At 42.0% G+C, this 560504-nt stretch overlaps 1 protein-coding gene and 1 pseudogene across 1 annotated transcript; one reads left to right on the forward strand and one right to left on the reverse strand.

Moving 5' to 3' along the window:
* The first annotated feature begins 70352 nt into the window (after positions 1 to 70352).
* LOC140727241 (uncharacterized) lies at positions 70353 to 73223 on the forward strand (annotated as a pseudogene).
* Positions 73224 to 83299: 10076 nt separating this feature from the next.
* On the reverse strand, positions 83300 to 334366 carry bard1 (BRCA1 associated RING domain 1). The gene is made up of 11 exons (XM_073046471.1): positions 334176 to 334366; positions 331318 to 331374; positions 318612 to 318760; positions 253672 to 254735; positions 251170 to 251250; positions 237968 to 238140; positions 155723 to 155831; positions 153130 to 153262; positions 138481 to 138573; positions 86580 to 86683; positions 83300 to 84119 (listed from the first exon to the last, which is right to left on the reverse strand). Exons 1-11 carry the CDS (start codon positions 334280 to 334282, stop codon positions 83784 to 83786), a joined length of 2406 nt encoding a protein of 801 aa, XP_072902572.1. The 5' UTR covers positions 334283 to 334366; the 3' UTR covers positions 83300 to 83783.
* Positions 334367 to 560504: the final 226138 nt, after the last annotated feature.

The following is a 560504-nucleotide window of genomic DNA, read 5'->3' on the forward strand; positions in this document are numbered from 1 at the left end:
CACAAGCAAACTACATGTCTACCCTATCTTATTTTCTACTTTGATGACTGTATAGTCATCAAAGATCTCACTGTTAAAGGAGTGGACATCGTCATCGGATTTCAATGGACAACCGAAGAGAGAGAAAAAGAGAGAGATTTTCTACTTCTATAAGGTCACACCTCAGTCTGTATTTTATTCGTATTTGACAATACAGTATCGTTAAAGGTCCTTCCAGCCCAACAAGCCCATGCCACCAATTACACCCAGACGACCAATTAACCTACTAACCTGTACATCTTTGGAATGAGAGAGGAAACTGGAGCACCCGGAGGGAAGCCATATGGTCACAGGGAGAACTTAAAAACTCCTTACAGACAATGGCAGAATTGAACCTAGGACACAGGAAAAGCTCTGTGCTACCCATTACACCACTGTGCCGCTCCAGCGTGTAGGAAGAACTGTGACCTTTGTCCATCTTTCCTGAGGGCCCCTTGTAAATCTGCTTTACACCTCTGACTTTCACTCTTTGTCCTTTTTATGGAATGCAGTGCAAAGATATCCACAGTGCTCCAAAAGAAGGTTTTAATCTGTAACATTTTCTTACATCCTTACAGATGAAGTCAGGTCAGATCCAGAAGTAAGCAAGCAGATCATTAAGCATGAAGAATCAATATCTACTGTCAGTTCATCCTAACCCTTTCTGCAACTCCATTGAGTCATAAAAATCAATGGGGGTCTTTTCACAAAAAGCAAAGTAAGGCAGATGCCAAGGAGGATTCAGATTCATGTATTTATTTATCACATGTACATTGCAATATACAGTGAAATGCATCATTAGTGTTAACAACCAACAGCTTGCACAAACCCAGGGAGTAAAAGTAGATAATAAAGGAATGAATGAACTTTCATAACCTCAATATTTCAAAGCTCTTTACAGTTACAAAAGTAAATCTCAACTTTGGCACTGTTTAATACAGAAAATGCAGCAGGCTCCCACAAATAGCAACAGATAGTGATAAGATCATAAGACTTAGGAGCATAATTAGGATATTCAGCCTGCTACACCATTCCATCATGGGTGATTTGTTGTCCTCTCAAGGCCATTCTCCTGCCTTCTCCATGTAACCTTTGACACCCTGACTAATGAAGAACCTATCAACCTCTAATAGTGATCAGACTCCTTGTAATGTTTTTGTAAGAAATAATGATAGACCAGGGCACAGGGGACAATCCTTAGAGAATGCTATCACACAGAAACTGGCCCTTTGGCCCATCTGAACCATGCTGAAATATTAATCTGTCTACTCCCATTGACTTGCACCTGGACCACAGCCCTCCATACTCCACCCATCCATGTACCGATCCAAATTTCTCTTAAATGTTGAAATTAAACCCACATCCACCACTTCCGCTGGCAACACATTCCACACTTTCACTACCATCTGAGTGAAGAAGCTCTCCTTCCTGTTCCCTTAAACGTTTCACCTTGCTTCAAAAAGGCAACCATTAAGCCAGTACATAAGAAGAATAACGTGAGCTGCCTTAATGACTATCACACAGTGACACTCACATCTACAGTGATGAAATGCTTTGAGAGGTTCGTCATGACTAGACTGAACTCCTGCCTCAGCAAGGACCTGGATCCATTACAATTAGCCTATCGCCACAATAGGTCAATAGCAGATGCAATCTCAATCGTTCTTCGCACAGCCTTAGACCACCTGGACAATACAAGCACCTACATCAGGATGCTGTTCATCAACTATATGATGACATTTAATACCATCATTCCCACAATCCTGATTGAGAAGTTATGGAACCTGGACCTCTGTACCTCCCTCTGCAATTGATTCCTCTAATTCCCAACCGGAAGACCACAATCTGTGCGGATTGGTGATAACATTTCCTCCTCACTGACAATCAATACTGGTGCACCTCAGGGGTGTGTGCTTAGCCCACCACTCTACTCTCCATATATCCATGACTGTGTGGCTAGGCATAGCTCAAATACCATCTATAAATTTGCTGATGATACAACCATTGTTGGTACAATCGCAGATGGAGACAAGCGGGCATACAGGAGTGAGATATGCCAACTAGTGGAGTGGTGTCGCAGCATCAACCTTGCATTCAACATCAGTAAGATGAAAGAGCTGATTGTGGACTTCAGGAAAGGTAAGAAAAAGGAACACATACCAATCCACATAGAGGGATCGGAAGTGGAGAGAGTGAGTGGTTTTAAGTTCCTGGGTATCAAGATCTCTGAGGACCTAACCTGGTCTCAACATATCGATGCAGCTATAAAGAATGCAAGACAGCTACTATACTTCATTAGGAGTTTGAAGAGATTTGGTATGTCAACAAAAACTCTCAAAAACCTCTGTAGATGTACCATGGAGAGCATTCTGACAGGCTGCATCACTGTCTGGTACGGAGGGGCTACTGCACAGGACCAAAAGAGCTGCAGAAGGTTGTAAATCTAGTCAACTTCATCTTAGGTACTAGCCTACAAAGTACCCAGGACATCTTCAGGGAGCAGTGTCTCAGAAAGGCAGCGTCCATTATTAAGGACCTCCAGCATCCAGGGCATGCCCTTTTCTCACTGTTACCATCTGGTAGGAGATACAGAAGCCTGAAGGCACACACTCAGTGATTCAGGAACAGCTGCTCCCCCTCTGCCATCCGATTCCTAAATGGACATTGAACCAGTGAACACTACTTCACTTTTTTAATATATATTATTTCTGTTTTTGTATGATTTTAATCTATTCAATATACATATACATATACTATATTTATTTATTTATTTGTTTGTTTGTTTGTTTATTTAATTTTTCCCTCTTCTTCTATATTATGTTTACATTGAACTGCTGCTGCTAAGTTAACAAATCTCACGACACATGCCGGTGATAATAGACCTGATTCTGAGTCATCCTTAACCAACGACCTCTAATTCTAGTCTCACCCAACCTCAGTGGAAAAATGCCTATTTGTTTTTACCTTATTTATACTCCTCATGACATTGTATATCTCTATCAAATCCCCCCTCATTTTTCTTTGCTCAAGTGAATACAGTCTTAAGCTATTCAGGCTTTGCCCGTAATTCAGGTCCTCAAGTCCTGGCAACACCCTCGTAAATTTTCTTTGCAATCTTTCAATCTTGTTGATATCTTTCCTGTGGATAGGAAACCTGTCTTTGTTTAATGTGAGATCTTTGACTCCCACCCAAGATACATGATTAACCTCTTAACAATTAACTATTTAAACTGATTAACTGTTCCATACTATATTTTGATCCCTAAGCTTGAAGCCTTCTGAATCAGAAGCAATATTGTGTGCGTTGAACCCATAATTGGCAGAACAATTAAGATAGTAAAGCAACAGAATATTCACCTAGCCAAGAAAGGGACACCAAGAAACGATGGAAAGCTTGGATTCTGGAAAATTAAATACATTTGAATCAATCACGTTACTGGACAATCCTTTTATTCTACTCTAATAGAGGGTAAGCAGAAGTCAGCTCAGCAACAGCTGGGATTTCAGCATGTCATTATTCACAATAGTATATTTCCTCATCGAATCCTAATGTCTCATACAAGCTGTTTACGGATCTGATATTATCTGGAAAACCACATCTAGAAGATCCTGGCATTTTTGAGTTGGTCTCTGGCTGGTTTTGGGAATAAGGGCACAGTAGAGATCAGTGCAAGTGGAAAGTTTGACAGCCAGTGTAAAAGACAAAGGAGACCAGCTAGATTGTGATTACATACACAACCCACTCATGCTCTATATCCTACTAGTGAATCATGAGGGTCACCAGATGCAAATACAAAGAAATCCAGAGACAAGACTGCTGACAAGGATCTGCTGATTTCAGAAAATGTCCAAACATTTCTGAATATTCTTACAAATGCTCAATTGGCTGAAACATTGCACTATTCAAGAGAGAAACTGATACATACAGCAGCCTCAATCAAAGCACCATTTTATAATCTGAGAAATAAAAGTATTTTTAATGTCGTTCATTTTTAAATTTAAGTGCTTTAAGTAAGATGCAAGGTCATAATGAAGCAGAATGTGAGGTCAAGAGTCTATCTTTGTTTGTCAGTCAGGGTTCAATTCCCACTACTGTCTAAAAAGTTTGTACATTCTCTCTGTACCATGTGGATTTCCTTTGGGTGCTCCTCCAAATTGCAAAGATGGGTTGGGGTTAGGTGATGTGAGCTGTAGGAATGTTGGTGCAGGAAGCATGGTGACACTTGTCGACTGCCACTACACAATCCTCAGACGGTGTTACTTGTTGCATTTCACTGTATGCTTCAATGTTTCGATGTGCATGTGACAAATAAAGTTAATCTTTATCTTTATCATACCAGGGGACCATTTCAGTCTTAAAACTGCAGGATGGAAACTGTCTTCAAACATGGTAATATGCGATCTCAGGATTTTGTACCAGACTAAAGTTCAAAGTAAATCTATTATCAAACTATGTATATGTTAGCATATACCACATTGAGATTTATTTCCATATAGGCATTTACAGGAAAATAATAAAATACAATCAAATTTGTAAAAAAATATAAATAACAAAGACTTACAAAGACTTACAATCAATGTACAAAAGAAGACAAATTGTGCAAATAATAATAATAATAAAAAGTAAATAAATAATACAGAGATCTAGAGTTATAGAGCCCTGGAAAGTGAGTCTACAGGTTGTGGAATCAGTTCAGTGTTGAGTTGTGTGCAGTTAAAGTGAGTTTACATGTTGTGGAATCGGTTCAGTGTTGAGTTGTGTGCAGTTAAAGTGAGTCTACAGGTTGTGGAATCAGTTCAGTGTTGAGTTGAGTGCAGTTAAAGTGAGTCTACAGGTTGTGGAATCAGTTCAGTGTTGAGTTGAGTGCAGTTAAAGTGAGTCTACAGGTTGTGGAATCAGTTCAGTGTTGAGTTGAGTGCAGTTAAAGTGAGTCTACAGGTTGTGGAATCAGTTCAGTGTTGAGTTGAGTGCAGTTAGCCACACTGCTTCATTTGCTTGATGGCTGTAGAGTAATAGTTGTTCCTACACCTAGCGGTGAGTCACCTAAGGCTCCTGTACCAACGGCCCGATGGTAATAGCAAGAAGAGAGCATGCACTTGATGATGGAGTTCTTGCTGCTTTCTTGTGGCACTGCTCCTTGTTAATGTGCTCCTGATAGTGGTGTATATTCCACCTCTGGCCAATGTCAGGCAGGCACTAGAGGAACTGAGCACTGTGATCAGCAGACATGAAACAGGTTACCCTGATGCCTTCCCCTCATTGTGAGGGATTTCAACCAGGCCAGCTTGAAGAAGTCTATTCACAGCTACCACCAATATATCATCTGTGGAACCAGAGGAGCCAACACACTTGACCACTGTAATACCACTGTCAAGAACACTTTCCAAGCTGTCCACACTTTGGTAAGTCCAATCAACTGGCTGTACTTCTATTCCCAGAGTATAGGCAGAGACTAAAGACCAGGGACAAGGACCAAGAAGATGTGGACAAGGGAGGTGAAGGAGCACTTACAGGACTGCTTTGAGTGGGTGGACTGGACAATATTCAGGGGCTCATCTTCAAATCTGAATGAAAATGATCATCACAAACAATAGCATGTAACTTCCCTGTGAACTTGGAGGCATTTTGATGTGGTAGAACTGGGCAAGTCGAGGCAGTGGGCCCATTGCCAAGAGCAAGGAAGACCCAAGGTTTGATCGATTTAAGTGCTGGGCTGAATCAAAAAGGTCGGTTACAGACCAAATCGAGGCGGTTGGATCCAGACCCCAGCGTGTATCGAGGCGATTGAACCCAATGTTTGGATGACCATTTAGGCACTGTGCAGATTGAGAAGGTCAGAAAGTCAGGGCCCGAGGCAAGGAACGTGCCAGTTCAGCTCCCTGTTCTGTTCTGTGCTGAAATAAGGGGCTGTGGATGGACTCACTTTGTGGACTTCATCCAGACACCACTTACTTTCAATTATTGTTTGCATGATTTGTTTTTTTCTCTCTACACATTGGGTGTTTGACTGTCTCTTTTTAATGGGTTCTTTTGGGTTTCTTTGTTTGTGGCTACCTTTTAGGAAATGAGCTCAAGGTTTGATAATGTATGTGTAACCCTCTCACGAAGGCTCATGATGGGTTAGCTATTACTCTGAATACAAACTAACAGCAACATATCTCTACAATGCATGGGAATAACAATGAAAGGGCCATTACCAGTAAATAAACAGGTCTAGGATAGACGAGTGAATCTGCAGATGCTGGAAATAAATAAAAACACAAAATGCTGGCAGAACTCAGCAGGCCAGACAGCATCTATGGGAGGAGGTAGTGACGACGTTTCGGGCCGAAACCCTTCATCAGGAGTGAAGTAACATGGGATGGTCGAGGGGGGATAAGAAGTGGGGAGAGGGATAAAGTAGAGAGCTGGGAAGTGATAGGCTGGAGGGAAATGGGCTAGGGGGAAGGTGGAGAATTATGGGAAATAAAAGAGAAAGAAAGTAGGAGGATACCTAGGCAGGAGATACCTTCGTTGATCAATACCTTAGCTCCCACCTAGGTAGCCTCCTACCTGCCGGCATGAACATCCAACTCACAGACCTCCGTTGATACCCCTGCCCCCCTTTACCCCATCCCTATCTATTATTTTAGTCTGGTTCTCTTTCTCTTTTTTCCCCCCTCACTATAATCTCCCCCCAGCCCTACCTTTCTTTCTCTTTTATTTCCCATAATTCTCCACCTTCCCCCTAGCCCATTTCCCTCCAGCCTATCACTTCCCAGCTCTCTACTTTATCCCTCCCCCCACTTCTTATCCCCCCTCGACCATCCCATGTTACTTCACTCCTGATGAAGGGTTTCAGCCCGAAACGTCATCACTACCTCCTCCCATAGATGCTGTCTGGCCTGCTGAGTTCTGCCAGCATTTTGTATTTTTATTTAGATCTAGGATAGATATGACTCAGGTAAACACAAAACATAAAATTTTGAATGTTCTTCAGACACCATGCAAATTTATTGTTTGCCAGGAAGCTATAATTTAGCTCACAGCAGTATAAACTTAGATTGAAATTGTATTGACAGAATATTTCAAACTATAACAAACAAAATAAAGAAAAGGGCCTTTCACATATGTGGTATATTAATCTGTAGCATGCACGTAATCGTTGGAGCTCATTGTCGTGTAATTAATCCAGTTTGCTTCACTTTGTTTACTCACTGTACAAGAATGGTTTTGTGCTGAAGAACTAGCCCAAATAAAATAAAAGAAAAATAAATATTCACGCAACACCCAAGGTAAAAGGAACCAAACTTTCTCCAATGTCGTGTGCTATCTGGCTAACTGAAAATAATCTGCACATCCTCCAATTGACCCTAGCCTGCATGAGGATTTTCTGACATCTGTATCTGTCCTTCCAACTTGGGTTCTGTGAGCATTTCACCACATTCTACCACCATGTCTGCTGTCCATTGCTTTCCTGTTTCTTCCTCTCTCAAAACTTCTTCCCACACTCTTTCTAGAAATTGCTACCCATTCTTTCCCCAGACATCTTATTGGCTAAAATGTTATTAAGACAAATTCTGATGGATAATTCAGAAAGCCTAACTTATTAATTGAACTTTTATTTTAAACAGCAAAAATGAAATACTCGATTGGATTTCAGGAAGGGGAAGTTGAGGGAGCACACACCAGTTCTCATCAAGAGATCAGCAGTGGAAAGGGTAAGCAGTTTCAAGTTTCTGGGTGTCAACATCTCTGAGTATCTATCCTGGGCCCAGCATACTGATGCAATTACAAAGAAGGCACGACAGCGACTATATTTCATTTGGAGTTTGAGGAGAACTGGTACATCATCAAAGATTCTCCCAAATTTCTACAAATGTACCATGGAGGGCATTCTAATTGGATGCATCACTGTCCAGTACGGAAGGGCCACTGCACAGGATTAGAAAAAGCTGCAGAAGGTTGTATGCCCAGTTAGCTCCATCATGGGCACCAGCTTCCATACCAACAAGAATATCTTCAAAAGGTGATGCCTCAGAAAGTTGGCATCAATAATTCAGTTGCCATCACCCATGCCTGCTGCTCATTGCAAGACAGGAGGTGGTACAGGAGCCTGAGAATATACACTCAACATTCCCCTTCACCAATAAATTTCTGAATGAACTATGAACACGTGTACCCAACCACACTTTTTTTCTATTTTCTTTTCATTTGTTCTTGCTTTGCGCTACTTACTTCATTTAATTTTTAACATATGTTTTTTTTATCATAATTTATAGTTGACTCAAGACAGCAAATTTCATGACATATACCAGTGATGCTAATCTGATTCTGATATTCTGAGATGATGGGGAGGGCTTTACTCTGTGATGGATTGGGCAGTATCCACTGCTTTTTGTAGACTTTTCTGTTCGAGGGCACTGGTGTTTTGATACTAAGAAAGTGAAGGAGCTGTTAATGGCTTCTTTGTGGTGGCACACATGTGCCGGTCCCGGGACTGATCCTCTGATATGGTAAATCTTCTGTCCAATGAGAAGAAGAGGGAATGTCCTGTGGGAGTTGGGGCCTTGATCATGGTGGCTGCTTTACTGAGGCAATGTCAGTACCTCCAGTTGAACTGTCTTTTTGTGTGTTTCCCCCTAGCCATCAGTCTGTGGTTCTGTATTGCCATGTGCTCGTGTTTGTTTTCATGCCCCATGTGCTCCTGTGCCCGCTCCTGCTCTACTCCGGCCCCTGTATTACTGAGTACTCTGCCTCTCACCTGCTTCTCATTATTACCTGTATTGCTGCCACCTATTATCTGCCTCTCTGTTTATTGCTCAGTGTATTTGTCCTGTGTTTTCACCTGTTTGTTGTCGGATTGTGCCAGTGTATTTTCCTGAGCCTTTCAAACATGGAAAACCTGCAGCACAATACAGGCCATTCTGCCCAATAAGTTGTACCGAACATGTCCCTACCTTAGCAATTACTAGGCTTACCTATAGCCCTCTATTTTTCTAAGCTCCATGTACCTATCTAAAAGTCTCTTGAAAGACCCTATCGTACCCCTTCCACCACTGTTGCTGGCAGCCCATTCCACGCACGTACCCACTCTCTGAGTAAAAAACTTACCCCTGACATCTCCTCTGTACCTGCTCCCCAGCACCTTAAACCAGTGTCCTCTTGTGGCAACCATTTCAGCCCTGGGAAAAAGCCTCTGACTATCCACACGATCAATGCCTCTCATCATCTTATACACCTCTATCAGGTCACCTCTCATCTTCCGTTGCTCCAAGGAGAAAAGGCCGAGTGCATTCAACCTATTCTTGTAAAGCATGCTCCACAATCCAGGCAACATCCTTGTAAATCTCCCCTGCACCCTTTCTATGGCTTCCACATCCTTCCTGTTGAGGTGACCAGAACTGAGTACAGTACTCCAAGTGGGGTCTAACCAGGGTCCTATATAGCTGCAACATTACCTCTCGGCTCCTAAATTCAATTCCATGATTGATGAAGGCCAATACACAGTATGCCTTCTTAACCACAGAGTCAACCTGCACAGCTGCTTCAAGTGTCCCATGGACTCAGACCCCAGGATCCCTCTGATCCTCCACACTGCCAAGAGTCTTACCATTAATACTATATTCTGCCGTCATATTTGACCTACCAAAATGAACCACTTCACACTTACCTGGTTGAACTCCATCTGCCACTTCTCAGCCCAGTTTTGCATCCCATCAATGTCCCACTGTAACCTCTGACAGGCCTCAACACTTTCCACAACACCTCCAACCTTTGTGTCATCAGCAAACTTACTAACCCATCCCTCCATTTCCTCATCCAGGTCATTTATAAAAATCAAGAAAAGAAAGGGTCCCAGAACAGATCCCTGAGGCACTCCATTGGTCCCCAACCTCCATGCAGAATATGACCCGTCTACAACCACTCTTTGCCTTCTGTGGGCAAGCCAGTTCTGGATCCACAAAGCAATGCCCCTTGGTTCCCATGCTTCCTTACTTTCTCAATAAGCCTTGCATAGGGTACCTTATCATATCTGTACTCTGTCCATCTGAATATTGACTCTTCCTGTTTCCCGATTCTGGTTTTTGGATTTCTCTGGATGTTTTGATCGCTGCCTGAACTTTGACGCCGTCTTGTTGCACCTCGGGATTTGTTACTCAATTAATTACACTGTGTGCACAGTACTGGATCCTTGCTCCAGTGTCCTGACAGGCAGCAAGAAATGTAAGCAGAGGGCACAGAGGAGAGGCTGGTTTCCGTGATGTACTGAGCTGTGTCCACAACTTTCTGCAGTTTCTTGTCCTCTCGGGCAGAGCAGTTGCCGTACCAAGCCATGATTCATCTGGGTAAAAATTGGTGGGGTCAACTGAAGCAAGTCAAATTTCTTTAGCCTCCTGAGAAAGTAAAGGCACTGGTGCATCTTCTTCATCGTGACACACACATGATAGCTATCAGATAGCCTGGTGATAATGTGATAGCTATCAGATAGCCTGGTGATAATGTGATAGCTATCAGATAGCCTGGCGATAACGTGATAGCTATCAGGTAGCCTCTTGTTGATGTTCAATCTTAGGAACATGAAGGTCTCAACCCTCATGATTTTGGTGCTGTTGATGTAACCAGGAACATGTGCACTGCTCCCACCCCCAACCCCATCACTTCCTGACCAGCTCTTTTGTTCTGTTGACATTTTGGAAAAGGTTGCTGTCACGACGCCGTGCCACTGGATCTCTATCTCCTTCTTGTATTCGGACTCTGTGGTGAACTACATATACCTGTCTGGACATGCCCCCTGATGACTGCTCCTGTGGCTCCTCCCACAGACCCCTGTATAAAGGTGATGGAGGTCTGAGCCCGGCCTCTCAGTCTCCAGGATGTAGTATGGTGGTCACTCACTGCTTGTTCCGTTAATAAAAGCCGATACCTCGGACTGAGTTATTGATGGCGCATCAGACTCGCTGTGATTTTTGATTTGACTCAGTGCAGCAGCATCATCCGCAAGCTTGTAGATGGAGTTGGAGCTGAACCTGACCACACAGCTGTGACTGCACATGGAGTAATGTAGGGGGCTGAAGATGCAGCCTTGTGGGGCATCAAGGTTGAGTGATTAACTGCCCCTTTGGATTAACAGTGCCCCTTTTCCAACATGAGTAAAGTGTCTTATCAGGATAGGCTGAGCGAGCTACAGCTTTTCTCTTTGCTGGATCAGAGGCGACTTGATAGAGGTCTACAAGATGATAAGAGGCGTAGACTGAGTGGATAGCCAGAGAATTTTTCCCAGGCGGTAATAGCTAATACCAGGGGTCATATTTTTAAGGTTTTTGGAGGAATACATAGGGGGATGTCAGAGGTAAGTTTTTTTTATACAAAGAGTTGTGAGTATGTGGAGTTCCATGCCAGGGTTGATGCTAGAGTCTACTACATTATGGACAAATCAGAATCTCTTAGACACATGGATGGTAGAAAAATGGAGAGATACATAGGAGGGAAGGGTTAGATTGGTCTTAGAGTAGGCTATGTTTGGTACAGTATCATGGGCTGAATGGCCTGCACTGTGCTGTAGCGCTCTATGTTCTAAATGAAGGTCATTTGACTCAATATTTCAGACTATTTCAACCTCACTTAAAGTAGGCCAACTAAAGAAATGGTATGTCTTGAATTCTATTAATGATCCTTGAGTTGTATTGTAAAAATCAACAGCCAACACTTAACATAGTTCAATAATAAAATCAGTGGTATCACTGGCATTTAATTGAGCCATAAAAAATAAAGTCTCAACATTTCATCCCTGCTTTTATACTCGAGTCCTCTCAAAATGAATGCTAGCATTGCATTTGTCTTCCTCACCACTGATTCAATCTGCAAATTAACCCTCAGGGAATCCTGCACAAGGACTCCTAAGCTCCCCTGCACCTCAGACTTTTGAATTTTCTCCCCTATAGAAAATAGTTTATGCTTTCATTCCTTCTACCAAAGTGCATGTCCATGTACTTCCCAACATTGTATTCCATTTACAACTTCATTGCCCATTCCTGCCCTTCCATATCATCTGCAAACCTGGCCACAAAGCCATTAATTCCATCATCCAAATCATTGACCTATAATGTAAAGAGAATCAGTCCCAACACTGACCCATGCAGAACATCAGTAATTACCGGCAGCCAATCAGAAAAGGCTCCCTTTATTCCCACTGTTTGCCTTCTGCCAATCAGCCACTGCTTTATCCATGCTAGCACCTTTGCTATAATACCATGGGCTCATATCTTGTTAAGCAGACTCATTGCGGCATGTTGTCGAAGGCCTTCTGAAAATCCAAGTACACAACATCTACCAATTCTCCTTTGTCTATCCTGCTTGTTATTTTCTCAAAGAATTCCAATGTATTTGTCAGGCAAGATATTTCCTTAAGGAAACCATGCTGACTTTGGTCTATTTAATCATGTGCCTCCAAGTACAGTGAATCTACATCCTTAACAATCAACTCCAAAATCTTTCCACTGTGGTTAAGCTAACTGGCCTATGATTTCCTTTCTTCTGCCTCCCTCTACTCTTGAAAAGTGGAGTGACACATGATTTTCCAGTTATCCGGAACCGTTCCAGAATCTAGTGATTCTTGAAAGATCACAACTAATAACTCCACAATTTCTTTGGCTAACTCCTTCAGAACCCTGGGATGTAGTCTATCTAGTCCAGGTGACCTAGCTACCTTTATACCTTTCAATTTCCCAAGCTCCTTCTCTCTACGTAATAGAGAAAGTTCTTGGGAAGCTAAAAGTTCTAAAGGAAGATAAATCACCTGGACCAGATGGTCTATACCCCAGGGTCTGAAAGAGGTGGCTGAAAACATTATGGCCACAAATAATGATCTTTCAAGCATCAATAGATTCTGGCATCGTTCTGGAGGACTAGAAATATGCAAATGTCATTCAACTCTTCAAGAAGGGTGAGAGGCAGAAGAAAGGAAATTTTAGATCAGTTAAGCCTGACCTCAGTGTTGGGAAGATGTTGGAGTCGACTGTCAAGGAAATGTTTCAGAGTACTTGGAGGCATATGATAAAATAGGCCAAAGTTAGCATGGTTTCCTTAAGGGAAAATCTTGGCTGACAAATCTGTTGGAATTCTTTGAAGAACTAACAAGCGGGATAGACAAAGGAGAATCAGTTGATGTTGTGTACTTGGATTTCCAGAAGGCCTTTGACAAGATGTCACATATAAGGCTGCTTAACAAATTAAGAGCCCCCAGTGTTACAGGAAAGATAGATGGTTAGACCATTGACTGATTAGCAGAAGGCAGAGTGGGAAATAAAGAAATAAAAGAATAGACTATTTTCTAAATGGGAAGAAAATTCAAATATCTGAGGTTCAAGAGGACTTTAGAGTACTCCTGTGGGATTCCCTGAAGGTAAATTTGGAGAGTGAATTGGTGGTGAGGAAGACAAATGTGCTGTTAGCATTCATTTCCAGAGGACTAGAATATAGAAGCAAGGATGTAACATTGATAAGTCCTCACTTGGAGTATTGTGTGCAGTTTTGGGCTCCTTATCTATGAAAGGATGTGATGACATTGGAGGGAGTTCAAAGGAGGTGTATACAAATTATTCTGGGATTGAAAGGCTTGTCATATGAGGAACATCTGGGCCTGTATTCACTGGAATTTGGAAGAATGAGGAGAGTTCTCATTGAAACCAATCAAATGTTGAAAGGCCTCGACAGAGTGGATATGAAGAAAATGTTTCCTATGGTGGGGGAGTTTAGGACCAGAGGGAATAGCCTCAGAATAGAGGGGTGCTCATTTAGAATGGTGATGAGGAGAAATTCCTTTAGCCAGAGAGTGGTGAACCTGTGGAATTCTTTGCCACTGGTGACTGTAGAGGCCATGTCATTGGACATATCTAAGGCAGAGGCTGATAGATTTTTGATCAGTTAGGGTATGAATAGTTATGGAGAAAAGGAAGGAGCTTGGGGCTGAAAGGGAAAATGGATCAGCCATGATAAAATGGTGGAACAAACTTGGTTGGCCAATTGGCCTAATTCTACTCCTATATCTTACGGTATCATGGCCTTTCTAAGAATTTTATTTCAGTTTTACTAACAGATCTATGCCGCCCCCTCTACCTACCCCCCATCCTTTCAACATAATGTGTATCCTAAGAAGTTAAGCTCCCAACTATAATCTTCTTTCAGCCACGACTCAGTGATGCCCACAATGCTGTAGCTGCCAATCTCTAGCTGCACTACAAGATTATCTACTTTATTCTGAATACTGCGTCCATTAAATATAACACCTTCAGTCCTGTATCCATCATTCTTTTTGATTTTACACTGCAATTCATCTCACTGGCTGTAATTTTGCCCTATCATCTGCCTGTCCTTCCTGACAGTCTCACCACACACTACCTCTGCTTGTAAACCAACAGCCCTGTCCTCAATCCTATTACTCTTCTTTCCATCCCTCTGCCAAATTAGTTTAATCCCTCCCCAGAAACTCTAGTAAACTTGCCTGCAAGGATATTGGTCATCTTTGGATTCAGGTGTAACCCATCCCTTTTTTTACAGGACATGCCTTCCCCGGAAGAGATCCCAATGACCCAGGAATCTGAAACCCTACCCCTTGCACCAGTTTCTCAGCCATGCATTCACCTGCCAAATCATCCTATTCTTACTCTCCTGGTGCATTGTACAGGCAGCAATCCCGAGATTACTATCCTGGCAGTCCCGCTTTTCAGCTTTCTACCTATCTCCCTAAGTTCTCTCTTCAGGGCCTCCTCGCTTTTCCTGCCTATGTGATTGGTGCCAATATGTACACAGTCTTCTGGCTGCTCACCTTCCCCTTCTAGAATGTCACGGACCCAACCTGAGATGTCCCTGACCCTGGCACCTGGGAGGCATCATACCATCCAGTTGTCTCTATTGCGTCCACAGAATCTAGTGTCTGCTCCTCTAACTAACTAATATGCAGTCTAATCCCATTGATCTGCACTTGGATATAGCCCTCCATACTCCACCCATGAATGTCCTTATCCAAACTTCCCTTAGATGTTTGAAATCGAACCCACATCTATACCCAAACAGGAGAGAGCCTGCAGATGCTGGAAATCCAAGCAACACACACAAAATGCTGGAGTATCTATGGAGAAGAGTAAACAGATGTTGCCTGGCCTGCTGAGTTCCTCCACCATTTTGTGCATGTTGCTCCATATCCATACTGTCAACAAATGCCTCATTTTGATTTCCTCACAGATGCTTCATTGCTTAGACACATATGCACGTTAGTTAGGTTTCTGTGCTCTCTGTCATGGCCGCCTACGTCCGTACCCCAGAGCAGAGCGGCTGGTCCCAACCCTGATACAGATTTCACATTTACAACACTTTTATTGGATTTATTTCTTTTGCAGGACACGAGTGTCATTGGCAACTATTAAACTGCTGTTAAAATGAGTTAATCTCAAGGTTTAGATCCATTTAAGATGGAGGGAGGTGATACAGTTCCTAATATATTTAATTATTTATTTCAAAATAGAGCGCGGAACAGTCCTTTCCGGCCAATGAGCTGCACCACCAAGAAACCCAGCAATTTAATCCTAGTCTAATCACAGGAAAATTTACCATGACCAACGAACTCACTGACTGCTACGTCTTTGGAATATGGGAGGAAATTGAAGCAGGCAGATGAAACCTATGTGCTCATGGGAAGGACATATAAACTTCTTACAGATGGTGTCGGAATTGAACTCGGAACTCTGACACTCCGAGCTGTAATAGCGTCTCACTAAGTGTTACGCTGCCAGGTCGCCCTGAACAGGAGGGAGGTCTGTTGCCTTTCCTGGAATCTGTATTGTTACGTATTCAGGCAACAATAAATATATGAGTTAGGCAAGGGTTTTTATAACAAATAACACGTTTATTAAACACTGAAAACAAACCCCCCAAAAGTAAACAAACACTAACGTAACCGGAAATCAGCTGCTGTGCAGCTGATTAACAGTTCTTAAAGCGATGCAGCTCAAACAGTTCTTAAAGCGATGTTGCAAAAACAGTTCTTTAAAATGGTATTGCCAAAAGTTCAAAATGCTCACAGTCCATTTAAAAGGAGAGACTTTTTAAGGCGATTTAAATTCTCTTCCACGTCGTTTTTCTTCAGTTTCCAAAGTCGAACTCTTCCCACGAAGAATTTTATGAAACGTAACAGCTTAAAGGCACTGACCTTTCCTTTATCACACTGTCCTCAATCTTCTGCTATCCCGCAGAGATTAACACGAGAACAGTCAACGAATTCCTTTCGAATAAGGATCAAATAAGGGCGAACCTGTTTCACCGTCGAAATTCAATTCTCCTCGATCTTTAACTCCCGAACTCCGATCTTCACTCTCCACTGATTCTTAAACTAGCAGTATTGTAAAGAAACTGCTGGCAATGACCTTTTAAACTTTAGGCATTAGATAAAACTTCATTTTTCAACTAAATTGCATCATAACATTAAATCACGCAGTGGCATGAAGTCAACATGGCAAATCCAGCCACTAATTGCCCCTCCTCACAGGGTGGGGTCTTCCTTTTATAACCTGTAAAAAAAACCTGTCACATGACCTCTACTGGCGGGAAAATGACATCACTCCACCATCGCAAGACCATTACCTCAAGTCCAGTATAGCTTCAACCCCAGTCATGTGACAAGGGTACCACTGTCATGTCACGAGTACGTAACAGTATTCACTGGGTGACAGAGACTGTGGGTTTGGAAGATGTTGCTTGAGTATCCCTGGAAGAGGCAATGTATTTTGTAGATGTTATGCAGCTCAGCCACTCTGTGCTGGTGATGGAGAGGACAAAAGTTAAGGCTAGTGGATGGAATTTGAATCTAGTGAGCTATTTTGTACTGGGTGTATTAAGCCTGCTGAGAATTGGTGGAGCTACACTCATCCAGAAAAGTGGGAAGTATTCCCTCTCCTTCAAGCTTTAAGCCTTAAGATGGTGGAAAAGCTTTGGGGTGCCAGGAAGCAAGTTGCTTTCTACCGGATGTCAAACCTGTTCTTGTAACCTCAGTCTTTATGAAACTGGCTCAAGTGAATCTCTGATTAATGGAGACCTCTCAAATGTTGATGGTGAGGGAAGCTCATATCTTGAACATCAATGATGGGTTGTTGGACTCTTTCTTGTTGGAGGTGATCTTTCCCTTGTTCTTCTACGGCACAAACATTGTTCAACATATTAGTCCGCACCTGAATATAATCTGGAACTTGATGTGTGCAGGAATAGACTAGTTTCATTTGCTGAGCAGTTGCAAACATCCCCACTTCTGACCTTTATGATGGAAGAAAGATCATTAATGAAAAAGTTGAAAATCCAGGTGCATGTTTGATGGGATGGGTTTTGATTTTCAGATACTCTGACTGTTTTGAAACTGCCACCCTGAAGGAAGATTTTTTTGTATGTTTGTTTTTGTGTTCAAGGATTTTTTTTGCTTTGGTTTGAATTGACATCAAAGGAGATGTACAGCTTGTCTTTCTCCATTTTAACCCTTTCCCAGTGTGGTGTCAGGTAATGATGTAGCAAGAACAGCCTCGTTAATATTTATTACACAGCGCAGCTGAATAAAATTACAGCTCTGGGCACTGGTGCATTACAATTGTAAGAGAGAACTTGAATTTGCATCAGTTCCATACACCCTCAGACCATCTCAAAGCATATCACAGTCAAATCAATAACCTCTGAAGTTTGCCCATACCATAACAATGCAACTTGTGATTTCTGCAGACCTAGTTTGTGAAAAAGAACAACTGACCTGTATATTCAGTGAGAGTGTAAAATAGTGAGGTTAGGGATAAAGCAGAGACACTGGTACATTACTTTATACTGTACCGCCAGCAAACCCACTAGAACGTATCATGAAGGTCATAATCAGAATCTGAATCAGGTTTGTTATCATTGACGTATGTAGTGAATTTGTTATTTTGCAGTAGCAGAATAGAGCAATGTTTAAAATACAGTATATTATAAATTATAATAAGAAATATGAAATGTTGTATATAATATATATGCAAATCAAATTAAATAACCTATTCATAAAGAGAGCAAAAATAGAGAGGTAGTGTTGTTCTTGAGGTTGTATTCATTGTCTGTTCAGAAATCTGTTAGCCCAGGGGGTGAAGCTGTTCCTAAAACATTGAATGTGTGTCTTCAAAGATCCGAAGTGCATTTACTACCAACAGATGTATAAATTATATATTCATGGGACACAAATCTTTGGGCTCCTGTAACACCTCCCTGGTGGCAGTAATGAGAAGAGGGCATATCCTGGGTGGAGAAGGTCATTAATGATGGATGTTGCTTGTCATGTACCGTTCAGCTAGGTCTTCCAATATAAAGAAACAAGCTCAAGCAAATTCAGAGTGGATTACATTGTTAATGCATTTATTATTTTACTTGTAAGGGGAGGAGTACTTCCAGCCAAGTTTCATCTGGAAATATAACTCCAAACTTCTATAGTTTCAACCAAAGTACTTCTTTACATTTTTTTTAATGAAGAACAGTGATTAGGTTGCTCCATTCCATATCATTACATTCCTTTGTTATCTTCATCCTTATCTCATTCTCACGTTTGATCTTGAGAAGTTCCATCCTATAGCCCCTGTTATCAAACATCCCCTCTGGCCATAAAACAAATTACCTATCATCAAAAAATATTTGTTCCCATATAACACAAACACACTTTTAAATTTTCACACCCAAACCAACAAAGCACTCTAGGATTTAGTAGACCCCATTTCATTATGTTGCATTTTACAGAAGTTACAAATGCAGAAAGAATTCAGGGTTACAGATCTAATTCCACATGCAGTTTCTTTTGAAGATGTCCTCAGTGCTGGGGAGGATAATGCCCACGACAGAACTGGCTGGGTGTACAACGCTCTACAGCTTTTTCTGATCCTGTGCAGTTGCCCCTCCATATCAGGCGGGTGATGCAACCAGTTGGAATGCTCTCCATGGTACAACTGTAGAGGTTTGCTAGAGTCTTTGATAACAAACCAGATCTCCTCAAACTCCTAATGAAATATAGCCACTGGCATGCCCTCTTTGTTATTGCATCAATATATTGGACCCAGGGTAGATCGTCAGAGATCTTGACACACTGTGCTAAAGAGGTCCTCCATGTTTGAAAGACCAGCAACACCAACACTCCCACAAAAAGGTTTTAAGAAATTCTGCAGGAATGCAAGGAACAAAAGCACGGGAAACCGCATGCCCACCGCTGTTTGTTTTGACAATACCCAAGGAACAGGGGATGTTGGGGTGGGGCTGTGGGACAGGGAGTTGCCACATGCAAAAAAGGAAAAGGGCATGGACTTCTATAGCAACTTTCACAACCTCAAGAGTACTAATTAAAAAAGAAACAATTCACTTAGCAAGTTCCAACTAACAAATGGACAGGTCTATAGAAACCTGTGAGAGATTATGGAATCTAACCCTCCTGTGTGTAACAAGCAAATGATTACAAGTATACAAGTCATGGGCCAATATCAGAAGGAACAAATTCAGCAATCAAAGGTGCACAGGGACTTGGGAGTTCTCGCGCAGGATTCCCTAAAGGTTAACTTGCAGGGCGAATCGGTGGTAAGGAAGGCAAATGTAATGTTAGCATTCATTTCGAGAAGACTGGTACATAAGAGCAAGGATGTAATGCTGAGGCTTTATAAGATGTTGGTCAGAAAGCACTTGAGTACAGTGAGCAGTTTTGGGCCCCTTATTAAGAAAGGATGAGTTGGCATTGCAGAGGCTCCAGATGAGCTTTACAAGAATGATGACGGGAGTGAAAGGGTTAACTTATAAGGAACATTTGATGGCTCTAAGCCTGTACGCACTGGAATTTAGAAGATTGAAGGGGGATTTCATTGAAACCATAAGACCATAAGATATAGGAGCAGAAGTAGGCCATTTGGCCCATTGAGTCTGCTCTGCCATTCAATCATGGGCTGATCCAATTCTTCCAGTCATCCTTACTCACCTGCCTTCTCCCCATACCCTTTGATACCCTGGTCGATCAAGAACCCATCTATCTCTGCCTTAAATGCATCCAATGACTTGGCCTCCACAGCCACTTGTGGCAACAAATTCCACAGATTTACCATCCTCTGCTAAAGTAATTTCTCCACATCTCTGTTCTAAATGGACGTCCTTCAATCCTGAAGTTGTGCCCTCTTGTCCTAGACTTCCCTAGCATGGAAAATAACTTTGCCATATCTAATCTGTTCAGGCCTTTTAACATTTGGAATGTTTCTATGAGATCCCCCCTCATTCTCCTGAACTCCAGGGAATACAGCCCAAGAGCTGCCAAATGTTCTTCATACGGTAACCCTTTCATTCCTGGAATCATTTTCATGAATCCTCTCTGATGTCAGTATATCCTTTCTAAAATAAGGAGCCCAAAACTGCACACAATACTCCAAGTGTGGTCTCACAAGTGCCTTATAGAGCCTCAACATCACATCCCTGCTCTTATATTCTTATATTCTATACCTCTAGAAATGAATGCCAGCATTCCATTTCTTCCACCAAAGTGCATGACCATACACTTTCCAACATTGTATTTCATTTGCCACTTCTTTACCCATTCCCCTAAACTATTTAAGTCCTTCTGCAGGCTCCTCCACCTATCTTTGTATCATTGGCAAATTTAGCTACAAATCCATTAATCCCATAGTCCAAATCATTGACATGCATTGTAAAAAGCAGTGGTCCCAACACCAACCCCTGTGGAACTCCACTGGTAACTGGTAGCCAGCCAAAATAGGATCTCTTTATTCCCACTCTCTGCTTTCTGCTGATCAACCAATGTGCCACCCATGCTAATAACTTCCCTGTAATTCCATGGACTCTTATCTTACTAAGCAGCTTCTTGTGCCGCATGTTGTCCAAGGCCTTCTGAAAATCCAAGTACACCACATCCACTGCATCTCCTTTTTCTACCCTGCTTGTAATCTCAAAGAATTGCTGTAGGTTAGTCAGGCAGGATTTTCTTTTCAGGAAACCATGTTGGCTTTGGCCTATCTTGTCACGTACCTACCGATATTCCATAATCTCATCTCTAACAATCCATTCCAACAAATTCCCAACCGCTGATGTCAGGCTAACAGGTCTATAGTTTCCTTTCTGCTGCCTCCCACCCTTCTTAAATAGCGGAGTAACATTTTCAATTTTCCAGTCACCCAATACAATGCCAGAATCTATCGATTCTTGAAAGATCATTGTTAATGCCTCCGCAGTCTCTCCAGCTATTTCTTTCAGAACTCGAGGGTGCATTCCATCTGGTCCAGGAGATTTATTCACCCTCAGACCATTAAGCTTCCTGAACCTTCTCAGTCATAATTTTCTCTGCACATACTTCACTTCCCTGACACTCTTGAATGACCGGTATACTGCAGAAGTCTTCCACTGTGAAGACTGATGCAAAATATGCATTCAGTTCCTCTGCCACCTCTGCATCTCTCATTACAATATCTCCAGCATCATGTTCTATTGGTCCTATATCTACTCTCAACTCTCTTTTACCCTTTATATACTTAAAAATGCTTTTAGTATCTTCTTTGATATTAGTCATCAGCTTCCTTTCATAATTCATCTTTTCCTTCCTAATGACCTTCTTAGTTTCCTTCTGCAAGTTTTTAAAAGCTTTCCAATCCTCTATCTTCTCACTAGCTTTGGCTTCCTTGTATGCCCTCTCTTTTGCTTTTACTTTGGCTCTGACTTCACTTGTCAACCACAGTAGTGTCCTTCTTCCATTTGAAAATTTCTCCTTATTTGTAACATATCTGTCTTGCACTTCCCTCAGAAACTCCAGCCATTGCTGCTCTGCTGTCCTTCCTGCAGGTGTCTCTTTCCAGTCAAACTTGGCCAGTTCCCCTGTCAAGCCATTGTAATTTCCTTTATCCCACTGAAATACCGACACATTGGAATTTAGTTTCTCCTTCTCAAGTATTGAAAGGCCGAGACAGTGGACGTGGAGAAGCTGTTGCCGATCATGGGTAGGGTGGGACACAGGGCACAGCCTCAGAATACAAGGAGGTCACTTTAGAACAGAGAAGACGAGGATATTCTTTAGCCAGAGATGGTGAATCTATGGAACTCACTGTCACAGATGGCTGTGGAGGCCATGCCATTGTGTATATTTAAAGTGGAGGTCGTTAGAGACTTGATTATTAAGGGCATCAAAGGTACAGGAAGAAGACAGGAGAACAGGGTTGAGAGGGATAATAAATTAACTATGAGATCAGACTCAATGGGCCGAATGGCCTGACACTTCTTCTATGTCTTATAGTATTAAGATTGTAGGTTCAAGGTTCAATCTGGAGACCAGCTCTAAATTTAGGTTAAGTAACTGTTCAAGGGATTCAATGGGTCTCGCAGCTTTGTGGGGTGAGAAGGAATTGTTAATGTTTCAGGTTGAAACCCTGCATCAGGACACTGCCGTTAATGAAAGATTGCATGTTGGTTGTCCCATAATTTAACATTCACCGGCATTGCAAGGTTTCTCCACTTCTCTCCAGAAGTCAAATCTGCAGCTCAGTGATGTTGCTTTTGGAGCGCCTGCCTCACCCTGCCTCAGTCCTGACCCCTGCTGCTGTCTGTCCCTGTCATCACATGGCTTCTCCCAGGATTGGTGGGTTAAATTGTCAATAATGAGCTGCTAAGTGATAGAATCTAGGGGAGTTAATGGGAATAAAAAATAAAATGAGTTCAGTGTAGTCAGGTACGGTACCAGTGGGCCAAAGAGCCTGTTTCTGTGTTGAATGACCCCATGACTCTTACAAGATGCATAGAAAGAGCAGGGGAGGAAAAATATCTTATCAAGATCAAAAGAGAAGTTAAAAAAGAAAAATAAACTTGGGCAGGTCTTTCTGTCAAATTGAATATGAGCAAATTGGCAGCCTGTTTGACATTGATGGAAATAAAGGAGGAACAAGTAACCCTCCTTCACAATGATAATCTGGTCTCTCTAGTAAAAATGCCTTTCCATCAGCAGCACAATATCAAACTCTCCTTGGAAAGAATAGCTGCTAGATTAACATTTGGTCAGATCAGGTGAATATCATTGCAACTCATTCACATTATGTTAAGTGCTGATAGCATTCACAGGCCGCGCAATTACCCCTATTAATGTAAATGGGTCTTTACTGTCACAGTTTACCAGACAAGTAGGCAGGCAGGTGTTCTTTATGGAATGTGTTTTCACTCAGTGAATGTGTCCTTTTTAACCTATTCAGCATATGTCTTAGAATATAATGGGAACTGCTTGCAACGTAATAGTTGGGCACACTTGGAGACCCTGATGTCCCCCTTTTACTTTGTTCAATCATGATTCTGCGACTGGCTAAAGGCAGGGAGGGTCCTCTTGGTCAGCAATACCAGCATGATTGCAAGATAAAGATGGATCAAGACTCCAAATAAACCAGAAGGGTCTCGGCCCGAAACGTCGACTATTTACTCTTTTCCTTAGATGCTGCCTGACCTGCTGAGTCCCTCTAGTATTTCATATGCGCTGCTCTGGATTTCCCGCATCCGCAGATTTTCTCGTCTTTGTGATTTCCCAATTGACTTCAGCCTTTGAGGACACTAGCTCACATCTGTCAAATGATTCAGAGTCATTTATTTATCGCATATACATTGAAAAATGCATCATTTGAGTTTACAGCCAACACACCCAAGGATATGCTGGAGGCAGCCCATAAGTATTGGCACACAATCCAGCAGGACACAGAAGCCCTCTGTGAATAAGGGAAATAAGTCCCATGTCATAAGATACTTGTCCATCAGTTTCCTCATTCCTCATTTATAGGTGGGTCTGCAGTTTCCACGTTATTCTCAGTCACCTTAGAACCTACAGAACCAGAGGTGAAGCAAGTCATCCACCATTCTGAGGCACTGATGCCAAATAGTAGTGTCAATGACTTCAGCTGGAACCTGTGCATATTGGTCAGTCAGCAACCTGCCTCAGAAAGCCCGCATACCCAAAACATCTCACATCCTGTCCACTGATGAAGTCTCCTTCCACTGGGAACCTCTTTCCCACAGACATGTTACAGTCACGGTCATGGTCTCACTATCAAGTTGACCAAATTACAAGTCAATTATTCGAATAGCACTTTCTGAACAAGCCAGGTAGAAGTCCATGGCTGAGACCCAGTGCAGTGATGTAAACATAAACCCCTCTGTGCCCAAGGTCTCACTTCTGTAAAAGCAAAAACTCCCAATCTTTTGAGTCTGAAGCTTTAAAGCTTAGATCCCACTTAAATGAAATCCGTTAAGGAAAATAATAATAGTTCCTTGTTTTAGTCTGTTGGGGGGGGGGAATGTCAGGTAAGTTTGTTACACAGAGTGGTGGGTGCGTGGAACACTCTACCAGGTGTGGTGGTAGAGGCAGATACATCAAGAGCATTTAAAAAACTCTTAGATAGGTGGAAGCATTATAAAAAGTGGAGGGTTCTGTAGAAGGGAAGAGTTAGATTAATCTTAGAGTTGGTTAAAAGACAGGCAGAACATTATGGGTGGAAGGGCCTGTGCTGTGTGTGTAAGGCTCTATGTTCTAAAACTTTAGCTAGACTGCACTTGCAGTGTTGTATACGGCTCTTGGTCACCACATTATAGGAAAGATGTGGGAGAGGGAGAGAGGGAGAAAGGGAGAGGGAGGGGGAGGGGAGAGAGAGAGAGAGAGAGAATAAAATGGAATCACCAGCATGTTGCCTATAATGGGAAGTCCTGGGTAACAAAAGAGACTACGGCTACATCCATGCTACACCGGATAAATCCGTAACTGAAGCTTTTTCTCTTCATTTTTATCCTCCATCCACACTAAAACGGCATTTTCGTTCCCCAAAACCGGAGCTTTTCAAAAACACCCTCCAAAGTGTGTATTTTTGAAAACGCCAGATTGGCCAGAGCAGTGTGGACGGGGTAACCGGAGAAATCTGAATTCTGAATAAATAAGTATACAGTCGGCCCTCCTTATCCGCTGATTCCATATGCATGGATTCAACCAACCGCGGATCAGGAAAACCCAGAAGTTCTCCCTCCAGCACTTGTTGCTTGAGCATGTACAAACTATTTTTTCTTGCCGTTAGTCCCTAAACAATACAGTATAACAACTATTTGCATAGCATTTACATTGTATTAGGTATTATAAGTAATCTGGAAATGATTTAAAAGTACAGGCAGTCCCCGGGTTATGAACGAGTTCTGTTCCTGAGTCCATCTTTAAGTCGGATTCGAAGTCAGAACAGGTACATCCAGTATTATTTAGCGTCAGTTAGTCAAACGCTTTTCTTAGTATGTAGTACATATTTTACCTTTCTATGAATATAAAACACTTAAGAAACATACATATTTCAATCATTTAACCACTGCGTTGCTTAGTAATAATTGTAGCTTTCATCGGGGCAGGGCCTTACATATGCTCCATTAAAATTGTTCCGATCGTTGACCGATTGTAGCCTAACACTTTTCCAATGACCAATGGCATTTCACCTCTTTCTGATCGCTTTATTACTTCCACCTTATTTTCAATCGCGACCATGATTATTTTCGTGAACAGAAACACTGCGGATTCAGAGCTGCAACGCCAGGTCCTAATGTCCACCACACGGAGACATGTTAAATAAAGTCCGAGGTTCCACTGGGTCCTAAAGACCACTTCACTGAGCCAAGTTAAATAAGGGACTTGAGCATCCATGAATTTTGGTATCCGCAGGGGGTCCTGGAGCCAATCTCTTGCGGATAAGGAGGGCCGACTGTACTCACTTTGCCCTGTTTTCTGTCCTTGCTCGTATGAAGGTGGTTTTACCTTTTTATGCAGGTACTTCTCTGACAATAGATATGTAACATTGACACTGACTAACTCTGACATTGTATGGAAATACAAGATAACACTGATGCAGACATGTTTTATACATTTAACAAGGTGCTTTATTAATGCAACAGTTTTTCAATGTTCGTTATCAGCTGGGAATGTTCGTCGTCAGCCAGGTCAATCTGTCAGTGATCTCCCTGTCGTTTGCCTCCATATGCTCCAGTATTTCTTTTTTTTAAATTTTAAGTTCTCCTGCACGAGAGCCAACAACTGTCCATTGTTTTAAGTTTTTCTAGTCTGTAACTACACAAACGCGCACTTTCACAGCGAGATTCGACACCAAACATGTCGCTTGTTTTCGGTAGATGTGTCCTGCGCACGCCCAGTAGGAAGAGATTTGCCGAAAGCTCCGTTTCAATGTGGACAGAGATGTTTTTTAAAACGCATAGTGTGGACGCCTATCATTTTTACGCGAAACTGGCATTTTCAAAATTATCCGGTCTAGTGTGGATGTAGCCTGAAAAGGCTGGGTTATCGTCACCAAAATTTAAGAGGCTGGGAAGTGAGGTTATAGATGATTACTGTGGAGGAAAAAATAAGCTTGAGGACTGGGGATTGGCAGAGTCATGGGGATGGTTTGATAGGAAGCAGAATAGGTTTATCTTCCTTGTAAAAATAACAATAGATCATGACATCAAAGAGGAACTGATTGTATAGGTGCTAATCATCTGAGAAACAACCTGATTAGCGGCTTGTTTGGTATTCTGAGCAAAGAGGAACCACTTGTATAGAAGCTAATTTTGTGTAAATTGTGGAAACAGTGTCAGGAGACCAGCTGACCTAGTGTGATTAGATTGACAGTATAAATTTGTGTTGGCGGAGACAGTGTGAGGAACAACTCCCCATGAATTTGCGAAATGAAGGCGGAAACTAGTTTCCAGGCCTTTGCCTACTTTGTGCAGTTCTTGAACACGGAATTATAAAGTGCATAGTTAGGATAGGTAGAATATTTTCCCAAGGACAGGAGGGTTTAGAATTTGTGTGTGTTGCTTGAATTTCCAGCATCTGCAGATATCCTTGTGTTTACATTTAAGATGTGTTTGGTCAGAGAGTTGAGTAGAAAAGAAGTCGAAGATTTACAGATAGGCAGGGACCAGGTGGACTAAATTGGCCTTTTTCTGTGTCCTGTGTTAATATTTTACTATGATATCCAGATTTCCTTGCACATACTGTATAAGCTTGTCTGATTAAAACTGGTGCATCTGATTTTTAAACAAATGGCAGTGATGTAAGTTTCCCAGTGGAAACTAACTTTATTCCTGACTGACCTGGCACCATTCCTATCTCAGTTCTTAATACGCTCTTCTTAATCTCACAACAAGGCTGGCTTTACCCAGCATCTCATTCTTGCAAAGGAACTAAGATCCCTGAAGCTCCTTTCCTTTCTTTCTGAAATCACGAACTGTTAGTCTAGGCTTGTTTCCAATTATAGTAGAAGTCGATTCTTGGTTCTTTGGTGCCAGACTGGCAAGTTTCCAGGACTCTTGGCTACTATTTCTATTAATTTCCTTAGTACTATTGTAATATACTTCTATAGATGCTAAGCAGCATGATTACACAATATTTCAATGAACTGTGTAAGTCAAAAGGGAGTGCTGGAACTGGGGCCCCAGTCAGTGTGGAATCCCCATTGTCCTGATACATGGAAAGGGCAAGTGGGAACTGAGGCTCAGTTAGCGAAAAGGGGAAGTGGTGAGCATTGCTTGGTGAGCCAGGCGCCAAGATATTGGAATATCAGAGTCACCACATATTAGCTACATACTACATGTTTCTATGTTTACGACATATAGCATGTCTTCCTATATTCAGTCCAATCTTGGTAGTGTCCTGCATCCCACATGAACTACCTCTTCATATGAACTATCTCTTCACATGAACTACCATAATTTAAAAGAAAGCAGGATGTTTGGAACCTTACTTACGTGTGGCCATGTTCTGATTTAAGTCAAACAGACTGTTGCGGGGAGCACACACAAAATGCTGGAGGAACTCAGTAAGCCAGGCTCCATCTATGGAAAAGAGTACAGTGGACATTTTGGGCTGAGACCCTTCATCAGGATTGAAGAGAAAAAAAATTGAGGAGTCAGTGTAAAAAGGTGGGGGAGGAGCGCAAGAAACGCGAGGTGGTAGGTGAAACCGGGAGGTGAGGAGGGGTGAAGTGAAGAGCTGGGAAGGTGATTGATGGAATTCATACAAGGCTGACGAAGGGGGAATGTGATAGGAGAGGTCAGAAGACCATGGAAGAAAGGGAAGGGAGAGGAACACCAGAGGGAGGCGATGGGCAGGAAAGGAGATAAGGTGAGAGAGGGAAATGGAAATGGAGAGTGGTAAAGTGGGGGGTGGGGAACATTTCCAGAATTTCAAGTGATCGATGTTTATGCCATTAGGTTGGATGCTACCCAGGCGGAATGTAAGGTGTTGATCGTCCAATCTGAGTGTGGCCTAGTGACAGCAGTAGAGGAAGCCATGGACTGACATGTGGCAATGGGAAGTGGCCACTGGGAGATCCCGCTTTTTCTAACAGACAAAGCGTAGATGCTCAGCAAAGCAGTTTCCCAATTTACATCGGGTCTCACCAATGTGCAGAAGGCCACACTGGAAGTACCGGATACAGACCCTCAACAGACTCGCAGGTGAAGTGTCACCTCACCTGAAAGGATCCCATCTCCAACAGGATCCCACCACCAAGTATATCTTTCCCTCCTCCCACTTCCTGCTTTCTGCAGGGATCGCTCCCTACACAACTCCCTTGTCCATTCATCCCTCCCCAGTGATCTCCCTCCTGGCACTTATCCTTGCAAGAACAAGTGCCACACCTACCCCTACAGCTCATCTCTCAATACCCCAAAGTCCTTCCAGGTAAGGCAACACTTCACCTCTGAGTCTGTTGGTGTCATCTGCTGCATTAAAATCGATTTCTCAAACTTCCAGGTATGCACCCCTCCCACCATTTCCCTCTCTCACCTTATCTCCTTACCTGCCCATCACCTTCCTCTGGTGCTCCTCCCTCTTCCCTTTTTCCAAGGCCTTCTGTCCTCTCCTATCAGATTCCCCTTTCTCCAGCCCTTTATATCTTTCACCAACTCCCCAGCTCTTTATTTCACCCTTCCCCCGCACGCCCCCCCAGTTTCATCTATCACTTACTACCTTTTCTTTCTTCTTCCCTCCCCCCACCTCCTTATTTATCTTTTTTCTCCAGTCCTGATGAAGGGTCTCAGCCTGAAGCATCGACTGTACTCTTTTCCATAGATGCTGCCTGGCCTGCTGAGTTCTTCCAACACTTTATGTGTGTTGCTTGGATTTCCAGCATCTGCAAATTTTCCCATTTTTGTGATTAGACTGTCAAAGGTGTTGGGCTTCCGGCTACTCTTACTTTTGAAGATATCAGGTAGATTGTCCAAAACTGACTTTTCAATCGCATTGTGCACAGACCTGGTCGGTTTAAAGAATAACTGTGCACGAGCTGCACACAACACAGTCCGTGCCAGGATATAAAGAGATTCAGCACTAGAGTGTCAGTCTGAATACAATAGCATGTTTGCAAAGGCATTTGAGAGTGAGGGCGATAAAGAAGAGTGGAGATTTGGTGAAAATGAGCATCCTCAGAAGATTCTCTGATTGTCTATGATGCAGAGAAGACCGCAGAATCAGGTTCTGATATTGGCTAGTGCTGGGAGAGGATTCAGTGATTAGATTACCATGAGTTAATAGTGAAGAAATCATCAAGTATAGGCCCAGGAAAAGCCATATTTGTACCAGAGGCTTTAGCTCCCTTCCCAGGAGCACTGGGTGTCAATACCAATGGATGAGACTTCAACAACTTCGCACTCGATGTCAATAAGACTAAAGAGTTGATTGTGGACATCAGGAAGGGGAAGTCGAGGGAACACACACCAGTCCTCGTTGAGGGATCAGCAATGGAAAGGGTGAGCAGTTTCAAGTTCCTGGTTGTCAGCGTCTTTGAAGATCTATCCTGGGCCCAACATATTGATGCAAAAACGAAGAAGGCATGACAGTGGCTAGACTTCATAGGAGTTTGAGAAGATTAGGTATGTCATCAAATACTCTTGCAGATATTTACAGATCTACCATCACCATCTGGTATGGAGGGACCACTGTACAGCATCAGAAAAGGCTGCAGTAGGTTGTAAACTCGGCTCTACCATGGACACCAGACTCCCTACCTTCTAAAGGTAACACCTCAAAAAGGTGACATCCATCATTAAGGACCCTCACCAACCAGGACATGCCCTCTTCTCATTACTACCATCACGGAGGAGGTACAGGAGCCTGAAGACACATACTGAATGTTTAAGGAACAGTTTCTTCCCTTCCACTACTAGATTTCTGTATGTTCAATACACCCATAAACACTAGCTTACTATTTTTACACTACTTATTTAATGTTTATTAATATTTCTTATTGTAACTTATAGTATATTTTAAGTGGTGCAATATACCGCCAAACAACAGAATTTACAATGTGTATCGTTGCTTATTGAGCTGATTCTGATTCTGTGATTCAGATTTGTGATACCAGATTTGGTACCAGATGGGAGCAGGTGCTGTCAAAATGCATAACGTCCATTGTTTCAGGTTAGCAAGGAAGAAGGGCCCTGGAAGACGAGTCAGCTCAATCCAGTCCTGCATTCAGTAACATACAACTAACGGCTAGGTCATTGCAAGTTAAAAGGTTAAACTTTATTTGTCACATGTACATCAAAACATACAGTGAAATGTATTGTTTTGCATCACCGATTGTGTCCACAAGTATGGCCGTGCTTCTGGTGCAACTCACAGCGTGCCCAGAACTTACTAACCCTGCCCCATATGTCTCTGGAATGTCAGAGGAAACCCACACGGTCACAAGGAGTACATACGAACTTCTTACAGACAGTGGCAGAAATCGAACACCGGTGATCACTGGCGTTATGAAGCAGCTGCACTAACCGTGTTGCCCATCAAGCTTGAGTCCAAACACTGGTTTTGACGGAATATTGATACTTAGATCGGTGAACTATCATGAAATCGAAAGCCTAAGGCAGTAAAACATCCGATTGAATTGGAATTTAAACCAGTCTTTAACACAGTTTTTCCTATCCTTAGGATCCGCAGGTCTAAAGGGTTAATGTGGGATACCGAGGGAAGGTTTTACATTGTAGTGTACTGGTCCTGCATTGTGAATTAAAACTCCACCGCAACAAGCTATAAAATAATTTTCAATGAATTTGATGGGCTGTTGTTATAAGTACAGGCATATCTTCAGGATGGGGAAATCAGCTCATTACCTGTTCTGATATTGTCTGGTTATTTCGTAACGCTTGCAGGACAACTACAACGGGTTTGAACAATATTGCTTTTGCATCATGAGAACCGATTTCTTTTTAAACATGCAGGCTGTAGGCTCAATTGATGTTTTTGCACGATTAAAACATCAAAGCTGTAGACTGATTGAAAGGATGAAGCTTTTAGATATTTTTTCAAAGAAAACTTTTATTGGTATATCATTCAGTCTTAGCAAAACTCATCTCCTGCTATCACAAAGTAATCAAGGAAGAGTAACCATGGTAGTCAGCTCAGAGAGCAATGTCTCTGTAATCATCTGATCACCTGAGTCTTTGAGATACAGAGTAGCTCTCTCTCTGGCAGCAGAGCTGAACTGAAATCTCCAGGCAACTGTTAGAGGTCTCAACACTCTCAGGAACAGCTGCTTTAGAAAGGAAGCAAAGATTCATCCCATCTCAAAGTGAACCCAGTGTCATTCATTTCCTGCAAATTGCAAACACTTCTAACCATCCGATACATTAAAGACTGGATTTCAAAAATGCTCCCCCCCCGCCCCCCCCCCCCAAGCACAGCCATTCCTCAGGGATTCTCTGTAAAGATTCACAATCCCAGTTAAACACAAATATTCTTAAATAGAACTCTACAGCTCAGTACAAGCCCTTCAGCCCATGAAGCTGTGCCGAATTTTTACCTAAGATCAATATAACTCTCCCCTCCTACATAGCCCTCTATATTTCTATCACCCATGAGCCTATTTAGGAGTTTCATCAATATCACTAATGCATGCACCTTTACCACCACCCTGGGAGCACGTTCCACACACTCCCCACTCTCTGTGTAAAGAAATCTTACACCTGACATCTCTACTATAACTTCCTCCTATCATCTTAAAATTATGCCCTCTCATATTAGCCATTTCCCCTGTTTGAAACTGTATCTATGCCTCATCATCTTGTACACCTGTATCGTCACTTCCTTCATCCAAAGAGGAAAGCCATTTTCTTGTGGACCATTTTCTTAAGTTCTGGAAGCCCCTGTGAATACAAAAAATCAGAGAACCTTTGTTTATACCTAGACTCGTGCAACCTCAGATGTGCCTGGAATCTTTGTATAAACACTCAGGAAGACTTTGAGTGTCTCCAATAAGGACAGATTCACAAGAAATCCCTATAAACAAGATTCAAGTTCATTTATTATCAAAGAATATATAAATTATACGACCTTGAGATTTGCTTGCTCAGTAGCCACAAAGCTAGAAACCTGAAATAACCCAATTAAGGAAAAAAAAGAATAAAAAGAAAAATAAAGGACCAACACTCAATGCGCAAGAGAAAGGAAAAAAAAAATCATGCAAACAATTGAAGCAAACAACACTCTGAACCAAAAATGAGTCCTCAGACCTGAACCCTGGCCCAAGGCCTTGCTTATTAGGTCATCATATTAGCTGGCACCGAGCACAACAACCAGGGCAGTCTTCATAGCCTCAGTGCCATGGAGATGACCATTGCGGAGAATGAGCAAAATCAGCTCTTGCCTCAGATCCTGACACCTTGCCTTTTCAGTCTATCTGAGCCAGCGTTTAAACTGACCCACTAATGGAACAGCAAAAGGCTCCTGCACCCTGGAGAGAGGAATGAAGATGGCAAAGAGTGAGCAAAATCTGCTATCGCCTGCAATCTGGGCTGACATTTAAATCGCCTAAACAGCAAATCGTACCTCACACTAGGTCCCAGCTGCAACAAAAGGCTCCAGGTTGACCACGTCGGCCAGCACTTGCTCCAGGCCCAGGTTTTGTCACCCAGCCTGAAGCTGCTCTCAAGCTCTTCAATCAGCTCAGCACCCAGAACAATCCAACTTGAGACAGTTGAATGAGCACTGAATCTTCTCAGCCTGAGCTCCAACTTCTCCTGTCGGCACTCAGAGTGATCCAGGGCCAGCTTTATGGGCACTGGAACTCCATTTGCAACAATTCTGCAGCACACCATCTTGCCCTGCCATCCCTTGTCCTTTCAGTATTTGTGGCAATAATTTAACACTATTTACCCCAGGACCCCTTCTCTTTGTGATTTTTATAAATGACCTGGATGAGGAAGTGGAGGGATGGGTTAGTAAATTTGCTGATGACACAAAGGTTGGGGGTGTTGTGGATAACGTGAAGTGCTGTCAGAGGTTACAAAGGGACATTGATAGGATGCAAAACTGGGCAGATGGAGTTCAACCCAGATAAGTGTGAAGTGGTTCATTTTGGTAGGTCAAATATGATGGCAGAATATAGTATTAATGGTAAGACTCTTGGCAGTGTGGAGGATCAGAGGGATCTTGGGATCCGAGTCCATTGGATACTCAAAGCTGCTGTGCAGGTTGACTGTGTGGTTAAGAAGGCATATGGTGTATTGGCCTTCATCAGCCGTGGTATTGGGTTTAAGAGTTGAGAGGTAATGTTACAGTTATATAGGACCCTGGTCAGATCCCACTTGGAGTACTGTGCTCAGTTCTGGTCACCTCACTACAGGAAGGATGTGGAAGCAATAGAAAGGGTGCAGAGGAGATTTACAAGGATGTTGCCTGGATTGGGAAGCATGCCTTATGAGAATAGGTTGAGAGAACTTAGCCTTTTGTCCTTGGAGCGGCGAAGGATGAGAGGTGACCTGATAGTGGTGTACAAGATAATGAGAGGCATTGATCGTATGGATAGTCAGAGGCTTTTTCCCAGAGCTGAAATGGCTCGCACGAGTGGGCACAGTTTGAAGATGCTCGGAAGTCGGTACAGAGGAGATGTCAGGGGTAAGTTTTTTATGCAGAGAGTGGTGAGTGCACGGAATGGGTTGCTGGTGATGGTGGAGGCGGATATGATAGAGTCTTTTAAGAGACTCCTGGATAGGTACGTTTTGCACAGCATTGTGGGCCGAAGGGCCTGTATTGTGCTGTAGGTTCTCTATGTTTCTATTAAAGGTATTTTTAGTCCAATTTCTTAGTTTTTTGACTACCAGAGCTGTTGCATACATTTGGAAGCTCCGTCTTAACCAGATGCAACACAACTGCAGTAAATTTCGATTGGTGCATATTTCCATGAACCCTTGTGTCTACCGAGATTCCTTTGTTAAATCTGCACATTCTTCCTGTAACAATGTGTTTCCCCTGAATATTCGAGTTTCCTCACAAATCCCAAAGATATGCTAATTTGTAGGTTAATTTGCCACTATAGATTGGCCCTGTTGTGTAGAGGAGTGGCGGGTTTTTAGGGAGCTGATGGGAATATGGGGTGGATAAAATAGGAGTAAGGTAAAATTTCAAACACAAGAGATTCTGCAGATGCTGGAAATCCAGAGCAACACACACAAAATGCTGGAGGAATCCAGTGGGTCAGGCAGCATCTATGGTGGGAAATAAACAGTCAATGTTTCAATCTGAGACACTTCATCAAGACTGTTTATTCCTCTCTGTAGCTGCTACCTGACCACAGAGGTCCTACAGTGTGTAAGGTAAAATTAGTGTAAATGAGAGGTCAGCATGAATTCGTTGGACCAGAGGTCCTGTTTCAGTGTTGACTGAGATTATTTCAGGAACTTTTACAGCACTCTACTTCTGAATGTCTGCCTGTTCCACAAGTATCACAACCTTGGTGTGAAATTGACTGAAATGTCTAAGATTAAGTATACTTCTGGTTTGCTAATCATATGTTCCTTTGAGACTACTTCATCTATTTCTCCCATACGTATGATGGATGTAGTTCAAGACTTAGCCAGTAGTGGCAGTGCAGAGCAGCATGAAGTTCTTTAGCCTGAGACCATCCTGTTCTTCCAAAGTCATTATGGAGTGATACTAATGTCTCAATGAAGTGAAGATGGTGGATAACATTCAGCATTTGCTTATGTTTGATCTGGTTCCATGGAATATCATAGAGCCAAGAGTCAATATTGAGGATTCTTAGGACCACACTCTCATATCTATACCCCTACCTGTGGTGGGACTGAGCTGCCTATAGACAAAACACACCCAACAACTGTGATGAACGAGTCAGGAACTTCAGATGGATAGTGTGATTCTAGAAGAAAAGTTCTGACTGGTGGTTGCTGGACTAGTCTGTAGACCATTCTCCCAATTTAGGCATAAGGTCAAAGCTACAGAAGAGTATTGTGAAGTCCTGCTTTATTCTTTTCATGATCTTTGTGGAAGCTTTGATTCAACTGAGAACCTTGGAAGGCAGTTAACAATCAACCATATATTGCTGTGCATATGAGGCCTTAGGCCAGAAAACAGCTTCCTTTACATGGTACTTTAGTGAAGTTGATAGTTTTATAAATGCTATATACTGTATCTTTTTCTTCCTGTTAGCTAATTGATCGTGTGGAGAGAGGAACAATGATTATGTAGGCTTTATAATAGACACAAATAACAAACAAATTAAACAAGGATCTGAACTTTCTCTGGAGTATTAGTCCAGGCCCGTGAATGATTTGTCCAGGATTATAAACCACTTAGATTCCTGTACTTCTAATACAATTTGAGACTTTCTCGTGAATCCCCAATGAACTCTTACAGGAGTGGACTATTTTTCTTAAAGGGCATGGTGTCTTTTGGGATCTGTAAGTTCTCCAGAATCACTTACTGTACTTGGCTCCCAGAAAAATCTCTGTATTTTCTTAATGGCCCATCTGCTCCAGCCTGTGCAACAAAATTAAAATACTTACACATGGCTGTGGACCCACAAAACCATGCCTGTGTTGAAATTGAATTTATAATGTGTATTGTTACCAATCTCCTTTGGGCACTTTCCCCTGAGGAGCTGAATGCTCCAGTAAGTATTTCTGTTTAATTGCCAATGCACTGAACTGAAGATTATATCACATCAATAATATTCGAGGCTGAATTATCATTAACCTGGCATATTTTGTGCTAATTGTCATTTTCAACCTGTCTCTTGGTTGTAATGTTTCCCTAGGCAATTGACATCCCCATCCCCTCCACTATCACTAAAGGGGTAGTGCTGAGCAAATCTGTGGCCTGAAAATAGATAAGACCACTGTTCCTGATGAAATGCATCCCAGGGTTCTGAAAGAAATGGCAGAAGTTATAGCAGAGGCTTTGGTGATAATTTACCAAAATTCTCTGGACCCTGGCCAGGTTGTGGCGGATTGGAAGATGGCAAATGTCACGCCATTTCAAAAAAGTATGTAAGCAAAAGACATGTAACTACAGGCCACAACACACACAAAATGCTGCTAGAACACAGCAGTCCTGACGAAGGGTCTCGGCCCAAAACGTCGACAGCGCTTCTCCCTATAGATGCTGCCTAGCCTGCTGTGTTCTACCAGCATTTTGTGTGTGTTGCTGTTTGAATTTCCAGCATCTGCAGATTTCCTCGTGTTTGTTAACTACAGGCCAGTTAGTTTAACATCTGTAGTCGGGAAAATGCTTGAAGCTATCATTAAAGAAGAAATAGCGAGGCATCTGGAAAGAAATGGATCCATCAGGCAGATGCAACATGGATTCAGCAAAGGCAGATCCTGTTTGACAAATTTACTGAATGTAACAAGCGCAATGGATAGAGGGGAACAGATGGACATCTACTTTGATTTCCAGAAGGCATACAATAAGGTACCCCATAAAAGACTTGTCCATAAGATAAGGTTACATAGAGTTGGGGGTGGGATGTATTAGCATGGATAGAGGAGTCGTAAGCCAATAGAAAGCAGAGAGTTGGGATAGATGGGTATTCCTCTGGTTGGCAATCAGTGGTGAGCAGTGTGCCTCAAGGGTCAGTGCTGGGCCCACAACTGCATGATATACATTAACGATCTGGAAGAGGGGGCCGAGTGTAGTGTATCAAAGTTTGCTGATGATACTAAATTGAGTGCAAAAGCAAATTGTGCAGGAGATATGAAGAGTCTGCAGGGAAATATAGATAGGTTAAGTGAGTGGGCAAGCGTCTGGCAGATGGAGTACAATGTTGGTAAATGTGAGGTCATCCACTTTGGAAGGAAAAATGGAAGAGCAGATTATTATTTAAATGGTAAAAATTGCCACATGCTGCTGTGCAGAGGGACTTGGGAATGCTTGTGCATGAATCACACAAGGTTAGTTTGCAGGTGCAGCAGGCTAACAAGAAGGTAAATGGGATGCTGGCCTTCATTGCTAGAGGGATTGAATTTAAGAGCAAGGAGGTTATACTGCAACTGTACAGGGTACTGGTGAGGCTGCACCTGGAGTATTGCATGCAGTTCTGGTCTACTTACTTGAAGAACAATTTGGAGGTGGTGCAGAGGAGGTTCACCAGGTTGATTCCAGAGATGAGGGGGTTAGACCATGAAAAGAGATTGAGTCACCTGGGACTGTACTTGATGGAATTTAGAAGAATGAGAGGAGATCTTATAGAAACATATAAAATTGTAAAAGGGATAGATAAGATAGAGGCACGAAAGTTGTTTCCACTGGTAGGTGAGACTAGAACTAGGGGACATTGCCTCAAGATTCGGGGGAGTAGATTTAGGACAGAGATAAGGAGGAACTGCTTTTCCCAGAGAGTGGTGAATCTGTGGAATTCTCTGCCCAATGAAGCAGTGGAGGACTCCTGCTCTCTACTTCTTATGTTCTTATGTTCCCCCACACCAAGTACACCAACTCTGGTAAAACATATGAAAACCATTAAAAAAATGTAGGTGCTGGAAATCTGAAGTGAAAACAAAACCTGTTAGAAACACTCAGCAGGTCAGGCATTATCGATGGAGATAGAAACAGTGTTAATATTTATAATCGACTTAAGAACGGGGAACAAAAAAAATGACAGAGCAATTAACCAAATATTTTGCCTTTAAACTGTGAGTCTGTCAAGGTCATCTGCTGTATCTGGTGCCCCTGGTGCAGCCCCTCTACATCAGTGCGACCCCAACATAAATCGTAGGACCGCTTAATCAAGCATCTTTGCTCCGTCTGCCACAAAAAGCATGTTTTCCCGGTGGCCACTTATTTTAATTCTACTTCCCATTCCCGTTCAACATGTCAATCCGCGGCCTCCTCTACTGCCATGATGAAACCACTCTCAGGCTGGAAAAGCAACAGCTCATATTCTGATAGGTAGCCTCCAACCTGCCAGCTCGAACAGCGCCTGAAGACCTGGCCTGCTGAGCTCCTCCAGCATTTTGTGTGCGTAGCACGAACCTCAACTTCTCCAGCATCCGGTATTTTCTCCCTCTTCCCCCACCTTCTTTGTTCATTCCTCATTCTGGCTCACCTCTTACCCCTCTCTTCTCCTCACTTTCCCATCATCTCGCTCTAGTGCTCTTTCTCCTTTCCCTTATCCTATGGTCCACTTTCTTCTATCAGATTCCCTTTTCTCCAGCTCTTTACCTCTTTTACCAATCACCTCCCAGCTTCTCACTTCATCCCACTCCCCCACCCACCTACCTTGCCCCTCACCTGGTTTGACCAATCACTTGCCAGCTTGTACTCCTTCCCATCCACTCCCCCCACCCCCCACCTTCATATCCTGGCTTCTTCCCCCTTCCTTCGCAGACCTGATGAAGGGTCTCGGCACAAAATGTGGACTGTTTATTCCTCTCCATAGATGCTGCCTGACCTGCTGAGTTCCTCTATCACTTCGTGTGTGTTACAACGGGATGTGAAAAGCTTCTTAGAAATTTTAGAGAAGCAGGAGATTAACAAAAATGAGGAATTAAAGGAAATTAATATTAGTAGCAAAATAATCCTGGAGAAAATATCAGGTCTGAAAGAATAATGAACATCAAGGGCCTGATGTGGGAAGACAGACCTCAGGGTTATATACTGCATGCATACTTTGATAATAAATGTACTTTGAATCTCTAAGTCTTTGAACCTTTGATAATTTGCATCCCAGAATATTAAAAGAGGAAGCCATAGAAAAGGTAATTTATTGCCTGTGATCTTCCAAAATGATAGTGATCATGGATTATTCCTGCAGAGCGAAAAGTTGCAAATGTAACCCCACAACAGTTAACCAAAGAATATGTTATTAGGAAACTTATAAAGTACCAGTGGAATTAGACAAAGTCAAATTGAGCCGGTGAAAGGAAAACTGTGTTGATAAATCTAGCAGGTAGTTCTGAGGATGTAACTATTATCATACATAAAAGGGGATGTGTAGTTGTATATTCAGAAGGCCTTTTATAAATTTGCATATAAGAATTTATTCTGTCATGTTAGGCACAAGAATTTAGGGGTAATATACTGGGATGTATTGAAATTGGTTAATGGACAGAGTACGGAGAGAAGGAGACGGGGGAGCAGGTGGTAACTTCTGGGTTACCACTGCATCAGTGCTTATGTTCAAGCTATTCACAAATATACGAGGGTGATTGATAAGTTTGTGGCCTAAAGAAGAAGGAGTCAATTTTAGAAAATCTGGCGCATTTACTTTTCAGCACAGTCCCCTCCTATGTGTACACACTTAGTCCAGTGGTCATGGAGCATACGGATCCCTTCTTTGTAGAAGTGGTCCACAGCAAGGGTGATTGATAAATTTGTGGCCTAGGGTGAAGGAATTGAGTTATACAGCTCTTGTTACATGTACATGCAGTTCAACTCTTTGAGTGATTATGCAGAAAGATTGAAGATAATAACTCATCTCCTTCTAAGAACTCACTAATCATCCTTCACATGTGTGTGCACGCGCGCATGTGTGTGTGTATGTGTGTGTATCAGTGATTTGGAAATCTGAAATAAAATGTCGGAACTTTCAGCCAAGAGAGAAACAGATTAATTTATTTTCATCAGAACTAGGAAAAGCTGGAAATCAAAGATGCAGAAAAGGGAACAACAAAAGCAATGTCTATATAAGATGGAGACAATGAGACAGTGAGACATGAGCAACACACAAAACGCTGGGAGGACTCATCAGGTCAGGCAGCATCAAAGGAGGGGAATAAAGAGTCGACATATTGGGTTGGACTGGAAAGGAGGGGGTAGAAGCCAGAATAAGGAAGTGGGGGGAGGAGATGAGTACAGATTGGCAGGTGATAGATGAGGCCAGGTGAAGGGGAAGGTAGGTGGGGTGTATTAAGTGAGGTGATAGGTGGAAGAGGTGAAAGGCTGAGGAAAAAACGATCTGATAGGAAAGGAAGGGAAAAAGGGAAGGACGAGGGGCACCTGAGAGAGGAGAAGAGAAGATCAGTGAATCAAATCACAGTAGTTTTGGCTGGGAGGGATTGTGAAGGCATGTTGATCATAGCTGATTAACTATAGACCTTGGGGACTTGGACAGTCTTTCAAAGGTTGGCACAAACACATGAGACTAATGGCCTTGAATTCTGCTTTACTGTCTTACGAGCACTTCTAAATGACAACTAACTTATTAACCACGGCTGTTCTTTTCACTGGCTGACCTTGGATAGAGCAACATTAACGCCTCTGGGCAGGATTCCTCATTGGCTCGGAACACACCATGCACACATACAGCAAAAAAATAAAGACTTAGTGCTCTGACTGGTTTTTTGTCAGAAGGTAATAGTTTCACTGACAGCAGTCTGATTAGCTGTTGAACATTATGTTGTTTAAAACAGCAATTTGTTGACTATAAACTAGAAGTTATTTAGTTGCAGATTCGCCCACTGTACACGAGGAGATGTGATACCCAACATGATGCTAAATTAAAAAAAACATTGTTCTGGAAACTACAAATGAAAACTGTTCCCCATAAATTGTATTCATCTTTATGGCACTGAATTCTCCAGTTAACAACTGGGCTGGAGTGCATTTGGTAGACTGAGAGCCTAAACTTACTTTTTTATGGAGGAAACTATCTAAACAGTTGATTGTGAACAGACTTGGAATACTGAAGTAATAGCTATTAATGCTTTGAACATAGTGATGCCTGAAAGTTAGACTCTGCTCTTTATTTTGCAGTGTTGGGAATATCTAAACCCATAGCTTCCATGCCAAAAAACTCAGAAAATTGACAAAAAATACATCGGTGTCCAGTGTTCCCAATGAGGCCTCCTCTACATCCTTGAGACCCTGTGTAAATTGGGGGACCACTTTATTGAGCGCTTTTGCTCCATCTGCAATTGGGAGGATTTTCTGGTGGTTGACTGTTTTAGATCCATTCCCCATTCCCATTCATTCCCATTCTGATATGTTGGTCCATTACCTCCTCTATGGCCACTCTAGGGTTGGAAGAACAACACCTCATATTCCGTCTGGATAGCCTCCAACCTGATGGCATGAACGTCGATTTCTCTAACTTATGGTGATTTCTCCTCTCTCACCCTGATCTCCTTTTCAATTCACCATTCTGGCTCCCTTCTTACCCCTCCTCTTCTCCTCACCTGCCATCACCTCCCTCTGGTGCCCCACCACCTTCCCTCTCTCCCATGGTCCACACGCCTCTCCTATCAAATTTTTTCTTCCTCAGCCCTTTACCTCTTCCACCCATCACCTCCCAGCTTCCTACTTCATCTCCCCCTGTCCCACCCACCTATCTCCCCCTCAGCTGGCTTCACCTATCACCTTCCCCTCCCCCCACCTTCTTATTCTGGCTCTTCCCCCTTCCTTTCCAGTCTTGATGAAGAATCTCAACCTGGAACGTCAACTCTTTATTCCTCTCTATAGTTACTGCCTGACCTGCTAAGTTCCTCCAGCATCTTGCATGTGTACAAAAAATACATCTAGACCGGTTAAAGTGAACTCTGACAAAAAACACAAACATTACAGCAGGTCATGTGCAGATTCCAATGAGCCTCACCCAAACTGGTACGTGTGTCTGTAGAGTGGACAGCTCGTATTTTGACTTTCCTTTTGTCTCCACAGATGCTCCTCGGCCTGCTGTGTTCTTCCAGCTGTTTGTATGTGGCTCCTCATATAGTGTAGCTGTGTACCAATTGCAAAAGAGCATCAACTCTGTGCAAGATATGCAGAAATAGTGAGGTAGAGTTCATGGTTTCATTGTCCATTCAGAAATCTGATGACAGAGGGGAACAACCTGTTCCTAAAACGCTCAGAGTCCTATGCCTCCTCCCCGATGGGAAGGGGGCATGTGCCCACTCAGATGATGAACAGAGTGGCTGACCTGCAAAGAGTAGCAAAGGTCATGGAGGAGCCAACTTCCATGCTCTCACAGGAGACCCTGCAAGACCAGGAGACCATGACCTCTGCTCTACAGGTCATTCAGATGGAGACATAACGCAAAGATTTTTGCTCCCCCTGTACATGAAGGATGTAACAAATAAAGCCAATTCAATTCACTGGTGCATCCTCTGTACAGGCTCACTAACAAGCCCATCCACAGAGCACTTCCTGCGTCAATGGCATCTACCGCAGAGGTGCAGACACGTGGCATGGTAGCATAGCAGTTTGCACACTCACATTACAGCACCAGCGACCACCAATTAGGGTTCGATCCTTGCCGCTGTCTGTAAGGAGTTTGTACGTTCTCCCCACGGCCACGTGGGCTTCCTCCAGGTGCTCCGGTTTCCTCCCACGTTCTACAAAACGTACAGGTTATGACAAGTGAGTCGTGGGCACGCTATGTTGGCACCAGAAGCGTGGTGAAACTTGCAGGCTGCCCCCCAACTCATTGCAAATGATGATACAAATGACACTTCTTACTGCACGTATTGTTGTTTCAACCTACACGTGACAAATAAAGCTAACCTTTCTCCTTTTGGAGCTCAGTGATGCCTCCTGTCACCCAGGAGCAGCTTAAAGCTCGAAATGAGTAACAATTTGCTAGCAGGCAGCAGCTTGTTGTCCTCACTGAACAAAGAGACACTGCATAAACAGATCATTGGACACAGGGATGGCAACTGCAGAAGACAAGATGAACAGCTGGCTGTTCCCCTTGAATAGAGGAATGGTGTGCATCAGCAGATCGCTTTCTGGCTGCAGCTGAGATGTGGCACATGGGAGCAACATCCTTCAGCAAGATCTGAGATTTAAACTCCACATACAACAATTCTGATCATGCACCTCCTCATCATGACCTTAGATTGCACGGAGCTGATTCCAAAGAACCAGTGAGGCAGCAGGGACCAGGCACATGTGATCTGGGATCTGTCAGTGAATCACCTCCAGGTCTGGAGGCTGAAACCTGGACTGAGCAGTCTGGGCACTCTCAGATAATTGGACCTGCTGTGCAGGCTCAGGCCACTGACATTGCTGCCTTTTGAGAGCGCTGGTCACCTCCCATGGTAGCTGCTCAGATATATTTACCTGCGCTCCTTCCGTATACACTGGGCAGCAATCTGCAGCTGACCACCTCGGACAAGAACTTTGCCTGAACATTCAGTTTTGGACAAAATTAAAGTAAAATGATGATGAGACGGAGCGTAGAGAGGAAGTGGAGCGGCTGGTGGATTGGTGTGAGAAGGACAACCTAAGCCTGAACATGGAGAAGACCAAGGAGATCATTGTGGACTTCAGGAAGGTGCAGACGAACCATCCCCCCTGCGAATACATGTCTCCTCCTCACAGAGAGTTAAGTGTACCAAGTTCCTGGGAGTTCACATCACGGATGACCTCACCTGGTCCCTTAATATCACCTCCCCGAACAAGAAAGACAGCAGCACCTCCACTTCCAAAGAAGATTGAGGCAAGCAAGGTCCCCCCCACCCTCCATCTTAACAGTGTTTTACAGGAGCACCATTGAGAGTATCCTGACAAGTTGCATCTCCATCTCGTATCGGAGCAGTCAAGCATCGGACCTGAATTCCCTACAAAGGACTGTGAGAACAGCTGAGAGGATCATAAGGGTCCTCATCCATCCATTGGGGTCATTTATCAGGAGCGCTGTGAACGCAGGGCCCTTAGTATGATCAAGGATCCCACTCATCCATCCAGCAAACTCTTTAACTTTATACCATCAGGCAGAATGCATAAAAACAAGAATGGTCAGGATGAGAAACAGTTTCTTCCCTCAGGCCATTAGGCTTCTGAACTCCCTGGCGCATCGTATTCAAAATGTCACTGGTTAATTCACTTTGTACCTCACAATATTTATTAATAATGCATTTTAGTTTGTTATTTATGTGTGATTCATCTGTAGATTTTATCCTTACCTTCATAAGTTATTGTGTGTTGTGTGTGTGATGTGCTTTCCATCCTGGTAAGGAGAGATGCTTTGTTTGTATATACATTAAATGGTTATATACATTATATAAGTGTATATCGTTAAATGACAATAAGATGACTTGAACTTGGGCTTGAACATGAGCTGAAAGGAAGCACCCGCGTAGCACCATTAATGCAGTGACAGGAAGAAGTGTGGCACGATGCTGAACTTCAAAACCCACAAACAGGACGGGACTATGGTATGTAATTTCATCGAAAAATGTTACAAATTTTGACACTTCCATTACTGAATTTATTTCTGTTTATAGGAGCTCCTGAACACAGTAGTACTGTTGAAGCGTGTTAAGAACAAAAACTTTATTGTGCAGAGACAATCAGCATTGATGTGGTAACTGCTGACAACACCACATCTCAGCAAGAAAGGTTTATAATAGATATATGCAACACTGTCAGGGCAGAGGCATACTGAGAGTGACTATGTCAGCAGCTAAGCACCAGAGAAAACACTGCCGGGTGGTTTAATCGCATCCTAAAGTTCTGATTCTGAATCGTGTCTGGAATTCCAGGCCACTTCACCATGGGAAGCTATTTCAGGGACTGCTAGCACTATCGGACTCAAATTAAATCACACATTTTGGAGTATTTGTATGTAAAATATAGGCGTGGATCCACTAACTTATGAGCATTCTTTCCTGTTGGTGAGACAGTGACAGTAGCTTTGTGTCAGGCTTCTCACTCACAGCATTTGAATTTAGGACATGCAAACCTACAGCATAATACAGGCCCTTCAGCTCTCAAGGTAGTGCCAACCTCTTAATCTACTCTAAGACCAGTCCAAACCTTCTCTCCTACATAGTCCTCCATTTTTCCATCATCCATGTGCCATTCTAAGAGTTTCTTAAATGCCTCAAATGTACCTGCCTCTGACACCACCCCTGGCAGGGCATTTCATCACCACTCTCTGTGTAAAGTAGTCCCTCTGACATGCCCCCTAGACTTTCTTCCGATCACCTTAAAATGATGCCTTTTGGATTCCGATTATTCATTTCTGAAAGAGACGTTAACTCCTGCCCTTTTCTTTTTAAAGTGAATTATCTAAACTTGTTTCTACTTCCTTAAGATCCATTCCGTGAAAGCACAGTGTTTTAAATGGTGTCCTTCTCATCTCTGCCCTATTATAGATCAGATAAAGATTCAACTGAATCGAATTGACTTTCTTTCTTTCATCCTTCACATACATGAGGAGCAAAATCTTTACGTTACGTCTCTATCTAAATGTGTAATGTGCAATTTATAGTAATTTGTAATAAATAGTATGTACAACAGAACAGTCAATATAGCACAGAAATACAATTAGATCAGCGAGAATTAATCAGTCTGATGGCCTGGTGGAAGAAGCTGTCTTGGTCCTGGCTTTTATGCTGTGGTACTGTTTTCCGGATGGTAGCAGCTGGAACAATTTGTGATTGGGGTGACTTGGGTCCCCAATGATCCTTCGGGCCCTTTTTACATACCTGTCTCTGTAAATAACATGAATAGTGGGAAGTTCACATCTACAGATGTGCTAGGCTGACTTCTTCAGATGGTTTATCAGCACCACACAAGTCAATGTCTTGGTGGCTGTCCCAGAACCATCATTCTGCGTAAGTCTGTCGTGCCATCTGCATTTGAGCATCATCATAATCCAGAGAGTGACTGCTGGGTACCGGGAAGTATCAGCAACAATATAATTGATGACTCCAGTGCAATTCAGGCTTTCTTGGCATGCCTCACTGCATTAAGGGCAGCAAGTCCTTTCCTATCATGGCCTCGTAGACAGTTCCTCAGTTCCCCATGGCCAGCAGACTGCTCCTTTTATTAGTCCTGGGCAGCAGTCCGAAGCTGAACCTGCGCAGGAACATCTTCCCGCAAGAGATTCTGCAGATGTTGGAAATCCAGAGCAACGCACACAAAATGATGGAGGGACTCAGCAGGTCAGGGAGCATCTGCTGCGAGGGGGGGGGGGGGGGGAGTAAGCAGTCGGTGTTTTGGACTGAGAGCCTTTATCAGGATGGGAAATGAAGGAGGAGCAGAGAGAAGGGGGGGGAGAGTGGAAGGAGTACAAGCTAGCAGGTGATAGGTGAAACTAGGTGAGTGGAAAGGAGGTTGGGGGTGAGGGATGAAGTGAGAAGCTGGGAGTTGATAGGTGGAAAAGACAAAGGGCTGAAGATGAAGGAATCTGATAGGGGAGAAGAGTGGGCCATGGGAGAGAGGGAAGGAGAAGGGGCACTACAGGGAGGTGCTGAGCAGGTGGGGAGAAGAGAAAAGTGTAATGTTTTGTTAGTCTTGAAAGTCTAAGTTAATCATCAGGAAAGGAAGCAGTCTTCCAGGTAAAACAGATGTTAACCACACAGGGAACACCTGAGCAATGCAGTGGACAAGGTTCTGCTCAGCACAATTCGAACTCGCCCCAGGTACCAGTGCATCTGACTTCTGGTGTGTTCGGCATCGATATTCTCTACAGAGTCACCCGATAATCATCATTACCGTCGCAGCTAATGTTTCAGGTCAATCATATTTCATCAAAATATTGGCAGAGTGTTACATATACTATATAGAATATAATCACTCTTGTTCCTTCAGCTGAGTAGCTTTTTCTGCACAGTTCTCCAAAGCACCACTGCAGAATTGATATTTATATCAAAATAAAATTTATTCAATATAAAAGTGTTTTACAAGTATAAACCATGCAATAACTTTTCATTTTTTATATTCCTAGTCTTATTGTAATATATTCCTACACAGCTGACACTCCTGTGCCCCTCTGGGGTGCCTGGGATGGTACACTACTGCAAAATTTACAAGGCTTCCTCACCTAAGCCGGCCACTCTCTCTCCAGTAGAGGAAGAACTCTGTACCGTGGTCCTTCCCCACTGGGTCCTTGTGGTGGCTGGACCAAGATTCAGTGCATCCCTCAGCATGTCCTCCCACCGCCTGTCAGCTGCATTCCTCCACAGAGCTCTCGACCGTGCTGGCAGACCAGCAAGCCTCAGGCAGGCCGAGGGGCATCTTTCAACAAATTGATGACCATCCAGCATCACCTAACTTCCATCTCTGTGTGTCCGTCCTGGGGGACACCCCGTAGATCAGGGAGTCCTCTGTCACGCAGCTGCTTGGGATGAACCCTGCCGCCACAGGGTCTGGCATCCGTCTCCACACCCTCTTCGCCAACCCACAGTCTGCAAGGAGGCACACTCCACCGCCTGTCCTGTTGTCCACTGCAGAATGGAATTCAAACAAACTTCATTCGTAAAAAAAATTACAAGAACCGTGCAATGCCTTTTCATTCTTACATTCATAGACAATGTATTAAGTAGTGTTCTCTCACAGTTCTTAAAAACAATATCAGTGTTGTAACTCATGTGGCCCCTGGGGTGGAACCGAAAGCCTTCACCACCAAACCCGGTCCCACCTTGTCCAGAAGTAGAAGAGAACTTGAGTTAGGCTCCTCATGGAGTAACACGTACGGATCCCACTGCTGTGCCAGTGAACTTCCATAGTCCCTTTCCGAAGAAACTCTGCAACCCCACCCACCCCCCAAGTTTTTGAACTAATACCGAATAACTTAACCTTCATCAAATAAGAAAAAGCTACTAATAAACAGAGCCTGCAGTATGGGTAAGTAAGAGATTGATCTTTCTTCTGATTGAAAATCAGGGAGGAGCACGAATGTTGTACCCCACTACCACAGATCTTGCAGTTGAGTCTCACACATTTGGGGACATTGCAGGCATCAGCACACCTGAAGGATAACGTCGTCCTGGGAGAACCAATTTTTTAATATATCACATCAAACATTATCATAATAAAATATAAGTAAAAGAATATAAATAGAAATAGAAATAAGATAATAAAAAATAAACATTGCAGAATGGATATGCAGGACGGGCAACGGAGAAGACTGCAAATGGTCCTGAAGAACAATTTCTCTGCGAGTTCTGGGCCTTGAGTTCTCAGCTACCTCATCTTGTTATGGTGACAATAGTCTGATCTGATTGGCCAACAGGCACCATCAAAGGTACTAATGAGGAGGCAGTAGGCAAAAACACACAGCTAGGGTATTACCACGATCAAACATAAAATGATATGTTTGAAAATATCCATGTTCTTTAAAGAAATATCATTGGCCTGCAAAATTAGGAGGGATGGCAATGATGGCTCTCAGAACAATTATTTGCAGGCTGCTGAGGGCTAGATCTGTGGCATTCAAGACAGGTGATTCAGAACAATACAAGAAGTCCAGGTACGACCTATGGAAGGCTATTTTTAGAATGACAAAAACAATTCTGATTGAAGTTAGAGATGGAATCAGATGAACATGAGCTCTGATAGGGTTTGTAGGCCATTATTTCCTACAACCTGATATGATGAATGGCTGTGATGCGACACTCCCAGATGATTTCAACAGCTTTTAGACTTTGAAAGGGTGAATAAAAATACATGTGTGTAAATCCCCGTAACATCTGGTGATCCTGTGATCTCTGTCTCGGAGCCTGATGTCAACCCCCAGCACGCAGGGCATACCTTTTTCTCATTGTTATCATCAGGTAAGAGGCATAGAAGCCTCAAGGCACAAACTCAGCGATTCAGGAAAAGCTTCTTCCCCTCTGCTATCCGATTCCTAAATGCACATTGAATCCTTGAACACTATCTCACTTTTTAATATATATTATTTCTGCTTTTTCACGATTTTTAATCTATTCATTATACATATCCTGTAATTTATTTTTTATTATTTTTTCTTCTATTTCTATATTATGTATTGCATTGAACTGCTGCTGCTAAGTTAACAAATTTCACAACACATGCCAGTGATAATAAACCTGATTCTGATTCTGAACATAGTTCACAAGGGTGAACCCTTGCAAGGCATCAAGCCCTAATAGTGTACATGTTAGGGCACTGAAAACCTGTGCCAACCAACAGGCAGGAGTGTTCAAGGACATCTTTAATCTTTCACTGCTCAGTTGAAGGTTCCCACCTATTTCAAATAGGCAACAATCATATCAGCGCCCAAGAAAATCAGGTGAGATGACTCAGTGAATATCGAACAGATGCATTCACATCTACAGTGAAAAAGTGCTTTGAGAGGTTGGTCATGACCAGAATTAACTCCTGTCTAAGCATGGACCTGGACCCACTGCAGTTTGCCTATTGCCAGAATAGGTCTACAGCAGATGCAGTCTCACTGGCTGTCCATTCAGGTTTGGATTAACTGGATAATAGCAATACCTCCATCAGGCTGCTGTGTATTGATTACAGCTCAGTGCTCAACACCATTATACCCTTAGCATTAATGAAAAAGCTCCAAGACTAGGGCCTCTGTACCTCCCTGTTCCTCATTGGGAGGCTACGAATTGGAAATAGCATCTCCTCCTCGCTGATAATCAGCACGGGCACACCTGAAGGATGAGTGTTTAGCCCACTGCTCTACTCTCTCCACACCCATGACTGTGTGACTAGGCATAGCTCAAACACCATCTATAAATCTGCAGATGGCACAACTGTTGTTGGCAGAACTTCAGATGGTAACAGGGAGACGTACAGGAGTGAGGTAGATCAGCTGGTTGAGTGGTGTTGCAACAACAACCTTGCACTCATCATCAGTAAGACCAAGGAATTGATTGTGGATGTCAGGAAAGAGAAGTCGAGGAAGCACACGACAATCTTCATTGAGGGATCAGCAGTGGAAAGGAGAAGCAGATTCAAGTTCGGGTGTCACCATCTCTTAAGATCTACCCTAGGGCCAATATATTGATGCAATTACGAAGAAAGCACAATAGAGGCTATATTTCATCAGAAGTTTGAGGAGATTTGCTGTGCTAATAACTCAAGCAAATTTCTACAGATGTACCATGGGCAGCTTTCTAACTGGTTGTATCACCATCTGCTACGGACGGCCCACTACACAGCTTTGGAAAAACCTGCAGAAAGCTGCAAACTTTCATGAGCAGTAGCCTCCCCTCCATCAAGGACATCTTCAAAAAGTGATGTCTCAGAAAGGTGGCATCCATCATTAAGGACACCCCCCCCCCTCCCCCCATCACTCAGGACATGCCTCTTCTCATTGCTACATCAAGGAGGTGCAGGAGCCTGAAGACACAGACTCAATATTTTAGAAACTTCTTCCTCTCTGCCATCGGATTTCTCAATGGACAATGAACCCATGTATTGTACACTACCTCACTATTTTATTTTCTCTTTTGTACTTAGTAATATTAATGTATATATACATATTTCTTATTGTAATTTAGTTTTTTAATAATGTATTGTACTGTACAGCTTCCACAAAACAGCAAGTTTCACATCATACACTAGTGATATTAAATCTGGTTCTGATGCTTCCATACATACACTCACTGCCACTTGCCCAGGGTTGCATCTCAGCAGCTGGTTGTGGACTACAGGAGGAATGGAGACAATGGACCTGGGGTTGAGAGGGTGAACCGCTTTAAGTTCCTCGGCATACAAATCACCAAGGATCTCTTATGGTCTGTACATACCAACTGTGTGGTGAAAAAGGCACAATAGCACCTCTTTCACCCCAACCGGTTGAAGAAGTGTAGTATGGGCCCCTGTCAGGAACGGGGGCCAGATGGACCCAAACGCAGGACGCAGACACTGAAATACTAGGGGGAGGACAGGATGGGGATGCCATGGCATGTAAGGGTTAATGGGAGGATCCCAGAGTTCAGACGGGACAGGCAGGCAGGAGGATCCCAGAGTTCAGACGGGGCAGGCAGGCAGGAGGATCCCAGAGTTCAGACGGGGCAGGCAGATTCCTCATGGCGGGCTGCATGGATCCCGGGCAGGGCCGCCTCCCAGGCGGAAAACAGAGGACTGGGCCAGTCGCGGACACCTGGGCAGGTGCAGGGCACAACCCATGGGAAACGAGGGGAGGAAAGGGTAGGAGTCCCTAGGGCAGGCCGCATGGATCCCAGGCAGGGCCACCTCCCAGGTGGAAAACACGGAGGCCTGGGCCAGTTGCGGACACCTGGGCAGGTGCAGGGCAAAACCCTTAGGGAGCAATAGGTGGAAGGGGCAGAACCCCCGCCAGGCAGCGGAAGTCCAGCCAGAGCCACCCAACGGAGGCAACAGGTAGGAAGCTGGGTCCAGGGTAAGCAGCAAAACTACAGTGATCCACCAGGTACATTGGTAAATTGAGAAAGGCAACCAACAGCATGGCAGCACAAGCAAGGAGAATAAGGCAGAACAGCACACAGGAGAGAAGTAGGGGAACAAGACCAACCAGATAGAGCAATATACAGACCAGTCCGGCAACCAGGGTAGGACAGAACAAAATGACCACCCACCAGGTCTCCGTCCCACGGCCCCTTATAAACACCTGCAGCCGAATTGGCCACAGGTGTGCCTCCTTGATCCAGGATGATCTTAACAGGCTCAAAGGGGCCGGGAGGGACAGCTGTAAGACCCAGAGTCCGGAGCACTCGGACCAGATCGAGACCCAGAACGCGGATTCCGGACCAGACCCTGACATCCCCCCACATTCTAAGAACTTCCTAGTGGTGGTCGATTAGGAAAAGGGGAGGTGCAACGAGACCTGGGTGTCATTGTACACCAGTCATTGAAAGTGGGCATGCAGGTACAGGAGGCGGTGAAAAAGGTGAGTGGTATGTTGGCATTCATAGCAAAAGGATTTGAGTACAAGAAGTACAAAGAAGTTTCACCAGATTGATTCCTGGGATGGCAGGACTTTCATATGAAGAAAGACTGGATCGACTAGGCTTATACTCGCTGGAATTTAGAAGATTGAGGGGAGATCTTATTGAAACGTATAAAATTCTAAAGGGATTGAACAGGTTAGATGCAGGAAGATTGTTCCCAATGTTGGGGAAGTCCAGAATGAGGGGTCACAGTTTAGGGATAAAGGGGAAGCCTTTTAGGACCGAGATGAGGAAAAACTTCTTCACACAGAGAGTGGTGAATCTGTGGAATTCTCTGCCACAGGAAACAGTTGAGGCCAGTTCATTGGCTATATTTAAGAGGGAGTTAGATATGGCCCTTGTGGCTAAAGGGATCAGGAGGTGTGGAGAGAAGGCAGGTACAGGGTTCTGAATTGGATGATCAGCCATGATCATACTGAATGGCGGTGCAGGCTCGAAGGGCCAAATGGCCTACTCCTGCACCTATTTTCTATGTTTCTATGTTTACAGGGGCTCAATTGAGAGCAGACTGACTGGCTGCATCACTGACTTGTATGGGAAATGTACCTCCTTCAATCACAGGACTCTGCAGAGAGTGGTGAGGACAGCCCAGCGCATCTGTAGATGTGAACTTCCCACTATTCAGGACATTTACAAAGACAGGTGTGTTAAAAAGGGCCTGAAGGATCATTGGAGACCTGAGTCACCCCAACCACAAACTGCTCCAGTTGACACCATCCGGGAAACAGTACGGCAGCATAAAAGCCAGGACCAACAGGCTCCGGGACAGCTTCTTCCACCAGGCCATCAGACTGATTAACTCATGCTGATGCAACTGTATTTCTATGTTATATTGACTATCCTGTTGTACCTAATATTCAGTATAAATTACTATAATTGCAATTTGCACATTTGAAGGGATATGTAATGTAAAGATTTTTACTCCTCATGTATATGAAGAATGTAAGTAATAAAGTCAATTCAATTCAATAATAACAAGGAAATTTAAAAAAAAATCCTTCTCTCTTCCAGTTCTACCAAACGATTTCAGACCTAAAACATTAACTGTTTCTCATTGCACAAATATTGCCTGACTTGCTGAGTGTTACAAGCATTTTCTGTTTTTATCTCCGAGTTCCAGCATCATAATACTTTTTTTTTTGATTTTGGTTACCATGCTAGCAAGTATTTCCTGAACTCTTCCAAGGATTTTGCAACCCTTCCTGAAGTGTGTCATTTCTTGCTGGGCAGGGCCCAAGATTTTACCACTAACAAATCATTTCACAGGCCTAGCTGTTTAATATGCTGACCACTATACATATATATATATATATATATTTGATCATTTTACTTTGACTATCACTATTAAGCCATATCATCTCATCCTATCACATATTCTCCCTTTGTTTTACACATACCTCCTACTGAATATCTACTTGTATCTTTCTCTTCCCCACTTTTATGAAGGGTCATAAACCTGAAATATTGACTATTCACAGCATCTTCTGTTTTTGTTAAATTTCCTCTGACTTGTGTCTACACGTCTAGTTCCTCAAAAGGGACAATCTTCTGCTTTGTCTACTTGTGCATTTTGTATCATTGCAAACCATACCTCCAAACATATTTCCCAAAGACAGTATGGACAACATCCAATGCTCCTGATTTAACCACCTCCCCCCTGACCACCCCGCTGTCTCCATGTAGGGTCTCCACCCAAAATGTTCCCTTGTTTCTACAGAAGCTGCTCGACTCAGTGAGATCCTCCAGCAGATTGTTTTGTCGCTCCAGATTCCAGCATCTGTAATCTCTTGTGTCTCCTCGTTTAAATAGTGGCTATGCCAAATAAAGAAGGATTAATACCCTAAATGCTGGAGTATTGCCAATGTGACACATTATAAATCCACATCAAACGTTACCACACACTATGCACTCCCACTTATCAAGATGAGATGTTAACTATACTGATTACCTTCAAATGTTATCACAGCCAGCGCAAGAGATGTATCATACAACTTCAAATAGGAACTTGTCTCATTGATTCAGCGGACTAAGATGTTTCAAAATTCTTTTGAATATTGATTATATCACTTACATCTAAATAAAAACAATTAATCACTTTTTTTCCCCTTTGTCAAACAAACAACGCATTGATTTGTACAGATGGCTCAATCAGCGCTGCAGGGCACAGAGGGTTTTTTAAAAAATCTCCTCTCCTTTAAACGGTTGAGCATTGTGCATTTAAATCAGATTAATTTTCAAACTAGCTGCTGTTTTCTACACGCATTAAAGGCAGGACAATCTGGCTAATTACTCCCAATCAATCTACCTTCAATCAGAAGCCAAGTGATGGGTGGTGCCATCAAGCAATGCTTATTCACCAATAAATTACTCACCAATGCCCAGTTTGGGTTTCAGCAGGAAAACTCAGGTCTAGTTCTCATCTCAGTTTGAGTCCTGGATGCATTAAATAGCTGAACTCCAGAGGTGAGGTGAAGGGAGGCTGCCTTTGACAACAGTGCAGTGCTCAACCATGTGTGACATCAAGCTACCCTGCTTAAGGTTGGGAATGGTCAATGGGCAGCAAGGGAAAATACTTCAGTAACTGTGGTCATACCTCGCACAGTGAATGATGGCTGCGGTTATCGGTAGGTCATCAGCCCTAGGACATTTCCGATAGTGGGAGAGTTGACCAGACAGCAAAGCCCTTGATCAGAAGGACGTTACCTTAGAACTGAGATGAGGAGGAACCTCTTTAGACAGTGGCTGGTGAATCTGTGACCTTCATTGCCACAGATGGTCATGGAGGCCAAGTCATTGGGTATATTTAAACTGGAGGTTGATGGCCTGAATGGCCTAATTTTGCACCTACACCTTATGGTCTTAATTAACAGTTGTACCACACTGAGTCCGGAAATGACCATGTCCAACAATCTTTGACAATCAATGACATTTCCATCAGATATTTTCACCAAATTTGATGTCCTGGGGAATCACCACTGACCAGAAAATCAACTGGACCAGCCTTGTGAAAAACATGACCACAAGAGCAGATGAGAGGCTGGGTATCTGGCGGGAAGTGACGCAGCTCCTGATGCCACAAATTCTCCCATCATCAATGAGGAACACTAGCAATGTGATGGACCCTCAAGATGCCCAGAGAGTGTAACCCAAGGACTTTCAAGAGCTTAACAGCATTCGGGACAAAGAAGCCAGCTCGATTGGCAAACCACTTCCCAGCCGAAATATTCCTGCCTTCCACCACCGCTACAGCGTACGCAATCCACAAAATGTACCCAGGTTTCACATAACGAATTGGAAACCTGTGACCTCTGCCACCAAGAAGGGCAAGGGCAGCAGGCACTTGGAAATACCACCCCTTGCACTTTCTCCTGATAATTGCACATTGAACGATTAGGAAACATATTGTCAATACCTGCATCGACTCTGGGTATAACTCCTGAACTCCACGCCACACCCCGCCAGTGTTACTTTGATAGCATTTCAGTTGTCAGACTGCCGATTCCAATCCCCATGGAAGGTTAATGTTTCCACAAGCCTCCTCACAGCTATATATAACATTGTAATCACTTCTATTCATTTTTCCCATGTGCCCTTAGCTGGTATCAATATAAAGACTCTATTCATTCGAACCACTCCATGTGGTAATGAGTCACATATCATTCAAAAAATCTTCTTGTGGGATTTGTCAGTGAGTCATTTATATACCTCTGGTATGCATTTAACACTTTGTATAGAGGCAGAGATTCCCTCTGTGATCTCTGCTCCTGTCCGAACATGAGCTCACTCAGACTCGCTACCAGTTTTCATCATGAAACCTTGTCTCTGCCACAATCGTTAAGGAGCGTGAACCCTTGCAAGATGGCGTACCTGGTAAGGCTCTGAAAACTTGTCCCAACCAACTGACGGGAGTGCTCAAAGATATTTTCAACCTTTCACTGCTACTGTCAATAATACCAGTGCCTAAGAAGAGTAGCGTGAGCTGCCTTAATGACTATGGTCCCGTAGCGCTCACATCTACGGTGATAAAATGCTTTGAGAAGTTGGTCATAGGTAGAATGAACTCCTGCCTCAGCAAGGACCTGGATCCATTACAATTTGCCTGTCACCACAAAAGGTCAACGGCAGATGCAATCTCAATGGCTCTTCACATGGCTTTAGACCACCTGGACAACACAAACACCTATGTCAGGATGCTGTTCATCAACTATAACTCAGCATTTAATACCATCATTCCCACAATCCTGACTGAGAAGTTACAGAACCTGGGCCTCTGTACCTCCCTCTACAACTGCATCCTCGACTTCCTAACCGGAAGACCACAATCTGCGGATTGGGGATAACATCTCCTCTTCGCTCTCAATCAACACTGGTACACCTCGGGGTGTGTGCTTAGCCCACTGCTCTACTCTCTCTATACCCATGACTGTGTGGCTAGGCATAGCTCAAATACCATCTATAAATTTGCTCATGATACGATTGTTGGTAGAACCTCAGATGGAGATGAGAGGACATACAGGATTGATATGTACCAGCTAGTGGAGTGGTGTCACAGCAACCTTACACTCAATGTCAGTAAGATGAAAGAGCTGATTGTGGACTTCATGAAGTGTAAGATGAGGGAACATGAACCAATCGTCTTAGAGGGATCAGAAGTGGAGAGAGTGAGCAGTTTCAAGTTCCCAAGTGTCAAGATCTGCGAGGACCCAACCTGGTCCCAACGTATCGATGCAGCTATAAAGAAGGCAAGACAGCGGTTATATTTCATTGGGAGTTTGAAGCGATTTGTTTTGTTACCTAAAACACTTGAGAACTTCTGTAAGTATATTGTGGAGAGTATTCTGATAAGCTGCATAACTCCCTGGTATGGGGGAGGGGTGCAACTGCACAAAACCGAAAGAAGCTACAGAAAGTTGTAAAATTAGTCAACTCCATCATGGGCACTAGCCTCCATATTATTCAAGACATCTTCAAGGAGAGTGCTTCAGAAAGGCAACGACCCCCATCACCCAGGGAATGCCTTCTTCTCATTGTCACTGTCAGGAAAGAGGTACAGAAGTCTGAAGGCACGCATACCCCAATTGAGGAACAGCTTCTTCCTCTCTGCCATCCGATTCCTAAATGAACATCGAACCCATGAACACTACCTCTCTTTTAAAATATATATTATTTCTGGTTTTGCACAATTTTTAATCAATTTATTTATTTTTTATTATTAGTTTTTTAATACATTTTCTACATCGCTACAGATAAAAAAAACCCAGATCGAAATGAAGAACATTAATACAGTGCAAAAATAAACATACAATAATAATATAATACAAAGGAAGATAATTGAGAAAGCACCCAAATTGAAGATATGTAAAATTAGTATCCTCCCCAAGCCCCGCAACAAAAAAGAACTCCAGACCAACCACAACACAATCTAGAGAGTATACATCAGGACATTCAAACCCCCAAAACTGCAAATACACTTAGCAACAGAAGATATTAATGCCTACTACCAACAGAAAAGGAGCTGAAAGCAAGGGACCGAAAAAAAAACCTTAGTTAAGAGGAAGGTTTTGAAAGTACTCAATAAAAGGTCCCCAGACCTTATGGAACTTTGTATCCGAATTAAGAACTGAATAATGAATTTTTTCAAGGTCTAAGCAGGACATAATATCATTCAGCCATTGAGCATGCATGGGCGGGGCAACATCCCTCCATCTAAGGAGGATTAAACGTCTAGCCAGTAGAGAAGCAAAAGATAATATTCGACATTTAGTCGAACTCAGACTTAAATCTGTCTCACCCAAAAAACCGAACAAAGCAATTAAAGGGTTAGGTTCTAGGTGGTGATTCAGAATATAAGATAACGTTATGAAGACGTCTTTCCAAAATTTCTCCAAGCTAGGACAAAACCAGTACATATGAATGAGAGAGGCCTCGCCCCTTTTGCATTTATCACAGAGAGGACTAATGTTAGGGTAAAATCGAGATAGTTTAGATTTAGACATATGGGCTCTATGAACAATCTTAAACTGTAAAAGGCAATGGCGAGCACAAAGAGAGGTTGAATTAACCGATTTGAGAATCGAATCCCAAGTCTCATCAGATAAGGAGATATTTAAATCATGCTCCCAAGCCATTCTAATTTTATCCACAGGGGCACGCCGTAAGGATGCTAACTTATCACGAATAAATGATATTAAACCTTTACCTAGTGGATTAATAGAAAGAAATAGATCCATAACATTTTTCTCAGGCATTTCAGGGAAGTTAGGAATTAAAGGATTAATAAAGTGTCTAATTTGGAGATATCTAAAAAAATGAGCATTGGGCAGATTGAATTTAGCAGAGAGCTGTTGAAAAGATGCGAAGCGATTATCAATAAAAAGATCTTCAAAATGTCTAATGCCCTTCCTATACCAATCATGGAATGCTGAATCATTGGGGGTAAAAAAAGGTGATTATGTAAGATAGGGCTAGAAAAGGAAAAACCATGGAAACCATAAAACTTCCTAAACTGAGCCCATATACGCAAAGTGTGCCTAGCAAGAGGATTAACAATTAATCTGGACAAACTACTAGGGAGTACAGAGCCAAGAAGTGCAGAGATAGATAATTCTTTAGTGGAACTCAACTCCATTGCCACCCAATTAGGGCACTTGGGTTGGCCATGGAAAAAAGACCAAAAGGTAGCACAACGTATATTGGCTGCCCAATAATATAAACGAAAGTTAGGTAAAGCCATGCCACCCTCTTTTTTAGATTTTTGGAGATAAACTTTATTAATTCTAGAGTGTTTATTCTTCCACAGATATGACAAAATAATAGAGTCTAAAGAATCAAAAAAAGATTTAGGAATAAAAATTGGGATTGATTGAAATAAATATAGAAGTTTAGGGAGAACATACATTTTAACAACATTGATACGACCTACCAAAGACATAGATAGGGGTGACCATTGTAACAGACTCTGTTTTATAGTATATGAAAGATAGGCAAAATTTTCACGAAAGAGATCTTTAAACTTCCTTGTGCCTGTAATCCCAAGGTAAGTAAATTGATTATGAACTACTTTAAAAGGGAGATCACGAAAAGTTAATTCTTGTGCTTCTTTATTAATTGGGAAAAGTTCGCTCTTATGTAAATTAAGTTTATAGCCAGAGAACTGGCTAAACTGATCAAGAAGTGAAAACATTGGAGGTAAGGATGTAGACGGATTTGAAAGAAAAAGTAATAAGTCATCAGCATAAAGAGAAACTCTATGCTCAACACCCCCTCTCCAAATCCCGGTCAATTCAGGACAATTTCGAAATGCTATCGCCAAAGGTTCTATAGCCAAATCAAAGAGAAAGAGACTTAAAGGGCATCCCTGGCGGGTGCCACGTTTGAGGTTAAATAACTGGGATTTCTGAAAATTAGTCAAGGCAGAGGCAGTAGGACACAAATACAGCAATTTGATCCAAGAGATAAAACTTTGACCGAAGTCAAATTTTTCTAAAACTGCAAAAAGGTAGTTCCACTCTATACGATCAAATGCTTTCTCCGCATCGAGGGAAATAACACATTCAGGAATCCCAGTTGGAGGTGAATATAAAATGTTAAATAAATGCCGAATGTTAAAAAAAGGAAGACGGTTTTTAATAAAACCAGTTTGATCATCAGAAATAATAGAGGGAATAACAGTTTCTAATCTATAGGCCAAAACTTTGGCCAAGATTTTAACATCAACATTAAGCAAAGAAATCGGCCTATACGAGGAGCACTCTGTTGGGTCTTTACCCTTTTTTAGTAAAAGAATAATAGATGCCTCATTAAAAGAGGGTGGCAATTTACTGTAATTATACAAGTCAGATAATACTGAGAATAACTGAGGGGAAAGAAGTGAAGAGAATGATTTATAAAATTCTACAGGGAACCCATCAGGTCCAGGAGATTTCCTGAAGACAATGCAGAAATTGCAAAAGATATTTCTTCTGATGATATAGGCGCATTAAGTTTGGCTTTAAAATCAGATGAAAGCGAAGGAATATTCAGATTATTTAAAAAGTGATCAACAGAGATATTGTCATTCAAAGATTCAGAGGAATAAAGTCAAGAATAGAAATTTTTAAATGCGTCATTGATTTCTAAGTGATCCGATGTTGTTACGTAACCCCGTAACCAGGTAACTTACCAGCAAAGATAGATGGATCAGCTGAGTCGGATGCTACTATTTTCAAACGTTTTATTCAAAAAGGGCACAAACGTATGGTTAATACAAAACATTCAGATCATAGGCATCGTCAAACTCAATCTAAAACACCGGTGTAACCATAATCAATCAGAAATAAGCTCTATAGTTGTCTAGGGGTAATATTGAGTCCAACTGAAATATAAAGAGTCACTCAGAAGTTTGCAGGCTTTTCCCTTTTGGGAACTGCTGGGGTTTTCACGTTGTAGAGAGAGAGAGATGATTTAGAAAGGATAAACACTTGCCCGTTGTCTTTGCAGAGCAAATCCTTGGAATCAGGGGAGCAGGCTTCCCCGTTGTTAGTTAAAAGCAGTCTTTCGTTGGTTCTAGCCACAGATTCAACATTTGGAATCTAACGCACGTGGCTTCCTTCAAAATGGCTTCCCGCTCCCACGGGAATCGGTATCGTGCTTCCTTGGTGTCTCCTGGGTGCGTCTGAGGGTTCCCTCCCCTCAGACCCTCCCTTATACTTCTTCACGGGATCGCAGGTGTCAATCAAGTTGCAGGTAATGCGATCTCTCTCTCAACCAGCCCCCTTTGCCCGAGGGCTTTTCACGTGGTCTCCATGAGACAATAGTCAATGTCACCTTTATTCTGCTTCTTGGGAGAATGTGGTCTCTCTCTCTCTCTCTCTCTCTCCCATTTTCCTGTGTCTATTCAGCACGTCTCTTCCTCTTTTGGGTCAGTTGACCCCCCCTTGACTAGGGTTCTTGCGATTCTCACAAAGGAGGGGGCCAAGGGCATAACAATGTAAAGTCTCCATTCTCCTTCCGGATCTTTGTAATATGTTGTTTGGCTTTGGAATGTCTCAGCTGATTGGCTAGAAATTTACCAGATTTGTCACCATGAATATAGAAGCGACTCTTACTTTCAAGAAGTTGGCGTTCAACAGGTTGAGTAGACAGAAGATTAAATTTAGTTTGAAGTTCTACACGCTTCTTGTATAATTCAGGATTCTTAGTTTGAGCATACAGTTGATCCAATTCTTTAATCTGATTAGTGAGGTCTAATCGATCTGCACAGGACTTTCTATTAAGATTTGCTGTATAGGAGATTATTTGACCCCTCAAGTATGCTTTCATGGCATCCCAGACAATCTGGGATGACATTTCAGATGATGTATTGGTGTTAAAATAAAAGGTTATCTGATCCTTAATAAATTTTAGAAAATCATCATCCGATAATAAAGTCGAGTCAAAACGCCAGTGTTTATTCCTCTGAGGGAGACCAGGAAAATTTAAAGACAGAGTAATTGGGGCATGGTCAGAAATCAGTATACTCTGATAGTCACAAGAATAGACAAATGGAATGTTGATTATCGAGTAAAAAGTAGTCAATTCTAGTAAAGGTATGGTGAACATGTGAAAAAAAAGAATAGTCTCTCTCAGTGGGATGAAGGAAACGCCATATATCAGAGATACCATAATTAGAGAGAAAAGAGTGAATAGCTAAGGCAGATTTAGTAAGTAGTCTAGTAACAGAGGACGATCGATCCAAATTAGGATCTAACCAACATTGAAATCGCCACCCAGTATAAGACAGTATGAGTTTAAATCTGGTAGCGAGGAGAAAAAACGTTCAAAAAAATTAACGTCATCAAAATTGGGAGCATACAGGTTTGCTAGTACAACTTTAGTATTGTATAATTTACCAGAAACAATAATAAAACGGCCATTTGTATCAGATATCTTATTATGGAGTTCAAAAGGAATATTTGAATTAATAAGGATGGAGACTCCCCTAGCTTTGGCAGCAAAGGATGAATGAAAATGCTGACCCACCCACCTTGACTGAAGCCGAGAATGATCAAAACTACGAATATGAGTTTCTTGAAGGAAAGCAATGTCAGCTTTGAGTTGTTTAATACGCGAGAAGACCTTCCTTCTTTTAACAGGATGATTCAATCCCTTTACATTCCAGCTCACAAATTTAAGTGAATTAACCATTATCAATTGTTAGTGCATAGAAGGTAGCAGGCATATAAAAAATCAAGCAGTACAATAAGAGACCGGGAGCAAAAATATAAACATAGATCCATAGAATCAAAACAGAGACATGTCCTGAATAACAAAGGAAAACAAAAGAAACAGTGAGTAGTGTTGGAACTGGAGAATCCATCCCCCCCCCCTTGCAACCCAAAATTAGACGGCTACCTAAAAATGCAGCTAGCTCTACCAAAAAAATTAACCCAAGTATGACTTCCAGTTCTGTGTCATTAACAAAAGTTCTGTATAAATAATATAGTAAATAATAACTAATTTATGCACTAGAAAACAGAATTATAAATAGGAACAACTTCAACAGAAGTATAAAACTTAATACAAAGAAAATCAGAAGAAAACTGAAACTACATTATAAGATAGATATGTTCGCAGGCAGGTAGAAGAGAACGAATAAAATACCTAACTAAGGTTTAAGAAGGGAGACACATAGTGCAAAGGTAAGAAGAATAACGGAGCAAAAGTTCGGAGCAACTAAACAATCGCCATCTTACCGGAAGTCCCTAATCAATTTAATATACGTACACTATATATTACTTACTTACTGTAATTGAATTACTTGTTTATCTTATTCATTTTTCTTTCTGTGTTATCAGTATTGTATTGTACTGCTGTTGCTAAGTTAACAAATTTCACAATACATGCTGGTGATATTAAACCTGATTCTGATTCCAGTCTTTTTCTACATGGCTTCCAGATCCATTTCCAGGCCTCCCAGTTTGGACCTGGTGAGGTACTGCACTCAAAGTTCAAAATTCAAGGTAGATTTGTTATCAAAGTACATCTGCATCATCATATACAACCCTGAGATTCATTCTCTTGCGGACATACTCAATAAATAGAACAATAACTATAACAGAATCAATGAAAGACTGCACCAATTTGGGTGTTTAATCAGTGTGCAAAAGCTGCAAATACGAAAAGAAAGAAATAATAAAAAATAAATAGGCCGTACATTTTGAGACCATGAGGTGAAGAGTCTTTGAAATTGAGTCCATACGTTATAGGAACATTTCAATGATGAGACAAGTGAAATTAACTGAAGTTATCCTCTTTGGTTCAGGAGACCGATGGTAGAGGGGTAATTAACTATTGCTGAACCTGGTATTGTGAGTCTTGAGAGTCTTGAGAGTCTTCTTCCTGATCGCAGCAGCGGGAAGAGAACATGTCCTCAGTGGTGGGGGTCCCTAATGATAGATGCTGCTTTCCTGTGACAGCGTTTCATGTAGATGTGCTCAGTGGTGGGAAGGACTTCATCCGTGACAGACTGGGCCATATCCACTACTTCTTACAGGATTTTCCGTTCAAGGGCATTGGTGGTTCCATACCAGGCTGTGATGCAGCCAGTCAATATACTCTCCACCACACATCTGCAGAAGTCTGTCAAAGTTTTAGATGTCATGCCAAATCTTTGGAAGCTCCAAAGGAATTAGAGGTGCTGCCGTGCTCTCTTCGTAATTCAGCTTATGTGCTGGATCTATGATGGGTCCCCTGAAATAATAACCACTGAGGAATTTAAAGTTGCTGACCCTCTCCACCTCTGACCTCCAATGAGGACTGGCTCATGGACGTCTGGTTTCCTTCTCCTTAACCCTACAACGGCACCATTCAGCTCGACAGTCAATCTCCTTCCTACATGCTGATTTGTCACCATCTTTTATTTGGCCTACGACAGCGGTGTCATCAGCAAACTTGAATACGGAGCGGAGTTTAGCTGCACAGTCATAAATGTAAACCCTCAGTGACCTCTGGTTTTAAAAGGTTTGGATGGGAACATTCTATCTTTGAGAGATACGTCTGCTAATCCTGTCCTGCTGCCTCTTAGGAGTGCTGCACAAATAACTCAAGGTCACTCTGCTCCTCTGCCTGTTTAAAATTAAATGTGAAAAAGAGAAAAACAGGAATGTGAGTAGAGGAATGTGGAATAAGAGTAACCAATCAGAGTACTGAGGGAGGGGTACAACACTGGAGGAAGTGTCTTTCTGACAAAACATTTAAGTCGAGGTTCGCTGGTGGTCATAAACAATCCCATGGCAATAATCTGTGGAAATAGCCAAGTGCTCTCGAAAACCACTCCTTCAACTGTCTAACAGCATCGTCCGTTCTCTTTCTGGATCTTGGAAACGCTGATAGTCCCTAACTGTCCCTGAGAAGATTGTGGTGAGCTGCCTGCTTGAACTGCTGCAGCCCTCCTATAGAGAAGGTGCTGGAGGGAGTTACAGGATTTTCCTCGGGCTGGTACTTGTCTTTCAATGTTTAAGTACAGGATATTTCATCCTCGTGGTTTTGTATGTGCCTGCTGAATATTATAATGATCAGAAACAAAATCCTTTTAGGATGGATAGTGAACCACATTTTAAAAGGGGGTTTATGGACGCTGCTCTAGGTTTCCTTTCTAATAAAGATTAGAAGATTATAAAGATTAGCATAATTTGTCAAATGTACATCGGAACATAGTGAAATGTGTTGTTTGCATCAATGGAGAACACAATCCAAAGATGTGCTGGGGGCAGGCTCCTAGTATTGCCATGCATTTGGTGCCAACGTAGCATGCCCATGACTTACTAACCCTAACCAGGATGTGGGAGGAAAGCCGGGCACCCAGAGTCATGGGGAGAACGTACAAACGCCTTACAGACAGTGACAGGAATTGAACCTGGACCTTAGAGCTGTCGCTGTAAAGCATTGTGCTGATCACTCTGCTATGTGTTGCCCAGTAATAGGCTAATAATAATTCATCATCTGTGTTGATTATGTACACGGTGGCTGAAAAGCGAAATAGAAATGTTAGGCTGAGGCAGTTGACAGAATTTCTGTGTGACAAGCTCACGTGTTCCAGCTGTATGTGACCCAAGAGTGCTTGGTGTTAACAGTGCTTCTCTGCTCCAATAGCACCCTGCTACCGAAATTAACTAGTGATGTTACAATCTCCTGAAGGATTCGGCGAACTTGACCCTCAGGAAAGCAAGTATGGCACTTTGAGGTAGACAAAGTCTGGCCATCGCTGGGAGACAGAGTGCCGGGCTGGACTTCAAGCAAGATTACAGTGATGAGGCCTGAGAGCCGAAGATGAACCAGAATTCAGCCCCCCTACCCTGTGCCAGCCAAGTTCCCTCATCTGAGTCCGTCCCGTCCGCTTAACTTTATTTATTTATTTATTTATCCATTTGCCTCTCCTCTCTGTGGGAGGTGCAGGACTCCTGGGCCCCATGCCGCCAGGTTCAGGAACAGTTGTTGTCCTGTGGCCTTCGGGCTCCTGGACTGGCTTCACTCTCCTCAGGGCTGAACTGAGTCCAAAGCTCATGGACTCACTTTCGGAGATGCTGCAGCCCATGTTCTCCTTTCTTTATGTATTACTTCCCCAGTTTCACTGGATGCTTGGCAGTCTTTGTTAAGTGTGTTTTTTGTGGATTCTGTTGAATTTCTTTGCTTTCCCATAACAAGAGAATGAATCTCAAGTTTGTATAAGGTATACATACTTCAATAATAAATTTACTTTGTACGCAAATAGAAACAGAGAAAACCTACAGCACAATTCAGGCCCTTCAGCCCACAAAACTGCAGAACATGTCCTTACCTTAGAAATTACCTAAGGTTACCCACAGCCCTCTATTTTTCTAAGCTCCATGTACTTGTCCAGGAGTCTCTTAAAAGACCATATTGTATCTGCCTCCACCACCGCTGCTGGCAGCCCATTCCATGCAAATGATGCATTTCAGTGTATGTTTCAAAGTATATGTGATAAATAAAATTGAATCTTAGCCTGAATTCTGCTTTCTTACAGTTTCTCCATGCACCTTGACTCCCTTGTTGTTTAAATGCTTGTCAGTCTCTGCTTGACATTCCTGGTCCCCTTGGGGGAAAAAAACAGAACAAAAGATCATCTTGTTTCAACTATCAAATGTTTCCATCTGGTAGAAGATAGAAACAAGGCTCTTTAAAGGTCAAAATAACTGTAGAATTACTTGACTGGTGATGAAAATTCGGAATTAATTCATTTCTGTGATGAATGCAAGAATTTGAACCAAAAACTAAGCTGGCTTATGGCGCTGCTGGGAATTATGTAGAGACGTGGGGTCATCCATTCCTCTGAAACATTTTGTTAATCGTTATTTTGCAAATCAAGCAGTACAGTATTTGGACGTTTTGGCACAGTGCAGTTATTCCTATGCAAGAAGAGTGCTGCACTCTTTATAATGAAGAAAATGGACTGGTGAATCAAGGCAGTAATATAACAGAATCGTTGATCAAATATTTGTAAACTGAGGAAATACTAAACTGATTTTTCAAAACGCTGGTATCTCCCAAAGGCTGGTGTTCATCTCTCAATATGCCAGATAATCCTGCAAGCCATTTCCCAACTGGATAGTGTTTTGGTTGGGCTAGTACAAGGATCATCACCTTGTGTCAGTGATGGGAAAAGCTTCAGCTAGTTGCATTTCCGCAGCACCATTACACACGCTTTATAGGTTACTTCATTCTCAGCTGAATGCTTCACTTCTCTGTATTTATGTAAGAGGTATCTGTTCAGAGGAGGAGAAATTCTATATGGGGAAACAAATTCTATAACTAAATCTTATATCTTTACCTTCGCCCAGTATCGGATTAAATTTCAAGATTCAGGATTCGAGATTTAAGATTGTTTATCGTCATTCACGAAGAAAATGAAGTTACTCCTGATGTGATGTAGCTTACTAAACATAAAAACACAATAAATATAGATTTTAAAGCAATCCTATAAAACATAATGTACGAGTAACCGTTTGAGTGTGACCACATATACATAAGATTAGTTTATATACATAGACTGATGATAAGGTGACTCTGGCAGCAAAAGATAAAATCCAGGTAGCAGCTCTGCACCTGAAATCACAGTGGAACAGTGACTGTGTCAGTGTGGGTATGATGTGTAGAGTGTAAGCGTAGAGCGGCAATGTGGAGGGTGATGAATGCTGATGGGCTGCAGAGAGGAGTGGCTGTTGTGGACATAGTGCCAATGGGGGTTAATGCTTAGAGGTGTTGATCGGCCTGACAGCTTGGAGGGAAACAACTGTTTTTAAGCCTAGAGTACATAAGGATATCTAAATACCCAAAGTGATGGGATCTTCAGGGCACTTTAAAGGAACAAGGAGAGGGGGCGAGATTTAGGGAGACATTTCTGAGCATTTATTTAATTCATTTCATTTATACCACTGCTGTTGGAGAAATCTCACGTGGCAACAAGGAGGCATATAGGAGCAAGGTAGATCAGCTGACTGAGTGGTGTCACAATGGCAACCTCACCATCAAGGCCAGGAAATCGATTGTGCTCTTCAGGAAGGGGAACACACACCAGTACTCATTTCACATCAGAAGACAGTGATAATTCTCCTGCTTTTGACATTCCAAGGCATCTTCAGGGTTTATGCAGATTTTAACCTGTACTTCCAAACGCAGTACTTATGTTGCTGTTCCAGGAAACTTCTCGTTAATGAAGCCTGGAGATTGGAGGCCCAAAAGCCTGTCCTGGAGTTGGAGGATTATTCATGTGTGTGCCTGGGTGGACGGGGAAGAAAGGGGCTTGTTTTGCTGTTGGTATTTCGTAGCTGTTTGTGTCCTGAGTTGTTCTGCCGTGCATTGTTAGCATGTTATGTTGCACTGGAATGTGTGGAGACACTCTGGGCTGCCTCCAGCACATCCTTAGGTTTCAAAGGTACATTTAATGTCAGAGAAATGTATACAATATACATCCTGAAATGCTTTCTTTTCACAACCGTTCACAAAAACAGAGGAGTGCCCCCAAAGAATGAATGACAGTTAAATGTTAGAACCCCAAAGTCCCCCCCCAGTTCCCCTCCCTCCTGTGCGGAAACGGCAGCAAGCAACGATCCCCCTCCCCCACCAGAAATAAAAAGCATCGGCACCCACACCCGAGCACTCAAACGTGAGCAAAGCAACAGCAAAGACACAGGCTTGTAGTACTCCAAAGACTTTGCGTTTCACCTGGTATTCGACATACCACAGGTTCTCTCTCTCCCTAATAAGGGAGAAAGAGATGTCTCCATTTCACAGCAAGAGGGGAGACGTAACAAGTCTGTTGCGCCACATTTTCCGAGCTCTGTGTCCAAAGATCTCAGGTCTTTGGGCACACAGCCAAAGATCTTCCAGCTTCCACGATACACCAGTTTGGGACACTGACCTTCGATCCACCCGTGTCCAGAGCCCCGAGATCCTAGGCCTCCAAAGGTGAGCCGAACTCTTAGGCCGCGGCCTTGGCATGTCGAATAATGGCCAGTTGTGAGATCCCGAGAGCGGGTCCCATTCCCACAAAGAACCGTAGTCAGCGTGTAACTCCAGGTCAGGGTTTTCAAAAAAACCCTGCAAGGGAAAAATAGAGATATTAAAGATGGAAATAGAGCTGTTTCTGAAGATACAAGCAAAGGAGTCGCCGTTCAGCACCATCTTGAGTAACTGAGATGTGAATACAAATGAGATATTTCACTGTATGCTTCCATGTAAATGTGATAAATAAAATCCAAATCTGCGTCTGCGATTTAGCATTGGAGAACGAAAAACAGCATTAGGTAGGAAAATGTAAATTGTGTGAATATATAAACTTGCATTTGCAATTGTATGTAAATGCCAATTAGATTAATTTCCTTCTTTTAGCTTCACGTGGACTTTATTGAAAGGTTCTCTTAAAGGCAAGCAGTTTGATTATTGAAGGTAATTAAGGAAGTGATGTAATCCCTCGAGGGGGAAATTGTAGAGCTGGTAACCAAATTTTCTAATCAAAATTCACATTTTCACTTTTGCTGTGGAAACTTAGTAAAGGTAATTCTCAAGGGACTGCAAAATGTATGCAAAGGAATGCGTTTGCTCGTGGATAGGAAAGCAATCTCAGTAATGATAAGGATGGCCTGAAGATACAGTGGTTCGTGCTGCTGCCTCACCTCTCCAGGGACCTGGGTCCAATACTGAGGGATTGATATGGAATTTGCATATTCTTTCTGTGAGAATCCTCTGGATGCTCTGGGTTCCTCATTCCCATGGATATGGTGGTCACTCTAAAGAGCCGTTGGTTTAGGTGGTTTGTTGATAGCCAGGTGGGAGAGAGTAAGGAGGGAGATTGTTCTATTGGAAGCTGAGATGAACTGCCTCTTGCTGTCAGAATCATAGTACATGGAATCAGGCCCTTCAGCCCACAGTCCCTGCTCTGACCATCAAGCACCCACTTCTTTTAAACCTATGCACTCTCCCTATATTTCCACGAACTTCCCTCAGATCCTACCACTCTCCTGCACACCAGGGCAAGTTAAGCTACAAGCCCACGTGCCTTTTGAATGAGGGGAAAATGCCTACGGGAAAACCAGTGTGGTCACAGGGAGAAGGTGAAACTCCTCATCGAATGTCAGGATTGAACTTGAACCTCTAGAGGGGGGAATTTACAGCTCTGTGTTGCCACGCAGTATCGTAGACAGAGCCTTGTAACATTTACACGCTGGAGAAGAAAAGTTCTGGTTGACCCCGGCAATTTAAGGGCTGGGGTGGGGAGGGAGTGGCACTGTAACATAGCAGTTAGCACGATGCTGTTACAGGGGCAGCCGTAAGATCGGGGTTCAATTCCCTCCGGTATCGTAAGAAGCCTGCATGTTCTCCCTGTGACCGCGTGCTCCACGTTTCCTCCCACATTCCAAATACATACAGATTATCAATGAGTCGTGGCCATGCCATGTTGGTGCTGGAAGCATAGCGACACTTGTGGGATGCCCAGTACAATCCTCGTTGATTTGATTTGATGCAAATGATGCATATCGCTGTACATATTGATGTACATATGACAAATAAAGCTAATCTTAATCTTAAGTGAGTTTAAGTGATCTATCGATGACGAGAGAGAGAGAGAGAGAGAGATGCATTTGCGGCAAGGTTTGTAAGAACAAGCGTGGCCTAAAGATCCATCAGGCCAGAATGAAGTGCTTGGAGCAGGAGAATGCTGTGCAGTGCTTCGAATTTACGCCTGGTGAGACGCAGGAGGCCTGGAGTCACCCCACAGAGCCCGGAACCCCCAAGCAACATAGTTGAACAGCGCCGGATCAAGTGTCCCCCAGCCTGCAACAAGAAAGGGTGGATCCAGTCCGATGGGGAGGTAGCAAGGATCATAGAGCTGACAGCCAAGGGAGAAGTTGACAGACGGCTTCAGACAATGACCATCATCATTGTCAGCTTTGCCACAGAGAGGTCTGGAATAGAGGAGGGAAAGACCACCAGATCCCAAAACACAATGAACCGCAGGGCAGCCCAGACCCACCAACTGCACCAAGAGCTCTGGTCCCTGGCACGGCAGTTCAGGGTAGCAACGGAGGAGGAGAAACCTCCCCTGGCTGAGCTCTGGAACATCTGCAGGAAGAAGTTAATGACCCTGCACGGAGCAGAATGGCACAGGAGGCAGGGGAGAGAAAGAGCCAGGAAGCCAACTGCCTTCATAGCCAATCCATTTGGTTTTACAGAGCAGAAACGCAGTGGCCGTCTTGTGTGCTCTGAAGAAGAGGTAGGCCATTCCTGAGCGACCCTGCAAGGGAGCAAGAGCTGGGCCTGCACAGAGTCCTTACAAGCCAACCACTCCCCACAGTGGAGTTCGATGTGAGGAAGCCCACCTGGAAAGAAGTCCAGGAGGTTGTGTCTTTAGCCAGAGCCAGTTCTGCGTCAGGACCCAGTGGAGTACCCTACAAGGTGTACAAGCACTGCCCGGAGCTTCTCAAGATTCTTGGACGATTCTGCGAGTGATCTGGATCGTCGCAGGGAGACAGTGGCAGACCAGTGGAGGTACGCAGAGGGGTCTGGATCCCCAAGGAGGAAAATTCGTGGAACCTGGAGCAGTTGAGATCCTTCTTGCTGCTTAGTGTGGAAGGGAAAATCTTCTTTAGTGTCTTGTCCCACCGGATGATTGACTTCCTCCTCAAGAATGCTTGCATCGACACTTCAGTGCAGAAGGCTGGAATTCCCGGAGTGCCTGGGTGTCTGGAACACACTGGAGTAGTCACCCAGCTGATCAGGGAGGAGCACATGGGGAAGGGAGACCCGGTCGTGATTTGGCTAGATCTCACCAATGCGTATGGGTCAATACCCCACAAACTGGTGGAGCTTACACTGGACCAACACCATGTTCCCAGAAAGGTCAAGGACCTCATCATGAGCTACTATGGGAACTTCAGTCTGGAAGTCACTTCTGGAGCTATGACATTAGGCTGGAGAAGGGGATTATAATGGGGTACACAATCTCTGTTATTCTCTTTGCCCTTGCCATGTTGCTAGTCAAGGCAGCTGAGGCAGAGTGTAGAGGCCCACTGACCAAGCCTGGTGTTTGGCAGCCCCCGATCAGAGCCTTTATGGATGACCTCATTGTCATGACAACATCAGTTCCTGGCAGCAGGTGGATCCTCCCGGGCCTGGAGAAGCTCATCGCATGGGCAAGGATGAGCTTCAAACCAGCTAAATCCAGGTCCATGCTGTTGAAGAAGGGCAAAGTGATGAACAAGTTTCTTTTTACCTTGGGTGGCACTACAATTCCATCTGTCACCGAGAAGCCAGTCAAGAGCTTGGGGAAGGTCTTCGACTGTAGGCTCAGAGATGCAGCTGTCCTCCAATCAACTTCCATGGAGCTTGAGAGCTGGGTCACCACGGTGGACAAGTCAGGCTTACCTGGAAGGTTCAAAGCCTGGATTTACCAGCATGGCATCTTACCCCGAATTCTATGGCCGCTACTGGTAAACGAGGTGCCTGTGACAACTGTAGAGTTGCTGGAGAGAAAGGTCAGTAACTACCTTCGAAGGTGGCTGAGCCCACCTCGTAGTCTGAGCGGTGTAGCACTGTACAGAAGGTGCAATAAGCTGCGACTTCCCTTCGGCAGCCTGGACGAGGAGTTCAGGGTTTCCCGTACGAGAGACGTGTTGCAGTACAGGGATTCCAAGTGGCAGCAGCAGGCATCCAGGTACGGACGGGCAGGAAGAGGAAGGCACAGGAAGGGCCGGTGGTAGCAGAGTCCCACTGAGACACAGGGCTCTGGTGGGGACAGTGTCAACTGGGCGAGCGGGGCTGGGCTCCAACTCACAACCTCACTATGACAAGGCCAAAGGCGAGGACAGACGCCAACTAGTCCTGGAGGAAGTGTGGGCTGGCATTGAAGAGGAGGGGAGTAGCAGGATGGTGGGCATGCGGCAGCAGGGAGCATGGACAAGGTGGGAAGGTGCATGAGCGGAAAATCTCCTGGTCTGACATCTGGCAGACAGAACCCCAGCGCATTAAATTTATGATCCAGGCTGTCTATGATGTTTTGCCAAGCCCTGGAAACTTCCATGTCTGGGGCAAGAGCGATACACCAGCATGTCCTCTCTGTCCAGGAAGGGGATCACTGGAGCACATCTTTAGCAGCTTCCCTACAGCCTTGTGGGAAGGTCGCTGCCGGTGGCGTCATGACCAGGTGCTGAAGGCAGTGGCGGAGAGCATCGCGATGGCCATGACCACCAGCAAACAGAGTGGTCAGAGGAAGAACATCTCCTTTGTCAGAGCTGGAGCACACCCCCTACGTCAGCCCAGACCAGCATCGTCACCGGCCTGCTGAGCACCGCGTCAAATTGGCTGCTTCAAGTTGACCTGGTAGGCCGCTGAAGTTTCCTGACCAAATAGCAACAACTTCACTGAGGCCAGATGTGGTCCTTTCTTCAGTGTCCTGGAAGCAAGTTGTCCTCATTGAGTTGACAGTTCCCTGGGAGGACCGCATTGAGGAGGCAAATGAGCGGAAGCGGGCCAAGTACCAGGAGCTGATGGAGCAGGGCCAGAGGCAGGGCTGGAAGGCTCGCTGCGAGCCCATCGAAGCCGGGTGCAGGGGTTTTGCCGGCCACTCACTCTGCAGAGTCTTCACCCTAATGGCATCACTAATGGCAAGTGGAAAGCGATCAGGACCATCACAAAGGCCGCCAAGAGAGCCTCCAGTCGGCTATGGATCAGGAGGGGTGATCCGTGGGCCAACGCTGCTGGGACACAAGCCCGGCTGGGTCACCCGGGCGAGGGTGTATGATGTTGAAAGACCCGAAACACCCGATGACCCCAGGTTACAGCACTGATGAGGTGTCCCAGGGCATCAGCAGGATGTATCTCAAAATCAAGGCAGGTAAGAGTGGGTAATTGTGTATGCATTCTGTTCCCCACTTAGCTTTCAAACAGAAAATAAGGATCTCTTATGTACTTAAGACTAAATCTTCCAGTATCCAGTAAGTGTGGAGAAAATTCCCTGAAGATTTTGATATCAGTATTTTCAAGAGAATGTGGAACATGTCAAGAAAGTACTAGTGATGCTTACAAGGATAGTGTCAGAACCAAGAGCACACTCTTGTCAGGAAAAGCAGAACTCCTCATAGTTCTAAAAGGAAGGTTGTTGGTTTGAAACTTCAGTTCAGTTTCTCTCTCCATTGCCACAAGTTGACTTGCTGAGCATTTTTAGCATTTTTAATTTTTTTTTACTTTTCAACAGCTTAGGGGATGCTTTCCCCTTTAAAAACAGGAGGCTGAAGAGTGATATGTGAAAGGTTTTAAATGTTCTGTGAGAGTTACAGATACAGAGCAAATGTTTCCGCCTGGACGAAGTGGGAGTTTTAATTTGATGTGATCACTAAGAAATCTAGCAGAGAATTCAGAAGTGTCTCCTTCACTGAGAAAGTAGTTAAAATCTGGAAGACATTCTCAACTGGAGAAGTTAAGGTGATTGATATAGATGCATTTAAAGGAAAGTTAGATGGAAACTTGTGGGAGGAAGCAATACAAGATATAATATATGCCAGTAGAATTAGATGAAGATACTGGGAGGTTTTCTGAGTATAAACTGTCTTAAGTTAAAATTCTTGTTTCTCTGGTGCTTGTTCAGTGTAATTGTGCCTTTGACCTTTCTGTGGTTTTTTCAGTGTTTCTACACCATCTCTCAGCATGAGAAGATTGACAAAGGACAAAGAGAGAGGAGGTGCATACAAAGTTAGAATCAGAGTAGGGGAGGGACTGTAGGGCAGGGGAGGACCATGACTTGGAGAGAGCTGACCACAAGTTTGAGAACTGCAAATCTGAGGCTTTGTTAGACTTTGCTCAACCAAGAGTCCGCCAAGTGGGACCTGGTGTGGATAAGTTACTGAGAATATAATTGTGGATCGACTGACGTTTCCCATTGATGGAAGGGGCCTTGGTCAAGAGAGCACTGGAATAATTAACTCTAGGTGTGATACTAATTTTACTAATAAAATCAATTATGATATCCACAACTGTTTAACATATTTTCATAAAATAAAGCTCTTACCTGAAAAATCTTTACTGATAAACTAATACCTGTTTTCATTTCCATGACTTAAGTTGCTTTCAGTGGCCCTGGGCCCGAGGGGACTGATGTAGCCTTTCAGAAATTCACAGCATTAATCAGAATCAGATTTATTGTCACTGACATACTGCATGACGTCAGATTGATTGTTTAGCAGCAGGAGTACAGTGCAAGACATAAACATTGCTCTCTAAGATACAGCAATAAATAATTAACGCAAAAGAGGAATAACGAGATGTGTTTATAGATTCACAGACCAATTCAGAAATCTGACGGCAGTGTTTCTAGAACACTGAGTGTGGATCTTCATGCTCCTGTACCTCCTCTCTGATGGTAGTAATGAGAAGAGGGCATGTTTCAGATGGTAAGGGTCCCTAATTGAACATTGAATTCTCCAATTTCCAGTAATTCCCTCCCTCTCCCTTCCCCCATCCCAGTTTCACTCTGCCTCCTCCTCCAGCTGCCTATCACCTCTCTCATGATTCTGCCTTCTTCTACTACCCGAAGTGCTTTTCCCTTACATTCCTTCTTCACCTTTCCTGCCTATCCCCTCCCCCATCCCTTGATCTTCTCCCTTACTGATTTTTAACCTGACACCCACCAGCCTTCTCCTTCCCACCCTCCCCCCACCTTCTTTTTAGAGCCCCTACCCCCTCCCTCTTCAGTCCTGACAAAGGGTCTCGGTCCAAAACGTTGACTGCTCGTTTCCACGGATGCTGCCCGACTTGCTGAGTTCCTCCAGCTTGTTTGTACGTGTTGCTTTGACCACAGCATCTGCAGTGCACTTTGTGTTTAAGGGTCCCTAATGACAGATGCTGCTTTCTTGGGGTACTGAGTCCTCAATGGGTTATGTTCAAGATGGAGCTGGATGAATCTATGACCCTCTGCAGCCTCTTTCGATCCTGTGCAATGGAGTCTCCATAACAGGAGGCCATGCAACCAGTCAAAACACATTCTGCTGTATGTCTGTAATTTGCAAGAGTGTTTGGTAAAATACAAAAACTCATCGAACTCCTAACAAAGTAGCTTTGCTGGTGTGCCTTCTTCAAGCATTGGGCCCCAAGAGATGCTGACACCCAGGAACTTGAAGTTGCTCATCCTTCCCACAAATGACCCCTCACCAAGGACTGGTGTTTGTAGCATTTTGTGTGTGTTGCTTGGATTTCCAGCATCTGCAGATGACCTCGTGTTTGCTGGTGTGTGTTCTCCTGACTTCCCCTTCCTGAAGTCTACAATCAACCCCCTTGTCTTGCTGATGTTCAGCATGAGACACCACTTAATCACGTCCAGTGCACCTTCTCATTGCCATCTGAGACTCTACCAATAACAGTGGTGTCATCAGCAATTTTATAAATGGCACTTGAGCTGTGTCTAGGCACCCACAGTCAAGAGTAAAGATCGAGAGTAGAGCAATGGGCTAAGCACGCATCTTTGAGGTGAGCTGTGTTGATGTCACTACTGATTACACTGTGATCTCCCAGTTAGGAAGTCAAGGATCCAGCTGCAGAGGGAGGTTTTGAAACTTATTGAACAGTACTCAGGAGATGGTGTTAAACATCAAGTTGTATTCGATAAACAGCAGCCTGATTTTATCACCCATAGTTTACCTACATCTGAGATACCTCACGCACTCTGGATCTTTTCAATGATTTCAGGTTCCCTGGCCCCCATCATCTTATTTTCACTATGGATATCCAGTCCCTATACACCTCCATTCCCCACGTGAAAAGCCTCAAAGCTCTCCGGTTTTTTTTCTGGACACCAGACCCAACCGGTTTCCCTCCACCACCACTCTCCTCTGCCTAGCAGAACTTGTCCTCACTCCCAATAATTTTTCCTTTGGCTCCACTCACTTTCCTCAAACTAAAGGTGTAGCCATGGGCCTTCGCTTTGGTCCCATCTATGCCTGCCTGTTTGTCTGCTACGTGGAACAGTCTATGTTCCAAGCCCACACTGGTGACCATCCTGCACTTTTCCTACGCTACATTGATGACTGGATTGGTGCTGCTTCCTGCATCTAAGGGGAACTTCTCGACTTCATCCACTTTGCCTCCAACTTCCACTCTGCCCTCAAGTTCACCTGGTCCATTTCCAACATCTTCCTCACCTTTCTCGATCTCTCTGTCTCTGGAGACAGCTTATCTATTGATGTCTATTACAAACCTATGGACTATCAAGGCTACCAGGACTATACCTCTTCCCACCCTGTTACTTGTAAAAATGTCGTCCCCTTCTCTCAATTCCTCTGTCTCCGCCGCATCTACTCTCAGAATGAGGCTTTTCATTCCAGAACAAAGGAGGTGTCCTCCTCCTTCGAAGAAAGGGTTTCCCTTCCTCCACCATCAACACTGCCCTCAACCGCATCTCTTCCATTTGACACACATCTGCTCTGACCCCATCCTTTCGCCATCCTGCCAGGGATAGGGTTCCTCTTGTCCTCACCTACCACTCCACCAGCCTCTGCGTCCAGCACATAATTCTCTGCAACTTCCGTCATCTCCAACGGGATCCCACCACCAAGCACATCTTCTTCCCCCCCCCCCCCCACACTTACTGTAGCAATCGCTCCCTACATGTCTCTCTTGTCCATTCATCCCTCCCCACTGATCTCCCTCCTGGCACTTATCCTTGCAAGTGGAACAAGTGCTACACCTACCCCTACACCTTCTCACTACCATTCAGGGCCCCAAACTGTCCTTCCAGGTGAGCGACACTTCACCTGTGAGTCTGTTGGGGTCATCTACTGTGACCAGTGCTCCTGGTATGGCCTCCTTTATATCGGTGAGACCCAATATAGATTGGGAGACTGCTTTGCCGAGCACCTATGCTCCATCTGCCAGAAAAAGTGGAATCTCCCAGTGGCCACTATTTTGATTCCACTTCTCATTTCCATTCCAGTATGTCTATCCATGGCCTCCTCAACTGTTGTGATAAGGCCACACTTAGGTTGGAGGAAAAACACCTTATATTCCGTCTGGGTAGCCTCCAACCTGATGGCATGAACATCTATTTCTTTAATTTCTGGTAACATCCAATTCCCTATCCTTCACCATTTCCCATCCCCTTTCCCCTTTTTCACCTTATCTCCTTGTCCACCCATTACCTCCCTCCAGTGCTCCTCCCCCCTTTTCTTTCTCACATGGCCTTCTGTCCTCTTCTATCAGACTCCCCCTTCTCCAGCCGTGTGTCTCTTTCACCAATCAACTTCCCAGCTTTTTACTTTATCCCTCCCTCTTCAGGTTTCACCTATCACCTTGTGTTTCTCTCTCCCCTCCCTTTTAAATCTACTCCTCAGCATTTTTTCTCCAGTCCTGCTGAAGGGTCCCGGCCTGAAATATTGACTGTACTTACTTCCATAGATGCTGCCTGGTCTGCTGAGTTCCTCCAGCATATTGTCTGTGTAGCCTGATGTGTGTTTTGTTTTTGTCTACATGCATCAAAGCCAAGTTGAGTGTTAGTAAGACTGTGCTCATTGTCAACCTGTTGTGGCAGAAGGCAAATTACAGTGATACTGGTGCTTGCTCAGGAAGGAGTTAATTCTCCCCATGACCAATCTCTCAAAGCACATCGTCACAGCAGATGTGAGTGCTACTGGATGATAGTTACTGAGACACTGGTATGATTGCTGACCTTTTGAAGCAAATGGGAACCTCGGACTTCAGCAGAGAGGAGGATGTCCTTGATCACTATTTGGTTTGCAGAGATTTCCACCGCCATGCCAGATACATCATTGATGTTTGATGTTTGAACGTGTGAGTTCATCCTCTTTAAGAATGTTCTGACGTAGATCTCAGACAGATGCCATGGGAACTTGTAAGGGCAGTATGTTATTATCTCTTTCAAAGTGTGCATAAAAGGTGTTGAGCTCATCAAGGAAGCATCACTGCCACTTATGCTGTAAGGTTTTACCTTATCGGAAGTAATGGCATGCCAACCTTGCCACAGCTGTTGTGCATCCGATTGTGTCTCTTAACTTCACATGGAATTGCCTTTTCACTCTCCCAAATGGCCTCTGTAGTTTGTACCTAAACTTCTTGTAGTGTTCCAGATTGCCAGTCTTGGAATGCAAAAATCTGGCCCTCAGCAGACTGAAAATCTGGTTCATCCACAGCTTCTGGTTTGGGAAAACTTGCTATGCTCTCAAAGGCACACACTCATCTACCCAAGTCTTGAAGAAGTCGGTAATGGGGCTGCAACATATCCATTCAGATCCGCAGATTACTCTCTCAATATATCCAGAGATAAGTCTTCATAAATACAAGATCTGATTGGTACAAAAGCAAGAGCACAGGTAGAAGCTTTGATACTGTAGCCCTAATTTCTCAAAATGAAGAACCCACTAAACCACAGAAATTCCATGTTCTTGATTTCTTGGCTTACTCTAACAAGCAATGTACTGTAGCCAATTATATGTGTTACGCAACTCATACTCATACTTCAGTTTTGCTGCCTGAAACTGAAGCTCAGCCTCGGTAAACATTTTACCTTCAGCAAACATTTCCAACACCTCCACTCCGAATTTCCCCTCGGCTACATAATGCTGCGCTATGAACAGCTGTATCTGAGCCTTCTTCATTCAAGTGGTCGCCTTAACTTTTAACTTACAAGCAATTCCCAACAGCACATCCCTTTTAGCATCATCCAATGCCTCAGGGGTTGGGTCTGCCACAAACTTATTAACCTCAAACTCCATTTCTGCTGATAATCCACTCACAAATCAAAAGGGAATTTCCACAATCAAATCATCTAGTCAATCAAGCCCCCAACAAGTTTTAGAATGGCTCCCACCAATTTGTTCATAACCTGGACGCAGGCCCCAATTTTGTTACATACCCTGTAATGGGTTAAAAAGGACTATCAGAAATGGACACACCTGGAGTCTGAGTCTTCTGTTATAAACACTATTTTATTAGTAACTACGTGGTAAAGTAATACAAAACAAGATAAGGTAAACAGGTTAGCAGAGTATATGCATATATAAGTGAATAAATAAGGTTCCCAAGTTTCTCCTAGCTCAGGTGATTAGATGATACAGTCTTACGGTGGTATGGTAAGAAGTCAGTTCAGTTATGTAATTTGAACTGAGTAGAGTTGGAGAGAGAGAGAGAGAGAGAGAGAGTTATTTTGCCTTCCTTGTGCTGATGCCGTTGAATCTTTCACGTCGTCCTCCTGCTCCCAAAACATATTTATGTCACCGACTTGTGACCACAAAAAGGGGACCATCTTCTGTGGTGGCGTTATCAACCCAGGCCAGGGTTAGACACACCGATAGCTCCCCACCGGTCACTCCTTGGTCCACGCTGTGAGCAAAAACCTCACCTTTCTTGTGGGCACACAGAGCTCAACCAGTGTCAGTGCCTTCCTTGGTGTCTGGTGTGTCTGATTACAAAGCCAGCTCACCTTGTATATATTCCACAAGTGCTGAACACTAGCTGTCCATCATATAGTCCGCCTTTGTTTCCAAGGCAACTCACAGACTTTCTGTTGCTCTCTCTCCCTGAAATAGCGCACACACTGTCCGCTCCCTCTCTCTCTTTTTAAAGGAACAGTTCACTTAGAATAATCCTTCAGATCTCGTCACAGATTATCCTATTCCTGAAGACATCAACATAATAACCTCCTCAATATAACTGACCTGGCTATTCAACCATCTCTGTCAACTCTTGCAACTAAACAAATAAAATGTTTTAAATGGGAGTAACAGATCAGCTTTTTAAATGCCCCTTTTGTTTTGCACTGTGCAGGGTTTATTTTTAATTCCCAGAGATCTGGCAGCACTGTCTAGATGCTATGTGCATCAGAGCTGATCTTCAGACTCAATTTGTTTTGCTTAGTTCATATCTAGATCTGAAATCACTCCCTGAAGGCTTGATGGGTCAATTTCAGAGCCACATTGATAGATTATCAGACAGTGCCTGCCTTTAAAAACAACCTGACAAACAAAATCCTCCAAACTCAAGGTTGATAACACACAATAGGATTCTAAAATGCTCCACGAGGTACCTTAAACTCTATTACTGTCATATCCTTAGAGTGGGGTACTGGCTTGTTATTATTCACGATGCAGTACTGCCATTGAGCTCATTTACAAGGAGTGTTGCCACGAGAAAGCAGCATATATAATTAAGGACTCACACCATACAGGGTATGCTCACTTCTCACGACTGCCACTGGGAAGGAGGTACAGGAACCTAAGGCCCTGCAGCACCATATTCAGGAATAGTTACCTTTCAATCCTCAGACTCCTGAACCTGCATGGATAACTTCACTCACCTCACACTAAACTGTTCACCGAACACATCCTATGGATTCACTTTCGAGGACTCTACAACTCATGTTCTCAGTATTATTTATTTTATTATTTTCTTTTTGTATTTGCAGTTTTTCTTCTTTTGCACATTGATTGTCAATCTTTGCTTGTGTGTAGTTTTTCTCATTGATTCTGTCTTTTGTATTTCTTTGTTCTGTTGCGAATGCCAGCAAGAAAAATGAATCTCAGGGTAGCATATGATGACATACATGTACTTCGAAATTTAATTGAAATGAACTTCAAAATTCAAAAGAACTTTGAATGATTGGTTGCGCCCAATTGTCAGAGCTCATTTGCTGATCAACTTGTGAATGACCAAAGCAACAACATCTGCAAATGCTGAAAATTTGAAAAGTAAACACTGGAAATACTCAGCACCTCAGCAAGCGTCTGTGGAGAATCAGCATTTGTGTTGTTTTGCCTGAATGCAGGTAAAGTTGGAAAACAAGTAGTTTCAGTTGAGAGAAACAAGGGAAAACATGCACAAAATGCTGGAGGATCTCAGCAAGTCAGGTAGCATTTAGGAGAGGAATGAACAGTCAGTATTACATCAGGGAATAAAGAACAGGTTGTGATAGGGTGGCAGCCAAGAGTGAATAGGGATGGAGATTGGCATTGGCAGAAAGAGGGTGAAGTTTGTAAACTGTGGCTGATTTGTTTGGAAATAGTGTGAGAGAGAATAGAAAACAGAAATATTAATCTTTGTGATATGCAGAATGTAATAACTGCTGGAAATTAGAAATAAAAGCAGCTTGTCAACAACAATGCGTATTTTATAAGAGAACGACTTGCACTTTTACTGCATATTATATTTCAGGTTATCTGAAAAAAACCTTAGAGCTTAATAAACATTTCCATATTGTCGTCTCTGTTGTAATGTAGGCAATCGAACCTTGTTGCTGTAATATAGCACCTGTAACACAGAAAACTGACCCAAGTGGCTTCAGAGGATTTTTATCCAATAAGATTTTATGCCAAGCCACATGCAGATATGAGGACGGACGATCAAAAGCTTGGTCAAAACGTAGGATTTAAGGAGTGGCTCAGTGGAGGAAAGAGAGGTTGAGAGGAAGAATTCAAAGGGAGGAATTAGAAATGTGGGTTAGTAGTTGAAGGAAAGGCCCATCCATCACTGGCAAAGTATTAAATACAGTGATGACCAAGAGGCCAAAGTGTGCAGATTCCTTGGAGTGGTGAGAACATGAATATTAGTGACGGGGATGAAAGAGGCCTAGAAAGAATTTGAAAACTAAAATGAGAATTTTAAAATCAAGGCATTGGTAGCTGGTCAGATATGGTGTGGGTAATTGGCAAAGGAAACAATCTGAGTAAGGGCATTGGCAGTAATCTCTGGATAACTTAAAGTTTATGGTATGGAAGGCGGGAAGAGAAAGGCTGGACAGATTAACCTTGGGATAGCTAAGGTGGTTACACAGACAACGATTTTAGCAGCAGTTGAGTTGAACTCAATTTCTATTTTGCAATGCATGCAGGAAGAGTTCTTTTTCTCATTCATATATTCCCCAGGATTCATTTGTTGCAGATAAGGCCAGTATTTATTGTCCACGCCTAATTGCTCTCAAAGGTGATAGAGAACTTCTGTAGTCTTGCTGGTGAAATTACTATTGGGATGCCAAAGTATCACAGATTCTCACTGAGACCACAACTATTTTAGGGAATACTCCACCATGAAGTTACTTGAACTTCCAGCATTATTAGTCAGTTATAATTGAATCTGTGATCATCCATTCTACAATTCCAGAAATCCAGTCAGTATACCTGAAGAATTAAAGGCAAATAGTGAAATAGAAGTTTTAAATGATGTACAAGGACATGGAAATCATGATAGGCAGAGATACTGTCATACAGAACTCTTCGAAGGTTATTAGACAAACTCTTACTATGTAAAGGAAACAAGTTCTTTGGCTTTATAAATAAAAATATATATAGAGAAGTCAGAAACTTATGCTACACATGTACAAGTCACTGGAGAAGCCACAACAAATTCTACATATTAAGCATGATGCTAAGGCCATGGGGAAAATGCAAAGATTTATTCAGACAGTGCTAGGATAAGGGACTTCATTTATTTGCAGATGAGACACACTCAGATTATTCTCCTTAGAGAGCAGAATAATAAGAGGAAATGGCAGTCCCTTTCTAAAGGTAATTGGATACATAACTGTAAAGGATAAATTTTCATAAGTGTAGGGAAACAGGGTAGGTAAAGCAATTGACAGTGGTCTCAAAGAGCTAACATTGTGAAGGAAAGGCTGAAAGATTTCTTTACTGATCTGAATCCATAACTTCATAGATCGGATCAACTTATCTTCAGCAGTACTAGTACTGCTAATAGTAAGCTGCTGCAACAAATGGGGAGTTTTCAGTCCCTGATTCTCCTCCTGCCTGGAAGTGCATTACAATATTGATCCAAACTATCCTGAACTTATAGAATGAATAAGACAAAACACATCTTGACAGATAAAAAATACATTTTATTAGTTTTCTTCAGTAATTTTCATTTCAGCAATTTGTTAAGTGAACAACCTTGACTCTGAAACAAATAAAAGTACATGATTTGATAACTACCAGATTAACAATGAAAATATGAAAACTCTACAATAGTTGTGCACAGGATGACTAGATTCAAAACAAGTACATGTATTCCATTATTATTTTCATGTTAAAACAAATCGAGTACGAAAAACGTCTAGAGCAAGATGCAAATAAATCTTTATATTGAATGAGCTTAATTTAGCATAATGAGCAGTTAATGTAACAAAATATAAGAGGAGTTAGCAGAGGAAGGTCATTATAAAGCAATTTATAAAGTGATTTATTTAAGCAAACTTTGACCCTCAATTTTAATATTATTCATTTTCTGAGCTGCTGTTACACTTTAATACAATAGCACATAGAGGCACATAATCTTATAAAATAAATCAACTACATATTCAGATATAATTCCACTAGCTCTCAGTAACTGGAAGCAATTCAAATGATTTCACACAGTTAATCAGCCATGCAGAATGAGTAGTCCACACTTTACCCAGCCTCATCTTCTCGGGCTTGTAGTTACTGTCTTTGTCATATATGATGTACTGTGTACAGAAAGACTGATCTGAACCTGGCGATGCATGGTAGGCCACAGTATTGATGCTCTGAGTCACGTCACTATCAGGCTTGGGCTGCCGGGTAAGGACCTGGCCTCCACCAAGCTTGACCAAGTGAGCCAAATCCTCTTTCTTGCAGCTTTTGAATGAGCCCATGAAATAGAAGTGGCAGCCATCAAACAGCTTTGGCAGCTAACAATAAACAAAGAATAAAATCTATGATTACAACTAAGAAACGTATGGGATAACTATTTGTTAAAATGTATTTCACACAGTGCTACATATGGAAAAGATGGTGCACTGCTATAGAAAGATAGCTAAACTCTCTGTATCCAATTAAAGAATAATAACAGACAAATTTAAATTCAATGTCTTGAAATAGTCACTATGATAAAACTTGGACACAAACATACCCCGTGAGATTAACTTTGAATTTACTTAAACAGCATACCACACAAAATATCATAAAATTGAATTAAAAGGAGACTGGAAGTGACAGATTATGCACATTGTTCTATATTCAGGAACCTATGTAGTCTGAACACAGAAAAAGACCATTGGGTATAAGCAGCCTCTGCAGATGACTACACTCCACATGAGGTTGGTCCATCCTATCATGTACATTCCTTCTTACTATAAAGCTTTCCCTTAAATCCTTCTGTGCTATCCACTTTTAATTTAGTACTTACCAGGTTAAGTAATGGTAATGCCTGGGAGTTTGCAAATTTAAAATGTGAATTCACAACTGGACTTTGCCCCATTTACCCCAGAGCACAGTATGCTTGCATAGCATGGGAACACTCTCTGCACAAAGGCAATAGCTATCTGATATTGAGTAACGGTTGTTGGGTCTGCACTGGCTGCTTTAAACCAAATATGTTCACCCAGAGGGCTGTAGCAAGCCAAGGAGAAAGGAAACGGCAATGATAGACTTTCAGGCACTTGGATGCTTGAAACTGTAGTAAAGCTCCTGAAGATGTGCAGGAGTCTCCTCATGATAAAATCCAACCATCCACAAGCAGTTGTATCAAGTGAGACTGAAAGTCCTTGACACTAGTATAAGCTTGGGCATTTGGAGTGAACAGCTTCCTGAGAGAGCAGAGAAGGAATGGATTAAAGCAGTCTCCATTCTCATGTTGGCTCCAACATGATCCAATGGAGTTATAGTACAGTACCCAAGACCCATGGCTGCAGAAAAAGGCAGTCCATGTAACATCTTTACATCTGCTCATTAATCATGGATAACTCCTGCATGGTCAGGACCCTGGTATGGCTAATCCCAAAATTTAGTATTGCAACTATTGATAGAAAGATCTAAAATGGACACAAGCTGACCTCAACTATTTCATGTTTCTACATGCTTGATATTGTAACTACTCTCCAGATATAAAGTTTCTCCTTCACTCCTTAATAGATTTATTACTGATGATCTTGGTTTAGATCCACCTAAAAAGATTTACCTATCAAACTTGTGCTGATTTGGAAGAACTCCATCAGGTCATCAGAGACCACAACAGTGGACAGTACAGTAAGTGTTGTTTAAGGCTCAAAATATTAGCACATTTTCTTTGGGCTCTTCTAATATTCCTAAAAAAGTGACTAAAGCCATTTGAACTTTATTTTCCTTCTTAAAAAGATCTCTGGACCTATATTTTAAATTCCAAGAAATCCACTCTGTTACTGGATAAATACTATCTTGCACTATCCTGATTTGGCCTTAACTACTGCTAGTCCAGAGCTCCAGAGATACAGTTCAATCCTGCCCCTAGGTGCTGTTGGTGAGAACTAGAACCTCAATGAACGTGTTGGACTTCTCTGGTCCTCTAGTTTTCTCCCACATTTCAGAGGTAAGTTAATTGTCTCCTGTGAACGATCCCTTTTGTGTAGGTAAGTGGTATGTGAGAGAGAAAAGAGGTAGAGAAATGGAAGGGATAAACAGAACTGATAGAATTGCTATGCTGAAAGCCAGCATGGCCTGAATGCATAAATGGTTACAATCTATGTTGTAACAAGTAAGAAGGAATGGTGCCACACCTCAAGCAGGATAGACAGATATATCCAACAGTCGTCATCTGGTTCTGGTGCAGGAGAGCATTAGATTGGAAATGGGTTGTCTTGCCTCTGTTTTGCAATCACTGCACATCACAGATTATTATTAACATATGATTACCAGTACGTCCACATTAAACCCAACTTCAGCCTGTCAACATAACGGAGTAAATCACACAGAGAGTGGTGGGTATGTGGAATGCACTGCCAGTGAAGGTGGTAGAAGACGATAGAATAGGGTCTTTTAAGAGACTCTTAGATAGGTACATGGAGCTTAGAAAAATAGAGGGCTATTCGGTAGGGAAATTCTAGGCAGTTTCTAGAGAAAGTTACATGGTCGGCACAACATTGTGGGCCAAAGCGCCTGTAATGTGCTGTAGATTTCTATGTCTAGGTTATGTTTCTAAATCAGGCTTCTGATATTTATACTATTTTTATTAGGTTTGTGTGTGAATTGAGCCAAGGGAGTTACAATAAGCGGAGTTCCTATTATTTTTAAATGACCCCAAGAGAATCAAACACAGCAAGGCAGTGATTTGGAAGAAAAATACTTGACAATGTCAGCTTAATACTGCAATATCCATCTTGAAACATTTATATTACCTGCTGCTCCTGGTTGAGACGCCCACGCTTGGGACCAGTCATGCTACTTATCTCGTAGTCTTCTTCAGAAACTCTGCCCTTGCACTCCAGACAAGCTGCCACCCCTTGACAATTGAGAAGAAAAGCAGTGATGTTAACAACGTAACTGCACATGGAAGCAAATCCCCCTAACGCTTTGAATATAGAAATCCTGTACTGATACTCCTGACAACATACAAAAACTGATTTGGAACAACAAGGACATGTCATGATTAAAACATTGTGGGAATTGCTCAGTGCTAGATCTTTTGCTGTGAAAAATGCAAAATGGCAAATGTTGGCCTACACCTGACCACTGTGACCAGCTGAAGTTGGAGGTTCAACTGTCAGTGATATTTATTTACATTGATTACCGACATGCGACTCTTATGTCAGTATCATGAACTGACCACAATTAATGGCCGAAAAGCAACTCTGATAGTTTTCCCCCAGCTGGCATGTACAATATTCTTACTATAAAAAGACAAACAAAAAGATGTGGTGAATCACTAACAACCTGTCCTGGGGTACAATGAAGAAGATCAAAGTAACAACAGAGTATAAAATATCAAATGGCATGTTTAAACATTAGCAAAGTATAATATTCTTCAGTTGAGAAGAAATCTCAAGGCGGCGCAATGCAGCGCGCAGCGGCCACTCCAGGTATGAATATCTGTAATCTGTCAAGTAGGATGCCGTGTACAATCCTGATTTGATGGAGACGGACGTGTGAAGCACGGAGGAACACCTGGTGAAACTTTTGAAATGCCTGTTTCGCTGCCGCTGCTACTGTACGATTGGAAAAATCTCCGGGAGGAAGGCCCCGAATCCTCAGCTTTGCCTGTTGCTTGGCGGCTGGTGCCGGGGTCGAAGCACTCGGCAGAGATGGTGCTCGGTGTCGGACGGCTGGTCAGAGGCTCGAAGTTTTCCGATGGACTCGGAGTTGGCTGTGGTCGGAGCTCCCAAAGTGCTGTATCGGCAAGCTGCGGCGCTGGAGGTTCATGGCAGGAAGAGTTTTTCTTCCTTCTACCGTCTGCGTGAGATGATGGGTTGTCGGGACTTTAAGACTTTCTTTTAAACCGTGCCATGGACTGCTCTTTATCAGATTACGGTATTGCTTCGCACTGTTGAAACTATGTGTTATAATTATGTGGTCTTTGTCAGTTAGTCTTTTATCAATTATGGTATTGTCTGCACTGTTGAAACTATATGTTAACTATAACTATATGTAATCTATGTGGTTTTGTGTAGGTCTTGTAGCTTTAGGTTTGTCTGATGGGTTTGTGGTTCCTTTCCGGGGAACGTGCTAAGACGGTAGCGCAATATCGATACGCAGCAGCCTCTCCGGACTCTGGATTGGGGATTACCAAACGTTATGTGGTTTTTCTTGTGTGGTCTGTTTTGTGCTTTTTCGTGATATCATTCCGGAGAACGTCGTCTCATTTTTTAACTGCATTGTATTTGTGGTTTATAAATGACAATAAACTGAATCTGATTTGTAGCCAAGGCGTCTCAGTAAATTTAATATTGATAGACGAGTGAGGGAGAGTATGTTGCAGGGGTTCAGGAATTTGTGGGGGGGGGGTGGAAGGGTGAATGAGACTGCTTGGATCACTGTTCTATTTAAAATAACTTAAAAACTTTTCAAAATAAACTAAATAAAAATAGAAAAAAAAATAGGTAACAGAAATCAGAAACAAAAATAGAAAAGTATTGCCCAGTTCAGGCAGCATCTATGGAAAGGGAACCATTTAATGGGCAAGTTGCTTTGTTTGACCAGATGAAAGGCCTTTGGCCTGAAGAGCTTCATTCCAAAGGTGCTGCCAGATATGCTGAACATTTGCAGCATTTTTATTGTTTACCTGAAATCTGTTGGGATAATGAATCCAACTTAAAATCAGATTTCCTGAGTAAAGAAAAACTTAGATTACTTTTCATTTCCCCGGAGAGCTGAACAAGATTTTTATATCTTGCCACAGCTGTTAAGACACACTAAAGCTTTTTTGAAAAATAGCTATGTCAACAATGGAATTAATCAAGACCTGGCAAAGGCTAATTCATTGCAACAACAGCCATGGAAGGGGTCCAAATTTACCCATTTGCATTAGAGACTAATGCATCAATGTTAGTGCACTGACTGATTATCAGTGGTGTGATTATCAGTTAAATGCAGTCTCACTAAGAGAGTTTTAAACTCCAAAAATCACTTGTGCCCCATAATTCCATGGTAAGCAGAATGGATCTTCAGTTGCCCAGTATTATCTAGGTAAGGGGTTCCCAACCTGGGGTCCACAGACCCCTCGGTTAATGGTAGTAGTCCATGGCATAGAAACATTGGGAGCCCCTGATTTAGGTGAAACTTACAAGGCATATGTTGAAAATACTTGTAGTACTACACATGAACAGACCTTTTGACCCACAATGTAGTGTCAAACTAATTAAATGCCTAGTTAAACTCATCCTTTTGCCAACATAATGTCCATATTCTTCTAATCAAGTGCCTATCGAAGAGCCTTTTGAATGCTCCTATTGTATTTGCCCCCACCACCACCCCAGACAGAACATTTCAGGCATTCACACTCTCTCTGCATAAAAACTTGTCCAACACATCTCCTTTATCTAACACCCTTTGTTACCGTAAATGCTGCCCTCTGGTATTAAGCAAGTTGACCCTGAATAAAAGATACTGGCTGTCTACTGTATCTATGCCTCTAATAATCTTATAAATAAATAAAATAAATGAATAACCTCTATCAGATCTCCCCTTGGTCTCTCCTGTTCCAGAGAAAATAACCCAAGCTTGTCCAACCTCTGCCTTATCACACATGCCCTCTAATCCAGGCACCATTCCAGTAAACCTCTTCTGCACCCCTTTCAAAGACTCAATATCTTTCCTATTATGGAATGACCAGAAATGAATATAATACTCTAGATGTGGGTAGTTCATGTGATGCCCCAGAATCTTGACTTCAATGAGATGAATCCCAACGCACATTCAAAAAACACAGTGACAGCATAGAAGCAACTATATGGCCTTTCCTACCATGATATTCCTGGGAAAGCTATTTAATTAATTTATTTTCCCCATAGCCCATTAAACTGCTTATACAATTATACAATTGCCTTCTGAATCTAGTTACACAAGCTTTGATGTATGTCTGCTTGCCCCTCCTGGTCTTTTGCCAATTAGATAAAGATAATATATTGCTGGAAATACTCAGCAGGTCAGGCAGAGCTTGGCACAAGATTAATAATCACTACCCATAGAAAATGAATACAAAATAGGTAAGAAGAATACATTATAGGACTAGCTCTCCTACAATAATTAAAAGCTTCTATTAATTTTATAAAATATGTTAAAATTATAATATGCCAATTATAAACATAAAACAGACTGTCAAAATAATTGATCCTCCCTTCCATGACACCTTGTTAACAGAGTTCTCTAACTTGTGAGCAGCCAGTCCACAGTGTAGAAAGTGCTACTGCCATTTTGGGCCCAGCAAGCTATCAAAAAAAAAAGCAAGATTAAGGAGCAAACACGAGGATCTGCAGATGCTGGAAATTCAAACAACAAACAAAGATTAAGGATATGTTTTTTCATACAAAAAATTATATTGACTGAAGGATAAATATTGATCAGAACATTGAGAATTTCTGCTATTCTACAAAATAATGTCTTGGTTAAGTACCCACTCTCTTACAGGAAAGACACTAGAATTGTCTGACTGGCAGAAGGCAAAGAGTGGGAACAAAGTGAGCCTTTTCTGGATGGCTGCCACAGTGTTCCACAGTGGTCTGTATTAGGACTTCCTTTTACGTTACAGGTCATTATTTGGATGATGGAATTGATGGCTTTGTGGCCAAGTTTGTGGATGATACCAAGATAGGTGGGGGGGGGGGGGGCAGATAGTGTTGTGGAAGTAGAGAGGCTAGATAAGGACTTAGATTGGAATGGGCAAATAATTGGCAGATGGAATACAGTGTCAGGAAGTGTATGGTCATACATTTTAGTAAAAGAAATAAAAGTATAAACCATTTTCTAAATGGAGAGAAAATTCAAAAATTTGAAGTGCAAAGGGACTTGGGAGTTCTTGTGCAGGATTCCATAAAGGTTAATTTGTGGGTTCAGTTGGCAGTGAGGAGGGCAAACGCAACGTTAGCATTCATATCAAGAGGACTAGAGTATAAAAGCAAGGATGTAATGTTGAGGCTTTATAAGGCGCTGGTGAGGCCTCACTGGGAGAATTGTGAGCAGTTTTTTGGGCCTTTTATGTAAGAAAGGATGTGCTGACAGTAGAGAGGGTTCAAAGGAGGTTCACAAAAATGATTCCAGGATTGAGACACTCATCATATGAGGAATGTTTGATGGCTCTTGGCTTGTACACATTGGAATTCAGAAAAACTGAGGGGTGGTGGGGATCTCATTGGAACTTATCGAATGTTGGAAGGCCTTGATAGAGTGGATCTAGAGAGGATGTATCCTATGGCGGGAGAGTCAAAGACCAGAAGACTCAGCCTCAGAATCGAGGAACATACATTTCGAACGGAGATGAGGAGGAATTTCTTTAGCCAGAAAGTGGTGAACCTGTGGAATTTGTTGCCACAGGCGACTGTGGTGGCTAAGCCATTGGGTATATTTAAGGTAGAGGTTAATAGATTCTTAATTAGTCAGGGTATGAAGGGAACTGGGGAGAAGTCAGGAGACTGGGGCTGAGAGGGAAATGGTTCACCCAGGATGAAATGGTGGAGCAGACTCAATGGGCAAAATGGCTTAATTCTGGTCCTCTATCTGATAGTTAGATTGATCTTGGGAGTAGATTAAAAGGTCAGGACAATATAATAGGCTAAACAGCCTGTACTGAGCTATACTGTTCATTCTCTGTATACAAAAAGAGAAACAATGAGGAAAATAAAGTAGTAAGGGAAAAATTTAAAAGAGGTTTAGCACAGTCATTACTAACACCAACTGATTTTTGTTTTCTAACGGAACCAGATTTATTTCCTGCAGACTACTTAAAGCACACACCACCTTTAAGGAAAGACATTTTTCAAGCTTGGCAACATCTATGATGGGGAAGAAACAGTTGATATTTTGTGGCATTTCATCAGTACCTCCAGCAATTTGGGTGTTGCTCAAGATTTTCAGCATCTTGAGTTTACATTCTGCAAGCTTTTCCTTGTGATTGAAAGAAGTAAACAATACCCAGCTATGTGCAAAAGACCTAATAAGAGGGACAAAGTACCCTGCACCATAACTATGTTCTTCTGTAAATATGCATATAATGATTTGGCACTTAATTTTTGCTTTGCCTCAAGAATCTGTTATGATACTTGTATAAATTGTACTGATTATTGCAAACATATCTGTTACAGTCTAGATTTAACTGCTTAATATTAATAGCACATCTCATGAATGATGACAAATTTTGTAAGTTAATGAATATTAACATTTGTTCCACTTTCAATATTGACACTGCTGTGACAGTTAGTGATTTGGAGGAAGCATAGCATGCAGAGGCTATTTAAATAGAGACTCAACAGACAACTGCAAACAGTTCTTAACAGATAGTTAAAGAATACAAATTCATTTCTCCATGAAAAATTCATGTATATGTTAAACACAATAGGCAGCAATAATGAGTGGTCAACAGCCTAAATGATCTATGCTAACGTTTATGCTTCAAACGAATGTCCTACCATCCGATTTCATCTCATCCCATCAGCGTGCCTTTCTATGCCTCTCTCTACCCATTAGTGATATTTTATGATCCACTGTTTTGGATTCTCCTGTTATGCTTTGTAACTCGAATCACTAATCGAAAGAAAATCACAGAGCCAGGGATAAACGTGTCTACTTCATTTTCACTTTAGCAAGGCCTGCACATGACATATGCCGTTCACATACTTTAACACATAACCCAGATTAAATTATGTAAACAATGAACAATGCTTAATTAAACAATATATTTACATTACTGAAATATTAAATACACATCACTCCTCCACGCTTAGCTATAATCTCCCTCTCAATATAGAATGCATCTGTTCTCAAATATGTAACATATTGCTCTAGTCAATACACACACACACGGATACAATATACTATATAACTACTATAAAGACAACCACAGCATAGAAAATTTTAAATTGTTGCAGTCAGGCCCAAAGATTTAATCGCTGTGGAGGATTTCTTATTCTTATGGGATGTGTTGTCCTTAAGGCATTTGTTTAACTTTATTACATTTTCGCTTTAGTAATTCGTTTGTAATTATTTTCTAGTTAAAGTTAAGGTTGTTGAAAGTAAATTCGTTGTCTGTGTTGTATCGCAGCATGCGATGACGTCACACCCGGTTTTGCCGCATCTTGTGGGAAAATACCGGTTTGGAGAAACGGGAAGGAGGGGGGCTTGTGTATGCAGAATTAGCGTGAGAGAAGTTTTCATTCTACGCACTAAGAAACATCATAGAAGCAACACCGTAAGCTCATAAGATAATCGATATGTTGAAGTAAAAATGTTAACGTTGATTCTGTTAAAAGTAATGACGGTTGATAAAGTTTATTTTCTTGTGCTATTGAAAGCGTTACTGGACAGTTTGTGTTGAAGTGTATTTAAAGCAGTTGATGGTGTAGGTAGATTCTGACTGTATGTTGTACTTTAAGACTTTAATGTAATATAGTTTGTTGTAGTTTTACTTTTAAAAGTATTTATGATGTAAATGTGATGCCAAGAAGGAAACAAATACTGTATATATTTTGTATTGTTTTTTCAACAGTTTTCACCATATGTTAATGTGGAAGAGTGAACAGTAAACGATTAATCTTACTGCGATTGTGCCCTCATTGACTATGGTTTAACTCGGTGTTTAGTTCAGAGTTTCTACACCTGCACGAGAACACTACGGTGAAAAGGCAGCATTACCAGGTGTTTCAACAAATGGTACAATGGTCACGCAATCAAGCGTCACGTCGATGCCATCCAGTGCCAAGAGCAGTAGGGCATCAGCAAATAAGGCTGCCCACGTAAGAGCTAAAGCAGAGACTGCCAAGGTGCGAGCGTCATACGCTGAACAAGAAGCAAAACTGAAAATGGAAGAGGCTGCCAGAGAAGCCGAAAACCAGTTGGCAAAGGTAAGGATAGAAGCAGAGTTAGAAGTGCTGACGCTACGCCAAGAAGCCGAAGCTGCCAGTGTGGAAGCAGAAATATTAGAAAGCGCTGAAGAAATGCACGTTCTAGATGAAGTAAAATCTACTTCAGAAAGGATCAGATTGGAACGCACTAGCGAATACATCAGATCTCAAATGGACCTGAAGATTCGTTCTTCCTCTCCATACTTATATGCTAACGTCCCATTTCATGAGGAGTCAAAAAGAGGCCCAATTGCATCGCATCCATCTGAGGAAGACAACTTACCCTTGCAACTTTGCGACAAACTCAAGAATGAAAGGGCTGATGACAAATACTTCTCGACACCAAACTTACCAGATTTGGTGAGAGAAGAGGCAAAGGCTGAAGTCAGAACAGCAAATCCCATAAAGAACGTACACGCTCAGTCATATGCCCGCGAACATGCCACTGGCAGTTGAACCCATGGCACAGTATTTAGCACGACAAGATCTCGTCACTTCAGGACTATACCAGCTTGACGATAAGCCCGAAAGTTACCGTGCATGGTACTCCTTATTCGCCAACGCTACCGGCGGAGTCCAGCTCGAAGCAACCCAAGAGTTGTTATGACAAAATGGCTGGGAAAAGAATCATGCGAACAGGCGAGACGCATACGTTCAGTGTACATCAACAACCCCAAGCTAGCCTTAAGCAAAGCATGGGAGAGACTTCGGGAGGGCTATGCGGCCCCTGAAATTATTGAAACGACACTATTTCGACATCTGGAAAATTCTCCTAGGGTGTCAGCCAAGGACCACACTAAGCTAAGAGAGCTTGGAGATCTACTCATGGAGATTGAAGGCGCTAAAGAAGATGGCTATTTAACTGGCCATCTAGATATTCCATATGGAATTAGACCAACCGTGGACAAACTTCCATTTGGGCTGCAGGAGAGGTGAGTGTCTGTTGGCTCAGAGTACAAGGAAAAGAATGATGGTCAATTTCCTCCCTTTAAGTATTTCACTAGGTTTGTGTGCAAGGAGGCGAAGAAGCGAAACGACCCTAGCTTCATGAGTCAAGGTGGCAGTACAATTCACACCAAGCCAGTCAAATCCACTTCGAATAATTTTAACATCAATAAACCTGTCTCGGTGCGTAAAACTGAAGTCTCTAAAACTAACAATGACTCTAGCAAGAATTGTCCATTGCACAACAAATCCCAACCCCTCAAAAAATGCAGAACATTTAGAAAAAAACCCTTTGACGAGAGAATGGCCCTTCTCAAGGAGAAAGAAATGTTTTAAATGTTGTTCCTTTACCTCTCACCTCGTTAGAGAGTGTACGTTCCCTGTGAAGAGCTCAGAATGTAATAGCACTAATCACAATGGCGCCATGCATCCCGGCCCGTTACCACAAACCGACAAAGCTCCTTCACCCTCACAAGAGGACGGTGGGGAGGGAGAGGATCACTCCAAGACAACGGTTGTCAGCTCGAGCTGCACAGAAGTTTGCGGTCAAGGTCAGTCAAGCTGTTCTTGCTCAAAGATCTGCCTCACTAAGATATACCCTAAGGGAGCCAAAGACAAGACCATCAATGCCTATGTAATTCTGGATGACCAGGTCGGTGGGAAGGGATGGGGGGACGAGTGGACAAGGGAGTCACGTAGGGAGCGATCCCTGCGGAAAGCAGAAAGAAGGGGGGGGAGGGAAAGATATGCTTGGCATCCCTTCCCACCAGTCTTCCTCCTGGCACTTATCCTTGTAAACGGAACAAGTGCTACACCTGCTCTTACATTTCCTCCCTCACCACCATTCAGGGCCCCATACAGTCCTTCCAGGTGAGGCGACACTTCACCTGTGAGTTGGCTGGTGTGGTATACTGCGTCTGGTGATCCCGGCGTGGCCTTTTATATATTGGTGAGACCCGACGCAGACTGGGAGACCGTTTTGCTCAACACCTACGCTTGGTCCGCCAGAGAAAACAGGATCGCCCAGTGACCACACATTTTAATTCCACGTCCCATTCCCATTCTGATATGTCTATCCATGGCCTCCTCTACTGTCAAGATGAAGCCACACTCAGGTTGGAGGAGCAACACCTTATATACTGGCTGGGTAGCCTCCAACCTGATGGCATGAACATTGACTTCTCTAACTTCCGTTAATGCCCCTCCTCCCCTTCTTACCCCATCCCTGACATATTTAGTTGTTTGTTTGTTCATTTGTTTTATTTCTTTCTCTCTGCCCATCACTCTGCCTGTTCTCCATCTCCCTCTGGTGCTCCTCCCCCTTCACCGTTTCTTTCTCCCGAGGCCTCCCGTCCCATGATCCTTTCCCTTCTCCAGCTCTGTATCACTTTCGCCAATCACCTTTCCAGCTCTTAGCTTCATCCCACTCCCTCCGGTCTTCTCCTATCATTTTGCATTTCCCCCTCCCCCCCACTACTTTCAAATCTCTTAGTATCTTTCCTTTCAGTTAGTCCTGACGAAGGGTCTCGGCCCGAAACGTCAACAGTGCTTCTCCCTATAGATGCTGCCTGGCCTGTTATGTTCCACTCAATAATCTCTCTTCTTTTCTGAAGACACATGCTGCACTTTTCTTTATACCACCTCTCTCCTCTTGCAAAGAAAATATGACTCTGCTCTTCAATAGGTAGTTAGTAGTATCAGGGTTCATTTTAAAACTTGGTCATTGTCATGTTTTCTAACTCCAAAAATGATTTGAAAGGAAATCAGAGCTGGGGATAAATGTGTCTACTTGTTTCTATTTTAGTGAGGTGCATAAATATGACATGGTGGCATAATGATGTATGCCATTCACATACTTTTACACATAACCTGTAATGAATTATGTAAACAATGAAGACTGCTTAATCAAATAACATAGTACTGTGCAAAAAGTCTTAGGTACATGTATAAAAATTGGGTAAAGCAAAGATGCTTTCAAAATAATGAAGTGAAACGTTTCTAAGTATCAAACTTTAGAACAGTAATTAGTTAAAAAACTAAATCAAATCAATATTTGGTGTACCCACCCTTTGCCTTTAAAACTGCATCAATTATCTTAGGTATATTGCCGTGCAGTTTTATGAGAAAATTGGCTGCTAGGTTGTTTCAAGCATTGAGGAGCATCCTGCTTGCTTCTGTCTCTCCGGGTAATCCCAGATAGCCTCAATGATGTTGAGGCCATGCCGTCTGAAACTATATAAAATATATAGACTGCCTAAGACTTTTGCACAGTACGGTATATTTACAATATTCCTCAAATACACATCTCCAACAAGCTGAACGAGCAGTAAGTGGACAATGGTCTCACAATACAAATTATGTACAGTACCTAAAAATAATACCAGTTACTTTGGGTCTTATTTAATTGTATGGTCCAAAAGCATGACTGATGATGAAATTACTCAGCTATCACCATTATGATTGCACAGAGTGACTGTAGATTGTATTAAAATGTCATTTTACAAATGTAATAACAATGGGACAGAATTCCCACATCTGTTACATTAAAAACACCAAGTAAAAACTAGGCTTCATCATGTTTCATTTATTCTGCTACAAGTAGTGAGTTTCGACAAATATCTATTTTCTTTAATCCAAATATTTTTCTCCACTCCATCAAAACTGAGAGGGAGAAAATGATTGCATCCATTAACGTTATTTCGGACATTTGTGACAATTTGGATCTATGCAGAAAGAAGGAAGAAAATACAGGATAGCTGAATGTTTACTCAGCAGGGCATAGATTACTTAGAACAATTTTTTATTTGGCATTGATTCTGAAGTTGTTTAATAACTTATGGAGAAGAACAGATGGAGGTAGCTCTTACTTAATCACATGAATGGGTTTGTTATCATTTCCATCAGAGACCACTGCAAATATACTGATTTTCAGCAATTTGCATGCAACATTGCCTCTACAGGTATTTTGCAGATATTTGGTGCTCTCTCATAAAAAGCATTAAAAGCACTTTAAAATGCTTTACAGAATCATTTTCAGATGTAAATGGATATCAAACCAAAGGGGGGGGGGGGGAGATAGTTAAATGGCGAATCAAAGCTTGGTTTAAAAAGGTGGGGCTCCAAGGAAATGCAGAGAACAGGAATTTGCAAGGGTGCAGTCAAGACATCTGAAGGCCTGGCTACTAATGCTGCAATAGAAGGAAGGATGCTGGATGCACAAACACTCTGACTTAGAGGGGCTTGACTGGAGGTTACAGAGAAAAAGAAACACATGACTACAACAGAAGGGTGCCAGAATTGTTAACTGGAGGTGGAAGGGAATTGAATACCACATTTTATCGCAAAGTAATTATGGACATGAAGATGAGAGGTAAACATAGATATCTGGTGTAATGCCATTAAAGATCATTAATCATTAAGCTGGGTTACTGGAGACAGTAACCATCAGGCACATGTTTGGCTAAAGATTGAATTTGCACCTAGATGTCAGCGTTCCCATAAGAAATAATGATCATTCCAGATCTGCCTGCATATTAACAAATACACATGCCATTAGTCAGAAACTGCCTGTGTTTCAACCACCAGGGAAATCAAAGAAAATACAATTTCTTTACCATATTTATACAGTCTAGGCCCCCAAGAGATAAATAAAGTTGGCTTTGAAATATATGGAGCAAAAAATTGAATTCTCCCTGTTCTCACTTTAATGTCAAATATTTTTGAGAATTGAATCTGTGCTCCTCGACTTTTTTTGATATGAATCAGCCAATTGAATTGGTTAATGCAACTATCCCTCCTGGACTAAAAGAAATAGCTTATTTCAGCACATAACTTTTTTCTGTCAAATCCATGATTGAATTTTAAGTCTGCTGTAATGGAGAAGAATGACAATTTTAGAAGTAGTACCAGAAGGTAGCAAGTTGAGATCAATTGCCCAGAAGTTGGATTTCACCTATTTTTCATGGAATAAACTTTTTTTTGCACTTAATGCCAAACACCAAATCCTGTCCACTCCCTGCAAAAAAAATGATAGTTCGTATTCAGAAAGAAGTGCACAGTGCACATTGTACTGAATCTCATTCAATTCAGAACAACGTATCAACACTTATCTGTGGACTAGTAAGAAAAAGGTATCAGTTCTTAAAGCATATGGCAGCAAGCCAGAAGCAAAAATACATTAAGGCTGAGAGGGAAGCTTGCAGAGAAGAGGAAAAAAGTTCCCAGATTTACTCCAAGGGAGAAGGCAGCACCAACCAGGACCTGCCCTCTTCTCAACCATCAACAAAGGAGTACAGGAGTCTGAAGGCACACACTAAGTGTTTTAAGAAAAGTACCTTCCCTACGGTATCAGATATCCGACGGTCCATGAAACCATGAACACTACCTCACTCTTTTGTTCTCATTTTGAACTTCCAATTTATTTTTTAAAATATTTTTTATTGGATTCCTGATTCAGATTTTGAGAGGTGATAATGAAACACATGGTAGGAGCTGGGTCTTTAGGCAGGAGATCAGGAACTTGGCTGGCAGAATCTGGTGAGAGACATAACCATATAACAATTACAGCATGGAAACAGGCCAACTCGGCCCTTCTAGTCCATGCCGAACGCTTACTCTCACCTAGTCCCACCGACCTGCACTCAGCCCATAACCCTCCATTCCTTTCCTGTCCATATACCTATCCATTTTTTAAAAATGACAATATCGAACCTGCCTCTACCACTTCTACTGGAAGCTTGTTCCACACAGTTACCACTCTCTGAGTAAAGAAGTTTCCCCTCATGTTACCCCTAAACTTTTGCTCCCTAACTCTCAACTCATGTCCTCTTGTTTGAATCTCCCCTACTCTCAATGGAAAAAGCCTATCCATGTCAACTCTATCTATCCCCCTCATAATTTTAAATACCTCTATCAAGTCCCCCCTCGACCTTCTACGCTCCAAAGAATAAAGACCTAACTTGTTCAACCTTTCTTTGTAACTTAAGTGCTGAAACCCAGGTAACATTCTAGTAAATCTCCTCTGTACTCTCTCTATTTTGTTGACATCTTTCCTATAATTCGGTGACCAGAACTGTACACAATACTCCAAATTTGGCCTCACCAATGCCTTGTACAATTTTAACATTACATCCCAACTCCTATACTCAATGCTCTGATTTATAAAGGCCAGCATACCAAAAGCTTTCTTCACCACCCTATCCACATGAGATTCCACCTTCAGGGAACTATGCACCATTATTCCTAGATCACTCTGTTCTACTGCATTCCTCAATGCCCTACCATTTACCATGTATGTCCTATTTTGATTAGTCCGACCAAAATGTAGCACCTCACACTTATCAGCATTAAACTCCATCTGCCATCTTTCAGCCCACTCTTCTAACTGGCCTAAATCTCTTTGCAAGCTTTGAAAACCTACTTCATTATCCACAATGCCACCTATCTTAGTATCATCTGCATACTTACTAATCCAATTTACCACCCCATCATCCAGATCATTAATGCATATGACAAACAACATTGGACCCTTTTATTTCTGTTATTTCTTACAGAAAATAGCCTATTTCTTACAGAAGTGAATACTGTGGAACAAAATTGAAAGCCATTCCATGATCTCATAAGATATGCTAAGATGAGCTGAGCATTATTATCCAAACACATGACCACACAGTGCTCATCATACAACACAAGAGATTATGCAGATGCTGGCTGACCTGCTGAGTTCCTCCAGCACTTTCTGTGTGTTTCTCATCATATAAACCCATTCCATGCATACCTCCACCTACAATAAACCATGTCTTCACCCATCACATCATAAAGTTCATATGATAGGATACTAAAATTATCATTTAAAGTCAATCTCCTCCACTTATATTAATGCACCGTTATAGGAAGGGCTCCATATTGGAGGCACCGCATGAGGGAGGAAGGTCAGTCTTCTCCTCATGGGGAGAATGTCCAATTACCTCTCTGTTAGGTCTAACAACTAAGAATGTTTTATTGTGACTACAACAGTCCCCCTCCCTGACTGATGTCCAAAGGATTCAGGATTATGAACAATGTTTATACTAGCACAGAGGAGCTGATCTATAGAAAGAGTTGCTTAAACAAGTTGCCACTCATCAGGAAATGCAAGAATTTTGCAGTGGAGATTCTGAGTTATGGGGTCAGGGAATCATTTACTGATGAGTAAAATTCAGAACAGTGTCATAAAGTCTCTTCTAGAATGATAAAGATAGATTTAGTATTAAGGATTGTAGTGCAGGGAAAGTCACATGGTAATTTTTGGGGACTATAATTTAGGGGGTTCCTTTACGAATATATTGAGAAACACTCATTACCACAAAATACCTCCTTCCAGTGGCTGATAACACGCATGTTTAACCTTCCCTATTCATCTGCCTATTGCACGGTAGCCCAAGTCCCTTGGGCTGTTGGTCTGCTAGCTACTCTTCGTCCAGCACCAGCTCTGATTCATGATGAATTTTCCACAGCTGATTAGAATGTGTCACTGGACCGATGCAGTCTTTATTCAGGCCTCTGTGCGCTACTATAGCTGAAGTCAGTGGATTCTTTGGGGTTTACAACACAGTTGGACTAATAGTTCGCTTCTTTAAATGATGCCATTTCTTTGTAACCTTGGCAGTGAAATGAGCTTGAATTACCAAAAACTTTAATACTCATATCTGCACATCGCTCAAACTACGGTTAATGGCAGCTCTTGAACTGATGTTCCATAGGGTCTAACACCAAAATTCAAAAGTTCAAAGGTTCCTCTATTATCAAAATATACAACACTGACATTCTTCAGTTCTTTGGGTAGCCATGAAACCAAGAAAGAAGAGCAGCACGATCATTAACTCCTAAGTCCCTCCTCCTGCACAAAAACAAAGCAAAACGGACCAGGAACATTGACCTCCAAACCCTCCCCACCCCTGAGAAGATTGAGCAAAAAAAAAACAGAATTACTTCCCTTGTTCAAAAATCTGGATTTTTCTGCATTAATGTGTAATTATTTTTGAATAATGATGGTAAAAATGTATTGTCTTTTTAATTTTCAAACCAGTCCCTCAAATTTGTTCTTTCCTTAAAAATGATCATGGCTGATCTGATCTTTGGATTAATATGTTCTCGCCCAACTTTACTGCTAATTTCCTTATAATCCAAAAATCTACTTCAGCTTTTAAATTTATTAGCCTAAGAATTTAATTTTATAAGTTTTCATGTTCTGCAACTGAAAATCTACTTTACCCAGACCGAAATACATTAATAACCTAATTTCAAAATTGTTTCTTTTTTCTCTGGAAATACACCTGATCATTTCCAAGCACGAGTTACTCTTCTATCTTGAGGCAATTTGTGCAAAAGGGCACACCGGATGGAGTTATTTACTGGCCCAGTAGAGTTTCTGAAGAATGGAAAACCTAGGATGTTGAAGGTGGGGAACAAAGTGCTATTAATCCTACTGAATGTCAAGGCTAAGTGGATAATTTGCCCCTGCATAACTAACTTAGTAGTACAGTGAAAGAACTTGGATCATGTTGCCTTAGACAATTGCCAATCACTCCAAGAACAAGTGGAATTTACTACCACAGCACTGGATCAATTACTCACCTACTATTCTTTTATAACTGCTCCTCCCTACACTCTGCACAATCCCCAAAGTTAAGCTTGTTCTGAACCCTAAAAACACATCATCCAAGCAGTGTTAAACCCCAAAGCACCCCTATCAAACCATCACATCAAACTTCCCAAATTGCTGATCAACTAACTTCTTCATCATCATACCACATCCAAATATCTGGGTTCTCCATCCAAACTATCAGTCTCCGATTCCAAAGCACCACAACTGGTCAACTTCTCAACACCACAACCATACAATCTTGTCAATCTCTGACTCCAACCCTTCCACTTCTACTTCACTCCTGCCCCATGAATCATCAATGACCCAATCCTGAATGTGGTCACAAGTCATCTGAGACCCATTCTATAAACAGAGGACTAAGCTCCACGTTCTTACTTGCTGCTGAGGCCACCAAACACAACCATTGCTGTTGCCCCAATTCTGTGTCATTCCAGCAATCCATTGAGAAGCTCTTAGCAAATCTTAGCAAATTACTCAGGTAGAGTAATTTTCTGAGGTAAGATTCTGAGGTAGAGCGTTCTAAAGTTCACAGCCCCCTTCTCAATATTGTGGCTAATTACTTTTCCCGAGAGATTATGTTATGTAAATATGGCCCTCAACATCTATCTTGTCAAACCCACTTAGAATATTTTGTGTTTCAATATATTTATTCCTCATTTCTCCAAACTCTAAAGGTTAGGCCCATTCTGATCAATCTTTTCTCATACACAAGGAATCAGTGTGGAGGACCTTTAGTATTTCCTACTTCAAAGACAGATGGAGAATATTTGTTAAACCTATACAGTACATTGGATTATAAGTTTTCATTTCAGCTTTTAAATGATTATTTACTTCTGCAATTCCCTCCCTTATTACATATGTGCAGAGTTTCTTACAAACTGTTTTAATATTACTTGCTTGTTATTGTCATATCTTGCTTTTTACCCTTAGCAATTATTGTAATCATCCTTTGTTAATTTACAAAATTCACCGTCTTCAGCCCGAGGACAACTTTTGCAATCTTAAGCTTTTTCTTTCAATCTAATAAATTATTTACTTACTGTTGCCAATAGAAAACTAAGAATTATGGAATATTTATTTAAAGGTCTAACACTACTCATTTGGATGCATTTCAATCTATTTTCCCCAAAAAAAGCATTCTTGTGGTTCAGAATCAGGCTTATTATCACTGACAGGTGTTGCAAAATTTGTTAACTTAGCAGCAGCAGTTCAAAGCAATACATAAAAATAAAAATAAAAAATAGAAATAATAATAAAGTAAATCAATTACAATATATATATATTGAATAGATTAAAAATCGTGCAAAAAACAGAAATAATACATATTGAAAAGGTGAGGTAGTGTTCAAGGGTTCAACGTCCATTTAGAAATCTGATGGCAGAGGGGAAGAAGCTGTTCCTGAATCACTGAGTATGTGCCTTCAGGCTTCTATACCTCCTGCCTGATGGTAACAATGAGAACAGAGCATGCTCTGAGTGCAGGAGGTCCTCAATAATGGTGCTGCCTTTCTGAGATACCACTCCTTGAAGACGTCCTGGGTACTTTGTAGGCTAGTATCCAAGATGGAGCAGACTAAATTTACAACCTTCTGCAGCTTCTTTTGGTCCTATGCAGTAGTCCCCCCATACCAGAGGGTGATACAGCCTGTCAGAATGCTCTCCACGGTACATCTTTAGAAGTTTTTGAGTGTATTTGTTGACATACCAAATCTCTTCAAACTCCTAATGAAGTACAGTTGCTGTCTTGTCCTCTTTACAACTGCATTAATATGTTGGGATCAGGTTAGGTCCTCAGAGATCTTGACACCCAGGAACTTGAAAATGCTCACTCTCTCCACTTTTGATCCCTCTATGAAAGATTGGTTCCTTCGTCTTATCCTTCCTGAAGTCCACAATCAGTTTTTGTTTTACTGATATTGAGTGCCAGTTTTGTTGCTGTGACACCACTCCTCCAGTTGGCATATCCCACTCCTGTATGCCCTCTCGTCACCATCTGAGATTCTACCAACAATGGTTGTATCATCAGCAAATTTATAGATGGTATTTGAGCTATGCCTAGCCTCACAGTCATGGGTATATAGAGAATAGAACAGTGGGCTAAGCACACCCCTGAGGTGCACTAGGGTTGATAGTCAGCGAGGAGGAGATGTTATCAACCATCTGTACAGATTAAGGTCTTCCGGTTAGGAAGTTGAGGATTCAATTTCAGAGGAGGGTACAGAGGCCCAGGTTCTGTAACTTTTCAATCAGGATTGTGGGAATGATGGTATTAAATGCTGAGCTATAGTCGATGAACAGTATCCTGATGTAGGTGTTTGTGTTGTCCAGGTGGTCTAAAGCCGTGTGAAGAGCCACTGAGATTGCATCTGCTGTTGACCTTTGGTGGTGACAGGCAAATTGTAATGGATCCAGGTCCTTGCTGAGGCAGGAGTTCAGTCTAGTCATGACCAACCTCTCAAAGCATTTCATCACTGTAGAACTGAGTGCTACTGGGTGATAGTCATTAAGGCAGCTCACATTATTTTTCTTAGGCACTGGTATAACTGTTGCCTTTTTGAAGCAAGTGGGAACTTCCGCCCATAGCAGTGAGAGGTTGATATGTCCTTGAATACTTCCGCTGGTTGGTTGGCACAGGTTTTCAGAGCCTTACCAGGTACTCCATTGGGACCTTCCGCCTTGTGAGGGTTCACTCTCTGCAAAGACAACCTAACATTGGCCTCTGAGACAGAGATCACAGGGTTATCGGGTGCAGCAGGGATCTTCACAGTTGTAGTTATATTCTCCTTTTCAAAGCGTGCATAGAAGGCATTGAGTTCATCTGGTAGTGAAGCATTGCTGCCATTCATGCTATTGGGTTTCGCTTTGTAGGAAGTAATGTGTGGCAAACCCTGCCAGTTGTTGTACATCCGATGTCGCATCCAATCTCATTCAAAATTGTCTCTTTGCCCTTGAAATAGCCCTCTGCAAATCATACCTGGTTTTCTGCTACAGGCCTGGGTCGCCATACTTGAATGTGATAGATCTAGCCTTCTGCAGATGACGTACCTTCTGGTTCATCCATGGCTTTTGGTTTGGGAATGTACAGTAAGTCTTTGTAGGCACACGCTCATCCACACAGGTTTTAATGAAGTCGATAACAACTGCAGCATACTCATCCTGGTTTGAAGATGAATCCTTGAATACAGTCCAGTCCATTGATTCAAAGCAGTCCTGTAGGTGCTCCTGTGTTTCCCTTGTCCTTACTTCCTTGGCCCTCACTACTGGTGTTGCAATCTTCGGTCTCTGCCTATAGTACAACCAGGTCATCAGACTTCGCGAAGTGAGGGTGTGGAATAGCACGGTAGGCACTCTTGATGGTGGTGTAACAATGATCCAGTGTGTTGTTTCCTCTAGTATTGCAAGTGATCTGTTGATGGCAATAGCCTAGTAATTTTTTCAGACTAGCCTGGCTAAAATCCCCCAAGATAATAACAAAGGACACGCAGTCCTAATGTCCCTCTGATTCAGCACCCTAGCACTGAGATCATTGATTTTATTCACCAGACTGCATGTTTGCCAGCAAGATAGTAGTACTGGGAGTTTAAAACATCGTTTCCTTAAACACACTTGTATCCCTAACCTGCAGCCACATTTCCTACGTGGAATCCTACAAGGATGAATCCGCCCCCAATCATCATTGTTTCTGTCACTTTTAAGCACCGATAGTTCATTTAAATGCAAGACATCTTTGTTGACTGTTGATTATAACAAACATTATGCTGTTACCTTGACTTCTCACTTTAACTTTCTGAATTTCTGAAAGCCCTGGATGAACCAAAAGATCTGCAATCTGCTGAGGGACAGAACAGTTGCATTCAGGTCTGGCAACCAAGTAAGATACAAGAGGTCCAGATCTCTAGAAAGCCATCTCACATGTGAAGTGGCAATCCAGATCAAACTTGAATCACAAGTTTCGACAGCTGGGCTTGAATGCTATCACCTCCCAGATGAGCTCAATGTTTTCTATGCTTGCTTTAACCATCAAAACCTGCAGGAACCTTCAGAAACTCCAATAGTGCCCAATGATGCTGTGACTTCAGTATCTGACATCAACGCGAGAGTATCCTGCAGGAGGGTGAACCCACGGAGAGCAACCAGCCCAGACCGCAGTGTTCACTGATAACCTTAACCTCTCGTTTTGGCAGTCTAAGGTACCCACCTGCTTCAAGCAGGCTTCAATTATGCAGGGGCCCAAGAAGAATGTGGTAACCTGCCTCAATGATAATCGTCCAGTAGCACTTATATCCACTGTGATGAAGTGCTTTGAGAGGTTGGTGATGAAACATATTAACTACTGCTTGAGAAGTGACTTGGATCCACTCCAATTTGCCTATTGTTACACCAGGTCCACTGCAGATGTTATTTCATTGGCTCTTCACTCACACCTGGAACATCTGGATAGAAAAGATGCACACACCAGGATGCTCTTTATCGACCATTGCTCAGCTTTCAATGCTATCAATCTCTCAAAACTAATCAATAAGCTTTTAGACATTGACATCAATACCTCCTTGTACAATTTGATCCTCAAATTTCTCACATGCAGACACCAGTCAGTTCGGATTAGCAACAACATCTCCAAAATTTTCATCATCACAGATGCATCAGGTTGTGTTCTTAGCTCCCTGCTCTACATGATTTATACTTATGTCTATGGGGCTAAGCAGAGCTGCAATGCTATATCAAGTCAAATCAAGTCAAGTCACTTTTTATTGTCATTTTGACCATAACTGCTAGTACAGTACACAGTAAAAACAAGACATTTTCAGGACCATGGTGCTACATGAAACAATACAAAAACTACACTAGACTACAGACCTACAAAGGACTGCATAAAGTGCACAAAACAGTGCAGGCATATTTAAGTTTGCTGACGACACCACTATTGCTGCTGAATCAAGGTGGTAATGAATCAACATACAGGGGGAAATTAAAATCTGGCTGAGTGGTGCCACAACACCAACCTCTCACTCAACGTCAAGTCAAGTCTATTGTCATTTCGACCATAAACTGCTGGTACAGAACACAGTAAAAACGAAACAACGTTCCTCCAGGTCCCTGGTGTTACATGAACACTTCAAGAGGAAGAAACTGGAGGTTCATAAGCCAGTCCTCATCGGGGGATCAGAGATGGGTCAACAACTTTAAATTCCTTAGTGTTATCATTTCAGAGGCACGATAGTGCCTTTACTTCTTTAGAAGTTTGTGAAGATTCAGCATGACCTCTAAAACTTTGAAAAACTTTTATAGATGTATGGTGAAGAGTATATTGACTGGCTGCATCACACACTGGTATGGAAATACCAATGCTCTTGAATGGAAAATCCTCAAAAAGTAGTGGATATGGCCCAATCCATCACAGGAAAGCAGCATTCATTATCAAGGAACCCCACCACCCAGGCCATACACTCTTCTTGCTGCTGTCATCAGGAAGCTGGTACGGAAGCTTCAGGACTCATACCAGCGTGTTCAAAAACAGTTAATACCCCTCAACTCTCTTGAACCACAAGGGCAAACCTCACTCCACTTCACTTGCCCTATCACTGAACTGTTCCCACAAATTATGGAATCACGTTCCATGACCCTTCATCTCATATTCTCAACATTTATTGTTTGTTTGTTTACTTATTTATTATTTTCTTTTTCTTTTGTAAAGCTTAGGAAACTAGAATCAAACAAAGACCTGAAAATTTTAAAGAAGCTAGAAAAGCATTCAAGAAGGGAATTAAGAAAGCCAAGAGGATCCATGAAAAGTCCTTGGTAATTGAAGAATATAGCGTCAGCGGACAATGCAACCAATGGTGATGCTCTTCAGACAGTACACAAAACTATTTCTTTTACTTCTTTCAAACATGATTCCACTACTAAGCTGCATGCTATTGGAACGTGTGATTTACACTTTGATGATTTACTTTTTCGCGTCGATCTGGCGCTTTGCTGAGGGAGTTTGGAGAGGTTTGGAGTGGAGTGTGCGGCTGAGAGGCCTGGAAACCTGGAGACGGGGTACGAGCCCATTATTGAGTCCTTCTTGCCGATTAAAGCTTCAAGCAAGATTGAAATCAACAAGGAAGAGAGCGGAAGGTAAGCGGGTTTTCGGTCTTGGGCAAGGCTTAATCAATGCGGTTTGTGAATTGGACTCTGCAATTCACAGTATATATGTTTCTGGCTGTTCCTTTTGTATTCCTATTTCATGTGATTTTGATTGGGGTGGACTGGCTCTCTGGCCTGCAGTCAATGAACGACAGTGCTAAATTGAACTGAACTGAATTGACTGAACATTCCTGGACTGTTTCAAAAGCTTTCTGGTTCCTGTTAATATTCTGTGTGTTTTTTGCTCATTTTTTGCAGTTTGCGCGATTTGTTCTCTTTTTCCACACATCAGGTGTTTGATGTTTTCTTTGAATGGGTTCCATGGGGTTTCTTTGCTTTGTGGCTGTCTATGGGAAGACGAATTTCAGCGATGTATACTACTTAATGACTTTAATTAAAGATTCAAAGTACATTTATTATTAAAGAGAATCCCAAGGCATTCTATACATATATCAGGAGCAAGAGACTAACTAGAATGAAGGTGGAATCACTCAAGTAGAAAGGAGGGCGGGGCATTTTCTTGGATGCAAAGGATATGAGCAAGGTCCTTAAAGAGTGCATTACATCAGTATTTACCAAGAAGGATGTGGAGGATAGGGAAAACAGTGCTGAGAGTATTAATATGCTAGGGATTTCGAAGTAAAGGTGGAAGTAGCATTGGGTCTCCTAAAGAACAATAAGGTGGATAAGTCCCCAAGTTCTGATGGGATATATCCCAGGTATTGAGAGAGGCAAGTGAAAAAATTGCCGAGACCTTGATCAATATCTTTGTGTCCTCTGGAGGACTAGCGAGTAGATAATATTGCTCCATTGTTCAAAAAGGGAACCAGGAATAACCTGGAAACTATAGACTGATTAGTCTCACATCAGTGGTCAGGAAATTACTGGAGAGACTTCTTAGGGATAGAATTTATGAACAGTTGGAAAACCAGGGCCTAATTAGGGAGAACCAGCATAGCTTTATGTGGGGTAGGTCATGTTTTACTGACTTGATTGAGTTCTTTGATGAGGTGATGAGGGTGATTGATGACGCTAGAACTGTGGATGTTGTCTGCATGGATTTGACAAGGTCCTTCATGGGAGGCTCATCCAGAAGATCAAGATGCATGGGATTCATAGTTTTTCGGCCGTTTGGATTCAGAGCTATTTTGCCCAAAGAAAACCAAGGATGGTGGTCAAATGAACTTATTCTAGCTGAAAGATGATGATGACTAATGATTAGTGGTGGTGTTCTGCAGGGATCTGTGCTGCAACCTCTGCTATTTGTGCTCTACATTAATGACACAGATGGGTTGGTTAGTAGGTTTGCAGATGATACAATGATTGGTGATGCTGTGGACAGTGTAGATGACTGGCAAAAAAAAAGCAGGATATAGACCAGTTGCAGATATGGGCAGAGAAACAGCAGATGGAATTTAACCCAGCCAAATGTGAAGTATTGCACCTTGATAGGTCAAATGTAAAAAGAGAGTCCATTGTTGAGGGCAAGACCCTGAAGTGTTGATGAGCAGATGTATCAGGGTTCAAGGTCATAGATCCTTGAAAGGGTGGTTAAGAAGGAATATAGCATGCTTGCCTTTATTAGTTAAGGCACTGAGTTCAACAGTCTGGAAGTTATGTTGCAGCTTTATAAAACTCTAGTTAGGCCGCATTGGAGTATTGCATACAGTTCTGGTCATCTCATTATGGGAAGCATGTCGAGGCTTTGAAGAGGCTGCAGAAGAGGTTTACTAGGATGGTATCTGGATTAGAGGGCATGTGCCATAACGAGAGATTGGACAAACTCGGGTTGTTTTTTCTAGAATGGCAGGGGGATCTGATAGAGGGTTATAAGATTATGAGAGGCATAGATAGAGTAGACAGTATCTTTACCCCAGGGTTGAAAAGTCTATTACCACAGGACATGCAATTAAGTTGAGAGGAGGTCATTTTAAAGGAGATGTGAGAGGCAATTACTTATAGAGAGAATGGTGGGTGCTTGGAATGCACTGCCTGGGGTGGTGGCAGAGGCAGATACATTAGGAGCTTTTAAAAGACATTTTGGTAGGCTCATGGATGTGAGGAAATGGAGGGATATGGACATGTTGTTGGCATGGGATTAGTTTATTTAGCCATTTGATTACTAGTTTTTTGTTTCACCACGACATTGTGAGCCAAAGTGCTGTCCTGTGTTGTACCCTTCTGTTATTACAGCAATCAAGAAAACAGAAAGGTAAAAATAGACCTATTTCTCAAAGTTCAGCTGTATGTATTGCATAAATCTCTGATACAAAATATATCTGGTATTTTCTTTAGTAATCTTACATTCTTAATGATTAGTTTGACACCCATATTGTTATTAAAATTCCTAAAAATGTGAGTTCATAATATCCAAACGATGAAAACAACAAAACATTTGAGAACTGAGGGAATAGATCAAACAGTTACCTTAGTTAAGTGTTGGAAGACAGATACCGAAAGACCTGCAGAAAGCTGAATGAGAGTGGGTGAATTTAATGTCAAGGATGTCTTACCACAACTAAATAGAGCCATTGTAACATCATCACAGGAGTATTGTATGTAGTTCTGATCTCCTTACCCAAGCAAGGATATACTTCCCACTGAATGCAAGAAAGGTTTGCCAGAATGATTCCTGAAATGGTACAATTATTACATGAGGAAAAATTCAACTGACAGCTTAGATCTTAACAGAATGAGATATCTCACTGACATGATTAAACTTCTGACAGGGCTTCACAGGCTGGATGAAAGGAGGATATTTTCCCTGGCTGTGGATCCTAAAACCAGGGGTGAGAATATCACGATATGGAGTTACACATTTAAGGCACAGATGAGGAAAAATTTCTTCAAAGGAATCAGTACCACAGGCCAAGACACTGGATGTATGCAAGAGGAAGTCAGAGTTATACACACTAAAGATATTAATGATTATGGCAAAAGCAGGAAATTAGTTTTGGAATTGTGAATTAGCTCTCATTACACTTCTTTTCTAGATCAGCTGGAAGGAGAAAAATTAATGAATGGAAAGAAAAGGGAGAGAACCACGCATGACATTTAACTTTTAAAAAACTAAGATATTCAAATCTAAAGGAATGATAAGATGTTATCACTGCTATCAACTTTTTCCAGCACTACTTATTATCATCCTTTAAATATCTGTGGGTTGGGGTAGTTTAAGTTGTATCTACTGAGTAGATTTTCAATAAACTTTAGGAAAGTTTTACAGTCTGGAAAATTATTAACTATTACAGCAGACAGGGAGACATATTCTGGAAGGGTGTAATAATAACAGGGTTGTCGTGGGGGGAGATTTTAATTTCCCAAATATCGATTGGCATGTTCCTAGAGCGAGGGGTTTAGATGAGGTGGAGTTTGTTACGTGTGTTTAAGTAGGTTTCTTGACACAATATGTTGATAAGCCTACAAGAGGAGATACTGTACTTGATCTGGTACTGGGAAATGAACCTGGTCAGGTGTCAGATCTCTTAGTGGGAGAGCATTTTGGAGATAGTGATCACAACTCTATCTCCTTTACCATAGCATTGGAGAGGGATAGGAACAGACAAGTTAGGAAAGTGTTTAATTGGAGTAAAGGGAAATATGAGGTTATCAGGCAGGAACATGGTGCATAAATTGGAAACGGATGTTCTCGGGGAAATGTACGGATGAAATGTAGCTAATGTTCAGGAGATATCTGTGTGGAGTTCTGCATAGGTACATTCCAATGAGACAGGGAAATAACGGTAGGGTACAGGAACGGTCATGAACAAAGGCTCTTGCAAATCTAGTCAAGAAGAAAAGAAGAGCTTACGAAAGGTTCAAAAAACTAGGTAATGATAGAGATCTAGAAGATTATAAGGCTAGCAGGAAGAAGCTAAACAAAGAAATTAAGAGAGCCAGAAGGGGCCACGAGAAGGCCTTGGTGGACAGGATTAAGGAAACCCCCAAGGCATTCTACAAGAATGTGAAGAGCAAGAGGATAAGACGTGAAAGAATAGGACCTATCAAGTGTGACCGTGGGTAAGTGTGTATGGAACCGGAGGAGATATCTGAGGTACTTAATGAGTAGTTTACTTTGGAATTCACTACGGAAAAGGATCTTGGTGATTGCAGGGATGACTTACAGCAGACGGAAAAGCTTGAGCATGTAGATATTAAGAAAGAGGATGTGCTCCAGCCTTTGGAAAGCATCTAGTTAGATAGGCCACCAGGACCGAACAAGATATACCCCAGGCTACGAGGGTGGACACTGCTGAACCTCTGGCGATAACCTTTGCATCATCAATGGGGAAGGGAGAAGTTCCAGAGGATTGGAGGGTTGCGGATGTTGTTTCCATTATTCAAGAAAGGGAGTAGAGATAGCCCAAGAAATTATAGACCAGTGAGTCTTACTTCAGTGGTTGGTAAGTTGATGAAGAAGATCCTGAGAGGCAGGATTTATGAGCATTTGGAAAGGCATAATATGATTAGGAATAGTCAGCATGGCTTTGTGAAAGGCTGGTCATACCTCACGAGCCTGATTGAAATTTTTGAGGATGTGACTAAACACATTGATGAAGGAAGAGCAGTGGATATAGTGTATATGGATTTCAGCAAGGCTTATTGAGAAAATAAGGAGGCATGGGATCCAAGGGGACATGGTTTGTGGATCCAGAACTGGCTTGCCCATAGAAGGCAAAGAGTGGTTGTAGATGGGTCATATTCTGCATGGAGGTCAGTCACCAGTGGTGTGACTCAGGGATCTATTCTGGGACCCTTACTCTTCATGATTTTTTATAAATGATCTGGATGAAGAAGTGGAGGGATGTGTTAGTAAATTTGCTGATGACACAAAGGTTGGGTGTGTTGTAGCTGTCAGAGGTTACAGCGGGACATTAATAGGATGCAAAACTGGGCTGAGGAGTGGCAGATGGAGTTCAACCTAGATAAGTGTGAGGTCGTTCATTTTAGTAGGTCAAATATAATGACAGGATGACAGAATATAATATTAATGATAAGACTTGGAGCTATGAGGTGGTGGCCAGTACAGAGACTTGTATGGCTCCGGGACAGGAATGGTTACTTTAAGTGCCGGGTTTTAGATGTTTCAGAAAGGACAGGGAGGGAGGCAAAAGGGGTGGGGGGTGTGGTACTGTGATCAGAGATAGTGTCACAGCTGCAGAAAAGATGGACACCATGGAGGGATTGTATACGGAGTCTCTGTGGGTGGAGGTTAGGAACAGGAAGGGGCCAATAACTTTACCGGGTGTTTTTTATAGGCCGCCCAATAGTAACAGGGATATCGAGGAGCAGATAGGGAAACAGATCCTGGAAAGGTGTAATAATAACAGAGTTGTCGAGATGGGAGATTTTAATTTCCCAAATATGGATTGGCATCTCCCTAGAGCAAGGGGTTTAGATGGGGTGGAGCTTGTTAGGTGTGATTAGGAAGGTTTCTTGACACAATATGTAGATAAGCCTACAAGAGGAGAGGCTGTACTTGATTTGGTATTGAGAAATGAACCTGGTCAAGTGTCAGATCTCTCAGTGGGAGAGCATTTTGGAGATAGTGATCATAATTCTGTGTCCTTTCCAGTAGCATTGGAGAGATATAGGAACAGACAAGTTAGAAAAGCGTTTAATTGGATTAAGGGGAATTATGAGGCTATCAGGCTGGAAGTTGGAAGCTTAAATTGGAAACAGATGTTCTCAGGGAAAAGTATGGAAGAAATGTGGCAAATGTTCAGGAGAAATTTGTGTGGAGTTCTGCATTGATACGTTCCAATGAGACAAGGAAGTTATGGTAGGGTACAGGAACCGTGGTGTACAAAGGCTGCAATAAATCTAGTCACGAAGAAAAGAAAAGCTTACAAAAGGTTCAGAGAGCTAGGTTAGAGAACTAGAAGATTATAAGGCTAATAGGAAGGAACTTAAGAAGGAAATTAGGAGAGCCAGAAGGGACCATGAGAGGGCCTTGGCGGGCAGGATTAAGGAAAACCCCAAGGCATTCTACAAGTATGTGAAGAGAAAGAGGATAAGACGTGAAAAAATAGGACCTATCCAGTGTGACCGTGGGTAAGTGTGTATGGAACTGGAGGAAATAGCAGAGGTACTTAATGAGTAGTTTGCTTCAGTATTCACTACGGAAAAGGATCTTGATGATTGTAGTGATGACTTACAGTAGACTGAAAAGCTTAAGCATGTAGATATTCAGAAAGAGATGTGCTGGAGCTTTTGGAAAGCATCAAGTTGGATAAGTCGCCAGGACTGGCTGAGATGTACCCCAGGCTACTGTGGGAGGTGAGGGAAGAGATTGCTGAGCCTCTGGTGATGATCTTTGCATCATCAATGGGTTACGGGAGGAGTTTTGGAGGATTGGAGGGTTGCAGATGTTGTTCCTTTATTCGAGAAAGGGAGCAGAGATAGCCCAGGAAATTATAGACCAGCAAGTCTTAGCTCAGTGGTTGGTAAGTTGATGGAGAAGCTCCTGAGAGGCAGGATTTATGAACATTTGTAGAGATATAATATGATTAAGAATAGTCAGTATGGCTTTGTCAAGGGCAGATCGTGCCTTACGAGCCTGATTCAATTTTTTGAGGTTGTGATTAAACATATTGATGAAGGAAGAGCAGTAGATGTAGTGTTTATGGATTTCAGCAAGAAATTTGATAAAGTACCCCATGAAAGGCTTATTGAGAAAGTAAGGAGGCATGGGATCCAAGGGGACATTGCACAGAAGGCAAAGAGTGGTTGTAGACAGGTCATATTCTGCATGGAGGTCTGTCACCAGTGGGAGTGCCTCAGGGATCTGTTCTGGGACCCTTACTCTTCGTGATTTTTATAAATGACCTAGATGAAGAAGTGGAGAGATGGGTTAGTAAGTTTGCTGATGACAGAAAGGTTGGAGGTGTTGTGGATAGTGTGGAGGGCTGTCAAGAGGTTACAGCGGGACATTGATGGGATGCAAAACTGGGCTGAGAAGTGGCAGATGGAAGTTCAACCCAGATAAATGTGAAGTGGTTCATTTTGCTAGGTCAAATATGATGGCAGAATATAGTATTAATGGTAAGACTCTTGGCAGTGTGGAGGATCAGAGGGATCTTGAGGTCCGAGTCCATAGGACACTCAAAGCAGTTGCACAGGTTGACTCTATGGTTAAGAAGGCGTACAGTGTATTGGCCTTCATCAATTGTGGAATTGAATTTAGGAGCCGAGAGATAATGTTGCAGCTATATAGGACCCTGGTCAGACCCCACTTGGAGTACTGTGCTCAGTTCTGGTCGCCTCACTACAGGAAGGATGTGGAAGCCATAGAAAGTTTCAGAGGAGATTTACAAGGATGTTGCCTGGATTGGGGAGCATGCCTTATGAGAATAGGTTACGTGAACTTGGCCTTCTTTCCTTGGAGCGAGAGAGGATGAGAGGTGACCTGATAGAGGTGTTTAAGATGATAAGAGGCATTGATAGTGTGGATAATCAGAGGCTTTATCCCAGGGCTGAAATGGTTGCCACAAGAGGACACGGGTTTAAGGTGCTGGGGAGTAGGTACAAAGGAGATGTCAGGGTTAAATTTTTTACTCAGAGAGTGGTGTGTTGAATGGGCTGCTGGCAATGGTGGTGGAGGCGGATATGATAGGGTCTTTTAAGAGACTTTTGGATAGGTACATGGAGCTCAGAAAAATAGAGGGCTATAGGTAAGCCTAGTAATTTCTAAGGTAGGGACATGTTCGGCACAACTTTGTGGGCCTAAGGGCCTGTATTGTGCTGTAGGTTTTCTATGTTTCTATTCTTCTATCCCAATTTAGGATGTAAGATTCTTCACCCAAGTATAAAGTGACACACTGTGGCGACCCACTTTCTGCGCAGGCGAACCGGCTCACAAATAGCCAGCGCGCAGGGGGAGACTTTGGTAATGCACCTCTGATGTTATTTCCGCCCGGAGAGGGGGGGCGCTAGGGATTAAATGCCAACCTGCGAAGTTTGAATAAACTAGTCCCGAAACGACTTACTGACTGCCTGTTGTTATTTCAGCGCTGTGTGTAGCACATCACTACATTGGTGACCCCGACGGTCCAAACGGGATTTGGACCAAAGATGACCGACTCTTCATCTGTTCACGCAGTTTCGCTAAAACTGCCGACTTTCTGGACGCTGCGACCACGTGTGTGGTTTAGCCAAGCAGAAGCCCAGTTCCAGATTCGGCAGATATCTTCTGATTCCACGCGTTACTATCACGTGGTGAGCGCCCTTGACCAGGAGACGGCCGCCCAGGTTGCGGATTTCATACAGTCGCCCCCGGAAGAAGGCAAATATGAAGCATTCAAAGCGCTGCTCATTGGAACCTTTGGCCTCTCACGGTGTGAGCGGGGTGCCCGACTGCTTCACCTGGACGGTTTGGGAGACAGACTGCCGTCAGCATTGATGAACGAGATGCTGGCCCTGGCTGACGGACACAAGCCCTGCCTCATGTTCGAGCAAGCGTTCCTAGAGCAACTGCCCGAGGACGTACATCTGCTGCTGGCCGACACAGATTTCAGCGACCCCCGGAAGGTGGTGGCCCGGGCAGACTTGCTGTGGAAAGCCAAGAGGGAGAGCGTGGCGTCTGTCGGTCAGATTACCAGGCCACGCGCCGAAACAGCGGACCAGACCAGGCCCGGCAGGGGGGCGCACACAACACAGAGGCAGGATTGAGGAGGCCAGTGAACAGTGGTGTTTCTACCATCAACGGTGGGGCACAAAAGCCCGCCGTTGTCGCCGGCCCTGCAAGGGCCAGGGCCAGGGCCAACTGCCGCTAATGACTATGCCGGCTGGCCACCAGGACGGCCTCTTGTACGTCTGGGACAAACAGTGGGGACGCCGCTTCTTGGTCGACACCGGAGCGGATTTTGTGATTTCGGCCTCACGATCAACCCGGCCAAATGCCAGTTCGGTCTCGATACCATCGACTTCCTGGGCCACAGGATTACCAAAGACGGGGCAACACCTCTGCCCGCCAAGGTAGACGCGATCCGCCACTTTGCCCGGCCCAACATGGTCAAAAGCCTGCAGGAGTTCGTTGGTATGGTGAACTTCTACCACCGTTTCCTCCCCTCAGCAGCCCGTATCATGCGCCCTTTGTACACCCTGATGTTGGGTAAAAGCCGCTTTCATTAAAGCCAAGGAAGCCTGGCAGATGCCGCGATGTTGGTGCACCCCAGAACGGACATTCCGACTGCACTCACGGTGGACACATCCGACACAGCAGTCGGTGGGGTGCTGGAGCAGCTCATCGAGGGGTGCTGGCAAACCTTGGCGTTCTTCAGCAAGCACCTACGACCACCCGAACTCAAGTACAGTGCTTTCGACCGGGAGCTGTTGGCGCTATACCTGGCGATCCGGCATTTCAGGTACTTCTTAGAAGGCAGGCCGTTCGCCGTGTTCACGGACCACAAACAGTTGACCTTCGCGTTCACGAAGGTGTCTGATCCCTGGTCGGCTCGCCAGCAGCGACATCTGTCCTACATCTCTGAGTACACGACGGACATCCAGCATGTCTCGGGAAAGGACAACGTCGTGGCGGATGCACTCTCCAGACCAGCTGTCCAGGCCCTGTCCCTGGAGGTGGACTATGCAGCATTGGCGGAGGCGCAGCAGGCAGATGACGAGATGCCCAGCTACAGGACCGCAGTCTTGGGTTTGCAGCTGCAGGACTTTCTCGTAGGCCCAGATGAGAGGACCCCCCCCTGTGCCACATGACTACCAGCCAACCTCGCCCCATTGTCCCAGCAGCCTGGAGGCAGCGAGTTTTCGACTCCATACACGGTTTGGCGCACCCATCTATCAGGACAACCGTCCGGCTGGTCTCCAGCAAGTTCACAAGCACGGACTTCACAAGCAGGTCAGTGAATGGGCCAGAATGTGTGCGCAGTGCCAAACTGCCAAGGTGCAGCGGCACACTAAAGCCCCGCCGCAGCAGTTCGAACCCACCCACCGGAGGTTCGACCACATTCATGTGGATATTGTGGGCCCCCTACCAGTACCCCCAGGAGCGCGGTACCTAACTATGGTAGACCAGTTCACGAGGTGGCCAGAGGCGGTCCCGCTCACCGACACATCTGCCGATTCCTGCGCCTGAGCACTGATTGCAACCTGGGTAGCACGCTTCGGGGTACCGGCCCACATTACCTCCGACAGAGGCACCCAGTTCACCTCCAGCCTGTGGTCAGCTGTGGCCAGCCTGTTGGGAACGCAGCTACACCACACTACTGCCTACCACCCACAGTCGAACGGACTAGTGGAACGCTTCCACCGTCACTTGAAGTCGGCTCTCATGGCCCACCTGAGAGGACCTAACTGGGTGGACGAGCTTCCCTGTGTCCTGCTTGGAATTCGCACAGCTCCCAAAGAGGATCTGCACGCCTCGTCGGCCGAGTTGGTGTACGGCGCACCCCGGCTGTCCCGGGAGAGTTCATACCAGCCCCAAGGGGGCAAGAGGAAGAACCCGCAGCAGTCCTGGACAGACTACACGAAAGGCTCGGCAACCTGGCCCCCGTACCGACTTCACAGCCCGGATGGACCCTGACCCATGTACCCAAAGACCTGCAGAACTGTAAGTTTGTGTTTGTACGAAGGGGCGGACACCGGGCACCGCTACAGCGGCCGTTCAAGGTGATCAACAACAACGGGTCACATACGTTCTGGACATTGGGGGGAGAGAGGAGGTTTTCACGGTGGACCGACTCAAACCAGCCCATGTGGACTTTGCGCAGCCGGTTGAGGTTCAGGCACCACGGCGCAGAGGCAGACCTCCCAAACAGAGGCTGATCCAGACTGTGGACATTGGGGGGTGTATCGCCAGTTCTGGGGGGGGGGTTATGTGGTGACCCACTTTCTGCGCAGGTGAACCGGCTCACAAATAGACAGCGCGCAGGGGGAGACTTTGGTAATGCACCTCTGATGTCATTTCCGCCCAGAGAGGGGGGGGGCGCTAGGGATTAAATGCCAGCGCCGTGAAGTTTGAATAAACTAGTCCCAAAACGACTTACCGACTGCATGTCGTTATTTCAGCACTGTGTGTAGCACATCGCTACAACACTTTATTTAGCACATAGTTGACAGTACTACTCTAAAATTTGCAAAAATTAATAATCCCAGGTTAAAAGAGATCTTTACATCCTGTGTTAAAAAAGTACATACTGAAGAACTTCCAAGCACTAAGAATGAATGGGACTGTTTAGTTTACTTGCTTTGTTTTACCACTAATAAGTAAGGAATCTCCATAGTGGGAACAATTCAAATTACCATTTTAACAATATCATTTTTGGTGATGAACTCCAATCTGAACAGAAGAATAAAGTCATCAGAAATTGATAATTTAGCCAGAATGTTTCCAATTGCTATCTTGATTTATGTGTGATTGTCTTATACTTGTATGATATATGCTTGGACATATTTTGAACCAGTGGTCTTAATATTTTGTGTAGAAGATTTGACTGAAAGACGTGTTAAGTCACCAACATAGTAATATCTAAGAAGCCCTGTCAGCTAGAGTAATAAATTCAAGATTTATAGTAAATTATGATTTGTAGCAAATTTAACTTTTGATAAATATATTGAGATCTCTGTTTGTGTTCAGCATTTTAAGTGACTTGGATTTAGTCAGCCTATATCTATTTTTCAATATCACTGTGGGCAGGCAACACAGAATTATCCTCTATTTGGCAGTCACAATCTGTTTGACAGGATCTATATCTAAAGCACAAAAATAACAACGCTGCATGTGTGGGAGTAACTGTGTGTTTGAGACTAGAATTTTCAGGTCTGATAGCGTGGTTTGGACAGCTCCTCATTTTTGGACGGTTTATTCTCTGGGAAAGTTAATCTTAGATGGGATGTAATAGCTTTAGAGATGTTCATGTGTATTGATGGACAAGATCAAAAAGGGCAGAGAACAATCTCCATTTTGAAGAGAACGCGCACTAATGTTCAATAAGGACTTGGAGATGACTGACCCAAGTTACTCAATAACCCATTAACAGAATCGGAATTAATTACCTGGGTTGGGGGGGAGCGGATATTATACAGTAGGTGTTGCATGAAAACAAACTCTTCTTTTCAGTGTAACTACTCCTCACCTGGGAAAGGTCATGGAAAGGCTGTCAACACAGCACAGCAGTAATAAAAGGTTGGGAAATAAATCTTGTATAAATACATTAAAACAACCTAATAAAGCTACATAATGTAGTTGTGGATTAATAGTACTAGTGCTAACATAAAGATCATTAGGTGGAGTATAGAATTAGCAGAAATCAGTTGTCATAAAATCCTTAAAGAATGCAAGAGGTAGGTAGAGAAGGTTATAGAACTCCTCTAGTTGGCTCTACTATCAATAGTACCTGAGCTGATACCAATTTTCAATTCTACTTTGTCACCAGATTTTTTTGCTTTCTTAATACTCAAAAACATCTGTCCACCTTAAATATGACTAAAACATTCATAATCTGAGGTTGATAATTCCAAACCTTACAACAGTTTACATGAAAAACACTTTTCAATCTCGCTGCCTCACAAGACCCCTTTCCCCAAGAATCATGTCTTCAAATTCTAGCCTCCCCTGATACATGAAACAGCCACTTGTTAATCTTTCTCAATATCTTGTATGTTTTAATGAGAACACCTTTTATTCTACAATCCTGTGTATGTAGGTCAATCATATTCAGTTTTTGAAAGGTAGCGTCCATTATTAAGGACCTCCAGCACCTAGGGCATGCCCTTTTCTCACTGTTACCAGCAGGGAGGAGATACAGAAGCCTGAAGGCACACACTCAGTGATTCAGGATCAGCTTTTTCCCTAAATACCATCCGATTCCTAAATGGACATTGAAGCTTTGAACATTACCTCACTTTTTTTTAATGTACAGTATTTCTGTTTTTGCACATTGTTTTTAAAATCTATTCGATATACGTAATTGATTTACCTGCTAATTTATTATTATGTTTTATTTTTTTCTCTCTCTCTGCTAGATAATATATTGCATTGAATGGCTGCTGCTAAGTTAACAAATTTCACGTTATATGTTGGTGATAATAAACCTGATTCTGAAGAGGACAAACCTCAAGCCTGGAATTGCTCCAGGTATATCCTTCTATAAGCATGAAGATTAAGAAGTGTACATACTGTAAAAGAGGACTCAATAACACCCAATAAGATCCCAGCATGGCTCCCTTTGTCTGTTAACTCCCACACAGTTTGCCTTCCTTAAACGCTTGCTGTCCCTGATTCTCAATGACCACATACAGTACAATACTGACACATTGAAAACTTTGAAGATTTTTTCCCTCCACACTGCTTAAGTCAATTCCAAAATATGGATCAAGTGCTCCTGTAGTTTCACATAAGCGGTAATTCAGAGTCAATAAAAAAGTAAAATATTAATATACAAAAGTTGATACACAACATTATGTGGGGTATAAATAGCGTAGGCTGCAAGAATCTCTTCCCCTTACCAAAGGTAAGGGAAACCACAGTACATAGATTTTGATTAAGGGGTAAAAGATTTAGCGGGAATTTGAAGGGAATATTTTTCATCCAGAGAGTGTAATGTACTACCAGAGAGAGATAGAAACAGTCACTAATGGCACTTAAGAGGTGTATAGATGAGCAGAAGAATCACTTGGGTGTTGAAGGCAAGAGACCAAGTGTTGGCAGATGGGATTAATGTCAATATTGTGGATTAATGGTTGTTGTGGATATCATGTGTTGAATAGATTCATGACCATACAAGCCTCTGTGCAGATTTAGTACTTTCTCGCCATTTAAAAAAAAGATTCATTTTACTAAATTCCTCAGCAAAATTCTGTTTCCCTGTCCTTCCTACAAAATTATCAGGGACTGAAATTTCTTATCATAGAATACACACCTTTTTAAAAGGTCATGTTTACCAGGACTAATTAGATGTCAGAATGATAAACGTTAATAAGTTTAGAGCGCTTGTTGTTGTAATTAAAATTCCCTATTCATGCAATGATCAAACAACTTGATCCATGTCAACAGAAGCACGAAGATTGCATTTCATAATGATAATCATTATTTTCTAGTTTTGGTACAGGAGTGTTCTCAAACGTATTTTGATAAGCTCTCAGTAAAATTAAATGGCTTAGTCATTACTTAAAAAGGACAAATTCACAGTTGTCAGCAAGTTTAAATGAATGTCTGATTTGCCAACTTTGTAACAGGGTCAGATACTAAGAGTTTTAACATCATTAGCTTATCACTAAAACAAATTTAGAGTTTTCTGACTTTTAAAACCCCAGAGTATCCCAAAGCACTTAATGGCATCTACATACACTTTGAAGTTTAATCACATAGCTATAGAAATGTAAAAAACTTGGCAACTATTTTCACCCAGCAGTATACTACAAACACACAGTAATGAGACTAGACAATTTATTTAATGATTTTGGAGCAAGTGGCACAAGTTGAAGAACCAATATTAGTCAAAGTAATGGGAATAATTCTCTTGCTCTTGGTATGTTCCCACCTACTTCAAGACCAGCATCATTCCCATACCTAAGAAAAGTGAGATAATGTGCCTTAATGACCACCATCCGGTACCTCTGACATCCAAGGTCATGAAGTGCTTTGAGAGGCTGGTCAAGACACACATTAATTCCAGTGTCCCAAACAACCTTGACGCACTGCAATCTGCCTATTGCGGAAACAAGTCTATGGCAGACGCCATCTCACTGGCTCTACAATCATCTTTGGATCATCTATTCCACAAAGACATCTAGGTTTATTGATTACAGCTCCGTCTTGAAAATTACAATTCCAAGCAATCACATCTCAAAGTCCTAGACTGGAACTCAACACCTCCCTTTGCAACTGGATCACTGACTTGCTGACCAACAGACCGCAACCAGTAGGATTGGCAACAACACCTTTGCCACAATTATTCTCAACACTGGTGCCCCACAAGGCAGCCTCAGCCTGCTCAGTCCCAATACATTCACAAAAGTGTCGTCAGATTCTGCCCCAATTCCATCTACAATTTCACAAACTGTACCACTACTGCGTGACGTATCGCAAATTACAATGAGTCAAGAGTACAGGAAGAAGATAGAGCCTAGCGACATGGTGTCATGACAAGTCAAGTCACTTTTATTGTCATTTCGACTTTAACTGCTATGTACAGTACATAGTAAAAATGAAACAACGTTTTTCAGGACCATGGTGTTACATGACACAGTACAAAAACTAGACTGAACTACGTAAAAAACAACAGAGAAAAAAAACAACTACACTAGACTACAGACCTACCTAGGACTGCATAAAGTGCACAAAACATTGCAGGCATTACAATAAGTAATAAACAGGACAATAGGGCAGTAAGGTGTCAACCTTTCTGTCAATGTCAGCAAAACAAAAGAGCTGGCCATTGTGGTCACTGACATTAGGAAGATTGGGTACTGGTGTTGGGGGGGGGGGGTGGTGGTGAGTGGGTGAGGTAGCGTTGAACACACACCTGCTTACATTAATGGTACTGTGGTTGTCAGGGTTGACAGCTTCAAGTTCCTAGGAGTGAACTTCACCCATAGCCTAGCTTGGTCCAAACATATAGATGCCACAACCAAGAAAGCTCACCCAAGTCTCTACTTCCTCAGGTGGCTAAATAAATTTAGCATGTCTCCTCAAACCCTCACCAATTTTTATTGAAAGATTATAGAAAGCATCTGATCCAGATTCATCCTGTATTAGGTAAGACAAGTGCTCTGCCCGTGATCACAAGAAGCTGCAGAAAATTGTGAACATAGCTCAGAACTTCACAGAAACTAGCTTTTCTCTGTGGACTCTTCCTACACTTCTTAGAGCCTCAGTAAAGCAGCCAGCAAAATGAAAGATTCTACCCATCACGGGCATTCTCTTCACCCCTCTCATCTGGTAAAAGAAATAACAGCCAAAAAGCACATACCACCAGGCTCAAGGATGGCTTCTAAACTGCTGTGATAAGACTATCGAACAGTCAGTCCACAGTATGATACAATAGGCTTTGACCTCACAATCTACCTGGTTATGGCCTTGCACCTTATTGTCTATCTGCACTGTATTACCTCTATAAGACTTTATTTTGCATTCTGTTATTGTTTTTAACCTTGTACTACCTCAATAGATTGCTGTAATGAATTGATTGGTACGGACAGAACACATGACAAGTTTTTCTAATGAACCTCTGCAGATGTGACAATATTAAATCAATTTGCTGATTTAGTGGCTTCATCTGAAAGGTAGTTAGGACCCTGCTTTAACATCACATCCAAAAGACCATCTCTGACAGTACTCAAGGTTTAAGTATCATTGTGTTCTCTGACTTTAAGGCCAATGTCAAAACATCCTTCAAGAGGGTGAGCCTTTGCAAAACCATAACCTAAAGGAGCAGAATGAAGCCATTTAATCCATCTAGTCTGCTCTGCCATTTCACCATGGCAGATCCACTTCCCTTTCAGCCCCAATCTCCTGTTTTCTCACCATATCCCTTCATGCTCTACCTAAACAAGAATCTGTCATCCTCTGCCTTAAATATACCCAATGATCTGATCTTCACAGCCAACTGTGACAACAAATTCTACAGATTCACAACACTAGGCTAAAGAAGTTCCTCCTCATCTCCATTCTACACAGGATCGAAATAAGCTGCAGAGACTTGTCATCTCCCCCATGGGCACTAGCCTCCATAGTATCCAGGACATCTTCAAGAAGTGATGCCTCAAAAAGACAGCATCCATCATTAAGGACCCGCATCACCCAGGACATGCCCTGGTCCCATTGCATTTGCCATCCTCGCCACTGAATCAATCTGCAAATTAACCTTTAGAGAATCCTGCACTAGGACTCCAACTCCCTTTGCACCTCAGTTTTGAATTTTCTCTCCATTTAGAATAAAGTCTATGCCTTTATATCTTCTACCAAAGTACATGACCATACACTTCCCAGCACTGTATTCCATCTGCTGCTTTTCTTTGCCCATTCTCCTAGTCTGTCTAAGTCATTTTGTAGCCTGCTTCTTTCCTCAAACTACATGCTTCTTTACCTTTGTTCATATTGTTATGATCCCAGCCCCCTCCTTCTTGAGAATCGCAAGATCGCTATTAATTCGGGTCTTGGACCCAGGAAATGAGAGAGAATCCTCAAGGTTTTGGAATGTGTCCTGACCCCTCAGCAAGACAAAGCAATGGATTTGGCCATTGTTTCTTGGAGACACCTTTATGGATTGCGATCCTATACTACGTGCCAGCTCTCAGGGCAACGTGGGCTGGGCTACGAGGAGAGATTGCATCATCCCAATCTGATTGACATCTGAGACCCCGTGAGTCCAGATAAAAAGAGGGGCTGTAGAGACGGCCCCTCAGACGCACCAGAAGAGACGTTAGCGATCCCGTAATAGAGGGTAGCCATTTGAAGAAAGCCACATGTGTGCGGTTCCCGTTGCCTGGGAGCCGGTGGCTGATACCACAGAAACGACTTTCTTGATCTAACAACGGGGAACCAACTCCCCCGACACATCGGATCGGCCTCATCAACAGACCCGGGCAAGTTTCTCTTATCACAAATCTCTCTCTCTCTCCAACAAGTGAAAACCCAGCGGTCCCCAAAGGCTAAAGCCTGCATGAACTTGAGAGACTTTTATATTTCCATTGGACAATATTTTTACCCCTAGACAAAACGATAGAGCTACTTCTTATTGATGATTATTACTATACCCGCGCTTTAGATTGAGTATTGACGACGTATATTATCTGAATGTTTGTATTAACCTTACTTTTGTGCCCCTTTATAAATAAAAACTTTTAAAAATAGTACCATCAGACTTCAACGGACCTCTCTATCTTTGCTGGTAAGTGACCCAGTTACGGGGTTCGTAACAACTTGGGGATCTCGTCTCCGGGATTTGAAACTAAATTGGAGGGCCAGTGAATCGGGATTGTAAGTCCAAACTTGGATCTGGTACGCGGGAAACCAGCAAAGATGGACGTGGAGGAATTTATGGAAAACCTGACTCTGGTGGCACTAGAGGCGGCCACCAAATCAGACTTGGTAAATTTGGCGAAGGGGTTAAGCCTCACAGAGGTGAGGTCGTCAATGAAAAAGCGGGAGGTGCGAAGGGCCATAACTCAGTATTACATTGGGAAGAAGGTGTTTACAGCTGAGGTATTGGAAAATATCCCTGAAAAGGAACCAGCTAGTGGGACGGCTCAGTTAGAGTTGGAGAAATTAAGGTGGGAACATGAAATTAAGTTAAAAGAGCTGGAAGCAGCCGAGAAGCAAAGAAAGCATGAACTTCAGCTAAAGGAGCTGGACGCAGCTGAGAAGGAGAAGGAAAGAGCTGAGAAGGAGAAGGAAAGGGCCGAGAAGGAGAGGGAGGCAGAGAGAGAGAGGAAACATGCCTTGGAGGTGGAGAAGTTAAGGCAAGAGCCACGAAGTCAGGGGTCGGACAGAGAGGAGCGGTTTGATGTTAGTCGGGCGTTGAGGCTGGTACCCCCGTTCGAGGAAACGGATGTTGATAGTTATTTCTTGCTTTTTGAAAAGGTGGCAGTGAATCAGAAGTGGCCCAAAGCACAGTGGGTGGCGTTGTTACAAAGTGTGTTAAGAGGGAAGGCACAGCGGGCATATGCGGCATTGCCCACGGAAGGGGAAGAGAATTATGACCAAGTAAAGGCGGCCATTCTCCGGGGTTACGAGCTAGTACCTGAAGCATATAGACAAAGGTTCAGAAATTTACGAAAAGGGTGGAATCAGACGTATACCGAGTTTGCCCATGAGAAGGGGGTGCTCTTGGACCGTTGGTGCACCGCAGAAACAGTGGGCGAGAATCATGGGCGTCTCAGGGAGTTACTTTTGATTGAGGAATTTAAAGGTTGTGCTCCAGAGGAGATCAGGATGTATCTGAATGAGAAGCCGAATAAGTCCATCTCAGAAATTGCTAGGTTAGCAGATGAATATGCCCTAACCCACAAGACAAAGTTTCCCTCGAATAAAAGTACCCCGAGAGACCGTGGGAACGATCGAGAAAGTCCGCCGGCTGAGGCAGAGGTCCCGCCGGGAGCTAGTGGTAAGGTTGAGGGGGAAAGGCCAGGCGGCCAGAGATTTCCGGGCTTGACCTGTTTTAATTGTGGGAAGAGCGGGCATATTGCGTCTCGGTGCTTTGCTCCGAGGAAGGAGCCAGAAAAAGGGAAAGCAGCAGTCCCTATCGGGTGTGCAGTGGTAATCAGTAAGTCGACAAGAGAGCCCCGGGTAGACAGAGTACGAGAAGGGTCTGAGATTTGTCTGTCACACGGAACCGTGTCTTTGAGGGAGGGGGACCCACCAATTCCCGTACGAATCTGGAGAGATACGGGGGCTGAGCTGTTGTTGATCCGCCGTAAGGTACTCGAGGGTAGTCGAAAAACGGGCATGATAGCGGTGAAGGGGATAAATAAAAGGATAGAAATGGTGTCCATACATAAGGTCATTATGGATTGTGAGCTGGTGTATGGATCAGTTGAAATAGGGGTGCCATCAGAATTCCCGAGAACTGACGTGGACGTCCTTCTTGGGAACGATTTAGCCGGGGGTAAGGTTTGGTCAGCCATGATGATGACCCGCCGACCGGTGCGTGTTGAGGCCCCGCCCCTAGCGTCCAAGAGCTATCCGGCATGCGCGGTCACTCGCAGCCTGTCGAGAGCGGCAGCTGAGAACGAGAGCAGTTTAAATCTGGCCAGTGCTGACTTGGCCGAGACGTTTTTACCGACCCTGTGCCACGAGGGTTTAGAGGGTGGTAAAGCGAAGAGTAGTAAAGTGCAAGAGGGTAAGGGAGAAGAGGCAGATCTGCCCTTAAAGGGGGGGGGCAAGGTCCTAGAGGTAGGAAATAAAGATGAGAAACAGATAAAGCTGCTAAAAGGTCCAGAGTTGGACATGGATGATCTGTCTGGTTTGGCAGAACTGTTTGAAGAAGTTGAGAGTTCTAAAGGTGTTCCCGATAATGAGATGAGGGCAGTCCCAGATGAAAAGGATGCCATTACCTTGGAGAGGTCTGCTGGGTTGGCAGATGAGGTTGTTTCAGCCCGCGGGGTTGAGTTTACTCCGGAAGGGAGTTGCCCAGAGAGTAGCTGGGAGGAGCAAGGGAATTTGGAATTTGAAAAAGGTACAGGTATTGAAAGCCTGGAAGAGGTCAATGTCCCGTTTGAGTGTGTCCAAGATGGGGATGCACGTGGTCCTGAACCTAGTCACGGAGCTCAGAAAAAGTCTGAGGTATCTGATTCAGCTGAACGAGACGGCCGTCCTTTTGGGTCAGATAGACTGGGTTCAGTGAAGACAGGGTTAACCTTGGTAATAGGGGGAAGTGAGAGTTCCCCGGGGTTTGTACTCGAAGGTGTGGTGAAACCTAAAGCGGAACTCAAAAATGGGGAGATAAATATTATTATTGAAGGAAACGGAAAATTTGTAGTTCCCAAATCGAATGAAGAAATTTTAAACCCTACAGATCGCTTACAGATTAAGCCGGGAGATGCCGGGGCCCCACACGCTATTGTTATTCAAGGGTGTGGTGTGAAAAAGCAGAATTTGAAATGCTGTTTGAACAAAGAGGGATCGCTTGCAGATCTTAAATTGAAAACTAATAGCATGACGGGTCTTGAAGAGAAAACTAGCAACTTGCTTAAAATTAAAGAATTGTGTGGAAATTCGGAAAATGGTCTAAGTTTGGAACACCTTGTTGATAAAATAACTCCTATGAAAGAAGCTCACCATGTGGGAGTTAACTGGAAAAGGGGCGAGGGTTGACGGGATGCCATTTTAACTAACAGGATCCGGTTTTAAGGGATTTCGACAAAGCACGTGAATAATAAAGACAACCCCCATGGAAGGTTGACTGTTAAGTTTGAAAGTAACAATAAAGATTAGTATTTTGCATGAACTTTTGTAGTATACACGTAAGCTAAGATCACAACTCGTTAGTTTTGTTTGCTGAAAAAAAAATTGGTGGTTATTAAGTTGAAGTCTGATGCTATAAGACTTTAGTAAGGTACCAGATGTTACGCTAGTAAAGGAAGTGACACTGTAATCATTAACTGTTTCGATGCTGAATTACATGTATAACTGTTGCTCTGTAGTGAAAAGAAAAGCTTTTGTATTGTGTTAGATTCTAAAATCCTGTAAGACTCTGTACCACTCCGTTTTTAACTGCTGGTGAAAAACGCTTTTAAGAGGGGAGGTGTTATGATCCCAGCCCCCTCCTTCTTGAGAATCGCAAGATCGCTATTAATTCGGGTCTTGGACCCAGGAAATGAGAGAGAATCCTCAAGGTTTTGGAATGTGTCCTGACCCCTCAGCAAGACAAAGCAACAGATTTGGCCATTGTTTCTTGGAGACACCTTTGTGGATTGCGATCCTATACTATGTGCCAGCTCTCAGGTCAACGTGGGCTGAGCTACGAGGAGAGATTGCATCATCCCAACCTGATTGACATCTGAGACCCCGTGAGTCCAGATAAAAAGAGGGGCTGTAAAGACGGCCCCTCAGACGCACCAGAAGAGACGCTAGCGATCCCGTAATAGCGGGTAGCCATTTGAAGAAAGCCACGTGTGTGCGGTTCCCGTTGCCTGGGAGCCGGTGGCTGATACCACAGAAACGACTTTCTTGATCTAACAACGGGGAACCAACTCCCCCGACACATCGGATCGGCCTCATCAACAGACCCGGGCAAGTTTCTCTTATCACAAATCTCTCTCTCTCTCCAACAAGTGAAAACCCAGCGGTCCCCAAAGGCTAAAGCCTGCATGAACTTGAGAGACTTTTATATTTCCATTGGACAATATTTTTACCCCTAGACAAAACGATAGAGCTACTTCTTATTGATGATTATTACTATACCCGCGCTTTAGATTGAGTTTTGACGACGTATATTATCTGAATGTTTGTATTAACCTTACTTTTGTGCCCCTTTATAAATAAAAACTTTTAAAAATAGTATCATCAGACTTCAACGGACCTCTCTATCTTTGCTGGTAAGTGACCCAGTTATGGGGTTCGTAACAATATCACCTGCAAACTTGGCCACAAAGCCATCATTCACATCATTGACATATAACGTAAGAACAAGTGGTCCCAACACAGAGCCTAGTGGAACCAGAAAATGCTCCATTTATTCCCACTCTTTGCCTCCTGACAATCAGCTAATCCTCTATCCATGTTAGTATCTTTCCTGTAATACCATGGGCTCTAACATGTTAAGTAGCCTCATGTGTGGCACCCTGTCAAAGCCCTTCTAAAAATCCAGGTACATAACATTCATCAATTCTTCTTTGTCTATTCTGCTCGCTATTTCTGCAGAGAATACCAACAGATTTGTCAGGCAAGGTTTTCTTTTAAGGAAACCATGCTGTCTTCGGACTGTTTTATTATGCATCTCCAAGTACCCTGGAACCACATCCTTAAAAATCAGCTATAACATTTTCCCATCCACTGAGGAAACTAATTGGTCTGTAATCTCCTTCTGCCTCTTTTCCTTCGTGAAAAGAGGAGTGACATTTGCAATTTTCCAGTCCTCCAGAACCATGCCAGAATCCATTAATTCTTGAAAGATCATTACTAATGCCTCCACAATTTCTTCAGGCACCTCTTTAGAACGCTGGGGTGTAGAGTGTCTGGTCCAAATGAATTATCTACCTTCAGATCTTTCAGTTTCCAAGCACTTTCTCCCTAGTAATGACTTCACTCATTTCTGCCCCCTGATACTCTTGAACTTCCAGCATACCACAAGTGTCTTCCACAGTGAAGACTAATGCAAAATATTCATTCAGTCCATCTGCCATTTCCTTGTTCCCCCCCATTTCTACCTCTCCAGCATCATTTTCCAGCAGTCCGATATCTACTCACCTCTCTTTTACACTTTATATACCTTAAGAGACTTTTGGTATCCTCTTTAATACTATTGGCTATCTGACCTTTGTATTCCACCTTTTCCTTCTTTATGACTTTTTTAGTTACCTTTGGTTGGCTGTTAAAAGCTTCCCAATCCTTTAACTTGCCACTAATTTTTGCTCTATTATATGCCCCATCTTTGGCTTTTATGGTGGTTTTATGTTCTTGTTGGCTACATTTGTGTCAAACTGCCTTTAGAATAGTACTTCTTCTTTGGAATGTATGTATCTTGTGCCTTTTGAATTCCTTCCAGAAACTCCAGCCATTGTTGCTTTGATATCATCCATGCTAGTGTTCCCTTCCAATCAATTTTGGCCAGTTCCTCTCTCATGCCTCTGTAATTCCCTTTACAGGTTTCCACCGCAATCCGAAGGTAGAGCGTTCTAATGAAACCGTTTGTAATCCGAAATGTTGTAAATCGAAGAAGCAATTACCATTAATTTATATGGGAAAATTTTTTGAGGGTTCCCAGACCCAAAAAACCCCCCACCAAATCAAAGCAAACAACACATAAAACCTAAAATAACACTAACATATAGTAAAAGCAGGAATAATATGATAAATATACACCCTATATAAAGTAGAAATATTGTAGGTATGGTGTAGTTTCACATATCAAACTCGGGAAGACAGCTATATGCATGCGCAAACAACTGCCCGCACAAGGCTTCACGGTCATTGCAGTCTTTCTAGGGGTAAACACACGTATAAAGCGGGGTGTCCTTTTTTCGTAAAAGTGAAAATCCTCTTTGGTTAGTGAAAACAGATACTAAAGTAGGTCTTTCATAACAGCGAGTTGTCGTAAAGCGAACGTCTGAAAAGCGGGGGCCACCTGTACTCCACTGTACTATCAATACATCTGACTGTAGCTTCTCCTTCTCATATTATGATCACTGCTCCCCTAAGGGTGTCTTTTCCTTAAGCTTTCTCATCAATTTCGGTTCATTGTACGACATCCAATTCAGAATAGCTGATCCCCTACTGGGCTTCAATCATGAGCAGCTCTAAAAACCCACCTCATAGGCATTCTACAAATCCCCCCTCTTGGGATTCAACACCAAAGTGATTTTCCTAATCTACCCGCATATTGAAAGGCGTCAGACCCTGACAGTGTATGTGGCCAGATACAGAAAACCTGTGCTGACCAAATGGCTGGCGTGTTCGAAGACATTCAGCTTCTCACTGCTGCAGTCTGCACTTCCTACCTGTTTGAAAGGGGTAGGTGTCCAGTAAGAGCAGGGTGAACTATCAAATTGCTATTGATTTGAAATGTTGGTTATGGCGAGAATAAACTCTCACCTGAACAAGAACCTGTACTCACTGTAATTTGCCTACTACTGCAACAGGTCTATAGTGGATACAATCTTACTGGCTCTCCACTCTGCTTTGGAACACCTAGACAATAGCAAAATACATGTCAGGCTGTTGTTTGTTGATTACAGCTTAGCCAATCCTTATTAATGTCGAAACTTATAAACCCGGGCCTCTATATCTCCCTCTGCAACTGGATCTTTGACTTCCTCATTGGGAGACAACAGTGCAGTATGGATAGATGATAAGACTCCTCCTTGCTGACAATCAAAACAGGTATATCTCAAGGATGTATACCACTACTCTACTCTCTCTACACTTATGAATGTGTAGTTATGCACAGCTCAAACACCACCTCTAAATTCACAGATGTCATCACTGGTACAAACGATGCTACGTTCCAGTCCTGCACACCCAACCTGGAACATCTTGCAATCAAGTGTTGTCCATTTTATCTGCCATGGAGATTTCAGATATCATCTTGTTAGTGGTGTACATCCCAACTCAGGCCAGTGTCAAACAGGCTCTTGATGAACTGAGTGATGTAATAAACAGGTCTGAAACATCACATTCTGATACCTTCTCCATCATTTTGGGGGATTTTAACCAGGCCAGTTTGAAAAAAAACCTCTAAATAATTTTTACCATCAGTTGTAGAGGACCACTAGACCACTATTACACCACCATCAAAAGTGGTTAACCGTGCTATCCCACACCAACACTTTGGAAAGTCCGATCATCTGGCTGTACTTCTGCTCCCTGAGTATAGGCAGAGATTGAAGGTTGCAGCACCAGTAGTGAGGACCAAGAAGGCATGGACGAGGGACACACAGGAGCGCTTATAGGACTGCTTTGAATTAGTAGACTGGACTGTATTCAGGGATTCATCTTTGAGTCTGAATGAGTATGCCACAGCGGTCACTGACTTAAATGAAACGTCTGGGGATAAATGTGTGCCTACGAGAAATACTGTACATACCCAAATCAAAGCCATGGATCAACCAGAAAGTTTATAGTCTGCTGAGTACTAGATCTATGGCATTCAAGTCTGGACCTAGGACAATACAAGAAAACCAGGTACGACTTATGGAGGGCCATTTCAAGAGCAAAAGAACAATTTTGAATGAGGTTGGAGGTGGAATTGGATGCACATCAACTCTGACAGTGTTTGCAGACCATTACTTCCTATAAAGCAAAACCTAACATCATGAATGGCTGTGATGCTTCACTCTCAGATGAGTGCAATGCCTTTTACACTTGCTTTGAAAGGGAGAATAAAACTACAGCTATGATAATGCCTGCAACCCCCAGTGACCCTGTGTTCTCTGTCTTGGAGGTTGATGTCAGACTATCTTTCAAGAAGGTGAATAGGTAAGGCAACAGGCCGTGAGGAAGTACCTGGTAGGGCTCTGAAAACCTGTGCCAACCAATTGACCAGTGGGTTCAAAGACATTTTTAATCTCTCATTACTACAGTCAGAAGTTCCCACCTGTTTCAAAAGGCAACAATCATACTAGTACCCAAGAAGAGCAGTTGCTTTAATGACTACCGTCCATTTGCACTCACATCTACAATGATGAAGTGCTTTGCGAGGTTGGTTATGGATAGAATTAACTCTTATCTCAGCAAGGACTTGGACTCACAATAGGTCTACGATAATGTGATCTGATTGGCTCTTCATGCAGCCTTGGATCACCTTAACAATACAAATACTTATGCTAGGAAGCTGCTTATTGATTGCAGCTCAGAGTCTAACACAATCAGTTCTACAGTTCTGATAGAAAAACTCCAAAATATGGCCCACTGTACTTCCCTCTGCAATTGAATCCTCGACTTCCAAATGGAAAGACCACAATCTGTGAGGATTGGAAATAACATATCCACCTCGCTGACAATCAACTCTGGTGCACCTCAGGGAAGTATGCTTAGCCCACTGCTCTACTCTCTCTACACCCATGATTGTGTGGCTAGGCACAGCTCAAATACTATCTATAAACTAGTACACCTGATTTTGGTTTAAGATAGTGCTGGTGATGCCAAACGACTACTTATGGGCTACTTACCTGGCTTTGAGATGAACAGTGGCTGCTGCCTACTCTAGCTGCAGTGATATCTGGCTTTCTGTCTCTCGTAAAACTCCAGTTCTGAATTCTATTTCCTTACTTTTATTGTTTGCATGATTTGTTCCCCCCCCCCCCACTTCTTTTTAATAGGTTCTCGACGTTTCTTTGTTTTGTGGCTGCCTGTAAGGAGACGAATCTCTATAATGTATACATACTTTGATAGTAAATGTACTTTGAACTTCTAAATTTGCCGATGACACAATTCTTGGGAGAATTTCAGATGGTGACAAGAGGGCATACAGGAGCGAGATATATCAGCTAGATGAGTGGCTGTCACAAAACCACCTTGCATTCAATGTCAGTAAGACCAAAGAACTGATTGTGAACTTCAGAAAGGGTAAGGGTAAGGAACACACACCAGTCATCAGAGAGATCAGTAGTGAAAATAGAACAATTTCCTTTACCATTCAAGACATGTCCTCTTCTTGTGTCTCCATCAGAGAGAAGGTACACAAGCCTGAAGATCCACAGTCAATGATTCAGAAACAGCTTTTCCTCCTCCACCATCAGAATTATGAACAGTCTATGAACACTACTTCATTATTCCTTCCTTTTGCACTATTCATTTATTTTGTAATTTAGTGATTCAATGTCTTTGCACTGTCCTACTACCACAAAACATCATATTTCATGTAATAAACCAGTGATAATAAATCTGATTCTGATCTTACCAGAACTTATAATCTAACTCGAGAGATAAGAACACTACCACTATGTCACAGCTGACAAAACCAGCAAGGGAGAACCAAAGGCAATCATCTAAAAGATTAAGTAAGGCACTCTGGCAAATGCCTGGCATTGATTAGACTCTGTAGATAATACTGAGAGGAGAAGAAACCAAAAAATGCAAAAACCAACACAAACCTCATGATCAACTGAAATCTTGTTAACAAAACTAAAAGCAGCAATATCTAGGATTGCAGAGAAATATTTTTATATGCTAGGTAATCATAGGGGTTATTGCACAATTCCCTGCTACCTTGATACAGATATACAGAACATTTTAACCATGCTAGAAACCTAATTTCAAACTATGTTAATTCCTAGTTACAACTAAAAGGAAGAAAACAAGTATTACTGTTCTTGATGATTGAACAGAAGCCAACAAAAATCAGTAAAGCAACTTAAAAATAATAAGCATATCAAAAGTCAAAACTGTAAAGCAGTTCAAAGTAAGATAAGAACATACTACTCATAATTAGTTAAAGAAATAAAAATCTCTGATAGGGTGAGACTAGCAGTGTCAGTAAATTAGGATTAGATTCTGCTTTTACATTTGCACAGTATGCTTTGAACAGCAAGGACATGGGATATAGTCAGTAGGCTTGATATGAACTCAAAAAAGAGCAATGTACCAAAAATTAGAGAATCAATATAGGGTCTGGAAGTCTGCAATTATGTCCAGATGGTAGACTGGTAGATGCAGTGTTTTCCACAATTTCCACTAGCTCCAAAAAGATTAAACCACCATATACATATCCTTCTCCCTTTCATCATTCTGAAGGGATTGCTCTCTTTGCAATTATCTGCTCTGCTCTTCCACCTCCCAGCTAGCAGTCCTAGTCTAATGGCACTTCCCTTGCATCCACGAGACACACAGCAACTATCCACTCACCTCTTCCCTTCCCACCACTTAAGTAAACCAAGCAGCTTTTCCCAGGTAAAGCGGGAACTGACTTGTACTTCTTCAAATCTAGTGCAGTGATTCAGTGTTCACAATTTGGTCTCCTCTACATTGCAGCAACAAAGTCAGTTCAAAGAGTGGCTCTGAGATTCCTGTTGCTTGCCACGTTAATTCATCATCCCATTCCCACTCTGATCCATTTTCGGCCTCCTGCATGGTTACAACAAGGCCTAATGCAAAATAAGGACACAGCCTTGATATTACAACAAGACAAGATTAGACTCAGTTTATTGTCATTTAGAAACCACAAATGCAATGCAGTTAAAAAATGAGACAACGTTCCTCCAGAATGATATTACAAAAGCACACAATAAAGCAGACTACACAGAAAATCCACATAACATTTGGTAATCCCCAAATCCAGAGTCCGGAGAGGCTGCTGCGTATTAATATTGTGCTACCATCTTAGCGCGTTCCCCGGAAAGGAGCTCCAAAGCCACCAGACAAAACAAGACTACTCAGACACACCAAGTCAGGAGACCAACTCTACCACCCAACAAACCAAAAACTAAAGCTACAAGACCTACACAAAACCACATAGTTACATATAGTTATAGTTAACATATAGTTACAACAGTGCAGACAATACTATAAGTTTGAAAGAAACCACCACACAGTTTCCACAAGTCCTCAGGGTCCCGATATTAATCAATACATATCATAGATAAGGAGACATAATCTGATCCTAATTGCTACTACCATTTACTCATTTGGTCTAATCCTATTAGAGATATTCCCTTTGAGCTAATCGATCCTTCCTTTATCTTTCTGCAACTGAAAACTAATATTTTCTCCCTTTCCCCATTCTTAAGTTAAATGGGTAACATTCACTATTTCTTTTTTCTCAGATGCTGTCTAATCTTGAGTTTCTAGCATTCTTGGCTTTTACCTTATATTTTAAATATCTGAGGCTTTCTTTCATGAATCGTTGCAGTAATTTGACTTTTTTCAAAACGCAGAAACAGGAAAACTGAAATAATAATACTAGAAAATACTGGGTATATGCTCTCTAATTCCTATCCTGCAATTGCACATCATAACAAGTGTGATACATGGAGCTTTATCACTTGTTTCCACAAGTCTCAAGAAGTTCAAGAAAGAGTACTTGGCCATGTTAATAACTGCACAAAAATATGAAAATACGCATTCAGGAAAAGCCCTTCTACTGTGGTTGCCTGGGAAGAATTAATCTTACAACAACTTACAAGAACAAATAGTCTGCTTAGGGACACATGGCCAATATGAGTAAATCAGAACCATATTTCACACCAACAGCTAGAAAAATTAAAAATGTAAAACATGATTGGTCTCATTACAAGGTATACCTGGCACAGGAAATTTAATTCCATTAAAACTATGAAACTATTTTACACAGCATAAATTCTATAGCACACAGATGGAACAACAGAGCTGAGCCTGGCAAAGCTCATCATAAAGCTGTTCAGGAAATACGAGTAGAAAACACTCCCTACAATCAAGGACATCTTCAAGGGACAATACCTCAGGAAGGCAGCATCCATCGTTAAGGATTCTCACCATCAGTGACATGCCCTTTTTAAGTTACTACCATCAGGGAAGAGGTACAGGAGCCTGAAGACCCAATCTCAATGATTCAAAAACAGCGTCTTCCCCCCACCCCTGCCATCAAATTTTCAAATGGTTCACAAACACTGCCTCATTATTCCCTTTTTTGCACCATTTATTTTGTAATTTATAGTGATTTTATGTCTTTGCATTGTACTGTTGCGTCAAATCAACAATTTCACTTCATGGAAGAAAGTGATAGCAAAACTCATCGTGATTCACGAAATTCCAAGCAGATGAAAACTCATGATTAGTTAACAATTATAAAGTGCAAGTGATTTTCTAAGAATATATTTATAATTTGAACTGTCATCAAGGCAAATACATTGTTCAGCCATTTTGTGTTTAGTATGGTCTTGTTGTTGCTTCTGCAGTTAATGCACATTACAGTAGTTATTTCAATCTAATGGATTACTTACACTGCAAATCCACAAACCAGCAGCCAGAGATAATCCCCATCAAACACTTCATGGTACAGGGAGCATGATCACTGGGAACAATAATGTGCGTCACTAAAAGCAAATAGAAAATCAAAACTTGTGGTTAAAAATATTTTCAAACAGACCATAACATAACAAATCATTACCTTTATTTCCCAATGGACTTCAGTTTGCAGGTCAGGGTCTGATAGTTCAGATAATAGGATTTGTCCATTCACAGAAAATAAAGTGGAGCAGCCATGACCACCAAGTTGAATTACATCAAGGACACACAGACCTTAAACTACGTTCCATTACATTACCTAATTAACAAGTGATGAGCAACAAAATTTTCTTTGTTCACATGCCAATATCAGAACTGATAAATTGAAAAACAGGACAGCTTTTCTATTGGTAGTGAAACCGCAAGAAAAACACTAATAACAGAAATACTTAACTAGCAAATAATACACACAGAATAAGCTCTTCTTCATAAGTGACCCATGAACAATGGACTAGATCAATGCTTGCAAAAACAGCTGCAGAAATCAGATGAAAATTGAAAATAAACAGCAGATATTGGAAACTTATTATATTTTATTGAAAAATGGCACAGAGTAGGCCCTTCTGGCCCTATGAGCTATGCCACATAGCAATCTCCTCTATTTAATTCTAGCTTAATCATGGGACAATTTTCCAATGACCAATTAACCTACCAACCGATACGTCTTTGGACCGTGTGAGAAAACCGGAGCACCTGGATGAAACTCACATGGTCACCGGGGAATGTAATGGGAGAAGCTAGAAACACTCAGCAGGACAGGCAGCATCTATATTAAGAGAGTTAGCGATTCAGCTGAAGCCATCAGAATTGGGAAAGTAAAGGAATAAGCTAGTTTTAAGTTGCAGAGATAAGGCAAACGGAATATTGGTTCTTCTTGCACTCATACTGAAGTTGAAACGTTCCACTGAGTATGAGGCTGCAGATGCTGAATCAGGATCATGATTGCAGGGTCTTTTCAAACATCTTAACTTTTTAAAATTTTCATGCATTGTTGAAATATTTTTGCAACAATTCATCATCAAAACAGAAAAACAAAAGTACTGAAAATACATTCAGTGGCCATTTTATTAGGTGCACCTGTAGACCTGCTCGTTAATGCAAACATCTAATCAGTAAATCATGTAGCATCAATTCAATAATTAAAAACATGCAGATATGGTCAAGAGGTTCAGTTGTTGTTCAGACCACACATCAGAATGGGAAAGAAATGTGATCCAAGTGACTATGACCATGGAATGATGGTGACAGACGGGGTTGTTTGACTGTCTCAGAAACTGCTGATCTCCTGGTACTTTTATGCACAACAGTCTCTAGAGTTTATGAAGGATGGTGTGCAATACAAAACACATCCAGTGAGTGACAGTTCCGTCGGCACAAATGCCTTGTTAATGAGAGAGGCCAGACCTATTCAAACTAACAAGGCGATAGTAACTCAAATAACCATGCATTACAACAGTGATATGCAGCAGAGCATCTCTGAATGCACAACACATCCACAGTAACAGAAGACCACAAATATACACTCAGTAGCCACTGAGGTACTTTGATTTCTGTTCTGCATTTGGCAGAGTGGGGTTGAAAATCATGCTGGAGGTGGACAGCTTCTGTTGAAAGTGTTAAATATACGACATGAGACAATAAACTCAACTTTGAGGCTGGATATGTGAGTGCTATGACTCTGCTGTGGGTTAAGTTTATTTCACCATCACGGCATAAATATTTTTAGTATTACTAGGAATGTCTAGACTAAGGTATCAGAAAAATCTTTGCAGACCAAATATACAATGCAGACATTCCCAGACTGTGGCAAGTCTGCTACCCTGAAAGATAATAATGAGGGTTCTTTGCTCTGGTTGAAAAGGGAAATAAGCTTCCAACCCCATTCCCATTCTCCATCTTGGGAAGTACACCTTTAGGAATGTGAGGGCACCACTTGAATCAACTGTTACATTCATTCCCCACAATTCAAATATTTACATTGTTCAGCGATGGCTAGAAGAAACAGACAGAAGACTAGGGATTGCAAACACGAGGAAATCTGCAGATGCTGGAAATTCAAGCAATACACACAAAATGTTGGTGGAACACAGCAGGCCAGGCAGCATCTATAGGAAGAAACTGCCTGGCCTGCTGCATTCCACCAGCATTTTGTGTGAGAAGACTAGGGATATTTGCAGTTCTAGCCAGTATCCAGAGAAAGGTAGGAAAGGAATAAAGTTGTTGTATTGCATTAACTGTCATGGTCCTGAGAGTGGCAGAACAAAAAGCCAAGGAAACAAAAAATAAACATATATGACTTTAGTGTGATAGTTCTATCCTTGAAGGAAATACCATTGGTCAATTATTCTCTTGTAATACATCAGCCCATAATAATTCACTGCCCTATAGGTGAGTGAAATATCTAGATTGAATCACCTTGCAGCAAGTCGTCTACAGGGATATTACAGTCAGACAGTAACTCTAAACTTCCATAAAGTATTAAATCAAAAGATGAAACATAAAATATTCATTTGATTTACCCTAATCCTTTAATTCCAATATAAAATCTATATCTGTTATTTTTTTCTCTATTTCAAATATTTGGCCTCTAATATGATTTACATATCACTGTCAGTTTCACCTAATGGAAAATGGTTAGTTATTGCTGATTTTGGCACATTTGAGTTACAATGAATATTATTTTAAAATAAAATGACATTAATGGTTGCTTAACAATGCAGCTTAATGTGACAATTTATTAAGCATATTTTCAAATAGTTTCCACCATTAACACACCATTTCCACCTTTGACACATTAACGTACAAAATTGCTCATAATTTCTCTTCAATTTCTACATTTTAGTATGGTATTTACCATTTGTATAAAACTTATAAAAAATGGAACAATTCTCTGACAACATTGCAGAGTGAATATCAGTCACTTTTATAATATGAAAGTACTAAAACCAATTTACTCACTGCAAGGTCCTAAAAACAGTAATGTGACAAATAACTAGATAACATCATTTAATAATTGATAAGTATACATGGACTAGAACACAAAGGAGAACTCTGCTTGGCTTTGATACAGTGTCATTGAGATTTATTATGTCCAATTGTGAGAACAGCTGGGACATCAGTGAAGCACAATATGCTAAAGGGGGCAATAAACATTTACGATGATGGATGACTTCACTTAGGAGCCTCTGCTTGAAAGTTGTCTATCCTTCTGCATATATGCATTGAATGCTTCACTTGCTGAGGAGTTGTGAATGGAATGCATCATAGCATTGACTTTTAAGCATATGATGAAAGGTAGGTCATTTATGATATTTTGGTTCAGGGTACTGCTCCAAGGAACTCCTGAGTAATATCCTGCAGCTTGGGGTGATTGAACTGCAATAATCAAAGACTTCTTCCCTTGCACAAGGTATGGCTTCAGCCATTATAATGTTTTCAGCTTGATGCTCAAGTTTTACCAAGACTCTTTTTGCTCCTTGCAGTCAAATGCTGCTCTGACATCAAGGCAGTCAGTTTTGCCCACAGGAAGACTAGATAAGGCTGTGTTTACTTTCCTTTGAGACACTGGGTTTGTTTTCTTAAGGGGGAGGTTGACAGTGGTACAAAAAATTATCAGGAATATTGATAGGGTAGATAGTAGTAAACTTTTTTTTTACCCCTCTCGCAGTCATAAGTTTAATGTTAATGCCAAGAGGTTTAAAGGGGGACCTGAGGAAGAGTGTTTTTCACCCAGAGGGTGTTGGACTTTAGAACACAACTGCATGATTGGATGGTGGAAACAGGTGTTATTGCAACATTTACTTATCTACACAAGTACTTGAACCACCAATAGACAAAAGGCTGCAGTCGAAGTGCTGGTAAATGGGATTATTATGCATAGTTACTTGATGGACAACCTAGATATGGTGGGTCAAATGTCCTGTTTTTGTGTTACATAATCCAAAAACACAGGATTTAGATTTGTACCATCCATTTATCACTTCTGACTGACAATGGTTGTAAGTGTTTCAAGCCTTGCATTTGGTGCTCAAGTGTTGAGCTCTGCCATTGCTAAGAATGGTATGTCCTTGGTTTAACTGTCCAAGATGCGACAGAACAGTACTGTTTTTATTATAGCACCTAGCTGTGGAATCATTTACTTAGCTCTATCTAATGCATGTTGATTTTGCTACTTAGGAGGAGTGTTAGTTGGGGGTCTCATTTGTAGGTGTTCCTGGCACATCCATTTGTATTCTGTACTGAATCAAGGTTGGTTGCCTAATACAAAACAGGAGCACACAATAGGGGCTACCTTATAACTCTTAACAGCCTTGTCTGAATTTTGTTTCCTAATTTTGCTTTCTTCTTACTCTTGACGAATGTTACATCTCTTATCAAGTATGGTTCCTTCACCCTGCTATCCTGTCACTGCCTCAAGGGGACTAACCTATGCAGAACCCCATGCATGTGCTCCACTAAACAACCTTTATATTCCCATTGTACAGTTGCCTGAGAACAGTATAGCCTCTCCTTGAGTCTCTAGACACATCTAAAATATTCCTCCCCATCTAAACCTTTTGCACTAAAGAGGTACTAACCAACATTAGGGAAGTTGAAGTCACCCATGAGAACAATCCTTTTATCAAGTCAAGTCACGTCACTTTTTATTGTCATTTCGACCATAACTGCTGGTACAGTACACAGTAAAAACGAGACAACGGCTTTTCAGGACCGTGGTGTTACATGACACAGTACAAAAACTAGACTGAACTGCATAAAATACACAGAAAAAAACTACACTAGATTACAGACCTACCCAGGACTGCATAAAGTGCACAAAACAGTGCAGGCATTACAATAAATAATAAACAAGACAATAGGGCAGTAAGTTTGTGTCAACTCTGGGTATTGAGGAGTCTGATAGCTTGGGGGAAGAAACTGTTACATAGTCTGGTCGTGAGATCCTGAATGCTTCGGTGCCTTTTCCCAGACAGCAGGAAGGAGAAGATTTTCTATGAGGGGTGCGTGGGGTCCTTCATAATACTGTTTGCTTTGTGGATGCAACGTGTAGTGTAAATGTCCGTAATGACGGGAAGAGAGACCCCGATGATCTTCTCAGCTGACCTCACTATCTGCTGCAGGGTCTTGCGACCGAGATGGTGCAATTTCCGAACCAGGCAGTGATGCAGCTGCTCAGGATGCTCTCAATACAACCCCTGTAGAATATGATGAGGATGGGGGGGTGGGAGATGGACTTTCCTCAGCCTTCGCAGAAAGTAGAGACGCTGCTGGGCTTTCTTTGCTATGGAGCTGGTGTTGAGGGACCAGGTGAGATTCTCCGCCAGGTGAACACCAAGAACTTTGGTGCTCTTAATGATCTCTACCGAGGAGCTGTTGATGTTCAGTGGGGAGTGGTCGCTCCGTGCCCTCCTGAAGTCAACAACCATCTCTTTTGTTTTGTTCACATTCAGAGACAGGTTGTTGGCTCTGCACCAGTCCGTTAGCCGCTGCACCTCCTCTCTGTAAGCTGACTCGTCGTTCTTGCTGATGAGACCCACCATGGTCGTGTCATCGGCGAACTTGATGATGTGGTTCGAGCTGTGTGTTGCAGCACAGTCATGGGTCAGCAGAGTGAACAGCAGTGGACTGAGCACACAGATCTGGGGGGGGGGGGGCCCGTGCTCAGTGTGATGGTGTTGGAGATGCTGCCTCCGATCTGGACTGACTGAGGTCTCCCAGTCAGGAAGTCTAGTATCCAGTTGCAGAGGGAGGTGTTCAGCCCCAGTAGGCTCAGCTTTCCAATCGGTTTCTGAGGGATGATTGAGTTGGATGCTGAACTGAAGTCTATGAACAGCATTTGAACGTACGTGTCTTTTTTGACTAAGTGGGTTAGGGCCAGGTGGAGTGTGATGGCAATGGCGTCGTCTGTTGAGCAGTTGGGACAATACGCAAACTGCAGGGGGTCCAGTGAGGGGGGCAGTAGGGACTTGATATGCCTCATGACGAGCCTCTCGAAACACTTCATGATGATGGATGTGAGTGCAATGGGATGGTAGTCATTTAGGCAGGACACTGAAGACTTCTTCAGTACAGGGACGATGGTGGCGGCCTTGAAGCATGTTGGAACGGTGGCGCTGCTTAGGGAGACGTTGAAGATGTCAGTGAGAACATCTGCTAGCTGGTCTGCACATCCTCTGAGCACTCTACCAGGAATGTTGTCTGGTCCAGCAGCCTTCCGTGGGTTGACCCTGCACAGGGTTCTCACAACAGCCACGGTGAGACACAGCACCCGGTCATTTGTAGGGGGGGGGTAGACTTCCTCGCCACCTCTCTCCAAAATCTGCCTATCAAACTACTCCTCAGCATCCCAGTTGTGGCGAGAGGCCTTCAAAGCACTCCCAATAGTGATTGCTCCCCTCTGGTTTCTGACTTCCACCCACATTGACTCAGTAGATGATACATCCATGACAAACCTCCCTTTCTGCAACAGTGATACCATCTCTGATTAGCAATGCCGCTCCCCCACCTTTTTTACCTCATTTTGAAACATACAAACCCTGAAATATCTAGCAGCCATTCTGGCCTTTGTGGCAGTAAAATTTCTGTAAAAGCCACAATGTTGCAGTTCCATGTATTGATCCATGCTCTAAGCTCAGCACCCTTGTTTCTGTTGCTTCTTGCGTTCAGCTAAACACATTTCAACCCATCCAACTGATTGCAGTTATCCTCTATCTACTACCAATCCTTCCTCAGCCCATTTACACACTGCATCTAACTTTACACTAACTACTTTATCCTGTGACATATCATTCTGGTTCCCATCCCCCTGCCAACCTAGCTTAAACACTCCCCAACAGCTCTGCAAGAAGAGCTGCCTCTGCCAACCTTCCCCAGAAGAGATGCCCACTGGCATGTAACACAGTATTATTGCCCTGGAGATCCTGCTTTTCAGTTTCCTTGCTAGCCCCTATATTTTCTCTGCAGGACCTCATCCCTTTTCCTACCTATGTCATTAGTACCAATATGTACCACAACTTCTGCCTGTTCACCCTGTCATAAGAACGCTGTGGCCTTGATCTGAGACATCTCCGATTCTAGCAGCTGGGAGGCAATACACCATCGAGGGATCTCTTTCACATTAGCAGAACCCCCTGTCCATTCCCCCAACTGCTGAACCCCCTATCACCACATCTTCTCTCCCCTTCCCTTGCAGGATTTTGAGAGGTTGAAACGAAATAAAAGTTAGGAAAATTGTGACTCGACAAGGAAGGTGATGAGCTGAAACTGAAGGACAATGATAACATGTGAATAATTAAATTAACAAAAGACAAAGGCCCTGATCACCTCAGCAACTGATTAAATTTGAGGCTTGCCAACTCATTCATCACAGGATAAAACTGGAAGCTGCTGAGGATGGCAAAAACAGTAAAGAAGGTGATGCATCATAAAATGCATTTCACAAATGTACAATCAATCATAGAGTTAAATAGGCGGGAGATTTGACTCTACAGAAGGCATGATTTCATTAGCACAATGATACAGTAAAGTTTGTAACTTAAAGCTTGACCTTATCTTTATTATTGCTGGAACACTAAAATGAAAGCAGGTAAAGTAACATGGATGCAGTCTATCCTTCAATTCACCCGCTGAATTTCACTTCATTTAATGCAGGTTTCCTTATGATACCTGGCACAACATCCCCTTTCTCTGCAATAAATACTGAGGCAAAGTAATTAATCAACATCAGCACTTCCTCATTGTTCTTTATGTATTCATATCACCTGCCAATTTTTAGTATAGATTTTAACTGTATGAAAACACTGCTGAATTTCAATTTAAGTGAAAATTATAACAGCTTCTTTAAGTCTCATAAACATAACTTATTTTTGTTTAAACCTTGTTTTATGTTTTAAGACAAAATGTAATCTTAGAGGTTCAATCTCCCACCTCAAAAATCATTATATTTAACATTTTCAGTGTTTACCCTCAATAATGATTCTTAGTACAGCTCTTTCAAATGCCCATTTCACACTAGCACAGAATCCTCTGCTATTTTGAATAATTGTTAACAACCTATTAATCACTTTAACTTCATTCTGAACCAGCTGAAAAATTCAACATTTAATATTTTAATTTCCAATCGTAGGAATAGAAGAAATGTCATCAGAAGTGTGACAATAGTGTGTATAGAATTCAGCTTCTGAAATTTGCCTTGTGGATTTCAATGGAATGAATTTCATATGGGAAATACAGTGCTCATATATTAGAGGATGAATTCCTACCTCTTAATTTCCCATCTCTGTTTTACAAAAGAGTAAAGCGATTCAGCAGAGTCAATGTTGCTTTATGAAAGGTAAATACTATTTTGAAAATCTAAATTTTTGTCGATATACGTGGCAGGATAGATTAGGAAGCAAATGCATAATATATATCTAGAATTTCAAAAGATGCATAATTTTTTTCAAAAATGTATTTCAGTAAGGAGCTGGGGTACAATACAGGCATGAGGCAAAAAATCCCTGCAGATGCTAGAAATCTAAAATTCTGAGATTCCACAGAATTTTCAGAGAGCCAAAGAGTATTGGCATTGTAAGTTTCACCTTTCATAATAACGAGGAAAAACTAATTAGCTGAGGAGGAGGGAAAGGATGGGTGGGGAAAGGTCTGGAGAGGTCAAAGTGAACACCTGTGAAAAGGATGGAAGGGAGAGGAGACTGCAAATAAACAAAAGATGCTGGTGCAGTTTAGAAATGCTGAAAGTTTTCTAATTGCAGTTGTTCCATCTGGAGCAGATGAAAATGTAAGGAGATCAATGAGGAGAGGAAATTACGAAGCAATGCTATAAATGCAAGGTATAGAAAACTGCAGCTGCTGCAAATCTGAAATAACAAAAGTGGTGGAAACACCTTACTGTGTGATCTGCAAGGTATTTCCAGCATGGTTTTGATATATTTCTCATGTGTATCCCACAGTTCCAACTAGTCATCACCTCTCTCCTACTGACTGGCTTGCAGTAATTTCCAGCATTCTTGTTTATTTCAGAATTGCTGTTTCCTATCACACCGTTCGAACACATCCTTTTCTTCCTCTCTTCTGCTTTCATCCACTTCATTCTACTTACATCTTCTCCTGACCGATCAGTTGCAATTAACAAGCCTTTACCAACTTTTCTCAGCCAGAACTACTGCAATCTGTTATTCAGTCTCACTTGGTGACCACTGTTGGAGTGACTTCTGGTTTAGGTTATTTACATTTAGCAAATGGCTTTGGCTATCAAGTCTTCTGTCCTTGAAAATGTATTGTGGATTTAATTTGGAACAATGCATTCCTAAAAGCTGTGAATCCCAATCCAGACAATGCTGGCACCTGTGGGCTGGATGTGAATCAGAAGGTGTGAAGTTTGCATGTAGTTTCAAAGAAAGCATTATCTATTCTTTGTAAATATGGATTTGTTCTTTACACACATAAAATACCAAGTAAATGTATTGTGGCAACACGAGTGAATCTGCAGATGCTGGAAATAAATAAAAAACACAAAATGCTGGCAGAACTCAGCAGGCCAGACATCACTACCTCTTCCCATAGATGCTGTCTGGCCTGCTGAGTTCTGCCAGCATTTTGTGTTTTTTAAAAGTATTGTGGATTCAGTTTGGAACAATGGATTCCTAAAAGCTGTGGATCCCCGTGCAGACACTGCTGGTGTCTGTGGGATGGATATGAATCAGAAGGTGTGAAGTTTGTATGTAGCTTCAAAAGACAGCATTGTCTATACTTTGTAAATATGGAATTGTTCTTTGTGTTTAGCAAATAAATATCAAGCCTCACATTGGTCCAGCAGACCTTTCCGCCAAAAGCATCTCCATTTCCTCTTTCTGCCATTCCCCCTCCTCTAGAAGTTAAAATATTCATTTCTAACTTTTCCTAGTTAAACTGAAAGGTCAATGCTTTGAAACATTAGCAATCTCTCCACAAGAGCTGCCTGACCTGCTGAGTATTTCTACATTTTATAAATGATAGATTAATTAAAGGATAGAAATCAATTCTGGAACAAATTACTGATTTCAATTTAGAGGAATGGGATACCACATGAGTCGGTATGAAGCCCTCAGTTTCTTATAGTCTACAGCAATGCATTAGCTGAGCAAAGATCTCAAAGGTAGGTGGGAAAGTGAGTTGAGGAGAATGCAAAGTATGTGCAGGTAGCTAACCAGAGGGCAGGAAGGTGGGAGGCACAATGAATTGGTAAAATGTGAGGCTATTTACTTGTTCGGCAGAGAGGAGGGAGAGGGAGAGAGGGATGGAAAGGGAGGGGGAGAGAGGGGGAGAGGGGGAGGAGAGAGAGGGGGAGAGGGAGAGGGAGAGAGACTGTTGCATGTTGAATTGTTGGGTGAACAACAGTTTTTGTTGCACTGCAGATCATGCTCTCTCTCTTTGGGGGCTTTGTATTGTTTGCTTGGTGGATGGGTGTTGAAACACATGGGGGACAGTTGATGCTTTGCTGCTGCCACTTGTAGGTGGGAGAAGGGAGAGAAGGCTTTGGGGTTCTAACGTTTTTCTGTCATTCATTCTTTGGGGTTCTTTTCTGTTTTTGTGGATGTCTGCGAAGAGTAAAAATTTTGGATTGCATACTGTATACATTCTCCGATATTACATGGAGCCATTGATCTATTAAAATACGTCTATGCCCAGTCTGCTGACACTTTCCCTCTGTTATCTGACCAGCTTCATATTTCCAGAATTTTCTGTTTTTATTTCAATGTTCAGCACCTGCAGTACTTGGCATTTTCAAGGACATGCATGACTTGGAAGTGACGTAGTGTACATCATGTAGATTCACCAAGTGGATTTGCTTTGTGAAATGTATGTTCTTTAAAAATGAATTGAATTGAGAAAACAGGTTCTCTCACCGAAACTGAGATGGACAAATGGACAGATGCTGAAAAGCTGTTTGCCTGGTTGAAATATCTGGAAGCAAATCTCTTGTCCACAGGACTGAGACAAAGTAACATTTCTTGAAACTTTGAAATTCTCTTGTCTGCTCAGCAGGGACTTTGAAGGACATGCGCAATGGGCACTTGCGGATTAAGGAAATCATCCCAAGATGTCAGCCGTTAATGACTTGTGCATATGGAGCACATGTGAGTATTACAGTAATGTATTGGACAGAAACTGACCTATTCAACCCACCTTGTCCACACCAGGTGCAATACCTATTTACTCTAATCCCACTTACCTGCATTGTGCCCGTATCCTTCTTTTCCAAATACCTGCCAAATGTCTTTTAAAACATTATATTTGTGTCTGCATCCTCAGACATCTTATCCCAAATAATAATCACCATCTGAACTTCTCAGACCTCTTATGAATTTCTCCTCTCTCACCTTAAACCGGCACCATCAAGTTCAAGGCTCACAGTCCTTAGAAAAAGACTATTTATCCTATCAATGCTCCTCATAATTTTATAATCCTCTATAGTATAACCTCTTGGGCTTCTCTGTTCCATTGAGAATAAACCTGGTCTGTGTAATTTCTCCTTATACTACAGCCCATAATTCCAGGCAATATCCCAATAATTCTTTTCAGCACTCTCTTTACTGCTACCATATCCTCCATGGAGGCAGTGCAGAGGAAGTTCACCAGGTTGATTTCAGAGATGAAGGGGTTAATCTATGAGGAAAAATTGAGTCGCCTGGGACTATACTCTCTGGAATTCAGAAGAATGAGAGGGGATTTTATAGAAACATACACAATTTTGAAAGGGATAGATAAGATAGAAGTAGAAAAGTTGTTCCATTAGTAGGTGAGACTAGAACTAGGGGACATTGCCTCAAGATTCAGGAGAGAAGATTTAGGACGGAGATGAGGAGAAACTGTTTTTCCCAGAGAGTGGTGAATCTGTGCAATCCTCTGCCCAGGGAAGCAGTTGAGGCTTCTTCACTAAATATATTTGAGATACAGTTAGATAGATTTTTACATAGTAGGGGAATTAAGGGTTATGGGGAAAAGGCAGGTAGAAGGAGCTGAGTTTACGGACAGATCAGCCATGATCTTATTGAATGACGGGGCAGACGCGATGGGCCGGATGGCCTACTCCTACTCCTGCTCCTATTTCTTATGTAGTAAAGTGACTAGAACTGTACACATACTCCAGGTACAGTGAAACCACAGTTTTGTACAGCTGAGTTGAAGGAGAGCAGACAGGGTTTGAATTCAGTACTGGGCTAGTATCTGTTCAGGGGAGAGCCCTTTAAACTACACCCAGTTTCAGTCAACAGTGCCATTCCAAGTATTGCATGGGGAATTTAATCATTTTGTGCCTGGAGAACATGACTGTCCTACCAAGAAAGTCTAGATACATTTTGGTGTAATATGAATGGCCTGAAAGCCACTCCAGGAAACTACTAAATAAAAGAAAATTTTGCACTCAAATGCCTAGACTGCAGTATCACAACCTCTGCTGAGCTTCATATAATTGCAAGAAGTTTGTGAACCGTTTGCAATTACTTGGTTTTCTGCATTAATTACTCATAAAATGTGGTATGATCTTCACCTAAGTCAGAATAATAGACACACAACAATAAACTAATAATACGCAAACAATTGTACATCTTCTCATCATCACTGAGTACACCATTTAAACAATCACAACCTAGGTTCAAAAAAATATGTGAACCTCTGGGTAATGCCTTCTACACGTCAAGTGTTCCAATCAATGAGTTGAGATTGGAGGTGTGGGTTATAGAAGTGCCCTGCCCTTTAAAAAAAGACACACAAAGTCAGGTTACTGACAGAGCCTGCGCTTCTTAAGAAAGATGTTTATGTGTACCATGCCTTGATCAAAACAACTTTCAGAGGACCTTAGAAAAATTGTAGAGATGCATGAACCTGGAAAAGGCTACAAAAGCATTTCTAATGTGAGTGTTCATCAGTCCACAGTAAGAGAAATTGCTTACAAATGGAGGAAATTCAGTATTGCTGCTGCTCTCCCTAGGAATGGGCGTCCTGCAAAGATCACACCAAGAGCACAACATGCAATGCTGAAGAGGGTGAAAAATAACCCAAGGATAACAGCAAAAGACCTGCAGAAATCTCGAGAACTTGCTAATGTCTCTGTTCATGTGTCCACTGTAAGAAAAACACTGGAACAAGGTGGTGTTCATGGAAGGACACCACTGAGGAACCCACTGTTCTCTTAAAAAAAATAGTGACATATCTCAAGTTTGCAAAGACCACCTAGATATTCCACAACCCTTTTGGGACAATATTCTGATTCGGGGCAGATGAAACAAAAGTTGAACTTTCTGACAGAAATTCACACTGTTATGTTTGGAGGGAAAAGGTCACTGTACCCCAACACCAAAACCTCATAACAACTGTGAAGAAAGCTGGAAGGTACATCATGTTTGGGCTGCTATACTGCCTCAGGGCCTGGACAGCTTGCAGTCATTGAGGGAACAATGAATTGAAAATTGTATTGAGACATCTTACAGAAGAATGTCAAGGTAGCGGTCCATCACCTGAAGCTTCATAGAAGTTGGATGATGCAACAAGACAATGATCCGAAAGACAAGAGTAAATCAACAGCAGAGTGGTTTAAAAAGAAGAAAGTTCGTGTTTTGAAATGGTCAAGTCAGAGTCCAGCTCTTAACCCAAGTGAGATGTTGTGGCATGACCTGAGGAGAGACATTCATGCCACAACATCTCAGAAATATTGAACAGAAACAGTTTTCTATGGAGGAATGGTCTAAAATTCCTCCAAGTCAATGTGCAGAATTGATCAAATTACCAGAAATGTTTGGTTGAAGTTATTGCTGTGCAAGGGGGTCGCATCAATTATTGAAAGCAAAGTTTCATATACTTTTTCCAACAAATACATTTAAATAAATGAACAAGTGTAATGTTTTTTGTGTTATTTATTTAATTAGGTTCTCCTTATCTAGCTTTAGGACTTGCATGAAGATCTGATCACATTTGGATCATATTTATGCAGAAATAGAGAAAATTTGCAAGCTTTCTAGCACCACTGTATGTTTGAAACTCTAATGCCATATCCATGTTTGAAACTCCTTTGTATTAAAGATTTCCATACTAGCATAGACATTTCATGATTTTAATATCAGCCTCATTATCTTCATCCCATTTCTTCACCTGTAAAATCTGTTCACTTTCATTCGACTCATTAGAAGGATGCCGCTAAGCTAAAGTCGTCACATGAAATTTTAACTGTCAAAATATTTCCAGGAATTAACTAGCATTTGATTAGTGCTCTTCTTGCCTATTGCACAGGAAAAGGAAAAATAGAAAGTGTGGTCATAACGACTCCTGAAGCCTGTATTGCCAATTGTAAGATAATAATTGATCTGATCTACTTCTGGTTTCTGTTCCACTTTCCTGCCTACTCCTTTAAAGATCGATGTAAATATAAAACTCATTTTATTTAGTGATGCAGCACTCCATTTCTCCACATACAGTAACTTCAAGAAGTTTTCCTTATTTCCAATCTCTATGTCAAAGATTTGCTATTTGCAACTATTATATATCTGTATGTTCATCTTTAACCAAGTTGCTGGGTATAATGTTTGGAATTCCTTTCCAAATAAACATACCAGAAGTACTAAATTCAGTGCAATTTCCAACTTTCAGTAGCCTTATTAATCTGTCGAGCTTATTCTTGTCAGCTGGAAGGAGTCCACTTCCCAACAACATGATAGGTTCATCTCTTCTCTGGCTTGCAGATGCCTGCTTGTTGAAAGAAGAGAATTGCCTCAAATAAGATAACCATTTTGTAAGTAAAAAAACAACTAAAAAAACTTGCTCTTAATGATTAAATGACATGATTTATACCACAATGCTTGGCACCATGCATTATTAACTAATATGGCATTCAATTACACCCCCCCCCCCCCATTAGAAGCATGGTATAAACTGCTTACTCTGGCATCTATCCAAGCTGAGAGCTGTTACTAAATATAACTACTGTTACTAAATATAACTTAATTAAACATTACAAAGCCCATCCCAGTAATTAATTACTATCCCCATCATCAATATTCATGATAAAAATTACTTTAGATTAACAATGAATGAACTAGAAAATGGAAATACTGAAATAAGATCAATCCATTTTGCATGGGACATGCAACATCTGAAACATGGATCCAGCAAAGGAAATAAAGTATCAAAATGGGTATTCATTCTTAATCATTATCCTTCTCTAGGTACGTGGAGACAGAAAGAAGCAAGTGGGCTTTTCCACAAGACCCTTCAAGCTAGAGGTAGTATTCATACATTAATGGTCAGTGGCAAATGTACAAAACAAAACCTTCCAGAGAACATAACTGCATATGACTCAACTGATAAAAATTATTTTACAACAGTAGTGCTAAAAAGAAGTAAACACTTTTTGGCGTATCTTATGGATTTTGGGCTGTTGATCATGAAAATCACCTCAATCTCCCTGTCATGCACCATTTTTTAAAAAATCACCTGTATTTGTTATTTCAAGTCACAATTCCAGTCAATTAAAATGTTGCCCACAATGTATGCTGTAAAGTTTTCTATGTTGTCCAGGCATGCCTGGGCAGGCTTAGGCGGGGGGATGCCACGCGGCAGGACAGGGTTTCGAAAGGCTATAAAAGCAAGGCATGCACACCGTTTTATGCATTGTGTTTATATGTATATCAGTTTGCGATCATGTTGAAGCACATGCTCTATATGCATGGCATATTGTGTGTACTCATTATAATAAAGTAATTATATTTTCAGGCATATTTGTTATAGCCAAATGTCTCGCCAATGTTGCAACAATCGCAGTACTTTCTGTTACATTTGTGGAGAGTATACGCTTAAATCTCAAAGATGGATCATGATTCTTATTAAGAAAACTCTACTGTAAAAAATGGTGTAAAATGGTGTAAAAATGGCGATCAGAACAAAGCCTGGGCTCCCCACATTTGTTGTGCAACATGAGCTGTCGATCTTTGCTTGGCTCAGAGGTACTTGGAAATCAATGCTGTTTGCTGCCTAAGAGCAGAAGGATCATGTGATAGACTGCTACTTCTGTCTGACCAGTGCATTTGCTTTTTCTGCTAAAAACAAGAAATCCATTGAATACCCCAATCTCCCTTCAGCTATGAGACCTGTGCTGCATGACAATAGTCTTCCATTACTGAAGCTACTAGAGATAAGGAGTCTAGCGGAGGCACAAGAAGATATCATGATGCACGAGCCAGAAGCAGATAATGACACAGTTACTGAAACAGATTTTAAACCCTTTATGTCAAGTGAGCCTCATCAGATAACTCAATTTCAGCTAAATGACCTGGTCAGAGACTTGGGTTTGTCAAGGGCAAAAGAAGAACTACTGGGTTCGAGACAGCAAGGATGGAATCTGCTGTCACCAGGCACAAAAATTTCCATTAAGGATTTCGATTTGATGCTTCCCAGAATAACTGATGTCAAGATTAAGGAAAGCACTTTTTATTGGTCCACAGATCAAACAGGTCCTCAAAGACAGGTAATTCGAAGAACTTCTATTGGGACCAGGGGAAAAAAAATCACATGGTAGGTATTCAAAGATATTGCTGAAATTTTTCTTGACTACTACAGAACACCAAACTACGTGCAGTCGGTTGGCAGCATGCTTCAAGCACACAAAACCATGAAGGGCAATGTATTACTAAAGATACATTTTCTGTATTCCCATTTAGACTTCTTCCCTGCAAATCTTGGCAGTCAGTGACGAGCATGGTGAAAGGTTTCACCAGGACATTGTGATCATGGAGATATTGTATCAGGGCAACTGGAATCAATCAAAGCTGGCTGATTGTTATTGGACACTTAAGCATGAAGCCTCAGACACTGAGTATAAACAAAAAAAAAATCAACAAAACATTTTTAGTTTAGTTGAACTATTGTCTGTTATGCAATTAAATGCATTATGTTCAATAAAAGTTAATTTCTTGTTTCTCCAAATTCTTAAGTGATACAAGTAGTCTGAAATTACATTTGTCTTTAGCTTCAAGCGATTCATCATAACCACAAAAACATTGAGGAAGCAGAACCTTTGAAAAAAAATCTGCTGTCCAGTGTTATCTATGAGGCTATTTTCATGAACCATATAGATAATAAAATTTGTTTTAATCACTTAAAACAATATTAACATTTTAAAGGAATAATGACGCAATTCAGCATACATACCGCAAAGCATTGCTCAACAACTGGATTTTCATCTTTAGTGGAATGCTTCAGAGCGGCAATCAGTTGTTCAGTATTTGCGTAATCAATCGGCCGCAAACCAAAGATATTGCTGTGGAGACAATTTGAAGATAAAATTTTCAGTAATCTGGTACATGCCAGATTTATTCCCAAAACATAAAATGAAAGTAAACCAGAATTCAATATTTCATCAATTATTTTTGTGAAAATCTTCATTTAATGATTTTGAAAAAACAGCCCTTTTTTTCCAAAACAGAGATCTAGTAAGACTAGAAAACTAGAAATCAGCATATCCATTTCAGATGTTGTACACAGAAAACCCAGTGTATGGTAACATGGAGGATTCCGTAAGTTTAACACACTGAACCTGAATGACTACCAATAAAGTTTACAAGCGAGTCATTTCTAGCCAAATTGAAGAACAAAATGACCCATGCTTGTTCTAGCAATATAAAATTTTCCAAGAAAATAGGTTTTGATTTAATACTAAAATTTTAAAGAGCATCTAGTTCTACTTCCTTTAGTGTTCTAGGGCTGTAAAGATCTATCAAAAATTTCTCATACAGAAACTTATAAATTCAAAGGCCAAGGTACATGATACTTTAATAGGTCAATGTGAGGAAGATATTGGATTCAATATGTAATAAAATATAATAGAGAAAATAATGGGATGTAAGATGGCCACATCCCTAGGACAGACATTCACATCTGAGAGTATTTGAAGAAACACTTGGAGAAATTGCAACTCTATTAGCTATAACTTAAAATTTGAGAATTAGAAAATTATACTTCCTGCACAAATTTTACTTATTACACACACACTTATCTTTCTTCCAAACTACATCTGTGTTTAATGGCTACAAGTAACAATGCAATTAGTTGAAATATAATGAAGTTATATTTCAGTGCTAGACAGAACTAACATGTTTTTTGAATTTACAGTATTTAATATAAAACAGCTGGAAATATGAAATCTTTCAAATTTGTCAGCATTATGAAAGGTTTTTATAGAGTAGACAAAACAAAATTCTCCTCTTGTAGGGAGAACAAACCTAAGTCTATAAATGATCAGGAGTAATTCAACTTTGAACAGCCAGAATGAAATTCTTGCTGCCCAAAATTGTGTTGACTATGAGAATAGATCAGTGATTCTTTAATTCTTCTGGAAATATGAGGGTAGCTTCATTGTCAGTGCTGCTTGCAGCACTACTGATGTAGCTTTGGAGATCCACCAACTCCAGATGTTATTGTGCCCAACGATGTGGGTGGGGAATCAAGCATTTTGGAGTAGGTGACAAGGAAACTGAAAAGGAGGGACTAGAGAAAAGTGAACCAAGGAAGTTTAGAGCAGTACATACAAAATGCTGGAGGAATTCAGCAGGTCAGGCAGCAGATATTGAAATGAATAACCAGTTGATATTTTGGGCCAAGATCCTTCATCAGAACTAAGTAAGTTTGCATGAATATCCAGTTACAGTCCATGCAGGACAACCTATATTCAGTCTAAAATGCCTGTTTTTATTTTCAGTCAGTCCAGGGTTTGCCCATACCGTTCCTGTATACCCACAATTTCAACAGGCTTTCATTCAGACTAAGTTCTTCCACAGTAAAATGAGTCATAAGGTAATTATTTCCAACAGTTAAAATGTGAAAAGCAGTTAAAATGTCTAATAATTAATCACTTTATTTACATAATGAATGGTAATTAAGTTATTTAAACTTCAAAAGACAACCAGTAGATACTAGGATGCCAAGAAGCCGATTAGAAAATCATGTCCTTGTCAAAAACTAGATAATTCTTGAGAAAATAATGGGTCATTGTGTTTAGGTTTTGACAGAAATGTTTAAGAACCCTTGATATAGATAACTTTATGTAGAATCAAGGTGGAATTGAATGGAAACATATCTACAAAGATAGATAAATATTGGCAAGACAGCTTATGTAGAGCAACAGATCATTTTGAAAGGATGTGACTACAGGAATGAATATATCCTACTGTGATTACAAAGAGCCTTGGTGAGACTGGACCTTTAATGTCACATAGGGTTTTGGGCTCCTTGTCTGAAATAGGACAGAGCTTTCACAGAGTGAGTGCAGCAAAGATTCACTAGATTGGTTCCAGAGGGTGCTCTGCCTTCTGAGAAGAGAATATGAATGTGTCATGCCTGCACTCTCTAGAGTTTAAAAGTATGAGGGGTGTCCTTATTGAAACTAGTAAGACACTCACAGGGCCTATCAGGTTAGATGAATGGAGGATGTTTCCACTGGCTGAGGACCAGGGGTAGTCATCTCAGAGCAAAGAGGGGTCACTTATGAAGGATGCGATGAGAAACTTCTTCATTCAGCATCTGGGGAAATTTTGGATTCTCTACCCTCGAGGGCTGTGGTAGCCTAGTCATTGTATTAATTAAAGACTATATTGAGGGAATTAAGGAATATGAGAATACTGTAAGAAAATGGCACTAACGTAGATGTTGAGCTAGTTGTTTGAACGTACAACAGGGAAACAAAAACAAAATAATAAAAAAACTATGAAATACTACTGACACTAGAATACGGAAACAAAAGCAGCAATGATGAGAGGTCATTGACCTGAAATGATGAGTGTTTTTCCACAGATGCTGGGCATCTCTAGTACTTTGCTTTTATTTTGTAACAGTCCTGTCTCAGAGAATGACACACGCATCAATAATAAGGCTGTCTTGCAAGTCAAAGGCCAAATGCATGAAAGAGAACTTTGTGAGTGGTGTGGCTTCACATCACTGGTGTACAATCCAGAAAACCTCGTGAGGCGCATCTATCCTACAGGTTAAGTGTTCTCAGTAGTGAGTTTGCCAGTCTAATTGTGAAAGTATTCAGCCAATATGATTAATCTTGTTACATAACAGCTTGATAACCAGTATTGTCAGTACAAGGACAATTTAAGAGATCTAACAGAAAAGAGAAATTTAAAGCAAACATTTGTGAGGTTTTATATCTTCTTCCATGGAGGCAGAAACACATTATTCTCCTGCCTCAGTCTATAAGGGACCCATATTACCTTTTGCAGTCTTTTCCCTTCATATTTCTATTGGAGATTTTACAGCCTGGTTTTAAATGTCTCTCAAGATTACACTCATATTCCACTTTCCCTTCATGTAGGCGTTCCATCCTCAAGTTTGCTGTAAACTATGAATTATTCCTTGATACATTACCCACTGCATATTTACTGTCATACTTTTTAATGCCGTTTCCCCAAGCCTGCCACAGCAACTCAGTCACAATGAAGGGCTACAGACTCGAAGTGTTAATTACTTCTCTTTATATGAATACTGCCTGACCCATTGAATGTTTTCAGCAATTTCTGGTTTTGTTTTTGATTTCCAGTATTTCAGATTTTTATTTTGTTGCAGGTAAGAAATCAACAGTAGCATAATGATTATCACAACGCTTTACAGCAAAGCAGACCTGGGGTTCAATTCCCACTGCTGCCTGTAAGGAGTTTGTATGATCTCCCTGTGAATGCGAGGGTTTCTTCCCAGTGCTGTGGTTTCATCCCACAGTCTAAAGATGTACCAGTTGGTAGGCTAATTGGCCACTGTAAATTGTCCCGTGAATAGTCTCAGATTAAATTGGGAGTTGGTGGGTGGCATAGCTCAAAAGGCCAGAAGAGCCTGTTCTGCACTGTATCTCAATAAAATAAAGTAACACAATATTATAAGATTCCTTAATAATTAATTAGTCATTAGTTCTTTGGAATGAACTGTAATGGAAGCTAGACAAGATTATCTAACTGGCATACAGATAAGTACCATGCTTAGAAGCACAGGAGGTAGCCATTTGGCCCATCATTCCCCATCCATCTCCTTGAAAGGGCAATCAAGTTAGTCTCACTCATCTGTTCTATCACAACATTTCAGGTTTTCTTACAACCCATTTTTTTTCCCCAGTATTTTTTATTTAAGATCATTTCAGATCAAAACCCTGCATAGATATGTTCTCTATCTATCCCTTATGGTTCCTACACAGAAGCACATGTGGATACCAATCATCCATCGTGACAGAGCAGCAGGATTAATTTGAGATGATGAACTAATATTAAAGTTAATTATTATCAGCCCCAAGTCTACTTGTGCCTGCAAGTACAATGGCACCAAAGCCACATTACATCCATACAGTGAACAGAAAGGTGCAGTTTACAGAGCTCAATAACAGTGGCTGCAGAGACCATAAGGGGTGCAAATTATCTGCCCTTTTCTGGAGCCATTGATATGATCACAAATGTACACTATTATTAATGTACTATTAAATGTACTCCACATTTCTCAAAAGAGACAGCCTGGGATACTATATTGGGACACTACCCCCCTCCACCACATCACTGCAGCCACGACTCTTGCACTGACTGCTGCTGCTGAAACTCAGGAAGCTTTCAATTTCTCTTACAAAATACTGGGCAGGAGAAAAGGGGGGGGGGGGCAAAAGGAGAAAGGGGGGAGGAGAAAGAGGGGCAGAAGGAGAAAGTACTGGAATCATTTTCATGAACCCCCTTTGAACCCTCTCCAGCTTCAGCATATCCTTTCTTAAGTTGAGGGGCCCAAACCTGTTCACAGTACTCCAAGTTAGGCCTCACCATGCTTTATAAATTTTCAATATTACATCCTTGCTTCTATGTTCTAGTCAAGTTTTTGATATTCTAGCGTGATAGTTTTAAATATACAAATTTGAAAGAGACCATGCTTCTGAAGACAACCTTAATTAAACTGCAGCTTGTTCAGACTAGGAACAATATTAAGCAACATACATACCAACTTGATTGCCAAGTGTTCAAGAGGCTTAAGTGAGAAGAGGTGAAGCTCTAGGTGAGTTTTTGCTAAGTTTCTATCATTGTCTATTAATTCTTTGCTATTACAGTGAAAATGGGTCCAAGGTCAGTGGCATATCCTTCATGTGAGATATAGGAACACTGGGAGACTTCCTTTACCGGTTGACTGCTGGTGTTCTGCAGGACTCAGTGCTGGGACTGCATCTTTTCAACAATTTGGATGATGGAATTGATGGCTTTATAGCCAAGTTTGCGGATGATTCAAAGAGAGGTGGAAAGGTAGGTAGTGTGAGGAAACGGAGTCTGCAGAAGGATTTAAACAAATTAGGAAAATTATTAAAAGATTAGGGCCAAAGAAGTGGCAGATGGAACAGTGTAGGGAAGCACAGTCATGCACTTTGGTAGAAGGAATAGTGGCGTGCACAATATTGTAAACAAGGAGCATATTCAGAACTCAGAGATGCAAAAGGACTTTGGAGTCATTGTGCAGGATTCCCTCAAGGTGAACATACAGGTTTGAGTCAGTGGTAAGGCAGGTAAATGCAATGTTAGTATTCACTTTGAGAGGCTAGAATATAGAAGCGAAGATGTCATGCTGAGTCTTTATAAGGCATTGGTCAGACTGCACTTGGAGTACTGTGAGCAGTTTAAAAAAGAGTTTATCTAAAAAAGAATTTGCTGGCATTGGAGAGTGTCCAGAGGAGGTTCATGAGAAGGATCCCAGGAAGGAAAGGGTTATTGTAATGAGGAGCATTCAATGGCTCTGAGTCTGTATTTGCTGGAGTTTAGAAGAATGAAGGTGAGACCTCCTTGAAATCTATCGAATACTGAAAAGTCTAGACCGAGTGTACCTAGAGAGGATGTTTCCTAGAGTGGGGGAAACCTGAACTAGCCAGCACAGCCTCCGAATAGAAGGGCATCTCATTAGAGCAAAGATGAGGAATTTCTTTCGCCATAGGCTGGTGAATCTATGGAACTCATTACCATAGCTTGCTGTGGAGGCCAAGTTAATTTATTATATATTAAGTACATGTATATCACCATATACTATACTGAGATTCATTTTCTTGCAGTTATTTACAGTAGAACAAAGACATACAATAGAATCAATGAAAATATACACACAGACATGGACTGACAAACAATACAATGAAGCAAAAAAACACAAACTGCAAATACAAAACCAATAATAATACTAAATGGCTTCTCTATCTCTTTCTTAATGGTAGTAGTGAAAAAACAGGTGGGAAGGGCTTTGCCTGTGATGGACTCAGCTGTATCCAGCACATTTTATACACTTTTCTGTTTATGAAAATTGGTGTTTCCATGCCAAGCCGTGATGCATCTATAGAAGTTTGTTGAAGTTGTTGATGGCTTGCCAAATCTTGTAAGAAACTAGAGGCACCACTGTAATGGCACCTACGTGCTGTCACAGATCATGATTATGTCAAGGAATTTAAAGTTACTGGCCCTCTCCATCTCCGTTCCCTTATTGAGGACTGGCTCATGGTCCTCCATTTTCTTCCTCCTGTAGTCAATAATCAGCTCTTTGGCTTTGTTGATGTTGAGTTAGAGACACCATTCAACCAGATTTTCAGTCTTGTTTCCATATTCCGATTTGACACCACCTTTGATTCAGCCAACAACGTTGTTCTCAGCAAACTTAAATATGGTGTTGAAGCTACACATCACCTCATAGTTGTAAGTGTTAAGTGAATAGAGAAGGGGGTCTAAGCACACAGCATTGTGGCACACCCGTGAAGGAGATATTGCTGCCAATCTGAACTGACTGGAGTCTGCAAGTAAGGAAATCGAGGATCCAAATGCACAAGGACGTATCGAATCCTAGGACTTGGTGCTTATTGATTAGTTTTAAGATGAAAATAGTGTTGAATGCAGAGCCGTAATTAATGAAGAGTATCCTGAAGAAACATCTTTACTGTCCAGATGTTCCAGACTTAAGTGAAGAGCCAATGAAATGGCATCTGCTGTTGACCTCTTATGATGGTAGGCAAATTGGAGCAGATCCAAATTACTCTTCTGAAAGCACTTCATCATAGTGGATGTAAGGCAGGTTACCATGTTCTACTTGGGCACTGGTATGATTGTGGGTACCTCACACTGCTGAAATGAGAGGTTGAAGATGTCAGTAAACACTCCAGTCAGTTGATCAGCACAGGTCCTCAGTACTCAGCCAGGTACACCATCTGGGCCAGATGTTTTTTGTGTATTCTTCCTCCTCTCACATTGGCCTCAGAGACTGAAATCACTGGGTTGTCAGTGGCAGAGGGAGTTTGTGAAGGTGTTTCCATGTTTTGCAAGTATAAAAAGGCATTGAGCTCATCTGAAGGTGAAATCTTGTCATTTTTTAAAAATTTTTTTTTATCAGTTTTTCAAAACATTTTACAAATTAAAAACCCCAAATCCCAATGAGGAGCATTAATACAGTGCAAAATTAAGCATACAATAACAATATGCTACAAAGGAAGAGAATTTAACAAAAAAGCACCTAAATTAAAGACAAGTAAGCTTAGTGTCCTCCCCAAGCCCCACAACACAAGAAAAAAAACAACAACTCCAGACCGACCACAACACAATATAAAGAGTATAGGTCAGGACAGTCAAACTCCCAGACTGTGAATACACTTAGCAACAGAGGATAATAATGCCTACTACCAGAAAAAAAAAGGGAGCTGAAAGCAAGGGACCGAAAAAAAAAAGAAAAAAAAACCCTAGTCAAGAGGAAGGTTATGAAAGTACTCGATAAAAGGTCCCCAGACCTTATGGAACTTTAGATCCGAATTAAGAACTGAATAATGAATTTTTTCGAGGTCCAAGCAGGCCATAATGTCGTTAAGCCATTGCGCATGAGTGGGCGGGGCAACATCTCTCCATCTAAGGAGGATCAAGCGTCTAGCCAGGAGAGAGGCAAAGGATAGTATTTGGCATTTGGTCGGACCCAGACATAAATCTGTCTCGCCCTAAAAACCGAACAGAGCAATTAAGGGGTTTGGTTCTAGGTGCTGATTCAGAATACCCGATAATGTAGTGAAGACATCTTTCCAGAATTTCTCCAAGCTAGGACAGAGCCAGTACATATGGATGAGAGAGGCCACGCCCCTCTTGCATTTATCACAGAGTGGACTAATGCCAGGGTAGAATCGAGATAGTTTAGATTTAGACATATGGGCTCTATGAACAATCTTAAACTGTAAAAGGCAATGGCGAGCACAAAGAGAGGTTGAGTTAACCGATTTGAGAACTGAGTCCCAGCTCTCCTCGGATAAGGAGATATTTAAATCCTGCTTCCAGGCCATTTTAATTTTATCCACAGGGGCCCGTCATAAGGCTGCTAGTTTATGTCGGATAATTGATATTAAACCTTTACCTATTGGATTAATGGAAAGAAATAGGTCCATAGCATTTTTCGCAGGCATTTCAGGAAAGTTAGGAATTAAAGGAGCAATAAAGTGTCGGATTTGGAGATATCTGAAAAAGTGAGCATTAGGCAGGTTGAACTTAACAGAGAGCTGCTGAAAAGAAGCGAAGCGATTATCAATGAAGAGATCTTCAAAATGTCTAATGCCCTTCCTATACCAAACATGGAATGCTGAATCGTACGTAGTAGGTAAAAAAAGGTGATTATGTGCGACAGGGCTAGAAACGGAAAACCCCTGGCATTTCATAGTTCAAAACCCCAGTTCATAGCATTTCCTGAACTGAGTCCATATACGCAAAGTGTGTCTAACAAGAGGATTAGCTATTGATCTGGGCAGACTGCTAGGGAGTGCAGAGCCAAGAAGTGCAGATATAGATAATTCTTTAGTGGAGCTCAACTCCATTGCCACCCAGTTAGGGCACTCGGGTTGACTGTGGAAGAAAGACCAGAAGGTAGCACAACGTATATTAGCTGCCCAATAATATAAGCGAAAGTTAGATAAAGCCATGCCACCCACTTTTTTAGATTTTTGGAGGTGGATTTTATTAATTCTAGAGCACTTATTCTGCCACAGATATGACAAAATAATAGAGTCTAAGGAATCAAAAAAAGATTTAGGAATAAAAATTGGGATAGATTGAAATAAGTATAAAAATTTGGGGAGAACATAGATTTTAACAACATTAATACGACCTACCAAAGACATAGATAGAGGTGACCATTGTACCAGACTCTGTTTTATAGCATATGAAAGATTGACAACGTTTTCACAAAAGAGATCTTTAAACTTCCTTGTGACTGTAATTCCAAGATAAGTAAATTGATTATGGACTACTTTAAAAGGGAGATCACGAAATATTAGTTCTTGTGCTTCTTTATTAATTGGGAAAAGTTCACTCTTATGTAAATTAAGTTTATAGCCAGAGATCTGGCTAAACTGGTCAAGAAGTGAAAACATTAGAGGTAAGGACGTAGACGGATTTGAGAGAAAGAGTAATAAGTCATCAGCATAGAGAGAAACTTTATGGTCAACACCCCCTCTCCAAATCCCGGTCAATTCAGGACAGTTTCAAAATGCTATCGCCAGTGGTTCTATAGCCAAATCAAAGAGAAAGGGACTTAAGGGGCATCCCTGACGTGTGCCACGTTTGAGATTAAATACTTGGGATTTCTAAAAATTAGTTAAAACAGAAGCAGTAGGACACAGGTACAGCAATTGGATCCAGGAGATGAAACTTTGGCCGAGGTCAAATTTTTCTAAGACTGCAAAAAGGTAATTCCACTCTATACGGTCAAATGCTTTCTCCGTATCGAGGGAAATAACACATTCAGGAATCCCAGTTGGAGGTGAGTATAAGATAATGAATAAACGCCGGATGTTAAAAAAAGGGAGACGGTTTTTAATAAAGCCTGTTTGGTCATCAGAGATAATGGAGGGAATCACAGTTTCTAATCTATGAGCCAACACTTTAGCTAAGATCTTTACATCAACATTGACCAGAGAGATCGGCCTGTACGAGGAACACTCTGTTGGGTCTTTGCCCTTTTTTAAAAGAAGAATAATAGATGCCTCATTGGAAGAGGGTGGCAATTTGCCGTATTTAAACGAGTCAGATAATACTGAAAGTGACTGAGGAGAAAGAAGTGAAGAGAATGATTTATAAAATTCTACAGGGAACCCATCAGGTCCAGGAGATTTCCCTGAGGACAGTGCAGAAATTGCAAAAGATATTTCTTCTGATGATATAGGCGCATTGAGTTTGGCTTTGAAATCAGATGAAAGTGAGGGGATATTCAGATTCTGTAAAAATTGATCAACAGAGATATTGTCATTCAGAGATTCAGAGGAATAAAGCCGAGAATAAAAATTTTTAAATGCGTCATTAATTTCTAAATGATCCGATGTAAAGTCTCCGTTCTCCTTCCGGATCTTTGTAATATGCTGTTTGGCTTTGGAAAGCCTCAGCTGATTGGCTAGGAATTTACCAGACTTATCCCCATGAATGTAAAAGCGACTCTTGCTTTCGAGAAGTTGGCGTTCGACAGGTTGAGTGGACAGAAGGTTAAATTTAGTTTGGAGTTCAACGCGCTTCTTGTATAATTCAGGGTTCTTAGTTTGGGCATATATTTGATCCAAATCTTTAATCTGGTTAATGAGGTCTGATCGATCTGCACGGGATCTTCTGTTGAGATTTGCTGTGTAAGAGATTATTTGACCCCTCAGATATGCTTTCATAGCATCCCAGACAATCTGGGATGGCACTTCAGGTGATGTATTAGTGTTAAAATAAAAGGTTATCTGATCCTTAATAAATTTTTAAAAATCATCATCCGATAATAAAGTTGAATCAAACCGCCAGTGTTTATTCCTCTGAGGGAGACCAGGAAAGTTCAGAGAGAGGGTAATTGGGGCATGGTCAGAAATCAGTATACTCTGATAGTCACAAGAGTGGGCAAATGGGATAAGTTGGTTATCGAGTAAGAAATAGTCAATTCTAGTGAAGGTATGGTGAACATGTGAGAAAAAAGAATAATCTCTCTCCGTAGGATGGAGAAAACACCATATATCAGAGATACCAAAATTAGAGAGAAACGACTGGATAGCTAAGGCAGATTTAGTAGGTGATCTGGTAACAGAGGACGATCGATCCAGTTTAGGATCCAACCAACAGTTGAAGTCACCACCCAGTATAAGAGAGTATGAGTTTAAGTCTGGTGGTGAGGAAAAAAACCGTTCAAAAAAGTTAACATCATCAAAGTTGGGGGCATACAGGTTTGCTAGTGCAACTTTAGTGTTACATAGTTTACCAGAAACAATAATAAAACGGCCATTTGTATCAGATATTTTATTATGGAGTTCAAAAGGAATATTTGAGTTAATAAGAATGGAGACTCCCCTAGCTTTAGCGGCAAAGGATGAATGAAAATGCTGACCCGCCCACTTTGACAGAAGCCGGGAGTTATCAAAACAACGAATATGAGTTTCTTGAAGGAAAGCAATGTCAGCTTTGAGTTGTTTGATATGTGAGAATACCTTCCTCCTTTTAACAGGGTGATTCAATCCCTTTACATTCCAGCTCATGAATTTAAGTGCACTAGCCATTATCAATTACTAATGCATAAAAGGCAGCAGGCATATAAACAGTCAAGCAGTACAATAGCAGTCTGGGAGCAGAGATGTAAACATAGATTCGTAAAATCAAAACATATACATGTCCTGAGCAATAAAGAGAAACAATAAATACAGTGAGTGATGTTGGAACTGGAAAATCCACCCCACCCACACAACCCAAAACTAGACGGCTACCAAAACAAGTAGCTAGCTCTACCAAAAAAATTAACCCAAATACAACTTCCAGATCTGTGTCATTAACAACAGTTCCATATAAATACTATAGCAAATAGTAACTAGTTTATGCACTAGAAAACATAACTACAGATTAGAACACCTTCTGCAGAAATATAAAACTTAATACAGAGAAAATCGGAAGAAAACCAAAACTAACCTACCCGCGAAAAATTATAGAAGAATAAAGTAAGAGAAAGGGAAAAAAAAGGTTAAAAAAAAAGAGGAAGGGGAAAATTATAAATTCAAGATGAGTATTTATCAACCATTTACAGAGAGAAAAAAATTCAGAGATTAGAAAAAAGGGGTGAAGAAAAGAAAAAAAACATAAAATAAATAAATATAACAAAAAAGAAAAATAAATCAGCAATTAAACTGTGAACCAACAAACAGGGAGGCCTTCACTAAAGACTTCGAACCTCCAAAACAAGTTAGAGTTAGTTGTAGAACTCTGTAGATAAAGTTATACAAGAATAAAAATAGATTACACACACACCAAATCCCGGGAGAGATTGTCAACAGCCCTTAGAGTTTCAATGAATAATGTCTGAGTGATTCAAGTGAAGTCTGAGTCCAGAAAAAGTAATTTTACTACGAGGAGTACTTATCCACCATTTTAGGAGGTCCGATCAGATTCTGAAGATGACTGGATAGCCGGAAGACTTGCCACAAACGCTTCAGCTTCCTTCGCTGATTTGAACCACTTGTATTTTCCGGTATTAAGCTTGATTCGTAGATCGACAGGATTGTGAAGAGAGGGTTTAAAACCACGATCAAAAAGCACTTTCATTGCACCTTTAAACAGCGCGCATCTTTAAGGTCTGGGGTGCAAAATCTTCCACAAAGCGAATGGTTGTATCCTGGAAAGAAAAAGACCCCCTGCGACATGCCTCTACAATCAGACTGTGTTTTACCTGGTATTGATGGAAACACAAGATTACTGGTCGCGGACGGGAGCCCAGAATTCCGGGGGGAACGTAAACTCTGTGTGCCCGTTCGAGCTCGGGCGGGTTCGGAAGCAAATCTTTCCTGAATATCTCACAGAGAAACTTGGCGAAAAACTTCACGGTTGATCCCTGTTCGGTCGCCTCTGGCAATCCAAGAATTCTGTGATTGCAGCGTCTGCTGCAATTTTCGAGATCCACCATTTCAGAAAGGAGTTTGTTACATTTTTCCTCTAAGCTGGAACAGAGAGTCTCCAAGTATCGAACACGGCTTTCTAAATCTTCAGAAGTCGAATCGATGCGAGATAAGTGTTCAGCATGTTTGCCCACTTTATCGTTGATCCGATCCAGTTTGTCTTCCAACTGTTTGAAAGCGGTTTTAAATTCCTTTAAAATTTCGTCTCGGAGCTTTCCGAGCGCAGCCAGGGTCTCTTCCGAGGGAGCCATAGCTTCTTTTCTCCCGGATTTAGAACTCTTGCTAGACATTGTAAGTTAGATATGTTCACAGGCAAGTAAGAGATACCGAAAAAATTCCTAACTAAGGTTTAAAAAATGGAGACATTTAGTGCAAAGATAGCGACAGTAATGGAACAAAAGTTCGGAGCAGCTAAACAATCGCCATCTTACCAGAAGTCCAAATCTTGTTGTCATTTATATTGGTTGGTTTTGCTTTGTAGGAGGTGATAGCATTCAAGCCCTGCCACAGCTGTCAAACATCCTTTTAAAATTCAAGTTTGGTCTGGATTTGCCACGGATGGGCTTCTGGAGATCATACCTAGACCTCTTGTACCCCCTGAATGCTACTGAATTTGCTCTCTGCAGGCTGTGGACCGCCTGGTTCATTCAGGGCTTCTGGTTGAGGAAGATCTGAATGATTTTCTGGGAGCATATTTGTCCATGAATGTCTTTATGGAGTCTGTGAAAACCGTGGCTTATTCATTCAGGTCCTCTGAGTCCTTGAACATGGCCCAGTCCACTGACTCGTAGCAAACATGTAACTGCTCCTCTGCTTCCTGAGGCCACCTCTTTGTTGTCCTCATCTCGGTTGCTTTGCTCTTTAACCTCTGCATGTATACATGCAAGAGGAGGACAACCAGATAACCATATTTCTCGAAATGCAGTCTAGGGACAGTTTGTAGGCATTATTAATGGTAAAGTCACAGTGATCAAGTGTGTTGGATCATCTGGTGCTGATGATAATTGGGCAGTGATCTGTTCAAGTAGCCTGATTGAAGTTCCCAGCAAGGATGTGAAAGCTATCAAAGGTAGGCTGTTTCTTGTTTGTTAATCAAGAAATGCAATATATCAAATGCTTAATATCTGTCTTTGGTGGTATGCAAATTGCAGTAAGGATCATAGCAGAGAACTCTTTCAGTAAGCAGAGTGGTATGCACTTAATCATTAGATGTACCAGGTAAGCAGAACAAAAGTGTGACAAGATTACTACATCCAAGCAGCATGAAGAGTTTATCATGAACCAGTTCCTTAGTTCTTGCCTTTCCCAGATGTTCTGCAGTTTGTGTTTTCCAGTGACTGTACATAAACCAACATTATGCTTGAAAGAAATAACCTCATACATCCTCGTTTTGTTCTGGCCTGAAGTCCAGCCTGGCGCTCTCTCCTCCAGCAATGGCGGAGCTTCATCTGCTTCAAGGTGCCATTCCTGTATCCTGACAGTCAAGTTCATTGAGTCCTTCAGATTATAAAATCGCTAGTTCATTTAGACAGTTCAAAAGTACCTTTCTTAAAGGGAAATTACAGGCTGCAGTTTGCAGCGATCATAGTTCAGATGAAGTGTATCCAGTAGTAGTAGAATATCCAGTAGTTTTGTAACCTGCTCTCATAAAGTCATCATATATTGCCATGGTCATTTGGATAATTAGTTTACTAGATCTATTTAAAACAGAGGTGGATGGGCTATAAATAAATACTACATAGATGTAAATGGAAACAAAACATTATTTTCTGAATTTCTATTGGAATTGGACCAGAAACCTTGAGTCATGGATGTGATCTACAGTCACTTAATTTGCATTTGTCCCTTGGGTCCACACTACGAGACCACACTATGTACAGCTTATCCTGTTGTTACATTGAAAATTACTGACTGGCGTAAAGAACTCTTTAGGCCTCACTGGAGGAAATGTTGATAAAGGAACTAATTGTCCGCAGCACTGATCATAACCTACAATAATTTAATTTACAGCTGCTTAGTTGCAATTTACCTCAATCCAACATTTCTCGAACATGATTGTGTACATTTTTTTAAGCAAATGAAAACCTGAAAATATGAAGGGGAAGGATCTACTTTATTCTGGAGTAATTTTAAAGAAGTTATGTACAGAACAAGTGGTCGAATTAACAATTTCAGTGAGTCAGGTGTTGAAGGAGGTCAGGACATTTCAGACGTGTCCTTGCTGGGCCAAGCTTCTATCTAGTCAGTGTTGTTCTTGGCCTGCAGCATCCAACCTCCCATACCTTTCATGAAGCCATCTCATTAGTGCTTCTTCAGAAATAGTATAAGATCAGGAGCAAGAAAGAAATATAGCCATAAAATATTCACAGTTGGTGTGCCTGCCCTCGCCGTTGGATAAGTTCCGTCTACAGTTTCAAACTAAATTGAAATTCCAGAGGCTATACAATAAATATGGAACATTTTCCTCTTGGGGATGGCAGGCAGTGATTCGTGGATTGACTCTGCATGGTTCTTGACCTGGGCCACAAATACCACACTGCTTTCTGAATTTTTATAACCTCCTTGGCTTCTGAAGTTTTCTAGGAAAGTTTGGGAGATATGTGTCCAAAGTGAAGCACTTCATTCAGAAACCTGAGCTTCTGTGCAAACTTGAGACAGATTTTAAAGTTAGTAAAACGGCCAAAGGGACAATATGCAAAGGACAGACAAATGTCCTCTATGCCTTGTTGAATCAGCACTAAAGAAATCGTATTATACTATTGAAGACAAATAAGCAGAGTGCCAAAAATAATGATTTTACCTATTAACAACATGATCCCCAAATATACAACACAGCAACTGCTTATTTTTAACATATTAACTACAGAATAATGTAGAACTGGCCACTTTCAGTCGAAAGAGCGTGACATAACACAGAACAATGGCACATATTTGTTAACAGAGCTTAATAGCTATTATGCAGATGATTGCATGAAACAAGTGGAAAGCCAATATCACAAGACCAACAGTAGTAATTTACTACAGGATCTTTGAGATAACTGGTGGTGTGCGGGATATTGAAAGAAGGACAATAGGGAAGAAAAGAATAACAGGACATCCAGAGGGGAAAAATAGAGCAGAGGGGTTTAAGGCAGGGGAGATGGAGGGAGTGAGGAAAGGAGGAAATGTGTGAGAAAGAGGGAGAGACAGGGAATGTCATGGGAGCATGGTGGGAGAGGGTGTGGGGGCAGGAAGGGGTACAGGAGTTAGGAAAGGGAGCGAGATGGGCATGAGGGAGGGTTCAAAGTGGGAGAGAATGGGAATTGGGGAAGGCTGAGAGGTGAAAGGAAAATAGAGGAGGATGGATTTTTGGGGAGAGGGATACACTGTGGAAGAATATGGGAGAAATGCATGCATTAAGTTTGCACCTTGCTCAATCTTGTGGTATGCAAAATACTTCTAAAGTAATTTGTTGTCATACGGAAACATAAATGTAGTTGTCTTACACAGCACTCAGTTACATGATTAGATAATCTGATTTGCTATCCTGGTTGAGAGATAAATGTCAGCACACACTTTAGGAACACTTTTGAGCCTCTTTTCCAACAGCACTGTGGGATCTTTTCATTCACTAAAGATGACACAGAATAATCCAGTTTAGAATCTCAAACTAAAAGATAGCACCTTTGATGACAAAGCCGCAGATTCCCAGTATTGCACTGAAATGACTGTAGATTATTGACAGAGCACTGTGTCGACATTGGGCAAAGCATTCACTTCAAATAACTTGCACAAATACTTCCCCCTGTCACACTGCTGCCCTGGACTCACTTTTCCTAACTAACACTGTGAAATGTGCAGTAAGTACATCAGTGTAATCCCATAAGATTTTCATTCAAAAGCATACAGCTCCCAAGCAGAAGTATCTGTGAGAAATGTAGAAAACTTACAAGACTTGACAGGTATAACTTGTGATCTTCTGGGACTTGAATAACACTGCCAATGAGCCACTGCTAATCCTGTTTCAGCCACCTACTAGGCACAACCCCAAACCTGGTGATCCTTAATCGAAACACACAGCTCTCCCCACCAGCAGTCTACTTTCTGGATGTCCCCATTATGGGATCTTCTCTAATCAATGGAAATTCTCTGCCAATCATCTTGCCCTCCTCGAGTGATTCACTCCCCAACTTATTTCCTTCAGCGTCTTTACAATGATGGCGGGATTGTGGGAGAATCATGATCATGGTTGATACTTTGGGCTTTATGCACAGTCGAAGATTTGGGTCTCATTTTCAATCGCCCAGTAACCCATACTTTGTGCATCTTGCATTATAATTAGACAACAGTAATTACAAATGATGGAATCAAAACATGAAGACATCCCTTCAAATCCGGTGGTGAAACTTAATAAGTCTTAATAAAAGTGTAAATTGAACTTGCACTGAATCCAATAAATAAGTCTACAGGAAAATATTTATTACTTACAGCTCTATTAGGAGGAAGGCAGGCATTGCTGCAGGACAAGAGAAGAACAGCTGGAAGCAAATGCAAGGACCAGACAAAGATACTTGAACAATGCACAAGTTACAAATGGGAGTTACAGATTAGTGCATCTTTAATTATGTTATGAAGGAGAGTGTAAAATCCCCTGGCAATGGCATTTTTTCCTTATTTGTGGCATAAAGAAGCATAGCTCAAAAACATACTTTTTATAAATATATTATCGGTTGAAGCACAACATTAACTAAACATGGATATGATTCTTTGGGGTTGGGGACAGGGTCTAGAAAGCAGCAGAAGTTTTGACTACAAATGGCTATCGATATTTGAACTGAAACCATTGTGAATGAACATTTTTAAAAATCACTTACAGTGGCTACAAAAAGTATTCACCCCAATTGGCAGTGTTCATGTTTTATTGTTTTACAATATTGAATTGCAGTGGATTTAATTTGATTTTTTTTTGACACTAATCAACAAAAAACTTTTTTGAGTCATAGTAAAAACAAATCTCTATAAAGTGATATAAATTAATTACAAATATAAAACAAAATAATTGACTGCATAAGTATTGACACACCAAATCATCACTGGTGCAGGCAAATGGTTTTAGAAGTCACATAATTAGTTAATTAGAGATCTGTTTTTGGAGACCTGTGTGCGGTCAAGGTGTTTCAATTGATTGTAGTAAAAATACACCTGTATCCGGAAGGTCCAAAGGCTGGTGAGTCAGTAGCCTGGCAAAAACTACACCATGAAGGCAAAAGAACATCCAAGCAACTCTGTGAAAAGGTTATTGAAAAGCAAAAGTCAGGAGATGGAAACAGAAAAAAAAATTCAAGACATTGAATATCCCTTAGTTAAGTAAATCATCAAGAAATATGGCACAGCTGTAAATCTGCCTAGAGCAGGCCACCAAGAGTCCCCATGGCAACTCTGGTGGAGTTACAAGCTTCAGTGGCTGAGATGGGAGACTGCACATACAACAACAGTAGCCTGGTGTTTCACTAGTCACAGCTTTATGGGAGAGTGGCAAAGAGAAATCCACTGTTGAAAAAAACCTCACATGAAATCTCAGCTAGAGTTTGCCTGAAGGCATGTGGGAGATGCTGAAGTCAGCTGGAAGGTGGTCTATGGTCTGATGAAACCAAAATTGAGGTTTTTGGTAATCAGACTAAATGCTACATTTGGTGTAAGCCAAGCATGGCACATCATCAAAAACACACCATCCCTACCACGAGGCTGCATCATGCTGTGGGGATGTTTCACTGCACCAGGCCCCAGAAGGTAGGGGGTGAAATGAATGCAGCAAAATACAGGGAAATCCTGAAGGAAAACCTGATGCAGTCTACAAGAGAACTGCAACTTGAGAGATTTGTTTTCCAGCAAGACAATGACCCCAAATATAAAGCCAAAGCTACATAGGAATGTCTTAAAAACAACCAAGTTAATACACTGGAGTGCCCAAATCAGTGTCCAGACCTCAACCCGATTGAGAATTTGTGTCTGGACTTGAAAAGGGCTGTTCACTCACGATCCCCATGCAATCTGACAGAGCTTGAGCAGTTTTGTAAAGAAGACTGGGGAAAAATTGCAGTGTCCAAATGTGCAAAGCTGATAGAGACCTATCCTCACAGACTCAAGGCTGTAATTGCTGTCAAAGGTTCATCTACTAAATACTGACTTGAAGAGGGTGAGCAATTACGCAATCAATCATTTTATGTTTCATAATTGTAATAAATTTAGGCCAATTTGTATAAATTTATTTTCATTTTGACACAAAAGGGTCTTTTCTGCTGATCCATGTCAAAAAAGCCAAATTAAATCCACAGTAATTCAAAGTTGTAAAACAAAAAAACATGAAAACTTCCGGGGGGGGGGGGAGGGGGTGAATACTTTTTATAGGCACTGTACATACCTGCTGAATATAGATTTTGGAGGGCTAGACTTAGGGAAATAGTTCTTTTGGCAAACACTATATAGCCTGATGAACAGACTTGCTGACTGAGCATTATATAGCTGCTAAATTTCATTGATTAGATTACTAATATGTCATGGCTTGAATCTCAGACATACGGTCTCATACAAATTTATTGTAACAGTTAAAACTTATTAAATGACTCATGTGATTTTCAGGCTATGATTATAATTAATTTAACACTCCTTTACGTTCCTAAAAACCCCTGAACAGTAAGTGAACAGAGATTTGGCACATTACCAATTCCTTCAAGCCTTCTACTCAGATTAAATGTAATTGTTTAAACCACAGCAATGCATCATGAGAATTGCAGCTCATTTACGATGGTCTCATGACTAAGGATTGCTTATATTGTCAACATACACACTCAAGGCACTTGGAGAAACAGTAACACCTTTCCTTGCCTGCTTCCAATCAACACCACCCACCCCAGACCAACAGTAGTGATTAAGATTTATGAATAGCTGCTCAAAGTCTGTGTATCCTTCCAAAGATACCAAAAACCACGACAAGCTCTTGTTTATCAAAAACAGAAAGCAAAAGACACCATCATTGCTCAGTATTAATCAAGCTACAAGGACCCTCAACAGCTGGGACATGTCCTCTTCTTGTAACTACCATTGGGTAGGAGCTTGAAGACACACACTGAATGATTCAAGAACAGCCTCTTCTCCATCATCAAATTTCTGAATAGTCATGGACACTACTTCATTATTTCTTCTTTTTGAATGGTCATGAACACCATCTCATTATTCCTTTTTTTAAAATAGTCATGAACACCATCCCATTATTCATTTCTATTTGCACTATTAATTATTTTTGTAATTTATAGTAATTTTAGGTCTTTGCACTGTTTTGCTGACAGAAAATGACCGATTTCACGCCAAACAAATCAGTAATAAATCTGATTCTGACATACTATTGTAATATTTCTTCAGAAAATTACATGAAAATTGCATATTAGACCATCAACCTAACCAAGGGACAAAATCAGAAATTGAGATGTTGTTCTGAGCTGAGCTCATCCTTTACTCCAACTCCTCGGAAAAATGCAATATTCAATTTCTATAATACTTTTCTTTAAATTCATATGGCATTGTTGATTGCCAAGAACTAGGAAGCCTTGAGGCTTACAATATTTGCTAATAAGTTACATTTTCTGCAAAAAAAATTATTTGGAGTATGACATTTATTGACTTTATTAACATTCACTTTTTAATTGGTGTAACGTATTATTCTGTATGCAGACAAATGGCTAAGTAGTTGCTCAATCTGTGGAATGATCTAACAGGAGCTAAAAAACAGTAATTACTGCATTTACCAGGGAACCAATGGCTTTTCAGAATGACAACTCTAATATTGAGTAGAAAAAGGCCCGAGCTGAAACTGGTTATGTATCAGAAGACAATGATTTATCTGTGATCAATGCATACAGGGGACAACAAAAGGGAAAAAACAAAATTAGCCTATTTACAAAATGTATTGTTTATATTCTTTTTTGCAGAACATCAAGAGAATGGGCAGTTTTACTCAGAAGGGGAAACAGGCAAACCAGCAATTTTATGAATTCCAAGGTGCTGCAAATTCCTTGAAATAGGAATTATTTGCTGCTGTGTAGATGACACTATCATCTGGAGCATGGATCTAGGATTTATCTTCTGTCAAGGCAATAAATGCGCCTCTCTGGGAGCTGCAAGTACAGATCATCAGAACGTTAGCCCTATTTCTGTCTCTTGGAGGAGTAGAAATCTCCTGTAATACTGAGAAGCTTAAAGACATCATCTTTGGACCTTGTTACAAACAATTTTTAAGCCATTTTGTCCACGTCTCTCCCTGGCAGTTGTCCAAAACTGTGTCAGATTATTTCCTATACAACTGTCAAATCTAACCAATTATGAAATCACCAGGTCCTCAAATTACCTGACAATCATGATGTGAATCACCTGACTATTGAGGCCCCCTAACTGGCCAAATTCCACCACCCATCCCTGATTTACTTACTTGCCTCAATTCTATTGTGATCTACAACCTTTCTCACCAATAATCTCATTGTGAACCTTTCCAATGACTTATGCATGGCCCTGATTTGTACAACTCACAAAAGAAAGCCTTTACCAGACTTACGATGGCAGTAATTACTAATTTGGTTGTACACAAGGTACACAACCCAGGAATGTACCTGTGTTTGCAATTGAATCCTGAGGCTTTAATGCAGTTGTTCCCTTGGTTAATAGTAGAGGTCCACTGCATAAAAAAAGATTGGGAAACCCTGCTCTAATGTTTATTGGATTTTCTTTACCATAGTGTGGCATCTTCAAAATATCCAGCTGGAAGGAACACTTTGATTTAACCATGTTCTGTACTCTGTATTTGTACACCTGTATTGCATTCCAAATGAATCATTTTACATATTGCTGACATCAGAAGTTACCCAGATGAGACTTAACTCTTTTGAAGACTGGAAGTCATAAACCTACTTCATGCCCACAGCAGTAATTATAGCCTCCATCAAACTACTAGAGATTTGATCCAGAAAGGCTGCTGTCATTATTTTGAGCTCCTAATCCAAAATATGTAACATTATCACTGAGTTCTAATAGTTGATCATCTTCAAATATGAACATCAATATAAAGTACTCATTTACTAATCTGCCATACCCTGCATACTTTTATTGAACAAAGAGCAAAACAACAGCTTAAGAGTTCAAAGTACATTTAAAAGGATGTATACATTTTACAACCTTGATATCTGTCTCCTCACAGGAACCCATGAAACAAAGAAATACAATAGAACTCATTGAAAACAAAAGAAGACTGTAAACACCCAGTGTGCAGAGAGAAAACAATAAATTGTGTAACCAATAAAAGCAAGCAAACAGCATTCAGAACTGAAGCTCACAAAGCCTGGCATCACTGCAGCAGATCTAGAAATCCACGGGTTGCAAAAAGTTTAAGTAACTATAACAGTCTCAACCACACATAAAGTAACTTCTCACAGTTGTACAATTTCACAAACACCAGCTGTATATATGGAATGTGAATAAAGAGAATGGCCGTGAGGCTCCAATGAGGAGATTTCATGAATTCCTGCATTCTCTAACTCGTGACAACCAGAGTAATGAGAGGGAATTGGGATAAGAAAGGGGAGAGCTCATAATTCCATTCAATCCTCATCATGATTCATTGAACTCAGCTATTTTTCCCTTGCAACAAGAGATAAAAAATAAATAGCTAAAATACCATGTAGTTTAGGAATCAGCAGGCATTATGAATATGCTAGCACCTGGAAAATTGTCCATGACATTTATTCTACTTCGTAAAAATGACATTAATTACCCACAAACAAAAGCTAAACTCTCAGACAACCATCAAATTGTCCAGTATGATGTGTGCTTATCATATCAAATGAACAGACCCAGAGTACAAAGGTTTCAATTTTCTTGTATGTACACAAACTGACTTTAAAAAATCAGGAAAATTGGAAGCTTATTACTCTGGGCCTATTCATTTGATATGATAGGCACACATCATTCTGGACAATTTGAGATGATGTTACAAAGTCAGTTTCTCTGGTTTTAAGCTTGGAATAAATCTACAAATAAAAGTAAAGGCTTTGAATATTGCTAGCCTATAGATTTCTTGACCTAGTTCTGAAGCAGGATTCTGGAAAATATTGTTTTAATGCTGCATGATTGCACTCATTGCTATGACAGACTGAAGTAAGTCTGAGTGAATGCACTTCCCACTCAGCTAGTATAGCTTCTCCCACAAATCTCCCTTGAGATATTCTCCAAAAAAAAAAGAAATGATGGTAGGTGTATTTAAAAGAAAGCCGTTAAAAGCACTGAAAGGATTGTTCACTAGAGAATTTGCAATTGATTTTTAACTTTCAGAAACCAGAACCATTTTCAGAGTACATCTAAATCATTTTAATGGCCCATTTCTGCACCACTGTATATTCAGGTTAATGTACACATTTTTATCAGATCATTTAATGTAACTACATTATTGCATCACCATCTAGACACAAAGAGAATTTCTAATATGCCTTTTCTTTCAGCGTCAATTTTACTTAGCCCTTAACTCTAAAAACATTCATTTAAACAACAGCTGCCCACCCACTCATGACAAAAAAAATGGCAAACAATTGTTAAAAATGCTTTCTGTTAGAAACCGGGTATATTCAAAATGAACTTTACTATTAAGAAAAACCTGAGAAGACCTAACAGTAGTCCCTCATACTATTGGCTGTCTGCAAGTGGTATTACATTGGCTAGCTTCAAAATCAGCCAATCACCTACTTCTCAAATTTAAGATCAAGTTCATATCCATCTGCTTTTTGATCACAGAGAGAGTTAACAGGCAAGATGTAACGATAATGCTCCCACTTGCTGGAGTGTAAAACTGAGTATTAATTTGTGATGTAGTTGGTAAAAGTTTTAACACATCAGTTTTTAAATTTATTATGCCACATCACCTCCTCCATCCACCACCAAACCACCACTTTTTGATTTTATTTTTTATATAATAATCAGGTCAAGACGGGACCAACAATGACATCCTGCTGACAGCTACTACTAAGCTCCATCCAACTGGAACTTGTGATTTACACTTTGATAGTGTGTTTTGGGCCCGACTGAGCGATCTGGTGCTTTGCTGCCTCTGAGGGATTTCAATGAGGTTTGGTGTGGAGTGTGTGGCCTGGAGGCCTGGAGAAAGGGTGCAAGCCTATGATCAACTCCATTGCTTCTCTCTGACAGAGGCGTTGAGCAAGGCTGAAGTAAATGAGGATGAGTGCAGAGGATGGGCAGGTGCTTGTTGCTGTCTGCCTGCGTTTGACTGACCTTCATCTTCCCCTCGCCAGCTGGTGTCGAAGTTAAGTGCAGAAGTCTTGGGATACATGTTGCTAGGATTGATTGATGAAGCTATGGACTCCTTTGAGGGACTTTTGAGATTCATTTGCATGTGGTCCTGGATGCTGGTTACTCTTTTCTCTCCCCCGCTTTTGAGCAGTTTGATTGACACAATCAATGCCGATTGGGGCTCTTTAGCAAAGAATGGCCCTACGTCCTGCATTGGCTAGTGTGCAGAGCTGAACTAAACTGAATACTAGTGGACCCATGGTTTGACGTTTCATATTCTATGTGTTGTTCACTCACTTTATGCTGTTTGCGTAATTTGTTCTTTTTTTTGCATGTTAGGTATTTGATGTTTTCTTGAATGGGTTCCATGGTGTTTCTTTGTTTTGTGGCTGTCTGCAGGAGGATAAATTTCAGAGTTGTATTCTCTGTACACACTTTAATAATAAATGTACTTTGAATCTTTGAGCTTAAGCCAGAAAATTCTCAGTTCCATTCCTTTGATGCTTTGATGGATGTACTATGGAAATCTCATCTCAGGAAATGAGGCAGAGCAAGTAACTAAGGTGTCAGTGGGGCAGTAGGGCAGTACTTTGGAATCAGTGACTAATACTATTAGTTCTGAGAAGGTTATGGAGAAAGGTAGGATTGGTCCACAGGACAAAACTCTAAATTTGGGCAAGGCAAATTTTGAAGACATTAGACAGAAACTTGCAAGGGTAGATTGGGAGAAGCTGTTTGTGGGTAAAGGGTTGTCTGATAAATTGGATGGTTTTTATAAGTGAGATAAGGAGAGGTTAAGGCCAGCATGTTCTTGTTAGAGTGAAAGGCAAGTCAGACGGATAAGGAAACACTAGTTAATGAAGAACATTGAGGCTAGGAGGTAGCTGTCAGTTAAAGAGTTAGCACTAGTAAAAGGTAGCTGGAATCTAAATCCTTTGAAAATAAGTGATGTAGGGGTACACCAAGAGTGAAATCAGGAGGCCAGAAAGGTAGCTGGCATGCTTGGTTAGGTCACTGAGTATAGGAGTTGGAATACCATAGAACAGTACAGCTCAGTATAGGCCCTTCAGCCTCTGATATTGTGCCAACATAAAAAACTTACTCCACGATCAATCTTACCTTTTCACCCTGCACAACCCTCCATGTGCCTATCTAAGAGTCTCTTAAATGCCTCTATTCCATCAGCCTCTATTAGTGTATTTCAGGCAGCCATCATTCTGTGTAATAAAAAACTACTTCCAACATCTCCTCTATCAAGTCACCTCTCATCTTCCTTTGCTACAAAGAGAAAATCTCTAGTTTGCTCAACCTTTCCTCATAATCCAGGCAACATCCATAAATCTCCTCTGCGCCCTTTTCTAAAGCTTCCACATTTTTCTTATAATGGTGCATCTAGAACTGAACTAACTGTGGTCTAATCAAGAGTTATATAGAACTGCATCATTACTGCGTGGCTCTTGAACTCGATCTCCTGCTTAATAAAGGGAGCATACCATACACTTTCTTGACCACCCTATCAAGTTACGTGCCAACTTTGAAGGATCAATAGACTCAGACCTCAAAACCTCTCTGTTAGTCCATGCTGCTAAGAACACTGCCATTAATCTTGTATTTTGCCTTCAAGTTTGATCTTACAACGTGTAAACTCAATATGCTACTTCTCTGCCTAACTCTGCATCCTATCTATAACCTATGACAATCGTCTATACTATATACAACACCACCGACCTTTGTGCTACCTGCAAACTTATTAAATTACATTTCCACTTTCTCATCGAAGTCATTCAAAGTGTAGGGGCTCCCTGAAAAAGTCATGTTACAACTGTGCATGTCATTAGTTGGACTAAACCTGAGTACTGCATGCAGATCCAGTCACCCATTGATAGGAAAGATGTTATTGAGCTGTAAAGGGTGCAGAAAATACTCATGAGGATATTACCAGGACTGGAAAGCTCAATCATAAGGAAAGGCTGGATAGCTCTTTTCCCTGAGTACAGGAGGCGGACAGGTGACTTTATAGATGTATATACAATTACAAGGGCAAAAGTTAAGGTGAATTGTCAAAGTCTTTTTCTGAGAATCGAAAAGACTAAACCTAGGGGCTACTTTTCCCAAACAGAGGGTGGTGGGTATATAGAACAAGCTTCCAGAGGCAAGTACCATTACAATCTTTAAAAGATATTTATACAGGTGCATGATGTGAGGGAGTATTCTGGAGTTTCCTGAATAAAGTAGATATTAATTCAAATAAAAATCAGGCTTCAGTTCTATTGTAAATTGCAAACAGTAAACTGAAGTTAAAATCAAAGGCTACACCACAGACTAAGTATGCAAGAGCCAAATGTTAAACAAATGGAATTGTGTCATTGGATTTACATCAAACCAGGCAGCATGGCTAAATTATTGGCACTATTGTGACTTGAGTGCAAACAGGCAAACCAGACAGATGTTGTCACTTAGCATATCAAACATGGTCACAAGAATAGGCAATCAACAGTTTTTGTGTAGTATCATATTTGTTTATCCAGACAGCCCTGACAACATTAATTTTGGGTGTCAACTCTCTACAGTCAAAGGTTTTATAATATTTGTGTTAATTAGTTTCTCCCAATGTGGTTGGACCTTTAGAGGTGTTTTATCAATTGCAATGTGCTTTCAACGTGTAAGTTAAAGGAACCATTGTCAACACAAAGTATTGAAATAAACGATATCATTGTAACTATTGAAATAGTATTGAATCACCTGCTGTTGCCTTTGGGTTTGTGAGCCTCTACAGTGAGTAATTGTCTCCAGGATGATGCCTGTTTGTTGTGCTGAATAATAGGCATCTGTTAGTCTTGTGAGACCATGGATTTGCGCCTTGGAAGGTTTCCGGGGCGCAGGCCAGGGCAAGGTTGTATGGGAGTCCGGCAGTTGCCCAAGCTGCAAGCCTTCCCCATCTCCACGCCACCGATGTTGTCCAAGGAAAGGGCACTAGGACCCAAGCAGCTTGGCACTGGTGTCATCACAGAGCAATGTGTTGTTAAGTGCCTTACTCAAGGACACAACACTCTGCCTCAGCGGAGGCTCGAACCAGTGACCTTCAGATCACTAGACCGATGCCTTAACCACTAGGCCACGCGCCGACACTTGTGCCATCAGTGTGCTGAATAAACACTTCTATTATCACCAGTGAGTGTGTGTCTGGTGACTTTGATCACAGTCACAACATTTGGAAAGGTTTAGAGGGAAATGGATCAAATGCAGGGAAATGGGACTAGCTTAGCTGGACAACTTGATTAGCATGAACAAGATGGCCTGAAGGATCTGTTTCTGTGCTGTACAACTTTATGACTACTATACCCCAGTGACCAATGACAATTTTGAACTATCAACAGCACTTGCAGACATGAAAAGGAATATTGGGTCTGAAAAGATATCCTACATATCCTTGACTGTTAAAAAAATCAAGTACAATAATAACATACACACACAGAGTCCAAATTAACATCTACCAAAATGTAGAATACCATTTGGCCAAGTATGGAACATTTGCATACATAGAGCAAAGGAAAGCAAATGTAGTGATGATAGAATGGCTGAAAGTTAAAATAGAAGAAGTATACGCAGATCTTGGAAATTATAGGACCTGATCTGAAAACCCACGTGTCCCTATGAAGGGTCTCGGCAAAAGTGTCAACTGTTTATTCATCTCCATTTGCTTGACCTGCTGAGTTCTTACAGCATTTTGTGTGTGCTACTGATTTTGGTAACATCATTCTAATGTTCTCCTGGCTCTCAATATTTCACAAGGAATACAAATCCCTGGTGGGTCCACCTAACATATTCAAGATTGTGTTCACTTATTGAGAAAGCTCATTTCCAAATTTAATCACAAACAGTTTTAAGGGTTCAGTGAATGAAGCATCCTTTAAAAGTGAGAAAGTAAATGCTGATGAGAAAGGCTACATTTGAACAAAGATTTAAAATGAAAACAATTATGAAAGTTGGAAAGCATTTTAAATACCCAGGTGAGGAAATAATGACTGTTAAAAGTTTCAGTATAATGTTCAAACATAAAAAAATGAAGATTTACTACTCAGTCATTTAAAAAAGTTAACTCCCTTGAAAAGTGGAAAAAGTTTTACAAATTTATACTGTAGTGTATATGAAACTCTTGATCAGTTCCTCATTTTCTCACAAGTAACCATTTGGCCCTCTGAATTAATGCAAGTCTTCAAAGGAATCCCATCAATCCCATTCTTCCATTTATTTCCTTGTAATCTATTCTCTCTCACGTGCCCGTCATTTCAACACTGATTCAGCAAAGACTGATATCTGTGAGAGTATAGAATTGGTATTGGTTTATTTATTGTTTATTTATTGAGATACAGTGAAAAGCTTGTGACGCATACTGCTCATACCGATCTAATTCATCACACATTGCATTGAGGCAGCACCAGATAAAACAGACAATTAAATCCAGAATAAAGTGTAATGAGCCATACAGAAGTACAGCATAGAAACAGTCCCTGCCAAAATCCAAAACCACTTAAACTGCCTACATCAATCAACCTGCACTGTGACCATAGCCCTCCATACCCCTACCATCCATGTACCTAACCAAATTTCTCTTACACATTGAAATCAAGCTCATACTGAAAGCTCATTCCACACTCTCATGACCCTCTGACTGAAGACATTTCCCTTCATGTTCCCCTTAAATTTTTCACTTTTCACCCTTAACCCATAACCTTCAGTTGTAGTCCCAACCAGGCAGAGTGGAAAATACCTGCTTGTAATTACTCTATTTTTACCCTTCATAATTTTGTATGCCTCTATCAAATCTCCTCTCAGTCTTCTATGATCTAAGAAATACAGTCCCAATCTATTCAATCTTTCCTTATAACTCAGGTCCTCCAGACCTGGTAACATCCTTGTAAATTTTCTCTGTATTCTATCAATCTTGTTTACATCTTTCCTGTAGGCTGGTGACCAAAAACTGCACACAATACTCCAAATTAGGCCTCACCAACATCTTATATAACTTTAACATTACATCCTATTGCCTGTATTCAATACATTGATTTATGAAGGCCAATGTGCCAAGAAGCTTTTACGACCCTTTTTACATGTGACACCACTTTCAACGCACTTTAACATCTGCCGGAAGATGCTGAGGATGTTCTACAAGGCTATGGTGGCCAGTGCTATCACGTTTGTTGTTGTGTGCTGGGGCAGCAGGCTGATGGTAGCAGACACCAACAGAATCAACAAACTCATTCGTAAGGCCAGTGATGTTGTGGAGGTGGAACTGGACTCTCTGACGGTGGTGTCTGAAAAGAGGATGCTGTCCAAGTTGCATGCCATCTCGGACAGTGACTCCCATCCACTCCATAATGTACTGGTTAGGCACAGGAGTATATTCAGCCAGAGACTCATTCCACCGAGATGTAACACTGAGCGTCATAGGAAGTCATTCTTGCCTGTGGCCATCAAACTTTACAACTCCTCCCTCGGAATGTCAGACACCCTGAGCCAATAGGCTGGTCCTGGACTTATTTCCATTTGGCATGATTAACTTATTATTATTTAATTATTTATGGTTTTATATTGCTATATTTCTTCACTATTCTTGGTTAGTGCGACTGTAACAAAATCCAATTTCCCCACGGGATCAATAAAGTATATCTGTCTGTATTATGGACCATTATCCTCAGATCCCTTTGTTCTACCACACCCCTCAGTGTCCTACTGTTCACTGCGTAAGACCCACCCTACTTGGTCCTACCAATGTGCAAAACCTTGCACTTGTCTGTATTAAATTCCATCTGCCATTTTTCAGCCTATTTTTCCAGGTGATGCAGATCCCTCTGCAAGCCACGATAGCCTTCCTCACTGTTCATTAGATAGATAGATATTTTACCGATCCCAAAGGAAATTACAGATCACGGTGGCATTACAAGTGCACAGATATACAAATATTAGAAGAGAAGTAAGAAAGATAAAAATAAATTACCCTAAAAATACAATGTACAAGATTCACAAGTCAAAGATTACATGATCACTTCCCCGGTTATGGGTTGACTCATTATAGAGCCCGATGGCCAAAGGTAAGAATGACCTCTAGAGCAGCGAGTTTTCTTTCTTTCTTTTTCAATCTTTTTATTATTGTTATTAATATCAACAAAATAAAATTGGTATATAGATAATGGGATTACAAACATACACATTTCGACTGAACATGAAAGAATACATAAGCAATGATTACAGTATAAATGAGTATTCCCAAATCATGGACGATACAATATACAAATAAACAAGGCAAACCTAGGTATATCATAGTATATATAAAAAAAAACAGAAAAAAGAAAAAAGAATTATGCAAAAGAAAACTAATCTAATAATCTAATAACTAATAAAGAAAAAAACAAAAAAAGAAAAAAGAAAAAGAAAAAATGGGGAAAAAAAGGGGCTGTTTATAATATCTCACAAAAATACAAAATCATCAGTGTCGTCAACTCCAATCCTCTCAACATATATAAAATCGAAACTGGAAAAACAAATAGGATTGGAACAGGGTCATATTACATCCTATGAAAATATTGAATAAATGGTCTCCATATCTTTTCAAAGTATCAAATACAACACTTCTAATTTTTTCTAAATTTAGACATAACATAGTTTGAGAAAGCCAATGAAATACGGTAGGAGGATTAATTTCTTTCCAATTCAACAAAATAGATCTTCTAGCCATTAATGTAAGAAATGCAATCATTCGACAAGTGGAAGAGGATAAATGGAGTGAGTCCATCATTGGTAAGCCAAAAATTGCAGTAATAGGATGTGGTTGTAAATCAATGTTCAATACCGCAGAAATAATATCAAAAATATCTTTCCAATATTTTTTCAAAAGCGGACACAACCAGAACATATGAGTTAAAGACACTATCTCAGAATGACATCTGTCACAAATAGGACTTATATAGGAATAAAAATGAGCCAATTTATCCTTGGACATATGAGCCCTGTGCACAACTTTAAACTGTATTAATGAATGTTTAGCACATATAGATGATGTATTAACTAATTGAAGAATTTTATCCCAATTCTCAATAGGGATAGTAAGGTTAAGTTCTCTTTCCCAATCATTTTTAGTCTTATAAAAGGGCTCTGAACGTATCTTCATAATTATATTGTAAAGTTTTGATATTAGCCCTTTCTGAAAAGGATTTAGTTCAAACAAATACTCCAAAATACCTGAAGACACAAAATTTGGAAAAGTAGGAAGTACAGTATTTAAGAAATTCCTAATCTGTAAATATCTAAAAAAAAAAATGAAATCTAGGCAAATTATATTTATTAGATAATTGCTCAAAAGACATAAAACAATTATCCAAAAATAAATCGGAAAATCATAGTAATCCTTTAGTCTTCCAAGCTGAATAAGCTTGGTCTATAATAGAAGGATAAAAAAAGCAATTGGATACAATAGGAATATTTAAAACAAACTGAGTCAACCCAAAAAATTTCCAAAATTGAAACCATATACGTAAAGTATGTTTAACTATCGGGTTGTCAATTCGTTTCGGCAATTTAGAAAGAGCAAAGGGAAGAGAAGTCCCTAAAATAGAACCCAATGCAAATCCTTGTACAGATTTAATTTCCAGGTTCACCCAATGAGGGCTAAAAGATATATCCCAATCCTTTAACCAACATATCAAATATCGGATATTAACTGCCCAATAATAAAATCTAAAATTAGGCAATGCCAATCCACCTTCCTTCCTTGCCTTCTGTAAATAAATTTTACCTAACCTAGGATTTTTATTCTTCCATATATATGAGGAAATTTTTGAATCAACATTAGCAAAAAAAGATTTCGGAATAAAAATAGATAGATAGATAGATAGATAGATACTTTATTCATCCCCATGGGGAAATTCAACTTTTTTTCCAATGTCCCATACACTTGTTGTAGCAAAACTAATTACATACAATACTTAACTCAGTAAAAAATATGATATGCATCTAAATCACTATCTCAAAAAGCATTAATAATAGCTTTTAAAAAGTTCTTAAGTCCTATATATAAAAACTTGGGTAAGATAACCATTTTAATAGCATTAATCCGACCTATCAGAGATAAAGATAGTGGTGACCACTTAGTAAACAAACATTTAATCTGATCGATTAAGGGTAAAAAATTAACCTTAAATAAGTCTTTATAGTTTTTTGTGATTTTAATCCCTAAATAAATAAGTCATTAACTAATTTAAAAGGTAAATTTCCATAAATTGGAACCTGTCTATTTAAAGGAAACAATTCACTCTTATTAAGATTTAATTTATACCCGGAAAAATCACTAAATTGAGCCAACAATGATTAAACTGCAGGAATGGATTTCTCAGGATCAGAAATAAATAATAATAAATCATCTGCATATAATGATAACTTATGTATAGCTGTCCCACGATTAATGCCAAAAATGTTCTGTGGTTCTCTGATAGCAATTGCCAAGGGTTCTAAAGCAATATCAAATAATAATGGACTAAGAGGACAGCCTTGTCTAGTACCCCGAAATAAACGAAAAAAGGGAGATCTTTGATTGTTAGTAAGCACCGAGGCGACTGGAGTATGATATATCAGTTTAATCCAAGAAATGAATGTCGGACTAAAATTAAACTTCTCAAGCACATTAAATAAGTATGGCCATTCAACTCTATCAAATGCTTTCTCCGCATCTAATGAAATGACACATTCTGAAGTGCTATGTGAAGGAGTATAAACAATATTCAATAATCTCCTAACATTGAAAAAAGAATAGCGATTTTTAATAAAACCGGTTTGATCTTCCGAAATAATCTGGGGTAATACCTTCTCCAGCCTGGATGCCAGTAACTTGGAAAAGATCTTGGAATCTACATTCAATAAAGATATTGGTCTATAGGATGCACAGTCAGTAGGGTCTTTACCTTTCTTCAATATTAAAGAAATGGAAGCTCTATAAAAAGATTGTGGCAAATTGCCCAATCTAATTGCTTCTTCAAAAACCCTGCATAACCAAGGAGAAAGAGTAGCGGAAAAACATTTTAAAAATTCTACTGTATACCCATCTGGACCTGGTGCTTTCCCAGAATTCATAGAGGAAATAACCCCTTTAATTTCTGCATCCGTAATAGGAGTTTCTAATATTGAAAGATCATCTGATGATAATTTTGGAAAATTCAATTTCCCAAGAAAATCACACATGGTACTACGATCATGAGGGAATTCGGAATGATACAGGGAGGTATAAAAATCTTGAAATGATTTATTTATCTCATCATGGTTAACTGTTAGATCCCCATTCTGCTGACGGATCTTAGTAATTTGACGTTTAACCAAAGCATTCTTCAATTGACTAGCTAACAGTTTACCCGATTTATCACTATGTATATAAAAATCAGATCTGGTTTTCATTAATTGATTTTCAATTGAAGATATAAGTAATAAACTATGTTCCGTTTGAAATTCAACCCTTTGTTTGTAAAGCTCCTTACTAGGAGTAATCAAATATTTCTTGTCAATCTCTTTAATTTTATCAACCAATAAAAGAGTTTCCTTCTTGATGCGTTTTCTCAGACCAACAGAGTAGGAGATAATCTGTCCACGTATATATGCTTTAAAAGTGTCCCAAAGTGTTCTGCAAGAAATATCATCCATGGAATTAGTTGAAAAGAAGAAATCGATCTGTTCCTTCATAAATTTAATAAAATCCGGATCTTGCAGTAAGGTAGAATCAAATCGCCATTGTCTAGCACTAGAAGCTGTATCCGTAAATTTAATAGAAAGTTTTAATGGAGCATGGTCAGAGATGGCTATAATATCATAATTACAACCAATTACCGATTGAATAAAACAAGAGTCAATAAAAAAATAATCAATTCTCGAGTAGGAATGATAAACATGTGAGAAAAATGAAAACTCAGAATGCTGAAATCTCCAAATATCAAAAATTCCATTATCAGTCAAAAAAGAGTTAATACAAGTGGCCGACTTATTAGGTAAAGTCTGAGTAGATATAGATTTGTCCATCAAAGGATTTAAACAACAATTAAAGTCACCACCCATTATTAACTTATATTCATTTAGATTAGGTAGAGAAGTAAATAAGGACTTTAAAAAATCGGGACAATCCACATTTGGAGCATAAACATTAACCATAGTAACCTTTTTGTTAAAAAGTAAGCCAGTAATTAACAAAAATCTACCATTCGAATCCGAAAAGATATCATGTTGGACAAATGCAATAGAGGAGTCAATAAAAATTGAAACTCCCTTTACTTTGGCATTCGAATTCGAATGATACCGTTGACCCCTCCAAAACCTAAAAAAAAAGCGATAATTGTCCTCTTTCCTCACATGAGTTTCTTGTACAAAAATAATACGAGCATTAAGTCTTTGGAATATTTTGAAAATCTTTTTCCGTTTAATCGGATGGTTTAAGCCATTAGTATTCCAAGAGACAAAATTAATGGTCTGAGCCATATTTCTGAAATCAACCCTTTGGTATATAAAGGGTTAACCAAATTATGAACTCATGCACCCGGAAGAGGAACAAAAATAAGGGGCGGACCCGGAAGTGACGACATCACCGACATTTTGTAGTTTAAAATCAGCCCAAATGAAAAAACTAAAAAAAACTGATAAAAGAAACATAAGATTTAGAAAAAGGCCTCCCACCCCCCACCCAAGAGGGGAAAAAAAGAGCACCCCAGCCAGGGATAGGCTGGGAAAAAGAAAAGATGAAACTAAATCTACCCCCATATCAGCAGAAGACAACTCCGTATATAACGGATAAAAAAAAGATCCACCCAAACTCTAAAGAAATAATAATCACTATACTAAAACCAAACTACTTAATATAATTGGTAGTAAAAAAAAAACCCAAAAAGAGTATAATCACTAGTAACTTATAAATCGGGTTAAAACCCAAACAAACCAAAAAAAAATTTAAACTATGATAAGAGATGCATTATAGGAAGAAGACGAGAGAAAATAAAATGGCGAAATAAAAAAAAGCCAAAAATATTTTAGAGAAGAAACCGCCATCTTAGTAAAAAAAAATTCACCTTCGAAGGATTAATAATAATGACCAAAGATAAAGTACAGTGGTTGAAGTAAGTAAAATAAAAAGATTAGCATGTCGAGAAAAAAAACTTTAACTAGAGTATAAAATATAGAGTAAACGTACACCAATAGCCAGAAACAAAATCTGGTTTTGGAAATAAAAACCATCTTGCACGATCAAAATCACTCATTTATTTGAAATGAGTGTCCGTAGCAGTAGGGAAGTTCTCATTCAGAAAACTTCTCGCTTCAGATGTAGAAAGAAAAACTCGCTTTCGGTGCATTCGGAGGCGATATTCTGAACTTCGCTGGGAATAAGAGCGCAGGTTTTAGATTTTTCTCATAACATTCAGACATCAGAGGTTTAAAAAGAAGCCTTGCCTTCATTACTTCTGGACTAAAATCTTCTACTAAACGAAAATTGTGATCTTGAAATTTGACCATCCCTACACGCCGAGCCACACGAATAAGTTGCTCTTTAACATGCACATACTGAAATCGGACAATTACAACCGGTGGTTTAGCTGAAGCACTTGGTGATCGACGCATAATTCTGTGAGCGCAATCAAGTAACGGAGGACTGTCTGGGAATACAGAAGGGAACGCATCCTTTAAAAGTTGAGCAAAGTACTTCGAGGGGTCCCCTTGTTCAATACCTTCCGGGAGACCAAGTATGCGTAGGTTCTGTCTTCTGGACCGATTCTCAAAGTCGACACTCTTGGCTTTAAGTGTTTCCACCTGTTTAATCGTCGAAAGTAAGTTCTGCTCCAGTTTTTCAATTATCAAATCTCGCTTCCAAGCGTCTTCTTGCAGAGTTGCGATTAGAACTTGCTGCTGGTTAACGACTGAATCCGTCTTATCCATATAATCTTGAAAAGCCTTTATATCTTGTTTAAAAATTTGTTGTTGTTCTTCAAGTTTTTGATTTAAAACCTCCAATAACATTTCATAAGTCAATTCAGTGCCCTTAGGATCAGTCGTCTTCTTCTTCCCGTTCCCGTTAGGATCCTTCCCGAGTTCTCGCCCTCTAGATCTAAGAGCCATTTCTGTATTCCTTTCTTCAAAAATTCACAATAAACTCTTAAAGATAAGTCCAAAAAAGTAACAAGAATCTTTTGGTGTAGGTAAAAATAAGTTAAATAAGGGTGATCATAGGTTAAAAAAAGTAAAGGTTATGGAGTGAATCTGAAACAGTGCTCACTCCATGAGCGTCTCCTGCTGACTCCGCGAGTTTTCTATTACTGAAGTTGCTCCTCTGTTCAGCCAAGGTGACATGCAGGGGGAGAGAAACATTGTCCAGAATTACCAACATTTTCTGGAGGGTCCTTTGTTTTACCACAACCTCCAGTATGTCCAGTTTGACTCCTATAACAAAGCCACCCTTTCTAATCAGTTTATGGAGCCCGTGGCATCACCCCCAATCTTGGTGTCATCTGCAAATTTGTTGATCCAGTTAACTACATTATCATCCAGTTCATTGATATATATGACAAACAACAACAGACCCAGAACCAATCCCTGTGGCACTTCACTAGTCATAGGCCTCCAGTCAGAGAGGCAACCATCTACTACCTCTTTCTGGTTTCTCCCACAATGCCAATGTCTCATCTAATTAACTACCTTATTTTGAATGCCGAGCAAATGAACATTCATGACCAACTTCCCATGTGGCATCTTGTCAAATGCCTTGCTAAAGTCCATGTAGACAACATCCACCGCCTTGTCTTCAACCAGTTTCCTGGCAACTTCCTCAAAAATCTCCTTAAGATTGGTTAGACATGATCAACCACACATGAAACCACGCTGACTATTCTTAATCAGTCCATGTCTATCCAAATACTTACATATAAATGGTCCCTTAGAATATCTTCCAATAACTCCCACAACTGATGTCAGACTCAATAGCCTACAATTTCCTGGTTTATGTTTAAAGTTATTTTTATTTTCAATAGCGGAACAACATTAGCTATCCTCCAATCCTCCAGTATCTCTCCTGTCACTAAGGATGATTTAAGTATCTCTGCTAGGGCCTGAGGGAACACCTTGTCAGGCCCTGGGGATTTATCCACCCAGATTTGCCTCAGTATAGCAAACACCTCCTCATCTGTACAGGGTTCATGAAGTTGATGCCGCTTTGCCTCACTTATATAGTCTCCATGTGTCCATCTCCTGAGTAAATATAGATGTAAAAAAATTATTTAAGATCTCTCCCATTTTTTGGCTCCACACATGAATTATTATTCTGATCTTCCAGAGGACCAACTTTGTCCCTTGCAATCCTTTTGCTCTTAATATATCTGAAGCATCCTTAAGACTATAAGATATAGGAGCAGAATTAGGCCATTTGTCCCACTGAGTTTGCTTCGCCATTTCATCACTGCTGATCCAATTTTTCTTCGGACTCTTTCTCACCTTGTCTGTAGAGTAACTTCATGCCTTATTTAAACTCTCTTGATTTCTTTAAGTGTTCTCTTGCATTTCTTATACTCCATAAGCACATCTTTTATTTTTTCTTGCCTACACCTGCTCTGCAACTTTTTCCTCTTAACCAGGACCTTAATTCTGACAGGCACATACAATCTTTGTACTCTCAAAATTTCACTTTTGAAGGCCTCCCACTTACTAAGTACATTTTTGCCAGAAAACAGCCTGTCCCAATCCAAACCTGCCAGATCATTTCTGATACCACCAAAATTGGCCTTTCTCCAATTTAGAAACTCAACCTGCAAGCCAGACCTATCTTATCTACATAGTTAGTTTGAAACTAATGGCATTGTGGTCACTAGATGCAAAGTGTTCCCCTACACAAATTTCTGTCACCTGCCCTGTCTCATTCCCTAATAGCAGATCAAGCACTGCACTCTCTCTTGTTGGGACATCTATGTACTGATGAAGGAACCTTTCCTGAACACATTTGAAAACTCTATTCTATCCAGTCCTTTTACAGTATAGGAGTCCCAGTTAATATGTAGTAAGTTAAAATCACCTACTGTAACAACCTTATGTTTTAAAACATTATTTTCCCAAAAACAATCACAAAGAAAGCGCCATACAGGTAGACAATAAGGTACAAGGTCACAACAAGGTAGATTGTGATGTCAAGAGTCCATCTTACCATACCAGGGTATATAACATATATTGAATATATATATCTCAAAGCCTTATAACAGTGGGTGGAGAAGCTGCTCAAAGGGAGAAGAAAGAATATCCAGGGTGGGTGGGGCCTTTGATTATAGTGGCTGCTTTACCGAGGCAGCAAGAAGTACAGAGACCATGGAGGGAAATCTACAACAATCTTCAATTGTTGTTACTGTGGTGAACTACATATACCTGTCTGGACACGCCCCCCCCCCCCCCCCCCCGCTGACTGCTCCTGTGGCTCCTCCCACAGACCCCGGTATAAAGGCGATTGGGGCCTGAGCCCTGCCCTCAGTCTCCAGGATGTAGTATGGTGGTCAATTGCTGCTTGTTCTTTCTTCCAGTCAATAAAAGCCTATACCTCGCCTCACGTCTCGGAGAGTTATTGATGGTGCATCAGTTACCTAATTACTTTAGATTGCATCTCCATCTTAAGAAACGGAAGCTGTACTTACAAGGTGACTTCACGCTTGTAACAAACCATTTCAAATGCAGTTGGACAGAGCTTGAGATCAACTCAGGTCCTTGTAACTTGTAAAATCTTGAAGCCTTAGGAGAGATTTGCTATTCTATGCAACGTAAAAGCTGCTCTAATATTGATAAATACTGCATGTTGGTCACAGATTCATGAAGTTGAAATATTGTGATCTGGGGGTGTTTACTGTATTGGGAAATTTGCAGCTTTTTTAAAAAAAAGCGAAAACAATTTGGGAAGATGGTATATTAAGACAAACGGATGCTCTCATCAAGGAACTTCCAAACAATAATAATAGAATGCAAATCGAGGGAATAGATTTAATGAAATGTTAGTCAACCCCCTTTTGGGAACCCAATGCCAATTGTGATCTTCAGGCAGAGCAGATTAAGGATAAAAGAATCAACCACACACAGTTTATTTTTCAATTTCATTAAAATTCTTAATTACCACATTCAGAAAACTTCTCACATACCAACATCACACATTCAGTCCCATGTGGAATTGTAGATTGAAAAGTTTGATAAAAATTCCAATAATACTTATGAAAATGGAAATCTACATAGGAAATGCTGCAGTCATATATTTTAACCACAGAACCACAGGTTCTCTTCCCAAACAATTTTCACCTATATACTGCATACCAGGTGGTGTATAACAAGAATGTTACTTGTGTATAACATATTAAAGTTGTTGATTGTGATAACAAATTTAAGGCAAAATGCATTAACCGAGGGAGTGTTTGGGCATATTCAGGAGTCAGGGTGTAGAGCAATTATTTGTTTCACCAGCAACCAATCTTCTGAACTGAGCGTGGACTGTAAATTGAATTTAAAATGCAGCCCTGAACAATAGCATTCCTGGAGCTGCAGAGCAGACTGGAATTCATTTCAAACCAGACAATGCTGATTAATCATTTTGAGATTCTGGAGTGTGGGTAGGAAGAAGAATGTATTTTAAGACTATAATTCAAAGGAAGCATGTAGACTCATTCACAACATGCTGGAGGAACTCAGCAGGTCAGGCAGCATTCGTGGAAACGAACAGTGAACATTTTGGGCTGAGACCCTTCGTCAGGACTGAAGAGGAAGGGGGCAGGGGCTCTATAAAGAAGGTGGGGAGAGGGTGGGATGGAGAAGGCTGGTAGGTGCCAGGTGAAAAACCAGTAAGGGGAAAGATCAAGGGATGGGGGAGGGGAAAGGCAGGAAAGGTGAAGGAGGAATGTAAGGGGAAAGCACTATGGGTAGTAGAAGAAGGTGGAACCATGAGGGAGGTGATAGGCAGCTGGAGGGAATTACCAGAATTTGGAGAATTCAACGTTCATGCCAAGGGGCTGGAGACTACCCAGACGGTATATGAGGTGTTGCTCCTCCAACCTGAGTTTGGCCTCATCATGGCAGTAGAGGAGGCCATGTATGGACATATCCAAATGGGAATGTGAAGCAGAGTTGAAATAGGTGGCAACTGGGAAATCCTGTCTGTTGTGACGGACAGACCGGAGGTGCTCGACGAAGCGGTCCCCCAATCTGCGTCGGGTCTCTCCGATGTAGAGGAGGCTGCACCGGGAGCACCAGATGCAATGACTCTGTTCATATTTACAACAGATGTTACGATAATGGGTATGTTCACTAAAAAAAAATCAAACAATATTATAAACCTGCATTATTCACACTTCATGCAAGGCACACTTCATCAATTCAGATTCAGGTTCATTTTATTTATTACTTGCACATTGAAACACACAGTGAAATACATCAATAGGCAACAAGGCGTCAATTGAGTTAACCGCCACACATTTGGGAGGGCTTAACCTAATTTAGCTGGGGATGGGAACCGGAGTGATAGGATTGAGGATGGGGCAGTTGGTTTACAAGCAGCAGGTAGTAAGACTCCGAGCAAGGAGAGGCTGATGATAGGACAAAATTGTAGTCAACTGGATGAGTTACAACATAAAAGGTAGACAAATTCAAAAAGGGTGAACACAGGACTGAAAGTGTTGTATTTGAATGTGCGCAGTATATGGAATAAGGTAGATGAACTTGTAGCACCGTTATGGAATGGATATATAATGTAGGCGTCGCTGAAACATGGCTGAAAGAAAATTATACAGGTTTCCCCCGCTATCCGAAGGTAGAGCATTCCTATGAAACCTTTCCTAAGCCAAAATGGCGTAAATCGAAGAAGCAATTACCATTAATTTATATGGGAAAAACCTTGAGCATTTCCAGACCCAAAAAATAACCTACCAAATAGCACATAAAACCTAAAATAACATAAACATATAGTAAAAGCAGGACTGATATGATAAATACACAGCCTATATAAAGTAGAAATAAGTCGACTCAAGTTACTTTTTATTGTCATTTTGACCATAACTGTTGGTACAGTACACAGTAAAAATGAGACAGCATTTTTCAGGACCATGGTGTTACATGAAACAGTACAAAAACTAGACTGAACTAAGTAAAAAAAAAACACAGAAAAAAACTACACTACAGACCTACCCAGGACTGCATAAAGTGCACAAAACAGTGCAGGTATTACAATAAATAACCAACAGGACAATAGGGCAGTAAGGTGTCAGTCCAGGCTCTGGGTATTGAGGAGTCTGATAGCTTGGGGGAAGAAACTGTTACATAGCCTGGTCGTGAGAGCCTGAATGCTTCGGTGCCTTTTCCCAGACAGCAGGAGGGAGAAGATTTTCTATGAGGAGTGCGTGGGGTCCTTCATAATACTGTTTGCGTTGTGGATGCAAACGTGTAGTGTAAATGTCCGTAATGACGGGAAGAGAGACCCCGATGATCTTCTCAGCTGACCTCACTATCTGCTGCAGGGTCTTGCGATCCGAGATGGTGCAATTTCCGAACCAGGCAGTGATGTAGCTGCTCAGGATGCTCTCAATGCAACCCCTGTAGAATATGATGAGGATGGAGGGGGTGGGAAATGGACTTTCCTCAGCCTTCACAGAAAGTAGAGACTTTGCTGGGCTTTCTTTGCTATGGAGCTGGTGTTGAGGGACCAGGTGAGATTCTCCGCCAGGTGAACACTAAGAACTTTGGTGCTCTTAACGATCTCTACCGAGGAGCCATTGATGTTCAGTGGGGAGTGGTCGCTCCGTGCCCTCCTGAAGTTAACAACCATCTCTTTTGCTTTGTTCACATTCAGAGACAGGTTGTTGGCTCTGCACCAGTCCGTTAGCCGCTGCACCTCCTCTCTCTAAGCTGACTCGTCATTCTTGCTGATGAGACTCACCACGGTTGTGTCATCGGCAAACTTGATGATGTGGTTCGAGCTGTGTGTTGCAGCACAGTGAACAGCAGTAGACTGAGCACACAGCCCTGGGGGGGGGGGGGGGGGGGGGGTCCTGTGCTCAATGAGATGGAGTTGGAGATGCTGTCTCCAATCCGGACTGACTGAGGTCTCCCAGTCAGGAAGTCTAGCATCCAGTTGCAGAGGGAAGTGTTCAGGGCCATTAGGCTCAACTTTTCAATCAGTTTCTGAGGGATGATTGTGTTCAATGCTGAACTGAAGTCTATGAACAACATTCAAATGTACGTGTGTTTTTTGTCCAGGTGGAGGGTGGTGGCAAAGGCGTTGTCTGTTGAGCGGTTGGGACGGTACGCAAACGGCAGGGGGTCCAGCAGGGTCTTGATGTGCCTCATGACGAGCTTCTCGAAACACTTCATGATGATGGATGTGAGTGCAACGGGATGGTAGTCATTTAGGCAGGACACTGAAGACTTCTTCGGCACAAGGACAATGGTGGCGGCCTTGAAGCACGTTGGAACGGTGGCGTTGCTCAGGGAAATGTTGAAGATGTCAGTGAGAACATCTACTAGCTGGTCTGCACATCCTCTAAGCACTCTACCAGGAATGCTGTCTGGTCCAGCAGCCTTCCGTGGGTTGACCCTGCACAGGGTTCTTCTCACATCAGCCACGGTGAGACACAGCACCTGGTCATTTGTAGGAGGGGTGGACTTCCTTGCCGCCACATCATTTTCTGCTCAAAATGAGCGTATAAGTTACTTAGTGCATCTGGGAAGGAGACATCACCTGCACAGTCAGGTGATGTCCTGTAACTGGTGATGTCCTGGATGCCCTTCCACATGCACCGCGTGTCGCCGCTGTTATGCAAATGGCTGTGGATTCGCTGGGTGTGTGCACGCTTTGTCCCTCTGATGGCCAGGGACAGTTTGGCCAGTTTGTAAATAATGTATGTTCAGTGTAGTTTCACTTATCAGAATCGGGAAGATTTAGCCAAAACTGATCCATAGGGGAAAAAATCAGCATGTACACGCATGCGCACACACCTGCCCGCGCAAGGCTTCACGGTCATGGTAGTCTTTCTCGAGGTAAACACAAGTTTAAAGCGGGTGCCTTTTTTCGTAAAAGCAAAAATCCTCTTTGGATTTCTTTCGGTTAGCGAAAACAGGTACTAATGTAGGTCTTTTGTAAAAGCGAAGCGGTGTAAAGCAAATTTTCGTAAAGTGGGTGACACTTGTAGATGGAAGCCCAATTAACAAGGTTAAACTGGAGTTATAACAGATCTCCAAACAAAAACAGTGGCTAAGATGTGGTTTACACATTACAACTGGAGATAGAAAATGCATATCAAAGGGGCAATGTTATGATAGTCATAGGGGATTTCAATATGCAGGAAGAGTGGAATGCTTCTCCTGTAGGAAATGGGAATTCATGGAAACTGATAATCTCCCTGATGACTATACCTGTGGGAAATGGCAGCCAGCTCCAGCTGCTTATAGACCACATTAAGGAGCTGGAGCTGGAGTTGGCTGAAGTAAGAATCATCCGGGAGGCAGAACAATCGATAGATAAGACTTTTGTGCAGGTAGTTACACCCAGAGTGCAGAATTCGGGGAGTAGATAGGTGAACACAGAGAGTTAAAGGGAGAAAGAAGTCAGTGTAGGGACCCCTGTGGCCACTCCCCTCAGCAACAGGTATATCCCTTTGGATACTGCTGAGGGGGATGACCTATCTGGGTAAGGCAGCAGCAGCCAGACCAACAGCATTGTGGTTGGCTTTGAGCCTCAGAAGGGCAGGGTGAAATCAGGCAGAGCAATAGTCATGGGGATTTGAGAGTTAGGGGGACAGATAGAAAATTCTGCTGCAGCAAAAGAGACGCTAGGCTGTGCGTTGTACTGATTCTGCTTCAACTCTGAGATTGCACATTTTGACTTGTATGATGCTGTGTTGTAATATAAAACAATATTTGCAAAGTTATTCATGCAGGCAAGGGATAGACTTGTGTGACATGGTGTTAATTATTTGCTCCACAATGAATGGAAATAAGTGACATTTCACACAAATACTACAACTGAACAAGTACTTTTAAGCAAGCTACCATTCACTCAGCACAGACTGGGTTCTCACCTGCGATTTAGACTTCAGAACGAATCGAAATTTCTCATATTTTTCTCTGCACCTTTTTATCAGATGCTGACTCTGCATTCTTAATCAGTCGTGAATATTCAAAGAAACAGAAAGCATTTTCAAAGCTGAGCTTATTTATCATTGAGGTTAGACTTAATAACCACAAGTCATCAGGCAGAATGCCTTTTCTGAACTTACTAGCAAGCTGTTCCTTTCAGCAGGCAAGTTCTGGTATTTGTTGTGAGTGTATGCTTTAAACACAGAAAAAGTGTGCATTCAGTTATTCACAAATTAAACCATATAATAAACACTGAGAACATTGTGCTTAATGTGGTGCAATCACCATTTAGCCTTTCAACAGCTTTCAGAAATATGAACATTTAAAATGTCAAAAATAATCTGGAAAATAAGACAAAAGTGGTGATAAATGAATGCATCAATGAACAAGTCAGATTGCTTTTTATCTTCATGGAGAAAACTACTAATTAACAAAACTACATTTCGGAACAACTGTGCTCCAACTTGCAGTACAAGGTTAAAATACACCAAAGGGATGAAGATGATAACACAAGAATTGAGGATAAAGATTCAGCAGTTGTGACAATATTCAAATCTCTGAAGGGTGTTAAATGTTTTGGAGCACAAGCATAAACTTGTGCTATTTTACTGTTCCAGTAAATTACTTCATTTCTTGCCTCCTGACGCTAACTAATTGTCATCATTACATTGTCTAATTTACAGTGCATTTCTTCCCTATTTCTCAGAAGCACAACATTCCTGTGCACAATATCCCAATATTGATAGAACACGCCAAGATCCCCACAGAATTTGATTCACATGATTTTTCCATCAATTTTATCTTGGAGGTGTTGCCTACAAGTTCAAAGACAGAAATAAGATTTCATGCCACAGTACTACAATTTTATTTTCATCTCCATATAAATTCTTTTATTTCTATGTACGTAACGACAGAAGAAACTTAGAAAATTACTCGTTTCAGGCAAACAACAAATTACTTCAACAACTAACATGTAAACATTATTAGCAAAATTGCAGTCATCACTGACATAGTAAAAAAGTATCTAGGCTCTTCATTTGTGTGTTCAGAAGAAATGAACTGACAACAAAAACTATTTCACCTAGTATATTTCAGATAGGTTTTTTGAAATGCCACTAAATGGAAGCAAGAATTGATAATAAGAATGTTAAAACAACAGATAAAGTAAAAGCATAAAGTAAAAGCAGAAAAATAATTATAATAATATCTTTGACATGAAACATCAACTGCTTCTCTCCTCGCAAATGTTGCCTAACCTGCTGAGTACTTCTAGCAATACTTAAAATAAACTTCGTAGATCTAGCAAGACTATTTCAATGGTCAAATATATTAAAAAATGTTTATACTGTATTCTTCCATTAGCTGTGATTTTTTCAAAACCTTCAGGCTTGCAGATTCATAGCACTGTGTAAACATGAAATCTCCATTCATTTTTGTACAATTATTTGTACATGATACCGTGAGATAGCTGAGCAATGAAAGAATGCATAACGTTATAAGACAGATGAAGAGAAACATGATTGTCCACCAAGCCTATTCCTTCGTTAGTTATGCTCAATTTGTCTATCCATTTATATGCAACCTGTTAACTCTCCTAGGTAGGCACAATGTCAGCATGTTGAGCTTGGAGATAAACTCAGACAAATAAGAAGAAAAAAGCTTTCGAATACCTGGAAGGTCACTCAGCTTTACCACTGTCAGGGATATCCATTAAGGTCTAGAGATTCATTTTCATCTCCATCATGTGAATTGAAATTGGTATTATTGTCACATGTACCAAGATACAGTGAAAGACTTGGCTTGCATACTATTCATCCAGATCAAACCAAAGCAGTGTACTGAGTGAGAATAAGATAAAACAATAACAATCAGAATAAAGTGTAAAAGTTACCAAAAGAGTGCAAGATCATAACAAAGTAGATTATGAAGCCAAAAGTTCACCTCTTCATACATGAAGTCCATTCAAGAAATTCAAGAGTAAAACAAAGGAAGAGAAGGCCAGTTCAAAGAACAAGTTGGCATTTACTTTCCTTCTGGAAGGGCAAATCATAAAGAGAATATTAATTTCATATGGTAGGTTTCACCCTTAAGAATGATTTAGCCTGTGTTACATACCCGTGAGTATCTTGTACCGGTCATGTAACCATGATGTAATTGAGGCTACGCTGGAGATGAGGTAATGGTCTTGTGATGGTGGAGTGACATCATTTTCCCGCCAGTGAGAGGTCATGTGATAGTTTTTGTTTCAGGATATAAAAGGAGAACCCCACCCTGTGATGTGGGCAGTTCTTAGCTGAATTCGCCACTGACTCTATGTTGCTGCATATTCCGATATTATGATGCAGTTTCGTTTAAAAGTGGAGTTTTACTTTCTGTTTTAAGTCTCAAAGGTTATTGCTGGCAGTTTTGCTATAATACTACCAGTTTGGTCAGTGGAGAGTGAAGATTTTAAAGGAGTTCGGAAATCCCGAAGGATTGGGAAAGTTAATGTTGACTATGAAACAGATTTGATCTTTGTTTAATCTTCACACGAAGAATTAGTAACGAGCATCCATGATAACTCCTGTTCTGCCAGAAGAGCAGAGGGTTGGATACAAAGTTTCGTCAAAGAAAGGTCAGTGCCCTTAAGCTGTTTTATTTCCTTCGATCGTAAATCCTCCAGAGAATAACATACTTCGGCTGGGATCAGCAGTAATTCCACGAAAGAGGATTTAAATCATCTCAAGAAGTCTCTCCTTTAACGGACTGTGTAAGTATTTGGACTTTCGCATTACTACTTCTTGGAACTGTTTTCTCATTATCGCTTTAAGAACTGTTTTCGCATTCTCGCTTTAAGAACAGTTCGAGCTGCCGTATTGCAGCTCACTTCCGGTTAAGTTAATTATTTGTTTACTTTTGGGGTTTTTTTTTACAGTGTTTAATAAATGTTTTATTTGTTATATAAAAAAAACCTGTCTCAAATCATATATTCATTGTTGCTGATTTGTAATAAATGGGGGCTCGTGGGCTGAACCATTTTTGAGTTCAAATGCTTGTTCAATATTTAATCGGTGTTTTTGGAAAAAGGGAATACTCGATTCTTTTGTTTGATTGGCTTGTGAGTGGTATTCCACCAGACACGGATTTTTAGCGAAGGCGGAAAATAAAATGATGTATTGGAGATTGCTAGCAGGTTGGAACTTAAAGGTATTTCGAAAGATACAACAAAGCCTGTAATTTAGAGAAAAATCGCGGAACACTATATAGATTCAGGTGTGTTTGATGTATCAGTTTTAGATCTGTTTTCTGTGAGTAAAGCAGCGATTCAGTTACAGTTGGAACAATTAGCGTTGGAAAAGTTAAAAATAGAAGCTGAATTAAAACAGAAGGAATTGCAAGCTAAATTGGAATTAAGTCGATTAGAAGCTGAAAATAAAAAGAAACAGTTAGAAGCTTACTTGGAATTATGTAGGTTAGAAGCTGAGGATAAACAGAGGGAATCTGAATTTAAGATAGCAGAGTTAAAGTCTGAGAGTCAGTCTCCTGGTTCTAGTAAAACATTTGTTGTTAGTCAGGAAATTAAACTGGTCCCTACATTTAGTGAAACAGAAGTAGAGAAATATTTTCAACATTTTGAAACAATTGCTCTGATTTCAGAGTGGCCGAAAGAGAAATGGTCAGTGTTGTTGCAGAGTGTAATTAAAGGTAAAGCACAACAGGTTTATACAGCTTTAACTGCTGAGCAAGCACTTGATTATGATATTGTGAAGCAGCAGATATTGAAGGCATATGAGTTGGGCCCAGAAGCTTATAGAGAAAGATTCAGAAATTTGAAGAAATCTGTGGAGAAAACATATGTGGAATTTGCCTATGATAAAGCTGTGTTTTGAGAGATGGGTTTCCTCTAAAAATGTAAATGGGGACTATAATAAATTGAAAGAGCTGATTTTAATGGAGGAGTTTAAAAGGAGCATTCCTGTTGAAGTAAGGACATACTTAAATGAGAGAGACACTGATACATTGCAGGACTCTGCTAATTTAGCTGATGAGTATGCTTTAATTCATAAGAATAAATTTTCTCAGGGTAGAACTTTTAAATAACATAGTGAATCAAGGTAAATCAGAAATTAAATCAGAAGTTAGTGAGAAAGGTAAAGAAGAAGGAAAACCTGTGAAGGAAAGACAATTTGGTCCCATTTGTAATTATTGTAAGAAACCTGGTCATGTAATAGCTGTTTCCGATTGAAAAAGAAAGAGAAGGAAGCAGTCACAGATGCTTGTGTGCAACATATTGAAACACCTGTAAATCCACAGGGTTTGATAAACACAAATGAGGTTTTGTTAAGAGTCTGACCAAGTTAAAAGGAGATATGATCATTTTATAACTTAAGGATATGTATCCTTGAAAGAAGGATCTACTCCGGTGCCAATAAAAATCCTTACAGATACTGGAGCTTCTCAATCACTGATGTTAGACAGTGTGTTAAAGTTTAATGAAGAGACTGATACTGGTGAGGTAAATTATATACAAGGTGTTGGGAGTGCCCTTATGCCTGTACATCTGCATAAAGTGAATTTAAAGTCAGGGTTCATTACAGGACTTGTTAAAGTAGGATTACAGCCTAGCTTACCTGTGAAGGATATTTCTTTATTGTTAGGTAATGATTTGGCAGGTGGACAAGTTTTCCCTGAAGTGCATTTGACAATAGAGTCAGAGGAACCACGGATGGATTCTAACACAGATCCTTCCTGTGTGATAACGCGAGCTATGGTTAAAAAGATTGATGTGCAGAATGAGGTTGTTACTCATGACTGTTCAACTCAGGATTTGAGTTTTCAGGATGTGTCAGAAACTTTCTTACCTTCATTGTTTGAACTATATTCTGGGAGTAAGTCTAACCATGAAGATTCGCCTGTCTCAGAAGGAGATGAGAGCCGAGCAGGGTAGAAATCCAGAGATTATAAAATTAAAAGAACAAGCTCTTCCAGATAGTGAAATATTACATACCTTAAATTTTAATTTAATTTATTTTTCATCAAATTTACAATCTTCGCTTCAATTATCGTCTTTTAACAGAGAATTCCATACAGACTACAGCATGTTCAGTGTGCACTCTCACCGTCCTATAACATCTCCTTCTTGATGACAATCAATACTAGAGCATCTCAAAGATGCATGCTTAGTCCACTGCTCTGCTCTATTCTACACCATCAACTGTATGGCTACACACAGCTCAAACACCATCTGTAAAATTTGCTGATTACAAAACAGAGTTTCATCTGATGATGAGGCAGCATATAGGAGCAAAATAGATGAGCTGATTGAGTGGTGTCTCAACAACTTTGCATTCAACATCGGTATGACCAAGAAATTAATTGTGGACTTCAGGAAAGGAAGTTGAGGGAACACATACCAAGTCCTCATTGATGGATCAGCAGTGGAAAGAGTAAGCAGTTTCAAGTTCTTTACCTCAACGTACTGAAGCAATTACAAAGAAGGCATATCCACAGCTATATTTCATTAGGAGTTTGAGGAAACTTGGTCTGTCATCAAAGACTCTAGCAAATTTCTACAGATGTACCATAGAGAGCATTCCAACTGGTTGCATCACCGTCTAGTATGGAGGGACCATGCACATGACTATAAAAAGCTGCACAAAGCTGTAAACTCAGCCAACTCCATCATAGGCGCTACCCTCCCTGGCATCAAGGACACAAAAGTACAACAAGACCACTGAGTCCGAGCATCATAAAGAGTTTATCATGAAACACAGATATTCACCCCCCTCCCCCCACCTTTTGACTTCTCAAAATCAGTAGTCTGGTTCATCCTGTGTATCTAGAAACTCTTTGGTCTTAAGGATGTATCAAGCAGTTCTGGAGTAGGCCATGCCACCATGAAACAGAGAACACAGCAATTCCTCATTTCCCTCCAATAGAGCAATCTTACGCTTAGGTCCTCAATCTTGTTTTCCAGCGACTATACATTTGCTAACAAGATGCAAGATTCAGAAAATTTCATGTCCCTTTGTCTTAACCTGGCTTGGAATCCTCCTTCCTCCCTCTCTTTTGGCCGTGGTAATGTACCTTCATCCGCTTTAAGCATGCCTGAGAGTTAAATCCATTGAGTCCTTCAGAAGATCATAAAATTGTTAAGACAAAATAGTATATTATGGCGATTCAAAAGTACCTTACTTAAAGGGAAATTATGGGCTGGAGATTGCAGTGAGACTAGTTCAAAAGAAATGTATTTAGAAGTTTTGTAAGCAGAACACGTTGCTGTGGTTCACCAGAGCCATCTTGCACCTTCTGGCATACTGAACCCTTTTCATGTGTGAACTTGCTTAAGAGAACCCTTTGGCAGGGCTGATAATACGTGATTCTAAATAATTTGGGAAATGTATTATCTCCAAAGCAGGCCAGTGCAGAACAAAACACAGCATTGCAAGCATGATGCAGATATTAATTCATTTCGAACTTGCAACTCAGAGGAGCAGCTTAAACCTGAAATGTCTTAAAAATAAAGTGTCTTAAAAAGTTTTAAAATGATCTTTGGTTGAGAAAATAAACAAAGGACTTGTTTTAAAATGTTTGTATAGTATTTCGAGGAATGGTGATATGAACAAGGACATGAATTTCAAATTAATTCACTACATGTATATGTGAAGCAGAGTATGAAATTTGGTGGATAGCGTGTGGCTTGAAACTACAAGTCTGTTGTGAGATTAACGTCTTCTGTTGCTGAACCAAACGGTCAATTAAAAGGTCCAGTGGTCTATAACATTTCATTTCAACTTTTTTTTACAAGAAAGCCAAGTAGCAAACCTCTTTAACCCTCACAGCATGTGTTGCAATTGGCTAACTTAATGCCAACATTATTGTCAAAAATCCTTTTCAAAGAGATCAACAATGACAACAAGTTGCTTCTTTACAAGGGCCATCATGAGTAAGATGCAGAGGAAAGTCAAAGGAGACCAAAAACAGTCATACAAAGCAAGTTGTAGCTATCTACTGAGGAAAGTTTCAAATTTAAACACAAGAGATTCTGCAGATGCTAAAAATCTTGAGCAATAAACACAAAATGCTGGAGGAACTCAGCAAGTCAGGCAGCATCGATGGAGGGAAGTAACGGTCAATGTCTTGGCTGAGTCCCTGCCCCTTTCCTTTCCAGTCCTGATGAAGGATCTCAGCAAAAAACATTGATTGTTTATTCCCCATCCATAGAAGCTGTCTGACTTGCTGAGCAGTGTGTATGTTGCTCACCACTGTGTAAATGTTAAGATATAATGTGAAACATTGTCATGGAGGAAATGTTATAGTGGACTTTATAAACAAGAACATTAATATTCCAAATACATTTATTAACTTCCCCCTTGTACTGTATGGGAACACACTAATTGGAATTGATGATTCAATTCTTAGAGTGTCATCCACCTGCTTTATTAAAGTTCACTTAATAACTAGCTCATCAGAAAAATGCTATGATTGGATTTAAAAACGCAAACATGAGGAAATCTGGGATACTATGTTGGTCCACTAATCTCTAGCTGTTAAAAAGGCAATATAGGGCAAGTTGTCAAACTGGCATAGCTTTCATTCTTGGTTTGAGATCAAGCAAAGGCCAAGGAATTGAGATTCATACAAAAAGATTTCATTCTGAATTGCCTACAGTTCACCTGCTTTCAGAATATGTGTAACAGTAGGTTACGAAAGTATGCATGTAGAAAAGTCAAGCGTTCAGATTCTAAAATGCATTATGATCATCAGATTATTCTACAAAAATGAGAAGTGAAGTGTAACTTCAACAAAATTAGAAATGTAACCTACTCAAAACAAAATATTTATCATCCCAACACAGTCCACTGATTTAGCCAAAAATCCATGAAGTGTTACAGAACCAGAAATGAAACAGGTGAGTCACAGATCCCAGCTTAGCTCTGAGCCTTCTACAACTGTAATTTTCCAAATCTCTTAGGAATTTGCTGTGATTATCAGACTGGCTTACTATACACCATATATGGTTGACTGCCTTTCCAATGACAGTTTGGGGGGGAAAAAAATCACTCTCTGCAAAGCTGAAGAAGAGTGGATTAAATTTTCCTGAGCTGGTGATAAAATGTTTCCTAAGTACAGCTGTTAAAACTTTTTAATATGTCTAAAATGTTACATAATGTCTGCACCTCAGAATCATGTAGCACATGTTAGCCTGAGAGTACAATTTAATAAGAGGTGGCACTATTTTCAATCCCTACTGTGAAAATAATTCACTACAATCTGATTTTTTCCATTTCAAGAGACATGCTACTGGAATTTGCAAACTCAGTACCTCTTTGCAACACACACAAAATGCTGGAGGAACTCAGCAGGCCAGGCAGCATCAGGACTGGTGAAGAGTCTCAGCCCAAAAAGTTGACTGTACTCTTTTCCACAGAGGTTGCCTGGCCTGCTCAGTTCCTCCAACATTTTGTGTGTTGCTGCAATCCCTTTCTAGCTCCCTGCCCCACCCAACAATTTCCTATTTCCTTACAGGTTAAATTTAACAAATCAGCAATAGTCCATTCTGAAATATTCAATGGAAACATATTTCTAACTCTCTCAGCCACCAACAGTGTGATACATTCTGATAGCTTATGGTTGACACCATGGCTATCAGCCAGAGAAGCACAGTTGAAGAGTTTCCATGCCAGCAAACATGCTCCTGAATTAAGAGACAAAAGAAAACTAGATGCATAGAAACCTGCTCCAAAAGATGGATACTTGAAAATCTTAAAGTCATGTTGTCTAGGTAAAAGATATTTAATGAAAAATACCAATGGTATTCCCCTTCTTATTAGAAATACATAGCTTGAATGAGCTGTGACAGAGCAAAGTTACTTTACTTCATTTCACACTTAAAATGCAGACACAGTCTATAAGACTGAGCAGCAAAATATATTTTTCTAAAAAGCCATAAATGAAAAGTACAGTTTCACACCAGAGAACTTTTGTAAAGCGAACGCAATAAGACCATAAGACGTAGGAGCAGAAGCAGGCTACTTGGCCCATCGAGTCTGCTCCGCCATTCAATCATGGGCTGATCCAATTCTTCTAATCATCCCCACTCCCCTGCTTTCACCTCATACCCTTCGATGCCCTGGCTAATCAAGAACCTACTGATCTCTGCCTTAAATATACCCAATGACTTGGCCTCCACAGCCGCTCGTGGCAACAAATTCCACAGATTTACCACCCTCTGACTAAAGTAATTTCTCCGCATCTCAGTTCTAAAAGGACGTCCTTCAATCCTGAAGTTGTGCCCTCTTGTCCTAGAATCCCCTACCATGGGAAATAACTTTGTCATATCTAATCTATTCAGGCCATTTAAAAAAAATAAGAATGCTATGTATCTATATATATAATCCTCTGGTGAAATGAATAATTGTTTAAATAGAATACACCATGATAATAATTCCTTAAAATAAGATGTTTCAATTTTCTTATCTTTCTTCTTGACTACTTATTTGGGAATAATCTAACACACAATATCCATTTGGCACATGAAATATTGGGAAGATCCAATTTCTAGGCTACAATGCTTAGAAAATATTTTGAATTGGTGAAATTGCACAGTGTTATTAAATTAGCAGGAGAGTCGTGATGATCAGGATGCTTGATTAACCAAGGATGGTTCATCACCATCCCAAAAGAAAACCTTTCATATTGTCTCCTTGTTAAATATTTTCCAGAAGTAGCCCCTGGTACCACTGCTGTTTATTGGATGCTTGCATCAAGATAGATTCAATCTTGTAAACATTATTGCACTTTGGTATTTTGTAATTGGAAGATGTATTGCGGATGCAACAAGCATTAGTTGTTTGTCTCTTAACTCAACTGGATACAGGCTTTTACACAGAATATTTGACTCATCAGTTCCAGTGTCAAATGAGTAGTCCTATAGCACACCTGCAAAGCCCAGCATGCTGGAATGCTGAATCTGATTGTTTCCATTATAGTACAAGCCAATGGTATACAAGTTCATAGAATTGTTAATCTGGTTATGTGTACTGTTGAGAAGGTTTGATACTGTCAACAAACTATCTTTGAATAATTACTGGAAGTACAGAAGGGTGGTGTTAGATTGACAATCTGAGCACTGGATCCTGGGATGATCATTATCATCTTCAAAGCAAACTACAATGTCTTTGATAAAAAATCAGTTCCCTTCCATCTTCTAAATAGTAGGCACTGGAAAAAAACTTTGCAGCGGCATTAAGTAAAATAAAACTACAGAAGAATACGAAAGACATTCACATGGGTGAAGAGTTTAGTTTAAATCATGCAACTTTTAATAAATTTGATTTCAAATTGAATTTGAGAGATAAATGTGTTTGCAATCATAAGGGAAAAGTTAATTAAAGCTGGTTGAGGACAACACAATGGTGACTGCACAACAGGCAAGGAGAGTGGACTATTGATGGAAGGAGATACGTACTTGGTGACCAATTTATTAGGTACAGCTGCTCAACTATTCATTAAAATATCTAATCAGCCAGTCATGTGGCAACAACCCAATGCATAAAAGCATGCAGGCATGGTCAAGTGGTTCAGCTGTTGTTCAGACCAACATCGCAATGGGGAAGAAATATGACCTAAGTGACTTAGGCTGTGGAATGATTGTTGGTACCAGACAAAATGGTTTGAATATCTCAGGAACTGCTGATCTCCTGAGATTTTCACACATAACAATCTCTGGGGCATACAGAGAGTGGTACAAAAAACAAAAATCATCCAGTGAGTGGGAGTTCTGTGGATCAAAATGCCTTGTTAATGAGAGGGGTCAAAGGAGAATGGCCAGACTGGATCAAGCTGACAGGAAGGTGACAGCAACTCAAATTACCACAGGTTACAACAGTGGTGTGCAGAAGAGCATCTCTGAATGCACGACACATTGAACTTTGAAGTGGATGGGTTAAGTAGCATTAGACCACAAACATACTTCCAGTGGCCACTGAGTGTAGCTCCGCAAACTGATTTGCAATCAGCTGATCCCTTAAAGTACAGCTAAAAGAGTTCTCTCAATTGCTGCCTATATTCATCTGCACGGTAATGCTGATGAACAGAAGAAACCTTGTCCCTGATAGTATGTTTAGTGTTCCTAGTGCACAGCTCCAACAGCCTGTTTCGCATGGATTCTTGGTTGTCAGCCAAATTGCCAGCCTTCAACTTGGAAGCTTGTTTGCAAACAGAGTAATATAGGACTGAAGCAGAATGAAAGATCTGTGAATGAAAACAACCATTGGGATAGCAGGAATAGAGTAATATGATATACAGCTCATAGACTGCAAACAACTGGAAATTAAGGTAGTGGAATCTCTTTTTCTGGTGGAATTTCCAGTGCACTGGTGTGCAGTAAACAAGGCATTGGAAATACAATCAGTATAACCTTACCTATTGTGAAAGTGAAATCTCAAGCTCTTGCTTCTAGCTTCTTTCAGTCACTTGGGAGAGAACTGCAATTTCTGATGGAATACTAGTACACCCAGAGCTCTCCCTGTGCTGACAAATTAAACTGAGAACTATGCTAGAACTCAGCAAAATCCCAGACACTAAGCAACCAATTAACTACACAGCAGGACACCTTTAAATATTTCTGAACGAGCTCCGCTTGCTACATAGTACTACTTTCTGTTGACTGAGGTTAGCAAGTAGCATTCAATTATGCTTTCAAAATCATAAAGGTATATAAAGCCACAGATCTAGTCTAGCAAATTACAAATCTCCTGGTTCATCCAAGGCTTCTGATTGGGAAGGATTCAATGTATCTGTGTGTACACACTCATCCACATGTTGAGGACCATAAATTAGTCACTGTTGAAACTGGAGGAGTCAGTGGATATGTAAGTTGCTATTCATCACGACAAACAGACATTGTTTTGGAGACCCTCTTGATGAGTTTTCAAGACTGCATCTAAAATGGTTGGTCACTAATAGTGTCTTAGTCACTAAGTCACTTAGTGTCTTCACTAAGGAGGACATAAATAATCTTCCGGAAATAGTAGGGGACCGAGGGTCTAGTGAGATGGAGGAACTGAGGGAAATACATGTTAGTAGGGAAGTGGTGTTAGGTAAATTGAAGGGATTAAAGGCAGATAAATCCCCAGGGCCAGATGGCCTGCATCCCAGAGTGCTTAAAGAAGTAGCCCAAGAAATAGTGGATGCATTAGTGATAATTTTTCAAAACTCCTTAGATTCTGGATTAGTTCCTGAGTATTGGAGGGTGACTAATGTAACCCCACTTTTTAAAAAAGGGGGGAGAGAGAAACCGGGGAATTATAGACCGGTTAGCCTGACATCGGTGGTGGGGGAAATGCTAGAGTCAGTTATCAAAGATGAGATAACAGCACATTTGGAAAGAGATGAAATCATCGGACAAAGTCAGCATGGATTTGTGAAAGGAAAATCATGTCTGACGAATCTTATAGAATTTTTTGAGGATGTAACTAGTAGAGTAGATGGGGAGAGCCAGTGGATGTGGTATATTTGGATTTTCAAAAGGCTTTTGACAAGGTCCCACACAGGAGATTAGTGTGCAAACTTAAAGCACACAGTATTGGGGGTATGGTATTGATGTGGATAGAGAATTGGTTGGCAAACAGGAAGCAAAGAGTGGGTATAAACGGGACCTTTTCAGATTGGCAGGCGGTGACTAGTGGGGTACCGCAAGGCTCAGTGCTGGGACCTCAGTTGTTTACAATATATATTAATGATTTAGATGAGGGAATTAAATGCAGCATCTCCAAGTTTGCGGATGACACGAAGCTGGGCGGCGGTGTTAGCTGTGAGGAGGATGCTAAGAGGATGCAGGGTGACTTGGATAGGTTGGGTGAGTGGGCAAATTCATGGCAGACGCAATTTAATGTGGATAAATGTGAGGTTATCCACTTTGGTTGAAAGAACAGGAAAACAGACTATTATCTGAATGGTGGCCAATTAGGAAAAGGGGAGGTGCAATGAGACCTGGGTGTCATTGTACACCAGTCATTGAAAGTGGGCATGCAGGTACAGCAGGCAGTGAAAAAGGCAAATGGTATGTTGGCATTCATAGCAAGAGGATTCGAGTACCGGAGCAGGGAGGTTCTACTGCAGTTGTACAAGGCCTTGGTGAGACCACAGCTGGAGTATTGTGTGCAGTTTTGGTCCCCTAATCTGAGGAAAGACATTCTTGCCATAGAGGGAGTACAAAGAAGGTTCACCAGATTGATTCCTGGGATGGCAGGACTTTCATATGAAGAAAGACTGGATCAACTAGGCTTATACTCGCTGGAATTTAGAAGATTGAGGGGGGATCTTATTGAAACGTATAGAATTCCAAAGGGATTGGACAGGCTAGATGCAGGAAGATTGTTTCCGATGTTGGGGGAGTCCAGAACGAAGGGTCACAGTTTAAGGATTAAGGGGAAGCCTTTTAGGACCGAGATGAGGAAAAACTTCTTCACACAGAGTGGTGAATCTGTGGAATTCTCTGCCACAGGAAACAGCTGAGGCCAGTTCATTGGCTATATTTCAGAGGGAGTTAGATATGGCCTTTGTGGCTAAAGGGATCGGGGGTATGGAGAGAAGGCAGGTACAGGGTTCTGAGTTGGATGATCAGCCATGATCATACTGAATGGAGGTGCAGGCTTGAGGGGCCAAATGGCCTACTCCTGCACCTATTTTCTATGTTTCTATGTCACCAAAAAATCCTGCTTGTTATGGATGGAGCAAATGTGCCTGACCCGCAAGAAGCAGGATCTCCCAGTGGCCAACCATTTTAAGTACAATCCCCATCCCCATTCAAACATGCCAGTCCATGGCCTCCTCTACTGCCAAGATGAGGCCACTCTCAAGCTGGGAGGAGCAACACCTCACATTCCGTTCGGGAAGCCTCCAAACTGACGGCATGAATGTTGATTTCTCTTATTTCCAGTAATACCACAACCCCCCTCTCCACCCCACTTCTATATTCTTCCATTCCCCATTCTAGTTTCCCTCTTCTCCTCTCTTTACCTGCTTATCACCTCCCCCCATGTCCCCCATCCTTCCCTTTTTACATGGTGCATTCTCCTCTTCTATGATTCTTTCTTCCTCAGCCCTTTATCTTTTCTACCTATCACCTTCCAACATTTCACCTTATTCTCTACCCCATCTACCTACCTTCCCTTTCACATGGCTTCACCAATCACCTTCTATCATATAACCCATCCACTCCCCCCCACCACCATATTCTGACTTCTCCTTATATTTCCAGTCCACTTGGAGGGTCTCAGCCTGAAACGCCGACTGGTTATTCCGTTCCATAGATGCTGCCTGGCCTGCTGAGTTTCTTCAGCATTTTGCGTGTTTTACTCTGGATTTCCAGCACCTGCAGAATCCCGTGTTTATCAGTCATGGGAACAGGAAGGGGAGTTGAAGTAGCCTGCATCAAGAAGCTCAAGTTGGCCATTGTGGACAAAATACAGGATCTTAGCAAAGTGGTCACCCAATCTGCATTTCCTAAAAATGTTATATTTCCAAATTGTTGGCAAATACCTCAATGTCTTAGCAACCTCAAAATTTATTTTTGAATTAGGGAAAATAATGCTTCATCTTGGATAGTTAATTAGGGTCAGGATGATTTGCATTCTCTCCAGATCTGTGACTTCTGATGAAGCCATTGTGGGACTGCAGCTACCACAGATGAGGCAGGGAGCTCCTAAATGGGCGGATGTCTGGGTAATTTGCTCCTTCTACTACTTCTGCAAGCTCCTGTGTGCTCCGATGCATGGAATCATGATATCATCCCAAATACACAGAAAGTGATAGTGAATAGCATCACTGATGTATGCCTTCACTAAGAGACACCTACTGAGAATTTTCTGAGGACCATTACTGATGGAGGGCAGTGCTGCATGACAAGCGCCAATGGTAGAAGACCCTTGTTTTTTGGATGTAAATGGCTGTTTATTTCCTATCCTTCAGTGGACTAGTGTACATTAACTTGGATCTTGGTCTTGAAGCCTGCACAAACACTAGCATTGTCTGCATACTGCACCTCACCTTCTAAGGTTAGGGAGAATCAGTCCTGCAGCGCAGTTGCTATCATTATAATAGTTTCCCATTAGTTTATGAAATTAGCTCCAATGCCATGGGAAGTTTTGTGAAGTCAAGATGCAGCACTGCGGTGAGAAAAATTTTAAAAGTGGTTGCAATTATGCTGCTCACTCTGTGACTGACCCTACTGCAGACCTGTTGGTTAGACTCATAGTTTCCAGGCCACCATGAAGCAAATCTAAGACCAAGACCCATCAAAATAGCACACAGGTCAGCTTTCAAAGCAACTGTATTCCAAGAACCACTATAAGCCATTTTTACTACAAAAGGATCAGAGTTTCATAGTGCAATTGGACCAACGTTTTAAGGAACAATCATTATAAATCCATAACTTTAACAAACCCAGGTTACTTCATAGCACCCCACAGCTAAAAAAAAGAGACACGGCAATATATTTACAAATTTCACAGCTCTTCAAAAAAAAAAGTAATATTGACCTATACAATATTGTTCTTTTGAAGGATAAATCTTAGTTAAGACACCAAGGAGAATCTCATGCTCTTACCTCAGCTAGAGCCATGGGATCTTGTACTGTATGTAAGAAAGCAGATAAAGCCTCAGGTTCAGTACCTCATTCAAAACAGACACCTCCAAAACAGTGCAGCACTCACTCAGTAATGACCTGTCAGTCCACCCTTCTGTGGTTGAATCTCTGAGGCAGACCATGAACACACAGTCTCGAAAAATAAGGCTCTACCAGTGAGACTAATTTGGTCATTATGGCAAGAGTAGGCGGCACATACTGTAAAATGCAATCTCTGCCAGACAAACTGCTCTATTGCTTTCCATATTGGCAGCAAATCGTAAAATTGGTTTGGCTAACTCTACAAAATAGTACATATACATACCAAGTAAACATCAAGTGAAGGGTTAATCCTGGTTTCTGATATGAACATGCAGCATCTCAGCCTGAAACATTTACTCTTTCTTAGTCTCCGCAGATGCTGCCTGGCCTCCTGAGTTCCTTCAGTTGCTTGTATTTTGGTAAGGATAATAGTGAACTAGCTGCTTGAAATTACTTAATAAGCTGCACAAATCTAATATTATTACAAAATACCACAAGTATACGTTTAATAGTCAATCGCCAATAAGATAGTTTCAAATTCCTTTGCTTGCATCCTGATTACTAACAAACTACTGCCAAATAACCACATTTGCTTTCTTCATTTATTAATTTCTACTTTACAATTCTTTTGATAATCACAAGGCTAAAAGCAAAATTTACTGCTTGTGAAAAAAACATTAAAATTTTATTCCAAAAATTTAGAGCCCAAAAGCCAAAATGAGCAAATTCAGTGATGGGCAAATTATATTACACGAAACAGCCTGTGGCCCACAAATCATATTCCAGAGAAATTTACAGACCATCAGGACCAACTATTAATCCAAGAATTTTGGCAAACATGTAATTTGAGTATTCAGGAAAACCATATTTTTCAGAATCTGAGAGAATGAAATATCAATGAATATGAATGTAATGGGGGTACTTTTGGCAAAGAGGACAAAATCTTTTTACATAAACAGAACTAGTTTCTGCAGACATGGCGACAAAATAGTTTACAGGTACTGGAATCAAGAGCAAAAAAACAAGCTTTTGGAGGAACCCAGTGAGACAGACAACATCTGTGGAGAGAAATGGATATTTCAGTTACCCAGTCTACAAAGCAAAAAGTATGAACATCAATTTCCTCAAGTTCAGGTAACCTGCTTTCACCTTGTCCCTTTTTCTTATCTTGTGATGGGTATTTGCTTCCTGGCACTTTATTTTTTGCCAAGCTTAGCTTTCTAAACACAGCAGCTGCCACTTGTAAAGATCAAATAGTTCCAAGTTAAACTTCCAGCTATATTCTTTGTATAGCTTCTGGTTGTAAACATGAGCCAGTCTTCAGTTGTTAAAATGGAAATGGAAGCAGTAATCAGTTTGAAGTTGAAAACACAGCTTTCTTGACCGTAGAAAGAAAGATGTTGGGTCATAGCGCCCGTTTCATTGCTGAAGAGATGCAGTACGAGACAATGGGTTTGGCTTGTTTCAAAACAAGCTAAGCTGCATAATTTAAGGAAGCTTGCAGATCAGATGGAGGAAATCACTTAAAACATTAATAATTGATCTATTAAGTGTATGCACTCAGGGAAGTTAGCTTCACAGCATTAATTGTGGGTACCTGGGATCTGTGTTGAGTTCTGTTCATTTGGACTAGGTAAGTATTTAGTATTCATGCATACACTCCCTGTTACATGCATGCATGCAGGAAGAGGAAGGTGAATTGTGGAATGTAGAGGTGGCAGTCCTCAATGTTGAATGGAGACGTTGAAAGTAAAGTTTTAAACAAAAGAAAAATGTGTTCTTGTTGTTTGGACGTTAACAGTGGTTGTAGAGGATAAATTTCAATTATAGGGTCCCATCAGCATTTGATGAGAGCAACCTTGCAAAAGTTAGAAAAATGAAATTGGAACATGGACTCGTGTTACGGAACTAGAGAAGGCGAATCAAGCCCTGGCTTTTGCATTGTCGCTTTCGGGAAGAGCGAGAGAGACCACGGTGGGAATTTCGGTGGAAGGCTTGAACAAACATGACAGTAGGAATATGCTAATAAATACACTTGACTCTTTTTTTTAAGGAAGAGGGAATCGAAATGTGCAGTATGTCAAAGAACTTACCACTGGGCAAGAAACTGTCCACACAGAACCGAACAAATTAGGCTAACTGAAGAAAATAACAAATCAGAAGATGTAGAAGAGAGCCATATCACATTGTTTGTGAAGGGATCACTTACTGTGCAGAGACATCTGAGGCAGCGATTTTGATGATAGAATCTCTAGGATCTGCTGTTACTGATACAGCATGCACACGCATAGTGTGAAGAAAAATGGCTTGAAAGCCATGTAAGTGAATTAAACCAGGATGAAGTGCAGAAACTGGTGAATGCAGATATACCTAGGAACTAAGAAAGCATTCAGAATCAGAGATGGAATGATTGTACATTCCACCACAAGAGTGAACGTTCCAGCAAGAATAGGGCAGTTCAAATGTTACATTGAAATGAAGCTGGTACCAGTGAACATTCCACTATTCTCCAGTACATCTTCCCTAAAGAAAGCAGGAGCAGTAAATGGAGAATGATCAAACAACCATGTTTTAACAGCCAGTGTCTCTTGAGATCACCAGCTCTGGACATAGTAGATAAAGATATTATTGAGAATGAAGTACTAACTACTACACAAAACATGACCATAGATGAGAAATGCAAAGCGTTGCTCAAACTTCACAGGCAGTTCGGTCACACTTCAATTGATAGAATACAGAAACTGCTCAGGAGTTCAGGAAACAAAGATGCTGATTATTTTTCCATTCTAAAGCAGATAATTGACAGCTGTGAGACTTGCCAGAAGTTCGGAAAGCTCAAACTCAAGCCTGTGGTTGGTTTGCCACTAGCACCTGAATACCATGAAACAGTAACCATAGATCTACATGAACTGGGAAGGAGTGTGGTATCTCCACATCATTGATGAGTTATCACATTTCAGTGCTGGTAGCGTCGTAAATACAGAGACACCAAAAGATAGTTAAAAAAAATTCATCCATTTCTGGATAAGTGTGCACGGCCTACCTCAAAGTATTCAGTGATAATGGTGGTGAATTTAATAATGATAAATTCAGGGATATGGCAGAGAACTTTAACATTGAAACAAAGACAACAGCAGCATATAGTCCCTGGAGTAATGGACTTCTGGAGCGAAATAATCAAACGCTTATTAAAGTAATGCTGAAGGTAAAGAAAAGCAATGGCTGTGATTGGAACACAGCCCTGGACTGGTCACCTATGGCAAAGAAAACCAAGCACAATGCACATGGCTATAGCCCGTATCAATTGGTGTTTGGCTAGAATCCAAACCTTCCCTCTGTACTGGTTGACAGACCACCTGCTCTAGAGGGCACTACAAGGAGTGAATGGGCTGGGAAACATACTTCAGCATTCCTTGCATCAAGGAAGGCTTTCACCGAAGCAGAGTGTTCAGAAAGAATTCAAAGAGACCTGAGGGTACAGGTCCGTCCTACAAATGACAAATTATGACACAGGGGACAAAGTGTACTATGAAAGAGCTGACTATACAAATGGAAAGGTCTTGGAGTTGTCATTGGTCAGGATAGAGTTATGATATTCATGAGACATGAAGGTACATACATGAGAGTGCATCATTCCAGACTACATGAAGCACAAACTGAAGACCATCAGAACCCCATGGAGAATGACACAAAAAATGAAAAGCACTTAACTGGCACACAGTCAGAGCACAGACAGGGATGAGGAGAGTGCAGCTAAGGACCTAACAGAGTTGCTCAACGGTGGCACAGACAATTAGGAAGAAAGTACAGTTGGGAACTCAACAGACTTGCCTGAACAGAAATTAACACAAGTGCAAAGACTACATGGAAGTTTCAGTCTTAAAACAAGTCAAACTGTTGAGATTTGTAGACCAAAACACTGGTATCTCATGCAAAGCTGAAACAACTTTAATTACCTAGAACCAGTCACGGTTGCCGAGGCACTGCAGATGCAGTTGACAAGCTTCAAATTGAATCAAGTATAGATCAGGCTGGACTATCTAAGAAACATCAAGATGAAGATATCCTAACAACTAAAGAGGTGTCGTTTGAATTTGCGGAACAGGATGAAATCAGAAGTTGGAGAAATAATGGACTGTTTGAGGAAGCCAGAGACATTGGCCAGAAGACAGTGTCTGCAAGAAATCACGTGCCACACAATGGGATGCACCCCTCAGTGAAGAAGTAGATGAGCAAGTTAGGTCAAAGATAGGTCAGATTCTATGGATGGCAAAGCAGAGCAGACGTGACATCATATTTGATGTCTGCAACTTGGCATCCTGCACAAAAAATGCTACAATACAAACTTCACATGAGGCAAACAAAATAGAATGCAGAATTCAATCTGAAAAAGTAGTCTTGAAGTTTCAACAACTTGGAAAAGATGGCTCACTGTGGCTTGTTGTCTTCAGTACTGCCTCACTTCGAAATCTTCCTGATGCAGGGACTCAAGGGGGACACTGATGGGAGAAGAGAGAAGATTCTCACCTCTCTATTGGCAAACAAGAAGGATCCGAAGAGTTGTACGGAGTACACTGGCAGGAGAAACCCTCGCAATGTCTGAAGGTATTGATAATGCTGTTTTTCTGGCTACTCTCTATTCTGAGCTTTTCCATGGTGACCCAAAGAGAAGAGTCCACATATAACTTGTGCCACAGACAACTACTCTTCAGCTGATGCCATCAAATCCACCAAGTCAGTTGCAGAGAAGAGGCTTTGTCTAGAGATAAGCAGCATAAAGGAACTTGTCCAAGCACAGAAAATTCATCACGTGGTATGGTCAAGTAAAAGGAAGAACTAGCTGACTGTCTCACAAACAAGGGAGCTCCAGCTCTTGCGTTATTAAAAGCACTTTGTGAAGGCATTTGGTACCTTAAGAATTGTATTAGCATCAAGGGTAGAACTAATTCATATCCTAATGGACATTTGAATTGTCTTTAATTTTTTAAAATGTAATTGTTAATATATACATAAAAAGGATGGGGGATCATTGAGTTCTGTTCATTTGGTCTATAGTATTTAGACCCATGCGCACTCTCCCTGTTATGCAGCTGTGTGCAGGAGGAGGAAGGTGAACTGTGGGATGTAAAGGTGGCGGCCCTCAGGTATTGAACAGAAACGTTGAAAGTTTTAAACAAAAGAAAAGTGTGTCCTTCTTGTTTGAGCATTACCAATCTGTCCATTTGTGTTAAAAGGTATCTGAAAGAATATCGTGTGTGAAGTGACCCAATTGGCAAAGAAAGAGAGCAGTTCAGGTTTATTAGGAATGGGGTATGGAACATCAAGAAGCATAGAAGAAACACAGGGTGAACGAGAATCCATTCCTCCACCTTTGATTTCAGTGATGGTCTGCATCATTGATGTCTTTTCAGCTTATAGGAATTGTAACTGTGTTTGGGAATCCTTTGTGTTAGAAATGGTTTGTAATTTGTAATGTTAGAAATCACCTGTGAGTTTTAAATATGTTTTAAGAATATTGTATTTATTGTATTTAATATTGTATTAAACTGAAAATAAATGAACAGTATTTAAACTACTTTGTTAACAGGAAGTATCTTCTCCTTGGTAGGGAGGGGGACCCACCGTCAAATAGTGGGTATTATCAGCTAAACTTACCATGGAGAATAAACAGGGAAGTGATCTAGTCTTTGAAGATTGGCTAACTGCAGTATAACATCCCTTTAGTCTTTTAGTGAGGTACTCGTGGCTATTTATATTGGATAGTGCTTAAGGTCTTCATTTGAGTCTACAACCTCACATCAGCAAACCCAATGCCATACAATATACCCAGGGCTCCTCACACACATTTATCTTCCAAACACAATTCCCCTCAACCCAATCGGCACTTGATGAAATAATTTCAACCTATGTTCTTCGTTGCAAACCTCGGCTAGTACAGTTTTGATCAATTCATGCCATTCAATAGGTTAATAAAAGATCTTTCAAATTGTATTTGAAGTCTATTAGAACTAACAATGCAGTACCATCTGAGAGTTCATTCCCATTTACTTAATCTGTATTAATGTTTGACTATTTATGAACAGGGATCAACCAAAGCATAAAGGTTCTGCAAAACCTGTAATACTCTGAAATGTCGACTCTTTATTCCTTTCCATTGATGCTGCCTGACCTGCTGACTGCCTCTAGTACTTTGTATGTGATATCCCTCAAGAAACGTCTGCCCTTCAAATCAGGCATTTTTTTATGATTTAAGCCCTCATAATCTATTCAAATTGTAATTCCCTCTGAACTGGAGAGTCAATATTAATTTAGTCCTTTTCACTGCTGCATTATATGTTGTATTTGCAATCCAAACTATGACATAAGTGCCAGCAACACACAAGCTACTTTGACTCAAAGACTGAGTTCCGCAGCCCTACCCAAGATCATAGAGGCATCTGTTCCTATTAGAAATGGGGGGGGGGGGGGCAGAAAAAAGCACATTTTATTTCTTACACTTAGATCTCTATACCCCTAATTCTCTACACACCTTTAGCATTGTTGCCCTCATTATCTTTACCTACCACAGAGACAATTCACACAGACCACACTCAATTCACTCCATTCAAAAAACTCTCCTGATCAACTTCTAGTCTCACTTCAATAACTCAACTACATCCATCTACACTAAGCACAAGTTCTTGGTTTTATTCCAATTTCACAGTTTTTAAAAGAACTATTTACACCATTGATAATTACATGATCTAATTCTGATAACAATTTATTCACTTAAACTTTAAATGCAATTCTTTTTTGTCATTTTAAAGAGCTTCTATCTTATTTAATTTTACAAATTTTGTGTTGCTTCCAAAAGTAAAAAGTGATTTTAAATAGCTATTAAGTTATATTAATTCCCAGCAGAGAAAGTGAAAAGATAAACATCAGAATTAGAATACATGATTTTTTTTCATTCAGTTACTTACATGGTACAGATCATGTGGTTATTCTCTGCTGGAATAGCAAATCAAAATACATCAATCTTAAAATCAGCCTGATAAACTCAACTTGCATGGTACAGAAAACGGTACTGCAATAATATTGACATTTATCCTTGCCTTTTATGGTGAGGTTGGATATTAAAGACACTAACTGTTGCAAATTGATGAAATCTATTTCTTTAATTTCATGTAGTTTTGCTCCAAGTAGACTCAATAAATTTGTCTGCAATTTTCTTCCATTACTATTGCAAAAGTAAAAGAACACACCAAAATATTGAGATTTGAAATGTGATTGTAACTGGCAGTTCCATTTGGACATTTTCTTCAATTACAATGTTATTGCACTATTTTTTTCGACCTTTAGATTTTTAAACCCAGTTTTTGATATTAATATGTTCTCATCACAATGTAAATCTGTTTTTATTAAAATAAAGAGTGCCCAATTCATCTTCCATTCACATTCCACAATTCTAAATCTCAATAAAATGCATTTACACCATCTTAGTGATAAAAGTCTGAATATATTTGTGAGAGTAATATCGCACACTGCAAAAATTCACATTTATCAAGTTTACTGCTCTGCTTTCGGTCAACTTTTTTCCCAAAGAACAAGTTAACTTCTATGAATAAGCTTGGTATTCCACTTAACTGAACCATACTCTTATGTTTGATGAGCTAGTTACTATATTATTGAATGAAAAATGGACATTAATACCACTAGAGTGATTAAGCAAGCAATACAGCCCATTCAACATGTTTTTCAGACTTCTGGGCACCTAGAAGAAAAAATACCTGATCGACAATGCAAATCAAGCTTATGAAATTGCTCAATAATTATCTTACTGATATAAAGAAATATCTAAACATGATTATTCAATTCCTGATGGTCATCAATATTCCAAAAATATTTTGAGCTCAGAATCCTTATTGACTGGAGCTCCATTGCTAAGATGATTCACTATACATGACCTTCTGGTTAATTGAGTCACATCATCAATACAGTACTGACATAACTGTCAGCAGATCTCATATTAGTTCTTGCACAAAATCTGCTTATTAATCCAATTTAAAGATTAAAGGTAAGCAGTTAGACAATTCTCAGCAAATACTTTCACCCTCAGAACAATTCAAACCTCACTCATTAGATGCAGTTTTATAAATAAGAACACTAAGTACCTGCATCATATAACACCCAAAGAAAAACCTGGACTGTCAGGTTGTTATTCACTGCAATTAAACAAGCGAATCAATTCTACTGTAACAGAATCAACAGAGATAGTCTGGTATTCTGAATATCAATTTTGTAAGCAGCTATGAATTTCTTCAATCTTCTCCACAACCTTCATCCCCTATCTGGCCAGACTGTCTGAGATTCTTATTGTTATCAACTAAAAACTGAATTTTAAAATTTATCTGTGAACAAAAAGAGAATAAAGGATAGTTGCATAGATTTTAATCAAATTATGAACACGTTACATTATGTATTTCATCTCAGTAAATCAATGTAAAGGCACTAAAACGGAAGCAAATAGAAAAAAACTAAAGGAACCATACTGTCGCAAAACAAATTGATTAAAATACTATAAATCTGAAGCAAAATTTTAAAAAACCATGTTTAGGAATCAATATTTAAGAAATATTAAATTCAAAAGGAAGTGCTAGAAATACACTGCAAGACAGGTAACAACTGCAGAGGGAAACAGAGTTAATGTTACCACCATGAAAGATCTCGGCTCGAAATATTGACTCTTATTCCTCTCCAGTACTCTTTATTTTAGTCATCCTAATTTCTTTCTTAAGTGGGCTCTTTCATTTCTTGTATTTCATAAGTGCCTCATTTATTCTTACCTGCCTATCCCTGCTATGCACTTCCTTTGTTAATTAACCAAGGCCTCAATATCTCTTGAAAACAAAAGGTTGCCCAAACCTGTTATCTTTACCTTTTATTTTGATAAGCACATACAAGCTTTGTACTCTCAAAATTTCGCCTTTGTACACCTCCCACCTAGTCATTGAAAAGTATTGCACAGAGTGAGGCCATTTCAGTTAATCATGCACATGCTGGCCAAAGGAGTCTATAAAGAAAAAAAGAAACTGCAGATGTTGCAAATCTGAAATAAAAACAGATAATGCTGGAAATGCCCCACAGGTCAGGCAGCATCTCTGAAGAAAGCCACTGAGTAATCATTTCAAGTCAATGGTTTCTCATTAGAATTTTGTTGCAGTTGTGAAGAAAGGTCATTGATTGTAGCCATGAGAATCTGCAGATGCTGGAAAGCCAGTATGACACATACAAAATGCTGGAAGAACTTAGTAGGTCAGGCAGCATGACTAAAAGAAAGCATGAGGTTGCCCTAGTGGACAAGGTGAAGGAGAATTGTAAGATGTGTTAAGAACAAAAGCATTGCAAGGGATAAAATTGGTCCTCTGGAAGATCAGAATGGTCATCTAGGCATGGAGCCAAAAGAGATGGGGAGAAGCATTTGTATTTGCTTGGGAGATGGACACACAGTCTATAGAAGTGAGGCAAAGCAGCAGCGAGGTCAAGGACCCTACACAGATTACAGAAGAGGAAGATTTTTGCTGTCTTGAGGTAAATTAGGGTCAATAAATCTCAGGGCCTGATAAGGTGTTCCCTTAGACCCTGTTCGAGGCAAATGCAAAAATTGTAAGGGCACTAGCAGGGATATTTAAATCATCCTTAGCTTTAAACCATAACTAATGTAGCTCCGCTGATACAGAAAGGCTCTAAAAATAAACCAGGAAATTATAGTCCAGTAGTGGGAAAGTTATTGGAAGTTATCTGCTCTAAGAGACAGATATATGAGTATTTTGATAGATAGGGACTGATTAGGGATAGTCAGCATGGCTTTGTGAGTGGTAAGAAATGTCTAACTATTTATAGAGATTTTTGAGGAAGTTATCAGGAAAGTTGATGAAGGCAAGGCAGTGGATGTCGTCTACATGGACTTTAGTGAGGCCTTTAACAAGGTCCCACATGGGAGGCTGGTCAAGAAGGTTCAGTTACTTGGTATTGTGTTGTGGACAGCAGGAAAGACGATCAGGAGCTTGCAGCAGGATCTGGACCAGCTGGAAAAAATAGTCTGAAAAATGGCAGATGGAAATTTAATGCAGACAAGTGCAAGGTGTTGCACTTTAGTAGTTCAACCAGGGTAGGTCTTACACAGTGAAAAGTAGGGCACTGAGAAGTGCGGTAGAACAAAGGGATCTGGGAATACAGGTCCATGATTCATTGAAAATGGTGGCACAGGTAGATATGGTCATAAAGAAAGCTTTTGGCACATTGATCTTTATAAATCAGAGTACAAGAGATGGGTGTTAATGTTGAAGTTGCATGAGATTCCCCTCGAAAATAAATATACTGTTTTGGATACTTTTGTGGGGAATGACCTCCCAGGGGAATGCCAGGGCAGACCAGGTTAATGGCACTGAGCATGGGTCCATTGTGCAGAAGGTAAAGAGGGAGAAGAGGGGAGCAGTAATGATAGGGTATTCAATAGTCAGATGAACAGGCAGAAGATTCTATGACGTGAACGGGATACCCGGATGGTATGTTGCCTCTCAGGTGCCAGGGACAAGGACATCTCGGATCGTGTCCTCAGCATTTTGGAGAGGGAGGGAGAGCAGCCAGATGGCTTGGTACATATCGGTTCCAATGACATAGGAAGGAAAAGCAATGAGGTCCTGAAGAGAGAATTTAGAGAGCTAGGCAGAAAACTGAGAAGCAGGACCTCCCGGGTCGTAATGCTGGATAGCTGCCTGTGGCACACGCTAGTGAGGGTAGAAACAGGATGATCTGGCAGATAAATGCATGGCTGAGATGCTGGTGCAAGGGGCAGGGCTTCAGGTTCTTGGATCACTGGGATCTCTTCTGGGGGAAGTATAACTTGTACAAAAGGAATAGAATGCACCTGAACCCGAGGGGGATTAATGTTCTCACAGGCGGGTTTGCTATACCTGTTGGGGAGGGTTTAAACTAATTTGGCAGATAAATGGGAAGAAGAATGAAGGGACTCACGATAGGACGCGTGGTGAAACAGCAATGATGGCTTGTAGTCAGACTGTCAGGAAGGGCAGGCAGAGAATAGACAAAATTGCAGCCAGTAGAATGAGTGTCAGTGTATTAGGGATGCAAAATTGAAATGGGTAGCAAATACAACACTCAAAGTGTTATATCTCAATGCACGGAGCATAAGAAATAAGGTGGATGATCTTGTTGCACTATTACAGATTACCAGGTATGATGCTGTGGCTATCACTGAATCATGGCTGAAGGATGGTGATAATTGGAAGCTGAATGTCCAAGGTTACACATTGTATTGGAAGGATAGGTAGGTAGGCAGAGAGGGTGGCATGGTTCTGGTGGTAAAGACTAGCATCAAATCAGTAGAAAGATGTGACATAGGATGGGAAGATGGTGAATCCTTGTGGGTTGAGTTATGAAACTGCAAGGGTAAAAGGACCCCGATGACAGTTATATACAGGTCTCCCAACAGTAGCTAGGATGTGGACCACAGATTACAACAGGAAATAGAAAAGGGTGTCAAAAGGGCAATGTTATGACAGTCGTGGGAGACTGTAACATGCACGTTGATTGGGAAAATCAGGCTGGTAATGGATCTCAAAAGAGCGAGTTTGGTGAATGCCAACGAGATGGCTTTTTAGGGCAATTTTCCTTTGAGTCTACTAAGGGATCAGCTATAGTGAATTGGGTGTTATGTAAGGAACCAGAGGCGATTAGGGAGCTTAAGGTAAAAGAGCCCTTAGGAGCCAGTGATCACAATATGATTGTGTTCAACTTGAACTTTGATAGGGAGAAAGTAAAGCCTGACTTAACAACATTTCAGTGGAGTAAAGGAAATTACAGTACAAGTGGTATGAGAGAGGAACTGGTCAAAGAAAATTGGACTGAATGGCCTAAATTGGACTCTATGGACAGAATGGCCTAATTCTGCCCCTATGTCTTCTGTTGAAATACTGTGTGAGTTAACGACAGTGAAATTGGAACAGGAACAAAATACCAGTTGAATTAACAATCTCCATCAGATTTCACAAAGTATATGCACAACAAAAAATCTTTTGTGGCCTCAGGACATCACATGGTGCTTCACAACCATTAAATAACTTCCAAGTATACTCATTTGTATAGTGCACAACACAAAACTGTATTCTGAAAGACAACCCATTACTAACAACCTTCTTGAATGAGAGTGGCATTAACAGGTTGTTTGTTATGGGGTTAAAAAATGGTGCAGAAAGAGTTCAGTGTAGCTGGCCTAATCTTCAAAGAATTAGCACAGGTCACACTTCCCTGTCTGCAGGCATACAGAACATGAACATAAAGAGTGAAAAACAGATTACTGCAGTTCAAAAGACTTAAAACTTAAGGTAGAAGTGAGAACTGGAAGACTTAGTAGGTTAATTTACAGGAAAGTAGTATCAGTATGCAGGACCCAAAGCAGTTCTTCTAGGGGAAATAACACTTCACCTGCAAGTCTTTCGGGCTCATCTTCTGTAGTTCTCAACACTTCCTAGCAAGGGATGAGTTCTCACTTCATCTTCCCACCGCTATAACAGAGATAGAACTTCCCTTGTCCTTACCTACCACCCCATGAGCCTAGCCTCTGCATCCAGCATATGATTCTCTGTAACTTCACCATCTTTAATGAGATCCAACCACTAAACACATTCTTCCTTTCCTTCCACCTCTCTGCTTTAGGCAGGGATCACTCAACTCTGTGACTCTCTTGTCCATTTGTCCCTCCCCACCTGGCACTTATTCCTGTAAGTGGGACCCCATACACTTCACCTACAAGTCTGCTGGGGTAATCTACAGTATCTGGCACTCCCAGTACAAACTCTCTACATCAGTGAGATCCGATGTAGAAAGGGAGACCACTTTGCAAAGCACTTTCATTCTGTCCACAAAAGGCAGGGTTTTCCAGTGGCCACTCATTTTAATTCTACTACCCATTCCTATTCTGACATGTTGGTCCATGGCTTCCCGCTACTGCCACGATGAGGACATTCTCAGATTGGAAGAGCAACACGTCATATTTTGGCAGGGTAGCCTTGGATCTGATGCCATGGGCATAGATTTCCCTAATTTATGATCACTTGCCCTTCATTTCACCTCTGCTTTCCATTACCCATTCTGGCTCCTCTCTTACCCCTTCTCTCCTCATCACCTGCCCATTAGCACCCTCGGGGTGCTCCTTTCCCTTCTCCCCTGATCCACTCTCCTTTTCCATCAGATTCCTTTTTTATCAGCCCTTTAACTTTTCCACCTCTCACCTCCTGGCTTCTCACTTCATTCTCCACTCCCCTGGCTGCATGTGTCACCTGCCAGATTGTGTTCCTTCCTCACCCATCCCCACCACTTGCTTATTCTGGCTTCTCTCCCCTTGCTATCCAACCCTGATTTAAAAATCTTGGACCAAAATGCCACAACTAAGTTCAAATATTGCTTATGAAGCATATGCTTGCATGGTTTTTTGTGAACGCGGTTACTAATGTTACTTGAGGAACATACACAAAATCCCGGGAGAACTTAGAAGAGCAGGTCACATCGATAGAGGGAAATGAACGGTGACGTTTCGAGCCAAGACTATTCATCAGGACTGATGAAATGGTGCCTGCTGTTCAGGTTTGGGAATTGCTGATTGCAAGGCAGGTGATGGCAAAATGCTGCAAGATTAGTGATCATGCTCAGGTCATTGTTCATATCATACGGCTGTAAGCAGTAGCTTGATAATTGGCAAGATAGGAGCTCTTCCACTCGAAGCTTGGTCTGCACTACAGACTCAAAAAATTCTTTAATTTATCTTGAGATACTGTGCAGAACAAGCCTTCCAGCCCAACAAGCTGCACCACCCAGTAACCCACCTATCTTTGACCCTAGCCTAATCACAGGACAGGTTATAATAACCAATCAATTAAATAACCAACTACCATAAATTTCTGGTGTATAAGCTGAGAATTTGGCCCTAAATTTTGGTCCTAAAATTAGGGGGTCGGCTTATACAGAGGGTGTCAACTTTGGAAAAACGAATACACGGAAGACAGGTCATATTTATTGACTGTTTTTGAATCAAATTCGTTCCACTGTCGATGCATGAATTCTTTGAATGGTTTGTTTAAACTCACACCTAGTGGCTGGAGCACGGACGTCAGTTCCACTTGAGCTGACAAAAAACTGCCAGTCTAATCACAATTTTAAGTCTGTGGCAAATACAGGAATGCACTTGCCCATCAGGTACTTTTTAAACAAGATGAGTTTATGCTAATTGCTCTTCATCAAACCAGGCAACTATAGCTAAGTTCTCCTGCAGCATTGTGATGGAACTCAGGGAAGTTTGCAGACCAGATTAATATTATCACTAAGCACGTGAAACAAAGTCACACATATACTTGACCTATCAATAGTTGAAATACTTGTGTACTTTGAAAGTCAGCCCTCACAACATTAACTGGGTGTCTGGGCTCTCTATTCGTAGAAGCTTTTAGACTACCTTTGTGAATTATTTTGTCCCAGTAAACATCCAGAAGCACCTTCCATTGTTGATATGTAACTCAATGGAAGCATTACAATGAAGTAAATAATGTTATTGTAACTATTGAAATTGTATTTAATAGGCAAGACCCTTAACAGTGTTGCAGAGCAGAGATCTTTGGGTCCAAGTTCATAGCTCCGTGAAAGTGGCTACTCAGGTCAATAGGGTGATGAAGAAGGCCTATGGAATGCTTGCTTTTATTAGTCAAGATTGAGTTCAAAAGTCAAGAGGTTATATTGCAACTTTATAAAACCCTGGTTAGGCCACATCTGGAATACTGCATATAGTTTTCGTCGCCCCACTACAGACAGATGTTGAGGCTTTGGAGGTGGTGCAGAAAAGGTTTACCAGGATGATGCCTGGTTTAGAGGGCATGTGCTATCATGAAAGGCTGGACAAACTTGGGTTGTTTTCTTTGGAGTGGCAGAGGCTGAGGGGAGATCCCATAGAGGTTTATAAGATTGTGAGAGGCACAGATAGAGTAGATAGGGAGTGTCTTTCTCCTAAGGTAAAAATGTCTAATAACAGAGTGCATACATTGAAGGCAAAAGGGGTAGGTTCAAAGGGGACGTGAGGGGTAAGTTTTTCTTTACTCAGAGAGTGGTGAATGCCTGGAATGCAGTGCCTGGTATGGTGGTAAAGGTAAATACATTAGAAGCTTTTATGAGACTTTTAGATAGACACAATGTGAGGAGAATGGAGGGCTATGAACATTGTGTAGGTAGGAGGGGTTAGTTTTTTTAAAGGGGGGGGGATTTACTTTTCAGCTGGTTCAGCACGACATTGTGGGCCAAAGTGCCTGTTCCTGTGTTGCACTGTTCTATGTACTGAATCATCTACTGCAACCTTTGATCTTAAGGGTATAAAGATGTGATGTATTTTGGAGTTTGAGAGACTTGACCAGGTTTCCAGGAGAATGCCTACTTGTTATGAATAAAGACTTTTACTTCATCAACTTCAGTGCCTCTCTAGTGGCTAAGATCACAGTCACAGTACACACCCGCACCTCTACTGTCAAAAGGACAAGGGCAGCTGATGTATAGTACCACCTGCAAGCTTTCTTCTACCACCTTCTCTTGCAAATATACAGCTGAATCTAAATCCTAATTTAGAAATACCAGCATGGATAACTTCACTCACTTCAATTCTGAACTATTTCACAACATGCAAACTCATTTTCAAGGACTCTTACAGCTCATGTCCCCAGTATTATTTATTTTTTATTTGCACAATTTGTCTTCTTTTGCACATTGCTTGTTTGTCAGCCTTTGTTTCTGTATAGTTTTTCATAAATTTATTTTACTTCTTTATTTTCCTGTAAAATGCCTGCCTGGTGATACACATGAACTTTGATAAAGAATTTACTTTTAAGTTTGAAATGCCCTCTCCAACCATTCTGTGGTAGTAGAGTTAATGGAATGAACTGCAACAGCACAAGAGACAGACTATGTCCACCTACACAAGCTCCACGAAGAGCAAAATAAATTTTGAGCTTGCCTATGATGCCCCATTCCATAAATAAATAAAAGAAAAATCTGCTGTATATACTTACTTTTGCTACTGCATTCATCCTGTAAGGTGCTGACCAGATTAAGCATAATTCTATAGTCAAAAACAAAATACTGTATATTTTTTTAAGCTGTAAATATTCAGGTAAACGACGGAGAGAGAGAGAGAGACAGTTGTGGTTGATGACTTTTTATCAGAAATAGTACGATCTGACCTGAAAGTACTCAGAAACAGATATTGGAAAAAGGGAAGATGAAAGTGAAAGAGCACTAAAAGGGTGTAAAGCAGAAAAGATTAAAAGACAAAAGGAGTGATCATCCAAGGTGATTAGCAAGTGATGATAATGGGGTACACTTGTAGCTTGAAAATACATACAAATGTAGAATTATCTGCAAGTACCAGAGAAATGTGTAGTGAAATCTATTTTATACCTTTTTTAAATTACAATGCTATCCTATTTCCATTAAGGATCTATGGACATGCGATGCAGGTATCACCGCTGTGTTTCAAGATGCAATCATACGCATTAAATTAGCTGATTCAAATTGGCCCATGATCAGGGACGAGAAGGTGTGGCTACGAGTGAGGCAAGTAGGGGGATCCAAGAGGTAGTTCTGGAGAAACTTCTGTTCTTGAGCTGGTCCAACAGTTGAGATTCTTCCTCCCTTTGCAGATGAGAGTGGGGCTATAGGAAGAATGGACTACCTAACTGTGGGCAGTGGTTTAGGAAGCCATTTATCAGGGAGAAAAGTGCCATTGTAACTGGGGATTGTATAAGTAAGGGGAAGACATAATCCTTTGTTGCAAGGTTTGAGAGACCCAAAGGCTGTATTGCCTGCCTAGTACCTGGGCTCAGGACATCTCATTTAGCCTACAAAGGGATTTGGAATGGGAGGGGAAAAGATCTAGTTGTCATGGTCCATGGGTGTATAGTTAAGTGTATGGTGTATGGGTAGTGGTGTGGATATGAAAATTGACACGGCAGTGAAATGGTTAACAATTAGGAATTTGTGGGTCTGTTATGTTGTTGGGCAGATTGACCCTTGATACTAGATAACGGGAGAACAATATGTGACTCTGGTCTACCGGATAACATGCCTGAGAGCAGGCTAGAAGTGCTGATTTGTGTAAAAGTAATTACCGTAGATGTCGGATTATAAGCCGCTACTTTTTTCCCACATTTTGAACAGCTTTGAACACTGCGGCCTTTACTACGGTGCGGCTAATGCATGATTTTTTTTCATGCCGCCAAAAACATTTTGCCTCGTAACAGTAGACCAATAAAATTGATGAGTAGTTCACAGAGGTCCAATGAAATTGTACGATAAATCAAGCGCACTTTCACAATTAAATTATTGTAAATCAGTCATTTGTACTCACCCTCATCAACATGGAAAACACTCGAAGAAAAGCATTGTGCTGCCTTTATGGCAGTTATTTAACGTAGATTCCGGATTTTAAGCCGCTACTTTTTTCCCACATTTTGAACAGCTTTGAACTTTGCGGCCTTTAAAACGGAGCGGCTAATACATGATTTTTTTCATGCCGCCTCGTAAACATTTTGCCTCGTAACAGTAGACCAATAAAATTGATGAGTAGTTCACAGAGGTCCAATGAAATTGTACGATAAATCAAGCGCACTTTCACAATTAAATTATTGTAAATCAGTCATTTGTACTCAGCCTCATCAACATGGAAAACACTCGAAGAAAAGCATTGTGCTGCCTTTATGGCAGTTAGTTAGTTTATAATATTTTCGCTTAGTAATTCATTTGTTAGTATGTTTTCTGTACTACAGCCCGGAATGCTAGACGTCACATCCGGTTTCGCCGCGTCTTGTGGGAAATGTTTGCGATAAACGCGAAAGTGGGGGGCATTACGCGAGCACATCAGCCGAGCTCATCAGACCCGATTAGACCCGATCGCATCAGCCGAGCTCATCAGACCCGATTAGACCCGATTAGACCCGATTAGACCTGATCGCATCAGCCGAGCTCATCAGACCCGATTAGACCCGATCGCATCAGCCGAGCTCATCAGACCCGATTAGACCCGATCGCATCAGCCGAGCTCATCAGACCCGATCAGACCCGATTAGACCCGATCGCATCAGCCGAGCTCATCAGACCCGATCAGACCCGATTAGACCCGATCGCATCAGCCGAGCTCATCAGACCCGATCAGACCCGATTAGACCCGATCGCATCAGCCGAGCTCATCAGACCCGATTAGACCCGATCGCGTTACGCGAGCTGATTAGACCCGATCGAAAACGCTGCTTTTAAGTTAAAGGCGATCAATAACTTTTCCTGGTAGGCTGCAGTATATATATTTTTTACCAGTCGTTAGGAGATATTGGAATGTTGTTCAGTAAAGAAGTATACGCAACGTATATTTAAAAGTAGCCGCGTTACAGGCACGGTTCGAAAAAAAGCATTTGCAATATGTATTTGTTTTTGTTACCATATGGATTTAATTAAAAGTTTAAAAATCCTCACGTGTAATATCTTTCTGTGTAAATATCTCATATTACAACGTGGGACACCTGCGGCCGAAAATCCGGTGCGGCCTTTACAATTAAAAAATTGATTTTATTTCTAAAATTAGAGCCAGCGGCTTTTAATCAGGTGCGCTCTGTAGTCCGGAATCTACGGTAGTTTATAATATTTTCGCTTAGTAATTCATTTGTTAGTATTTTCTAGTTAAAGTTAGAAGTGTTTTAACTATATTTGTTTTCTGTACTACATCCCGGGATGCTATGACGTCACATCCGATTTCGCCGCGTCTTGTGGGAAATACCGGTTTGCGATAAACGGGAAGGTGGGGGGGAGCACATTAGCCGAGCGAAAACTCTGCTTTTAAGTTAAAGGCGATCAATAACTTTTCCTGGTAGGCTGCAGTATATATATTTTTTACCAGTCGTTAGGAGATATTGGAATGTTGTTCAGTAAAAAAGTATACGCAACGTAATTTGTGTGTTACCGATACGTATGTATATTTAAAAGTAGCCGCGTTACAGGCACGGTTCGAAAAAAAGCATTTGCAATATGTATTTGTTTATGTTACCATATGGATTTAATTAAAAGTTAAAAAATCCTCACGTGTAATATCTTTCTGTGTAAATATCTCATATTACAACGTGGGACACCTGCGGCCTAAAATCCGGTGAGGCTTGTACAAGTACAAAATTGATTTTCTTTCTAAAATTAGAGCCAGCGGCTTTTAATCAGGTGCGCTCTGTAGTGCGAAATCTACGGTAATCACCTTGACTCGAAAGAATATTTTTTTACATTGTTTGGTTGTAAGATTAATAGGATGCATTGTCCGTGAGGGGGCAAAGGCCAGTTGTTACAGGTCATCCGACCTTGGTACTTGCAAGTATGGAGGATGTATGTTGGCTTAATACATGGCCAGGACTTGGATTGGCCCAAGTTAGAGTCATGTAAGCGTCGGATTAGATGCCTAGCCCCTTCCAGCTGGACTGGGAGGTGGCAATAGTGCTATAAAGGTGGGAAAGTTCTTTCTTGGGCAGACCACTCGCCTGGGTCCCATCTTCAGGCAGAGCACTGGACCGGCGCCAAGGACCTCCACCCTAGCCAGTCCATGGTCCTAGCCAGTATATGGGGTACAAATTACAATTGGAGATCGAAAAGGCCCCAGAAGGTTTTATAGATATATAAAGAATAAAAGAGAGGCAAGAGTGGGCATCAGACTGCTGGAAAAATAACCTGCAGAAGCAGTAACAGGAAACAAAGAAATACTGAATGTACTGAGTAAATATTTTACATCAGTCCTCATTGTGGAAAACACCAACAATATGCCAGAAATTCAAGAAAATCAGAGGGCAGAAATGATTGTAGTTACTATTACTAAAGAGAAGATGCTTGAGAAGATGAAAGTCTGAAGGTGGATATGTCACCCAAACCAGATGAACTACACTCCAGAGTTCTGAAAAAGGAAGCTGAAGAAATTGTGCAGGGGTAAATTAAGCAGGAAATTGGGAAAGTCAAGAGACAATATTGGGAAACAAAGCCAAGAAAATACCTGAAGTATTTTATGTACATTAAAAAGGAGATTTTTTTTTTAAAGAAGAGGCCAATCAGAAACCAAAAAGGCAATGTTACCCGGAGACTGAAGACATTGATACAGCTCTTAACACAAAGGAGAACAATACAGAGTTAGGAAAGAGTTTTTTTTTAATTACATGATTGACATTTAGCAAATTTTAAAGTAGGAAAATTGCCAGGCCCTGATACAGTGCATTACTCTAAAATGCATTACAACTTTTTAAGAGAAGCTAAACAGAAAATGGCAGTGTCTCAGAAATCATTATCCATTCCTCTCTGGATAAGGGTTCTGATGTTGGTAGTCTGAAAGACTGCTAATATTATACTGTTTAAAACAGGAAGGGGATAGACAAAGCAATTACAGGTCAGTCAAGTTAACATTGGTTGTGCATAAATGAATGGGAAAAAAAAACAAGGGACATTATAAATTGTCATTTAGTAAGGTGTATTTAACCTCGGGCTGTCAATTTGGATCTGTCAGGGGAAGGTCATGTCTGCCTAATTGAATTCTTAAACAGTAAGATTCAATGAAAAGGTTAGCACATTTGATTTAATGTACATAGGTTTCAGCCAAACATTTAACCAGACCCTTCTTATATGGTGAGAAAATTTAAAAAGCTTGCAGTCCACAGGGTAATGGCAACTTCTACTCAATTTTTTTTCAAGTGGTATAAAGCAAAGAATCATAATTGGTAAGTGTTTTAGTGATGACAAAGCTAGTTGCTGTGGGGTTCCTCGAGCCTCAGTGCTTGACTGTTTTTCATAGTGAACATAATTGATATAGATTTTTTGGAACCATGATTAACAAACTTATCACTTTAGTTGACAGAACAAAAATTGGAGAGCAGAAAAGTAGAAGATAGAATTCAACTGGAGAACTTAGCAAGGACAAACAAGGGAATGTACAATGAGTGGTTGGAACACAAGACCATAAGACATAGGAACAAAATTAGACCATTCAACTTATCGAGTCTGCTCCATCATTCAATTACATCTAATTTATTTCTCCTTCAGAACCTCATTTTCTTACCTACTCCCTATAACCTTTGACGTACCTTGTATATGATTTCTGTGGTAACGATAGCTCAGTACCTTTCTTAAGTTTTCTTATCCTAACCATTATGTTACTTGGCATTCTAGATTTCAGAGTCATGCCCTGCTTCTATCTGTTTCCATTGTTCTGATGATAATATATTTTCAAACAGCTGCTTCCAGTTCTCATTTATTAATCATGTCTTTACTTATTAAAGTACAAGGTACAACTGTTGAGTGTGGCTTATAAACATAGATTGACTGTATGTTTATAAAGTGACTCCTAGAGGCATGAGTATATGAATACAAGATGACCAACAGGAAATGATAGGAGTGACAAAGTGACTCTTGGCAAGAGGATCTCTTCTAGATAGCAGCAGGGCATATGAAAAGAGTAGGGCAGTGACCGTGTCAGTGTGGGTATGAGGTAAAGAATACAAGTGTAAAGTGTAAGTGCACAGGTGGAACACCTCTCACTTTAAATGTGTGCCATCTTGTATTAGACATGTCAACCCCAGGTAAAAGATACCAAGCAATCTATCAATTGCACTCATAATCTATCAGGGTTTCTCTCAGCCCCTGATGTTCCAGGGAAAACAGGTTTATCTAACCTCTTCTTACAGCACATATTCTCTAATCCAGACAACATCCTGGTAAACGTCTTCTGCGATCCTTATAAAACTCAATGTCTTTCCTATAACAGGGAGACCAAAACTGAATAATGTATTCTAGAAGCAGCCTAACCAAAGCTTTATAAAAGTGCAATATAACTTTCTGACTCTTGAACTCAATGCTTTGACTAATAAAGCTAAGCATGTCTTTAAAGACAAATGTAAAAGCATTACAGAAATTAATAGGCGTCAGAAAATCAAGTCAATATTGTAATTCAGTGTTAGGACACTATTGAAAGCATTCATGTTGCTCTATGGGTTTATGATCAAAAATGAATTATAATCTTTTGCCATTACCCATTTTGCCCAATGATGCAGCTTTGCACATTAAAATAGTCTGGAGTTCAAATATTACTATTTGACATTAAATTTGCTATAACCATAATAAGCATTTATCTTTCTAACAATGTTAGATGACATAAGATTTTTCAGTCATTTACAGTTATAGATTATGCTTTCTCCATGTACCTTAGTACACATCAGGATGATTTTATTTTCCCCTGAGTTGGATAAACTTTGGAGCAGGTATGATAACTTACATCACATCTTGAGAAGCTCCGTGTAAAACGAGCAGCTTAATAATATCCTCGTGTCCGTTCTTTACTGCATCATGCAATGGAGAATCATTTTCATATCCTGGTGTATTCACTAGAACACCAAACTGCAGTAACATCTGTACAACTTTCACATGCCCATGGTTACAGGCTTCATGCTAAAAAAAAGCACAAACAATTATTAATGACTCCAGTATGACTTACACAAAGATCATAATGTCAACACTCAGTTCATCAAATGAAAAACATGTTTTGTAACTTGTAGAATCACTACATAGAAGCAGATCCTTCGATCCATGCCAACCAGCAAGTGCCCATCTGTACTAACCCCATTTGTAGACATCTGTAGATAGGATTCTCTCTTGGTTAGGTACTTGTTAAATGTTTTACTTTTATAACATCAGCATTCACTTGAACATCTCATATTTATGTAATCATTATGTATCGTGTGCTAACTCTGTTATAAAGCTATCAATTTCATCACCCATATTATAGAAATATAACATAAAAAGAATCGGTCCAATCACTAGTCACCAGTAACCAACCAGAAAAGGCTCACTTTATTCCCATTTTTTGCCCCCTGCCAATCAGCCACTACTTTATCCATGTTAGTGTCTTCCCTGTAATACCATGGGCTTGTAACTTGTTAAGCAGCCTTACGTGTGGCACCTTGTCAAAGGCCCTCTGAAAATCCCAGTACACAACATCAACTGATTCTATCCTGCTTGTCATTTCTTCAAAGAATTCCAACAGATCTGTCAGACAGGAAACCCTGCTGACTACTGCCTATTTTATCATGTACCTCCAAGTACCCTGAAACATCATCCTTAATTAATGACTCCAGTATCTTCCCAGTCACTGAGGTCAGACTAACTGACCAATAGTTTCCTTTCTTCTGCCCCCTCCCTTCTTTGAGAGTAGAGTGACATTTGCAATTTTCCTGTCTTCTGGAACCATTCCAGAAACTAGTGATACTTGAAAGATGATTACTAATGCCGCCACAATCTCTTCAGCCACCTCTTCCAGAACTCTGGGGTTTACACCATCTGGTCCAGGTGACTTATCTACCTTCAGACCTTTTGGTTTCCCCAAGGACCTTCTCTCTAGTAATGGTAACTTCACACACTTCATGACCCCTGACAACTGGAACTTCCACCACACTGCTAGTGTCTTCCACAATGAAGACTGATGCAAAATACTTATTCAATTCATCCACTATTTCCTTGTCTCCCATTAGTACTCTCCAGCATCGTTTCCCAGTGTTCTGATATCCACTCTTGCATCTCTTTTATACTTTATCTATCTGAAGAATCTTTTGGTATCGCCATTAGTATTATTGACTAGTTTACTTTGGTATTCCATCTTTACCATCTTAATGTCTTTTTAATTGCTTTCTATTGGTTTTTAAATGCTTCCCAGTTCTCCAACTTCTCACTAACATTTGCTCTATATATATGCCCTCTATTTGGCTTTTATGCTGGCTTTGACTTCTCTTGTTAGTTGTTAAAACACTTCTTCCTCTTTGGGATGTAAATATCCTGTACCTTCCAAATTGCTTCCAGAAATTCCAGCCATTGTTCCTCTGCCAGTGTTCTTTTCCAATCAATTCTGGCTAACTCCTCTCTCATGCCTCTGTAATTCCCTTTATTCTACTGTAATACTAATCCATTGATCATATTATGGGAAAGTGTAAGGGTTCTTTTACTTTAAGCTCTCTAATCAATTCCGCTTCATAGCACAACACCCAGTCCAGAAGAGCTGATCCCCTAGTGGGCTCAATCACAAGCTGCTCTAAAAGGCCATCTCGTAGGCATTATAGAAACTCTTGGAATCCCGCACCCTGATTTTCCCAATTTATCTACATATTGAAATCCTCCATCGCCCATTTGGCATGTATTTTCCATTTCCAATTGCAATTTGTACACCGCATCCTTACTACTGTTTGGGGGGGGGGGGGGGGGTCTGTATATAACTCCCATTAGGGTCTTTTTATCCTTGCAGTGCCTTAGCTCTATCCACAATGATTCAACACCTTCCAGCCCTATGTCACTTCTTTCTAATGATTTGATTTTTTTTTTAAACCAACAGAGCAATGCCATCCCATCTGCCTTCCTGTCCATCCTTTCAATACAATGTGTATCCTTGGGCATTAAGCTCCCAGCTATAATCATCTTTCAGCCATGTTTCAATGATGACTACATCATACATGCCATTCTGTATCTGTGCTACAGTTCATTAACCTCATCCCGTATATTGCGCACATTCAAATTTAGCACCTTCAGTCCTGTATTCACCCTTTTCAATTTTGTCCATCTTTTACATTGCAATTCATCCTGTTGACTGCAATTTTGCCCTATCATCAGCCCCTCCTTGTTAGGAGTCTCAGTCCACATTGCTTCTATTTGTAAACCAACTACCTCATCTTCAGCATTATCACTCCGGTTCCCCTCCCCCTGTCAAATTAGTTTAAAACCACCCCAGCAACTCTAGCCAACCTGCCCGTAAGGATATTAGACCTCTCTGTTTCAGGTGTAACCTGTCCCTTTTGTACAGGTCGTATCTTCCCCAGAAGAGATCCCAATGATCCATAAATCTGAACCACTGCCTCCTGCAACAGTTTCTCAGCCACACATCCATCTGCCAGATCATCCTATTCCTGCCCTCATTGGCAGCAATTCAGAGATTACTACCCTGGAAGTCCCGTTTCTCAACTTTCTACCTAGCTCCCTAAAATCTCTCTTCAGGAGCTGCTCACTTTGTCTACCTATGTTATTGGTGCAAATATGTACCAAGATATCTGCCTGCCATCCTTGTCATTGAGATTGCCATAGACCCAATGTGAGATGTCCCTGATCGTAACACCAGTGAAGCAACATACCATCCTGGTGTTTCGGTTGCACCCACAGAACCTCGCCTGTTTCTCCGACTAGGGAATCTCCTATCAACATTGCTGTCCTCGTTACCCCTCTGCTCTTCTGAGCAACAGCACCAGACTCAGTGCCAGAGACCCAGTCACTGTGCCCCCCCCCCCCCACCCCAGGTAGATCATCCCCTCAATAGTATCTAAAGTTATATACTTATTATTTAGGGGAACGGCCAGAGGTGTACTCTGCACTAGCTGTACATTTCCCCACCTCCTCCTGACAGTCACCCACTTACCTGTCTCCTGCAAACTAGGGGTGACTATCTCCCTGTAGCTCCTGTCTATCACCTCCTCATTCTCCTATATAAGTCAAAGGTCATCGAGCTGCAGCTCAGTGCACCTGGTGCAGATATGTTTATTCGGGAACCAGGAGGTCTCCCAGACTTCCCACAACCCACACACAGTACAAAACACTGAAGCCATCCTCACTAAGCTACTGTGCTCTAACAGACAAGGATGAACAAATAAGGACAGAAAGAGAGAAACCTATCAAATCTTTAACCTAGTTCAAACCTGATGAGCCAAACAATTCCAAACATTGGCACACTCAAAAAGAATAGCTCGGAGAAATTGTCACAAAGCTCTGCCATTAAAATCTCGATCGCTGTCCTGATTTGAAAGCAAGCTCTTTTTATACACTCCCTGGCGCCAACTGTCTAACTCAGAAAAAACTGCCACGATGCTCTGCTTATTAAATCTTGAAGGTGAACCTGACTGAAAGGTAGCAGTTTTTACGCGCTTTCTGTCACTGACCGCCCATATTTATATTGTTCAGGTAATCCAAGACCATGTGAAGAGCCAACGAGCTCACATCCACCATAGACCTATTGTGGCAATAGACAAATTGCAGTGGGTCCAGGTCTTTGCTGAGATAGGAGTTAATTTTAGCCATAATCCATTTCTCAAAGCACTTCATCACTGTAGATGTGAGCACTACTGGTTAAGGCTACGTCCACACTAGACTGGATAAATCCGTAACCGAAGCTTTTTCTCTTTGTTTTGACCCTTTGTCCACACTAAAACAGTGTTTTCCTCCCCTGAAAAAGGAGCTTTTCTAAAACATCCTCCAGAGAGTGTAAATTTGAAAATGCCGGATTGGGCAAATAAATGTGGACGGGGTAACCAGATATTTTTAAAAACGCTGTCATAACGTGCTGGAACAGATGGCGGCATATCATTGTTTTTTTGAACGCAACCCCCACACAACCTAACAATTTCAGAACAGACGGCAACGAGACTGAAGCCAGAAGAGTTAGAAATGTACTCACCAAATACTTTGACCCATAACTTACTGAATAAATAAGCATACTCACTTTGCCATTTTCTGTCCTTGCTTGTATGAAGGTGGTTTACCTATTTATGTAAGTACTTCTCTGACAATAGATGTGTGACAGCCTAATGTAACATTGTATGGAAATACAAGATAACACTGATGCAGACATGTTTTATACATTTAACAAGGGGCTTTACTAATGCAACAGAGTTAGTCAGTTTTCGAAGTTCGTCATCTGCTGGGTCATACTGTCCGTGAACTCCCTGTCGGTTGCCTCCATACACTCCAGTATTTGTTTTTTTTTAGTTTTAAGTCCTCCTGTGTGAGAGCCAACAGCTGTTCGTCGTTTGGCAATTTCCTTTTAAGTTTTTCTAGTCTGCAACTGTACAAACGTACACATTCACAGCGAGATTCGACACCAAACACGTCACTTGTTTTCTGTAGTTGTGTCCTGCGCATGCCCAGTAGGAGGAGATTTGCCCAAATACCCGTTTTAATGTGGACGGAGATACTTTTAAAAACACTTGGTGTGGACGCCTATCGCTTTTACGGGAAACCGACATTTTCAAAATTATCCAGCCTAGTGTGGATGCAGCCTACGGTAATTCACACTGCACTTCTTGGACACTGCTGTAATTGTTGCCCTTTTGAAGCAGGTGGGAACTTCTGACTATAACAATGAGAGACTGAAAATGTCTTTGAACACTCCTGTCAATTGGTTGGCACAAGTTTTCAGAGCTCTACCAGGTGCTCTATTGGGGTGTGTGCCTTGTGAGGGATCACCCTCTTGAAAGACAGCCTGACGTTGGCCTCTGAGACAGAGATCAGGGTCACTGGGTGCTACAGGGATCCTCACACTTGTATTTTTATTCTCTCTTTCAAACGACCATAAAAGACATTGAGCTCATCTGGGAATGAAGCATAACTGCCATTCATGATGCTAGTTTCGCTTTGTAGGAAATAATGGACTGCAAACCCTGTTGCAGAGTTCACATGTATCCAATTCCGCCTCCAACCTCATTCAGAATTACTCCTAAGCTCTTGAAATGGCCCCCCGCAAGTCCTTCCTGGTTTTCTTGTATAGACTTGAATGCCACAGATTTAGCCCTCAGCAGACTATGAACTTGCTTTCTTTTTCCATCTTTTTATTATCATTATTAATAACAACAAAACAAAATTGATACATAGATAATGAGATTACACGCATACATATTTCAACTAACTATAAAAGATTACAAGAGCAATGATTACAGTATAAATGAGTATTCCCACATCGTAAATGATACAATATACAAATAGACAAGACAAACCTAAGTGTATCATAATATAAAATAAAAAAAGAAAAAGAAAAAAAGAAAAAAATCATTATGCAAAAAACTAATCTAAAAATCTAATAAAAGAGAAAAAAAAACAAAAAAGAGAAAAAGAAAAAATAAAAAAGAGAAAAAAGGGGCTGTTTATAATATCTCACAAAAATACAAAATCATCAGTGTCGTCAACTCCGATCCTCTTGACATATATGCAATCAAATCTGGAAAATCAAATAGGCCTGGAACAGGGTCCTATTAAATCATATGAAAATATTGAATCAATGGTCTCCATATCTTTTCAAATTTAGTAGAAGTGTCAAATACACCACTTCTAATTTTTTCTAAATTTAAACATAACATAGTTTGAGAAAGCCAATGAAATACAGTAGGAGGATTAATTTCCTTCCAATTCAACAAAATAGATCTTCTAGCCATTAGTGTAAGAAATGCAATCATTCGACAAGCGGAAGAAGATAAATGAAGTGAGTCCATCATTGGTAAACCAAAAATTGCGGTAATAGGATGGGGTTGTAAATCAATGTTCAATACCAGAGATAATATCAAAAATATCTTTCCAATATTTTTTCAAAAGCGGACACGACCAAAACATATGAGTTAGAGGCGCTATTTCAGATTGACATCCATCACAAAAAGGATTTATATAGGAATAAAAATGAGCCAATTTATCCTTGGACATATGAGCCCTGTGTACAACCTTAAACTGTATTAATGAATGTTTAGCGCATATAGATGATGTATTAACTAATTGAAGAATTTTATCCCAATTCTCAATAGGAATAATAATGTTGAGCTCTCTTTCCCAATCATTTTTTGTCTTATAAAGGGGCTCTGAATGTATCTTCATAATTATATTATAAAGTTTTGATATAAGCTCTTTCTGAAAGGGGTTTAATTCAAACAAATTCTCCAAAATGCCTGAAGACACAAAGTTTGGAAAAGTAGGAAGTACAGTATTTAAAAAATTCCTAATCTGTAAATATCTAAAAAAAATGAAATCTAGGCAAATTATATTTATTAGATAACTGCTCAAAAGACATAAAACAATTATCCAAAAATAAGTCAGAAAATCGTAGTAATCCTTTAGTCTTCCAAGCCAAATAAGCTTGGTCTATAATTGAAGGGTGGAAAAAACAATTGGATACTATAGGAATATTTAAAACAAACTGAGTCAACCCAAAAAATTTCCGAAATTGAAACCATATACGTAAAGTATGTTTAACTATCGGGTTGTCAATTCGTTTTGGCAATTTAGAAAGAGCAAAAGGGAGAGAAGTCCCCAAAATAGAACCCAGTGCAAAACCTGGTACCGATTTAATTTCCAGGCTCACCCAATGAGGGCTAAAAGATCCATCCCAATCTTTCAACCAACATATCAAATATCTGATATTAACTGCCCAATAATAAAATCTAAAATTAGGCAATGCTAATCCACCTTCCTTCTTTGCCTTCTGTAAGTATATTTTACCTAACCTAGGATTTTTATTCTGCCAAATATATGAGGAAATTTTTGAATCAACATTAGTAAAAAAAGATTTCGGAATAAAAATTGGTACCGCTTGAAAAATATATAAGAACTTGGGTAAAATAACCATCTTAATAGTGTTAATTCGACCTATCAGAGATAAAGATAATGGTGACCACTTAGTAAACAAGCATTTAATCTGATCAACTAAGGGTACAAAATTAACCTTAAATAAGTCTTTGTGGTTTTTTGTGATTTTAATCCCTAAGTAAATAAAAGAATCATTAACTAATTTAAAAGGTAAGTTTCCATAAATTGGGACCTGTCCATTTAAAGGAAACAATTCACTCTTATTAAGATTTAACTTATACCCAGAAAAATCACTAAATTGAACCAACAATGATAAAACTACAGGAATAGATTTCTCAGGATTGGAAATAAATAATAATAAATCATCTGCATACAAAGATAACTTATGAATATCTGTCCCATGATTAATACCAAGAATATCCTGTGATTCTCTGATAGCAATTGCCAAGGGTTCTAAAGCAGTATCAAATAATAGTGGACTAAAAGGACAGCCTTGTCTAGTGCCCTGAAATAAACGAAAAAAGGGAGATCTTTGATTATTAGTAAACACCGAGGCTACTGGGGTATGATAAATCAGTTTAATCCAGGAAATGAATGTCGGACTAAAATTAAACTTCTCCAACACATTAAATAAGTATGGCCATTCAACTCTATCAAATGCTTTCTCCGCATCTAATGAAATAACACATTCTGAAATATTATGTGAAGGTGTATACACAATATTCAATAACCTCCTAACATTAAAAAAAGAATAACGATTTTTAATAAAACCGGTTTGATCCTCCGAAATAATTTGGGGTAATACCTACTCCAATCTGGATGCAAGTAACTTGGAAAAAATCTTAGAATCTACATTCAGTAAGGATATTTGGTCTATAGGATGCACAATCAGTAGGGTCTTTATCTTTCTTCAATATTAAAGAAATAGAAGCTCTATAAAAAGATTGTGGCAAATTGCCCAATCTAATTGCTTCTTCAAAAACCTTATATAACCAAGGAGAGAGAGTAGCAGAAAAACATTTTTAAAATTCTGCTGTATACCCATCCGGACCAGGTGCTTTCCCTGAATTCATGGAAGAAATAACCCCTTTGATTTCTGCATCAGTCATAGGAGTTTCCAATATTGAAAGATCATCTGGTGATAATCTTGGGAAATTCAATTTCCCAAGAAAATCACACATGGCACTGCAATCCTGAGGAAATTCAGAATGATACAGGGAAGTATAAAAATCTTGAAATGATTTATTTATCTCATCATGGTTAATTGTCAAATCCCCATTTTGCTGATGGATCTTAGTAATTTGACGTTTAACCAAAGCATTCTTCAATTGACTAGCTAATAGTTTACCCGATTTATCACTATGTATATAAAAATCAGATCTGGACTTCATCAGTTGATTTTCAATCGAAGATGTAAGTAATAAACTATATTCTGTTTGAAGTTCAACCCTTTGTTTGTAAAGCTCCTTACTAGGAGTAATCAAATATTTCTTGTCAATCTCTTTAATTTTATCAACCAATAAAAGAGTTTCCTTCTTTATGCGTTTTCTCAGACCAACAGAGTAAGAAATAATCTGTCCACGTATATATGCTTTAAAAGTGTCCCGAAGTGTTCCGTAAGAAATATCTTCCATGGAGTTGGTTGAGAAGAAGAAATCGATCTGTTCATTCATAAATTTAATAAAGTCCGGATCTTGCAATAAGGGAGAATCAAACCGCCATTGTCTAGCATTATGAACTGTGTCCGTAAATTTATTAGAAAGTTTTAATGGAGCATGGTCAGAAATAGCTATACTATCATAATAACAACCATTTACCGAAGGAATCAAACAAGAGTCAATACAAAAATAATCAATTCTCGAATAAGAATGATAAACATGTGAGAAAAAAGAAAACTCTTTGTCCTTAGGATGCCGAAATCTCCAAATATCAAAAATTCCATTATCAGTCAAAAAAGAGTTGATACAAGTGGCCGACTTATTGGGTACAGTCTGAGTAGATATAGATTTGTCCATCAAAGGATTTAAACAACAATTAAAATCACCCATTATTAACTTATATTCATTTAGATTAGGTAAAGAAGTAAATAAGGACTTAAAAAATCAGGACAATCCACATTTGGAGCATAGACATTAACCATAGCAACCTTTTTATTAAAAAGTAAACCCGTAATTAACAAAAATCTACCATTCGGATCCAAAAAGATATCATGTTGGACAAATGTAATAGAGGAGTCAATAAAAACTGAAACTCCCTTTACTTTGGCATTCAAATTCGAATGATATTGTTGACCCCGCCAAAACCTAAAAAAGCAATAGTTGTCCTCCTTCCTCACATGAGTTTCTTGTACAAAAATGATATGAGCATTAAGTCTTTGGAATACTTTGAAAATCTTCTTTCATTTAATCGGATGGTTTAAACCATTAGTATTCCAAGAAACAAAATTAATGGTCTGAGCCATGGTTCTAAAATCAACCCTTTGGTATAAAAAGGGTTAACCAAATTACAAACTCAAGCCCCCGGAAGAAGAACAAAAATAAAAAGCGGACCCGGAAGTGACGACATTGCGGACATATTTGTAGTTCAAAATCAGCCCAAATGAAAAAACTAAAAAAAACTGATAGAAAAAATATAGAATTAGAAAAAAGACCACCCCCCCCCCCAACTCAAGAAAGAGAAAAAAAACCAGAGCCAAAAAAAGGCCGGGAAAAAGCAAAAATGAAACTAACCCTACCCCCATATCAGTGGAAGACCACTCCATATATAAAGGATATATATTTTTTAAAAACCACCCAAACTTTAAAAATTATAATCACTATACTAGAACCAGACTTCTTAATATAATTGGTAGTAGAAAGAAAAACGAAGAAAATATAATCACTAAAAACTTATAAATCGGGTTAAAACCCAAACAAACCAAAAAAATAATTAAACTGTGATAAGCGATGCATTGTAGGAAGAAGACAAGAGGAAAAAAAAGCGCCATCTTAAAAAAAACACCAAAAATATTTTATCAAAAAACCACCATCTTAGTAAAAAAAGTATTCACCTTCGAAGGATTAAAAATACACCTTCGAAGGAACAGAAAATAGTCAGCGATACAGTATAATGGTTAAAGTGTGTAAAGCAAAACGATTAATATGCCGAAAGAACACTTTAACTTGAGTATAAAGTGTAGAATAAACCTACACCAACAACCAGAAACAAAATCTGGTTTGGGGGATCAAAAACCATCTTGCACGATCGAAATCACTCATTCATTCGGCCTGAGAGCCCGTAGCAGTAGGGAAGTTCTCGTTCAGAAAACTTCTCGCTTCAAACGTAGAAAGAAAAACCCAGCGAGAAGCGTTCGGCGGGGAGATTCTGAGCTTCGCAGGGTATAAGAGCGCTGGTTTTAAATTTTTCTCATAACATTCAGACATCAGCGGTTTAAAAAGAAGCCGTGCCCTCATTACCTCAGGACTAAAATCTTCTACTAAGCGGAAATTGTGATCTTGAAATTTAATCATTCCTACACGTCGAGCCACACGAATAAGTTGCTCTTTACCATGTACATAATGGAACCAGACAATTACAACCGAAGGTTTAGCTGAAGCACTCGGTGATCGACGCATAATTCTATGCGCGCGATCAAGTAACGGCGGACTGTCTGGAAAAACAGACGGGAACGCATCCTTTAAAAGTTGAGCAAAATACTCCCTGGGGTCGTCTTTTTCGATACCTTCTGGGAGACCAAGTATACGTAGGTTCTGTCTTCCAGACCGATTCTCAAAGTCGACACTCTTGGCTTTAAGTGTTTCCGCCAATTTAGTAGTCGAAAGTAAGTCCTGTTGCAATTTTTCAATTATCAAATCTCGTTTCCGAGCATCTTCTTGCAGAGATGCGATAAGAACTTGCTGCTGGTTAATTACTGAATCCGTCTTATCCATATAATCTCGAAAAGCCTTTATATCTTGTTTAAAAATTTGTTGTTGTTCATCAAATTTTTTATCCAAAACCTCCAATAACAATTCATAAGTTAATTCAGTGCGTTGCGGATGAGCTTGCTTCTTTCCATTACCATTCGAGTTCCGCCCAGGTTCTCGTCCTTTAGATCTAAGAGCCATTTCTGAGTACATATCTTCAAAAATTCACAATAAACTCTTAACGATAAGTCCAAAAAAATAGCAAGAATCTTTTGGTGTAGGTAAAAATAAGTTGGATAAGGGTGATCAAAGGTTAAAAAAAGTAAAGGTTATGGAGCGAATCTAAAACAGTACTCACTCCATGAGCGTCTCCCACTGACCTCCGACTATGAACTTGCTGGTTCATCCACTGCTTTCTATATGGGTATATATAGGCACACTCTCATCCACACAGGTTATCATGAAGTCAGGAACAGCTGTGGCATACTCATTCAGACTCGAAGATGAATCCCTGAATACAGTCTAGTTCACCGATTCAAAGCAGTCATGTAAGTGCTCCTGCACCTCCTTTGTCCATACTTACTTGGTCCTCACTACTGGTACTGCAGTCTTGAATATGAAATGTATGAGCTTGATCATATATTTCATAATCTCCTCAAGGAAAATAACTGTTCAGAAGATGCTCCTAAAACACACTCAACATCTTAGGAACAACTTCTTCCCCACCACCAACAACCCAAGAACAAAATTTTGCTTTTTTGCTCTTATTTTACACTACTTGTTTATTTATATATTTATTTCTTATAGTAACTTGTAGTAATTTTACAGATTGCACTGTACTACTGACGCAAAACACAAATTTCATGTCAAATATCAGTAATAACAAACCGGATTCTGACGAAGCAGATACCAAATGTCTAATTGCCATTACTATTTTAACTTCAGCAATGTTTAGAAAAAGAGCAATTTTTGCATAATAAGCATGGCAACTGTGCAAGAAATACAAAATTAGAAAGGAAAGTAGAATATTGGTCTTTACTACAAAAGGATCAAAAAATAAAGGAAGCCTGGCAACAACTGTTCATAGCTTTCAAGGTAAGAAGTCCTGCTGCAACTGTGCAGAGAAGGTAGTTGAAGTGATTCCAGGGCTGAAGGGATTGCCTTATAAAATGAGAATGAATAGATTGGGTCTATATTCCAGAAGTTATGGGTATGTTTTAAGATTGTGAGGGGACTTGACAAAGTACATCTGTGTATACGCTTCCATTGGTGAAGGAATATAGATCTGGAGGACATATAAAGGGTAGACCTTACAGGTTCATGAGGTCAGCAATTTCTTTCTGAACAGATATATTTGGACAAGAAGTGGAATCCTGGATTATGGGGGGCTGAAAAAGTGATGAGTCTACATGGATCACATTGCTTTGATTATATTGTAGACCAAACTCAAGGTGCTCTATGGTTACTCCTGCACTTTTATTTCAAAAAGATTTGCTTTTCTAAACTGAATAGTGTCCATTTTCCAAGCTCTAGTAAAATCTAGAACACCATCTGCAAAATAATTGTAAAAATTAAGGACTTTAAGGACAGGCATCAATATGGACTTACCATTGAAGTAACTCTGTGTTGTTACTTAGCATAGTTTAAAGCAGTAAATTGTTAATCGATGCTGCAAATTTATTCTTTCACCAAGACAACAGCTTTAAAGTTTTGTCAAAAAGCAAAATTTGGAAATGTAAATAAGGACAGAAAATGCTGGAAATACCCAGCACGTCGAGTAACACCCACGACAAGAAAATCCAGAGTTAATGTTTCAGCAGCGACCTCTCAACAACCTAATATGTGAACTCTAACTCTCTTTCCACAGATGTTTTCTAATCTGATTAGTTCCAGCTTTGATTTTGAAACTATGTGAAGGTATTCTAATCCAAAGAATCATACAGTTGCTGTTACCCAGTCTATCTTAATTGCTTCTTCTTATCATCTAATGAAATGGAAAAAGGACAATTGCTGTGGCATCTTTTGATATACGTGCAACTCTCCTAGAACAATCTAAGTTTAACAACACATGTGGACATAAATATTGATTGGATTTGAATGGCCATTAACAAATAAGAGTTAATTCTAAGTATTTTTTAAACTTACGGTTTTAAATCAGAAATAGAAAAATATGAATCCAAAAAGTGATTTCACCAATACACACCAATGGCGTCCATCCTGCATTGTCTTTAATATTTGGATTAGCTCCATTCTCCAAGAGCTGCTCCACTGTTGCAACGTCACCCTAAAACAAAGTAATATGAATCAGATTGGCATGACACATATCACGCATATACTTAACCTGAACCTTAATGTGTCCTAATAGTGCACACATTATTTGGTAATCCAGTCAATAATTTATTAGCACTTCTTTAAATTATAAACTGTATATTTCATTTCAGCATGCTGTTTTTACACAGGTTTAATTATTTTACTTTATTTCACCTCAGCTTTGCGTTAAGAACAGAAGATCAGGCAATACAGCTGGAGCCTGCTCTGCCATGCAGTAAATCATGGATGACCCTCAAGCTTCACTTTCTTTTATGTACTGCATACCCCCTTTATATTCAATAACCTATAATTGCTCTCCTGATTGTACTTAACCACTGAAGTGAGAAATTCGAGCATCTAAGTGACAGATGTTTTTTCATTTTTGTCCGAAATGACAAACACTTAGCATAATACATCAGGCTTCAGGAGGTCCAGCCGGGGAAGCAGTTTTGTTTTGTCCTATTACCTCATTCTTTCGCCATAGCCAGGGAAATTACCTTATCTCAAAACTTTATCCAACTCCCTTTACTTCCTTGTATGTTAGGGAGTCCATTTCAAATCATAATACTTCATATTGTTAAAAAGAAATTTTAATCTCTCTAACTTGCTTAAGTCCATTCTTCCTTATTTCTGACCCTTTTGGCAGAAAAAGTGTTTTTCTTATTTACTTTGAAATAATTTTAACACCTCTATTAAATCATCCGTTGACACTCTCAGTTCAAAGGGAACAATCTTAAGTACTCAAGTCTCTCAGATAAATGAATTCCCTCAAGTTCAATACCAATAAAAAAAGATCTCCCATCCTAATTAGCCCTATCAAATTGTCCTTACACCCGAGGTTTATACACAATCACAAATTTCTCTTCCTACACTCTGTAGTATTTTGTCATTAATTTATTTTATTTTTCAGTGTTTCCCCTCCAAACTGTATCACATCACCCAAATATCAAGTTCTACATTAGGGTCAATGTTGCTTATAAGAGGAGGGGTCTTAATATTCACCTCTGGGTCTCCACTACTTCCTCCCATCAGAAAAATTTCTAAACATACACATACAAATAGAAGATAACCTTAGGTTTATACAATTAGAATTAGAATTAGAATTAGATTTTTGTTTATATTAATGCTTAGTAAACTTGAAAACATTTAATTAAAACAATCAAAAGAACTACCAATTTCGGTCTCTATAAATGCAAATTTGAGTGCACTGAAAACTTATTCAATGAATGTTGTTGCAAAAGCAATTTGTACACTTGAATAATTTCTATGCTAGCCATTACAGTATTTTTTCCATCACCATAGAATATATTAAAGAACACAGCTGGATTCTCATGAATCTCATAACTCTCAGGAAGGGACATGTTTATTTTTCTTCAATTGTTCACTATGTCGCAAGCTTTTGGAAATCATTTTCAAAACCTTTGGTAAAACCTGTAAAGCTTGCATTTGTGGCAAAATTCTCATTGCAAGGCCTTTATTACAAAAATGCTTATCAAGAGTTCAAGTTACTTGATTCAATTGAGTTTCCACTGCCCAAATTCCCTACGTGATATCCTTCAGTTTTCATTTCATTTTAGTTACTGCTTCTATTCGTGATTACCAGACTGCTCAACAAATTGAGGTTTAAAAAAAATACAACATGCATAAGGTAGGCTCTCTGAAACCAGTAAGCCACCATATTAGAAAATACAGATACGCTCCCGGAGTATGCACAAACTACTTCAAAGCTTTCCCCAAATTACTTCTATGGCAAAAAAAAATAATTTCCACATCATCACACACCTTTTGATTTTTATTCAATTTTCCAACCACCATCAAGCCACTGACTGATGTGTGCAAATCACAGAGGAGAATGATTTGTGCTTTTCAAGCAATATACAGTATTCTGCATAGCTAACAATGTTTTCAGATGGAGTACTATTGGTGGGAAAAAGGTGATTTTTTTCTTCTAAATGGGCCTTTCAGTTTTTAAATATAAACCAACAAAACTGAATAATTATATTTTGACACTGATGAATTTAGATAATGAGCACATTTACGACAAATTCAAAAAGTGACCAATTGTTACTTTAACTTGTTGCAGAAGCAAACCAAGCAAATTAAATTTATTTATGAAAAAGATCTGAATAGCCAAATGCACGAGTATTTGTGATAAAGGAAATGAAGTGCATTTGACGCCTCAGTTTGAAAACATGACTGCTCACACAGAACAGAAATGTCATTGTAAATGAAATAAAATTACATTGATAAGTATGTTAATAGGTGTGTATTTCCCATCACAGAAAGGTATGAAAACTAAAATTCAGACCGACATTGGAGCTACTGTCTACTCTTGTCTCTCAGATGATGAGTCAATAACACCCACCCATTGCCAGAATTTATTGGCGTACTGTACCTTTATGGAAGCAATGTGCAGCGGTGTCTCACCCTTGTGATTTCTCTTCATTAAGGGAGTAAGAGGAGAGATTGGAGTTGTATGACTTCCAGCCAGTTGGCTCTTAGGCGTAGATCGTGGAGTATGAGGAGATTTTTGCGTTGCATGCTGTTTTCTCTCACTGTTACCTTTCTTCGATGGTGTGTTGAAGCTACTCTCTGTTGAAGAAACAGCTTGTATATCATTATCAGGCTCATTCAACTCAGATTTAAGCAGCAGTGGGACTGCAGATTCCTGAAGCGTGTCTGATCTAGTTGGTTCACACATATTCTTACTGCAACTTGCTGCCAATATTTTAGTGCAAGGACTTGGACCTTTCTTGCTCTTTTTTGAGGGAGTTTTAGAGTTGGAATCAGATGACTTTCTTAATCTTTTAGGCATGGCATGTGTTGTGGGTAAAGGAACAACATGCTCTTCCTTCTTTAAGACTTTGGCCACCTGTACTGGAGAAACATCTTTGCAACTGGAAGCTGCTGCTTTGATAGATGCATCAGAAAGATCGTCACCCAGATTTTTGGTTGCAGACTCTACATTCGAGTCAATTACATTGTTAGGCAGTGAAGCTGCATCTGCATGGGCCAATTCTTCAACAGGTTCACCTACAACTTCTTGGTCCTGAAAATTATAAACCATTGGTTGACTGGAAAATGAGACAACTCTGTCATGATCCATTGTTCCAGGGCTGTCACCTTCTCTCGCTGTTTTCTTGCTTATTCTTTTTCCAAAACCCCATTCTTTATTAGCATCAGTCAATCTTTTTCTAACTCTTTGTTTTGACTTGTCTGAAGTTCTCCTCTTTGGAGAATCATGCGGAGGAGATGGCGATGACAAGAATTCAAATACAGGAGAGGAAGTTTCACTCAAGTCGGAGCTTGGAGTTATTTTCTGATCCTTCTTTAAAGCATGCATATCCAGAACACACTTCAATTTTCCACTGCGTGGACTAAACCATGTTCTTAAATCCCACTTTTTACTAGTTTCTCTTTCAGCTTTCATTTCCGGTGTAACTGAGTTACTTTTATCACCTATAAATGAACAAAAACAATGATTAACAAAAAGGTAAAACAAAATTTAAATACTTTGCTTATGGAGACATTTTCAGTAAGCACGCAGATAAAGGGAGACGAAACTTTCCTTAACTTCTACAAATGCCTTTTTTCCAAAGAAGCAAAATTAATGAAGTTATCCTTCTACTTTTATCCAGGTTTCTGACTTCTACTACAATGGAAACAGTTCTTAGAACAGTCATTTCAACTCTATCCACCATATCAATTATAGACTTCCATTTGCACTGTGAGAGATGTCCATTCTTTCATTATTTACTCAAGCCCAGCTCAAAGCCTGGAAAAACTATCTGGTTACAATTTGTCTGCAAACCTAATGTATAAAGTATACATCTCCTAATAAATTTTGACCTTCCTATCTGCTGGATAAAGCTAAAACTAAAATTTTAATTTCGCCAATGTGAAAGAATACAATAAGGAAGTTGGACTTGCTGTGTTGTCTAGAGGATGTTTCGCCACTCATTCGAGAGGCTTCTTCAGTTCTGATCCACAGTGGATAGTTTTCTGGCTTATAAACTCTGAGAGTTGTTCAAAGGTATAGCAATCACATGAGGGTCATTAAGAGTCATTGTGGTAATGAAAGGGTCATCAGTCTTATCTTTGCATGAATGGAGGTGTGAACTATTGTGGAGATGCCAGGGTAGAGATGTTAGGACTGCATTGCCAGTAGCTGATAGTTGGTGTCGCACCCCACTCCCTCTGTTCAGGGATGCGTTTTCCACTTTGACAAAGGTGGCTTCTTTAAACTCTCTTTCAAACCACCTGTCCTCCCTGTCCAAAATATGCACATTGTTATCATCAAAGGAGTGTTCCTTGTCCTTTAGGTGTAAATATACAGCCGAATCTCAACTTGAGGTGTTGAGGTCAGTTTGTGAAGTGGTTGTTTTGTCTTGCTGATATACAGAGGGGGCGGGTTACGACACCACCTTTCAGCTACTTACAATGTAGTCCTAACATCCCTACCCCATGTCTCTGCAATAGTTCACACTCTCCTTTCATGCAAAGATAAGACTGATGACCCTCTCATTACCTCTAGATTCTTAACGACTCTCATCTGATTTCAATACCTTTAAACAACTCTCAGAGTTTATAAGTCGGAAAACTACCCCCCATGGATCAGAACAGAAGAAGCCACTCAAATGAGTGGTGAAACATCTTCTAAACACAGCAAGTCCAACTTCCTTATTTACTACTGCTTGACATATAACAATCTGGATGACTGAGAACCTTCATCAACAATAAGGAAGTTCTGCCAGAAGATGTCCTAGTTTCTGCCTCATAAATGCATCTACATATCATATTTCCTAACAACACAAAGGGATATTTCATGCTATTGGGTTAATGCAATCTCACTGCCAACTATTTTTTTCAACCTCCCAGCATTCCCATCAACAACCCCAAAAATATACACTTCAGGAGAAATTTGCAAAGGCCATTAGACTTCCATCCGCATTCCTTTGAGACACAGGAGGAAACTGCAGTACTGGGGAAAATCTACACGATCACAGAAAGATTGAATCAGCAGTCAGGATTGAAGCTGTAAAACAACAGCTCTACTAGCTGTATCACCCTATACACAAAATGATGTAGAAATTCAGCAGGTCAGGCAGCATCTATGGAAAGGAATAAAGAGTTGACATTTTGGGCTGAGTCCTTTCATCATGTATATTGAAAGGTCTCAGCCAAAATAATGAAAGAGACCTTTTACTCTATAATATTAAAAGTCAGGCAATCTTTTGGGAGCCCCGTTCCTCAATTCCTTTTCACTTAATGTGTGAAAAATGCCAGCTGAGAACTCCTTTACTGACAATTTCAATCAACATAAATCTTGGCTCTTCCTAATCTTTTCCTCTTGTTTCTTATCGATTTGTTTAACCTTTCACTATATTAGTCTTGCTTTGCCACTAGAAAGCAGGAATTATGCCTCCAATGAGTAAGAAATGACAAAATATTTAATCTATTCAGTTGTAAAGCATTCTATCTCCATCTCATTCCAGTCAAGTATTTGGTCTCCCAATAATTAGACCACAATTCAATAAGTAGACTATATGCTCCTGGTGGTCAAACAACAGTTTGGGTACATATTCACAAGTTATTTAGTCATAATGTAAGTTAATGAAAAAACATAAACATCAAAAAGAATGGTACGAACTAGTGTGCTACATTTCAGAAAATCATATCTTGTTCAAGTAAACCCTGATATGCTGTAAATGTATGCTACAACTAAAGTATTTTGCTCCAGAAAGATACATACAATAATAGGCAAAAAAAACTCAAACTGGAAAGACTACAACCTTTAATTCAAAACTGATAAGCATCTACAATTGTCAAAATTACTGCACTCAGAGGTTTTATGTGCAGGGAGAAAGAGAATTACATTGACCCCTTTATAACTCTGTTATCAAAGTGAAGGAAAATGAGCATTCAAACACATTGAACGAATCTCTCACATCCTGCAACTCAACAAATAAAAAGACAAAAATATCAAACGCTCTGGCATAAAGCTTCACTGAAGTCAATTTTTCTTCAACCTTTATCGACTGAAGGAGCTCTAACCATATATTTAATACCCAGTCTTGAAAGGCTTGATTTAAATCAGCAACTTCTCATGCTATTGTTCCAAGCACTGAATGGTTAGAATTGAGCAGATCTGTCCCTCTAATTATATACAATATACATGGCAATTATGCACATTAAATTATAAAGCGCAAATAAAAGAACCTTTCAATAACATGATCAGAGCCTCAAAAACATATAAAGATGACAGACTGCAATTCTTCAGTGAAATTGTTTTAACATTTAAAGTTAAATACAGGTCACTTCACACAATTAAGTTTGAAATTAGGGCAGGTACTTATTCTGCTGATATTTACTTGGAAAGTATTATAATTATCTGTCCCTTTAGTACCTTGCCAACATTTTTCTGTCCAACTTCTACCTGACAAAATATAATTTTCTACTTAATCAAGATTCTGCTATAATAAAGGCAATAAACCTAACACGGCAGAATCTTTGCTTCTATTCAATATTCCACTGAATAATATTTAAAAATTATGTCGTGGACACAGATGTCAGAGGCTTGATACCGCAGCACAAATGCTCACACTGTCAAGCTTAATCATCGTTGTTTTGAATGCTTTATCTCCAGACAGGGAAGCTGAACCATGCAGATATGTGCAAAACTTTCTTGCACTTTTTACAATTTATGTACACAGGAAGTTACAGAAAATAGCAGCATTTAGTAGTGCAGGGAGGAGAGTTGGTTGTCTGTGCAGTTTACTTAGCCATCGAACTGGGAAGCAATTTGCTTACAACTTAGCCCCCAATAAAACATTCACCACAAAGCTAATTTGGGGAGGGGGTTCATGGTGGGGATAATTTGTAGGTTTCAATTTGCTCTTCTTTTTTAGTTTCTTTCTTCAAGGCAGGCTCATTTGCCAAAGGAACGAATAATGCACCTGCGTTTGCAGGGTAGCTTACAACACGAAAGAACCAATGTTAAATAGAGTGCGTGAAATACACGAACCATCATTTACATTTGCCTTTAAAAAAGAACAGTATGAGTACTTTATCTTGCACTCACTCTACACCTTCGCGATACTGATTACCTCAAGGCACATTTACTGTATCAACAGTTTTTACCTTTTTTCTTACCAACTATTTATTCACATAATACAGGTGTACCCCGCTATACGCCACTTCGCTTTTACAAAAGACCTACATTAGTAACCTGTTTTCACATTACAAAGAGGATTTTTGCTCTTAAGAAAATTTTTCCCATATGAATTAATGGTTCTTCGCTTTACGCCATTTTGGCTTAAGAAAGGTTTCATAGGAACGCTCTGCCTTTGTAAAGGGGGGGGGGGGGGGGAGAGAGAACACCTGTAGCTGTTAAAGACAGCAAATGCAATCACTGCACACAAAAAAATTAAAAATTACGTTTCACAACCTCAAAATAATCCAAAATGCTGGAATCAAGCTTATTATCATTGTCACACATGAGATTCTGCAGATTCGGGAAATCCAGCGCAACACACATAAAATGCTGCAAAAAACTCTGCAGGTCAGGCAGTATCTATGGAAATGAATAAAAAGTCAATGTTTTGGGCTGAGACCCTTCATTGGGACTGGAAAGGAAGAGGGAAGGCAGCAAGGCAGGAGGACTAGCTAGAAGGTGATAGGTGATACCAGGTGGGTGGAAAAGGTAAAGATATGATGAAGAAGAAATCTGACAGGAGAGGAGAGTGGACCATGGGACAAAAGGAAGAAAGAGGGGCACGAGGCGGAGACAATAGGCAGGTGAGCAAAGGTGAAAGGCCAGAGTGAGGAATAGAAGAGAGGGAAGGAAGAGGGAAAAAGAAAAAAAAGAGGAAAAACAATCAGCAAAAAGAGAAATTGATGTTCATGCTTGGAGGCTGGAGGCTAGCTAGAAGGAATATGAGGTGTTGTTCTTCCATCCTGAGAGTGAGCTCATCATAGCAGAAGAGGAGGCCATAGACCAACATGTTGGAATAGGGATAGGAATTAAAATGGTTGGCAACTGGAAAATTCCATTTTTGGCAGATGGAGCGGAGGTGCTCAACAAAGTGGTCTCCCAATTTATGTCAGGTCTCACCAACATAAAGGAGGCAACATTGGGATCACTGGATACAAAAAAAGGACCTCACCAGATTTACAGGTAAAATGCTGCCTCACCTGGAAGGACTGTTTGGGGCCTTGAATAGAGGTCAGGAAGGAGGTGAACGGGCAGGTGTAGCACTTCTCTCTCTTGCAGGAATGCGTGCCAGGAGCAGATTAGAAGGGAGGGACGAATAGACAAGGGGATCATGGAGGAAGTGCTTCCTGCAGAAAGTGGAGAGTGGGGGTGAAGTAAAGATGTGCAAGGATCCAGTTAAAGATGGCAAAAGTTGCAAGAAATTATATGTTAGATCCAGAGGCTCATGGGGTATCAGGTGAGGACAATAGGAACTCTATCACTGTAAAGGTACTGGGATGATGGGGTGAGCATGGATGTCCTGGAAATGAAGGAGTCTTATATGATGTGAAATTTGCTGTTTTGTGGTAGTAGATAGATAGATAGATAGTTAGATACTTTATTCATCCCCATGAGGAAATTCAACATTTTTTCCAATGTCCCATACACTTGTTTTAGCAAAACTAATTACATACAATACTTAACTCAGTAAAAATATGATATGCATCTAAATCACTCTCTCAAAAAGCATTAATAATAGCTTTTAAAAAGTTCTTAAGTAGTTTACTTAGATACATTAAATACAATCAACCCCGGCACTTTAACATATCTTACTCCTGGCGGTTGAATTGTAAAGCCTAATGGCATTGGGGAGTATTGACCTCTTCATCCTGTCTGAGGAGCATTGCATCGATAGCAACCTGTCGCTGAAACTGCTTCTCTGTCTCTGGATGGTGCTATGTAGAGGATGTTCAGGGTTTTCCATAATTGACCGTAGCCTACTCAGCGCCCTTCGCTCAGCTACCGATGTTATACTCTCCAGTACTTTGCCCACGACAGAGCCCGCCTTCTTTACCAGCTTATTAAGACTTGAGGCGTCCCTCTTCTTAATGCTGCCTCCCCAACACGCCACCACAAAGAAGAGGGCACTCTCCACAACTGACCTATAGAACATCTTCAGCATCTCACTATAGACATTGAATGACGCCAACCTTCTAAGGAAGTACAGTCGACTCTGTGCCTTTCTGCACAAGGCATCTGTGTTGGCAGTCCAGTCTAGCTTCTCGTCTAACTGTACTCCCAGATACTTGTAGGTCTTAACCTGCTCCACACATTCTCCATTAATGATCACTGGCTCCATATGAGGCCTAGGTCTCCTAAAGTCCACCACCATCTCCTTGGTCTTGGTGATATTGAGACGCAGGTAGTTTGAGTTGCACCATATCACAAAGTCCTGTATCAGTTTCCTATACTCCTCCTCCTGTCCATTCCTGACACACCCCATTATGGCCGTGTCGTCAGCGAACTTCTGCACATGGCAGGACTCCGAGTTATATTGCATTGCAAAGACATACAATTACTATAAATTACAAAATAAATGATGCAAAAAGGGGAAAAAAAGGTTCTGTTCATGGGTCCACAGACCATTCAGAACTCTGACTGTGAAGGCTTCAAAGCTGTTTCTGAATGCTTGAGTGTGGGTCTTCAAATACGTGAACCTCCTCAATGATATTTGTAATCAAAAGAGGACATACTGTGGTTGTTAAGGGTCTTCAGTGATGGATGCCACCTTTCAGAAGCACTGTCTCTTGAAGATATCCTTGATGTTGGGGAGGGTTGTGCCTGTGAAGGAGATAGCTAAGACTCTAATTCTCTGTAATTTCTTGCGATCCTGTGCACTGGAGCCTCCAATGCAAGCTGTGGTGCAATCAGTCAAAGCACTCTTCACTATACTTCTGTCGAAATTTGCAAGTCTTTGATAATACCAAACCTCCTCAAGCTGCCAATGAAGTAGATCCACTGGCATTTCTTCTTCATGAATGCCTCAATATGTTGGGCCCAGGGCAGATCCTTCAACATGCAGACCCCCAAGAACTTAAAATTGCCAACCCTTGCCACAATCCTGTAAACAATTAAATACTTTTGAGATATAATCAAAAATAGCAAAGCATTGCTGCAAATTTGTGAAAACAAGCCTCAAAAATAAGTGAAACCCCTTTTTCCTAGGTGTCTCTGGAAATGCGGCTCGTTAGTCCCTCACTAACCGCCACTGCACTCCACGGCGAGAAAACCACCATTCTTGGGCTTCATACGTCTTGGGTGTATGTGACTTTGATCCCGCCAAATCCATGGGGTTGGGATGTCTTGTCCACCCAAACCCACAGTTTGTGTGAATGTTTTGTGATTTACTGCCAATCAGCAAGAAATAACAGATCGTACACTGCATACAATTATAAAGAAGTACATTTAAGAATGGTAACTTAAGCAACCAGTTATTAAAAGAAAGAAAAAAGAAAAAAACCAAAAAGGGCCCATTACATTTAAACAGTCACACGTGCACAGTAGAGCTGAAGTCTTCCAGAAGCCTTTGTTGTCAATGTACACACAGCAAGTTCCAAATGTCGCTTGAAATACATCTGAAACAAACGGGCTCTCCCATGGGAGTACTGCTCCTTCCTTCTTGAAGCCATTCATCACACAAAGCACCTTGCACAATGGGGACAGCATCCTTAGCCATCTTCCCTCCAGTCTTCTTCCAGCTCCCGCCAACAAAGACCTCAGCCCACACCAGTGTCCCTCACAAAAACCCTCCACCCAGTGTTCTTTAGAACCTTCTCCCAATTCAACCATCCTGATTGGCTGACATCAATTCCGAAGTTGAGCAACAAAGCCCCTTTTCTCAGTCCAAACCTAAACAGGCTGAAAGCAGAATGAACAGACTGTTCTAACAGAATTGCTAAATGAAATACTTACAGCATAGCAGTAAAAATCTTAATCAGGGAGTTACATAAATAAAGACCATACGAACATAAGCCACAGGAGCATAACTTATAAATTCAGCTAATCAAGTCAATTCTCCATTTGATCATGGCTGATTATTTTTCTCTCTCAACCCCATTCTCCTGCCTTCTCCCAATAATTTTTGATGTCTTACTAATCAAGAAACAATTAACCTCCACTGTAAATACTGCATTCCCAATGACTTGGCCTCTACAGCTGTCTGTTGCAATGAAATCCAGATTAGCCACTGCCTGGCTAAAGAAATTCGTCCTCATCACTGTTCTACAGGGAAGTCCTGCTTTTCTAAGGCTATGTCCTCTGGTCCAAGACTCTCCACAACTGGAAATAACTTTTCCACATCCACTCTATCCAAGCTTTTCAATATTTGGTACCCTTCAATGAGATTCTCCTCATTTTTACCCCTTTCTCATTCTTCTGAACAGCAGTGAGTTCAGACCCAGACAAATCTTCGATCCCCAGAATCAATCTTTTAAACCTCCTCTGGACACTCCCCAATGTCCGTACATCCTTCCTTAGATATGGGACTACAGTTCTTGGATTACAGTTCAGCATTCAACACTATAGTTCCATCCAGGATCAACAAGAAGCTCACAGACCTCGGCCTTGACCCTGCCTTGTGCAGCTGGATCCTGGACTTCCTGTCAGATCGCCAGCAGGAGGTAAGAGTGGGCTCTCTTAACTCCACCCCTCTGACTCTCAATACAGGAGCCCCTCAGGGCTGTGTACTAAGTCCCCTCCTTTACCCTCTGTATACCCATGACTGTGTTGCCAGCCACTGCTCTAATCTGCATTAAATTTGCCGACGACACTACATTGATTGGCCTTATTTCAAACAATAATGAAATGGCCTACAGAGAAGAAGTCATCTCTCTGACACAGTGGTGTCAAGAAAACAACCTCTCCCTCAATGTTGCAAAAACAAAGGTCAAGACATCTCAGCTTTTCCAAACATCTACGCTCCGTCCACCAGAACAAGTGGAATTTCCCAGTGGATAACCATTTTAATTCCACTTCCCAAACCCATTCCAGTTCCAACATGTTCATCCATGGCCTCCTCCACTGTCAGGAAAAGGCCACACTTAGGTTGAAGGAACAATGCCTTATATGCCGTTTGGGTAGCCTCCAACCTGATGGCATGAACACCGATCTCTCCAACTTCCAGTAATGCTTCCCGCCCCCCACCTTCAGCACTTCCCATCCCCTTGTCCCTCTCTCATGTTATCTCCTTGCCTGCCCTTCACACCCCTCTGGTGCTCCTCCCCCCCCCCCCACCTTTTTTCTTTCTTCCATGGCCTTCTGTCTCTTTCACTAATCAACTTCTCTTTGCTTCATCCTTCCCCCTTCAAGTTTCACGTATCGCCTGGCGGTTCTCTTTGAAATCTACTCCTCAGCTGTTTTTCTTCAGTCCTGCCGAAGAGTTTTGGCCAGAAACGTTGACTGTATTTTGTTCCACAGATGCTGCCTGGCCTGCTGAGTTCCTCCAACATTTTGTGAATTGATTGTGGACCTCAAGAAGGGGAAGTCAAGGGATCGCACACCAGTCCTCATCGAGTGATCAGTGAAGGAAAGGGTGAGCAGATTCAAGTTCCTGGGTGTTAATATCTCTGAAGGTCTATTCAAGGCCCAACGTATTGATGCAATTAGAAAGAAGACACAACAGTGGTTTTATTTGAGGGGTCTTGGTGCAGCATCAAAGATTCTCACAAATTTCTACAGATGTACTGTAGCGAGCATTCTAACTGGATATATCACCGTATCATATGGAGGAGCGACTGCACAGGAGCTGAAGAAGCTGCAGAAAGCTGAAGGCTAGTCCATCATGGGCACTACTCTTCCTAGCATAGAGGACATCTTCAAAAACCAATTCTTCAAAAAGGTGGCATTCATTATTAAGGACCCCTATCACCAAGGATATGTCCTCTTCTCATTGCTAGCATCAAGGAGGTGGTACAGGAACCTGAAGAAACACACGCAGTGTTTTAGGAACAGCTTCCTCCCTTCCGCCATCAGATTTCTGAATAGACAATGAACCCATGTACACCACCTCAATTTTTTAAAGATTTTTTGCGCTCTTTTTCACTACATAATTTTTGCTCTGTTTTATCGTAATTTATAGTTTCTTTAAAAATATGTATTGCAACATCTGCTCCCCCAAAACAACAAATTTGACGACATATGCCAGGGATATTAAATCTGATTCTGATTTTGACTGCAAGCATCAGAATACAGGACCAAATTAGACCAATTAAACTCTCCAAGTGCCTGATTCTGTGCTCTATAACTTTTAATTAATATTTGAGTCTGAGATTTAAAATGTACAAGTATGCTACCTTCTACTGGCATTTGAAATATTCAAAATTTCCACATGGTAGCAATTCCCTAATTTTACACAGGAAAGCTTCTGTCTTCATTTTTAGACAATATCCTCAAATCCTCAACTTCCCAATCTGCAAAACTAGCTTCCTTGTTTCAACATCATTTTCTACTTTGATGAATCATCCTAGTTGTGGCTAACAGCTCTGATAGGCACCACCAGTGCTTAGGCATTCCATTGGACTTACAGTGGACAGGGCGTTAGGTCTGAACTTGCAGATTATTGGATGGTTCCACATCTGTCACTAAGTGGAGTATTACACTGTTGAATCACCTCTCTGAAAATAAACCAGGGCAAATATAGCAAAGGGTTCATATTGTATTTCTTCAGAAGACAGTGAATACATCCACACATCTTTTTCCCTGTTGTCTTGGTAATCTTTCTGTGACAGGGACTGGAGTATGTTTTGGGACTCTGGTGAAATACAGCCTGCCCATCACACCAAAGAGAGTAACTGGCGACTCAATGCAGAGAAAGCTGGTGCATGAGGCAGAACTCATATTGATTCACTTATCACTCTACAAGAGAGATTCTGGAACTGCAGATGAGTTGGTGTAATCTTTTTATTTCTTGAAAATATTTAATACTTTTCACTTTCAGTTACAGTAATTTTAATAAGCTTTTTTTTAAATCAGGGGTGTCAATAATGAATAAGGTATCTCAGTATCCAGATCAAACTCAAACTGGAGCACATCTTAGAAGCCTCAAATTACTCCTTAACCTTCTAAACTGCAGGGAAATACAATCATATTATAGAATAAACCCTTCATTTTATTGTGTAGAACATAGAACCAATCTGGCAGCTCAAAACTGGGAACAACAAATAGCTATGGTCTATCAGCAGGAACAATGCACATCATCACTATGTTTAACCTCATAGCACAGCAGATCCCTCACTTTACAATTAAAAATCAGGTTAAGACACCAATTTAGTTCAGTAAGAAATTCAGAAGGGCACATCAAGAGAAATATCAGATACATCTAAAATTGAGGTACCAACCCAATGAAGTTGTAACATAGTTCTTACATGTTAGCCAAGAAAAAAATCATGCAATGGACACAGCTAAGCAAGCCAGTAATCAATTGAGCAGATCAGAATGTTATAGTCTTACACATCTTGTGAGCAGTGATGGATAATTACTCTGCTAACAGGAGAACACTCCAAAACCATCTTAGCAATGGTAGGGCCTAGACTGCAAGCACTAGAAAGAAAACTAAGACATTCACAATCATAATTAAAAGTGTGGAACAGATTACCCATCTCAGGTGCTCCTGAGATCCCCACAATCACAGAAGCCAGTCTTCAGCCAATTGCTTTAATGGCACATTATATCTAGAAGTGGCTTGACAAGAAGCATGACACTTCCATGGGAACTTTATAATCATCTGAACATTCAATCAATAACAGACTTTAGTCATTTCTCATTAACTACTCTAGAATTACCTGGTTTCCGTCTTGCATCTTTGCTCAATAGTGGAGGTAATGCAATCTTAAGAAATAGCTTCATTAATGTAGAACTTTATTCACGATGTTTTGATCTTTAAAACTTTGAGATGGAAACCAGCTCACTTGTTACTTTGAATGTCATTTTCTTTTTCATTGCTGCTATTGGACATTGGAAAAAATGTTGAATTTCCCCATGGGGATGAATAAAGTATCTATCTATCTATCTATCTATCTATTCTGTTGCATTAATTACTGTGAAGCATTGGTTGCTTTGAGTTAATTATTCAACAAGCGAGTATTTTATTTTCATTTACAGATCACGTCCATCTATTTTCAAGAAGCCAACAGTTCTTTTGACCAACTTCTTCTTAAATTAACTGTAAAAAAAATGTCACTTACAAACTTCCTTCCACTAACATTTACCTTTTCTTATTCTATGTATCACTACCAGTTACCAGAAATTTTACCATGACGTTGCTTGGACTTGGGACCCTGAGGATGTGTAGACCAGGACTTTATTCCCTGGAACAGAGGTGACTGAAGGGGTGACTTGAGGTATACAAGATCATGAGGAGTACATAAAGGGTGAAGGCACATAGATCTTTACCCCGAGCTAAAAACAAGAGGATACAGGTTTAAAATCAGAGGCAAGAGATTTAAAAGCGATATCAGAAGCAGCTTCTTTGCACAAAGGGTGGTGTATATTTCAAATGAGCTGCCAGAAATAATCATTGAGGCAGATACAATAGCAACATTCAAAAGCCGTCTGGATAACTATATGAGTAATTGAGGTTTAGAGGGCAATGGGCTAAATGCAGACAGATAGAACTAACTCACTAGGCAACAAAATTGGCAGAGATGAATTGGGATGAAAAGCCTGTTTTTATGCTGTATGACTATGACTTTAAACACATTAGTTATTTAGCTATTTTAATTTTATGTTGTTCCTTACATGTTTAACTCTCAATGGTATTTTTTAAAATTTGGAAATGTGTTCTTACCCCCAAAAAAAGATACAAACTTGTCTTATATTCTAAATTATTCTTTGAAAAGTTTTTTTTGCTGTATTATGAACTAGCGGATCTGCCCCATTTACCATAGTCAGTCAGACTCTCCTGAATACAACCTTTCTGCATTTATTTCTTTCAAACACTACACTGAATATGATAAATGTTCGTGTACTGCTGGCAAACATATCTGGCTCATTATTAAATCTAATACAACTTGTTCTTTTGTTGATTCTGGTGTAACACAACAAAGTACATCCACAAGCCAAAACTATGAATAAAATTAAATACCATTTCCGAGAAAAACCAGCACAAAAATATAATTAGAATGGATTCCAGTTAATTGGGACATTGGGACCAGATTTTCGCCCAACTAGTTAGCTCTCCCAATTAGAGAGAGCTTCATAAAAATAGCTAAAAATGTACAAAAAACACAAACTATCATTTACACAAAATACTCTGCAGGTGCTGGGGTCAAAGCAACACGCACAACACGCTGGAGGAACTCAGCAGGTCAGGCAGTATCGTTGGAAACGAGCAGTCAACGTTTTGGGCCGAGACACTTCGTCAGAACTGAAGAGGGAGGGGGCAGGGGCCCTATAAAGAAGGTGGGGGGAGGGTGGGAGGGAGAAGGCTGGTAGGTGCCAGGTGAAAAACAAGTAAGGGGAAAGATCAAGGGACAGGGGAGGGGAAGCAGGGAGGAGATAGGCAGGAAAGGTGAAGAAGAAATACAAGGGGAAAGCACTATGGGTAGTAGAAGGAGGGGAACCATGAGCGAGGTGATAGGCAGCTGGAGGAGGAGGCACAGTGAAACTGGGATGGGGCAAGGGAGGGGGAGGGAATTACCGGAAGTTGGAGAATTCAATGTTCATGCCAAGGGACTGGAGACTACCCAGACGGTATATGAGGTGTTGCTCCTCCAACCTAAGTTTGGCCTCATCATGAAGTAGTGGAGGCCATGTATGGACATATCCGAATGGGAACGTGAAGCAGAGTTGATCTTTTCCCTTCCTGGTTTTTCACCTGGCACCTACCAGCCTTCTCCTTCCCACCCTGCCCCCACCTTCTTTATAGGGCCCCTGCCACCTCCCTCTTCAGTCCTGACGAAGGGTCTCGGCACAAAACTTTACTGTTCATTTCCACGGATGCTGCCCAAACTATCATTTAACTGAGTAAAAAAGTTATGTATTTAAATGCAATACAGAACACATTAGAATGCTAACAATATTACTGCAGTAATAAAATTGTAGTTCCTAATAGTTATCGATGGAGGAATTCATCCACAGTGTTGACTGTGAACAAATCAGCGCAGACACCTTGTGCAGATAATGGACAGCCTTCAATACAAATAGTTATGTCAGGATGCTGTTTATTGACACAATCATTCATACAGTTCTGAACGAAAATATCCAAAACCTGGATCTCTGGGCCTCCTTCTACAAGTAGATCCCTCAACTTCTTAACTGAAGACCACAATCTGCAAATCAGAAATAACATCTCCCCCTCATTGACAATCAACACTGGTGCACCTCAAGGATGTGTGCTTAGCCCATTTCTCCACTCTCGCTAAACCCATTACTGTGTGACTAGGTACAGCTCAACTGCCATCTATAAATTTGCTGATGACACAACTATTGTTGGCAGAATTTCAGATGGTGACAAGAGGGCATATGGGAGCGAGATATCAGCTAGATGAGCAGTGTCGCAGCAACAACCTTGCACTCAATGTCAATAAGGCGAAAGGACTACTTGTAGAGTTCAGAAAGGGTAACACGAAGGAACGCACACTAGTCTTCATAGAGGGATCAGAAGCGGAAAGAGTGAGCAATTCCAAGTTCCTGGGTGTCAGTATCTCTGAGCATCTGTCCTGGGTTGAACATATCAATACAGCTATAAAGTAAGCACGACAGCAGCTATACTTCTTGAGTTTGAGGAGATTCGATATGTCATTGATAACACTCATGAATTTCTGCAGATGTACAGTACAGAGTATTCTAACTGGATGTATCACTGTCTGGTATGGGGGGAGGGAGAGGCTACTGCACAGGATTGAAATAAGCTGCAGAGAATTGTAAACTTAGTCAGCTCCATCTTGGGCACTAGCTTCTGTAGTATCCAAGGAGTATCCATCTTCAAGGAGCAATGCCTCAAAAAGGCAGCATCCATTATTAAGGACCCCCATCACCCAGGACATTCCAAGTTTTCTTTGCTACCATCAGGAAGAAGGTACAGGAGCCTGAAGGTACACACTCAATGAATCAGGAACAGCTTCTTCCCCTCTGCCATTCTTTTTCTAAATGGGCATTGAACCCATGATCACTACCTCATTGCTTTTTTATTGCTGTTTTTGCCCTACTTTTTTTTAACTGTTTAGTATATATACTTACTGTAGTTCATGTTTTATCTCTATTATTATGCATTGCATTGTACTGCTGCCAGAAAGACAATAAATCTCACGACATATGCTAGTGATATTAAACTTGATTCTGTTTCTGCCTTATACAATGTGTTTGATGATTGCATCCTCCAAATCTCCATTTTCATTGTAACATTCAAGATTATTGTTGAAACATTCAAAGTTTTCACAGTTCCTAACTGTTGGAAGTAATGAAATTATTTTATTTTCACTCCCAGCAGTTTCTAGTATCTCCAAGCCTGAATGCTTAGTTCCAAATTGTTTTGCTGCTTATTTGTTGCCAACTATCAGTTACCAAAATCATTGCTTTTTGAAAACAAACACATGCAACTGACACTTTTTAAAACAGTTTGCTCAAAGTACGATGTAGTGGTTAGCGGTAACACAAGTGCATATGACTGACTCCAGTTAGGAACTTCACAACAGTTCCCTGGCCCAATTAAGTGACATAGTGTCCCAAATAAACACTGTGAATGCCAGTAATTCTCTTGATTTGATTTGTTCTTTACGAGTGGTCCCAAATAAGCGGCTGGCCCAATTAACCAATGGCCAAATAACTGGAATCCATTGTACGTCACTTTCATGTAACATGGTATCAGAAGAGTAACTGACAGTCAAACTAAAGCAGACTGAGTGCATCAATGGATCAAACAAATTAGTTTTAGCAAATTATGGCAATTTCTCTTCCTCACTGAAAGACTACACAGCAAAATCAGAGAAGAACAGCATAGTAAGATTGGCAATTATGCTGATAATCATGCAAGTAAACCAGTATATCAAATATATTCTGAAAAATGTAAAAGATTGACTGTCTCGATGGGATTCTGGAGCAGTGCTGAACAGGCACGGGCTGCTTAATCATTTGTCAAAAGTCTTTGTGTTCAGCTAACAGAAATGCACCATGCACTACGTGAAAGAAACATACTGTGAAAATCAAATTTTAGCTTGCAATCAGAGTCTGACAAATGAACCAATCTCATAGTGTGGAATTCCTGCCAGTTTGAAAGGAGCAAAAATAATGAAATCAAATGAAAATGACAGAAGCTAAATTCCATTTGAAGAAAGGGCTCAGTGGAAGACTCTCTAAAAGGAAAATGATAAACTGTTGTTTAGTGCAATAGCTTAACAACCAAGTGGCAATCCTAATTATCTAGATTCACACAGCCTCGTAGAAATCTGTCCTGCAATTCTTTGCCTTTTAAAGAAAATGCTTTAAACACAAATTTGTTTTCTTCGTCTGACAAAGTAGATTCATTTAGCAGCTTCAGAAAGATTTGCAGTATTTCTAAGGCCCTTAGTGCCCAGCAATCATGTGGAAAATGATGAAAGAATTTATCTTCCTTTTGGAATTTCTCCATTGCTGTCTTTTCTGGGACAGTGAATGTACACATGTTTAAAAATACTTAACTATAACAGAATAAAATAGAAAGATATTTGGAACAGTTTTATTTTCATGTCCTAAGCCAAATAATTGCAGGCTTAAATGAGTGGAAATAAGGAGATGGTCAACAACTGCTCCCAGGAAGAAAGCTTCCATTTAAAATAACACAATGTAGGCAATATTAAATAAAACCAGAAATGTCAAAAACACTCAGGCAAGACAGCATTTCTGGCAAGAGAAACTTAATTGATGTTTTAGGTTGAAGTGACTTCATCAGAACTAGAAAAGTGAGAAGTCAATTTTAAGTTGCAGAGTAAAGGCAGAGTGGATGGAACAAAGGGAACATCTCCAACCAGATGAGGCCTGGGTTTCCATTGTGATGATGTATTTTTTAAATGCTGTTTGATACGTGTAAAATGAAGCAAGGAATAAAATTAGGACATACACTCAGTGGCCACTTTATTTGGTACCTCTATGTGTTTTGGTGACCACCGAGTGAGTGTCTGTGGTCTTCAGGTTGCTCTAGCCCATCTATAGTCAAAATTTGACATGTTACGCATTCAGAGATGTTCTGCTGCACACCAGTGTTATTAAACGTGATTATTTTGAATTATTGTCCCCTTCATGTCAGCTTCAACCAGTCTGGCCATTCTCCTCTGGCCTCTCTCATTAACAAGGTGATTTCACCCACAGACCTGCTGCTCACTGGATGTATTTTTTTTGTTTCTCACACCATTCTCTACAAAGCTCTAGAGACTGCTGTGTGTAAAAATCCCAGGACCATAAGGCCATCAGACAAAAGAGCAGAGTTAGGCCATTTGGCCCGTTCAGTCTGCTTGGCCATTCCACCATGGCTGATTTATTAACCCTCTCAATCCCTCCTGCCTCCTCCCCTTAACCTTTGATGCACTTACAACCCAGGAACTTACTGAGTTTTAAATATACTCAATGACGTAGCCTCCACAGTTGCCTGTGGCAATGAATTCCTCAGATTCATTATCCTCTGGCTAAAGAATTTCTTCACCATTTCTGTTCGAAATGGACACCTCTCTACTCTAAGACTGTGCCCTCTGGTCCTTGACTCACCCACTATAAGAAACATCCTGTCCAAATGCATTCTTCCTAAGCCTTTCAATATTCAATAGGTTTCAATGATATTCTCCCATCATTCTTCGAAACTTCAGCTAGTACAGGACCAGAGCCAAACACTTAACCTTTACTTTCCCAGAATCATTCCCATGAACCTCTCAAATGCCAGCACATCTTTTATATGTGTGGCACTGCTGATCAGAGATAGTGTCATGGCTGCAGAAAAGGAGGAAGTCATGGAGGGATTGTCCACTGAGTCCCCGTGGGTGTAAGTTAGAAACAGGAAGAGGCCAATATCTCTACTGGATGTTTTTTAGAGACCACCCAATAGTTACAGGGACATCAAGGCGCAGATAGGGAGACAGATTCTGGAAAGGTTTAATAATAGCAGGGTTGCCGTGGTGGGAGATTTTGATTTCCCAAATATTGATTGGCATCTCCCTAGAGCAAGGGGTTTAGATGGGGTGGAGCTTGTTAGGTGTGTTCAGGAAGGTTTCCTGACACAATATGTAGATAAGCGTACAAGAGGAGAGGCTGTACTTGATCTGGTATTGGGAAATGAACCTGGTCAGCTATGAGGTCTCTCAGTGGGAGAGCATTTTGGAGATAGTGATCACAATTCTATCTCCTTTACAATAACATTGAAGAGGGATAGGAACAGACAAGTTAGGAAACCGTTTAATTGGAGTAAGGGGAAATATGAAGCTATCAGGCAGGAACTTGGAAGCTTAAATTGGGAACAGATGTTCTCAGGGAAATGTACGGCAGAAATGTGGCAAATGTTCAGGGGATATTTGCATGGTGTTCTACATAGGTATGTTCCAATGAGACAGGGAAAGGATAGTAGGGTACAGACACTGTGGTGTACAAAGGCTGTTGAAAATCTAGTCAAGAAGAAAAGGATAAGACATGAGAGAATAGGAGTAATCAAGCGTGACAGTGGAAAATTGTGTATGGAACCCGAAGAGATAGCAGAGGTGCTAAAAGAATACTTTGCTTCAGTATTCACTATGAAAAAGGATCTTGGAGATTGTAGGGATACTTCCAGCAGATTGAAAAGCTTAAGCATATAGACATTAAGAAAGAGGATGTGCTGGAGCTTTAAGAAAGGATCAAGTTGGCTAAGTCTCCAGAACAAAACGTGATATACCCCAGGCTACTTTGTGAGGCAAGGGAGATTACTGAGCATCAGGCAATGATCTTTGCATCATCAACGGGAACAAGAGACGTTCCAGAGAATCAGAGGGTTGCAGATGTTGTTCCCTTATTCAAGAAAGGGAGTAGAGGTAGCCCAGGAAATTATACAGCAGTGAGTCTTACCTCAGTCGTTGGTAAGTTGATGGAGGAGATCCTGAGAGGCAGGAATTATGAACATTTGGAGAGGCTTAATAGGATTAGGAATAGTTAGCATGGCTTTGTCAAAGGCAGGTCATGCCTTACAAGCCTGGTTGCATTTTTTGAGGATGCGACTAAACACATTGATAAGGTAACCATGCAAGGCTTATTGAGAAAGTAAGGAGGCATCGGATCCAAGGAAACCTTGCTTTGTGGATCCAGAATTGGCTTGCCCAAAGAAGGCAAAGAGTGGTTGTAGACAGGTCATATTCTGCATGGAGGTTGGGGACCAGTGGTGTGCCTCAGCGATCTGTTCTGTGACCCTTTCTCCGTGATTTTTATAACTGACCTGGATAAGGAAGTGAAGGAATGGGGTAATAAACTTGCTGATGACACAAAGGTTAGAGGTGTTGTGGATAGTGTGGAGGGCTGTCAGAGGTTACAGCAGAACATTGACAAGATGCAAAACTGGGCTGAGAAATGGCAGATGGAATTCAACCCAGGTACGTATGAGCACATCTTTCCCTCCCCCCCCCCCCCCCCTTCTGCTTTCCACAGGGATCGCTCCCTATGCGACTCCCTTGTCCATTCGTCCCCTCCCATCCCTTCCCACCGATCTCCCTCCTGGCACTTATCCTTGTAAGCGGAACAAGTGCTACACCTGCCCTTACACTTCTTCCCTCACCACCATTCAGGGCCCCAGACAGTCCTTCCAGGTGAGGCGACACTTCACCTGTGAGTCGGCTGGTGTGGTATACTGCGTCCGGTGCTCCCGGCGTGGCCTTTTATATATTGGTGAGACCCGACGCAGACTGGGAGACTGTTTCGCTCAACACCTACGCTCGGTCCGCCAGAGAAAGCAGGATCTCCCAGTGGCCACACATTTTAATTCCACATCCCATTCCCATTCTGATATGTCTATCCATGGCCTCCTCTACTGTCAAGATGAATCCACACTCAGGTTGGAGGAACAACACCTTATATACTGGCTGGGTAGCCTCCAACCTGATGGCATGAACATTGACTTCTCTAACTTCCGTTAATGCCCCTCCTCCCCTTCTTACCCCATCCCTGACGTATTTAGTTGTTTGTTTTTTTCTCTCTCTCTGCCCATCACCCTGCCTGTTCTCCATCTCTCTCTGGTGCCCCCCCTCCCCCTTTCTTTCTCTCAAGGCCTCCCATCCCATGATCCTTTCTCTTCTCCAGCTCTGTATCACTTTCGCCAATCACCTTTCCAGCTCTTAGCTTCATCCCACCCCATCCGGTCTTCTCCTATCATTTCGCATTTCCCCTTCCCCCCACTACTTTCAAATCTCTTAGTATCTCTCCTTTCAGTTAGTCCTGACGAAGGGTCTCGGCCCGAAACGTCGACAGTGCTTCTTCCTATAGATGCTGCCTGGCCTGCTGTGTTCCACCGGCATTTTGTGTGTGTTGTAAGTGTGAGGTGATTCATTTTGGTATGTCAAATATGATGACAGAATATAGTATTAATGGTAAGACTCTTGACAGTGTGAAGGATCAGAGGGATCTTGGGATCCAAGTCCATAGGACACTCAAAGCTGCTGTGCAGGTTGACTCTGTAGTTAAGAAGGCATACGGTGCATTTGGCCTTCATCAACCATGGGATTGAGCCAAGAGGTAAACTTACAGCTATACAGCACTCTGGTCAGACCCCACTTGGAGTACTGTGCTCAGTTCTGGTCACCTCACTACAGGAAGAATGTGGAAACTATAGAAAGGGTGCAGAGGAGATTTACAAGGATGTTGCCTGAATTGGGAAGCATGCCTTATGAGAATAGGTTGAGTGAACGCAGCCTTTTCTCCTTGGAGCGACGGAGGATGAGAGGTGACCCAATACAGGTGTATAAGATGATGAGAGGCATTGATCGTGTGGATAGTCAGAGGTTTTTTCCCAGGGCTGAAATGGCTAACACGAGAGGGCACAGTTTTAAGGTGCTTGGAAGTAGGTACAGAGGAGATATCAGGAGTAAGTTTTTTTTTTACACAGGAAGTGGTGAGTGCGTGGAATGGGCTGCCAGCATCGGTGGTGGAGGCAGATACAATAGGGTCTTTTAAGAGACTCCTGGAAAGGTACATAGAGCTTAGAAACATAGAGGGCTATGGGTAAGCCTAGGTAATTTCTAAATCAAGTACATGTTCTGCACAGCACTGTGAGCCAAAAGGCCTATATTGTGCTGTAGGTTTTCTGTTTCTATGTTTCTATTTTTTTAAATTTGTTGAGACAAAGCTCAGAATAGATCCTTCCGGCTTTTCGAGCTGCAACACCCAGCAATCCCCTGATTTAACCCCTAGCCTAATCATGGGACAATTTACAATGACCAATTAACCTGCTAAGCAGGAAACTGGAACACCCAGAAAGGAAACACATAGTCATGGGAAGAACATACAAACTCCTCACAGACAGCACTGGGAAATGGCAGCACATTGTTTCTTAGATAAAGGGCCACAAGTTTCCAAGTGCGGTCTGACTAATGCCTTATAAAATCTCAGCATTACACTCTTGCTTTTATATTCTAGTCCTCTTGAAATCAATGCTAACATTGCATTTGCCTTCCTGACCACTGACTCGACCTGCAAGTTCATGTTTAGGGAATCCTGCACAAGGACGCCCAAGTTCTTTTGCACCTTGGATTTTTTAATTTTCTCTCTGCTTAGAAAATAATCTATTCCTTTATTTCACCTACCGAAGTGTATGACCATATACTTCCCTACACTATATCCCATCTGCCACTCCTTTGCCCATTCTCCTAATCTCCCTCTGCAGCCTCCCTAATTCCTCAACACTACCTGCCCCTCCACCTATCTTTGTATCATCTGCCAGCTTAACCACAAAGTCATCAAATCTTCATCCAAATCCTTGATATGTAACATGAAAAGAAGTAGTTCCAACACCCACCAAAGGGTGATTTATCTACCTCCAAACCTGTCAGCTTCCTAAGTACATTCTCCTCAATAAATGCAACTAAACTCACTTCTGCCCCCTGACTCTATTGAATTTTTGGCATTCTGCTAGTGTCTTCCACCGTGAAGACAGATGCAAAATACTTATTCAGTTTATCCACCATTTCTTTCCTCCCATTACTACCACTCCAGTATAATTTTCCAGTGGTCCGATATCCTCGATTACTTCACTGTTACTCTTTACATATCTGAATAAATTTTCAGTATCCTCTTACATTACTGGCTAACTTAAATTCGTATCTCAGTTTTTCCTCTCCTTTTGGCCTTTTTAGTTGCCTTGTTTTTTAAATCTTCCAAAATACTCTAACTTCCCACTAATTTTTGCTACATTATATGCTCTCTCTTTTCCTTTTCTGCTGTCTTTGACTTCCCTTGTCAGACGCAGTTGCCTCACTCTCCCTTTAGAATACTTCTTTGGTATGCATCTATCCTGTGCATTCCAAATTACTCCCAGAAAGTCAAACCATTGCTGTTCTGCCATCATCCCTGCTAGTGTCCATCCCAATCAATTTCAGCCCCTCTGATGCCTCTGTAATTCCCTTTACTTCAATGTAATACTGATACATCTGACTTCAGCTTCTCCCTCTCAAACTGCAGGGTGAATTCTATCATATGATCACTGTCTTCTAAGGGTTCTTTTACCTAAAGCCCCCTAATCAAATCTGGTTCATTACACAACACCCGAATGAGAACTGCCTTTCATCTAGTGGACTCAACCACAAACTACTCTAAAAAGCCATCTTGCAGGCATTCCACAAATTCTCTTTTTTGGGATCCAGCACCAACCCGATTTTCTCAATCTACCTGCATATTGAAATCCCCCATCACTCGTGTAACAATACCCTTTAACATGCCTTTTCTATTGCTCGCTGTAATTTGTATTACATATCTTGTCTACTATTCAGAGGCCCCTTTATAACTCCCACCAGGGTCTTTTTACCCTTGCAGTTTCTTAACTCTACCTACAAGGATTCCACATCTTCTGATCCTACGTCATTACCGTATAAGAATTCGATTTTATTTTTTATCCAAAGAGCCACCCTACTCTCTTAGCCTACCTGCTTGTTCTTTCAATACAATGTGTATCCTTGGATGTTAACCTCCCAACTAGGATCGTCTTTCAGCCATGACTCAGTGATGTTCACAATGTTGTACCTCCCAAACTAACTGCACTCACTACGAGATCATCTGCCTTATTCCATATACTGCTTGCATTCAAATACATATAACACCTTCATTCATCACCATTTTCAAATTTTCCCCCATGTTATACTTCAACTCATACCACTGACTGCAATTTTGCCCTATCATCTGCCTGTACTTCCTCATAGTCTCACTACATACTGCATCTACTTGTAACCAGCTGCCCCATCCTCAGCCCTATCACTCTGGTTCTGTACCCTCTGCCAAATTAGCTTCAACCTTCCCCAACAGCACTAGCAAACCTGCCGACAAGAATATAGGTCCCTTGCAGGTTCAGGTGTAACCAGTTCATTTTGTACAAGTCATACAGTACCTTCCCCAGAAGAGATCCCAATGATCCAGACATCTAAAACCCTGTCCCCTGCACCAATTCCTCAGCCACACATTCATCTGCCAAATCATCATATTTTTACCTTCACTAGCATGTGGTAGACAGCAATCCAGAGATTACCACCCTGGAGGTCCTTTTTTTTTTAGCTTTCTACCTGATTCCCTATATTTTCTCTTCAGGATTTCCTATTTCCCATCTATGTTGCTGCTACCATGTACCACAACTTCTGGCTGTTCACCATCCCCTTTTAGAATGATGTGGACCCAATCTAAGACTTCCCTGACCCTGGCACCTGGCAAGCAAGATACTATCTGGGTTTTTCACGTCCACAGCATTTCCTGTCTGCTCCTCTGACTATGGAATCCTCTATCACTACTGCACTCCTCACCCCCTCACTCTTCCATTTGAGTCACGGAGTCAGATTCAGTGCCAGAGACCTGGTCACTGCAGCTTCTCCCTGGTAGTTAGTTTCCCCCCCTCACCCCACCTACACGAACAGTATCCAAAGCGATATACTTAATACTGAGGGATTCAGCCACATGGGTACTCTGTACTGGCTGTCTATTCCCTTTCCCTCTCCTGAGAGTCATTTAGATACCTGCCTCTTGCAAGTTACAGGTGACTACTTCCCTGTAGCTCCTATCTATCATCATCTCATTCTCCCATATGAGCTGAAGGTCAAGGTGCAGCTCCAGTTCTATAATATAGTCTCTAAGGAGCTGCAGCTCAATGCAATTCATACAGATATAGTAATCAGGGAGACTGGAGGTCTCCCAGAGCTCCCACATCTCACACAATGAGCATGCCACCAACTCTCGGCCTATTCTCAGCATACTAGCTATGTCCTAATACAGAAAGAGAGAGAAAAAAAACTTGCTAGAAACTTACTTAGAAGCTCCACCTCTGCTTGCCTAAACCTTTTGAACCAAAACATCCCACTCCAACAATGGCCGTTCTGCATATACCTCCCTTCTTTTTATTGGCTCAAATAATACCGAATCCTGGCGAGACTTATTCTTTTCAAATGGCTCCTGCCTTGCAACTATGTCTCTTTCTCACTCACTATTTCAAATTATGACTCACTCCTGGCAAGACATGTCATTTTCAAGTGGCTCAGATGCATCAGTGGAGTAAAGGAAATTACAGAGGCATGAGAGAGAAGCTGCCCAAAGTTGATTGCAAGGGGCAAACATGATGCTAGAACAGTAATGGCTGTAGTTTCTGGGGGGAATTCAAAAGGTACAGGAAAGATATATACTAAAGATGAAACATTCTTAAGGGAGCATGAGGCAACCGTGGCTGACAAGGGAAGTCAAAGACAGCAAAAAAGCAAAAAGGAGGGCATGTAATATAGCAAAAAATAGTGGGAAGTTAGAGGATTGGGAATCTTATACACATGAACAGAAGACATCAAAAAAATAAACAGGACAGAAAAGATGAAAAATGAAAACAAGCTAGCTAATAATATCAGAGGATACCAAAAGTGTTTTCAGATATATAAAAGAATAAAATAGAGGCAAGAGTGGATATTGAATTGCAAGAAAATGACGCTGTAGAGGTAGTAATGGGGGTCAAAGAAATGGCAGACGGAAGTATTTTACATCAGTCTTCACTGTGGAAGACACCAGTAGAATGTCAAAATTTTGAAAGAGTCATGGGGCAGAAGTGAATGTAGTTGCTATTACTAGGGAGAAGGTGCTTGTGAAGCTGAAAATCTGAAGGTAGATAAGTCACTTGAACCAAATGGACTTACACCTCAGGGTTCTGAAACAGGTAGCTGAAGAGATTGTGTAAGCATTAATAATAATCTTTCAAGATTCATTATCCTGGAATGGTTCCAGAGGACTGGAGCAAATGTCACTCCACTCTTTAAGAAGAGAAGAAGGCAGAATCAAGGAAATTATAGGCCAGTTAGCTTAATTTCCATGTTTGGGAAGATGTTGGAGTCCATTATTAAGGGTGAGGTTTCAGGGTACTTGGAGGCAACAGAAGTAGGCCAAAAACAGAATGGTTTCCGTTAGGGAAAATCTTGCCACGCAGATCTGTTAGAATTCTTTGAGGAAATAACAGGCAGGATAGACAGTAGATGTTATTTACTTGGATCTTCAGAAGGCCTTTGACAAGATCCCACATATAAGAACCCATGGCATTATAGGAAAGATACCAGTATGGATAGAAGATTGGCTGATTGGCAGGATGCAAAAGGTCATAATAAAGGGGTCTGTACTGGGACCACTTCTTTTCATGTTATATGTATAATGACCTGGGAAAGGTTTCCCTGCTAATGTAATGGTTTCTCTGTAGCACAGTGTGTGGGTTATGATGAGAGATAACAGGGATTTGGAATTGGACGGTCAATGAGGGGAAATGCTTTTCTTTCTTGTGTGCCTGAGCAAAGGTGTTGCAGTCTTTTGTTCAGTGGAAGATGGAAAGAGAAGATGCTAGTGCAGGCAAGTCATATTCTGCAAGATGTGGACTTGGAATGGGGTCAGAAGTCAACACCTAGTGGGAAGATTGAGGGAGAACAAACAGACGGGAAAACCGTGAGCTCCAACATTGCGCTTTTGACTGTTTCATGAGAATGGGCCCTTTCTCTTTTTCGTTTCTTTACTAATCCTATGGTCAAATTTAAGAATTATAAAGCTCAATCGTCTAATTGCATATTGTGTACTGGTTGTTATTTCATGGTACTGATTTGTAACAGGAACATATCACGCAGCATCCACACAAACAAGATTACTCAAGTTTGGCCGGGCCAGAGGCTGCCTTCCCCTAGATTAAGTCGCTAGCCGAACCTGAAGGTAACAATTGTGGGAGGCACTGTTCGGGATTGATTTTGTTGGATGCTGTGTGATTACCCTGAGCATTGAACCAGTGGGGTAGATATTCGTACTCTGGATGAATCGTTAATTCGCCTGTTAAGTACTGTTAAAGTTATGATTGTGAGTGGAGGTTTGACAAAATGGCAGGCGCAGCTCTCATTTTAATGCAGACCAGCGCTGACGTAGCAGTAGCTGGGGGCGGAGATTTCAAAGACAGGGTTCTATCATTTCTGAGGAGTGAGAGGAAGGAGTGGTTGGATTTGGAATGTCTAAATTAGTCCCCATCCTCCAGGGAAGAGTTTGAGTTAGTATCTGCCCTTACCTCTCTGGCAAATAAATGGAAAAATGCCCAGGTTCAAAGTCCCAACTATGGCAGGCTCTGCCTATTCTCTGGAATAACACCCAACCCTAACAGGGAAGAGGAGTATGAGACTTAGGGGAAGCAGACCTCTCAGTTGTTAGATGAGTGGTAGTGCTCTGATGATGTAAAGTGACAGAGACTGGTTGAGAGTCTGAGTGGGTGGGCTGCTGACATTGTGAGAGCCATCAAGTTGCGGTATCCCCTAGCTACAGCTGTCGATTACATGAAAGCACTGGACAATGCCTTTGGCACAACAGGGAGCCCACTGGAGCTCATGACGGGGTTTCAGAACATGTGTCAGAAGGGGGAGAAGCTTTCTGTTTATATTTTTCGGCCAAAGAGGCAGCTAAATTGCTGCGGCGCAAAGGGGTCATTCAGGCAGCTGAGGTGGATCAGTTAAGAATGGACTGGATAGTCAAGAGCACCCGGTCCCAGGATCTCCGACAGTCTCGTAAGATGCGCCCCCTCCGTCTTTTGTTGAGCTGCTCAGCAGGATGACCCGCGCATCGATACCATTTGGTCAGCGGTCAAAAAGGGAGACATGGATCAGGCAGAGAAGACGAAACATGCGGTGGTGCCTCCATTACTGAGAATGGCCTCAGTTGGAGCTGCGGAACCAGATCCTATACTGGGTCACGTCACCCCTGGACTGGCTTCGTGTTGCCAGCTGATTCAGCAGAGAAGTATCGGAGGATTGCGTTGAAGTCACTTCATGATGATTCTGGACATTTGGGAGTTGAAAAGACCTATGGATGGCTCAGAGACCAGTTTTACTGGCCCCAAATGAAGTTGGAGGTCAAAGAACGCTGCAAGTAGTGCATTCAATGCATATGGTGGAAGACGCTGCCTACGTGGGTAGAGTAGGTAGAGTGCAGGGCCCCTGGACCTGGTGTGTACGGAGTTCCTGTCAAAAGAACCCAATGCCAGCAACCCAGCGAATGTCTTAGTCATCATGCTCCACTACACCAGATACACACAGGCTTTTCATACCAAGGACCAGAGGGCGTCCACAGTGGCCAAAGTGTTATGGGAAAAGTATTTCATTTATTATGGCCTTCCCAGGTGGATACATAGTGATCAGGGACAGGATTTTGAGAGCAGGCTCATCCATGAGCTACTGGGCATGCTTGGAGTTGAGAAGTTGAAGACCACACCCTATTATCCGCAGGGTGATTCCCAGCCCGAGAGTTTTAATCGGGCCTTACTAGACATGCTTGGGATCTTGGAGATCAGCAAGAAGAGAAGGTGGAGTCAATATATTGGACATCTGGTCCACAGTTACAACTGTACCCGAAATGAAGCTACCGGGTAATCACCATACTATCTGTTGTTTGGGCGTGAGGTGAGGTTGCCCATTGTCTTTTGCTTTGGGATTGAGAAGAGAGCCAAAAAGGGCTAATGAATTGGCTGGGGTTGTGGCTACCAAGCAGAATAAAGGAAATAAGAGGAGGTATGAACAAAAGGTGAGCTTCTCCCAACTCCTGCCGGGAGACAGTCCTCAAAAAGAATCTGGGGCTAACTGGGAAGCATAAGTTGGCTGACCGCTGGGCGGCTACGCCCTATGTGGTGGAGTGTCAGAAGCTAAATCTACCAGTTTTCCAGGTGAAACCAAAGGATGGGAATGGACCTGTTAAGACTCTCCATTGGAACCACCTGCTGGCCCTGGGACAAGAGGTGCAGGTAGACCCAGAGCCTGACCTGGAGCTTACACCTTGTAAGCGGACTCTGTGGAAATGTGGGGTGACTGCAGGGCCAACAGCAGGAGAGATTAAGCCAGCCCCCACTCCTGAGAGGGATACTGATTCGGAGGATGAGGACCTGGATGTGTGATATATGCTGCCTTTTGCTAACTCCCCATTGATTGAGGAAGAGACTCCCAGCGCTTCACCCGCTGAGTAAGGTGAAATTGGGAGGGGCTATCTATGGACAGCCTGGGTTGCAGCGGGATCCTGCAAGGGATGAAGCAGGACATGGGACACAGGGGTTCCGAGTTGTTGGTGGGCACGAGTAAGAGGCCAGGGGAGGTCTCGCCAGGTAGAGCAGGAGTATCCCCAAAAGTGTCGGAACCTGAAGAGTTAGGTGAGGGGGAACGGAGGTCTCGGAGAATTAGGAGACAATCAGATAGGCTGGCCTATGTAGCACCAGGGGAACAGAGTGTGACCCCTATTGTTTTGGGGAGCTATGTCACTGCCTTTTACACCTGGGTTGGATTTTGTCTTTTGCAGGAAGGGTTGGCAAATTATCTCAAAGTCAAGAGGACATGACTAAATTTGGTGGGGGGGGGGGGGGAGGAGAGTGTATCGACCTGGGAAAGGTTTCCCTGCTAATGTAATGGTTTCTCTGTAGCACAGTCTTTGGGTTATGACTAGAGATAACGGGGACTTTGGAATGTGCACTGGCCATTGAGGGGAGATGTTTTTCTTTCTTGTGTGCCCGAGCAAAGGTTTCGCTTTTTTTTGTTCGGTGGAAGATGAAGAGAGAAGAAGCCAGAATGGGCAAGTCATAGTCTGCAAGACGGATGCACTTGGAATGGGGTTGGGAGTTGACGCCCGAGGAGAAAAACCGATGGAGAATGAACAGACGGGAAAACTTTGAGCTCCAACATTGCGCATTAGGCTGCTCATGAGAATGGGTCCTGTTTCTTTACTAACCTATAGTCAAATTAAGAACTATAAAGCTCAATCTTTTAATTGCATGTTGTGTACTGTTCGCTATTTCATGATTCTGATTTGTAACAGGGGAACACATCACACAGCATCCATCCAAACAAGATTACTCAAGTTTGGCCAGGCCAGAGGCTGTCTTCCCCTAGATTAAGCTGCTAGCCAAACCTGGGGGTTACATATGTCAGTGATTTGGATGATAGAATTGATGGCTTTGTGGCCAAGTTTGCAGACAATACAAAGACAGGCGGTGGAGCAGGTAGTGTTGAGTATGGAGTCTGCAGAAGGACTTGGACATATTGGGAGAATGGCAAAAAAGCAGCAGATGGGTTATAGTGTAAGGAAGTATATGGTGCAAGGAACAAAGGAGAAGACTATTTTCTAAACATAGAGAAAACTCAAAAATCAGAGGTGCAAAGGGACTTACGAGTCTTTGTACAGAATTCTATAAAGGTTAACCTTCAGACTAGTCGGTGGTAAGGAAGGCAAATGCAATGTTGGCATTCATTTTGAGAGGACTGGAATACAACAGAAGGATTTGATGCTGAGATTTTATAAGACATTGGTCAGACCACACTTGGAACACTGTGAACAGTTTTGGGGGACTCTAAAGGGGGTTCATGAGAATGATTCCAGGAATGAAAGGGTTACTGTATGAGGAGTGTTTGATGGCTCTGGCCTTGTACTTACTGGAGTTTAGAAGAATGAGGAGGGGGATCTCACTGAAACCAATCAATAACAAAAGGTATAGACAGAGTAGATGTGGAGAGGATTTTCCTATAGTGGGTAAGTCTAGAACTACAGGGCACAGCCTCAGAATAGAAGGGCATCCCTTTAGAATAGAGATGAGAAGGTATTTCTTTAGCTAGAGGTTGGTGAATCTGTGGAATTCACTGCCATAGACAGCTATGGAGGGCAAGTCTGAGTATATATTTAAGACTGAGATTAATAGGTCCTTGGTTAGTCAGGGTGTCAAAGGTTATGGGGAGAAGGCAGAAGAATGGGGTTGAAAGAATAATCAATCAGTCACGATGAAATAGCAAAACCAACCTGATGGGCTGAGTGACCTAATACTGCTTCGTATGTCTTATGGCTCCCACCTTCAACAACATCTCTCCCTCACTTGCTACTTCAAATTATGACTCACTCCTGATGAGACTTGTTCTTTTAAATGGAGATTAGCAGTTTCTGAGACACTCAAACCTCCCCATCTGGCACCAACAATAATTTCATGGTAAAAGTCAACTAAATCATATTTCTTTTCCCATTTTGATATTTGGTCTGAATAACAAATGTACCTCTTGACCACATCTGCATTGATCTGCTGATTAGATATTTGCACCAACGAACAGGTATACAGGTGAAGCTAGTAAAATGAAATGAGGGTCTGAACTACTGCTGAGAACTGAAGTCAAAAGAAGAAAGCTGGAAATAGCTAGAAGCCTGAGAGAGATAAAACCTGAGTTAACATTTTGATCAATAACTGTAAGCAGAACAGTTTAACAGTCAATGGGAGTTTTGGTGAAGGGTGGCCTGTGTGCAGTGGACTGTCACAGAACTTAGTATCAGGGATTTTGCATATTGTGGAATATGTTAATGATTTGAATTGAAACATGGAACCCAAATTTAAAAAGTTTGCTGATGACTGAAGATTGGCAGTGTGATTAATAGATTGGAAGAAAATTTAGGCTGCAGTATGCTATCAAATGGTTGATTAGATGGGCACAAAAGGGCAAATTCAATCCTAAGAAGCATTAGGTAATAACGCTTAAGGAAGGCAAAATGTATTAGTAGAAGAATAGAAGAATTTTGGCTTTCATGTGCCTACATGATCGAAGGATGATGAGATGATTAAAAAGGTATGCTAGACACTTGACTACATCAGGCAATGATCTAATAAGAGCAGGGAGAGCATGCTATGGATTTTAGGCTACAGCTGGAAAGCTGGACAACACACAAATAAAAATGGGAAAGTACAGAGGAGATTAAAGTGGATATTACCAGAACTGGAAAATTATAGTTCCAAGATCAAACTGGACTGTTGATGTGTTCTTCAAAGCAATGGAGACAATTAAATGGAAAGCATACAATGCATGAGCATGAGAAAGGGAAATTATGGAAGAGCGAGTCAATCATTAGGAGAGATATAAGATTTTATGTAATTGGAAAAATTAAAGGGCAATTCAGGATAAATTGGATTCACTGGTACTAAGCTCTGTGACAAACCCCTGCACACAGGACATCCTTCACTGAAACTCTCATTGACCTTTACACTGTTGTACGTAAGCTTATCAATCTGTAATGTTAACTCAGGTCTTCTCTCCCAGCTGTTAATATACTCTGTATTGGCTTCACAGATCAACAAATCTCAAACATGAGTACACGATAGATCATTCCAAGAGTCGAGGCATGACAAAGAGAACAAACCCTAAAAAAGGGGGGGGGGGGGGGGGGGGAGGTGAAAGGAAAGATAATCAGACTTCATCTGCCCTGAGTGTGCCAAGGCCAATTCTGCTATTCTAATCACAGTGAATAATATGCAAGATGCAGTGACATCCTGCCAATTGCTCCAGCCACATAAGAAACTATCAAGTAACAAGCCTCTTCTACAATGTAGCTAGACGTATTCACAATATTTTAGTTTGCCTTCTACCAACAATTTCTATTCCATGAGAGGTCCCTGTATTTTATTCTCCCTTGCCATTCCACAATATATGGAGTAAGCACATGATTTGCAAGCTTTTCTGTGGTGCCACTGACTGCAATGCACATTGCTTTGTTGGCACTACTGGCCAATAAAGAGTTAATGGATGCAGCAGAGTCAAAAGGCAGTCATTCTCCGTAAAAAAGGAAAAGGACCTCAACATCCAAGTGATGAACCATCACAAGCAACACACTAAGCAAATTAATGCCAGCAATCTTCTTTCTGTTGTGCCACTCACAATAAAAGCATCATGATCAGCAAAACCATGGCTTCTGGTCTGCTAGCTCAATCCAATAACCACATGGCTTATAACTCTGGAATACACCCTGACAGGTGATTTCTATATTACCAGTTAAAATACAATACAGCAGACAACTGGCATGCTGAAGCAAGTTAGCTAAACCAACTTTTCTGAAGTGTCCTGCGTAACTTGGTAAAGTAGATATTACAATTCGACAACAATGTACTAGACTATCTCACCATCCCGAAGCAAAGGCCTTGTCTCGACCAGAGAGCAGCTGCTGAGCCCAAGGAAAAGGATGGAAGGGAAATGAGAATGAAGGAAGAGGATGAGGGTAAGAAGTTAAACTGAAAGGAAAGGTGCAATCCTTCAGCAAGGCTATGTATTAACAACTCATCTGATAATGCTATCAATAAACACAATCTCAGTCACCATGACCTTGACATTCATACAAATCATCATAGCCACTACATAAAAATAAAAGCCAATGTTAAATAAACATTCCAAACTAAATTTATAGATGAAAACATACCATTTTCACAAAACGATCTTAGCTATTTATAGCAATTGGTTCCTTCAAATGTCTGCCTTCTGTATAGCTACAGCTTGACCATGGTAAGGCTGTTGATTTTAGAGGAGGATTCTGCAGGAAGATAATCCTGAGCAACTTAATCAACATCTAGCTTCAGATGGCCTCTTCTTGAGATGAGCAGCGAGAATTTTTGGTGGGTGACAGCAAATAGCAAAGGCAGTGGTGGAGCCAATGTGGTGCCATATTGCTATCGTGAGAGAACTTGTGGTGTAATGCAAGCTGAGTCATCAGCTTGTTGAATCCACAAGTTCCATCCAATTCTTCACTGGAGTCCATCAGCTTTGAGATGTGCTCTTTGCAAGGTCGTGGGCAAAGTACTGGAGAGTTTAACATCGGTAGCTGAGCGAAGGGCGCTGAGTAGGCTAAGGTCAATTATGGAAAACTCTGAACATCCTCTACATAGCACCATCCAGAGACAGAGAAGCAGTTTCAGCGACAGGTTACTATCGATGCAATGCTCCTCAGACAGGATGAAGAGGTCAATACTCCCCAATGCCATTAGGCTTTACAATTCAACCGCCAGGACTTAAGAACTTTTTAAAAGCTATTATTAATGCTTTTTGAGATAGTGATTTAGATGCATATCATATTTTTTTTACTGAGTTAAGTATTGTATGTAATTAGTTTTGCTACAACAAGTGTATGGGACATTGGAAAAAAAGTTGAATTTCCCCATGGGGATGAATAAAGTATCTATCTATCTATCTATCTATCAAGGTGAATGCTCAGTGTTTCCATGTACTTTGATGTAGCATCCAGGCTTTGTCAGATCTCTCAATGCACCATGCTCATTAATCCCAAAGCCTATCATCATTCTTCTGTAGCTTGTTCCATCAAACTACTCATCTGAATCTTCTGGCAAAGAACTCATGCAGGAACTTGCCATCTGGAACGCTGGCATTTGTACCAGCTTTTTTACAAAATATGGCTGCAGACTAAAACCCAGTTGCTCACCAAATACCACTCCACACTCTAACCAAAAATTAAGTTACAAACAATTTTAATAACTGCAATTATTGTGCAAAGGTGCTTTTATCAAGTTAGGGTGTAGCTTCATCTTCACTGGCTTCAATACTTTCCACCATTGCCTATTTCAGTTGGCTGTGAAAAAATCAGGAAAGATTGTGGAATGGGAATGGAGATGCAAGGAAATTCATTTATGAGATCATCATCTATTGTTTCAGCCCCTTTGCTAGCCACAGTTTAGCAACAGCCACTGCAGATTAGTCTCTTCCATGCAGGTATAGTTATAGGCAAACTAGGCAATCACCTGCCAGTTAACTGTTGCTGTCACTACTAATGTGCTGCCTCATCTTGCAAGAGTGTTGTGTTAGTAGATACTGTGCAATGTGCCTGTTACAAGTAATTTCTGGGTTTAGGTCATTCACACGTAGCAAATGGCTTTGGCCACCAGTCTTCTGTTTATTGACACTTTTTAGGTTGTAACAATGCATTTCCTAAAAACTGTGAATACCAGCCCAGACCTGCTGGCATCTGTGGGATGAATGTAATCAGGTGTTAAGTTTGTATGTAGCTTCAAAAGAAAGCATTGTCTATACTTTGTAAATATGAATTGTCCTTTGTGTTTAGCAAACAAATATTGAGCCCCACGTTGGGCAGCAGACCTTTCCACCGAAAGCATCTCCGTCCGTATGATGCCTGCTGAACCTTGTTTTGTCGAATAAAGAAGCTGCTTTGTATCTACCAGTAACTCTCTCTCTGGTGATTTCATTCACACACTGGTGGCCAAAGCCATTTGCTACATGTGAATGACCTAAACCCAAAAATTACTCAACAGTGCTACTGTGGATGAAGAACTGTGAGTGCAGACAAAGTGTTAGGTGTGAGTAAAAATCATCTGTAAGGAGGGTCTGTCAAGCCTATGAATGATCAGTAGAAGCTCAGACCAATAGAGAAATGTGATCATGGTACACTGGTTCACATCATAATTAGCTCTGTCTGAACCTCAAAAACTGTCTGTGACAACTGAAGTTGTCCTTGTTGCCAAGGCAAGGGACAGCTGCACCAGTAAGATTTGAAGCCCAACTTGCAACATTTACAGAATTTTCTTTCACTAGTTGAGCACAATTTAGCATCTCACACACACATGCTAACATTTTGCAAAACAATTAGATTCAAATTTATTTATCGTATGTACATTGAGACATACAGTGAAATACATAATTTGCATTAACAACCAACATAACCAAGGACATGCTGGGGGCAGTCGGAGAGTGTCAAAGTTGAAAAAGAATGGATCTTTGCCTTGGAAAATGCTTCATTTTACACACTTCAAACTTTTTTTTTTGTTTAGTCATTAGATTACAATCCACTGCATATGCATTGTCCATGCATGTTATTTTCACCTGCTCAGCACTAAGCTGGAATACTGAATTCTGTTGAATTGAAATCTGTTCAAACAAATTTCAAACAGACCCAATTGTAGAGATCTTACCATACTGCAGGAGCTACAGCTGAATTGCAGCATAAACAGGTAAGTCACAAAAAAAACCTGTGGACATTGTTTGAAGTCCTGAATTGCAGACTAAACAGGTAATTCACAAAGAAAGCTGTGAATATTGTTCTGAGTCCATCAGGTGCTGAAGGAGCATCTGCCAGTGAAATCTAAAAAAAGCCTTCAGTGCATGAGTCACAAAGCATGAAAACACTTTGTCAGGTACAATTACTTCAAAGCAGTGAGAATTCTGTATCTTTCAACAATGTCGAGGTTGATTTTACATACATTCTTAGTCAATGGGTGGAAAACACAACTGTTAATATATTTTTCACGAAAGAAAATGGTCTCAGCCGTGGCCCAGTAAACCCACCTTAATCAGGTAATAGGTTAGACCCCATCAGTACATAATAAATTGAAAAGCAAAGAAATCAGTAAATGGTGTAAATTGAAAATGAATTTTTTTAAAATACCCGGATGTTAGATTATGGGAAGGGAAACACAGCATTCAATATTAGATTGCTGATGATGCCATCTGGAAATAACATTAATCTGAAGCCACTCCTACTATTCTGTTAAGATACAAAGGATCATGATGCCATTGAAATCACAGTAGACTTCTCCCTGCAGTCCTGGCCAACATTTCTCCCTTTAATCAAAATTACAATGCTGTTAGAGCTGCTTTAGATAGTAGCTGCCATGTTTCCTACATCAGCAAATACATTCAGACAGTTGTAAAGTGCTTTTGGAAACCTTATGATTTGCAGGGAGCTGGAGGGATGCAAACTTCTTCCAAAATGTTGTTTCAGGATTCTTGGATCTTTTTGGATGAGGGGGAAATCTTGTGGAAATGAGCAAGATGGCTTACCACTGTTGTACATCTCCACACTTCTCCAGATACTCAAGATATTCAGGTAACATAGACACACAAGGACAATTTTTTTAAAAATACACAGGGAAGGATTGTTTGAAGAGAGCACCATTAGACCTATACAGATGCAGTATATCACACTATTTTAGCTGAATCTTGCCTTCAGCCATTTAGTCAATTGAAATGTATGGTTCATTTCCAAAGTTCAACATTGAAAGGAGAAATGTAATCACACCGCTGTCAGAGTGTTATATCTAGCAAGTGATGAAATAATGTCATAATTTAGCCCTCGCCAGCTGTTTGACTTTGTCCTATGGCACTAGAGGCGAGGTGTGTTTGCAGAGTTTTGCTTTCCAGCACCTCTATCAACTGAAATATTGTAAGTCATTCTTATCAGGTCCTTACAAAGGCTTGTGTGCATATTGGGAACAATTTCTGCAATTGTCATGGATAATTGAATGCAATCACCAAGTTTTTGCAGCTTTAATATGGAACTGAATTGCACTTTTAGAGGTTGCCTCAGAGGTGGTACTCCTCTGAGCAGAGTCAATTGTGCAATGGACACAGTAACTAGTTACAGAAGAGTGAGTCTCCTTGTGATTTCTCGGTTTGAAATTGAACCATGTGACCAACGCTCCTTAAAATCATTACCTTAAACTGTAATAGACCATTGCTCTTCTATATCTCAGAGTACCCACATAGAAAGACTGAGAAAATGATTTCAAGTAGAACTAACCGAGGAACAATAACGGTGTACTCAATCACAGAGGCAAAGTCTGTGATAGTTTTGCCACTTTTCTGCAGCAAGCACTGTAACACCTCAAGTTAGGTATTCATTGCTTTTAAGACACTTAATAAACATCTACTAAAGAAAATTTTTTAAATAATATGCATTAGCTTTTAATCTCTTACTGTTTCACTGCACTGTATAATAAAAAATATCTGAACAGAAAATAAATGTAAACAAATCGAACAGATGGGAATCACTATTAATGGGGAGGTATGAGGAAAATGACATGAATAAGCCAAAAATTAAATTACTCAGCCCATGCAATTACCCTGCTCACAAACAAGGTTTAATAACCTGTTTTATAGATAACATTTAACGTGATCAAACTGAACTTTTGATTTCTCAGCAGCTCGAACAAAATAGATTCTAGAAAATTCTTCACAATAACAGAGGTAAAAACACAGATAACTATAGAGTTAAAAATGGATAGAGGAAACATATCATCCAAGATACAAAAAAATTGATAAGTTATCAGTTAAGAAATTTTGGATTTTTAATAAATGCCCAAAATACCTTGAATATTAAGACAATAAAACTAAAACCTAGAACTAGGTGTCAATAGGGTTATTTGATTAAAAGCATTATTTCAACAAAAGGCACAATTAAAAGCACAAAACTCAAAATACCCAGTAAGATGTCTAGAAGTTTAAAGGTAAAACAACTGCAAGAAAATAAGTCTGAGAAAAGCTCTGCAAATATCAAAGACCAAATCTTCCAATGATACACGGCTGGTTACTCACTTACAATTACAGAGGTTTCTCATTAGATGACAGGCAAATAGGCAGAAATGGTCATGTGTTTACCTTCCAATTGGCCTCCTACTGATTCAGTATTCTCTGCTGAGTTGCTGGCCTCTTTAATCAGCCTTCCAGTAGAACTGCCCAGTTCTTTTGTCAGTGGACAGCTTCTGCCAACAGCAATTCAGGTAGCAATAACCCAAGATAGCACAACTAGATTACTGAATGGCAGGAAGAACATTACAGTCATAAATTTGCGACAAAACTCAAACCTATTTGGATTTTCAGCATCTGCCGATTTTGTTTTAGTGCTTCTGAACCTATAAGAATGTTCTTCATGTTTTTATCAAACCATTTCTACCATTCAACAATACATGTACAAGGGCTATGATGGAATACTCTCCATATGTCTGAACGAGTCCACTCTCAGAGCACTCAGAAAGGTCCATATCATATGGGACAATGCAGCTGACTTGATGAGCAGCCTATCCGTCATTTTAAACTTTCATTCCTTCTCTCATAACACTATGGTGGCTGTAATGTTAACTACCTATGAAATACATTGCTTGCCCAAACTACTTCAACAGCACCTCCCAAGGCCTTGACTTCCACTACCACCAAAAGTAACACGCAGATGTGAACATCACCATCTTTAACATTCTCAAGTTGCACAACATCCTGATTTAGTCATACATAGCTGTACTTTCATTTGTCATAGTATATTGTTCAGCAATCTCCAATCGTTTCAATTAAATTTCATAGACTTCATTGCAGTTAGGAAGTTAGGCATCATTGCTGTGGCCAGCATGTATGGCCCATCTACAATTGTCCTAGTGACAGTGATAATGACAAGACATCTTCCAGAACAGCTGCAATTGTTCTGCTGAAGGCAGAACAGTTCCTTTGAGGAAAGAGTTCCAGGATCTACACCCCGAAATGATGGAGGAAAAGCTAAGCATTTCCATATCTAGATGTTATACAACTTGAAGATGGTGAAGTTTCCATGTTGTCCTTGTCCCTTTTGGTAGTGGAGGTCATGGGCTTGTGAAGTTCTGTTGGAGTAGTCTGGGCAAACAATTGTAATGCATTTTGTAGATACTTAACACTACAGCCACCATGTGGTTTTGATGGAGGCAATGAATGCTTAAGATGGTGGATGAGCTACCAATCAAGTTGGCTATATTTTCCTAGATGATATAGACCTCTCTAAATTCATGGGAGTGCATTCCTTCAGGCAGCTGAAGAATATTCCATCAAAACCTTAATATGTTCATTGCAACTGGTCAGAATCAGGGTTATTATCACTGGCATGTGACATACTTATGTATAGTCAACATACTTACGTGGCTGATCCAGTTGAGTTTATGATCATTGGTGACTCTCTCGAATGGAAGACCTGGTGGTGCAGATGCTACTAAATATCAAGGGTTGGTAGTCAAAATCCTTGTGGTTAGATCTGATCATTGTCCGGAATTTTTGTACCTTAGTTCCAGAGGACTTATAAATGGGACGGAATTTTTGATGAATACTGCAATCCCCAACACAATGGAAAAATTGGTAATTGATAAAGCACTGAAGGTGTGCTTGGGAACCCGAGGAACTCGTGCAGGTACGCCATGGGGGTCAGGATGATTGACCTCCAGCAACAACTAATGTCCTTCATAAGTGTTTTCCCTTGACTGCACACACAGTCAAAAGTTCCTTTGCTGTCAAGAGAACTCACTCTCATCTCTCCTCTGGAATTCAGCTCACATTTGGACCAAGGCAGTGAAAAGGACTGGAGGTGAGTGATCCTGGCAAAATAAAAACTCTTCCACATTCTTACTAAGTTGAAATTAGTGAGAAGGTTATTCAAGTTAGCACTGTTGTGATACCTTCCATCACTTTGTTGTTGCTTGAGATGGACGAATTTGGTGGTAATTAGCCAAACTAATGCAGCCTGTTTTTGCAGATATGTAGTAAATGGGAAATTTTCCACATTATCACTCCTGGCAAAGATAATTCATTACGCCGCAATTGTAAAACCTTAGTCATGATTAGTTCCATCACACTGGTAAGTGTACAAAATAATCCAAACTGTCTGACAAAATCAGTACCTTATTTCTAATAATGGCACCATGAAACAATACACAATTGTCACTGAAAAGCACAATACTGCAGGTACTCAAAATCTTAAATTAAAACAGAAAATGAAAAACTCAGCGAGTCAAACAGCACTACTACAGAGAAAAACAGAATTAATAGTCATCAATGTAAATGTCAACTTTGTTCTTCAATTCTCCAGAGCATTCGTTTTCAGTTTCTGGGCATTACGGAGCAGAGTTAGGCCATTTGTCTATCATAGCTGATACATTATTCCCATTCAATCCTTTTTTCCTGACTTATCCCCTTATTAATCAAAAATATTAACAACCTCTGCTTTAAATATACCTTACCCTCCACAACTGTCTGTGGCAATGGATTCCACAAATTCGACACACTCAGGCTAAAGAAATTCCTCCTGATCTCTGTTTATTCTGAAGCTCTGCCCTCTGGTCCTAGATTCTAACAACTATCAGAAACATCCGCTCCACATCCAATCTATCCAGGCCTTTCAATATTCAATAGGTTTCAATGAGATTCCACTTCATTCTTCTAAACTTCACTGAGCATAGGTCCAGAGCCTTCAAACGCTCATGATACATTAACCCCATCATATCCAAGATCACTTTTGCAAACCACCTCTGGATCCTCTCCAATGCCAGCACAAACTTCCTGAGAAAGGGCCCAAAAGTGCTCACAATACTCCAAATGTGGTCTGACCATTGGCTTATAAAGCCTAAGCATTACCTCTTTCCTTTTTTATTTTAGTCCTCTCAAAATGAAGATTAACATTGCATTTGCCTCCATTATTACTTGCTCAACATTCAGGTTAGCCTCCACAGAATCCTACACTAGGGCTCCCAACTCGCTTTGCACCTCCACATTATAAATTCTCTCATTTACAAAATAGTCTACATCTTTACTCCTTCTATGATTATACACTTCCCGACACTGTATTTCTTCTGCCACTTCTTTGCCCGTTGTCTAAAAAGTATCCAAGTCCTTGCTTCCTCAACACAACCTGCCTCTCCATATATCTTTATAGTATCCACAAACGTGACCACAAATTCATCAATTCCATCATCCTGATCATTAATACATAGCATGAAGAGTAGTGGACCTAACATTGACCCCCACTAGTTACCGGCAGCCAACTAGAAAAGGCTCCCTTTATTCCTAATCTTTACCTTCTGCCAAACAGCCAATCTTCTATCCGTGCTAGTATCTTTCCTGCAACACAATAGGTTAACTTGTTCAGAAACCTCATATGCAGAACCTTGTCAAAGACCTTCTGAAAATCCAAATAAACATCATCCACTAGCTCTCCATTGTCTATCCTGTTTGTTACTTCCTCAAAGAATTGCATCAGGTTTGTCAAGCAAGATTTTCCCTTAAAGCAAATGCATTTCCAATGCATTCCTCCATGGACATCTTGAAATCCTGGCTGACAACACTGAGACAGGCCAAAGGACTTCTTTCATCGTGTTGAAGATCTGCCAGCAGCACTTGATATTCATCTCTGTGTGTGTCCTTGGGAACAGCCCATAGATCAGAGAATCATCTGTCACACAGCTGCACAGGATGAATCACAACACAGGCCTCTGCATCTTTCTCCACACCCTCTTCGCAAACCCCTAGTCCACAAAGAGGTGGTATCTTCCTCACTACAGTCATCCTTGGGCAGCACACTGTAGGAGTGATGCTTTGGGCATGCAGGAGGATCAGACTAGGAGGGCCCGTCTAAGCACCAGCTGGGCAAGGTCTTAGTGCCTGTTACAAGGCCTGGTGATGAGGCATTCTGCCAGATGGTCTGGACAATCTGCTTAGGAAACCACTCCACTGTGTCCATCAAGCCCTTCTCCTGCAGTGTCTGCCAGATGTTCTGTACTGACCACTGCCTAATGGACTTGTGATCAAAGGTATTGGTCCGGAAGAACTTTTCCATTAAGGACAAGTAGAGCAGCAACATCTAGCTGACTGGGACATTGAGTGGCAGTGGGACCAGACCCATTCTTTGTAACACCACAGACAGACAGAACCTTGGTACATAATGATTCTTGGTATATAGCTTCCACACACAGCCTGATGCAGCCACACACAAGGTGACCATTAAAGTGAGGGTGACATTGGATACGTTTTTGCCTCTGTTGCCCAGGGACTTGTACATTGTGACCTGTCTGACCCGCTCCCTTTTAGATCCCCAGACGAGCCTGAAGACAGTTGGGTGATTCCCAAGCTGGAGGAGCGGGGATGGGCCACATCTGTGCCAAGTACAGCAGTCCTGAGACCACTTCACTACCTAAGGACCAGGTTCTTCCCAGTTATTAATAGGGAATGAGCTCTCCACTGTCCCAATTTCTGATTTACTTTCCCAATGCGCTCTAGCCAATTTTTGTTGCATGCCTCAGCCACTGCAAACCAGATTCCGTGCATCTTCACATAATCAGAACTGATAGCAAAGGGGATACTGAATCAGTAGAGCCAGTCGTCAAAGTACATGACTTTGCTCTTCATACAGTTAACACTGGCCCCTGATGCCAACTCAAACTGGTTGCAAATGACCTCGGAACTGAGCAGAATGTGGTGACGTTGTCCATGTACAGGGAGGTTTTCATTTGGGTCCTTCCACTCCCTCTTACGCTCCTGGCCTTCTCGACAGCTTCAACAAAGGGTTCTATACAGCACAGGACTGCTATACTTCACACAGGTGTGACCCAACTCCCACTTATGCTCTCATCCCTGATAGCTTCAGCAAAAGGTTCTATACAAAACACAAACAAGACAGGAGAGAGAAAGAGTAACCCTACCTGACTCCATACTTGATGGGGAAGCTAGCTGCTTCCTACCCTTTGATTTGGATTGCAGTGCAGATGTCCATGTGGAGCAGTTGGATCCAATTCCTGATTTCCTCCCCATTTTAGAGAGTATGTCCATCACGTATGTATGTGTGTGATATCCTGTCAAAGGCTTTCTCCTGGTTCAGGATGACAAGGCAGGCATCCACCTCCTTGTCTTGCACATAGGGAATGGTGACTCTGAGCAGCATGAGGCTGTCAAAGATCTTCCTGCCAGGTACAAAACAGGTTTGGTCTGGGTGGATTATCTGTCCCACAACATACCTAATCCTGTCTTCAAGTCTCCAAGTCCTGATGTCATCCCTTTTTCCCTTTCTGCTTGCAGTTGAGGGTAATAAGGGACTTTCTCATAGAGTCAGCTAGAAGCATAGCATTGTGTACTTCCTGGAGGCCTGGGACATCCAGTCCACAAAGCCAATGAAACACCCCGGTTTCCTTGGCTGTATAAGTCTAGGGAAGAAAACTTCCAGCCCCGCCAAACTTTAGAGATTGAGGCGCACTGGATCCCACCCCAAACCTCAGTTACTAATGTGCCACAACTCTGAGGGGCCGAAGGGTACAAAGTAGCCCCCTCCTTTTTGAGAATCGCAAGATCACTATTAATTCGGGTCTGGGACCCAGGAAATGAGAGAGAGACGTCCAGAATACACAAGGCTTGGAATGTGTCCTGGCCTCAGCAAGACGGAACCACTGATAACGACCATTGTCTCTTGGAGATGGAATTGTGTATTGAGTACTGTACTATTCATTGAAGCCCTCAGGGAATGACAAGAGTGGGCTGGTTGAGGGATTGCATCATCCCAACCTGATTGACATCTGAGACCCCGTGAGTAAGGATAAAAGAGGGTCTGGGGAACAACCCCTTGAGACGCACCAGGAGAAACACTAGAAATCCCGTGACAGCGTTTAATAGCGACAGCCGGTGGGGCTCGCGTGCGTCCTTTTCCCTTGCCTGGGAATTGGCGGGGCTCGCCACGGAAGAACGGCTTAGCTAAAGAAGAGGCCACACCAACGAAACTCTCAAAGGTTCGAAATCATTAAAAGGAAAATCTGGCAAGTTTCTAAAAATCTCTCTTGACTCCAACCAAAGGCTGCAGCCTGAATGAACTGAGTGACTTTTATATTTCCATCAGACAATACATTATCCCCTAGACAACGATAGAGCTTATTTCTTATTGATTATTAGTATACCCGCACTTTTAGATTTAGTATTGACAACGTATGTTATCTGTATGTTTGCATTGATATTATTTTTGTGTATTTTTACTAATAAATACTGTTAAAAATAGTACCATCAGACTTCAACAGACCTCTCTATCTTTGCTGGTAAGTGACCCAGTTACGGGGTTCGTAACAGTGTGGACACTGTATCATTTGCTATCTTGTTGCAAATTACTGCTAAGAAATAACAGACAGTACACTGTATATAATTAAAGAAATTATATTTATGAATCTTAACTGAACAGTTAGTAATGAATAACAGTAAGAAAAAGGCACATTCTAATTAAACAGTCAAATGTGCGCAAGCTGGAACTCATCTTGAACTTTTCTGTCACTCACGCGCTGAGTGAACACACACACCACCTTCCGAACATTGTTTGCAATCCATCACGAACAAATGAATATCCTATCAGATCATATACTACAACCAGTTCTTCTCAGCATCTTCTCTCTTCGTCTCCAAGACCAACCTTATCGTTCCTCGCCAAGAAAAGCCTTCCGTTAATTGGATGGCACATATTCCACATCATCTCTTATCTTGAACGATAACCCAAACGGGCTGAAAGCAGAACAAACAGCTCTTACAGAGCTACACAAAATGATATACAAACAGCATAACAGTAAATAAATGAACAAGAGCATTACACTAATTACAACTCAGCCTGCAAACCATTGCTTCTAGTTTTATTCGATTCAAAAGGAATGGATGGAGCCAGTCAGCTCATCCAGAGTCAGTGGCTGGTCCAGACTCTCCCATTTGCTATTACCCAACACCTCCATAACAGAGCACATGAAGTTCTCGGAGGCGGTGGTGTCAAAAAGATTCAAAGATTCACAGTGCATTTATTATTTAAGTATGTATACAGATTACAGTCGGCCCTCCTTATCTGTGAATTCCACATGCGCGAATTCAACCAACTGCGAATCGAGAAAACCTGGAAGTGCTCTTCCAGCACTTGCTGGTCGAGCATGTACAGACTATTTTTTCTTGTCATTATTCCCTAAACAATGCAGCATAACAACTATTTTACATAGCATTTACATTGCATTAGGTATTATAAGTAATCTAGAGATGACTTAAAGTATACGGGAGGATGTGTGTAGGTTATCGTGGATCGGAATCGAAAAAAATCAGAAGTTCTCTTACTAAGTAAGTCAGAACAGTTACATCCGGTATTATTTAGTGTCAGTTAGTCAAACGTTTGTCATAGTATATAGTATATATTTTACCTTTCTATGCATATAAAACACTTAAGAGTTTATGTTTTAGCGCCGGGCTCAAGAACGGAAGTTCTCGAGTTCAATCTAGTGACAGATCGCTATGGAATGCGCTCTCCACCATGCCGGGTTGATGAGGAGGATCAAAAACCCAAAACCCAATAATTAAACCACTGTGTTGCTTAGTAATAATTGTAGCTTTCATCGGGGCACAGCCTTTCTCACTTTATCCTTTAAAATTGTTCTGATCGTTGACCAATGTAGCCCAACGCTTTTCCAATGACGTTTCACCTCTTTTCGATCGCATTATTTCCACTTTATTTTCAATCGTGATCGTGATTACTTTCGTGAACAGGAACACTGCGGATTCAGATCTTTGCCACCAGGTCCTAATGTCCACCGCACTGAGACAGGTTAAATAAGGTCTGGGGTTCCACTGGGTCCTAAGGTCCACCTCATTGAGACAAGTTGAATAACGGACTTGTGCATCCGCGAATTATGGGATCCGCGAGGGGTCCCAGAACCAATCCCTCGCGGATAAGGAGGGCCGACTGTACAACTCTGAGATTCATCCAGAGACAGCTACAAAACAAAGAAACACCATGGAACCTGTTCAAGAAAACATCAAACACCTAACACGCAAAAAAAGAACAAAGTATGCAAACGGCAAAAAGTGAGTGTACAACACAGAATATTAAACATCAAACCAGGAGTCCAGTAGTATTTAGTTTAATTTAGTTCAGAGCTGCTAACCCACTGCAGGCCTTTCTGTCATACAGACTGACAAAGGAGGATCTGCAAATCCTTAATGCTACTGAGTCAATTTCTTCCTTAAGCTGTGGATCACACAGCACCCTGTGAATCCTTTGGAAGAAGAAGCATGAGCACATCTCATCCTGTTCCATGATGCTGACCCTCATTATAGAGGATTCAGCAATGAAATGCTCAGCTTGCCAGCCTTTCATCTCTTGTAACTTCTCCCTCACATCCACCCCCCTCGACTGCAGAACTTTGTCTGGAATTTACACAGTTCCCTTTGACCCTGCCTTGCTTTCTAAATCCCACTGTGGATGAAGAAACTCTTAATGTGCTCCTTGGTCAACAGGGGAATCAAAGAGGGGTTTGAAGGTTCTCCTCTCTAGTTCCTTAATGCTCTCTGGGATCAGCAGCTTGACATTAAGCTTCCATGCCCCCACCTGCCTTCTGGTCCTCCCGTAGCTGGCAGGAGGCGTGGAGAAGGCAGTGGTCAAAGAAGAACACCAGCGTGACATTGATGGATCTGACCGTGACAGACTCTGACATGATGAGGAATCAATTTGGGAGTGGGCTGAGCCATCCGATCATGACTGTGGGTGTGGTGGGGGTTGCAGCTGTGCTCCGCCTGCAGGAATGCTGAAGCATCACGTAACCTAGCTACTTTAACCGTTTCCATCAGGAATCTGGAGGTGCTGTCCACACTACCGGATCATCCAGCCTTGTTGATGATGCAATTGAAGTACCCGACCAGAATGGCCACGGGGACGTCGCCAACAGAGGTGGGTGCTGCTCGAGGACAACCAGCACATTCATTAGCTGGAGTGGAGTATTTCCACAAGGAGGCAACCTCCAACTACCTCTCTGACTCGAGTGTTTGAGAAGTTGCCCCAGGCTAGAATCACAACAATCATTGCCCCCAACCACACAGACAAACCATGGGGCCAACATCATGACCACCTCCAGTAGTTGCAGAGGTGTAACAGCTTGTCCTCCTGTAAAAAAGACACATCAGCCTAGATCTTAGCCAGTATTGTAAGGTGCTGACGCATCATATTGTTCTCTCCACACTGTGAACACTCAAAGTTTTATGTCTATGATTAAGGTCTTGTATCACAGTCCATTTTCACTCAGTCTGAGCTGTCCTGCCCACAGCCTTGGTAAACTATCACACTGTTTGTGGGCTCAGGTACTGATCCTCCCCTGGGTGTGGCAATGCTGGTGGAGTACCTTGAGAAGGTTGGACACTGCTTCTCCTCTGGTCATCAACACCATCCACCTCTCTGAGCTGGAGTGTGCCGGACACTGGCCTGCTCCTAGACTCTTGGAGCTGTGGGGTGATGGTTCCTGTGCTGTTCTTGGTCTCCTGGAGCTGGGGGGGGGGGGGGGGGGGCAGTGGCTTCTGTACAACTCCTGGTGTCCTGGAGCTAGTTTTGATTGGACTGTGCTGCTCCCAGTCTCCTGGACCTGGGGGCTTGGCCTCTGTGCTGCCCCCAGTCTCCCAGGGTTAGGATTTGGTCAGCAGAATTCCTTCCCCATCCATAATTGCCTATTGGATCCTTTCCACTTTTTTTCTCTTCTGTTTTGTGCTTCCTCTGCCTGCACCAGTTTTCTATGCTTGCTTCATCCTCCAATGGCAAAAGGTTGCTAGCACCTGTTTTCTATCCTGCCCTTTCTTCCCACTCCTTTTATTCTCAGCAGCCCATTGTCCTTTGCATGGTGTCTTCACCACCTGCCATTGCTCTGCTTCTCCCTCTGCCCCCCCTCTCCATGGACTCTTTCTCATCTTGTGGAGGGGCCTGGGGTTTTTTGGCTGGGGATGGGAGACAAGGTGGCCAGCCTTTCCTGAGTCACAGCCTGTGTTACGGTGTCAGCCGAGGCCTCCAAATTGGCAGTGGGGCTGTCAGTGTTTGCTTAGGTATTGTCGGTGCCAGCTCCTCCTCTTACTACCTGTGCGTAGGTGCGGGCATGCTTTAGGCAGGCTTTGTAGAGGTGGCCTGCCTCTCTCCACAGATGTTGCAGCATTTGCTTTCCTAGCAGTCCTCCGTCTTCCTGCTTGCAACTCTTGCCAATGACCAAACTGCTTTGGGCCACCGTATGTCCAGACTTGTTGCAGATACAAGACAGCCTGGATTGACCGGCATACACCATGTAACTGCTGTTCCCTCCAACAGCAGACTGAGGGAGGGTGGCTTATGGAGTCATTTGAATCCGCCCTTAGTTTGACCTTCACCTAGGGATTGCTTGTCCTGATCCCAAAACATACTGTTAATGTTGACACGTTTGCCTGCTCCCTCAACATAATAGACAAGAAAGAAGAGGACTTCTACAATGGGCACATGTGAGTTCAATGGGCACTGTAATCACACACTCCTATGTGGGAATGAAGACAGACTGCACCTTCAGCAGTCATCAAGGCACCTCATTCCCCTTCTCTCGAAAATCCTGCAAGAACTTCTGCCGTCCCGCCACATACATGAAGGTTATGTCAAAAAACTGCTACCCATGAAGTCCTGCACGCAGTACACGTCAATCACCTCAAACTTGCGGCACTCAAGCAGGACCTTCCAAATTTAGTAGTCTCTATTGAAGGGGTTTCCCTCATCGAGATCCTTCACTGTTACCCTGACACGGTTTCAGATCCCTGTTCTTCCAGTCAACATGCTGGTAGATGTAGCCATTCTGACTGGGCTTTGATTGCCGGAAAGGGGTGTTAGATTGAATTCACAATCAGCATGAGGATCCACCCCTACATCAGCAGGTTAAGCTCTTATCAGCCTCTTGATCACGATGAGTCTGACTCTCTTCCATCCTCAGAGATCCACCAGGATACTGCACCTGATCTAAGCCAAAAGGCCGAGAAGCAGTTGATATACTCTGTAGTATTAATTTACTTTAAACCACAAAAAAGCCAGAGAGCAATGGTGCCACAAGGCGAACAGTCAACTCATTAAATTCAAGGTGACAGTTCACAAGCCAACAAGAACACAACAGAGGATGTTGAAGATTAGGATCATTAGTTTCCAAGTCTCCCACAGCAACAGTTAGTAAATGCAGGCTTCTGTTGCACTACTGACAATGGTTGCAGAGACTTGTAAATCTGTTGGATTTTAACATTAATAAAACCAATTACAGGTGGCCCCCATTTTTCGAACGTTCGCTTTACGACAGCTAGCTGTTACAAAAGACCTACATTAGTACCTGTTTTCACTAACCAGAGGATTTTCGCATTTACGAAAAAAAAATGCTCGCTTTATACATGTGTTTACCCCAAGAAAGACTACAATGACCATGAAGCCTTCTGCGGGCAGTTGTTTGCGCATGTGTGTACGTGCGTAGGCATGTACGTGCACATGTGTGTACATGCCAATTTTTTTCTCCAAATCAATTTTGGCTCGCTGTCTTCCGGAGTTCGTTAAGTGAAACTACACCGTACGTACAATATTTCTACTTTATATAGGGTGTATATTTATCATATCATTCCTGCTTTTACTATATGTTCTGAGTTATTTTAGGTTTTATGTGCTGTTTGGTGTGATTTGGTAGGTTATTTTTTGGGTCTGGGAATGCTCAAAAAATTTTCCATATAAATTAATGGCAATTGCTTCTTCAATTTATGACATTTTGGCTTACAAACGGTTTCATAGGAATGCTCTACCTTCGGATAGCGGGGGAAACTTGTAATTAAAATGTAATAAAATTGTTTATTCTTACTTCTGAATTTCCTAAGGTCCTTTGGAAGATAAAGTAATACCCCAAAGCAGCAATAAGCACAACCACGTTTTAATGGTACTTGGCTGTATTTCTCGACAGAGAAAGGCTTGATGTGTGATGCTAATATTGGCAAGTATCATTTGTAGAAACCAAAAGAAAAGGTTAAATACAATTATTTTCTTGTGGAAATAAAGATTTCTCACAGGATATGCTATAATAGATTGCTCCAATTAACAACATTGTTGTTTATGTAGCCCTTCCCCAAGGCATTTCACAAAACCATTTAAGCGAAACTAACACCAAGTCACAAAATATCAAAGGCTTGTTCAGAAAGGCAGATTTATAATTTTTTTTTATTATCAACCCTTCCCCTCTCCCCTTAACCCCTCCCCCCTAACATATCCCTGTAGAAAGAGAAAAAAAAGAAAGAAAGAAAGAATGCCTGGATATCGGAAGATCCCCACATGCTTCATGGAGTTCATAATAGTTTTAGTATATATATTTATTTATTTCCCCAAATAACCAATAATTTTATCTTCAGAGCACCTATATATTTAATCCCATCTTTTGTAAATAAGGGTGCCAAATTTTCAGAAATATTTCATATTTATCTCTTAAATTATAAGTAATTTTTTCAAGTGGAATGCAGCTAAAAGCTATATCTATTTTCATTTTCTTAATGTATGTTAAAATTATTTTTCTTTTCACTGGTCCATTAAGCCCATTAACATTAAAACTTAAAAAATTCAGTAAATTAGTCATTATTTTTAACAGGGTTACTCCAGTCTACAGTGATACCTAACTTTTCAACTTTCATAGTACCTTGGGGAATCTTTTTAAAATTCTCCGTGTTGCTATGTGTCTCTCCCCCGATTGTCCAGGCAAAGAAAGAAAGATTAAAGAAGAATAGATTATAAAGAAAAAAAATAACAAAATACCCCCCTACTAATGTTGTGAATAAAAAAAAACACAACATTACCCCCCTCCGTTGTACAGGTCATGGCAATCGCCATGATTACACATGTGAATCCCATAGCAATCGATCCGAAGTTCCCCCAGCTTCCCCGTAACATAAAAAAGTATATATAAGAGAAGAAAAAATAATATCACTACTCTCAATATTTCTCAAATTTTTACCTTTCTCCCCGTATCATATAATTAAGAATATATTTAAATATTCTTCTGTCCTTAAACATCCATCAACTCCATTCACCGTCCCTGTCTTCATCTTTAATCTGTTTCACTTTTAAATCTTTGGCTGTGGTTAGCGAATATTTGGGAGTTCTTGTGCAAATTCTTCCGCATCCCGATAATCAGTAAAAGATCTTCTTTTCCGTCATCCAAAAAAATTATCAGGGTTGCCAGGTGGCGCAATATAAATTTATAACCCTTTTCCCATAAAACTTTTATCACTGGGTTAAATTCCTTCTTTCTCTTCAAAAGGTCATAACTTATATCAGGATAGAAAAGAACTGTTTTCCCTTCTATCATCAATGGCCCGTTTCTCTTTCTGGCACATTGGGTAGCCACCTTCAGGAACTTTTCTTTATCTTGATATCTTAAGCATTTTATCAAGATTGATTGTGGGTTTTGATCAACTTGAGGTCTTGATCTTAAGGCTCTGTGAGCCCTTTCAATTTCAATTAACTGGGTTCCTTCTTCCATTTCCAAAATTTCCGAAATCCATTTTTGAAAATAATTTATTGGATCCTCTCACTCTATACCTTCTTTAAGTCCAACAATCTTAATATTATTTCGTCTGCTAAAATTTTCAAGTACATCCACTTTTTCCAACAACCGTTTTCTTTCTGATGTCCAGGCAGAAATATTATCTCCCATTTTATTCACTCTATCAATGGTGTCTCCCGTTGTTTCTTCCAAGTTTTTAATTTTCTTGTCCATTTTGTCCTGTCTTTTCATCATTTTATCAAACATAATCTTCATATTTTTAATATCTTTTTATTACCTTTAATGCTTTTAATTCATGCATTATTTGCACCAAAGATTTTTTTATGTCTCCAATATCACCTCCAACCTCTTCCTGTTGCTCTTGTTTGTCTCTTCATCTTCGTCTGATTTATCCAGAGAATCTGATTCTACCTCATATTCACTTTCACTTTCAGTTCCGGTCATAACTGGGATTTGTAGTTTGGGTTGCTCATGTTTGCGTATGCCCCTTCCTTGCGCAATTCCTATTGCTCTTTTTTTTTGGAAACGGTTGATGTTGCCGCAGTTTCCTGTTCTGTATCACCGGAGGTAAAATGCACTTGAGCCCGAGGTTCTTTCATGGCGGCCGGCCTTGATTCTTTTCCAACTTGTGTTGTCTTCAAAGTAGTAGTTTTCTTCTCCTTCTGTTTAGGAGACTATCTTAAGACAATCCTGAGTAGTTTATAAGTAATTTTTAAGAAGTATTTACTAACTTTTCTTCACTTAAACATTATTTTACTGGAGAGCTGGATTTCCACGTCTCGATCCTACGTCATCACGTGACGTCCCCCCCCCCCCCCCCCCAGAAAGGCAGATTTGAAGGAGTACATTACACCGACTTAGTGGGGAGAATTACAGAGCTTAGGTCCTTAACATCTTGCTACAGCTCCCATTGGTACACAGATTAAACTCAGTAATATACTCATGGGCAAAAAGGTGTGCCGGTTTCTCCAAAGTTATAAGCCTGGTGCAGAATATAGTGATAGTGGGGTTGGAGAAGGGTTGCAGACAAGGCTACAAAAATCTGAAAATAAGAATCAGAATTTTAAAGTTAAAGTGTTCCTTATATTGGAACCAATATTATCAATAAGCACTGGAAATATGGATGAACAGGACTGGAAGAATGAAGTGAGGGGGCTTCCAGGAATGAACTGAAATAGCTGTATTTCAAAGATGCTCAGTTACAAAGGATTTTAACAGCAGATAAGTCAAAGTAAGATGGATTTGGACATTGCAACAGAAATCGATAGCGCAGAAGTACAAAACTGAATCAGAATCAAATATAACATCAAGGTTGCAAAGAGTCAAATATATAGCATTAGATTGCTGATAAGATCTAACAAATAAGCTTAAATGTCCTATTTCAAATGGACTTCAACGCTAATCTATTCCAATGTCATTCTTTTCATTTAGTTCCTTTCTTTAGATAGATGAAGCTGAGTGTCAGCTTCTTCAGCAGTAAGCAAACTACTGAAAGATAAAGAAAATGTAATTATCTAGGCAAGTCCTGCAAGACAACTAACAAAAAAAGAGATAATAACATTTTATATCACAACTGGAACCTTAAACCAAATATTTCAATTGGATGATCAAATGGAATATAAGATTATAAATTGTGTTCTGCAGCAGGTATGGAATTGCAATGTAAACCTCTGACACAACTACCACAGACTATTTATTTCAGTCAAAAAGAGCTTAATGATTGGCTTGCTGGGTGGGAGGGAGTGTGTTAAATTAGTCAGATCATTTCCAGACACCTTCTTCCCTTCACCCACTTTCAAGCTGACAAGTTTTAGGATGAGTGTAGAATCACCATCCGATGACACCAATACTTGCAGCTCAGCAGCCAAGCCAAGGATAATTTTATAATATATTTCCCTTAAATAGTCTGACGGCCAAATGCAGATGGATTGTATCCCTCAGGCTTCCCACTTAGCCAAACAATGCGTAGGTGTCCCACATTGCCAAACAATGCACAGCCCTCAGATCATTTACGTTCTCTGCTTCCTAAACACAGAAGATGCCTGATGGCACTGGTTATCATTTCCAAGTCAATACAGTTTCCGGTCTCAATAAACATGAAGGACCAATCTCAGGCTGCATCCTCCTGCCACTGAGATTTCAATCCTACCTGCAGTCAGGTACTAAGTATTCTACCAAGTGTCTGGCAGGATATTGGGTATTTTATTTGTAGGAAGCTCTGTCATTCATATAATTTGCTGTGGTGTTGTATTCTTTAACCCCTGTTAAAATCAGGGCAAAAGTCTTTTCAAGCACTCCTAATGCTGTCAATGTAATGAATTCTTCATGAACAACACTTCTCCAGCTTGAAACAGGCAACAATGGAAATATCCATAAACCCATGAACACTACCTTGTCCATCTATTGCGCTATTTATGTAACATAGTAATCTGTGTCTTGGACTGTACTGTGCTGTAAAACAACTTACTTCACAACATACAGTGATAAAAAACATGATTCTGATTCAATTGGTATCCAACCTTTTCTAATGTGTGGTCAAATGAAACTTGATGTCATAATACTTCCAATAATTTTATACAATGGCCCATCAACTCCAATGACATTAATACAAAAACCTGCTATTCACCACTGTCTGATATAATACCATAAGTGCTAAAACATTAATAAAGGAAATGTCACAAAGCAGAATAAACAAGAGTTTGTTTTTTAAATACAGGTTTGGGATATGAAGACCCAGGAATGAAGACAACTGTAATAAACCATTCAACTGCAACTCCCCAGCATCTTCATCACTCTGCGGGTTAGAGATACAAAACAGTTGTGAGAGGAATAAGAGCAACACACACAAAATGCTGGAGAAACTCAGCAGGCCAGGTAGCATCTATGGAAAAAAGTACAGTCGACGTTTCAGGCCGAAACCCTTCTGCAGGACTGGAGAAAAAAAGTTGAGGAGTAGATTTGAAAGGTGAGGGGAGGAGAGAGAAAAACACCAGGCAATTTGCAAAACTTGGAGGAGGAGAGATGAAACAAAGAGCTAGGAAGTTGATTGGTGAAAGAGACAGAAGGACATGGAAGAAAAAAGAAAGGGGGGGTGGTGGGGAGAGAACACCAGAGGGAAATGATGGGTGGGCAAGGAGATAACATGAGAGAGGGACGGGGATGGGGAATGGTGGGGGGGGGGGGGGGGGGAGGTGGGAGGATTTGCTGGACGTTTGAGAAATCGATGTTTATGCCATCAGGTTGGAAGCTACCCAAACGGAATATAAGGTGCTGTTCCTCCAACCTAAGTGTAGCCTTACCCTGACAGTGGAGGAGTCCGTGGATGGACATATCGGAATGTAAACAGGAAGTGGAATTAAAATGGGTGGCCACTAAGCGATCCTATTTATTCTGGCAGGCAGAGCGTAGACGCTTGGCGAAGTGGTCTCCTAATCTACGTTGGGTGTCACTGATATACAAGAGGCCACACCAGAGCATCAAACACCATACATAACCCAACAGACTCACAGCTGGTGTCATCTCACCTGAAAGGACTGTTTGGGGCCCTGAATGGTAGTAAGTGAGATGCTGTAAGGGCAGGTGTAGCACATGTTCCGCTTGCAAGAATAAGTGCCAGGAGGCAGAGACAAACGGACAAGGGAATCGCATAGGGAGCGATCCCTGTGGAAAGCAGAAAGTGGGGGGGTGGGGGGGGGGGAGGGAAAGACGTGTTTGGTGATGGGACCCAGGTGGAGGTGGCGAAGGTTTTAGAGAATTACGTACTGGATATGGAGGCTGGTGGGGTGGTAGGTGAGGACAAGAGGAACCCTGGAGCAGACGTGCGTAAAATGGAAGAAATGCGGTTGAGGGCAGTGTTGATGGTGGAGAAAGGGAAGGCCCTTTCTTTGAAAGAGGAGGACATCTCCTTCGTTCTAGAATGAAAAGCCTCATCCTGAGAGCAGATGTGGCAGAGACAGAGGAATTGAGAGAAGGAGATGGCATTTTTATAAGTAGCAGAGTGGGATGAGGTATGGTCCAGGTATGCTTGCCTGTTTGGTGGCTACGTGGAACAGTTCATGTTCCAAGCCTATACTGGTGACTGTACCACACTTTTCCCACGCTACATCGTGCTGAACTCGTCGATTTCATCCACTCTTCCTCCAACTTCCACCCTGCCCTCAAATTCACCTGGCCCATTTCTGACACTTCTCTTCCCTTTCTCGATCTCAGGAGACAGCTTATCCACCGATGTCTATTATAAACCAACGGGCTCTCACAACTTCCGATATGTCCATCCATGGCCTCCTCCACTGTCAGGATAAGGCCACACTTAGGTTGGAGGAATAATACCTTGTGTTCCGTTTGGGTAGCCTCCAACCTGATGGCATGAACATCGATTTTTCAAACTTCCAGTAATGCCTCCCCCCAACCTTCACCATTTCCCATCCCCTTGTCCCTCTCTCATGTTAGCTCCTTGCCCGCCCATTGCCTCCCTCTGGTGCTCCTTCCCCTCCCCTTTTTTCTTTTTTCCATGCCCTTCTGTCTTTTTCACCAATCAACTTCCTAGCTCTTTGCTTCATCCCTCCCACTCCAGGTTTCACCTATCGCCTGGCATTTCTCTCTCCCTTCCCCCACCTTTCAAATCTACTCCTCAGCTTTTTTACTCCAGTCCTACCGAAGGGTTTCAGCCCGAAACGTCGACTGAATCTTTTACCATAGATGCTGCCTGGCCTGCTGAGGTCCTGCAGCATTTTGAAAGTGTTGCTCAGATTTACAGCATCTGCAGATTTTCTCTTGTTTGTGAGAGGAATAAGATCCTGGAACAATAAAGCTTAAGTAATTTAAAACTGATATGAAGCAACAGATTTAAAAACCGAGCAATTGCTGTTGTCAGTAACTTTAATCTGTTACACAAGTTGTATTTTAAGTAACGAGGAAGCAATTTTAAAACAACTTTTGCAATTTCTGCCATCCAACATGAACAAAATAACACTTCCACATGACCATTTCAAAACGACATACTCAAGTAGAAAGTTCTACCTGCCCGAGATATTTAGTTATATGGCAGTGATGTTAAGAGTGAATTTTGGTCATTTACATTTGGCAAATGACTTTGGCTACCAGTCTTCTGTTCCTTGATAATGTATCGTGGATTTAATTTGGAACAATGGATTCTTAAAAGTTGTGAATCCCAGTCCAGACGATGCTGGAGTTTGTGGATGGTTGCGAATCAGAATGTGTTAAGTTTGCATGTAGTTTCAAAAGAAAGCATTGTATATACTTTGTAAATATGGAATTGTCCTTTGTGTTTAGCACATTAATATCGAGCCCCACATTGGGCCAGCAGATATTTCCACCGAAAGCATCTCCATATGATGTCTGCTGTACCTGGTTTTGTCGAATGAAGAAGTTGCTTTGTATCTACCAGTATCTCTCTCTGGCAATTTCATTCGCACAACATGGGAAACAAGTCATTTAGCCCTCCACATCCACGGTGATTTATCTGTATTCATTCCACCATGCAGTATGTGGCTCACACCTTCAATGCCTTGGCAAACCAAGTGGTCGTTATTTGACCTCTTAAATGCTACCACTCTCTCCAAGAATACACTCCAAGTACTCACTACTCTCTGAGTGGAAAAGCTTCTTCTCAGATCCACTCTAAATCTCTTATACCTAGTTGTCCTCTAGTTTTATTCAACTCTGATAAGTGGATAAGATTTCTACAGACTACCCTACCTAAGCTCTTCATTATTTTATGTACTTCAGTGAGGTCCTCTCAACCTCTTCAACTCCACAGAAAACAAACCAAGTCTCTCCAGTCCTTCCTCACAACTAAAATGTTCCAAGCTGGCCAATGTATTGGTAAATCTCCTTTGCAACTTTTCCAGCCTGATCACATCCTTCCAACAGTGTGGTCACTAGATCTGCATATAACACTTAACTGAGGTCTGGACAATGTTTTTACTCATCAAATAAGCAACCAAGGCTAGTAGAAAACCAGCAAAAAGATCAACCAAAGTTAAAAATAAATTTATTATCTAAGTACCATATATCTTACCATATACAACTTTGAGATTCACTGTCTTCTGGGCATACTCAATAAGTCCATAATAGAATAAATAAAAGACCACATCAAATTGAGCATTCAATCAGTGGGCAAAAGACAACAAACTGTGCAAATACAAAAGGAAAGAAATAATTGAAAATAAATAAGCAATAAATATTAAGAACATGAGATGAAGAGTCCTTAAAATTGAGTCGATAGGTTGTGGGAACATTTCAATGATGGGGCAGGTGAAGTTATCCCATTCAGTTCAAGAGCCTTATATGTGAGGGGTAATAACTGTTACTAAACCTGGTGGTGAGAGTTCTGAGGCTCCTGTACTTTCTCCATGATGGCAACAGCAAGGAGAGAGCATGCCCTGGGTGGTGGGGGACCCTGAAGATGAATGCTGCTTTCCTGCAACACTATTTTGTGTAGATGTGCTCAATGATTGAGAGGCTTTTCCTCTGATGTTCAAGGGCATTGGTGTTTCCATACCAGACTGCAATACAGCCAGTCAATATATTCCCCACTACACATCTATAGAAGTTTGTCAAAGTTTTAGATGTCATGCCCAATCTTCTCAAACTCTTAAGGAGGTAGAGATGCTGTTGTACTTGTGTGGTAATTACACATACTGGGACCAGAACAGGTCCACCGAAAGAGTAACACCGAGGAATTTAAAGTGCTGTCCCTCTCTACCTCTGATCCTCCAATGAGGACTGGCCCATGGACCTCTGGTTTCCTGCTCCTGAGTTTAATAATCAGCTTCTTGGTCTTGCTGACATTGAGTAAGAGGTTGCTGTTAAGGCACCACTCAGCCAGAATTTCAATCTGACTCCTATTTGCTGATTGATAACCTTCTTTGATTCAGCCTACACAGTTGTATCATCAGCAAATTTGAATATGGCATTGGAGCTGTGGATGTAAGTGCTACTGGACAACAGTCATTCAGGCAGGTTACCACGTTCTTCTTAGGCACTGTATAATTGAAGCATGCGAGTACCACAGACTGCTGAAGTGAGAGGTTAAAGATCTCAGTGAACACTGCAGCCAGTTGATCAGGGCAGATTTCTGTACTTGCTCAGGTACCCCGTCTGGGCCAGATGCTATTCGTGGGTTCGCCTTTTGAAGGCTACTTGCATGTCGACCTCAGAGACTGAAGTCAAAGAATCATCGGGAGGTGTGGGAGTTTGTGATGGCTCCTCCATGTTTTGATGGTCAAAGCGAGCATAGAAGGCATTGAGCTCATCTGGAAGCGAAGATCTGATATCATCTATGTTTGTTGATTTAACTTCATAAGAAGTGATAGTATTCAAGTCCTGCCATAACTGTCTAGCACCCTTTATTGATTCAAGTTTAGTCTGGAACTGCCACTTTGCCCATGAGATGGTTTTCCAGAGATTGTACCTGGACCTCTTGGAACTTTCCTGGTAAACAGACATGAATGCCTCTGATCTGGCCCCCAGCTGATTTCAGTCTGAATGATTTTGAGGGGACACACTCACCTACAGCTGTTTTAATAAAGTCCATGACAATCATGGTGTATTCATTCACAGATCCACAGATGATTTCTTGAACATGGCCCAACTTCAAACTCGAAACCGCTCCTCTGCCTCCCATGACTACCTCTTTGTTGTCCTAATCTCTGGAGTTTTGCTCTTTAGTCTCTGCCTGTAGGAGGGTAGGAGGACAGCCGAGTGATCAGATTTACCGAAATGCAGTCAGGGTATGGAACGGTAAGCATTCCTTATCTTAGTATTACAGTGGTCTAGTGTGTTGGGACCTCTGGTGCTTCAGGTTAAATGCTGATGGTAATTGGACAGGATCTTCTTCAGACAAGCCTGCTTGAAGTACCTGACTATGATTCGAAATGCATCAGGATGGACTGTTTCTTGAGAGACAGAATCATACAGTATCTCAAGCGCTTGATTATAATCAGCCACTGGTGGTATGTAAACTGCTGTCAAAGTTATGCAGAACTCCCTAGGTAAATACAACAGACAGCATTTAACCGTTAGGTGTTCAAGGTCAGGGGAACGCGAGTTCAACAGAACCTCCACATTGGAGCACCACCAAGTTTATCATGGAACACACACCTCCATCTTTTACCTTTTTCGAATCACCAGTTCTGTAAATCAAGAAGCCTTTGGGTCTGATTGCTGTATCCAATGTGCTGAGAGAAAGCCACGTCTTGCTCAGACATAGAACACAACTATCTCTCATTTCCCACCGAAACAGCAATGTTGCCTTCAGGTCCTTAATTCTGTTCTCAAGTGACTGCACATTTGCTACAAGATAATGAGTAGCGGAGAGCTCATCGCTCTGCATTTCAGCCTGGCTTGGAGTTTCTCCCACTCCCACCTCACTTCCAGCCACCGTGATGAACATTCATTTGCTTAATGATACCATACTTGCTTGGTCTGTGAAGTCCTTCAGAAGATTGTGAAATCCGCAGTTCATTAAGTTGATTTAAAAGTACTTTGCTTAAAGGAAAATTACATGCGGCAGATTGCAGTGAGAGTAATTCAAAAGAGGTATATTTAGAAGTATTGTACGTAGCCCACAAAACATCACTATGGTTCTTTCACACCATCTTGGGAAGAGTCCAATGTTGCCACAATGGTCTTAATGACATTTTAATGGCTTAAAAACAGGGGATGGGAAGGATGCAGTAGATAGATAGATAGATACTTTATTCATCCCCATGGGGAAATTCAACTTTTTTTCCAATGTCCCATACACTTGTTGTAGCAAAACTAATTACATACAATACTTAACTCAGTAAAAAAATATGATATGCATCTAAATCACTATCTCAAAAAGCATTAATAATAGCTTTTAAAAAGTTCTTAAGTCCTGGCGGTAGAATTGTAAAGCCTAATGGCATTGGGGAGTATTGACCTCTTCATCCTGTCTGAGGAGCATTGTATCGATAGTAACCTGTCGCTGAAACTGCTTCTCTGTCTCTGGATGGTGCTATGTAGAGGATGTTCAGAGTTATCCATAATTGACCGTAGCCTACTCAGCGCCCTTCGCTCAGCTACCAATGTTAAACTCTCCAGTACTTTGCCCACGACAGAGCCCGCCTTCCTTACCAGCTTATTAAGACGTGAGGCGTCCCTCTTCTTAATGCTTCCTCCCCAACACGCCACCACAAAGAAGAGGGCGCTCTCCACAACTGACCTATAGAACATCTTCAGCATCTCACTACAGACATTGAATGACGCCAACCTTCTTAGGAAGTACAGTCGACTCTGTGCCTTCCTGCACAAGGCATCTGTGTTGGCAGTCCAGTCTAGCTTCTCGTCTAACTGTACTCCCAGATACTTGTAGGTCTTAACCTGCTCCACACATTCTCCATTAATGATCACTGGCTCCATATGAGGCCTAGATCTCCTAAAGTCCACCACCATCTCCTTGGTCTTGGTGATATTGAGACGCAGGTAGTTTGAGTTGCACCATATCACAAAGTCCTGTATCAGTTTCCTATACTCCTCCTCCTGTCCATTCCTGACACACCCCACTATGGCCGTGTCATCAGCGAACTTCTGCACATGGCAGGACTCCGAGTTATATTGGAAGTCTGATGTGTACAGGGTGAACAGGACCGGAGAGAGTACGGTTCCCTGCGGCGCTCCTGTGCTGCTGACCACCGTGTCAGACCTACAGTCTCCCAACCGCACATACTGAGGTCTATCTGTCAAGTAGTCCACTATCCAATCCACCATGTGAGAGTCTACTCCCATCTCCGTTAGTTTGTGCCTTAAGATCTTGGGCTGGATGGTGTTAAAGGCACTAGAGAAGTCAAGGAATGTAATTCTCACAGCACAGTAGGTAACATATGACAGAGCTTTGCTCCTCTAACTGCCTCAAACTCACTCCCAACCCCGTTGTGGTGGCAGGAAAGCAGGTTAGAGCAGAAAAGTGACATTGCCAAATTTACTGCTACCTAATGGCAGCACTCCACTGTTTACTGACTGTCTGCTTGGGTGGTGTGCTTTTGATCTGCCCTGTACTCTTCTGATTTACAACAACTAGGACCAATGTTTCAGTCAAAAATCTTGCTGCACAAAATTAAAACAGGAAAGACCGAAAACACCTGGTAAGTCGGACTGCATCTGCGGAAAGAGGATGAGCACAGTTCCAACAAGGCAACACTCAAGACAAAAATGAACTACAGAGTTTAACATGGAAAAGTGTTATGTCAGCACTTTGATTAGTACTTCATCCACTCCCCTAAGCAGTCTCCCTCTCCATTTTCTGTGCGCCATGGCTACAGTGTGAACCATTTTCAAAGCACCCCTTAAATCCATAACGTATACCACCAAGTAGCAGACCATGGGAACTCCAGTACCAATGTGTCACAAAGCAACCTGATAGATTTATACTGCTACTCCATCATCAGTGGGTCTAGTAACAGCTTGCCTGGAAAAAATACTGCTATTGATTAAGATTCCCTTTATCTACAGTATTTGGTATAGTCACCTACTTAGGCTCACATAGATGCACATTAAAGACCTTGAGACTTTTCTTTGATTTACTAGCTGCTAAGAGAACAGAGTTCAATTAAAAGGACAGTTAAAGAGATTGTCAATAAAGGGAAATGCTGGAAGGTTAGCCAAAATACAAATAGATTATCCAACAGGTCTATCAGCTGTGCTATCAGAACATAGAACATTATAGCACAGTGCAGACCATTTGGCCCACAATGTTGTTCTGACCTTTTAACATCCTCTAAGATGGGGGTTCCATACCTTTTTTATGCCATGGACCCCAACCATTGACCAAGGGGTCTGTCTGTGGACCCCAGGTAGAGAACTCCTGCTCAACGATCAATCTAACTCTTCTCTCCTCCATAGCCTATTTTTCCTATGAGTTGCTTGAAGCCCCTAATGCAGCTGTTTCTCCAACCATCTTGCAGGGCACTCCACGCACCCACTATCTCCACATAAAAGACTTAACTAGAATATCCACCAATATTCCCATGTATTAGCCATTGCGAAAAAGCCTCGGGCTATTCACTGATCTATACCTCTTACCAACTTGTAACCGCTATCAAATTACCTCTCATCCTCCTTCGCTCAAGTGAAAAGCCTTGGCACACTCAACCTATGTTCTCTAATCCACTCAACATTTTAGTAAGCCTGCTCTGCACCCTTTCTAAAGCTTCTACGTCCTTCCTATAATGAGGCAACCAGAAAGGAATATCCCAAGAGTGCCGCCTGTAGGACAAAGACCTGAAAGGATACAGGATCTACAGAAATCTCTGGAACAATCCACTGCCCTTGCAGGCTTCAAGGCAGACACCTTGAAGGCTTCCAAGAGGGTGACAGTAACCTCCCCTCAACAACTACCTTCCAGTGGCCCTGACCTCAACAATAATGAAATTCTTTGAGCAGCTGGTTATGGATTACATTAAATCTCATCTTCCTGCTACACTGAATCCTGTCCAGTTTGCTTACCACTCAAATTGGCCCACTGAGGATATCATAGCCTCTGCATTCCACTCCGTCCTGTCCTACCTGGAAATGGTGCCTCATAAGCCAGGGTGCTGTGTATCAATTTCAGATCAGCATTTAAGATGAACATCCTTCAAAATCTGGTGTGTAAACTGTCACCTTTGTGTCTCAACTCCTCTCTCTGTAATTGGATCTTGGACTTCTTGACAGCTTGTCCATGTTGGTAGAAACATCTCTAACTCGAGGACGTTGAGCACTGGCAACCCCCAGGGCTGCGTGCTCAGGACACTGTTGATGCATGACTCCACTGCTAGATTCAGTTCCACTCAATCATCAAGTTTACTGATGACACAACAGCGATTGCCCTCATCAACAATGACAAGACAGATTAGGTGGCTGATGGAATGAAGCAAGCACAACTTCTTGAGTCTCAAGACAAGACTAAAGAAAAGATTGTGGACTTTATGAAGGTGCAGATTGACCAATCATTACTCATTACACTAAGTTTCTGGGAGTGCACAGAATGGACAATCTCACCTGGTCCCTCAACACCACCTCTTTAACAAGAAAGCACAGCAGCATCTCCACTTGCTGATGAAATTAAAGCAAGGCTCCCCTCCCTGCACCCCCCCCCCCCATTTTTACTAATTTTTACAGGAGCACTGTTCAGAGTGTACTGACCAGTTGCATCATTGTCTGATACGGAAAATGCAAGGCATCTGACCACAAGACCCTACAAAGGAACATGAAGACTGCTGAGGGGTTCTACCCATCTGAGATACTTACCAGGAGCACTGCATATGCAGAGCTGCTAGTATTGTCAATGAACCCTACTATCCGTGCAACAGTCTCTTTGACCCCCTACCACCAGGCAGTAGGTACTGTAGCATTAGGACAAGAACTGATAAGGTAGGAAACAGATTCTTCCCCAAGCCATGAGGCTACTGAACTCCCTGCCACCACCAGGTCTTACCATGTATGAATTGCCAGTAGCATTATACTGTTTACTTTTTAATTTGTGACGCAAATGCTCCTGATTATTGTTTAACTTATTGGTGGTAATATTACTTTGCTTTGTGTGCGAGTTGTACATATTGTATTGTGTACCTTGGGCCAGAGGAAATTGTTTCGTTTGGTGTTATACATGCGTATATGGTTGAAATAACAATAAAAAATCTGGAATTTGAACTTCAGATTGGGATAATGAACTATTCCTCCCTATTCAAAATTAAATCAGCTAATTTACACAAATGTAAGATAAGACCTCTGAAATTTCCAGAGATATACTCATTCAGACACCAAGACTCACTGTTGCAAATTTAATAGATAATTTTCAAAATGGTATTTTAAGTAACTAGATATTTTAACATTATTATGCTAATGCATTACAATTTGTGAAGAGAAAATAACGCGAGAGAAAATTTGCATGTAAAAAAACTTGAAACAGTACTAATAAGATTTTTTTTCAATATACCTTATTACCAGACTACCATGAGAAACAGCATTCAAGTCAAAGCCTTACCTGCCAAGTCTTTGTTATTGAGGACAGCTTCAAGTTGGTTGCAAAGGTTGACAATATTATGCAGCTGTCGATTTGGCTGCATATCTCTCACCCACGCTGGAGCATGACATACTGGACAGCCATTCCCAAGAGAATCAGCAACGCAAACACTGTAAAGCAGTACAGACTTCCATTTGTATGTAAACAATTACTGCTCTTCATCAGATCATTAGCTTATTATTTTCTTTACCTGTCCTTTTCCAAAAATCATATCAAGCCATCTTTCACCATGTGAAAGTGGAGTCAAGCAACTTAATTTTACCCAAAAGCTACTCTACATGCTTCAGGGTCATTAGTCTTACAGCCATTCTCTTAGTACAAGTGAGGACACTTTGACTTTACTCAAAACTGCCCAAAAGACTGGAAAGAAACCGAATGAAATTGAAAAGAACACTGCAAATCTGAACATATTTAAAAGAAAACCATAAAATGCTTGAAACTTGCACACGCAAGAAAATAGTAAGGGTAGACCACCATCAATAAATCTAAATCCAATTTATTTAACCAATCTTGACAGGACAATCCTTTCTTCATAGAACTTCGCCTAATCAATACATCTTGATTTGCCTCCAAAGTTAGTACGTATATCATTTATAAATGAACAGTATTCCATGTGATTTGACTAACATTACTGCACAAATGTAACAATATTTCTAAACTCAAACTGTCTTGTAATAATGTCAATATGTCATTTGGTCTCCAATTTGCTGTACTTGCCTTTTATTTTAGTAACTCATAGCAATAATAGATCTTTTTGAACTCTACTCACTTGCAGTTCCACTCCATTTCAACAATTTTCTTTCGATTACTCTCACTGCTGACTTCAATCTTTTCCATGTTAAACTCCATTGGCCAAGTTTTTGCCCACTCATGTAATCTATTTCTATTAAGAATCCGAATATCTTCAGTGAAACTTGTCCCTCTCACCTATTTCTGTGACAATGAATACCTTACACATTACTCCCCACCCCACATCAATATAAATAGCAAACAACCAGAGCCAAGAACTAATCCTCAGGGCACTCCATTGCTTGCATCCTTCAATCTAAAATAAAGACCCATTTATTCTGACAATCTCACTTCTATGAGATAACCACATCACAACCATGATAAAACACTTCTCCCTGTAATAAAAATCTTAATCACATGTACCAGCATACAGCTCCTTGTCAAATATCTTTTGAAAAGCCAAATACACTACACCTACAAGTTTCCCTCTATTGACTTTACTTCTTACATCCTTGAAGAATTCCAGTGAATGTGTCAAACATGACAGAGCTTTAATAAAATCGCATTGATATGGCTTGATTACATTAGGCTTTTATAAATGACAGAAGAGACCTCTCTGAGCAGACTTCTTCAGAAATATGCTGATAAACTGCATGTGAAGGGGAGGAAGGTGTGTGCATTTGTGCATTTACACATGAAAATCAGATAGAAAATAAGGCAGAAAAAAAGGAGCAAAAAGTCATAAACAGCATTTTCAAGATCTAATGAACTATTTAAAGCTGTCCTTTCAGTGATATTGGAGTATTCAGAAGACATTTCACGTGTGTGGGTGTATACACAACTGCCTGTACTAGAATTAACTTTAATTGCTAAAAACATTACTGTCGATTATTACTGTATTAAGAAAGGCCTCTTTGACCTAACCTCTCATTTAACTCTAAATTATTTTGAAGTTTCACATGCAACCATTTCAACATTGATGTGTAGTGGAAAATAATTGACTTCTATACAACTTAATGTAAGTAATAATGACCAACTGAATTTCCCCCCACCCCCAGTGAAGCAAGCAGGAATGGCCTACCTATATGAACTCCTCCAGTCAGCAGCATGAATATTTACTAACAAAGGTCATATTACATTTCTTAGCAAAGGCATTATAAGTAATATTTAATTTTAAAAAGCAGCTGAGTGATGACTTACTTTCATAATTAAGACACATTTTGAGCTGTACAAGTTGTTATTCTCTGGGGTCCATAATTCTATAGACTGCTTCACAAGTGTTTTCTAAAGTGAACCTAATTACCATTCCTACCAGCTTCTCTCATCAATATAGCAAAATGAATGTTACTTTATTTTCTCCAATATATGAAGTCACATTTTCAGCTTCATGCCACACCGATACAATGAACTGCCACTGCTGCCAACATCCAATGCCAAAAGAAGAGAACACCTTGACCTTTGCTGTGGAAGGGGGACTTCAGGGTCTTTGTGCAGGATACATCAAATGCCTTTCCTCAGCAACAATCACTGTGACCATCAAAAAAAATGTCAGACAATTGATTTCACATCCTGTTTAAAAGATTGCCAAGACAGAACCATCAATCAAACTTACTTTCCCTGACCTATACTGGCCAACTACAGCTATGACAAAACAAAAAAATATTAAATGACTACATCCCAGATAATTCCACAGATCAGTCATCTGTCAACATCAATATAACATTCCTACTCTGCAACAGTCTACACTTCTAAAGCACTTCATTGGCAGTAAAGTATCTTCTGATATTCCAAGGCCATGAACGGTACTTCACTGAGAATATTTCTTTATTTTTAAATGTAGAAACTTGGCAGTGGCAAGGACACCAACATTTCAAAAATTTTAGGACTTTGACAGAGGGATGGTAAAAGAACAGCAACACATTTCCAAATCAGGTTGGCTTGAAGACAACTTTTCACATGGTGTTGTTCCCATGCTTTTTGCCCTTCTAACTTGTAGAGAGGTCTGTGTGTAAGGTACCATGTAAGAAGACTCAATGGTAGTGTATTTAGCAATGATGCAAACTGCTGCTACTGTACACTTGATCATGGAGTAAGCGAATGGTTATGGATGGGGGTGTCTAACCAGCAGGCTGATACATCTGTACGATGTCATTTTCTTTCTTTGTTTTTGAGTAATGTTGAAGCCGCACACATCTGGGTAAATAGAGATCACTCTAACACACTCTGGACAAATAAATGAAGATTAGCTTCATTTGCAACATGGACATCAAAACATGTAAACATACAGTGATATGCATTGCTTGCATCAATGACCAACAAAGTTTGAGATGTGTTGGGGATGGCCTGTAGAGTCATCACGTTGCTGGCACCAACATAATATGCTCAAAACTTACTAACCCTAACCTGTACACTCTTTGGAATGAGGGAGGAAATGGACCACGTGGAGGAAACAGGGAGAGCACACATACTCCTTACAGACAACGGCAGGAATTGAACCCCATCTTACAGATCACTGCTACATTACCATGCCACTCTCAAGCTTTGGGGAGTTAGGAGTTGAGCTACTTGTCACAGAATTGGAGCGTCTAACTTGATCTTGTAGCCACATTGTGTAAAGGGCTACTCCTGTTCACTTTCTGGCCAATGGCACCCTCCCTGCAACCAGATATTGAGGGGGGTAGGGGGTTGGTAGGGGGATTGTAATCAGTGATGGTAACACCTTTGAATGCCAGAGGGTGATAGTGTGATTTTCTCTTGTTGGATAGTCATTGTCTGGCATGATTGTTACCTGCCATTTATCAGTGCAGGCCTGGATATTATCCAAGTCTTGCGGCATTTTGTGCAGACTGCTTCAATATCTAAGGAGCCTCCTCCTCGAGCACAGTGGCTCTTGGGATTCATGGATGACCAATCATTAATCCAAATTTCAACAAAAAAATTGATGTTTTAATAATTTTACAAAACTGATGAAAGCGGATAAAAAAAGAGAAAACAGGAAGAAAAGCAAATGTCATTTATAAAAGTGTTGCAGAAAATGGCTGTACAAACCACAATACTGTGATTCTCTCAAGATTTACAAAAAATTATAATGCAGAACACCAAATATTATAAATCAAATCAAAATAAACAATAATTTTATGCCAGTCAGCAACCACAACAGATGGTGCAGTAGGAAAGGAATACAAGAATAGTTTTGTTTAACATTTCAAAGAAGTACTCTTCCATTTCAGACATTATTAGACTTGCTAGATATTTCCAGCATAAGCCACATGCTATGGAGTTTAACATATGGGTTTTCAGGCTTCAGTCTCTAAATTCATAAGGGGTTTCAAGGTTTATGACAATGAGTTTCAAGGGGGATTGGTAATCAAGTGAACGAGAGGCCTGTGGATGTGGAAAGGACAGGCCGGCTGTCGAATTATATTTTCTCCAAAACCTTTGGGTGCATCTTCCACTGAGATCCATGGAAGATCAGTCCATAACCAGACAATTCCCAAGCAGATATGCAGCACAGCTTTCACTCAATGGAGCATTGATTATGAGATTTCTGCACTGCCTCATGGAGCCCAAAAGGAGCAAAATCAGTCACACATTTTCCAATGAACCTGCTGAACCACACTAGTGAACTTAGAGTACGTAAAGAACCCAACTAAATCAATAGGACAAAATATCTGCTGGTAAAAAGGTTAATAAAGTTTTTTATTTCTTATACTGTAGATGCAACCAGCTGGTAGCATACTCCTGCTCAATGGTGCATAGAATCAAAAATCTTAGAACAGCAGGTGATCAGTCCCATTGTTCCGATATTATGATAAAGACTTGAAGAAACAAAAAAAACTTCTCGTTGTTTTTACAAACCAACCTTAACATTTAAAATTCTCAATTAAAGGTACCTTCCCTTGACAGCTTTGTGCATGGTATTAAACTGAGCTTGGTAAAGAGCTTAAAGGGCCCTGCGGCTGATATAGTGAGGTTCCTCAATGCAGAAAATCCATTAGCCACCTTAGCTAATTAGCTGCAAGCTCTGGAAGATGCTTTTGGCACAGATGGAAGTGCAGCCAATCATAGGATGAAGTTTAGACACACATTCCAGGAGGAAGGAGAGAAGTTGTCTGCCTACATCTTCAGGTTGGAGAAGCTGCTACATTGTTTGTGCCACCAAGGGGGCATTCAAATATCTGAGAGAAATTGCTTGAGGATGGTGCAAGTTGTGAAGGGCGTGCTGTCACATGACATGATTGCTATACGTATTCCAATGACCTGCAAATGTACCCTCCTCCATCTTTTACCAAGTTACTCAGAGAAGCCAAAGAGGAGGAAAACACAATGGAGGAGTGGGGGGCCTCCGTCAGCAGGGCAAAGTCCTCAGTAGTAGCTTCTCTTGCTAAAGCAACACCTGACGCCACAAAAGTGAGGGTTTTGCAGGATGTCATGAAAGATCTGAGGGCCAAGGTATTCCGACTTATATCAGTTGGTGCTACCATCAAGCATGACAAGATCAATAAGAAGCCAGATCCACTGGTGGGACATACCAAGGCAAACGCCACTACAGCGGCATCCCTTGACCAGGGAAGCGATCAGTATTTTCAGTTACATCTGTGGAAAAAGATGGACATTTCAAGTGGGATTGTGAAGGACAAGGAAAGTCTTTGGAAAGTAAATCAGCGGTTAATCAAACAGCGAAGGGGTAAAATTAGAGAGGGACGCAGTAAAGCAATGGGCTGGTGTTTCAGAGAGGATATGTTCCTATCAGTGTAGCAAGGGAAATATTAAAGTACAAAACATTTTTCCTGAAGATTTAGTAGGACCAAGGTCTATCTATATGGATTGAATGTATTTATGCTAGAGCCATACTTGACACGGGTTCTCAAGTTACTTTGCTTTATAGATCCTTTTACAACCGGTCTCAGAACATTCTATCCTCAGTAAGGGTCACCTTTGTGCATTTGCAGGTCATTGGAATACGTATAGCAATCATGTCATGTGACAGCACGCCCTCACCTTTGTCCCCATGCTCCCACACCACAGTGAGACCAACTCTGCCATGACACTAAGCTCTTCTTCCGCTGCCTCCGTCTCTGTGCCTACTTCTTTAGCAAGGTCTCTACACCCCACACTGATGACACCTTCTCCCATCTTCAACCCTCCTGCTCTTCCTGGACACCCCACTCTGATCTCCTGTCTGCCCTGGATCTTATCATTGCCAACTACCAACCGGTCATGAACCATCTCGACCTCCCCACTTCTTTCTCCAATTCCAACCCCACTCCTTCCAAATGCTCTGCTCTCCATTCTCTCCACACTAATCCTAACCTCACCATCAAGCCCACAGATAAAGGGGGTGCTGTAGTAGTCTGGCAGACTGATCTCTACGTTACCAAGGCCTGGTGACAACTGTCAGACACCTCGTCTTACTTAACCGAACAGGATCCCACTAAGGAGCATCAGGCCATTGTCTCCCACACCATCACCAACCTTATTAACTCTGGGGATCTCCCATCCATTGCCACCTACCCCATAGTTCCCTTACCCCACACCTCTCGTTTCTACCACCTACCCAAGATTCACAAATCTTCCTGTCCAGGTAGACCCAATGTTTCTGCTTGTTCCTGCCCCACTGAACTCATATCTGCAAATCACGACTCAATTTAGTTTCCCCCGCCCCCCCCCCCCCCCCCGCCCCGGTTCAGTCCATTCCTACCTATATCCATGACACTTCTAGTTCCCTGGTTGAGCATCTTATTTTCACTATGGATGCCCAATCCCTATACACTTCCATCCCCCACCAGGAAAGCCTTAAAGCTCTCCATTTCTTTCAGTTCACCAGACCCAACCAGTTCCCCTCCACCACCACTCTCCTCCGTACAGTGGAACTTGTCCACAGTCTCAATAATTTCTCCTTTGGTTCCTCCCACTTCCTTCAAACAAAAGGTGTAGCCATAGGTACTCACATGGGTCCCAGCTATGCCTGCCTTTTTGTCAGCTACGTGGAACAGCCTATGTTCAAAGCCCATACTGGTGTCACTCCCCAACTTTTCTGACACTACATCAACAACTGCATTGGTGCTCCTTCCTTCATTTTAAAATCTTTTTATTAATTATTATTGAAGATGAACAAAAAAAGATACATTAAGTCAATATGTCATTATATACAATAAGGAATTAAGTTAGCAAATAACTGATTAACAAAGCTAAGCAATATATCAACAATAAAAAGAAAAAACAGTGTTAAGAATACATTTCTGACATCTCTCTCCCCTTTCTCGATCTCTGCCTCTGCCTCTATCTCTGAAGACAGCTTATCTACTGAGCTGTCTATTATAATGTCTATTATAAACCCACTTACTCTCACAGCCACCTGGACTAAACCTCTTCCCACCCTGGTACTTGTAAAAATGCCATTCCCTCTCTCAAATCCTCCTTCTCCATTGCATCAGCTTTCAGGGGGAGGCTTTTCATTCCAGAATGAAGATGATGTCCTCCTCCTTTAAAGAAAGGGGCTTCCCTTCCTGCAGCATTAACACTGCCCTCACCTGCATTTCTTCCATTTTGCACATGTCTGCCCTCAGCCCATCCTCCCACCACCCCACCAGGGATAGGGTTCCTCCTGTCCTCACCTACCACCCCACCAGCCTCCACATCCAACACACAATTCTCCAATTTCAGCATCTCCAATGGGATCCCACTACCGAGCATATCTTTTCCTCCCCCCCCCCCACCACTTTCTGCTTTCTGCGGGGATCGCTCCCTATGCAACTCCCCTGTCCATTCGTCCCTCCCCTCTGATCTCCTTCTGAGGACATCTTTGCAAGCAGAACGAGTGCTGCACCTGCCCCTACATGTCCTCCCTCACTACCATTCAGGGCTCCAAACAGTCCTTCCAGGTGAGCGACACTTCATCTGCAAGTATGTTGGGGTCATCTACTCTATCCAGTGCTCCCAACAAGGCCTCCTGTATATTGCAATGAGGCCAAACTCAGGTTGGACGAGCAACACCTGATATTTCGTCTGGGTAGCCTCCAACCTGATAGCATGAATGTTGATTTCTCACACTTCGAGTAAAGCCTCCACTCCATTCACATTTACCCATTTCCCTCTCTCAGCTTAGCTCTTTACCTGCCCATCACCTCCCTCTGCTCCCCCTTTTCTTTCTTCCATGGCCTTCTGTCCTCTCCTATCAGATTCCCCCTTCTCCAGCCCTGGATCTCTTTCACCAATCAATTTCCTAGCTCTTTACTTCACAACCCCCTCCCAGTTTCACCTATCACCTCATGTTTCTTCCTCCCCTCCCTGCCACCCTCTAACTCTAACTTCTCATTTTTTTTCTCTCCTGTCCTGATAAAGGATCTCAGCCTGAAACATAGATTATATACTTTTCCATTGATGCTACTTGGCTTGCTGAGTTCCTCCAGCATTTTGTGTGTGTTGCTTGGATTTGCAGCATCTGCAGATTTTCTCTTGTTTGTTTGTGATTGGACTACATTGATGGACGATTATTTTTACTCTGTAAGGTTGCACGAGGCATGCTAATGAACAGTACAAGGACAGCAGAGCAGTAAAGAAAGCTGCTTGAAAATATAATAGTACAGTCTTGCAAAATGTCAGTTTTAGTGAAGTACTCATCTACATGCATTTACAGAAAAATAAATTTAGTTCACTGATTGACAGACCAGCTAAATTCTAAATTAGCAGGGAACAAAATATTCAGAAGATTTGCCACTTTCATCTGCTTGTAACCATCCAAGCTTGAAAATCCTAAACTCTACAGAACTGCAACAATGATCTGATTCTGTGATAACTAGACAACAACAGTATCCTTGAATCTTGAGACCAGATGAAGGCTCTTGACCCAAAATGTCAACTGTCCATTTCCCTCCAGATGCTGTCTAACCTACTTTCCTCCAGCTCCCTTGTATGTTGTACAATTCATTGTTTGATATGACAATTTACTGATCCTCACACCTTTTTTCCATAACACCCTCTCCTTGCCATCCTCAATTTTAAGGAGTTTTTGGTGTCAAATTTGGAGAAATGGGCTTAAGTTCTTCGGCATACACATCACCAAAGATCTTGCGTGGTCTGTACATACCAGCTGCGTGGTGAAAAAAGCACATCAGCGTCTCTTTCACTTCAGACGGTTGAAGAATTTTGGCATGAGTCCGCAGATCTTAAGGACTTTCTACAGAGGCACAATTAAGAGCATTCCGACTAGCTGCATCACTGCCTGGTATGGGAACCATACTTCCCTCAATTGCAGGACACTGCAGAGAGTGGTGCAGACAGCCCAGCACATCTGTAGATGTGAACTTCCCACTATTCAGGACATTTACAAAGACAGGTGTATAAAAAGGGTGCTGAGGATCATTGGGGACCCAACTCACCCAATCACAAACTGTTCCAGCTTCTACAATCGGGATAACAATACCAGCATAAAAGCCAGGACCAACAGGCTCCGGGACAGCTTCTCCCACCAGGCCATCAGACTAAATAATTCATGCTGATACAATTGTATTTCTATGTTATATTGACTGCCCTGTTGTACATACTATTTATGACAAATAACAATAAATTGCACATTGCACATTTAGATGAAGACGTAACGTAAAGATTTTTATTCATGTATGAGAAGAATGTACCGTAGATTCCGGATTTTAAGCCGCTACTTTTTTCCCACATTTTGAACAGCTTTGAACTTTGCGGCCAATAATCCGAAGCGGCTAATGCATGGTTTTTTTTCATGCCGCCTCGTAAACATTTTGCCTCGTAATTGTACGATAAATCAAGCGCACTTTCACAATTAAATTATTGTAAATCAGTCATTTGTACTCACCCTCATCAACATGGAAAACACTCGAAGCATTGTGCTGACTATTTAGTTTAAACTATATTTGTTTTCTGTACTACATCGCGGGATGCTATGACGTCACACCCGGTTTCGCGGTGTCTTGTGGGAAAATGCCGGTTTGCGATAAACGGAAAGGAGGGGGGAGCGCATTACGCGAGCGGCTTTGGATCCGAGCGAACTCTGCTTTTAAATGCCGTTTGCGATGAAACGGGAAGGAGGGGGGAGCGCATTACGCGAGCGGCTTTGGATCCGAGCGAACTCTGCTTTTAAATGCCGTTTGCGATGAAACGGAAAGGAGGGGGGGAGCGCATTACGCGAGCGGCTTTGGATCTGAGCGAACTCTGCTTTTAAGTTAAAGGTATCAATAACTTTTCCTGGTAGGCTGCAATATATATCTATTTTTTTACCAGTCGTTAGGAGATATTGGAATGTTGTTCAGTAAAGAAGTATACGCAACGTATATTTAAAAGTAGCCGCGTACGGGCACGGTTCGAAAAAAAGCATTTGCAATATGTATTTGTTTTTGTTACCATATGGATTTAATTAAAAGTTAAAAAAATCCTCACGTGTAATATCTTTCTGTGTAAATATCTCATATTACAACGTGGGACACCTGCGGCCGAAAATCCGGTGCGGCCTAAAATCCGGTGCGGCCTTTACAATTAAAAAAATGATTTTATTTCTAAAATTAGAGCCAGCGGCTTAAAATCAGGTGCGCTCTGTAGTCCGGAATCTACGGTAAGAAAAATAGTCAATTCAATTCTTGCATTCCTGAGGAGTTCGTCAATTTTACTACTTTTACAACTAATTTTACAACTTCCATTCTACCCTCAAATTCACTTGGATCATTTCTGGTATCTCCTCCTTTTCTGGGTCTCTCTGTCTCCATTGCAGAAGACAAACTATTCACTGGCATTTACAACAGACCCACCACTCCCACAGCTACCTTCACAATATCTTGCCTATTTACAAGGATACCTTTCTTTTCTCTCATTTTTTTTCAATCTTTGCCACATATTTTAAGATAATTCTTTCTGTTCCAGGACAATGGAAATGTCTTTTCTCAGGGAACATGCCTTTCCCTCTTCCATGGTTGATGAAGCCCTCACTCACATTTCTCCATTTCCCAGGAGATAGAATTCCCTCAGTCTTCACTTTTCATCCACCACATTATTCGTTGCCCTTTCCACTAGCTGCAACATGATCCCACCACCAGTCATGCCTTCCCTTTCCCACCCCCTTCTGCTTTCTGCAGGACCAATTTCTCATAATTCGCTGGTTGCTTACATCTACCGACTTCACCTATCACCTGCCTGTCTCAATTCACCTCTCCAAACTGACCTCTACACACTAAGTCCTTATGCAGGGTCTTAATCCAAAACAATGACTATCCATTTGCTTTCAGAGGCTGATCAATCCACAAAGTTTCTTTTGCACGTTGTTTATGCTCCAGACCATATAACCCGCAGTTCTCAAAGGTCACATCGAATTGGCTAAAAACTGTCATCTGTGGTAATGAGGGAGTTAAGGAGGTTGAGAAGGACCATCCACTCAACATTTCTGACTGAAGGTGTTTTGAAATATTTCAGCCTACTCAAGCGCTCGTCCTTGCTGTCGCCATGGATGGGGATAATAGATTTCTATTTATATAACTTCTCTAATGTCCCTTTCAAGATAGTGCAAAATGCTTCATAGTGAATTACCCCCCTCTGCTAGTGGATACTTGACTTCCTCATCAGGAGAACAGTCAGTGCAGATTAGAAAGAGCATCTCCTCCTCACTGACAATCAACACTGAAGGACTTCAAGGATGCGAGCTTAGCCCATTGCCCTACTCCCTGGGCAATTTGTCGTATCTTAATGCATTACTGCTGCAGAACAACAAGTTTCATAACACATGTTGGTGATTTTAATCTGAATCTGATTCTAAACACTGTAAAAGGTATGGCAGCCAATTAACACATAACCAACTACTACACACAGCAATGCAATAAAGATCAGATAACATGTACACAATTATGAATCAAGTACAAATATTAGCCTGATTACCGTTCTTCAATACCGTACCATGAACTCGGTACCAAGAACAGTACAGCATAGGAAAAGCCCATTGTGCCACAATATCTAAGTCAATGTAAACTGTATATAGTCTATTTCTGTCAATTCCCCCTGCCTGTTCATATGTCTTCCCAATTGCCTCTTAAATACTGTTAATGTATCTACTTCTATTACTTCTCCAGGCTCTTAGTGCTGGACAAGAAAATGTGCCACATAAAGCCCCTTTAAATTGAATGGACAGCAAAACACTTTTTCCCCAAGGCAGAAATGGTTAATATGATGGATGATTGGAAGTAAGTATAGGAGGGATGTCACAGGCAAGTTGTTTAATTTTTAAAAAAAGAGTGGCTGGTGTGTGGAACGCTCTGCCAAGGACCGTGGTAGAGGCAGAAATCTTGGGGATATTTAAGAGACTCTTAAATGGGCACATTGATGATAGAAAAATGATTGGTTATGTGGGGGAGAAGGGTTAGATTGATATTAAGAGCAGATTAAAAGGATGGCTCAAAATTGTGGGAGAGGGGCCTACCGTAATATTCTATGTTCTAAACTTCACCTCTCTCTCCTTAAAACTATGCTGTCTAGAATTTGACAGTTCTACTCTGGGAAAATACTCTCTACCTTCTCTATGCCTCTCATGATTTTATATACTTGGATCAGGTCATTTCGCAATCTCTAACACTGCAGAACAGTCCAAGCTCAGTCTCATCAGCCTGACATTCTGAAGACACCAGCAGAAGTGCCACACTCCCTTAGCACTGTACTTAAATGTCAACCTGGAAATCTGTGCCAAAGTCTCTGATGTAAGAACTGAACTCTCAGAATAGATGTTTATGGAATCACCACCTTCCTTCCACTGTTATTTAAACGTCAAGCACTATAGGTTGGACATGTCAGGATTGCAGAGCTATGCACTAATCTTAGGGCAATGGCATTTTATGCTTATGGTAACTTAAAAAAAAAATCAATATTCTTTCCAAGTAAGTTTATTCACCAGTGGTTAGTTCTTGACAGTGCACTCAGTGTATTTTCTTACCGGCAAAACACATGCTCACAACCTCCAAGACAGACTGGCTCCTGCAGCAGATTGTTACTAAAATACAGAAACACAATCATCAAAAGCTTGTTTAACAGAAAATCATACGTATTTTTTCTCTGTAAACAAACACTTATGCAAAATTAAAACTGGAAACATACAAAGAACAGAAAAGAAATCTCATTACAACTTTATGCACTTAACAAGATAATGACCAGGCTACCCGGGTTGCTTCTTTTGACTTTGCCAAAGGGACTAGGATAACTGGACAAAAGCATCTAACCTTAAGAAAAGTAACACTATACACTGTGAGACTTCCCCATCCACTTGAAACACTGGTTTATTATTGTCACATGTAGCAAGAAACAGTGAAAAGCTTTTGCTTGCGTGCCACCCAGACAGATCAAGCCACACATAAGTTCATTTGAGGTAGCAATAAAAACAGAAAGAAGAATATAGTGTTGTAGCTACAGAGAAAGTGTGGTGCAACTAAACAAATAAAGTGCAAAGGCCACGATGAAATAGACTGGGAGATCAACAGCTTAGCATAGAGCACATAAACATCCACTGAAGAGTCTGACAACAGCAGAGTTGAAGTCGTCCTCAAGTCTGGTGGCACTTGACTTCAAGCTTTTTTGTTTTCTGCCCAATGGGAGAGGGGAAAAAATAGCCATCATGGGAGAGGTCCTTGAATATACATGGGCTGCTTTCCTGAAACAGTGCAAAATGTAGTGAGAGACAATGGTGGGGTGGATGGTTTGAGAATAACTGGGCTGTGTTCACAACTGTGTAATTTCTTATGGACCTGTGAAGAGAGCAATTACAATAGCAAGCTATGATGCATTTGGATAAGTTGCTTTCTCTGGTGCATTTGTTAAAAATAACAAGGGACATGCTGAGCTGGTGACAAGAGGGCATTCAGGAGTGAGATATGCCAACTAGTGGAGTGGTGTTGCAACAACAACCTGGCACTCAACATCATTCAGACGAAGGAACACATACCAAACCTCACTAAAGGGATCAGAAGTGGAGAGAGTGTCAAGATCTCTGAAAACCTAACCTGGTCCCAACATATCTATGCAGTTATAAAGAAGACAGCAGCTATACTTCACTAGGAGTTTGAAGAGATTTGATATGTCAACAAATAAAACTTTAAAAACTTCTACAGGTGTACTGAGGACAGCATTCTGACAGGCTGCATCACTGTCTGGTTTGAGGGAGTGGGGGCTACTGCACAGGACCGAAAGAAGCTGCAGAGGGTTGTAAATTTAGTCAGCTCTTTGTACTAGCCTACAAAATACCCAGGATATCTTCAAGGAGCGGTGTCTCAGAAAGGCAGCGTCCATTAAGGACCTCCAGCACGGAGGACATGCCCTTTTCTCACTATTACCATCAGGTAGGAGGTGCAGAAGCCTGAAGGCACACACAGTGATTCAGGGACAGCTATTTCCCCTATGCCATCCATTTCCTAAATAGATAATGAACCCGTGAACACTATTTCTGTTGTTTGCACGATTTTTAATCCATTCAATATACATATGCTACAATTGATTTACTTATTTTTTAATTATTATTTTGTTTTTTAATATTATGTATTGCCTTGAACTGCTGCTAAGTTAACAAATTTCACGTCACATGCCGGTGATAATAAACCTGATTCTGATTCTGAATTTCCTTAGCCTTCTGAAGAAGTAGAGGTTTTAGTGTGCTTTCCTGGCTGCGGCATCAACATTCCCACACACTTTAAACTCAAAGTTCACAGGAAAATTTATTAAAGTGCAGCAATAAAGAAGGTGAATCAATCTTTTGTTGTATTAATGGGAGTGATATCCAATAGTCTGGAAAATTTGCGAGTCCAACTCCAAAGTCCCAAGGGCCCCAGATTATCAGTTATACAGAAATCTTTTACATCCATCAAAAAATGAGGCAGCACTGATTTTAACATTCATCCTTGAGACGGCATATGGAACATAGCTTTACACAAATAAAATGCTACAGGAACTCAGCATATTAGGCAGCATCCAAGAAGGGTATATACAGTTGATCTTTCAGTCAGTGACCCTTCATCAGGCCTGATAAAGGGTCTCAGCCCAAAACATCAACTGTTGATTCCCCTCCATAGACGCTAGCTGACTTGTTGAGTTCCTCCAGCTGTTTGTATGTATTGCTCAATATTTCAAACATCTGCAGAATCTCTTGTGTTTATGAAACTTGCTTAGTGGTGCCTTGGGGCTGCTTGCATCTTCAGACACTGACTCAGATTGTGTGGATTGCTGCCTAGATTGAATCGACTAGGTAAGAGCCACTTCTGAACCGAGTAGAAAGTCACTCAGCTACATACAATCAATTAAAAGATAAACTTTATTCATGCAAAAGGGCAATGAGAAATATACCTTCTAACTAAATCAGAGAAATACCAGTGTGAGCACAACACATAATAAAGCCCTGTTTATCAGGAATCAGTGCACTGAGGATCTGTGTGGAATTACCAGATCCACTCACGACAATGACACCATGCAGGGGCTAGCATTAATCCAACTGAACATACATAAACTGACTGTTCTGTCTTGGGTGCTCAATGTCCTTCGCCCCCATGTCCAGTCATTCCCTATCCAGTATAGTCAGTCCTAGCCACTAGGTGATCACCCCACCCATCCATTAAACCATAACCCGCCACCTCAGTCTGGCCAGTGACGCCCCCGTCCCCTCACCTCCTCGGTCCACCTAGTGACCCCGTGTCCCTCTGGTCAGTCAGTGATTCCCAGCGCCCCCCACTCTCCAGTCCATTCAGTCAGGGTCATCAGCCCGCAGTCCCCAGCCCGACCCAGCTCCGTCCAAAGTGCACAAACTGCAGTTACCAACTCGAGCACTGCAACATACGCTGCAGCGCGGCCAGAGCCTCGGCAGTCCGAGGCCACGCCAGCATTAGTCCCGTTACGGGCCTGGACTCAGGTCTCGACATCATCCCAGCCGTTTACCGGTTACCGCTCGCGCCAAAACTCAGCCGGAAGCAGGCGGGGACTCGTCTCTGATGGGCAGCCTGAGGGCGGGGCCTCCGCGGCGACAACAGCACGTGGGATGGGGCGCGGCCACTGTGGGGCGGGGCTTCCGCGCCGACAACAGTTCGTGAGGTGGGGGCGTGGCCACCGTGGGGCGGGGCTTCCGCGCCGACCACAGTTCGTGGGGCGGGGCTTCCGCGCCGACAACAACACGTGGGATGGATGGATGGATGGATGGTGGGGGCCACCCCGAGGGGCGGGGCCTTTTTTCTGCTGTCCTGCTGAAGGATCTCGATCCAAAGCGGCGACTGTTCACTCTTTTCTATAGGCGCTGTCGGGCTTGCTGAGTTCCTCTAGCGTCTTGTGTGTGTCGCTTGGATTCCCAGCATCCGCAGATTTTTCTCCCGTTTCTTTTTGGGAAAAAGGTTCCTGATCGCTGGCTGGCATGCAGGTGATTAACACAGAGCAGGAACAGTGTGAGAGCGAGGAGTGAAGCAGCTCGGGGAAGTTCATCGTGATGCTGGAGGGTTTCCTTTCGCTGTAGTTCTGCGCAAAACAAGTTATTGGTATGGCCAATTTGGGAGTGGGGTTGGTTGGTAAGCAGGGATTCGTGATGGCTGACGGAGCAGGTTGTTGGGCGTTCGTGAAGTGTGGCGCACCCTCACCCATTTAGTCGAGTTTATAATCATATACACGCGTACAAGAAAAAAATGTTTGCGGTTGTCGGCACAGACAACGCACGGAATATACAGTATGGTGGTTGTCTGTCGTATCTGACATTGACAGAGTGTGTTTTTTAAATGGAAAAGTGGTTGCACTGTGGTAGTTCCACTCTCTCGACCTGGGAAATCCGGGCCCAGTGGTACAAGTTGTGACAACTGGGGTCTGATCTGGTTGTTCTGGGTTTCCCCCGCTATTCGAAAGCAGTGTTCCTATGAAACGGTTTGTAAGCCAGAATGTCGTAAAGTGAAGAAGCAATTACCCTTTATATGGGAAAAATTTGTGAGCGTTCACAGACCCAAAAAAATAACCTGCCAAATAACACACAAAACCTAAAATAACAGTAACATACAGTAAAAGCAGGAATGATCTGATAAATACACAGCCTATATAAGGTTTGAATATTTTTCTATAATTATTGCAGCACTGTCCACCACAGCGAAAATCTCACACAAGCGCTCTCGGCAGAAATACACGGCGCAAGCACTCCCGGCAGAAGCACTCTTTCCAGTAACCTTTAAGCTATGAAGCTACCAAGTAACACGTAAAAATACACAGCCTATATAAAGTAGAAATAATGTATGTACAGTGTAGTTTCACTTACCGGAATCGGGAAGACAGGGAGCACACTGATGATGGTGTGTTAGGCTGAGTCGTCGGAGGTTGGGTGGTGGGAGGTAGAGGAGACTGGGGTATCATCTCATCGTTTTCTGTTTCCATCAGGGCAGGGAGGTCATCTTCTATGTCTGCCTGACTCAATGTCAAAGGTCGAGTTTCATTGTCTGCTGTGGCTGATGTGGAAGGCTTGAAAAACGACAGTATGCTTGACTGCTTAGCCTCGAGCATTTTTCTATCATACAGTTCTTTGTAAGCACTCAAACCATCCTGCAGATATGCCCTGAACCTACGTACCCTTTCAAAATTAAAGTCATACTTTTCTGCAATCATTGCAACGTTGTCAATTGCAGCAAAAACCCACGCAATTGCCTCACATTCAGTTCCTGGACGACTTCAGTTTTGGGCCGTTCGCTACTGCGTTCGGCATCAATTGTTATCCTTTCCTCTTCATCAGTCAGTTCTTGGTCATGGGATGCCAAAACCTCTTCAACATCATCTTCGTCAACTTCCACAAACCCTTAGCCAAACTCACTATATCCTTACTTTGTTCACCACAGTCGAAACACTTAATTATGTCTAGCTTTACGCTAAGTGTAACACCCTTACGCGCTCTTTTAGGCTTTTCTGATACTTTAGAACTCATCTTGCTAACGGATGCACAAAATAAATTACATAAAGCACAGATGCTCACAGGCACGTGTTTAAGCAATGGCGGCTAGAATGCAGTTCCGGGGGAGGAGCTAGGCTGTTCGGCACGCACGCTGCCTTTTTTTGTAACAGTGAAAACGCCTTCTGTTAGCGAAAACAGGTAACTAATGTAGGTCTTTCGTAACAGCGAGGTGTCGTAGAGTGAACTTTCGAAAAACGGGACACCCGTAGTGGATGACCATGACTTCTTCTGTGCCTCATCATTCCCTTTGTCCTTCCTAGCCGTTGGATCTCATCTACACCGTCCACCGGATCTGACTTCACGTGCTAGCACAGGCATGTCCCTATGCAGCGGCTATAACACCCACCGGCTACCCTCACCTGCTTGAGTGCACCTGTCTAAGCGGTGTACTGGGGTGTGGCTGCTGTCACATACAAACAGCTACTTGGAGCCACAGGTGAGAGCTGACTGTCTGGTGAGGACCAAAGATGAATGAGTTGCCCCAGATTAGATGTGACAAGCCCCATCACCAGTGGTACTACCCCTCCCTGGACACCCCATACACCCTCCGGCAGTTACCAGCAATATAAATAGCATAACTGTATACAGTTATGACAGTGAAAAGATAGAAAATAAAAGTGTGCAAAAACAAGACCTTGGAGCATAAAAAAAGATACAATCAAAAGTGATAGTGCAAGAGATGGTCTGTAGTATTCTGTTGCTGAGGTAGTTAGGGTTGTGCATGTTGGTTCAAGAACCTGACGGTTGTAGCAAAGTAGCTGTTGCTGAACTTAAGTGATGTGGGACTTCAGACTTCTGTATCTCTTGCCCCATGAGAGCAGAAAGAGGAGGGCATGATGTCCCAAATGGTGAGAATCCTTGATGATAGGTACTGCCTTCTTAAGGCAGCTCCTCCAAAAGATGCTGTCAATGGTGGGCCACATCCACCTACTCTCCTCCCCAGCCTCTTACATTCCTGTGTATTGGATTTGCTGCACTAGACCCAGATGCAACCAGTCAGGGTACGTTCTACAGTGCATTTGTAGAAGTTTGTAACAGTATTTGGTGACGTGTCAAATCTCCTTAAGCTTGTAAGAAAGTAAGAGGTGCTGGCATGTGGCCTTTGTGATCAGATCTATGGGCTGGACCCAGGGCAGGTCATCTGAGATATTAATGCTCAGGATGTAGAAACTGCTGTATTGTCTCCCAACCTCCTATTTCTGAAGTCAACAATGGGCTCTTTGGTTTTGGTGATGTTAAACATAAGGTTGTTACTGCAGCACCATTCATCTCAGAACAGACTCTGGGCTTTTGTTCACTCTTAATGGAAATTCTTAATGCCACTCCAAATGGATGATTATGGAACAGTGGAGGCATTATGTTTCTCAAGGAGGCATTCAGCATATCCACCTGGTAGTATCTTCCAGTGACAGAACTTGGAATAGAGTATTTCAGGCACCTCGTATCAGGCACGTGAATGATATAGTTTGTCGTTCAGAGCCAACTGAATACACCCCCCCCCCCCCCAAGTCAGGCAGGATAGTGACTTGGAGGGTGATGATGAAAGTTCTCAGCCCAAAATATGAACTGTTTTTTTTCTCCCCCTCCAAAGATGCTTCCTGACTTGCTGAGTTCTTCCATCATTTTGTGTGTGTTGCTCAGGATTTCCAGCATCTTCAGAATCTCTTGTGTTTCTAATTCGTTCCTTGCTGTTGCCCTGGGTCAGGGCACAAACATTGGCTCATTTGTCTTGCAAATGGTTTTCAAGGATTTTTTATGGCGACTCTGCTTGCTGTAAGTTGTCAGGCAGAAGGCAGGGATCACTGCTGTCAACAGGACCATGGGTTATTTGCTGGGGTTGTGATCTTTATCTTCAGTACACTTTTCATCAAATGACCTGTATCTTTCCAAGTGCATTGAAGGTAGTTGTGATTTTTTTCCATCAATCCATGGACGTTTACTTATTGGGAAATTTTGATGTATGGTGGGTGAGCTTGGCTTTGCAAGTGTTTAGTTGAAGACAGTTTCATACATATATTACATAACTGAATATGTCAATTTTGACAAACCTCACTTAAGAAGAACACATACAGGTTACAAATTCCTGACTTATGGACACCCATACATGTGAACAAGCTCCCATAAGTATTACTAAATTCAAACAAGAATCAGTCTTCAAATAAGGATGTGACTAAACACATTGAAGAGGGTAGAGTCATAGATGTAGTGTATATGGATTTCAGCAAGGCATTTGATAAGGTTCCCCATTCAAGGCTTATTGAAAAAGTAAGGAGGCATGGGATCCAAGGGGACATTGCTTTGTGAATCCAGAACTGGCTCTACAGCCATCTGAAGACTCACCAATAGACAACCCCTTAGGAGAACATTATACTCAACTTGAGTGATCACTATTGCTCAATAAAATGGACTCTTGACCTCACAATCCACCTGGTTATGGCCTTGAACTATATTGTCTGCCTACACTAAACTCTCCCTGTAACTGTAACACTTTATTCTGCTTTCTGTCATTGTTTTATCCCTTGTACTACCCAAATTCAGTTATGACATAATGATTTTTATGATTGGCAAGCAAATAACTTACTACATGAGGCAAAAGCAGAATCAGTTCGTCAACTTAATATTGCTTTTGCATCAAATTTACAACACAGATGCAGGCCATTCAGCCCCTTGAGACTGTTCAAAGCCAACTTTCTCTTTGACCTGGAAGCTACAGCAATTACTGGGGTTAGATATCTAGCTTGTTCAGCTTGTCCCATTACTGCAGTCTGCTCATGATCCTTGCTTGCTTCAGTGGTTGGTAAGTTGATGAAGAAGATTCTGAGAGGCAGGATTTATGAACATTTGGAGAGGCATAATATGATTAGGAATAGTCAGCATGGCTTTGTCAAATTTTTTGAGGATGTGACAAAACACATTGATGAAGGTAGAGCCGTAGATGTAGTGTATATGGATTTCAGCAAGGCATTTGATAAGGTACCCCATGCAAGGCTTATTTAGAAAGTAAGGAGGCTTGGGATCTAAGGGGACATTGCTTTGTGGATCCAGAACTGGCCTGCCCACAGAAGTCAAAGAGTGGTTGTAGACGGGTCATATTATGCATGGAGGCTGGTGACCAGTGGTGTGCCTCAGGGATCTGTTCTGGGACCCCTACTTTTTGTGATTTTTATAAATGACCTGGATGAGGAAGTGGAGGAATGGGTTAGTAAATTTGCTGAAGACACAAAGGTTGGGGGTGTTGTGGACAGCGTGGAGGGCTGTTAGAGGCTACGGTGGGGCATTGATAGGATGCAAAACTGGGTTGAGAGATGGCAGATGGAGTTCAACCCAGGTAAGTGTGAGGTGGTTCATTTTGGTAAGCCAAATATGATGGCAGAATATAGCATTAATGGCAAGAGTCTTAGCAGGTTGGAGGATCAGAGGGATCTTGGGGTCCATAAGACACTCAAAGCTGCATTTGAGGTTGACTCTGTGGTTAAGAAGACATACAGTGCATTGGCCTTCATCAATTGTGGGATTGAGTTAAGGAGCCGAAAGGTAATGTTGCAGCTATATAGGACCCTTGTCAGACCCCACTTGGAGTACTGTTCTCAATTCTGGTCGCCTCACTACAGGAAGGATGTGGAAACCATAGAAAAGGTGCAGAGGAGACTTTTCATGGGGAACATGCCTCATGAGAATAGGTTGAGTGAACTCAGCCTTTTCTCCTTGGAGTGACGGCGGATGAGAGGTGACCTGATAGAGGTGTACAAGTTATTGAGAGGTATTGATCGTGTGGATAAGCAGAGGCTTTTTCCCAGGGTTGAAATGGCTAGCATGAGAGGGCATCGTTTTAAGGTGCTTGGAAGTAGGTACGGAGGAGATGTCGGGTAAGTTTTTTACACAGAGAGTGGTGAGTGTGTGGAACGGGCTGCCGGTGGTGGTGGTGGAGGCGGAAACGATAGGGTCTTTTACGAGACTCCTGGATGGATTCATGAAGCATAGAAAAATAGAGGGCTATGGGTAAGCCTAGGTAGTTCTAAGGTAAGGACATGTTCGGCACAGCTTTGTGGGCCGAAAGGTCTGTATTGTGCTGTAGGTTTTCTATGTTTCTAGAAACTTTTCACATGCAGCTTCCCCAGCAGTATTTAGACAGTATTTTCTCTGAAGAACGTGGGCTGTCACTTTGACTGTGGACAGCCACTTACAAGAATTGCTTTGGAAATTGGCAAGCATTACTTCTATTGCAGCAATACTGTATTCAACAACATAACAGCCATTGATATTTCATGGCCATCGAAACAAGCTTTGGCCATCCTAATTCTGTACTATTGTAAATAATAAATAAATATTCATGTTAGTCAGCTCTCATTAACCCTATTCATGACAAAACCATGGGGGTATGTTTACTGTATCAAGTTATTTTGTGCAACTTAAGACTTATGGACAAAATCAACATGAATATTTGTGAAAGGGGAGCCTGTTCATAACCCAAGGGTGGCTTACAGTCCAGGTTGGTGGAAGAATTTTAAATAGATGTAGAGTGCTATTATGTGGCTTTTTCAGTATGATTTCACTTCATTTTACCATTATTGCTTATAATGAACAAATAGTGCACTTGAGAACTGTTTACCTTATTCAGATAAATTATACTTCCACAAGCTTAAGTATGATTTACCCAAGACAATGTTTAATTGGAAAGTTATGCATACTTACGCTGCATTAAGGGTTTCACGTAAGTTCACAAGCAATGCTTTGGCTGATTTATGTTATCTCAGCCATGAGTGGAAACACCAGCTCACAAGATAAGAATATAAACTGGCCAGTCCTTCCAAATTTTAAAAATATAAGATTTTTTTAATGATAAGCTTGATTTGTCACACTTACGTTGAAATCCATCATTTGTGTCAAATCGGATCAGCAAGTATTGTGCTGGTCAGCCTACAAGTGTTGCCACACTTTCAGTGCCAATGTAGTATGCCTACAGCTCACTAACTGAAAACCTAACCCTAACCATATGCCTTTGGAATGAGGGAGGAAAATGAAGCACCCAGTGGAAACCCACAGGGTTTCAGGAAAAACATACAAACTCCTTACAGACAGTGGCAGGAATTGGACTTGGATCAACAAAGGTGCTGTAAAACATCATACTAACTGCTCCACTACCGTGCTGCCTCATTATCTGTTCCTGTCAGCCCTAATCTTACTGAGTAATTATATGTCCGCAGCCCTTTGAGGTGGAGAATGCCAAATACTAGCAAAGCTCTGCATAATGGAAGATCTTCTCATCTTAGTCCTAAATAGGCAACCCCTTATCCAGAGACTATGACTGCTAGTATATGGCTTTCCTTCAAGAGGGTACAGCTTTTAGACATCTCTGCCACTAATCCCTTTAAGAATTTTCTGCATTAGAAAGACATTATCTTTCATTTATTCCATTGTATCACATTATAAGTGAAGATATGTTACAACTGAGTGTATTTCAGTATGTTTGTAGTCTTCTGCTGATGTAGCCCATCCACTTCAAGGTTCAACATGTGTGCTGGGGACAGCCGTCAAGTGTCACCACACATTCCAGCACCAACAATACATACTCACCATGTAACTGGGATAGGGTTACAGAGAACTACAGAGAAAGAGAGAGAGGGAGAGATAGAGAGACAGGTAGAGAGAGGGATGGAGAGAAATAGAGAGAGGTAGAGAGAAATATAAAGAGAAAGACAGACATAGAATGAGATAGATAGAAAGAGAGAGAGATAGATATAGAGAGAAATAGAAAAAGAGATAAAGAGAGAGGTAGAGAGAGAGAAATAGAAAGAGAGAGAGAGGGAGAGAGAGATAGAAAGTGAGAGAGAGAACACGAGGAAATCTGCAGATGCTGGAAATTCAAACAACACACACAAAATGCTGGTGGAACACAGTAGGCCAGGCAGCATCTATAAGGAGAAGCACTGTCGACGTTTCGGGACGAGACCCTTCGTCAGGACTAACTGAAAGGAAAGATACTAAGAGATTTGAAAGTAGTGGGGGGGAGGGGAAATGCAAAATAATAGGAGAGGACTGGAGGGGGTGGGATGAAGCTAAGAGCTGGAAAGGTGATTGGCGAAAGTGATACAGAGCTGGAGAAGGGAAAGGATCATGGGACAGGAGGCCTCAGGAGAAAGAAAGGGGGGAGCACCAGAGGGAGATGGAGAACAGGCAGAGAGAGAGCGAGAGAAAAAAAAACCCAGCGACTAAATATGTCAGGGATGGGGTAAGAAGGGGAGGAGGGGCATTAACAAAAGTTAGGAAGTCAATGTTCCTGCCATCAGGTTGGAGGCTACCTAGCGGTATATAAGGTGTTATTCCTCCAACCTGAGTGTGGCTTCATCTTGACAGTAGAGGAGGCCATGGATAGACATATCAGAATGGGAATGGGACGTGGAATTAAAATGTGTGGCCATTGGGAGATTCTGCTTTCTCTGGCGGACCGAGTGTAGGTGTTCAGCGAAACGGTCTCCCAGTCTGCATCGGGTCTCACCAATATATAAAACACCACACCGGGAGCATTGAACGCAGTATATCACACCAGCCGACTCACAGGTGAAGTGTCCCCTCACCTGGAAGGACTGTCTGGGGACCTGTCACCTGGAAGGGGGTGGGGGGGGAAGAGAGAGAAGGAGAGAGAGAGATTCGCACAGGTCGGGGTCGGGGAGAAAAGTTTAAAAAGGGAGCGTTTCACTGGCACAGCACATTAGTAGCGGACCAATCAATTCGAAGAGAGAGCTTCACACAGGTCAGGGAGCAGAGTTTTAAAAAAGGAGCGTCTCGCAGGGCTCAGCATATTAGAATAGTGGGTATGACTGTGAGGCCAGTTTTCTGTTTTCAATGTCAGATGTGGGATGCCCAGGAGACTTCCAGCCTCCTTGATGGCCACTCCTGCACCAGGTGCATCGAGCTGCAGCTCGATGACCTTCGGCTTGTTAGGGAGAGTGAGGAAGTGATAGACAGGAGCTATAGGTGGGTGGTCACCCTGGGGCCACAGGAAACAGATAAGTAGGTGACCATCAGGAGAGGGAAGGGAGGGCGTCAGGTAGTGGAGAGCACTCTTGTGGCTTGCCGCTTAGCAATAAGTACTCCATTTTGAGTGCTGTTGGGGGAGACGACCTACCTGGGGGAAGCAACAGTGGCACTGAGTCTGGCCCTGTGGTTCAGAAGGGTAGGGAACAGAAGAGGGCAGCAGTAATAGGGGACTCTATAGTTAGGGGGACAGATAGGTGATTCTGTAGACACAAAAAAGAAACTATGGTAGTTTGCCTCCCAGGTACCAGGGTTTGCGAAGTTTCTGAACACATCCACAATATCCTGAAATGTGAGGGTGAGCAGCCAGAGGTCGTGGTACGTATTGGTACTAATGACATAGGTAGGAAAAGGGGGAGGTCCAGAAAGCAGAAAACAGGGAGTTAGGAAGGAAGCAGGACCTTGAAGGTAGTAATCTTGGGATTGCTGCCTGTGCCACGCGACAGTGAGTAAGGAATAGAATGAGGTGGAGGATAAATGTGTGGCTGAAGGATTGGAGCAGGGGGCAGGGATTCAGATTTTTGGATTATTGTGACCTGTACAAAAAGGACGGGATGCACTTGAATCCAAAGAGGCCGATATCCTGGCAGGGAGGTTTGCTAATGCTATTGGGGAGGGTTTAAACTAGATTTACAAGGGGGTGGGAACCTAAATGGAAAGGCAGAGGATGGGGAGGTAGGAGCACAAGTAGAGACAGCTTGTAGGGAGTTTGTGAGGAAGGATGGGCAGATGTTAGAGCAAAGATGCACTCAGCCTGATGGTTTGAGATGTGTCTAATGCAAGGAATATCATAAACAAGGTGGATGAATTTAGAATGTGGATCAATACATGGAACTGTGACGTTGTGGCCATTACAGAGACTTAGATATCTCAGAAGCAGGAATGACTGCTGAGTGTGCCAGGCTTTAGATGTTTCAAAAAGAACAGAGAGGGCAGCAAAAGAGCTGGGGAGGTGGCATTGCTAATTAGGGATAGTGTCACGGCTGCAGAAAAGGAGGAAGTCACGGAGGGATTGCTTACTGAGTGTGGGTAGAAGTCAGAAACAGGAAAGGGGCAGTACCTCTACTGGGTGTTTTTATTGACCCCACCCCCCACAATAGTAACAGGGATATCGAGGAACAGATACAGACAGACATACTTTATTGATCCCGAGGGAAATTGGGTTACGTTACAGTCGCATCAACCAAGGATAGTGTAGAAATATAGCAATATAAAACCATAAATAATTAAGTAATAATAAGTAAATTATGCCAAGTCCTGGACCAGCCTATTGGCTCAGGGTGTCTGACATTCCGAGGGAGGAGTTGTAAAGTTTGATGGCCACAGGCAGGAATGACTTCCTATGATGCTCAGTGTTACATCTCGGTGGAATGAGTCTCTGGTTGAATGTACTCCTGTGCCTAACCAGTACATTATGGAGTGGATGGGAGACATTGTCCAAGATGGCATGCAACTTGGACAGCATCCTCTTTTCAGACACCACTGTCAGAGAGCCCGGTTCCACCCCCACAACATCACTGGCCTTATGGATGAGTTTGTTGATTCTGTTGGTGTCTGCTACCCTCAGCCTGCTGCCCCAGCACACAACAGCAAACATGATAGCACTGGCTACCACAACCTCGTGGAACATCCTCAGCATCATCTGGCAGATGTTAAAGGACCTCAGCCTCCTCAGGAAGTAGAGACGGCTCTGACCCTTCTTGTAGACAGCCTCAGTGTTCTTTGACCAGTCCAGTTTATTGTCCATTCGTATCCCCAGGTATTTGTAATCCTCAACCATGTCCATACTGACCCCTTGGATGGAAACAGGGGTCACCGGTGCCTTAGCGCTCCTCAGGTCCACCACCAGCTCCTTAGTCTTTTTCACATTAAGCTGCAGATGATTCTGCTCACACCATGTGACAAAGTTTCCCACCGTAGCCCTGTACTCCGCCTCATCTCCCTTACTGAGGCAGATTATGGAACAGTGCAATAATAATAGGGCTATTGTGATGGGAGATTATAACTTTCCTAATATTGATTGGCATCTCCTTAGCGCAAGGGGTTTAGATGGGGTGGGGTTTATTAAATGTGTTCAGGAAGGTTTCTTGACGCAATATGTAGATAAGCCAACTAGAGGAAAGGTAGTACTTGAAATGGTATTGGGAAATGAACCTGGCCAGGTGTCATTTTTCTCGGTGGGAGAGCATTTTGGAGGTAGTGACCACAACCCTACCTCATTTACTATAGCACTGGAGAGGGATAGGAGCAGACAATTTGGGAAAACATTTAATTCAGGTAGGGGGAAATATGCTATTAGGCAGGAATGTGTTAGCATAAGTTGGGAGCAGATGTTCTCAGAGAAATGCACGGCAGTAGTGTGGCAAATATTCAGGGAACATTTGCATGGCATTCTGCATAGGCATGTTCCACTGAGACAGGGAAAGGATGGTAGAGTTAAGGAACCATGGTGCAAAAAGTATGTAGAATATCTAGTTAAGAATGAAAGAAAAGCTTACGGAAGGTTCAAGAAGCAAGCTACTGTTAGAGCTCTAGAAAATTACAAGGTTGCTAGGAAGGAGCTTAAGAATGAAATTAGGAGAGCCAGAAGGGGCCATGAGAAAGCCTTGGTGAACAGGATTAAGGATTAAGGAAAACCCCAAAGCATTCTCCAAGTATGTGAAGAGCAATAGGATGAGTTGTGTGAGAATATCAGATGTGATAGTGGAATCGTGTGCATGGAGTCAAAGGAGGTAGTGAAGGTACTTAATGAATACTTTGCTTCAGTATTCACCAGAGAAAAAGACTTTGGCAATTGTGGGGATGAATTACAGTGGACTAAAACACTTGAGCATGTAGAGAGGATGTGCTGAAGCTTTTGAAAAGCATTAGGTTACATAAGTCACCAGGACCATATGAGATGTACCCCAGGCTACTGTGGGGAGCAAGGAAGGAGATTGCTGAGACTCTTGTGATGATCTTTGTGTCATCAATAGGGGTGGGAGAAGTACCGGAGGATTGGAAGGTTGCAAATGTTGTTCCCTTGTTCAAGAAAGGGAGTAGAGTTTATGGACCAGTGAGTCTGACTTCAGTGGAGTGCAAGTTGTTGAAGAAGATCCTGAGAGGCAGGATCTTTAAATGAGCAATTAAAGAGACATAACCTGATTAGGGATAGTCAGCATGGCTTTGTCAAAGCCTTGCAAACCAGATAGAATTCTTTGATGTAACAAAACATATTGATGAAGGTAGAGCAGTGGATGTAGTGTATATGGATTTCAGTAAGGCATTTGATAAGGTTCCCCATGCAAGGCTCCTTCAGAACATAAGGAGTCATGGGATCCAAGGAGAGCTTGCTTTGTAGATCCAGAATTGGCTTGCCCACAGAATGCAAAGGGTGGTTGTAGATGGTTCATATTCTGCATGGAGGTCGGTGACCAGTGGTGTTCTGCAGGGATCTTTTCTGGAACCCCTCCTCTGTAAGTTTTATAAATGACCTGGATGAAGAAGTAGAAGGGTGGGTCAGTAAGTTTCCTGATGGCACTAAAGTTGGGGGTGTTGTGGATAGTCTGGAGGGTTATCAGAGTTTACAGCAGGACATCAATAGGATGCAGAACTGGGCTGAGAAGTGGCAGATGGACTTCAACTCAGATAAGCATGAAGTCATTCATTTTGGTAGGTCCAGTTTGAAGACAGAATATAATATAAATGGTAAGACTCTTGGCAGAGTGGAGGATCTGTGAGATCTTGGGGTCCATATCCATAGGACACTCAAAGCTGCTGCGCGGGTTGACAGTGTTGTTAAGAAGGCACATGATGTGTTGGTGTTCATCAACCATGGGACTGAGTTCAAGAGTCGTGAGGTAATGGTACAGCTATATAAGACCTTGGTCAGATCCGACTTGGAGTACTGTGATAGTTCTCGTCACCTCACTACAGGAAGAATGTGGATACAATAGAGAGTGTGCAGAGGAGATTTACAAGGATGTTGCCTGGATTGGATAGCATGCCCTATGAGAATAGGTTGAATGTACTTGGCCTTTTCTCCTTGGAGTGACAGAGGATGAGAGGCGACCTGATAGAGGTGTACAAGATGATGAGGGGCATTGATTGTGTGGATAGCCAGAGGCTTTTTCCCAGGGCTGAAATGGCTAACATGAGGGAGTATAATTTTAAGGTGCTCGGAAATAGGTACCGAGGGGATGTCAGAGGTAAGTTTTTCACACAGAGAGTGGTGGGTGCGTGGAATGCACTACCGGCGGTGGTGATGGAAGTGGATACAATAGGGCCTTTTAAGAGCCTCATAGATAGGTACATGGAGCTTAGAAAGATCAAGGGCTATGTGCTAGGGAAGTTCTAGGCAGCTTCTAGAGCAGGTTACGTGGTCAGCATAACATGTGGGCCAAAGGGTCTGTAATGTGCTGTTCATTTCTATGTCCAATATTCAATTTCTGCCTTCTCCAATATGATCCCAACAATAGGCACAACTTCCCCTCACACTGCTCCCCACCCCCACCGCTTCCACAGGGATTGAGATTCAGATTTAATTTACATTGAAACATGTGGCATCGTTGGTGTTAAGAACCAGTACACACAAGATTGTGCTGGGGACTGCCTGCAAGTGTCACCACATATTCCCCTGCCAATGTAGTATGGCCACCATGCCCAGCAGAACTCTGAGTTTCCAGTTGACCTTCAGACTTCAATCCAGATTTCTGATTCACCTTTAAGCTTTGATCCAATGTTGACCCAGGACTTGCCGATGATGACGAATCAGGACGCTGGATAAAAACCCGAACTCCAGGCCTCAAACTCTGGTGTCCCCGATTTGGCATACTCGGAGGTTTCGTGCTCTTGTGCATACCGCTTGCCTACAAAGAAGCCACGTCAGTGGCATTCAAATGCAGAGTGGAGGTGTAGATTCCAGCCTGTTCTGTAATTCCCACACATCCTTGTCCCTAAACACTAACCTGCCCCCTAACTTCCCCTCTGTCCCCAAAACATCTATAGCTCATCATGTTGGTTGAGAAAATCTCATGAAGCTAAATTAAAAGTTGATCTGAATCTGACCTGACTGGCCAATCCAAAGTCAAACCCAGACCTAGGATGAGAATTTATAACTTTTTCCAACCTAGAAATGATCTGACCTGAGCTGATGCATCAATCACTGTAAACATATCAACCTCAAATACAGTGTGATCTTTTTGAGGATGAAAGGAACCTGAAACTCTAAACCTTCTGAAAGCTATTTTCTTCCTAAGCAAATATAGATAAAGTATTGAGCCGGGCTCATAGTTCAGTGTGGTCAGATCAGGAAGCTGGGCCCCACATACAAACTTACCCAGCAAAGCTCTGGACCTGCCCATTTCTCATTATCTCTGGATCAGTCTACCTCAGCAAGATGCAGTTCACCCACTTTGGTCAAAAGGATGGGATTCAATGGAAGTGAAATACAAACTCCTTCTTGACTAATCCAAAACATAGCACCAATGGCTTTGAGGTACCATGCTGTGGACCCAGCTAATCAGATTTGGAACAGGTCATGAATATGTGTGGTCAGTTTTCACTGTTGGGAACACAATGCTAAATGGAGCCTTTGCAAAGTATATTGGTGACAAGTGTTTCATTGGAGAAGCTGAACATCACTGAACTCAGTAAATGAGGAGGGAAAGTAAATTGCATTTGCTAATATTCAACTTGCAACAAATGCACTCTTTTTGTTTTCAGCAGAAACTGAATAGGGTTGAACTGTCCTGAATTCAATGTCTCTGGTTTAGACACAATCTGACCTTTCGTCATGGAGTAACTATCTAGTACTGAGTAGAATGGCCAGGTGACATGTCTAATGTCAGTGCTTTCAAATGGCATGAATTTGGCTATGGCAGGAGACGGGTCTAGTTCAAAGTGTCTTATCAAATAGATGGGTGAATGTCAGTGTACTTAATATTCCAACCATAGTGTGAGACATTTCTGTTTGAAGGACTCCAGGGTTTGATTTGAGAAATCAGAATGTACCTATCAAAAGGTTCAGGTTTTGTTGCCATTTTACTTTGTGCAGTATTTTTTCTCTCCACTGTTAAATATTTCATGATACGTGTACTACTTCACATCAGCTGGGTCAATGCTAAAGGGAAAATACCATAGCAAGGTGGGTGGAAAGGGCCATAATAATGAATACTATACAGTGTGACAATCTATTATTAATAAACTAACATACTTAAAAATTCTATTATTTATATGGTCAGCTCATTTCTTCCTTGCTTTACTTTTTTTATTTCTTTCAGTTTCTTGTCAGGGTATGCAATGAAATGCAAAGTTTTTCTGAACACTTTTTTTCAGGAAGTAACACACACAAAATGCTGGTGGAACGCAGCAGGCCAGGCAGCATCTATAGGGGGAAGCGCTTCTCCCTATAGATGCTGCCTGGCCTGTTGCGTTCCACCAGCATTTTGTGTGTGTTGCTTGAATTTCCAGCATCTGCAGATTTCCTCGTGTTTGCCTTTTTCAGGAAGTCTTTCATTTTGTAGATTTTCAGGGTGCTTACAGATTAGTTTGGACCCCATGTGCATTCAGCTAAAGTATCGGGCTAACTTTATCACTTTGTTATTACAAGGACAAACATGTCAATATTTACTAAATTAACTAGAAAGTGCCACCCAATCTTCTGTCTTACTCTGCAATAACAATTAACTCACTTCGTATGGTTTTAGCAGCTAGTTTAATTGCTATTTTCTAATCCAGCTTTGCAGAATGTTTTAAAGGGGAGTTCAAATCTGAGTTATTCTCAAACAAAATCCAATTAAAATAAATTTAAATTTATTACTTAATTGCTGTTTGTCAGATCATGCGTACAAATTGATTGCTGAGTTTCTGTATATTTCATTATACTTAAAAACAACTTCAAAAAGTCATATAAAATGATAGACAGAATTAGCTTGATTTGATGATAAGAAAAATTATGTTTGATAAATTTAACATGATGCTTTTGAGGATTAATGGTGGAACCAGAGATAGATATATATTTGTAAAAGGATAGTAGGGATTCAGGTTGGTTTATACACTCAGTGACTCAGTGATTGTCTAAGGTAGAAGGAGATGAGTTATACAGCTCTCATTACATGCACATGCAGATCAACTCTTTGAGTGATTATGTGGAAACTTTGAAGTTAATAACTCGGTTCCTTCTACTTTAGGCCACGAATTTATCAATCACCCCTGCTGTGGACACTTTCTGGAGGTCCAAGATCCATATGCTTCACGACCACTGGACTAAGTGTGTAAATGCAGGAGGGGACTATGTTGAAAAATTAATGTGCTAGGTTTTCTAAAATTGACTCCTTCTACCTTAGGCCACGAACTTACCAATCACCCCTCGTATGTTGGGTTCAGGTTGGGTGTACAGAATTTTGATGAAAAGTTAGATGCCAAATGTATGTAAGTTTGCTACTAATACAAAACCAGATGGAAGTGATTACAGTTTGTGGTGTTCTGAAGTTCAGTTTTGACATTGTTCTTTAAGGAGTCTCTGTGTGGTTTTTTTCTGGGTGCTCCAGTTTCCTCCCACAGTCCAAAGACATACCAGGTAGGTAATTGGTCACTGTATATTGTCTAGTCATTAGATTAGGGTTACCAGGGGTTGTGGATTTGCTGGGGCGGCATGACTCAAAAGGCCAGAAAGGCCTGCTCTGCGCTGTATCAATAGATAAATAAATAGCTACAAAGAATTTGGAAATGGATATTGCCAGCATAAGTGTGGGGTAAAAAGATATCAATGTGATAAAGCATGAGATTGTGGACTTGGGTAGAAAGGATAGAAATGAATAATATTTTTCAAATGGTGAAAGAAGAGCTCAGAACAATCTGAGTCTGTTGGTTCAGCAGGTACAATATAAATATACAGACACAGCAAGCAATTAACAAAACAAATGGCATGTTGCCCTTTTCCGCATGCAGGCAAGCCTCTGATACAACCGTTTGAAGGAAATTTGCCCTTAGGGAATTCACAAATCATTATTCAGTATTCAAAAATGTTGAATAAAGTTCACTTTAATGGAATTTATGTGGGAGAAAAAATATAGCCACAAAATGCAAAGAAAAAAATCATATTTTGTCTATATATTTATCTTGTATTTTTTCATGCATGCTCGGATCTGTTCTTTTTAACATGTTAGGTGCTTTATTTTACAAGAGTTTTCTGTATTATTTTATCCTCAATGTCTTCAACCGTGCCTCCAAGTTAAACCACAAGTTGGTAACCTAAATGACCACAGTTATTTGTCATCAGTTAGATCATTAAACCCTCTTCTCTATATTTGATGGGTGTAAAAGTATATGTCTCCATTCAAACTTAAGGCTGGAAGGTAATAAGCAACTGCTTGTATCTCCAAACACATCTGCTGACCACTAAAACAATTGTCTTGGAGATTCTGCAGATGCTGGAAATCTGGACCAGCACGTGCAAAATGTTGAAGGAATTCAGCAGTTTAGGCAGAATTGGTGGAGGGAAATGAACAGTTGATATTTTGGATAGAGACATTCCATTGGAACTGGAAAAGGAAAAGGGAGAAGCCAATATAAATGGGACAACAGCATTGCTACTGCTTTCTGCACTCATGAGCTCATCAATTTCATCAACTTCACCACAAACTTCCACTCTACACTCAAATTCATTTGACCCATCTCTGACATCATCCTCACCCTTCTTAATCTTTACATATCCAGAAACAGATTATCTACTGACATCTTCTACAACAAAACTGACTCCTACAGTTACCTTGACTTCACCTCTTCCCACCCTGTCACTTGCAAGGATTTTATTCCCTTTTCCCAGTTCCTCCATCTCTGCTGCGTCTGTTCTCATGATGAGTTTCTGCATTTCAAGAAACTCAACACTACTCAAACCTCCTCCATTTTCTGCACATCTACCCTCACCCCATCCCCCAAGCTCAACATGGCAGGTATAGAGTTCCCCCTGTCCTCACCTACCACATCATGATCCTTTGCATCTAACACCCTTTCTCGTTCTCCTCTTCCACACTCATGACCTGCATCCTCTATCTGATTCCCAACCTCCTCCTCTTTATTACATGGTCCACTGTCCTATCAGATTCCTTCTTCAGCTCTTTGCCTCTTCAACTTATCACTCCCCAGCTTTTCACCTTGTTCTCCACTCATCTATTTCCCCTCCCCTGGGACCAGACATACTTATGACCTACCAACTTATGCTCCTGCCCCTCTCCCTACCTTTTAATTCTGGCTTCTGCCCTGTCTGTTTCTAGTCCTGATGAAAGGTCTTGGCCCAAAATATCAACAGTTCATTTCTCTCCTTCAATACTTCCTAACTCAATAGTTCAATAGTTCCTCCAGCATTTTATATGTGCCGTTTGGTTGGTCAAGTGAGGTTTGGGATTGAATTTCATCTCCAGTGAAGCATTATGGAATATTTCTCTCTACCTTTGTTGTTGAATGAGAACTATGTGATTGCTGTCTTGTGAACCCACCAATTTAGGTTTATAGTTTCAAAATATAAGTGTTGGCTATTAGAATGCTAAATTTAAAAACTGACTTGGCCAAGATTATATTCTGACTGTGGTGTTGAAAATGTTATCCAGTTTTAAATCAAAATTACTGCTCTGGTAATTTGGATGTGCATTTTCCTCAGTTTCCAATGGGGCTAGTCAGAGAAGGACAATACATTGTACATTGTGTTTAATAGGATTGCTTCTTTTTTATATATATTGTTTTTTTTTATTTTGTTATTGTGTTCCTTATGCTTATTGTGTTTTTAATGTTTCATCAGATCCAGAGTAATAGTCATTTCATTCTCCTTTATTCAAAGAATGACAATAAACAAACTTGACTATCAATGTTTTAAATGTGATGAAGCAAAGAGTTCTTTCCCCTTAGTTTTAGTTGTTAATAAAGCAGCAATATTCTGAACCACTTCTTGTAACATGAAGCACAGAGCCAGAAATGACAAGTTTATGGAGGTGACAACTTATTAAGCAAAGTTTTGCTCTCTTTGAAGAAAATTAGGCAGAACGGTCATTACTGGGTATCAAAATATTAGCAACTATTTGTGCTCCTAGTCTTGAGTTTCAAATTTCAATTCTTTAAATTAAATATTGAATCATCTGTATAAGTCTAAGTGAAAAATACGAGAAAGAAAGACAACTATCACATCTTCATCATCTGCTACTTGAAAATGCCAGAAAGAAATTGAGAAAGCACAAAACCTGTGGTGCAATTATTATCTCTCTATATATAATAAAGGAGATCATATAGACTGTGACAAATGACAATTAACATTTGAAGCTGGAAAGATTGTTGAAGAGATTACCACAGCTGCCGGGTCTATCTTAAATCTCAGTGTAGATTCAGAATTAAAAGACTATAGATATTTTCCCCACAACAATTTCAGGAAAGGCACAGAATTCGTTTAAACGTTGTACATTGCTTCAGTGGGTTTAACCAAAGCGCTCAACACCGTGAACTGTGCTGGCCTATTTGTAGTCCACTAAAATACAGATGCCTACCAATCATGTTAGGTCTTGTTTGCTCTTTACATGACAATGTAAAGGTCATTTTTCACTTTGATAGGTATACTTCAGACAGCTTTAATGCGAAGGATGGTGTGAAGCAAAACATTATTCTTGTCCTTTGAATCATTTTCTCAGAATATCAAAATGAAAGTTCAAAGGCATGGAAGGTAGATTATGCCCAAATACAAATTAGTTGGGAAAATTTTTGCATGAACTATAAAATCAGAACGAGGCATATCATTTTCTGGTGCTTCTGTCTTTGTAACTCACCAGGATTTTCAAGAGCTTAACAAAAATTACTGTAGTAAGAAACAAGGTCCATTAATTACTCAATGGGAAATAGTTACAAGTAAATCAAGTCTTGCCACCTAGGTTCTACATTGACCATCAATCTCTCACTTGATGAAAAATTTATTGATCACATTAGAAAAACTGCTTCCATCTTCAATGAACTAAATAAAGAAAGCCAAACAATGCCAAGATCAAAGCAGAGAAGTATGTACGCTGAACATTGTCATTTATTAGGGAGACATAGACAACACATTGACAAAGATTGGCTGAGAAGAACCCAGAAGAAGGTGGTTTTACGGCAGAATAAATCATTTCCATTGTTGCAAAAGGGACAAGGAAGTTCTCCATAATACCTATACAAAGAAATAGTTTTAAAGTGTTGTAAATGTAGTAACATAAGAAATACAATAGCCAATTTCTGCAGAGTTAAAAACTAATATATTCTAATGGTTATACGGGTCCACAATCTGAAATCCGAAAAATTCTGAATTCCGAAATACAACTGGCCCCAAGGATTTTGGATAAGGGATTGTGGACCTGTATAATCTATTGTGTTTAAAGATGTTAATTGAAGGAATTATTTTGTCCAAAAACACCCCCACTCTTCAAAATTATGCCATTAAGTACTGTATATCTATTTGCAGAGGAGAAGTGGTCTTGATTTACCAATTTTACCTGAAAAAATGGCCCTTGCAATAGTTCAACAGTGCTTTAGCATGTCATTCATTTGCCCAGCACCAGATTCTTGAAACATTCTATTTTGAGCACTATCATGAGATAAGATCACCAAGTGGACAGAGGAAAAGATTTCAAGGCTGTGCTAAATGCCTATTTGAAGTGCAACATCCCTACCGACTTCTGGGAATCTCTGGCCCATGGCTGTTTCCAGTAGGAAAGGAGCTTTGGGATAATATTGGGAGGCATCTGGAGCACACCAAAGTTCTGCAAAAGTAGCAGACCAGCTCACAAAATTCTCACCCAACAGCCCTCTTAGTCACCTCTATCCCATTTTTGAAGGATTAGTGCTTCCTATGTAGACTTCATCAGCCATCTTGTGCTTCTCTAAACCAGGGTGCAAGCAAGTCATCCTGGATCTCAAGAATGGTGGATTTTTGAAGAAAGAAGGGGGAATCTCATTGAAAGCTATCGTATAATGAAAGGCCTTGATGGTGTAGATCCAGAGAGGTGGTTTTCTATAGTTGCTAAGTGTCGAACCAGAGGCCAAAGCCTCAAAATAGAGGGACATCCATTTAGAACAAAGATTCGGAGTTGGAGGTGGAGTTATGATGGTGCTCCATGGCAACTCCTTCATGTTCATCTACGAAAACGGCTTAAAGTCTACCTTTTGATGTCTCCCTTTCCTCTCCAGGGTGGATAGGGTACTGTTAAAGATCCTGAACTGGAGTTACAGTGGTGGGACCTGCTCCCAGGGGCTCACAACCAGCCACCTTTTGATATCCCAAGGATACATCCCAGAAGACAAGGGCGCCTTCAGGGTTCCGAGGTTTCACGGCCCTGTGAACAGGCTGATTCTACGCTGGAGCCTCTGACTGAAATGTCGCGGGGGAAACGGAACATCGGGAACAGCGAATCAGCTATCGGAGGCTCTGTACTTGGCAAATCACTCTCTCCCTCTCTCATTGGTGGGAGAAAGATTGTTGCTGATTCTCTGGGCGGAGAACTCAGGAGGGAAAAAGCGGCGCGACAGACTTATAACACCGTAAATCAGTGAGTTGTTTTCTAATGTCTCCCCTCTCGCTGTGAAAAGAAACACCTCCTTTTCCCTTTATTGGGGAGAGAGAGACTGTGGCATCGGGTGAATGATTAGTTTTTGTTGCACTACAGATCATGGTCTTTATTGGGTGCCTTGCTATTGCATATTTGGCGGGTGGAGGGTGCTGATGCATTTTTGCAGAAGTGGGTGGTGTGCTTTGCTGTTGCCTGTGTGTGGGAAGGAGGAGTGGGGGGTATTGGGGTTCTAACATTTAACTGTCACTCCTTCTTTGGGGCGCTCTTCTGTTTTCATGGATGTCTGCGAAGAACAAGCATTTCAGGATATATTTTGCATACATTTCTCTGATATTAGATGGAACGATTGAACTAGATGAGGAGAAATTTCTTTAGCCAGAGGGTGGTGAATCAGTGAAATTCAATGCCACAGACAGCTGTGGAGGCCAAGTCACTGGGTATATTTAAAGCAGAAGTTAATCGGTTCTTGAGGTTTGCCTGGCCCAGCACTACAGGATATTTGAAATGCTAAAGATCAAAGGACAATTCTGTATTTACAATGCTTCCTTTGAACTATTTGTAACAGTTGCATATGTCCAGATCTTCCCACCATCACACCTCCCTGTTTGCTTCTGTATTATAGACACCCAAATGCACACAAGTAACAAATTTAAATCGGCATTGTCTGTTCTTCAAATTTAACTTGGTTCGTGGTTCTTAGGAGCCTGTTGTTCAGAGCTGCATTTTAGATTTAACCAACAATTAATACTTGAATCTGAAGACTAGTGGCCGAAGTTAGTTGAAGTTATTTGCTACGTGCGCTATCCCTAAAAATCACTCTGACAAAGCCAAATGGCCTAATTCTGCTCCTCTGTCTCATAGTTTTATGGACAGCAGAGGAAGAAGATTCACTTTGGTCAGCCCTGGGTTAAGTGTTCAGATCTTTGGATTAGGGTTTGACCCCAGGATCTTGTATCTGAATGAGCAAATCATTGTGGCTGACACCTCTATGGCATGTTTAAGCCAAAGTGCAACTACCTGCATGTCAGCCTTTCACTGAAATGATAATTCCATTTCCAAATTCTTTGATGGACAATTACTACTATAGCAGCAACTTGCATACATGCTCCCTGAGCATTAATGACTTTGCTGGGCAGAGAATGATTGAGAATAGCCATAATATAGAAGTCACTACTGTCTGCTCATAGATCCAGAGATATTGTGAGTCAGTCCACAAAGTCACAGGGAATTTCTATTCCCTGATAATTCTGTTCCCATAAGCTTGTCACTTACTCGTCACCTCGAAAAGCAAATAAAATGGCACTAACATGGCTTAATGTAGATAGAAGCTTCAGGCTTTGACTCTGCATCCATCCATATGACAAACAATTAGAATGCCTTCAGCACCATCAATCTCATGACACAAATGATAACTGTGAACAAAAAACACATTAAATAACTGCAATGATATATTTTAATAGATTCTCTTGATGATCAATATAGTTTTGAGCCAATTAAGTATTTTTACAGCCTTGAGAATTATTTGGAAAATACAGAATCAATTCATATGGAAGCTTCACAAATCTCAGTGAAGTGACCAGATAATCAATTTTAAGCTTTGGCTGAGGAATAAAATTGTTCAGAACACCCAGAGAATAACCATGGCCTTCTGCAAATTGTTGAGAAGGCAGAACGGGATTCAGTTTAATGTATAATTTTAAGGCTGACTCCTCTAAAATCACTTTACTGCACAATATAGCACTGGTAATATTGGCACAGATTTAGTTCTCAATCTCTGGACTGATGCTAAAATTTATAACCTTCCAACACAGTGCACTATGGCTGACATTTAGCATTTTAACAGAAACGTTAACGGGTTCAAAATAAACTGGAACATGGCTCCATGAAAATACCAGAGTTCAACTGTAAGCATTGAGCACTTCATTCAAAATATCACACTACACCATTTTTGACCTCAGTTTATCACTAAGATAAATGAAGGAGGCGAAAGGGACTGCACAGTGATTAACTCTACCACCTCGCTGAAGTGCATGATTTTTCTCTTCCCCAGACCACATTTGGTTTCTTTCAGTTTCAGATCACACCGTAGCCTCTCCAATCCTGCAGCCTGGAAAAATCTACTCCCTAGCAAATCTGGTGGCCCTCTTTCCTGCAGTTTAGATCCTGTCTGGAATTCTCATAATACACATGAACTAGAGAAAAAAGGGAGGCATAAAGGTTTAGGGAAAAAATTATGGAACTAAGTGGCTAGAAAGCTGAGAGCATAGTCATTAATGGTGTTGGGAAAAAACCTGAGGGCACACAAGAGAGCAAAACTGAACAGACCCGAAGTGAGTGGGGTAGAAAAATGGAAAACTTGAGAAATTGAAAAAGCATTGCAAGGATAGGAGCCAATTTAGGTGAGCAGAATGTGGTACAAATGATCAGTTACGAACTGCTGAAATAATAGGAGTAACATGCTGTGGAAAAAAGGGAATCTGGTGGATGTACTTCAGATTTCCGGTATTTTACAAGGTGCTGTGTTGAAGGTTACTGCTCGAGATACAAGCTGGTGGAGTGCAAGTTGACACACAGACATGGAGTAAAGATTGGTTAGCTAACATGTAAAAGGAGGTAGGCACAAATGGTTGGTAAGTTCTGATGAATAATGGGCCTGAGGGATCAGTGCTGTATTATTTTTATAAATGACTTGCATAAGATACTGAGGGGAGTTTCTGGCACAAAGATAAGTAGGAAAGTTAAGTTGGAAAGAATTTAAAAGAACAATACAAAAGGGATTAATATCACTGGTCAAAAATCTATCTGCCTTTGTAATATAAATGTGGAAATGTGTCCACTTTGGTGAGAAACAAAGTTCATATAATATATGTAATGCCCTGCTTAAGATTTCTACTGCAATGCTATGAGGTATTTTTATTTTAGCAGTTTTCCACAGGAGCAATGTGTCCTGTTAATAAGAATGTTTTGGCTTCAACTAAAGGTAAGGAGACATTTTGTCCAACTTAGGAAGGTTGGGTTTGTCTTCTCTTGGTATGTGTTGTAACTTTCTTCCCAGTGGAAGATTCCAGAGAGCTGGGCGGGATCAGATTTCTGAAGGACAGGAGTCTGGTTTGGGGTCTTTTGCCAGGAGCTGCAGAGTGGAGCACGAGGGAAGATGCTCGCAGAGTGCCGCTTGAAGAAGATGTAAGAAGTGCTTTGTGCAGATGAGTGGTTCCAAGGAGGACGTGCCAAACTCCTGAGTTAGCCAGTTTGTTGGAACCATGGCTGGTGTCTTTCATACAGAACAAGGGTTCAGCGTGTGAGTAAAGTGATACACCTGACTACTTCAGAAATGAGCTCCAATGTTTGTGTGCACATTTAGACTGGTTTAACTGTATGGACCCTTTATTTTTATTTTTCTGTTAACTGTTTGTTAAAGTTAAAATATTGGTAAATGTACTTCCTTTGTAATTTTATGCTGGTGTACAATCTGTTATTTTTCTAGTGAATGATAACTTTGCGTGGGGCAGTAGTAGGACAGCATTCACTACAATCAATTTTCCTTAATTGGAACATCCCAACATTTCTGTTTGGCTGAACCCAAATCATACCGACCCTAGATGTGCGTTATTTATGGAAGGTGGCCTTCTCACTGTTGAGTCACGGGGCTGTTAGCAGAGTTAGCAAACAAGCCAAGTTTGCATATGAGCCCTGGTGAGAGGGTTACATATAAATACTGAGAGATTGGAGGGCTGCGAGATGCAGAGAGAGCACACCTTGGGATCTTTCCTGTCTCCTTGGGGATGCCTCTCCCTGTCCATTACTCATGCCTTCCGGCAACTCAGATTCCGCTGTCACTTGACGGCACCCAGCTATATCCCCAATTACATTCTCTAGCATTGAGTCTGCCTGTCCACTTCTATTCCCCTTCCCCCCCCCCCCCACCCCCTGCCAGCCCCGAGTCTCTGTGGAGAGGTTCAGGAATTTCTTCAGCAGTTATTGGGGAGTTTGCATTAGGTAACATGTACCACACCCCCATTTCCCCATTTCGTTGCCCTCTGAGTCCATACAGCATTCAGATCTCTCCATTGGTTGCCTTGCTGTTCTCCCACTTTGCCTCAGAATCCTCCTACTAGGTGTAGGGTCCACGTCAGGCTCTGGGTCAACACACACCTCCTGTCCTGGAGGTAAAGGGTAATTCTGATGAAGAACTTTGGCAAGCCCATTTCCATCTTCTGGCCGCACCCAGACAACTGGTACATTTGGCACCCGACTCTCCACTACGTAAGGTGTAGCCAGCCAGCAGTCAGCCAAGTTGCTAGCTCCAAATTCCTTATGAGAACTCTGTCTCCAGGCACCAGTTTGGAGAACCTAATCTTTTCGTCATATCCTTGATTCTCCTTGGTAGCAGAGACCTCTGCTAGTTCAGAAGCATTTTGCAGTTCCTAACTCATGTCATACACATACTTAAGATAGATCTACAGTGGCAAGTCTTCCCTGCCAAAACAGAGCTCTACCGGCAATCTCGCTTTGCGCCTGAAATCCAAATGGTATGGTGAGTATCTGGTAGCTTCATTCTGTATACAGCTGTAGCAGTGGACCAAATGCCCAATATGCTAACTCAATTTGTTCTTTTTGCTGATCCCCAGGGGTCCAAGCATGCCTAGCATTGTCCGGTTGAACCTCTCAGGCTGGGGATCACCCTGAGGTTGTTAAGGCATGGTCCTCAACTTCACCAGTCCAAGCATGCCCAATAACTCATATATGTGCCTATTCTCAAAATGCCTTTCCTGATCACTGCATATATATCTGAGAAGGTCATAAAGAATTAAATACTTTTCCCATAACAGTTTGGCCATGGTGAATGCCCTCCAATCCTTTGTAGGGAAGGCATGAGCGTATCTGGTGAGCTGATCAGTGATAAGCAAGACATTTGCAGTGTTGCTGGAATCAGGCTCTAAGGAGAGGAAATCTATACATACTAAATCAAGTGGCCCTGCACTCTGTAAATGGGATAAGGGAGCCACCCTCATAGGCAGTGTCTTTCTCCGAATACATTGAATGTTTGACTTACAGTACTCTTCAACCTCAGGCTTCATTCAGTGCTTGCAGAACTGGTCTTGGCCCAATCCACAGGTCTTGTCAAACCCCAAATGACCTGAATCATCACCCCTCCTGATTTATTTCTTAAGTAATCTCTTGCATTTCTTATACTCTTCAAATATCTCATTTGTTCTTACTTACTAAGCACATCCTTTTTTTCTTAACCAGGGCCTCAATGTCTCTTGAAAACCAAGATTGCCTAAACCTGTTATCCCTGCCTTTTATTCTGACAGGCATGTACAAGCTTTGTACTCTCAAAATTTCACTTTTGAAGGCCTTCCACATACCAAGTACACTTTTGCCAGAAACCAGCTTGTCCCAAGCCACACTTGTCAGATCCTTTATAAAAATTGGCCCTTCTCCAATTTAGAATCTCAACCCAAGTACCAGACTTATCCTTTTTCATATTTACTTTGAAACTTAGGAATTCTGAGGACTTGATCCAAGAAGACCCAGACCCTGGCACCCAGGAGGCAACATAACTTCCAGGAATCTCATTCTCATCCACAGAGCCTCCCTTCTGTTCCCCTAACTAATGGGAGTTCCCTATCACCATAGCTTGCCTCTTCTCCCACATTTGCTTCTGAGCCACAGAGCCAGATACCTGGCCCCTGTAGTTTTCCTCTGGTAGATCATTCTTCCCTCCCCCCCACAACTCTCCCAACAATAGCCAAAGTGGTATACCTGTTGTTGAGGGAGATGGCTACAGGATACTCTGCACTGGCTGTTTAACCCCTTCCACCCAGTTTCCTGCATCCTGCACCTTTGGTGTAACTACTTCTCTATGTGTCCTATCTATCTCCCTTCCAACCTCGCGAATGAGCCGGAATTCATCCAGTTCCAGCTCCAACTCCTTAATGCATTGTGTTAGAAGCTGCAGCGAGATGCACTTGTTGCAGAAATGCATCAAGGGTAGAACAAAGGGAATGTCTATTATAGGGTGAAATGATACAGCCATTGAATTAAGCTCATTAGTTTTGCACAATGTGTTGCTAATGGTGTCATATCTAAGTGATGTTGTATAGTCTGGCATGCAGGAATGCACCACAAACAAAATATACAAGTGAGAGGCAGAAAAAGGGAGGAGATAAATGGCAAGGACAAATGGCTAGAACTAATGCCCTCAGAAACCAAGAGCATGTTATCTGAAGCTGGGGAATTCAGTGCTAAATCCAGCAGGCTGAAACATGCCCAGACAGAAAATGAAATGTCATTCTTCACTATAACAGAATCAGAACCAGAATAATTATGACTGACATTTGCTGTCATTTGAAATCTGTCTGTGCAGGAGGCCACTGACAGAGAAGTGAGAGTGGGAGTGGAAATGGTGAATTAAAATGGTAGGTAACAATTCATGTCACTCCTGCAAACTGAGCACAAATGCTCCATGGACTAAAGTCCAGTCCTCAGGTGGTGGAAAACTTATCATGAGTAGACAGGAATTCATATAATTGGGGTTGCAATCAGAACAGCATGATCTCATTAACCAGTGGAGCAGAGATAAGGGGCTGTGGGCTGTTCCTGCTCATATTTCACTCTTACATCCTGTAAATGTTGCATTTCTAGCATGCAACTTGGGCCTCACATTGATAAGCTAATATTCAGAGTTTATTTACTTGTGAGGCTAGATGCTGGCCAAGTGAAGTCACTAAAGTGATGAGAAGTTGGGCAGTTTCTTTTTCTTCTGCACAGGGACCTGTGAGACCTGTCCATCCGTAATGTGCTTCTAACAGTCCAGTGAAGAGCTGCACTGTGTCAGAGATTCAAAGTGCATTTATCATCAAAGCATGGATACAGAATACAACTCTGAAATTCATCCTCCTGCAGGCAGCCACGAAACAAAGAAACACTATGGAACCCATTCAAAGCAAACATCAAACGCCCAACATGCGAAAAAGAACGAATTGCGCAAACTGCAAAAAGCGAGCAAACAGCACGGAATACCAAACATCAAACCGGACTCCAGGAGTATTGAGTTCAGTTCAGTTCAACGCTGCACCACGAGCTGACTGCAGGCTACAGAGTCAGCCTTTGCCAAAGCACCTCAGTCTGCATCGATCGCCCCAATCAAGCTGCTCAAAAAGAGTAACAAGAATCCAGAAACACATGCAACATGAACCTCAAAATTCCCCAAAATGAGTCCATACCCACGAGTCTCACAATGAATCCTTGCAACGTGGATCCCAAGGCTACTACGCTTTCCCCTGAAAGCATTTAGCGCGAGTCAGCAGGCAGATGGCGCCAAACTTCTGCCCATCCTCCACTCTCATCTTCGTTGACTTCAACATTGTTCGGCACCTCAGTTGGAGAGAAGCAATGGAGTCGATCATGGGTTCACACCCTGCATCCAGTCCTCCAGGCCTCCAGGCTGCACATTCCACCCCCGACCTCACCAAATTCTCTCAGAGACAACATAGTGTTGGATTGCTCAATCAGCCCAAAAGCACACCATTAAAGTGTAAATAACAGATTCAGTGTGAAGGCAGCTTAGTTGTAGAATCATATTTGAAAGAAGAGGAAGCAAAAGAAGTAGTTTCATGAACTGTCTGCAGAACGTCACCACTGGTTGCATTGTTTGCTGGCACCATGTTGTCCAGGCCTGCACATGCAGCTAAGAGAATTCACCTGCCGTGTTCCAGCTCAGCAGCTGCAGCCTAGTTAAACCCAGTTCTCACCCACAGTCATCGTTCTCTTATCTAACTAGCCAGCCTCATTCAGATGCTCCTCGCCTTTACGCTCCCTGCCTAAAGTTTACCCTTGTCAACTATCGTGTTTAGAATCTGTTCTCCCTTCGGTGGCACCTCATGGCTTGTTACGTTGCAGTCTATTGTTAAAGCCATTATCCACCGCTAAGTCATCTCCGCTGCTCTGCTTTTGGGTTAAGCCTCCTCTGCATGAGTGAACCAATGACTGACCCATAAGAGTATGCTCGCCTAAAGGAAGTCATCCACTGACACAAGCACATGATCCAGAAGCGGCAGGAAACCACTGACCAGCTGCCTGTCACTTTCAGCCAACTCTCCGCCTCGGTGCAGTAACTCCACACCAACCAGCTTTCCTCCCTCTGAGCCCTGGATTCCCATTCCTGAATGCTTCGCTAGATCTCCTGCAATTTCCTGATCCAGTACGCCTGGCACTTGAGCTCCAGCAGCTTCTGCATTCTACAGACTGGGCCAGGATCTCCTTTCTTATCTCTCTTGACTGGGTGAGCTCTGACCTGGGCCAGCGCTAACTGGGACAATAAAGCCACCATATGCATCAAATTTGAGGACTCCATCACTGAGATGTGCCAGATTTTCAACCATCTGGGAAGGAGGCGGTGAACCTGATACTTCATCTACACTGTGGCCCCTGCTTGCTGCTGGATCACACGGTGGAACGCCGGGTCCCGGCGCTCGGTGCTGGATCACACGGTGGAACGCCGGGCCCCGGCGCTCGGTGCTGGATCACACGGTGGAACGCCGGGCCCCGGCGCTCGGTGCTGGATCACACGGTGGAACGCCGGGCCCCTGCTTGCTGCTGGATCACACGGTGGAACGCCGGGCCCCGGTGCTCGGTGCTGGATCACACGGTGGAACGCCGGGCCCCGGCGCTCGGTGCTGGATCACACGGTGGAACGCCGGGCCCCGGCGCTCGGTGCTGGATCACACGGTGGAACGCCGGGCCCCGGCGCTCGGTGCTGGATCACACGGTGGAACGCCGGGCCCCGGCGCTCGGTGCTGGATCACACGGTGGAACGCCGGACCCCGGTGCTCGCTGCTGGATCACACGGTGGAACGCCGGGCCCCTGTGCTCGGTGCTGGATCACACGGTAGAACGCTGGGCCCCTGTGCTCGCTGCTGGATCACACGGTGGAACGCCGGGCCCCGGTGCTCGGTGCTGGATCACACGGTGGAACGCCGGGCCCTGGTGCTTGCTGCTGGATCACACGGTGGAATTCAGGACCCTCACAGCAGAGTACAGCTCGAATGCAGAAGCGTTGCTGACCCATTACCATTATGGTCTGTCGGATCCCTTGAAAGGTGAGCTGTCTACCCACTGACCACAAACGCCTCATCACTCTGGCTCTCCGTATTGCCACCTCACAGACTACATGACTGCGTGATCAACCTTCTCCCGAGTACCAACCCTCCCCAAGACTGTCTTTTCACTTTCTCTCTTCCTGAGACCCAAGCCATGAATGACTATATTGCCAAAGTACTACAGCATGGCTTCATTTGCCCATCCCGGTCCAGCCAGCAGAAAATTCTGCTTTGTCAAAATACTGTATGGGACTCAGATCTTCACCAAACTGGATCTACAGACTGTGTACAACCTGATCTGCATCCACCAGTGGGATGAGTGGAAGACTGCATTCATAACACCACTGGCCACTACGAATACCTGATGATGCCTTTCAGAATATCCAGGAGTCCAGCCATTTTCCAAGCCTTCATTAACAAGAACCCCAAGAGGTGCCAACCAGGTATGTGTTCATCTACCTCAATAACACTCTCAACTTCTCCAAGAACCCTCAAGACCACGTCTGTCACGTCTATTCAGTCTTTCAGTCCCCTCAAAAACAAACTCTCCTGCCAGTCATTTCTTTCCTGGGTTATGTCCTTTCACGCCAGAGCACAACCATACACCCAGAGAAAGTGCATGGCATCATTGAATGACCTCGATCTCACACTCTCAAACAGCTACAGCGCTTCTCCATCTTCTACTGCCATTTCATTGGGAGCTACCACCAAATCATCGCTCCTCTTACTTACCTCAATGAGTCACCTACCTTGTGGATAACCTGGTTTGCTGTGGGACCACACTTTCAAGGAGCTCAAGAGATGCTTCACCAGCATTCCTGTTCTCTGCCATTCAAATTCCTCCAGGCCTTTTGCGGTAGATGTGAACACTTCTGACGTGGGCACTGGAGCCATCACATTCCTGCAAGGACTGGATGGGAAGACAGACTCTTGTGCCTTCTTTTTGCATAAGTTCAACACAGTGCCGTTATGGAGTGCGATACACTACTTGCTACTAGTTGGGCCATGGAGAAAAGGAGACGTTGGCTGACGGGAAACACTGAGCCCTTCCTGATCTGGAGTGACCACCAAACCTCATATCCAAACATGAGAACCTCATATCCATACAACAGGTCCACCAACTTGACTCATATTAGGCTCATTGGGCCCTCTTTGAAAAATTCAACTTCACCATCTCCTACCGGCCAACTTCAAAGAACTCAAAGGTGGATGCCCTGTCATGACAGTTCAATCCAGCTGAAATGGAGACCGAACTTCAGCCCATCATTCCGTCCTCTCAGGTCCTTGTCGGATCATCTGGGACTTTGAGAACCAGCTATGTCAGGCCCTACAACACAAGTCTGCTCCAGTCAACACACCTGACAACCATATGTACTTGCTGGGGGACTGTGCAATCTGATGCACTCCAGTGGGCCTTCTCTTCACCCCTCTCCAGCCATTCAGGTGCCAATCCCTATGTTCAGCTTTAATGGGTATCATCAAATATTCCCATTTAGGATTACTACAGCTGAAATCCACAGTCACAGCCAAGGAGTATTTGAGTAAGCAGCATTGTTTTAAGATGGTTTAAAAATATATCAATACTCAAAATCAATGATGGCAGACTTGCGTTGTGAGTGCAATTCCCCTTTAAGAAAACAGAAACAGGGCCAATGCGGCGGTCTGCAAATATGACTGAAGCACAGAGGTTTTAGACTCCTCCTCCTAATTATCCTGCTGGTGAATGTACAGTCACTGGAAAATATAACTGAAAATCTCAGAGCAAGAATACTGTACCAGAGAGACATTAGGAACTGCTATGTACTTTGCTTCACTGAAACATGGCTGTCTCCCACCATTTTGGATGCTCGATGGCTTCATGATTCTCTGCAAAGACAAGATAACTGGGTCTTTTAAAGGCAGAGGAAGTGGTGTATGCTTTATGATTGACTTATCATGATGCACAAACATGACAGTTCTCTCTCAGTCCTGCTCTCCTGACCTGGAACATCCAGTGGTCAAATATTTTCCATTTTATCCATTGTATCTGAGTTTCCCACCATCATCCTGGTAGAAGTGTACATTCTACCTCAGGTCAACTTCAGGCAGGTTCTGGAGGAACAGACCATTGTAATCAGCAGGCATGAAACTGCACACTCCAATGCCTTCCCTGTCATGTGTGAGATTTTAACCAGACCAACTTGAAGTTTTTAAACATCTACCACCATCTTATCACCTGTGGAACCAGACAAGCCAACGCACTTGACCCCTTTTACACCACCATTAAGAACATTTACCATGGTATCCCATGGCCACAGTTTGGAAAGTCTATTCATCTGTCTGTATTTCTACTCCCAGCATACAGGGACTAAAGACAGCAGTGTCGGTGAGAACCATGAAGGTATGGTCAAGGGAGGTGGAGGAGCAATTACAGGACTGCTTTGAATCAGTAGGCTGAACAATATTCAGGGACTCATCTTCAAGTCTAGATGAATACATCACATATGTCACTGCCTACATCAAGACCTGTGTACGTGAGTGTGCCGTTAAAGACGTACCAAAAATACCTGAACCAAAAACCCAGGATGGACAGCATGATAGGGTAGTGGCTTGTAAAATGCTTTACAGTACAGGCAACCCGGGGTCAATTCCCAACTCTGCTTTAAGGAGTTTGTATGTTCTCCCTGTGACCGCATGGGTTTCCTCCGGGTGCCGCTGTTTCCTCCCACAGTCCAAAGAGTTAATGGTTGGTAGGTTAATTGGTCATTGTAAATTGCGCTGTGATTAGGCTAGAGTTAAACTGTTGGCAGTAAACTGTAGGATTGTATTGGAAAATGAAATCCTGAAACAAGTTCACAACTTCAAGTACCTTGGATCATGGGTAACATCTGATGGCAAATGCGAAAGAGACATAAAAACAAGAATAGCGATGGCAAGAACAGCATTTACAGAAATGAGAAACATCATAACGAACAAGAAAATAGCAATTGACATCCGCCTTAGAATTGTCAGCTGCTACATTCTTCCTATATTGATGTATGGCTGCGAGTCATGGACCATCACAAATGCAATGGAAAAAAGAATCGATGCAGCAGAGATGTGGTTCCTCAGAAGAATGCTATGCGTATCATATACGGACAGGATAACCAACGAAGAAGTTCCACAGAGAACAAAAACAAAACTTACATTACTTAAACAAATCACAAAACAGCAATCAAAATTCTTTGGACACATCATGTGAAGAGAGACATTAGAACATTTAGTTACAACTGGAAGGAAGAAGAAGCAGAGGCAGAGAGAGGATGAAACTGATGATGGATTAACATCAGGGTTAGAAACGGGGGGGGGGGGGCAACAACTACAATTTGGAGGGTCAGGGACCGTGATGGATGGAGAGACATGATTGCCCACATCGAACGGCAAGACACCTGAACTACTAAATTGGTGGGTTGCTGGGCAGTGCAGCTTGAAAGGCTGGAAGGTCCTGTCCAGTGCTGTATCTCAATAAATGAACAAATAAGTAATGAAACCAGGACATTCATTGTCTGCTGAGGGCTAGATCTGTGGCATTCAAGACCAGAGATCCAGAACCAATGTTCCTGCTACTTTGTAATGACCAGTGTGCACAAAAATGTTGTGCTGTGCAGTTTTTTTGCCCAGTGACAACAGCATGTGCACACTGAATAATTTCTTCAATAAAAACGGTGTAAATAAGCCAATTTTAAAATCTGCAGACAAATCATTGCAAACTCCACGTTGTCAACACTGCTTGTATCAGAAACTGGAGAAGGGAGTGTGAATTTAGAGGAGGAATCGGATTCATGTTAGCTCTTGCCAGGGTTTGCAGGCCATTACTTACTACAAGGCAAAACCTAACCTCATGACTGGCTGTGTTGTTTCACTCCCAGGTGAGCTCGACAACTTTTATGCATGCGTTGAAAGGCTGAATAAAGCTACACTTGTGTGAATCCCATGTGGTGTCCCTGTGATCTCCGTCTGGATCAGAACATCTTTTGAGAGGGTGAACCCTCACAAGGTATCACCTGGTGGAGCACTGAAAACATATGCCAACCAATGGCAGCATTGTTCAAGGACATCTTCAGTCCCTGACACCTGCTTCAAGAGGGCAAAAATCATCCCAGTGCCCAAGAAGAGCAGGGTGAACTACCTCAATGACTATCACCCAGAGGCACTCACATCTGTCGTGGAGTGCTTTGAGAGGTTGGTCATGGCCAGAATCATCTCCTGCCTAAACAAAGGTCTGGACCTACTGATTCTCACAGCAACCTGGACCATACCTCTTTTCACCCTGTTACTTGTAAAAACGCCATCCACTTCTCTCAATTTCTCCATCTCTGCCGCATCTGCTCTCAGGATGAGGCGTTCCATTCCAGAACTAAGGAGATGTCCTCCTTTCTACATAGAAAGGGGCTTTCCTTCCAACTATCAACACTGCCCTCACTCACATCTTGTTCATTTCGCATATGTTTGTCCTGAGCCCATTGTCCTCACCTACCACCTCACCAGCCTCTGTGTCTAGCACATAATTCTCTGTAACTTCTGCCATCTCCAATGGGATCCCACCACCGAGCACAGCTTTACCTCCCCCACACCCCTACTTTCTGCTTTCCACTGGGATTGTTCCCTACTCAACTCCCTTGTCAATTTGTCCCTCTCCACCGATCTCCCTCCTGGCACTTACCTTGCAGCAGAACAAGTGGTACACCTACCCCTACATCTCCTCCCTCACTACCATTCAGGGCCCTAAACAGTCCTTCCAGGTGAGGCGACACTTCACCTGTGGGTCTATTGGGGTCATATACTGTATCCAGTGCTCCCGATGTGGCCTCTTGTATATCGGTATGACACGACATAGATTGGGAGACTGCTTCACTGAGCACCTATGCTCCATCCACCAGAAAAAGCGGGATCTCCCAGAGGCCACCCATTTTAATTCCACTTCCCATTCCCATTCCGACATGCCAGTCCATAGCCTTCTCTACTGTCACGATGAGGCCACACTCAAGTTGGAGGAGCAACACCTTATATTCCGTCTGGGTAGCCTCCAACCTGGTGGCATGAACATCAATTTCTTGAACTTACGGTAATGCCCCACCCTTCACCATTCCCCATTCCCATTTCCCTCTCTCATCTTATCTCCTTACCTGTCCATTGTCTTCCTCTGATGCTCCTCCCCCTTCCCTTTCTTCCATGGTTTTCTGGCCTCTCCAATCAGATTCCCCCTTCTTCAGTCCTGTATCACTTTCACCAATCAACTTCCCAGCTCTTTAATTCACCCCTCCCCTCTCCTGGTTTCATCTATCACCTACTACTTTGTATCTCTTCCTCCCCTCCCCCACTTTCTAACTCTGACCTCTCATCTTTTTTCTCTAGTCCTGATAAGGGGTCTCGGCCTGAAATGTCGACTGTTTACTCTTTTCTATAGATGCTGCCTGGCATGCTGAGCTCCCCAGCATTTTGTGTGTGTTGCAGGGATCTGGACCCACTGCAATTTGCCTGTCTCCACAACAGGTCTATAGCAGATTCAGCTTCACTGGCTTCCCACCCATCCTGGGATCACCTGGACAATAGCAATACCTGGGTGACACACACAAAATGCTGGAGAAACTACCGGTCAGGCAGCGTCTAGAGAACTGAACATTGCTGTTTCCAGCTTCTTTCTGCACTACATATTTAATAGAATTTTCTTTTGTTATACGCTATAAATTATTGTCATTTGTTATTCTTATTATATATTGCAATGTACTGCTTCTGCAAAACGACGAATTTCATGACATATGCCAATTATATTAAACCTGATTCTGATTCTAATTCAAGATGGTTGTCTATGGATCACTAAACCCACCTGAGCTTGCATCTCCAGAACCTAGGAAGGTGGAAGATGGTCCTGTGTACACAGTTCGACAGTTGATGGATTCGTGTCGCTGTGGGTTGGGGTGTGCAGTACCTGGTCAACTGGGAATGGTACAGCCCGGAGGATAGATCTTGGGTGCTGTCAGGTTACATCTTGGATCCATCGCTTATCGATGAGTTCCATTGGACTCAGCCGGATCATCCTGGGCTGTCGGGGATAAGAAGGTCCTGTCACATACAGGCGCTTCCCAGTCTCCACCCAGCTAATAGGTTTCACCGGCAGCCTATTTAATCCCAGTTCTTATCCACAGTCCTTGTGCATTCATTGAACCGGCTAGTCACTCTTAGCTTTCGCTCTCCCACCCTAAAGTTTACCTTGTTGCCTGTAGTGTTTAGTTTCTGTTCTTTCTTGCTTTGTGGCCCCTGATGGCTTGTTATTTTGTGGTCTATTATTAAAGTTACTGTTCACTGCTGAATCGTCTGCTGCTGCTCTGCTTTTGGGTCAAGTCTCCTCGACATTTCTTCACGCACTTTAGCAAGGTGATTCAGCAAAACCATTGTTGCTGCACCATACCAGATAAGCACTTTCTTTTCCAGACCTTGGTATTAAACAAGTCTCTTCAACAGTCTGAATGATTGCACAAAAAGATGAGCTCAAAATTATGGAGGTTGAAAGATGACTTAAATCCTTGAATGAAGAAGTAACAATCACACTGTTTTCATTCCTAAATTCCACTCACAGTCACCGCAGACTTGCATAATCTTTACCTGTCTGTCAGTGAGTGGAAAGATACTTTGCTATGATCTTGAAAGAATTGCCTGGAAGGGTGGCGCAGAATCAGTGTAACTTTGAAAAGAGAGTTATGTAAATAATTGACTGGGAAAAAATGTTAGTGGAAAGAGAGGGATATGGCAGCTAACTGAATTTTTTTTAGACAACAGATAGTGTCATGAATAGCAAGCAGTTCCCCACACTTGGAATTCAATCTTCATTGTTGATACTTGAATGGTTCTATGCTCACATTTCTAGTATAATACTAAGATAGCGTTGCATTGTCAGAGGAGACTTTTTTGATTAACAGTTTTTTTTAGTCTAACAATGGCTGTTAAACAAGTAGTGGGATTGGTTGCCTACTAAAATGCAAGTCTATTGGTTGAGACAGGCATCGCTGGGTTACTAAGCGTGTACTTTACACAGAAATGGGACTTTACTAAAGCCACAGGAAACTAGATTTTGCTGGGATACTGGAAGAGATAAAGGTAAAGGAGCTATTAGGAAAAATAGCAATAATAAAAATTCAAAATTCACCTGATATAGATGAGATGCATCATGGTTATTGAGGGAAGTTGTGATGGTGTTGTTTTTGCTGTCCACAAAGTTCCAAACTCAAATGAAGATCTTAAGCCCAATCTGATATTGATAGCTATGGGTACCCTCACTAAAGCGAGGTTATACTGTAGCCACCCATTCTTTGAAAACTAGATCACTTCCCTGTTTAATCTCCATGGTGAATTCAGCTGCCAATGCCCATGATTTCCCCACCAAGGCAGAGATACTTCCAGCAAGTGAAGTAGTTTAAACACAGTTCATTTACTCTTAGTGACAGACATTTATATTTTGATAACATTTTTAAAAAAACATTTAAAACTCTCAACATTTCAATCTTATAAAAGGTTTCCAAATTTCAAGCGATTTCTAAATCTCAAAAGATTTCCATTACACATGTACAATTCCTTTAAGCTGGAAAGACATACCAATGAGTTGCAGGCGAGTGAGTCTTCTGTCACAGAAATCGAAGGCAGAGTTATAGATTCTAATCACCCTTTCTTTCTATCATTCTTCTTATCGTTCCTATGCCATGCCTAATTAGCTTGTCTGTGCTCTAATATTTATACTGTCTTTAATTTGCTCATTGGTGACTTGTTCCTTTAGGTTGTCATTGTCATGGGTGATGGTGGGTATAAGTTCCCACTTTGTGTTAAATGGTCCCAATGGCGTACATCTCAAACAGACTCTGCCAACCAAGCTCAGCTCCTGGTGTTCACATATGGCTTAGCTACTAAGCCCAGCAGAACTGCTTCTATTGACAGGAGAAGGGGCAAAGGTGGGTTACTGGTGCCTGAAAACCAGTCATTTTGGGCAGATGGGGTTTGGCAGCTCATCTGGGAGAAGGAAAACTGATCACAGACCTCCGCTGCTTTGTGACTATACCCACTCGTGGAAGGCTTCGGGAGTAAATCCTGAGGTAAAATCTGGAGCTGGAGTCCCTAAGGCAGTCCGACATTGAGTTCAATGCTAACTGGTTACTCCAACAACACCACTGGTGCCAAACTGTATCGGTGTCTGCCCCTCTGACCCTCAACATAGGTGCCCCTCAGGCCTCTGTCCTAAGCCCCCTCCTTTACTCTCGCCACCCACAGCTCCAATCTGCTAATTAAATTTTCTGATGATACTACATTAATTATCTCAAATAATAATGAGGTGGCCTACAGAGAAGAAATCACCACCCTGACGAAGTGGTGTCAAGAAAGCAACCTCTCCCTCAATGTTGTAAAAAGAAAGGATCTGGTTGTGGACTACAGGAGGAATGAAGACAGGCTATAACCCCTATCGACATCGATGGATTTGAGGTTGAGAGGGTGAACAGCTTTAAGTTCCTCGGCATACACATCACTGAGGATCTCATGTGGTCTGTACATACCGGCTGTGTGATGAAAAAAACATAACAGCGCCTCTTTCACCTCAGACGGTTGAAGATTGGTATGGCCCCCAAAATCCTAAGAAATTTCTACAGAGGCACAACTGACAGCATCCTGACTGGCTGCATCACTGCCTAGAATGGGAATTGTGCTTCCCTCAATCGCAGGACTCTGCAAAGAGTGGTGCAGACAGCCCAGTGCATCTGTAGATGTGAACTCCCCATTATTCAGGACATCTACAGTGATAGTTGCATAAAAAGGGCTTGAAGAATCATTGGGGACCCGAGTCACCCCAACCACAAACTGTTCCAGCTGCTAACATCCGGGAAACGGTTCCGCAGCATAAAAGCCCAGACCAACAAGCTCCGGGACAGCTTCTTCCACCAGGCCATCAGACTGATTAATTTACGCTGATACAAATGTATTTCTATGCTATATTAGCTGATCTGTTGTACATAGCATTTATTACAAATTACTATAAATTGCACATTTAGACGGAGACGTAACATAAAGATTTTTACTCCTCATGTATGTGAAGGATATAAGAAATAAAGTCAATTCAATTTCTTTGGATTCATCAGCTGTGTGGAGAGAGGGAGCCTACTGATTGGGTAACAGCTTGCTATCATATTACCCTGGCTTGTGTATCACGGAGACAGCTAGGGCACAAGATCCTTGATCGATATGACCAATGGAGGGCTTCTGTAAATTGGTGACTTCACACGTGATGTTTCTCAGATACCTTTACTGGGAAATTCACAGGGGGTCTAAAAGCTTTTGCGGACAGAGATCCTAGACACCCAAAATTAATGCTGTGAGTACACAAATCTCCCAACTATTGATAGATAGATCAGCTATTTAATCTGCTAAGTGATAGTCTCAATCTGGTCTGCAAGCTTCCTTGAATCAAATAACTTAGCCAGTGTTGTCTGGTTTGATGCAGGCCCAATTCCATTGTCTTCCACTCACCTCTTGAGCAGCCAGGCAGCCTGTCCTCTATAGGTATTGCTGTTTGTTTGCAAAGTTGTTCTTTTAACCTCAGACTGATTATTTCTTGAAGTTTACATTAAGGACTGAAAACTTGTTCTTGTTCACACAGTTGAGCAAGGAATGTTGGTTGGGAGTTTAAATTATGCAAAAGCAACTCTTTGGCCCCTTGAAGAGTCAGATACTCTGTTAGAAAGCTGAGCTTGGCAAATGCTATATTTATTCTTAATAAAGACAAACTTGGCGTGGGTCTACGTTAGAACATTTTATTACTGAACCACTCAACACCATGCCCGCGCAACCAGGTGACCTTCGTAGCTTTTGGTTCCGGGTGAACTCCATGCATTGCCCACTGGGAACTGCAGTTCTTTATTATGTACATACAAAACAGCAAAAATGCCCGCTGGGTCCTGGACAGTACTTATCCATCACAAAATAAGGTTAGAAATTATGAACATCCTTCTGACATATTTTCAATCCGCTTTGGAAACAGGACTAGTACTAACCTTGTTATCAAAGCTTTTGAAACAGTAATCCAGGAAAAAATTAAGATGCTTGGACAAGTTTGGTCCAGTATAGAAAACTGACATTAGTATTTGAGACTAAATTGATTTGAGTTTTTAATGTACAACATTCATAGATAACAACAAGGATATTCATACTGAATTTACTAATATGCTTGATAAAGTGTTCAAATGAAGTTGAATACCATAGGACAAAAGGGACTGTAGTACACTTGGAAAACTGGCTTAGGAATAGATGAATAATGGTTTTCATAAGATGAATATTTTTGAACAGCAGAGAGTGAACTATGGCATTTTTCACAGACTGGTGCTGTCTTTGATTTGCATTAATAACACTTGTTTGTAAGTCCTGGACATACTTCAGAAATTTGAATTGATGCAGAGTATAGCAAAAAAAGTGGATAGAATAGTACTAAAATTTCAAGAGAATATAAACAGCTTGGTGGAATGGGCAGACAGTGGTTGAAATTTTGTGCAGTAATGTATAAGAGGATATGTTTTGTTTGGAAGAATGAGAAGGGACAATTAATGGCAATGTTTCAAGTCAGGTAAGAATTGTGTGTGTTTGTGCATTTTTGTACTGGCTGAACAGGTTAACAAAGCATAGAGACTGCATAAGAACAGCACAACTCCATAAACAAAGTCACAGAGTAAGTCTTGTACTAAATCATTGCAACGGGCTAGTTTGGCTCCATCTGAAAAATGCATCCACATCAGGAGAGGTGTGAAATGCTAGAAATGGTAGAGAGAGAGAGAGTTACTGGAATTGTTTTGTGAACATGTGTGTATTACATATATGGACTGAGAAGCTGAGGAAGCTCTCTAATCTGTGATACTTTTTCCTAAAGAAGAAAATCCTGAGAAGATATTTGACAGGTGTACACAGTTAAGAAAGGGTTTAGATAAATAAGTAAAACAGAGAGACATTGTCTGCAGTGGATAAGCATCCCTAATGAGAGGGCAACATGACTTGAGGAAAAAGACTTTTATGCAGTAAATGCTTAGAATTCGGAATACACTGCCAGAGCAATGAAGTGACTGGATAGTACAGTAACTGACAAGAGAGAGCTGGATGAATACTTACAGAAGTTTATTACAGAGTTTTAGGGAAGAGCACTGAGTGGTACTAATGGAATGTCTCTTAGAAAAACTGTTGCAGACTCAGTAAGACAAATGTCCTCTTTTTACGCTGCCTTGTCTCAGTTAAGGGAGACTGAAGATGCAGCTTACAATGCATACCCCACCTTGATTTCCCTCTTGGTGAAGAGAATCAAGAAGCAAACATTCAGAACATAATGTAAGAGGAATATCACTGTCCAAAGCATTAGTGATTTTTCTGTTAGTTAAGGAGGAGGAATATTGGCAATGCACGAGGGTGGTGAAAGCAGAACAAAATAGAACGCCAAATTAGTTTAAAAAACATCCTCACTGAATAATAATAAATATTTCAACTACTTCAAGGCAGCACTAGTGAGTTAAATGGCAAAATTACAATTTTGGGGGGACGATCAGAAACAGATTATTTCCAGGCTTTATAATGGATGTCTTTACATGTTAACATCAGCATTTTCCCCTTGCAATTCGACATTTTCCCCTTGCAATTCAACATTCCACGCCTTCAATTAACTAATAGAGAGAGTTCTGTAGGTTTGTTTCATCATCATTATCTCCTCATCCCTCTGCCATCTATGTTTGAGCCAAAGATGTCTTGGTTTGTATAACAAGTCCTGATGAATATCTCAGCCCAAAACATTGACTCTTTATGTCCCTCCATAGATGCTGCCTGATCTGCTGAGGTCCTCCAGTATTTAATGTCCATTACTCCAGATTTCCAGCATCTGCAGAATCTCTTGCATTTGCATCCTCAAGTCCTGGTATCATTCCGGAAAATCTTCACTTTATTTCAGTAAAGGTTGCAATTATTTCTGGTTAAGCATCAAAATGACAGATCAATAAGAGGTAGAAAAGGAGGGAGTGACACGAGACACCTTTGACACGAGTTGACTTGTTGCCTTTTGCTGGAGCATAAGCCATTTTTAGTCCCAAACCTGATTGCCACCAACCTTGCAATGATGCATACAAACACATTACTTGTTGTTATTGGATCACGGATCTTAAAAAAATGCATTGTTAGATTGCCATTAGTAAGATAAAATGCTGCAAGCAATTTCACATTTCTGTTATTGGACAAGTTTGACATGCTGACGAACCAGGAAATGTTGGTCTCAGTTGCTCTGGCTGTAGCTGGCAGCTCTGAACATCAGTGTTCGACCATTCAAATAGAAACAAGTCCTTGATTTGTATCACAGCATCTGAAATTCCATTAGTATTAATGAGCAATGAGGGTTGTGGGCTTGCAGCCTGTCAGGTAAAGAGGAAGATAAATCAATTTTTTCATTGTTTAGCTCTATTTTCAAGTTTCTAATTGTTTTGATCTTGATTGACTGTAAATATTCATGGTTTTAGTTTTATTGAACTTTTAATGATTTATTTCATCTTCAGTCATTTCAAAAAGTCTCAGAACATCATCTGAGAGTTTTGACATGAAAAGTGCTCTCCATAAAACTGTACTTGCAAACAGGCTTCTCCGTATTCCTACCAATAACCAGACTTGAAATGTCATAACAGTATGGTCATCCTGTTAAACAGCCGATATTTCCCACTCATACAAAGTGCTTTGACTACTTCCTTACTGGTACACGTACTGGCCCGTACTGCCTTATTTTCACCGCTGATCATATCCTGTATGACCATTGATAATAGCTGAGAATGGCCTGCAGGCAGCTGATTTGGACGTCATTCAAGCAGAAAATTAACCTGAGGGCAGGTTAGCAAGGGATTGTCACTGATAAACGGTCAAGTTCAGGGAATAGTGTTTGGGAAAGGGATGGTAATGTAGTGTTGATGAGTTGGTATTCTAAAGTTAATTAGAAAGGGAATAATCTCTTTGACCACAATATAAAATTATGTCATAGTGTCAATGGCCTGTTCAATACCATTCACCATAGCATCTTGGGGATCCTTTGAAGGTTTCTGTTGAGACATCAGTGAAGTTGTGCATCCACTTCTTAAGCATGCTTGCATTGGCAAAGTCATCACTTGTCCTGCTGCAGGGTGACATGATTAGCCTATTATTTCTCACTTTGTGCTGATGGTTTTAGTTTTATGTATCTCAAATATTGCTACAGATAACATTACAGAGAAGAAAAACTGTAGCTATTTTGCACTGCGGAAAGATGAATGACCTTGTTTTGATTGAAGGAAAGTTGTGTCATAAGTCAACAGCAGAACTCTTTTCTGTCAAAGAGAGCTGTGGCTACTGACCTTCGCAATACATTGCAGTGTCAGGCAATTTTTTTTCAAATCAAGCTTCTGGAGTTGGTCAAACCCAGAAACCTCTCCCAGAATTGAGAACGCCTCTGAATGGCCCATACAGCACTGGATCGACTGTTGTAATTGTTATTTTCTTTGCAGTTGAACAATTCTTTATCTGCTTATATTTTAAGTAGCTCTTGAATGCAATTTACAGTTTAATATACCTCTAGTGGTTGTACAAAGTATAATTCTGAAAAGGCACTGGAAGCTTCTTTGTTCTGCATTACTTTAATTAGTGCTTTCTCATTAATTATTATCTATAATTGTGAATAGAATTCTTATCTCTATGGTATAAAAATAGCTGCTCTGTGCAAGGTGCTATTTTCCTTTGTTCCTTTTGTCTCTCTTTGCTTGCTAGACCTCTGTCACTGTTCTGTTCCTGTTCCCTTTGGTTTATCAGCTCCTAATAAAAAGCAAGCAAGAAGTACTTCTTTCCTGACTTCTAAAAGAACCTTAGATTAAAACATCAGAATCCAGCAGCGAGTAGCTGTGACAGTCTTCCACTCCACTGTAAGAAATATTGCACTTCAGATATTTGTAATGTTTGGTTCAGCAATTTCAATGTGTCACTATGTATGGGCGGAAATGAGGAAGAATCAGAATCAGGTTTAATACCACTGGCATATGTCATGAAATTTGTTGTTTTGTGGAATACATAATAAAAGAACTTATAAATTACAATAAGAAATATATACATGAATGTATATTATACATAGTACTGTGCAAAACTCTTAGGCATGTAAAAATAATCCATAAAGTAAAGATACAAAAATAATAAAATGAAAAGTTTCTAAATATAAAAAAAATTACTATGAAGAGCAGTAAAAAACTAAATCAAATCAATGGTTGTGTGACTGCCCTTTCTCTTTAAAACTACTTCAATTCTCTTGGGTGCACAGTCATGCATTTTTATAAGAAAATCAGCTGGTAGGTTGTTCCAAGCACTTGGAACTTAGCACCATTCTTCTGCAGACTTTGGCTTGTCTCGCTTGCTTCAATCTCTCCAAGTAATCCCAGACAACCTTGATGCTGAGAATAAGGGTCTGTGGAGGCCATACCATCTGAAACCACGTGAAACATTTTTTAGGGCTATGACTTTTGCACAGTACTGTAAGTTAATTAAGCAGTGCAAAAATGAGAGCAGAAAAGGAGAAGTGTAAGTGAGGTAATCTACACGGGTTCATTGTCCCTTCAGAAATCTGATGGCAGTGGGGAAGAAGCTGTTCCTAAAATGTAGAGTGTGTGTTTTCAGGCTTCTGTACCACTCAGTGGTACCAACGAGAAGAGGGCATGTCCTGGGTGATGGATCCGTCACGACAGATGCCACTTTTCAGAGGCATCACCTTTTGAAGATGTCCTCAGTACTGGGGAGACTAGTGCCTATGATGGAGGTGGCTGAGTTTGCCGCGTTCTGCAGCTTTTTCCGATCCTGTGCAGTGGCCCCTCCATACTAGACAGGGATCCAACCAGTCAGAATGCCCTCCATCGTACAGCTGTAGACATTTGTGAGAGTCTTTGATGTCATACCAAGTCTCCTCCAACTCCTAATGGAAGTATAGCCACTGTTGTGCTTTCTTTGTAATTGCATCAATAGGTTGGGCCCAGGATAGATCTTCAGAGGTGTTGACACTCAGGAACTTGAAACTGCTCACCTTTTCCACTGCTGATCCCTCGATGAGGACTGGTGTGTGTTCCGTCGACTTCCCCTCCCTGATATCCACAATCAATTCCTTGGTCTTGCTAACGTTGAGTGCAAGCTTGTTACTTGTGACACCACTTAACCAGCTGATTGCCTCATCACCGTCTGAAATTCTCCCAATGGCAGTTGTGTCATCGGCAAATTTATAGATGGCGTTTGAGCTGTGCCTAGCCACACAGATGTGGGCGTAGAGAGAGTAGAGCAGTGGGCCAAGCATGCGTCCTTGAGGTCTGCCAGTGTTGATTGGCAGCGAGTGGTACAGAGGAACAAAATTCAAGCTTGTTGATTAGTACTGAGGATATGATAGGTTTGAACATTGGGCTGTAATCAATAAACAACAGCCTGATCTCGGTATTGCTATTGTCCAGATGATCCAAGGCTGAGTGGAGAGCCAATGAGGTTGCATTCACTTTAGATCTATTGTGGCGATAGGCAACTTGCAGCAGGCCCTAGGCCTTGCTAAGACATGAGTTGTTTCTGGCCATGACCCATCTCTCCAAGCACTTCATCACAGTAGGTATGAGTGCAACTGGGTGATAGTTGTTGAGGCAGCTCACCCTGCTCTTCTTGAGCTCTGGTATGATTGTTGTCCAGTTGAAGCAAGTGGGAACGGCCAAATACAGCAGTGAGAGATTTAAAATGTCCTTGAATACTCCTGCCAGTTTGTTGGCACAGTTTTTCAGTGCCCTACCAAGTACACTATCAGGACTTGACAGCTTGTGAGGGTTTATCTCATGAAAAATGTTCTGACATAGCCTCCAGGACAGATTACAGGGTTACCAGATGCTGCAGGGATTCACACAGGTATAGTTTGATTCTCCCTTTCAAAGCATAAGTACATAACGGCATTGAGCTCATCTGGGAGTGAGGCATCATGGGCATTCAATATGGTAGATTTGCCTCGTAGGAAATAATTATCCGTACCTGGAAACCCTGCCGGAGCTGATCTGCGTCTGATTCTGTCTCTAACTTCAATTGGAGTTGCTTATTTGCTCTTAAAATGGCTTCCGTAGGTCGTACAGAGACTTCTTGTATAGTTCTGGATCACTGGTCTTGAATTCCACAGATCCAACCCTCAGAAGACTATGAATCTTCTAGTTCATCGACAGCTTTTGTTTTGGATATGTTCTCGAAGGCACACACTCATCCACACATGTCGGTGATAACTGTGGCATATTCATTCAGATTCGCAGATGAATCCCTGAATATTGTCCAGTTCACAGACTCCAAACAGTCCCGTAAGTGCTGCCCAGCCTCCCTTGACCATATTTTGGTTCTCACCACTAGTGCTGTGGTCTTTAGTGGCCTATATGCCTAGAGTAGAAGTACAGCAAGGTGATCGGACTTTAAAAAGTGTGGACGTGGGAAGTCATGGTAAGCATTCTTGACAGTGGTATAACTTGTCAAGCGAGTTGGCTCCTCTGGTTCCACAGGTGATAAGTTGATGGTAGTTGTTCAGTGACTTCTTCAAGATGGCCTGGTTGAAATCTGCCACAATGATAGGGAAGGAATCTGGGTGCACTGCTTCAGGATCACGGTGCTCGGCTCCTCCAGTGCCTTCTGACATGGGCCTGAGGTGTAGTGTACACTGCTACCAGGATGATGGCCGAAAACCCCCTTAGCAGATAAAATGGATGACACTTGACCTCTACATATTCTAGAGCAAGTAAGCAGGACTGATACAGAACCATCATGTCTACACACCTCAATGAGTTAACCACAAAGCATACTTCTCTACTTTTAAAGATTCGAGTAACCTGTCTGTGGAGAATGGATGAAGCCATCAGACCATGTCTGAAATGGTGGGGGTGAACCATGTTTCCATGAAGAGGTGTTTTGAGTTTAATTGTATTTGGTAATAGCTGGCAATTGAATCATTGTTTTTATCTGGTTTTGGTTTAGTTTATTATTATTGTCACAGGTACTGAGCTTCAGTGAAAAGCTTGACTTGCATCTGGCTCATACACATCAATGCATTACACAGAGCATTCAAGTAGTACAAGGTAAAATAACAACAGTTTAGAATAAAATACAACAATTGTAAAGAAAGTGGTGTGCAGATAGACAATAAGGTGCAAAATCATAACGAGGTTTAATATGAGGTTAAGAGTCCATCTTATTGTACCATGGAACTATTCAATAGTCGTATAAGAGCTTAGTAGAAGCTGTCCTTCAGCCTGCTGATACGTGCTTTCAAGCTTTTGTATCTCCTGCCTGATAGGAGAGAGTGTCCAGGGTGGGTGGGGTTTTTGGTTACACTGCCTACTTTGCTGAGTTAGCAAGAAGTCTAGACAGAATCTGTGGAGGGGAGGCTGGTTGCCGTGAAGTGCTGAGCTGTGTCCACACACTCTGCAGTTTCTTGCAGTCACAGGCAGAGCAATTGCCATACCAGGCCACGATGTTTCCAGATGGGATGCTCTCTATAGTGCTTCAATTAAACATTGGTAAAGGCTGACCGGGATATGCCAAGATTTTTAAACTTCCTGAGGAAGTAGAGACATTACTGAACTTTATTGGCTGTGACATCTATGTGGCTGGACCAGGGCAGGTTACTGGTGTTGTACACTCCCAGGTGTTATGTTGACTTTATTACTTGCATCCTTCATATATATGAGGAATAAAAATCTTTATGTTACGTCTCTGTCTAAATGTGCAATTTATAGTAATTTATAACAGTATGTACAATAGGACAATCAATATAACATAAAAATACAGTTATGTCAGTATGAATTAATCAGTCTGATGGCCTGAGCCTGTTGGTCCTGGCTGTCCCAGAGCCTGTTGGTCCTGGCTTTTATGCTGCAGTACTGTTTCATGGATGATAGCAATTACAACAGTTTGCGGTTGGGGTGACTCAGGTCTCCAGTGATCCTTCAGTCCCTTTTTACACACCTGTCGCTGTAAGTGTCCTGAATTGTGGGAAATTCACATCTACAGATGCTCTGGGCTGTCCGCACCACTCTCTGCAGAGTCCTGCGATTGAGTGAAGTATAGTTCCCATACCAGGCAGTGATGCAGCCAGTCAGGATGCTCTCAATCGAGCCCCTGTAGAAAGTTCTTAGGATTTGGGGGTCCATACCAAACTTACTCAACCGTCTGAGGTGAAAGAGCTGAAAGGAACTTAAAGCTTTTAACCCTCTCGCCCTCTGCACCACTGTTGCAGACAGGAGCATGTGCATCATTTCCCTTCTTGAAGCTCTTGTATTTTGCTGACATGAGGGAAAGGCTGTTGTCATGACATCATATTACTAAGCTGTCTGTATCCTCACTGTACTCTGACTCTTCACTATTTGAGATGTGGCTCACTGTGATATTGTTGCGTAATCTAATTGCTGGAAACATACACAATTTCCAACCACCGATATTGAGTTGAGGTTCACTTTAAGAGACTGGTCTAACATGATGTAATTACATGAAGTTCTTTTATTGTGCTCTGTGTTCAATGTTTGGGGTATGATAAACAAGTTGTTATGGTTTTCTTAAACATAAAATGCCTCATGCTGTGTGATTTAGATAGATAGATAGATACTTTATTCATCCCCATGGGGAAATTCAACTTTTTTTCCAATGTCCCATACACTTGTTGTAGCAAAACTAATTACATACAATACTTAACTCAGTAAAAAATATGATATGCATCTAAATCACTATCTCAAAAAGCATTAATAATAGCTTTTAAAAAGTTCTTAAGTCCTGGCGGTAGAATTGTAAAGCCTAATGGCATTGGGGAGTATTGACCTCTTCATCCTGTCTGAGGAGCATTGCATCGACAGTAACCTGTCGCTGAAACTGCTTCTCTGTCTCTGGATGGTGCTATGTAGAGGATGTTCAGAGTTATCCATAATTGACCGTAGCCTACTCAGCGCCCTTCGCTCAGCTACCGATGTTAAACTCTCGAGTACTTTGCCCACGACAGAGCCCGCCTTCCTTACCAGCTTATTAAGACGTGAGGCGTCCCTCTTCTTAATGCTTCCTCCCCAACATGCCACCACAAAGAAGAGGGCGCTCTCCACAACTGACCTATAGAACATCTTCAGCATCTCACTACAGACATTGAATGACGCCAACCTTCTTAGGAAGTACAGTCGACTTTGCGATGCTCTAGAACAACTCCAGAATTATTGAACATGTCAGCCATTGTAGTCGCTTTGAAACTGCCAGATTTTTGGAAGCAAAATGCCATTGTTCGGTTTGTACAAGTCGAGGCCCAAGTTGCGCTGCGAGAAATCACTGGGGACAGCACCAGATTTTACTACATGCTCAGCAGTTCCACAGCATTGAGAGTGGTGAGTCTACTAGAACACATGCCTGAACACAATCAGTACTGATTGCTGAAGATTCTCCTTTTATGGACTTCTGGGCTATCAGTGTCTGTGTGCACCAAACAGTCGCTCTCCTTACCTGGTCTCAGTGATGCTAGGCCTTCAGATCTAATGGACCACATGCCGTCTCTCCTGAGAAATTACCATCCTTGTTTTATTTTTTAAAAATTCTTCATGCAGCAAATGCCTGATCAAGTTTGCACAGCACTCCCTAATGTACCCGTGATGGACTACAGGGAGCTTGCTAAAATAGCAGATAGTCTACACTCAGCCAGGCAGTGGTGCATCATTCCTCCTGCTTTCCCTACCTCATTAAACCTAGTCAGCAAGGTCTACAATGCAAGGATGCCTGCGGCTGTGGAACAGACTATGCTGGGCCTGTGTTTTTACCACTCTCACTTTGGGACAAATGCTAGGAAGTGCCAACCACCTTGCAGTTTCGACTGTACCAGCGCATCGGGACATCAGAGATCTGTGAATACTGTGGGTTCCAGCTTTCAGGGTCATCTACTGTTTATTGCAGACAGCATTTCAGGGCCAGGCTTCCTGTGTGACACTGCTGCTCATGTGGGTGTGCTGCCAGCATCGCCTATCGATGAGAAGGCAAAGAGTGATGAAACCTCACTGGAAGCCATCAACAACAGCAGGATCCAGACTTGCGGGACACGACAGGAGACACTGTGCTTCTGTGGGCAACATTACACATGGGAAATCATCCTGGCTAAAGTGGCTAGACCTCTGCTTGGCGCAGATGTCCTGTGTGCCCAAGGACTATTAGTCAAACTTAAGAATTGCCGGCTTGTAAATGTCAAGGACTTTGTGTAGTCAACCTGCTCTCCCAGTAAGTTCCCCATAACAACTCTGTCAAGCGCAACCTCATGTGAGTTTACTCCACTGTGGGCGAATTCCCAAACCTCACCAAGCCCACATTCTCCACTAGTCACAAAACATGGGGTCAAGAACCACATCACAACAGGTCCACCAGTCCATGCCCGTGCGTGTAGACTGGACCCTGAAAAGCTGGCAACTGTGAAGGCTGAATTTGCCAACATGGAAAGACTTGGCATTGGACACAGGTCGGATAGCCCCTGGGCTTTGCCCCTCCATACGGTCCCCAAGTCTGATGGTGGTTGCCACCCATGTGGCGATTACTGATACCTTAATGAGGCCACCACCCCAGATTATTACCTGGACCCACACATTCAAGACTTCTTGGTGTGTTTAACCAGAAAGTTAATTTTTCCAAAGCCAACTTAGTTAGGGGCTACCATCAGGAATCTGTGTGCTTGGAGGACATTCCCAAAACTGCTGTGATAACTCCATTTGTCCTTTGAGTTTCTGCGCATGCTGTTTGGGCTGAAAGATGCAGCATGGACTTTCCAACGGCTGATGGACTCTGCATTAAAAGACTTAGGTTTTCATTCTGTTTACCAGGATGTCATACTATTTGTTGGTGCAACCAAATCCAGACACGTGTTGCATCTCTGCATGCTTTCTGAGTGCTTAAGTCGACACGGCTGGATTACTAACCCTGCTAAATACCAGTTTGGGTTGTCAGCCATTGAATCTCCGCAGAAGGTGCGAAACCCCTCCCATCAAAGGTAGCCACTATTATGGATTTCCCACCACCCCACACTACAAAAAACTCCAGGATTTTTATCACCGCTTCATCCATGACCTGCTGAATTTGTGCTCTCTGTATAGTGCTCTTAAAGGCAATGCCCCTATTCACATGCTTGATTGGTCAGCGGACATGATCAGAGCATTTGATACCAAACTAACTTTTACCAACGCAGCCCCACTGGTGCATCTGCTCCCCAACTAAAGCCATTACTACAGACACATCAGACTCTGCTGTGGGTGCTGTGTCTATACAGCTGGTCGGAGGCCTGGGCCGGCCACTCACAGTCTTCAGCCTGCAGCTCCGTCCCCCGGAACGGAAGTACAGCACGTTTGACCATGAGCTTCTCGGTTTCCATCCAGCTGTCCGCCATTTTCATTTTCTTCTAGAGAGTTGCCATTTCTCAGCCCTTGTTGACCACAACCCTTTGTGTACGCGATGGCCAAATTATCAGATCCTTGGTCTGCGCGACAACAACGTCCCCTGGTGTACATATCTGAGTTCACAACTGATATACAACATATCAAGGGGAAAATAACGCTGTGGCTGATTGCCTCTCATGACCAGCTGTTGAGGTCATACATACAGGGGTTGACTATACCAGCATGGCAGCCAACCAAGCTACTGACCTGGAGGTCCAAGCTTACAGATTAGCAGTCATGGCCTGCGATTGGCTGATATTAAATTCAGGGAAGCTGGGGATCCTTGCCTGTTCGATGTCTCAACCCATCACTCACACCCTATAGTGCCCGCATACCGGAGGCGGACTGTTTTTGACTCCATACATGTCCTCTTGCACCTGGGCTGAAAGGCCTCACAGAAACTAGTTGCACTAAAGTTTGTGTGGCATGGTCTTAGAAAAGACCTGCATGATTGGAGTGCCAGCTGGCAAAAATTAATCATGTTCAGGCACCATTGGCACCTTTTAAAGAGCAACGGTTTGTTCATGTCAATGTGGACCTTGTTGGTCCTCTTCCTCCTCCTAACCCCTTTCATGCACCTCCTTACCATGGTGGACCATACCGTCAGGTGGCCAGTGGCCGTCCCTCTAGCATCAACGATGACCGCAGATGTGGATCGGGCATTCATCAGCACCTGGGTTGCTCGGTTTGGCACCCCATCAGATACATCCTCTGACTGCAGTCCCGGATTCATTTCAGACCTCTGGGCTGTGATGGCCCAGAACCTCAGTGTTAGGCTACATTACACCACGGTGTATCACCCACAGTCCAGTGGACTATGCGAACAGGTTCACCGTTCCTTAAAGCCGAGAGCTTCCCTGACAGATGAGCATTGGCATGGTCATTTCCCATGTGTCCTGGGGCTTAGAGCTCCGAAAGAGAACCTGCAGTCGATCATGGCTGAGTTGGTACACAGGCAGCTGTTATGAGTGCCAGGTCATTTCATTCCTGATGCCACAACTGCCTGGTCAGCCTCTCAACAGCGTTCCACCCTCCTTAATAAATTCAGTTCCTTTGCACCCATTCCTACCTCCCATCTTCGCGTAGAGCACTCTTTGGTTCCTGTTGACTTATATTCCACCTCGTTTGATGTTGTCCACCATGGTGCACACTAACATCCCCTTAAGCCCCTGATCGATGGCCCATTCCACATTTTGGAACGGAGAGAAAAGACTTTTACCTTAGGAGGTGGGGTAAGCCTGAATGTATTTCAGTAGATTGCTTTAAACTGACCTACCAAACTTTGGAAGATTCTGCTACCATGCCCTGGCATCACGACATGACCATGAGCGCATCCTCTGGACCAGCTGTTCCTTCACCCATGGAACATGGGACTCGAGCTGGGCAACTTGTCTGAGCTCCGGAAAGGCTCACAATGTCAGTTGTAGTGAATTCTGGGGACGCCTGTGAAGGGTAATGTAACTGGTGGAAATGTACGTAACTCACAACCACTGACATTGAGATGACTTCACTTTCACAGGCTGGTCTGATGTGACGACATAATTACGTGAAGTTCTTTTACTATGCTTTGTGTTCAGTGTTTGGAGTACAATAAATGACTCGCTATGGTTTTTCTTAAACGTAAAACACTTATTTGTGAAAACCTACAGTCTCACCTTGTAGATGGAGTTGGAGCACAGTCTGGGCATGCAGCCACGAGTGTACAGGGAGTAAATAGGGGTCTGAGTACATAACCTTGTGGAGCACCAGTGTTGAAAATAATTGTGGCAGAGGTATTGCTGCCTATCCTTACTGATTACAGTCTGTTGGTCAGAAAGTTGAGGATTCCAGGTGCTGAGAAAGGTGTTGACTCCCAGGTCTTGAAGTTTAGTAATGAGTTCCTTGGAATTGTAGTACTCCAGTAGGCAGCATCAATAATTTCATCGTATTGCATTATATAATATCTGTCATTGGCTTCAAACCTCCCCAGAATTAAGTTCCCGTACATTTGTATAGTTCACTTTTGGTGATACATAATTGATAGTTCATATGCACTCTGTGGGAACTATGTACTAACGTACAGAAAGGAGGGACCCATTGCTTCTATATCACTGTATTCATCCGGGGAACACTATAAGCACTCTGCAGCCAATGAAGAAATTAAGGAGTACATGAATTACACAGATAATTTGCTTACCCTTGACAATATCAATTAAACAAATAACCTGCCATCTGCTTTAATGTGTTCGTTGGTCAATATTGGCGCAAGACTGGGAAAGCTTCAATCTCTTTTTCAAATGACACTTTGCATGCAATATATACAAAATTGAAAATATAAGTGTGTGTTATTTGCGGCTTGGTGGTAGTATATTTGCCTTTGAGTTAGAGTATTATGCATTCAAGTCGCAGAGCACTACTGTGAGCATAGATTCTAGACTGACACACTGGTGAGATGCTATGGGAGTGTATCATTATTGGAGGTCTGCCTGAGGCTGCTTCTGCCCTCCTTTATGCATGAAAAAGATCTGTTGAAACTATTGTCCTAATCACTGTTTTGTCTAACAACCATCATTAGAAATTTAAAAACAAATTCATTGGAAATTCAATGGAGAGAGAAACACCTCAGTTCACATTACTTCTAGCATTTTCTGCTTCCCTTTCATCAAAGTTTAAAGTTCAAATAAATTTATTATTAACTTGCACATATGTCACCATGTACTTCCCTGAGATTCATTTTCTTACAGCCATTGGCAGCAGAACAAAGAAATATAACAAAATCAATGAAAAACTGCACACAAAACTGAGAAGCAACCAATATGCAGAAGAGAGAAACTGCAAATATTAGAAAGTAATAATAAATGGGGGGGGGGGGGGGGTTAGAAACTGTGAACATGAGTTATATAGTCCTTGAAAGTGAGCCCATAGGTCATGTTCATTGTTGAGGTGAGTGAAGTTATCCACGCTGGTTCAGGACCTGACGGTTGAAGGATAATCGCTGTTCCTGAAAGTGGTGGTGTGGGACTTGAGGCTTGTGTACCTCCTTCTCAATGGCAGCAGTGAGAAGAGAGCAGAGCCTGGATGGTGGGGGTCCTTGATGATGGATGCTTGCGTGTGGTAGCCTCTTTGTAGATGAGCTCAATGGCAGGAAGTGCTTTTCCTGTGATGGGCTGTGTTATAACCATCACTTTTTGAAAGGTTTTCTGTTCTTGGGCATTGGTATTTCCATACCAGACCATGCTGCAACCAGACAGAATACCCTACACTGCATCTATAGAAGTTTTAGATGACATGCTGAATCTGCACAAACTTCTAAGAAAGTAGTGTCACTGCCATGCTTTCTTTGTAGTGGACCTTACTTGCTGGCCTTGAGGCAGATCCTTCAAAATGATACCCCCAAGGAAATTAAAGTTACCGCCTGTCTCCGTCTCCTATCCCCTAATTGAGGACTGGTTCATGAACCTCCAGTTTCTTACTCCTTAGTCAATTCGTTCTTTGGTTTTGCCCACACTAAGTGAGAGGTTATTGTTGTGGCACCATTAACCAGATTTTTAACCTCTCTCCAAAATGCTGATTTGTCAACATCTTTGATTCAGTCAACTACAAGAGTATTGTCAGTGTTGGAGCTGTACTTAACCTCACAGACATAAACGTTAAGTGAGTAGAGCAGGGGATAAACACACAGTCTTGTAGTGCACCTGCACTGATGGTGGAGCAGATGTTTTTGCCAAAAAGAACCGACTGGGGTCTGCAAGTGAGGAAAAATAGGATCCAATTGCATTAGAAGATATCAAGGCCTAGGCTTGGATCTTAATAGTTCTGAGGGATGATGGTGTTGAATGCTGAGTAGTAGTCCGTGATGAGCATTCTGATTTATGCGGCTTCTGTCCAGATTTTCCAGAGCTGAGTGAAGAGCCAATGAAATAGCATTTATTGTTTATGACAGTAGACAAATAGTGCAATTCTCAAGTGGATCTCCAGACTACAATATCTGTCCTGATGGTAACTTCAGAACATGCCTTTGTTTTTCACTATTTCTTTTTTTTCTTATTTAGAATTTAGATACAGTATCAGGCTCTTCCAGTCCACGAGTCCATGCTGCTCAATTACACTCATGTGACCAACTAACCCTTTGGAATCTGGGAGGAAACCAGAGCTACTAGAGGAAATCCATGCAGTCACAGGCAGAACGTACAGACGCCTTACAGACAAGAAGTGAACCCAGGTTGCTGGCATTGTAAATGCCACCCTAAATGCTCCTTGGCTTCCTGCTGCTGCAGCCTTTCAGGAACAGTGAAACTGCTTGATTGCAGAAGATACGCCTTGGTGTGATGTAGCCTAACTCTGAGGTTCTGGGCCATCACAGCCTAGAGGTCTGAAATGGTTTGGGGACCACTGTCAGAGGATATATCAGATGGAATGCCAAATCGAGACATGTGGCAGGTAATGAAGTGTGAAATCCTCTTTGCCACTGAAGTATTTGGGACCAAAAAAGCCAATATAGGGAGAAATTTCAGCACTCAAGAAATTCTGTCAGCACCCGTGATCCCAGAATGCCTGCAGACTTGAGTCAAAACTGAATCCACAATGAAGATGAGAGGTCCATGTGTCTTTAACTTGTGATATCTGAGGTGCTCTCCAAAGCCATCTACAGGGAAGAAGTCATCTCTCTGACACAGTGGTGTCAAGAAAACAACCTCTCCCTCAATGTCGCAAAAACAAAGGAGCTTGTTGTGGTTTACAGGAGGAATGGAGATGGGCTAACCCCTACAAGTTCCTTGGCATCTACATCATTGAAGACGTCACGTGGTTTGTACACACCAGCTGTGTGGTGAAAAAGGCACAACAGCACCTCTTTCACCTCAGATGGTTGAGCAAGTTTAGTATGGGCCCCCAAATCCTCAGAATTTTCTACAGGGGCACAATTGAGAGCATCCTGACTGGCCATATCACTGCCTGGTATGGGAACTGTACCTCCTTTAATTGCAGGACTCTGCAGAGAGTGGTGCAGACAGCCCAGCGCATCTGTAGTTGTGAACTTTCCATGATTCAGGACATTTACAAGGACAGGTGTGTAAAAAGGACCTGTAGGATCATTGGGGACCCAAGCCATCCCAACCACAATCTATTCCAGCTGTTACCATCCAGGAAGTGGTACCGCAGCATAAAAGCCAGGACCAACAGGTTCCAGGACAGCTTCTTCCACCAGCCCATCAGACTGATGAACTTGGACTGACTTGATTGTGCTCTATATTACATTGACTGTTATATTTATTATAAATTACTGAGTGCACATTTAGATGGAGACGTAACAGAAAGATTTTTACTCCTCATGTATGTGAAGGATGTAAGAAATAAAATCAATTCAAATTCAATTTCTTTTGAGTGACACAATCTGCCTCGTAAGACCATAAAACATGGGAGCAGAATTGGGCCGTTTGGCCCATTGTAGTTCTGTATGTGTGATGCAATGTCAGCAGAGTATTTCCAAACAATAGGTTTCACAGGAATTGAAAATGGTCTTGAGTGGTCAATATGCTGGTGCACTTTTCTGTCATGTGTGGAAATACGGGCAGTGGTTTTGTACTTGTGTACATTTGTTTAATTTTTCTGCACCAAAGCAATTTGTGTCCCACATTGGGGAGATTCCATTAAGCAGTGACAAAACACTAATTTCCAACTAACACAACTGCTTTTAAATAGCACTTGAACATCAAAGACAGAAAATAGTTCTCCACTGAATGAAATCCAAATGAATTAATGTAACGAAACCATCGTAATGCAATAGTCAATGCCATTGATAATTTCTTTGCTGCATGCTAAATCCTACAAATTTTGTAGAGTTTCACTGAAGACTTTAACTACAGAAGCCTCACTTCCTCCTTTGATCTGGCATTCATCAAATTGAGCTTGACAGTGACTATGATCTTTCAGACATTAAAGGTGAATGCTCGAAAGTTCAAGCTGACTGGTTTACTGTATGGTCTTTTATTAAAACCCATGTTTAAACAAACCTAATTTTGTGCAATACTATTATTGGACCTCTGCGAGTGGATCTAACTGGAAATCAATCATTTTCAGGAAGAAGCATCCTGAATTGTGATGTGATCGACCTAAGAATTACAATTGGTAGCTGGACTATTGTCATTCATTTAGGATTCTTAGGATATTCTGTTTAATTTGGCTGTAATCCTTGAGTTACCTTTCATTAAAGAACATAAATAATCTACCAAGCTGTATTCTGCCTGGGTTTCATGGTGATGTTGAAATTGTTAAAAATAAAACCTGTAACTCTTTGTCACTCTTTACTTTTGTTGCGATTGAATTAGCCCAGCAGCATGGTTTTGGGACTGGGGTCGAATCAGGAAAGCCTGCTGGAATCCCACACAGTTACACAAAGGATGTGCAAACTTCACATAATCAGTACTATACTCAGGGTTGAATCCGTGTCTCCTGGAGCTGTGAGACACCAGCACTAACTGCAGCTCCACTACGCCACTGTGCCAATCACAGAATGAATGCAGATAATGATATTAAGACAACCACGTTATCGTGCAAGGCATTACAGAAATCCTCTAAGCTTTTCCCTGAATTCTTCACAGATTAATGCTGCCCCTCTCTTGTACTGTTGCTTTGTTCTGTTTTGAAAGGAACGTGAACTCTCTGGGTTAACTAGACTGTCTTGTGACTAACCATGGTTCTGGGGAGCCTTCTGCCATTTCTATGGCAACAATGGTAGTAGTATATTGATGGGATTAAACTGACTGATCACCAGGTCAGAATTACTTTCTTGCTTGTACAAAAGAATAAAATGTCACCTCTCAAATACAATGCGGGCATAAATGTTTTAGGGAAAAATTGGGGGAGTTAATCAGGAATGAATTTTTATATCATTTTGTGTGCCATGCATTGATAGAGGAAGATAAAATTGTACAGTAATTGGGATGTTAAAGATGATTAGAGAACTTAAGGATGCAATGAGAGAAGGAACCAAAATATAAATTTAAGATTGAAGTTAAGCTGTGATAAGAAATGACTTTTCAAATAGTAGAGTTTGCAAAATCCAGAATTCCCATATTAAAAATGTTAAAGACCTATCTATAACTTAAGTCTTGCATGAGGGAAGGCCCTGTCATTGAAGATCACACAAGAGCTACTGGGTCAAGCAGGGGGGATTGTGTTGCCAAGATAAGAGTAAGCTGTCATGGATCAGTAGGTTAAGGACAGTGTATGTGAATGGGAGAGTGTTTCTGATTTGAGGGTTGTGTTGGGGACCACAGTCACCAGTCAAGTTGATGTGTCAGTGTGGTGGTCAGTTGAAGGGGTCTGGAGTGTTAGTTGTTGGAAATGTGATGGTCATTCAGTGACCTGGAGATAGTCAAGGAACTGGATGTATTTATGAACACAAGAGATATACTTAAGTCTTGAGCACCACGCACAAATTGTTGGAGGATTTGAGCTACGACGACGAGCATCTAGGAGGCTCTCAGCCCCAAATCTCGACTGTTTACTCCCCTCTGTAGATGCTGCCTGGCTTGCTGAGTTCATCCAGCATTCTGGAGGTTTTTGAAATTGGGTCTGATAGTCAGAGGAGTGGAGGTCAGTGGTCAGGATTCTGCTTGCCATTTGGGAGGGAAAGAGTCTTTGTGCGAGGGGGTTAGAGAGTCAGTATGTTAGTCATTCGGTGAGGTCAAAAGTGATGCAGTGTGGCATGAGAGAATAATTCATTGCATGGGGGCTGAGAGTCAATGCATACGGGGTAAGTCAGCAGACATGTGTGAAATGGAAGAGATGCAATTGGGGGCAGTGTTTATGCTGCAGCAAGGAAAGGCCTTTTCTTTGAAGGAGGAGGGCATCTCATTGGTTCAGAAATGAAAAGGCTTATCTTGAGAGTAGATATGGTAGAGATGGAGGAAATGAGAGAACGGGATGGTATTTTTTACAACAGATCAGGGGAAAGGTATAATTCAGATAGCTGTGAGAATTAGTGGGTTTATAAATGATATCAGTAGATAAACTGTCACCAGAGATTGAAAAAGGGAAGGGTGTCAGAGGACCAGGTAAATTTGAAGGCAGGATGGAGGTTGGAGGTAAAGTTGATGAAGTCAACAAACATTGTGAAAGATGAGAATTGAGTTAGTGTACAAGGAAGAGGGTAAAGTGTGTGGAAGATAATTTATACTGTAAAGAATCAAGCCAAGCACCAGGGTTTATTTCTAACAGATAGAGGCTATGGTAAATTTCTGACAGACTTTCATCTGACCATAGTTAATGTGGGGTTGTCATACAAAAAATTTGTTAGCCTGACCTCAGGGGTGGGAAGATGTTGGGGTCAATTATTAAGGATGTGGTTTTGGGGTACTAGGAGGCACATGATAAAGTAGGCCAAAGTCAGCATGGTTTCCTTAAGGGGTAATATTACCTGACAAATCTGCTGGAATTCTGAGTAAATAACAGGAAGAAAAAAACAGAGCAAGTGGATGTAGTTTACTTGGATTTTCAGCAGTGTTTTGACAAAATGCCACACATGAGGCTGCTTAACAAGATAAGGGTCCATGGAATTACAGGGAAGATACTTGTATGGATAGATTTGCTGATAGGCAGGAGGAAAAGAATGGGAATGAAGGGGGCATATTCTGGTTGGCTGCTGGCAACTAGTGTTATCATGTAGGTGTTGGGACTGTTTCTTCAAATTATAAGTTAACGATTTGGGTGACAAAATTGATGGCTTTTTGGCCATGTTTGCAGATGATACAAAGATAGGTGGAGGAGTAGGTAGTGTTGAGGATTCAGGGGGTCTGCAGAAGATCTAAGACAGACTGGGAGAATGGGCAACAAAGTGGCAGGTGGAATATAGTGTAGGGAAGTGTATGGCCATACACTTTAGAAGAAGGAATAAAGGCATAGACTATTTCCTAAATGGGGAGAAAATTCAAAAATCAGAGGTGCAAAGGGACTTTGGAGTTCTTGTGCAGGATGCCATAAAGGTTAACTTGCAGGTTGAGTCAGGTGATGAGAAAGACAAGTGCAATGTTGGCAATCATTTTGAGAGGTCTAGAATATAAAAGCAAGGATGTAATGCTGAAGCTTTTTAAGACATTAGTTAGACCACACTTGGAGTATTGTGAGCAGTTTTGGGCCCCTTATCCAAGAAAAGATTTGTTGTCATTGGAGAGGGTCCAGAGGAGGTTCATAAGAATTATTAAAGGAATGAAAAGGTTTATGTATCAGGAGTGTTTGATAGCTCTAGGTCTGTACTCACAGGAGTTTAGAAGAATGAGGGTGGATCTCATTGAAACCTATTAAATATTGAAAGGCCTTGGCGGAGTGAATGTGGAGAGGATGTTTCCAACAGTAGGAAAGTCTTGGACCAGAAGGCACTGCCTCAGAATAGAAGACTGTCCATTTAGAACACAGATGAGGAGCGATTTCTTTAGCCAGAGGGTGGTCAATCTGTGGAATTCATTGCCACTGATGATTGAGGCCAAATCATTGAATATTAGAGTGGAGGTTGACAGGTTCTTGATTAGTTAGTGTGTCAAAGGTTACGAGGAGAAAGCAGAATGGAGTTGAGACGGGTAATAAATAGAGCATGATGAAATGGCAGAGGAGACTCGATAGGCTGAATGGCCTAATTCTGCTTCTATGCCTTATGGTCTAAAACACACAAAGTACCACGGATTACTGTATTTCAGATATGTTCACTGGCAAAAAAGAATAAAAGCAGAGAAGAAGAGCAAAGTAGTTAGAGTTATTTAAGGAAGGTTTGAAGGAGTGGGCAAAAAACATTTCCACTGATGGGACCGAGGAAAAACTAGAACCATCAATATTGCATGGTACCAAAGAAATCAAATAGGAATTTTCAAGAAACATCTTAAAAGCAGCGTGCTGAGAATGTGGAGCAAGCTACCATGGAGAGCAGTTGAGGCAAGTGATTAGATACATATTAAGTGAGAAACAAGAGAGCAAATGGGCATTGTAATAGGGGGCTTGAATGGGTCATAACACTGGCAGAATTCCCAATTCTGCCCTGTATATTACATAATGTATTTAATTAGACCAAAATGCAAGAGAAACATTCTTCCTGCAGCCATCTACAATTGTCTCGTTATTTTCTCTTCCACTTTATGGCAATGTGCCTATTTCTACATCATTACTGCAAGAGATTATTTTCCTCTGCCTCTGTTTGACAGCCAGACTTCCATTCTGCTGATCTCCCCTCCCCTCTGTATTTTAACAGATGGGACGAGACAAGAGTGGTACCAGGGGATACGCAGTACAATCAGTGCTGTTCCCTGCTTGCCAGCAAAGAACAAAATTAAAATTAATTTAAACGGCATACTGCAGAGAAAATACTCACATAGCTAATGTTTAATGGAATTCAAACCTGCAGACAGGCACTCAATAAAATTCTGGTCAGAAAGGCTAAAAAAAAAAGGTAAAATTCAGAAAGGGTGCTTGAGACTTTATTGTGGTCCATTACGCTCAATGGCCTCGACTGGAAGGTGTGCCCAATGACAGTTGTGGATATGTTTTGCTTTGATTATTTAGATGCCCTTATTCCTTGGGCACCAAACTCAAAATCTCAACAGATACACAACTGCTTTCATTTATAGAGCAACTTTAACTAGGAAAAAAATGTAATAGTAGACAACTTTGACTGGGTCATACAAAGGCATAAGGGAGGTGGTAAAGGAGACAGTTTTAAGGATCATCTTTAAAATGGAGACAGAACTAAAGGCAGACAAGTTGAAGAAGTCAGTTCCAGGGCTTAGGGCCTTGGCAAATAAAGGGAATTAATCGTTAAAATAATAAACATAGGGAGAGATAAGAGAACTATTCACCTCAGAGGTACAAGTTCAAGCCCATTTATTCAAACATCAATAAATCCATTTGAAAACAAACTCATGAAGTTTACAGGGAGGCAGGAACTTATTCCCAGAGGAATGGCCATCAGAGAAAGATCTGGACCTACTTGATGAGTTGCGATGATCATTTTTGAGCTGCCTACATCCCAAGCCATACATCTGGTTATGGTAAAGATTTTCAGATTCAGATTTATTGATCACATGTAACTTAGTGAAAAGCATTGTTTGCACTAATTATCAGCACACCCAAGGATGCTATGTTGAAAACACTTGCAGGCTGCCACCAGGACATGCCAACAATCCTTCCCAGAACAACAAAATAATAATAACAGCACAAAACAACAACAGGAAAATGAGCCCTTTCCTATCCCTCCCACCCTTCCGCTCAATCTCACACCCAGAAGGCCTCCAACCCCAGGACAGGCCACCTCTGGGCCTCTGGTTCCTGTATCCAGATTCTCAGGCTCGCAGACATCAGGCCTCCAACTTCAGACTTCAACTCAGGGCGCCAATCATGGGTTTGAACTTCAGGTCTCAACTTCTGGACTGGCACAGATCTCCAACCCCAGTGACTCTGTCCCTTGTGTTCCTTCGGGCCTCTATCTTCAGTCTTCAACTTTACCCTCTGGACTTTGCCTGGTGTGACTTCAGACCTTTGCTTCCGGGCTCACATGAAACTTGACTCTCACCCATAACCAGGATTCGCCGTGCATATGAACTAACAATCTGGAACCGGTCTCCAAACTAGAGATTGCTGGTCTCCTCAGCACCTGTAACACGACTTCTGGGATCGCTGATGTTTGAACATGGAACACTTTGACCTAGACTCTGACTCCTGCCCAGGCTCTTCAGTTACTACCCTGATCTCTAACTCCCCCTCATCCCTGTCCCTAAACCCTACCCTACCCTTAACTTGTGTCTCTGTCCTCAAAGCCATCCCTATGAATCTAAAAGAAACACTGAAGGAGCCACTGCATTGCAGTTCGGCATTACCTTCACATCTCAAGTGTGCATTGATTTGGCAACAATGAACTTGGAACCTGTGACATTCACTAAATGCAGACAATTCATAATGGTTTTATTAAACTCCCAGTAACACATGATAATACTAAGGAAGGTAGATGAAAGATGGAGCAAAGAAGGTCTTTGGAACACACTGAAGAGAGGGGGATGTTTAAGGAGGGATTGTCCAAGTTGTGATGACGATGTATGAGCGATGCACAACACCAGCATTGGAGAAGTGCAGATTTCTAAAATGCATCTAAGAGTCCATCTTCCATGAGAAAAACTGATGGCTATGTGTCTGTTACAAGGCAACAAGATGCTTTGGGCCAGATCAATAACTGAGAAAGAAAAACTTAAGTGATTCACATCACTATCTAAAGTCAAGTGTAATTTTTCACCTTGCACTCAAGTTTCACCTCAATAATTTTCCAGAGGTGCTTTTCCTGGGGGGTTTCTGCTGTCAGCAGTAATCCGCACCATTATGCTGGCAGACTGCCCATGCTGCTCTGCATTGTGACAGGAAGAAAGATTTGCTCATTATATTATAACTCCACAATTTCTTGGAGTGCAGTTAGTTGACAAAAAGAAGAAGCAATAAAACACTTCTTATTGCAGCTCTGCATTTCTGGAGCTCTACAGGAAAGCACTTAGGTCCTGCTTCGATTCTTCAGTTCACTTGTTCAGGCTGGGAATTACACCTAGTAATAAGGCTGGTCGGTACACTGGCTAAGTGCACCAACATTGCACCTTTGAGACCTCAATTCCAATCTAGTCCAGACTGTGATGAAAGTTTTCATTAGCATTATCAACCCTCTGGGAAGTAAGCTAGAGCAGATTTAGCCACAGATAGACAACAGCCCTTATACCATAAGTTAATGCTTTCCCAATCCCATGGCTGACAATCGTGGTCCAAACTGCTTTGCCATCAGGAGTGGAAAATGGCCTACCAGTGCTGCAGAGATGTAACGTAACCTTCAGACCTGGACAGGAGCTAGAAGCTGGCCTTCCTTAAAGTGTACTTCTCCTTCACTTAGATAAAGAAGTGAACAAAACAATTTCAAGTTCGCTCATGTTTGTCCCAGGTACAACCTTCTCCAACCCTCTTGTGCATTTATTCAAATTCCCCTTGAACCCAATCCTGGTGCATCCCTCAACCTCTCCCACAGCCCCCCCTCCCCCCCCCCCCCCCCCCACTTCTCCTGTGGCCACTGATTCTCTTCCCCACAAATGGAAAGATCTCTTGGTGAATGTTAAGTGTTCTTGTTTGGTCACTATCCTGGACAAGGTTGCCTAGTGTGAGTCTTTCCTGGCAGATACAATTCTGAATCTGGAATTTCAAGCCTCTGATGCGAGAACCTGCTTGTCAGGGCATTCAAAAGGGAACTAAGCCAGTCATTTAAGGAATGCAATGTTCAGGATGTCAGGAAAAGAGCCAGGAAAGGTATAGTCTGTATTGCTGTACAACAAGTTGGGCCAGATGCAAAGTGAATGGCCTCCTGTCCCATAATGATTATATGATTCTAGGTCTCAGTGTTTCAGAGCCACTGGAGGCAGCCTTAGCTAAAACTGACCTGCTCAGTCTCCATTAACTGTCAGCATGTACAGTACCCCAATCCATCCTGTGAAAGAGGATCCTTCCACATCCCAACAGTGTTTAAATTTGATGCAGTAACAAGCATCATTTTGTCCAGACTATTTCCTTCATTGCCTGTCATCTGAGGCTCACATGTGAATGGGCTGAGAATTTTTAGTTATTCTCCAGTTTCCATCCTGTTGAAGGATTTGATAGTGTACAGATCGGGGAAAGTTTATATGGGGAGGTAGTGGAGAGAAGATGGTCCTGTTAATGGAAGGTTCAATGTCAGGAGAACCCAGGTTCACTGAAGAGCAGCAGATACAATGGGGAAGGAGAGGATAATTTTCTATCAGCGAAGGCCTGAGGGGGTGGTGGTTGCAAAGCTACCCAGGGCTTTCAGAAGACCATTGGACAGAGAGAATAAGCTGCTGCTCGGGGGGGAGGAGGGAGGAGAGGGCAAAGAATGGGGCTGATAGGATTGCTCTTCCAGTGTAGATATTGACTCAATAGAGCAAATGGCTTCCTTCTGCGAGAACAATTTTTTTGGGAAAACTACTGCTCAATAATGATCCAATTCCAGATAGGAAAACTGAGTCATGATCCACTTCTGGTAAATGGGAAGGGTGGGCTAAGAGCTGATGGCAACCTGGACTGTACGCGTGATCGGAAGACTGATGTTAAAATCCATGATGGGTGAAAAGGGAGAGAGTATGGGGTTTAGTCTCCAGTTGCCCACAATGACCTAGACATTGGAGTGAAACCTTGCCCCACTCCCCTCCCCAATCATCCTCAACATGTTAAAGAATTCACGCACAATCTCCTTCCACTGCTCTGAACTGGACTGATGGAACACTTAAACTGAATGATAGCCTAAAATGGAGGAGGAGAAAGTGACTTGGGCACAGTGTAGAGAGGGCACAGTGTATTTTTTTTTTAATCAGCTTCAGTTCAGTGGTTTTGCTGAAGTGGTGTAAACCACAATTGAATCAGAAATCAGAAACTGGACCACCTGATCTGAGTAGGTGGCTTCACCACACCAGGGACTCGGTTACCTGGGCTGTCTGCCTCATCCCCCTCTTCGTCAGAAGGAATGAGTGGAGGACAGTCATCCTCTGAAAGGAAGGACAAGATAATTCTTAAGCACTGCTAGTCAATTACTGGACTTGACAGACCTGGACTTCTGATACTCCAATGCAAAACAAAATTTAAATTCTAGCTATTAAATACATTTAGAAATTAGACAATGTATGTCTCAGACAAGGCATCAGATGTTGAAATCCATCAGTCTGACTAATGTCCTCAGGGAAAGGAGATCCTTTCCCATTCTGTTTAACAATTCTGGGGACTAAATGCCATCCAATTTATTCTCCCCAATCACCTCCCATCTCTTTGTTGAATGCCACCCCATGCAATGTTTTTCACTGTTATCTGACCACAAACAGCCCCCAGTGAATATCTCTGTAGCAGCTCTTCAAAGCCGAAAATTTTCAGCAGAGAACCCTTGAAACAAAGAGCGGGTGAGACTGCATCTATGGGGAAAGGAGCACTATTAAGGTTTGGGGTTAAAAACCCACCATCATTTCCAGTATCTGACGTTTCTCCCCCAATTGTCAATGTACTGCAAGTCATCAACTCGCACAATGCTGACACCTTCCTTCTCTGTATTAACCTCTGCATACATTTCTCTTCGAAGGTGCCAGTCACTTCTCAGTTTAATCCCCTATTGCATTCTCAGGCTTTTCGCTCTGTCTGCCACATGGTTCCAATGGAGTTCAATGTAAACTTGAGGAATGCTTACTGATTCAGTATGTTACCACTGTCTGGATTTTAAAAGATTGATTCAATAATTTTGTGACCTTACTTCCGTAGCCTACTCTTCTTTTTCCCCTAAATTGTGGAAATGTAATGATTTGATATTTTTCTACAATTTGATTCCCCCCCCCACACACACATCCCCTCCATCCCTCAAATATCCTTGCAGCAATGTTCCTTTTCTCGCTTCACCTTGCATTCCATTTTAATATATTCTTTCTCCTTTACTTTTAAGCTCCCCTGACCAAATTTCCCTTGCTCTGTACTTGATCAAAACCTGCTTTACATCCAGTTTTCCTCAGATTTGATGAAAGGACATCGACCAAACAGATTAATTGTCTTTCTCTCCCCGCTCTGCTCTGTCTGACTGAGTATTTCTAGAATTCTACATTTCAGATACCTGACCCTGCAGTGTTTTGCTTTTGTTCTACTCAATAAAACTATATCACAAGTTTAAAAAATCTCCAGTTTTTTTTTTCACAGGAAAGAAAATGTCTCAACTTGCATAACATTTCTTGATCGTTTATAGTCTCCTAGTATCATGTCATAAAGAGTTTTCAATGCAGGACATGGGAGGAATCCTGCAATACCACTATGGTTTCCAAAGGACAGATGGTATAAAAAAGATTGTAAAGACTGATTACTAAAATTTTAAGTAGTGCCCTAAAGGAAACGTGGGAGGGCAAGAGGAAGAGCAGCTCAGGGATTAGAGCTTAGAGACTCGTCAAGAAATGCCTGTCAGGGAGATAAAAACAGAAAATGCTGGAAATATTCAGCAGGTCATGCTGCATCTATGGGAGGATAAACAGAGTTAATATTTTCATTCAAAGAACTTCTGTCACAACCGCGACTCTGCTGCAGTGTCTACGCACCCTCACAGGTGGGCTGCACAACAGGTTCCACCATTGCCCTTGAGAGTATGCATGCTTCTGCTCATTACTGTTTCATTATCATGGTATTTAACTCCCTTCTTTTTGTTCTAGTCTTATTCAAGACTTGACCAAAAGCACAGCAATGTTTACACTCCCTGCATACCCTCTTCCTTGTCCAGGAAGGAGAACTACCATTTCGACAGTATCCATTTAGTTGTTGCTTCTAGCTGCAGTGTTGGCATTTCACTTTCTGTTTGACAGTTTTGTTGGCATGGCATTTATTGTTTTTCTTTTCCTTTATATTCTGCAACCAGTTTTCATTAAAGTCAGTAAACTATTGACCGGTTTCAGTGTCTCTATGTCTGAACTTGGGCCATATCCAAACGTTTTGACATCAAGTCTTGACCAAATGAGAAAAAAGAGAACAGTTTATCTTGGGTCTGACCCCACGCACCCCTCATACAAACTCTTCTCCCTCCTGCCGTCTGGGAAAAGGCACCAAAGCATTCAGGCTCTCACGACCAGACTACGTAACAGTTTCTTCCCCCAAGCTATCAGACTCCTCAATACCCAGAGCCTGGACTGACACCTTACTGCCCTATTGTCCTGTTTATTACTTATTGTAATACCTGCACTGTTTTGTGCACCTTATGCAGTCCTGGATAGGTCTGTAGTCTAGTGTAGTTTTTTTTTCTGTGTTGTGTTTTTTTTTTTAAAAACACAGTTCAGTCTAGTTTTTGTACTGTGTCATGTAACACCATGGTCCTGAAAAAAATGTTGTCTCATTTTTACTGTGTACTGTACCAGCAGTTCTGGTCGAAATGACAATACAAGTGACTTGACTTGAGATTCATCAGCCGGGGAGGGATGTAGTTGCAGGTGGTCAGATCTGTGTTGGGAGAAGTTCCCAAAGCAATGCAGCAGATAATCTCAGTTTGACAAGCCCAGTCTCAGCTGAAGGAACTGGTATCATTCCTCAGAGGAACGGCTCGGCAGCTTACCACAAACGGAATCAGGTGGCAGCCACTCCCACTCTCTCAGCCGCAGTTCATGAACTTGTAGCTGACAGCCATTAGCATTCTTGCAAATATAATTCAGCAGCCTTTGGTCATGTCAGTCCCACTCCCAGCATCTCGCAGATCCTCTTTCTCTGCCACCCCAATAAACTTGGCCACTAATGCCCCGACTCTGCGTCTGGACCAGAACCAACTCCCCTGTCCGTACCGGAACCGAGCATTCCTCCACCGGGCAGATACCCTGGTGACCCTGATACCTGCAGGAATTTCATTACTCGAGCCCAGCCTGGTCAGTTTGGTGATGATGTACATAAATTGGCATACATTGTAAATCTTCTGGATGCACATTCACTCAGCCTGTTCAACATGCGACAGAAGCAAGGTTTGCCTGCAGCCCAGTTATTTTGACATTTTATTGCCAAGACAAGGAGAGTTTTTGACCTTCTAGTATGGGGATAGGAAGGTGCCCACTGACTCCTGGACCTGCGCCAAGGCAGAGGGACAGTGAGGGCCTGTGCAGTAAAATTCTGCATGCTGCAACGGAGATGGGATGGGATGAGAAATCCCTCATCACATGCCTTCTAGTGCAGACCTGCTCTTTGGATCACCATCTATCTTCACACACTCCCTCATCACCCAGCACCCAGACCATGGCAAACCTATGCAAATGGGGCACATGCACCTACCTCAGGAGAAACGAGATCGGTGGAGGAGGACAAGTTTGTGCCAGTATTGTGGCACTCCAGGGATTTCTGGGTGTCGTCTCCTAAGCATCCAGTAAAAAAGGATATCCATCAGCAAGGATGGGAGTCCTGATGGCCACTGCTCCCTACAAATGGCTTCCATGTCATGGGGGTCTTTGACACAGGCTCCGGGGCAGCCGGGAAACTCAGACATCTCTCCGGCTCAAAGATGGGGAGTTCTGACTCAGAAATTGATAGAAAAGATCAAAGTCAAGGCTGGATGGTCAGCCTCTGGGCATGGGCCGATCCACCTTTCCACCAAACCCCTCCAACTTGTGCTGGAAGGCCATCATAGGGAACAACCCACATTCTATCTGGTTGATTCACCTGGACTGCCACTAGTGCCTGGTCTCCCCTGGTTATCCCAACGTAACATAAGCCAAGGATTGATTGGTCGCATGGGGGGGGGGGGGGGGGGGCGACTGCCTGGGTCCAGGTCAAGCTCCAGTCCACATATCCCCTCCTGTGTCAACTACTGATGTGGGCCTGTCTGGCATTCCAGCAGAATATGCGGACCTTCTTGAGGTTTGCAGTAAAAGGGCCACCCCTCTGCCTCCACCGACAGTACAACTGCACCATTTATCTGGTACCTGTTCTCCTTGGGGCCAACTCTTTTCTCTTTTTCTCTCATCCAGAAACTATGACCATGGAAGGGTACAAGAAGGAGGCCTTGACTTTGGAGTTTATTCCTCCATCAACCTCACCTGCAGGGACAGGCTTTTTTGTGAGCAGGTAGGATGTCAAACTCCATCCCTGCATTGATCATCTGCCACTAAACATTATCACCATAAAGAACCACTATCCTCTACCTTCGAACATCTCCAGGGGGCAATCATATTTTCCAAGATAGATCTGTGCAATGTTTATAATCTTGTTTGTACCAGAGAAGGGGATGAGTGGAAGATGGCTTTCAACACCTCCACAGGCCACTACGAGTACCTTGTGATGCCCTGTGGTCTGGCCAATGATCCTGCTGGGTTTTTTTATGCCTTGGTCAATGAACTTAGATAGATAGATACTTTATTCATCCCCATGGGGAAATTCAACTTTTTTTCCAATGTCCCATACACTTGTTGTAGCAAAACTAATTACATACAATACTTAACTCAGTAAAAAATATGATATGCATCTAAATCACTATCTCAAAAAGCATTAATAATAGCTTTTAAAAAGTTCTTAAGTCCTGGCGGTTGAATTGTAAAGCCTAATGGCATTGGGGAGTATTGACCTCTTCATCCTGTCTGAGGAGCATTGCATCGATAGTAACCTGTCGCTGAAACTGCTTCTCTGTCTCTGGATGGTGCTATGTAGAGGATGTTCAGAGTTTTCCATAATTGACCTTAGCCTACTCAGCGCCCTTCGCTCAGCTACCGATGTTAAACTCTCCAGTACTTTGCCCACGACAGAGCCCGCCTTCCTTACCAGCTTATTAAGACGTGAGGCGTCCCTCTTCTTAATGCTTCTTCCAGAAGATGTTGAATCAGTTCCTTTTTGTCTATTTGGATGACATTCCAATGTATTCCCGCTCTCACCAGGAGCACAGCCAGCATGTGGAGAGGCTTCCCAGATGGCTCCTAGAGAATAACCTGTAAGCCAAGCCAGAGAAGTGCCAGTTGCATAAAGACCAGGTGTCATTTTTTGAGCTATATACTTGCCCCTTCCAGTGTTCAAATGAACTTGAGTAAAGTTCGGGGGTCACTGAGTGGCCCAAACTATCTATGGTCAAACAGGTGCAACCCTTTATCCGGTTTAAGAACTTTAATCGGCACCTCATCCAAGAAGTTAGCTCTATGGTGGCTCCCCTAAATGCACTCAACAGGGAGAGCTCTGCAGGATTCCAGTGGACAAACCAAGCTTTCTTAGAACTAAAGCGACCTTCACCACTGTCCCATTGTCGCAAACCCAGACCCTTTTTGGCCCATTCATTGTCGAGGTGGACGCATCAGACGCCGGCATTGGAGCTGTACTCTCTCAGCGCTCATCTGCGCCCTGGTGCCTTTCTTCCCCATCGCTTGACGATGTCGGGAACCGAGAACTTCTGGCTGTCCAAGAGACCCTGGAAGAATGGCGACACTGGCTGGAGAGAGCCGCGCATCTCTTTTTAGTTTGGGCAGGTCACAAGAATCTCTCCTTCATTCGGGGCGCTAAGAGACCCAACTCCCGTAAAGCCCGTTGGACTCACTTCTTCAGCCGGTTTAATTTCATGCGCACCTATCTTCCAGACAGCAAAAATACCAAGCCCCAGCAGTTCGACAGTCCGAGGACAATGCCGATCCAGAGACCATCTTTCCTCGCTTGTGCATTGCTGTTCCGGTGATTCAGGGAGTAGAGGCGGAGGTGAGGGCGCCCAAGACTCGGCTGGGGGAACCCCGCAAACGGCTGTTTGTGCCTGCCAAAGTGCTGGAATAGGGTCACTCCTCTGGGCTGGTTGGCCATCCGGGAATTCCCCACACCCAGGAGTTTATCAAGAGATGATTTTAGTGGCCATCTATATGCCAGCACGACGATGACTCGTCTCCGCTTGTCCCACCCGTGCTCAGAACAAGACATCACGCGGGTCGGCTATATCCACTGCCCGTGCCCCACCGCCCCGGCCCCTTTTCCAACCTCTTGGTGGATTCCATCACTGACCTCTCCCTGTCTGATAGCAACACCTCCATCCTGGTCGTTGTGGATCGACTCTCCACGGCTGCTCTCCCTAAGCTCCCATCGTTTCGCGAGACGCCACTCTCATGGCTCAACACGAGTTCAGGCTGCACGGCTTCCTTCCCTCGGCTGTCTGACTGAGGACCACCGTTCACATCCCGTTTCTGTTCTCTTGAGGAAGCCACGGTCAGCTTATTGTCCCGTTTCCACCCCCAATCTAACAGCCAGACTGAGAGAGTGAACCAGGAGCTGGAGACAACCCTGCGCCGCCTTGCCTCTTCCACGTACTGGAGCTCCTAAATTGTTTAGGCAGAAATCGCTCCGACCACATCCCTACGCGCCCCGCAGGCGGGGCAATTAGACAACTGGCTCGTCAGTAGGCACGTTCCAGCTAATTACTGTTTCATTATGGTGGTATTTAACTCCCTTCTTTTTCACCGTGGTCTTATCATAGAGCACCGTTTGCGCTCCCTGCTAGCCTCATTTTTGTCTGGGGAAGAGCTACCGTTTCGACTGTAATGTACTGGTTTTCACTTAGTGTTTAATTATTCCTTCCAGCTGTAGTGTTGGCATTTAACTTTCAGCTTGAGAGTTTTAGTTAATGGCCCTGTTGGCCTAGTGTTTATTGTTTAAATTCCGCATCAGTTCTCACTAAAGTCAGTGAACTGTTGACCCGCTTCAGAGTATCTTTCTCCCTCCACCCTTGCGCCATATCCGAACGTTTTGACACCTTCAGCAGAAGTGGGGGAGGGGGGGAAGTTTAAGTCGATCAGTGTTTTACTCTACTATTTTTCCAGCGGCAAATGGGATACAAAAGGCTATACTCTCAATTTTACAGATTGCGACAACATAGATTCATTGCTGAGCCAGCTGGTTCTCTGTTAGGTCTGTTTCATTTGTTACAGAGAAGTTCAATTCTCAGTGTGTACCATGACTTCCATCAAGTTAAGTATAAGGTAGCTTACTCTTGATTTGGGTTATTGATGTGTTTGCACACTCCAGCCAGGGATCATCTTTTGGAGCAGGGCTCTTCTGTGTTGCAAACTCAAATTACTGTTCCAGGGAACAGGGAATGTTTGCGGCCATTACTGTCTTTCAACACACCAGCCCAATGGGAATTGTGTATTGTAAAAGGTTAGTCCATCCCACTGCAGATATTGGCATGTACACTTGTTTCAATTATTTCCAAAAGTGTCTTTCTGAACACTGATTTGACATTAACAAAGGCATACCAATACTAGCAAGGACCAACACCAGGACAGGGCAAGTTCTTCCAAAATTTACACTATTGACTTGAATGCTGATTTGCTGAAGCAAACAAACTTTATAGATAGGCTTGCTTGAAGTGCTCAGTTGACCTGAGTTCTGTGAACCTGGGTACTTACGAGATGAACAGCTTGGAACAGAGACTGGAGGAACTGAGACCGTAGACTAGGGAAATTCAGAATGTGGACTTGATAAACTCGGAACATGGACTTGAGAACGCATATCGTTCCCACTTAAACCCGACCGATGTCAAAGCCTTCCATTTAACCTCTGCTGGGCCCACTACCTGGCGGGGTCCTTCTGAAGGATGTGTACTGGCAGTATTGGAACCCGAGTGCGGAAGAAAGACGGGCTCTGATGTAGAGATGGTGATGAGAGTTTATGCATAATTCCAAAAGAACATCAGTAGCTTGACTGAGTGACGCCGGGAGAAGTAATATTCTCAAAACTAGGACTCTGCAATTGGTGCTAATCTTAAATAGTACAAGTAACAATGAATTCCTGGGCCTATCAAAATAAACCTAAGAAGCTTAAACAGAAACAACCAGGACACTGTGTTACAAAGGGGGATTTCCTGGAGAAAAACACAGGGAACTCTAAATGATTAGTGACTTCTATTAAACAACAATTAGCCAGTTCAGGTGCTAGAAAAACCTTGGTGCCTGATGCTCTCTGGCGCCCTCCACAGGCCCAAACTGCTCATTATACCCATACTCAATGACTAAGGAACAGTTTCATCCCCTTCGTCATTAGACTTCTGAACAACCCATGGACTCTGCCTCATCCATATTAATTTTTTTGCACTATTTATTATAATTTTGTGCCTTTGCACTGTACTGCTGCCACAAAATAGCAAACTTCACATCAGAGATAATAAACCAAATGCTGAAGGAAGAAATCAAGCCAGCACCATTGTGACACTGTGCTGCCCTGTCAGGGGTGCTATCTTTTGAATGAGATGGATAGGCACAAAAAAAAAGCAGATCCTAGCATTATTTGATAATTCATTACCCTGAATGTCATTTTTTTATTTAACATACTTAATTCCTTGAACTGAATTCCATGTCCCCACAATTAGATTAAATGTTGAAGGAGAACTTTTGTAGTTAAACAGCAGACAGTGCGGAGTAGTGGCAGCAGTTGGATGGACTGAATGGTCTCTTCCTGTGTTTATAATTCTAAAGTCTAGATAGATGGTAGTCTTTTATTTCTTTGATCATGTTTCTTTGAAATTGTGCAATTTAAGTGTCAACAACATTACAAAGGTTGGTATCCTTCAGAAATACTGAACTAACCAGATTGTACATTGAGATGCCATGAGGTGGTGGAAAGACCCTAATTTTTCTTGTAATCCTTTTATAAGAGGGTTTCAGCTTGATGATTTTAAAATCAAAAACTGGGAAAGGAGGTAAGAAGTTTTGTCTGAATACGGAAAAGAGGAAAGAGAGTAGGAAGAAAAAATCCAAAGTGAGAACAGTGATGGAGTGTGTACAGTGAGAGAACAAAACAACGCAAGTGATGTTGTGAGAGAAAGGGAGTTGTAACCTTCCCATCCGCAGTTTCATTATCTCCATTTCTAGAGACAGGTCATTAACCAATAGCCTCTTGACATCTACTGCTACTTCGCCAAATTTACACTCCTCTCTAGAAGAGCTATTAACCATTCATCTGTCTCCATTGCGTCGGTTCTCACAAACTCAGTTTCTGGACAAGTGATTTGGAAATATTATTGTGATTCCTTTCTCACCATCTCCTTTCTTTCCTGGGATAATGACAGAGTTTTCTATGTACCCACCTTTTTCTCTCAACAGCCTCTAAAATCATTGAACCATTTCCGCTACTCCCAGCATTAGGAACACGTTTTCCCCTCCTCTCTTTCCCTTTCAATATTCAAAAAGACTATTTCTTCCGCTGTGTTATTCATCAATTACCCATCGAGTGCTTCTGATATCCATTATCATAAAGAGCTTCAAGAGACTGATAATGGCACACATTAATTCCAGCCTCCCAGCCATCCTCGATCCACAGCAACTCACCTACCACCAAAAGAGTCCCACAGCAGATGCCATCTCCTTGGCCCTAACTCATCTCTGGAACGTCTGGAGGTTATGACATCAATGTTAGACTTTGTTCATTGACTACAGCTCCACCTTCATTGCTATAATTCCAAGCAACATTCCAATCATAATCAAACTCTGGACCCTGGGAGACAACATCAGCCTCTGCAACTACTAGATTCTCAGCTACTTGACCATAATTAAGCAACACCTCTGCCATAATTATTATAAACACTGGTGCTCCCACAAGGCTGCATCCTCAGATCCTTACTTTCCTCCATGTACACTCATGAGTGAGTGGCCAGTTTCTGCTCCAACTCCATTTCTATTAGTTTGCAGATGATACAACTGTAGTGGACCGTATCTCAAATAATGATGAGTTTGAGTGCAGACAGGAAATAGAAAGCTTAGAAACATGGTCTCATGACAACAATCTTATAGATAGACAGAGATAGATAGATGCTTTATTGCACCCAAAGAAAATTATAGTCTCACAGTAGCACTATAAGTGCACCGATATACAAATATTAGAACTAAGAAAGCATAAAGATAAGTTACCTTAAAAACAATATGTACAAAATTTACAAGTCAAAGATTACAAGATCACTTCCCTAGCTCTAGGCTGATGATAAGAATGACCTCATATAGCACTCTTTGGACCATCGCTGTTGTCTCAGTCTATTAAAATGCTCCTCTGTTCAGCTAAGGTGGTTTGTAGAGGGTGAGAAACATTGTCCAGAAATGCCAGGGTTTTCTGGAGGTCCCTTTGTTCTTGTCAGGGTCCAGAATCCACGTTCCGGGTCTTGATCCGGTCCGAGAGCTCCGGACTCCGGGTCCTGCAGTTGTTCCTCCCATCACCCGTGAACTAGTTAGGACCCTCCTGGCTCAAGGAGGCACACCTGTGACTCATTGAGCTGCAGGTGCTTATAAGGGGCCTTGGGCCTTGGGACTGGGACCAGACGGGTGGTCGTTTTGTTCTGTTTCCTGTTCTTTTCCGGCTCCAAACTCTTCTCTGCATTCTGTTATCCTGCCCGGGCTCAGATCTACTCCTCATCGTGCTTCTCTGCCCGTACCAGTACTGCCAGGTTGGTCCTCTCCCCCACCTTTCTTCCCATGCGCTGGTCCCGCTTCTCCACTCATTTGTGTTGTTCGCGCGGTCGCGCTGTCTGCTGGCCTTTCCCGATTTTCCTGTTATCATGACCGTTGTGTTGGTCACCCTGGACCTATGCCCGTTCCTACCCCTTGCCTCCGTTGGGCAGGCCCGGCTGGTCTGCCGCTGCCCGGGCGGGGGTTCTGCCCTGTCCTCCTTTTCCACCCGAACCCTGGGATTGTGCCCCGCACCTGCCTAGGGGTCCACATCATGCCCAGGCCTCCGGTGTTTCTGCCTGGGAGGCGGCCCTACCCGGGATATATGCGGCCCGCCCAGGGAGGGCTCTCCGCTAGCCTATCTAGCCACCTAGACCTGCCTGCCTGCCTAACATGGTGGATTGGATAGTGGACTACTTGACAGATAGACCTCAGTATGTGCGGTTGGGAGACTGTAGGTCTGACACGGTGGTCAGCAGCACAGGAGCGCCGCAGGGAACCGTACTCTCTCCGGTCCTGTTCACCCTGTACACATCAGACTTCCAATATAACTCGGAGTCCTGCCATGTGCAGAAGTTCGCTGATGACACGGCCATAGTGGGGTGTGTCAGGAATGGACAGGAGGAGGAGTATAGGAAACTGATACAGGACTTTGTGATATGGTGCAACTCAAACTACCTGCGTCTCAATATCACCAAGACCAAGGAGATGGTGGTGGACTTTAGGAGATCTAGGCCTCATATGGAGCCAGTGATCATTAATGGAGAATGTGTGGAGCAGGTTAAGACCTACAAGTATCTGGGAGTACAGTTAGATGAGAAGCTAGACTGGACTGCCAACACAGATGCCTTGTGCAGGAAGGCACAGAGTCGACTGTACTTCCTTAGAAGGTTGGCGTCATTCAATGTCTGTAGTGAGATGCTGAAGATGTTCTATAGGTCAGTTGTGGAGAGCGCCCTCTTCTTTGTGGTGGCGTGTTGGGGAGGAAGCATTAAGAAGAGGGACGCCTCACGTCTTAATAAGCTGGTAAGGAAGGCGGGCTCTGTCGTGGGCAAAGTACTGGAGAGTTTAACATCGGTAGCTGAGCGAAGGGTGCTGAGTAGGCTACGGTCAATTATGGAAAACTCTGAACATCCTCTACATAGCACCATCCAGAGACAGAGAAGCAGTTTCAGTGACAGGTTACTATCGATGCAATGCTCCTCAGACAGGATGAAGAGGTCAATACTCCCCAATGCCATTAGGCTTTACAATTCAACCGCCAGGACTTAAGAACTTTTTAAAAGCTATTATTAATGCTTTTTGAGATAGTGATTTAGATGCATATCATATTTTTTTTACTGAGTTAAGTATTGTATGTAATTAGTTTTGCTACAACAAGTGTATGGGACATTGGAAAAAAAGTTGAATTTCCCCATGGGGATGAATAAAGTATCTATCTATCTATCTAAACCCCGGGGATCTGTCTGCCTGCCTGCCTGAACCCCGGGGACCTGCCTGCCTGCCTAAACCCCCGGGGACCTGTCTGTCTGCCTGCCTGAACCCCCGGGGATCTGTCTGTCTGCCGGCCTGAACCCCGGGGACCTGTCTGTCTGCCGGCCTGAACTCCATCTACCTGAACCCCAGCTCTACCCTTAAATGCCTTGGCATCCCCATCCTGTCCTCCCCCTAGTACTTCAGTGTCTGCGTCCTGCGTTTGGGTCCATCCGGCCGCGTTCCTGACAGTTCTACCACAGCCTCCAGTGTGTCCAGTTTGACTCCTATAACAGAGCCAGCCTTTCTAATCAGTTTATTGAGCCGGCTGGCATCACCCGTGTTGATGCCTTTGCCCCAGCACACCTCCTCAATGTCAGCAAAGTGAAAGAGCTGCTTGTTGACTTTAAAAGCGGTTGAGAGGGTTGGGATCTTATGTTCCTTGGAATGAACATCTCCAAGAGCCTGCCTGGTTCAAACATGTCGATGCCACCACCAAGAGAGCTCACCAACATCTCTACTTATCTCAGCAGGCTAAAGAAACTTGGCATGTCCCTGTTGACCCCTGCCCATTCCTGATACTGGTCCATTAAAATGTCTCTGAAATGCTCCTACCACATTAGCAACCTTTATTAAATAGGGGAAATTATACTATGCACAGGCTCCTGATGTAGTCTGATTGTTGCCTTATATAACTTCAGCACGATTTTCCTGCAGTAACTTCATACCCTTTGATCTCCTTACGTTCTCGGTCTGAATATACTCAGTAACTGCAACACCATAATCTTCTTGAGTAGAACATTCTAAAAATTGACTGCCCTCTGGGTTGGGAAATTTCTTCAAAAAACTCATTACCTGAATGGCCACATCTTATTTTGAGACTAACGCTTGGTTCCAGACACACTTACAGAGGATACAGCAACTCCACGTTTGCCGTGATAAGTCTTGAAAGAATTTTATATGCTTTAATGAGATCACCTCTTATTTTCTTGAACTCGGTTTGTTTATTTGTCCCTCACACAGCAAGCCCAACATCCCAGGAATCAATTGGTGAACCTTTGTAGAACTTGTGATGTGATGGCATCCGTTAGTCTCACGAGACCATGGATCTGCACCTGGAAAGTCTTGCTTGAGTGTCCTCTCCAGGGTGCAGGCTTGGGCAAGGTTGTATGGAAGACCGGCAGTTGCCCACGCAGCGAGTCTCCCCTCTCCACGCCACCGATGTTTCCAAGGGAAGGGCAAGAGCCGATACAGCTTGGTATCAGTGACGTTGCAGGAGCTGGGAGAGTGAGGTTGAAAGGAACGTTGGACTGCCTTAGGGACCCCAGCTCCGGATTTGTCCTCAGGGTTTACTCTCAAAGCCTTTCCCATGAATGGGTATGGCGGCAAGGCAGTGGAGGTTTGAAATCAGAGTTTTCCCTCTCTTAAGTGGACTGCCTTCCCAGGCTGACGAGGTCCATCTACCCGAAGCACTGGCTTTAAGGCGCCAGGACCCGCTTTCACTCCTTCTCCTGTCAGTAGAAATATTTCCGCCGGGCTTAGAGGCTAAGCCTGAACTTCATCACAAATATCACCTTCTCTCGATAGGAGACCACACAGCTGTGGATAATATTTCAGGTACACCCTTATCAGGATCCTCAAAGTTCAAAGTCATGGTAAATTCATTATCAAAGTGCAGACAGTATATGTCACAATATACTACCTTGAGATTTGTTTTCTTGCAGACATTTCCAGGAAAATGAAGCAATACAATAGAATTCATGAAAAACATAACAACCAATGTGCAAAAGAAGACAAATTGTGCAAATAATTTTTAAAAATGTAAATAAATAATTTTGAGTTGTAGAGTCCTTGAAAGTGAGCATATAGGTTGTAGAGTCAGTTCTGTGTTGAGGTGATGGAAGTTATCAACACTGATTCAGGAGCTTGATGGTTGTAATAACTGTTCCTGGATCTGTTACGTTAATCCTATGTATTTTCAGACATGCTTCATACAAAGCAGTGTGTGTTAGTGGACGTCACTTCCATGGTTAGTCATTGAGAAATAAACGTTACTATTCATGAATTATTTGAACAGAATGGTGCGAGGAAAGTGTTTAAAGAGGAATGGAGCCAACTGAAGTAATTTATTTCTAGAGACAGATTGTACAAAAACTTTGCATTCACCTACGAGTTGCTGTGTATGAAGATATTTATGTGGAGTTAATGTAAATGTAAGGAAAAAATGGGATTGCTGTATCTTAGTTGTTCTTTCTCATTGTTTTGTGAACCATTACATGCACGTCAGCCACCTTTAATCTCAAACTATCATAACTGCTTGGTAATTTGGTTGTATTTCTACATTGCATGTGAGGGGGGGGCACTGAATTGGGAATGAGCGATGTTCCTGCATTGTATTAAATTATATTATGCAATTAGCAGCATATTATGTATACAAAAGCCAGTGGAAAGTAAATAGACATTATACAGCTTGATATATAGGGACTCAAAGGGTGGTGCTGATTCTACAATGTCTCTGGCTCCGTATACACAACTAGAGTGGTTCATTATTCACTGGTTCCAGTCAATCGTGACTGCTTCAGGGGTTTTTTTTTTGGTAATTTAACTTTGGTGAAATTAGAGTAGGCCACCATTAAAAGTAAAGAAAATTAAATCTCTCTAGTTACAGGGATTCTCGGTCTTCTACACTGAGATCAAAAATAGCTTGCAAGCTCCCCAAGGCTATTGAATTTTGTATTGGGTCTAGACCAGCTGGGAAAATAGACTGAAAAATAAAGATGGAATTTAATGCAGACAGGTGTAATGTGTTGTACTTTGAGTGAACCAATCAGGGTCAGACATACACTGTGAACAGTAAGCCACTGAGGGATACAGTCGAACAGAGGGATCTGGGAATATAGATCCATAATTCCTTAAAAGATAGATAGCGCCATAAAGAGAGCTTTTGGCACATTGGCCTTCATAAATATAAGGACAGGGTAAATAGGTTAGGAATTTTATTCTCTGGACCATAGGAGATTGAGGGGAAGTATGATTGAAGTGTATAAAATTATGAGTGGTATAGTTAGGGTAAATGCAGGTAGGCTTTTTCCACTGAGGTTGGGTGAGAGTAGAACTAGAGGTCATAGTTAAGGGTGAAAGGTGGAATGTTTAAGAGGAACATGAGGGGAATCTTCTTCACCCAGAGGGTGGTAAGAGTGTGGAACGAGCTGCCAGCGGAAGTGGTGGATGTGAGTTTAATTTCAACTTTTAAGAGAAGTTTGATAAGTACTGCACATGGATGAGATGCATATGGAGAGCTATTATCCAGGTGTGGGAATATGGGACTAGGCAGATTAATAGTTCTGCACAGACTGGTTGGGCCAAAGGGCCGGTTTCTGTGTAGTAGAGTTCTATGATTATAACTACCCAATAAGAAGCCTGCATTTATGTAGCCTGTTTTTGTGGTCTCCCAACTGCATAGTCAATTAAGCAATTTGAAAGGAGGTGAGTTTGATAGATCGAGAGTCAGTGGTCCTGCAGGAAAATTCCACAAAGAGCAATGGCAGGACAGAAGGGAAGGAATTTAATGAGATAAGAATTAAGGTTAAAGGAAATTTTGTCCCTCAGAAATGAATTTTTAGAAAGCCTATCCAAAATGATCGCGGAGCCTTAGTTGCTGTGTGCTTTCAAGACAAAGAATGATAGATATTTGGATATTAAGGGAATCACAGGATATTGGGTTATCGGGATAGTGGCACAAATGTAAATGATTAGCCACAATCGTTTTGAAAGATGAAAAAGGCTTGAGGAGCAGAATGGTCTTTCCTGCCTCTAGTTTTTGATCTTTAGTTGACATGGGAATGGACAGACAGATTAGAGAGTCCTTTGTGCTGTTGCTTCACAGCTGTAGTGAATAAAGGCTCGATCCAGAGTTTCTGTATGTGCCGAGCTTGCGTTTTTCCCTTGAAATTCTGTGGGCTTCACTCACATGCTCTGGCTCTCACCCACCCCATGATACATGCTGATGTATTCATTATTGGACAACTAATTGTCCCTAATGTACAGGAGGGGATTGGCAGGAGAATCTGAAGGCTGGAGGAGGGTGAAGAAGCTGATTGGCATTTGGGAAGGAAGGGGTGTTCAGGAAATTATTGGTTAACACTTCATCATTATCTGCCGCCACTCTCTCCTACAATTTGAAGTGGTCCATAGGGCCCATATGACTAAGGATAAGTTGTCTCATTTTTATTTAGATATATCTCCATATTGTGATAAATGTAATAATGGACCAGCTTCGGTCATTCATATGTTTTGGACATGTCCGAATCTTGGAAAATATTAGAAAGAAGTATTTCAGACTTTTTCGATACATTTCAAAATAAACTTTAAGCCTAATGCTTTGACCACTTTATTTGGTATTGTTAGAGGAAACAATCTTCCTGCATCTAGCCTGTCCAATCCCTTTAGAATTTTATACGTTTCAATAAGATCCCCCCTCAATCTTCTAAATTCCAGTGAGTATTAGCCTAGTTGATCCAGTCTTTCTTCATATGAAAGTCCTGCCATCCCAGGAATCAATCTGGTGAACCTTCTTTGTACTCCCTCGATGGCAAGAATGTCTTTCCTCAGATTAGGGGACCAAAACTGCACACAATATTCTAGGTGCGGTCGCACCAAGGCCTTGTACAACTGCAGTAGAACCTCCCTGCTCCTGTACTCAAATGCTTTTGCTATGAATGCCAACATACCATTTGCCTTTTTCACCGACTGCTGTACCTGCATGCCCACCTTCAATGACTGGTGTACAATGACACCCAGGTCTCGTTGCATCTCCCCTTTTCCTAATCGGCCACCATTCAGATAATAATCTGTTTTCCTGTTCTTGCAACCAAAGTGGATAACCTCACATTTATCCACATTAAATTGCATCTGCCATGAATTTGCCCACTCACCTAACCTATCCAAGTCACCCTGCATCCTCTTAGCATCCTCCTCACAGCTAACACCGCCACCCAGCTTTGTGTCATCCGCAAACTTGGAGATGCTGCATTTAATTCCCTCATCTAAATCATTAATATATATTGTAAACAACTGGGGTCCCAGCACTGAGCCTTGCAGTACCCCACTAGTCACTGCCTGCCATTCTGAAAAGGTCCCGTTTACTCCCACTCTTTAGACGATGACTAATTTTTTAAAAAAAATTTTCTTTACTAATCAGCTTTGGTCTTGGTAGTGGGTTAGATTTTTTTATATAATAAAATTACTATATTTCAATGTTACAAATTAATTAATCTGTATGAATATAGGGTAAGGACTCTTTATATGTGATTTAGTATAATGTATTGATATATTTTTTTCTAGTACTCTGTATTCTTATATGTAAATTTATTAAAAATATTGGAAAGGATATTATTAGGAATGGGCTTTATGGGATTGCTCTGAGAGCTGGTGTCGACTCAAGGGGCTGAACAGCCTCCTTTTATGTCATAGAAATATAATATGAAATCTGCTTCAGTGAAGTTGATTGAAGATTGGCCAGGGCATCACCAAGACTCTTCCTAATTCTTTGAAGTAAGTGCAGTGCATGTTTGAACCTAGAAAAGGTCTGGTTTAATGTTTAACTTAAAGTTCAGATCTCCAACAATGCACTACACTGTACTCTAGCAACATTTTGGATGGGATATTAACTAACCATTTTGGGTTTATGTTCCAGTGGCCCAATCAGAGATGTGCAAGGTGGTTCCCTTGGGACTTAGGTCATCAGTTATCCTTCAGCCAACGCTAAACAATATCAATAACCTGATCCTCTTGCTTGCACATTAGATGTAGCTTCAATGCCCATTGCATTTCAGAGAATGTCTTGAGGCAGACAGGAAGACAAGAAGGATGTGATATGCTCACAGGGAATAGTTGAGGTGATCAGTGTAGATGTTTTCAAAAGAAGAGAATAAATACATGAGAGAATGGGGAACAAAAAGATATACTGAAAGGCTGAGCTGCTATAGATGGAATAGTTGGATTCTTGAATGGAAATAAATAAACACAAGAGATCGTTCAGATGCTGGAAATCTAGAGCAACACACACAAAACATTAACAGAACTCAGTAGGTCAGGCAGCATCTATGGGAGTAAATAAATAGTCGACATTTTGAGCTAAGACTCTTCATCAGATCCTTCAAATAAATAAATATATGCTAATGACTTGTTAACGCAAGGCAAATGCAAATCATATGTATTAGTCACATGATGCAAGTGTACCTTTCACTCTTCTCTTGCCCTTTAGTTCTGGCACTCTTTATCTCTTCCATTTTATAATTAACCCTGGCATCCAATTATTCTCTCCTGTTCCCCCACCAGGTCCAAGCTTCCATGTCAATTCTGGAAGGTGGCTAATTTTCTGTTATTATAATATGGAGATGGAACGTCAACATTTAACACCTTTATAAACTGCATTACAGTTATGCAGGCAAAATGAAAATTCATACTGCCTTAGCTCATAAATGCTCAGTGTTAAATATAAAATTTTATTGGATTTGTACATTTGCTGGTTCTGGGGACCTTCGTTAACCACAGGCTGAGCAACAGAAAGAGTGCTAGCAACAGTTTCCAGGGATGGGGAGTAAAGGCCAAAGGTGCGTGTGTGTCACAGTGATCAAGATGTGAAAGAAAGGCTTGCAGGTTCTAAATTCTAGGTGCAGAAATAAAAAACAAATTAGTGCCTTTTACTTGCAGTTCCTTATGATGCATTTATTGAAATATAAATAATGTAATATCTAGGTAATAAGAAGTGTTCATTCTAATACACCTCTGGCTGCCTATAAACTTTGCTCAATTCTCCAACAGTTTCCATGACAACGCACAGCTACCAATAATGTACTTCACTTTACAGCAATGGTCTACCGGTAATGAATGTTATTTGCTATTTGTTCGTTTTTTAAGCATCTAAAGGAATTATCAATGATTTGAGTCCTTCCACCAGAATGTTTATTACACCAGCATCTGCATGCTCTTGTGTCTCCATTGAAGACATTCCAGTATTTTTCACATGGCACATAAAAGTCACCTCAGGCCATTGGGGCGGATGTGAGCACACTATTAGAAAAGTCAAAGAGGAATGACAGGCGAGTCTACCTCAAGCAAGTCCACCTTTACTTTGCTAGTAAAGTCTTCCTGTTAGTTCAGTATCAAACATATCTAAGGAAAATATCTTCTGATCAAAGTTCAGGCATGAGCAGTTAGATCTTTGTTTCCATAAAACAGGGATGGCCAACCTATGGCGCATGTGCCAAAAGTGGTGCATTGGATGATTAGAAGTGGGGCATTGCTCCCCAGTGATAATAATAAAAAAGTAACTCTACTCATGCAGAAAGTATTAACCAAAAACCAATCTGTAGAAAAAATATCTACAACAGGAATTCAAGTAGCTCAGAGCTAGAAATGGGTTTTACTGAGAATAAATCTAAAACTTACCAATTATTTTTAGCGATTTTATTATTTCATGCACGTCTTTTGGCGAATGTTATCTTCTGTCACATTAATCTGTTTTCAATTTTAAAAAATATTCAATGAGTCAAACTAAGAAAGAAGGACTTTTGTTCTGCAGTTGTTCCATAACTGTTCAATACACGTTTGATACTTGATTGATCCTGAGGCGCTAGGCGTCTGCACCAGTGGTACGTCGCAGGTCTTTGCAGTCAGTTTACAATTGACACTCGTGCGCTATGGAGTTATGCTTTGTTCATCCTTTGTGAACATTTGCAGTTTTGTACTTTTTTGAAAATTAAGTCTTGTTTTTACATTCAGTTACCCACCACAGTGCAAAAGAAAAGCAGAAAGTGATAGTAAGCGGGAATTACAAATACAAATACTTTATTGTCACCAAACAATTGATACTAGAGCGTACAATCATCACAGTGATATTTGTTTCTGCACTTCGCGCTCCCTGAAGTACAAATCAAAGTAAATATAATTTTAAAAATTTTAATTATAAATCATAATTAGAAAATAGAAAAGGGAAAGTATGGTAGTGCAAGTCAGTTCCAGATATCTGGAAGGTACGGCCCAGATCCGGGTCAGGATCTGTTCAGCAGTCTTATCACAGTTAGAAAGAAGCTGTTCCTAAATCTGGCTGTATGAATCTTCAAGCTCCTGAACCTTCTCCCGGAGGGAAGTGAGACAAAAAGTGTGTTGGCTGGGTGGGACTTATCCTTGATTATCCTGGCAGCACTGCTCCGACAACGTATGGTGTAAAGTGAGTCCAAGGATGGAAGATTGGTTTGTGTGATGTGCTGGACTAGGTTCATGATCCCCTGCAGCTTCTTCCGGTCTTGGACAGGACAACTTCCATACCAGGTTGTGATGCACCCTAGAAGAATGCTTTCTACGGTGCACCTATAAAAATTAGTGAGGGTTTTAGGAGACAGGCCAAATTTCTTCAGCTTTCTCAGGAAGTAAAGGCGCTGATGGGCCTTCTTGGGAGTGGACTCTGCTTGGTTAGACCAAGTCAGGTCATTTGTGATATTCACCCCGAGGAACTTAAAGCTTTTGATCTGTTCCACCTGCACACCACCGATGTAGATGGGGTTGTGCGGTCCGCTACTCCTTCTGAAGTCAATAACCAATTCCTTCATCTTGCTGACATTGAGGGATAGGTTATTGTCTTCACACCATGCCACCAGGTTCTTAACTTCCTCTCTGTACTCAATGAACAGTGGGAAAATTAATTCTTATTTATAGCAGGTTCATCAGGAAAACCGTTGTGCATTGTTTGTGAAAACACTTTCCCACATAATAGAAGACATGATCTTAATAGACACTATAAAACACAACATCAGACTGAAATAGAAGGAAAACTGAAGCTAGTGCTTGGGTCTGAGTTACAGAAAGAATATGTGATTAAAAAAAAGGAAGAAATCAAAAGAAGACAAAATGTATTTGTTAAAAGTCTCATTAAGGTAAGTAATGTTTATCTTGTTTTTATATTAAATCAACATATCATGTAAAATACTAAATACGTCTATAATAACATATTTTACAAGAATTGAATGGGGATACAAGAGTTGTAAGGTGCATCTGAACTCGTGCATCAAAAAATTGACGCATGGAATGTAAAACGTTGGCCACCTCGCCTAAAAAATTCTGAAGCAGTTATGTAGTTAAAACGTCAATGATATTTGAGTAATATTGTAAATATATCATTTGAGTAAGCATTCTTGTTCATTCAAATAATTCATTGTTGGTTATATGTAAAAGTATGTAAATGGTATACATCATCATGCCACCATGTCATAAGTGCCCAACTTGTGTAAGGTGAAAACAAAGTTAGATTCGCATTTCTGGCTCTGTTTTCCTTTCAATTAGTTTTTATGTTTTGGAGTTACAAAACATATCAGTGGCAATGAGGAAGTTTTAATAAAACCCTGAGACAACTACTTAACTGTTGAAGTACAGTGAGACACTTGAGTTAAAAAAAAGTTCAGTGAGAAATGATGAGTAAAGAAACAGCACTGCGCGTACTTCTTGAGGAAGAGAAGAAGAAGTTTGAGTTGAAAAAAAAGGAAGGAAATGGACATAAAAAAAGGAAGGTTCATAAACAGTGGGTACTGGGTGATAATCATAATTTTAAAAATGAAGAAATTGTTGGCTACATCAGGAAAATAAACTCATTTGATCACACAAGGGATAACTAGATGTTGTATGCTGAACAGATGGAGCAGTACTGTACTTTAAAACAAATGTAGTAGTACCAATTTTACTGAGTGCATTGGATTTAAAGGTATATAGTTTGCTTAGAGGTTTAACTGCTCAAACCAAATCAGCTGAAATAAGCTTTGCTGATATTGTGATAGTAGTGCAGGAACATTCAGAACCATTTATAACATTGTTTATTGCAGAATGCTTCAGGTTACATAAACAGAGTCAAAAGAAAGTGGGGGTCCCATTTTAGTGTATACAGATGAATTGAAGAGATTGTCTGAGCATTGTCAGTTTGATAATAGGTTTAATGATGCACCAGGAGATGGGTTAATTTGTGAAATCTTACTAAACATTCAAAAATAGCTCTTAACTGAAGCACAATTTACATTTAAAAGAGCAGTTGAAACAGCTGCATCAATGGAAACAGAAGACAGAGATACAATTGAGTTGCAGTCTGGAATGAAAGTAAGTGTGAACAAAATTGCAATGTCTAAACAGAAACCTGCCTGGCCGAACAAATTGTGTTGCCACTGTGGCAGGGCCTCTCATACACCAGACCTATGTAGATTTATAGGTGAATCTTGCAGAAAATGAAACGCATTAGGACATATACAAAGAGCATGGCAAACAGATAAAAAGAAATGGACTACACAGGGAAGAGAAAAAGATAAAAAGTCAAGTTGCAGTTTCAAAAGGATCACTAATCTTCATGCTATTGATGAAAAATCTGATAATAATGAGTGACACAGGATTGTGTAGCCTTGAAATTCACAATGTGAAAACTAACAACAGACAAGCAATATGGCTTACACCAGAAGTGAACGGCAAATTAATTAAAATGGAATTGGACACTGGCTCAGTTATTTCAGTCATTCCACAAAATGAGCTTGATAGTAATCTGATGCCTGCAGGTACCCAACTAAGAACATATACTGGAGGAAAGATAACTCCTGTAGGAATGACATTTGTAACAATAAAATACAGCAACCAACAAGCCACATTGGGCGTGTATGTGGTAAAAACTGAAGGACCAGCATTGTGAGGCCATGATTGGCCAAGTCAACCACAACTTGATTGGAGATCCATCCACCATTTGGATGCCACATCCCTTGCAATAGAGTCAACTGAAAGCGAAATAAGAAAGGTACTGGATAATGCCACAATGGTCTCCATGCCAAACACCATGAACCGTTGTCCAACTGAGGGCAAGCAAGCACTGGTGCCATCATCTGTGCCTCTGGTTGGAAAGCAAATTGGAGCAAGGAAGGACCATGCTGCTCAGAGGAATCACGAAAGTGATGAAAGCAGTGGTCGGACTACAACAGTTTTTGTAGGCAACATATCTGAGAAAGCTTCTAATAAGGTAATCAGGCAGTTATTTGTGAAATGTGTCTTGGTTTTAAGCTGGATGAGAGTTCAAGGAGCTTCAGGGAAGTTGCAAGAATTCAGCTTTTGAGCGTATAAAGAACCAGAATCTACTTTGTGTGCATTAAGGCTATTACATGAACTTCAAGTGGCAGACTTGCTTGTAAGGTAGATGGAAAGACCAAAGCCCAGCTGGACGACTAGAAGGCCAAAAGGAAAGCGGTCAATGGAGATACGAAAACAGAGGATTTGTCAGTTGGTGTCGTGGAATAAGAAACCAAGAGGAGAAATCAGGTTGTAAAGGGAACAATAGAAAGAGTAATAAGAGAATACTCCAGTGAACTAGATGCACCTCCGAGAAAGAAGAAAAAGGAAAGGAAAAAGAAGGCTGACATATGTGCTGCAAGTGCAATGGAAATCGATTGCAAGGATTGAAGTAGACACAGAGAGAAAAGCAGAAAAAAGGAGACGGAAGCTACAGAGCTATTAGAACCACATCCTGCAGTCTCAGAGTCATCTCCTACAACCACCATGGAAAACGCCACAGAACCTGAAAGTATTTCACAGCCACAATTCTCACCTGTCAAGCAGAGTGATCCCCCTTGTTAGGAAAGACATTATCCCACAAGAGTAAGAAATGCTCCACAGCAATTAAATCCTTAGACCCGAATGGGGTAATTAAAAATTTATTGCGCTGTGGATGTCTATATAGTAGCTGTATAGCAAGACCATAAGATATAGGAGTAGAAGCAGGCCATTCGACCCATCGAGTCTGCTCCACCATTCAATCATGGGCTGATCCAATTCTTCCAGTCATCCCCACTCCCCTGCCTTCTCCCCATACCCTTTGATTCCCTGGCTAATCAAGAACCTACCTACCTCTGACTTAAATGAATCCAATGACTTGGCCTCCACGGCCACCTGTGGCAACAAATTCCACAGATTTACCACCCTCTAACTAAAGTAATTTCTCTGCATCTGTTCCAAATGGACATCTTTCAATCCTGAAGTTGTGCCCTTTTGTCCTAGACTCCCCTACCATGGAAAATAACTGCCATATCTAATCTGTTCAGGCCTTTTAACATTTGGAATGTTTCTATGAGATCCTGCTCATTCTCCTGAACTCCAGGAAATACAGCCTAAGAGCTGCCAGACATTCCGCATACGGTAACCCTCTCATTCTTGGAATCATTCTTGTGAATCTTTGAACCCTCTCCAATATCAGTATATCCTTTCTAAAATAAGGAACCCAAAACTGCACACAATACTCTGAGTGTGGTCTCACGAGTGCCTTATAGAGCTTCAACATCACATCCCTGCTCTTATATTCTATACCTCTAGAAATTAGTGCCAACATTGCATTTGCCTTCACCACCGACTCAACATGGTGGTTAACCTTTCGGGTATCCTGCACAAAGACTCCCAAGTCCCTTTGCATCTTTGCATTTTGAATTCTCTCCCCATCTAAATAATAGTCTGCCCGTTTACTTCTTCACCAAAGTGCATGACCATACAATTTCCAACATTGTATTTCATTTGGCACTTCTTTGCCCATTCCCCTACTCTAGCTAAGTCTCTCTGCAGGCTCTATTTCCTCAACATTACCCGCTCCTCCACCTATCTTTGTATCATCGGCAAATTTAGCCACAAATCCATTAATCCCATTGTCCAAATCCTTGACATACATTATACAAAGCAATGGTCCCAATATCGAACCCTGTTGAACTCCACTGGTAACCGGCAGCCAGCCAGAACAGAATCCTGTTCTCTGTTTGCTGCCAATCAGCCAATGCTCCACCTATACTAGTAACTTCCCTGTAATTCCATGGGCTCTTATCTTGCCAAGCAGTCTCATGTGTGGCACCTTGTCAAAGGCCTTCTGAAAATCCAAGTACACCACATCTACTGCATCTCCATTGTCTACCCTGCTTGTAATTTCCTCAAAGAATTACAGTAGGTTAGTCAGGCAGGATTTTCCTTTCAGGAAACCATGCTGGCTTTGGCCTATCTTGTCATGTGCCTCCCGGTATTCCATAATCTCATCTCTAACAATCAATTCCAACAACTTCCCAACCACTGATGTCAGGCTAACAGGTCTATAGTTTCCTTTCGGCTGCCTCCCACCCTTCTTAAATAGCAATTTTCCAACCATCTGGTACAATGCCAGAATCTATTGATTCTTGAAAGATCATTGTTAATACCTCTGCAATCTCTCCAGCTACTTCCTTCAGAACCCAAGGGTGCATTCCATCAGGTCCAGGAGATTTATCCACTTTCAGATCATTAAGCTTCCTGAGCATCTTCTCAGTCGTAATTTTCAGTGCACATACTTCACTTCCCTGACACTCTTGAATTTCCGGTACACTTCATATGCCTTCCAAAATATGCATTCTGTTCCTCTGCCATCTCTGTGTCTCTCATTACAATATCTCCAGTGCCATTTTCTATTGGTCCTAGATCTATCCTCAACTCTTTTACCCTTTATATACTTAAAAAAGCTTTTAGTATTTTCTTTGATATTAGTCACCAGCTTCCTTTAATAATTCATCTTTTCCTTCCTAAGGACCTTCTTAGTTTCCTTCTGCAAGTTTTGAAAAGCTTCCCAATCCTCTACCTTCCCACTAGCTTTGGCTTCCTTGCATAACTCTCTTTTGCTTTTACTTTGGCTCTGACTTCAGTTGTCAGCCATGGTAGGTTCCTTCTTCCATTCGAAAATTTCTACTTATTTGGAATATATCTGTCTTGCACTTCCCTCATTTTTCACAGAAACTCCAGCCATTGCTACTCTGCTGTCCTTCCTGCTAGTGTACCTTTCCAGCCAACCTTGGCCAATTCCCCTCTCATGCCATTCTAATTTCCTTTATTCCACTGAAATATCAACGCATTGGAATTTAGTTTATTCTTCTCAAATTTCAAAGTGAACTCGATCATATTGTGATCCCTGTTCCCCAAGGGTTCCTTAACCTTAAGCTCTCTTATCACCTCTGGATCATTGCACAACACCCAGTCCAGCACAACTGATCCCCTAGTGGTCTCAACAACAAGCTGTTCTAAAAAGCCGTCCCTTAGACATTCCACAAATTCTCTTGAGGTCCAGTACTGGCCTGGTTTTCCCAATCCACTTTCATGTTAAAATCCCCAACAATTATCATGACATTGCCCTTCTGACACACTTGTTCTATCTCCTGCTGTAATTTGTAATCCACGTCCCAGCTGCTGTTTGGAGGGCTGTATACAACTGCTGTTAGGGTCCTTTTACCCTTGCCATTTCTTAACTCAACCCATAGAGATTCTATACCTTTCAATCCTATGCCATCCCTTTCTCATGATTTAATATTATTTCTTATACACAGGGCCACACCACCCCCTCTACCTACTAACCTATCTTTCCGGTACACCATATATGTTACCAGGTTAGAATATGCCCCAAGTGCGGAGTGAGAGACACTGAAGCAGGTCGATAGTTCACAAACTTTAGTGCAAACAATGTTAAAGGGAAAATAAAACAATAAACGCCAGGCTAAATAGGGCCGTAAACTAAAACTCTCAAAAGGCAAACGAAGCCTAAACTGTGGCTGTAAACAACATCTAAACATTAAATGAATACCACTAGTCTTCAGAGTCAATTGACTCAACAGTCCAATGCGAAGCGTTGCTGTGCTCTGTCCAAGTCTCGACAAGCACTACGATGACAAGTATGGAGTTAAATACCATCACGATTAGATAACAATTAGCTGACACATGCAAATTCACAAGCGCAATTGCCGTATCTACTGTGCTGCCGAATCCGTGGCTGTGACAGACCCCCCTCTAGGTGCAGCCCCTGAGGCACCACGGACCTGTGTCATCTGAAAGTTCTGGATCAGCGACTTGTCCAAGAACCTTGGAGGTAGTAACTGGCTTGAGATGGGAAACATGGAATTCTGGGTGCATCTTTAGTGATGTTGGTAGACGCAATCTATAGGACACCTTGTTGACGGCCTTTTCCACTGCAAACAGTCCCACGTAGTGCGGTGCCAATTTCTGGCTCTCAACTTTCAGGGGAAGATCTCTTGATGCCAACCAGACTGCCTCTCCTGGCTTGAATGGCCTTACCTGTCGACGGAGCCGATCGGCCTGCCGGGAATGCACAGCAGAGAAGCCCTGGCTCGTCTCCATGTGCGCTTGTAGCGCTGGATCAGCTGTTCATCAGCAGGAACTCTGACATTGATCTCCTGATCAGGGAAGAGCGGGGGCTGGAATCCCTTCTGGCATTCAAAGGGAGACATTCTGGTCGAGGACGACTGGAAGTTATTGTGAGTGATCTCAGCCCAAACCAACTGGGATTGGACGTAGGGTTGGAAGAGGCAAGACAGTGCAGGGTTGTCTCCAACTCCTGGTTCACTCTCTCAGTCTGGCCGTAGACTGGGGGTGGAAGAGGCGAGACAGCGCAGGGTTGTCTCCAACTCCTGGTTCACTCTCTCAGTCTGGCCGTAGACTGGGGGTGGAAGAGGCAAGACAGTGCAGGGTTGTCTCCACCTCCTGGTTCACTCTCTCAGTCTGGCCGTAGGCTGGGAATAGAAGAGGCAAGACAGTGCAGGGTTGTCTCCAACTCCTGGTTCACTCTCTCAGTCTGGCCATAGACTGGGGGTGGAAGCCAGGCGAGACAGCGCAGGGTTGTCTCCAACTCCTGGTTCACTCTCTCAGTCTGGCCGTAGACTGGGGGTGGAAGCCAGGCGAGACAGCGCAGGGTTGTCTCCAACTCCTGGTTCACTCTCTCAGTCTGGCCGTAGGCTGGGGGTGGAAGCCAGGCGAGACAGCGCAGGGTTGTCTCCAACTCCTGGTTCACTCTCTCAGTCTGGCCGTAGACTGGGGGTGGAAGCCAGGCGAGACAGCGCAGGGTTGTCTCCAACTCCTGGTTCACTCTCTCAGTCTGGCCGTAGGCTGGGGGTGGAAGCCAGGCGAGACAGCGCAGGGTTGTCTCCAACTCCTGGTTCACTCTCTCAGTCTGGCCGTAGACTGGGGGTGGAAGAGGCGAGACAGCGCAGGGTTGTCTCCAACTCCTGGTTCACTCTCTCAGTCTGGCCGTAGACTGGGGGTGGAAGAGGCAAGACAGTGCAGGGTTGTCTCCACCTCCTGGTTCACTCTCTCAGTCTGGCCGTAGGCTGGGAATAGAAGAGGCAAGACAGTGCAGGGTTGTCTCCAACTCCTGGTTCACTCTCTCAGTCTGGCCATAGACTGGGGGTGGAAGCCAGGCGAGACAGCGCAGGGTTGTCTCCAACTCCTGGTTCACTCTCTCAGTCTGGCCGTAGGCTGGGGGTGGAAGCCAGGCGAGACAGCGCAGGGTTGTCTCCAACTCCTGGTTCACTCTCTCAGTCTGGCCGTAGACTGGGGGTGGAAGCCAGGCGAGACAGCGCAGGGTTGTCTCCAACTCCTGGTTCACTCTCTCAGTCTGGCCGTAGGCTGGGGGTGGAAGCCAGGCGAGACAGCGCAGGGTTGTCTCCAACTCCTGGTTCACTCTCTCAGTCTGGCCGTAGGCTGGGAATAGAAGAGGCAAGACAGTGCAGGGTTGTCTCCAACTCCTGGTTCACTCTCTCAGTCTGGCTATTAGACTGGGGGTGGAAGCCAGACGAGAGGCTGTCCGTGGCTCCTACAAGAGAGCAGAAAGCCTTCCAAAAGCGGGAAGTGAACTGTGGTCCACAATCAGACACTATGTCCTGAGGAAAGCCATGGAGCCTGAATACATGTTGAACCATGAGTGTGGCAGTCTCACGAGCTGATGGGAGCTCGGGGAGGGCAATGAAGTGGGCAGCCTTGGAAAATCGATCCACAATGACCAAAATGGTGGTGTTTCCATTAGACGGGGGCAGACCAGTGATGAAATCTACTGAGAGGTGGGACCAGGGATGGTGGGATACAGACAGTTGACATAACTGACCCACAGGATGCTGGCGTGATGTCTTGTTCCGAGTGCAGGTGGGACAGACAGATACAAATTTGTGGATATCCTGGGACATAGATGGCCACCAAAATTGTCTCTTTATAAACTCCTGAGTCCATTGAATTCCCGGATGTCCAGCCAGATGGGAGGAGTGACCCCATCCCAACACTTTGGAATGTACTGCAGCAGGGACAAACAGCCGGTTGGGAGGTCCCCATCCGGGCCTGGATCTGATTGTTGAGCGGCCCTCACCTCTGCCTCTATTCCCCAGATCACTGGAGCAGTGATACACAAGCGAGGAAGAATGGGGTCTGGAATGGCATTGTCCTCAGATCCGTCGAACTGCCGGGAGAGAGCTTCGGCCTTTGTATTCTTGCTGCCGGGATGATAAGTGAGGATGAAATTGAACCGTGTGAAGCCCACCAGGCTTGATGAGAGTTGAGTCTCTCATCATCCTGAATATAGGACAGGTTCTTGTGAACTGCCCAGACCAAGAATGGATGCTCTGCCCCCTCCAGCCAGTGTCGTCATTCTCCTAGCGCCTCCTTGACAGCCAGAAACTCCCGGTTCCCAAAGTCGTAATTCCTCTCGGCCAGAGTCAAGTGACGGGAAAGAAAGGCACAAGGGTGAAGCCGGCTATCATCAGACGAGCGCTGAGAGAGGACGGCTCCAATACCGATATTGGATGTGTCCACCTCGACAATGACTGGCTGAGAGAGGACGGCTCCAATGCCGATATTGGATGTGTCCACCGTGACAATGACTGGCTGAGAGAGGACGGCTCCAATGCCGATATTGGATGTGTCCACCTCGACAATGACTGGCTGAGAGAGGACGGCTCCAATGCCGATATCGGATGTGTCCACCTCGACAATGACTGGCTGAGAGAGGACGGCTCCAATGCCGATATCGGATGTGTCCACCTCGACAATGACTGGCTGAGAGAGGACGGCTCCAATGCCGATATTGGATGTGTCCACCTCGATAATGAATGGCTGAGAGAGGACGGCTCCAATGCCGATATCGGATGTGTCCACCTCGACAATGACTGGCTGAGAGAGGACGGCTCCAATGCCGATATCGGATGTGTCCACCTTGACAATGACTGGCTGAGAGAGGACGGCTCCAATGCCGATATTGGATGTGTCCACCTTGACAATGACTGGCTGAGAGAGGACGGCTCCAATGCCGATATTGGATGTGTCCACCTTGACAATGACTGGCTGAGAGAGAACGGCTCCAATGCCAATATCGGATGCGTTCACCTCGACAATGACTGGCTGAGATGGGTCTGGGTGTTGCAGCAGTGGGGCAGTGGTGAAATGCCGCTTTAGCTCGGAAGATGCTTGGTCGGCATCGTCCGTCTAGTGGAATCCTGCTGAGGTCTTCTTGGTGAGTGCATTAACTGGAGCCACAATAGAGCCGAAATTCCAGATGAAGCGGCGATAAAAGTTCACAAACCCCATGAAGCGCCGTACCTGTTTGACTGTAGACAGTTTGGGCCACTCTGCAACTACCTGAACTTTACTAGGATCCATTTGAACACTGGATGGGTAAGTATAGAGCCCAGAAACAACACCTGGTCTTTATGGAGTTCACATTTTTCAGGCTTGGTGTACAGGTTTGTGTTGCTCTTAAGCATTTATGTCACTTTATTAAATTTACACTTTAAATAATTTGTTTGTAACTATTTTCTAGTTAAAGTTAAAGGTTGATAACTACGTTACGGTTTAACAAAGGTAAAATTCATTGTCTATGGTATATCACGGCATGTGATGACGTCACCTCCAGTTTCGCGGCGTCTTGTGGGTAACTTCTGGTGGGGGGGGGGCCACGCGTGCAGCACGAACGTGAAAAGCTCCATTTCTACCCACAAAGAAACATCATAGAAGCAACGCTGTAAATTCATACAACAGTAGACATGTTGAAGTAAAAATATTAATACAGATTCTGTTAAAGGAAACAACGGTCGATGAGGTTTATTTTCTTGTGCCATTGAAAGCATTGCTGGAAACATTGTGTTGGAGTCGACCTAAAACCTTTGATGGACTATACACTGCATAAATGCTTAAGCAGATTCTGCCTATATGGTGTACCTTTGATGAGACTCCTTTGTAATACAGCTTGTTATAGTTTTATTTTTACAGGTATTTACAATGCAAATGTGGTCTCAAGAATGAAACAGGCACTGTATATATTTTGTATTATTTTATCAACAATTTTCACCATATGATATTAATGTGGAAGAGTGACCAGTAAATGGTTAACCTTACAATGACTCTGTCTTCATTGGCTCCGGTTTAACTTGGTGTTTAGTCAGAGTTTCAACACACTGCACGAGAACACTACAGTGAAAAGGCGGAATCATTAGATGTCTTAACAAGTGGTATGATGGCTTCGCAATCAAGCACCAAGTCGTTTGCATCCAGCGCCAAGAGCAGTAGGACGTTGGCAACTGTGGCTGCCCTCGCAAGAGCTGAAGCAGAAGCCGCCAAGGTGCGAGTGTCATTTGCTAACCAAGAAGCAAAACTGACAATGGAAAAGGCTACCAGAGAAGCGGAAAGTATCACAAGAGACGCACAAAACCAGTTGGAAAAAGCAAGGATAGATACAAAGTTAGAAGTGCTGACACTACAACGAGAAGCTGATGCAGCCGTGGGGGAAGCACAGGTGTTGAAAAATGCTGAAGAAATGCACGTTCTGGATGAAACAGGAGAATCTATATCAGAAAGAGCCAAATTGGAACGCACCAGCGAATATGTCCAATCTCAAGTTGACCTGCAGATTCGTCCTCCCTCTCCATACTTGCCTGTTGGTGTCCCATCTCATGTGAAATCACAGGGAAGCTTTGTTGTATCGCATCCACCCGGGGAAGACAACTCACAATTGCAACCTTACAACAAACTCAAGTATGAAAGGGCTGACTACAAATACTTCCCGACACCAGACTTACCAGATCCAGCGAGAGCAGAGACAAACACTAAAGTCAGAACATCAAATCCCATCATGAACGTACACGCTCAGTCATATGCCCGCCAACATATTCCCCAGCCAGCACGCCACCTGCAGCAGAACCCTTGGCACAGTATTTAGTGCGATGAGGCCTCGTCAATTCAGGACAGTACCAGTTTGATGGTAAGCCTGAAAATTAACATGCATGGTACTCCTTATTCACCAGTGCAGCCAGCGGAGTCCAGCTCACAGCAAACCAAGGGTTGGACCTTATGACTAAATGGCTGAGCAAGGAATCAAGTGAACAGGTGAAACGCATACACTCAGTGTACGTCAGCAACCCCAAGCTAGCCTTACGCAAAGCATGGGAAAGACTTTGGGACTGCTATATGGCCCCTGAAATTATTGAAAGGGTGCTATTTCAATGGCTGGATGATTTTCCTAGGGTATCAGCCAAGGACATCACTAAACTAAGAGAACTCGGAGATTTACTCATGGAGATTGAAGGTGCTAAAGAAGATGGCTATTTAACTGGCTTGTTGTACCTAGATACTTCATGCAGAATTAGACCAATTGTGGACAAACTCCCATTTGGGCTGCAGGAAAGGTGGGTGTCTATTCGCTCAGAGTACAAGGAAGAGAACGGTGGTTGATTCCCTCCCTTTGAGTATTTTAGTAGGTTTGTGTGCAAGGAGGCGAAGAAGCAAAACAACCCTAGCTTCATGAGTCAAGGTAGCAGTACAAGTCACACCAAGCCAGTCAAATCCACTTAGAACAATTTTGACATCAATAAACCCATCTCAGTGCGTAAAACCGAAATTTCCACAACTAACAATGACCCTAGCAAGAATTGCCCATTGCACAACAAACCCCACCCTCTCAAAAATGCAGAATGTTTAGAAACAAACCCTTTGATGAAAGAAAGGTCCTTCTCAAGAAAAAAGAGTGTGTTTTAAGTGCTGTTTCTCTACCTCCCACCTCACTAAGGATTGTACGATCCCCGTAAAGTGCTCGGAATGCAACAGCACTACTCATGATGGGGCCATGCATCCTGGCCCATTACCTCAAACTGTCAAAGCTCCTTCACCCTCACAAGAGGACAGCGGGGAGGGAGAGGATCACCCCAGGACAACTATTGTCAGCTCGAGCTGCACAGAAGTTTACAGTCCAGGTCAGTCAAGCCGCTCATGCTCAAAGATCTGCCTCACTAAGGTGTACCCTAAGGGAGCCAAAGACAAGGCCATCAAAGCCTATGTAATTTTGGATGACCAGAGCAACCACTTACTAGTCAGACCAGAGTTCTTCGAGTTGTTCAGCGTAGAGAGTAATCCATTCCCATATTACCTCAGAACTTGCTCTAGCATTGCAGAAACATATGGCAGGAAGGCAGAAGGCTTCCAGCTTGAGTCGCTGGATGGCTAAGCTGTCATCTGTCTCCCTCCGCTCTTAGAGTGCAATGAGATCTTGATTAACTGATCCGAGGTTCTGACGCCAAGCGCAGTGCTACACCAGCCATGTCTCCACCACATTGCCAAGCACATCCCAGAACTGGATCCAAAAGCAGAAATACTCCTGCTACTCGGAAGAGATGTTCTTAAGGTGCACAAAGTCAGGCAGCAGGTCAATGGAGCACACGATGTCCCCTTCGCCCAACGCCTGGATGTGGGCTGGGTGGTGATAAGGAAGGTGTGCCTTGGCAATGTACACAAACTGACAGTTAACCTAGAGAGTGGCCGCCATTCAATTTTGCAGCCCTGCACAAGCATTATGTGTATCAAAGAAGCACAACAAAAGCACAAGCATAGCAAAGTAAATGAGAAGACACTGAGACAGTCAGTCTTCGCCAAAAATGAGCACGACAATAAACTCCATCAGTGGAAGACACCATCTTCTTAAAAATAATGGACACTAAGGTCTTTAGAGACGAAGCAAACAATTGGGTTGCCCCACTATCATTCAGAGAACCATGCCAAACAACAAAGAGCAGGTCAAGAACCTAGATCTAGGTGGAGAAACTATACCCACACAAAGGAGTTTGGGACACCTTTGGGAGATCACAACCGATACATTCACATTCTCTGTGCCAACCATTCACCCGATGTGGAGTTCTCTCCATAGTGTTTTCGATCCCCTGGGTCTACTGGTGCCGGTTATGACCCAGGGAAGAGCCCTCCTCAGAGAACTTACCTCCGAGCTCTCCGACTGGGACACTCTGCTACCAGAAGAAAAGCTAAGCAGACGGGAAGCTTGGAGAGATTCACTTCAAGAACCAAGACAGCTTCATGTCCAACATGGTGTTCCCCACGCTCAGAAACCAGCCAAAGCAATAGAAACCTGGATTGGTCATGACAAGGAAGAACGAGCACAGTACTTTGAGAACCTGGTATCCAGTTTAAAGGAAAGTGGTGAAATTGTCCATTTTTACCTGATTGGAAAAGAAGACACTCGGACACACTTGCTGGCAGTGTCTTTGCACTGTGATGATGATGCTGTCAGTGTCAGTGGGCAAAATCGATTGCGCCAGCAGATTACTGCTGCGTGCAAGCATGGAAGTGACCCGTATGTTGTAGGTGGCCTTATCCCGCGACGGATGTGGAAGTGCAACATGGAGACAGTGGACTGGGAACAATGCACATCACTGCCAAGAGATGGTCTTCAGCACACACTTGTATCCATCCTAAGTGAAGATGCCATTTATTCATCGGGTGGAAAACCCTTCAGGATACACCTTCCAGTGCTGTCATTATTAGGTGGTCTGTGATAATGGCTGCAGAGTACCCTTGCAACCATAAAGTGTTGAACAGGCTGAATGGAGGTCTATCAGGAAGATTGACCATGTACACCAATTTTCGTGCATCATCACCAAAACGACCAGGCAGGGCTTGGAATGTCAGCTCGCATTGGGTAATAAAATTCCTGCAACTGTCAGGACCACCAGAATATCTGCCTGGTGGTGGGATACTCGGTTCCTGAATGGTCGTGGGAGTCGGCTCTGGCTAGTGGGACTGAGGCAGTCTGAAGCTGCTGAATTGAGCTGACGAGAACGGTAATGGCTGTCAGCTGATGCCGGCTGTTTACAGTAAGCTAGTGGACAGCGGCCGTGAGTGCGGAAATCGCAGACATCTGAGTCCAATTGTCTGTGGTGAACTGTTGAACAGTTGCGGCTAGGGAAGATACTTGTTCCTCCAAATGAGACTGGGCTTGTCGGCACAAGGTTATCTGCCTCATTGCCTCCATAACTTCACTGAGAACAGATTTCATTGCCTGTGGCTTGTTTCCTAACTGACCAACAAATCTCACGGCCAAGGTCCACTGCTCTCTCTCTGCTGGGTCCATCTTTGTCAGTCAAGACTTGCTGTTAACAGGTTCGGATATGGCCCAAGTGCGGAGTGAGAGACACTGAAGCAGGTTGATAGTTCACAGACTTTAATACGAACAGTGTTGAAGGGAAAATAAACAATAAACACGAGGCCAAACAGGGCCGTTAACTAAAACTCTCAAAAGGAACACAAAGCCTACACTGTGGCTGAAAAGAACATCTACACATTAAACGAATACCACTAGTCTTCAGAGTCAGTTAACTCGACAGTCCAAATTCTCAGGGAAGGTTGAAAGCAAACAGAGTGCAAAGCGTGGCTGTGCTCTGTCCAAGTCTCGACAAGCACTACGACGACAAGTATGGAGTTAAATACTCTCACAATTAAATAATAATTAGCTGGCACATGCAAATTCACAAGTGCAATTGCCGTAACTACTGTGCTGCCGAATCTGTGGTTGTGACAGTATATCCTTGGACATTCAACTTCCTATGGCAACCATCCTTTAGTCAAGTTTCAGAGATGGCCACAATGTCAAACTTGCCAATCTGTAGCTGAATTTCAAGATTGTCCATTTTATTTCTTATGCAACGTGCCTTCAAATATAATACTTTCAGTCCAGTATTTGTTGCTTTCTGTTTCAACTGCACCACACCTCTATCACCACTGGCTGTGATTAAGCCTTATCTCCTGCCTGTCCTTTCTATCATCTCTGTTGTACGCTATCTTTGATTTATTTCTGTTTTCCCTTCTGTTTCTTCTTCAGCCCTATCACTCTGGTTCCCATCCCCCTGTCAAATTAGTTTAAACCCTCCCGAACAGCTCTATTAAACCTGCCTGTTAGGACATTGGACCCCTGTGGGTTCAGTTGTGACCCGTCCTTTACATGCAGGTCGTACCTCCCCCAGAGGATACCCCAATGATCCAGGAACCCGAAGCCCTGCCCCCTACACCAGTCTCTCAGCCGCACATTAATATGCCTGATCATGCTATTCTTGTGCTCGTTAGCACGTGGCACAGGCAGCAATCCTGAGATTACTACCTTGGACATCCTGCTTTTCAGCTTCCTACCCAACTCCCTGAATTCTTTCTTCAGGACCTCCTCCCTTTTTCTGCCTATGTCATTGATATCAACATGTACCAAAACTTCTGGCTGTTCACCCTCTCCCTTCAGAATACTCCGCACCCGATCCGAGGCATCCCATACCCTGGCACCTGGGAGGCAACATACCATGCGGGTGTCTCTATCAGAATCTCCTGTCTGTCCCCTTCACTATGGAATCCCCTATGACTACTGTATTCCTCATCTTCCTCTTTCCCTTCTGCACCACGGAACCAGGCTCAGTGCCAGAGACCCGATCGCCGTGGTCGTCCTCTGTCAGGTCACCTTCTCAACAGCATCCAGAACTAGAGAACGATTACTGAAGGGGATGGCCAGAGGAATGCTCTCTACTGTCTGAGCTGTTCTCTTCCCTGATAGTCACCCATGTCTAACTCCTGCAGCCTTGGGGTGACTAACTCCCTGTATCTCCTATCTATCTCCTGCTCACTTTCCTTAATAAGCTGTCGGTCAGATTCCCTACCACAGTCTCTCAGGAGCTGCATCTCAGTGCCCCTGGTGCAGATGTGGCCATCTGGGAAACTGGAAGATTCCCAGGATTCCCACATCCGACACCCAGACCAAAGTGCTAACCCTACAGACATGCTCTTGCTTCCTCTAAAAAAATGGAAGAAAAATAAAGTCCACTTGCCCAATTACCTCACTGAAGCCCAAATGAGTCAAAGCCCTGCCACTCTGCCTCAGAACAATCCGTCGATGACCGCTCCGCTAGGCAGTGTCTCTCTTTTATGCGGGAACCTTCCCTACTTTCGGTCCATGTTTTGCTTTCAATTAGTTGTTAAGTTTTGGAGTTATAAAACTTAACAGCAATCTCTGCAGTATTTATTTCTATGAATGATATTGTCAAGGCCCATTTATTGGATTCCAAAAACTCTCACTCAGTCCTCAATTACACTTTATTTACTTGTGCAGACTGTACAAAGAAATGCCATTTTTATACTGATACAGACTAGTTGATATTTCAAGGACTTTTTAGCATAACTGATGATAAACCCTGAATGTGCTAAGTTGCATTGACGGTGGGGGGGTGGGGTAAGTGCGGTGTGGTGGAGATATCAGAGGGTGGCTGAACACAGACCTGAGTTATCATTGAACCAGGTTTTTGAACAAAATAATGAAGAGATAGACATTGAAAATCAATGGGCCGCAGATACTGGAGATCTGGAATTAAAAGAGAAAGTGCTGGAAACACTCAGCAGGTTGGGCAACATTTGTTTTTCTTTCTACACATGTTGTGTGACCCACTGAGCATTTCCAGCAGGCATCTGTTTTTATTTACAATACAGGGAAAAACTGAAACTTAAATTGGAACAAAAGTATAGCCACAAAACAAAGGAGGGATTATCTGAAACTGTAAAAAATCAGTGTTGAATCTTGAGGGCTGTGAGGTCTCTGAGTGCCATGTATGGGGAGTGGATAAGATCCTGTGGCATTATTTCAACAAGCATGTTGTATATATCTATACTCTGAAACCTGACTGATCTATCAGTCAGCTGTTATCTTAAAACAGAATGATTGATCATTATTTTAATTTCCACTGGTGGATCTTGCTGTGTGCCTGTTTCTCTACAATGCTGAATACAATTTATTGACTTGGAAGCACTTTAGACTATAAAGCACAGCATGAATACAATATTTTCTTTCAGTGGGACATTAATAATCACCTATCAAATTCAGTGTGATAACAGGCTAGGGTATAAAAATTATGCTAACTACCAATGTTTGACAGAAATAATAATCTGATATAGATGCCCAGGTTCCACTCTGTGTGTAGGATAGTGCAAGGAACTATCAGCTGTCAGCATGCAGAGGCCCAAAACCTGCTTAGGGGAGACCAGATGGAGGTTGGAGGAGTTACCTCTTTTCAGTTGTCAAATCACTTCTGAGCAAGCCATTTCTGATGATGCTCATCTACCGTCCGGTTCTGGTCGGGAGCTGGCAAGGGAATTGGGTCTTTAGCGGCTGAGGCTGATGAGAGGAGGATGTGGGAGGTGATGCTGGGAATGGGACTGTCCTGGCAGAAGATTGCTGAATGGCAGCGATGACGGTTGCCACCTGATTCTGGCGAGCTGCTGAGTTGTCACTACAAGTGACATTCTTCCTGCTTGCCGCTCTGAGAGTATTGTTGTGCTGCACGAGCCATTTCTGCTAACCCAGTGGAATGAACAGTTTACTGAGTTTTAATAAGAACTGTACAGAGCAAAAGGAAAATAATAAATGTTAGGCTAACAGGGCCACTAACTAAAAATGTCAAAATAAAATCTAATGCCATAACTGCAGCTCAGAAGCAGTAACTTAATATGAAATTAATACCGTTCCTTTACAGAATCAATCAAAATTGCTACCTTCTTTCCCAGAACATAGACAGGTAAGCAGAGAGTGTTGCTGTCACTGTGCTTTGGTCAAGAATTAACAAAACTGATATGAAAGGAAGGGAGTTAAATACAATTACCAAGAAACACAAACTGGCTAGAATGTGCATTCTCACATGTGTGATTGCCAACTTCTTCCAAATGCCCACCTGGAAGAGCGCCAGATTCCTGGGCAGTGTCTGCGGTTGTGACGAGGAAAATGGGCCTTAGTTAGATAAGCACGTTGGTCAGCAAGGATGAGTTTGGCCAAAGGGCATGCTTCTGTGCTGCATGATCCTATCTTCTATTTTCATTTTTATTTAATCTGCTCTAAATCTCAGAGAAGTGTTGATCACTACACAGTTGAGCATCAGTAGCCTGCAGGTGTACTATCCTATTCAAATGTTAACTATAATGAGAGATAGACCTTCTTCATCAGTTTCAAATTCATAGAATGTAGAACATAAAACACTACAGCACTTCAACACACGATGCTGTGATGTCTTTTAAACCTACGCTAAGATCAACTTAACCCTTCCCTTTCTGTGTGTGCCTATGTAAGAGTTTCTTAAATGCCCCTAATCTATCTGCCTATCCAAGCCCTGGGATATCCTGCCTTTGTGACAGTCAAGTCTTCATAATGGTCACTGCGTCAAAGTTCATATTTCACCCTTCTTGATATTTCTTTGGCCTCTTGTCATGGTTCTACTTGAAGTAGCCGAGCCAATCCATTTTTCAGTACCGTTTAGTGTCACACAGTCAAATAAGAATAGTTTTAAATGCAGTATATTCTGCAGCAGTTCACAGCCTTTTAAAGTAGTGTTATTGCCGATTAACTGAACTCTGAAAACTGGCACTCATTATTTCACTTGTGCATAGCATGGCTCCTGTCTTCACACTGAACAGAAAAATCCTATTTTTATACAGAATTGACTACCACTTACAGGTATTGATCATTTGGTAAACTGTCTATATTTTAAATTCCTTACTTGCAAGATCGATTACCATTCACAATAGAGGTGTTAAAAGTCAATAGAAACTACAAGCAAACAACTGACAATACTTTGAAGTTGGTAAAGTAATTGTCCCTTAGTTGGCTTGTGTGTTTTGCATCTTTCCGTTACATTTTTATTTTGTCCCCGTAAGCGAAATGTCTCCGTTAGTCTGCTATGCAAAGGGAAGCTATGCTTTTCGAAGATCCTTCTTGCCTGGACTGTATGTACATTATCTACAATCCTTTCCTGCCTGGTCATTATGTTAACCCTTGCCTTGCACATCTTGAACCCATGAACACTACCTCACTACTTTTTTATTTCTATATTTTTGCATCACTTACGAGGTATGTGATTGATAAGTTTGTGGCCTAGCATAGAAGGAGTCAATTTTAGAAAACCTAGCACATATATTTTTCAACATAGTCCCCTCCTACATTTACACACTTAGTCCAGCGGTCGTGGAGCATACGGATCCCTTCTTTGTAGAAGTGGTCCACAGCATGGGGTGATTGATAAGTTTGTGGCCTAAGGTAGAAGGAGATGAGTTATCCAGCTCTCGTTACATGCATGTGCAGTTCAACTCTTCGAGTGAAAATGTAGAAAATTTGAAGTTAATAACTCATCTCCTTCTACCTTAGGCCATGAACTTATCAATCACCCCTGCTACGGACACTTTCTGGAGGTCCAAGATCCGTATGCTCCATGACCGCTGGACTAAGTGTGTAAATGTAGGAGGGGACTAGGTTAAAAAATAAATGTGCTAGGTTTTCTAAAATTGACTCCTTCTGCCTTAGGCCACAGACCTAACAATCACCCCTCGTATATACATACTTACCGTAATTCAGATTTTTCTCTTGTATTATCATGTATTGCTTTGTACTGTTGCTGCAAAGTTAATGAATTTCACGACATATGTCGGTGATACTAAACCTGATTCTGATTTTCACATTTCGACTGAGACCTGTCATCAGGACAGCTGAGGAGTTTTCAAGATGACGATGAGGTCCTATATAATTCCTGCCCAGACTTCCTAACCTTCTCAGCTTCTAGCTGGATATGTACAGCTAAATCAAATTGAGTTGAATTGACTTTATTTCTTACATCCTTCACATGTGTGAGGAGTAAAAATCTTTACGTTACATCTGCAATGCCTGAATCAGTGACATTCTCAGGTGTATCAGCAATTACGTGCAACATTCGTGGCCAATAATGGTACAAGTACCACTTTTCCAGCCAAGGAAAAGTCTAGTACTAGTCAGCTTGAAGGGCCACAGTGCAGATTGCCACCATTTTGGCATTATTATCATTGATGGCTTGGCCTGTTTCATGTAGTGCTAAGGTTATGTCACCAGCCAATCTTTCCAATGCCGAGGCCATATTGGTGCTCTCACAAATCAGTCGGGCAGGTCCCTAGAACAGGAACATTACGATCCAGAATCGCTCAGTCTCTGTAGTCCTTCGACAGCAAGCCCATACGGTAGGATGTTGAGAGAGCATAGGCAGGTGATATATATATTGTACTGTATAGACCAGGTGACAACAACATGATTTCAGTTCAGGCAATGATCCCACTTTAAAAGCGGTACCTCGGGCAGCCAGTGATAGGCCTGGCAGCCACACTCCCAATAAGTACCATTAACAGGATTCAGAGGATAATTGGTTATGTAATCATTGCGTGTACTATTACCTAAATCTGGTCCTATCCCATGGATATTGAAATAACAGACTTCATGCTTTTCCTCATGAAGCAGCTTCAGAGAAGGGGGTTATGCAGTGCTTTGTAGGAAGGCTGATACCATCCTTTAGAACAGTTGCACTGCCAAGAGTCATTTCTATGGGCATTGCTGTCATCTGCTCTCTTCACAACTCTTCACAACTTCACAACTCACTATGCTTCAGGGTCTAGGCTGCATTGGAAACCCACATTCCTGATGTATAGACTGCCTAGAGCACACGCAACAATTCGACCTGTTTGGAACCTACACACGTTCATAACTAAGATGATGTGTGAGAAATGTTATTGTTATGAGATAGTTCTGTACTTAAATAGAAAATAGCTGTCTGGATTTCCCAAAATGTATAATGCATAGTGATCCCGTAAAGTCACATATAACAATGGTTCAGTTAGTCAATCCTTGTCAAAAATTTTCTGGCCTATGGTTCCCTGGTCTAGAGGCACTGCTGTCTTAACATACTATGTGTGCACCCACATTGACATCCCTTGGACCTTTTGAGACATATATATAGTTGGTGGTACTTGATACAAGTCTTCCCACCAAGGTTCAATCAAGGCAGTTCTTTCATTGGCAGGATGGCATCAGGTAGGTCTGACACACTGCAGCCAGCAAGATCGAGGCTTCAGTTTCCTGGTGATGGAAACCTTTCAGAAACATGGAAACATAGAAAACCTACAGCACAATACAGGCCCTTCGGCCCACAAAGCTGTGCTGAACATATCCTTATCTTAGAACTACCTAGGATTACCCATAGCCCTCTATTTTTCTAAGCTCAATGTACCCATCTAGGAGTCTCTTAAAAGACCCTATCGTTTCCGCCTCCCCTGCCCCCTGCAGCCCATTCCATGCACTCACCACTCTGTGTAAAAAAACTTGCCCCTGACATCTCTTCTACTTCCAAGCACCTTAAAACTATGCCCTGTCGTGCTAGCCATTTCAGCCCTGGGAAAAAGCCTCTGACTATCCACACAATCAATGCCTCTCATTATCAGGTCACCTCTCATCCTCCGTCGCTCCAGGGAGAAAAGGCCGAGTTCACTCAACCTATTCTCATTAGGCATGCTCCCCAATCCAGGCAACATCCTTGTAAATCTCCTCTACACTCTTTCTATGGTTTCCATGTCCTTCCTGTAGGGAGGCGACCAGAATTGAGCACAGTATTCCAAGTGGGGTCTGACCAGGGTCCTATATAGCTGCAACATTACCTCTCGGCTCTTAAACGCGATCTCACGATTGATGAAGGCCAATGCACCGTATGCCTTCCTAACCACAGAGTCAACCTGCGTAACAGCTTGTATTAATGCTATGCAATACTGCAGCATGCTTTCACTGCTTAATCAAAAAGTGAGAGCAGCTGGCAGGCGCATGTGACGTCCCAATACTATCTCTTACAGAGAGAGGCTTGGAGTGCAGCACATGGCATGAGACAGTTGGAAGTGCCTCTGGCCACTTTAGCTCGGTCTTGTCACACAATTTAAGCTAACCCACATTTTCAGGCCCCGTTCTGTCTTACAGCTGCTCCAGTAGATTGTGGGTGGCAGGGCAGGTGAAATGATGCTAACACTGTGAGGCTTTGCTACTTCCTGTATCACCTTGCCTGTGCATTGTGGGCTGTTGTCATTCGAGATCTTTTCAGGGATTCCAACCCTAGGATTAAATGCTTACCATAAAATATTAGCAACTGTTACAGTATAATTTCTTTCAGTTTGATAAACTTGGACCCATTAATTAAACACACACCCGATAAGTACATAATTATATCCCATGTATCCTGTACATTTAGGATACTGCATAAAATCTGTTTGGAAATGCACAAATGCGGGGTATGGGCGCAGCAATGGCAGATACCAGAGTTGTCTTCCAGGTTTATGTTTTTGGAAAATAATACTGTTAGCTGCTGTTTTCCTTGCTGTTGTCTGGAATCCTGGTGCACACCACTCATTACAGTTCTGCACACAGTGTGCTTTAGTCCGTAAAGTCTTTTCCGCCTCTGACACAACGCACTATAGTTGTGCTAGTTCATCAATAGATTTGAAAAGAATCGGCAGCCTGGTCACGGTAGGGTGCGATGTGGCCAGAAGGATTTGCTGCTGCTGCCTTGCCAAAGGAGTCTGCTTGTTTGTTCCCTCTAGTTATTTCATCGTTCCCATTATTATGACCTGGACATTTTATAAAAAATGCAGTAGGTAATTAAAATGCCCTAAAATCCCTTGTCCATTCAATTCTCCCCTCCCCCACCCCCCACTGATATCTCTCCTGCAAGCGGAACAAGTGCTGTACCTGCCCCAACACCTTCTCCCTCACTTCTACTCCGAATCCAAAATAGTCCTTCCAGGTGAGGCGACACTTCACCTGTGAGTCTGTTGGGGTTATCTACTGTATCTGGTGCTCCTGGTGTGGCCTCTTGTATATCAGTGAGACCCAGGGTATATTGGGAGACCGCTTCACCAAGAACCTATGCCCCATCCGCCTGAGAAAGTGGGATCTCTCAGTGGCCACCCATTTTAATTCCACTTCCCATTCCCATTCTGACATGTCAGTCCACGGCCTCCTCTACTGTCATGATGAGGCCACACTCAGGTTGGAGGAGCAACACCTTATATTGTGCCTGGGTAGCTTCCAACCTGACGGCATAAACATCGACTTCTCTAACTTCCAGTAACTGACCCCACCACCCTGTTCCCACTTCCCCATCTCTTTACCAGCCTACAACTCCCTCTGGTGCACCTCACCTTTCCCTTTCTTCTTTGGTCTTCTACCCTCTCCTATCCCCCTTCTCCAGCCCTTTATCTCTTTCACCAAATAAACTTCCCAGCTCTTTACTTCACCCCTCCCTTTCTCCTGGTTTCACCAATCAACTACTACCTTATACTTATCTCTCCCTTCCCCCCCCCCCCCACCTTCTAACTCTGACTTCTCATCTCTTTTTTCAGTCTTGATGAAGGGTTTCGGCCTGAAATGTCAACTATTTACTCTTTTCCATAGATACTGCCTGGCCTGCTGAGTTCCTCTAGCATTCAGTGTGTATTATTTCATTAAGGCAAAATGTTCGGCTACTGGAGTGGAGTGGAGTAGAAGGGAAGGTAACTCTGCCACCTCAGTTGTTATCTAAGATGCATGCACCACATTTCTCAGTTTTTCCCAGTGTCAGAATGGGAGGAAAAGCTGTCCAAAAAATTGCATGCGGGCTTACATCAAGTGGTATTTTACAGTGGGCAGAATTATAATTGTATAGGTTCTTAAGTACAATTTGGGAAAGGATTAATTTATGTAAACAGTGTAGTCCGTGATGTTACTGATAGTGAAGGCAAAAACTGTCATTAAAATTGCCTTGGTGCTGAGGACATCCCACCCACACCCACACCCAGTTGTTGTGGTTCCAGTCCAGCTGTATACAATCTAGCTAATTCAGAAGTTTTGGAGTGGAATCTTTTACTCATCCATTGTCCTGATTGAGAAAAACTTGAAATGGAGAATGCTGGAAATACTCAGCTGGTCAGACAGCATCTGTGGAAAGAGAAGCAGAGCTGATGTTTCAATTCAAAGGCCTTTCATTGGAAATGGAAAATATTACTCTGCATCCTAAGTGTGAGCATTAAGACGTAGAGGAATTGATGAGAGATTAAAAAGATGGAGAGCAGGAGAGATTAAAGGACAAAAGGTGAGATGGAGCAGGTGAAGGGGGTCTGTTAAGACTTTATTGAATGTGAGGTAGATCTGGAGGAGATAATTCCACTCTAATTTCAATTGTTTCTGGCTTCTTATTAATAAGTTCCCTCTCTTATGTTCTGGGTAGACATGTTTCTCAGCCATTATGATATAAGGTGAGGGTAACTGAACTATTGCACATTCTGTTCAACAGTTTTGCAAGTTCTCTTGAGTTTTCCTTCCTTCCTAAGCTGCCTTGACTTGCCACCGCTTTAAAGAGTTCACTTACCTCTCCACAACACTTTTGGGCTTGTCCAAATTCCCGAGGCCTTGCTTGATGGCCGCCCTAAGCATTTTGATGTATGAGAGGTGTAATCTGTGATTTTGTTCAAGGAGGTGGACAACAGCAGGCACTGAGCTAAATAAAATGAGTGGAGATTTTATTAATTTCATAACCCTTATAATGGGAAGAGTTATACATTCCAGCATGAAGCTTGTGGATTTAACTGTAGACTTAATTAGGAACTCTCCCCAGGGACATTTTTCTTCACTTTCTGATGTTTGTTTTCTTTTACGTTTGCAAGCCATCAGCATAAAAGCAATAGAGCAAACCATGGATTCCAGAGCTTTTCTGCTTATCTGATGTGATTAGCAGAGAAAGATCATGAATCAAGATTGATGGAGTGTTACGAACAAATGCACAAATATGTGGCCAGGAAGCCTGGCATCATTACATTTCACAAGGCTGTGGTATTACTGCAGAGAAACATAATGTGTTTCAGTTCCAAGATTTGACAGATAGATTTACATGCTTCGTCGTGTTTGCTGTTTCATCATATTGCCCCTTGCCATTTAAATCGATTATCCCTGGTGCTAATGTGGACTAAATTGGATCACTTTGGGATGCATCATGTTTGCCAAGTGTTAGTGTGCATGAGTCTGTATCCTCTGGTTGGGAAGGCTGTGGTTTCAAGCCTGTTGCAATGAATTGGGCACCGTAATCAAAAAGCAATGTAACTGGCAGATGCTTGAAATTTGAAACAAAACCAGAAAATGCAAGAAATACACAGCAGATCAGGTAGCATCTGTGGAGAGAGAAACAGAGATAATGTTTCAGGTCAATGACTGTCCATCAGGACAGGCTTGAAATGTTAACTCCATTTATCTCTCCAATGGATGTTGACTGACACAGAACATAGAACAGTACAGCACAGGAACAGGCCCTTCAGCCCGCAATGTCTGTGCTGACCATGATACCAGTTTAAGCACAATCTGTTTGAACATGGTGTTCTTTGGTACAGGGATGCCACCACCACCCTTGTACCAAAGAACTCTACACCTTCAGAACTAAATGACTACCGCCCAGTGGCACCGATGCTTTGCCACAGTAGCATAGTGATTAGCACAATGCTTTACAGTGCCTGTGACCAAGGTTCAATTCCTGCCACTGCCTGTAAGGAGTTTGTACGTTTCCTCTGTGACCGCGTGGGTTTCCTCCAGGTGCTCTGCTTTCTTCCTACATTCCAAAGGCATACGAGTTGGTAGGTTAATTGGTCAGTGTAAATTGTCCCGTGATTAGGCAGGGATTAAATTGGAGGATTGCTGGGTGGCGCAGCTTGAAGAGTCAATAGATAAATAATTAAATAAATAGTCGTCATGAAGGACTTTGACCGGCTGATTATGGCACATATCAGAAACTCCATTCCTGCTGCATTGGACCCTCACCAATATGCTTACTGACAGAACCACTTTATGACTAATGCCATAGCATCTGTCCTGCCCCTGGCCCTGACGCACCTGGAAAACAAGGATAGTTATGTAAGAACACTGTTTCTGGATTTCATCTTGGCATTCAATGCTATTGTTCCATAGACCTTGGTGAAAAAGTTCCTAGTCCTCGGTCTAAACACACCACCGTGCATCTGGGTGTTGGGCTTCCTAATGGACGATCTCAGACAGTCAGGATTCCCAAGCGCTCCTTTCTCCCGTTCATCCTCGCTGTTGCCCCCCCCACCCCCCAGGGCTGTGTGCTGAGCCCATGGCTGTATACTCCACTGTCAAACAGCTGAGCAATCACATCACCAAGTTCGCCGATGACACAACAGTGGTGGGGCTCATCGTCAATGATGAGATCGTCTATAGAGAGAAGGTGGAAGAGCTTGAGGCCTCGTTCCAGGCAAATGGCATCTTCATCAATGTCAATGAGACAAAGGAGATGGTTATCGACTTCTCGAGAACTTACACTACACACACCCCTCTACATTGGCAACAGAGCAGTGGAAAATGCATGTACTTTCTAACTCCTGGAAATACACATCTCACAGTCCTACAACATACCCTGTATGGTCAAGAAAGCTCACCAACGCCTCTACTTTCTGAGAAGTCTGAAGAGACTGGACTTTGCACAATACCCTCCTCCTCTTTAATAGCAGCATGATCTGCTTAGCATTTAAGATTCAACATTGAAGTTTATTTGTCACATGTACATCAAAACGTACAGTTAAATGCGACCTTTGCCTTAACAACCAACACACCCGAGTATGAGCCAGGGGCAGCCCGCAAGTATTGCCGCACATTCCAGCACCAACATAGCACGTCCTCAATGCCCAGCAGAACAACACAACAAAACAGAAACAATGCAACAAGCCCCGATTCTCCCTCCCACCCACACATAGTCCTCTAACTTCAGACCCCAGCCTCCAGCGGGTTCAGAATTCCCAGCATTTTCTGTTTTTACTTCAGCTAGATTGAGTCTTAAGTGAGTGCTGTACTGTTGGTGATTTTGTATTGTCAATCCTTTCAGGTGGGCATGAATTCTCTGTGACTGTGCTAAAGATCAGGGAATTCCACCCAGCCATGCAAGAGATTATTGGCCAGTGGTGTAGTGGCACCTGCACTGGTCTTCAAGGCATGTGGTCCTGGGCTCAAATCTGGCCAGCTCTTTACACACTTCCCATCCGTGCTGGGTTGAGTGTCCAGCTAGCAACTCAGCCTCGTAAAAATAGACAAATGCTGAAGAAATGGAAAGTTTGCCACCTAATGCACCACAAGGCATGAAAAGGAAGAGCATGCAAGAGGCAATGCAGGAAAGTTTGATCTTATTAAGGTCTTCAAGATAGTCAGGGAAGACAAAAATAAACTATTTCCATTGGCTGGTGCATCTTGGTCATGGTGTAAGAAACCCAGCCAGGTCCTTGACCAGTGTGGCTAAGAAACATTTCACATGCAAAAGCTGGTCAAACTTTGGAAATCTATTGGTAATTGATACCAGTTCAGTTGTTAATTTCATATTGAAGATTATTTGTCAAAAATACATTACGGGCATAATGGAATATGGGGAAAAGTTAGTGAATGGAATAAGGTCACAGCTCAGCCATGACTTTTCTCTATCTGGGTTCTTGTACTTGTAAAATAATACATTACTCACTTGGGTAAGGAGCGTCAAGGAGAAGTATCTTGTAATATTCTTCATTAGAAACAGAAGTGCGTTTAGGCCATTGTGCCTTGTGCCTTCATCATTTAATGATCCTTTAACAAATGCCAGCTTCTTGTACTGATCCCATATTCCTTTCATGTGTAAAAATCTATTGATTAATGCTGAACCTCATTACATAACATTCCAATAACTAATTTCATGAGCGTTCCTCAATGTATTTGCAATCACCAAACTTAATATAAGGATTATGTTTAGACAACTAATATCCTTAAGTTACAAACCAAAATATATAAAGCAAAATACATCGAGATTTATGATTGTTTAATGTAATTTCTGGTACACAAGTGTAAGGAGAACAAAATAATTGTTACCCTGGGTCCAGTGCAGCTTATAAAAATACAGTAAGATAAAGAACACAATAATAAAAAAGCACAATAAGTGTAAATATATGATAGCTTATATACAAAGATTGATTGTATGTCCATAAAGGCACAGGAGCGTCTGCACATACGGTGATGCCGAAGGAAAATGAAGAAGCAGTGGAGGTGTGAGGTGTGGAGGGGCAGGTTCGTGGGTAGAAGTGTTGACCAGCCTTGTTGCTTGGAGAAATTAACTGTTTTGAGTCTGGTAGTCCTGGCGAGGATGCCACGTAGCCTCCTCCCTGATGGGAGAGGGACAAACAATCCATGAGCAGGGTGGATGGGATCTTCCACGATACAGTAGATTCTGGTTAATTGTGCCATCTGTTAATCTTGACAGCCGCTTACTTAGGACAACTCTTAAATCACAAAATCTAATTTAAAAATAGCTGTGATTCCCTTTGCTTATTTGGGACTCCATGCCACTTAACTGGGACAGGACATTGTTACTGAAGTTTCTAGCTAGTGTTAATCGCATGCACTTGTGCAGCTGTTGAACACTACACCATGTTAGAGTGATTTTTGTCATAGTTGGCAAGAAATAAGCAGTAAGATCACTCGGGACTGTTTTGCTCACTGCGGTTTCCAGCATTTAGGCTTCAGGATGTCAAAAACAGCTGGGAGTGAAAATGAAATGATTTCACTACTTCAGCAAGTTAGGAGCTACGAAGAATTTGAACACATTGACAATCATCTTGAATGTTACAAAGAAAATGAAGATTTGGAGGATGCAATCATTGAAAGCATTGTGCGAAGGCAGTCCATTATCTGCACTAGGTGTCTGCACTGATTTTGTTCATTTACAGTTAATCAGAAGAGCACAGCAGTGTCATCATCATCATTGTGCCACACTCTGCCAGAGCCTCGGCGACCACTTTCTTCCACTGCGGTCTGTTGGCAGTCAAACCTCTTGCATCTCTGGCGGTGAGGCTGATCCACTTCTTGACGTTGTCGATCCAGGTTGTCCTCTGTCTGCCTCAGGAGTGGCCTCCTTCTACTCTGCCTTCAAGCACAGTGCATTCCAGTGTGTCATCAGTTCTTGAGATGTGTCCAAAATAGCGAAGTTTCCTTTGGATAATGGTTTCCAGAAGTATTGGTTTCATGCCAATCTTTTCTAGGATGAAATTGTTGGATCTCCTTTCAATGTATGATACCCTGAGGATCCGTCTGTATGTCCACATCTCAAAAGCTGTCAACTTCTTGTCATCAGCTGCTTTTAGGGTCCATGTTTCACAGCCATATAGGGTTACTGGCCAGACGAGACTCTCGAGGAGGCATATCTTGGCATCAGTGCTCACAGATCTATCTTTCCTGATGTTCCAGAGTCTGGTTGTGCTTGTGCATGCCATTGCTAGCCTTCCTTGCTGCATTCGTTTGTGTCATTTAGTTCTGCACCAAAGTATATAAAGGAGGACATTTGTTCGATCTTGTCGTTTCCGATGTAGATGTCAGCTTGAATTGCAGTTTTGGTTATCACCATAACTTTGGACTTTTTGCCATTTATCAGCAATCCAAATTCAGCAGAGACTTTTGCAACATTATTGAGTAGTGCTTGTAGGTCTTCTTCTGATGTGGCTAGTAGGCCTGTGTCATCTGTGTATCTCAAGTTACTGCTGGTTCTTCCTCCTATTTTAATGCCAGTGTTGTCTGGAATTACCAGTCTCTGATCATCTCAGTGTAGATGTTAAAAAGGTGTGGAGAAAGGATGCAGCCTTGGCGGACTCCTTTCCCATTGCAGAATGATTCAGTCTCGCCAGATGTGGTCCGAAGGCTGGAGGATTGTTTCTAGAAGAGCCACTAGGTGTGGTGCCACGCCCAGTTGAATCATTGTCATCCATAGTTTGGTGTATTGGACACAGTCAAATGCCTTTGAGTAGTCTGTGAAGCAGATGTACAGGGGGGAATTGGCCTCTCTCATTTTCTCCATTATTAGGCGCAGGTGGAAGAGCTGGTCCCTGGTACCTTGGCCACTCCTGAAGCCAGCCTGTTCGAGTGCAATTTCTCTATCTATGTAGTTCTTTTGTCTCTCAGAGATGATTATGAGTAGAACCTTGCTGGCGTGTGATATCAATGTGATTGTTCTATAATTACTGCACTGCAGGAGGTCCCCTTTCTTGGGAATTGGAATGTAGACACATTTGCACAGTCTGTTGGCCATTTGCCAGTCTTCCAGATGGCGCAGACAATGCGGTGCAAGATGTGGACCATTGAGGTGCCTGTTGCATTCAGTAGTTCTGCTGGTATGTTGTCTGGACCAGGTGCTTTATTCTTTTTAATCTTCTCGATTGCTCTTTCACTTCTGACAGGAGTGGCTCTGGTTCGTGTTACAGTGTTGTCCAGTTAATGGCTTTGTCACGGTTTTCATTCTCGTGATCTTCATAGAGTTTCCTGGTGTACTCGAGCCACCTTTCCCTCGCATCAGCATCTTCTGTCAGAATTTTTCCTTTGTCATTTTTGATTGCACCGATTATTGGTGTGAAGGTGCTGGTGAGTTCTTTTACTGCAGCACAAACTATCTTGCTACTGCCTTTGTTGGTCTCATTTTCCATGTTGGAGCAGATGCATTGTAGGTTTGCCTTTTTCAAGCCTGCAGCGTCATCGTACTTCACGCTTCAGCTCCTTGTATTCCTTACTTGTTGTTCCTTTCTGACCTTTCACCAGTCTCTTTTCTACTGCATACAGCGTTTCATTTGTGATCCTTTCTGTGCCTTTGTGCTTGTGTTGCTTTGGAATGTGTTTCTCTGCTGCTGTTGTCAATGCATCTCTTGTTGCGTTCCAAAGTTCTTCTGGTTCGACCGCTTCTTGTCAGTTCAGCAGGGTTTCGAAACTGTTGCAAACCTCTATGCTGAGAGAGTTTGGTATGTCTGAGAGATCGTATCTGACTGGTGGTTTTGCTCATTTTACGTTCTTAACCCTGAGCTTCATCTTGGCCAACAGCAGTTGATGATCAGTACCACAGTCAGCTCCCGGATATGTCCTGCATTTCAGAATATCTGATTTCCATCTTTTGTTGGTGAGGATATAATCAATCTGGTTCCTGGTTTTACCATCAGGAGCTGTCCATGTGTATCTGCGCTGAGGGTGTTGATCAAACATTGTGTTCATTATGCAGAGGTGGTTTTCTTGACAGAACTCAACTCCCCTGTTCATTTGGTGTTTCCCATGACTTCCTTACACAGCAGTGTACATTGAATGAATTTCTCCATTAATGGCTGTCAGGAACTGCAGATGTATAGTACTGTACTAGTATTGGTAGTGTTCTAATTGGCTCTATTTCATTTAAATACATAATTTGTTACTCAGTTAAATGCTAGTTTCTCTTTTTATACATTTTTAAGAACTTTCAGCTAATTGAGGCAGCCACTTACTTGGGCCAAAAATGTACTGGTCCTGATGTGTCCCAATTACCTGGAATCCACTGTATTGCTGGTCTTTTTCCAGCACCTTTCTGTACTTATGTCCTTGATGGCAGGTAGGCTGGTGTTGGTGATACATGGGGAAGATTAGACTACCTGTTACAAAACCTTCCTGTCTGCTGCAATGCAGTATCTGTATCAAGTGGTGATGGAGCACATTAGGATGCTCTCTACTACACATCTGCAGAAGATCGTGACTGCTGATGTGCATAGCACAACTCTCTTCAGCTTCCTCAGAAAGTAGAGGCATTGGTGAGCTTTCTTGATGGTATGGGATGTGTCCTGGGACCATGAGAGGTTGTGTGAGATCTGCACTCACAAGAGTTTGAAACTACTAGCAGTTTCCTCTGCCGTGCTGGCGATGTTCAGTAAAGATGAGTTCTCCTGAAGGTGATACCCATCCCCTTTGTCTTGTTGACACTGAGGAAGAGGTTATTTGCCTGTCACCAGGCCTTGAGCTCTCCCACCTCTTCTCTGTAGACGGCCTCCTCGTTGTCGGTGATAAGCCTCACGCTGTCATGTCATCAGCGAACCTGGCAATGTGATTGCTCAGGTGTTTGGGAGTGCAGACACGTGTGAGTGGAGTGGGCTCGGCACACAATGCTTTGGGGTCACCCGTGTTGGGAGTGGTTGTGCATCTTGAATATCTGAGATCTGTTGGAACCACTGTTATTTTTAATGATACTTTTTATGAGATTTGTACTTCTTAACAAACACATATTTTTCACACTCTGGCAGAAAGCGGTATAGCAGCTAAACTAACAGTTTATCACCTTTCTCAGTTTTCATTGACAGACAGACAGACATACTTTATTGATCCCGAGGGAAATTGGGTTTCGTTACAGCCGCACCAACCAAGAATAGTGAAGAAATATAGCAATATAAAACCATAAATAATTAAATAATAAGTTAATCATCCCAAGTGGAAATAAGTCCAGGACCAGCCTATTGGCTCAGGGTGTCTGACACTCCAAGGAAGGAGTTGTAAAGTTTGATGGCCCCAGGCAGGAATGACTTCCTATGACGCTTAGTGTTACATCTCGGTGGAATGAGTCTCTGGCTGAATGTACTCCTGTGCCTAACCAGTACATTATGGAGTGGATGGGAGACATTGTCCAAGATGGCATGCAACTTGAACAGCATCCTCTTTTCAGACACCACCGTCAGAGAGTCCAGTTCCACCCCCACAACATCACTGGCCTTACGGATGAGTTTGTTGATTCTGCTGGTGTCTGCTACCCTCAGCCTGCTGCCCCAGCACACAACAGCAAACATGATAGCACTGGTCACCATAGCTTCGTAGAACATCCTCAGCATCGTCTGGCAGATGTTAAAGGACCTCAGTCTCCTCAGGAAATAGAGACAGCTCTGACCCTTCTTGTAGACAGCCTCAGTGTTCTTTGACCAGTCCAGTTTATTGTCCATTCGTATCCCCAGGTATTTGTAATCCTCCACCATGTCCATACTGACCCCTTGGATGGAAACAGGAGTCACCGTTGCCTTAGCCCTCCTCAGGTCCACCACCAGCTCCTTAGTCTTTTTCACATTAAGCTGCAGATGATTCTGCTCGCACCATGTGACAAAGTTTCCCACCGTAGCCCTGTACTCAGCCTCATCTCCCTTGTTGATGCATCCAACTATGGCAGAGTCGTCAGAAAACTTCTGAAGATGGCAAGACTCTGTGCAGTAGTTGAAGTCCGAGGTGTAGATGGTGAAGAGAGAGGGAGACAGGACAGTCCCCTGTGGAGCCCCAGTGCTGCTGACCACTCTGTCTGACAGTGTTGCAAGTGCACGTACTGTGGTCTGCCAGTCAGGTAATCAATAATCCATGACACCAGGGAAGCATCCACCTGCATCACTGTCAGCTTCCTACCCAGCAGAGCAGGGCGGATGGTGTTGAACAAACTGGAGAAGTCAAAGTATTAACACAAGTATTAACACAATACCCATGTGATGTACTTGCTTTAATTATGTAGCCTATTAACTAATTCATTCCTGTCTAAGGAATTTTCCTCATCTTATAAAAGGGATAGATCTTAGCTTCTTGATTTCTTCACTCCTTTGTCTTCAGATCTGTACACCTTAGTGTCATTTCTCAGCTCTTTATTTAGTTTGCTTAGTATTTGTATATTTGTTTGTACTCTAAAATGAACTGAAATCTTGGAATTAAGACTGCTCGTCATTCCTGACTCCCAGAGGAACCCTAAAGATCAGAAAATAAACAGAGATCCAGCAGGTCTTTTGGTTAGGAATTCCAACACCCAGTTCCAGTGGTGTAGTTAGACTGTGGAATAGGGGTTTCTTCACCAAGGTCTGTGGGACAATAGTGTTGAATACTGAACTGAAATCCAGAAACAGCATTCTGACATCCAGCAAGGGTCCTTGTTTTCTAGGTGTGTCAGGGCCAGGTGATTGATAAGTTTGTGGGCTAAGGTAGGAGATGAGTTATTAACTTTAAACTTTCTGCAAAATGTAAATTACAGGCTGCAATCACACATAGATTAGTATTAGAAGTATATTTAAAAGGAGAAGAACTAGTTTCTTGAACTGTCTGTAAGACATCGCCATTAGTCACATTGATCGCTGGTGCCAACTTGGACCTTAAGTTTTATCATTTATAGTGATGTTATACAAACCCCATTTCCAGAAAAATTGGGATATTTTCCAAAAAAACAAAAACAAAAATCTGTGATATGTTAATTCACGTGAACCTTTATTTAACTGATAAAAGTACAAAGAAAAGATTTTCAATAGTTTTACTGACCAACTTTATTGTATTTTGTAAATATACACAAATTTAGAATTTGATGGCTGCAACACACTCAACAAAAGTTGGGACAGAGGCACATTTACCATTGTGTTACATCACCTTTCCTTTTAATAACACTTTACAATCGTTTTGGAACTGAGGATACTAATTGTAGTAGATTTGCAATTGGAAATTTTGTCCATTCTTGCTTGATACAAGACTTCAGCTGCTCAACAGTCCGTGGTCTCCGTTGTCGGTTTCTCCTCTTCATGATGCGCCATACATTTTCAATAGGAGATAGATCTGGACTGGTAGCAGGCCAGTCAAGCACACGCACTCTGTGTCTACAAAGCCACAGTGTTGTAGCCCGTGCAGAATGTGGTCTGGCATTGTCCTGCTGAAATAAGCATAGACGTCCCGGGAAGGGACGTCACCTTGATGGCAACATATGTCTCTCTAAAATCCTAATATACGCCTCAGAGTCAATGGTACCGTCACATACATGCAACTCACCCATGCCGTGGGCACTGATGCACCCCCATACCATCACAGATGCTGGCTTTTGCACCTTTTGCTGATAACAAACAGGATGGTCGTTTTCATCTTTGGCATGGAGAACTTGACGCCCATTTTTTCCGAAAACTAGCTGAAATGTAGACTCATCTGACCACAGCACACGGTTCCACATTCTTTCAGTCCATCTGAGATGAGCTCGGGCCCAGAGAACTCGCCGGCGTTTCTGCATAGAGTTGATGTATGGTTTCCTCCTTGCGTAATACAGTTTCAAGTTGCATTTCTGGATGCAGCGATGGACTGTGTTAGGTGACAATGGTTTTCTGAAGTACTCCCGAGCCCAGGTGGCTATAATTGTCACAGTAGCATGACGGTTTCTTAGGCAGTGCCACCTGAGGGCTCAAAGATCACGCGCATTCAGCAGTGGTTTCTGACCTTGCCCTTTACGCACTGAGATGTCTCTGAATTCTCTGAATCTTTTCACAATATTATGTACTGTAGATGTTGAAAGACCTAAATTCTCTGCAATCTTGCGTTGGGAAATGTTCCTTTTGAACTGACTAACAATTCTCTCATGAATTTTGGCACAAAGGGGTGAGCCATGACCCATACTTGCTTGCAAAGACTGAGCCTTTGATGGACGCTACTTTTATACCCAGTCATGATACCTCACCTGCTACCAATTAGCCTGCTTAATGTGGAGTCTTCCAAACCGGTGTTACTTGAATATTCTGTGCACTTTTCAATCTTATTTTAACTTTGTCCCAACTTTTGTTGAGTGTGTTGCAGCCATCAAATTCTAAATTTGTGTATATTTACAAAATACAATTAAGTTGGTCAGTAAAACTATTGAAAATCTTCTCTTTGTACTTTTGGCAGTTAAATAAAGGTTCACGTGAATTAACATATCGCAGATTTTTGTTTTTATTGCATTTTGGAAAATATCCCAACTTTTCTGGAAATGGGGTTTGTATATTTGCACTGTAATGCTGCCGCAAAACAACAAGTTTCTTATCCTATAAGACATGTTAATTAACTTGTTTCCAATTCTGATTCAGATATTGTTCAAAGGACGTAGCATCCTCCAGTCCTTTCACCAAGGAAAAGAAATAAGTATTCATATATCTGACCAAGCATCTGTTCTAAACTAGAACGTGTTCATTAGCTAATTTGGCTACAATAATAACTTTGTTGAGATGGAGCTGATCAAACCACTAACTTCCATGTAAGGAGTAACTAAACACAGAGAGATATGTAAACCATCAGAAGTATCCCATGATTGTAGAATTATGTAATTATGGAATTACAATTGAGATAAATATTTGAAAAGGAGTACTGTCATGTGCATTCATTGTTATCAATTGATTTTTGTAATCTGGCAGTGAGAAAAAGCAATGATGGAAAAAGTGGAATCAGCAGAAATTAAAACATGAGGATTTAGTTCAGCAAGATCAGAAGCGATTTCAAAGATGACGATTCCTTGAAGAACAAGTGAGTGGTCATCTGTAACCACTGTGCACAAGGACTCATTAAACTCAAGGTAAACCAACATCAAGGAGAGCAAACAACTGTGGCTGTTACAAATAAAGTCGATCAAATGCCCCATCCAAGCATGGACATTTTAAAGCAATTTGTTAGTAGATTGTAGGCTGAGTAATCTGCAAAGGTAGTTCTCCATAAAGGACACAAACAAAACTAACCTAAAGACACAATTTAATTACATTCCCAACAGGTATTCTGTGGCAACAGCTGCCCACAGAATTTTTTGGTCAACAGTTAAATGTTCACTGGAGTAAGAAATTCTCAAGATGCTCACAAACTCAGTTCTTCACCTTTAAAATAATAGTTTGTGATAATAAATAAGAAAGGATTAATAAAGGCCAATGACATAGGAAGTACCTGGACATGGATAGTACATACAGTACAAGAGGGAAAGTTGTTTCAAAATATTATCACAGGAGGGAATTTTTTTTACTATACACAGGTGTGTTTGAAGGGAGAGCATGTTGAAGGCAATTTGCAAGGGAGTCGCAGACTGGGATGATTACTCAGACAAATGTCAACATGCTCCTGTAACAGATCACCAGAAAATCCCAATGGACAGGGTCATTGCATGTCAATTCAAGTTACAATTGGAGGTATGAGTTAGATATAAAGATGCAGTTTGACTTGCAGTGTGTAGTATCATGAAACTTATTGTTTATTGAAATATGTTATTACTTACAGGGCTTGCATTTATTTAGAGATGTCAGCTGCTGGAATTTGGAACAAGAAACATACTACCGGAAGAACACAGTGAGTCAGATGGTATCTGTGGAGAAAAATTGAGGGTCAGAGTCTTGACCCAAGAAGTCACCCATCCGTTTACACCTACAAACGCTGTCTGACTCACTGAGTTCCTCCAGTAGCTTGTCATTTACTTACATTTATATTTTTTAAATTTGTAAACTTTAATTAGTTTCAAACCTTTAAAATTCCCTGGGCTGTGCTGATTGTGGAACTTAACTTGTTTTGCACATCCAGAAGGGATCAGATTGACATGGACGTGAGAGAAGCTGCTGATGGCACTTAGGAGCACTCCTGTGCTTTTGCACTGCCTGCAAGATACTTTTGATTATATATTTGCTGCAAACTTGTACAAGATGTCTTACTTTCCTGTAATTATAGCAACAGGGGGTTCTGAGTGAATGAACCAAAGTAACAATATTTCCTTTGGATTGACAACTTGGCCTCCTGTATTCACATAATCTGCAGGTTTCCTAGCTTTGGGACAAGTGGCTTGCTAGTTTTCCGGAGTCCATTCTCGACACTTGCATGACCAGGCCATTGCCAATGTCCACCATTACTTCCCCAACATTATACCGGAGCTCACTCAGATTTCCAGTACCATTCCTAATGAGATCAGGAGTCCTAGAGAGCACGCCATCCATACAGATCATTTCATTACAACAGTGCATTGATGTAAACAATAGCATTAATATGCTTGTTCATAATCAGGGTCTTCACTCTCACTCACCAAACCCATGAATCTGCTTCCACATTACATCATTCTGATTTAATATCGTCACCAGAAATGTTTAGTAAATTTTCCACTGGCTCAATTTCCGCTTTGTAATCTGAAGATCCGAAACATTATAACCAGATATAAATTAAAAAGCATTATTAAACAACTATCAGGACATAAAATAATCCAGAGAGCAGATACTGAAAGCTCCATTACACACATCTCATAACTCACTGGAAATAGGTGTCCTGATAAAGTTAGGGCTATTTCTAAGATTATGTTCAGGGAGCTATAGAACAATTATCTTCATCTTGGTAGTATGGACAATAATGGAATCTGCACAAAGTAGAAAGTAGAACAATTTCTTCAAATTAAATATATAATAATAAATAATATTGATTTCAAAAGGGAAATCTTTGTATTATTATCTTCACTGAATTGTTTGAAGCAGCTCCAGAGAGAATAAACAAGGTTATTTCAGTAGAGTTAATTTTATCCAGGATTCTACAAAGGCCTCACAAAATTGACAAATGAATAATCCAGGAGGCCACATAGCAGAATGCAAAACTCATTAGCTTCCAGGGAGAAGGCAGACAGCAGGATAAAGGCATATTATTCTGGTGATGGATCCTCAATTTCCTAAGTGGCAGACTGCAGTTAGTAGGGATTGGAACTGACATTGTAGGGAAACGTAATTGGTGGAAATGTACATAATTCACAACCACTGACACTGAGTTGGGGTTTCACCTTAAGAAGTTGGTCTGACGTGATGACATATTTATGTAAAGGGATTTTAGCATGCATTGTGTTGAGTTTATTGTTGTTCAATAAAATAGCTGCTATGGCTCCTCTGAAACATAAAACACCTCTGTTGTTTTATTTTCAAAAGCCTACATTGGTGACCCCAATGCTCTAGGATGTTTCTAGAGTTATTAAACATGTTGGCCAATGCAAGTACTTTGAAACTGCCAGAGTTTCGGGAGCAAAATGCCATCGCTTGGTTCATACAAGCTGAGGCTCAATTTGTACTGCGAGAAATCTCCGCTGACAACGCCAAATATTTCTATGTAGAAGCATAGCTCAGCAATTCCATGGTTGTGAGAGTGGTGAATCTACTGGAATACCCACCTGGACACAATAAATACTGAGAGCTGAAAACTCACCTTTTACAGATTTTTGGACTATCGGAGTCTGAGTTTGCTCTCCTTGCCTTGGCAATGGTAAGCCATCAAGCTAATGGATCTCATGCTGTCTCTCCTGGGATATCACCATCCTTGTTTTATTTTTAAAGAACTCTTCATGTAGCAAATGCCTGATCAAGTTTGCATAGCCCTCGCTAATGCACCCAGGAAGGACTATAGGGAGCTTGCTAAAATGACTGATAGCCTACACGCAGCTGGGCAGCAATGCATCATTTCTACTCCTTTCTCTGCCTCAATGAATGCGCAGGCACCATGACATGTGGGTTTACACGACCGCTGGGTGAATTCCCAAACCTCACCAAGCTCAGATTCTCCAAAACATGGGGTTGAGCACCACATTCCCATAAATGGCCTGAGAGTCCATGCCCACACGTGTAGACTGGACCCAGAACAGCTGGCCACCATGATAACTGAGTTGGCCAATGTGGAAAACCCTGGCATTGTGTGCTGGTCGAATAGCCACTGTCTTTGTCTCCATGTGGTCCCTAAGTCCGATGGTGGTTGCTGCCCATCTGGTGATTCCCGACGCTTTAATGAGGCCACCACCCCCGACTGTTATCAGATCCCACGCATCCAAGACTTTTCGGCACGGTTAGCTTGGAAAGTCAATTCTTCCCAAAGTCAGTTTAGTTAGGGGCTCGGAAGACATTCCCAAAACACCTGTGATAACTCCATTTGGCCTCTTTTGAGTTTCTGCACATGCCATTTGGTCTGAGCAATGCAGCACAGACTTTCCAACGGCTGACAGACTCTGCATTAAAAGACTTAGATTTTCTTTTTGTTTAACTGGATGACATACTGGTCACCAGTGCATCCAAATCCAAACATGTATCCCATGTCCACACACTTTTCCACTCTTAAAGCCAACATGGGTTGATTATTAACCCTGCTAAGTGTCAGCTTGGGTTGCCAACCATTGCCTTTCTCAGCCATCGCATCTCCGCAGAAGGTGCAAAACCCTCTCATCAAAATAACCACTATTATGGTTTTCCCACCACCCCACACTACTAAAAACTACAGGAGGTTTTAGACATGGTGGATTTCATTCCTCGAGCTGCTGGTCTTATGCTCCCCCTGTATAGTGCACCGAAAGGCAATACTCCTAATCAAGTGTTTGACTGGCCAGTGGACATGACCAGGGCATTTGATGATTCCAAATGAGCTTTTTCTAATGTGAACCTGCTGGCGCACTCACTCCCCATAGCCAATACTACAGACTATGCTGTGGGTGCTGTGTATGACCAGTTGATTGGAGGTGTGTGGTAGTGCTTACCTTCTCCAGCCAGCAGCTCTGTCCCCCCAAAAGCAAGTACAGCCTGTTTGATCGTCAGAGACTGAGATGCTATCTGGCTGTCCGCCATTTTTGTTTCCTTTTAGAGGTTGCCATTTCACAGCGTTTGTTGACCACAAATCCCTTGTGCACACGATGGCCAAAATATCAGACCTTTGGCCTGCATGACAGCAATGCTCCCTGGCCTACGTATCTGAGTTCACAACTGATAAACAACACATCAAGGGGAAAAATAATACCGTGGCTGATTGCCTCTCGTGGCCATACACATAGGCAAGGCAGCCAACAAAGCTACTGACCCAGAGGTTCTGGCTTACAGAACTGCAGCCACTGGCCTACGGTTGGCTGATATTAAGTTTGGGGAAGCTGGGGGTTCACTGCTCCTTGAAGGTTGTTCTGAAGGCTTCCCTAACTGAGTGTTGGCATGATTGTCACCTGTGGGTCCTGCTGGGGCTCAAGACAGCTCCAAAAGAGGACGATGTCATCCATGCTGAGTTGGTATATGGACAGCCGTTATGAGTGCCAAGTGATTTCATTCCTGAGGCCACAACTGCCTGGAGCGTTCCACCTTCCTCAGTAAATTCAATTCCCTTTCACCTATTCCGACCTCCCATCATGGCTACAGCACCCTTGGGCTCCTGTTGACCTTTGTCCACCATGATCTCCTTAGCCTTCTTACAATGGCTCGTTCTGCATTTTGGAATGGGGGGGGGGGGGAAGACTTCTGTCATAGATAAGAGCAGTAAACCTGAACATTCAGTATTTCAGAAGATTGTCTTAAACCAGCCCACCAAGATCAGGTGGATCCTGCTACCATGCCCCTGCCATCACAACATGGCTACGAGCATGTCAAAACACCTCTGGACAAACCAGAGGCACCTGCTGTTCCTCCATCCATGGAACATAGCACCCAAGCCAAGTGACTCGTCCAAGCTCCAGACAGGCTCACAATACTGGTTTTAGTGAATTTGAGTGGGGGGGGGGGGTCTGTTTGGGGAAACATAACTGGTGAAAATGTGCATAACTCACAACCACTGACGTTGAGTTGGGGTTTCACTTTAAGAGACTGGTCTGACGTGATGATGTAATTACATAAAGGGTTTTTAGTGTGCTTTGTGTAGAGTTTTTTTGGTGTTCAGTAAATGAGTTGATATGGCTTTTCTGAAACAAAGTGCCTGCACCATTTTATTTGCAAAAACCCACAACATCTCCTCCACTCTCACATCAGCACAGGTGCACAGTAGGGCTGTGTGTTTAGCCCCTGCCCTACTCACTTTATACTTATGACTGTGTGGCTGAGTATAATTCAAGTTCCACATTTAAATTTGCTGACAACATCACTGGCTCTGGCTGAATCAAAGTATATAGGGGTGAGATTGGAAATCTGGCTGAGTGGTGCCACATCAGTAAAACCAGAGAGTTGAGTGTTGAAATACAGGAGAAAGAAGTCAGAGGTGCATTAGGAGATCAGAGATGAAAGGGCTCAATAGCTTTAAATTCCTTTGCATCAACATATCAGAGGATCTGTCCTTAGACCAGCACGTAAGTGTCATCAGAAAGAAGGCAAAACAGCACCTCAACTTTTTAAGAAGTTTGGTAGTTTCAGCATGTCACCAAAGACTTTAACAAACTTCTACAGAAGCGCTGTGGAGAGTATCCTAACTGGTTGCATCACACCTGGTGTGGAAGCACCAATGCCCAGGAATGGAAAAGCAATGGATACAGCCCAGTCCATCACAGGCAAAGCCATCCCCACCATTGAGTACACTTGAATGGAGAGATACAAGAAACATCAAATGCCTCCAGCATCCAAGGCACGCCCTCTTCTCACTCGACCATTGGGAAAGGTACATGAAGCTCAGATGTCACACCACCAGGTACAGCAACAGTCATTGCCCTACAGCCATCAGACCCCAAATCGACACCAATAACTTTACTTACTTCTGCTTCTACCACCTACGGACTCACTTTCAAGGACTGTTTACAACTCGTGTTCTCAGCATTATTTCATTTGTATTTTCCACGTTGGCATTGGTTAGTCTTTGTTCAGTTCATGTATAGCTTTTGTATTTCCATTTCCCTGTGAATGCCTTCAAGAAAATGAATCTCAAACTAGCATCTACTGTACATGCTTTGATAATAACCTTACCTTGAACTCTGAAGTTTGATACGTATTCATTTAGACTGTCAAGAAGTAGACGCCCCAAGGATCAGTGCTGGAGCCACTGCTTATATGAATAAGTAAGACTTGGAATCAAAAACGCAATTTATGTACGGATTAGACAGTGGAAGGGTGTTCCAGTGGCTGGAAATCCATGAACAGAGACCACACTCTGAAGGTAATAGGCAAGTCATATAAGACGGAGATGAGGAAAATTTTCTTCTCCCAGAGGATGGGGAACCTTCTAGCATAGAACGTAGTTAAAAACTACTTTTAAATATCTTCAGGAAGAGGTTGAGTAATTTTATCAGGGTTAGAGGAATCAAGGTATATGGTGAGAATTCTGGATATGGACGCTGAATTTGATCAGCCATGATCATCTTGAATGTCCTGGTCAGGTTCAAAGGTCAAAAGGCCAACACTTGCTCTCATTTTCTACGTTTTGGTGTTTTCATGACAGTAGGTTAAGGGGACTGATCAAGACTGAGCCCTTAATTTTCAATGTGGGCTTACAATTACTGAATTAATTTCAACCTGTGAGTTATTATGCTTTTAAAAGAGGTCAGTTACATGAAAAATTAAAATCCAAGTGAGGTAGAAGTGCAAAGAAACAGACATACAAAATCACAAACCCAGAAAAGAGGCTGATGGTAGAACTGAAATGAGAAGTTAGGGCAGAATTTGTTTTTGCATAGGGCTATATCTCCTGACGTACATATGGGAATTTGTTTGAAAAGTTGACCATGAAGTAATTGTTGCTACTTTTGTGCACAACTGTCCAGTGTCTTAAGTTTCTTCTGTGTTCTCTCTGTACACAAAATCGCAAAAGCCCCTTCCCACCCTGGACGTTCTCTCCTCTCCAGTGCCCCACCCCAGACAGGAGATACAAAAGGATGAAAGTATGTAGCACCAGGTTCAGGGGCAGCTTCTGTCCTGCTGTTAAAAGGCTGTTGAATGGACCTTGAATGGACTCCTGACCTCACAGACTACCTCGTCATGATCTTGCACCCTAACCCTGTATCTGTATTCCGCATTGTGTTCTTGCTTTTCATTCGTACCTTATACTGTGATGAAGTAATCTGTGTGGATGGTATGCAAAACAATGTTTTTCACTGTACCACAGTACAGTGACAATAATAAACCAATTTACCAGTTCATCAGTTTAATGGTCCAATGTAGAGGCTGCTTGACATTGACTCAGAGTGATCTGCACAATGTACATTTCAATACCACTCACACAAGAGTGCATCTGTACATCTCTACACCTTGCACATCTAAAGTCTATGAATGCCAGATCACTCAAATGCAAACACGTGGGCCACCTTGGAATGTTCAAAGGAGACCAACCTTACTTAGTTCGTAGTCATTGAGTCCATTCCATCTTTGCGAGTACTAATATCGTGATCCCAATCCTGTTTCCAACCCCCACTGTGCCCGAATGAACTCTATCCCAAACGCATCGCCAACAACTGCTCCCATCTGAGTGGGTATTCAAACCTCAATGCCCTAATGTCCTTTAATGTCCCAACCCAACTATCCCCTACTTGTCCTGAACAACCCTCCCAACACATCCCACCTCACCCGTAGTTCTCCACATCCTCACCCACTCTCCCTCCATGCCCACACCCTCATTTTCCCTAGCTTTTCTTGTATTAGTTATTCAATGGAGGAACTAGCCAAAGAATGGCCTGTGGTTATCGCGCATTTGTCATGCAACAATTGTTCACTCTACGACCTTGAATATTATGTCCGGAGTACTCACATTATACCATTTTGCATTTTACTTCTGTTAGTAGGTCCAAACATCTTTCAATGAGCCCTTGCAAGGCACCGGGATCCACTGGGTACTGAAAACATGTGCTGACCAACTGGCTGGAGTATTCAAGGACATCTTCAACCATTCATTGCTGTGGCTTAAGGTTTCCACCTGCATCAGAAAGGCAGGAATCATTCCAGTGCCCAGGAAGAGCAGTGTGAGCTGCCTCAATGACCATCACCCAGCTGCACGAGATGCTTCGCGAGTTTGCTTTTAACTAGAATTACAGCTACCCATGCACATCATCTCCACCTTGATCTCCCACTGTGTTGGATTTTAATTAGTTAACCTGTTCTCTGATACCTCAAGAATCCTTGTGCAAGCACCGTGTCGGTCTGCTGATCATCAATATGTGTGGTTGTCATTGACAAGTCAATTTGAATGCTTTTTGTTGCAACTGCTTACAGACTGAGAGGAGAACGTAGAACAGTACAGACCCTTCAGCCCACAATGAGTAACTGGCTCTTCTGGCCCAAAGAGCCTACACCGCCCAGTTACACCCGTAAGCAGTTCACCTACTAACCCGTATCTCTGTAATGTGGTTGGAAACCAGAGGAAACCCATGTGGTCAAGGGGAGAATGTACAAACTCTGTACAGACAGAGGCAGAATTGAACCTGGGTCACTGTAGTAGCATAATGCTAACTGTATGCTGATGTGCTGCTTATTTAACAAACTCTAAGATCTATCTAACCCTTCCTATATAGCTCCTCTTTTTTCTGTCATCCATGTGCCTAGAGTTTCTTAAATATCTCTAATGTATTTGGCTCAACCGTCACCTCTGGCCATGTGCTCCATGCACCCATAGCTCTCTGTAAAAAAAAAATGTACCTCTGACAAGCCTGCTGTATTTTTGTCCAAACACCTTAAAATTATGCCTCCTCATTTTAGCTATTTCTGCCCTGGGAAAATGTCTCTGGCTGTCCACTCTATTTATGGCTGTTATCATCTTGTACACTTCTATTAAATTGCCTCACATTCTCCTTCACTCTAAAGGGAAAAGCCCGAGCTCACTCAACCTATCCTTATAGGATATGCTCGCCAATCGAGGAATCATTCTAGAAAATCTCCTCTGCACACTCTCTGAAACTCCACACCCTTCCTATAACTGAACACAATACTCCAAGTGTGGCAGAACTAGAGTTCCATGGAAATGCAACGTTACTTTCCAGCTCCTGAACTCAATCCCCAAAGTGAAATGTGATCAAATAATACTGAGGATTGCAGCTCCAGATCTATTGAACAGGAATGATAAAAGGCCTTTCAGGAAGTCAGAGAGAGCAAGTGAAGTAAGGGAAAAGTTAAGGGTAATCAAAGCAGATTGTCATATTTTCCTTTACATGCATCCACACCATCTGTGAATGATTCCTGACCTTTCTGCCTCTACATTCTCCTGACTGACTCTGTGCTCACTAGTTTTGCACTGTACACTATTTTCCATCCAGCCAGCTATCTAATCCTTTCGCAGCAGTGCATAAAGCATGGGGCTGTTAGAGAAAGGAACAATGACATCTGCTGAGCCCTAATCCATTTGTGAATAAGTTTGACATCTGTCATAAGGGGGGCATTGAGACTGGACCCAAATGCAGGGCACAGACACTGAAGTACTAAGAACAGGGCAGAACAAGACAGGTCACAGTTCATGGCAATCCTGGAGGCTTGGGGTTCTTGGAGGCTTGAGTAGCTCGAGGCTAGGGTCTTGGGTTCTTGCCGCAGGACTCCTGGGCAGGTCACAACCTGACAGAGGCAAGGAACTGGAAGGGACAGAACCAACTGCAGGGCAATAGCAACCAGCCTGCTTACCCAACAGAGACAAGGGACAGGAAGGGAGCTCAGTCTGGGGCTGGCTTCAAGACTCAAGGCAGCCAGTAACCTCAGTGGGCTACAGAACAGCCAAATCCATGGCTTACTAAAAGCACTTACCTTCCACTGGTGGGCTACACCAAGCTAAGACTAATAGGACACACCCCCCACACTCAATCCCCCGAGCCACTTATATTCCCAGCCAACAAGATGAGCATCAGGTGCAAATGCTTGAGTCCAAGCCAAAACAAGGGACAGTCGGAGGACCGGCATCCACGGACCGGACAATAAACCGGATTGCGGAGTTTGGACCGGACCAAGACAACATCAGCATTGCATAGTCATCAAAACATACTTGTGGCCATATTGAAGGATTGCAACAATATGCTCGTGGATTCCTATTTTCTGCTGGACCAACAACACCTCCACTTCACTGTTCAAATGTCCTATGGCCACCTCCCTTATACCCATCTAACACACTGCTTAACAAGCCCCCAAGATCTCTGCACCCTTCATTGAATTCTGGCCGTTAGAGTCACATACTGATAGAACACTACGGCACAGAAACAGGCCCTTCAGCCCATCTAATCCATGCTGAGCTACTAATCTGCCTAGTTCTATCGACCTGCACCAGGGCCACAGCCTTCCATACCCCTCCCATGTATGTACCTATCCAAATTTCTCTTAAATATTGAAATCAAACCCACATCCACCACTTCCACAGGCAGCTTGTTCCACACTCACACCACCCTCTGAATGAAGAAGTTCCTCCTCATGCTCCTGTCATGGTCCGGTCTGTGAAGTCCACGTTCCGGGTCACAGTCCGGTCCGTAAACTCCGGACTCCGGATCTTCCGGCTGTCCCTTGTTTCAGTTGGGCTTAATCATAGGCACCTGATGCTCATCTTGAGGCTGGGAATATAAGTGGCCCTGGGTTCAAGTGTAGGTGCTAGTTTGTCTTGGCAGTATCCTGTCCTTGCCTCTGTGGGGGTAAGCTAGACTGGCTTTGCTGTTACCCTGTGGCTGGATTGTTCCCTTTTCCTTCTTTCTCTAGCCCGTGGCTGGAGCCTCACATGCTACCTTTTGCCTGTGTCCTTGCCTATTCTTGCCATCAAGTTCTACTGCTGGAGCAAGACTGGAGCCTTGCTGTGTCCAGATAAAGAACTGTCTTTTGTTGTTTGGAGCTGTCTCTTTGTGTCCTTGCCTTTGCTAGGTAAGTCTGGCTGTTTGCCACTAACTGATGTTGGGAACTGTCTTGTTGTGCTCAGCTTTCTGTGTATGAGTCCTGGCTGTATGTCCTGTTCCTAAGGAGAGGTCCTGACTCTATGTTCTGTGTATGAGTCCTGGCCCTACATCCTGTCTCCCAAGACCCTGGCTCTGTGTTCTGTGTCCCTGTCTCCCAAGACCCTGGCTGAGCTTCATGTCCTCATCTAGTGCAGGAGTCCTGCATCCTGTCCCACGTCCAGTCCTGTTGCCTTGCCATGTCTTGCCCTTGCCTAGATCTGAGTCTGAGCCAGAGTCAAGACCCAGGTTCTGGGTCCCTGTCCAGTCTCTGGTTTTGAGTCCTTGTCCAGGCCCTGTATCCTAGTCTTGTCCAGGGCCTGTGTCTTGTCCAGTGTAGTTTCTTCCCCACTTCCCTTGCATTTCTGACACACCTAGTCCTGTCCCTAGTACTTCAGTGTCTGTGTCTTGCATTTGGGTCTGCTCTCAAAGCCCACCTTATGACGGCTCCCCTTAAACATTTTGCTTTTTGCCCTTAACCCATGACTCTAGTTCTAGTCTCGCCCAACTTCAGTGGGAAAAGTCTGCTTACATTTACCCTATCTATACCCCTCAATTTTGTATACCTCCATCAAATCTCTCCTCATTCTTTGCTCTAGGAAACATTTGATTTCTGTAGCCTGCCATCTGAGCCCTTGGACTCCATTGTGAAAGCCCTGAGCATCATAGTGTAACCCTCGGGCTCAGCCAGCACTTGTTTGTCTAGGGGAAAGCAACTTCTGGTCCCACCAAACTGAGATCTCATTTGTGTGGATGCTGTGTGATGTGTTGCCCAGTTACAAATCCACACCACAAAATATCAGACAGTACACCATATGCAATTAAATGATTGAACTTTATAAATTTTAAACTGGATAGAGAGTTAGTAAAGAAATTAAAAAGTAAAAGGGCCCATTTTAAGGAAAGTCTATTGCACATCGTTGGAGCTCCCTGTTAATTCATTTGTTCCCATCGACCTCCAAGTGTAGCCAGCCCATGGACCCTTGCTGCTCAATCCACTCCATCCAGTGGTCTTCTGACTCTCTCCATCGCTCCCCAAAGAAAGACCGTGAAAAACCCAGCTCCCAGACACGCAAGAAAACCCTTTTGAAAGCCCTGTTATCTCTAGCCATAACCCAAACATTGCTGCTACAGAGAAACCATTTCCTTAGCAGTGGAACATTACATAAAAGCCATTACATTAGTCTTAACAGTGAAACCTTATAGTGTGTTACAATAGTCATGGAATGTTTACCACATGGAAGGAGACCATTCAGTCCATTATGTCCCTGCCAGTCAAAAAAAAAGGCTATCCTGCTTTATCCCACCTTCAGCTCTAGGTAAGTGGCTCTGTGACCTTATGCTACACAAATCCAGTCGATGGATAGGGACAAGATGGTATGACTGTGTGAGGCTGGTCAAGGGATCCAAGGAGTAGTGCTGGAGGAGCCTCCACGGTTAAGCTTGATCAGCAGGTCTGAAATTGTTGTTCCCTGTGAGGATTAGAATGGAGCTGAAATAAGGACAAGAAACTGAACCATGGCAACTGGGTTCAGGGAACCACTCAAGTGTTGGGAGAGCAGAGAAATGTAGTTGTAATTGGGGATAGAATCATCAGGAGAATAGACACAACTCTGTCACAAGGATCGTGAAGGCTGTATTGTCTGCCTGGCACCTAGGTTTGGGACATCTCATCCAACCTGCAGAATAATTTGGAGTGGAAGGGGTAAACTCCAGTTATTGTGATCCATCTGGCTACCAATGATGTAGGAAGAACAAGGAAAGAGGTTCTGCTGAGAGAATTTGAGCAGCTTGGGACTTTGCAGAACCAAAAAAAGGCAATCATCTGTGGATTGTTACCTGAGCCGTGTGCAAAGTGGCACAGTGTTAATAAAATCAGTGTTAAATGGGTGACTCAAATCTTGGTGTGGAAGAAGTAGGTTTTAATTCATGTTACCAGGGTTTCAGCACTTAAGTTACAGAGAAAGGTTGAACAAGTTAGGTCTCTATTCATTGGAGCGTAGAAGGTTGAGGGGGGATTTGATCGAGGTATTTAAAATGTTGAGAGGGATAGATAGAGTTGACGTGAATAGGCTGTTTCCATTGAGAGTAGGGGAGATTCAAACGAGAGGACATGATTTGAGAGTTAGGGGGCAAAAGTTTAAGGGAAACACGAGGGGGTATTTCTTTACTCAGAGAGTGATAGCTGTGTGGAATGAGCTTCCTGTAGAAGTAGTAGAGGCCAGATCAGTTGTGTCATTTAAGGTAAAATTGGATAGGTATATGGATAGGAAAGGAGTGGAGGGTTATGGGCTGAGTGCGGGTAGGTGGGACTAGGTGAGATTAAGAGTTCGGCACGGACTAGGAGGGCCGGAATGGCCTGTTTCCGTGCTGTGATTGTTATATGGTTATATGGATAGTTGGAACCAATATTGGGAAAGGAAGGAACTGTTCCATTGGGATAGGCTCCAACAGAACTATGCTGGGACCAGGGTCCTGGCAAATTGCAAGACTGGGGCTGTGGATTGGGCTTTGGATCATAGGGGGATTGGATTCAACAGCTTGGAAAAGTGTGGATAAAGTAAAAGGGAAAGAGAATGCAGAAGAGGTTACTGAAATCTCTAGAATAAAGAATGAGTTAAGATTGGGATAAGAATTTAACTTCAGGCAATATGGAGACAGAAGTGAGAAGAAGGGTGCTGAATACATGACTAAAGCTGTTATATTCCAAATAATTCAGTAGACAGAATAAAGCAGATGAGCTTGTAGCACAAGTTAGAAACTGGCAGGTATGACATTGTGGGCATTGCAATCATGGCCGAAAGAAGATCACAACTGGGAGTTTAACATCCAAGGATAGATATCATATTGAAAGGACAGGCACAGGGCAGAATGATTGGGATGGTTTTGGTGGTAAAAGATGAAATCAAGTCTATGTTTGGCACAGTAGCATAGCCGTTAGTGCAATTGCTTTACAGCACCAGTGATAACTGATCAGGGTTCAATTCCCACCACTGTCTGTAAAGAGTTTGTGTTCTCTCCCCAAAACCACATGGGTTTCTTCTGGGTGCTCCAGTTTCCACTCACATTCCAAAGACGTATGGTTGGGTAAGTGAATCGTGGGCATGCAAGATAGATACTTTACTGATCCCAAAGGAAATTAGTGTCACAGTAGCATTACAAGTGCGCAGAGATGCAAATACTAGAAGAGAATTTGTTGGCACCGGAAGCATGGCAACACTTGTGAGCTGTCCCCAGCACTCTCCTTGGACCGTGTTGGTCATTGACACCAAACAACACACTTCACTGCATGTCTTGATATTTCTGTGTACTTGTGACAAATAAAGCTGATCTAGGAAGAGGTGACATAGGATCAGAAGAAGTAGAATTCTTGTGGGTAGAGTAAAGAAATTGCAAAGATAAAAAGAACCTGATGAGAGTTAGATACAAGTTTCTGAGCAATAGCCAGGATGTGAGGTACAAATTACAACAGGAGATAGAAAAGGCAAGTAAAAAAGGGCCATATTACAATGGTTAATGATTTCAATATGCAGGTAGATTGGGAAAACCAGGTTGGTGCTGGATCCCAAGAGAAGGAGTTTGTTGAATGCTTATGAGATGGCTTTTTAGAGTAGCTGGTGATTGAGCCTACATGGGGAAAGGCCATACAGTCTATATCCAGGTCCAGTGGTAGAGGGGGTTGGCCATACACTTCCCAACACTGTATTCCATCTGCCACTTCTTTGCCCATTCACCTAAACTATCTAAGTCTGCAAGCTCTGTTTCCTCAACACTACCTGCTCCTCCACCTATATTTGTATCATCGGCAAATTTATCCACAGATCCATTAATCCCACAGTTGAAATCATTCACATACATCATAAAAAGCAGTGGTCCCAACACCAACCCCTGTGGAACTCCACTGGTAACCAACAGCCAGCCAGAATAGGATCCCTTTATTCCCACTCTGTTTTTTGCTGATCAGCCAATGCTCCACCCATGCTAGTAACTTCCCTGTAATTCCATGGGGTCTAATCTTGCTAAGCAACCTCATGTACAGCAGCTTATCAAAGACCTTCTGAAAATACAAGTACACCACATCTACTGCATCTCCTTTATCTACCCTGCTTGTAAAGTCCTCAAAGTTGCAGTAGGTTTGTCAGGCAGGATTTTCCTTTCTGGAAACCATGCTGGCTTTGGCCTATCTTGTCATGTGCCTCCAAGTACTCTGTATTCTCATCCCTAACAATCGATTCTAACAACTTCCAGTCATCCAGTACAATGCCAGAACCTATTGTTTCTTAAAAGATCATTGTTAATGTCATCACAATTTCTCCAGCTACTTCTTTCAGAACCTGAGGGTGCATTCCATCAGATCCAGGAGATTTATCCACTCTCAGATCATTGAGCTTCCTGAGCACCTTCTCAGTCATAATTTTCACTACACAAATTTCACTTACCTGACACTCTTGAATGTCCAGTATACTGCAGATGTCTTCCACTGAGAAGACTGATACAAAATATGCATTCAATTCCTATCATCTCTGCATCTCTCATTACAATACCTCCAGCATCATGTTCTAATGATCTTGTATCTACCCTCAACTTTCTAATCCACCCTTCTACTTCTTCATCCAGGTCATTTAGAAAAATCACAAACAGGAGGGGTCCCAGAACAGATCCCTGCAGAACACCACTGGTCACTGACCTCCATGCAGAACACAAACCATCTACAACCACCCTTTGCCTTCTGTTGTCAAGCCAATTCTGGATCCACAAAGCAAGCTCTCCTTGGATCCCATGCCTCCTTATTTTTGGAAGGAGTCTTGCATGGAGTACCTTATCAAATGCCTTACTGAAATCCATATACATTACATCCACTGCTCTACATTCATCAATGTGTCTTGTTACATCCTCAAAGAATTCAAGAAGGCTTGTGAGGCACAAACTTCCCTTGAGAAAGCCATGCTGACTATCCCAAATCACTGTCTTTCCAAATGCTCATAAATCCTGCCTCTCAGGACCTTCTCCAACAACATGTCCACCACTGAAGTCAGACTCACTGATCTATAATTTCCTGGGTTATCTCTACTCCATTTCTTGAACAAGGCAATATTTGCAACCTTCTAATCCTCCAATACTTCTCTCATCCCTATTGATGATACAAACATCATTTCAAGAGGCTCAATAATCTCCTCCCTTGCTTCCCACAGTAGCCTGGGGTATATCTCATCTGGTCCCAGTGAATTATATAACTTGATGCTTTTCAAAAGCTCCAGCATATCTTCTGTCTTGATGTCTATATGCTCAAGCATTTCAGTCCACTATAAGTCATCCCCACAATTGCCAAGGTCTTTTTCCCTGGTGAATACTGAAGCAAAGTATTCATTGAGTATCTCTGCTACTTCCTTTGACTCAATGCATACATTTCCACTATCACACCTGATTAGTCTTATTCTCACATGGCTCATCCTCTTGCTCTTCACATACTTGTAGAAAACCCTTGGGGTTTTCCTTAGTCCTTCTCATAGCCCCCTCTGACTCTCCTAATTCCATTTTTAAACTCCTTCCTAACAACCTTGTAATTTTCAAGAGCTCTAACAGTACCTATTTTCTTGAACATTTCATAAGCTTTTCCTCTTAACTAGATTTTCTACATCCTTTGTACACCATGGTTCTTTAACTTTACCATCCTTTTCCTGCCTTAAAGGAATTCCATGCAAATGTTTCCTGAACATTTACCACATTTTTGTCGTGCATTTCCCTAAGGACATCTGCTCCCAATTTATGTCCCAATTTCCTACCTAATAGCATCATATTTCCCCTATCCCAAATAAATGTATTCCTAAATTGTTTGCTCCTATCCCTCTCTAGCGCTATGGTGAAGGAGATAGAGTTGTGGTCACTATCTCCAAAATGCTCTCCCACTGAGATCTGACACCTGACCAGGTTTATTTCCCAATACCAGATCAAATACAGCCTGTCCTCTAGTTGTCTTATCTACATAATGCATCAGGAAACCTCCCTGAACACACCTATCAAACCCCACCCACTTAATCCCCTTGCGCTAAGGAGATGCCAGTCAATAGTAGGATGTTAAAATCTCCCATCACAACAACCTTATTATTATTACACTGTTCCAGAATCTGCCTCCCAATCTGCTCCTTGATGTCTCTGTTACTATTGAGGGGTCTATAAAAAAACATCCAGGTGAGTTATTGCCCCTTTCCTGTTTCTGACTTTCACCCACAATGACTCAGTAGATCATCCCTCCATGACTATCTGACCTTTATGGGAGTAATTTGGAAGGCACGAGTTTGGTTCATCGCAAAGATGAAGTAGCATTCTAAAAGGAATATGAGGCAACCGTGGCAAATAAGAAAAGTCACAAACAGTATAAAAGCAAAAGAGAGGTCATACATTATAGCAAAATCTTTGTGGGAAACTGGACAATCGGGAAGCTTTTAAAAGTGAACAGAAGTCAACTAAAAAAGCAATAAGAAGAAAAAAGATGAAATATGAATGCAAGCTAGGCAATAATATAAAAGAAGCTATCAGAAGTTTTTTCAGATATCGAAGATTCATGACTCAAGATTTAAGATTGTTTAGTGTCATTTCTAGTGCACAAGTGTAAAGAAGGATGAAATAATTGTTACTCCAGATCTGATGCAGCCTAAAAACAACACAATCAGATAAAGAACACAATAATAAAAAAACACAATAAATATAAATGCACAAGATGGCTTATATACATAGATTGATTGTATGTCCATAGTGCTGCTAGGCACAGGAGTGGCGGTACCAAAGATGAATTTGACAGGAAATGATAAAGTAGTAGTGGTGATTGGGAGTGTGGAGGTTTGGATCGGTGGGAGGAAGTGCTGATCAGCCTTACTGCTTGGGGAAAGTAACTGTTTAGAGTCTGGTGGTCCAGGCATGGTTGTTACATAGCTTCCTTCCCAATGGGAGTGGGACAAACCATGCATGAGTAGAGTGGTTGGGATCTTTCATGATGTAACTGGCCCTTTTTTGGCTCCTTTCTGTAAACAGTGGATTTCAGTTAATAAGGACAAATCAGGACCAGTATGTTTTGGCCTAATTAAGCGGCTGCCACAAATAGACGGAGTTTCATGGAAATAGTTAAAAGGGTATAAAAAAGACAAACTACCGTTAAACTGAGTAATAAGTTACGTAATTAAAACAAATATGGACAAATTAGAATAGTGCCACGCTATTTTGATTGACTGTATGTGAACAAGATCACTGCAGACACCTCATGCAGATAGTGAACTGCCTTCAAACAGTGTCTTCGACAATTACATCCTCCAAATCTTCATCTTAATTGTAACATTCAAGATAATTGTCGATACCTTCAAATTCTTCATAGCTGCTTACTTGCTGAAGTGGAAAACTCCTGGCCGTTTCTGGCATCTCCAAAGATGAATCCCTGAAAGCACAGTAACCAAAACTATTCTGAATTGTCTTACTGTTCATTGCTCACCAACTCCAATCATAAGAATCACTGCTTTTTGACCACAAACATGCAAGTGATGCTATTTAAAAACTTCACTCTGAACACGGTGTAGTTTCTAATGCTCACACAATGTCCAAGTAACTGACAGTAGTTAGAAAATGTTCAGCAACAGTCTCCTGACCAATTAGGCGTAATATTATTCCAAGTAAATAAAGGGAATCCCAGCTGTTTTCCCATTTTGTTTTTGTTCAATTAAGAGTTTTCCCAAAAAAGTGCCTGCCCTATTAACCAATGTCCCGATTAAATGGAATGCACTGTGTATGTCCTTGATGGTGGTTAGGCTGGTGTCAGTGATGTTTTGGGTAGATTTGACTACCTGTTGTAGAGCCTTCCTATATGCAGCAGTGCAGTTTCTGTACCATGCTTTGATGTAGCATGTCAGAATACTTGTACTGTGCATCTGTAAAAGGACATGAGTATGTACAAGACCATAAGATACAGGGCAGAATTAGGCTAGTTAGTCCATCAGGTCTGCTCCGCCATGTCATATGGTTGATCCATTTTCCCTCCCTTCTCCTATCTCCTGCATTCTCCATTTATCCTTTCATGCTGTGAAGAATCAAGAATCTATCGACCTGTGCCTTAAATACACCCAATGTCTTGGCCTCCACAGCTGCCTGTAGCAATGAATCCCACAGATTTCCCCACTCTCCAGCTAAAGAAATTCCTCCTCATCTCCATTCAGAAATGACACCCCTCTATTCTAAGGCTGCGTCCTCTCATCTTAGACTCTCCCACCATAGGAATCATCCTCTCAACATTAACTGGGACCTTTTGACATTTGATAGCTTTCAATGAGGTCATTTCTCATTCTTCTGAATTCCAATGAGTAGTGGCCCAGAACCATCAAACACCATATGATAAGCCTTTAAATTCCAGAATCATTCTTATGAATGTCCTTTGAACCCTCTCCAATGTCAGAACAACCTTTCTTAGATAAGGGACTCAAAACTGTTCACAATGCTTCCAGGTGAGGCCTCACTAGTGCTTTATAGATTCTCAATAGTACATCCTTGCTTTTATATTCTAGTCCTCTCAAAATGAATGCTAACATTGCCTTTACCTTCCTCACCACTGACTGAACCTACAAATTAAACCTTTAGGGAATTCCTGCATGAGGACTCCCAAGTCCCTTTGTACCTCATCTCTTTGAATTTTTCTCCACTTAGAAAATATTTTATGCTTTTATTTCTTCTACTAAGGTGCATGGTCATACACTTCCCAACACTGTATTCCATCTGCCACTTTGTCCATTCTCCAATTCTGTCTAGGCCCTTCTGCAGCATCTCTATTTCCTCAGTATCCTAATTATTTGGATAGACAGGGACTCATTAAGGATAGAGAGCATGGCATAGTAGGTCATGTCTAACCAATCTTAGAGTTTTTTGAGAAATTTATCAGGAAAATGGATGAAGGCAAGGCAGTGGATGTTATCTACAAAGACATTAGCAAGACACTTCACAAGATCCCACATGGGAGGTTGGTCAAGAAGGTTCAGTCGCTCAGCATTCAGGATGAGGTAGTAAATTGGATTAGACATTGGCTTTGAGAGAGAAGCCAAAGAGTGGTGGTAGATGGTTGCCTCTCTGACTGGATGCCTTTGACTAGTGGTGTGCCACAGGGAATGATGCCAGGTCCATTATTGTTTACCATCTATATCAATGATCTGAGTGATAATGTGATTAACTGGATCAGCAGATTTGTGGATGACACCAGGATTGGGGGCATAGCAGACAGTGAGGAAGACTATCCTGGCTTGCAGAAGCATCTGCATCAGCTGGGAAAGTGGGCTGAAAAATGGCAAATGGCACTGAAGAGTGTGGTAGAACAAAACAATCTGGGGATACTGGCCCAATATTTGTAGAAAGTGGTGTTACAGCTAGATGGGGTCATAAAGAAAGTTTTAGGCACATTGGCCTTCATAAATAAAAGAAGTGAATTCAGGAGATGGGATGAAATGTCAAAATTGTATAGGACATTGCTGAGACCTAATTAGGTGTATTGTGCACTGTCTTGGTCACCAACCTACAGGAAAGCTGTAAACAAGGTTGAAAGAGTACAGAAAAATTTTACAAGGATGTTGCGAAGTCTGGAGGACCTGAGTTATAAGGAAAGACTGAATAGGCTAGGACTTCATTCCTTAGAATGTAGAAGTCTAAAAGGAAATTGGATGGAATTACACAAATTTGAGGGGTACAGATAGGGTAAATGCAAGCAAACTTTTTCCAAATGATGTTGCGTGGGACTACAAGAGGACATAAGTTAAAGGTGAAGGGGGAAAAGTTTAAGGGGAACATGAGGGTAAAATTCTTCACTCAGAGGGTTGTGGGTCACCGGAATGTGGAATAAGCTTCCAGTACAAGTAGTGCATGCGAGTTCATTTCAATGTTTAAGCAAAGGTACATGGATGGTAGGGATATGTAGGGCTATGGTCCTGGTGCAGGTTGGTGGGAGTTGGCAGTTTTAAAGGTTTTGGTATGGACCAGATGGGCAGAAGGGCGTGTTTCTGTGCTGAATTTTTCTATGACTCTTTAGGATGCATATATCCTGTGCCTTCCAAATTGCTCTGGGAAACTCCAGCCATTGCTGCTCTGCTGTCGTCCCTGCCAATGTTCTTTTCCAATCAATTTTAGCCATCTCCTCTCATGCCTCTGTAATCCTCTTTAATCCACCGTAATACAGATACAGCTGACTTTAGCTCCCCGTTCTCAAATTAGAGTGTGTTCTATCATACTATGATCATTGATTCCCTAAGGGTTCCTTTACCTTAAGCTCGCTAATCAATTCCAGTTCATTGCACAACAGCCAATCCAGAAAAGATGATCCCCCTAATGGGCCTAACCACAACCTGCTCAAAAAAGCAGTTTTGTAGGTAGTCTTGAATTGCCCCCTCTTGAGATCCAGCACCAACCTGATTTACCCAATTGACCTGCATATTGAAATCCCTCATGACTATCGTAACATTGTCCTTTTGGCATACATTTTGTATCTTCCATTGTAATCTGTAGACCACATCTTTACTAACATTTGCACAGACCAGCTCCCTTCAGCTTCCTCAGAAAATAGAGGCACTGGTGAGCTTTCCTGATGGTGCAAGATGTATTTTGGGACCATGAGAGGTTGTGTAAGATGTGCACCCCAGAAGCTTAAAACTGCTTGCAGTTTCCACTGGTGTGCCACTGATGTAAAGAGTGATGTGGGTGGCACAAGTACTACTCAGATAAATTACCACCTCCTTTGTCTTGTTGACATGGAGGACGAGGGTATTTTCCTGGCACCAGGCCTTCTGCTTTATCGCCTCCTCTCTGTAGGCTATCTCATCATTGTTGGTAATGAGCCCCACCAGTGTCAGGTCCCTCTCCAGCCATGTGTGAACAGTGTACAGCAATGGGCTTAGCACACAGCCTTGGGGGGTGGTGGGGGGGTTCCATGTTATGGATGATGGGGAGGGAGGACCAGTTTTGCATCCTGACTATCTGAGGTGTGTTGGTTAGGAAATCCAATGCCCAGTTGCACAGTGGTAAATTTAGACCGAGAGGTAGGAGTTTTAAAAAGTAAAAGAAAGGCAAGAATAGAGATTGGACCATTGGAAAATGACACTGGAGAGAGAGTAATGGGGAACAAGAATTAATGAATGAAATGAGTAAGTATTTTTCATCAGTCTTCACTGTGGCAGACACCAGCAGCATGCCTGTCAGGAGGCAGAAGTAAGTGTAGTCACTATTACTAAGGAGAAGGTGCTTAGGAAGCTAGAAGGTCTGACTCCAGTCAGGATGGTGCCAGCGAACAACCATATCTCAGGTGACATCTTCCAGATAGTCCAGAAAACTGTTTCTTTCACTTCTGTTATGTCCTTGTATTTTAAATGTTTCTGGTACTGTCGGAGCCGGTGATCTGCAGTTTGAAGATGGATTGAGCGATATGGCATTTTGCTGTCTCCGTGACGATTCCAGGAGGGGAGCAGCCTTGAGGCCTGGAAGCTTAGAGCCCATGATTGACTCCATTTCTTGCCGATCTCTCTGATTAAAGCATTGAGGCAGATTGAAACATGGAGGCGAGTGCAGAAGGTGAGCGAATGTTCTGTACCACCAACCAGCCTCTCGCTCACTGCTGCAGGAGAAGGTGTCTGAGTGTGCCGGTTTCTCACTCGCTGCTCCCATGGAAGCCCCCAGCATTCCAATGGCCCCTCTCTCCTTCGACGCAGTCAGAGGGTAGTAACAAGGTTCTGGGTCTGCGATTGGATTGGACTGTCATTCAGTTGGACTCATTCAGTTTTATGTTTTTATATTCGGTATTTTTGTCCATTCTTTCTTGGAGGGGGGTTTGATGTTCCTGTTGCTGTTTGCACAATTTGCTTGTTTTTTTGTGCTGGGGGGGTTTGATATTCTTATTACCATTTATGTAGTTTGTTTGTTGTGCATGGGGTGGGGGCTAATGTTCTTGTGCTGTTTGCACGAGTTGATTTTGTGTGTGGGAGTGGCTTTGAAGATCTTGTCATTTACACAATTTGGATTTTTTTTCCATGTGGGGGGGGGTTGATGTTCTTGTCACTATTTGCATCACTTGCTTTTTTTGTGCGTGAGGGGGTTGATGTTTTTCTTTGAACAGCTTGCATGGATTTCCTTGTTTCGTAGCTATCTGGAAAATACAAATCTCAGGTTTGTATACTGCTTACATACTTTGAACCTCAATGTACCTTGAACCTTGAAGGTCTGAAGGTAATAGGTTAGCTGGACCAGATGGACAACACCCCAGGGTTCTGAAAGAGGTAGCTGAAGAGACTGTGGAGGCATTTGTAGTCATCTTTCAAAAGTCTCTAGATTCTGGAATGGTTCTGGAGGACTGGAAAGACGCAGATGTCACTTTAGTCTGAAGAATGGAAGGCAAAAGACTGGAAATTATATGCCAATTATCCTTAATTCAGTGTTTAGAACCCATTCTTAAGGATGAGGCTTCAGGGTACTTGGAGGCTCACAATAAAATAGGTCAAAGTCAGCACCATTTTATAAAGGGAAAATCTTGCCTGACAAAATCTCTTCGAATTCTTTGTGGAAATAACAGGGCGGAGATGTGAAGGAGAATCAGTGGAGTTTGCTCGGATTTTCAGCAGGTTTTTGACGAGGTGCCACACGTGAGTCTGCTAAACAGATAAGAGCCCCAGATAATAACAGGAACAGAAGGTTGGTTGACTGGCAGAAAGCAAAGAGTGGGAGTAAAGGGGGCTTTTACAATTTTACTGTTGGTGACTAGTAACGTTCCACAAGGGTTGGTGGTGGACCCACTGCTTTTCACATTATATGTCAATGATCTGGATGATGGAACTGATGGCTTTGTGGCCAAGTTTGTGGATGATACAAAGGTAAGTGGTGGGGCAGGTAGTGTTGAGGAAGCAGCAAATCTCAAAAGGACTTGGACAGGTTAGGAGTATAGGCAGATCAGATGGAATATAGTATTGGGAAGTGTACGGTCATGCACTTTGGTAAAAGGAATCCAAGTTTGGAATATCTCCTAAAAGAGAAGCAAATTCAGAAATTGGAAGTGCAAAGGAACCTAGGAGTCCTAGTGCAGGATTCCCTAAAGTTTAACTTGCAAGTTGAGTCTATAGTATGGAAAGTAAATGCATTGTTTGAATTCATTTAAAGAGGACTAGCATAATAAAGCAAGGATGTAATGCTGAGGCTTTATAAGGCACTGGTCAGACCACGTTTGGAGTATTGTGAGTAGTTTTAGGCTGCATATCTAAGAAAATATGTGCTGGAACTGAAGAGGGTCCAGAGGAGGCTTGGAACAATTATGACAGGAACAAAAGGGTTAATGCATGAGGTGCATTTGATGGCTCTGGGCCTGTACTCACTAGAGTTTAGAAGAATGAGGGCCACATCTCATTGAAACTTATGACATATGGAAAGCCCTAGATAAAGTGGACATTTCCAATAGTGGAGAGTCTATGACCAGAAGCCATAGCATCAGAATAGAAGGATGTCCCTTTGGAACAGAGAAGAGGAGGAATTTCTTTAGCCAGTGGGTAGTAAACTGTGGAAATCATTGGCACCATGATTGTAAAGGAGAATGGTGGAGTAGACTTGATGGGTTGAATGGCCTAATTCTGCTCCTATGTCTTATGGTCATATGATCTGAGTATTTAAAAGTTTGATGAAGGTATTAACTCTACCACCTTTTCAAACAGACCTGTATGTTTGAGAGGAGAGTATTTCTTGATCACTTCTCACAGTTAGTATAACCAATGCCCCTGGTTTTCAACCCATTTACCATGGGACTTTATGTAGGGCCCTCACTACTTTATTCTCCGCAATTACATCTCCCCTCAGCCTCTTTTGTTCTAACTAAAACAGTCCCAGCTTATCCAGCCTTTGCTCATAGATAATATTTTCCAGCCCTGGCAACATCTTTATAAATCTCTGTCCCGTCTGCTGTGCAGTACAACCTCCATTTAATTGACTGTATGGAAGCTGTGGTCTAACCAGCACCATGTAGGGTTCTAGCACAATCAAACTGATTTTGTATTCTATGCCTTGGCAAAAAACACGAAGCATCTCATGAGCCATTTTAAACCCTGAAGCTCCATCTTTAAGCCCATACTTGCCCTCTTGCCAAAGAACTTCTTTATAGCTACAACTTTTAAGTAAGAGTTTGATTATTGCTTTATGTGGCTCAGTATGAAATTTTGTCTGATAAGGAAGCTGAAATGTATAAAACATTCCAATATTTTGTAAGTGAATAATCTACGCAAGTTATTGCTTAAATCACAGAAACATGGAAACATTGCCTCATCAGATTGTTTCAAGGTTTCTGATATACAAGGAAAAGAAGTAAATTTAAAATTGTAATTGCTGTATGCGGTAAAGAAAATGAGCTCCTTTGTTAGAACACCACATTTCAATTTCTATGTAGATTTAAACAGTTAAATACTGGCTCAGTTTTATTTTTGAAAATGCTGATGATACACATTCAAAGCTGACCTGTCAGGATGGATGTGCTCAAACCATTTCAGTTCTCACTGATTACCGATCTCCTGCAGCATTATTCGTGGTGAGGCAAATGGTGCCCTGCTTCCTCAGTAGCAAGTGTGTTCATTAGTGCAATCCACTGTTCCGCTGTAAAGGTCACACTGTAGTTATAGTCCCACCTCCCACCACCCACCCCCCACGTAAGGGCAGAAACTGCAGGTGATGTGAATTAACAGCCACCGGACTATTAACTGTTGCGGGAGCCTGTAGATTTCTCGGAGTTTTCGAATCCTCTTCTCTTCCGTAAAAACAGCATCAAAAAATTGTCACTATTCCCCTCCTGCTGGTAATTTTGGCCTCTTTCACTTTGACTCCTACTTGTGAGGACCTGGGATTGCTCTGTGTCCACTGCCTGCTGTTCAACACCACTCGCCACCTCCAAGTAGATAGAGCTGCCCATCACAACAGTCCAGCATGGGCTAACGAGTTGCAAGTAACATTTGCCCAACAGAAGCTGGTCCAGTTTAAGATGGCACTACCGAAGATGTACGACAGCTTACTGGTGAATCATAAGGCAAGAGGTTCAAATAAAAACATTACTTGTAACATCTTTTCTGAAGCTAATTGCAGTGAAGTACTGCAGACAGTGAGGAGGCAGGCGGAGGCCAGGCTGGTTCGGGGGATGAGCCATGCTGGGGCACCGCGCATGCAATGTGTTCAAGCTGGGTAGCAGATGGAATTTGTGTCCCTACCGGAGATGGAGTGAATGATTTGGAGAGGAGTCGATGCGAAAGAGTTTCAATACTGGTCCACCTAATTTGGGTACGAGGTTGGATCACCCCAAGCACAGAGCCGATTTGGTGAAATTGAGAACGGCTTGGGGCTGGATGGTCCAAGCGTGTCGCTGCACCTGGATTCAGGTCCTGGAGCACAGCACTATCTGGTGCTTGGACAATTTAAACAGCTAGACTGGAAGCCCGACAGAGGCAAGGGCTGGGCTGATCTCGTTCAGTCTTCTGAGAATGTTTATTTCTTTTTCCACGGCGCCGAGACTGTGAACTGGTCTGGCAGCTGTGCATTTCTACCCGCTGGTGTGATGAACTGGGGTCCAAGGCCTGGGCCTACTCCAGCTGCTCCAGGAGCGAATCTGGGACTCAGTCTGGTTCAGTATGCAGTCGGCTTGATTCTATTGTTTGTGTGATATGTGTGTGTCTTTTCTCTCTCTCCTTCTCTGTGCAGTGGGTTTTGTTTTTTTAATTGGGTTTTTTTGGGTTTCTTGCTTTGTGGCTGCCTGTAAGCAGACAAATCTCAAAGTTGTTTAATTTATACATTCTTTGATAATAAATGTGCTTTGAATATTTGAAGTTTGGAATGCCAAGCAATGACCATGGAAAGCAAGTCATAGAGTAATGCAGCACTGTGAAAGGCCAACATCACACACAAAATGCTGGTGGAACACAGCAGGCCAGGCAGCATCTATAGGGAGAAACACTGTCGACGTTTCGGGCCGAGACCCTTCGTCAGGATTAACCAAAAGGAAAGATAGTAAGAGATTAGAAAGTAGTGGGGGGAGGGGGAAATGTGAAATGATAGGAGAAGACCGGAGGGGGTGGGATGAAGCTAAGAGCTGGAAAGGTGATTGGCGAAAGTGATAGAGCTGGAGAAGGGAAAGGATCATGGGACGGGAGGCCTCAGGAGAAAGAAAGGGGGGGAACACCAGAGGGAGATGGAGAACAGGCAAACAACTAAATATGTCAGGGATGGGATAAGAAGGGGAGGAGGGGCATTAATGGAAGTTAGAGAAGTCAATGTTCATGCCATCAGGTTGGAGGCTACTCAGCTGGTATATAAGGTGTTGTTCCTCCAACCTGAGTTTGGATTCATTTTGACAATAGAGGAGGCCATGGATAGACATATCAGAATGGGAATGGGACGTGGAATTAAAATGTGGGGCCACTGGGAGATCCTGCTTTTTCTGGCGGACCGAGCATAGGTGTTAAGCGAAACGGTCTCCCAGTCTGCGTCGGGTCTCACCAATATATAAAAGGCCACACCGGGAGCACCGGACACAGTATACCACACCAGCCGACTCACAGGTGAAGTGTCGCCTCACCTGGAAGGATTGTAAAAGGTCCTTCAGCCCAACTTGCCAATACTGGCCACAACATCCTCCCTTCTAATCCCAGATGCCCAGGTTTGGACCTTATCCCACCAAGACTTGTACTTACCCAAATGCCTCGTAAATATTGCAATTGTATCTGCCACTTCCACTGGCAGCTCATTCCAGTTGCTCTCTGCCCGCCATGTAAAGAAATTCCTCTCAGGCCTCTGCTAATCTCCCATCTTGTATCTGGGCTGTCTAGCTTAGGACTCCCCAACCCCAGGGAAAACACAACGGCTATCCACCTTACCCACACCCCTCATAACTTCAAAAACTTCTACAAGGTCACCCCTTCAGGGAATAGAGATTCAGTGTGGCCAACCTCACCCTGAAACTCAGACTCTCTAGTGCACCCCATCCATCTTTCCTAAAACAGGGTGACCAAAACTACATGATATTCCAAGTGTGGCCTCACAATGATGTAAACTGTATAATTGCAACAGAATGTTCCTGTTTCTAAACTCAACTCCAAAAGGTTTTTTTGAATCAAGAATCTCTGACCCATGTGATTTCCTACTCTAGTTTAACCCAGCTGAGGCAGTCAAAGAGAAATTCTTCTTGTTTTTTTCCTCTTTTCCTTCACATTGTGGCAAAGTGTCATTCATAGGAGCATGCAACATTGAGACAGGTGGACAACCACCTACAATCGACCTATGCCGGGACACTCACCACCAACATTCTTGGCATCACCATTAACTTGAAACTCAACAGGATCATCCACATACAAACAATGACTCGGAGAGCAAATCATTGGCTGGGTTTCTTGCATTAAGTGATTCATCTCCCAACACCCTAAGACCAACAAGACAGAAGCAAGACCATAATGGAATAGTATGCACTTGCTTAGATTATCCAGGATAAAGCAGCCTGTTGGAATAGCACCCCATCCGCTACCACCATCTGCTCTCTTCCCCACCACCATACCATAGCCACAATGTGTACTACTTACAAAAGGTACTGCAGTCTCCCTCCACCTCATAACCTCTGCCAACAAGAGGCGCTAGATACCTGCAGGTTCCTTCCAAGTCACATAGCACTTAACTTGACTCAGTATAGCTATGACTATTTTATCATCTATTTATCCTGAAATTCTCCCCAGTGTCACGGTGGGAGAACCTTCATCAGACGGCCCACAATGGTTCCATAAGAGGTGCCACAGTAGCACAACACTATTACAGCTCGGGGTGGGTTCCAGAGTTTGGAGTTCAATTCTGGTGCCGACTATAAGAAGTTCAAAAAAGTTTGAAGTACATATATGTCACCATATAGTACCCTAAGATTCATTTTCTTGCAGACATTCGCAGTAAATAGAGAGAAACACAACAGTATCAATAAAAACCACACACAAGAGACAAACAACCAACACGTAAAAGTCAACAAATTGTACAAATGGGAAAAGAAAAGAGAAAAAATAATAAATAAGCAATAAATATCAAGAACTTGAGTTGTAGAGTCTTGAAAAGTGAATCCATAGGCTGTAGAATCAGTTCAGTGTTAGGGTGAGTGAAGCTTTCCCCTTTGGTTCAAGAGCCTGATGGTTGAGAGGTAATAACTGTTCTGGAACCTGGTGATGTGGGACTTGAGGCTCCTGTACCTTCTTCCTGATGGCAACAAAAAAAAAGTTTGTACTTTCTCCCTCTGAGCGTGTGGGTTTCCTCCCACAGTCCAAAGGTGTGCCAGTTAGTAGGTTAATTGGTGATTGAAATGAAATGAAATATCTTTATTGTCATTGCATAGTACAAATTTCAAGCACCAATACAGCGAAAATGAGTTTGCAACACTCATACTCAATGCTATAAAACAACAAATTAAAAAAATTAAGCAATAAATAAAATCAAGTAACCAGCCAGTACAAGCAATGTCCAGCAGTACAAAAGTGCAACTCAGATGCATGACAGCCATAAAACAAGTATTAAAAGTAGCAATATAACAAATTTATGGATGATGCTTGAACAATTGGTTCGGAGTAATTATAGCTCTGGGGAAAAAAGCTATTATTCAGTCTGGAAGTGCGGGCATAGAAAATCTTGTAATGTCTGCCAGGTGGAAGAAGTTCAAACAGATGACTGCATGGGTGTATATTGTCCTTACAGATGCTTGTAGCTTTCCTTAGGCAGCGTGAGCTGCTGGTGTCCTCCAAGGCTGGAAGGTGTCCCGATGATCTTCTGTGCGCTAGAGACAACCCGCTGAAGTACTTTCCTATCAGCTGCTGTCCAACTGAGATACCACACAGAGATGCAGTATGTTAAGATGCTCTCTATGAAGCAGTGGTAAAAGGTCACCAGCATCTGTTCAGGTAGATTGTAAATTGTCCTGTGTTTGGTCTGGGGTTAAACAGGTGGGCTGTTGTGCGGTAAGGCTCGTTGGGCCAGAAGGGTCTGTTCTGCACTGTATCTCTGAATAAATATAAAACAAAGGCTGTTCACCATCAACTTCTCAAGGGCAATTAGGGACGGATGATAAATGCTGCCAGCATCACCCAAGACCTATAATGAACATAAGGAAATACGTATCTCTTTAAACTCTGCATGTGTTAGACACAAAATTAGATTGTACATAATATGAAAATATCAATAACAATGTGCACTTATATTGCATCTTGAATGTAGAGAAATATTCAACAGCACTTCACAACATGGAGTCACATTACAAGCTACTAAGGCAGGTGACTAAAAGCCTCGTTTGGGAGCTGGGCCTGAGAAAGTATCACAGAGGATGAGAGAATAGCAGGGATGGAGAGGGGAAATTCCAGAGCCTGGGAATTGTAAAGGATTACTGACAGTGAGCGATGTTGCGTCTGCTGGCTCTGTGCATTCCGTTATCAGTATAGGTAAGCATTTGGCTGCAATGAAGGTTGAGAAGTCACTGGCAATTTGAAAGCATGATTTCTGGGTGCCACGATCCCTACACTATAATTTCTAGCAATATGTCAGTTGAATAGTATGGAACTATGAAGCCCTCTGAAAAGGAAATTGGTTTCACGCTGGCTGGCTCCAAATCTCCTTTCACAAAATAAAATTATAATAGAAAACTTTTATATTCTGATCCAAAAAAAATGACGAATTGTGACACTTGGAAAACTCATCTGCCATTAAAGAACATGCTTTACTAAATTTTATGTAATGTATGTTTTTGTCACTGTTCAGCTTATTCAGTGTGCAGTTCCACTTTCAGCAGTCAAGAACACCCTCTGCTGTATCAGAATGACTTCACTCAGATTCCTGTATCAGACATGTTTGTCCTCAACTCAGAATGGGGGTGGGAAACCTTTTAGAAGCTTGGGCCTGCCTCACTCATCATCTGACTATGGCAGATCTGTATCTTTCTTGCTGTTCTCTCACCCCCTAAAAAAACTTCTACATAACAAAAATCAATTGATCTCAGTCTAGGGAATTTCAATTACTCCAACATCCCAGCTCCTTGAGGGAGAAAGTTCAAATTTCCAGCAGTCCTCATGTGAAGTCTGCCTCATAATTACACTCCTGAATGGTCCCTGCTCTACAAATAAGGTTAAGAACCCTTGTTCGGGATTTCCCCCATCATAGAAATCAATTTTTTTACATTTTGATTTTCTAGTCAGAACCAGTTACATCATTCCTCACTTTCTATATCAAAGTCAATGCCAAAGCCAATTTATTATCAAAGTACATATACATCACTGTAACGCTCTCGCTCAGGTGTAACCTATCGCCGAGTTAAACGTCGAGATAAACCGTAGTCAATGAAAACAAGGTCGCAGTAAGATTAACCATTTACTGTTCACTCTTCATATTAACGTATGGTGAAAACTGTTGATAAAACAATACAAGATTGGTACAGTGTTTGTTTCCTTCTAAATATCACATTTACATCATGAATACTTGCAAAGGTAAAACTACAATAACTACATTACATTAAAGTGCAGCATACAGTCAGAATCTACCTGCTCCATTGACTGCTTTAAATACACTTCAACACAAACTATCCCGACTCTTTAACTAACGGAAACATAAGCCTTATCAACCGTCCTTACTTTTAACAGAATCGGTGTTAACATTTTAACTCAACATATCGATTATCTAATGACTTACAGCGTTGCTTTCACTGTGTTTCTGGTGCGTAGAGAGAAACTTAACTAGTGCTGTGGCACCGCATGTGAGCGACCCCCACCCTTGCGTTTATCCCAAACCGGTATTTTCCCACAAGACGCGGTGAACCCGGATGTGACGTCATCGCAGCCGCGATATATTACAGACAAATGAATTTACTTAAACAATCCTAACTAACTAAAAATGCTAACAAATGAATTACTAAGCGAAAATATTATAAACTAAATAACTGCCATAAAGGCAGCACACTCCCCGCTTGACCTTCGTAGGGTCACAATGAACATAATACAAAACTTCAGTCTCTAAATCAGTCATTAGGTAGAAGTAGAATGACTTCTGTAACTGGCCTTTGGTAAATTTTCAAATCGTCTTGGTCGGTAGTTTTCAACTCGACTTTCCTGACATGTCCATCTCGACTAGGGAATGTGGCAGTGATTCTGGCCATTGGCCAGCTGTTGCGGGTGATTTGCTTGTCCCTGAGCAGGACTAAATCTCCAACTTGAAGGTTCCTGTGGGGTTCTCTGAAAGGTAGTGGGGCGACCCCACTATTTGCTTTGTCTCTGAAGACCTTGGTGTCCTCTGGTTTTAAGAAGATGGCGTCTTGAGCCGATGGAGCAATTTTATTATCATGCTCCGTTTGAGCGAAGACTGACTGACCCAGCATCTCGTCAGTTACTTTGTGCTTGTTAAAGCCTTGTTGTGCTTCCTGGACACACATGGAACTTGTGCGGGGTTGAAGAATCGAATGGCGGCTACTCTCTAGCACATTGGTCTTGAGTGTGTTAACCGTCGATTTGTGCATGTTGCCAGGACACACCTCTCCTATCACCACCAAGCCCAGATCCAGGCATTGCGCAAAGGGAGCGTCGTGTGGTCCATTGACCTGCTGCCTAACCTTGTGTACCTGGAGAACATCTCTTCCTAATAGCAGGAGTATTTCTGCTTCTGGATCCAGCTCTGGGATGTGTTTGGCGATGTGGTGGAGATGTTGCTGGTGTAGCATCGCACTTGGCGTCGGGATCTCAGTGCGGTTATTCAAGATTTCATCGCACTCTAAGAGTGGAGGGAGACAGATGAGGACTTTACCATCCAGGGACTCGATCTGGAAGCCTTCAGCCTTCCTTCCGTAAGTTTTCATGTTGCCTGAGCAAGTTCTAAGGTAGTATGGGAACTGCTCACTCTCAATATTGAACAAGTTAAAGAACTCTGGACTGACTAGCGAGCGATTGCTCTGATCATCCAGAATTACGTAGGCTTTGATGGCCTTGTCTTTGGCTCCCTTAGGGTACACCTTAGTGAGACAGATCTTTGAACAAGAACGGCTTGACTGAGCTTGACCGCAAACTTCTGTACAGCTCGAGCTGACAACAGTTGTCCTGGAGTGAGCTTCTTCCTCCCCGCCGTCCTGTTGTGGGGGTGAAGGAGTGTTGTCAGTTCGCGGTAACGGGCTGGGATGCATGGCCCCATCGTGATTAGTGCTATTACATTCCGGGCACTTCACGGCGATCGTACACGCTCTAGCAAAGTGAGAGGTCGAGGAACAGCATTTAAAACATATTCTTTTCTCCTCAAGAAGGGCTTTCCTCTCTTCAAGGGGTTTTTCCCTAAACGTTCTGCACCTTTTGAGGGGGTGGGGTTTGTCATGCAATGGACAATTCTTGCTAGGGTCATTGTTAGTTGTAAAGACTTCAGACTTAAGCACTGAGACTGGTTTAATAACGTTGAAATTATTCGAAGAGGATTTATCTGGTTTGGTGTAAATTGTACTGCTTCCTGGACCTATGAGGCTAGGATCATTTCGCTTCTTCGCCTCCTTGCACACAAACCTAGTGAAATACTCAAAGGGAGGAAATCGACCTCTGTGTTCTTCCGTGTACTCTGAGGCAACAGACAACCACCTGTCCTGCAGCCCAAATGGAAGTTTGTCCACGAGTTGTCTAATCCCGGTTGGAGTGTCTAGGTATACTAGACCAGCTGAGTAGCCATCTTCTTTGGCGCCTTGAATCTCCATGAGTAAATCTCCGAATTCGCTTAGCTTAGTGTGGTCCTTGGCTGACACCTTAGGAAAAATTCCCAAACGTTGGCATAGCGCCGCTTCAATAATTTCAGGGGCTCCATAGCCCTCCTGAAGTCTCTCCCATGCTTTCTTCAATGCTAGCTCGGGTTTGTTGATGTACACTGAACGTATGCGTCTCACCTGTTTGCATGATTCTTTTCCCAGCCATTTTTCCATAAGATCCAACTTCTGGGTTGCTCTGAGCTGGACTCAATCGATAGCGTTGGTGAATGTGGAGTACCATGCATGGTAATTTTCAGGTTTATCGTCGAACTGGTATTGTCCTGAAGTGATGAGATCCCATTGTGCTAAATACCGTGCTACGGGTTCGGCTGCAAGTGGCATGCGGGCTGGGGAAATATGTTGGCGCGTATATGATTGAGGGCGTACATTTGTTGTGGAATTTGATGTCCTGAATTCAACCCTTGCCTCTCTTCTCCCCAAATCTGGTAAGTTTGGTGTCGAGAAGTACTGGTCATGAGCCCTTTCATTCCTGGATTCATCGCGGAGTTGCGAGGGTAAATTATCTTCCTCGGATGGATGTGATGCAATCGGGCCCCTCTGAGCCTCCTCGTGAAGTGGGACGTTATCAAATAAGTAAGGAGAGGAAGAAAGAGTCTTCCATTCTATTTGAGATTGGACATAGTCGCTTGTGCGTTCCAATCTGATCTTTTCTGAAGTAGATCTTCCATCAACCTGATCATGCCATTCTTCAGCATCTTCTCTTAACTCTGCTTCCACCCTGGCGGCTGCTGCTTCTCGTTCTAGCTTCAGCACTTCTAACTTTGCCTCTACCCTTTTTCTTTCCAACTCGTTTTCGGCTTCTCTGGCAGCCTTTTTCCTTCTGGTTTTCGGCTTCTCTGGCAGCCTCTTCCTTCTGGTTTTCGGCTTCTCTGGCAGCCGCTTCCATTCTTATTTCTACTTCTTGTTTGGCAAAGTGCGCTCGCACATTGGCGAGTTCTGCTTTAGCTCTTGCTTGGGTGGCCTTACTTGATGCCCTACTGCCCCGTCGCAGGATGGCAACGACTTTGGCAATGACTTGATGCTGGACCGAGTTGACATTGCTGCACTTGAAACACCTGATAATGCCGCTTTTTCACTGTAACGCTCTCGCTCGGGTGTAACGTAACGCCGAGTTAAACGTCGAGATAAACCGTAGTCAATGAAAACAAGGTCGCAGTAAGATTAACCATTTACTGTTCACTCTTTACATTAACGTATGGTGAAAACTGTTGATAAAACAATACAAGATTGGTACAGTGTTTGTTTCCTTCTAAATATCACATTTACATCGTGAATACTTGCAAAGGTAAAACTACAATAACTACATTACATTAAAGTGCAGCATACAGTCAGAATCTACCTGCTCCATTGACTGCTTTAAATACACTTCAACACAAACTATCCCGACTCTTTAACTAACGGAAACATAAGCCTTATCAACCGTCCTTACTTTTAACAGAATCGGTGTTAACATTTTAACTCAACATATCGATTATCTAATGACTTACAGCGTTGCTTTCACTGTGTTTCTGGTGCGTAGAGAGAAACTTAACTAGCGCTGTGGCACCACATGTGAGCGACCCCCACCCTTGCGTTTATCCCAAACCGGTATTTTCCCACAAGACGCGGCGAACCCGGATGTGACGTCATCGCAGCCGCGATATATTACAGACAAATGAATTTACTTAAACAATCCTAACTTTAACTAAAAATGCTAACAAACGAATTACTAAGCGAAAATATTATAAACTAAATAACAGCCATAAAGGCAGCACAATCACCATATATTACTTGAGATTCATTTTCTTGCAGGTATTTATAGAAAAATAAAGAAATACAATTGACTTTATATAAGGCTTATAATTAAAAATATGCAAAAGACAAATTATGCCAATAATAAATAATACTGAGAAATTGAATTGTAGACTCATGAGTTGTGGAGACCTTGCGAGTGAACCTGTAGGTTGTCAAATCAGTTTAGAGTTGTGGTGAGTTATGTTATCCACGCTGGTTCAGGAGCCTGATGGTTGAAGGGTAATAACTGTTCCTGAACCTGGCGGTGTGGGACCTCAGGTTCCTGCACCTCCTGCTTGATGGTAGAAGTGAGAAGAGAGCACCGCCCTTCATGATGGATGCTGCTACCTTGTGGCAGCAGTCTGTGCAAATGTGCTCAGTGTTGGAGAGTCCATCTTTTCCTCTGATAGACTGGGCTGTACTCCCACTTTCAGTAGCCTTTTCCATTTCTGGGCATTGGTGTTTCCATACCAGACCATGATCCAACAGTTAGGATACTCTCCAGTTTAGAACATACAAAGAGCATAGAAATCTACAGCACATTACAGGCCCTTTGGCCCACAATGTTGTGACTACCATGTAACCTACTCTAGAGACTATAGAGACTACCTAGAATTTCACTAGCACATAGCCCTCTATTTTTCTAAGCTCCATGTACCTACCTAAGAGGCTCTTAAAAGACCCTATTGTATCCACTTCCACCACTGCTGCTGGCAGTGTATTCCACACACCCACCACTCTGTGCGGAAAACTTACCTCTGACACCCCCCTTGTACCTACTTCCAACCACCTTAAAACTACGCTCCCTTGTGTTAGCCATTTCAGCCCTGGGAAAAAGCCTCTGGCTAACCACATGATCAATGCCCCTCATCTTATACACATCTATTAGGTCACCTCTCATCCTCCGTTGCTTCAAGGAGAAAAGGCCAAGTACACTCAACCTATTATCATAAGGTATGCCCTCCAATCCAGGCAACATCCTTGTAAATCTCCTCTGCACTCTCTCTATCGTATCCACATCCTTTCTGTAGTGAGGTGACCAGAAATGAACACTACTCCAAGTGGGGTCTGACCAAGGTCTTGTTTAGCTGTGTTACGTACCCCGTAACTGGGTTTACAGACCAGCAGAAATAGAAGAATCCGTTGGAGTCTGGTGGTACCGAAAACTAAAAGTGTTTATTAGTAAACTAAGCAATACAATATCAAAAATGCAAATATACATATAAAACAGATTAGCAAATATAAACATAGAAGTGTAGGAATAATAATCAACAATAATAAACAAGCCCTATCAATGTCTAGGGTTAAATGAATTGGCATAAGAGAATATAGAGTTCAGTTTAGTTCATGTGTGCTGAGGTAGTTGCGGTTGTTGTATTGTAATTCGTTGGAGAGAGAGAGCAAGCAAGAGATTGAGCAGCTGCAGCCAGCAAACCTTCTGTTGCTTTCTGAACAGGCCCTTCGGCCCACAATGTTGTGACTACCGTATCGTTGTGGTCATTCAGCTATGACCCCTCCGTCCTCAGCTAGACCGTTCTTCTGTGGTGGACTCATCACTCTGGCATGAGTGGACACACACACAATTCCCCACCAGCCCTGCCGTCACACTGTGAGCTTTATTGACCGATCTCCTGATTCGGTCCTCGAAGCCCCCACCTTCCTGTGGGTGCACGACACTCGGTCAGTGTCCACTGGTGTGTCTCAGGGGTGTCTCCCCACATCTGTCTTTTACCCCTATTGATGGGGTATCAGCCATCCATCAACTCAAAATGACCATGTCCATCAAATCAGGCCACCCCTGCTGTCTCCTTAGGAATGTTAACGAGCAAAATAACGTCCTTGCAGTGAAAGGTAAACAATCCAGGAAGCCATAATACATAAATCAACTGTCTCTCTCTCTCTTATCTGTAGCAGATGTTCCTGCCTCTGTGCTTCATCTCTCCCTCTCTCAGTAGCAACATAGTTCATAGTTCTCGGGGGGGGGGGGGGGGAAATGATTAACTCTTCACCCCATTTCCATCAGGTCTGTTCAGCACTCATAACAGCTGTAACATTACCTCACAACTCTTGAACTCAGTCCCATGGTTGATGAACACCAACACACCATACGCCTTCTTAACAAAACTGTCAACCCGCGCAGCAGCTTTGAGTGTCCTATCGACACGGACCCTAAGGTCCGTTCAGCACTCATAACACCCCCATCCATCAAGGAATTTTCACCAGGGTGAAAATTAACTAGTAAAGCACACTACAAAATCTAATATAATACAGAAGTGGTCTTTTAACTACAAGAATAATACAGATATACTTTCCAATTAACACCTGGATAAACAATCAGCAATTATATTGTCACTCCCCTTTACATGTTGTATTTTAATATCGAATTCTTGTAAGAACAGACTCCAACTTAATAACTGCCTATTTTTATTCTTCATGTTAGCCAAAAATACCAAAAGGTTGTGTTCTTAGCTTAGGTGTATATTACAAAGTGTGAACCAATAAGTGTGTGATTATAATGTAGTACATTAGATAGATAGATAGATAGATACTTTATTCATCCCCATGGGGAAATTCAACTTTTTTCCAATGTCCCATACACTTGTTGTAGCAAAACTAATTACATACAATACTTAACTCAGTAAAAAATATGATATGCATCTAAATCACTATCTCAAAAAGCATTAATAATAGCTTTTAAAAAGTTCTTAAGTCCTGGCGGTAGAATTGTAAAGCCTAATGGCATTGGGGAGTATTGACCTCTTCATCCTATCTGAGGAGCATCGCATCGATAGTAACCTTACATTATACTCGATAGTAACATTACAGAAGTTTATGCAAATACTAATCTCTATTTTACTTTTAAACTTAACATTCAGTCAATCTTCCATGATGTTGTCTTTATCTTCCACAAGCTTTGTCAAAAAAAAGTCAAATTCCCACAAAACCAGATCCTGTTATCCGAAGTGGCATTTGGTTAACCCTTCCCTCTTTTCCACTTAACTCTCACGTGGTTAACTAGTTTACCAGTTTGGAACAGGCCTTCACAGACTCCTTTCACAGGAGCTAGCTTATCACTAATGTTTTCCAAACTAAGCCCATTTGTTGAACTTCCACACCACTCATTAATTTTAAGCAGGTCATTAATTTTATCTTCAGGATCTATAATTCTATTAGTTTCCAGTTTAACATCTGCAGGTGATCCCTCTTGGTCAAAACAACACTTCAAGTTCTGCCTCTCCAAATCATATACTTGAACAACATCACCGAGTTGTTTATCTTTAAATTTCAAAACAAACTGTAATTGATTCACAGGCACCTTGTTAACAAACCATTATTTAGCTAATGGTCCCTTCACTTTGATCAACAGTTCTGAAACCAAACCCGACTTTAAATTCCCCTTATTCAAAAGTTTAGGATCATTTTTCCCTTTTCCTTCAATAATATTCATCTCACCAGCTTTCATCTCCTCACTAACTTTTAACACAAGTGACTGAGAATTCTCACTTTCTACTGGTGCCAAGGTTAATCCTTTCTTCACTGAACCAAGTCCATCTGACCCAAAAGGACTGCATTCCTTTTCAACTAAGTCAGACCCCTCAGACTTTTCCTGAGCTTCAACACTAGGTTCAGTACCCTGTGCATCCACATCCTTCACAACCTGCACACAGGCCAACGGGACATCTGACTCTCCTAGGCTTTCAATACCAGTCCCCCTTTCAAATTCCAAGTTCCCCTGATCCTCCCAGTTACTCTCTGGGCAACTCCCCTTCAGAGTAAACTCAACCTAGCGGGTTAAAACAACCTCGTCTGCTAACGCAGCAGACTCCCTCAAGGTAGCGGCATCCTTTTCATCTAGGACTGCCCTTATATCATCGGGAACACACTTAAATTCTTCAACTACAACCAGCTCTGTCAAAACAGACAGATCATCCGTGTCCAACCCTGGACCTTCTAGCTGCCACATCTGTTTCTCATCTTGTCTCTGTGCCTCCAAGTTCCTTCCTCACTCCTAAGTGTCCACCTAGGGGTAACTTATGGGCAAGGATCAAAATTCCATCCAGATAAACCTTTGGAACCACCACCTGATGTACCACTGCCCAGTCCTTATCTACTTGCACTGTGGTCGGCCTCCACTTTCTCATTAACACTCCTTCCTTCAGGTAGTAGCCCCCTGGTTCCTTATCAATTTCTGCTTTGGATAGAGCTGTTTCTTTCAATGGCACAAGCTCCTCATCACATCTCTGCTCCTTTATAAATTGCCTCCTTGCTAAAGGTAAATCCACCTCTTCTCCTTTACTTTCCTTAACGCCACTATTCTCCGTTTTACCATCCTCTAATCTCTCCTGGTACAAGGTCGATAAAAATGTCTCTGCTAAATCAACACTGGACTCCTTTAAACTGTCTCCTGTCTCAGCCGCCTTTCTGGACATGCTGCGAGTTATTGCGCATGCGGGATAAATCTTGGGATCTATGGGCGAGTCCTCAGCACTCACAGGCTTACTTGTCAGTTTCACTGCTGAATACGCATCCCCAGTATCTCTCCAGATCCGCACTGGAACTGGGGTTTCTCCCTTCTTCACAGACACCATCCCTTCTGAAATAAATTTCTCACGCCTCTCTCGGGCTCTATCTAACCTCGCCTTCCTCATCGGTCTGCTGACCAGATCAATGCAACCAGTCAGAGTTGTCGTCCTTCCCTTTCCTGTCTCCTTCTTCAGAGCAAAGCTATGTGGCCAGCTTTCTCACAATTATAACACGTAAAGCTGGGAACCTTCTTGCCAGCCTGCTTTTCCTCCTCCTTGCCTTTTCCGCTAATTCCCGGCTTATTCTCTGCCTTAGCCGGTGGGCTTTCTCTACCATCCCTACTGCCTCTCTGGTGGCTCTTATTTGGGGGAAATTTTGTCTTGTGGGTTAAGGCATACTTGTCTGCTAACATGGCAGTCGCAGACAGAGTCTCTATCTCCTTCTCATCCAAGTACGTCTTCATACCTTCAGAGATGCAACTTTTAAATTGCTCGATGAGCATCAGCTGTTGCAGCCTATCAAAATTTCCATTGACCCCTTTAGAGGTGCACCACTGATCCCAATACATTTTCATCTCACGGGCAAACTCTAAATACGTGCGGTCCCACGGCCTCCTCAAATTCCGGAACCTCTGCCGGTATGCCTCTGAAACCAATTCATAACTCTTTAGTACAGCCCTTTTCACTTCATCATAATCTTTAGACTCATCCATAGACAATGCCAAATACGCTTGCTGAGTACACTCTGTAACAGAACAGCCCATTTCTCCTTCGGCCAGTTCTGATTTAAAGCTACTTTCTCAAAATGGAGGAAGTACCTATCGACATCCATATCCTCAAATGGGGGTACCAACTTAATCTCCTGACCAATCCTGAACCCCTTGTTTGGGTCGGCTGCCTGGTCCCTTCCCTGCAATGCCTTTACCTTCTCCATTTCCAGCTCAAACTGCCTCTCTTTCTCCCTTCCCTTTTCAATCACCTTCCTATACATCAATTCATCACCACCTTTGATTTGGCCAACAACAGTGGCATCACCAGCAAACTTAAATATGCCTTTGGGGCTGTACGTGACCAAGTGTACACAACCAAGCAATGGTTTAAGCAATCTGACACACCCGATTCTTTAAGCGTGGTATAATTCTGCTGAATTTGCACAACACTCATTCTCAAGTCAGTACGTACCTCCTGAAATCATGAGCAGACCAAGAGGCTGAACAGCTGGAGCATCATTTCCTCCGTACTCCGAGATAAAAACTGTATTCAAGTTAACCCGAGGAAATCTGCAGATGCTGGAAATTCAAACACACACAAAATGCTGGTGGAACACAGCAGGCCAGGCAGCATCTGTAGGAAGAAGCACTATCGGCCCGAAACGTCTTCTTCCTTATAGATGCTGCCTGGCCTGCTGTGTTCCACCAGCATTTTGTGTGAATTCAAGTTGTCTTTTTGGTTCTCGTGCTCTCCTCGCTAAACAGTTATTCATGATTTGCAAAACTAAATATTTAAATCTCTTAAATCTATCACTATTTAGGAAACAGTTTAATTTACCTTTCATTGTAAACAGCATTGATGCTCCCACACATTTCTACATTGAACTCTATCTATAACAGTTTGCTCTTTCATTGACGATGATGAGCTTGGATCTTGCAGCTCTCCGTTCCTTCAGAATCAGAATTCAGATTTATTATCACACTAATATGACATGAATTTTGTTGTTTTGCAGCAGCAAGGACATAAGATTACTATAAATTACAAAAAGAAAATAAATAGCATAAAAGAAATGAGGTGGTATTTGACAAAACCTGTATTTGATGAAAAACTGAGATCGAAATGCAATCCCAAAAACACTATTTGTTTATTTCTGCCAAATCGAAAAATGTTTCATTTATTTTTACACTCTACCTACCACTTCTCGACTAATTCCTCCCCAATGGTTATGTGGAATTCCAAGCACTTTCATATATTCTAATAACATTGTGTGTGTGTTGCCTGTATGATCCTCTCACTTTTGCTAAACCCCGATAAAGAAGTGAGAAGCAAACATTCGGCTCTGAGGAGGGAGGATCTGGTGTCAATGAGAGCAGCAGGTTGGTTTGTAATGAATACATTGAATTTCAACAGTTTTTTTCCTTTCATAATCATAGAATTTTTGATTCAAATGACTCCTATGTACCAAACCATCATTCTGCAATCCAGATTCAAAACATTGATGTATGGGTTCAATCTTACGCTGTTACTTGAATGATTTTTCGTTTGCTTCTTGTACCTGACTACCCCGTCAACCATCGGGCTTCTGAACCAGAGTGGGTAACTTCACTCACCTCAACACTGAGCTGTTTCCACAGCCTGTGGAATCACCTTCAAGGACACTTCTGTTTCCGCATATTCTGGAGTTATTTTATATAACAAATAAGCTAATTCCACAGCAACCGTTCTTCAGACATGAACATGGATTGTAGATTAAATTTTAAATGCAGCCCTGAACAATAGTTCTCCTGGGACTGTGGGCACCAGTTAATTGAAAATCAGGTGATGCTGATTAACATTCATTTTGGGTGTCTGGAGTGTGGGCGGGAAGAAGGAGGTGTGTAAAAATGTTAAGTATTTCAAAGGAAGCATTGTAGATATATTGTAACTATAAAACTGTCCTGCTGTTACCTTGATCTTTAGCATATAAAATATCATGTAATATTTGGTCGAACAGGCCTCTTCCTCCAGGAGTGTCTCATTTTGTTGAATAAAACACTTTGTATTCAGTAGCTTCAGTGTCTCTCTCTGGTGACTTTGTTCACATTACAACATTTGGGGGCTCGTATGGGCCAGTGAATGGGTGAGTATTTTTAAGATTAACACTCACACTTGGATCTGTTTGGGTTGGTGACCACAGGATCACTAGGTATCACTAACAGCGGAGTGCTGAGCTAGTAGATATAAAAGCAGGTGTGTGTGTGTTAATTTGGTGAGACAGGGCCACTGGAGGGTGGTTACTGACTGTTCAGGATGCCAGTGGAATGCATATATACTCATTCGGGGAACTGGGTAGTGGCAGGTGCATTTGTGAGTGTGTGCACTTTAAGAATAAGTCTGTAACCTTAGTGTAACAATATTAAATGCAAAAGGATACAACAGCCATTATGACTTCAGACACCCATAAGTGGCAGATTGCAGAATAAGTCATATTTATCCATCATTTATAGTTTGCATTATGTGAGAATTACTGTGGAGATATTTGAGGGAGAGGTTATCCCCAGAAATATCCGTTGGGATGGCACTGATTGAGGTCAAGCAACGTCAGATCGGGAACCCTAATGACCTGATCCAGCTCTTGACTTTGATTATGACCATCCATAAGCCCTTCGCTCCCGGGGAGACACCAATCATTTTGTCAGAGCTGCCCTCACTTAAGGTTGTCTGCAGGAATGCAGAATTCTGGCGCAAGCTCAAGGAAATGATTGGAATTCAGCAGATGCACTCTAAAGATATCCATGTGTTGGTAAAATCAAAGTGCCCGAGGAATATGTGGGACAGTATGGGCCAGAGGGTGCGGGATGGTACATATATGGCAACTGCCGGGAATATCAGTAATGAAGGGAGATATTGCTCCTTAAAGAGGAAGTGAGGCAGAGGGAGGTGAGAGTAACTGGGGAACAATAATCTCAGTAGTTCAGAGAACCGATGAGCCAGCCGTAGATTGTGCAGAACATAAATACTGAGCGTTTGAGGAATGTTCAGGGTTGGATAATCCATGGAGGGTTGGCCCAGTCTTTTTGAACATGCTGTAGGAAGGCCAGAGCTCAGCACACCAGGAAGTTTTAGGTTTGGGGATAGTGGTGGGATCAATCATCTCACCAATAGTATCATGGGGCAGTGATATAAACCAGAGGAGGGGGAAGAGAAGTCGTATAGTGGCTGTAGTCGCAGACAATTTGCTTTGTGTGCCAGCAGCTGGGTCACGTAGTGAGGAACTGCTGGAATAGATGTGGGACAGTAATGGAGATGATTTGTTTCAGCTGCGGCTTCTCGGGCCATGGTTGGAGGCAGTGGTCTGAAAAGAGAGTGGTGTGAGAATCACTCACCAAAGCAGGCAGAATCGACAGCAATGCCCCCTCTTTCCAATTTGACTGCTCACCAGGTTATAGAGCTGGTGAGCTCAGACAAACAGCTGATGGCAGCCTCTATTGCCATTATGGAGGTTCGTTTGTGGGCCATCAATGTGAAATGGTTGTGTACACGAGGTCATCAGTATCGACAACTGATCTATCCTTGCCCACAATTAGAGAGACGACTTACATTACCAGTGTAGGAGATGAAACAATGAGGGCGGAGGGAAGTCACCCGGAGTTACTTGAGATGGAGGGAGTGCAGGTTTCTGGATATGCCCAAACAATGAAGGTACTGTCTTGGGAAAGACACACTGAGTAAGGCAGGTGCTATCATTGACTCAGGAAAAGGAGAAATAACATGGACAACATGAGTGACCCACAGGTGGTGCTCCTGACAAATGACACCTGTGTTGGTGTACAGTCCTGGCGAGGCGGCCAGTGGAAACACTGGACACAGGTTAAAGCATACAACTCACCTTCCTGTCACCCTCACAGACAGAGAAGGAGATCAAGTGTACCCAGTAACAGTGTCGTTGCAGTGACAAACACCAGCCGGCTGCATCCGACCTGACCACAGCGGATGGAAGCAGAGTTCACCGACAGCAAGCCGTGAAAAACATGTTAAAGCACAACGGTAACTGTTCACTGTGATGGAGGCTGTTTGCTGAAGGTAGATGATTAGTTGTATAGCTCAGTATAGAAAAACATTTGGGAAAATAGATGGGAAAGGATCGGAATTACAGCAGAGACATCAGGCTCCACAACTCATCAGTTAATAACTCATCAGGGGTGATTGATAAGTTTGTGACCTAAGGTAGAAGAAGATGAGCTATTAACTTCAAACTTTCTGCATAATCACTCAAAGAGTTGGCCTGTATGTGCATGTAACAAGAGCTGTATAACTCATCTCCTTCTACCTTAGGCCATGAACTTATCAATCACCCCTGCTGTGGACACTTTCTGGCGGTCCAAGATCCGTATGCTCCACGACCGCTGGACTAAGTGTGTAAATGTAGGAGGGTTCTATTTTGAAAAATAACTGTGCTGGGTTTTCTAAAATTGTCTCCTTCTACCTTAGGCCACGAACTTATCAATCACCTTGTACACTGTAAGTACTTCGGTAATAAATTTACTTTGAACTTCTAATATTCTTGCTACTCTGATCTTATTCATACTATTCTATTGGCAGCACAACACTTTGTGGCCCTCATGTTACCCAATAACAATGGCTCTCCGTCCTTGGGTTCTGTCTCCTCCCCCTGCTGTTGTTGCACCTCCTCTCAAACAAATCAAACTGGTCTCTTTATCTCTACAATCTCTTACCTTGTTTCCAACTTTCCTTTTTCCCTTACCCTTTGAATGCATCTCAAATCTATTGCCCTTTTTTCTAAGCATCCATGTTTGAATCCTTATAACCAAGTTTCCACACTCCCATAAATGCTAATTTCTTTCTTAAGTGTGACTGATGATTGTCAAAAAGGGGAACTGTCCTTTCTCAATCTCCTATAGCAGCTACACAACATTGCCCTGCCGGGTGGGACTGTACCTGTGTAATTCACACCAGAGATTCAGCAGGAACACTTCTGATTTAATTCTTCTGGACTCTCCAAGGATTTGTCATCTATATATAGCAACGTCACCAGAAATTATATGCCAGTTTCCATCTCTGTTTTGATAACACTGATTATGTTTTTCTTGACTCCTCTCCTAATGGTAATGCATTGGAGTGGATATAGTGGATTGCATTTACTCCTGGAAAAACAAGCTCCTTTTACCTTGAATTAATAGTCTTGGTGAAGGATGTGGAGTGCTATCCATGATTAGTCCATAACACAATGGAACAAGGCTGCAGATGAGAGTGCTGCATCATCAAAGCTAAATACGTGTCAATCCGTGAGACATGGCCGTAGATAGACAGTGTACCGAAGTGGGTGCACTTCAATCATTCACTGCTTCGACATCTCTACACATGCAAGAATGGTTGTAAATAACATTTCAACGTGTTGAATCTGAACTTGGATTCGGTCCAAGCAACAAACCCTAATTGTTGGTCACTGACTCCTTTCCTCTTCCTGGGGTAGAATGAGTTGATTTGCAAGACTGGTGTTATATTTCAAACATAGGCAAGCCTCTGATTGCAAAACTGCTCTATCACTAATAGTATATTTTACCACCATAATTCTATCCTCTGCCTCATTACTCATGTGCTTTCTGATTAATTTGAGCACCCAATTAATCTAGTTCAAGTTCAAGTTTAGTTATCATTCAGCTGTACATGAATATAGCCGAAAGAAATAGAGTTGTTTCTAAATCTTTCTTGCCTTGCTTTTAAATCTTTTTGTGATCTCATTTCACCCTGTCCTTCTCACTTTCTCCAAACCACAGCCTTGAGAGTAATTCAGTCCTCCAAATGTGGCCTCATCAGCACTCCTAGTAAGCATCATTGACAACTGCCCTAAACTCTGCAATTCCTTCACTCTCTACCTCCCTTAAAGATACTTTTTATACCCATCACTAGAAGCAAGCTGTCGGTCATCTCATGTAATAACTCCTCCTGTTGCGCAGGGCCAGATTTAGTTTCATAATTGCTTTTGCAAATTGCCTTGGGACATTTTATTGTGGTAAAGTGCCATATAAATACAAATTGTTATTGTTGTTCTTGCAATTTCAGAACTTGTATCGATTTATCGTTCCTTTTATCTCTGCCATCCATATTTTAGAATCAGTAAGTGAAGAGGCACAAAGACTTCATTGTGTCTGTGTCAGCTCCATTGAAACTGCAGTCTAATCTTTCGCCGTCATGCTGATTTTCTTTTATCTTTTCCATGTTCTTATCCTTTTACCTTGAATTAATAGTCTTTGTGAAGGATGTGGAGTGCTGTCTGTGATTAGTCCGTAACACAATGGAACAAGGCTGCAGATGAGAATGCTGTATCATCAAAGCTAAATACGTGTCAGTCTGTGAGACATGGCCGTAGATAGACAGTGTACAGAGTGGATGCACCTCAATCATTAACTGCTTCGACATCTCTACACATGGAAGAATGATTGTAAATAAAGTTGCAACGTGTTGAAGCTGAAACATGGTGGAGTGGTAGTTGCTCTTTCAGAGCACCAACCTTTCTCAAGGAACAAGGAGGTTCAACTTTATTCACCATTTACAATTGCCACACATTAGGAAATTGCTGGGGTGTAATATGCGACCTTCTCCTTTCCAGTGCTTGTTAAATATGTATTTCCAAAGCCAGGTTGAGAACAAAGGTTAACAGTAACATATGGTGAAATAAGAAAAAAATAAACTTTGATTTTGGTAGCATTCCCCATCATGTTAGGGTCTTCCAAAACACTTCGAGCTAATGGAAGTCCTTTTGAATGTTGTTTCCTTCCTTCTAGTCATTTCCTAGGGATCAAGGGTGAGCTGCTTCCATTCCACTTCTGTGGATGCTGAGATGACTGAAGGGGTCACTGTAGCGTCTTCCACAGATGGGGCAGATGGTGGGTGAAGGTAGTCAGTTTGTGTAATGATATTCCAGGATCCAAGACCTGGAGTTCGGTCTCCTGTCATTGGCTAGTCTGGGGATCAAAACCAAAGATCAGTGCCTGAAGACCGATGAGTAGCCTGGTAATTGAAGCCTGCTGCCTAAAGACTGGAGACTGAAGGCCTGGAGGCCAGTCCTGTCTGAGTGGAAGGGGAGGAAAGGGGTTTGTTTTACTGTCGTTGTTTGGTTGCTCGTTGTGTTCTGTGTTGTTCTGCCGAGCAGCGTGGGCATGCTGAGTTAGTGCTGGAATGTGTGGTGACACTTGCAGGCTGCCCCCAGCACAACCTTAAGTTGTGTTGGTTGTTGACACCAATGACATATTTCTCAGTATATGTACATGTGATAAATAAATCTGAATTCTCCTCCCACTGCTCAAATAGAGCTCGTATGTACTCCCAATGAATGGACTGGAAGTTCACCTGAGGGCTCCACTGACACTTTGAGTTGTCATGGGCTAGGGAATCCTAAAGGTCAGAATCAGAAGCGGGCTTATTATCAATTGAAATTTGTTGTTTTGTGGCAGTACAAGATATTAAAATAATTTTAAGTTGTTTGGCATCCGTCTGTCTCGAAGGACAATGGGTGATGATCATCATCATCTCAAGCCTGGGCCGAAAGTACTGAGATCCTGAAATGTCCATTTGTCAAGAACCCCCTCTCAGCCCCACCAGTGTATTCCAAAGGAAATCTTATGAAGAAATACGTTTGGCACCAACTTGGCTGCAGGAGCTGCCGGAAGGATGTTGAATGACATCCAAGCACCTTAGTGGCTCCACTCCAGATTTGCTGTCTGAGTTTACTCCTGTAGCCTTCATCTGCCCACAAGGCTCTGGGCCTATTTACCCATAGCTGGGGATCTGAGCATGTCCACTCACCGGTGGGCCTGCGTACTAAGTGTGCAGGGGCCGGACCTCCTCCCCGTCCTCTGTAGTTCAGCCTGAGTCCAAAAGGAGTTTAGTTTCCGTGTGTCACCAGTGAGGAGGCACTGCATGAGGCTTGTTGTTGGAGAAGCTCGGTACTGGCAGGGAGACACTTACACATTCAGCTCTCCTTTTCGCAAGACTGCTAGCCAGCGGTGGAAGCTGAAAGCGAGAGCGATAAGCACTACCTCTACACTACCACACTAGATGCGTCACGACAACCATGTTGACACTTACAAAGTTACAAAGCAAAAATATTGCAAACGTCAATAAGAATGTTCACTTCCTCAAGACTCTGAGCAGATCCCTGAATCTTTTCCTGTTGCCACCAGGTAATCTCTGATGGTGTCAGGTATGCAAAGAATATGGTTTGCCCAACACGCTCCAACCAGGCTCCTTATAGCGTAAGGACAGCAGTGGTCAATATCACACAACAATGATCTGCAAAGAGCATTCTGGCAGTAAACAGAAAATCTGTTTCATACGTGGGTTAAAGAATAGTTTTTTAAAAATTTATTTTATTTAAAGATTCAGCATGGTAACAGGCCCATCCTGCTCAACAGGACTACACCATCCAATTACACCCATGTTACCAATTAAACTATTCATCCATACGTCTTCCGAATGTGGAAGGAAACTGGAGCACCTAGAGGAAACCCACACAGTCCCAGGGAAATCACACAAACCCTGGGTTGCTGGCTTTGTAATAACACCATGCTACCCACGACACTACAATGCAGCCCCTTCACCAGGACTTCACTAGTTGAGGGGGTTAACAACCTCAGTTTAACACCTTAACTGAAAAGTACTTTCTCCAATAATGCTGTATTCCCTCAGCATGAACTTTGCAGATTAGATTTCGAATTTCTGGAGTAACCTTCCAAAAGGAGAGTAGAGTGTGACAATTTAAGCCATTGATGACACAAGAGAACCAATCTGTAATGAGTTTCTTAAATTCCTCAGAGTGGGTGGAGCGGGGGATTATTTTGCTTTGATTGCAGAAATTGCTTGTCATCTCTCAGGAAATGATCAACGATATACAATGCATGGAAATTGGCTGAGGTTTGCCGGGTTTCCTGACGAGCTTGCTCCTTCACTTTGCTCCATGTCAGAATACATTTTCTGGATTATTTATCTATCCCAGCTCATTGTCTTAACCTTCTCCTGCCTCGAGGTCCCAAAAGTGATTTAGCTTAAATATATCAAGCGTGTATCACAAATTATGGAATAACCATATTTGGCACATTGTGTTCAGAATCTCAGTGACCTATTTTACATGTAACACCATCCATACGTAATAATTATATCAATTCCATTCCATCTGTTTGCTTGCTCCTAATTAAAACCATTAAATATTTAAAAATCAATAGTTTTTGTTAATAAATTTATGTTTGATGTAGATTACAGTGAGCAGATTCTGTTGGGAACATATGGTTTGACAGCAGGCCTGATGATGGAAAGTCTTTGAAATGAAATGGCAACACCAAGCAAAAGATTGTTAAAAGCCTATTAAAATGTTCCAACTGAATAGGGTCATTTTTCACCACGTACAGCAGGTTGCAAACCTCCTTGTGTTGCAATCTGATAACGAATGGCTGTAATTTTCATTAAATTAGTACTTTAAATTCAAGGTGCTGATGAGTTTTAGCAACAGGAAATGGCAGCTCAGCTAGTGGGTGTTTCCTGAGATTAAAAGCACCTGAGCCAGTGCATGTTCTCTCAAAGCAGTGGGATCTGCAATTAAATTCATGCCCTGGGGTTGTCTTATTGTTATGCCTATTCTTATTAAGTATAACTATTCCGTTGAGTCTGTGATAGAAAAGGATATAAAGGTGTTGCAGTAAACGTCCATCTTACCTGTTCATTGAAACCCGTTCCCCTGTGCTAGCTGGGGATTAGGCCATTTAAAGAGCATTGCCACCCCTAGATGCTCCGGGGATTTGTATCTGTACTGTGTATGTAATCAAAATGGCTTCTTTGGTTTGCTAGAGTAGGAATGCTTTTATGTCCGATAAGTGTTTTTTTCTCGCAGTTGTTTAACTTTGGACTTGCTGATATGGGGATTGTATTCATTTGTTAACCAATGGGGAATGTTATTTTGTCTTGTGGGGCTGGGAGCTTGGGGGGTTTCGCGGTCTTTTGAGGGGAGGCGGGAAGGAGATGCCGAGGAAGGTGGACGTGCGCTGCACTGCTCGGTCGACCACCGGGGGTGGTCCCAGGTGAGAGGACGTGGAGGTCGGAGGCCAGCGACGAGGGGTCGAATGGTTTGATGGTTGAGCTCCAACGATGTGCACTAAACTGACTGAACTTTGATAAGTTGGCACCTTTTGCTTTATTTTCTTTTCCTTCATATATACTGTATTGCATGGTACTCTTTTAGTTTTAGTAAAATCTTTAAAGTGTATTCTGTAACGGTATCTGGTGTGAGTTTGATATTGTGTGGTACGCGCGGCATAAACTTGATTCTCACAGCACCTGCGTGTACGGGAGGTGGGGTTGGTGAGTGGCTGGATCTCCTTTTCCCCTAGACATATACCAGCCTGTTGGGTAAGTGTTACATATCTAAGGATTCAATTTGTTTCTGAATGTTGTTGTTGTTGTTGCTTGTTTCTATTATTTGCATGATTTGTTTTTTTTCTCTCTCTCTTTCTCTGTGGGCACCAGGGTTGTTCCTTGGTTTACAATTGGGTTCTTTCAGGCTCCTTGCTTTGCAACTGCCTGTTAAACAAACAAGTCTCAAGGATGTATAATTTATACATTTGTTGATCATAAATACACTTAGAATCTTGAATCTTTGAATTTTGAACCCCTCCCACAAGCTGCCATTTAGCTGATGGCATCAGGCCACCAGTAGAGTTTAATTCTAGTGCACTGAAAACACTCACTCTCTGGGTCTCCATGGACCAGGTCACAGATAGTGCAATGGAAATAGCAGAAGTGTGCTGCAGTAAGAGGGGGCCCGGGTGCACACTTTAGATATGTATTCGTAACAGGATGCTAAGTGTTTGTCTTGTCCTGTAACTTACTTACCAGCAATGAGTGTCTTCTGTCCCTACGGACCAGATTTCACTCAACAAGAGGCATTGGGAAAGAGGCTTTTTGAAGCTGATACCAGTTATAAATGTCAATAAAATTGAGTGACACTTTCTCTTGAACACAAAATTGTTGGAGGTGTCCAGAAAGAGGCTTTGAAAATTGAGAGAGGGTTCAATAAGTTAGACACAGAGAATTTGCATCCACTTGGCGTGGAAAACAGAATTTTGCACCATACCTAATCCAAAAAAAAGTCCATTGGGAATTCAGGAAAGACCTTGTCCCCTACTCTCCGATGTGTAACTTGCTACCACAGTTCAGCATTTATGAGGAATATATGTCTGTGGTGTCATACTCTGTGACTTTATAAATGCCAGCACAAATCAGGATGGACATGACTATGCTGTAGATAAGTTGCAGAGGAATTTCACCAGCATCTTGCTAGAGTGGACCTTTTGTTATGAGAGGAGACTGGATAGGCTGGGTTTGTTTTCCCTGGGGTGCAGGAGGCTGAGTGGGTACCTGTTAGAGGTGTACAATACTATTTGGGTCATAGATAAATAGTAGGAAACAATCCCATCAATCACATTTTATTTCCCTGCAACCTGTACCCTCTCACACGCATGCAATCGGTCACATGCAATAGCTTAGCATGGGCCATAAGGGCCTGTAAGCGTGCTGTATCTCTGAATAAAATTCTACCCCGATTCTCCTCCCAATCAGTTATTTTCCAATAAATTGACAGTAACTAATTAACCTACTAACCAGCCAGTCTTTAAGACGTGGGAGGGAAGTGGAGCACCTGAGGGATACCCATTTGGTAACACGGGGAATGAGCAGACTCCAAACAAACAGCACCAGAGGTTAGGCTCTGAAAATGTTCAGAGAAACACGAATTCTCTGAAAATGTGAGATAGCAGCACCATCCACTGCATCACTGTGCAGAACCTATGCCCTTGCCTTCGAGATACAGGATTATGCATTCAGATCTTATAGTCAGCATCAACTGTTCCAGCATCTGAGAGTCTCAGGGGTTTTTTGTTATATGCAATCAAAATCTTGACAGGTTTTGATATATTAAGTTTGAAGAAACCATTTAAACTGATTAGTAACCACAAGTGGGAGAGAATCAGAGCTGTGATTTGAAGGCATTTTGTTTAATATGCAGCTGGTTGTTTTGATCGGGACTGAACTGCCTAACAGGGATGGCGGAAACAGCAGCTTGCAAAAAGGGATTTGATAAACACATAGAAAACAAACATTGACAAACTACAGAGAAAGAGAGAGAGGGAGAAAGAGAAATAGAGAGAAAGTAGAGAGAGAAAAAGAAAGAGGGAGAGAGAGACATAGAGATAGTTAGAGATAGAGAGATAGATATAGAGAAATAGAAAAAGAGAGATAAAGAGAGAGGTAGATACAGAGAGAGATAGAGAGAGAATAGAAAGAGAGAGGGGCGAGATAGAGATAGAGAGGTAGAGAGAGAGAGATAGCAAAAGAGAGAGAGATAGATATAGAGAGAAATAGAAAAAGAGTGATAGATAGAGAGACTGAGAGAGAAATAGAAAGAGAGAGGGAAAAAGAGATAGAGCAAGAGAGAGAGAGAGAGAGAGAGAGAGAGACTAATTGGAGAGCTTTGTCAAAAATCTGGCACAACTGCTTCTACATAGGTGTACCTGAGTCCTGTACAGAGGTGTCTGTGGGCTCCAGTCATACAAGCTGCAATCACAAATGTGAAGCTCCAGCTGCCAACTGTGGCATCTTCGAAATCAACAGCTTTACTTATGCAACCTCCTTTGCTGCTGTAATCCCACTTAAATCAGCAAGATAGATCTACATTCAATAGTATTACATTATCTTATTGGATTGTCTGGTCTAGTGCAAGATTAATGGAAGATTTTACAATGGCATTTACAAGTAGCAATACAGTACTGATGCCTTATTTACAGATTACAATATTTACCATGAACACAAGAGATTCTGCAGTTGCTGGAAATCCAGAATAACACACACAAAAAGCTGAAGGAACTCAGCAAGTCAGGTAGTATCTATGGAGAGGAATAAGCAGTCGACATTTCAGGCCGAGACACTTCATCAGGACAAAACATCTACTGTTTATTCCTCTCCATCGATGCTGTCTGACCTGCTGAGTACCTCCAACATTTTGTGTGTGTTGCAATATTTACAATTATAGCCCGTGCATCATCAGATAGTACAAGCACACGTGCATGTGTGTGTGTGTGAATGCACTATGTTGTCTATATATGCAGAGCCACAACCATAGAAAGCTGGACACAGGTAGCGTTCTTCCTTTGTCCTTATACCTTATATGACAGCTCTTAATGTTAGTAAACAAACACATTCACAGTTTGGAAATATCCATTCAGCCCCATCCCATCACACCCTCTGGCCTGGAGAAGACCTGTGGAAGTGTTCTGTCTCAGTCAAGGGCAGGTCAAGAGAATGGGGAAGGGGAAAAGGGGATTATGAATCAGAATTAGGTTTAATATCACTGGCGTACATCATGAAAGGTGTTGTTTTATGGCAGCAATATAGTACTGTACATGATAACAAAAAAAATCATTAACTACATTAAGTAGTGCAGAAGGAAAGCAAAAAGGAAAAGTAGAGGGGTCGTGCACATGGGTTTATTTTACATTCAGAAGTCAGATGGCGGATGGAAAGAAGGTGTTCCTAAAACATTGATTGTGTGTAATCGGGCTCCTGCACCTCCTCCTTGGTTGTAGCAATGAGAAGAGAGCATGTCCTGAGTGATGGGGGCCCTTGATGATGGATGCTGCCTTTTTGGGGCGTCGCTTTTTGAAGCTGTCCTGGATGCAGGGAGGCTAGCGCCCGTGATGGAGATGTTACAAGGAAGCAGGTCCACTTCCTTGGCAAATAAAATGGACAACACTTGATCGCTAGATGTTCCAATTCAGCTGAGCTGAATTGAGGAGGAACTGCCACATCGGCCCACCAGCTGTCCTGTCTCTGTGATGGATGGTGAAGCTCTTTGGCTGCAGCGTCCAAAATGGTGTGGTGAGCCACGTTTCTGTGAAGCAAAGTAAAGAGCAGTCCCTGATGTCCCTCTGGTACTGCAATCTTCCTCTGAGGTTTTCAGTTTTATTTTCCAGAGACTGGACATTTGTCAGCAGGATAAGTGGGAGCGGGAGACTAAGGACTCGTGTTTAAATTGTACCTGTAGACCAGCACACTTTCTGTGCTTCCTTTTTCTTAAAAAGGAACCACACTCACAAACTGATTCCTGGGTCTGCCGATTTTGAGCATTGATAGATATTTTAAATGTCTTAAAACAATGTTGCTTACCTAAGTACCTATGGCTGTGACTGTGGATTTCAGCTGTAGTGGTCCTAACCAGGATTAATATTAAAAATTCCTTTGGCTTTTTCTTTACCACCAGCTAATTCAATTAAGTACTCAAGAAACAAGCTGAAGATCAACACAAGCCACATTGATGTAAGTAAAATGAAGCTTTGTATCAAAGCAGGGAGTATTGAAATTTAAACCTCACTCTAATGCAACAATAAATCCAAATCACAAACCCCATTATCTCCGACAAAATACGATCTGTATCACTCTAAAATATCTGCACCAGCACCTCCACAGTTCTGCATGGTGCCCACTTCATTTCAATGATCACATCGGTTGATTATTTTACTCTCAGTCCATGCTTTCTCCGGTGTCTCTGATCAAAAATAAATCAACCACCATCAGATTGCAATTCCCCCACTGCACACAATCTCTACTCCCATCAAACACCAGCTATGAATCCCTCCATTCTGCTCTGCTGTTCTTTCCTGTGTGAGTTAATCATAATAGAAACAAGGAGTGAGGGTCATAATGCGGAACGAAGCGTCCTCTGCTTTAACACCTCAGTATTGCTCCATTACTGAAAAATGTTAGTGGAAGCCGGAGGCGCTGGGGAAGGGTGAAAGAGAGGGGCATCCACTTGTTAAGGTTTAACATACTATGTTAAATCAAGTGCTAAACTCATATTTAAAACTAATGTTAGAAAGAGAGAATTTTCAAATATCAGGAAGGTAACTACTTATTATATTGAACTTAAATAGATCAGTAATAATGGCAATGCTGTAGAGATCCTCGGTCAATATGTAAGTCTTCCTTTATTTACTTTCTGTCGCTAATTCACTGTACAATATATTGTCCATTAAAATAGCATGTTGACCTTGAAATTTGACAGCACTGCACAAATTCCTGGGTGTGGAACACAACTGAATGTCATGGCACTTAGTACAATGCAAAGTTGGAAATTTAACCTAAATCCTCTGTGTACTATGTGCAGTGATGTCAAACGGTGTGTAGAATTCCATTTGCAATGTGGGCCTTGCACACTATATCTTAACCCTGGGTGGCTAGGTCCTTTTTTTAAGACTGAGACATTCCAACGTCCTTTCAATCCATCCCCTCCTGTAATATTCCTTCACCTTCTTGATCTCTGGCTCTCTGACACATGAATACCTCTTTGCCAACCCTGAACCTCAACCTCCGATGGCGTTTCCAATCAATTAAAGTCCTGTCACCCAAGCATCTGAACCTGGCTTGCTTCTCTGCATGATGCCATCTCCACATTCCCTTTCCTTTTCCCTTCATTCCTTCCCTGTGCCACCTCATTGTGGAGATGGTCTACAAGAGGACATTTTGCATTCCGTTCACTAAGCCAAGTCTGTCCTATTATTCTTGATAGCTTGGATATTTGTGTATGAGAAGGAAAGTTGCTACTCAAGAATCTACAAAAATTTAACATGCTTTTTCTCTTCCCCCTGTGTGCACCCATATTTTTATAAAACAGTTTAGCTACTGTACGGCTTCTAGCCAGTTTGATTTTCAGACACAGTACTCAGGGCCAGTGGAAAATGTGACATTCGTGCATTTTGTTGGTCCCTCAGATTGACCAACACTGCTCGTATGCATAGAATGGTGTCCCATGCAGAGACAGGCAGATCTGCTGCTACAGGTGGATGTCATTGTTAATGGATAGCCAATGCCACCACCTCTAGCAGACAATAAGCTAACCACAGTTGTACAATGACCTCCTACCAATCACATCTCATGGCACTGCAACCAAGTGGAAACTGCTGGAGAAACTTAGCAGGTCAGGCAGATTCTATGGAAAAGTTTAAGCACTCAACGGTTCAGGCAGAGGCCTTTCATCAGGGATCCTGATTGCCCTACAATGCATTTTTCATTTGATCTAATCCTCATTTATGCAGGTAAACTCCTATTCACGTCTGTTTCTCTCACATTTTCTTTCAAAATTAGATCACTCTCTTTCATCTGCCTGCCCATTGCACCGGCTTAGGCTGGATATCTGTATTACCCTCACTAATTACTACATTTCCAAATGTTGCGATAGCTTCAATTCTGAAAGAACTAAAAGCAATGAAAAACAACAAAATGTAAAGAGCAGCAGTAGGTAGTCCGTCCAGCATTGTGACCAGAATTGTAATTCTCTTAAGGTTATTATTATATTTAACAGAAACAAACCTTTTTCTGTATCAATGATACCAAGACAGAGATGGTTGAGAGCTTTACGATCCTTGGTGTAAATATCACCAAAAATTTGGCCTTGAGCAGCTACATAGATGCTACAGCCAAGGAAGTACACTAACACCGCTACTTCCTCAGAAGCCTGATGAAATTTGGCATGTTGCCATTGACTCATGTCAATTTTTACAGAAGCACCATAGAAAGCATCCCAGCTGGATTAACTAATGCTTGGTATCTACTCAAGACCACAAGAAATCACATAAACCAGCCTCTTGTCTATACTTCCCACTGCTTTAGGAAAGCAATCAATGTAAACAAGGACCCTTCCCACCTTGGTCATTTTCTATTCTCTCCCCTCCCATCAGGCAGAAAATACAAAAGACGACAGCACAAAAGCACCATGCTCAAGGGTTAGTGCCATTATCAGACTCCTGAATGGGCCTCTCATACTCTAAAATTTGAACTCTTGATTTCACAGTCTAGCTGCTCCTGTTCCTTACATTTTACTTGTCTACCTGCGCTGCACTTCATCTGTAACTGTAATACTTTAATCCACATTCTGTGTTCCCTTTCTACAACATCATTGTACCTATGTATGGAATGGTCTATCTGGATAAAAGCAAGGAAAAGCTTTGCACTGTAGTTTGGAATATGTGACAATAATGCACAACAACAACAACATACAATGACACATTTCAACCTACGTTTCAATGTTTCGATGTACATGTGACAAATAAATTTAACGTTTAAAATCTTTAATAAACCAAGTCATCAATTCATCAACCAAAGTGTTTCTCAGCTCTCTATTTCCTGACCCCAATTTTCTCTCTATGCAAGCACTGTCAAATCAGTTTGAATTTTCTTCACAATCTGATCTTTGGTCAAATTGCTTTTCAAGGATTATATCAACAAAAATTTTTCCTCTTCTTCCTTCTCTGTTACTGTATCAATGAACCCAATTATTAATAAAACACACTTTGCTCTAATGTCAACTGTCAATTCAGTTCCCTAGACTTTCTCTAATGTCAATTAATTCTGTGGATGTTGTTGGTAATGTCAGTGCTTATTTTCACTGATAGTGCCCTTAGGAAGTAGATGGTGACATATTTTCTTGAACCAGTGCAGTCCCAGTGTGTTGGTTTGATACTAAATGTAAAATCTGAAGATGTCAGGAGCATTTTATTATAGTCCTCTGCTAGTGTGTGACTTGTATTTCAAGCCTTTCATCTCAGTTGACAAGGAGGTAGTAGTTTCTATCCCCCAGTGCTCCTCCCAATTACTTAAGGAAGATTAGATCATGGAGAGAGCCATGACCATTTCTTCTAAACAGGGTGATCTCTCTGAGAACCTCTAGTCATGTACCATGAAGCTTTGATAATCCGGCACCTTAGAACTTAGCAACACACACAGAATGCTGGAAGAACTCAGCAGCTCAGGCAGCATTGAGAAAAAAAAGAGTACTGTTGACGTTTCGGGCCAAAACCTTCCTGGGATTGAGCCCGAAGCATCGACTGTACTCTTTTCCAAAGATGCTGCCTGACCTGCTGAGTTCCTCCAGCATTTTGTGTGTGTGTGTGTTGCTCGGATTTCCGGCATCTGCAAATTTTCTCTTGTTTGACCTTGGAACTTAGGTGGTACTGGACTGCCAGATTACCTTGGCAACTGGATTTTACTGCTATTAATATCCAAGCACATTTCTATTTTATGTATCAAGGAGATGGAGGGACCTAAACAGGAGGTCTTTTCCATTAAGGGGATTCCAGGAACAGTTTGGGCACCATTATAGAATAGCAGTTAGCGTAATGCTATTAGAGCTTGGGGGATGCTGGAGTCCGGAGTTTAATTCCAGCACCGTCTGTAAGGAGCTTGTATGTTCTCCCCGCTTGCTGCATGGGTTTCCTCCGGGTGATCTGATTTCCTCCCACAATCCAAAGACGTACCAGTTAGCAGGCGAATTGGTCATTGTAAATTGTCCTGTGATTAGGTTAGGGTTAAATAGGTGGGTTGCTGGAAGGTGCGGCTCATTAGGCAGTGTATCTGTATCTCTAAATCAATAAGTTATAAGTTCTTCAGTATGTCACAAGTGAGGAGAAATGCCTTAGGTGTGTGGCTTTACAACAGCATTATGCTACAAGCTGTAGTCAAGACTGCAGCTGTTGATCTGAGAGAACTGTGTAGCCAGTAGCTCCTCAGAATGCATTAACCATCATTTTTTCTGCTTCAGCAGCTTTCAGGCAGGTGAGGACGAATCCAAATGAGATCACGGACTCCAATCTGTGTTAAGGATGTCAGGTGTCCCCTGTTACCTTCAGAAAAGGGAGTCTGCATCTCTCCATCTTTAGTTGCCATTCTTGGCTTCAGTACCAAATCTATGTTGACTATGGCTCGGTGGGTAGCACTGTTGTGTCAGAGAGAGAAGGTTGTGGGTTTCTATCAGACACTGTAAATTTGAGTAGATAATCTAGGCTGTCCTTCTGGTGAATTACAGAGAGAGTGCTGCATCTGTTTATGAAAGCTGAAATCTGACATTTCATAAAAGATAAACACAAGAGATTCTGCAGATGCTGGAAATGCAGAACAACAGACAAAAAATGCTGAAGAAACTCAGCAGGTCAGGCAGCTTCAACGGCAGGGAATAAACAGTTGATGTTACAGGCTGGATTCCTTCATCAGGACTTTATTAAAGATGCCGTGACACTATTTGGAAAAGGAGCGGAGGATACTCTGGCCAATATTCATATACAAATGGTTAATCTTGTCATTTTCACATTGCTGCTTTGTGGGGCCTTGATGTGTATAAATGGGCTTCCATCCTTCCGACTGTATAATAGTGGCCACCACAGAGACAAGGAGTCACAGAGTTATACAACCTGCTCAGCCCACTTCCTCCATCTTGACTGAAATGCCCAGCTACATGAGATTCAACATTCAAGATTGTTTAATGTTATTTCCAGTACACAAGTGTAAAGGAGAATGAAATAATTTTTACTCCGGATCCAATACAGCCAAAAAACATGCAAAATAAGATAAAGAACCCGATAATAAAAACATCAAAATGAATATAAATCCATAAGGTAACTTATATACATAGACTGAGCGTGTGTGTATAAAGTGACTCCAGGTACAAGTGTGCCTGTATGTAAGGCAGGAAGAAATGAAGTAGTGGTGGTGGGGTTTGTTAGTGGGTGGTGGTGTTGATCAGCCTTACTGCTTGGGGAAAGTAACTGTTTTTGAGTCTGCTGGTCCTGGCGTGGATGCTACATGCCTCCTCCCTGATGGGAGTGGGACAAACAGTCCATGAGTAGGGTGGATGGGATCCTTCATGATACTACTGGCCTTTTATCCAGCACCTTTCTATAGATATGTCCTCGATGGTGGGTAGGCTGGTGCCGTGATGTGTTGATCGGTTTTGGCTACCTGCTGTAGAGCCTTCCAGGTCTGCCACAGTGCAGTTTCTGAAACATGTTGTGATGTTGCTTGTTAGGATGCTCTGTACTACACATCTGTAGAAGACTGTGAGTATTGATATACATGGTCCATCTCTCTTCAGTCTCCTCAGAGAGTAAAGGCATTGGTGAGCTTTCCATGACTTTGTAGGGTGTGTTCTGGGACCATGAGAGGTGTATAAGATGGGCACTCCCCGAGTTTGAAACTACTCACAGTTTCCATAGCTGTGCCATTGATGTAAAGAGGGGTCTGAATGATGCAAGTCAGTAACCATCTAAAGTCAATAACCACCTCCTTTATCTTGCAGGCAGTGAGGAAGAGGTTATTTGCCTGACACCAGGTCTCTCTCACCTCCTCTCTGTAGGCTGTCTCATCGTTGCTGGTGATGAGTCCCACCACTGTTGTGTCATTGGCGAACTTGACAATGTGATTGCTGGGGTGTTTGGCCGCACAGTCGTATATGAGTGAAGTCTGCATCAATGGGTTCAACATGGGCAGGCACCTGTGTTGAGGATGATGGGGAGGGAGGATTGGTTGTGCCTCCAGACTCTGAGGTCTGTTGCTTAGGAAGTCCAACTCCCAGTTGCACAGTGATGTACTTAGACAGAGGAGTAGGAGTTCGTTCACCAAGACCTGTGGGACAGTAGTGTTGAATGCCACACAGAAATCCCAAAACAGCATTCTGACCTAAGTGTCCTTGTTTTCTCAGTGTGACAGGGCCAAGTGTATGACAGATGCTATGAAATCTCCCAGCAAGCCACCAATTTAACCCTATCCTAATCACAGGACAATTTACAATAACCAATTCACCTACTAACTGGTATGTCTTTGGACTGTGGGAGGTAACCAGATTACCTGGAGGAAACCCAAGCAGTCATGGGGAGAACATCCAAGCTCGTTACAGAAAGTGCTGGAATTGAACTCCAATCTCCCAAGCTGTAATCGTATTGTGCTAACCGCTATTCTAAAATGGTGTGCATTCTATCATAGAGCAGTTGTGTCGGTGAGCCCAGGGTGACAGAAATGAAGATTTTGATATGTGCCACTGCCAACACTTCATGATGATTGGCATCAGTGTCACCAGGCAGTAGTTAATTCGCTCTGAAGCTTTAGAATTTTATGGTACAGGGATGAATTGGCTGATTTTAAACAGCCTGGATGAGTGGAATGTTGAAGACATCCTTGAAGATGTCAGTGAGTGAGCATGCACACTCCCTAAGTATTCGGCCTGCGATGTTGCCTGGGTCGGCTACCTTACGGGGGTTGACTCTCTGCAGAGTCCTTCTCACTTCTGCTGCTGTTACAGACAGTGGCTGCTCACCTGGGAGGGGGTAACTTTCATGGCTGGTGTGTTGCATGTCTTGGAATGTGCATAAATGTCTTTTTAGAGCATTGGGAAGGGAGGCATCACTGGTACAGTTGACGCTGTTTTTCCTTGCGTAGTCAGTAATGCCCTTGATGCTTAGTCACATACACTGTGGATTGTTATTGGACAGGTGGCCTTGAAATATTTGTGCATAGGCAGTCTTTCCGCTCTTGATGCCTAAAATGAGGTTTCTCCCAGCTGCTCTGGGAGCTGTTCTTTCCCCAGACTTGAAGGCAGCATGCTGGTCTTTCAGAACAGAGCACAGCTCTGTGTTCAGCCGGGTTTCTGGTTGGGCCATGAGATGACGTCCACATGCTTCTAGATGTAGCTAGAGACAGGTGAGGCATATTCATCAAGATCTGCGTTTTCTCCACTTCTGGCAGCTTCCATGAACATCTGCCAGTTAGTCCATTCCAAACGGTCCTGAAGCATAGAGGCTACCTCATTAGACCATACGGTGATGGTTTCTCCAGTTTCACCGGTTGGTACACTGGGATTAACATATTATTAGTGGTGCTGGTGATGTGTTAGTGAGATCCATACACCTGCATCCCACTAAATCTTTTCTGTCCACGTACTTGTCCAACAGTCTTTTAAACCTTGTCATTGAAAGTAGCTCGGCGGCAGGAGCTTTGGGTATTCAGAGGCATGAAGACATTTTAAGATGCAAAAAACATTCAGGCACAGGATTCTCGTGAAGGTTCCGGAGAATATTTAGTACCACAGCAGGATTCCATTATAGAGGGTGATTTGTCTTTGTGGAATCATGCTGTGGTGCTGAATAAGGTTTGGTAATTTACCATGCCATAGAGAGGCAGCTGCTCCAAACTCTGATGCCCATAGAAGCCATTGAGATCCCTTAAGGCATTCCATCGTCATATAAATCATGAAGCCGTTAGTTGTGATGGGAAGATACACAAATCTAGAAGAAAATTGTGTGCACGCTCATCCCTCATGGTTAAAAGCAAAATTGGTCATGTGAAGAGCAGAAAAAAGAATATGTTTGCTTAACACAGCTTTTAGTTCCTTGATTCAGTGTTGTGTTTTGTAGCTCCAAAACATAAAGGTAATTGAAATAAAAACGGAGCCCGGATAACTCAGTACGTGGTGTTTATATTTTAGTAAAGTGCACACTTACGATGTGGCAGTGTAAAGACGTATGCCAATCACATACCTTTATATAAACCCATAATGGCTGTAGCCGCACCATAAGGCGAGGCATCACAGGCAAGCTACACTGGGTGATGTTGGTCATAATGTGTGAGTACAGTGTCTGACATCACCATTTCATTTACCTTTTGGAAATCCAACTCACACTGCTTTGTCCATTGCCATTTCTTCCCAATCTGTAGCAATGGGTTCTGAGGGATGGAGCACAGTAACCAGGTTTGACAGGAACCTGTTATAGTAATTGACAAATCCTAAAAAGGGCCTCAACTGTGACACGTCCTTTGTCTGTGGGGCATCCATCACTGCTTGACTTTTCTCAGCACTCTTGTGTAATCCTTCTGTGTTGATGGTGTGACCACAGTAAGTGATGCTTGGTTTAAACAGTTTAACACATGTTGTGTTGTGCTCTGAGCCCGTAATATTCTAATCTTTTTAACACTGGCTTAAGATTTTGGAGATGTCCCTTGTCATCCTTACCAGTAACAATGATGTCATCCAGGTAACACTGGATGCCTGGGCAACCTTACAGCACCTGGCCCATAGCTTTCTGCCAGAGTGCAGGTGCAGATTCGATTCCAAAAATACACCTACTAAAGCGATAAAGCCCTTTGTGTTTATGGTGAAAAGCACCTCAGGCTCTTCTTCTATCTCCACCTGGAGGTAAGTCCACTTTGCTGAAGTGTATTCCTCCAGAAAGGTTTGCAAAGATATCCTCTGTCCTGGGCAGAGGGTATTGATCTATTTTCAGTACTGGGTTGATGGTGACCTTAACATCACCACAGACCCTGACAGACCCATCCTTCATGGCTATTGGGAGCACTGGCATCAGCCATGGGCTCCACTCAACTTTGGAATGGATTTCTTCAGCCTCCATGCAATCTACCTCACTGGCTACTTTATCACAGTTGGTATAATGAACCAGATGGGCTTTGAACAATTTGGTGTGGCATTTTCATTTAACACAATTTTACCCTTGATATGTTTGGGTTTTCCAGTGGCATCCTTGAGCACTGCTGTGGCAGTATCCAGTACCTTTCTTAATTCACTTTTAGTTGACTCTATTGCAGGGGATGTGCATGCAAATGGTGGGTAGATCTCCAATCAATTTTTAGTCGTCTCAACCAATCACAACCCTCCTGTTTTTACCACATACAAACTCAATGTGGCTTGTTTGTTGTTGTACTTCACTGTTAAGAATTCCATTTGCACTGGAGTTATCTTTTCTCCAGTATAAGTTTTTATTTGGATTCATTTTCAGTGTCTTTGAAATGCTGTTCAAACCTTATTTTGTGAAATGACTGAAACAGCAAAGCCAATGTCCAAACAAGAGAAAATCTGCCGATGCTGGAAATCTAAGCGACACACACAAAATGCTGAAGGAACTCAGTAGGCCACGAAGAATCATTGGATTTCCATAGATGCTGCCTGACCTGCTGAGTTCCTCCAGTATTTTGTGTGTGAAGCCAGTGTCCAAATCCATTTTAAGTTGTTCTTTAGTTAAAAGTCATTTTTGAATGCCTTTGTGCAAGATTTCACAAATTGAACAATCTCTCAGTGAACCATTAAACCCATCACTGCACTGACAATGCTCAGACAATTTCTTCAGTTCAGCCACATAAGCTGAAATGGACTCACCTTCCTTTTGATCCCACTTATGAAACCTAAACCATTCTGCAATCAACAATGGTTCTGTTTTTAAATGTTCCTGCATTACATTCATGATATCAGCAAAGCTCGTTTTGGCTGCTTTGGTTGGAACAGTCAAACTTCTAAGCAAACTGTAAGCTCTTCCACCAATTGCACTGGGCAAAACTGGCACTCATTTCTCATAAGCTATTTCATTTGCTTCAAAATAATACTCAGTCCATTCAATATCCATCCCTGTGTTACCTTTTATGTAATCAAACACATCTATCTTTCCAATGTTCTTAGTCATTTCTGCTTATTTATTTGTTTATTTTTATTATCACCTGGAACTCACTGTTTATGAACTTTGTCTGTTTTATGCCTTTTCTTTAACTCGGCTGTCTTTCTCCCACTTACAAAGAAAATGTACTGCACTTTTCTTTTACACGACCATTTCTCTTTGCTTGTGAAGAAAACATGCTGTGCTTTTTTTTAAAAAACTCAAATGTCTTGCTGCACTTCAACAGGTAGGTAGTCATCTCAGGTTCATTTTAAAAGTTGCTCTTTGCCACTATAACTCCAAAACATAAAACTAACTGAAAGAAAAATATGGAGTCAGGATAACATGTTTATATTTTGTTTTTATTTTAGTGAGATATGCAGTTATGACGTGGTGTAATGAGGTATGCCATTCACATACTTCTACATATAACCCATAAGGAATTATGTAACAACAAAGAATATATTACATTTGATATGGTACCCCATGCAAGGCTTATTGAGAAAGTAAGGTGGCATGGGGTCCAAAGGACATTGCTTTATAGATTGCTTTATTGCCCACAGAAGGCAAAGAGTGGTTGTAGACAGGTCATATTCTGGATGGAGGTTGGTGAGCAGTGGTGTGCCTCAGGAATCTGTTCTGAGACCCTTTTCTTCGTGATATTTATAAATGACCTGGATGAGGAAAAGGAGGGATGGGTTAGTAAATTTGCTGATGACACAAAGGTTGGGGGTGTAGTGGATAGTGTGGAGGGCTGTCAGAGGTTACAGCAGGACATCGAAAGGATGCAAAACTGGGCTGAGAAGTGGCAGATGGAGTTCAACCCAGGTAAGTGTGAAGTGGTTCATTTTGGTAGGTCAAATATGATGGCAGAATATAGCATTAATGGTAAAACTCTTGGCAGTGCGGAGGATCAGAGGGATCTTGGGGTCCGAGTCCATAGGACACACAAAGCTACTGCGCAGGTTGACTTTGTGATTAAGAAAACAAACTGCTTTGGCCTTCATCAACTGTGGGAATGAGTTTAGGAGCTGAGAGGTAACATTGCAGCTATATAGGACCCTGGTCAGGCCCCACTTGGAGTACTGTGCTCAGTTCTGGTCACCCCGGATTCTCAGGGCCTGTGCAAGTGAGCTAGCTGGAGTGTTTGCTGAAATCTTCAACTGCTCCCTGCTTCAGTCTAAGATCCCCCCTTTTTTTAAGAAGGCAACGATAATCCCGGTGCCGAAGAAAAGCAAGGGGGCATGCCTGAATGACTATCGACCTGTGGCTCTAACATCAATTGCTATGACGTGAATAAATATTTGAATATCACAAATGACCTGACTTGGTCTAACCAACCACAGTCCACTGCCAAGAAGGCCCACCAGTGCCTTTACTTCCTGAGAAAGCTGAAGAAATTTGGCCTGTCCCCTAAAACCTCACTGATTTTTATAGATGCACCGTAGAAAGCATTCTTCTAGGGTGCATCACAACCTGGTATGGAAGTTGTCCTGTTCAAGACCGGAAGAAGCTGCAGAAGATAGTGAACATAGCCCAGCACATCACACAAACCAATCTTCCATCCTTGGACTCACTTTACACCACACGCTGTTGGAGCATTGCTGCCAGGATAATCAAGGACAAGACCCATCCAGCCAACACACTTTTTGTCCAACTTCCCTCAGGGAGAAGGTTCAGGAGCATGAAGATACGTACGGCCAGATTTGGGAACAGCTTCTTTCCCACTGTGATAAGACTCCTGAACAGATCCTGACCCAGATCTGGGCCGTACCTTCCAAATATCTGGACCTGACTTGCACTACCTTACTTTCCCTTTTCTATTTTCTTTACAATTTAAATTTTTATTATATTTACTTCGATTTGTACTTCAGGGAATGCGAAGCACAGAAACAAATATCACTGTGATGATTGTACTCTATAGTATCAATTGTTTGGTGACAATAAAGTAAAGTATCTAAGTATCTAAAGTAAAGTATCACTACAGGAAGGATGTGGAAACCATAGAAAGGATGCAAAGGAGATTAATAAGGATGTTGCCTGAATTGGGGAGCATGCCTTTTGAGAACAGGTTGAGTGAACTCAGCCTTCTCTCCTTGAAGCGACGGAGGATGAAAGGCAACCTGATAGAGGTGTACAAGATGATGAGAGGCATTGATCATATGGATAGTCAGAGGCTTTTCCCCAGGGCTGAAATGGCTAGCATGAGACAGCACAGTTTTAAGGTGTTTGGAAGTAGGTACAGGGGGAAGATTTTTACTCAGAGAGTGGTGAGAGCGTGGAATGAGCTGCTGGCGACGGTGGTGGAGGCGGATACGATAGGGTCTTTTAAGAGACCCCTGAATAGGTATATGGAGCTCAGAAAAATAGAGAGCTATGGGTAACCGTAGGTAATTTCTAAAGTAAGTACATGTTCAGCACAGCATTGTGGGCTGAAGAGCCTGTATTGTGCTGTAGGTTTTCTACGTTTCTATATTTACAATATTACACAAGTATTACTGAAATATTCAATAGACAACACAGAATTTGACAGAACTCTCAAAGATCTGTTGGTAATAAGTGAGCTCTGTTGAAGCACAATGTTTGAATATATATAGGATACTTTATGTGGTATTTCTGCGATGAAATGGTTGAGTTCTTCCACATGGCACATTTTGCAGTGGTTTTCTCTTGCTGTCTAACCTTTGCACAGTGGAACATTTTTACAGCAAAGACAGACTGTAGTTGAACACATCTTTACTGCCCCATGCGGCATAGCACGACTGCCAGCTGACTGTGCTCCAAGTATCGAGACAGCATAAACACAACATCCACAACAAGCCACAGACTTTCCACTCACTCCTCAGCAGGACTTCAGAAAGGGCCCTTCCTCTGAACTGGCATCCACTCTGGCCACAGGAGCTTCTGGGATGAGATTTATGATTTAGTTCTGAACAGTCAGCTTTGCAATGGGCCCTCCTGGCCTTCAGAAATAGAATAGGACTGGTTGTATCATCATCTGTTATGGAGGGGCCACTTCACACGATTGGAAAAAAGGGTTGCATGCCTAGCCAGCTCCATCATGGGCATTGGCCTACCCAGCATCGAGGGCACCTTCAAAAGATGATGTCTCAAAAAAGTAGCATCGATCACTAAAGACCCCCAGCATCCAGGGTATGCCCTCTTCTCATTACTACCATCAGGGAGGAAGTACAGAGGCCTGAAGTCACACATTTAACATTTTAGGAACAGCTTTTTCAACTCTTCCATTAGATTTCTGAATGGAACATGGACCAACGCATAACACTGCTTTTTTTTTGCTCTCTTTTTACACTGCATTTCCTGCAACTTTTGTAACCCACATAAGCAGGAGACTATTATCTAAAGTTGCCAGCTCATGCTGGAGATTCTCTTGGAGGCTTTACCACTTGACCTCCTGGCACATCTGCCCAGTTCAGTGGTCCTGTTGTTCATCGCCAACATGTCCATCTTTGCTCTAATACTTTACCCCTTTGTTCTTGATTGTCAATCCATCAGGCTTTTGTTGGAATGCTGAAGAAACAATTCAATAAAAATCCAAAAAAAAATTATTTTGATTTTTTTTTTTATTTTGCTCCCAAGTCACTTGAGAATAATCTTTACTTCTTGAGACTTCAGGACCATCCTGAAGAATTTGTAACCCTCTGGTCATTTCATAGTCTGCAATAGAATCAAAGCCCTGGTCACAGAAAGAAAATTACATTGTGTGCTAATATATTGTGCTACCATCTTGAAAGAAATCTTTTCAATCAAATGTATTGGATTTGACATGTCATTATATTGTGCTGGCTGAGAGAGACCATAAGACCATAAGACCCTAAGACCCAGGAACATAATTAGTCCATTTGTTCCATTGAGCCTGCTCTACCATTCAATCATGGCTGGTCCACTTTTCCCCTCCTCAGTCCCACTCCCTGGCCTTCTCCCTGCAACCTTTGATGCCATGTCCAATCAAGAACCTTTCAATCTCCATCTTAAATGACCTGGCCTCTGCAGCTGCCTGTGGTAATAAATTCCACAAATTCAGCACTCTCTGCCTAGAGAAATTTCTCCACATCTCTGTTTTAAATAGACACCCTTCTATCCTGAGGCCATGTCCTCTTGTTCTAGACTCCCCACCATGGGAAACATCCACTCAACATCGACTCTGTCTAGGCCTTTCAGCATTCAAAAGGTTTCAATGAGATACCATCCCCCCAATCCTTCTAAGTTCCAGCAAGTACAGACCCAGAACCACCAAAAGTTCCTTATACAATAATCCTTTCATTCCTGGAATCATCCTTGTGAACCTCCTCTGAACCCTTTCTAATGCCAGAACATCTTTTCTTAGATAAGGAGGCCAAAACTGTTCACAATACTCAAGGTGAGGCCTCACCAGTGTCTTATAAAGCCTCAGTATCACATCACTGCTCTTATATTCTACATCTCTTGAAAAGAATGCTAAGATTGCATTTGCCTTCCTCGCCACAGATTCAACCTTTAAGGTGTTCTGCACAAGGACTCCAAAGTCCTTTTGCATCTCAGAACTTTGGATTTTCTCCCCATTTAGAAAATAGTCTGCACATTTATTTCTTCTACCAAAGTGCATGACCATGCATTTTCCAAAATTGTATTTCATTTGTCACTTTCTTGCCCATTCTCCTAATCTGTATAAGTCCTTCTGCAGCCTTCATGTTTCCTCAACACTACATGGCCCTCCACAAATCTTTATATCATCTGCAAACTTGGCAACAAAGTCATCTACTCCATCATCTAAATCATTGATATACAGCATAAAAAGAAGTGATCCAACACCAGCCCCTGCTGAACACCACTAGTCACTGGCAGCCAACCAGAAAAGGATCTTTTTATTCCCACTGCTGCCTTTTACTGATCACCCAATGCTCTAACGATGCTAGTAATTTTCCTGTAATATTATGGGCTTTTAATTTGGTAAGCAGCCTCATGTGTAACACCTTATCAAAGGCCTTCTGAAAATTCATGTAAACAACATCCACTGCATCCCCCTTATCTATTCTACCCTGTAATCTCCTCAAAGAATTCCAACAAGTTCATCAGGGACAATTTTCCCTTAAGGAAACCATGCTGACTTTATCCTTTTTTGTCCTATGTCACCAAGTGCTCAATAACCTCATCCTTTAACAATTGACTCCAACATCATCTAGGTCAGGTTAACTGGTCTATAATTTCCTTTCTGCTGCCTCCCTCCTTTCTTCTTAAAGAGTGGAGTGAGATTTGCAATTCTCTCGTCCTCCAGCACCATGCCAAAATCCAATAATTCTTAAAAGTTCATTACTAATGCCTCCACAATCTCTACTGCTACCTCTTTCAAAACCTGATGGTGCAGTTTATCTGGTCTGGGTGACTCATGCATTTTTAAGTCTTTCAGTTTTATGAGTACCTTCTCCTTTGTAATAGTTACTGCACTGATTTCTCTTCCCTCACACCCTTCAACATCTGGCACACTGCTAGTGTCTTCCACAGTGAAGACTGATTCAAAATACTCATTTAATTCATCTGCCATCTCCTTGTCCCCCAATATTATTTCTCTGGGCTCATTTTTTTAGCTGTCCTATATCCACTCTCATCTCTCTTTTATTTTTTATACGTATACTTGAAAAAGCTTTTTCTATCCACCTTGATATTATTTACTAGCTTGCATTCATATTTCTTCGTTTTCCTCCTAAATACTCTTTTAGTTGCTTTTTGCAGGTTTTTTAAAGCTTCCCAATCCTCTATCTTCCTGCTAATTTTTGCTTTGAGAGAACTGGGAGCTGACAGATGCTGGACAAATAATTCTATAGAACAAAGGAAGCAACTGAATAGAAAACAAAACACAAATTAGATTCCAGTCGCAAATATGATATTTTTACAAAATGCTGAGTTAGAAGGATAAATGAAGATAAGTCAAAAAAAAACTGCCTGCCACAGACAGCAAGCTAAAACAGGTAACCTTGCAGAAAGATGGCTTAGTCAAGGATAATCTCCTCTATGGATCATGTAGGTAATTGTGTTGCTGTCTCTAAAATCCCATTCATGAGCTACAGACTCTCCGACAACCACTAAATTCATTATTCAGATGGAAGGTTTTGTACATGCTCTGTTTTTTTGCTGCGGTTTTCTCAGTGAGATGATTGTCAGGAAAATTAGGATATTCCTTCTCACAAGCTAGTGCCAAGTACCCTATTCCTGGGTTAACATCTCTTATTCTCTGGTTCCAATGTCACACTTTTTAATATTTGCTTTCTGGATGTTCTTAAAACATTTCCTCTGAACCCCCTACCTTGAGCCCTTGCTCTTTGTCTAAGTTGGGAGCACAGCAATTGTTTAGATCCGGGCACAACCGGCGTCCCCAGTTATGTTCTCCATAGCTAATGTTGAATGATAGGTGCTGCCTATGGTCACAGGCTGAGGTACACAATTGTCCTTGCACTTACTAGAGATGCAAAAGTACTGAGCCATATTGTGTGCATTTTGGAAAGGAGAGAGTGCAGATTATTTCCAGTAATGGCATGCTTACTTCATGAGGAGACATTGAGTAGAATGTAACTATCTAGAGTTTAGAAAAATGAGAAGCAATTTGTGAAACTCACAAACATCTTAGGGGACTTGATTCTTTGGAGAGATGATTACAGATCAATTTTGGGCCCCATTAACTAAGAAAGGATGCGCTGGCTTAGAGAGCATCCATAGGAGTTTCACAAGAATGATTCTGGGAATGAAAGGGCTCATGTATGAGGAGTGTTTGATAGCCCTGTGCCTGTACTCACTGGAGTTTAGGAGAATGAGGGGGATCTCATTGAAGCATGTTGAATATTGAAAGACCCAGAGAGCGTGAATGTGGAGACAATGTTTCCTATCATGGGAGGAGTCAAGGAACAAAAGACATGGCCTCAGAATAGAAGGATGCCGCTTTAGAACAGAGATTAGGAGGAATTTCTTTAGCCAGAGCGTGGTGAATCTGTGGAATTCATTGCCAAAGATGGCTCTGGAGGCCAAGTCATTGGGTATTTTTAAAGTAAGGTTGATAGGTCCTTGATTGGTAAGAGGGTCAAAGGTTACAGGGAGGAAACATGAGAATGGGGTTGTGAGGGATAATAAATCAGCCATGATGGAATAGTAGAGTAGACTCAATGGGCTGAATGGCCTAATTCTGCTCCTAGGTCCTATTGACCTATTATGGTCTTCTGATGTTTCTCCTGATTGAGGGGTCTATGACTGGGAGGCACCATCTCAGAACAATGTGCAGAGCAGTTAGTTTAGGTGACCCATCCTTGAAGCCGCTCAAACAACCTTGAAATGATGAAGAAGCCAAGATCCCAGCTTGGCCATCCATAAAGACAGTCAGTTTTTTCCCCAATGTTTTTGAAAGTACTGTAAATAAAATAAACTTAAATAATTTAAAAAATGTTAAAAAGCTAAAAATGCTTTTAGAAATAAAATAAATTTAGATATTTAAACCATTACTGCCAACATCATTGCAGTGGATTCCAGTTAAATGAGACACATTGGGATCAGTAAATTTTGGCCCGTTTAAGAGGCTAACCCAACTAGCTGAAGTTACATGGAAGTAGTTAAAATGTATAAAAAAAGCCAAATTACCATTGAACTGAGGAACAAGTTATGTATCTCAATGAAATACAGAACATATTAGAACACTACCAATTCCTCTACAGTACTGTAGAACTGTGTATTAGTTCCTAATAGTTATCAATGGAAGAATTATACTGCCATGTTCTTTAATTGATTATAAATGAACAAAATCAGTGTAGAAACCTCATGTAGATAATGGACTGCCTTCATACAATGTTTCATACAATGCTTCATACAATCCTCCAAATCTTCATTTTTATTTTCATTCAAGATGATTTTCAATACCTTTGTAATTTCTAACTAGTTGAAGCAGTGCAATCTTTTTATTTTCACTCCCAGCCATTTCTGGCATCTCCAAGCCTGAATGCTTGAAACACAGTGAGCAAAACAGTTCCAGATTGTCTCACTGCTTATTTCTTGCCAAATGTCAGTGACAATAATCACTGCTTTTTGAACACAAACACACACAACTGAGGCTACTTAAAAACTGATTGTTTTAGAAGTTAGTTAGAAGCTGTTCAGCAAGTGTCTCCTGCCCCAATTAAGCAGCATAGTGTCCTAAATGAGCAAAGGGAATCCCGGCTATTTCGTCATTTAGTTTTTGTCCTTCAAGAGTAGGCCCAAATAAATGGCTGAGTCAATTAACCAATGGCTCAATTAATCTAAGTGCACTGTAATTAAAATAACCAGATTTACATAGTTGCAGTATAAAACCTACATTCAAATCAAAGTTTAATAGGTACGATACCAGGACATTGAAGTATCAACTGTGCTTCTCTCCCCAAAGATATGACCCAAATTGTTGAGTTTTTCCAGCACTTTTCTGCTATAATTCCATATGTGTCTTGGTGTCATATTTTATTTGATAACCCCTCTAGAAAATTCTTTTGCACCTTTACCAGTGAGTTGTAACAACAAGCAGAAAGCACACAGTGTAACGTTGACCCCATACTTAGACGATCCAATGCTGTGATTTCATCATTTCCCAATATTGATATATTCTTTAGTTTTTATCTCAAAGTTCAAAGTAAAGTAAATGTATTAACAAGGTACGTGTATGTCACCATGTACAGCCCTGAGGTTCATTTACTTGTGGGTATTCACACAATTTCTAAGAAACAATACAAACAAATAAATAAGCAATAAATACACTAGACAGAAATTTTTTTCAGAAGTGCTGCACCCTCAAAATTTTCTTGTGACTATGATAGACCACTTGAAGTTGAAAACAAATATAACCAGACTCAATTTCCCTCGGGATCAATAAAGTATGTCTGTCTGTCTGTTTACTTATATCATGCAAGACTTTGGAGAAACTGATGCACCATCAATAACTCACTCTGAGACGTAAGAAGCGAGATATCGGCTTTTATTGACTGGAAGAATGAACAACACTACATCCTGGAGAATGAGGCCGGGCTCAGGCCTCAATCGCCTTTATACAGGGGTCTGTGGGAGGAGCCACAGGAGCAGTCAGCAGGGGTCTGTGGGAGGAGCCACAGGAGCAGTCCAGACAGGTATATGTAGTTCACCACAGAAGCAAGAGATTAACTTTTATTGAATGTAATGCACTTAATTACATAATGGTGCTGATGCTTTGCAATAGTTCAACTAAGCTAAAAATGTTTTCTTGGTGATTTTCATTTGTACTTGCTGTCTGATGCTTCTCACTTAAGTGTCCAACAACAGCCAGCTTTGATTCCAGTTGCCCTGATACTGTTTCTCCATGATGACAATGTCCTGGTGAAATCTTTCACAATGCTCATCGCTAACAGCGCCAAGATTTGCTAGGAAGAAGTCCAAATGGGAATGCAGAAAATGAATCTTTAGTGACATGTTGCACTACATGGTTTTCTATGCTGTCAACCAGTTGCTCTTAATTTGGTGCTCCGCAGTTACCAAGAAAAATTTCAACAACATCCTTGAATGCCTTTCATGCAATTTTCTCTGGTCCCACTAGAAGTTCTTCTAATTGCCTGCTAGTGTTGACCTGTTTGATTTGTGGACCAACAAAAATACCTTCCTTAATTTTGGCATCAGTTATTTTGGGGAACATCCTTCACCTTCCTTGTTCATCGCTTTCACAAAACTTTTCAAAAGCCCCAGTTTTATGTGAAGAGGAGGCAAAAATACATTTCTTGGATCTTCAAACGGGTTATGTGCCACACTCTTCTGCTGTGGAACCAGCTGCTTATGGAGCAGTCAATCCTTTTTAATGTAATGAGATTCTTTAGCACAACTGTCCAATTTGCAAAAGAAACCATAGTACTTGGAGTATCTGAGCTGCATTCTTAGTAGCAGCACTACTACTTTCCGATCACCGCAAGTAGGTGCTCTGAGAAATAAGATTTAGCTTACTATGCCTCCTTTATTATTGCTCAAAGTTGTAGTATAAGACAACATCAACCCTCTTTTCCCCTCAATCACTACCAACCCTCTCCCCAAACACCTTCCCCTCCAATCCCAACTATCCCAGCTAACATTTGTGTCAGGTCTTCACAATTCCCTCTGACCTTCCCCTCTCTGAGGCAGAACATTCTGTCCTCAGTAAGGGCCTCACTTTTGTCCCCATGCTCCCACACCTCAGTGAGTCGACCCCCGCCATGACACTAAGCTCTTCTTCCGCTGCCTCCGTCTCTGTGCCTACTTCTTTAGCAAGGACTCTACAGCTCACACTGATGACACCTTCTCCCATCTTCAACCCTCCTGCTCTTCCTGGACACCCCACCCTGGTCTTCTGCTTCCTCTGGATCTTTTCATTGTCAACTGCTGACTGGACACCAATCATCTCGACTTCACCACTCCTCTCTCTAATTCCAACTTCACACCTTCCGAACGCTCTGCTCTCAACTCCTTCCACACCAATCCCAACCTCACCATCAAACCCCCAGGTAAGTGGGGTGCTATAGTAGTCTGGGGGACTGACATCTACTTTAAACACACAACAGAGAACCGATCTGTTGTCTCCTCCGTCTGGCAGAACTGGTCCTCACTCTCAATAATTTCTCCTTCGGCTCTTCCCACTTCCTTCAAACAAAAGATGTAGCCATGGACACTTGTATGGGTCACAGCTCTGTCTGTCTTTTTGTCGGCTATGTGGAGCAGTCTATGTTCAAAGCCTGCACCTGTATCACTCCCCAGCTTTTCCTGTGCTACATCGATGACTGCATTGGTGCTGCTTCCTGCACCCATGCTGAGCTCGTCGACTTCATCAACTTCACCTCCAACTTTCACCCTGCCCTCAAATTTACTTGGTCCATTTCTGACATCTTCCACCCCTTTCTTGATCTGTCTCTATCTTTGGAGAGAGTCTATCAACTGATATCTTCTATAAACCCACAGACTCTCACAGCTACCTTCACTGTATCTCTTCCCACCCTGTTACTTGTAAAAGTGCCATCCCCTTCTTTCAATTCCTCTGCCTGCACTGCATCTGCTCTCAGGATGAGGCTTTTCATTCCAGAAGTAATGAGATGTCCTCCTTCTTCACAGAAAGGGGCTTTCCTTCCTCCACCATCAATGCTGCCCTCCCTTGCACCTCTTCCATTTCGTGCACATCTACCCTCACCCCATCCTCCCACCGCCCCAGCAGGGAGATGTTCCCCTTGTTCTCACCTTCCACCCCAGTAGCCTCCACATCCAGCACATAATTCTCCATAACTTTGGTCATCTCCAATAGGATCCCACCACAAAGCACCTCTTTCCTTCCCCGCCCCCCACAACTTTCCACAGGGATCGCTCCCTACACAACTCAGTTGTCCCTCCTCACTAATCTCCTTCCTGGTACTTATCCTTGCAAGTGGACCAGAGCCAACCCTGGCCCTGCACTTCCCCCCTCACTACCACTGGGGGCCCCATGCAGTCCTTCCAGGACAGGCGACACTTCACCTGTCAGTCTGTTGGGGTCATCTACTGTATCCAGTGCTCCCAGGGCAGCATCCTGTATATCGGTGAGACCCGATGTGGATTGGGAGACTGCTTCACCAAGCACTTGCACTCCATCCACCAGAAAAAGCCAGATCTCTCAGTAGCCATCCATTTCAATTCTACTTCCCATTCCCATTCACATTCCAACATATTAGCCTCCTCTACTGTTGGGATGAGGCCACACTCAGGATGGAGGAGCAACTCCTTATATTCCATCTCGGTAGCCTCCAACCTGATGGCATGAACGTCGATTTCTCAAACTTCCGGTAACTGCCCCACCCCACCCCACCCCACCAATCCCCTCTCTCCTGTCTCCTTACCTGCGCATCTCCTCCCTCTGGTGCTCCCTCTCCTTCCTTCCATGGCCTTCTGTCCTCTCCAATCAGATTCCCCATTCTCCAGCCCTTTGTCTCCTTCACCAATCAATTCCCAGCTCTTCATTTCATCCCTCCCAGTTTCACCTATCACCTACCACCTTGTATTTCTTCCACTCCTTCCCCCGCCTTCTCATCATTTTTTCCAGCCCTGCCAAAGGGTCTCGACCCAAAGCGTTGCCTGTTCACTCTTTTCCATAGAAGCTGCCCGGCCTGCTGAATTCCTCCAGCATTTTTCAGGTGTTACTATATCCTTTCTGCTTTATGTTTTAGAAATGGATTGTAATTTGGAAATGTTTAAGATCGAAATCCTCTGTGAGTTTTAAATGAGCTTTAAGAGTTTTATTTGGATTTGAATCTGAAATGAATTATCTCTGAAAATAAATGAACTGTGTTTAAACTACTTCATTAGTTGGAAGTATCTTCTCCTTGATAGGGAGGGGGAAAACCATCACTCAAATAGTGGGTATTGGCAGTGTAAACTCATCGTGGAGAATAAACAGCAAAATAAATTAGTCTCTGAAGATTGGGTAGTTCCAGGATAATCTTCCTTTAGAGAGAGTACTCGTGGCTATCTATATCCAATACAGCTAAAAGTCTTCGTTTGTGTTTAGAACTTCGTAATTGGCAAACCCAAAATCATCACAGTGACACTTGCAGGCTGACCGCGGCACATCCTTGGAATGTGTTGGTTGTTAATGCAAATGATGCACTTAATTCTGTGTTTCAGTGTACTTGTGATACATAAGTGATCCTGATCTGAATCAAAATATTATTCTGGTCATTGAAGGCAGTTTGAAAGTGAAACTTATTTTCTCTCTGTAGATGTGTTGCAGAATAAGACAAGTTACATTTCAAATGTAGGTTATTTGTTAAAATTGAAACTTAAAGGATAATTTAATACCTGAGAAGGGTTTATAAAAAGTAATGAGAAGGGAAGGGTGATGGAGGAGACACTACTGTGGTCTATTCACAGAAGAACATCATTAACTCCAGTTCAATTGGTTTGTAAGATGAGCTTAGATAGAAGGATTGGACTCTGGTGGGCTCTGAGTATTGATCAAATGACTTCATTGTAACAACATTACTGAAAATTAAACCTGCTCACCTGACATGGTTGAAAATTGTCATGTTGGGCACTTGATTGAGTTGATATGGTTGATTGGTGCCATAACAACAACATCTCAATTAACGTCAGCAAAACCAAAGAGCTGATGATTGGTTGCAGGAGAAAGAAGCTGGAGGTCCTCATTAGGGGAAACAGAGGTGGAGGGGGTCAGTAGCTTTAGGTTCCTTGGCATTACCATTTGTCCTAGGACTAGCACATACGTGTCGGTTCTAACACAACTTTCTTTGAAGTTTGCATAGATTCAGCATGTGACTAAAAACTTTGACAAACTTCTATAGATGAGCAGTGGAGAGTATCCTCACTGTTTGCATCACAGCCTGGTATGGAACCACCAATGGCCCAGGAATGGAAAAGGATACAGCCAAGTCCATCCTTGGTGAAGCCTCTCCACCGCTGAGCACATTCACATGCAGCACTGCCACAAGAAAGTGGCATCCATCATCAAACAACCTCATCATCCAGGCCGTGCTCTCTTCTCGCAAGTACTATCGGGCAGGAGGTACAGGAGCCTTAAGCTCCACATCACCAGGCTCAGGAATAATTATTACTTCACACCCATCAGGAACCTGAACCACTCTGGATAATTTCATTCACCACTACTCTGAAGTAATCTACGGCCTACAGACTCACTGTCAAGGACTCTTTACCACTCATTTTCTCAGTATTATTCTTTTTTTGCACTATTTGTCTTCTTACGCAAGAAGGCCTCAAAACCTTCTGCTTCTTTCTTGACAAAAGAACCAACCAATTCACCTCCCCACTACCCTCCTCCATCTGGAAGAAGCGGTTCTCAACTTCAACAGTTTTTCCTTTGCTCCTCCCACTTTCTCCAAACTCGAGGGGTAGCCATGTGCACCTGTGTGGGCCCTAACTGTGCCTGCCTCTTCGTTAGCAACATAGAACAGTCCATGTTCAAAGCCTTCCCCTGTAATATTCCCAGACTCTCTCTCCACTGTATTGGTGCTGCTTCATGCACCCATGCTGAGCTTGTCAATTTTATCAACTTGGCCTCAACTTCCACCCTGCCCTTAAATTCAGTTGGTCTGTCTCTGACACCTCCCTCCCCTTTCTCAATCTCTCTGTCTCCATCTCTGGAGACAAACTGTCAACTGACATTTTCATTAACCTACTGATTTCCACGGTTATCTTGCCAATATCTCGTCCCACCCTATCTCTTGTAAAAATGTAACTCCCTTTTCTCAGTTCCTTTGTCTCTGCCACATCTGTTCCCAGGATGAGGCTTTCCATTCCAGGACATTAGTGATGTCCTCCTTCTTCAAAGAACAGAGTTTCTCTCCCTCCACCATTGACGTTGCTCTCACCTGCATCTCTTCCATATACTGAACACCTGTGCTCCCCCTATCTTCCTGCTGCTGTTAGAGGTCCTCTTGTCCTTACCTGTCATCCCATCAGCCTCCGCATCCAACACATCATCCTCTGCAACCTCCACCAACTCTGAAGGGATCCTACCACTAAACATACCTTTACCTCCCATCCCCCTCCACTTCCTGCAGGGATCGCTCCCTCTGCGATTCCCCTGTCCATTTGTTCCCCCCCCCCCCCCCCATGGATCTCCCTCCGGGCACATATCCCTGAAAGTGGCCTAAGTGCTACACCTGCCCACTCACCTCCACTGAGGTCCCCAAGCAGTCCTTCCAGGTGAGGCAACACTTCACCTGTGAACCTGCTGAGATTGTCCATCCTCCTCTACATTGGTGAGACCCGTTGTAAGTTGGGAGATGGCTTCGTCAAGCACCTCTGCTCCATCCACCAAAAGCAGAACCTCCCAGTGGCCAAACATTTTAATTCCCATTCTGACATGTCGGCCCATGGCATCCTCTTGTGGCAAGATGAGTCACTCTCAGGGTGGAGTAGCAACAACTTGTGTTCCGTCTGGGTAGCCTCCGACCTGTTGGCATGAATATCGATTTCTGCTTCTGGCTAAAAAATAATTTCCCCTCCTTCCTCTATTCCCCAGTCTTTAAACTTAATCAGAATCTGAATCAGGTTTAATATCACCGGCATACATCATGAGATTTGTTGTTATGCAGCAGCAGTGCATTGCAATACAGAATAATAAAACTGTAAATTAGAGTAAATATATATAAATATGTTAAATTAAACAAGTAGTGCTAAAAGAGAATAAAATGTAGTCAGGTAGTGTTTACTTTGAACTTTGAACAAATAGCTTTTTTCCCCCGAGTTGATCATCTGCATGAAAGCTGAAAGCAAAATCAGTTAGTCTCTGATCAACGGGTTAGTGCCTTCATTTTTCAGGTTAGCAACATAATTTTAGTATTTGCTGTAGTTAATGATATTATCCGTTTTACTATTGGCTCTAACTTTGTCTATTGGCGGCTATTGATCTGCCTTTATGGCAACTCGAATATGAGTGGAATGGGGCTGAGGCAGTCTCATTTTTCTCATGATTTCGCATTTCCCCATCCCCCCACTACTTTCAAATCTCTTAGTACCTTTCCTTTCAGTTAGTCCTGACGAAGGGTCTCGGCCCGAAACGTCAACAGTACTTCTCCTTGTAGATGATGCCTGGTCTGCTGTGTTCCACCAGCATTTTGTGTGTGTAGTCTCATTTTGTTGGACCAGTGATCTGACTTTTTAACTAACAAAATCATAAAGAGTCCACTGGAGGCTGGAGGTCAAAGGAGGCAGCCTGGGGTTCAGGGTTACTGAACTGTGTATGTGCATGTGTGGATGGGTGTGTGGGTGAATAGGAGGGATGGGGCTTGTTTTGCTGTGTTCCTTTATTGTCTTTTGTGTTCTGTTTTGTTGCGATGCTCTCCCAAGCACGGCGGGCATGCTACGTTGGCACTGGGATGTGTGGCAGCACCTGTGGGCTGCCCCCAGCTCACCCTCAGGTGTGTTGGTTGTTCACGCAAATGACTCACTTCACTGTACGTTCCAATGTACATGAGATAAATAAATCTGAATCTGAAATTAAAAGAGAAACAAATGGTGGGAAAAGCATGATGGGGAAAGCATAAGGGGACAGGGGGCTGGACCCAAGTGCAGGACACAGGCACTGAAGAACTAGGGGTAGGACAGGAACAACTAAACGATAGACAGGATGTGGTGACCGTGGTGTGCGGGAGGGACGTGACGTTCAAGGTGATTCTGGGGTTCCAGAAGAGTCTTAGAGTTCAGTAAAGGAGGATCCCAGAGTTCAGGCAAGGCAGGATCTTGGAGTTCACTGGGCAGGGCGCATAACTCCTAGGTAGGGCCCGGACCTCCCAGGCAGGAACACAGGGGCCTGAGCAGGTCGCAGGGCACCCGGGTAGGTTGTGGGGCACAACCCGTCAGCAGCGAGGGATGGAAAGGGGCAGAGTCCCCCACCAGGCAACGGCAGTCCGGCCAGGCTTGCCTGACAGGGGCAAGGGATAGGAAGGGAACTAGGTCCAGGGTGACTGCCAGACTTACCCAAAGAACTCATCTTTAACAGGGGGAACTCAAAGCCAGGGCAAATTGGAGGAGCAGGACAACCCACCCCCCAACTCCACTCAGTCCCAGAGCCCCCATGTACACCGCCAGCCGATGGGCATCAGGTGCACCTCCTTGAGCCCCAACAAGCCACGATGATCCACAGGTGTGACTAATTGGGCTCAAGGGCAAAAGGAGGGACGGCTACAAGACCTGGAGTCTGGTATCTGTGGATCAAGACCTGGAATGCGGGCTCCGGACCGGACCATAACACAATGGTCAAACCATAAAAAGAAAGGATGATCTGATCAAGGCAGAGTTAAAGAATAAAAACTAAATATTAAATCTGAAATTAAATAAAATCTTTGTTAACAATTGAATAAAGGCTGGGTTGAGAATCAGAAATTTAACTTGGAGAGAGGTTATTAGCAATCATTATATTACACAAGGGTATCAATCCTGTTATCTATGTTTCTGCTCTCCAGCATTAAACTATTAATTAATATGCAAAGATACCATAGGGAGATTGGTTCATTGTCAGCCTCAAGTGAAACAATTCCAGAGCAAATCATTCAACAATCTATAGTCATTTGCAACTCAGAACACATCTCTGTCTGCTACAAGTGCTGGACAACTTCCACATTAATAACGGCAACCACTTTAAATTCTGTGACTTGCTGAATACCTCCAGTGAATGCAGTATGGGGATTAAGAATCAATGGCAATCCAGCAATTTTCACCTCCATATCTCATTGCTAAACGTTTTCCAAATTAAGCCTGTGACAAACCCGAAAGTTGATGTCGGAAATATGAGTAATGATATTTCTTTTCTTTTGCAGTAATTGATACGCAGTTGATTTACTTTGCTGGGAAAGCAGCAGTGGAACATTTGTGTAGCTCTTCAAAATGTTTGGAAGACCTAAAGTACTCAGAAGGCACAATCAATTGTCCAGTCCTCCTGCCTCCATGTCAGCTGATTAATGGCTAACCTCCACACTCTGACAAGCCAATCACAAGTAATAACTTGTTCTGCCAAGACCAGTTTATAGGGGGAGGGCAGAGACAAGAGTGTGGGGATGGGTAATATGTCTGGGTTGAATATAAAATGTGCAGTGGATTTAACTCCCAACCAGTCAGTAGATTTGATTTACACATACAAAGCTCTTCAGTGTATTCATTTATTAATTTATTGAGATTAAGCACAGAATAGCCCCTTCCAGCCCTTCGAGCTGCACCACCCAGCAGTCCCCGATTTAACCCTAGCCCCATCATGGGAAATTTACAATGACCAATTGACCTATCAACTGGTGTATCTTCAGACTGCGAGAGGAAACCGGAGCACCTGGAGGAAACCCACGTGGTCATGGGGAGAATGTACAAATTCCTTACAGGCATTGCCGGGAATTGAACCCAGGTCACTGATACTTCCCTTAATGTAAGTGAAAAGCGAGTGGAAAATAAGATTATAAAACACAAACAGTGGAAATAAAGAATATTGAGCTGCATCTGAACAAGGAATAGTGGAGGGAACCCTTCAACATGTCGTGTTTCAAAGAAGATAACAGCTGGGAGCTAAACTTCCAAGGATACATATGTTATTGAAAAGACAGGCAGTTGGACAAGGAGTGAGGTGCCTCTGTTGGTAAAAAATGAGATCAAATCACCGTTGGCTCTTTTATACATGTTGTATGGGAATGTCCAGGGGTTTTTAGTTTGTGGTGGAAGGTTATCAGTACTCTTCCAGAACTAACAGGGGTACAATTACCAATGGACCTCTTCTAAATGATGACTCCCACCTTTCCCTTACAGAAAAAAACAGGCAAAATCTGCCTGGCAGGCCTGACTGCAGCTAAGAAGATTGTAGTCCAGTGTTGGAAACCTCCTCACGATATTTCAAATACTCACTGGCTTCGGAGCTTTCTGGACATTTCCCACTTTGAATTATCATCAGCAAGAGTAAATGACTCATGACCAAACACAATCTTAACATGCAAAAATTTGATATCTAACTTAAAAGATCCTCTGTTAAAATAGGAATGCTCTGTCTGTGTATGCACTGCTATTCAGTTGGCTGGTGGTGGGGAGGAGGGTTGGGGGGTGGCTGGGTTAAACAGTCAAAATGTAATCGGCAACTGGTTGTATTGAATGTAATTTGTTGGTGTTGCAATAAAAATTAGTGATATTAAAAAAATCAAATCCTTAGCTAGAAATGACATAAGATCAGAAGATGTAGAATCCTTGTGAGTTGAGAAGAAACTGGATGATAAAAAGGCCGAGATGGGAGTTATAAACAGGGCTCTGACCAGTAGCTAGGATGTGGTGTAAACTACAGCTGGAATTAAAAATGATGTATGAAAGACAAGGTTGCAGAAGTCATGGGGACCTCAATATGCTGGTAGACTGGGAAATCAGATTGTCTTTAAATCCCAGAAGGAATTTGAAGAATGTCTATGAGATGGCTTCTTAGAGTAGCTTGTGGTTGAGCCCACCAGTGAGAGGGCAATTCTGGACTGGCTGTTGTTCAATGAACTAGATTTGATTAGGGAGCACAAGGTCATGAGGTGTGTGAAGTTACCACTACCAGGGGGAAAGTTCTTGGGAAACTGAAAGGTCTGAAGGTAGATAAGTCACCTGGACAAGGTGGGATACTCCCCAGGGTTCTGAGAGAAGTGGCTGAAGAGATTGTGGAGGCATTAGTGATCATTTTCCAAGAATCACTAGATTCTGGAATGGTTCTGGAAGTCTGGAAAATTGTAAAAGTCACTCCACTTTTCAAGAAGGGAGAAAGGCAGAAGAAAGGAAATTACAGGCCAATTAGTCTGACCTCAGTAGTTGGGAAGATGTCAGAGTTAATTGTTAAGGATGTGGTTTCGAGGTACTATAAGACATAGTCAGCATGGTTTCCTCAAGGCAAAAACTCACCTAACAAATCTGTTGGAATTGTTTGAAGAAATAAGCAGAATAGACAAAGGAGAAACGGTTGATGATGTGTATTTGGATTTTCAGAAGGCCTTTGATTAGGTGCCACACATGAGGCTGCTTAACAAGCTAAGAGGCCATGGTATTACAGGGAAGATTTTAGCATGGATCAGTGGCTGATTGACAGGAGGCAAAGAGTAGGAATAAAGGGAGCCTTTTCTAGCTGGCTGTCAGTAACTAGAGATGTTCCACAGGGATCTGTGTTGGGACTGATTTTTTTGATGTTATATATCAATGATTTGGATAATGGAATTGATGGCTTTGTTGCAAAGTTTGCAGATGATATAGATGGATGGGCAGATAGTTTTGAAGAAACGGAGAGGGTACAGAAGGACTTAGACTAGTGGTCACCAACCTTTTTAAGCCCAAGATCTCCTACTTCGACCTTTGAGAAAGGCAAGATCTACCTACTAAATCGTTTAGAAAAAAAAACAGCTCAGATTATGCTTCCAACTTGAGGCCCTTTATTTGAGCTAATTGTATTTGAATTACATAAAATGCTTTTGTGAAACTTTCAAATTAATTCAAACAAGAAAAATCTGTAACCAGCATATCAAGCAGGCCATAGCTGTCTTTCTTTAAGAATATTACAATACCTCACACATTTAATTCAAAGTTTCATTATTTAATTTTATTTCAACATGAAAAATAAAGGAACAAAAATTGACTATTGCACTCAGTGTGATGACTGGGGCTGAATACTTTCTGCTAGTTCCCTGAAATTTGGCTCATAACTACAGACAGCCGGTCTTAGACAGTCTGTGAGGTTTCTGTCAGTAAGACAGCTCCTCTACTTAGATTTAATAATTTTCATCTGTAAGAATGCAATTTCACATGGATAAGTTGACCCGAAGTAGGCACTGACTTTTAGTGCACATGTGATGAGATGAGGAAACTTCTCCCTGCTGACAATTAGGAGAATGGGCAAAGAAGTGGCAGATGGAATACAACGTCTGGAAGTGTCTGGTCATTCACTTTGGTAGAAGAAATGAAAGGGTTAACTATTTTCTAAATGGACTGAAAATACAAAAATCTGAGGTGCAAAGGGATTTGGGAGGCCTATGCAAGACTCCCTAAAGGTTAAGTTGCAGGTTGAGTCTGTGGTGAGGAAGGCAAATGCAATGTTAGCATTCATTTCAAGAGGACTCAAATATAAAACTAAAGATGGAATGTTGTGACTTTATAAAGCACTGGTGAGGCGTCGCTTGGAGTATTCTGAGCAGTTTAGGTCCCCTTGGATGTGCTGAAACTGGAAAGGGTTCAAGGGAGGTTCACAAAAATGATTCCAAGATTAAATGGCTTGTCATATGAAGAGAATCTAATGGCTCTGGACCGGTATTCACTGTAAATTAGAAGAATGAGGGATGATCTAATTGAAACCTATCAAATGATGGTGAAAGGCCTTGATAGAGTGGATGTGGAGAGGATGTTTCCTGTGATGGGAGAGCCTAAGACCAGAGGACACAGCCTCAAAATAGAGGGGCGTCCTCTTAGAATGGAGGTGGGGAGGAATTTCTTTAGCCAGAGAGTGGTGTATCTGCGGAATTCATTACCACAGGGAGCTGTGGCGGCCAAGTCTATATGTATATTTAAGGCAGAGTTTGATAGATTCTTGTTTGGTCAGGGCATGAAGGGATATGGGGAGAAGGCAAGAGATTGGGGCTGAGAGGAAAAATGGATCAGCCGTGATGAAATGGCAGAGTAGACTCGATAGGCCAAATGGATTAATTCTGCTCCTATATCTTATATCACAGAACCCTTAGGAGGCAGTGATAATATGATAGAATTCACCCTGAAATTTGAGAGGGAGAAGCTAAAATTGGATGTATTGATCTTACAATTAAGTAAAGGTTACTGCAGAGGTATGAGAAAAGAGCTGGCCCAAGTTGATTGGAAGGGAATACCAGCAGAACACTAGTAGGAGGAGTTTCTGAGAATAACTTGGAACAACTTGGAACATGCAGGATGGGTTTATCCAAAAAAAGCAGCATTCTGCAGGGAAGATGAAATATCAGGGTGCGATGGCAAATAATATAAAACAGGATATCAAATTCTTTGCAGATATATAAAGAACAAAAGAGAATCAAGAGTCCACATCAGACCACTGGAAAATGATGTAAGAGCAGTAGTAATAGGGAACAAAGAAATGGGGGATTAACTGAATAAGTACTTTGTATCAGTCGTCACCAGCAACATTCCAGAAAATCAAGAGTGTCAGGGGGCAGAAGTGAGTGTAGTCACCATTACTAAAGAGAAGGTGCTTAGAAAGCTGGAAGTTCTGAGAGTAGATAAGTCACCCAGACCAGATGGACAACACCACAGCCTTCTGAGAGAGGCAGCTGAAGTGATTCTGGAGGCATTAGTGGTGATCTTTCAAGAATCACTACTGTCAGAAATGGTTCCAGAGGAATGGAAAATCACAAATGATGTTCTATTGTTTAAAAAGAGAGGGAGGTAAAATACAGGAAATTAGAGGCCAGTTGGCCTGACTTCAGTAGTTGGAGAGTTGGAGTCCAGAACTAAAGACAAGGTTTTGTGGTACTTGGAGGCTCACGATAAAATAGGCTGAAGTCAGCATGGTTTCCTTAAGGGGAGATCCTGCATGACCAATGTGTTGGAATTCCTTGAGGAAATATCAGGCAGGGTTGAGAAGAGAGACAGTGAATGTTATTTACTTGCATTTTCAGTCGGCCCTTTGACAAGGTGCCACACATGAGGTGCTAAACAAGAGCCCGTGGTATTACTGAAAAGGTATTAGCATTGGCAGCAGTCTGTCCAACTGGCAGACGGCAAAGAGTGAGAATAAAGGGAGCATTTTCTGCTTGGCTGCCAGTGACTAGTGGTGTGTACAGGGGGGTTGGTGTTTGGTCTATTATTTTTCAAATTAGAACTATTGTCCACAGCCCAAAGAACGTTGCCGAGGAACAACTCATAGTCGGAGACTTCAATCAGGCTTGTTTGAAGAAAACCCTTCCCAATTACCATCAGCACATAATCTGTAGCACCAGAGGTCCCAACGCATTAGACCGCTGTTATAGTAAGATAAGGAATTCCAACCATTCCATGCCCAGACCGCACTTTGGTAAATTGGATCAGTTGGCTGTCTCTCTCCTTCCTGCATGCAGGCAGAGGCTAAAGAGCAAGACTCCAGAGATTGGGGCAACAAAGAGATGATCACGGGAGGCAGAGGAGTGGCTATGAGATTGCTTCGAGTCGGTGGACTCGGCCGTGTTCAAGGACTCATCTCTGGATCTGAATGTTGACATGGACATTACTAAAACAGTTGTAGACAAGCGTGTCTCCACAAGATCGTTTACGTGCAAGCAGCCTTCAGGAGGGTAAGTCCGCGAAAAGCCCCTGGTCCAGATGGGGTACTGGCCAAGTGCTAAAGACCTGTGCTGATAAACTGGCTGAAGTGTCCATGGAGATCTTTAACCTTTCACTTTGGCAGTCTGAGGTTTCCACCAGCTTCAAGCAGGCTTCAATTATACCAATGCCCACGAAGAGCATAGTGACTTGCCTCAATGACTATTGTCAAGTAGCTGTTACAACTACAGTGATGAAGTGTTTTGAAAGGTTGATGATAAAACTTATCAACTCCTACCTGAGAAGTGTCTTAGATCCGCTCCAATTTGCCTACCAGAGCAACAGGTCTATCGGAGATGCCATCTCATTGGATCTTCACTCAACCCTGGAACACTTGGACAGCAAAGGTACATATGTCAGGATGCTCTTTATCAACTGCACCTCAGCATTCAATACCATCATCCACTCAAAACTAATCAATAAGCTCCAAGACCTTGGCCTCAGTACCCCCTTGTGCAATTGGATTCTGGTTTTCCTCACTTGAAGATCCCAGTCAATTCAGATTGGCAGTAACATCTCCTCCACCATTTCCATCAGGACAGGTGCACCACCAGGCTGTGTGTTTACACCCCTGCTCTACTCACTTTATACTATGACTATGTGGCTAAGCGCAGCTCCAATGCCATATTCAAGTTTGCTGATGACACCACTGTCATAGGCCAAATCAAAGGAGGTGATAATTCAGCAGATAGGAGGGAGAATGAAAATCTGGCTGTGTCATTACAACAACCTCTTACTTGATGTCAGCAAGACCAAGGAGCTGATTATAGGCTTCAGGAGAAGGAAACCTGAGGTCCATGAACCAGTCCTCATTGGAGGATAAGAGGGAGAGGGTCAGCAACTTTAAATTCCTCATTGTTATTATTTCACAGGATCTGTCCTGCACCCAGCATGCAAATGTACTTATGAGGAAAGCACAGAGACACCTCTATTTCCTTAGGAATTTGCAGAGATTTGGCATGTCATCTAGAACTTTGACAAACTTCTATAGATGTGTAGTGGACTGTATGTTGACTGGCTGCATCACAGCCTGGTGTGGTAACAAAATTGCTCTTGAATGCAAAATCCTACAAAAAGTAGTGGATATGGCCCAGTCAAACACGTAAAACCCTCCCCGCCATTGAGCACATCTACATGAAACGCTGTCACAGGAAAGCAGCATCCATCATCAGGGACTCCTGCCACCCAGGACATGCTCTCTTCCTGCTGCTGCCATCAGAAAGAAGGTACAGGAGCCTCAGGACTCTCACCACCAGGTTCAGGAACAGTTACTATTCCTCAACCACCAGGCTCTTGAACCAAAGGGAATAACTTCACTCAACTTCACTTGCCCCATCATTGCAATGTTCCCGCAACCAATGGATTCACTTTCAAGGACTCTTCATCTCAGGTTCTCAATGTGTATTGTTTGTTTGTTTGTTTATTTATTTATTATTTCTTCCTTTTGTATTTGTATAGTATGTTGTCTTCTATACTCTGGTTGAATGCCCTAGTTGGGCAATCTTTCATTGATTCTGTTATGGTTGTTATTCTATCGACCTATTATGGCCACAAGTAAATGAATCACACGGATGTGTATAGTGACTTTGATAATATAATTTACTTTGAACATTGAAATTATATGTTAATGTTCTGTATTATGGAACTGATAGCTTTGAGGACAGATTTGTGGATGATGCAAAGATAGGTGGCGAGCCAGGTTGTGTTGGGGAAGCAGGGATTCTTCAGGTGGAGTTGCAGAGGTTGGGAGAAAGGGGCAAGAATTTCCAGCATATGGAAATGTACGTTCATGCATTTTGGTAGAAGGAATAAGGGGGTAGACTCTCTTCTAAATGGGGGAGAATTCAGAAATTTGAAGTGCAAAGGGACTGCACTGGGATTCCCTTAATGTTAACTTGCAGCCTGAGTCAGTAGTAAGGAAGGCAAATGCAGTGTTTGGAGGACTACAATACGTCAGCAAGGATGGAATGCTGAGGCTCTATAAAGCATTTGTCAGGCCACTTTTAGGATATTGAGTAGTTTTGGACCTCATATCTAAGGAAGGATTGCTGGCATTGGAGAGCATCCAAAGGAAGTTTATGAATACAACCCTAGCGATGAAAATGTTAACATGTGAACAGTTTTTGATGCCCAGAGCCTTTACTCATTGGAGTTTAACAGGATGAAGGGGAGAGAAAGAATTCATTGAAATTTACCAAACAGTGAACTGTCTGGATAGAGTGGATGTAGGGAGAATGTTTTCAGTCATGGGAAAATGCAGGACCAGAGGGCACAGTCTCAAAACACGAGAAATCCCTTTAGAACCGGGATGAGGAGGGATTTCTGGATCCAGAAGGTGATGAATCTGTGGAATTCATTGCCATAAGCAGCTGTTGAGGGCAAGTCATTTGGGTATATTTAGAAATTGGTTTTGATTAATAAGTTGTCAAGGATTACGGGGAAAAGCAGGAGAATGGAGTAGAGAAGGCAAAATAAATGAACCACATCAAATAGCGGAGCAGACTCAATGGATTGAATGGCCTAATTCTGCTCCTTAGTCTCATGTTTATTGATTCCAAGTCATGGACCATGGATTAGTACCATTGCTCTTGCCATAAGCTCAAGCTCCACTGTAGAGAAAACATTTCCACAAGAGCCTTGCCATCAATCTTCGGTTCTCAGGAGATCCAGGCCATTGAATGCCTGCCTGGGTAACTGGGAAGCATGCCAATTTTAGAAGGGACTAAGGTGTGGAATGCCTGCATCAACTCCAATTAATGCGACCTAATATTTGGGGTAAACATACCCGGACTTCACACAGTCCAGTGCAGTAATTCTGGAGTGCTGCACAGTCAGAGGCATCATATTCTATTTCAGATGTTGAACTAAAGCCTTGTTTGATTCCTCATCATATAACAAACCCCATGATGCTCTTTGAATGAAGAACAGCAGAGGTTTTCCCAGATTCTGACCAAAATTTATTCCTCCCCAATATTTCTACTTCAGCTTATTTAACCATCATCTGTGGGAGCTTGCTGTGCACAGATTGCCTTATTTCCTGCATTATAACAATGTCTACAACTCCAAGGGACTTAAATAACTTTGGATGTCCCACAGTTGTAAAAGGTAAAATATAAATGCAATTTCTTTCTGTTAAACATTTGCTAGAATGACAAGAAATTTCAGTATAAACATAAGGTTTTGTAGAAGCTGGAAATTTAGAATAATACAGACAAAATGCTGGAGGAACGCAGCAAGTCAGGCAACATTTTGTATCAACATTTGAAGGATCAACATTTTGGGCTGAGACCACAGGAGTCCTGTTGACCTCCAGCATTTTAGGTATGTTGCTCCATAACTATCATTAGACTAATCTCAATGAAATATTTCAAACTCAACTCAACTCCTATCAAAAATCTTTTATGGTCTAAATCAGTACATACAATTTTGAAAACAATGGATAACTAGCCATTAACCAGTCTGCAAAATCCTATTAACTCAATAAAATTGGATTTGTGCTTGAAATGCTTTTGTAAGAGTCTTAAGTAATAAACCCACAACAGTTAACAAAATTAGCAACTATATCTTTGCATATACACACATGAAAAAATATGGCAATGAAAATCATTTGCTTGAATCCGTAAGTGAATTAGTTAAGATGCATCCATTCTCTAAGGTTATTGAACTTGTTCTTATCACATAGATTTGTACTTTTTTGTGCTCCCTTTGATTCCTCCCAATTCATTTCCTATCATTCCCATTTTTGCCCCAGTGACACCCAGCTCCATCTCTGCACTGCTGTTCTGAGTCACACACTTTCTTCATGTTGCCATATTGCTCTCCAAATCCAAATTTTGCTCAGTCCACAACTTCTAAATTAGGTCAGAGCTATTACCTTCAGACTTTAAGCAACACACACAAAATGCTGCAGGAACACAGCAGGCCAGGCAGCATCTGTGGAAAAGAAGAAACAGTTGACATTTTGGGCCAAGACCCTTCATCAGGATGAAGGCCTGTTGAAGGGCCTCAGCCCAAAGTTTCGACTGTTTAGAGTCCTGATGAAGAATCTCAACTCAAAATGTCAACTGTTTACTCTTTTCCATAGATGCTGCCTGGCCTGCTAAGTTCCTCCAGCATTTTGTTTGTGTTGCTTGGATTTCCAGCATCTGCAGATTTTCCCTTAATTGTGATTGACCTTTAGACTTTAGTCTTACTCCCTTCTCACTGATGTCATCACCACCAAATGATAGCAAGATGGCCATCCAATATCCATTCCTCAGGAAGAAGATAAATCTGAGTCAAAATACAAAGGGGAGTTCAGTGATGATGAATCAAACTGTGAAAATATTACAACAGCAATGAAGACAACCCAAAATGAATGGCTACTTCCAAAATAAATGCTAACGGTGATTAAGTTTCTTGGCAACTTTATAAGTTTGTAAAAGATGATCCCAGGCCATCCTTTATAAAAACTCATAGAGAGATACAACATGGAAACAGGCTCTTCAGCCCGCTGGTTCTTTACTGATCATCAATAGACTTTACCTAGCATAAATAGACTTTACCAACCATCAACAGGCTCTTTGGCCCACTGGTTCTTTACCAACCATCAACCATCCATTTACACTAATTCAACATTAATCCCATTTTTTTCTATTTCAGTAAACTGTTCAATCCTGAGTTTAAAACCCACATCTTGTCACTGAATCTCTTTATTTTTCTCCTCCAGACCACATCCACTGCTTTGCCTTTATGCGTTCTATCACTCATTTCCTCAAACCTGGCTGTGCCATCTGCAGCATAAGCTGGTGTAATGACCCTTTCTGATTCTAGCTCCATCTCATCCAAACACATTTAACTTGAGATGAACTGTTCACCAGTATTCCATCCTTGGTTACCCTAGGGGCTTCAGTTTTAACTTTCTAAAGTAAGTTTCTCTCAGGTGCTTGGTCCTTGATTGCTACAATCTTTACAATTTCATCCATTAATGAAATTCCTCTCAAACATCCTCATGCTGATTTAACTCTGATTTAGTCTTCGGCTTGTGTACGCAGAGGCCTCATTCGTAAGTGCTGGCCTATTTCCTACCCCTCATAGCCAGTCCTAAAATGTAGAGTGTGTGTCTTCATGCTCCTGCATCTTCTGTGATGGTAGAAATGAGAAGAGGGCATATCTTGGGTGGTGGGTGTCCTTAATGATAGACACGGCCTTTTGAAGATGATCTTGCTGCAGGGGAGGCTAGTGCCCATGATGGAGCTGGCCGAGTTCACAACCCTTTGCAACTTTTTGCCAAAGATATTGTTTAAACAAAGTACCAAATGTACTAGGAGAGTCAGATCAGATATTTTCCTATTTATTCACCTCTGCGAAATGACCATGTTAATTTCATTATCGGGTGATATCATTATTATTGCACATCAGGCAAGTCGTAACTTTGAGACAAGTCATAACTTTGGCATGTGATTGGGTCAAAATACAGCCACTTTCTTCACCTATTAGTTGGACATGAGATGTGCTACTTTAGCAGTGGAGTGGGCTGCGCTCAGTCTTGTGCATGCATGAGTCCAATTGGTAAATCCAAGGGGTTCTCTCCTGCCAGTGTCCATTGGATATGAAGGATTTGTTTCAAGGCTGATTAATACTCAATGAAGATGAACAGAGATTTCCCTGTCTTAACTGTTGACACACTTCTTTTTGCTCACCTTCATAACCTTTCAAACGCACATCCATCCCGGAATGTGCGCGTTGCTTTCATAGCTCATCTTTTGGAATCCTGGGAAAATCCAGAGAATCTGCATTCACTCCCTCTTCTATACTTCCCAAGGTGGAATGCAACATTTTGGCTGGGATTGGACCAAGGTACTGCACAACTATATCAATCATAGCTACCAGACATTTACTTCCCTTAAGCTAAAATGTAAAATGTAAAGTTAGACTCACAGAAAAGTCAGCCTCAGTTCTGTGGGTGAAAATGCCTTGTTAATGGCCAGACTGGTTCAAGCTGACAGGAAAGGGACAGTAACTCAAATAAGCATTACAACAGTGGCGTGTAGAACAGCATCTCTGAATGCACGACACATCGAACCTTGAAGTGGATGGATTACAGAAGCAAAAGCCCATGAACATACACCCAGTGGCCACTTTATTGGGTACTGCATAGCATGCTCACAATGGTTTACGATGCTGTTACTTACTGGTTTAAGCAACAACTTGTCAATGAAACAAGAAAAAACTAAATCCTCAGGGGTAAGTTTTTCACTCTGAGCGTGGTGGGTGCGTGGAATGCACTGCCGGCGGCAGTGGTGGAAGCGGATACAATAGGGTCTTTTAAGAGCCTCTTAGATAGGTACATGGAGCTTAGAAAAATAGAGGGCTGTGTGCTAGGGAAATTCTAGGCAGTGTCTAGAGTAGGTTACATGGTCGAATCACCATTGTGGGCTGAAGGGCCTGTCAGGTGCTGTAGATTTCTATGTACTTTATCATTCACACTTTTTCTGGTAAACAATTGCTGCAAACAGTGGCCTCTGGCTTCCCAGTTGGACATGAGCCTGTACGATCTGGCATCTTTGCAGTGTGGCTGGAGCCTTGCTAGAGCAGGATGGCCTCAGCATGCCTGGGCTGGAGTTGCTGGAGCGGACCTGGAGGCAATTTGATGCGGCAGAGCCGAGGCGAGGCGAGCAAAGATATAAGGGCTGACCGATTTAAGAGCTGAGCTGAATTAGAAAGGCCGGGTACCGGTCGTATTAAGGGAGCAGAGCCCCAGCCCGTGAGTGATGAACTACCTGAGGTTTGGACGATTTAAGCGCCAAGCCGGATTGAAATGGTCAGGGATTTGGGGTCGGAGGTGAGATCTGGTCCGGTTTGGCTCACTGCTTCGTGGGGTTTGCTCATTTCTGTGTTGGACTGAGGCTGTGGCCTGCAACTAGTGGTCCTCGGGGTCGGCTGCAGTGATGCCTGGTGCTGTGAACCTTCAGTTCTGAATGCTGTTTGCTTGCTTTTGTAGTTACACAATGTTTTTTTCTCTTTCTCTGCATACTGGGTGTTTGGAGGGTCTTCTTTTGTTTTTAATGGGTTCTATTGGGATTCCTTGTTTCATAGCTACCTGTAAGGAGATGAATCTCAAGGTTGCATAAGGTATACATACTCTGATAATAAAGTATACTTTGAACTTTGCTGTAGCGTGTCACCTTTCTCCCCATCACCAGCAGCTGAGCTTTGTCACTGACCACCAGTGAAGCACTGCAAGTGTGTATTTACTCCCTGTGACCCATGTGAAATTTCCTCAGCTACCCCATTCTCCTGCCCTACCCCAAAGACCGGTAGATTAATAGAATAGCTTCCTTCACTGTCATATGAAAACACGAGAACCTCCAAAAGCTCATGCCTAGCTTCCTTTTGATGCCCAGACAGTGACCCTGCACCTTCTAGGGATGGGTCTGGATGGACGAGCTTAGTGTGCTCAGGTCCCCTCTGTATCTCGCAGAGCACATCTGAAATGACTTTGCTTTGCTATGAAATTTGGTGCAGTGAAGGGCCCGAGCACAACTTCACAGCTTTTTGTTCAATTGTCCTAATTTGCAACAGAGTGAATTCATTGTGCTGAGATGATGAGAATTGAAACTCGGGGACCAAGGAATGGATGAAGGTCAGCACCATTCTCAATGCAAGTTGCTCTCGTTGTCGTGTCTCCATAGGTTGACAAGAGATGACTTTGATGTTAGGTGGCCTCTCCACTCTCTTGGGATCAGGGATTAGACTGAACAGGTATATGTGAGGGAGCCACGGCAGGAGAGAGGCTGGTGTAGTCGGTGGCTCGGTAGCGTAACGGTTAGTGTAACACTATTACAGGGCCATTGATCACCGATCAGGTTCGATTCCTGCCTCTCTCTGAAAGTTTGTACATTCTCCCCATGACCGCTTGGATTTCCTCCAGATGCTCCGGTTTCCCCCCACATTCCCAAGACGTATGATTAGGATGAGTAAGTTGTGGACATGCTATGTTGTCACCATAAGCACAGCAACACACCTGGGCTGCCCAGCTCAATCCTCACTAATTTGATTTGATGCAAACAATGCATTTCAGTGTAATTTGCAATGAACTTGTGACGAATAAAGCTAATCCCTTTTTACCATTTATGTGTTGCCCCCGATTTTTTTATGGCTTAATCTTGATCAAAGCTGGCCCGCTGTTCAAAAGTAAGATTATAACTCAACTTAACCAGAATCTCCTTGAGCTTTCCCATACCCACCCCAACCACTAATGTAAAGGCAACAACCTCAACTGCAGTATCTTACAGATCTGTTTGGAGATGAAACACCCGATATTGATTAAAAGCTAAAGACATGTGGCAATTCTAAGTAAATCACCTTGACCCCTAAAGTACTGACCTAGGTCTGATGCAACCTACATGCTTCATCAGAGCATGGACCCAACCTTAATGAACCCATCACGCTGGAGGGTTACTGAACTTAGTGAAGGTAGACAGATCTGAGACTATTTCCTCTGTATTTTCTATCTATAGCCTGGGAGCTCCCAATTGACAGACTGAAGGATCTTACTTGGGTGGCGGGGCGGGGATGCTACTCTACCAAAGGAGGTGTAATGTGCTCCCTCCCTTCACTAACCTGTGGGTCACCCTCAGGCAAGGTATAGCACCTGCTTAGCCCTCCAATCAGGTCACGTGAAACCATAGGGGTAGGTGGTGGATGGTCATATGAGCAGCTGGTGCTCTTACGATGGTCATAGGAGCAGTCACGATTATGTGACCACTGACGCCAGGCAGACAGTCTCTGAAGAGTATTGATAATGGCTGGGGTCACCTGGCTTGTAAAGACACTGCCCAGAAGAAGGCAATGGAAAACCACTTCTGTTGAAAAATTTGCCAAGAACAACCATGGTCATGGAAAGACGGTGATCGTCCATGTCATACAACGCTGCACGTAACGAATGGGGTTTTGGTCCAAAACGTCAACTGTACTTTTTTTCATAGATGCTGCCTGACCTGCTGAGTTCATCCAGCATTTTGTGCGTGTTGCTCAGATTTCCAGCATCTGCAGATTTTCTCTTGTTTGTGAATCAAGGAACTAGTATGTTTTCCCACACCTGAAACAAAGGAGCCTTGAACTCATTGACAATTGGCACAATCTGGGTGCAGACTGCTAATCTTGTCCGGCCAATACATCACAGAGTGAATTTAATGCATTTCAATTTTTATCCTATTTTGTAGAAAGCTTCAGGTGTCTGCCTATTTGCATTGATCACGCTCTCACAGAACTTAACAAAATGCCTCCCGCAGGATTAAGAATTAGATTCCAAATCAGTTGACATTTAGCAAAGCCTCTGATACATCATTAAAAACAATTGTTATACCTTCCTTAGCATTTATATAAATTCACCAGCTTAATCACTTATTACTGTCAAATTATGGTTCCCATATTAATAGCTGACTGGCCAGAGAGGTGACAAAACAGACATCATCTACTCCAATTAAAACACTGTAGAAGGCACACAAATAAAAACAAACAATGCTGAAAATATACTTGGTTAATTAAAATGTATCTTGTAATTAAGTGACTGCTGGCACATTGGAGAACCAAATCTAATGAGAATTTGGGAAGTTAACACTAACTGTGTTTGTAACAGAGCTGCAGTTAACTTTTAATGATAGAATAAAATGTTTAATTGAAGAATTGATTCCCAGAAGTCAGTTGCTAAAGCCTTTCTTGCCTGCTCATTCTGGACATGTTTGTTGAAGTCACAGATCTTGGGCACCATGAATAATGCAAGGTCTAACAATATATAACTAGCTGACAACTTGGATTTATATCGTGCTTATAATGCAGAGAAAAAGCCCTGAAGGCTTTGTAAAAGTACAGTCAGGGAGAAATGGATTCCGAACCAGTGATAAAGGAGATTGTGGGGTGTGAGGGAGTTGAAAGGTCCCCCAGGAACTTGAAGTTTCATGAAAATATTATAAGGAACTAGAAAGATTTAAGGAGTTGCAGCACTTGGCATTAAGGCATGGCCACTGATGAAGGAATGGAAACTAGAAGGTTTCACAAAAGGGCAGAGATGGCAAGAAGCTGATGTCTTGGAGCAAGTAGTTTAGAGAAGCAGTGAGGGATGATATCGAGGGAGTAGAGGAGAGGTTTTGGGTGGGAGGTATTAGGAGTACAGTTTGGCTTTGGGAAGGAGCTCTGCACGTTGAGCTAAAAAATAAATTAGGAGTACAAAAACCAATAATCTGAGCTAAAAAACAGAAAATGCTGGAAATTTTCAGCAGTTCGGGCTGTATCTGTGGAGAGCTGGAGTTCAAGTCAGATACCTTTCATCAAACCTGAAGCTGAACAGGCCCTGAGAGACTGCTTCGGTACTACTAACTGGGATGTACTGCAAGGGGGGCTCTGTGGGGGCGTTGAGGAGGTCACTGAATGCACAACGGACTATATTAACTTTTGTGTGGATGCCATTGTCCCTGTTAGAACTGTTCGCTGCTATCCCAATAATAAGCCCTGGATCACTAGTCACATCAAAGGCCTCCTAAACCAGAAGAAGAGGGCCTTTAAAGATGGTGATCGGTTGGAGCTTAAAAGAGTTCAGAAGGAACTCAGAGTACAGATAAGGGGGGCAAAGGAGCAGTATAGGAGGAAGCTAGAACAAAAGCTGCAGAAAAAAAGCATGAAGGAGGTGTGGGATGGGATGTAGATCATCACCGGATGCGGTGCAAAGCGGGGGGCGAACATAAGTGGAGATGTGGAGAAAGCGAACCAGCTGAACAACTTCTTCAACAGGTTCGACAGCTCAATCTCATCCTCACCGCAGAAATCCACACCAGGCTTACTTCCCTCACAGGAAAATAGCCACTCACAGGAGACCTTGCCCACGCCCAGGATTATGGCTGCACAGGTGGAAGGTCAACTGAGGAAGATCTGTACCAGCAAGGCGGCTGGACCGGATGGAGTTTCCCCACGATTACTGAGGGCCTGTGCGACTGAGCTGGGAGAACCACTACAGCGCATCTTCAACATGAGCCTGGAGCAGAGAAGAGTACCCAGACAGTGGAAAACATCCTGTATTGTCCCGGTACCGAAGAAACCACAACCAAAGGAGTTGAATGACTTCAGACCTGTTGCCTTGACGTCGCACGTGATGAAGACCATGGAGCGGCTGATAATACAGAATCTGAGGCCACAAACCAGGCACGCCCAGGATCCTCTTCAGTTTGCGTATAAGGAGAAGGTGGGAGTGGAGGATGCTATCACGTATTTGCTGCACAAATCACTCTCTCACCTAGATGGGGTCAGTTGTGCTGTGAGGATTACATTCCTTGACTTCTCTAGTGCCTTTAACACCATCCAGCCCAAGATCTTAAGGCACAAACTAACGGAGATGGGAGTAGACTCTCACATGGTGGATTGGATAGTGGACTACTTGACAGATAGACCTCAATATGTGCGGTTGGGAGACTGTAGGTCTGACACGGTGGTCAGCAGCACAGGAGCGCCGCAGGGAACCGTACTCTCTCCGGTCCTGTTCACCCTGTACACATCAGACTTCCAATATAACTCGGAGTCCTGCCATGTGCAGAAGTTCGCTGATGACACGGCCATAGTGGGGTGTGTCAGGAATGGACAGGAGGAGGAGTATAGGAAACTGATACAGGACTTTGTGATATGGTGCAACTCAAACTACCTGCGTCTCAATATCGCCAAGACCAAGGAGATGGTGGTGGACTTTAGGAGATCTAGGCCTCATATGGAGCCAGTGATCATTAATGGAGAATGTGTGGAGCAGGTTAAGACCTACAAGTATCTGGGAGTACAGTTAGACGAGAAGCTAGACTGGACTGCCAACACAGATGCCTTGTGCAGGAAGGCACAGAGTCAACTGTACTTCCTTAGAAGGTTGGCGTCATTCAATGTCTGTAGTGAGATGCTGAAGATGTTCTATAGGTCAGTTGTGGAGAGCGCCCTCTTCTTTGTGGTGGCGTGTTGGGGAGGAAGCATTAAGAAGAGGGACGCCTCACGTCTTAATAAGCTGGTAAGGAAGGCGGGCTCTGTCGTGGGCAAAGTACTGGAGAGTTTAACATCGGTAGCTGAGCGAAGGGCGCTGAGTAGGCTACGGTCAATTATGGAAAACTCTGAACATCCTCTACATAGCACCATCCAGAGACAGAGAAGCAGTTTCAGCGACAGGTTACTGTCGATGCAATGCTCCTCAGACAGGATGAAGAGGTCAATACTCCCCAATGCCATTAGGCTTTACAATTCAACCGCCAGGACTTAAGAACTTTTTAAAAGCTATTATTAATGCTTTTTGAGATAGTGATTTAGATGCATATCATATTTTTTACTGAGTTAAGTATTGTATGTAATTAGTTTTGCTACAAGAAGTGTATGGGACATTGGAAAAAAGTTGAATTTCCCCATGGAGATGAATAAAGTATCTATCTATCTATCTTAACACTGTTTCCCTTTTCACAAATGCCACCTTCTCATGAAAACTCAAGGATAGGCAATAAATTGATGGTCTTGCCAGCAATACCCAAATCTGAATTATAAAATCATTGGAATCTAGCTACCATGTGGGCAATGGGTAAGTCCTGATCACCAAACCAGCTAATAGAATTTTAGACAAAATAACAGCTCATATTGAGATTATTACATCCTGAGCATAATTGTATTGACCTGTCTCATCTAGTTGGATGGCATAGATGAGAACTTTCTTGACCAATATTCAAATGTCTAACTATTACCTTTTGAACAACCAGAGATAAGATTCTCTGGTCAGTATGTCAACATTGTAATGCATCATTTCAAAAGTCACTTTCACTCAACAGACTTGTTATATTCTCTCTGATGAACAGAGCAACCACGAGTCTCGCAGAGGCTAGTTGCTTTCAGAAAAGCCTTGTCCACTCTCTCTCCAGCAGATCATGCTGGTGGGCAATTTGTTCTCCCAAGCCTGCTAGTTCAGGCCTAACATGTTTAATCAGACAGGGATTTGTTCTTGTACAACATATTTTATACATGCCGTGTCAATGCTTTAGTCATAATAAACATAACCCAACAATTTTTATTTTTGCTGTCATGTGAGTGTGCTTGCTACGTAATAGTTCAGGATATAATAGGATTCTTGCATTACGGTGGGTTTATTTGCAATTGGGATGGGCAATAGATATTGGTTCTCGCCACATGATGCTCACATCCAGTAAGAGGAACAAGATAAGTAAAGTGAATGAGGGGAATTGGATTGTTGTGATCGGCAGGGTGTTGCCCAAAGAGGGTGTGAAAGCCAATTCAATAATACATTTACAATTCCAGATATTGGCAAATCCAAAGGTGGTAGCCTGAAGGTTGAGGACCGAAGTCAGTGAGTCTGGAGTTCAAGGCCCGATGGAGTCAGCATGTTTGGTCAGGAGGCACGATGTTTGCGCGTTGAGAGTCCGGGGCCCGGGGCTAAGGACTGGAGGCTGGAGGGCCAGAGGTGGCCTGTCCTGGGGTTGGGGACCGGTCTGTCTGTGTGAGTGAGTGGGTGGGGAGGTCGGGAAAGGGGCTTGCTTTGCTGCTGTTGATTTGTTTAGTTCAAAATCCAACATACATTTATTCTCAATGTATGCATCCATTTCCCAACAGGCAGCCAGGAAACAAAGAAACCCAAACAACCCATGCTAAAAAAGTAGACTGTCGAATGCCGAATATACAGAAAGTAAAAAAAAACATATCAGGCTCATATAAAAAAAAAGAACCCTTAAAAAATTAGACCGCCAACCGCCGAATATGCAGAGAAAAAAAATACACATCATGGAAACAATAGCCACAAACAAATGGCGTTCTTGTTACTTTCTTGCAGCTATTTGTTGTTGTTGCTTGTGTAGTTCTGCTGAGCATGGTGTATTGGCGCTGGAATGTGTGGCAACACTCACAGGCTGCCCCCAGCTCATCCTTCGGTCGAGTTGGTTGTTAATGCAAACACTGCATTTCACTGTACGTTTCGTCCCGCGTGCTGATTAAGTGATAAATAAATGAATCTGAGGATTGAGATACCGAATATATACAGTATGGATAGCGTAGCGATTAGTGCAATGCTATCACAACCCAGGGCGTTCCGGAGTTCCAAATTCAATTCTGCCGCCATCTGTAAGGAGTCGCTGTACGTCCTCGGAGGGCCTGAGGGACTACTCCTCACTGTAACACTAAATAAAATGTATAAAAAGTGAAACACTTACAAGACAATGGCCAGAGAGCAGATAGTCCCTGTGCCCAGGACAAAGTGCAAATGCAGGAAGAAATGACTTAATCACGTCCCATCCCCAGCAGGCTGGCACAAATCAGGGGATGGGAGCAGTGAAGTCAATTGGAGCATGTGAGATGGACAAATAAGCTCATGCAGTGGGAATGACTGCTGATCTGAAGTGACTTGTACTAGGCAGTGCTAGGCATTATAATTACTTTAAATAGCCTTGTGAATCTCATTTCTACTGATAGTAAAGTGGAAG

Source organism: Hemitrygon akajei, chromosome 5 (assembly GCF_048418815.1).
Source record: "Hemitrygon akajei chromosome 5, sHemAka1.3, whole genome shotgun sequence".
NCBI lineage: Eukaryota > Metazoa > Chordata > Chondrichthyes > Myliobatiformes > Dasyatidae > Hemitrygon > Hemitrygon akajei.

Excerpts from the sequence above, each read along its gene's own strand:
- bard1 (XM_073046471.1), bottom strand. The coding sequence starts at position 334,282 with ATGATGTCGAGACCTGAGTCCAGGCCCGTAACGGGACTAATGCTGGCG. Across the intron at positions 318,761-331,317 it reads TGTGAGCATGTGTTTTGCCG|TGTTTGCGTTGCTGATTCTC; the intron begins GTAAGAAAATAC and ends ACTGCTTTACAG. Across the intron at positions 254,736-318,611 it reads CAATAACAAAGACTTGGCAG|GTGATAAAAGTAACTCAGTT; the intron begins GTAAGGCTTTGA and ends GTTCATTTATAG.